This window comes from Podarcis vaucheri (genome assembly GCF_965113315.1).
Source record: "Podarcis vaucheri genome assembly, chromosome: 5".
In the NCBI taxonomy this organism is placed as follows: Eukaryota; Metazoa; Chordata; class Lepidosauria; order Squamata; family Lacertidae; genus Podarcis; species Podarcis vaucheri.
Window position 1 is genome coordinate 23,293,127 of NC_138763.1, and position 576,716 is coordinate 23,869,842.

Genomic DNA, 576,716 nt, shown 5'->3' on the forward strand with positions numbered 1-576,716 from the left:
TTTCTTGGCCTGCTCATACTGGAAGCCCATGCATTTTGCGAGCATGGCAACCAATTTACCTAACTAATTAGGAACATAGGAAGCTGCCTTATACTGAGTCAGACCATTGGTCTATCTAGCTCAGTAGTGTTCACACGGCCTGGCAGTGGCTCTCCAGGGCTTCAGACCAGAGTCTCTCTCCCAGTCCTACCTGAGATGCCAGGGATTGAATTTAGGACCTTCTGCATGCAAGACAGATGCTCTTCTGCTGAGCTATGTTCCTTTCCTATAGTTTGTGCATCTTCGGGAAGAGCAGCAGCTCTGTGATAGTACATGGATAGCTAATGCAATCATGGCCAACTTGGTACCTTCCATAAGTTTTGGACTACAACTCCCATCAGTCCCAGCCAGCATGGCCACTGGGCAGGAATGATGGGAGCTGTAGTCCATAACATCTGGAAGACACCATGTTGGCTACCTCTAGACTAATGCAATTTTAGGCTGTACTAAAAGCGCCATAGTTCCTAGGTCATGAGAAACAATCATGCCACTTTGTTCCACACTAATTAGATCGCCTCCCCGTAACCATAAAATAGCATAAAGCAGGTTGTAAATAATTTGATTTATTGGAAAATATCAGAGGCACTCTCATGCAGTTAGTTGATCCTATGCTGAGAGGGTTGGTTTTTACATGGAAAAGTCACTGATTGCATGGTTTTGAATGGCTGGCCTATTATAGGTGGAATCGTAGGGGCTGGATCCTAGGAACCATGAGTCTTCCCGTCTTCTCCTTCCTGGTGCCTCCTCCATAAACTCACACACCAGAAAGCTTCTCTGGAGAGAAGGAACCCTCCTGAACTACGTAGCTGGGGAGGCTGCAGCCGCTAGTGGTGGTGAGTACCTGTGGCCCCTTCCCTTGTGTGAGCAGAAGTTTCTTTCCGCTTGCAGAGGGTTGGATCCAAGCTATTATATGTCGTTGTGAAAATACAAAGCTCCTCCTGTTATTTTCTCAGCAAGCAATCAGCTATGCTTTATTTGTGCTATTATTCCCCAACAAGCAGAAGGGGGGGGGACTTTGGTAAGGCATCTTCTTTCTCTCAGCATAGAGATGGGAAAACGTGTGCAAATAAACTAGTGGAACTGGTGAAAGGCGAAAGCTTTAAAAGTTCTAATCTTCAAGAACCGTAGAGACAGTAGTGTTGTTAACTTCACTGGTGCACGAGGCAGAGGTTGGCGGTGCGCTCTTGTCGTTGGTGGCCGCTCTTCCGCCTACGATTTCTTCTGTGTTTCTTAAAGGTTTCAGCAAGATAATGTAACATTTCGGCACAAATATGCAGCCCAGCAAACCGAAGCTGGAAGCCAGGATGGCGAAGATCTCCACGGCCACTTTGAACTTCCCTCGTGTGCTTAAATAAGCGGGCACAAATGATATCCATACGATGAAGAAGACCAACATCCCGAAGGTGACGAACTTGGCTTCGTTAAAGTTATTGGGCAGCTTGCGAGCCACAAAGGCCGTGAGGAAGCTCAGGATAGCGAGGAAGACGTCAAAGCCAAACATGACACACAAGTACAGGATGGAGCCTTCGTTGCATTCGTAAATGATTTTTGTGATGGAGAACTGGGTGTTCTTGTACATGCGAGGAGGATTAAGTATCAGGTAGGCACAGACGATGCCCACTTGGGTAAGGACAGAGTTGAGGACAATAATCTTTTGGCAAATCGGCTTCACCAACATCCGCGCTTTCTCAGCAACCTTTGAGTTCATGGCCAGCTGTGTCAGGCAGAGCGTCACTGTCTTTCCCAGGACGCAAGACAGGCAGACGGAAAAACCCAAGGCTAAGGTCACCTGCCGGGACATGCAAGACCAGTCTTCTGGCTTGCCAATGAAGAGGATAGAAGTCATCAAGGTCCCGACGAGAGAAAACTGAATGAGGAAGCTCAGCTCCCGGTCGTTGGCTTTCACGAGAGCTGTGTTCCTAAACTTGATATATACGCCAGTCACTGACAGGACGACGAGAGCCCCAAACACAGACAGCGCAATCAGTGTCATCCCTAAAGCATCTTCGTAAGCCAAGTACTCCACCTCCTTAAGCACACATTTATTTCTCTCGTTGTTGGACCAGTAATCTTCCTCACAGCCTGTGCATTCCCTTGCATCTGGAGAAGAAAGAAACCCGAAACTAATTGTTAAAAAAAAAAGGCCATAGGGGAGCCTCAAGCCCTCTTCAGACCTCTCTCTCTATCTGGCTCTTGGAATTCTCCCAGGCCACCCCCCTCTCTGCCCCTGCTTCACACCCTAAGCCTGAGTGGAATGTGCCCTCTACTAATGCCTGGATAGCTCAGTTGGTTAGAGCGTGGTGCTGATAATGCCCAGGTTTCAGGTTTGATCCCTGTGTGGGACAACTGCATATTCAATTGCAGGGGGTTGGACCAGATGATCCCTCAGGGTCCCTTCCAACTCTATGATTCTGGTGCCTTTTTTTCTTGTCTGGATGGAGAGCACAGAAAGGTGAGTGTATGTAAAAGGTAAAATGTGCCTCAGTTTCCCTTCTGATTTTTGTCCAGAATGGTTTAAAACGTACCCATGAACGCAGGATGCATTTTTCTCACTGCTAAGCAACCCCAGAGAGTTTTTCACACGTTACAAATTGGAGGGTAGTCTTCCAGGTTAAGGGTGGGTCATAGTCAAAGACTATTAGGGTAACCAGGATCTACTGTGTGACATTCACTAGGGACCCGTGATCATGAGCAGCAAACTGAAATCCAAGAAGTGTCTGATTACACAGTTCTAATGAGCACTAGCCACTGCTGTAGGGTGGAAGATGAGGCAACCAGAAGATATGGGCAATCACAAACAAAGCCACCCCTTAACTAGTTGTAAGCAGCAAGGCAGGCAGGTGGGTACAGGCTGAGGACAGGCTGAGGTTGTGGAGGGACCCCATTCACCCTCCATTCAGCCTCCATTGACTGATGACAAGATCGCTCAGCAGCCCTAAAAACAAACTCAACAGCTATAGGACCGGAAAGATTCAAACAGGGCCCATGGGACCCAGAGTGACATAGTGGTTAGAGTGCCATCTTAGGAGAGGGGGGAGGCCCTAGTTCAAGTCCCCACTCAGCTATGGTGTATTTTAATATATGTGGTTCTAAGGTGACCTGCAGTAGTTTAATATCTAGAACTATAGCAGCCATTCTCAACCTTGGTTTCCCCACACGTTGTTGGACTACAGCTCTCATCATCCATGACCACCAGTCCTGCTGGCTAGGGAAGATGGGAGTTATAGTTCAACAACGTCTGGGGACCCAAGTTTGAGAAAGGTTGACCTATAACATTAATAGTGCGGTTCTATACATATATACTCAGAAGTCAGCCTGTATCCAAGAACTTAGAGAAACTGCCTGCGTCGAGCACTGTCTTTAAGAAAGCATTCCCTCCTGCAGCAAATGTGTGCACCATCAAAAACACCAGGGGTGTTTTAGGCACACTCAGAGTAAGCTCACTTAAATCAATGAACTTAAGACCATTTGTTTGAAGGGATCCAATCTGATTACGACAGTTGGATCTCTCCCAGGGATTTCCCCTCTTCAGAACTATTGTTTCTTCCCCCACTCCAATATACACATTCTAGCAGATGCAATTCATTCAGTCAATTGACAAAAGCACCTTTCTTTAAGCAAGCATAACTGTATTTTAAAGAAAAGCATAATGCCATCACCATCAACTTTGTGGTGCCAGCCATGGCCCTCGCCACCTTTCAAGCAAAATTTTGATATAAAGTGTCCGCTATAAAAAAAAAAAGGATAAGGGGGGAAATAATTTAAAACATTAAGTGTGTGTGTGTGTGTGTGTGTCCCCAAAAAGAAATCCAAAAGAAAGAGCTCTGTTGCCTTCTTAGAAGTCCTCCCCCCATGATTGATCCTTTCCATTTCTTCAGCTCAGAGTTTCCATGTAATTAAAGCACACAGTACTGAAAGGTGTGAATGCACACTTTGCAGCTGTTGGTGCTAGTGCCTGAATAGTGCTCATGCGGACATTCAGTACTCAAGTACAAAAAAGGCCAATGAGAATTAGACCTCAGATATTCTCTTGCCAAGTGACAAACTTCCTTTATTCACTGTCCTCTCAGTCTGTCCTATTCAATCTTCAGCTCATACTCTCTTCCTCCCTATTGCAATGAAGCCTCAGAAGAAAAAGGAAGGAAAGAGAAACTACAACTGTAGTGGAATATAGGATTCCAGTTTGAGACAATGCAAGACTTGGACTTGAGTTAATTTTCAGCTCTCTAGAGTCTACGCCAAGGATGGGGAGCCACCCCCCCAAAAAAAAGCTGTTAGACTTCAGCTTCCACCAGCCCCAGCCAGCATGGCCAATGCTGAGGGATGGTGGTGGTCCATGGACATCTAGAAGGTCTCAGGTTCCCCATCCTGGGTCTAGACAAATGTCCTCTTTTCCCCCATTGGCTAAAATGCTGATAGGCATCCATACCTGTTATATTACTGATCTGTCCTTCGGCACACCTTATACAATCATAACAGCATGAGGGCTTTCCTTGCAGGATCCCCTTCCGATAACCAGGTTGGCAGTTCAGATTGCATGTAGAGCGTGGACGCTGAAAGGCACAGAAAAGACCTGTTATTTCTCCTATGTATCTGTTTTTGCCATGCAACAAGGAGGTGACTATTGTGGCTGTTATATTTCCCCCTCCTCAGTGACTTGGAATGATGCTAGGCCTTTCGTGGAGATACAAAATGGCAGGCTGCCCACAACAGTTGCTGCTAATGCTGAAATCTTTGACGGTGGGGGGAGAGAGGAAATGAGAAGTCATGCTGGTGCCATTGCTAATGGACACCCTCAACAAACTGTTGGGGGATTTCTCCTCCCTTGGAGAATCCCTCAGGATACAAAAATGGTGGAGAACTTGGGAGGCCATTTTTACTCAGCTACAATCACATCCATGTGTCCCGAGTTCATTAGGTGCCTAGCAATGCACCTGACTGAGAGCCTTGCTAGGTAGCTCTCAAGGAGATTCTCAACCAGGAACATTGCTAGGCACCTTTTGGACCTGGGACACAGGTCCATGAGACAAAAGTGCATGCCAATTAATACATATAAGTAAAGGTAAAGGTACCCCTGACCATTGGGTCCAGTCGTCCACAACTCTGGGGTTGCGGTGCTCATCTCGCTCTATAGGCTGAGGGAGCCGGTGTTTGTCTGCAGACAGCTTCCAGATCATGTGGCCAGCATGACTAAGCCGCTTCTGGCGAACTAGAACAGTGCACAGAAACGCTGTTTACCTTCCCACCAGAGTGGTACCTATTTATCTACTTGCACTTTGATGTGCTTTTGAACTGCTAGGTGGGCAAAAGCTGGGACCAAACAATGGGAGCTCACCTCGTTGCACGGATTCGAACCTCCGACCTTCTGATCGGCAAGTCCTAGGCTCAGTGGTTTAGAACACAGCACCACCCACATCCCTAATACATATTGGTACCATTGAACAAATTTAAATGGTGGGTAGTTGTGTGGTCTCATTGGCATTGCACCTTGCAGCGAGCCCAGTTGTCTTGTGAGTAATAATAATAATAATAATAATAATAATAATAATAATAATAATAAAGGAAGGGTGCAGTAGATTCATGGCTCGGGCCCGTGGGTCACCCCTTACCACTTCCCCTACTCTCTGCAAGACTTTAGAGCAGCAGCTAAGTATGATAAGTAGTAATATATGCAATATATGTGCACAGTCAAGTTCTACAAGGCAGTTTGGATTGGGAAATATAGAAATCTGCTTTATGTTGACTAGGGTTGCCATATGTCCTCTTTTTTCAGGACATCTCCTCCTTTCCAGGATAAAAATTTCTGTCCGGGTGGATTTTTAAAATTTGGCAAAATGACAGGGGGGGTTGTTTTTTGTTTTACAGTAGCCCAAGAAAAATATTCTAGTGCATTGGTCTCAGATCTAAGGCACCCAGCTAAGCTAGTCTGCAGCAGAGAATCACGACAGAGCAGCATCTCAACTAGTTACACACTGTATAAATCCTGTCTCTTGTGGCTGAACTAAAAGGACACTGCCTCAGCTACAAGATCTTGGAGGAGGAGTCTGGGAGGGCAAGAGTTAACATCCCCCTGCCCTTAAGTAGAGTCCCATACATGTTAAACAGTTTAATAAATTGTTCTGTTCACAAAATTGTGAGCATACTTACATTCACAAAGATGTGAACATGAGCCCAAATACTTTCATGTGGCAAGTGAGGGAGCAATATGTATTATTATTATTATGTTGTTGTTGTTGAACGTTTAGAACATAGCTACTAGAATATATAACAGCTTCTATAGCCTACATATGGTAGCGGTATTTAAAATTAGAGCCGTCAAAGCGATCCATAGTTAAAAGTGGAAGTTGGCAAACGTGTTCCCGTTCTTGCTCTTCAAAATATGGCAACCCTAATACTGAGTCAAACCATTGGCCCAGCTAAACTCAGTTTTGTCCACACTGGCAAAAAGAAGAAACGTTTGTATATGCAGAACTCACAAAATTGACAGGGAGAATTCGGAACCAAACAACACACCAGTTCAGTTAAGAATGGGATAATTACAGAGCACAGTGGTACCTCGGTTTGAGAACAGTCCTGTTTATGAATGATTCGGTTTAAGAACTCTGCAAAACCGGAAGTAGTGTCCCGGTTTGAGAACTTTACCTCGGTCTAAGAATGGAATCCAAATGGTGGAAGGGCACCAGCAGCAGGAGGTCTCATTAGAGAAAGCACTCCTCGGTTTAAGAACGGTATTGGTTTAAGAATGGACTTCCTGCTTGGCAGGGGGTTGGACTCGATGGCCCTTGTGGTCTCTTCCAACTCTATGATTCTATGAATGGATTAAGTTTGTAAACTGAGGTACCACTGTAAACTTAATAGAACATTGTTCCCATATGAAACCTTTAACATGCTTTGACTCACTCTTGCAATATAATATGGTATAAAGAAAACAGACAATATATCTTAAGTTAATTGTGATAACAAATGCAGGTGTTGAGAAAATGAGGGACCCACGCTGAGAGAGACGGAAGTCTTAAAGGATGGAAGAACCTTATTTTATGTACAGTGGTACCTCGGGTTACATACGCTTCAGGTTAGATTCGCTTCAGGTTACAAACTCCGCTAACCCAGAAATAGTGCTTCACGTTAAGAACTTTGCTTCAGGTTGAGAACAGAAATCGTGCTCTGGCGGCAGCAGGAGGCCCCATTAGCTAAAGTGGTGCTTCAGGCTAAGAACAGTTTCAGGTTAAGAACAGACCTCCTGAAAGAATTAAGTACTTAACCCGAGGTACCACTGTATATGTAACATTTATTTCATAGTAACATTTTACTTTTTATATAATGTATTTTTGTTAACAGGTGGGTGGCATATTTTCTTTTTAATTTTGTGATGTAACATACAAATTCATATATATATATATATATATATATATATATATATATATATATATATATGCTTTCGTAGATTTTCACGGGTACAGGAATGCAGGTTTTGGTGTCTTCGGGTGTCTTCCCGTGTAAGAGTCGGGGTGTCTGTGCGACGTTTCGACGAGGTCTCACTCGTCATCTTCAGGCAGCCTGAAGATGACGAGTGAGACCTCGTCGAAACGTCGCACAGACACCCCGACTCTTACACGGGAAGACACCCGAAGACACCAAAACCTGCATATATATATATATATATATATATATATATATATATGGGGGGGGGAGTGTTGTTCACACTGGCAGCATTGCCAACACCAAAACCAGGGCTTGAACCTGACACCGTCATCATGCAAATCAGGTGCTCTAACACTGAGCTATGGCACGTCCAACAAAATGTGTGTGTGTGTGTTTGCTTGTGTAGACACTTGAAAAGTCTATTCAAAGGAGGTGTGGAAAGAGGGCATTATGTCTCCATCGGAAACATTATGGGACTTTTATAGCCAGAATCTTCCAGGGTGAGATAACAAGTCATTGCAGGCTCCTTGTTGCTGCAGATGCCACAAGAACAAGAACAAGCCCTAGCACGACACTTCCTCACTTGTGGTTTGAAAACAGTAGCCAAAATCTATAGCACTGTGGTGTTAATCTAGAAGGAAAGGGCGTGTGAAGAGTCCTGAGAGTAGAATGAAGCGTGTTTTATCAAGGGACACAGATAGATGTGACACTGGTGATGGAAGATCTGTCGGTGAATTTACTGCAGTTCTTTTTAATTGAAATAGCAGCAGGAGTGGGTGGGGGAGAGAGAGAATCACACAGGGACAGTGATGGCATGCTGGTCTTTGCCCTTCTTCTCCAGGCTGTTTTCCGAATGAACATCCTGGCCCCAGCTGCTATTTGCCCCCTGGAGGAGGAAGCTCAGAGGCAGCCACAGGTTTTCTGAAAATCTCACACAATCTGCTCACGGACTTCCAGCTGTCAGACCCTGTTGCACATGCAACTTTGGCTGTCATGCAAAGTGCACAGGCAGTGCTTGGCTCTGGATTTCCAGCAACAGCAGTGAAAATGAGCCCCATGGCTAGCATGGGATGTGAACCTGGATCCAAACCCAATATTGTGCATACTAGGTAGGATTGAGCCCCTTTTATTCTTGTTCCTCAAAGAGCAATTGTTAGACTTGTTTTAAAATTAGGGTTACTACAAACAGCCAGATTGATTATAACAAACAAACTTTACAAACAGACAGACAAACAAACAAAAAGAGACCGGTGGAAATCCCACCAGTTGCCACATGGACTCTCAAGGGAAATCATATAAATTCTTCTGAAATTCACTTTATGTCCATTGGGGTTGTCAATCTTAGAAGGAAATATGAGAAAACCACTGAAGATGTGAAAAGTCTATAAACTACTCTTTGGAACCATACATATAAGAATAGTATGGTCAAGGGAATAAACAACTATCTGACTTTTGGAAGACATCCAAAGGCAGCCCTGTTTAGGGAAGTTTTTAATGTTTGGTGCTTCATTGTGTTTTTACTATTCTGTTGGGAGGTGCCCAGAGTGGCTGGGTGGGGTGCCCAGATGGGTGGGGTACAAATAATAAATTATTATTATTATTCCTGTGAAATTTGTGTGAGTTGTAGTAGCATGGATGGTTAAACTAGAATAGTGGTCCACAAACCTTTATGGCCCACCACCTTCTTGGTTCCATAAGGTCATTCCCAGTGCCCCCTACTCCATAAAAAGCATTATTCAGAATAGTGATTTGTATGACCCAATAAAGAAGATAACACATTAAGATTCAAAACAGTAACAGTTAATTTCGCATTTAACATATTTGAAATCCAATTAAAACGATTTAGCTTAATTAATTCAACCAAAGTGATGAACTTCATCCACTGATACCAGCTTTCCCCCTGCCACCCACTTGCTTCTTAGCAACCCCCCTCCCAGGTAATTCCACACCCCCAGGGGGTGGCACCACCCATTTTGGAAATGACTGAACTAGAGGCATAGAAAATGCAATTCACTTACTGCTCCTGCTGGATTATTCCAAAATATTGAGTCGTTCTGGATATGAAATTCCATATCGGTTTCCGACGTCATGTTAAATGTTCCAACAGGCACAAAGGCAACTTCGCCATTCTCACCTTTTTGCCAGTTTAGAATGTCATATGAAGTATACACATCTCCCTTATCATCTATGTGTACGTCCTCTCCAAGAACCGAAAATGTCATTCTATTCTTCATGTAGTACATTAGCTACAAATCAGGAGACAAAAGTAAGGATGTGTCAAACCTACATCCAGACTGGATGACTGTAATACTCTGAGCAAGGGGCTGCCCTTTACAGGGGCTGAACACTTCAGCCTCTGTAAAATCCAGACGCCAGAATTCTTGGATATGTGTGTACCTGTGGGATGGGCAGGCGAGTAGGGTTCGAATCAGTGGCCCTGTGGTTACCAATTCATTTCCAGGCTCAGTATCAAATAATAGTACTAACTTCTACTGTTTTGAAAGGGATGCGGGTGGCGCTGTGGGTTATACCACAGAGCCTAGGACTTGCCGATCAGAAGGTCAGCGGTTCCAATCCCCCATGATGGGGTGAGCTCCCGTTGCTCGGTCCCAGCGCCTGCCAACCTAGCAGTTTGAAAGCACATCAAAGTGCAAGTAGATAAATAGGTACCGCTCCGGCGGGAAGGTAAAACAGTGTTTCCGTGCACTGCTCTGGTTCTTCAGAAGCGGCTTAGTCATGCTGGCCAATAAAGCGAGATGAGCGCCGCAACCCCAGAGTCGTCCGTGACTGGACCTAATGGTCAGGGGTCCCTTTACCTTTACCTACTGTTTTGAAAGGTTTAGGATAAAAGTGGGGAACCTGTGACCATCCCTCTCCCCACACCCACCCCCCAAAAAGAAGAAGTTTCTGGACAATAGCTCCCATCATGCCTAGCCACAACCCTGCTCGCATGAACTGCTGGGAATTTCAGTAAATAAATACAAAAATCAGGAAGGTATCTGTTTTTGTTCCCTGGCTTCGGGTCAGGTTATTGAAGTGCCCCACCCCACCCCATATGTGCACTGTGATGCCACACACTCTCAAGAGATCCTGTCTGTTCTTGGATATTTGCAGAACATTGACTAAATGTTTTCTGTCTGTATTTGAGTCAACTGTTTTTCAGGATGACCTGTCCTGCCAGAGCAGGGATGCACCAGCACATCCACCTGGTTCTGTTGCTACTGTTGAACAGAAAGCTGGCATTTCCCCCCATTGCATCAAGTTTGTTGGCTACGTCCCTCTATAAATAGCTCGTTAACTATTTGCAACCTCAAGGATTAGCTACTGTGGTGGCACTCCACGGGAGCTGCTCTTGAAAACGCATTAGGAGATTAAGCTAGGGCAGGGCGGCACATGGTCCTGTATACCTGAAGGAGTGTCTCCACACCCATTGTTCAGCCTGGACACTGAGATCCAGCACTGAGGGCCTTTTGGCGGTTTCCTCATTGCGAGAAGTGAGGTTACAGGGAACCAGACAGAGGGGTTTCTCGGTAGTGGGGCCCACCCTGTGGAACGCCCTGCAGATGTGAAGGAAATAAGCAGCTATCTTCTCTTTAAAAGACATCTGAAGGCAGGCCTGCTGGGAAGTTTTTAATATTTAATGCTGTATTGTTTTTAACACTTGATTGGAAGCCGCCCAGAGTGGCTGGGGAACCTCAGCCAGATGGGCGGGGTATAAATAATAAATTATTATTATATTATTATTGGTGGCCATTTCAGCACTGAGGTTCCTGTTTTAAACCTCCTCCATGGCCAAAGACTGACAGAGAGCACCTTTCCCCATATGGTAAGGTCATCTTTGAGAATCCTGATCCAGGTTCCTTCCCTATGGGGCTTTTTCAGCGATTGCCCCAGCTTTTGGAAATGCCAAAGATGTGCTTTTGTGTCCTTCTGATCTGATTTTTTAGGCTCTTCTGTTTATAACAGGGCCTGCAAGACATAGCTGTTTCACCAGGCCTTTGGCCAAGGCACAGTCTGACCCCCTCCTTTGGTAATCCTCACAGAACTCTAGCCCAACGGTTGCCATTAATTTGATTTTGAATTGATTTTAGAATGAATTGATTTTAGAATGCTGTGTTACTTTTATTGTTGTTAGCCGCTCTGATCCCGGCTTCGGCTGGGGAGGGCAGGATATAAATAAAATTATTATTATTATTATTATTATTATTATTATTATTATTATTATTATGGACTTTCAATACACAGGCAAACTTAGGTGTTCTATCAAAGGAAGTCGCCCCATAGAATCATAGAATCATAGAGTTGGAAGAGACCACAAGGGCCATCGAGTCCAACCCCCTGCCAAGCAGGAAACACCATCAGAGCACTCCTGACATATGGTTGTCAAGCCTCTGCTTAAAGACCTCCAAAGAAGGAGACTCCACCACACTCCTTGGCAGCAAATTCCACTGTTGAACAGCTCTTACTGTCAGGAAGTTCTTCCTAATGTTTAGGTGGAATCTTCTTTCTTGTAGTTTGGATCCATTGCTCCGTGTCTGCTTCTCTGGAACAGCAGAAAACAACCTTTCTCCTCTATATGACATCCTTTTATATATTTGAACATGGCTATCATATCAGGACTGTATTAAGGACTGTATTCAAGGAAGGTGCCCCATTTGCACAAGGAGTTTTGTTTGCAAAATGGGGTTTCCCTTCCCTCTCCTTTCTCCATGCACCCCCTCCAATCTGCTCCAGAAGGTTCAGGCAAGCCCCAGAACAGATTTGGGAGGTGGAGGGAAGTGGTAGGGGAAACTTTTTTTTTAACCAGGTGGTGGGGGCTTAGGGGTCTTCAGGGCCCCCTCCCACTTTTCAAGGAGGGAGCTAGGCTCCCCCAAAATCCTGTGGTCCCACTCCTCCACCCCACTGATATTGCATGGGGAGGAGGAGGCAGAATGTGGAGCCCAGCAGCCCTGCTCCACCTCCACCTTCCGGCTAATGTCACACAGGCAAGAGGAAGCTGAGCCCAGAGCCCAGCTCGTTGCTTTGCATTCCCCACCCAGCACACAAGCGCCAGCATCACAGTGGCAGGATGTCCCTGTGACCCAGCCCACTAGGTAGGGGCGGGACACGTCACGTGACCTGCCATGTGACATGCCCCCGCAATGGGGGGGGGGGCAAGTCTTCACCCTTGTTTGTTGCTGAGCCATTAAGTCATTGTGCAAATGGGACACCTTCCTTGAATACAGTCCTTAATCTATGAATGACGTCTTCTGTGTCCCAGGCAATATTACTCGCTTGCTTTCTGTGTTCTTATTAGGTTTGGTTTGCACAAACCTTTTAATGCCACCTCTTGTCTTTGTAGAAATGTATGAGATTTATTAGCCGACAAATGCCTGCAAAGGATTCTGAGGTCTGTTCTAAAGACCATGCTTTGTTTTCATGGGAAATGGCTTTGTGCATTTGATTGTGTTTGTGTGTTTGTACAGTGGTACCTCAGCTTACAAACACCTCGGGTTACAAACACTTCGGGTTACAGACTCCGGAAGTAGTACCTCGGGTTAAGAACTTTACCTCAGGATGAGAACAAAAATTGTGCGGCCGCAGGAGGCCCCATTAGCTAAAGTGGTACCTCAGGTTAAGAACAGTTTCAGGTTAAGAACGGACCTCCGGAATGAATTAAGTTCGTAACCAGAGGTACCACTGCATGTATGCATGTATGTATGTAGAGGTGAGGGATATATTCATTTCAGTTTACAATTAAAAGTGAACCTACCTAATTTGCCCTTTCTGAAACAGAAACACAGCCCTCTTTTGAAATTTGCATTTCTATGAATTTCACAATGTAGTTCTCCGGCCAAGTAGAGTACAGTGTGCATTAGAATGCTTCTCTTAAATTTACATTTGCAAAAATTGCTTTGCATAAAATGTGTATATTAGGGGAAAGTCACACTAAAACGCTAGTGATTTTTCACAAGGACTTTAAAAAAATATACAAACTACTATGGAAATATGGAGAATGCAACAATTCTCTTTTGTCATGCAGAACATCTTATACAGAAGGTCTTGTACAGAAGATTTTGATTCTCCTGTATCCACAACAGTTTTCTTTTGCCTGGCAGTGCACTATGGAGTGGACTGTTAAAGGTGCGTCAATTCTGTTGCCTCTCTGCTTGCTTGAAGGGGGGTCCAGATTTCAGGAAGGATGGGGCTTGCAATACCAGCTAAGAGAGTTTATTTTTGCTTGAAGAACAGCAGCCTACTATATGAGGCACATGAGAACATCTATTCCTACAATAGCATTTGAGAGAAGTCACAGCCTATGAGTTCAATGTGGATTTAAGTGGAGGGATGCAAAATTCGGGACGCGGGTGGCGCTGTGAGTTAAACCACAGAGCCTAGGACTTGCCGATCAGAAGGTCGGCGGTTCAAATCCCCATGACGGGGTGAGCTCCTGCTGCTCGGTCCCTGCTCCTGCCAACCTAGCAGTTCGAAAGCACAAAGTGCAAGTAGATAAATAGGTACCGCTCCGGCGGGAAGGTAAACGGCGTCTCCATGCGCTGCTCTGGTTCACCAGAAGCAGCTTAGCCATGCTGGCCACATGACCCGGAAGCTGTACGCCGGCTCCCTCGGCCAATAAAGCGAGATGAGCACCGCAACCCCAGAGTTGGTCACGACTGGACCTAATGGTCAGGGGTCCCTTTACCTTTATGCAAAATTCAGTGAGATTTCTCATGCGACATGTGTCCATTGGTTTCCTGGTGCTGGAATGTCTGTGTCATCAACAACTGCTTTTGATGAATGGCTACACTTAATAATGCTGCATTTTCTGCATTTATTTCCTTCTGATCTGTAACTCAGGATAATACTGACTAAGTGGACTGTAGTCTACAAAAGCTTATGCTATAATAATTTAATGTTCTACAAGAGTTTTCATTGTTTTAACTGCAGCAAGTCCAAAGGCATACATCAATTTATTCAAACAGTAGCTGTCAGCGGGTCAACTTTGGAAAACATTTTGGGGGGGGCGGTGAATTGTAAGGTTCCCCCAAAGAGAATGGGGGTCAAAAGAGGGGAGCATTATATTGGTAAGAGGACCCAAAGAATGTTATACATTTATATTATATTAGCAAAACTTACAACAGTGGTGGACATGTGAGAATGTGGCTCAGTTCTGGGAGAAAATATTTGTCCAAATAAAAGCAATTACTGGGCAAAATGTCTCTAAATGTCCAGGGCTGGGTCTCCTCAATCTTTTCAAGAGAGACAATATTAACTTACAGTCTAAACCTTTAATCAGTTATCTTCTACTAGAAGCCAGGCTCATAATAATGAGATACCAGAAGAATTTAAAGGGGTGTTTCATGGACAAATTGGTAAAACAAAGTACGGCGAATAGCACTTGTGGGAAAATTAAGCAATAAAATAAAATTTGCGCAAGGCCTGAAGCATGAATACTACAGTGGTACCTCGGGTTAAGAACTTAATTCATTCTGGAGGTCCGTTCTTAACCTGAAACTGTTCTTAACCTGAAGCACCACTTTAGCTAATGGGGCCTCCCGCTGCCGCTGCCCAATTTCTGTTCTCATCCTGAAGCAAAGTTCTTAACCCGAGGTACTATTTCTGGGTTAGTGGAGTCTGTAACCTGAAGCGTCTGTAACCTGAAGCATCTGTAACCTGAGGTACCACTGTACTTGGGGATTGAATGGCACAGCTTTATTATGTATATGGCTAAAAACATATACATAAATGCCCCTACATTATAAAAAAAATTGGTTAACTTAAACTGTTTATCGGCTTCTGTATAAATTGTAGTCTGGGAATAATAACTTATGTTATTTGATTGTTCTTTGTTATGTATTGCTTAAACACCAGCTTCTGGGTTAGGATGAATTATGTTATTATGTATATGTATGTTATTGTTATATGTCTGAAATAAATTAATAAATTGGTGCCTACCTGCCAGGGCTCAAACTCATCTATCTTGGTACAGTCAGGGCCGGATGAAAATGGTCCTTGTCCCGGTTCACAGGTGCGTAATTGCTCAAGGCCATAAGCAACAGCATATACAGCCTTGTAGACATTATAAGTTATCCTAAGTTCTGAAACATCCAGGTAGGTATTGTTAAGTTCTGCAAGATTCTCCTTTCCTGTGCACAAAACATCCGAAGCAAAATTGACTCTGTTCTCATGGCCAGTTACATTTTTTCTGTTGTCTGTATTATACGATATGTTGGCATTCGGCCAAGTGCAGTTGAATGCAGACTGCCAAAATTCAATTGCCATGTCATCCTCAGGATCTTCACCTGGACGTACGTCGAGAAGAAATTCTTTGAGCCCTGGTATGTCACCCTTTCGTACACCAAAACCAATAGCCCCACCAAGAAGGGGGAAATATTCAGGCCTAGCGATTAAGGCTGATGTGACCCATGCTTCACTTGCTATCCAGGTTTTACTACTGATGTTGCTAACCATCATCTCTTCCAGTAAGGGATGGAAGTCAATATCAGATGAGTAGACCACAATTACCGTAGCAGTGCTGTTTTTTATAGTTTCGACAACTTTTTTTAGCTTTTCCCTGGAGTAAATTTTGGGGATTGTTTCTGAGAAAGCAATACAGGTATAGGTGTTCTCCACTTTTTCTTTAAAAGCTTTGACGCCGTATTTGCCATAATCATCGTCAGCTGCTATTGTGCCTATCCATCTCCAGCCAAAATGGTGAACTAAGTCTGCCATTCCCTTAGACTGTACAGCGTCGCTTGGAATAGTGCGAAGATAGGTAGGGAACTGGTACTTATCAGTGAGAAGTAAAGAAGAGGAGGCGTAGCCAACCTAAAAGAAAAAGAGAGAAAAACAAGCAAGGTTGAGGCAAATGTTGCTGTCCCGTGCGCTACTGTTTTCTCTCAGCCGTTTGCTACTACTGGACATCTCTGTTGACTGAGAGCAATGGAGGCTAACAGGAGGGACTACAGTTCATTAGTAGAATGTGATTTGCATGCAAGACATGTCAAGTGCAGTTCATGTCATCTCCAGTTCAAAGGACATCAGATAGCAGATTATGGGAAATACCTCTGCCTTAGACCCTGGAGTATCATTGCCAGTCAGAGTAGACAACACTGATCTAAATGGACAAATAGGGTTCTCTTCCTATCACCAAGTGGCTAAGGACCAGGAACTGAAGGAGCAGCAGAAAGGTCAGTAAGAGGCGGGCAGGGGTAAGGGAAACTAACATACATGTATTATCCAAGTCTAGGAGGGCACTGGGAAGACAGACTGCTTGAGCCAAAGAAGGGCCAAAGAAACAGCAGGGTGATGGGAAATAATCCCACACTTCAAGTAGCTGGTTCTTGTTGAAACGAAGGAGTATGGACAGAAGAAGACTGATTTTGCTGGGATCTGTCAGGATGCCATCTAGCTTCCTTTAGACAGACACTTTGATTCAGATCCTTGCCTGTAATCAACGCTGCCTCCAGAATTATCTTAACCAGGTCCTACTTCCAAAAGTTGGCCTTGTCCCTCCTTATGAGATTTTTCACCAGTGCTCTAACCTGACTTTGATCCCTGAAACTAATATTTTCTAACTTTATGTTCACAATTACAGATGACAGGGGAACTCCTGGTACGGGGGGGTGGTAATAGCTTTGATGCACAGGAAACTGAGGTGGTGCTATATAAACCTTCTAAAGGGCAAGAAACTACAAGAAGGGAAGCAGCTCAAGGGAATGACTCATGGTTTCAATTGTCCCAATACTAATGCACAGAGTATGGGAAACAAGCAAGAAGAATTTTAATCTTAATACAGGATGGCAAATCTGACTTAACAGACATTACTAAAACCTGGTAGGATGAGACTCATGACTTTAATGTAGAAATTAAGGGGTATAACCTGTTCAAAAGGAATAGACAAAACAGGAAGAGAGGAGGAGTATTATATTTAAAGTATGTGTCCATTTATGAAGAGATCCATGACCTGGAGCTTGGAAAGCAGATTGAGAGTATATGGGCAAAAATTGTAGGAGAGATAAACAACAGTGAACTTACTGTGGGTGTCTGATACAGACCTCCAAGCCAGAGTGAAGACTTGGATGATGCCTTCCTAGGACAGACTACCAAATCTTCAAAAGGAGAGATATACTATTTATGGGAGACTTCAACTACTCCAATATCTATTGAAACAAACTCTGCCAAGAATGTAAGGTCCAACAAATTACTCCATTGCCTCACTGACAATTTCATTTCCCAGAAAGTGGAAGGAGCAACAAGAGGATCATCTATCTTGGGTCTAGTTCTCACCAACAGGGAGGAACTGATCGACAAAGTGAAAGTATTGGGAACCTTGGGAGGAAGTGATCATGTCCTCCTGAGTTTCATTGTACACAGGCAAGGGAAAGATGAGTGCAGTCACACATGCACTCTAGACTTTAAGAAGACTGATTTCAAAAAGCTTAAGGAAATACTGGGTGAGATTCCATGGTCAGAAATACTCAAAGAGAGGGGAGTCCAAGATGGATGGGATTTTCTTAAACTTTCTACTGAAGGCACAAATACAGATGGTTCCAACAAGAAATTGACGTGGGAGGCATCTAAAGAAACCAATGTGGCTGCAAAAAGAGCTTACAGATGAGCTGAGATTTAAGAAGGGCATGTATAAGAAATGCAAAAAAAGAGGAAAATGTGAAGGAAAATGATACAACAGTTGCAGGAAGGTCAAGTGGGCCACAGCTCAGGCCTGCAAAAGAGATTTTTCCACAAAACAGTTCATAATAGCAAAGCAAATTAGAACTCAAAAGAAGAAAGCATTACTTGTACTCTTTTGCAGAAGGATGAGACTTGCTCCTCTGTACTTGTTTGTTTAGTAGTCATGATTTTTGTAACTCAAGCTCAGAATGTACCGGCTCATATTTCATAGTATTTGTATGGACTTTGCTCAGGATGTCAAATTGCAAAAATCTGCCACCCCATTCCTTGCAGAATGCAGAATGCATCGTGGAGACTGTTGCCACATGGGTTGAGAACTGACCAACCCATTCACCCTCAAGCCAAGGCTCAGCCATGGGCAATTTAGAGAAATGGACCAATGAGCTAGAATGGAAGGCAAGGTAAAGAAGCTGGAGAGGCAGGACTCGCTGGCAGTTCTAATACATTGCTATTTTCCATATAACACCTTTCAAAACTTCCAGAGAGAGGGAATGTGGTTTGTTCTGGAGAATAAAGACTCCATTCCTGGCTCTGCTGCCCATGTTTTCTGTATATGAAGGATTGGGAGATTGTGGCCTTCCAGATGTTGTTGGACTCAAACTCCCAACATCCCTTACTATCAACCATGCTTACTGTGGCTGAAGGGCATTGCAATCCTGGAAAGCCATAATTTCCGCTTCCCTACAACATGTCCTTCTGATGTAAGAAGAGGACCTTCTGTTGGTTTTTTACAGTAAACATTATAGTGGCGGGAAAGAACAGTTTTCACCCTGAGGGCCACATTTCCTTCTGCACAACCTTCCAGGGGCCACATGTTGGGCAGGGTACAATAGGCTAGTTTGGTACAATAGGCTAGTTTCTACACACTCACACATCCCTCTCTGTCCTCCATCAGACAAGCAAGAAGCATGACCAGAGTTCAAGGACACAGTCCAGCCAGGCAGAAACGCGCAAGGAAGGTAAGAAGCAAAGCTAGTGGTGGGTGTGGCCTGGGACAGGGGGTGTGGCCTGGAGAGAGTCCCAAGTGCCAGATATAGAGGCCTAGAGGGAGGCATTCAGTCCCTGGGCCTGAGGTTCTGCACCCCTGCTTTCCAGGATTCCTGATACCTGAGGGAAATAGTAAAGCCCGAGGATTCTTGAGGATGCAATGGAAAGAGTCGATCCACCAGCTCCAACGACTGCTGCTAGAGGAGCACCGGTGCTGCATCGGAACACAGGGGTTGTTTCATTCTGCCCAGTGAGGAAAGCCAAGGAGTTCTCAACCGTCTTGGACATTGTATAGCATGTGTCGTAGATCTGGTAACCCAGCTTGATGCCTGGCAGAATATCCTCATCCTTGTTTATGACGTTTATGGCGTGTATCATGGCTTTGACCCAGCGGTAACCCCGGAAATTAAACCTGCAAAGAAGAAGAATATGAAGGCATGCAGGACTTTCTCTAAAAGAAAAGAAAATTACTATAAGGAAAGCTGCATCCTCCACATTCACCAGAGATTGTTCATACTGGTGAGTACTGCGGTAGAAGAAGCAACCTCCACAAATGGGGCCAGAATGGGGTGAGGCGGAAGAAGGCTCCCCCCAAGTAATTGCCCACTCCCATTGCTGAACCCCATGCTTACTTCAAGGATAAGCACTTTCTGCATACAAATTGTAGCAAATCACTGAATTATGTGCTCCAGGGATGCGGAACTATGGCCTTCAGGATGTTGTTGAACTACAACACCCAACATCTCAGGCCACTGACCAAGCTGGCGAGGGCTAATAGGTGTTGGAGTCCATCCCTGCTATGCTGGCACTTAAAACCAGGCTGAAATCCTAAGCATCCTTACTTTGAAGTTCCCTTCATCAAAATCAAGACGACTCATTTAAGAGAAAGTATCTTTCTAGAGGGACACGGGTGGCACTGTGGTCTAAACCACAGAGCCTAGGGCTTGCCGATCAGAAGGTTGGCAGTTTGAATCCCTGCAACTGAGTGAGCTCCTGTTGCTGTGTCCCAACTCCTGCCAACCTAGCAGTTCAAAAGCACGTCAAAGTGCAAGTAGATAAATAGGTACTACTCTGGCGGGAAGGTAAACGGCGTTTGTGTGTGCTGGTTCGCCAGAAGCAGTTTAGTCATGCTGGCCACATGACTGCTGTCTGCGGACAAACGTCGGTTCCCTCAACCAGTAAAGCGAGATGAGCACCACAACCCCAGAGTCGTCTGCGACTGGACTTAACGGTCAGGGGTCCCTTTACCTTTTATATTTATAGAATAGGAGCATTAATGTGAAATACAGTACACTGATTTCTCTACTCCATAAATCTAATCAACTAAACCCAATCAGCTAAAATTCCTTTAACCAAATGATAGTCCTATTTCTCACCATGCAGCAAAGTAAGCCAGGACTATTGCTCCATGTTGCAGAAGTGTGCTGAGGCAAGGCTTTAACCATTGAGACCTTGCTCATGCATAGTTCTAACCACTACATTACACCAGCTCTCACCTGCATCTTTAAGTTTCTTCATGCTGGTGCATAGAGTCTATGCCATAGACACACTGCATCTTTAAAGCCTATTCAAAGCCTGTTCTTTCTCTCAAAGAATTCTGGGCCCTGTAGTTTAAACCCACCCCAGTTACAATTCCCTAAACCTTAACAAACTACAGTTACGAGAATTCTTTGAGAGAAAGAATGTGCTCTGAATGTGCTTTAAAGGTATAGTGCAATTCTTCTCAAATTTGGGCGGGGGCTGCACTGTCTCCTTGGTTCCATAAATTCATCCCCAGTGCTCCCCTAGCCTATAAAAAGCATTATTCTGAATAGCACGACCCACTAAGGAAGATAATAATATAATAATATTCCAACAATAGGTAAAGGGTAAAGGGACCCCTGATCATTAGGTCCAGTCGTGACCAACTCTGGGGTTGTGGCACTCATCTCGCTTTACTGGCCGAGGGAGCCGGCGTACAGCTTCTGGGTCATGTGGCCAGTATGACTAAGCCGCTTCTGGAGAACCAGAGCAGCGCACGGAAACACCGTTTACCTTCCCGCCGGAGCGGTACCTATTTAGCTACTTGCACTTTGACGTGCTTTCAAACTGCTAGGTTGGCAGGAGCAGGGACCAAGCAACGGGAGCTCACCCTGTCACGGGGATTCGAACCGCTGACCTTCTGATCGGCAAGTCCTAGGCTCTGTGGTTTAACCCACAGTGCCACCCATGGTGCATATTTATTCTAATGAAAAGTATTGAGTTTAATTAATTCAACAACATTGATACCAGCTTTTCAAAATCTGGTAGTCAGCCCTCTTTGGGAACCGCTGATATAAGCACATACATTGCCCTAATGTAAAAGAGAAGAAACAGGCAGAGTTTTCCATCTGATTAGCTCCACCCTCAACTACATGTGCTTTTACTTCCTGTGCCTGATGGGCTTTTGCTTGAACCCTCTGCAAGCTTATAAAGGATGGTTTCTGTTTTTTGTAGGTGGGTGTATTAGTTCTAGTTTTTGAAATAGTATGACTTGTTCAGGGCCAAGAGTAAACAACAACAAAACATTTCCTTTATCACCCTCCTATTCTCTAGATTGACATCATTTGGGGAAACTCAGGGAAAATAGAACACTTCCATTATGCTCCAGGCCTTGCGTTAAGAGGCTTTCAGGTTGTAATAGAGGGAAGGGATTGTTAAAAGTTTTTGTATGAGAATGCACAACACAGTTCTCATACACCAGAGTCACATTCACACCATAAATTTGATGAGAAACAGTCAAGGCTTCCACAAAAGGATCCTGGGAGCTGAAGTTTGTTAAGGGTGCTGAGAGTTGTTATGAGATCCCCATTCACCTCAAAGAGCTGCAATTCCCAGAGCTCCCTGGGAAGAGGGATTCATTGTTACACCACTCTGGGAATGTGGCCTAAAAGGGTGAAGGAGATCATCCAGATCCATTTTACCTCCCTGTTTCATTTACAGAACCAAAGAATTTGAAGTGTAGGTGGACTCCCACAAAGCAAGACACAGTGATACAGTGGTGCCCCGCAAGACGAATGCCTTGCAAGACGAAAAACTCGCTAGACGAAAGGGTTTTGCGGTTTTTGAACTGCTTCGCAAGACGAATTTCCCTGTGGGCTTGCTTCGCAAGACGAAAACGTCTTGCGTTTTTTGCAAGTTTGTTTCCTTTTTCACCGTTAATACAGTTGTGACTTGACTTCGAGGAGCAACTCACAGAACGCGGTGTGGTAGCCTTTTTTGAGGTTTTTGGCGATTTTTGAAGCTTTTCCAAACGTTTCCGACACCGTGCTTCGCAAGACGAAAAATTCGCTAGGCGAAAAAACTCACGGAACGAATTAATTTTGTCTTGCGAGGCACCACTGTAACAGCAAGAACATTTATTGAACTAACAGAATGGGACCACAGGGCAAAGCAACTGTTGATATACGTTTCTGGAGGCCTGGGCCACTCCCACTCACAATGTGATTGGCTGTCTAAACTGCCAAGCTGTGAATCATAACTAAGAGTTTAAGGGCCAATGGGAGAGGCTCAAATCCTATAATGTTCTGTGACTGGATATCCTGTATTGAATCAGAACACAGGGGCTCAGAATCGTTAGTCCAGACTCAAGTTCAGGCAAACACAGACTACTGAGTAAATAACAGAATTGTAGAGTGGGAAGGGACCACGAGGGTCATCTAGGCCAACCCCTTGCAATGCCGGAATCTTTTGCCCTACATGGGGCTTGACCCCATGATCCTGAGATTAAGAGTCTCATGCTCTACCAACTGATCTCCATGTAATCTTGGAATACCAATACTTTGAGATGTAGAATGTCTTGCCAAGTGAGATGTGTCAGGTATAGGGATGAAGGAGAAATTCGGTTTTGTATTTTAATGTGAACCTATCTAATTTGCAATTCCCAAAATATTACGTGTACTGAAACACAGGTATCCTGTGTTTCACACCTTGCTAAATTTTGCGGTGTGATACGCCAACAAAACAGTAGGTATGAAAATGCATGTTTTAGGAGGATGCATGCATAAAAATAAGGGACACGGGTGGCGCTGTGGGTTAAACCACAGAGCCTAGGACTTCCCGATCAGAAGGTCGGTGGTTCAAATCCCCGCAACGGGGTGAGCTCCCGTTGTTCAGTCCCTGCTCCTGCCCACCTAGCAGTTTGAAAGCACGTCAAAGTGCAAGTAGATAAATAGGTACCACTCCGGCGGGAAGGTAAACGGCGTTTCCGTATGCTGCTCTGGTTCACCAGAAGTGGCTTAGTCATGTTGGCCACATGACCCGGAAGCTGTACACCGGCTCCCTCGGCCCATAAAGCAAGATGAGCGCCGCAACCCCACAGTCAGACACGACAGGACCTAATGGTCAGGGGTCCCTTTACCTTTACTGTGCATAAAAATGCGTATGTTAGTAGAAATGTATTATATTGACAGGATCTGGCAAATTATGTATAGTAGGCAGAACTGCATGCAAAATTAGGAGAAATTAGGAGAACCAGGGACTTTCTGAAAGCAAAGCAGATCCTCTGGCACTGATCTATGGCCCTTCCCCGGAGCCCCCCCAAAAATGCTTGGAAGGAAACAAGGAGTGGGTTTTTATGTGAAAGGAGTTTGTGTTTGATTCTAGGTACGACTATCACAAATTCCTGAGCTTGAGTATGAATAAGTTCACCTGACTGAAACACTGTTTCTACCTGGTTCTGGCAGGTGGACCTTAGAATTCTAGCAAAAAAAACCCCCAACATAGAGTAGTATGACCCACTGAAAGAAATGACCATGTCCAAGATAGGTCTACTCTGACGAAAACATAGCCAAATACCATCCATAGATCCCATAGGGCTGATGTCTCCCTTTCTGTCCCTGTGCTAAGACTTCCATAATACAGTGGTACCTCGAGTTACATATGCTTCAGGTTACAGACGCTTCAGGTTACAGACTCCACTAACCCAGAAATAGTACTTTGGGTTAAGAACTTTGCTTCAGGATGAGAACAGAAATCGTGCTCCGGCGGTGCAGCGGCAACAGGAGGCCCCATTAGCTAAAGTGGTGCTTCAGATTAAGAACAGTTTCAGGTTAAGAACAAACCTCCAGAACGAATTAGTAAGTACTTAACCTGAGGTACCACTGTAGTACTGTTTAAATACCTTCTACCTATTGTTTAGCAGCTAAAGAATTCCCAGAAGAGAGCAAGAAGCAAACCTACGACTCTCTTCCAGTTTACATAGCAGTTGGTAGAAAGGTCAGCTGTATCCCTGCTTTGTATTCAGAGTGCATACCCCACGATCTGGCAATGCATTCCAGTACGTGGTATTACTCCCAGTGAGATGGCTGCGATTCCTAACAATCATTGATGCCAGATACTTTATTGTTACAGAAACCACAATGAATTATTTTGTCACTTGCCAGCATTCACTCTGGACCAATAAAAGCGAGAGAGAGAGAGAGAGAGAGAGAGAGAGAAATACTTTCCCCAATTAAATCTCAAAGGATTGGTGGAAAGTGGCTTGCCAGCCTCAGAAAAGAAAAACATTTATTGGATTAATTGTATCACTTACAGTAAGTACTTATACACTCTTGTTTTGGTTATTTTCCCTCTTTCTTTTCACATTTCCTTTCTTTCACATTATTTTTTCACTGAAAACATATTATTTATGTTTTCCCTGAAAACACGTTTTTGTGTGTGTGTGTATGTTAACTATAGAGCAGGTGGGAGAATGTAGCATTGCCTGTACAACTCCCCTGCCAATATCTTCTCTCACATGCACTGCAGATATTGAGATACACACACACACCAATTCACTCCCCACAAAGGGCACGTGAAGTTTTAAAGCTTCCCTTAAGCCTTTAATATTTCTAATGTCACCGTTTTTCTTGTAACTATTTTTCAATGCCGTATCTCTACCTTCTAATCCATTCCCTCATGGAACTAATCAGTGATTGCAATTAATTAAATGAGCTTTATTTGAAACAGCTGCTCAGAAATCCATTGGCACCAGGAGGGCTGGGCTGGTGTGGAAACTCAGTTTGCAAAGCTAAGCAAATGCTGGTTACTAAAATTTTTGCAGTAACTCCTTCCTCCAGTACCAGCCATTATGGTGGTGGGGTAAAGGAGAAATTCAATGTAAACCTAACAAATTCGTACTTTCCGAAACAATATTCATACCAAAACACAGCTATTATTCAAAATTCACACTTCCCCGAATTTTACAGTGCAGTTCTCCAGTAAAGTCCTATATAGGAGTAACATTTGAGAACAGCATGCAAAAAAATACATTACAGAGGGAAAATTGTGATGCAAAAATCTGCATATGAAAAAAGAGATAGAGACAGAACCCAGGGTTGTGGATTCGAGCCCCATGTTGGGCAAAAGAGGGAGTTGGACTAGATGACCCTCATGGTTCCTTTCTAACTCTACAATTCAACGAATCTACAGTGGTACCTGGGCTTAAGAACAGTCCAGTTTAAGAATGATTTGGTTTACAAACTCCACAAAACCGGAAATAGTATCTTGGTTTGAGAACTTTACCTCAGTCTAAGAATGGAATCCAAATGGTGGAAGGGCACCAGCAGCAGGAGGCCTCATTAGGGAAACCATGCCTCACAGTTTAAGAACAGTTTCAGTTTAAGAATGGACTTCCGGAATGGATTAAGTTCGTAAACCGAAGTACCACTGTATAGTTCTATGGCACTGAGAAAGAACTGAGAAGCAAGAGCCAGAGCAAACAAAGATGCTACCCCCTGGCTGTTCTTTATAACTTCCATCACTTACCGTATTTTTTGCTCTATAAGACTCACTTTTTCCCTCCTAAAAAGGTAAGGGGAAATGTGTGTGCGTGTTATGGAGCGAATGCAGGCTGCGCAGCTATCCCAGAAGCCAGAACAGCAAGAGGGATTGCTGCTTTTGCTACGCAGTGGTCCCTCTTGCTGTTCTGGCTTCTGGGATTCAGAATATTTTTTTTTCTTGTTTTCCTCCTCCAAAAACTAGGTGTGTCTTGTAGTCTGGTGTGTCTTATAGAGCGAAAAATACGGTCATTTATTTTGTATGGCTTGCTTGGGCTGCATTTGATCCTAATGCTGGCTTAGTGCACCAGTTTTGCTGTCCACTGAAAGTTAAAGCTCTAAATAGCCTTGGACCCTAGGGCATTATGAATTGTCTTTAACACCTCTGTGATTAAGTCCCTCTTCTGACTAGAGCAGGGGTCAGCAACTTTTTTCAGCTGTGGGCCAGTCCACCATCCCTCAGACCATGTGGGGGGCCGGACTATATCGGGGGGGGGATGAACGAATTCCTATGCCCCACAAATAACCCAGAGATGCATTTTAAATAAAATAACACATTCTACTCATGTAAAAACACACTGATTCCCAGACAGTCCGCGGGCCGGATTGAGAAGGCGATTGGGCCACATCCGGCCCCCAGGCCCTGGGTGTCTGCCCCTGGATTAGAGGATAGTGGGGCAACTTTTTCCAGGTAAGTGATGCTAGCAGATTGTGCTTGTAAGAAATGAGTTAATAGCTGATTGCCCTTTTTGCCACAAGCAGAAGAAAAAAAAACACCAAACTTGGTTAAGAGACAGCATTATCCATTACGCATAATTATAGAACCTCGTGGCAATAAATAAATACAGTTCATATTCTAGATAACTGTGATGGATAGGTAAATGTGTGGGGGGGGGGTTATTGTTTTGTTTTTGTTTTAACTACAGTGGTACCTTGGTTCTTGAACGGCTTAGTTGTCAAAGAAATCGGCTCCCAAACGCTGCAAACCCAGAAGTAAGTGTTCTGGTTTGCAAATGTTTTTTGGAAGCCGAACGTCTGACACGACTTCTGCTTGAGTGCAGAAAATTCCTGCAGCCAACTGGAAGCCGTGCCTTAGTTTTCGAACTGTTTCGGAAGTGGGACGGACTCCCGGAATGGATTAGGTTTGAGAACCAAGATGTTTGTTGTTTAGTCGTTTAGTCGTGTCCGACTCTTCGTTACCACTGTATTTATTTTGTGCTTTTATTTTGTGTTTTTATCTTGTGAACCTCCCTCAGATCTTCGGGTGAAGGGTAGTATGTAAATTTAAACATCAACAGCAGCAGCAGCAGCTATAGCCCTCTGCTGTTTCGTTGCTACAGATTCAGACTGGGAGATTACACATATACAAAGTGCATATATATTACATTACATCTACTAGGTAAAGGTAAAGGTACCCCTGCCCGTACGGGCCAGTCTTGCCAGACTCTAGGGTTGTGCGCCCATCTCACTCAAGAGGCCGGGGGCCAGCGCTGTCCGAAGACACTTCCGGGTCACGTGGCCAGCGTGACATCGCTGCTCTGGCGAACCAGAGCCGCACACGGAAACACCGTTTACCTTCCCGCTTGTAAGCGGTCCCTATTTATCTACTTGCACCCGGAGGTGCTTTCGAACTGCTAGGTTGGCAGGCGCTGGAACCAAACGACGGGAGCGCACCCCGCCGCAGGGATTCGAACCGCCGACCTTTCGATCGGCAAGCCCTAGGCGCTGAGGCTTTTACCCACAGCGCCACCTGCGTCCTATTACATCTACTACATATTTTTAAAAGTTTGTTTTGTTTGCTATGCATTTGCATGCCTCTTAAGTTATCATAACCAGATTTGTTTTTCAGATCAAGGAGCTGGTTCTCATCTATGTTTGGATAAATTTGGTTGCCATTTTGAATCAAGATGGCTGACAGAACCTATCAAAACAGTACCAATTTGAACCACATTGGTGGGGGGTTGAGGCAGGCATTCCTAGAATTCCCAAGCAACGCCATGCAGAGGGCTGTTAGCATATAATAACAGACAGAATGAAATCTGAATGAGATGGGAAAACGCTGATGTGGCAGAATGGATGGTAGACTCCCTGCCAATTAGAAATCATCAGGGAGAAACTTTCCATTCCAGCTTTCCCTACACTGTCTCAGTGCTCTATTTGGCATATAGAAACCATTTTGTCATATAAGCATGACATAAATGAATGAATGAATAAATGAATGAACAATTTGCATGGAGTTCTTTAAGGTTGGGGAGGGCCATTCCAAAATGCCTATTTTTCCCCACCAGCAGTCTCAAGTGGTATAATCCTTTCTACCCACTCAGCACTGTACCTCCTTATTCCACTCCAGGGACAGACTCCAGCTAAATGAATTCATTGTCAGGGACTGGCTGGACAAGGAGGAGTGGTGGGAGGCCCCAGCCAGGGACCCCCAAGGGAAATCCCAGAGGAGGAAGGCTCAGAACCCAGGGATTGGTGGTGAGACACTGAGGAGAGGTCAGAGGGAGGGGATTGGGAGAGGGTGCTAGATACCAAAGGGCAACAGTGAGAAGAATTGCACATGACACACGGCATGTGATGCTTGTGTGACATCACACACATCCGCCACATGCCAGTCCCCCTCAATCTTGGGGGACAACACGGCGCCTCAGCCTACCATGGAGGAAGCTTCTCCTAATGTCCAGACAGAATCTGCTTTCTTGTTAGTTCTATATCCTCTGGAGAATGCTTGCTGCACCATCTGATATCCCTGCTGCTATGTGAAGACATGGTCACTCTTGCAGCAGTAATAATAATAATAATAATAATAATAATAATAATAATACCAATTTGAGGACCCTCCGGCACGTAAGAAGAAGAGATGGCTGGACCAGACTAGTGGCCCATCTAATCTAGTTTCCTGTTCCCACAGTGGCCAACCAGATGCCTGTGGGAATTCTGCAAGCAGGATCTGACCACACGAGCACAACAGCATGCTCTCCCAAATCTCCTTCAGAGGGTCAGGATGACCCCCAGAACAGTGCACAAGGGAGGAGAGGGGTGATTGCTTCATCAGGCAAGCATAAATGCTTGCGCTAATGGAGGCATATCCTTAGTGCTATGGCAAATCCAACCCAGCAATTTTTATTTAACGATAACCCTCATCCCAGGAAGCATGAGAGAAGCATTGCTGCTTATGGTGTGAACCCTCACTCCACTGTAGGCTCTGTCCTCAGCAGTGATGGCTCAATGCTTTGGCGGTCAAGATGCCCTCAATGGGCTCTGCTCCATGAGTTCAGCCCACCTCTCTCCTGCCCCCAGAGGGCAGGACTAAAAGCAAATGGGTAGAAACTGCAGGGAAGCAAGTTATGACAAAACAACATCCTAATGGAGAGAGGTGTTTGACAGCGGAACAGTCTCCCTCGGGAGGTGGTGGGCTCTATTTCGCTAGTATTTACCGAAGCAAAGGATGGGTGGCCATCCCTTTGGTATGCTGCCAACCAAGCAGGAAAACCACTTCAGATAAACTGCCTCCTGACGCTTGGCCTTTGCTCATAGTTTATAACTTCAAAATGCCTTCCGTATCTGATTAGGAGCATGGGCTGCTGTTTTGCAATGAGTCAGCTCAATGAGTCTAGCACTGGGTTTCCCAAACTTGGGTCTCCAGCTGTCTGTGGACTACCATTCCCATCATCCATGACCACTGGTCCTGCTAGCTAGGGATGATCGGAGTTGTAGTCCAAAAACACCCAAGTTTGGGAAACCCTGATCTAGAAGCAGCTCTCCAGGTTTTCAGGCAGGAAATCTCTCCTAGCCCTCCCTGGAGATGATTGAACCTGGAACCTTCTGCATGCAAAACAAGATACTCTACCTCTGAGCACTGGCCCTTTCCAACAGAGGTGACGGCAGGACAAAAGAAGCAAATGCCTACACACCTGAGCATCGATACCTATATTATATATCCCCTTTCGGCCTCTGATGCACTTATTGTCTGCCCCCAGCTTAGGATACTGAGAAAGCCTTTGCCCAGCTCTCACCATGAATAACAACACACACACCCTTGCCTTGCCACAGTTGTTTTTTCAAGCAAGGGGAATGCAGAGCATCTATTTCATGTGGTCCCAGCTTCCATCCCCAGCATCTCCCAGTTAGGGCTGGGAGAAAATCCCTTTGTGGAACCTTACAGAGTTCCTGCCAGTCAACTCTGAGCTTGATGGATCGACGCTTCTGACTCTGTATACGGCAAAAACTCTCTGGAGGACTAGAGAAGAGGAGGAAGCAGCTTACCCCTCACATTTTGGAGAATTGGGTGGTGTGCTGGTGGGATCTTCTTCCAGGATGGTCCTGAAATGCATAGGGAACATCCCTCCGATTACGTGCATGGCATCCTCCGCGTTCACGTAGCCGCGCAGATCAAACTTCCCAAGCAGCCGGCACTCTTCTTCTCCCTCCCCCCCAGCTGTGTCGCCTTCCTCGCCTCGGGTGGGCTCAAACACGTACAAGGCCTGCATCAGAAGCCCTGTGAGCAGCCAGAACTTTGCACAGGCCATTTTAACTCTGAGCCACTGGAAGGAAATAATTGCTGCTTCCAAAAAAAAGAGCAGAGGGTTTTTATGAGGCTCTCGCGTGTTGACTGTTCGCCAGCCTATGAAGGAGAACGACTGCTCCCATGAGGATCCACACAGGCGGATTCTCTTTGCTGCGACAGCTGCCAAGGCACAACCTCGTCTAGGAAGTACTGGAAGGATAGGAAAGGTTGTTGTGGTTTTTATTACTATTATTTTTCAAAGAACTGCTCCTTCCCCCACTAATAAAAATGGAGTGACCCACATCTTTTCATGCATTTCCCTTCTCTCATTCTGATGCCATTATTTCCCATCTTTTGCTTAAATCTTTAGCGCAGCTGCCTGCGTACAAGGATAAATAAGCAACGATGGTTTAAGAATCATTGCTGGATCAGACATGGAGGACACTTAGGCCACATTCACGCCACTGTTTTAAAGCACTATGGTGCCACTTTAAACAGTCATGGCTTCCCACAAACATCTGGGAACCACAACACTTGTCCATGGCAACGGATACCGTAACACATTAGGGCATAGGTAGGCAAACTGAGGTCCGCGGGCCAGATCAGGCCTAATAGCCTTCTGGATCCGGCCCACGGATGGTCCGGAATCACCGTGTGGATCGCCAGCACGCACGTTCTTTCCCTCTCCTTCACACGTCAGTGGTGGCGGTGTCTCCTCCCTCCCTCCTTCTGGCTTCTCCCCGCCCTGCCTACAGGAGGAAGGGGACTGGGCTTTGTTGGTGCCAGCAGCACTCAAGCAGCCGCCATTTTAAGCAGCCCGTCTCCGGAGCCCTTTCGCGCACCGCTCATCGTCCCACCACCAGCCCCTGCTGTTCGCAAGACACAGGCAAGCAACCACTGGGGCTTGTGGTGCTGTTGCATCATTCCCCTCCCCAAAAAAATACATAGTCCAGCCCCCAACAAGGTCTGAGGGACAGTGGACCGGCCCCCTGCTGAAAAAGTTTGCTGACCCTGCATTAGGGTATGAAGGTGCCACAAGTCACTTTGCTGCAACAGATCAACACAACTTACCCATTTTAAAATCCCCAATGGGAGGCTCTTTCCAAGCCTAAGTGCTGCATGTGTGCAGAAGCAAGGCAGGCAGATCATGGGCCAGATGTGAACACCCAGTAAGCCACATCTGGCCTCTTGATTGACATTCCCCCTCCCTCCTTTTAAAGCAGCAGCTTTCAGTCATTCGCTCCCCAGGGAGTCTTTTCCAAGTCAACACCTTTACTGAGCATGCTGGAGGTGCATTTTAGAGAAATCCAGGGGTATGCTCTTAGGCCCTGTCTCTTTGTTTATGCAGGTGACGGGCTTCAACCAAATTAAAGTGAGTTGTGATGAAGGCCCCATCTGCACTGCACATTTAAAGCAGTATTGCACTGCTTTCAACATTCTCATGGCTTCCCCCAAAGAATCCTGGGAACTGTGGTTTATTACAGGTGCAGAGAGATTCTAGGACACCCTTTTCCTTACATGGCTACAATTCCCAGAGTTCCCTGGGAAGGGGGATTGATTGTTAAATTCACTCTGGGAACTGTAGCTCTCTGTAATGCAACAACCATCTTGGCTGAATCTCTACTGTAGGCTTAAGGTAAAGGTAAAGGTACCCCTGCCCGAACGGGCCAGTCTTGACAGACTCTGGGGTTTGTGCGCCCATCTCACTCAAGAGGCCGGGGGCCAGCGCTGTCCGGAGACACTTCCGGGTCACATGGCCAGCGTGACAAAGCTGCATCTGGCGAGCCAGCGCAGCACACGGAACGCCGTTTACCTTCCCGCTGGTAAGCGGTACCTATTTATCTACTTGCACCCGGGGGTGCTTTCGAACTGCTAGGTGGGCAGGCGCTGGGACCGAGCAGCGGGAGCGCACCCCGCCGCGGCTTAGAACTGTAGGCTTAGAACACTGAAAATATGCAACCTACCAATACTTCTTGGCAAAAATATGGTGGTTATACCAGAACACAGAACAGCCACCCTGGATTTTGGTACACGTATTGCATACTTTCCAAATGCTCCGTTGAATAGTGCTGGGTCTCATGTTGTCATCAAATGATTCATCACTCAATGTGGACTTGGTTGCTCTTTGATCCTGCCGTTCACCTTTTGTTGGAACTCTGGTTTACCAATTGAATATTACAGTGTCCGCTTATGTGCTAAGTATTTTAGCAAGATTATGATATGGGTAAATAATATATCCCATGGGTAGGCAAACTAAGGCCCGGGGGCCAGATCCAGCCCAATCACCTTCTCAATCTGGTTGCAGACTGCCTGGGAATCAGCATGTTTTACATGAGTAGAATGTGCCCTTTTATTTAAAATGCATCTCTGGGTTATTTGTGGGGCATAGGAATTTGTTCACTCCCTCCCCCAAAATATAGTCCGGCCCCCCACAAGGTCTGAGGGACAGTGGACCGGCCCCCTGCTGAAAAGGTTTGCTGACCCCTGATATATCCCTATATGTCAAGGAACGCTGGGGTACATGGTGGGAGAAATGAAAGCTGTGAAGGGGAGGGGACATGATTGAGGTTTTTTTAATTACATGTGGAGAAAATGAATGGAGAGGAGGTTTTACCTCACTCTTGCGTAACCAGAGTTTTAGGGAACCAGGGTTATCTGATGAAGCTGAATAGAAGATCCAGGGCAAGCAAGATGAAAGACTTCTTTACACAGCACAGGGTGTAGTGATGGCTACCCAACTTAGTCTTTAAAGGGGGATTAGGCAAATAAATTCATGGAATATAAATCCACCAACACTGGGAGAGGGCTATTGCCCTCATCTTCTGCCTAGACGTTGGCCATGGTTAGGAACAAGATGGGCCTTTGGTCTGATTCAGCAGGACTTTTCTTATCCTCTTATGACCTTACCATACCATGACTACTGGGAGCCAGTGTGGCAAAATGGTCAGAATGTTGGACTAAGACCTGGGAGACCAGGGTTTGAATCCCCACTCAGCCATGAAGTTCCCTGGGTGCCTTTGAGGCCGTCACTATCTCCTAGCCTACCCTATCTCACAGGTTGAAATGAGAGGATGAAATGAGGAGGAGAACCAAATACACCACCTTGAGATCCTTGGAAGATGGAATATAAATGTAATAAATAAATACTGTGAGGAGTGGGATTTGGTCTCAAGAGTACTTAGGCACTGGGCTGAAAGGGTTGGATGCTGACCAGAGATATCTACATTTAAATTGCTTCTTGCTGGCAATGAATAAGTCGCTTCCTTCTTGTCTGACCTACCCAACCAGGTTGTTGTGAGGAGAACATAGTATAACACTGTGTGCTGTCCTACGATCCTCTGGGGCGATGTTTGCTAAAAGCCAATATAAACACCTCACGACTTGTCACTACTTGTCTTTACCTGGTAGCAACAGAAAACACCTGAACCCCAGAAGGTTACGAAATCCAAAATGGGCACCAGGGGAACAGATCCAGTGAAGGCAGAAGTCTTGTTTTCTTTTCTTTTTTCCCCTCTGCAGTTATGATTCTAAGGGAAAGGTTAATATTCAGGGAGATGTGAGAGTCTAGCTGTGAATTTGACAGGCCCCCATTGTATCTCCTTCCTACTCCTCTTTCCTTTTTCCTTCCTCTACCTATTTAAATCTTGTAATTATGTAATTAGGATGTTTGGAAGAAGAGAAAAGCAGAGTTGTGAAATCAAAAGGCTGGAGGCGGAAGTGGTGGTTACAATTTTTTTTATTAAACCCCCCCCCCGAAAACATCATTCTTCTGTAAAACAATTATTTTTAATATGTACCTATTTGTTCAGTTAGCAGGCTGCAAAAAAAACCCCAGAGCTGCCATAGTGTAACCAGGGAGTGGGTGGGTGGAAATTTACCTCAGAAGCAGCCTGAACAACCAAGAAATCTTTAATAAAAATACATTTTTTAAAAAACCAGGGTTGCAAAGTGGGCATTGCAGGTCAGCTATATTATACATTTTCATAATCATGTACTGTACAGCCTTTCCTTCTAGGAGCTCAAGGCAACATATTTAGTGCTTTTTCCTGTGACGTTTAATCAGCACAAACACCTTCCAAGGCAGATTAGGCCCAATGTCAACAACAATGTCAACAAGAGTACTGTATCTCACGCTGATAATATGCTGGTTATTAAAAAATTAAAGGATGCAATGTTTAAAAATACATGTTTTAAAGGCAGCAGATAAAAAGCTGGAACATCAACTTCTTCCATGTCTTACTAGAGCTATGATAGCACAGCACTGCAGAATCTCCTAAGTGCTCTGTGACCTTTTTATCTGACCTGGTTCCTGAGACAAGGTGAATTGGCTGAAGACTGAGTGCAAATGGGAGATTCAGGGGGCCACCAGGTGGCGCATTGGAAGATGGCCGACAATAACATCTCTCCGACCCATACGAGGTAATTAAGAGGCTGCTATGGGAAGTATGCAGCCTTCCCGCCCCCCTCCCAAGGAGATGGGGGGGACTGCCTTGCCAGCGGTGTCCATAACACACCCCCGGATTCGAAAGAAGGGGGTGCCGGTCACTTGGCACAAGCCCTCGATGAGGTCGGCACTTCCTGATGCTGTCTCCAATCAGCGCGTGCTGGTTCGCTTTAGCTCGAAAATATAATTGGAAACATATAATTGGAAAGAAGCTAAAGCACATACATCAAGCAAAGTTCGGGAGATAAGACTGCTGATTAATAGATCTCTGTGACCGGAGCAGCGGATGGGACAAATAAATCAAGTGATGAACCACCATTAAGAGACTGGTATGTTTGGAGTGAAACAGAAGGGGAGTGGAGGAAAAAACTTTTCTTTTCTTTGCCTTATGTGAATATTAATAACCCTCCACCCCAGAAAGAAGATCGTTGCATTTTATTAATCACAAGCAGGAATTCAAGAACCGTGTGGAGTAGATTATAGATTAAAGAGATGGCTGGTAAACAACGGAGAACGGAGGAAAAATTTATGACGCAGCTTTAAATGGCGTCTCGCTAAGACAGGCTTGTCTAAGAAAGATGGGGGGGGAGGGCCAGGATCATCGGAATGTGAATGATTGGAATGTGATCTTAACCTGACAGAGCCCTCCTGATATACTTGGCAAGCCTGAGAAAATCAAAGGACAGACCGAAGATAAAAAATTTATGGAAGTGTGGAATAGCTGTCCCTAAGTGATATGATCTTTGGAGAGTGTAAAACCCACACAGAGGATGTCTTGTTTCCAACCCGCTTGTGAAGATTATCAGAGATCGCAAAGAAAGGAATATATGATAACAACAACAAGATGAAGAAAGTAATAAAGAGACTATCTGGAAAGAACTGGATAGAACTGTTTAATTAAAGCAGCAATATAAGTGATGCTTGGACCTCCGTTCGGAGCTTGATGTATGGGTACCCCCAACAAAATTTAAAAATCTGGCTGTATAATTTGGAACTAATGTGATTTGGAAATAATGTAATTTGATTGGCCTGTTAATAAAAATTATTAAAAAAAAAAAAGCAAATGGGAGATTCAAACTTTGTTAAGTAGACCTCAACTGAACTTTGATGGATTCTCATTTTTATTTTTTTTTACATATTTTCATCTTCCATGAACCTCCAGCCTGATTTCATACAATTACATCTCCTGCAAATACTGGCAGTGAGCACCAACAGGATTGCAGCTGAGACACCACCACAGAAAGCAAAAGTGTTGTATTAATGTAGCGAGCTCAGAGGAACTCTTGACGTTTGCAAAAGTACAAAAAAGCCACTTTAAAAAATATTTAAGGGGGGGTAACCTTCCCCAAAAGCCCAATGAGGACTAAACATGTACAGTGCCAACCGAGTGTTTAAAGTCCCTGGTGGGGGCCCCTGAGAGGGCAGGGGGTGGGCAGTGAAATACCATGCCTGCAAAGAATGACATGCCTTTACTTACCGTTCACACTCTGCATTAAACATTCGCTGATGATGGTGACCTGAACCGTTATGGTTTTAAAGTTCTTCATCCACCTTTGTTTTATTTGGAGCTAACTATTGAGACTGGACATAATCTGTGTGTCTAGAAATGTTCTTTGCTGCATTTTTTTCCAGCCTTGCATTCTGAAGTTGTTTCCCACAACCAGCAGAATACCCAAATACAGTGGTACCTCGGGTTACAAACGCTTCGGGTTACAAACTCCGCTAACCCGGGAGTAGTTGTTCCGGGTTACGAACTTTGCCCCAGGATGAGAAGAGAAATCGCGCACTGGTGGTGCGGCGGCAGTGGGAGGCCCCATTAGCAAAAGTGCCTTTCAGGTTAATAACGGTTTTGGGTTAAGAATGGACCTCTGGAACGAGTTAAGTTTGTAACCTGAGGTACCACTGTACTTGAATATATCATCAGAAATGCTGCCTTCCTGCACTTACTGATCTTCTGTTGTTATAATATTAACTAACCCAAAGCTACTCAAGACAACAAGTATGCTACTCTTCCTTTAAAACACCAGGTGGCAGTAAAACACTGACAATAGAGGGAGATGTATGTTTTCTCACACACAGTTGTCTAGCTCTACAAAAGTATTCTTAATTTTGTTCGTGCCTTTGAAATTACACAAGTCACCTTTTTTGCCAGGTATTGGTATGGAAAGGGCTTTTGGTTTAATTTTTCATGAAGGGCAGGCAAAACTTAAGATTTGTGACTCTAGCGCTTTGCATTTAATCACACAACCATTCCTTCCACGACAGGCTTGTCCAGGATGAAAATAAAGCGGCCCCTATGTTAGAAAAGGGACACGGGTGGCGCTGTGGGTTAAACCAGAGCCTAGGACTTGCCGATCAGAAGGTCGGCAGTTCAAATCCCCGCGACAGGGTGAGCTCGTTGCTCGGTCCCTGCTCCTGCCAACCTAGCAGTTCGAAAGCACGTCAAAGTGCAAGTAGACAAATTCCGGTGGGAAGGTAAACGGCGTTTCTGTGCACTGCTCTGGTTCGCCAGAAGCGGCTTAGTCATGCTGGCCACATGACCTGGAAGCTGTACGCCGGCTCCCTTGGCCAATAAAGCGAGATGAGCGCCGCAACCCGAGTCGGTCACGACTGGACCCAATGGTCAGGGGTCCCTTTACCTTTATGTTACAAAAACAGCGGCCCCCATTACAGCTGACATGCAATAAAAGCTTGTCATTTCCCAATTCCCTCTCCTCTGCTTCAGGTGAAACCATTTTTCCCTCAGCACAAAGTGAAGGCGCACCAAGCACTCAGCCAACGCTCACCTGAGCCGCTTCCCCAGGCCTCTTTTGTTACCATGTTAGGCAGTGACAGTGTGTTGGGAATATATAGAAAGGTAACGGTCCACTAAGAGTGTGCAAGTTCATAGGAGTCCCAGAATGGCACTTTTTGAAGGTGCGATTCATTTTCTGAACACGTCCAAAGGCAAGAAAATGTTTACTCGAAAGAACCAAGCCACTGCAAAATATCATATGCAAATATTTATATTTAAAGCAACAATTACATTTTCTAATACTAATTGTTTTCCAGCTTACTTCCTGAGAAAATGACAAGAATCGCAAGAAACACTGAATATCTCTTGCTGTGGCTTAGAATTAATTTACTTCAAAGCTTTGTGCAAAATATAAGCCCTTATAAGGGCATGGGTATCTGTGCGACAACAGGAGCGTTTATTGGACTTTCTCCTCAATGTGATTCAAGAGGGAGCAAAGTTAAATAAGAGTTCAGCATCCTACAAGGATCCTTGAAGCAACCTTTATATAGCAGCAGACGTTTAAGTCTTGTAGCTCCCAATCATCTAGCAACACAACTATTTTAACATTCTGATCAAGCATGGCTACTTGAAAGCACGTCCCATTGATTTTAATGGTCTTTACTACTAAGTAAGTTTAGAAATGCAGCCTTGAGCCTTTAAGCCTCAAGCAGGAATTCTTTAGTCATAAATAAAAAGTGGAACCTGCGACATTCCTCTAATTTTTGGGACAGCAGCTAAAACAGCACCAAGAAGAGGAATACAGTGGTACCTCGGGTTACATACGCTTCAGGTTACATACGCTTCAGGTTACAGACTCCGCTAACCCAGAAATAGTGCTTCAGGTTAAGAACTTTGCTTCAGGATGAGAACAGAAATCATGCTCTGGTGCCGTGGTGGCAGCGGGAGGCCCCATTAGCTAAAGTGGTGCTTCAGGTTAAGAACAGTTTCAGGTTAAGTATAGACCTCCGGAACGAACTAAGTACTTAACCCGAGGTACCACTGTATAACCTTCCACTAACCTACTCCCTACTGGCGTACTCTGGTCCATGGGGTCATGAAGAGTCGGACACGACTAAACAACAACCACCTACTCCCTGGGATCCTACCTTACATCTGGAAGTGCATTGCTAACACATATAGTGATAAGAGAATAGCAAGAAGAAGAAGAAGAAGAAGAAGAGTTTGGATTTGATATCCCGCCTTTCACTCCCTTTAAGGAGTCTCAAAGCGGCTAACATTCTCCTTTCCCTTCCTCCCCCACAACAAACACTCTGTGAGGTGAGTGGGGCTGAGAGACTTCAAAGAAGTGTGACTGGCCCAGGGTCACCCAGCAGCTGCATGTGGAGGAGCGGAGAAGCAAACCCGGTTCCCCAGATTACAAGACTACCGCTTTTAACCACTACACCACACTGGCTCTATAATATTGGCTATCACTTGCTGCATGTTATTCAGTCCTATATTCCAGATAACCTCGTTTTGCACTCTGAAGTCGCTAACCGTCTTGGACTAATGGGAACATTTTGAATTTTGCGAGAGTGCTGAGGTCACCAGTCACAAAATGGCTGCCATTTTGTGAGGCGTTACACGTTAGAAAATGTGCACATCGTTGCTTCCCCTTCCCATCCCCTAGGCCTCCTAGTTACCATGGGGAGTCCGTTATGTCCTGCTGGTTCTGCTTGTGGAGATTAAAAAGGCCCAAGAACCCCATTTTCCCCCAATGGCAAGGCCTAGGTTGCCATCATTACCAACTTACCTGGGAGTAAGCCTCATTAACAACAAACCTGTTGTTGAAGTAGACATGCATACCATTGATCCGTATAGTTAACCATACAGTTAACTGAACATCAGCTCCTGCACAGCAAAAGACGCATCTAAAATATGGGTTTTGGATGGGTGGCAAACAAGGTTATGCTTACATCATTCATATGAAAAAGGGTATTTAAATCCATTCCAGGATGCACAGAATTAACACAGAAGTAGACTACAACTCCCATCATCCCTAGCAAGACCAGTGTTCAGGGATGATGGGAAATGTAGTCCGAAAACAGCTGGAGACCCAAGTTTGGGAAACACTTACTCTAAAACATTTTTTTAAAAAAAATCTATTCGCCCTTGCATTTCCAGTCTGACCTTGCCAGCAGACCAGGTCTGTATTAAGTGATATGCCTGATAGGATGGGTGCTTGAGCCTGGGATTCTGGACTAGGACGCAAAATACTCAGGTCACATTTTGAAGCTCCAGACACCAGATGGCTTCTCTCCACTGCTTGTCCTGTCATAGTTTGTTTCCGTGGTATTCCTCTGCTCACCCAGAAGAGCCAACCGTTGTCCACAGCAGGCCTTAATCATTTAGGGAACAAATTCCAAAGTGGGGAGTTAAGGATTGGAAGGAGTGTCTTTAAAATAAAATAATAATAATAATAATAATAATAATAATAACAACAACAACAATCACACAAGTATCCAAATGGGTAACTTTTATTTGTGGATAAAAATTAAGGCTCACAGTACTTATCATTTACAAGCAGAAAATGTTTTCTTTCTTTAAAAAAACGAGAATGCTAGGAATTATTTCCCTATACAAATTCCTTTGAATACGTTGACATGTCTCACTGAAGGACTAGAGAGGGGTAAACAAACTCAACAAGAGCAACCGCATTCATAAGCTACATTCCCTTCTGGACCACAAGAAGACGACAATCTGTGTTTCTCCATCCGGCTGAGATTACATGAATGAACACGATGAAATACATTCAAGGACTGGAAGGATGGCAATGAAGCTACATTCCACTTCTCTCACAAACTAACTGTGTGGTTTTTTAAAATAAAAAATAAAAATAAGAAATACCCTGCTCCATACAATACTGGAATCTGGATTCAGATTTAACAAATCATGATGCAATGCCTCTTACACATGTGTTTGCTTCTGGCTGCAATGTTAATCTTCTTAATAAAGTTTGCCAAACTCCCATTTTCTTCACAAATCTTTTTTTAAAAAAACAAAACAAGCTTATAAAGTTATAGCCCAGAGCTGACTTAAACGTATACATTTGTTAAGATGGAAATCCTATAATTTGACTATCTGTGCATCTAACATAGTGAACATGGACACAAAATACTCTTAGCTCCAGCTGCAAAGGTTACCGTCAGTAGACACACCACTCAGTTAAACCCTCTAGCTCTTACGAATGGAACCATGCATTATATATACCTCATTTCTCTAGCTTGGACCATAACTATAATAGAGTTACATATTATATGTTGAACATCAGCTTTAAAAAAAAGGACATTTAAAATGGCCAAGTAAACAATGTCAAAGCACAGCAATAGCTCAAGGAACATCCCCCTGCTATGAACCTGACTGTCTAGGAGGCATCTGAATAAGAGTTCCCACCACGCAAGAGCTTGCAAGTGATCATTACATTATACTCTCAGGTGCCATAATCTCACCAGCAGGCATAAAGAGGACTTCCTAGTAGAGTTTGCTAAGAAAACACTTGGGTCTGGATTGCTCTTCTGCTCACTTGACCACACCCATTCCCAAACACGGACTATACAGGAAAGCACTTCTGTTGCACACCCTGGGTTTGGATGACACAGGGCAAACAGATTTGCAAATCATCTGCCATGGATGCTTCACAGTTGAGATTCCTGCATTGCAAGGGGTCAGACTGGATGGCCCTCGGGGTCCCTTCCAACTGTACAATTCAATGATTCGCCTACTGCATTCCTACACACTGGACCATGCCACCTAGTTTACTCGCTCATGTACATGTTCCAAGACCTCTGCAGGAAAGGTCTTCAGGAGACAACATGTGGCATGGTGAGGCAAGTTAGCGTAGCAAGAGAACCACCAGCTCATCCCAGCTCTCCAAACGCCAGGTACACCTGCCCCATCATAATAATGGTTTTATAGCGAGTACCTTTTGCCCTTATTTCCCTTTTATTCATCCCTCTGCTTTATCCAGCCAGATGTTCTACCACACATCCGGCAAGACCATCCAGCGATCCCTGACCTCTGCATCTTAACCAGCCATGTTTTGGTTAATTCACATAAGGACAGCGAAAATCATATTGAGCAGAAGGACCCTTTTTTTGTCAACAGAAGCGACTAGTTCACTGCCCCTCCAGCAGGTTTTCACTTGTCCTGCGGTGACCTTCCGATCCATCAATGCATGGCGGAATGGTCGTCTGTATCCTGCTAATCAACGCAGTAATACTTGGGCACTTGAGAACTATCGGGTACAAATCAAAGTTTGTGCAGGGTTACAGTGATTTGTGGTGCGCTAAGGCCGTATTCAGAACGGGTGAGTGAAGTCGTTGCAGCCCTATTCTCTTTACAGTGGTGCCTCAGGTTACATACGCTTCAGATAACAGACACCACAAACCCAGAAATAGTGCTTCAGGTTAAGAACTTTGCTTCAGGATGAGAACAGAAATCGTGCTCTGGCAGCGCAGCAGCAGCAGGAGGCCCCATTAGCTAAAGTGGTGCTTCAGGTTAAGAACAGTTTCAGGTTAAGTACGGACCTCCGGAACAAATTAAGTACTTAACCTGAGGTCCCACTGTATTCTAGCATTTTAAGCCCTCTTCTACCATCTTAACAGCTATGGCCTCCTACTAAGGAACCCAGGAACTATAGTTTGTTGGGAATTGTAGCTCTGTGAGGCGTCGAACGACAATTCCCAGCACCCTAAACAAAGTAGAGTTTTCAGGATTCTTTGAGGGAAGCCATGATTGACCGTGGATTAAAGAGTGCTTTAAATATAGGGTGTGAGTGTGACCTTAAGGCTGTTCTCCTGTCCACCCTGACAAGATGCTGTAGAAGCAGCTCCATGTCAGACGAAGCTATGTGGCTCAATACCCGCACATATTGAAAACCACCCAGCTTCTGATCCTTACCCAAACCAGAGCCGAGAGGTTAACTCTATTTACCGTATTGTTTGCTCTATAAGACGCACCCGATCATAAGATGCACCTAGTTTCAGAGGAGGAGAACAAGAAAAAAATATTCTCTCCCTCTCTGCGCAGCACCTCTCTAGCAAAGCGGGAGGAGAAACAGAAGGGGCTCCTGCCGTTTCTCCTGCCGCTTCGCTGAAGGGGCACTGCATAGCTTTCCCTCTCTGCGCAGCACCTCTCCAGCGAAGCGAAGTCAGAACAGCAAGAGGGATCACTGCGCAGCGATCCCTCTTGCTCTTCTGGCTTCTGGGACAGCAGCACAGCCTGCATTCACTCCACAAGAAGCACACACATTTCCCCTTACTTTTTAGGAGGGAAAAAGTGTGTCTTATAGAGCGAAAAATACGGTAACCCTTCTGACTTATTGGTGGTTTATTTTTCAAGAAATGCACGAACTAATTTATATCTAGATTGGCCCGGCTGCCTCCAAAACCCAATCACATATGAATCAGCACATTTTAGAAGAAGAAGAGTTTGGATTTGATATCCTGCTTTATCACTACCCAAAGGAATCTCAAAGCAGCTAACACTCTCCTTTCCCTTCCTCCCCCACAACAAACACTCTGTGAGGTGAGTGGGGCTGAGAGACTTCAGAGAAGTGTGACTGGCCCAAGGTCACCCAGCAGCTGCATGTGGAGGAGCGGAGAAGCGAACCCGGCTCACCAGATTAGGAGTCTACCGCTCTTAACCACTACACCACACTGGCTTGGAAAGGAGTACACAGAGAGCAATTATTCCCTTGCTTTTCCAAAGCAGCCTCGTATAAAATATAAGCCCAACGGTATGAATGATAGTTCAGCATAAAGACAAAGACAAAAACTGAGAAAGGGCAGATAAGATTTTGATGGCTGCAAGGTGGATTGTTCCTCCCTTTGATTTTGCCTGAACCGCAAGATGCATTTCCAACTGTATACATAATTCATGTTTGGCTCCCTTGTAACTGATTTAATGTACATTAAATATAGATATCACTGCACGGTGGGGGAAATGTATGCTTTTACATTTTTAAACAAAACTTGCTTTAAAAAGCATTATGGAGGAGGGACAGGAGAGCAAGGGGGGAGACACAGTCATTATTTGAGTGCCAGGTGTTATTGTTGTCTTAAAAGTCAACACTTATTGCCATGGGCTTAATACTCCAAACGATATGGAACAGGAATTCATACAGTACGCAGCAAAACAAATTATACATTGATTCCACAACTCAACAATACCTACTACTCCATTTGGCAAAATATTTATTTATAATAAATCTGTTTCAAAAGCAGTTGTTGGTCGCTTCCCCGCCCCACCCCGCCCCCCAAACCCATTATTTTAATAGGCTCCGACATTGGTTTTGGTAAATGTAAATAAACGGTCTCTTTTTACACAGTATACAAAAGAAAATGAAAATAAAAAATAAAAAGAGACATTGAAATGACGTAACAGTAGAAACAGTCAATAAGACCCCAAAAAGGCAAAGCAATATGAATCTATCTGCACATAGGCAACACTGCCCTAATTATTTACCCGTACGTATCCTCAGCCCACTTACCTTACCCCCTGCCCCCCCCGCCCCCAACATCATTCTTAATTTGCAGATTATGCTCCAGGAAAGGGGGGGGGGAGAGAATCACATATGATGTAGCAGCAGCTCCAGCGACTCTGTTTCACAGTACTGCATGTCAACACTGGGAATGGTTTCTGATATAATTTAAAACTGCATACAGTACTTTCATACAAGGAGGGGGAGGGAACAATTATTCCCACTCAGTTGTTCCTGGTGGTTTTGAAGTCAAGTCATACATCACCCGGGAGATGCCAGGAATCTTCTTAATCTCTGCCACCATCTTCAACACAACCTGCGTTTATTTAGGAACAAAACAAAGTGAGAAGAGCAGTTAAGTGACAGGCTCCCTGGTCTGAATGAGGGATAAATCGGGGATGTAATGTAAGGCACAGGGTATTCATTAGACTACTTTACCCAACTGTCTAGAAAGGAGTAGGAATGATGCATCAAAGTTTTAGAATAGAGCCTGGTATTATTTTGTTTGCAAAAAAAAACAAAAACAAAAAATCAGGCAAACATTTTGGAAAGGAAGCTCATACACTTACTACAGTCATACCTTGGAAGTAGAACGGAATCCGTTCCGGAAGTCCGTTCGACTTCCAAAACGTTCGGAAACCAAAGCACGGCTTCTGGTTGGTTGCAGAAAGCTTCTGCAGCCAATCAGAAGCCATGGAAGCCCTGTCGGACGTTTGGGTTCCAAAGAACGTTTGCAAACCGGAACACTCACTTCCGGGTTTGCGGTACGTGGGAGCCAAAACATTAGGCTTGCAAGGCATTCGGGTTCCAAGGTACGACTGTACAGTGTAGGCCTGGGCGATGTACTGATACATCGCCCAGGAGCGGATTGAGGGCCAGAGCACACATTTATTTCTGTGCCACAAAAACGAACTTTGAAACTATTTTGAATAAGAGAACAAACACAGTTTCCATATTAGCAAAGAAAGAAAAGGCCGTTCCGAATGATTATTCTGAAAGTTTTACCTCTTCTGGTATCTCATTGCCGGGAGTCGCTGCAATACCCGTCATGAAATCACTAGTGATGAAGGTCCGAATGACCACAGATCTTTGACAGGAAGGCTGCTTCTGAAGGGGATCCCGGTCAAAATGCAACGGTGTCAAGATGACTGGCATCTGGCTGATTTTTCCGGCATAACCTTGGCATAAGAAAGCAAGAATATTGCAATTCACGAACTGTTATACGGACCGAGAGAGCCGGCGTAGCATAATGATTAGAGCAGATCGTCAGGAATGATGGAAATTGTGGTGGAACAACACCCAGAGGTTGGCAGGTCCCCCATCCCTCAATTACAGTGCTGGACTAGGACTTGGGAGACCAGAATTCCTACTCCTGATTCAGTCGTGAAGCTCACGGCTGGTCTTGGGCCAATCACTATCTTGGCCTAATCTATGTCAAATGGTTGTTCTCAGGATAAACTAGGGGGAGGGAGCTCATTTTGCCATCCTGAGCTCCTCTAAGGAAGGGCAGGATACAAACGAAAACAAAGAGCAGCATAAAGACAGACTGTACTCTATGGTACAATTCAGAAACTGCTGTTGGTTAAGAGCTGAATGCATCAAATTAGTTTCCTTTAAAACTTTCATGTGATTCACTTTTGATGTAGTTTTTCTGCTACAAAATCAAGAAATTGCAGTGTCCCAGAAGAAAATTCAACTTTCTGAAGCCAGGGTTCTACAAAATAAACATCTGTTATGCAAACTTTTACTTTATTGTCTTGCACCAAAATCTGGGTTGCTTGATGAATTCTGAACTGCTGTTAAGTGGTCTTTGCCAATGGCGACTCAAGGGCAGCAGACCTCTTAGCAATTAACTAAGCAATGACCTTCCACTGAACAAATGCACATACTAACCAGACTCCCTGAGAATATTGTGAGCCTCAAAATCAGCTTGCCGCAACGTGCTGAGGACTCCTGTTGTCAGGAAAGTGGGAGTAACGTCTGTGGGAGGTTCTTTGACAGGTGGGCCAAACACATAGACCACTCTACGGAGGGAAGAAAATGAAGCGTTGGAGTGTGTGGTATATTGCAAACTGAATAATGCAAGCACTTTGCTGGCTAGGGCTAAAAGGAGTTTCAGTCCCCAACTTCTTGCGCCAGGTTAGGGAAAGATAAGCAATACATCTATAAACTACCAGAATAGCAGACAGTATTATAAATTCTGGCTTTGTCCAACCATGTAAAACTTGGGTGCACAGTGCCTTTAATTGCCACAGGCGGTCGTTAAATCATTTCTTTAAAAAGCCAGGTATCCCGTTTGGAAAACGTTAACATTCAGAATATGTGCAGTCTTTTTATTCCAATACTAAAGCAAAAGTTTCCTTCCTTCCTTTGCTTTAAAAGCCCCCACTGTTAAGAGCACTCATGCCTGCAGCACCTGACACTTAGCTTTCCAGTATACATTGGTACCTTGGTTTTCGAATGAATTATTTTCTCTTTTTGAATCGAGTGGAATGCTTCTTTAAAAAACGAGGCTTTACTCTGAGTTTGTAGTATGAAGAGCATTTTAGCTACTGTGCCCTGTAACTGACACATACAATACTCAGATCCACATAGAAGGGTGCCTGCCATCTTTGTGAGATGATGATGATGATGATGATGATTATTATTATTATTAATTTATTTATACCCCGCCCATCTGGCTGGGTTTCCCCAGCCACTCTGGGCGGCTTCCAAAAGAATATTAAAATACTGTGATACATCAAACATTAAAAGCTTCCCTAAACAGGGCTGCCTTCAGATGTCTTCTAAAAGTCTGGTAGTTGTTGTTCTCTTTGACATCTGGTGGGAGGGCGTTCCACAGGGAGGGCGCCACTACCGAGATAAGCTTACAGAGCCTTTATTGCTTGTGAATTGCTGCTGGCCTCCCTTTGATGGTCTCTGGCCTACAAGTTTCACAATACCAAAAGCTTTTGACGTGGCTTCTCTCTCTTAAGGTCAACCTTTTCATCTCTCCCATCAATTCACTGTGACACTAACAGTGCAATCCTACGCATGTATTCAAAGGGACGCACTCAGGGTAGCAGCTGACGACATTCATACAAGCCTACGTGTGCTTACACAGAAATAAGTGCCGCTAAACAGAGTGGGGCTTACTTCTGAGTCAAGGCAATTCTGTCATAAATGTTATGACTATGCCGAAGTACAATTTTATTTGATAAATGTGTTGCAACTGGTGCATTTAATGTGGTTAAAGCGATAAAATAAGTTTAGGTTTGATAAGAAGGTACTGCATATGTACTTCGATTCCCAGCGACCCTAAAACAAGATCCCTGCCCCGCTGGCTTCAAAATTTCCAAAAGTTTTACATCTCCAATTTATAATAAGCACTCAAAAAAGGCAGTAGCATATTCTTCTATACGGTAGTTTCGTTTTTACTTCTCGTGTGTAAGTCAAAAATTTACCAAAGCAATAATGTAAGCACACAACAAAATCAGCAGCAGCTGTATTTTGTTTAAATACTGCAGATATATACCGGTTTATGTTGTGACACATGCGGGGGATGAGTCTGGATAGGAACATAAGGGACTCCCAGTGTGGCGCATCTTTGCTGGAGATCCCACATACATAGCTGTAGGAGCGGCAATCACCCTGCAAAGCAGCAAAACAAAATCGACAGCTGAAACATTTGCTGAAACCTCATCTAGTTCTTTCCTTGCAACAAGTTATATACCGTTCAACACTCCAGTTTGCACACTGCCATGTATGGTGATTAAATTAGCAAAAATTAAACCAGAAAAAGCTTACTTGAAATGCCTGTTGAAATTATGCCTTCCCAAAATGCCTTAAATTCAATGGGGCGGGGTCCTACCTGATGTCAGCCAAGGGGCAGCTTCACAGAACCAGGCACATAATGCTGAATATGCACAGATTCTGGCAGATATGAGCCTTGCATCTCGGTCATGGGGGACCACTAATCATGACTCCCCTGAAAACCTCTGAGATCAGACAGGAATATAAAGCATCAAGTGGTCTGTACCCTGGACCCAAGTTAAGGGCCTTGCAACAAGGACTGGTAAGGTAGGGCTGAGCGATATCCCATTTTAAACATTGTGATATACCTATACAGTGGTACCTCGGTTTAAGAACAGTCCTGTTTACGAACGATTCCGTTTATGAACTCCGCAAAACCGGAAGTAGTGTCCTGGTTTGCAAACTTTACCTCGGTCTAAGAACGGAATCTGAACAGTCGCACCGGCGGCAGGAGGCCTCATTAGGGAAAGTGCGCCTCGGTTTAAGAACGGTTTCGATTTAAGAACGGACTTCCAGAACGGATTAAGTTCGTAAACCGAGGTACCCCTGTATCACGATGTCTGAAAGAAGGATGCAACTATGTAGAGGCAAACGGAGTACTGGCAGCTGCTACTACTTAGGGGTCTAAAACTGATGCATTTTTACCTACCTTTAACAGCTGTTATTTTATAGTAATAAGCAACAGGAAGCAGGAGCCACGAGAGAAGTGATAGCCGGATTCGCGGTTTCCCCCATATTGGAATTTTTTACACAGTGCACATGCATGCGCGCACACACATACACTGTGATTCTCGATAAATTGCCAAGTCATACATTATGAAACGGTTATCATGATACGGACGTCAAAACAATTTTGGACAATGTATCGATATATCACCCTGCCTACTGGTAGCACATGGGTAGCCAGTAGAGTCGTACCTCAGAAGTCGAACGGAATCCGTTCCAGATGTCTGTTCAACTTCCAAAACAATTGGGAACCAAGGCGTGGCTTGCGACTGGCTGCAGAAACCTGACGGACGTTCGGGTTCCAAAGAACGTTCGCAAACCGGAACACTCACAAGGCATTTTACTTCCGAGGTACGACTGTACAAGCTTTTAAGCACCAGAGTTATGGGCTTGTGAAAGCCCATCCTCATCAACTCTAGCTTGTGGCATCTTAAGTCAGCCAGAGCATCCAGGCCAAGCCCAAGTGTTCCACACATGGTGCATTGCAATGATCAAATTGCCAACCTAGGAATCACCAGGGTGAGGCAAGACCCTTTCAAGGATGTAGCTGGCAAAAGGCACTCCTAGCCACCTGAGCTTCTAAGCAACTAAAATGAATCCAAGTGCAGCCCCGAACCGTGAGCCCCTTCTTTCAAAGGGATCGTGACTCTGTCCAGAACAGACAACTGGCCTATCTCCCAGAGCCAATAAAGCTACAATGCATGCAGTTCTGAGCCTTTAATTGGCCTTGTGCCTGACAGGTGCCTGAACTGCTCCAGGAAAGCAGAACTGGTTTGTTTGTTTGTTTGTTTGTTTACTTATTGAAAAGCATTTCTCCACCCCAATGTATTTCAAGTACAGTGGTGCCTCGCAAGACGAAATTAATCCGTTCCGCGAGTCTCTTAGTCTAGCGGTTTTTTCGTCTTGCGAAGCAACCCTATTAGCGGCTTAGCGGATTAGCGCTATTAGCGGTTTAGCGGCTATTAAAGGCTTAGCGGCTAAAAGGCTATTAGCGGCTTAGCGGCTTAGAAAAAGGGGGGGAGTGGAAAAAATCGCAAGACTTGCAAGACGTTTTCGTCTTGCGAAGCAAGTCCATAGGGAAAATCGTCTTGCGAAGCGCATCGAAAAATGGAAAACCCTTTCATCTAGCGGGTTTTTCGTCTTGCGAGGCATTCGTCGTGCGGGGCACCACTGTATCACTAAGTGGCATAGAAAAACAGCACAATAATAATAATAATAATAATAATAATAATAATAATAATAATAATAGGACAGTATAAGGAGGACAATAAAACAAGTCTTATAAAAGCAGAACAGGTAAAAGCAGAATTTTGTCTGCAGCGAGCAAATTGGTAGGAATATACGTATGAGCCTCCAGCTGCTGCTTCTCCAACGGAAGCCTGAACCTGATGGAATACAGTGTGAGTGATGCTATTTAATCTTAAGAATGCTTCAGTATTTCCAAGCCTAACCAAAGTGAGCATTCAGACATTTAGAGGCTGTAACATATATTTTTAAAAATAGCTCTTCCATGGCTTTAATCCCAATCCATTTTGGAGGTATTCTATTTTGGCTCCAAAAACGCTAAATTTGTTACCTGCAATCTAGCCACGCAAGTTTTAGGTATGATTGCCACAGCAGCAACGCACTCACCTGTACTCCTACAGTTTTGATTGGCAGCAGAAAGGCATTCAACGAATGTAGACTTGTGATTTGCATCAGTTTCTCCTGGTCTTCCTCAGTTGTACATGCTTTGACCCTCTGCAACAGAGTGTGAGGCTGGACAGCAAAGGGAAAAAGTCCAATCAAAACATCTGAGATTATTACTCGGCTACGTCTCACTGGAAGCTAGTGTTTTGCATAGAGGCAGAGGTTGGAAAATAAGGGGCTCTTCAACAAAGAGGCAAGGTGTGTGGCTAGACCAGTGCTGCCATATCATGTTAGTTTAAGGTCCAATTTGTTATTTCTAAACCACCCATCATCTACTACACACGGTACAAATATATAATCCATGGGTTGGCAGACTAAGGCCCAGGGGCCGGATCCAGCCCAATCACCTTCTAAATCTGGCCCGCGGATGGTCCTGGAATCAGCGTCTTTTTACATGAGTAAAATGTGTCCTTTTATTTAAAATACATTTCTGAGTTATTTGTGGGGCCTGCCTGGAGTTTTTACATGAGTAGAATGTGTGCTTTTATTTGAAATGCAATTTTGGGTTATTTGTGGGGCATAGGAATTCGTTCATTTTTATTTTCAAAATATATTCCGGGCCCCCACAAGTTCTGAGGGACAGAGGACCGGCCCCCTGCTTTAAAAGTTTGCTGACCACTGAATCAGAGTTATTCCCAGTTGAAAGCACTTGGCTACTCCTGTGCTAAATGCAAGATACAGTGGTGCCTCGCAAGACGAAAATAATACGTTCAGCGAGTCTCTTCGTCTAGCGGTTTTTTTGTCTTGCGAAGCAACCCTATTAGCGGATTAGCGCTATTAGCGGTTTAGCAGCTATTAAAGGCTTAGCGGCTAAAAGGCTATTAGCGGCTTAGCGGCTTAGAAAAAGGGGGGGAGCGAAAAAAATCGCAAGACGTTTTCGTCTTGCGAAGCAAGCCCATAGGGAAATTCGTCTTGCGAAGCGCATCGAAAAACGGAAAACCCTTTCGTCTAGCGGGTTTTTCGTCTCGCGAGGCATTCGTCTTGCGAGGCACCACTGTAACATGGTGCTCTTCAAATGCTGTTGGATTCGACTCCAACCAATCCAGCCACCATAGCCAATGGCAAGGAATGCTGGGAGTTGTAGTCCCAGCAACACTGGGAGGGCACCATAAGGGTAGAAACAAAGACAGAACACATAAAATGGGGAGGGGATTCATCTTGAGAACTTTATTGAAGGAAGAAAAGACACTGCAGGGCCTACTCTGCAAACAATGGCTTAAGCAGAACTGACAGGGAAAGCCAGCATAATCTGATGGGAAACACAGGAAGGGAAGTTGAGGATATGGAGCAGGAAGGATAGGAAGAAAGTGCACTAGAAAGAATAATGTCTTCAGGGTTCTTCAGCAACTGGCTTAAAGAAATTGAAATAAAGGGACAATTAAGCCAAGCTTATCTATCGCAGTGGCTTATCATAATCCACATAGGAATTTATACCCTTCAATTCTAGTCACAATAATTACCTTTTTAACACTCGCAGAAAAGTCTGCTATGATTTTCAAAATGTTGTTTGTTTCAGGGAAGTCTTTGCAAACATACGGTTCTTCGGCACATATTACCCTAATTGCAAGGCCAGGACCTGGGGAAAAAAACAGTATTGAAACAGCACCGTGGAATCAGTTACCAACATATAAGTGGCAATTCGTTTTTCAGTAATGCTACGTACATGACTGCACTTAGGAGTGTTTTGGCCATGCTGCCATTTATCTGCAACACGCTTGGCTTGCATATGCAAAAGCAGCAGTGAGGTCTGAAGCACTATTTACGCTTATTGTGAGGCTTCACTTGAAAAAAAGAAAAGGGCTGTATGCTCACTCCTGCTCCCAGCTCCATGTGCTACTTCCTTGATCTCCCTTGCCCTATATTTGGCTTCCGTTTCTCCTGCCCACCAAATAACCCAACCCCCTTCGCATGCTTCAGCTGAAAGGCAAGCTTGGAATAGTTTACTCTGCATTGTTTGGAAAGACGATCATGTAGTGAATCCTGCAAGACCTGCTCCCTGCTTGCCTGACTTATTTTCACCTGGCTTAGGAGGCCAGGGCCTTGACTGTTTCTGCAGTTCAGGATGGCTACAGATTGTGTGGGGAGGGCATTGTCTAAGGCAGGCATAGGCAAACTCGGCCCTCCAGATGTTTTGGGACTACAACTCCCATCATCCCTGACCACTGGTCCTGTTAGCTAGGGATGATGGGAGTTGTAGTCCCAAAACATCTGGAGGACAGAGTTTGCCTATGCCTGGTCTAAGGGTCAAGATTTAGCTTTGGAGGTGTATTATTTTTGCTGTTAACTAGGTTTTCTTTTTATGGTTTAATTATAAACTATCAGTGGCTTGTTAAATTTCATTGCTCATTTAATAACAGGAGGCGTTTCCATAAGCTTATTGCTCATGACCATTTAAACTTTGTGATGCCTTGCAACTGTTAGTGAGCCAGGTTAACCTTTTGATGTTGTGAGACCCGCTGAGCACCGCTGTATTATGGAAAGGCAGCATACAAATACGCCGTGTTGGAATTGCATACAAATTCAGTAAAAATTATAGTTTTAAAAAATATTCCACTTAAAACTGTGCAGGTTTTTGACTACAATAGAGTTTCTACTGCAAAGTTTTAACACTGTCTATAGTCTGTCAGTTAGGCTCCAACCACAGTCATATGTATACACACTTCCAGGAGCCGAAAATCTTTCCTTTTGCAGAAGGGCAGCGGTGGATCCACTTCTTGGTGAATTCTGCTAATGCGATGATGCCCTGGGCAGCATCAAGGATCACCATGGTTGAGCAGGGAGTCCACCATTAAGAGCCCCCTGGGAGATAAGACTCACTGAGGGAGGAGGCCCCTGTGAAGGATGTGTTGCTCAAAGTTCCCTCAAAACCTGGAACAGAAACCACCTATACAGTGGTACCTCTGGTTGCGAATGGGATACGTTCTGGAGCCCCGTTCGCAACCTGAAAGGAACGCAACCCGCATCTGCGCACGCGTGGGTCGCAATTCGCCGCTTCTGCGCATGACGTCATTTTGTGCATCTGTGCATGCAGTGAAACCCGGAAGTAACCCTTTCTGGTACTTCTGGGTCGCCGCGGGGCGCAACCTGAAAAGACGCAACCTGAACCAAACGTAACAAGAGGTATGACTGTACCTGGGAATGGGTGTCTTGAGACCAGCTCTTCCGGCAGACCCAGTTCTCTCCCAAGCACTCTCACTTCGTCCTTATGGAAATCTTTCAGTGGTTCTATTACCTTCCCCTGCAATGGAAAACAGGGCATTTCGCATTCGGGCCCTCTCTTTGGAGTAATACAGAACTAATGAGAAAACAAATCTAATACAACGATGCAGCTATACAACTGGGACTGTAATTTAAACCTCGCTTCTCCCACCCCAATGAAAATGTCACAGGAGCCAAAGCAACAGGGAAGTGATTCAAAGCACTTAGTAGGGAAGGCTTAGAAACTGCTGCCATAAGGCACAAACATATTCCATAAAATTAATGCAGTCTAGCTGTTTTTGGGGTGACTAAACCAGAACAAATTCTGATGTATATCATAGACTGGATCTGAAATGGTTGTTCTGCTTATCCAGTATAAAAATCTCTTTGTAAGTTGTCCTGTATACAAATACCCATGAGATGTTGGGTTAGTATTGGGGGTGGGAGAAGGCCTTTATACATGAAAGGACCACCACGAATTTCTAAAAGCGTTCCTTGAAAATACTGCCTAAAATGCTCAACGCTACATACAAAGCCATGAAGGAAATGCAACAAGTCTTGTGTTTCTTACCACAGTCAACCGGCCCATCTGAACAATTAGACGTAACTTTCTATTTACCTCTTCCCTCAGCTTTCTGATGAGCTCTGTGTCGTTGTGATGAGTCTTGATGACTTCTGCTTTGCCACTGGCAACCACAGAAGCACTTTCAATAAGGTCGGGCCTCAACGTTCCCTGAGCGAGGAAGACTTCTTCCGGTTTCAGGTTCATTTCTCCAATAACTTCATTAGCAATCTACGGGGTTTGGGGGTGGGAGAAGAGGAGAAGATGCTTCCCTGTAATCAAGTCCTCAAATTTTATTACAAACTGTAAGCTTCATTTTTCCTCGAGAACTGCAGCCCTCTCTGCGTGATACAGTGGTGCCCCGCAAGACGAATGCCTCACAAGACGAAAAACTCGCTAGACGAAAGGGTTTTTCGGTTTTGCGTTGCTTTGCTAGACGAATTTCCCTATGGGCTTGCTTCGCAAGACGAAAACGTCTTGCGCTTTTTTCTTAAAGCCGCTTGAAGAGGCGCAGTTGCGACGGACCGTGCTTCGCAAGATGAAAAACATCGCAAGGCGAAAAGACTTGCGGAACAAATTATTTTCGTCTTGCGAGGCACCACTGTATTCAGGCTCCGTGCCTTCCACTTAGTAGGAAGCATAAATTTAATTTACCAACGTTTATCCATCCCCTTTTATTGTTAATGTAACAACCGATTTTACCAAAGCTATGAACTCTGTAACACTGGGAAGAAACAATGAACTGTATGACAATGTAGCCTTCTTCACATTTTTTCAACTGTAGATATTGCACTATTACAACGTACTAAATGTATTGTTTCTGTTGGCACAACAATAAGCATGTGTGTGTGTTTGTGTGTGAGATTAATGTTTGGCATTTTACACACTGTGTTTCTACCACAGTTTTTTTTTTTACCATGCAAGCTGTTAGCAAAAATGCATTCGTTATTTTTTAGCCAAGCTAGCAATAAATAAACTCTTAAGAGTCTGTTCCAGCTGCTGCAGCAACCTCTTTCTAATGATGCAAGCATTTCCTTTATAGCTATTTGTGAATTAAGTGTCAGGGGCAGAGAAAAAGTGCTTTAAGGGCCTGCTCTGCCAGTGCAGAATTACAACATGGGCATTCTGAGCATGCACAAAATGCAAAGGACAGTGGGTAACCTCTACTGGACAAAAGGATGGGTTCTACTTTAAAACCTATTACATTTCATCTATATTAAAAGCTGGACTACAGTTATAGGTACTCTTGTTGAGGAGGGAGCTGCAGCCCTCGAATATTCAACTACTTCCACCATTTCAGTGATCTTCCTGGCTATTCCAGAGCTGTGGAACTTCCTTGAAAAAAAGGAAAACAACACTTCTCAAGCCAGTATGGCTCAGTCTTGTTATTCCTATTCAGATCTCCTTACAAATCTATACCACAGACCCAAACTGACTAGAAACATCTGGGTGAAACATCTGGAGCTACCACCAATTCATTTAACCAGAGGCCTCTAAGTCCAAGGAAAAAGTGAAATAAGGACGTATTAAAATAAGAACAGTATATTCTAACTAGCCATTACACTTGAAATATATCCTAAAGGAGGTAACCTAAGGTCTTCATAATGAGATGGGGGTTGACCCTTTGGGGTGTAATATCACTGTGACGATACCTCGGTCATGCTACTAGCACATCTCTGAACAAGAATGCTGTCAGGGGTTCAGAAGCAGAGACGCAGAGAAGGGTGGAAACAGAGAGCGAGGGGGAGGAAGCCGAAGGGAGAATGAGTGATGATGACGACCCGAGATCTCCAAGCCTAAGCAGTGAGTCAGAGGACTCCCAAAAGGGAGCCCCAGTGAGCAGAGCAAGGGGGGGATCCGGGGGGACACCCCAGGAGGAAGGGAACAGAGGAGATTCAGAGAGCAGCAGCTGGAAGTCGGGACCCACGCTCAAGACTGAGAGCAGCAGGGAGGAAGGCAGCCAGGCATCGGGTTCCGGAGGCCGTCAGCAGGAGGGAGGGCACGAGTCAGGGGTGGTCACGCCCTCCTCAGAGAGCGAGGCAACGGTCAAGAGGAAAGTAGAGAGTTGGGCGCGCGCGCCAAGTTCAAATGCAGCGGAAGCTGGAGCAGTAAGCAGCCCGGAGAGTGAGCCAGGTCCCAAAGCCCGCCGAAAGGAAGCGGAAGGATCAGGGGGGTCAGCGTCAGAGGAGAGTAGAAGGGAGGAGTCCCAGGGGGGCAGAAGGACCCAGAGACGTAGGGAGAGGCGAAGGAGGTGGAGCAAGGCTAGGGTATTAAGCTGGTGTGCAAGAGGCGGGGACTCAGATGGGTCTTCGCCGACCTAGGGCAGAAGGTGTAGAGCTGCACGCTGCAGTTCGGAAATGAAACCTGTAACTCAATAAAGACTCTTTTAAAGTGGACGCTGTGTGGCGTGGTCCTATGTGAGCTGGGACCTGGTAGCAGCTCTGACAGTAAGACCCATCTCATCAAAGCTTCAGAAACCTGAAACCTCGCAGCGGGAGCAGAAGCCGCTAGGGGAGGAAGAGGGGTGTCTGTAAGCAAGCTCACAAAGGTTAGCAAGATGACGGAAGAACAGAGGATCTCCGCGCTGCAAGAGGCAGTGACCCAGTTGTCCTCAGAGGTATTGGCTTCCAAGAAACGGGAGGAGGAGACTACAGCCGCCTACAGAGACCTACACGCCAGGTTTGAAATGCTTGTTAAGCAAGGGCAACCGGGACCCAGACCGGAGGGCGTGGGATTGGCACGGAGAGCAGGAGGGCTTGTGGCTCACTTCGATGGGACTTTGCAACAGTACCCTAATTTTAGAGCAGACGTAATGTGCGCACTGCAACTGCTGGCAAAAGACTTTAGAGATGAGGAAGAGAAGGTGGGGTTCATATTGTCCCATTTGCATGGGGATGCCAAAGCCTGGCTGCGCAATTTGTGGAGGGATAAAGATCCGGCGCTTCAGAATGCAGATGCCTTTATCAAAGCGATGGATGCGTGTTTTTTGTCTACTATTGATGTGGATCTTGCCAGACGGGAGATTCATGGACTAAAACAAGGGAGGGCGAGCGTCCGGCAGTATCACGCCCGATTTTTTGCGCTGGTCAGTGCTTTAGAATGGGATCGGGATTCGCCCCCTGTCAGAGACCTCTTCTGGGAGGGTCTAAGTTCTGCGGTTAAGGATGAAATTGCAAGGGGGGAGAGGCCCCGAAGCACGCAGGAGGTGGTCCAAAGGGCGCTGACTGTGGGGGTGAGGCTGGAAGAACGTCCATGGTGCAGAGATGAAGGACGTGGAGGGCGCGAAGCAGCGAGAAGTTTCTCTTTCGTTCCGAGGGAAGCAGCGCGTGCGCAATCCACACCTCCGCCAGGAGGGGGAGGGGAACCGATGGAGGTTGGAGGTGCAAGGGCTCAGTCAGCAGCCAGAGCCCTAGCACCGGCAGCAGTGAAAGCGAAGCCTCCTAGAGGGAACAGGAAGTGTTACATCTGCGAGGATCCAGGCCATTTGGCGAAGGAGTGTCCCCGGAGGCTCCACAAGCACACTGCAGCCTCAGCAATGGTGACTGCAGCAACGCAGCAAGAAGAACCACAGCAGGGAAACGACGATGTCTGGCTGGAGACGGAGGCACTGGGGCCCAGCCAGACGCATCTGTGAAGCAGCCCCCAGCGATATTACAACCCACGGATCCCCTCCCACCCAAACCAGTGGTGCAGCTCACAGCGTCTCTCCAGCTACCCAACGGCGTCACTATCGAAGTGCCGCTTTCTGTGGATTCTGGAAGCAACGCAGACTTTATAGCGCAGAGCTTTGTGGAGCAGCACGCTATACAGCTATTGCCTGCCACTCTGCCCCTGCAAGTCGTCACAGTGGATGGCAGAGAGTTGCTAGGGGGGCAGGTGGTGAAGCAGACGCCACCAATGGTGATGCGCCTTGGCAACCACAGGGAAGTCATCAGTTTTAATGTCACCCAACTGTCGGACACGCCCATTGTGTTGGGCATGAGTTGGCTGGACAGGCACAGTCCGACACTGGCTTGGTACCAGAGACAACTGATCTTCGGCTCCTCTTATTGCGCAGAACACTGCATCCTGCCCCGACGGGAGGGAGAGGAGGAGGAATCACAACTGCAGTTGGGAACGTTGCAAGCGGTCCCCCACAAATACGCGAACTTTTTGGAGGTCTTCTGCGAGAAGGAGGCGGACAAGCTACCCCCTCACCGGCCATATGACTGCAAGATTGACCTCCTACCGGGGGCGACGCTGCCGAAGGGGCGGCTATACTCCATGTCTGAAGATGAAATGCAGGAACTCAAACAGTTCATCAAGCATAACCTGGAGCGTGGCTTCATCAGAGAGTCCAAGGCAGTGGGGGGCAGTCCCGTTTTCTTCGTGAAAAAGAAAGACACGCCCCAAAAAAGACTCGTTGTGGACTACCGCCTTTTGAACCAGATGACCAAACCGTCTGATTACCCCATGCCCAGGATTGACGACCTCCTCGCGACGGTGCGCAAGGGACGCGTGTTCACCAAGTTGGACCTACGAGGGGCGTACAATCTCATCCGCATGCGGGAGGGCGATGAGTGGAAGACGGCCATGTTCACACCGCTGGGCACCTACGAGTACAGGGTTATGCCCTTTGGATTACAAAATGGCTCTCACTGTTTTCAAGCTTTTATGCATCACGTGTTGGAGGGACTCCTCTACAAGACATGCGTCTGCTTCCTGGATGACATCCTGATTTTCTCGGACTCGCAGCAAGCTCACGACCGAGACGTGAGGGAGGTGCTCAGCAGGTTGCAACAACATAGACTGTACGCCAAGCTGGAGAAGTGCCAGTTCGACACGAAGGAGGTGGATTTCCTGGGATACAAGTTGTCGGACAAGGGGATAGCCATGGACAGCACCAAGGTTCGTGCGGTATTGGATTGGAAGAGCCCGCGCAACCGGAAGGAGGTCCAGCGGTTTGTCGGCTTCGCCAACTTCTATCGCAAGTTTATCAAGGGGTTCGCGATGCAGACGGCAGCGATTACGGACACGCTCAGCTCCAAAAAAAAGAAATTCATCTGGACGGAGCAGGCGGAGCAGTCCTTTCAAGCGCTCAAGCGTCTCTTCGCATCGGAGAAGCAACTGCTGCATATCGACCCCAGTAAACCGTTGAGGGTAGAGACAGACGCGTCAGACAGAGCCGTGGGAGCTGTTCTGCTGCAGCGAGACCCGCAGGGGGTGTGGCGGCCGGGAGCGTTCTACTCCAGAAAGCTCAGCAAGTCGGAGCAGAACTACACCATCTGGGACAGGGAGTTGCTAGCCATTCATGCAGCTTTCAAGGCGTGGAGGCACTTCCTAATCGGCGCCAAGCACACGGTGCAGGTCTGCACGGACCACAAGAATCTGGAGCACTGGCGCACGGCTCAGTTCCTGAACCAGAGGCAGATACGTTGGGCGGAGTTCTTTGCTGACTTCAATTTCCGAATAGAGTACGTCCCAGGCGACACCAACATCATGGCGGATGCACTGTCCCGAAAACCGCAATACCTAGAAGAGGTGACGCCAGCGGCGGCCATGCACATCTTCGCACCGACGGCGTGGGCGTGTGCCTCAGCTACAGTAGACCTGGATGCGGTGCGACGTGCATTGCGGGACGACTCATTCGCACAAGACAAGATGGCGGAACTGCTCAGAGGCACGGCTACCACGGACGAGTTCCAGGTGCGGGACGGCTTGCTCCTACGCAAAGGGGCTGTCTATGTACCAGGAGACGACCTTCGCGCCAAGGTACTGCAACAGTTGCACGACGCACCCACGGCCGGTCACTTTGGCACAGAGAAAACGATGGAATTAGTCGCGAGAGACTTCTGGTGGCCCAGGCTGAGAGGGGAGGTCGCGGACTACGTCGCGAGGTGCGACACCTGCCAGAGGGCCAAGCCGGTACACAGACCACCGGCGGGACTGTTAGAACCGCTGCAAACGCCGTTTGAACCGTGGGAGAGGGTGGCCCTGGACTTTGTGACGGATTTACCCAGCTCGAGAGGCAAGACAGCTGTGCTAGTGGTGGTGGACTTGTTCACCAAGATGGCACATTTCATTCCGTGTGCGAAGGTGGCCACGGCGGAACAAACCGCCAAACTGTTCATAGATCACGTGTTCAAAGTGCATGGCCTGCCACGGTCTATCCTGTCCGACCGCGGACGCCAGTTCATCTCGTCTTTCTGGCAGAAGCTGATGGGTTTTCTAAATGTCAAGGTCAATCTGGCATCAGCAAGACACCCGCAGACCAACGGGCAAGCAGAGAGGGTCAATGCCATCATGCAGCAGTACCTGAGATGCTATGCCAATCAACAGCCTGCGACGTGGGTGGATTACCTGCCGCTAGCCGAGTTCGCTTACAACAACACGAAGCACGTGTCCACAGGAGTGACGCCGTTCTTTGCCAACAATGGGAGGCATCCCAGAACCTTCCCGGGACTGGAGAGAGTGGGGGAAGGAGAACCACAGACGGCGGACGCGTTCGCGTCAGAGCTGCAGGCGGTCCACGATCAACTCAGACGGCAGCTGGAGCTAGCTAAGCACGCCTACAAGGTGCAAGCTGACAAGCACAGGCGGGTTGGCGAAGTGATCCAAGTGGGAGACTGGGTCTGGTTGGCAGCCCACGCAGTGCCGACCAGGTCACTTGCCAAGAAGAAGTTGGGGCACAAGCAGATCGGTCCGTACCAAGTCGTAGCGCAGATCAACCCGGTAGCCTTCCGACTGGCGCTGCCGGAGGGTTCCAGAATGCATCCGGTGTTCCACAGGTCGGTGCTCACTCCCTACAAGGCACCTCACAGGTTCCAGGAGCCAGGGACGGCGCCAAGTCCGCTCCGGGAACGGACGGAGACGCGGGGGGTGAAGCACCAGGACCACATCAACGAGGTCACGGAGATTTTGGACTCCAGATGGGGGGAGGAGGGAGTCGAATACCTCTTAGCCAGAGAGGGCACCCGGGCCAGCGCCAATAGCTGGGTACCAGACTACGCTTTGGAGGAACCCCTGCTCAAGGACGAGTTTCATGCCCTCTTCCCACACAAACCCATGCCAGCGAGCTTCTTCGACGACTGGTTGTTCACACCCACACTTTCTTCCAGCACGTTCCATGGATTCGACTCAGAAGGGGAACCCGCACGGAGCACCCGTTCCCCAGAAGGTTCACCGGCAGGTTCGGCATCAGGCAACTCGTATTGGTGGGACGATCGACCAGAGGAGCAATGGCGCAGGAAGTGGCTGGAGATGCCAGGTCGAGCGACCGACGCAGAGACTGACATGGACGTGTTCGGGGAGGACCTAGGGTTCGAGCACGGCGGTACAGAGATGGAAGAGCAACAAGTCAACGTCGACGACCGCGAGGGGGAAGACTCGGAGGTTTTCAGTTGGCGGCCACCCACGGGGAGCGACCTGTATCCAGCATTCCCTCCCATGATGATGGAGCACCCAGCACCCACACCTGACAGCGGGGAGGGGGGAAGGGGGGGCTTCGAGGGGGGGATGGATGTCAGGGGTTCAGAAGCAGAGACGCAGAGAAGGGTGGAAACAGAGAGCGAGGGGGAGGAAGCCGAAGGGAGAATGAGTGATGATGACGACCCGAGATCTCCAAGCCTAAGCAGTGAGTCAGAGGACTCCCAAAAGGGAGCCCCAGTGAGCAGAGCAAGGGGGGGATCCGGGGGGACACCCCAGGAGGAAGGGAACAGAGGAGATTCAGAGAGCAGCAGCTGGAAGTCGGGACCCACGCTCAAGACTGAGAGCAGCAGGGAGGAAGGCAGCCAGGCATCGGGTTCCGGAGGCCGTCAGCAGGAGGGAGGGCACGAGTCAGGGGTGGTCACGCCCTCCTCAGAGAGCGAGGCAACGGTCAAGAGGAAAGTAGAGAGTTGGGCGCGCGCGCCAAGTTCAAATGCAGCGGAAGCTGGAGCAGTAAGCAGCCCGGAGAGTGAGCCAGGTCCCAAAGCCCGCCGAAAGGAAGCGGAAGGATCAGGGGGGTCAGCGTCAGAGGAGAGTAGAAGGGAGGAGTCCCAGGGGGGCAGAAGGACCCAGAGACGTAGGGAGAGGCGAAGGAGGTGGAGCAAGGCTAGGGTATTAAGCTGGTGTGCAAGAGGCGGGGACTCAGATGGGTCTTCGCCGACCTAGGGCAGAAGGTGTAGAGCTGCACGCTGCAGTTCGGAAATGAAACCTGTAACTCAATAAAGACTCTTTTAAAGTGGACGCTGTGTGGCGTGGTCCTATGTGAGCTGGGACCTGGTAGCAGCTCTGAAATATATCCTAAAGGAGGTAACCTAAGGTCTTCATAATGAGATGGGGGTTGACCCTTTGGGGTGTAATATCACTGTGACGATACCTCGGTCATGCTACTAGCACATCTCTGAACAAGAATGCGTTCCCAAAAATGTCGGGAACTGCTGAATTAACAGAAAAGAGGCTTTTTCAGCTCCATGTCTAGAGATTGTAATTTGGAAGCAAAACGCCCAAATCAGCTAATGAGCACACACACACACACACACAGCTAGCAAATGTAAAACTTTAAAACTGTGAAAATTCAACATCCTCCTCTTGAAAACCAGGGCAGGGGGGAAGGGTACATTTGAAGTTTCTCCCTAAATTCTGGAACTGATACCTTCACAAAGGTGTCACCAATAATTTTGCGTTTTTCCTCGGGACTTGTTGTCATATTCAGTGTTTTGCTAATCCTTTTTCGTGGAGTTCTGTCTTCCTCAGAGATGGGCAGAGTTGTTGTGCCGTTGTAGAACGAATGAGCTGCATTTACCACTGAAGAAACAGACAAGGTTTGCTGTTAAGAAAAACTCTGAAATTATATGAGAACTCGAATTCTCAGATATTCCCTTACCCATGTCCAACTAAAACATCTTTTTCCCCCCTAACAAAACATTTCCTTTGCTTCCTCCCCCCCCCACCAAGTTATACTATAACAGGCCTAGGAAAACTCGGCCCTCCAGATGTTTTGCGACTACAATTCTCATCATCCCTTGCCACTGGTCCTGTTAGATAGGGATGATGGTAGTTGCAGTCCCAAAACATCTGGAGGGCTGAGTTTGCCTATACCTGTACTATAGCTTTATCAATTGGTGGGGGGGGGGGTACTAAAGAAAAAAACAATTTGGCAACTAAACTGTACTAAAGAAAAAAACAATTTGGCAACTAAACTGTAGAATCTAAAAACATACTGAACGCTGGCTTTTACAGACTCTTGTTTATTGGCATAATAAAAGGCAAAATTGTAAACTGCAGCCAGTCATTACCCACAAGACAGAGAGATGAGAGTAACCTTTCTTCCATGACAGTGTGTAAGTAATCCCAAAAGATGACAACAAGAGGAGGCTTGTTATATTATCGCTACTATTGGCACGACACTTTAAAAAGCAACAGAACCAGGAGACAGATCCCTGCTCTGCAAACCTTACAATAGAGACATAGGAGAAGCGAAGATTACAGGCAAGGAATACTGACAACATCTGGTCTGGGAGCAGAGGGACTACCTCACAAAGTCTGTGTCATTCTTGCTTCCGGACTCGGCCATTAACCAAGAGGAGGCATTTTCCCAGAACAAATGACTATCCTAACTCGGAGCCACTGGAGAATGCATTAAACCAATCATTTCATGGGAAAATATGGCAAATAATAACAATAACGTATTATTTATACCCCACCTATCTGGTTGGGTTTCCCCAGCCACTCTGGGCCACTCTCAACAAAATACTAAAAACACAATAAAACATAAAACATTAAAAACTTCAGATGTCTTCTAAATGTCAGATAGTTGTTTATTTCCTTGACATCTGATGGGAGCGTGTTCCACAGGGCGGGCACCACTGCCGAGAAGGCCCTCTGCCTGGTTCCCTGCAACCTCACTTTGCACAGTGAAGGAACTGCCAGAAGGCCCTCAGAGCTGGACCTCAATGTCTGGGCAGAACAATGGGGGTGGAGACTCTCCTTCAGGTATCCTGGGCTGAGGCCATTTAGGGCCTTAAAGGTCAGCACCAACACTTTGACTTGTGCTCGGAAACGTACTGGGAGCCAATGTAGGCCTTGCAGGACTGGTGTTACATGGTCTCAGCGGCTGTGAAAAGGGGCGGGAGGGGAGTAAGGGGAGTAAGGGAAAGTTGGAGCCAGACAGGCATACTGGGGGGAGTTTATGGGGCAGAAAGGGAGCGTTGGTGAGCCTGAAAACAGATGGATATTCGACAGAGGGGGTAGCTTCTAACATTGTGCCAAGAGAACTTTTATTTCTAATCAGCAGACTGTCCTGTTTGTTTGAAGTTCCAGCAGATGTTTTCCAAGAAAAATAAAATCCTAAATTGGTGTGCACTCCCAGAGTCATTGGCCATGCAGAATGGGATGGAATCCAACAACATTGGAAGGCACCATGGTGGCTAGCTATAGCTGTAGAAGAATCTGCATTTTGTGGGCTACAGACACTGAAAAGAAGTTAATGGTCTGAAACAAATTAATGTTAAAACTAACTAACTAAGTGACAAATGCAGAAACTAGCATTATGGAAAGAAACCGAAACAAATTAATGTTAAAACTAACTAACTAACTAAGTGACAAATGCAGAAACTAGCATTATGGAAAGAAACCGGAACTTCGGGATTTTTTTCCATTTTTTGTATTTGTGAAGAAGGGAGTGCTGTTGTACCTTTGACTTGAATTCCCAACTTTTTGAGTGCTTCTTCCACAGACTGGCTTTCCCTCTTGCGCATGAATCCATTATCTATGTGCACTGCTATCACCTGGTCTTGATTTAAAGCCCGGTTCAGTAAAGCTGTACACACTGTTGAGTCCACGCCTCCACTGAGTAAAACCTGCAAGGGTTGATGGGGGCAGGGCGAGAGTCATTAAAATGAATTTCAATAAACAGAAAAATGCCTTCATCTACACAGTGAATTTCATTTGCTTTACTACCTTTCCATAGTTTACTGAAGTACCAAAGCCACAGTACACCAAACATGGTAGGATAGCATCCCACTCTTTTTGTAAAAAATGGCATAGACTAAAGCAGCCTTTGCTGACCTGATGCCCTCCTGGTGTTTTTGACTACAACTCCCATCAGCTCCAGCCAGCACAGGGGGCTGATGGGAGTTGCAGTCCAAAACATCTAAAAGGCACCAGGTTGGAGATGGCTGGGCTGAACTGTGTAAACAGGAAGCAGTAAGTTGCATCATAAGCAACTGCTATTCTTATGAAGAGGAATGAGCCTTGAAATCAAACTTTCAAAATCTTACCAAGACTTTTGACGAGCCTACTTTTTCTTTTATGTCTCGAATGCACTCCAGTTCTCTGTTTTGAACGGTGAAGGTGCCGCTGCAGCCAGCAATATCATAAAGGAAGTTTTTCAGCATTGCTTTTCCATTCACTGTTAGGCTAACTTCAGGATGGAACTGGGCTCCGTACAGTTTTTTAGATTCATTTGCTATAGCTTGGGGTGTGAAAAGAAAAATCAGAACACTTAAGAATCACATCAATATGGACAAGAGATCATTTATATTTGGGTGGTGAATTGCAAATAAACAATAAAACTAACCAGAGGGAAGTACTGTATTTTTTGCTCTATAAGACTCACTTTTTCCCTCCTAAAAAGTAAGGGGAAATGTGTGTGCGTCTTATGGAGCAAATGCAGGCTGTGCAGCTATCCCAGAAGCCAGAACAGCAAGAGGGATTGCTGCTTTCACTGCACAGCGATCCCTCTTGCTGTTCTGGCTTCTGAGATTCAGATTTTTTTTTCTTCTTGTTTTCCTTCTCTACTAGGTGCGTCTTGTGGTCTGGTGCATCTTATAGAGCGAAAAATACAGTATTTGTTAAAGTATGGTTAAATTTTGTATCTACCACCATCCTTCCTGGGGAAATCTAAGCATATACTATTGTTAATCTGTGTGTAGATGCACATTATTATTATTATTATTATTATTATTATTATTATTATTATTATTATCATCAACCTATTAGTCACTTTTTTGACAAAGTTAACACAAAGCAACTTACAACAATAAAGAACGCATACATTAAAACCAGTATAAAAACAAGAGAAAAATCTAAAACACATAGCAAAGAATTCAGCTATGCAAGGCTTAAATGTGGTTAATCTGAGGCAAGAAAACAAACAGTGTATGCTGAACAAAATACCAGAATAAGACTTTCTTTTTGTAGTAAGGATTGCTCTTGGCTTACTGATCACGATTCAAGTGAAATAAACCCTTGTCTGGACATAACACTGAACCAGGAATCGTGGCTTGCTCCCCACGCATGATAGCAGGCAGGCTCAGAACCACCCAAATTATCCTGAATGTGCCAAACCATCAACTGTGATTGCCCATGATGTGATCTGGGTCAAAGCTGTTTCCCACATGAATTCCTTTGCAAGATGATCACAACACTGTGGTATCCAAACTTCTCTAATTTAAAATACTATTAAAAAAATTAACTCCATGCAATTTATCACTGAATACTAAGATGACGGCCACACTTTTCTGTTTCAATTGGACCTTGTCAATACACATTTTTAAATTCTTAACCTTTGCTAGGAATCCAAGATGCAAAATGCTTGCCATTTAAATGTACAGATATGGGAGATTCCTACTGCAGTGGACTCACTGAACTCAGTGGACTTAAGTCTGTTGATTTCAATGGGTTCATTCTCAGTATGGCTAATGTTGGATATCGCCCATTAGCTTTGCATTGTCTTTGTTCCACATTTTGCTTGACAGGTTCTTTATGAGCCAATCAATGGTTAACAATGAGGAAAATACAAACCTGCTATAACATTTCCGGACTGTGCAACAACCTTGAATCCATCTGCTACTTTATCTACACTATCTCCATGAGTGAGGAGCACAATCTCGTCCTTCTGAAGTCCCCTAAGTAAAAACAGGAAAAAACACGATCACCAAAACAATGCTTATTACTACTACTACTATTATTATTTAAAGCCCTTAATGCAAACTTAAGTACACAATAGTTCTATTTATTTATTCCACCAATTAACATTTTTCCTTATTTCTTCAAAATGGTTCAGAAGGAACAGATTATGTCCAGAGCAGAGTACCATATTTTTCTGTGTATAAGATGCCCCCCAAGTATAAGACGCCCCCTGTTTTGGGGGTCTCAAACTGAAGAATATGGGGGAAGATGGCTCACCCACACACGGCGAAAATTCCATCCCTTGTCTGTCCCCTCGCCGGCAGAAGCTTCCAATTGCTTGCCCAATTGCCGCAGCGTCAGCCAATCAACCCCAGCCCTTGACGCAGCAACCAATAACACGCCCAACAGCCGCTGACAGCTGCAGCAGCAACCAATCAAATGTCCACCCTATGCACTATCCCTGTATAAGACGATCCCCACTTTTTAGCATATTTCTTAAAGAAAAAAACCTAGTCTTATACACAGAAAAGTACGATAATTGGGGAGGAGCACAGGGGGCCGGAGGAGGAGGAGAGGAGGGGTAAGTCTTTGTCCCGCTGGTGAAACGCTGAATTCAACCTACATGTTTCCATTAAAAACTGCCATATAAACCTCAAGGCTGTCCCACAAATTAGTTTCCCCTTCCAGTACCTGCATACCTGAACAGTGAACATGTGTTATCCAGTGTAATGCTGAAGACTCCATCTTCTCTGACATCTTTTTTGTGTACCGTGCCTCCAAACACCTTGTTCATCATCTGACAAAATCAGAAAAAGTCAATGAGCTCCCACAATCCAGTCCTACCATCAGCAACACTGAACCAGCAACAACACGGGCTCCCCTCCACCTTTGCACCAGTGCCACCACACACAAAATTAGCCAGGGATCAGGCAACTCATTCAGCATGATGGAAACCCATAGCCAGCAACAAAGCCGCAGCTAATTTGGATATTAAAATTCAACACTGCATGTAATTTCCATAGGATTCGTAATCCAGCCTCTCTTATGTTTGCCTGCGCTGCTCCCCTCTACACCACTATACAGCAATAGACTGGTTCTCATTTTGTTTTATTTTTAATTCCAAAGGATTCCTACTAGCTACTGAATGATGGGGAATGCTATGGAGGGGAAAGAGAAGGTTTATTAGCTGCTTCTGCCTTTCTTTGGGTATCTAACTTGCATGAAAAGCACAAATTTAAAGAGTTACCAACAACATATGTGCTCAATTCTGGGAGAAAAATAAGCCAGGTTTAATAAGATATTGTTGCTTTGCAGGGTTTCCCAAAATGGTCAATAGTGATCCCCTGGGGTCAATGGGCTGTGTGTAGGGGATGAATGAAGACCTAGAGGTGGAAAGGGGCCTGGGTGGAAAAGGGTTTTTTGCAAGGCATAGGGCACTAATTTTGAAACTGGAAGTAAGACGTACGAGCCGCAGAAATGAAAGGTATAGGCATGTATAGAGTGCCTCTCCCTGGCATGGTGACTGATGATTAGTAAAAGTTGCTTATACACTGATATCACTTGCCTTTATTTACATTCCAAAGACTTTGGGGTTGGGGTCAATGAAAGCTTTATAGGCTTGACAAGGAGTCAAGGAACTCAGAAGTGTGGGAAACCCTGTCTTAAAGAGCCCCGAAGAACCTCAGCCCTTCTCAAAGTGCCCTCTGTACCCTAAATACAAAGAGGCAACAAGAGAGTGTGAGAGAGACAGGGCCTTTTCAGCAGCTACCCTGCACTGCAGAATGCCCTCCCTAGAGAGGCTCACCTGGTACCCATAGTGACATATTTTCAGCACCAGGTGAAGACTTTTTTTCTCATCCATGTACTTTAACATTGTTTACCACTTTTAACATTAAATTTTATTTTAAAAAATATTCGGCTTTAGTCTGCCCTGAGAGCATTCAATCATATTATTTCCCTCTTCCATTGGGATCACCATACCCCTTTCTATATATTTGCATTTCTTCCCTGTACCATTGTTGCATTTTATCACATTTATTATTTTACTGTATTATGTTTTGTATCATGGCAAAATTGTACATTCCTAGAAGAATGGGTTACTAGGAGACCAGCAAACGCAAATAAAGTTTAGACAAATTTCCTTGACTAGGAGAGATTAGCTAATTGAACCAGTTATGTAGCCTATCATATTTCGCCTCCAACTGCAGTGACTAGAGAAGAAAATAAGAACACTTATTTGGGAGAAAACCTCACACAGCCCAGTGCAATTTTCTGTCAGGCACTCAATCAATAGGGCTGCAAAACATCCCAGAAGGCCTGTTCACAGCATCTTTATAATCTTGAGAGTATTTCCGCTAAAGGATAAGATAGAGTTATATGCCTCCTCTTTAATTAGCCTCCCAAGGCAAAGGGAGATAATTTACAATATTCTTCAGCAGGCTATGGAGCACTGTTTAGCATCATCTTTGCTCACTTGGCAATACAAATAAATGCCTGCCTAATTTTCTCCTATGCCCTATTTAGTTCTTTTGTCCTTGGCCCCACCCCTAGAGCCCACAGCAGCCAAAACACTGAGGGGGATGCATTTGAATATTGCATAACACTAATATCACGGTTGGGTCAATTCCACACAGCAATGCACATTCTGAACTGGTCTGAAGCACAAAGCTTATACGCTCCTTGAAAACACAACCCTGCTGCACAGATTCGGGTTGTTTCCTAATCTGTTCCATTCCTAATTTCAGGACAAAGGTTGAAATAAAGGTGTTCCCAGCAGAGGCCAGATTTGAACACAGGCCCTATTCTACCGCCGAAGAATGTTTCAGAGGTTTCCTAGGCATTTCCCCTCGAGGAACACCTAACAACCTCCACAAAGGAGAGGTGCATTTGCTTGTTTCTCAGCATACATTGGGGGTAGGGGGCGAAATCCAATAATACAATGTATTAACAGAGGTACTGGCTCTGAAACATTCTGAAAAGGGTTTGTGGTAATTGATTGTAAAGGTAAAGGTACCCCTGACCGCTAGGTCCAGTCGCGGGCGACTCTGGGGTTGCGGCACTCATCCCGCTTTATTGGCCGAGGGAGCCGGCGTACAGCTTCCAGGTCATGCAGCCAGCATGACTAAGCCGCTTCTGGCGAACCAGAGCAGCGCACAGAAACGCCGTTTACCTTCCCGCTGGAGCGGTACCTATTTATCTACTTGCACTTTTGGGCGTGCTTTTGAACTGCTAGGTTGGCAGGAGTGAGAACATATTCAATATTTGCTAGTTGTTTTATTGTTTGCAAAACCATTTCTAATAAAAAAATATGATTCTTCACACACCTAAAAGAATCCTCTGCAGAGTCTAATAAGCAGTTTGAAGGTTGGAGGTGTGAAAATTGCTTCACGCTACAATCACAAGAAAACATCTACTGGATAGCCTCATCTTGTGTCACTGGATAGCCACTGAACCCAGTTTCAATTGCTTGTAAATTCTTAGGACTTAATCTCACTGACAGCTGAATTGGCTCACCTGTCCTTGGATTATACTGCTCAAGGCTAAAGCTCAGAACGCATTGCTCCTCTATTCTTCCGATTCCCTATACATGGAAGAATATCTACTGTTCTGTGCTAAGGGTCTGGATCAGGCTTCCTCAGCCTCAGCCCTCCAGATGTTTTTGGCCTACAACTCCCATGATACCTAGCTAGCAGGACCAGTGGTCAGGGATGATGGGAACTGTAGTCTCAAAACTTCTGGAGGGCTGAGGTTGAGGAAGCCTGGTCTGGATGGAAAGGCAATCATGTAAGTCCCTATCTGGAGTCAGAGCGCTATAACCTTAAAACAGATTTGTCACCTAATAATAATAATAATAATATAATAATAATTTATTATTTATACCCCGCCCATCTGGTTGGGTTTCCCCAGCCACTCTGGGCAGCTTCCAACAAAACACTAAAATACAATAACCTATTAAACATTAAAAGCTTCCCTAAACAGGGCTGCCTTCAGATGTCTTCTAAAAGTTTGGTAGTTATTTTTCTCTTTGACATCTGGTGGGAGGGTGTTCCACAGGGCGGGTGCGACTACCGAGAAGGCCCTCTGCCTGGTTCCCTGTAACTTGGCTTCTCGCAGCGAGGGAACCGCCAGAAGGCCCTCGGCACTGGACCTCGGTGTCCGGGCAGAACGATGGAGGTGGGGACGCTCCTTCAGGTATATTGGACCGAGGCCGTTTAGGGCTTTAAAGGTCAGCATCAACACTTTGAATTGTGCTCGGAAACGTACTGGGAGTTATATGGCCTCGCTGGTGTTATATGGTCTCGGCGGCCGCTCCCAGTCACCAATCTAGCTGCCACATTCTGGATTAGTTGTAGTTTCTGAGTCACCTTCAAAGGTAGCCCCACATAGAGCGCATTGCAGTAGTCCAAGCGAGAGATAGGTAGGGCATGCACTACTCTAGCGAGACAGTCTGCGGGCAGGTAGGGTCTCAGCCTGTGTACCAGATGAAGCTGATAAACAGCTGCCCTGGACACAGAATTGACCTGTGCCTCCATGGACAGCTGTGAGTCCAGAATGACTCCCAGGCTGCGCACCTGGTCCTTCAGCGGCACAGTTACTCCATTCAGGACCAGGGAGTCCTCCACACCTGCCCGCCTCCTGTCCCCCAAAAGCAGTACTTCAGTCTTGTCAGGATTCAACCTCAATCTGTTAGCCGCCATCCATCCTCCAACCGCCTCCAGACACAGGACCTTCACCACCTAATCTACTGTTTGCGATAACTAGGCACCATTAAAGGGTGCGTTCAGGCAGGAGTGTGTGTCCAAACCATCATAAAAGTGATCTAGGTGCATTGCCCTTCAGGATAGCTCAGTTGGTTAGATCATGGTGCTGATGATGCCAAGCTTGCCAGTTTGATCCCCTGATGGGACAGCTGCATATTCCTGCATTGTAGGGGTTTGAACTATATGTTCCTCAGGATCACTTCCAACTCTACAATTCTATGATTCTATGTCTGCATTGGACATATGGAAACATTCAATGCACTGCTATTCCTGGTTTCCAGCTCCTTTAGTGATATGTATTAATAAAGCACTAGAGTATCTGCTTTTTTATTACAGTGTTCATACAGATGGGGGAAAGCCATTCATTATTCCTTCAGCATCGCATCATAGCAGAAGATTATCCGTTCCACTCAACCAGTGGGGCCAATGTTTCTATCTTGGATTACAGCCTTCGCCAACGACAGACTACTCCTTGTGCGTATAAGCATGACTATTGCAGCGAGCAATCTGAAAACTTGCTTTATTATTATTTCTCACTATACTATATTTGATCTCGCACAAAGCCTTGCTATTTGAGGGAGTTCTGTTTTGACACGGCATTCATCGCGCTTGACTGTTTCCACATTGTTGCAGCAAACTTTTAAGCAGCGGTATTTGATTTCACAGAGACGAGCAGACCCCCGTACACAGTCTTTTGCAAGCTCACTCAGGCTCAGTCATGGGGCTGGTGTTGTTGTTCCTGGATTTGCACACTAATGCGCTGCAGTACAACACCGAGATAGTCCCACTTCCCGGCACAACACACACTTTGGAATTTGTAGACAGAAACCAGTTTTTGCTTCCCCAAATTTAGTCAGGGCTTTCCAATGATTTCTGGGCTTTAGACTTCACCCTTAAATAGAACGCAGGACCTGCCCATCTCGTTCATACCAAAGGCTTTTCAAATCCAGCAATACTCTGTTCTCACAGTGGCAAAGCAGATGGCTATGGAGTGCAATACAGTGGTACCTCGGTTTACGAACAGTCCTGTTTGCGAACCATTCGGTTTACGAACTCCGCAAAACCGGAAGTAGTGCCTCGGTTTGCGAACTTCACCTCGGTCTATGAACGGAAGCTGAATGGTAGAAGGGAACCGGCGGCAGAAGGCCTCTTTAGGGAAAGTGCGTCTCAGTTTAAGAACGGATTTGGTTTAGGAACGGACTTCAGGAACGGATTAAGTTCGTAAACCGAGGTACCACGGTATAGCCCTAACCCAAACAGGTTCCCTATTACTTACTTCCGATGTAGAAAAATGAACTGTATAAAATACTTTCTTTTCAAAACGAGAAACACAGCCACATTGGAGCTCTCAGCCTCATTCGTGCTGCTCTCACAGAAAGCTGGACTTCCCTCGCTGACACTCTTAGGCTCAGTCCCTGCTCTCTATTTCACGATTCATTAAACTTTTCCCACTAGACCCATCCTGCAGGGCACGTGGTTGGGTAAACCACCACGGTTCTCATGGTCTTGCCAGTTCCAATTGCTCTTTCCCCTCCTCCCATTTTGTCAGGGAACTGCCATCAGCTCAGAGGCGAGAGGTGGAAGGGCAGTTGTGTTACAGGGAGCCTCTGAAGATCTTGTGAAGCAGTTCCTCCTCTGGCGAGGAGGAAAGCCCCACCTCCAGTGGAGAAGAGGTCCAAGGACCAGAGGATGCTAGGGAGAGCCTCAACACCGAGCCTGAGCAAAGCGAAGGGGAGGCAAGTCCCCCTTTGCCAGCGCCCACTCTGCGCAGGAGGTTTGAGCGCAGAGAGGGGAGGAGAAGGATGGGGGTCACATGACTTATGCTGGGAGAGGTACAAGGACCGGCCATGCCCAGATTCTGCTAGCGATTGAGCAGACATGGACTTGCGACGCTCTGCACTGTAAATAGTTTGTATTAATACAGTGGTGCCTCGCAAGACGAAAAGAATCCGTTCTGTGATTCTCTTCGTCTAGCGGTTTTTTCGTCTTGCGAAGCAAGCCCATTGATGGATTAGCGGATTAGCGCTATTAGCGGCTTATCTGCTGATCGGATCAGCTGATAAGCGGCTTAGCGGCTTAGAAAAAGGGGGGAAAGGAAAAAAAAAACAGCAGGAACTCGCAAGACATTGTCGTCTTGCGAAGCAAGCTCATAGGAAATTCGTTTTGCGGAGCGCCTCCAAAACGGAAAACTCTTTCGTCTAGCAAGTTTTCCGCCTTGCGAGGCATTCATCTTGCGGGGCACCACTGTAATAAAGCCTGGAAAAGACAGGTTGGAGTCTTGCCTGTTTGCTCTCGAGCAACCACACCATCACCTGATACATTTGCTTTAGAAGTTCATGCTCATTTTAATGTTTGCAATTCTCCTGGCTCTTGGTCATCCCTCTGGCCTTTCTAAGTTTGGATTTACCTCTTTCCTCAGCTGCTCTTCTTCTGTGCTCTTGTTCCTGGCCATTTCAGGACCTATATTCCAGAAGATCTCTCTCTCTCTCTCTCTTCTTGATTCTTGTATTCAAACCTTCTTCCTCCGTGGCAACTCATTCTGCTGGTCACAACTTAGGCCTTGTCACTCCTTCACACCACTCCAATTTTCGCTCCAGCTAAGGTATGTCAGGTCTAGCCTTTCCAAACGCCATCCTTTTCTAGCTACCGATTCTAACAAACTCCCTGTTCTATTTTACATTGATTATTGCAATCATTTGCTTACTGTTTCTTCCTACCCCTCCACTTAAACCTATTATCTCTATTCTCAACACTTCCCCAAGTGCTTCATTTTCTTCTCTTCATGCTTTAATCGCGTTGCACCTCTCTTAAGGGTTCTCTCCACTGGTTTCCTCTATTGAACCGAGACTGCTGCTGACTTCCAAGCCTCTTCACGGTCTTGGCCTGTTATCATCTTAGTTGTTTTCTCTCTATTCTCCTTCCTTGGTCTCACCATTCATCAGATACTAAGCTTCTTACTAAGCTTCCACTCTCCCTTGTGCTATTCCTTGTCTTGTGTATTCTCTCTCACGACCCCTTCGGGCACGGAAATCTCTCTTGTGAAATATTTGGCAGCCTTGCTCTTTGTTCTCATTTAATAAATTATTAAAACACACTTTTTCTCTCTCTCTTTGGCATTTCATTCTTGATAACGTCCCGCTTTGATGCATTTGTTTTCCTATCATCGGGGCTTATTTTCTGCCCTCTTAACTTTTTGCTATTGTTTTGTTTTTGCAACATTTCCCTCCAAACCACCTCTCATATTATTATCTGGATTGTGAGCCTACAGAGAAGGCTCCTAATATTCATATATCTAAAGCACTTATTTTTTACAAGTAAACGTAAGGTCTGTGCATGTACAGTTCTCACAGTGCCTTAATGAGATCCCCCCAGATTAATTTGCGTAAATGCTAAATATCAAAGCAAACTTAAATACCAATGCAAGCCCATTTAATATAACTGACAGGCCACAGCCATCCTTGTTTTTAAAATTATGCATGTTTTCCCCTCAATAGTGATGGCCTCAAAAGGCTCATGAATCACCACACAGCAGGCTTCTGTACACTTTGAACAACAGATGTGCTTGCAAAATCCTTGTATCCATGCATAGATTGCACCTGGGACTGCACTGAGCGTGATATGCAAGGAATTAATACACAACCATTTCTCAATTTCTCAACCAATTTCTCAAAAGGGTCCTTATCTGCATCTGCTTAAATCAGCTTCAAACATAATTTTCATGCATTGTGCAGCTTATACAACACACACAAAAGCCAGCAATTTGCTCTTAACGGAGCTACAAAAACATACAGCCATAAAATGATATTTGCACCTGCATGCCATAGCAGATTCCAAGAACTGGTTTGCCTATCGTAAATATTGCTGGGTCGAACCAGGGAGCATCTTCTGCATAAACTGAATTTGGTCCTCCGGATATGATAATAGCCCTGCAAAAGAAACAGGTATTTTTTTTAAAAAAAAAGTAAAGATTGATTTTTGGAACTAAACCACTTTAATAAAATTTCCATTTTAATACCTACTTTCAAAAAAACAAAAAACCTTTATAAATAAAGTTGTGGCATCCTGATCTATAAAATGAGCAAGCCATGCTTTGCTGGAACAGTGAATTCTCAAGACTGACATTAAAAAGACTTTTTTTAAAAAAAGATGTTCATTAGTGCAGCTTTTAAAAAATTAGAAGCAAATAAGAACCACCCTGTAGTTAGATGTGATTCTGCCTTTCTACATTTCAGAATCCAGCAAAAACAAAAATTATGCTATATGCCAATGACTCACATCTCCTAGTTTAAAGGTTGAGGGGTATTTTTGATCCAAGAATCTGAGGTTTCTTTGTTAATTCTTACAAAGAATAATTCTTATAGGTGTTGTGAAAACTTTTTTTTAAAAACACCCTATAGTTTATTATCATTTCCACAGTATTATACAGCAGTATAGTCCTTTATTTGTGCAGATGATTGGTCGATGTGTGTACGTTTGGCTGTTGCGGCCCTGCGGGTGAGCGATTTATGGCACCCCCCCAAAAAAAAACCCCAAGTCTTGGCAATCCCCTCCGTATAAAAGCTCAACAACTCTGGGCAATCTCCCCCCCATTTTCTCAATTTTTAGTCCCAAAAAAGAGGGGGCGTCTTATACCCAGGGTGTGTTATACATTGAAAAATACAGTATATCCCACTTAAATATATATATCTCAAAGTAATTTAAAACCAAAGTTTAAAAAATATACAATAAAAATCACAAACATAGTTAGAAACAGATTTACTGTATTTTTCCATCTATAAGACACCCCCTATTTGGGGGGACTCCAATTTAAGAAAATGGGGGGGAATCTATCCATGTAGAAGACACCCCCAAATTTTGGACATTATTTTTTAGGGGGGAAACCTAGTCTTATACCCGGAAAAATAAGGTAGCTGTACAAGAACACAGGTGTTGCCTAAAAGCCCAGGGAAACAAAAATGTATTTGCCAAACAACAAAATGGTGACAGGGTTGACCCTGGGGACAACATGCCATAAACGTGTGTGTGTGTGTGTGTGTGTGTGTGTGTGTGTGTCCCTGTGAGGTAGGTTAGGCCCAATGTCACCTAGTCAGTTACATGGCTGAGTGGGGATTCGAACTCTGGTCTCCCATGTGTAACAAAGCTCAGCATTAACTTTGGACACTGATGGCACAAAGGGGCATTCTCAGTAGCTATTTTAGAACAACAAATCGTCCTGTCTCTAGAAAATCTCCAGAACCGAATCCTAAATATTATCTAGAAATACTTAAAAGACAGGGAAGGATACTATATATCTAAAAGCTACCAAAAAGAGTTCACTAATGTAGTAAAAACTTGGAAAACAGCTCTTTGTAAAAGATTTACATATGAAGCCAATTTATGGAACGCTTTCCACTGTATTAATGATTTTTATATTTTTTTTTAGATTTCTGAAAATTACTTAACACTTTGTTAACCAGACTTTAAACATCTGGAAATAAGTGAGGAGAGGAGCTATCATTCTGATATCGAACTTCAGTGTTGCAATAGGCACTTTATTTGTAGGCGTGGGCAAACCTTTCAGCTTTTTGGCTTGAGGCTCTTTTTTAATGCTCTTTTCTTTTTCTTAGGGGTTGACAATATAAACAAGCAGCAAAGTTTTTTGTGGACAGCACCACTACAGGATGTGTGAACACAAAAGGGTGGGGGGGGGTGTTACATATTCAAATATTCTCCCCCTTGTGTTGCAGCAGAGGAAGGAAATCTCCCTCTGCTATGCAGATTTTTTATTTTAAAAAACCCTGTCAGGGGAAAGAGTTAACTTAGCATCCTCACAGGCCATCTTCAAAGCATGCAACCTGATGTACTTTAAGCCACTTGATCCTTTGATTGCACAAATTGGCCCTTAGGGCCTTAAGGAGGTGCCCTAATTACTTAAGGCACTTCCTGAAGGCACTAAGCCTATTCCTACCTCCTGAGAGTATTAAAGAAACATATAGGTTTTAAGGGGCAGGAGAATTGTGGTACATTTCCTCTGGGACAGAAGATGGGGAGAGGGGTAATTCACGTGAGACTCATCACTACGATTCCTGCTCAGCTCAAAGTTTTACACTTAAAATAGGTTTCTTGGGATACAAATAAGCTGAGCAGACAGGCAACTAATCAGTTTGTTTTTAATGTAGGAATTTGTAATAAATCTGCGAGCGCCATTTGCTGGATTTCTGAACCAAATTCCCTGTGCCGTTCATACAAACTATGAATGTTCAGACAGACCATTATTATGTCTACTGTCATCTACAAAAATAAGCAGAAGTGAAGCGGGGGGGGGGGGAGAATAATCTCCAAATTTTTTCGCTGGAATGCGGAAACGGAGTGTGTGTTTTTTACAGCTTCAGCTCAAGGAAATCACAAGCTGTTTATTTGACTTTGTAACAAAAATGGAAAAGTAATATTCCCTGAGGAGAATCGGCATACCGAGGGGGCATTTTCTTCTGTGTATTGAGCTTAAGTTGTGAATGTTTCTGTTGTCACAATCTTTCCAAAGGAAAACAGGCATGTTTTGGAGCAAGACACAGGCAATCTATGCATCAGGCAAAGAATGATCTGAACAGGAAATTTAGAGAAGACAGTGTTGTCATGGGAAGCCCGTTATCTTACGCAGGAACAGATTCCTTGCGAACCTTTACTCCTGTTGTGAAGACAAACTATCTAGAGAGGGGCTGGGTGTTTCAAACAAGCATGGAAAGGAAGTGGGAGGAAGGAGTATGTGGTTGTTATCCTGCCTCATCCCACTACCCCTGGTTTATAACATCCTAACCCACTTCATGATCACTTCAGGAACTCGTGGAACTGGCTGGATTTCCAGACCTCTCTGAGAAACATGTATGAGGATTACTTTCCTGTTGACAGCCTTGTTGAACTATGAAATGGCCGCACATCATCTACCCGTTCAACTCCTGCCACTCACTCTGTTGACAGAGGCTCCCTCCTTCCATTTAACAGAAGACAGAGCTCTGGTTTTAAACAAAAAAACAAGCAACCAGCTGCAATAATAGCATTTAAAGACTGTGCCACAAAACTGGTAGGTTTAGGAAAACAAGTGTATACCTGTTGTCTCTGCTGCTACTGCGTTTTAGACATTCTGATAAGAAAAGCTTTTTATGGGGAGGTAAATGGACTTGAAATCTAGGAGGTTTAAGCTGTTACCTTCTGCATTCAGTCCTACAAGCATGTTTGAATTCATTCTCATTGGCAAATCCTAGAGTTGGCTAAATTGCAGGCCTTTATTTGTTGTTGGACTCCCAAACCTCATCAGCTCTAGCCAGCATACTCAATAGTCAAAGATTATGGGAGTTGTAGACCAGCAATACCCAGGGGACCAAATGTTAGCCACCAATAGTTTTAACTTAGGCACTAAAATAATATTTTCCTACGGCTGCTGTACCACTCATCTGTTTTTTTACCAGTAATGCTTGCTTTGACATTGACTGGGTGCCATTTCTCCTATGAATCTTGTTAGGCCACAATTGTGGCACTGGAAGTTCTACGTCAAGGTTGCTTCCACCATCCTTGGCCACTGGCTGGGGCTGATGGGAGCGTTTGTAGGGACATAGGTGAGCTGCCCCTGGTCTAAGTGTGTGACAGTTCAAATAGCTGCTTGAAAAGCAATTACTTGCTCCTCAACTGAAAGGTCCAGAGGGTGCAATAAGGAAATCGCTTGTTGTCTTTTCCCCTCATCTCTCTATTAAGGAATCCTGATGGATTCCACCTTAATACTACTGGGGGGGAAACAGCAGAAAGGTTTCGAGTGAGCTTGTCCTCAGCACGCTGATAATACCCAACTTGATCTTTCTGTTCCATTCAGCCCTTACTTCCCACGATCACAGTGTCTCAGTAGAGGGAAAGCTCACAGGTTTTCTGATCTGAAATGGGTCAAGCCAGGAATCCCACCACTGAACTTTAATCTGACCCAGTGTTTGCCATATGTGAAGAAGAAGAAGAAGAAGAAGAAGAAGAAGAAGAAGAAGTAGTAGTGTTTGGACTTGATATCCCGCCTTTCACTCCCCTTAAGGAGTCTCAAAGCGGCTAACAATCTCCTTTCCCTTCCTGCCCCACAACACTCTGTGAGGTGAGTGAGGCTGAGAGACTTCAGAGAAGTGTGACTAGCCCAAGGTCACCCAGCAGCTACATGTGGAGGAGCGGGGAAGCGAACCTGGTTCACCAGATTATGAGTCCATCGCTCCTAACCACTACACCATGCTGGCGCTTCCAGGATGCTGACATTCCAGGATGGTCCTTGATGGGTTGGCTATCTAAATCCCCTCCCTCTCAAGTCTAGAACGCTTTCAGAAGGATTTTGCATGTGTTTAAACATCTGATATGTCGAGTGTCAGATCCAATCTGCATTTGCTTTTTAAAAATAAAAATTAAAAAAGCAGGGCAGTATGTTGTATGGTCTGTATCATCCCACAATATTCCTGGCAACTAAATGACTAAATGCCCCCTCTATGGAACACTTCCTAAACATAGGAGAAACATAGGTTATAGTGAAGGTTCTAGAGTAGACTTCTATCCTGTACTGGTCTTCTGCCTGGCAAGGGCAGCATTCAAACATTCAATCCTCCATCTCCACCCTTTAATGCAGTGATGGCCAAATTTGGCCCTTCAGCTGTTTTGGGACTACAACTCCCATCATCCCTAACAGGAACAGTGGTCAGGGATGATGGGAACTGTAGTCCCAAAACAGCTGGAGGGCCAAGTTTGGCCATCACTGCTCTAATGGTACAATAATCCCAGGAGAAGAAACCATGTACATTTTCCTCGGTACATCCCTCACTAGGTGTTCCAAAGTGATGTTCCAAAGCTGATATCAGAAAATTGATTTGACAGTCAAGTTACTCGTTTTAAATAAAAGCACCATGCAAGTCCTCCTCCTGGCTTTCCAGATGAAGTTTAGAACTTAAAAGGTAAAACACAAAACAGAACGAATCTTACCGGAATCCCTGTTCTTTGATGGCAAAGGCAGGTGTTTCCAAAGGGAATATCTCCGACTGGACAAATAGTTCTCTGACTCGGCGATCTATGACTTTCCCATACTGCGCCCCAGCATCAAGTATCACTACAGCTCCATCGTAGCGGCAGAGACCATCCTTGAGATCTTCTCCAGCATTCTCCAACTGTGAACATTATTTACATAAACACTTTTATCACTCGGATTATCAGCGCAGAGCAAGAACAGAAAATTAAACTACTTTTTAAATGAGAAGTAAGTAGCTAAGTTAATTATTTAAGATGCTTGCAAGCTCTTGCTTTGGGAAGTCTCTTGGAATAATTAAGAATGCATGGTTGTTGTTGTTGTTTTTAAAAAAGCAACAACAACCCTAGACTGTAACATTATATGAAATAAATAGAAAATTTAGGAGAAACAGGTTGCGTTAGTCAAGTTTAAAAGATACTATTTATTAATGAATATAGATGCAATGTTGGTCATTTTGCACCCCTTCCTAGGGCTCTAACCCATCCTTCCTTTTTGCCACTGCTTCTGCTAGAAGCAGCATCTAGTAATTGGCAACACTTTTATGGGAGAGGGTCAGCCAAGAGGAGGCTTGTAACAGCCACTCAGCTTGGGCAAAAACGTACTACTTTCAGGTGAACAGGATGGAAAGATTTTAGAAATGAGATGAGACTGCATCCCTAATCAGGCTAAGGATGTGTCACAATAAATTACTAGCTGCAGAGACAGATGGGCTAATAAAATGCGTATTCTAGCAAACTTTGCGGATGTATCTGGAAGCGTAGCTTAGAGATTCAGGTGGTATAGGATGTGAAATTGTTTATAATTGTATATATACCGTATTTTTCGCTCTATAAGACGCACCAGACCACAAGACACACCTATAGTTTTTGGAGGAGGAAAACCAGAAAAAAAATATTCTGAATCTCAGAAGCCAGAACAGGAAGAGGGATCGCTGCACAGTGAAAGCAGCAATCCCTCTTGCTGTTCTGGCTTCTGGGATAGCTGCGCAGCCTGCATTCTCTCCATAAGACGCACACACATTTCCCCTTACTTTTTAGGAGGGGAAAAGTGAGTCTTATAGAACAAAAAATACGGCATGTGTGTATGTGAAATTGTACGATTGTTTTTATTGTGAAACTGCTTTGAGGTATTTCAAGGGAAGCGACTGATAGATGGATATAAATAAATGAATTGCACTCACAAAGGGAATAAATGGGGCTACTTGCATACAAATAGGTCTGCCCATACCATATTACTCTCCTTCACAGTATGAACTGGAATGACCTATGCATTAGGGCTTCAAAACTGGTTTGAAGTCCATATTGTGATATCAGTTTCATCATTTCTGACCTGGCAATATATCACGAATCATGACATGTGTGTGTGCTATGCAAAAACCACAATGAGGGGGAAACCGTGAAGCCAGTCAATGCTTCTCTCAATTCCTGAAGCCCCTGTTAACTCTTCTGGCTCAGCTGTCCCCTGCTCCATGCAGTGGGCAGCAAATCGCAAAAGCAGTCACTGGCAAAAATCAGGATGCGGGGAAAACTGTGAAGCCAGCCAATGCCTCTACATAGCTCCATCCATATTTCAGACATTGTGATATATCAGTGTAACACAATATTTAGCTGGTGATATATTACAATGTTGAAAACCAGATTTCGTGCAGCCCTGACACACACTTTAGTAATTTTTTTAAGTTAAGAGTCTGACCGCAATCAGAAGAAAACTCACAGACAGAACATTTCCTTTATACTGTGCAAAATTAAGCATTTTCTCCTTGGCGCATAGGCTGCCACAATGGAATGCCTAGGCACCGTTCCCACCCCCAATGGGGGGATGATGTTGATGAAGAAGAAGATTCATTCCACTTCTATATAGCTTTAGATTTTAAAGAACAAAGCTCAAAGCATTTTACAGCACATCAAAACATCAGATAAAGCAAACCAGAATAAAACTATTTCAAGGAAAATATTGCAGATCCTTCTCTAAATGACATTTTGCTTTCCCCAGTCGCCAGCCTGTCATGCGGAAATCTCCGCATGGTCGCAACTGGACCTGCAACAGTCGCAAAACGAGTCTGGCACCTGGCTAATTTTGAACACTGTTTATGGCTCAGGTGTGCATGAACTTGGGCAAGGAAAAAAACCCCAAATTAGGAGCTGGAGCTGGAGAAGGTACTGTTCTGTTGGCCAGGCACAGACACAAGTATTTTTATACTAGGCCTCTACAACCCAGAGGTTTCATGTTACCTAAAGACCTAAACTCACCAGACTTAGGTCCCAGCCTGGTTCCAGCAACCCTGGTTCAAGTCCTAATGTCCACGGCATCAGGGAGCCTTGTATGTCATTTGTGAATAAGCAATCATTCTTGATTTAAGAAATCAAGGCTGCTATGCATCATTCCATGCATGCTCTTAAGGAAGAGGTACGGAATGGGTACCACGTTAAAATACTGCAGTCAGTCATGTGCCGCATGCATCTCACTCTAATCAATTTGATTTTATAAGAGTGCAACTGGATACAAGATTACAGATTTCGACTGGGTGTTAAGGCAATCTTGTAACATTTGTGTGTTTGTGTGACTATAACTGCCAAATGCAAAAGTAACAGAGGATTAAATATAGCAATATCCTCGGGGTTTAGAGGTTTGCAGTGTTTATGTACTACATCTGTTTTCAAAACAAAATACAAAAGCCTCTTCTGCCATACAAGCACAAATTGAACATTTCAGGGGGGTGCATTGGGCAAAGCTTGTTTTTCTACTTCCGTTTACATTCCTTTCCCCTAGTAAAGTAGCACTAGGTGGCTGACAATATTCCAGAAACTTTTATTTCCTCTCCGTTCTCCCTTCTATTTTCCTCCTTCCCCACTTGTGGTCTCTCTCTTGCACGGGACATGGGTGGCACTATGGTCTAAATCGCTTGCCGATCAGAAGGTTGGCGGTTCAAATCCACACTCTCATTGCTCTGTCCCAGCTCCTGCCCACCTAGCAGTTCAAAAACATGCCAGTGCAAGTAGATAAATAGGTACCACTGTGGCAGGAAGGTAAACGGCATTTCCGTGAGCTCTGGCTTCCATCATGATGTTCCGTTGTGCCAGAAGCAGTTTAGTCATGCTGGCCACATGACCTGGAAAGCTGTCTGTGGACAAACGCCAGCTTCCTCGGCCTGAAAGCGAGATGAGCGCCACACCCCATAGTCACCTTTGACTGCACTTAACCATCCAGGGGTCCTTTACCTTTTACCGTCCTCTTGCATGCTAACTATGGTTAACACCACAACTTAACCAAACTGAACTCTAACATAGGTAGTTCTAAACTTTGAAGTCTGAAGCCACTGAATTCAGATTCGGGATTAAGCAAACTATGGCTAGGGTTCAATTTTAGCAAGGGCTCTATTTTTATACTTTGTTGTTTCAACTTTTATTTGTTAACTGCCCAGAGAACTTTTGAATGGGTTGTACAGAAATGCTGAGACGCGGGTGGCACTGTGGGTTAAACCACAGAGCCTAGGACTTGGCAATCAGAAGGTCAGCAGTTCGAATCCCCGCGACAGGGTGAGCTCCCATTGCTCGGTCCCTGCTCCTGCCAACCTAGCACTTTGAAAGCACGTCAAGTGCAAGTAGATAAATAGGTACCACTCCGGCGGGAAGTAAACAGTGTTTCCGTGTGCTGCTGTGGTTCGCCAGAAGCGGCTTAGTCATGCTGGTCACATGACCTGGAAGCTGTACACAGGCTCCCTCGGCTAATAAAGCAAAATGATCACCGCAACCCCAGAGTCGTCCACAACTGGACCTAATGGTCAGGGGTCCCTTTACCTTTACAGAATTGCTGTAAACACACACACAAGAGGAGGAGGAGGAGAGACCAAGGAGTGTACATGATCTCTTTGCCACGATTATGAGACTGACAAAATGTAAAGTGAGCCATGACAGAACACCAGTGTTATATCAACTGGGGGCACATGACTAAATTTTAACTAGATTTTTTTGCCACTGAATTATTAGAGAAAGGAAATCCCTGCTGTCCTGCCATTAAGTGCCTATTTCACCTAGCCATTAAGGAGATGAGAATTGTGGGATTATAATTTTTTTTAAAAAATGTGGAAGCACACTTGAGTGCTCTCCCAATTCTCCACCTTCCTCTGGTTGAAGGTTAAAGTCACAGGTTGAACATTCCTGTGCTTGATGTCATATACTATATTGTATGATGTCAGGCCCAGGATGGTGGCTACAGTTTACCAAAAACTGCCTGGTGGGCCAATCTCCAAGGCCTGGCAGGCCTAATTAGCTCTGTGAGCCAGAGGTTCTCCCCTGCAATTAAGGGTTATTATTTATTTATTTATTAAATTTCATCTAAGAATCGCAAGGTGGTTTACAGTATAAAAACACAAAAATTAATAATGTAACAACAATCAAAATAATACGCACACCCCAGCCACACACAGTTGAAAAGGCCATAGAAGGTCTGGCTGAAGAGGAATGTGTTTGCCCAAGGATATGTAATGAAGGCACCAGGCGAGCTTTCCTGGGGAGAGCATTCCACAAACAAGGAGCTACCACAGAAAAGGCCCATTGTCCATGGAGGGAGAACAAAGGAACAAAACTTTTAAGTCTCATAAAGGCAAACTGCTTTCAGGATGTCAATACCATGGGTTGTATTTGCCATGCACCAGAGTAAGGAAAGTTGCCTATTGCTCAGGCTGATTGAACGACAAATGGTTAAGTCATGTCATAATACAGGGGTCAGCAAACTACGACCCCTGGGCAGGATCAGGCCCACCTGGGTCCTAAATTTGGCCCACGCCACAAAGCCGAGATTCCCAGCGATGGCAATGGGAGGAAGAGGCCAAGCAGCGGCAGCTCTTCCAATCAAACGCCGCGCCTAGTTTACCGCAGTGCAGGGACATCTCTGCCAATCAAATGCCATACCTGGTTTGATTGGCAGAGCCGCCGCCGCTCAGCCTCTTCCACCGCCACCTTGATGCTCCTGTGGGCCAGAGATCGAAGTGGACAAGCTCACTCTGCCTACCCGCTTCACGAGAAGCAGCAGCAGTGGTGGGGATGGTGGCGGCAGCCCCTGGGAAAGTAAGCACAGCGCCTTCTTTCTCTAGGCGGGGAGGATGCCCATTTCACGCCAACACCGCCAGCCCTTCGGCGAATGAGGCAGGCAGCAAACCAAGAAGGTGACTGGGGCTGGGGTGGGTGAGGAGGAGGACTACTTGTCCCCCTTGCAGTGTGCATAGGAATAGATAGGTAGGTAGATAGATAAGATAGTCCGGCCCTCCACAAGGTCTGAGGGACAGTGGACCGGCCCCCTGCGGAAAAGGTTTGCTGACCCCTGTCATAATACCATCATGTGGATTCACTCTAAGTGAATGCAGAGTACTGTGGTCAGTAGCTGCAATAGTAGGATTCTACATGGCACATAGTTTCGGATACAACTGAAATTAGATAAAAGGGAAATCATTAACAAGCTAAGAACATTTGAATTGAAAAACTTCATTCAGGAAAGAAGGCTGTGACGGGAGACAAGGGAGGTCAGAATAAAATTACAATAGGCCCTTTTCTTCCCTTTTCAAGAGATCAGATTGTGTAGATTAATTCAAATCACAAGCGTCCGCGCGGAAATAAATCATCTCATTCATGAGAAGTCTGCAGTTATCTGTGACTGTTCAACCAAACAAACCAATTACATGATGAAATGTTTTTTTTTAGTCATCTCATGATTTGCTTTACTGGCAGTTTCCTGTGCAAGTTCTAGAGATCATGAACACCCCAAATTGAAACAAAGATGAGAGCCCAATCCTATACTAGCCTAGCCTGCAAAAGGAACCCCTTCTTTGCTCTAATGTCAAAACACTCAAAACACCAGGACTGGTGTAGCAAAGGTCATTGACATTACTGGTGGGTGGGTGGAATGTGTGGCATGCGTATGCTAACTAGCTATGTAAGTAGCTGGGAAAGGAAGAAGGGAAATAAAGGCATCAAATAAATATAAATCAAATCTATACGCCTTACCTGGTGCATGCTCTAGTTATCTCCCGCTTGGACTACTGCAATGCGCTCTACGTGGGGCTACCTTTGAAGGTGACTCGGAAACTACAGCTAATCCAGAATGCGGCAGCTAGACTGGTGACTGGGGGCGGCCGCCGAGACCACATAACACCGGTCTTGAAAGACCTACATTGGCTCCCAGTACGTTTCCGAGCACAATTCAAAGTGCTGGTGTTGACCTTTAAAGCCCTAAACGGCTTCGGCCCAGTATACCTGAAGGAGCGTCTCCACCCCCATCGTTCTGCCCGGACACTGAGGTCCAGCGCCGAGGGCCTTCTGGCGGTTCCCTCATTACGAGAAGCGAAGCTACAGGGAACCAGGCAGAGGGCCTTTTCGGTGGTGGCGCCCGCCCTGTGGAATGCCCTCCCATTGGATGTCAAGGTGATGGACAACTACCTGACATTCAGAAGACATCTTAAGGCGGCCCTATTCAGGGAAGCTTTTAATGTATGATATTTTAGTGTTTTTTGGTTTCTGTGGAAGCCGCCCAGAGTGGCTGGGGAAGCCCAGCCAGATGGGCGGGGTACAAATAATAAATTATTATTATTATTATTATTACCTTGCCCCTATACTATGGAATTTCCTCTCCAGAAAGGCACATCTGGTGCCTTCATTGTACAGTTTTCATCATAGGCTTCCTTTACTCTGGCTTTTTGACACCTAAGATATATATATATATTAGGACCCAGCTTCGTCTTCTGATTCTAGATTGTTTTAACTGGTTTCAATGTTGCACTTTTTACATCTCTGTAATCCACCCTAGGTACTTACAGAGAAAGATGGATGGGAATTATCATATTCACCACCATCCAAGATTATTTTGCACTGAAAAATAAGTATCACAAGTAAATTTAAATGCCATTTGACCAGGTGATGTTAAAAAAGCTTTTGCTGTGGCAGACACGAAAGCCCAAGTAAAAAGTGCAATTTCTACATAATATCAACCACAGGGCTCTGAAGATCAGCTAAAGATTGATTTGGACTTTCCGACCACAACATTCTCAGAATCAGCATACTTAGGGATAATTAACAATTTAAAGCAAACAGATTCCCAGCATTAAATGAAGTCCATTCGGCATGCTTGACACATACGCTCACTCATCTCAATTCAGAGAGCTGTTCTGAGTTCACAGATGCCAATGTTCATACAGAATTCTCCCCCTGCCCTTTTGTTTCTAAGTTGAGAAACTTAGCGGTGGACATGGAAGGTCATCCATACAGGAGCAGTTCTCTGTATCTAATGCAGTGTTTCCCACAGCCCATCTGCCACATTCACTTTTTACAAGGCAAATCCACTGGTTACATCGTGTGGAGAATATTTCTTATACTTTCCCTAGTGACAGCTATGTGTTTAACTTATCACGATGACTGTTAGTTGTCAAACCTCGTACCTGACAAGGCTTGGTCATAACAAACGTCCCCAACGTGGAACTGGCAAGAGGAAGTAATTGGGAAATTGATTCAAAGATGAATGTGGAAAGGGGGTGGGGGCTCAGTCTGACAAAATCATAACGTTCAAGTTCCCCAAAAAGAGCAGCAGTACCCACTCACCCACCTATGAGCACAGACTCCCAGGAAACTACAGCTGATCAAGGATAATTCAGTTTCCCTAACACAAGGGAGGGGGAGAAGACAGTCTGTCTTCATCTGCACACATTATACAAGGCTTCCCCAATCTGGTACCCCCTCCAGATCTCTTGGACTGCAGCTCCTGTCAGCCTTAGGCAGCATGGTCAGTGCTCAAGGATGCTAGGGCTTGTAGCCATGTCAAACTGGCACCAGAACTGCCACTGAGTTTGTGATTTGGATGTTATGACAGGGATGAGGAACTGTGACCCTCACAGGTGCTGTTGTGATTCCAGCTCCACAGTCACAGCCAGCATCACTAATGGTCCCAGATGTTGGAAGTTGTAGTCTGACAGCATCTGTTAGGTAACAGGCTAGGGAACGGCTATATTATATACCACATGGGTACCCACTTTCCATAGCCACAAAGAAGAAACTGTGGAGGCATCATGGAGAAAGCTAAACTGCTACCCGAAACCATCTAGAAAGACATACCCCCTAGAAAAGTTTTGAAAGAAGGGGGACAGTCCCCTAGTATTCTAACTGGATAACCCTAGTCAGTGTCAGTGAACACAGCAGCCTTATAAAAGATGCCATAGAGAACACCTTGCTCATCGTTCCTCCTGCCAGAAAGCATTTAGAAAACTCCAGTATTTACCAGGCATATGCAGCTAACAGCAAACAAGCTTTCTAAAATGTTATACACATGCATGTTTTTAAAGGGGAGGGCAGGCTGCATTCCTGTACAAAGTGAGTTACACAACCCCATTGACTTCAATGGGTTCACAAAACCTTGCACAGAATCAGGCTGAAACAAAGGCAAAAATCGTCAGAAGATTTGTGCAACAAGGAGTTCAAAACTTCCTTATGAAGAGACTGGAGAGAAATCTACTAATATAACAGGTTCATAGTCTGGGAAAACTTTCTGAAAACTGAACACTTTCACAGCTCAGGCTGCAAAAGTTTTTTGTGTTGCGACCTGTATACGCTTAAGAACTGGAAGTGCAAAGAAAAAGTAACCGAATCTTCTGAAGAAATGAGAAAACAGAGCAGAATTACTAAGAACATGTCCAATAAAAATGCTACGGTTGACACAGTTGGTGTTAGCTGGTTGTGCGCTGCGTATTCTGATCACTCTCACTCTTATTCATACATGCTTATTTCACTCATTCACCCCCACCTTGCAAAATTAGGTGGGTTACATCAGCTACGCAGCCACTGTTCTCTACCATACAAAATGACCCACCAGATCAGAATACTGCAAGTCTATAAAGGCAAGCAAGGCATTTACAAGAAGGCAATGCCAGCCTCTGGAACAAATGCTCACTGGGGTAATCTATCAAGAACATGCAACACCTTTGTTAAGAGTGTGGTGAAGCTTGCTGGGACTCAGGTAAGTCCTTTAAGTTTTTGCACCAGTTCTCTGGAATTCTCTTGTCTCAAAAGTGTTCGAAATTAGCCAGGTGCATTTGGCACCTGGCTTTCGACCACTTGTGACCAAGTGAAGATGCCTGGGCACCAGGATGGTGCCTGATATCTCCACCATCTGAAGATGCATGCCTGGGGATCCTTGGATCTGGACTGTTTTCACACATTTAACACCCCATCCTGTAGAATTCTGTCTGTTATATTTTATCTGCACAGTCAGAAAATGAATTTCTGGAACCAAAATGCTTTTTCTGTGCAGCAGGAAAAGAAAGAGAGGTCGGAATAGGCCAATATTTATGTGCACTGTCCCTGGATCAAGTTGCTTTTCCTCTTTAAGTTCTCAAAGCTCTTAACCTAGCTCAAGGTTACCATCTGAACTAGCCAGATGTTTAACTGAGAATCAATCACGGTCTGTCCATCTAAGACTTTAGAACTGTCTTGCCCCAAAATAGCAACTAGACGTTTTGCCAACTGTAACCCCGGTTTAAGGAGCCATTTGGCACCTAGCTTATCTCATAGAACAGGGTATATCATAGAATCATGGAGTTGGAAGGGAACCTAAGGATCAGCTAGTCCAACCCCCTGCAATACAGGAATGTGCTGCTCTCCCTTATGGGATTAAACCGGCAACCTTGGAGGTTGTCAGCACCACGGACTAACCAACTGAGCTACGTCTTATTCATCTTGAGTTTCCAACACTGCCTCAAAAGTGAAGCAACTTCCAACACTGTGCTGGTTTTTTAATCTGTTTTCTTTTCTCCTGTGCTTTCTCAAACCAGTCTGTTTTATTTCTGTTACTTTTAATGTTTCTTGGTCTTCATAAAATCATAGGACCGTAGAGCTGGAACCAGGTCATTTAGCGATGGGTTTTATATTTCTATTTCTGCACACTGCTTGGGCATTCTCTGGGCACTTTATAAATTATGAAATAAACGATGTCTCTTCCATACCATTAATGCCTTTAATCTGAAACATTTGCTCAGTGGTAGAGCATCTGCTTTGCATGCAGAAAGTCCCAGGTAGGCCTGGGAGAGACCCATGTCTGAAATCCTGCAGACCTGGTGTGTGCAATACTGAACTAGCAGGACCAATGGTTTAATTCAGTGTAAGGAAACTTGCTACACTCCCCTTCTCCAGATTATTTGAAGAGCCAGAAAAGGGAATTCCAAGGGAAAGAGATTGTGCCCATTTGATTCAGTCTAGACAAATAGGATTTTGGCTATTTCCCCCCACCATCCAGTAGCATATTACCAATCTAGTAACGTCTCTGCTACTAAATCAAATGTATGAAGTTTTCTCTAACAGGAAAAAAGGCCACGAGGTCTGACTCAACAGACATAAGCCATTCCAATCCACTTATGTTTATAAACTACAACTCCTGCTTATTATTTATTAAATGTACACATCATTAGCATCCTCTGAAATAGCCTAATATTGCAGCGCATCATTCCTCGGTCTGCTTGGTAGAATATAAACTTTATTGCTTTTGAATCAAATCTAGCTTTGCCCATCTATACAGAGCTTCAAAGTTCTGGAAACTCTTATTTGGGAATCAGGGTTGTGTGAGAGACACAGACTTGTAACATATTTGCTGTATCAAAAAGGGGGGAAGTGTTGCTTTCAAGTTAAGTCTGGGGTGCCCTGGGGAACAACCATCAGACAACACAGAAGCAATTTGGGCATACGAGTGAAACTTTCCAAAGGTGAACCCGGAGAGTTGTCTCCACCCCACCCCTCAACAAGGAAGGAAAGAGCAATTCCTCCAAGACTTCTAACAGTACCAGAATTAAAACTTCAAAATGAGTATGCTTTCAAAACGTCCCTGTTCTCAAAGTTTCTCAGACAGGTTAGACATACTTTACAGACAAGCATGCACTCAAAAGTAAGAGTATGTGTGTGTGAGAGAGAGAGAGTGTGTTGTGCAAAGCCTTTGACCATCCCCATAAGCAGAGTTTTAAGGGTGTTACGAGAACTTACAGGCAACTGCAAAAGTACGAGGATACAATAAAAAAAAAATATTGTTATTTTACCCTGGCTGAGCCCACCACACTTCTTAAACACTGTTTCGGTCAGGTACAAATTCCCCCACACAAATCCCCATCTACTAAAAGGGGGGGTAGGGGGGGGCGGGTAACTGCCCCATAACAAACAGCTGACATTGCTTAGGCTTATGGGGGAAGAGGTCTTTCGAAAAGAATCAGACTTGGGCAAAAGTTCTTTATCTCCCCCCCCAAAAAAAATAATAATAATCGAGCCCGCTCTGCCAGTGGCATAGGAGCTGATTGCCTTCCTTTGACCAGTAATAGGGGTGTGTGGGTGGGGGGCAAGAAAAGAAAGAGAAAGTGGGGGGGGGCTCGTTCTGCCAGGCAAGGAGGCAGCAGCCGCAGCAGCAAAAACAGCCCATGTGGGGCAAGTGGCAGCGGGAACGTGCCTGGAGGGGAAGGGGAGGGACTACCGCGGACTTCGGGGGCCGGGCGCTCGGCGAGCTCCTTCCTTCCCGGGTGCCCGCGCTGGGGGAGGCGGGTGCCAGCCACCCTCCCTTCCTCTTCCTCCCCTCCCCCCCCCCGCGCCTTTTCTCCCCATGTGCCCGGCGTGAAGCAAAAGGGGGACGCCGCGCAAATGGAGAGGGAGAGGGGTGTCGTTTCCTGAAGAGGCGAAGCTCCGTGGGGGTGTTTTGCTTGGGTGGGGGGCCACCCTAGAAGGAGGTGGAAGCCGCGCGGGGAGCCGGGCTCGCCCTTCGCCCCAGATGGCTCCCGCCTCCGGCACGACGCGCCGCCGCCGCCACCACCACACACAAAGCCCCCCGGAGGAAGCTCGCCCGGCAGGGCCGGCGGAAGGCGGAGGGGCCGCGGCGGCGGCGCTCTCCCTTCCCCGCCTGCCTCGCTCGCTCTTCCCCCTTCGCCTCCCCGTCCCTCCCGCCGCCGGCGCCGCGGCACTGACCTTGGCGTCTCCATTGCACACAGCCATAGAGCCGGCCGGGGTTGGAAACGCCGGAGGCTTGGAGGGGGACGAGCTGCTGCGCGCCCGGGTCCGTGTGCGCACAGCCGCCGCCGCCCGAGGGAGAGGGCGCCGGGAAGCAGCGCGCAACGAGGCGGGCGGGCGGGAAGGAGGACGAGGCTACCGAGGGGCCGCCGCTCTGGCTGCTGCTGCTGCTGGTGCCGCCGCTGTGCTGCCTCTCCGCGGCCGAGATGAGCTAATCCTGCCCGCCCGCCCCGCCAGGACGCGCCGCCCGCGAGGAGGAGCCCGGCGCCCCGCGGACCGCCTTCTTCGGCGCCGGGCGGGAGAAGCAGGGCAGGAGCGAGAGCGGCGCGCCGAGCCCGCCCACTGGCGGACGGAGAAGGCGCGGGGAGGCCGCCGGGGGAAGGGAACGCAATGCTATCCATTTATAGAAAGAGGGAGACTCGCCCGGGGGGTGCCCGCGCGGCTCGAGGAATAAAGGCTGGCATGAAAAGAGGGAAATGCAGGTTTTGGAGATGTTTTGTTGTTGTTGTTTGCCCCGCTTAGAGGGCTGCGATCCTCGGCACGCTTTTTTTACCCGAGGGTAAATGCGGCCAGTTGCAGTTGCGCCCGGCCGGAGGAAAAACGGGAAGGGGGGGGGATTCCTACCAAAAGTCTCGAGGGAGGTAAAGGGTTAAAAAAATATGTCACGGCATTTGAGAGTCCGCGAAAGCCATGCCACCCAAAAATTCTATTGGGGGTGTCTCGATCTTTTTGTAACCCGCTTTGATGGGTTGGGTTTTGATGAGGATGATGATGACAGTATTTGTAACCCGCCCATCTGGCTGGGTTGCACCAGGCACTTTTTAGCAGTCAAGCGGTGTATAAATGTTATGCAGTAAATAAATAAGATGCTCCCTGCATAGCAGGGCTGAGGAAGCTGAGATCATCCGAGTTGTTGCTGGACTTCCACTCCCATCAGACCCAGTGGTCACAGATGGTGGGAATTGTAGTCCCAAAGCGTCTCCGGCCTTTGATGTGTTGCATAAGGCAACTAACCTCACGGTTAGATTTCCTAGCTCCTTTCCACCATCCTATCAGGGTTTTCCCAAACTTGGGTCTCCAGCTGTTTTTTTGGACTACAACTCCCATCCTCCGCAAATGGGGCAGGAGTCAGGGTATAAATATCCAAAAAAATATTTTAGATCTACTTTAGCTTAAATACCTAAAAATTTGTCCCCGTGTCTTGTGATTACCTCACTAGGAACCTGCTTATGAACTTGAATGTGCATTGGCCACAGGCTCCATCCCAGGATGTGGCTGAGGCAAGTACGTAGTCCTCAAGAAATCTGAAGCAAAAGGGAAGCAGGGTTCTTGATCACAACTTCCTAATTTAGTTATTGCATTTATATGTCACCTTTTTCTCTTTTATATATATATATTTATTTATTAAACTTACTGTTTTACAATTTAGATTATTCATTTAAACAACCTTAATGTATCAGTGACTTCCCTTCTTCTCTTTCCATGGTTCATTTTGCATAACAAATCCCTGCATATTTTACATAAATTACAAAACTATTCAGTATTCCATTATTACATCCATCAAAACTTATTTACACTGTTGAATTTATCTTAATGCTGCCAACGATTTCAAGTGCACACAATTTCCTCCCATATATTCAATAAACATTTTCCAATCTTCTTTAAACATATGTTCTTCTTGTTCTCTTATTCTATATGTTAGGTCTGTAAGCTGCACATTTTCCATCAGTTTAAGTTGCCATTCTTCTTTAGTTGGGACCTCGCTCATTTTCCATTTTTGGGCTAACAAAACACGGGCTGCAGTAGTGGCATACATAAATAACCTTTTTTGACACCTGGGAATTTCCGTCTGAATTATCCCCCCAAAAAAGACTCTGGTTGTTTTTTTTGGGAAGTGCTTTGAAACATTTTTTTCAATTCATTATGAATTATTTCCCAATACTCTTTTACCCTTTTACAGGTCCACCACATATGAAAGAATGTACCCTCAACCCCATTGCATCTCCAGCACTTACCTGATTCAGTCTTATACTGTACATCTTAGCAAGTCTACTCGGAGTTAAATACCTTCTGTAAATCATTTTCAGGTAGTTCTCCATCATATATGCCACCTTTTTCTCAAGGTGCCATACATGCTGTACCCCTGATTTAATCCCCACAACAAACCTGTGAGGTACGTTAGGCTGAGAGTCAGTGACTGGCCCAAGGTGAGCTTCACGGCCGAGTGCGGATTTGAATCCTGGTCTCCCAGCTAATAATCGGACACTCTAACCACTATGAAATGAAAACTGCCATACTATCCCCTAAATTTGGCGCTGTGGTCTAAACCACAGAGCCTAGGGCTTGCCGATTGGAAGGTCGTGGTTCGAATCCCCACAACGGGGTGAGCTCCTGTTGCTCGGTCCCTGCTCCTGCCCACCTAGCAGTTCGTCACTTGATCTTAGCCAAAAGGCCGAGAAGTGATGCCAACCTAGCAGTTCGAAAGCACAAAGTGCAAGTAGATAAATAGGTACCGCTCCGGTGGGAAGGTAAATGGTGTTTCCGTGCACTGCCAACCTAGCAGTTCGTCACTTGATCTTAGCCAAAAGGCCGAGAAGCGATGCCAACCTAGCAGTTCGAAAGCACAAAGTGCAAGTAGATAAATAGGTACCACTCCGGTGGGAAGGTAAACGGTGTTTCCATGCGCTGCTCTGGTTCGCCAGAAGCGGCTTAATAATGCTGGCCATATGACCTGGAAGCTGTATGCCGGCTCCCTCGGCCAATAAGGTGAGATGAGCGTTGCAACCCCAGAGTCGTCCGCAACTGGACCTAACAGTCAGGGGTCCCTTTACCTTTTACCATGGGGGGGGGTCTATGTGTGTTGTACCTCTGCTCTGAAACCTCTGCTCCAGGGAGTGGAATGAAATACAGTACCTTGGATGCTATCCACTTGAAAAAGAAAAAGGAAAACATTTTTGCTGGCACCAAGACAGGGGTAAACTGCCCCACTCCCACGTTGTTCCCCAAGAGCAGCAGATTAGGCTTTGGGTCTGCAGAGGCAGAAGTAACAAGAGATCTGAGGTGGCATAATGGACAGTACCACTTCAGACTGCAGGTGGTGGTGGGTGCCTTTCAGGATTGCTGCCTTGCGTCAAAGAATAATAATTCCTCCCCTTCAAGTCCCTAATGAGTACAGCTGGAAACACTCTGAGCTAGACCTCCTCTGATGTGCTAGACTTTTGCAAGTGTGCTTGGTGTTTTTTTAAGGAAACATTTTAAAGGGCCATCCCCACCTGCAAAATGAAATGGCACACTCAGCTCTGCCACCGCATCAGAATTCTTCCACCTCACAATAGCTCTGTTTTCACCTTTGTTATGTATTCTGAGAGTAGGAGCAGGACCCTGCTGGCTGGCTGGCCTGCCTCCCTGGTCTCCACATGTTCAGATGAAGGCGACAACAGGCGCTATTGTGCACAAATAGGCACTTTATGTACCTGGTGCAATAACCCTCTTCATGTGGTAAATAGGTACTTTATGTACCTGGTGCAATAACCCTCTTCATGTGTTATGAAGGGGCAGGCAGCAGCGTTGAGAGGCCTAGCTCCGCCCTTTCCTGGTCATTTGGGTTACCCTCAATTTGCAGTGATTGCCTATACATGAGGCTCCTTATGCACTTTAGAAACCTGGAAAATCAATGTTCAGGGAGCCTCCACGAGTGCTAAAGGCCCCCCCCCCATCCCTCCACTTCAGACCAGTCACCCTCCACAAGTTTAGGGCAAGGGCAGAGTTAGCGTGCTTTTCCTTGCTGCCCACCTCTTGTCTTTGGTTTACTCTGAATCATAACACCCGAGGGGGGCGTGTGTGCATTCAATCGTACACATGCAGAACCCTTTCTCATCACCATTTGAATGTTTGGAGCTTGTAGGCGAGGCCAGGGCCGACAATCCCTGTCTCCACATGCAGTGGACCTCGGGTTACATACGCTTCAGGTTACATACGCTTCAGGTTACAGACTCCGCTAACCCAGAAATAGTACCTCGGGTTAAGAACTTTGCTTCAGGATGAGAACAGAAATCGTGCTACGGTGGCAGCAGGAGGCCCCATTAGCTAAAGTGGTGCTTCAGGTTAAGAACAGTTTCAGCTTAAGAATGGACCTCTGGAACGAATCAAGTACTTAACCCGAGGTACCACTGTACTAACTGAACGGGTAGACCAAGGGTGACTATCTTTTTCATTGGCTCAGGGGCCAAAACCGTCTAGGGGCCGCATGGCAGTGGTAGGTGCGGCCAGCCACCCCACACTATCATGTCCACCACAAAAGCTCACACACCCCTTATCAGCTAAATGAGGGCGATCTCCAAACATAAAATGACCAATCTGCATCAAACTCTACTCATAAAATGATCCACCTGCAATTTGCATTCCCCACTCCCAACTTGGTGCTATGTCTGCTTTAATTCTTTGCCTTTCCAAAATTGAGGGGTGGAGGTCTTGGGGTGAGAAACATTTGCTTGGGGAGGTGGGGAGCTGGACCAGGCCATCTGAAACTGGGAGTTAGCCTTCATCTCACTTCTCACAGGGGAGCTAACACTGCATGTGAAGTCAGTGGCGTAGCGTGGGGGGGTGCAGGGGGGGCCGGCCACACCGGGCGCAACATCTGGGGGTTAGGGTTAGGGGGTGCAAATCCACGGGTTAGGGGGTGCAAATTACTTGCCTTGCCCCGGGTGCTGACAACCCACGCTACGCCACTGTGTGAAGTCTTCTTTTCTACCAGACAATGGAATTGGGTCCTCTAACGTCTATGGTAAAACTTCCTGTCTAGGTCAAGGAAAGGAAGCCGGGCTGCTCTGGAATCACCCCCAAGAAGACCTGTTTCTAACTTTTCTGTTTGTTTTCCCTATGATAGGGGTTGCACCCTGCCCATTGCAATGGTTCTCAGCATTGTCACATTATTGGAGCGGCAGCTCTGCTAGGACTGCTGCTGAGGGTGGTGAAGCAGACAGGAAGCCAGACTTTGCCATCTTCCTTTTCCAGCGGCTGCCCTTCACTAACCTGCCACCTTCTTGATATTTTGGACTACAGCCCGCATCAACCTCAGCCAGTCAGACTGTTCTGGCTGGGGCTGATGGGAGCTGTAGTCCAAGACATTTAGAAGATGCCTCATTGGTGAAGATTGCCTTAACAAGAGCCCTTCTCCCGGCCTAGGATGCCCCTCAGAACCAGCATAGGGCCTGGAAAACACCCTTGGAACACCTTTACAACTTCACTCCATACCTTCATAGATCCAACCAGTGTGGTATAGTGGTTAAGAGCAGTAGATTCGTAATCTGGTGAACCGGGTTCGCGTCTCTGCTCCTCCACATGCAGCTGCTGGGTGACCTTGGGCCAGTCACACTTCTTTGAAGTCTCTCAGCCCCAGTCACCTCACAGAGTGTTTGTTGTGGGGGAGGAAGGGAAAGGAGAATGTTAGCCGCTTTGTGACTCCTTCGGGTAGTGATAAAGCGGGATATCAAATCCAAACTCCTCCTCTTCTTCTTGTCCACACCAAAGTTTGAGCCACGGTTCAAGGGGCTTTTAGGTGATCATTTCTTTCCTTTATTTTGCAATCAGGTCTGGCACAAGGCATTTTGCTGCCTGAGGTGAAGGGCAACATACTTCTCAACAATTTCATATACAGAAAGAAGCTGGATTGACAGTTAAATCTCATTTCAACACTGGTGATGATGCAATGGCATCTTCCATGACATCTGAAGGCAGTGAGCTAGCTTAGTGGGTGGCAGGCCATGCAGAGCAAACACAACTCTGCCCTTCAACATTTTGCCCACACTCCCCATCCTCCATCATCTGCCACCTGAGGCAGCTGCCTCAGTCTGCTTAACAAAAGGGCCAACCATGTTTGTGATATTCTTAAGGGTTTTTAACTCCTCCTTGTTAAGGCTGTAATACACTGTACACTAATATTTTCAACGGATGAAAATCATTCAGATTTTGGTTTAGCTGAGTCCTCAGGTTCACTTTAAGTACACAAACGGCTTTGGCTTTGTTACGTTAGTTTGATGTTTAGCAAACTGAAAGTTCAAGCTGGATTAATTGGCAAGTCAACAGCTGAAGTTCAAGGTTGGTGGATTAGATGGTTTTGTATGCAATCAGACTGCAAAAGAGCTGGCCTTGCCAAAAGCAAATCAGACATTTTAGCGGCAGCCCTGAAAAGGCTTTCAGTCCCTTAAATCTCAAGTGGACCCACGAGGCTTCAATACCGCTGTTGTTGTGTGCTTTCAGCACTTGTGACCAAGGGTCTACCTAAATCTTCTGAATGCTTTTGGCTACTTCCATAAGAGTCCCTTATATCTCTCCCCCCCATTCAAAAAAATAAAAGTATCTGTGTGTGATTATTGTTACACCAAACCATGTTCAGATGTTACTGTTTTCATCTCTCAATCTGCAATCCTAAATATACTTTCTTAAAACTAATTTCCATAAGGAAATCAATTAGATTTATTTTCAAGCAAGACTGAAACTCTCTGAACACGTACGTAGGAATATATTGAACTCAGTATTTGAACAGAAACATAAGAATGATTGAGCTAAAACAATGTGCTCCTTTTCATATTGAAAAAGAAAACCACACTGAGTTCTCCGGGGCAGGCCCAAGACATATTGCTGCCTGAGGCAAAACAGAAAATGGCAGAGCCCGCAAGAATTGTAGTTTGCTAAAGGTGCTGCTTTAGACCAGGCTTCCTCAACCTCGGCCCTCCAGATGTTTTGGGACTACAGTTCCCATCATCCCTGACCACTGGTCCTGCTAGCTAGGGATCATGGGAGTTGTAGGCCAAAAACATCTGGAGGGCCGAGGTTGAGGAAGCCTGCTTTAGAGCATGGATAGAGAATATCAGGTTCAGAGACCAACACAGACCTCTAGGCTGCTCTGTTGGGACTCAGGCCACCCTCTCTCCAGTCCTGCTTTGCACTCTCCTTGAGTGCCTTTGACTGATGGTGAGGGGAGAGACTCCATCAGGCAAGGCCTCCTTCCACCTGCCTTGCCCACCCTCTAGTCTCTGCTTCTCAATTTGTATTGTATTATTTTATGTAGTGTGCCTTGCCGTTGTTTTATTGATTATAGTTTAGAAATTATTTATTGTAACTGTTGAGTGGATTTTGGTTTAACTTTTATATGTCATTATTATTTAATACTATTCTAATGATTGTTGAATGTTACTTTTTGATGTAGGTTGCCTGTTTTAAAGTTATGTTTTATTATCACATGTTTGTATTGCATTAGATTGTTATAAGATGTACATTTTTTGTTTCTTCAGCTTGTAAACCGCCTTGAGTATTGTATGATAGAAAGACGGTATACAGATTAAAAATAATGATGATGATGACTGAAAGCAGGAAAGCCAGGGTTGCAAAATGGGGAAGGAAAACGGGGGAGGCCAGGGGGGTGAAACGGAGAATGAAAATGCAGCGGGGAGAGGAGAGGGAAAATAGGAAAGCCACAGGGACAAGATGGGGGACGAGAGTGGCAGGGTGAGAGAAAGCCGGAAAGCCAGGGGAACAAAAAGGAGAAGGAAAAAGGAGGGTACTTTCCTGCCAAAACTGCTCCAGGGAGAGGGAGGAGGCATTGCCGCTGCAAACAAGCAAGCAGGCAGCCAGCAGGGTGGCACAGTACCCAGATGCAAATTTGCTGCCCCACCCAGAGTGTGTCAAGGCAGGAATTGGGAGTAGGTCAGCAATAACTCACAAGGAGCCAGTGAAGTTAACTCTCTGTTTAAAGAAACAAATACAGCTAAGGCCTAGTGAGCATAGCAACTCTTCCCAGTAGGTCTTGCCCCAATGAGACAGTTGCAAGGACTGAAGGTCCCAGCTTCCCGCAGCTCTCTACGTCTCCCCCCACCCTAGGTCTTTCCCAAGTAACCTGAGGCTCCTTCTTCTTGCCTGTCTTTGCTCTGCCCTCTTCATACCTCTGAAGGTTCTGGGAGACAAGTGGGGAGGGGAGCTGGTTGCAGCAGGAGGGGGAGACCCCCTGGCTTCTTCACCAGCCCGACTCACCTCTGCCCCTTGGCCCACCTCCTCTCCAGCCTCCATTTCTGCCTCTGATTCTGGGCTGCTCTCTGCCACAACCTCTTCCTGCTCACTAAAGCAAGCATAGGCAAACTCGGCCCTCCAGATGTTTGGGGACTACAACTCCCAACATCCCTAGCTAACAGGGCCAGTGGTCAGGGATGATGGGAATTGTAGTCCCAAAACATCTGGAGGGCCGAGTTTGCCTATGCCTGCACTAAAGCCTGTTGCCTCTTCAGCTAACACTACCTCTACCCAGTCTGCTCCTTCTTCTCCCTCCAAGCACACATTGCCGTCCCACCACCAATCCCCTGGCTCGGAGCCTTCTTCCCCTGGGAGCTCCCTTGGGGGATCCCCAGCTGGTGCCTCCTGCCTCCCCTCTTCAGCCAGCCAGTCCATGACAAGTGCCGCTTGAGGCAGCTGACTCAGAAAGCCTCATGGTAGCGCCGGCCCTATTGCAATGCAATGCAGTCATACCTGGGTTACAGATGCTTCAGGTTGCGTTTTTTCAGGTTGCAGACCGCCAGAACCCAGAAGTACTGGAACGGATTACTTCTGGGTTTCGGCGGTCGCGCTTTGTGCATGCACAGATGAGCCAAATCGCAACCCGCGCGTGTGCAGACACGCTGCTGCGGGTTGCGGACGCTGCGGGTTACAAACGTGCATACCGCATGGATTACGTTTGCAACACGAGAGTCCACTGTATTTAAAATGGTTTAAAATGAGTTGGCACAAAGGGATCTCTCCTGCCCATTTAAGGTGGCCCTTTATGGGTGCTTTTGCCTGAGAAGGTGAACAAGCAGAAACCTAGCTAACCAGGGCAAATTCAGTTTGAAAGTTTCCTCTCAAAATCAACTATCCCTCCTAACAGTGATACTACTGCAGCTTAGCTGGATGGGGCTGGGGTGTGGCAAGGGGATGGTGAGGTCTGGGGTACACTGGTGCACCACTGCTGCCAATCTGATGTTTCATGCAATGTGATGCTACAGCCTCAACCTTGTTGCTGATCTACTCTGCCCTGTCCAGGTAAGCTGCAGTGTCACCAGTGTTAAGAGGGGGGCTGAATGATTCTGCCCAGTCCTACTGGCCACTACTGATTTTGCCCTAAGCTCCCAGCTGTGTATCTGTTTCTAAGCCCTTGGTTTTTGAATGCAACCTAAACGAAGGATAGGTACAATTTCTCTCCCCTTTAATTCTCCCTTTCAAATTGCATTTCCCCCCATTCCCCTCCACCTCCTCTGAAGCTGAACTGCACAACCATACCACAACCCTGCTTTCTCTCTCTGTTCCTTGAAAGGCTTCAACAGTCCATCAGTTAATTGCTTCTTTTAATATATTCTTCCAATAAACCCTCATTTGTAGAAAAGCTCTGATTTCATCTCCATTGCTCTCCTGAATACATTGCACGGGCGCTCTGCTGTCTAGTCTAAACAACCCAGAGTTACTCGCACTTGACTCTTTTTGTGTTATGCCAGTGTTTTGGTTCCCGGGTCTGCTCAACCAGCCAGATAACAGCCTGTCCTCTAGCAGAACAGAGCAAGGGTCATGGTGGAAAATGGTCTCTTTAGATGTGATTCATCTTCATTCATTATTCCTTGAAGAAGAATAAACAGTCTGCAGATGTGCTTGGAGATGTGTTTTGAAGGTGGATGAGCATGCAATGCCACACCATATATCAGGGATATTGGTTCCCTCAGCCTCTCTTGGATAAACACCATTTTGCTTATCCATGCTTCATTCGTTTTCCACTGCCACCAATTCACTCTGAATGTTTTCAAAAACCTCCTAGCACCTGGTACACAAGGCTTAAGTGTGAGAGCTGGACACCAACACTAGAAACAGGATAAACCTTAAACTGAGGTTATTGATTTATTAAAGGAATACTGTGTACTATGCACTGTGAGTAAACTGCTCCTGTGCCTGAGAAAATGGTCGGGATGGGGTTGCACGCCCCTGATTTTTGCAGTCTGGGGTGCTGCTTCTGAATCCAGCTCTGTCACTGGAGACTCAGGTAGCTTCAATGGCTAGTAGTGTTGGTTTCTGCTCTCTTCACTGTGCAGCAGAGTGCTTGTCACAAGACAATGTTTACATTCCACAGTCAGAGTACTGTTGGGTTTTCCCACGGGAATGGGAAGCTGGATGTGACGTACACTGGGTTTCCTGTTTTTCACTGATCTCTCGGTGTTTCGTTATTCCGAGGAGAAGGACGGTTGCTTCTCTGCTCCAGCAGAGGCAAGATGCATGTTTGTAATTTCTCAACAATGAACTGCAAATAAAGCAACTTTAAGCATGTGGCACGTACTGTTCATCGTTCCGTTGTGCAAAGGACTCTGCAATACCAACATTTTGGTTTTGGGCCCAGAAAGACGTAAATCAAACTGAGGAATGCCGGCAGAGGTACAGAGGAACGGACGGCGTTATCTGCTCTGCGCGTCAAGTTTGATTGATGGAGGTATGTGCTCATGCTGCCCGGAGCAGCCTGGCAGCCTGCCAGTTTCTAATTTATGGTTTTATGGCTGGACTTTGTACTTTTAAAGCCGTTTTGCCGCGATATAGATAAAGGCACAAGCTCACAGGCTTGGATGACTGGGAAAGCGAAAGTACTTTTTACAAGTGCTTTTGGAAGCTGCTGTACTGTAACGCAGCTTGATTAAAGTAGCAGAGATGGCTGAAGCAAAGCTGGTTGAAGCTTTTGGGATTCCTAAGCTCAATAAGAAAAATTACACGGAGTGGGTGCAGTATGCAGAGGCAATTCTGCGGAAAGAAGGTCTGTTTAATGTTATTACAGACAACCCCCCAGCTCCAATTACAGCTGAATGGGCAGCTAAGGATTCCAAAGCAAGGGGAACACTTACGTTGATAGTATCCCCAGAAGAGCTCTGTTTGTTGCGTGGCAAGACCACAGCCAAAGAAATTTGGAACACTTTAAGAGAGGCTCACTTGAGGACAGAAGCTGGTTCCTCAATGTATTATTATGCCAAGCTGCATGGTATGGCTCTTGCTGAAGGTGGAGATGTGCGTAAACATCTGATGGAGATGCAGAATCTGAGACACGAGCTGCAACAGAGAGGACTCAACTTTCCAGAGGCTGTGTATTCCTTCATGATACTACATTCTTTGGGACCAAGTTGGGAGTCCGTTGCCACTCAGATTGCTGTTCAACCAACTGCTCAGCTCACAGTAGCCTATGTTACTGCCGTGATCCAGAATGAAGCAGATCGCCGGGGTGCTAGCTGCATGGATAAGGGGGAGTCTTCACAGACGTCATCCCAGAATGCAGTGGAACCACCAGAGGGCGCCAAAGCTTTGAAGGCAGTGAAATGCTACTCGTGTGGACGTCTAGGCCATATGGAGAGGGAATGCAAATATCCCAGGGCCAAGACAGAGCAGCGCAGCGGAAGCTCATCGCGTGGAAAAGGCCAAAGCAAAGGCAAAGGTCCAGTGTCCAGGACAACGCAGCACAAGGCAATGGTCTCACGTTTCACTCCAAAGGTCGCAAAGGTCCAGAAGACGTCTAGATCTTTCTTCGTTGTTGATTCAGCAGCTACCCACCACATGTGCAACGATAAGAGACTGTTCGTGTCTTTAACACCGCAGGAAGGTGCGATTCACCAGGCGGATGACCACACAATCCCCAGTCAAGGCTACGGAACTGTTGTTCTTCACAGTTTGGACTTAGAGATACATGATGTACTGTATGTTCCGGATGCCACACACAATCTTCTAAGTGTGATGCAGCTGAATGAACGGAACATTGACGTTTCCTTCAAGAACAAGAGATGCACCATCACAAAGAAAGACGATTATGTATTGCATGCTGAATGTGTTGATCGTTTGTTTGTTTTGTATTATGATGATGTTGTGCAGAATGATACTTGTTGCATTGCAGGTTCTAACAAAAGTTTGCATGCAGGATGTATTCATGATTTTCACAGGAAATTTGGTCATTTGCATTTTGAGGCAGTATCTAAAATGCCTGCCTTGGTTGAAGGTATGACTATTAAACCCTGCAGGTACCACATGAAGTGCAAAGCATGCGCAGCAAACAAGGTGAAAATGGCTGCGAAAGGTAAGGTGTCTAGTAGGAAAGCTACAGAACCATACCAGATTGTTCATGCTGATTTAGTTGGTCCACTATCGCCCTCTTTGGGTGAAAATAGGTTCTTCATGGTTCTCATTGATGCATTTTCCAGGTATATTTATGTGTACAATCTCAAGCAGAAATCAGAGGCTTTTCCAAGGTTCAAGGAATTCTGTGCTTGGTTGGAAAATGTGCATGGTAAGAAGATAAAAATTCTTTTCACAGATCGCGGGGGAGAATTCACTTCTCAGCAGTTTGAAGCTTTTCTGACTGAGAAAGGAATTCAACACGATTTGTCCAGTCCTCGCTCGCCATGGCAGAATGGACTTTGCGAAAGGGCAAATCAAACATTGCTTCAAGGGTTAAAAACCTTGCTGCATGATGCCAATCTTCCAGAGAGTTATTGGGCCGAAGCTCTCTCGTGTTTTATTTACAGTTACAATCGCAGGTTATCTTCAGCGATTGGTTGTACCCCGTATGAGAAGATGTTTGGCAAGAAACCATACATCAAACACATGAAAATTTTTGGTTCTGATATGTGGATTCACTCACCACAAAGCTCCAAATTAGGCAAACGTGGATTGCATGGTATATTTCTAGGTTATCAGAAAGGTTCTTACAGAATAATGATGACTGACTCTAAGACAATTAAGCTCACAAGAAGTGTAGAGTACAATGCCAAGTGGGGGGAGAACGTGGGAATTTTTCAATGTTATCCTGATGACAGTGATGAGACTGAGGATAAGCAACAACAACCCACACCCACTGATGAAGGTTCTGATTCTGAGGCTGAAACTGAATCGGATACTTCAGAAGATTTCAAGAGTGCGAAAGCCTCTATGCGACCCTCTGAAAGCTCTGATCAGGAATTGGAAGAACCATTGTTCACAATAGGTCACTTTTCTCCCAAGAAGGAAGAGGAGAGTGTTGAAGACCAAAGGCTAATTCGCAGGTCACAAAGAGCCACAAAAGGCAGACCTCCAAAGAGATTTGCTGATGAATTTGCTAAGACAGCAGTAGCAGCTGTTAAAAGCTCCAAGAAGGTATTTGAACCTTCAAGTTTCCAAGAAATCCAGGATTTGGATTCTAAGGAAGCTGAGCCATGGTTAAATGCAATGAAGGCTGAGCTTGATTCCTTAGAAAAGAACAAAACTTGGGAGCTAGTTCCAGTAGTTCCAGGAATGAAACTGCTTGGAAGCAAATGGGTCTTCAAAGCGAAGACTGATCAAAATGGCAAGATAGTCAGACACAAAGCCAGATTGGTAGCCAGAGGTTTTGCACAGGTACCAGGTGAAGACTATCACGAGACCTACTCACCCACGGTGAGATATGAGAGCATTAGGCTTATGCTCAAGCTAGCTGCAGAGGAGAATCTACACATTAGTCACCACGACGTGAATACAGCGTTTTTGTACGGATCTCTAGGTGAATCACTTTATATGCTTCCACCTGATGGCGTACGGGTAAAACAGGGATTTGTTTGTGCTCTGAAGAAGTCCCTTTATGGTCTCAAACAAAGTGCACGGTGCTGGCACACTAAACTCACTGAAGCATTGTTTTCTCTAGGTTTTCAGCAAGGGAAAGCTGATCCATGTGTATTTGTCAAAGAGGAGGGGCAAAAGAAGCTGTATTGTTTGTTTTATGTTGATGATATTTTATTCTTTTGGAAAGATGTCACAATGTACAATAACGCCCTAGCTCAACTGAAAGAGCACTTTGACATGAAAGATCTTGGTGAGGTAAACAACTACCTATCTCTGGAAATAGAAAGAGATCAAAGTGGTAACATTCTAGTACACCAGTCACGGAAAATTGCTGATGTGTTAAGCAAACTGAACCTGATGGATGCTAACCCTGTAGACACTCCGATGACAACAGGTTATCAGGTAGAAGACACTGAAGAAGCATTTTCTGACACTACACTGTACAGAAGTGTGCTAGGTAAGCTAAACTTCATTGCCAGATGTTCAAGACCTGACATTGCTGTTAGCTGTAATTTGCTAAGCAGACAAGTTAACAATCCTACTGTTAAGGATTGGAAAGCTCTGAAATGCATAGCACGCTATTTGAAAGGCACTATGCATTACAGACTGAGATTTAACAATCAGAAGTCTGGTGGTCTTGAGATTTTTGCAGATGCAAGTTTTGGAAGTGACACTGCAGACAGGAAAAGTACGTCTGGAGTTTGCTACATGTACAATCAGGGTCTATTTGATTGGTCATGCAAGAAGCAAACAACAATTAGCTTAAGTACTTGTGAAGCTGAACTGAATGCACTGTCTTATTCACTTAAGGATTGTGAATGGTTGTTACAATTGTGCAAAGACATGAAAATTCCTGTCAAATGTCCAATCCAGGTTTACCAGGACAACAAAGCATGTTTGGCTTTGCTGAATTCGGAAGGTTGTAAGCAAAGCACGAAGCACTTGCAATTGAAGGTGCAACATGCTAGGGAACATATTCAGAAGGGACTCGTAACGGTGTCCTATATGCCAGGTAATGAAATTCCTGCTGATGTATTGTCCAAGATTGTATCAAGGGATCAACACTGTACCTATGTACAGAAGTTGGGTTTGTACTGATATTGTACGAACACGCTGCCCAGTGATGTTCACGGAAAGGGGGAGGATGTTGGTTTCTGCTCTCTTCACTGTGCAGCAGAGTGCTTGTCACAAGGCAATGTTTACATTCCACAGTCAGAGTACTGTTGGGTTTTCCCACGGGAATGGGAAGCTGGATGTGACGTACACTGGGTTTCCTGTTTTTCACTGATCTCTCGGTGTTTCGTTATTCCGAGGAGAAGGACGGTTGCTTCTTTGCTCCAGCAGAGGCAAGATGCATGTTTGTAATTTCTCAACAATGAACTGCAAATAAAGCAACTTTAAGCATGTGGCACGTACTGTTCATCGTTCCGTTGTGCAAAGGACTCTGCAATACCAACAAGTAGTGCCTTTTACCTGCTGCAGCTTGTTTAACAGCTATGGCCATTCCTGGATGGGGAAAGCCTTGCCATGGTACTTTATGCATTTGTTACTTCAAGACTGGATGGCTGCCCTGTGTGGGACTTTCCTTATGCATAATCCGGAAGCTGCAGTTAATGCAGAACGCTGCAGCACGATTGCTGACAGGAGTGAGGCCTTGTCATCATAGAACGCATATGCTCAGAGATCTGTACTCGTTGCTGATTTGCTACCTGGCCAGGGTCAAAGCGTTTTTATTAGTACAGTGGATGCTCAGGTTGCGAATGTGATCCGTGCAGGATGCATGTTCGCAACCCGCAGCATTCGCAACCCGTGCCTGTGCTCTCGCGTGTTGCGATTCGGCACTTCTGCACATGCGCAAAGCGCGATTTAGTGCTTCTGTGCATGCATGACCGCCAAAACCCAGAAGTAACCCGTTCCGGTACTTCCGGGTTTCGGCAATCTGCAACCTGAAAAAACGCAGCTTGAAGCGGCTGTAACCCGAGGTATGACTGTAACAACTTGGGACCAATTATCTGAGATCGCCTTGCTCCAGGGGGGCCACCAGGTGGCGCGTTGGAAGATGGCCTACAATAACATCTCTCTGACCCATACAAGGTACTAAGGGGCTGCTATGAGAAGTATGCAGTCTTCCTAATCCCCCCCAGGATGCGGGGGGAAACTGTCCTGCCAGCGGTGTTCACAATGCACCCCCTGAAACGAGTGACGGGGTTGCCGAACACTTGGCACAGGCCCTCGGTGAAGTCAGATCTTCCTGACGCCGATTCCAATCAGCGCGTGCTGGTTGCTGCAGCTTGGAATTATAATTGGAAACATACGTTTGGAAATGAAGCTGAAAACACATACATCAAGTAAAGCTCAACTGACAAGACTGCTGATTAATGGATCTCTGCGACCAGGAGTGACGGACGGATAAGTAAATCTTCTGATGAATTACCATAAGGAGACTGTATGTTTGGAACGAAGGGGGGGTGGGTGGAGGAAAAACCTCTTTTTTTCCTTCATGATGTGACATTAATAACCCTTCACCCCAGATAGAAACAAGATTGTCGCGTTTCTATGAATCACAGGCAGGATTTTAAGAACTATGTGGGACGGAGTATAACAGGAAAGAAGACGGGAGAACGGTGAGAAAAGAGGAAAAAATTTATGACGCAGTTAAAAAATGGCGTCCCGCCATGACAGGTCTGCCGGAGGAAGAAGGACTGGGGGAGGAGAATCAGGATTGTTTGATGAGAAGGAATGCTGGAATGTAAGTTTGACCTGACAGAACCCCCAGACTCATTTGATTTATTCGGTAAGCCTGAGAAAAATAAAGGACAGATCGGAGATTAATTTTGTTTATGGAAGCGTTGTACGGAGGCTGTCCCGGATCGATATGATTTTTGGAAGAGTACAAAACCCACACAGAATGCCAGCTTTCAACCGGCTTGTGAAAATCATCAGAGATCGCAAAGAAAGGAATTTATGATAACAACAAGAAGAGAAAGGAAGTAATAAAGGACTATCCAGATCAAACTGGACAGAACTGTCTAATTAATGCAGTAAAATAAGTGATGCTGTTTTGGACTCGAGCTGAGCTTGATGTATGGGTACCCTCAACAAAATTAAAAATTTGGCTGTATAATTTGGAATCAATGTGATACAGATAATGTGATGTGATTGGCCTGTTAATAAAAATTATTTTTTTTTTAAAAAAAAAGAGAGATGGCTTTGCTCCACATGTGCCTGCTCAACCACTTCGATCAGCAGAATTGGCCCACATAACACCCATTCCGCATTTGCAAGAACTCGAACATTTAGTGTGGCAGCGCCTGCACTTTGGAACCCCCCTGCCTGTTGAGATCAAGCAGGCGCCTTCACTGTACTCTTTTCAGCACCTGCTAAAAACATCCTTGCTTAGGCAAGCCTACGCAGATGCTTAGAAAGTTGTGGTATTTTTAATCCGTTTCAACATTTTAACTTTTGAGTGCCTTAAAGTGCGGTTGTGAATTTTTTTTGCTTTGAGGGTTTTTAACGGTCAAGCCATGTACAAATTTTATGAAATGGGACAATGGCATCTGGCTGTTAACCAGAAGGTTGGTGGTTCGAGCCCAGCCAGGGACAGCTGTGAGTAGGATTCCTGCATTGCAGGGGGCTGGACTAGATGACTCCACCGCCACAATTCTATGACCCAAAACACAGTTTCTGAAGTGACTTGCCAAATTAACCCCAGCTAAATACATCCACAATCCAGCCCAGCAATTGGGGTCAATCTGTCTCTGAACCCAGAAATGTCCTCTGGTATTACAGTGGTACCTTGGGTAACATACGCTTCAGGTTACATACGCTTCAGGTTACAGACTCTGTTAACCCAGAAATATTGCTTTAGGTTAAGAACTTTGCTTCAGGATAAGAACAGAAATCGTGCTCCGGCGGCGCGGCGGCAGCAGGAGGCCCCATTAGCTAAAGTGGTGCTTCGGGTTAAGAACAGTTTCAGGTTAAGAACGGACCTCCGGAACAAATTAAGTACTTAACCCGAGGTACCACTGTACTTCTGGCTGCTTGGATAGTTTCGCTTGTGGAAACTGGCTACCTTCCCCTGATCTTCACCAGACAAGTATTAACAACATACTGGGTATTAATATTCAGGTTTCTGCCCTCCCTCCCCCCACCCACTGCACCTCCCTCGCCAATCCAAATCCCCAACTGCCTATCCTCAATTTACTCTGTTAATTCCCAACAGACTAGAACGTCCAGCCCACCAGAGCTGGCAGTCACCCAGACCAATCTCGAATGATTTTACCTGCTTAATAAATTCTCACCCTTCTCTCCTCTCAGAACTACTGCCAACCAGACTTGCGACATCGCAACCGTACAAGGCCTCGAACTTTGACCGTCACGGAATACAGCATTTCTCCACAGTATCAGCTGGTGAATCCAAAAGTGCTGAGACAAGGCCATGCGCCCATTCCATTTACGTATACCCATTCTCTCTCACGCAAACAGGCATTTCTGAAACCCTGCGTACCTACTGTCGGAGTCTTGTCCTAAATGCAGCGCCAATCTGACCCAAAACAAAGCAGCATTGTAGAATTGTACAGTTGGAAGGGACTCTGAGGGCCATCTAGTCCAACCCCCTGCATTGCAGGAATCTCGACTAAAGCATCCATGGCAGATGGCTATACAGCCATCATTCATATCATAGAATCATAGAATCATAGAGTTGGAATAGACGGTTCTGAATGTGCCAGTAGCAGAGAAAGGAGCAATCCTGCAAAGTTCTGTTCAAACCTGAGACTCATATCCAAGCCGAACGTCTGTCAAACGAGGCTGTTGCATTTCTCCCCACCCTCCAGTAAATGGTCCGAGGAAGAAAAATATTTATTCTTTTCCTTGAATAGAAATGTCTGCTAATTTTTTTCTTCATATTATGCATGCAGATATGTCTATAGTGTCTTATGGGAAGGACAGCTGTATAGCAGAATGATCTCTCATAAGTGGCATGTCTGTCCTTTCTAATGCTACAAACTAGAGAGACTAAAGACAGAGAGGTTAGCAAAAGAAAAACGAAAAGAATGAAGCTGGCAACTGCTTTATACTTGCATTAACCCACACCCACCAAAACATCCCCTCCAAAAACGCTATTATGCATATTATATGAACTGAGAGACTTAGTACCCAGTCATAACACATCTAGAAAGACAAATGTGGTGATTTTACCCCGAGAAATTTGAATAATTCCCTTCTTTTACAAAGTGCTCTGTAATTAATCCCCTGTCATCTGCAGGAGATGGGTCGTTATCCAAGTTATCCTGATTCATTGACTAAGATCCATTTCGTGTAGTTTTACAAAGGTAAATTTAATTAGAATTGTCATTTTGCAGCATTATTCCTCTTCGTCAAGCTCCAGCATGAATCCAGCCGCTTTTCTTGTACTATACTGTCAGGGCAACAATAGCTGATGAAGGTTCAGGTGAAGGGGAGATGATGTTGCCAACATTATAACATCTCCAGCTCCCAAAAGAAAACAAACCCCTAGGATCTGGGCTTAGGGAGGGGGGGAAATGAACATTAAAAAAACCCAAAACCATAAGAGGCTGTTGAATCAGTCCCATCTATGAGAAACACACAAGGAGGATATGACATGAGTGCCATGACACTTTCCCAGTTTATCCAAGTTTGAGAGCCAGTGTGGTGTAGTGGTTAAGAGCGGTAGATTCGCAATCTGGGGAACAGGGTTCGCGTCTCCGCTCCTCCACATGCAGCTGCTGGATGACCTTGGGCTAGTCACACTTCTCTGAAGTTTCTCAGCCCCACTCACCTCACAGAGTGTTTGTTGTGGGGGAGGAAGGGAAAGGAGAATGTTAGCCGCTTTGAGACTCCTTAGGGTAGTGATAAAGCGGGATATCAAATCCAAACTCTTCTTATCCTTCCCAGCCTGATGGGAAACAAAGCAATATGACTTCCCCAAAACTTACCCACTTGCAAGCAAAATTGAAAGCTGGATCCTGTATAACCACCCCATACCATGATGAGCACAAACCATCATGAATCCACAATAAAAAAAAAAGATGTCTAGAGGGCCCTTTATAGTAAATAGTAAACGTTTGGGGGATTAAAGGTTTTTCATCTTGCGCTGTGTAAACTCACCTTGTAGTTTCATGTTCTGCTCACTAGAGGTTGCTAGCGGTTGTTGTTTTTTCAAAGAGATGAAAGCACATTTATAACAAAATTGGTATACCAATTGATTTTTTTTCTAGATGTGAATCTGAATAAAAAGTCCATCAAGAAAAAGCAGCAACAGCTCTGGCATCCCATTTAAGGCTGCAATCCTGTCCTACACAGGCTTACTTGGGAGTAAGTCCCACCATACACAGTGGATCTTACTTCTGGGTAGATATGTACAGGATTACTCACCTGGGACTTAACATTTGGTCAGGGATACGACGTTTGTCACAGTAGCAGATCCCATTCCTTCACATTAATATTTTCTGCAAATAGAAGCCGTGCAAATAGTCTGGAGATATCTAGTGTACGCTGCATGATTCACTGAAAACACACAGGCACACATCCTCCATCTAACAAAATGAAATTGGGGGGGGGGGGGTGGAATACATGCAGGAGAGTTATCTCAGAACTCTCTTTACCATGACTTTGTTCCACTTCAGAAATCGCACCCTTTCTGCTCAGTTTAGATTAGAACAGCTTTCTTTGTAGAATCACATTCTTAGCTGGTTTATGCAGGGCTCAATCTAGTTTGTAACATAAACTATCTGATAAGCCTCTAGCACAATTTGATAGCAGGACTGGGCTCCACTATTGTTAAACACACAGTTTTATAGGTGTTTTCTATTCCAATCTTGAAATTTCTGCTGTGGCCAAAACAGACTTCTTTTCTGCTGGTTGCTTTAAACTTTTGCACATATTGGTTTGTGTATTGCAGGCATAGGCAAACTCGACCCTCCAGATGTTTTGGGACTACAACTCCCATCATCCCTGACCACTGGTCCTGTTAGCGAGGGATGATGGGAGTTGCAGTCCCAAAACATCTGGAGGCCCGAGTTTGCCTATGCCTGGTGTATTGGGTTGGATTCAGACTTAAGTTTCAGAGGAAGCCTAGGCACATCTACTCAGAGGTTTTACAGAATCCAATGAGGCTTACTCGCAAGCAAGTATGCATCAGATTGCATCTTAAGTTGCACTTAGGTCTCATTGCAATCCATGCAATTAAGTTAAAGGTAAAGGGACCCCTGACCGTTAGGTCCAGTCGCGGATGACTCTGGGGTTGTAGCGCTCATCTCGCTTTACTGGCTGAGGGAGCCAGCGTACAGTTTCCGGGTCATGTGGCCAGCACGACTAAGCCGTTTCTGGCAAACCAGAGCAGCGCACAGAACTGCAATTAAGTTAGTCATTGCTTAATTTAAGTTGCAGTGATAGTCCAAATCTAAACATGTCTCCTTGGAAGGTTATGTTTCCCTCACTGAGCAGCAGCTGCATGTCACAAGACAATGTTTTCATTCCACAGTTCAGTTACTGTTGGGTTCCCACGGGAAAGGGAGACTGGATGTGACGTATACTGGTTTCCTGTTTCCTTTGTTCTGTCATTTCTTTGTCGAGAGAGTTGCTCTCTGCTCCCACAGAGGCAAGATGTAAATTTGTGTGTTTCTCCGTATAGCGAAATAAAATAGCAATGTAGCCATACCTGCTTGTCCTTTCGTTGCGGACTACGAGATTACACTCTGCTGGGCTCAGGACGACATGAGCCATATCAGCTCCAGATGGGCCGGAGCTGAATAAACTAAAAATCTACTCAGAGGTTTTACAGAATCCAGTGAGGCTTACTCACAAGCAAGTATGCATCAGATTGCAGCTTAAGTTGCACTTAGGTCCCACTGCAATCCATGCAATTAAGTTAAAAGGTAAAGGTACCCCTGCCCGTACGGGCCAGTCTTGACAGACTCTGGGGTTGTGCACCCATCTCACTCAAGAGGCCGGGGGCCAGCGCTGTCCGGAGACACTTCCGGGTCACGTGGCCAGCGTGACATCGCTGCTCTGGCGAGCCAGAGCCGCACACGGAAACGCCGTTTACCTTCCCGCTAGTAAGCGGTCCCTATTTATCTACTTGCACCCGAGGGTGCTTTCGAACTGCTAGGTTGGCAGGCGCTGGGACCGAGCAGCGGGAGCGCACCCCGCCGCGGGGATTCGAACCGCCGACCTTTCGATCGGCAAGCCCTAGGCACTGAGGCTTTTACCCACAGCGCCACCCGCGTCCCTTGCAATTAAGTTAGGTAAAGGTAAAGGGACCCCTGACCTTTAGGTTCAGTCGTGGCTGACTCTGGGGTTGCGGCGCTCATCTCGCTTTATTGGCTGAGGGAGCCGGCGTACAGCGTCTGGGTCATGTGGCCAGCAGGACTAAGCCACTTCTGGCCAACCACAGCAGCACACAGAAACGCCGTTTACCTTCCTGCCGGAGCAGTACCTATTTATCTACTTGAACTTTGACGGGCTTTCAAACTGCTAGGTGGGCAGGAGCTGGGAGTTAGTCATTGCTTAATTTAAGTCCCATTGATAGTTCAAGTCTAAACATGTCTCCTTGGAAGTAAGCCCTCTTGACTTCATAGGGCTTAGGCTTAGGCAAGAGGGTTTAGGATTGCAGCCTGACAGAATTAAGTTATGTGCTGTGAACAGTCTTCCTGCTTTTAGTTTTGTTCCGATTGCATTTACTCGAACTGTATGTTACCGCACTACAGATTGCTATGCTCTATTGCTAATCTTTCTTTTCTCTTTTATTGTTTTTATTCATTTCTTACAGGGTTCCTTGTGACAGGGAAGAGTAGGGGAATAAGCTCCCTGTAGGTGCACGTTCTCTTGCCAAAGACTGGGACCAACTTTGGCCTTTCCTTTGCCACGATGTTCTTCCCAATAGGGAGAGGATGCTACTGTCTGACAGTCCCCTGGCTAGCAGCAGAGGGCAGTGTGTCCTACAGGTTCAGAGCCAATAAGAAGCTGACATACATTTGCATACAAGTTGGGTAGGGTGGCCAGGTAGAAAGGAGGGTCAGGGCTCAATGCCTTTAAGCATCACACAGGCGTTGAGGTTTGTGCTCTTACCATCAAGTGACAAGTTGCTGCTGCCCAAACCCCTTCTTTTGCACTCGTGTCAGAAGTAATAGTCAACTAAGTCATAGAATTGAAAGGGATCACAAGGGTCATCTAGTCCAACCCCCCTCCCTGCAATGCAGGAATCTTTAGCCCAACATGGGGCTCAAACCCACAACCCTAAGATTAAGGGTCTTATGCTCTAACAACAGGGCTACCTCAGCGTCAGGAGTCTTGCCCTCTTTTCCATCTGGTCCCCTGAACGGTGCACTTACACTTGACCCTACTAGGTTACAGACACAGATCACAGATAAAACATTCATTTTCCAACTTCTAAGTAGAGGCAGGGTGTTAAGATCTGCCTGGAGAGTGGACAAAGCAAAAGCAGCAGGGAGGCCAAAGGCATGCACAAAATAGCACCCACAGTGCTGAAAGGGCCTTGGGAAGACCTGTTTTTTCAGCTGTGTAGGCTGTAGTTCTAACCCAGGAGTCAGCAAACTTTTTCAGCAGGGGGCCGGTCCACTGTCCCTTGTGGGGGGGGGCAGATTCTATTTGGGGGGCACATTCTACTCATGTAAAAATATGCTGATTCCTGGACTGTCTGTGGGCCAGATTTAGAAGGCGATTGGGCCGGATCCAGCCCCTGGGCCTTAGTTTGACTACCCATGTTCTAACCAGTACAGTGGTACCTCGGGTTAAGTACTTAATTCGTTCCGGAGGTCCGTTCTTAACCTGAAACTGTTCTTAACCTGAAGCACCACTTTTGCTAATAGGGCCTCCTGCTGCTGCTGCGCCGCCGGAGCACGATTTCTGTTCTCATCCTGAAGCAAAGTTCTTAAAGGGATCCTCAGGGTTCCTTCCAACTCTATAGTTCTATGATTCTATGGTTCTATGATTCTACTATTTCTGGGTTAGCGGAGTCTGTAACCTGAAGTGTATGTAACCTGAAGCGTATGTAACCCGAGGTACTACTGTATTTAAAACACCACTGGGCACCTCTAGAACATTGGTTTTTCAACCAGGGACCCTGAGTGCTGCCCACACAGCAAGGAACTGAGTGATTCAAGAAGAGAGCAATTGCTTGGGGAATTGAGTGATGACTTTACTCGCCCTGTGCCTGACTTTGGTATTCTGCTCTGATTTTAATCCATGGACATCAAGCTTGATACACAAAGCTATGAATCACTTACTCCGGAGCAGTCTTGGAATTATCCCACTAGCATTCAAGGAAACAATTGAATATGATACTGACATGATCCAGACTATTGGTTCAGATCCACACTGTACATTTTAAGCACATTGCTTCCCACAAAGAATCACAGAGCTACTATTCCCAGCACCCTTAACCAGCTACAGTTCTTGGGATTCTTCGGAGGAAGCCAAAAACAACAGAGAATATGAAACCAATCTGCAAGTCACAGATGTTGCATAGAGAGGCAACCAAGTTCAGTCCCTGACCTGGATTTCCAGTCGAAAGGATCACAAATGTTCCTAAAACATTTTGCAAGGCTGTCACCTTTCACATTCAAACACTGCTTTCAATGTTCAGTCGTTCCTGCAGGAGCCAGCCCAAAACCTGAGATCACCTTCAGAGGCCCTTCTTTCTATACCACCACATTCAACCAAGAGACTCAAGATAGAGTCTTTTTAGTGGTGGCTCCTGCCTTTGAACATCCCTCCCCAGAGATGCTTTCCTGGTGCCAACTTTGTTATCGTTTGAGCAGGAGGCAAAAAACTTATCTGCAGTTTGTTTTATCACACACAGGGTTTTAACTGCTGCTGCTGTTCTATTGCTTAATGCAATAAACATTTTAAGTTGCTGGGTTTAATTAACAGCTGCTCTGACAGCCAGCCATTTTGGCTTCCATCTTTGTCTCAGACACTGCCATAAAATAAGAGAGGAGATACAGCACAAAATAAAATAGTGCCACAGCAATGATTGTTAGTATCAAACGCCAGCAATGAACACATTTCTAAACCAATGTTCTCAATAGGGCTCCCAACACTAGTTTGGCCGATCAATACAGAAACAAAAAATAAAATTGCAATGTTGCTTCATTGAAACAAGATAGAGCTTCTGAGACTTCCTAAGGGATATGGTTCTGTAAATTTAGCACTTTCAGCAAGGTAATTGTGTCGTCTCATATTTATCAATTGACAGAACTTATTTATTTATTTTAAAGCTTAAACATGAAGAGAAAACCCAGGAAACATTTTGGTAAAATAGAAAAATTAAACACGTTTGTTCCATTTTACAAGTCAGCTATTTTTAATCATGAAATGGTCCAGCCGTTTTGTTCTGTTCTTCATTACGACTAACAGCTGTTTCAAAAGCAAACCTATTTTGTGTGTACCAGTGCCTCAATTTACAGCACATTATAAAGGAAAAAAACGAACAGTCAAGAAATATTCCAACATATACATTATACTTCTGCTTCCACTCTCTATTACAGTCAAAGGAATTGGTTTCACAGAGTTCCTGGCCATTACTTATATGATTCACACTTAAATCAATTTGTCATCCATTTGAGCAATATTTTAGTTTTTTTCATCAACAAGTATGTACACCTTCAACAAGTATGTACATCTACAAATCCTTTGTAGATTAACTTGCTTTATATATAGTTTGTATCGAGCAAATAGTTTTAGCCTTTTTTAAAAAAGGCAATATTTTATTATTCAATACTTCTACAGTCATCTCTGATGAACCTTTGAAGATATAAAAAGAATATTCTTCAAACTATGAACTTTATAGCCAATAGAAAACCCAGAAAAAAACAGCTTAAGCTTTGTAAATCTAATCAGAACTGAAGACAGCATCACAGAGTGCAGATGAGAGCTCAAGTGGTAGTTATCAAATAATACTTTTATCACAACTCAGCATATCTCCCCCCTTGACAATTTCTCCTTTCACATGACGTGATTATTGCTATAGAAAACATTTTCTTGTGAACCTTATATACAAGTGAGAAGATGTGTTCCACTTTTTGTGAGGTAATTGTACTTGATTGCCATTGCCATGAATGATCAAAATTGCTGTCAAGGAATCACACATTATCTTGAAAATGGGAAGCAATTTTATGCCAGGAGTATCACGTTATTATTTACTCCAATTAAAGGAACACCATATAGAACTTTAATTAGACCTGTTCTCCAATTTACATCATTTGTAGCCTGCACCTGAAATTATATCAAGCAGCATAATTTACCTCTCAAATAATGCAGATAGCCTTAAATAACTACAGGTCTCATTTTGTTCTCATTTAGTACAATTCAGGTAAGTGAAAGGTGGATGCTTAACCTATAGCAACTCCACAGACTCTGCTATCTCGGGTGCAGGCACAACTCGGGATATGCTTCCAAATCTATAGGATTTCCTCTGTAAAATCACATCAGTGATGAGTGTCCAAGAATTCAACACAACAAGTTTAATACAAATGTGTTTAAGTGCAAAAAAGTAATGCTGAGCACTTCTTTCATTCTCGGAGTATGCTGAAATTTCTTTTAATGTCTCTCATTTTTTAGGAAACTTATTTCAAGCTTTGCTATTGATTCTGGGTTTTAGTTTAATTAGCCATTCACAACATTTACTCTACCGCATCAGACATTTGTTTAAATGCATAGCCTTTATTTTTCTTGGCACCCTGTATAAACCGTAATACAGAACTGGAAAACATAAAAAGCCTCACTGGCTAATTTCCTGTGCATGTTCTGCAATCCAGACACCTTTTTTCTAGAAGCATCCCCTCCCTAACATTGTCTAGAGACAGTTAATAAACGTTCTCTGTTAACAGGCTTTTCATTTATGCTGCGGCAAACCAAAAATAAATGGAAATGATAAACACAAGTTTTAGCCACTAAATATTCTCTCATTAACTATCATACACATATAGTATTAAAGTAGCATTGTTTTATTCGTCCCACCTAGCCAATAGGGATGGATCAAAATTAAGGCAAACAAAATCAGTTTATTGTAAACAATGAATGAAAACTAAAAGTACTTAGTGAGAGCGCCAAGGATTTTTCATTCAAGTAAACAGGTCTGATTATTCATATGAACTGAACTACAAGATATTAATACAACAATATCACCATGTTAGAATATGCCCAGAGCGGGGGGTGGGGACTAGAGTGTCTCAAACCCTATGAGATTTACTAACAGACCCAAAACCCAGCCAACACCATGCCTTCAACATCAGCTTGATCTACAGAAATCAACAGGTACAACTCTTTGCTGTTAGAGATCAGCATTATCACCTAACAAATGTCAGCAAATCAAGCTGCTTTTAAAGGGGCAGGAGGGACCAATAAAAATGTCATCCCTATATTCTACCAGCCAAATCTAAATGAAGTTATTGGAGCTCAACCAACAGAACACACAAACAACCTGCAATCTCAGCACATACTGCCTACCTGCAGAACATATTAAACAAGTGGCCACAGGGAAGCAATGTGTAACCCAATTTCCTGCCAAAGTCACTAGTTAAATATGTTTAAACTGGATGCTATCTAGTTTAGGTCCATGAATTCAATCAGAGTATTGCTGATTTAACTAGTTTATGAATATCATTGATAGGCTGCAATCTTAAAATCCGATTGGGAGCAGTCCAGGAGTTCCCCCTATTATTGTAAAAACAAACAGCTGGCTATAAATATAGTTTTAAGGTTGCAGAAGGATCCCTGAAATCCACAAACCACTTAAACAGCTATAAATCTGAGTACTGGGATCTTAAGGTGTTGGCAATTTCGGTTATACATTGCTCTTCAGAAGGAGGGGAATATAGATCAAGGGCAGACTAAGAATGTTTTTCTCTCTGTTGATTTTAAAATCTCTCCCAACCCTATGATCCTAACTCTGTTTCCCTGGAAGTAGGTCCCACTAATTTCAGTGGCATTTACTCCCAAGTAAGTGTGCTTAAGAGCTGTGTAAACTTCCTTCTCAAACAGGCTTAACATTTATTTACACTCAGAAAAGAGCTTTAAAAGAAAAACAGTACACCGTAAATCACAGATTCACTTGGAATCAAGAATTAATATCCATTTCAGAAAGAATTGACCTCTTGAAATAACCAGTAAAACTGAGACAGCATCAAGAGTATGACACTAGCCTGCCACACCTTTTGAAGGTATTTTAATATCATGAGAGATGTACAAAATACATCCAACAACATACTATAACAGTGCCCCTTTCTTATGTGATATACATTGTATTGTACATCCTTAAGGCACCAAAGAGAAGATTCCCTCTTAATAATGAGAATTGCAAAAATCGCGTTACCAGTTGTAGGAGATTCCAGGCAACAGCCAGGAATGATTGAATGACTTACATTAGAACGATATGAATGTCCTAAAACAATGAAAGTACAGACAATCCATCAACATTTCTTTTCAAAAGGCACCACATCTTTTGCCTAGTCCTCTTTGGGCCTCATAAAAGAAAAAACAGCAATTCTTGAGAAACAGCATATTTGCTTTTTCAAGCAAGCTGAATTCACTGGCCTTATATGTGCCCCTAATCTTTTGGAAGCCCGTTCTTCAGTACTAGTCAATATGCCTGCCTGCCTACCATCTACCAGGTGTGATCAACGTAAGCTGCTTCTCTCATACAAATGCTGTCCTGAAGAAACCACTTCTATCTGCAAATCAAGTGCCTTGAAGTCAAGTGTGCACATTAAAAGAAAAGAAAAAAGCTAAATTTTCACCATTATAAAAATATTCCTCTTATAAATCTTTAAAGCTTGTAGAAGCCAGGAAAATACATTTGAGAGAATCTTTTGATACTCATTGTTTTCTCCCATAAAGCGTAGTTATGGTCAGCAATTAAAAGGGGTTGTGGAAAATGTATCAGATTGATTGTTCTCTCTACAGCTTATTTTACCATATACATTCAACATTTACATTTAAATCAAAATGTTATGGTTTCATAAAAGTTTTGTTTAGAGATAATGTTAAAGAAATCAATCAGAAGACAAAAGGCAGACGCTGCAACTTAGCACAACAGCTCTGTAGTTTTAAAGTGCTGTTTCCGGTATGATTATTTATTCATTTTTAACTTAAGGAAATATTGTTGGTGTGTGTGCTTTTTTAACTGATCCATATACTACTTTCCTGGCTTGTTTTTTTGGAAAGTCATTTGGCATAAAACGGCCATTTCCCCCCTACATAGATGTATTTATTTTTTTTGTGTACTCATTATGGGATAAAACCATAACAACTTTTGCCAGTGTTTTCCTATGAACTGGTTCTCCTGCATTTCCATGAAGACGCCCTCTCGTTCTGCAGCTTTTTGAATTTGGGACCGAGGAACAACCACCAAACAAATCCCAAAGCCACGCATATTAGGGATTCCACGTAATAACCATCCAAGGTAATAATACATGATCCGCCTTCTTTTGTACAAAGCTGCAAGAGAGAATGGGAGAAGGGCGTCAAAAGATGTTATACGGATATATGTATTAACAGAATAAGTTAAAATGCATTGATGAAGCATTCTAGATGAACACACTGCTTTTATCCTTAAAAATATAGTATGTTGGGTGGTATCTAACTAAGTGGTACCCCCACTAAAATCAGTGGATGTTACAAAGTCCATTGATTCCAATGGGTCTGCTCAGAGTATGACTAACTTTGGTTGCCACCCATTAATAATAATTTTCTATTACAGGTAACTCGCAACTTGTGTACATTTAAATTGTGCAGATTTGGCTTTACATGCTTGGCAAAAAACAATATTTTTTTAAAAATAAGAAGGGGTGGGCATCTAGGGAAAAAAGACGTTTTTCCCAGATGCCCACCCCCTTTTAAATTAAAAGACTTTACTTCTGTAGGGAGTAATGCAGCTGCCTTAAGCTTCATAATGCCCCATCAGTGATGTCTACTGGAGCAAAACAATCAAAGCATGTGGGTTGTAGCCAAAGCTGAAGGAACAATTATTCTTTCAAGATGATCTTATACGAGCATTCTGGGAAAGTCTTACAACTTTGCTATCACACTACTATGTGGCTAAAATCACACTGTTCAAACCCCATAAGGTGAATAAAGCGAAGGTCTTGCATAGCTAACACAGGAGGTGCAAATTATCTCACTTGATAATATGCAAGAGCAAAAGCTATTCCTAAGATGCTTTTTAAATGGGGAGGAAATATCAGTGCAGAAAGTTAGTGTCAGTGCATCAAGACTAGTACTGGAATGAAAGCGTCTCTTATAAGAAACTTACTTCTGCAGCAGCTGCAGTTCCGCAGTTATGTCCTTGAGCTCCGGCACACTCCTTCACTGTAAGTGGATCCACAAGCCAAAGAGCTACTGTTGCCGGCCAGTTTCCACCCAAATTCGACACTGTGTTAAGTAGCGTCATGTACGTTCCGCCTATGAGTGGGTCACTAACTTTGGCATTGAAAGCCATTATAGCAACATACATACTGTACAGCGTAACCTGGGGGAAAGACAGATGAACACAAAGAGAATTACGCAAGAGAACAGCTTCAAGTAGCAACGGCTATTTTAGTGAAATGTCTTATGGAACACTGTGGAGCTGCCTTTTAACATGAAATGTAGTCAAAAGGGGCCAGCTGTTGAGAGCTGCTGGGGTCTTGGAAGACCAAAGATTCCCACTTTTACATATCTTGTAGGAAGAAACAAAAACAGTGGTTTTGCAACAAAATAACCCTCCAACACAAGATTTCAGTAAGGAAAACACTTACATAGTGCCGTGGAAGAGCTGGGAAAAAATTCACATCTGGCAATCTGTATACTCCTAGGCTTGGTTTGGTCAGAATACAGTTTACACTTCCAGAGTTAATGCTAAACACATTACTTCTGGTAAATGAGCCACCACAGCTGCCAGAGAGCCGTGAAAATGTCTGTCCCTGGCTTTATACACTCATCTACCCATGTAACACCTGAAACTAAAGGGGCACATTGGTTGACAGGTGTGAAATATACTGGCATTATTTTCAGCTCTCCTACCCCACTATATTTAACATGGAAAAGAAAGAAACTGGTCCATCCTTCTCTAGTACTAACAGTAACAGTAAAGACTTGTAGATAGTAGACAAATGTGTTTTAGGAAATTTAATATACCTTAAGTGGTGACAAAGCCTAAGCTCAATACATTCTTCATATATATATATATATATATATATATATATATATATATATATATATATGCCTTGTATCTACGTAGACTACTCAAATACACACACACACACAGCAACTTATTACCTGATGCAAAGCATAACTCAGAAGCAATATAATATAGTAATAGATGGGAAATCCTCCTTCGTATTTTACTTTGGGAGTCCACCAAACCAAGAAAGCAAATTCCAACCCAAACAGTAACCTGTAGGAAAAAGATATGGGGAAACACGTTGAATACCCAAAACCCCTCATCATGTCTGCATTAAACCAATACAAGCTAGGAAGGCAACCCAAAAATTTTGACAAGGGGTAGACCTGAGACACGGCAGAGTCAGATTATGACCCAGTGGTGATTCACTGGCCAGTTTCTGGTGGGCTACCTAACGGATGCAGATTTTGAAGAATGCTGATCTAGATGAACCTTGGGTTGATTCAGCAACGCACCTTAAACAAGGTCTGCTTTGCACATGACAATAAGCAACTGTGCAAATGTGCTGGCTCGCACACACTTTGCTCCTCCCTGGGCCTTTTAACATCAGCAGATGGCAGCTAAATCAAGGTTTTGCTTGCCAAATCATGGTTAAGATGTCTCCCCCTTGACCATGATCTGCAACTTAGCAAGTAGATTTCAGGAATTCTAGTTAAAAAAGAGGCAGGCCATGCAAGACTGAAATCAGCCCCTTTGATAGTAAGCTGCCTAACCTTGGGGTAGTCAACATGGTCCCCTCTAGATGGGCACTCCAAGGCCCATCAGCCTCAGCCAGCCAATGATGAGGGGCGATGGAGGGGTTCCAATCCAAAGCATATGGAGAATACTATGTTGGCTACTCCTACATAACCCGTTGTTTCCCATCCATATAAGCTGGAAGGAAATGAGTGATCCATGAGACACATTCTGTGGTCTTCATGGAAATGAAAGGCCCCCAAATGCCACAAAAGATAAAACAATAAACACATCTAAAAACAATTCCTATACAGATGCAGACTGGGAAATATCTCTACGTAAAAGACTTGTTGAAAGAGGAAGGTCTTCAGCATGTGTCAAAATGTCTACAGAGGCGGCACCTATCTAATATTTAGCAGGAGGGCATTCCAAATGGCATGTGGCACAACACTTAAGGCCCAGTTTCAGCATCACACAGAATGCGGACCTCCCTATAAGATGGTATCTGCAGGATGCCTTCTCCTGCAGAGCACAGTAACTCATTGAGTATCTAAAGACTGATTTAGGTATCCTGATGCCAAGCTGCCCAGGGTTTTATACATCAGAACCAATACCTTGAACTTAGCCTTGTCCATCTAATGAAAGCTAAGTGTGGAAAAGAAAACACTTGTTCTAACACAAGTGGAATTTTAACCAAGCACAGCTCTTGTAAAGGATAATTTAGCAAAGCTACAGCACTTCATTATAAATTGCGTAGCGAACAAGAGTAGGGGATTTTGAACCAATAACCACGGCAAAGCTTTCCAAGTAAAAGCCCAACGTGCACATCTCATTGCTTTTAATGGTTACAAAATTATAGTTTCACATTAACAGAGTTGTGTATTATCAGGTTTAACTATCAAGAGGCTTTTTACCTAAAAGGCATAGCTTTGTAAAATGTGTTCAGGGGCTGTGGACCTGCTGTGTATTTGCTGATAATCAGAGGCAATATGATCTGCAGTGGAACCATTGGAACAGCAAGAAGAGCCAAGTGTTCTTTAGGTACTCCTTCTTCTACCAGTTTGAGGCCTGTGACGGCATCCGCTGCCGAGAATCCAATCTGCAACATAAAAACCTTTTACAATCTTACGCACATACAACAAGGTTTTCCTGCTGTACTGATATGTAGTAACTTATTCATGGTCACCCATCCCTGGACTTTCTGGAACTTAAATCCAGATCCAAACTCCCAACACTGCGGTCCAGAATAGCAATCAGTATTTAAGAAGCAGACCGTGAAAGCGAACCTGTGGTCCTCCAGACAACTCAAATCATCCCTGATCATTGGTCATGTTGACTGAGGTTTATGGGAGTTGGCACCCAATGATTCCATAGGTTCGCAACCCCACCTTTGGCTTAGTCTAGTGGTTCCAAACATTTTTTCCCCATGGACCACTTGAAAACTGTTGAGTGTCTTGCAGACCACTTAATGATTTTTCTGCTCACTACAGCAATTGTAATGCACTGTACTGGATGATGTGTGATTTTAATTGAATCATAGAATCATAGAGTTGGAAGAGACCACAAGGGCCATCGAGTCCAACCCCCTGCCAAGCAGGAAACACCATCAGAGCACTCCTGACATGTGGTATTTTTATTGTTTCTTTTTCTCTTACATTGTTCAGTTATTGAATGCAGATAGTAATAAAATAGAATGAAATATAAGAAATAAAAAGAAACAATCAAAATACAGCTAAAAATCAGTATTACATGTCACATACAACCTAAATGAAGCTTGCAGACCACAGGTGGTTCATGGACCAGTTTGGGAATCACTAGCTTAGACAAATTAAATCGTGCCCCTCCGCTTATAGAACATTACGCAAAATCCATGGACATTTAGACATTATGCAAAATCTATGGTTTGCTTTTTTGCCTGAGTCTGTGTCAGTTTATAAACCATGGTTTGTGGTGGGCCATCAAAGTAGGGTATGAAACCTTGATTTGAGATTGCAGCTTCTTGAACAATCAGAATCATTCCAACATTTGACAGGAAGCAACACAGCTGATAACCATATCAGGGCAAATACGGGAGGCTATACAAAAATAATTACAGTGGTACCTCGGGTTACAAACTTAATTCATTCTGTAGGTCCGTTCTTAACCCCAACCCATTCTTAAACCTGAGGCGTGCTTTCGCTGATGGGGCCTCCTGCTGCTGCTGTGCGATTTCCATTCTCATCCTGGGGCAAATTTCGCAATCTGGAGCAAAATCTGGGTTAGCTGAGTTTGTAACCTGAAGCGTTTGTAACCTGAGGTACCACTGTATTGGATCAATAATCTTGCAGTGCTAGCATGGCTTCATAAATATACCCCAAGTAACAATCCTACTTGTTAAACAAGTAGGAACTGCAACAAAATGTTACAGTGTGGACGACTCTTGTCCAGGGTTCCAACGGTCTAGTAATACCTTCTTCCGGGTTATTTAACAGAGCTTCCCCTTGCATGCCAATACCTCCCTCTTTCAGCTATGATAGTCACTGAGAAACAATCCGGTTGGCTCTCAGGAGCTGAGTTTGTTTTTAGAACAAACTCGTTCAACAACTGTTTTTTTAATCCAGCTCCCTGGCAGAGAGGCTTCGGTTGCGTATTGTTTATGCAGTCTTGCAAATTAGAAAAAGTTTTAAAGAAAGAACCCTAGGAAAAGTTGAATGATCGTGCTGTAGTTTAATAAGCTGAGACATGCTCAAGCCTTCTGCCTGTGAGTTTTGTTGCTGTGCTACCAATTCCCTCCCTGGCATGCTGCAATATGCCACAATGCCAGCAATTAACCAGAGTTAAATCAGAACCAGAAAGGGGGGAGGGGCTATGGTGACTAGGTTCAGAACAAAGAACTTGAAACTGTAGTAATCATGTTTTTTTCTGATTCAGACGTAAGAGGAAATTATGGTTAATTGAGGACTTCTAGGATCCATTGCAGCACACTATGGGGCCATCGTCATAATCCTCTTTTATATCCCTGCTGATTAGGTTAAGATATGACTGCTCAATTGCAGCCATCAGGGAGCCAATGACAACGGCTCTCTTCCTCTCTCAACTGACTGCATTCAATGAGCTCTCAATCAAAGAAAGAGCAGCCCTCTGAAGACTGAGCATGAGGCTCCCTCTTTTCCCTCCCATGTCAGAGAATGGTGTAGAAAAATACAAAAAAGTAACAGCACAGGCAGCATTACAGAGCTAACAAGGGTCATGTTCTCTGTTAGGGACAGGAAGAAAACAAAAGTGGGAGCTTGCCATCCCCTGGAATGCCAATTCTGAAAAGTCCAATAGTTTAAACACTTCAACCACTGAGAAATGCAATCTTGTTGTCATTTCATTTGAACTCTCTGCCTATTGACATCAATGGTTTTGACACTAGATGAAAGCATTTTTGTTTAGGCAAGCTTATCCAGAGATGCAGAAGGTTGACATGTATTTTAATCTAGTTCATTCCTTCTCAATTTATTCCCACATCAACCCTGTAAAGTAGCTTAGGCTGAGAGGCAGTGACTGCCACAAGGTCACTCAGTGGGCTTCATGGCCAAGTGGGGATTTGAACTCTATTCTCCCAGATCCTAGTCCAACACCCTAAACCATTACACCACATTGGCTTCCCCCTCTGCACACAAAGTAATGTCTGTAAAGGGATTCCAATCTATTGCTCCTACAGAGGTGCATACCTGAGATGACACACATATTGCTTTGTATCAACTCAGCTACAATGCTACCGTATTTTTCGCACCATAGGACGCACCGGACAATAGGACGCACTTTGTTTTAGAGGGGGGAGAACAAGAAAAAAAAATCTCCCCCTCTCTGCCCAGCGCCCCTTCAGTGAAGCGGCAGAAGGCGCTGCACAGAGAGCGGGAGAACTTTCCCCCTCGTTTTCCCGCTCTAAAACAAGGTGCCGTTTAAGGTGCGTTCAGGCGGCTACCTTGGAAGCCTGGAGAGCGAGAGGGGTTGGTGTGTGCACTGACCCCTCTCGCTCTCCAGGCTTCAGGTTCCTTTCGACCTGCTCTTTGGGGCTGGCGGGGGGAAGCCCACCACCAGCCCCAAAGAGCAGGTCAGGGAGCAGCGGAAAGGCGCAGCGGAGAGGCTCCTGCCATAGCCGCGCGTCACCTCTCCAGCCGGGAGAGGGTCGCGGGGCTATGGCGTCTTCGCTCCATAGGACGCACACACATTTCCCCTTCATTTTTGAAGGGGGAAAAGTGCGTCCTATAGAGCGAAAAATACGGTATCTCATAACTTACATGGTTCAGGACCACAATTCCTTAAAGACCACCTCTCCCCATATAAACTGATCCAGACCTTGTGCTTGTCCTTCTCTATGTTCCCACTCCTGAGAGGTTCAGAGACTTACAACATGAGAATGGGTCTTTTCTGTGATGGTTCCCTCATCTGTGAAACACTCTCCCCATAGAGGCTCACCTGGTGCCAGCATTACATGTCTTTAGATGCCAGGTGAAAACATTCCTCTTTACCAGGGTGTTTGGCCATTAAACAATCTATGGCTTGTTAAATGTGGCAGAGGGGACTGACTATTATTATAATTATTTTATTGTTATGCTGTCTATTACTATGTTCAGTATTATGCTTTTATTATTATGCTCCATGTATTTATGTTCTTAATGTTGTACACCACTCTGGGATCTTTGGTTAAAGGGTGGCATATAAACCAACCAACCAACCAACCAACCAACCAACCAACCAACCAACCAAATAAATAAATAAATAAATAAATAGCAATAGTAGCTCTCTTCTCAATTAATATGTTTTCTGGCATAGTAGCTCCTAAGACTGGCATAAAAATGAGGCACGTTCCCAAATGATAATCACAAATCATGTACTCACTTTTGCTGTTAAAATCAGGGCACAAAATGTAAGGACTGCTGGCATTTTTACTATTGAGAAGAGCAGCTTGTACGTATCCATGATGCCTTTTGTTTCTTCTTTTGATGGGTGTCTTTCCCTATCTTCTTTCTTCAAGAGTGCGACCAAGGTGGTAGTGATTAAGAAAACAGCACCCCAGTAAAATAGGAAATCTGAAGGGGAAATGAAACCTTTTCCATTATGAAGACACTTGATGCTAATAACATACTATTTAAAACCAACACTAAGACTAGCTGCAACCTTCATAAAACATTTCACAAAACCAATTACTGGCAATTTATGCTGGATTATTAGCTCATCCAAATAAATAAGGGGCTCCACAGAAGCAAGCAGTCTACATAGTGCGGCCTTAATCTTTGCCAGAAGAAAAGATGTCAGATTAATCCCCGTAGGAATGGATTTGGAGACCACAATGTGAATAAGCAAATTAACTTAAGAATAATGAAATTTAAGAACTCATTTAAGCAAATACTCTTATCCCCAACCTCAAGAACCCTACTTAACAAACTGGAAGCATTGTGATAAATTAAAACGTGCATGCACAAAGCAAGATATAAAAGTAGCCAGTCTGAAATCACTGGGACCTCTGTTGCCTCTTTGTTGTGTCAATCTGACATAACAGTAACCCATAACTTCCATACAGACGCTCTTGTTGTCAAGATCAGTAGAGGGGGCCTCCTTGGTAGTTCCACTGCCCTCAAAAGTTCAAGCAGGGTGCTGTGGGAGAGGGAATTCTTTGTGGTAGTTCCTAGGTTGTGGAATTCCCTCCCCACAGAAGTACATCTGGCACCTTCATTATATTATATATATTGTATTAATCACATTTTTTCAGAAACATACACAATGTCCAACATATGCTAAAGACACACCTCTTTGCTCTGGTCTCTGGCAATTGAGATGTGTATTTTCAGGAACCACCCTATTCCTGTGACTACAATTGCTTCTAAACTGTTTTTAATACCATATGATTACATCTTACATTTCAATTGTGTGATTTCAACCTTATGCAGAAGCTTATGGTGGCAGGAAAGTAGATGTGTGAAAGTAATGTCTCGTTTCCCATTCTTGAAGAGAGTTCTGAAAAAACTAGATTTGACAGGTCTTTACCAATTCTGCTTCTAGTTGTAAACCTATACTATAACTCAGGCCTGTCCAACCGGTTGATCATGATCTACTGGTCAATCACGGGATGCCCATGGTCTTTCCTTGTCAATCGCAGGCTCCTGACACCCCCCTCCCAAAAACAAGCAGGAAAAAAAGCTCAACTCTGGTCAATCCAATGGGTAGATCTCTGCCTGTTTGTTATAGTGTGAGTAGATGGCAGTCTCTTGGAAGTTGGGTGTGCCTGCTATAATTGTTCATTTTGCTTTGGGTCTTTTCACCATAGCTTTCTGAAGTATGTTACCTCTCGTTATTATTAATGTTAGCAACATGGATGAGGACCACTAGCTTAGTTTAGCTTATTAATTAATTAAGATGACATGGCAGCTCCATTTTCAAGCAAAGTAATCTGGGCAAAATGTGTAAATGCAGAATTGCTATCTAGCATGAACCAGCAAATGCCAAAACTTCTGTAAGATAACACCGCATTTTCACTAAGTGTACTAATATAGCAGCATGTGTTCTTCCAGGTTTCACCCATCCACCCACCCCACCAGCTTTTTATCAAAATTGTGTATCAAGATCAGACAGTTCCTAAACAAATGTGAACCTTCAAAGTTGGGCAGCTGATATAGCAATCTGGAATAGCAAATCCACACAAGTACTGTAATTCTTTTTGCAGTTCTATAAGAGGGGCGTAAATGAAATGTTCCATGGTAGACTAATCCATCACCACTTCTTACCACACTACACATGAACAACTGTCAACCTGAAGAGGACATAGAAGCTGTGGGGGAGAGATAAAAGGGGCTCTCGGATAGATCTGCATCATTACATTCATTTCAAAAATTTATACCTGAAAGCGTTACAATTCCTCTGGGTTGAGGCTGAAACCGCAAATACTTGTTGCAGAAGGAGGCTGATTCCAGAGCCAAGAACAAGACATTTCCCAAGAAGTAGCCAGCTGTCTGTCCCACAGAGTTACAAGTGGAAGCATAGCCCACATTCTCCCGAGACAACATAGTCAATGCCCAGCCATCTACAGCTATGTCCTGAGTGGCTGCCAGAAACTCAAACAAGAAGAAGGTCACTGTAAGAGCCACCACATCTGGGCTTTTGCCATCCTCCTCCCCAAGCAAAGAGTCCACCTGCCTGGAAAGGTACATCATAAAAAGCCCCAAGGTGTACTGAGTGGGCACAAGCCACGACTTGCGCCGGCCAAAGTTCTTGAAGTACACGGCATCCACCAGGGGGGCCCACAGCAGCTTCAAGCTGAAAGGCCAGAAGACGAAGCTGAAGAAAGCCTGGTCCGTGTAGCTCACGTTCTTGCTTTGCAAGATGAGCGGGATGCTGCCGGCGAGCCCCAGCGGGATGCCCTGCAGCACGTAGAGGAAGAGCAGCAGCAAGATGCTGCCCAGCTCCGCTCGGTAGCCCCGGGGTGTCCCCAGCGGCGTGGCGCTCGGCTCTTGGAGAAGCGCCTCTCGGTCATCTCCCACTTCGGCGCGGCCATCCCCGCAGAAGTCCGGCGGCGGGAGCTCCCTCTTCAGCATATCCACCGAGTTCTGGTAGGAGCCCGGCCGGCGCTGCCGGCTGCTGTCTTTGTAGGAGATGGTGGGGGACATGTCGCACACGTAGTCCAGCGCCGTCGTCCTCGGGACCGGGGAGCCTTTCCCCCGCCGCGGCGGCGGCAGCAGGGCAGCTCAAGGGAGGCTTCCAGCTCCGCCCCGCCTGGAAGAGGGGCCCGGCCTTCCCTCCTCCGCCCCCCACCTGGGCCAAACCCGCTCCAGGTCAGAGGGGTCCCCTCACACCCGCTGGAAGGACGGAGAAGTCGAGGACGCTTCAGGCTCGTCAGCTGGAAGTCACGGGCCTCCTCGCGGAGCTTCCCCACCAAAACGAAGCAGTAGCTTCTTCCTCGTCGACAAAACACCAATTCCCCTTCTCCCGGCCCCCCAAAAGTCCGTTAGGAAACAATGGAGGGAAATAAATTCCTGCCCACCCCCCAGGCCCACCCCAACCCCACTTTCTACCCGGCACGGTCCGACGCGTCAAGTTCCCCGGCTGGAAACACAACCCGGCTCGCAAAGGTACCGCCAAGGCAGCCGAAGAGCTCTGAGCAGCCGTGGTCCTATCTGACTGGAGGAGCAGGCGAGCTACGTCACCGGGAAGCCATCCTATCAAGGGGGAGAGAAGGGATAGGGAAGAACTATAGAGCGGGCTCGAAGGAACGGCAGCTTCGCTTCCGGTTCTCAAAGGAGGTGCTTAAAGGCAGGGCAGAGAGGCGGGAAAAGATCCGAGAGGGGTAGAGCGGCTTTTTGGAGGCCGGAAGTGAAGAGCCGCGTGCTTTTTTTGAGCAGCTGCAGGGGTTGCGTTGTGTGCGCCTGCTTCAAGTTTTGCAACTGCCCGATCCTCATTGATACCTGCAAACACCTAAGCAACCCCCCCCATTAACCCTAACCCTGCCTCCCCAAGAAATAAGTCCTGTGACGTGCCATTGCCCTTCCCTCTTCTGGCAAATAGGTGTATAGGGCTGTAGCTGGCTTACCTGGGAGCAACCAGGTAAATTCAGTAGTCCTGAGAAGACGTGGTTAGCTAGGGTTGCCCGCCTCTCCTGTGTTGTCCCATATCCCAATGCAAAATGCTACGTCCTGTATTGATACAGTTTTGTATTGCAGGTTTCTGCCAAAGGATCCTCTCTTAAATGCATGTGATTGGAAGGGCGTGTGAAGCATGGGCTTAGCCAGGATTTTTGTTAGGGGGTGCAGAACCTCAGTTTAGTATTTTTATTGATATCTCTTGATTTAGGGGAGGGCAACTCCCCACGCCCATGGTTTAAGCTCTGGGTAGCCAAGCTCAGACACGTGTTACAAATCCATCCGTGTGTTGACAATAGGCTGCAACAGATTGGTAATGGGTTGCTGAAGTCACATTATTATTATTATTAATTGAATTTATAGAATTTATATGCCGCCCTATACACGGGGGTTTCAGGGCGGTTCACAGAATAAAATCAAGATATAAAACCACAAAACACGTAATAAAAACAAAAACAACAACACTTCAGCACTGGATACAAAAATAAAAATCGCCCCCCCCCCCACTATATTTGGTCCTAGTTAGGACTGCGCTGTAATCAGTTTACGGCAAACCACGAAGGGGAAGCTAGGAGAAGGAAGGAAGAACATCGGCGTCGACTGAATCTTTTTTATTGCAGCAGCAGCAGCAATGAAGGCGCGACTCCTGCAAGTGTCCGGCAAGCGGCGCTGCGCCCTGGTGCACGCGGAAGCCCGAGGAAAGGAAGGCGCAGGCAGTGGCGGCGCCTGGTCAGCCATGGCGGGGCAACGAGGCGGGGAGCCGGCGAATTACGTCTCTCGCCTCTCGGCATGGGCGGACGAGCACCTCACCCTCGTCCGGGTAGGAGCAGTGGCGAGGGAGGGAGCCGGTTGGCGCCTTGGCAGGGCGCGCTTGCTTGCCGTCGCCCTTAGGTCTTTGGGGATAGGCTGAAACGAAAAGAGGTCAGAACGGCGACGACCAAGACAATAAATGGGCATGTTGAATCTCTGCAGCCCGGGATCCCTGCTGCTTCTCCAAATATGTCGTGGCCGTGCACCATCGTTGGGGATGGGCACTAAGCATATGCTCAGAGGCGCTCTTTCCCTTCTTGATTGCGTGCCCTGGAGGCACGGGAACAGGTTCTGGTTTGTTGCTCTGCTGCGCCAGGCTATAACAGGGACCCGGGTGCGGGTGGAGGGGGGAACATGGGAGTCCCCTCTTTGGCCTATTTTGGTTCTGCCTTTGCTCACATGCACAATTTGCTTCACTGGCTGAGGGGACAAAGGGATGCATTTGGTCCTCCTTGTGAGGGAAGGGTTTGATTTCGTGGAGTCAAACGATGTTCCTCCGCAGCCCAAAGACGTTTGGAAATACTAACTTTTAAAGGTGTTCTCCTTCCTTCAAAGTATAAAGTGTGTGGGGCAAAGAGGAGTTGGGGAACGGGGGTGATGCAGACTTGGGAAATAGTTCTGGAGACAAGACTGAATGCCACAGCCACCAGGTCTGTAAAAAAAGGTAAAGGACCCCTGATAGTTAAGTCCAGTCGTGAATGCATTTACCTTCCCGCCGGAGTGGTACCTATTTATCTACTTGCACTTTGACGTGCCCGCCGACCTTCCGATCGTAAGCCCTAGACCAGGCTTCCTCAAACTCAGCCCTCCAGATGTTTTTGGCCTACAACTCCCATAATCCCTAGCTAGCAGGACCAGTGGTCAGGGATGATGGGAATTGTAGTCTCAAAACATCTGGAGGGATGAGTTTGAGGAAGCCTGGGCTCAGTGGTTTAGACCCCAGCGCCACCCGCGTCCCTACCAGGTCTGTAGCCCTGATCTAAATTGTGCTTGCATTTACGCTTTTAAAAGACCTTCCCTGTGGCTGCAATTACACTTTTAAAAGACCACAGGAGATTTAGGCTTTATTTGGTTTAATTTTAAAAAGTAAGCTGTTCAATTAATTAAGGCAACATTTTGGCTGTTCAAAATATTTTTAATTGATTAATTGTCTAAACTGGAGGTTTACACCACATCAGCTGGAATCAAGGGGTCTCAGGAGGGAAATTCTTCAGGGGTGCACCGTCTTAAATACTTGTCTTTTTTCCTCAGACAAAACACATTTTAAGGTTTATGGCAGCACATATATCACAACCTTTTTGAAAAATGTTTTCAGCTTCAAGGCTGAAGTTCTAAAAGCTATTGCAGTAAAGAGATATTTTGCTTGGTTGAAACAAAAGCAATACAGTAGTACCTCCGGTTACAGATGCTTCAGGTTACAGACTCCACTAACCCTAGAAATAGTACCTCGGATTAAGAACTTTACTTCAGGATGAGAACAGAAATCGTGTGGCGGTGCAGCAGCAGCAGGAGGTCCCATTAGCTAAAGTAGTACCTCAGGTTAAGAACAGTTTCAGGTTAAGAACGGACCTCCAGAACAAAGTAAGTTCTTAACCCGAGGTACCACTGTAGCTACTTCTGAATTCTCAGACTAATTGCACTCGTATTCACAGAAGGAAGTCGGTTTATGAGGCTTGCTCCCTAACAGGTGTGTTTAGAATGGATTAAAGTATGCAAGTATGCAAATATCAGGAGATCAAGAAACCTAGGGCAGTAGATCTAGCACTAATGATCAGGAAAAGTCCGAGCATAAAGGTGTGTTAAAAATAAAATTAAAAAGATGGAAGCTTGCTACTATCCATGCTTCCCAGAATACTCATATGAAAATTTATGCACATGCCGTAAATAAAATTTAGAGGATTAATCTATTGCAATTCATTTCACTGAGTTGCCGCTTTTCCCGCCTAGACTCACTCTCACTAGCAGAGATTTGGGCAAGGCGTGAACAGCAGCAAAGGCTTGCATAGAACCCATATGAAGCTGGCTGCATAAGGAGAGGAGGTGTGGAAGAGTATCTGTTGCTATTCACACTCTGGAGAGAGAGGAAGTTGGAAGTGAAAGTGGTTGAGGTTCAAAATGATGAGAGTGTGTTCCTTGTTACCAGAGGCCATTCTGGGAGTCAGATGGGAGACCTCTGGGTTCTGCTGCGCTACCTGCGGAACCTGGGTCAAAACCAGTAAACAAATAAAAATCGGCAAAATAGATTTTCAAGATGACATATTTTCTAAGATTTATAAATGACTGGCTCATTTGTGATGGGCAACAGTTTCAGAATGGCAACATCTCTGAGCAAATTCAGTATGTCAATCATCTGTAGTTTAGTGTGCACAATGCTATGATGGCCATGTTCAAGATACGTTCCTAAGCATATTTACTCATAACCCAAAGAGGTTTCAGTAGTGGTTCCTTGCCATCCTGGGAACAAGTGAGAAGTGGGGCCCCACAGAGTTCTGTCAGGGTTGAAACTGGGTATGCTTAGCCTGGAGAAGAGGAGACAGAGATGATATGATAGCCATCTTCAAGTATCTGAAAGGTTGTCGCATAGAAGAGGGAGCAAACGTGTTTTCTGCTGTTCCAGAGGGTAGGATATGAACCAATGGATTCAAGTTACAAGAGAAAAGATTCCAACTACTGTAAATGTTAGGAAGGAATTTCTGATGATCAGAACTGCTTTGAGAGTGGAATGGATTTCCTTGGAAGGTGGTGGACTCTCATTCATTGGAGATTTTTAAGCAGAGGTTGAGTGGCCATCTGCCAGGCATTCTTTAGCTGTGATTCCTGAATTGCTGGGATTAAACTAGATGATCTTTGGAGTCCCTTCCATCTTAGAAGTCCCAAGTATTTTAATGAGGTTTGGGGGTTGCAGTTACTTGCATTTTAGCACAATCCCATGCATATTTACTCCAAAGTAAGCTCTACTCTAAAGCCGCTTTGAGGTTTGTTTGCTTTTTACTACCAAGTAGTATATAAATTTTATGGAGAGGGGGATACAATCCCAAGAGTAAGCCATGTGGAATTAAATAAGACTTCTGAATAGGCCCAGTTAGGATTGTGCTGCTAGATAATGAATTCAGCAGATGCCCCAAAAATAATTATAAATTTTGTATCATTTACTTTCCTTTTATTTATTTAACTTTTTCTTTAAATAATGGATTGCTTAGAGAAAACTAAATCTGAGATCCCTTTGTAAACTTAGTTTTGTTGTTGTTGTCTAGATTAACTGAAACATAAGTCAGAAAACCTTTCTGACGCATAACTGTGGCTGCTCTCAGATATATATTTTTTGCTTTTCTCTTTATAACGATAGCATGCTCTGGCTTCAATTAAATGAAAGTCATGTAGTGGAGACTTAAACAATTTATGAAATAATTTATTATGCTATTTTCTGCAGAACATCAGCACTGGAATGGCGATAGCTGGAGTAATTTTACTTGCAAAGAGTGTAAAATTGGTAAGTTATGTATTGAATTTAATAATGTTTATGAGTTGCCTGAAGCGGTTAGGTGCTGCACATAGCACAAGTTCAATAATGAGCAGTAATTGCTTGCTTATCTGTAATTTTTAGCCAAAGTCTATTACTGTAATTGAGCCTTTTCAATCTGAAGTGTACTTTTAGCAGAATATTTAGATCTCTAGCCTGCTTGATCCCTAGAGTAAGCTGAAATTTGAAAACACAAGCAGATTCACTGCAGTCGGTTTTCTAACTAGAATGAATATAAAATAAATTACTGTCTGTTAAAATGGTGGTTTTATCTACTCAGGGCCAATTGAAATGAAAAGGACTTAAGAGTCCTTCCCAGAACTGTCAAGCTTTGTTGATTTTTCACTCTTAGGACTTTAAAAGGTTTAAGGAGCATCTCTCCATATATCAATCCACATAATCATTGAGATCCTTCAGGGAGTGTTGTAATTGCCAACTAGGTAAGATTGGCTGATGCATGGAACGGGCTTGTCACTCATAGCCCCTCCTCTACAAGAAGACCTGTCAAAGCCCATCATCACTTGTTCTTAGAAACAAGACTTTGGGGGTCTCGTTTAACATATTTAATTATACTTAACGGTGCACCACATTTTGGCTGTTCAGTTTGTTGTGAAAAGACGACATCCAGCTGCTCCAGTTTCTCAGTTAATCAAAATGGCCTAGAATATGGCCTAGATACAGGCATGAAATATCAGTTTGCCTTAAGCTAGGAATTATTTTTTGTTAGGGGAGGGGTCATACCTCTGGCGAGAGATACATTGTGTTCCTTCTGGGGTAGTTCGCCACCTTTGATCTCCACCCTGCTCTCACGTGTAGCTCTATAGCAGTGTTTCCCAACCGGTGTTCCGCGGCACACTAGTGTGCCGTGAGACACCGGCTGGTGTGCCGTGGGAGGGAGGCGGGCGAGTCAGGCGGCGAGAGGCGGCGGCGGCGAGGATCCGCGTCGAGCCGGGGGCGGCTCCGCGGTGGTGGTGCCGAGCGGTGGGGCAGCGTGCGCAAAAGGGAGGAGCGCGAGACAGCGGAGGAGGAGGAGGCCGGCATGTCCGGGCAGCAGCAGCAACAGCAGCAGCAGCAACTCCCGGCGACGGCTCCTCCTCCGCCCGCTATCGCCACCACCACCACAACAGCCGCCGCCGCCTCAGCTGCCGCCGTCCCTCAGTCCCTCGCTCTGCTGCCTCCTCCCACCCCGGCAAGGGGAAGGGAAAAAACGTTCACTTTTGTGCGTCCCTCCCGGCGTGACGCTGCGCGCTGACGTCACGGGGCGGGGCTTTAATGGTGGTGTGCCGCGAGATTTTTTTCCAGTAAACAGGTGTGCCGTTGCCCAAAAACGTTTGGGAAACACTGCTCTATAGAAACGCTGGCCTAAACTATTTACCCCCAACCTATTTCAAAATTTAAAAAAAGAGTACAAAGGCCTTTTGACTTAAAAAAAAGGCAGTCTGAACAAAACTCCTGGTCTCTCTTACTGAATGCCTTACTAAACAACGAAACAAAACCCTTCTGGAAACTGGTCTCCGGTTTCCTGAGCAATAGCTCCCTAGCCCCTAGCTGTGCCATTCCAACTCAGGTAAGGTAAAGGTAGAGAGACCCCTGATCATTAGGTCCAGTCGTGGCCGACTCTGGGGTTGTGGCGCTCATCTCGCTTTATTGGCCGAGGGAGCCGGCGTACAGCTTCCGGGTCATGTGGCCAGCATGACTAAGCTGCTTCTGGCAAACCAGAGCAGCACATGGAAACGCCGTTTACCTTCCCGCCGGAGCAGTACCTATTTATCTACTTGCACTTTGATGTGCTTTCGAACTGCTAGGTTGGCAGGAGCAGGGACTGAACAACAGGAGCTCACCCCGTCATGGGGATTTGAACCGCCGACCTTCTGATCGGCAAGTCCTAGGCTCTGTGGTTTAACCCACAGTGCCACCCATGTCCCCTTCCAGTTCAGGTATGGGAGAACAATTTTATAAATATATTCACGGAAAATTCAAATCTCCCCGCCAGTTTTTATGATGAAGATTCGGCAGAACTGTCACTGCTCCCACAATGGAGCCCGGTTACAGTGGAATAAATTAATTGGGAACTTGAAGAGTGGTAAGGCCCCGGGAAATGGCTTTATCTCAGTTGAATTGATCATATCAAATCAGCACTGGTGGGCTCCTCTTCTGGCGGCACTTTTTACTATAGCAAAAAACTCAGGCAAAGTACTGTCTAGCTGGCAACATGCAATAGTAGTGTCAAGGTGGTGTCCGCTCTTCACAGTTAACACCCTCTGCTCACTCAGAGAGATATTTACAGTTGTACCTTGGGTTAAGTACTTAATTCATTCCGGAGGTCTGTTCTTAACCTGAAGCACCACTTTAGCTAATAGGGCCTGCTGCCGCGCTGCCGGAGCACGATTTCTGTTCTCATCCTGAAACAAAGTTCGTAACAGTTTCTGGGTTAGCGGAGTCTGTAACCTGAAGTGTATGTAACCTGAAGCGTATGTAACCCGAAGTACCACTGTACAGTTCCTTATTTACATATGTACAAACAGCTACAGTTCCAAATCATGCGTCTGAATCCGATGAGTTACATTCGGGGAGTGGCTTCCTTCAGCTCCTTCTCCAACACAGCAGACGTGAGAATCTCACGAGATGTCTTTGATCCCTGCATTTTAACTCTGCTCGCCTGTGCTGAAGGCACCGCTTCCCATTCTGAACTCCCTGCTTGGTGGCAGGGCTCTCCAGCATCGCAGAGCCCTGACACCACTTGACTGCTCTCCGCTTTCTCCTCCCCTGCTTGTCTGTCATTTCCCTGTTTTCCCCGTCTGACTTGTCCCTGCTCTGATACTCCCGCTTCCCTTCACCCAAGGGCGTTCCCTATCTGTTCCATGACAAGTAGTCCCAGTCTTTAAGAGACGTCAGCCAAACGTGCCTTCTAATTATAGGCCAATCAGTCTGCTTTCAACTATAGGAAAGCTGTATGCCCGCTTTCTCTGTAACAAACTGACAACTTTTCTAAATGACTATAATATACTATCTGAAGCTCAGTCAGCTTTCCGCAAGAGCCACTCAACATCAGACCACTGTCTCCCTCCTAGCCGAGAAGTACACTAGACCTCTACAGGGAAAACTCTTTGTGGCCTTTATGGACCTGAAATCTGCCATTGACTCCATCACCAGATTCCAACTATGGTCCAAATTACCGGTACATCTAGTACTGAAGGATAAACGTCTCCTATAGCTTATAAAAGCCCTGTACTGTGGAAGCAATTTGCAGGTTAGGTGTGGGTTGCAGGGCCAGCTCTTGGACTGTATTGAGATGGACAGGGGAGTGAGACAGGGATGTATTTTGGCTCCCACTTTGTTCAGTTTGTTTCTGAATGACTTAGAGGCAAGCTTAATGGACCCTGATGACCATCTTCCAAAAACAGGGACGAGAAAGACCCCTTTCTTGTTGTATGCGGATGACGCAGCCATTCTCTCCCAACCCAGACCTGGCCTGAACTACCAACTAAGGAAATTCTCAGACTACTGCTCTGATAATGGGTTACCCATCAATTATGAAAAATCAAAAGTCCTGGTGTTTGAGAAGAGATTGTCCCCGAGTAAATAGGTACTGGACAGTCACAAACTAGAGCAGACCAAATTCTTCCAGTACCTAGGGCTTCTATTTCATCATTCCAAGTCCTGGAAACTTCATTGGTAAACCGCCTATCAAAAGGCAGAGGTAAGCAAACTGGCTATACTATTCTTTTATACAAGGAGAGGCCATTATGTTCCATCAGCCCTTAAGGTATTTAATGCAACATCTGTCTCTCAACTCCTCTATGCCTCAAATGTCTGGTTCAATGGCTCATTCTCCAGGTTCGATGGCTTCCATGCAAAGTTTCTCCGGTCCCTCCTACAAGTTCCAAATTGTGTTCCAAATGCAATACTATTTTCAGAAACAGGTGAATGTCCTCTATCAACTAAAGCATGGTGGGCTGTCCTGAGATAGTGGCTCAAGAACTCAGTCTTTGGCCTAGGGAAGGGGTTACTTCCATACCTAAACAATGAGTTTACCAGCTCATGGATGAAAATTATGGTTAGAAAAGCCGCTTCAATTGGTATTCCACCTTCTCTCCTGTACCATCTGGGCTTTGATACCCATCTGGGCTTTGATACCTCTGAGGCAAAGGCTCTGGGACATATCACATAGTGATCTCCGATCTCAATCTCATGTTATCTGTGGCCCATTAGCAGTAGGAATTCACTATGGGTTTGAGTTCCAGACACCTGCATATCTTAGAAATTTGTCTGTACCAACATATCAGCATCTTTTCACCAAAGCCAGATTAAATGTATTCCCATTAGAAGTGTTAAACGGCATACTGAGAGGTATCCCTTATCAAGATAGGATCTGTTGACTGCATGAGGCATATTTTATTGCATTGCGGACAATATGATCAAGCTAGGGAACTATTGATTAAACCACTATTGGCAAATCGGCAGGGTCAATCTGAAGCCTACCATATCAAATATCTTCTGGATGACAAGTCCAATAATATCACAGTGGCCGTGGCAAAGTTTCTTTCAGTAGTCATACGAATCAAAGATCAACATACCCATGACTAAACAAATAATGCTTCCGTCTCCCTTCCCTGGGGGTTTGTCTGTATGAATCTGTATTTTATTCTGAATCCATGTTATGGGTTGTTGGACCGCAATAAAGATTATTATAAAATAATCAGATTTCAACCGGAATATCTGGGAGGCATTTCTTGTTTTTTTCACATAATTTGGGACAGCTTTTTCACGTGTTACTTTCCCCTACAAACCTTTTTTGAGAGATTGGCTGGAAAACAGCCTCATGTGTTTCCTTGAAACGCAATAGACTAGTTGGGCATTAGTGTTTCAAGGCTCTGTTTGTGTCCCAGGCTAGTCACGTATTTCACAGACAAAACATATTTGGCTATTTCCCAGCCAAATCCTTATTTGTTAAGCAAGCAAATGAGGAAAACTGACATGGAAAGGCTGTATTGTAACAATTGCTTGATGGCCCAAATCAAGCTTCACTTCTTTAAGGATGTAAATCACTAGGATATTAGCTACTTTGTTCAGGACTATGTTCTGTGTAAAAACAGCTGCTTTTATATGCGTTCTATTAACCTTCCATTGCTATTTTATGTTGCGTTGTTTCTCTCTTCCCAAATCACCCAGGATGTTTCTCTTAAATTATGTTTGATTTCCTTTGTCAGTACCTGTATGGGTCTTCCGGCACATGGCAAATAAATATTGACTTTCCTGGGCAGTTTTCCACTTTGCGATCTATGTTGATCTCCTCCTATGAGTATATGAATCATTTTCTTGGCAGTGTGGAAACCTATATTGTTCAAATGGGGGTTCGTAATTTACAGATGAGATGGACAGTAGCATCACTGTGTGGTTTTTTTTAAAAAAATCTGCTTTCACATGATTTTTGTTTTATTCACAGAACTATCTGATGAGATACATTGCTTTAGAAAAGGTATCTTATACTGTTGGTACACCCTCTCCTTCCCAGATGGAGAACGGGATACCTCGTGTGTCAGGGAATTGACATAGGAGCGAGAGGCGGAGGGGAGGCTCCCAGATGATGTGGGCGAAGGACCCAGCAGCAGGGGGAGAAACAGCTCAGTAGAGGGGGAAGCCAATCAGCGCAACACCAGGGATAAAGGGAGGCAGACGGGGGAAGTGGAGAGAGGGCTCAGGGACTCTTCACTGGACATCAGTGAGGAGAGCCCAGGTCCTCCGCTACCCACGCCTTCCCTGTGCAGAAGACTCCCGCGCAGTGAGAGGAGGAGGAGACTGGGTGTCAAACAACTTTTATGTTGGAAGAGGTTCAAGAAACGCCCACTGACGGATTCTGCCAGTGACTGAGGCAGCCACGATGAGAAGGGGCTGTGCAGTCAGAAAGTTTTAACAAGGCAAATTAACCGAGAAAGGCACCAGTTTACGCACGAGTAACTCATACCCATTACATTGTGTGTGTGTGTGTGCATGTGTATGCAATTTGTTTCATGTGTTCAATTAGTGACGGGCCCATAAGCAATCAAGATTCAAATGTCACCCACTGGGATTTCTGAAGACCAAATTGACAGGCCCCTGATTTCTTCTTTTCAGGAGCTGTCATCTCAGGCTGGTGATATAGTGAGTGGCTGTGTGCAAGGGCCAGTGCAGAAAAGTGGTATGTATGAAGCAGTAGCAATATTAATAGTAGCAGCAATACCATGAGTAGTAGGTTGGCAGGGAGTAAAAGAACAGATAATGGCAATGTGAGAGACACATTACCACTTCATTGACTATCCTCCCTCTTTGCCATTGGAACGCTTTGCCTCCTGCCATCCATCTGGCTTCTGTTGTTACATTTAAACACCTCCTTCAAAACTTGGCTGCTCACCATCTTTCTCCAACTCAGTCTTCCACCTTTACCGTTCCCCTCCTCTGCCTTTGCTTTGAATTACATTTTGTATCTTGCAAGCCAGAGGGTGGGCTTTGTTTTTAAAAGGTAAAAGGTAAATGATCACTGGATGGTTAAGTCCAGTCAAAGGTGACTATGGGGTTGTGACGCTCATCTCGCTTTCAGACCGAGGGACCTGGCTTTTGTTCACAGACAGCTTTCCAGGTCATGTGGCCAGCATGACCGAACTGCTTCTGGCGCAACGGAACACTGTGACGGAAGCCAGAGTGCATAGAAATGCTGTTTACCTTCCCGCCACAGCGGTACCTATTTATTGACTTGTGCTGGTGTGCTTTCGAACTGCTAGGTTGGCAGAAGCTGGGACAGAGCAACGGGAGCAGGGATTTGAACTGCTGACCCAAGAGGCTCAGTGGTTTAGAACACCACACCACCTGCATCCCTTTGTTTTATAATCAACTTGTCTAGTTGAGATGTAGCCTAGGAGTCGGCTTCAGTGTGTGAGCAGGTCTTGCTATGTTTTAAATTTTAAATTAGTCAGCGCTGTGCAGTTTCTGTGGCCAAACATGGTTTCACTGGAGTATTTTCCATGTTAAGAATATGTCATGTCAGTTGCTTTTGGAAAGCCAGACTAAGCGCAATAAGCAGACTTGTTTCATTATGTTTATTTACAGAACCTTCGGATGTTGTTTGCAAGGTCTTCTGTTTCTGTGAAGAGACCTTGCAGGACAACAGGAGAGAAGGATTGGGTAATAAATTAATTCCTGGTGGCTTGACCTCCTCAGTAATAGAAGCCAGATGTGATATGAGCAACATAGCAAAAGACCATTCTGGTGGTAAACTCTAGTTACTCTGCTGGGCCCTGCTGCATTTACCAGCTTCTCCTACATCCGTACTGCTTTTTCAGAGGTGGGCATCCACCCTCCACACTTCTCTTCCCCTCCCCACCCCCCAAAACCTGGCTCCTTTTCCTTCTGAGATGAGTTGAGGCTGAGGACCTGATCCCATTGAGGGAAATGTGCCAAAGTTGCTAGTAGCACGTTGCTAGTAGGGTGTCTATAGGGCAACATCATATGTTAAATTTTGAAATGTCCCAGGAATATACTTTAAAATGGTAAAATGCAACAAGCATGTTTGCAAGCCCATGTCTCACACAGATAATATTCAGAAGGGAACTGTGAGGGGTTGCTCTCCCTTGTTGAATGTGCACTCATCGGCAGCCCATAATGTGTGAAACAGCTCTTAAGTAAAAAGAAGAAGAAGGGGAGAGATATACACATATATTTTCTCGTAAGGCCTGATTTTCTTCAATTGTTTCAATGTATAGCCCATTCTATGTCAGGGGCTTGAAGGTGAGTTGTGATATGTGGATCACAGAGTCTTAAACTGCTTCATAGAATAGGTTTATAGAATGACAACTTGCCACTGAGTGATACCTGTAACGGGTTATAGCTTGGAAACATTTGCTTGGAAACATCTTGTTATGTGAATTAAATGATTACAGAGATCTATCCGGACATTACAAGTTCTCCATTTTTTTATTCCCTCTCCCCTGTCTCTTTCCTTTTTTCATGAAAAGACAACCAAATTCACAACTGCTATGGAAATACCAGTGGAATTTATAGAGAAGAACGTTAAGTTGCGGGGACGGTTGCACCGAATAAGTGAACGAGGATTGGAAATTGAACATGTTCCCATTACCCTTCCAATCATTTCATCTTTGCAGAGAAGATGTAAGTAGGATGAAAGACATGCGTGAGCCCATAGTGGCCAAGTCAAACATTATTTAACTATCTGCAAACTTGATACTGTTAATAGCATGATTGTCACAGTCTGTACCTTTCCGCTCATTTTGTCCTGACCTCACCCTTCCACACAATTCCACCACCCCAATCATGTAGGTATGTATGTACAAACTCAGAATAACACTTCATGCATTTTATGAAAAGGAGTTTATTCCAGGAAAGCTTATGCCACAAGAGTCCTTTTTGGTTTTGATACTTAATAATATCCCAATCTGCCTGGTATCATTGAATGGAATCCCCAGAAAATGCATACCCAAAGCAAATACAATATGTACTTAGACATTGCAAAAGAATTTGAGTGCTTTAACTGTAATCCTAGCTACGTATTTAATTCAATGAGACTTGCTCTCAGGGAAGTGGGGTTAGGATTGCTGGCTTAATCTCTTTGAGAAGTCCATGGGAAATGAAATCCAGCAAAGTGAAAATAGAATAGCTAGTACCCAAAGTGTTGCACAACTTGTTCCACTTAACTCAGAGGCAATTCAGGGTTGCTTTTTCCCCATGCTACATGAGATACAACTGAGGAGAATTTCAAAAGCCATTTGCTTGGGGTCTACTGTTCAAGTAAAAGGTAGCAAAAATCTTACTGAGCTGAGCATAACTAAGCCCTTGGGCTAAAAGTAATTCTTAAGCGTAGTGATTCTGGAATTCTAGAACTATTGTACCTACCATGTGCTCCCTTCTTACTTCTGCAAGGCTTGATGTAGAGATAACATTGTATTTCCATAACAGTGTCGCACAGATGAAAATAACTGCATCGTTGACTGTTTTCCTACTTTAAAGACAGAGGGCCTAGTATTTTTCAAGTGTAATCCATCCTATCCTAGCTACAGAGCGAACATTTTCTAAACGAGGACTACTTCACACGTTACAGCTTGAGCAGCTTGTACTTATAGTATAAAATTTGAAGCACGTACTTCTTATTTTCTCAAGCCTTCTGCACGCCTTGGAAACACATGCTGTGGGACTAAGGTTAACTGTCACTCTTACAGGAGATTATTTACAAGGGTTGTCTATGTTATTTACGTTCCTCAAGTGTTGTTCTGTCAGGTGCACAGCGCAGGTGTATAGCCTGTACCTTTTTAAATAAGCAACGTCAAAATATGTTTTCCTTTTTCATGCCTGTATCCCGGCCACTTTTGATACAGAAAGCCGTACAGCACAGTTGGTCTCTGGTGATGGAAGGTTATTATATTCCACATCATTGGAAATATGAATGAATTGCTAAAAGCTGTAAGCCGTCACAATGCATAGAATACAAATAATTGATTTAAAACTGAACAACAACAGCAAAGCAAGCATACAAAAATGCAAAAATCACACCTGCATAAGTTAAGCACTCCACTTCTCACACTTCCCCTTATGATACTTGTCTTGGTGCCTAGCTCTCAACTTACTTGCAGCCAAGGCAAAGTTTGCAACCAGTGCAGTAATAAATACGTTATTGCCAGCCAGCAAAATAGAGATTTTCTCAAGGGGAGGTGGGTTTGAAAGAGAGCAAAGGATGTAGTCGAGGAATTTTTTTCTAGGGGATGTATATAAAGGGCACTGTAACAAATAGGGTTCAATGTCCTCCACATTTCCCGACTCACAGATGCAAAGTCTTTGTTATTAAATCTTCCCATTAGATATGCAGAGGGCATGCACTGAGAACACAAAGCTCTAAATACTTTTCTAAGTGTTCCCAGCATGAGATTAATAAAGTATTGCTCCATCCCCAAAGATGTTTTATATATTGGATATCAGGATGCGTATGCCATCTGGAAAAGGTCCCTCCGTTTAAGTCCAAATAAATTTTTTCTTTGATGAGTTGCTTGACTCTGTTAGAGGCAAAATTTGGTAGCGAGTCCACATTAATCCCATAATAATGGAGAATATTGGAAATATTACAAGGCAAATGATTTCTGAAGTAGCTTTGGCTCTTTCAGCCTATGGCAAATGTTAACTTAAAAAAAAAAAAAGCCCCCAAAACCCACAGTTCTAGCTGTAAAACCAAAAATATTCACTCAAGCTGCGAAATTTTCCATGTAAACCTAGCAGATCAGAACCCCAGCTGCTTAGATTTATTAAGCCAACAAAGTGTCTCTGATAATGTTGTAATTAAACAATGTTATTGTGCATGCATCCTTAGGGAATTCAGATGGTTTATTGCTGATCAGACTTGCTGGTGTGGAGCTAACACCAGATGGCACGGTCTGGTTGAAAGAAGAGGTAAAACCCCCACAGATGATGTGGTTCCAACTTCTGGGAAGGAAGGACTCAGCGCTTGATTGCCTTGTGGTAATAAGTAAGGTAAATAAAAATGGGGGCAGGGGGAATGGATATGCATCCATGGAACCTAATCCTAAGCATATATACTCAAGACCCTCTGTGTTCACTGGGACTTATTGCCAAGCAAAAATGCATAGAGTTGCAGCCTTAATCTCTGCATATTTAATATTTTTAAGGTGGGCGGCGCTGTGGGTTAAACCACAGAGCCTAGGATTTGCCGGTCAGAAGGTTGGTGGTTCGAATTCCCGTGACAGGGTGAGCTCCCGTTACTTGGTCCCAGCTCCTGCCAACCTAGCAGTTCGAAAGCACATCAAAGTGCAAGTAGATAAATAGGTACCACTCTGGCAGGAAGGTAAACGGCGTTTCCGTGTGCTGCTCTGGTTCGCCAGAAGCGGCTTAGTCATGCTGGCCACATGACTCGGAAGCTGTACGCCAGCTCCCTTGGCCAATAAAGCGAGATAAGCGCACAACCCCAGAGTCGGCCACGACTGGACCTAATGGTCAGGGGTCCCTTTACCTTTAATGTGGCTGTTGTTTTCTGTAATTCTTGTGTAAGACACTCAACAGCGCTATCGATGTCTATTCCGAACAGGGTAGATTTTCCAGTATCTGCCTAAATGAAGAAATCCTGAGACGAGGGCTTGGCAAGACAGTCCGTATTGACGGACTAGCTCACGAATCCCGGATATATTGGAAACTCCACAAGAGGCTCCTTCGAGCTGAATTGAAAGCCGTGAGGAAAAATAAAGGAATCTGGAAAGAAGAAACGTTAGTTGAGAAGCTGAAAGAGCGTATAAGAAACAACAGATACATGCAGAAGTTAAAACAATTTGCAACATGGCTAAGCATCCGCCTCTAAAATCGAGGGGTTTGTCGAGGAGGAAGAACACACACACACCAGATGGAGAAGGATGCAACACTGTATTTTCCTCCTGTCAGAATATCACAACTAATGCCTGGCCTTCTGTTGGTGGCTTCTGCCTTAGGGGAAGAAAACGAAAACATCACAGAACATGTTTCTGGAGGAGATAGATGCACATAGCATATTCAGATATTAGTTAAGTTAACCAAAAGTATAAAAACAGAGACCCAAATCTAGGCCACGTAACATTCCAGCAAGAGAATAAAACTGAAAGCTTGCTTTATAGACGGAAATACTTGAATTAACTGGGGTATGTCTCATCCATGCATGTGGCTGCTGTCAGTCCTTCCCTAATTGTGGAGCACCTGAATTAGGCAGCAGACAGAATGGAGAAGCCTTTTTTCTCCTGTGAGGTTGTGAGTGGTATATAGGCTCAGTTCCCAGGATTGGGAACCACCATTCTTAATCAGCTAGTGCTGATTTCTTCTGCTGCATCAGCCTGTGATGAGGTGGTAATGTACTGAACAGTAACTTGAATTCCTAAATGCTCTTTTGGGGTAAATTTAGTTCACGGCATCAGCATGAGCACAGCACCTTTCCTGTAAACTGATGCAATTTGACATTGGTGCTGCCATCAACTGAAAACGTGGGCATTTGCCACCGGTGGGTTCCGTAGTCTCTGTTCCCAGGGATATTACAAGTGTACGGTGTCATACATTGCACCGTGCACAAGCTTTAAAATTCGGAATCGCAGTTCTTGGTTTTTGGTTCTGGGAATATACCAGGACTGTTCTAGAAGAAGTTGCTTTCACTTGATTCTGGTTGTATTCTGAGATTTGGTTCTAATGCAACTGATGTGTGGGGTACTGCGCCATGTTCTGTGCTATCTATGTGAGTTGTGATTGGCTGAAATCCACTGAACCGTGTGGGGAAACAGCTTCTCATGAACAGCTTCACACCCTCCACTGAGCAGTGCCTACATGACAGCATTACAAACCACTGCACATGGTTGTGGCTTGCGTCAGTTAGGCCTTGGTTGGTTCCATAGGAGCTGAACAGATTTAAAAGGGACACTGCTTACATGGCTTTTGAAGTGCTTTCTAAGGTTGCAGTGCCAGTTGAAATGGAAATTCATTCCTGTATGACCTTCGTTATGTATTCCTGCCAAGATTAATTGACCTGATTGATGATCATAAGATCTGAGCACTTGACTCATGTTTACTTTGGTGGAACATTATGTATGCCTGTTTGTTCTAAAGCATTTAATTTATCTGCTTAGCTAGAATTTGGCGGCCCGATGATAAGGCTACTGTTTTAATAATCTTGCTAAACAATCTAGAATATGATAATATTGTACACGGAGGATTAAACATAGTATTTCTCTTGTTGTCCTGTATAATTTTTGCACATTGCTCCCTTGAAAGGAGTTTGTCATATATATAGTCATTAAAAGCTTAACATACTTAGTTACGTATTTCTATACCTTGAACAAATGAAGTGACCTTTTCCTCTCTTGGAAGTTCCCTAATATCATTTTCCTTAGCCGTATAGCTGAAAGCATCACAACTAAAAATGTGTTTTGTATGTGCACAGAGCATCTGTTACTGGCTATGACAGATGGCCCTTGGTGCACGCACGTATTTTGTGGTTGCCAACAGTGAGGGAAGCCCTTTTTGTGAGCCTGCATCTCAGGACCGTCCCTTATGTCTTGTCGAAAGGATAAATCAATAGGCAGTGCCATATTACCTGAGACTGTCATTATTGTTTATGACTCCTAATAATTAGTACTATGTGCATGGGTGTATCAACAGAAGAATGGAGAAAGAGTTGAGGAATTGAGCTGGATCCTTTCTCAGCTAAGAGGCATAAAATTGGAAAGAGGGGGTCTTGGCGAGGGGCTTGCTAACTGCACTGAACAATAATCATGTCCTTCCTGGACAGTCCTTGGCTCTGCCACAATGCCTTTTTAGTATATTTTTTTAAGGCACTACAGAGGCTGTTCCTCCACCCCTCCACGCCTCTCAGCAAATCCAAAACTAGGCTTTTCATTGCAGCAGCTGTGCCGATTGCAAAACACCCATGCAGTATGAAAGAACGAATGAAAATATGCATCCGTGCAGTATGTAATAATAATAATAATAAGAATTTATTTATACCCCGCCCATCTGACTGGGCTTCCCCAGCCACTCTGGGCGGCTTCCAACAAAATATTAAAATACTGTAATACATCAAGCATTAAAAGCTTCCCTAAACAGGGCTGCCTTCAGATGTCTTCTAAAAGTCTGGTAGCTGTTGTTCTAAAACTCTGGTAGCTGTTGTTCTCTTTGACATCTGGTGGGAGGGCGTTCCACAGGGAGGGCGCCACTACCGAGAAGGCCCTCTGTAGCTTGGCTTCTCTCAGTGAGGGAACTGCCAGAAGGCCCTCGGCGCTGGACCTCAGTGTCTGGGTAGAATGATGGGGGTGGAGACGCTCCTTCAGATATGCTGGACTGAGGCTGTTTACGGCTTTAAAGGTCAGCACCAACACTCTGTAAGGCTCTGCAGTTCTGTTGTGTCACCTCAGCTCCTGATGTAGACCTGAGCTGTCTTTCAACAGAAGCTGGGCTTTCCCAATAAGGAAGGGGTAGGAGTGCAGCTGGGGGCAGGGTATTCAAAGCCGGGAGTTTCCTTTCCCCTCTTCTCCCCCCCCCCCCGCAACTCTGCTCCCAAAATTCAATCAGAACTGATAACACCGAGTAGTTCTGTTGTGTAGCATTTCTGGATCAGAGCCAAGGCTCACTGTTTTTTGCTACTTATGTCAGAAATAATGCCATATTCTGTTCTGTGTTTCCCCTCCCCAGCCCCATTTTGTCTTTTCTTTTTTTTGCATTGAATAAATTTGTGCTTCTATATTACAGTAATGGAATTTCGGGCAGATGTGGATAAACTTTAAGTATTTGTGTTGTTGTTGTCATTTTTGCAAGCATTTCACCTGTAGGGTAAAGGGACCCCTGACCATTAGGTCCAGTCGTGGCCGACTCTGGAGTTGCGGCGCTCATCTCGCTTTATTGGCCGAGGGAGCCGGCGTACAGCTTCTGGGTCATGTGGCCCGCATGACTAAGCTGCTTCTGGCGAACCAGAGCAGCGCACAGAAATGCCGTTTACCTTCCCACCGGAGCGGTATCTATTTATCTACTTGCACTTTGACGTTAGGTTGGCAGGAGCAGGGACCGAGCAACGGGAGCTCACCCCGTCGCAGGGATTCGAACTGACGATCTTCTGATCAGCAAGCCCTAGGCTCTGTGGTTTAACCTACAACGCCACCCGCGTCCCTGCGCCACCCGTTTCCCTGTAGGAGTTTCACCTGTAGGTTTTCACCTACAGGTTTCACCTACAGGTTTTCACCTGTAGGAGTTATTTAAAGAAGAAGAAAATAAATGTCATGTGCATTTCTTTCATTACCTACCAGCAATATTAGAGAACAACCTAAATATATACGTCATTTGAATGTTTCAAGATGTAACATTTGAAAATGAATTTTAAATGGCTTGGCTGCTTTTGGCACCAAACATCTTGTCTCTACGTAAGACTAACATCCACTTCTGTTATATTTGCTAGTAACACTTCAGTCAATTTCTACTAATAGCTCAAGGATCACTCCTCATGCTACAAGGCAATTTTGACTGATGAGCAGTGACTGCGGAGAGGGAAGGAAGGTTCAAGCCTTGCTTCTGGTAGTCTTGTGTTGGCCAACAATGCTATCAGTTTCCATCTCTGTAGGCTACTTCCAGCATCTGTTCCCACACTCAGTAGACCATCCTTGCTTAACCTGGCATCTTTTAGATGTTCCGGACTACAAATCCCATCATCCCTATTGGCCATGCTGGCTGGGTCTGATGAGAGCTGGGAGTCCAAAACCATATTGAGAGCAGAAATCTGGGGAAGGTTGGGCTGTTGCTGGCCGTCAGGTTTTGCTCCTTTCTGAAAACGACACCACTGTTTAAACACACTGTATGTACGTGTGTATTTTTTTGTCAAGCAAACTTTAGAATTAATAGCTTGACATTGAAAGAGATGCTGAACTCAATCTATCACTAATGTCTCTCAGAGTGCAGTTGTGTTCTAAAATTAATTTGGGGAAGCACACATATCACCCCCACCCCCACGCTCTCCCACCAGCTGAAAGAGAGCAGAGAAGTAGGTTTGCTGGCTAGTACTGTAAAGGTTTGCTGGCTAGTAGTGTGAAGGGACGCGGGTGGCACTGTGGGTTAAACCACAGAGCCTAGGACATCAGCATCCTTCTTAAATTGTGGTGTCCAGAACTGGACATGGTATTCCAGGTGTGGTCTGACCAATTCGGTTTAGAGGACTTGAGGAAGAGCACAAATGAAACTACCCTAAACTTTAGAAATAATGTATTTTACAATTGCTGCCCTCTTTTAGTCAAGCTTTTATTAAATATCAGTTCGGGGAAGAGTTTCTTTGTGCTGTGCTTGGAAACCTGCACAGCCTTTCCCTGTACATTTTGGATATAACAAGGGTAGAAACAAGTAACTTTGTGGCAACCAGGTGGGGAAACTGAATTGGGGAACTCTGGAGAGTTCATCAACATCTATTTTTATTGTGCAGCAGCACCTTCAGTGATTTAGTGAAGATTCATTGCTGGGGGGAAGATAGTAAAGAGTCCTGGAAAAACAGCATGACTGCAGAAACCCTGCTGTTAAAAGTCTGGGAATGCGATAAATTCCTTCATGGTGGCCTCAGTGGCTGGTGGACGTAATACTTCCAAGCTTCTAGCTAGAAACATGCTTGCCTCTTCTGCTATTCCATTGCAAGAATTGGTCGACATTTTACTTTCGTGGTAAGTGGAATATTGAATGAAACCATTGTCGAGATTCGAGTCGTTTTGAAAAACCCAAGTTTCTAGTCCTACTGATTAGGGAGTAATGCTTGGAAACTTGTCAGCTGATGATTCCGAAATCCATGTAAGGGGTCATAGTGGTGAACTTCAGTCGGAGTAGAGGGGGGAAAGGACAGCTGTGAAAGGAAACATAGCTAATTAATAAAAGGAAGGGGGAGGTAGTGCTTCAGAATGCTTGCAGCGTTCTGTTTTGCGATGTAGCATGCCTGATAGATTTCCTTTAGGCGGGGAAAGAGGCTCTTACTTTGCTTATTATATGTACCAATTTGCTTAGAGCACATAGTTGAAAATAAATCCACTTTACACCTGTGATAGGCAGTGATCTGAATGGTGTGGGCAAAGGGAACTTCATGCAGAAATAGTCCTTGTCTCTAGATGGGGATTGGGACATTGCTGAAGGGAACATGACTGAGGAAGTGCCATCAACTTTGGTGTCTGGCCATAAAAGCAAGCCTAGAGGGGACGAATGTCAGCAGATTTCAGGCACCCTCTTTGCTGTGAGATTTGGGGAGCTGACTTGTAGGGTTGGGCAGTTAGTGAGAGCCAGGAGACAAAGGTTCTGAGTGGGGTGGAATGTCAGGAGGAGAAGAAATTGATAACCGTATATATTTATTAGTACGAATGGTTTTCTTGTGTATTTTTGTAACATTTGTTGCCTCAGTTTGCTATATTGTGGTACAGAAATGATTTAAAGGATGATTATACAGTGGTACCGCTGGTTACATACTTAATTCGTTCTGGAGGTCCATTCTTAACCTGAAACTGTTCTTAACTTGAGGTACCACTTTAGCTAATGGGGCCTCCCGTTGCCGCCACGCTGCCGCTGCGCAATTTCTGTTCTCATCCTGAGGCAAAGTTCTTAACCCGAGGTACTATTTCTTGGTTAGCGGAGTCTGTAACCTGAAGCATCTGTAAACTGAAGCGTATGTAACCCGAGGTACCACTGTATAAAGTGCAGGGCCATGTCCTACCCTCCTCCCAAATTCTTTGAACTAAAGTTGCCTACACCATTAACCTATTATGAATTAATCATTATTACCATTATTTATAGTTTATTAATTATTATTATTATTAATCATTATTCTGCACAATTATTTTAAATTGTTCAAATGTTTAAAGCATGGCTTTAGAGCAGGATTCACAAGCTAAAAGTGGAATGAAATCCTGATCTGCGGGCATTCCATTGTTGATTTGAATAACTTCAGGATTTTATCGTATCTTTTAAGAAAAGGTAGCTTTGCCCTCTTTTGCTTCCCAAAAGGAACGCTCCTATTCCGTTCGGATAGGCCACTAAGCTAGTGTTTGCCAAGGACCAGAAATATCTGGTCAAATTACTTCGGCGTGAGATAGGAAATCCTTGCGGGCAGGTAGACTATTTCTCTGGCAAGTCTCTTGCTATTTTAGCAGGGGTGATAAAAGGTACCCAAATCCAGCGGGGACTTGCTTTGTTGGCATTGTAGAGACGCACAACTTCCCAACCATGACACATCCAATTACCTTTGGATAAAGTTTCTTCACTGGGGGTGGGGGTCCTGAGATGCTTTTGCTATGAAACTGCAGTCACTTGAGTTGAATGGAGTGACATCAATGGGCTGTTTCTATGGTTTCAGCCAGTCCCTCGCTGGACAGGGATGAAAAGGTGAAACTTAAGCTAGCTGCTCCTAGAGGTCACAGTTCTCCCCCTCCACCCTCCCCTCCTCAAAGCTGTCTCCTAAGCTGGCAAATCAGACTGACAATAATTCTCTTTTGCAGCCAGTGTTAAGTACAAGTCTCCTTCCCCCCCCAAAAAAAACTTGCCCAGTTTCTCAGATTCTCCCTCATATTAAACACAAGTTGATGCAGCAAACTGGCTAGAGAATGCTTTGCTTAGACCTCCTCACAGCTGTGAACTGGCTACAGCTGCAGTCCTTGTACATACATTAAGGATGGAGACTTAATTCTGCGCAAGCATGTTTAGGTTTACTCTGCGCATGGCTTTAGGAACTACATGTGCCTTTGGGATTCCCAAGTCCCATCCGTCCCAGCCGGTGGTCAGGGATGGTGAGTTCTGGTCCATCGACATCTGGAGGGCCACGGCTTTGCAACCCCTCAAGCAAACCACCACTCTCTTGGAACCACCTTCCCGTACCATGCCCACCTGCACGTGGTTTTTAAAATCCATCGCACAGGGTTGTTGCAAGGATTACTGAGCCAGAATACAGAGAGGCGGCTCGAATGCTTAAAATGCCCTATTTAAGAATGCATGGTAATAGGCATCACTATTATTTGTTCATTAACCTGTCCTAAAACGTGATGGAAATCAATATTGTGGTGCTCTGCACTAGAAGGAAGGGGGGGGGGGACCTGGGTGTTTGGTTGGGGCAGTTTTCCATATAAGCTTTCATTTTCCAGTATTGAGATTTCATTGTGATTTATCTGGCAGTTGCTTAAACAATGTGCCCCAAACTTCCTTGGCTTTCTCACTGGAGGAGAATTTGAAATAGGTGAATGAAAAGCTGCTCAGTTCCTCCAAGCAGACTTTGAACCAGCAAACAATAGAGGCAGGTTGAATTGGGTAAGGAGGCGAGGATACGCCGGAATTCCTGGCACTGGATTTCTCCAGGCAGCACTGGAGTGTCCTCAAAATGAAAAGCAGCATGTGCAAAGCTGGAACTCCGCTGCGTTGTTTTTGTTGTTTTATTAAAAAAAACAACAACCATGCATTTTTGTAGTAGGAATGTGATATTGCCATGTCAAGTTGTTGACTTTTTTATTTGACTTGTCTGCTATCGAGCACTGACATTTCTAGAGGTGGCTGGAGATACTTACCGGTAATGGCTTTGGAGAATTTTGTAGTGAGCAGTGAGTGTTTTCTAGGACACATTTCCCCTTATCTGGTGGGGCAAATGTAAAGGGACCCCTGACCATTAGGTCCAGTCGTGACCAACTCTGGGGTTGCGGTGCAAATCTCGCTTTATTGGCTGAGGGAGCCGGCGTACAGCTTCTGGGTCATGTGGCCAGCATGACTAAGCCGCTTCTGGCGAACCAGAGCAGTGCACGGAAACGCCGTTTACCTTCCCGCTGGAGCGGTACTTATTTATCTACTTGCACTTTGACGTGCTTTCGAACTGCTAGGTTGGCAGGAGCAGGGACCGAGCAATGGGAGCTCAACCCGTCGTGGGGATTCGAACCGCCGACCTTCTGATTGGCAAGTCCTAGGCTCTGTGGTTTAACCCACAGCGCCACCCGCGTCAGGGCAGTATATAATGTGGCACAAAAAGGAGACTGAGGCCTGGTTGAAGAAGGGCCTTGCAGCAACACCAAGCAGATGGTGTTTCCTGCTATGGCCTCTCTTATTTTTCTTGTACATTTATTCTCTGGCTTTCCTCCAAAGGGCTCAAGGCAAGGCCCACAGTTTCCCCTGATTCTATCCTCCCATGAAAAACCACCTTGTAAAGGTAAGTTAGGATTACAGTATGTGTGTTACTAGCCTAAGGTCACCCAATGAACTAAACTACTGAGTGGAGATTTGAATCTGGATTTCCTGAGTACTAACCTGGCACTGACCACTACACCACATTGGTCCTGCTTTGCAGAAAAGCGGTGCCTGCCTTGATGCTCACCTCACCCAACATACTCAACTCTCTCTTTTTTAAAGTATTCATTTTGTATTGATTGATCTTTGCTCTTTCTCCCTTGCAACCAGGGCCGGATTTAGGTTTGATGAGGCCCTAAGCTCCTGAAGGTAATGGGGCCCTTTATACGTCCAGCTGTCCTTTGTCAACAACAAATTGTCACTGTTTTTGTGTTAAATATATGCTATATGGTAATTTATGGACCTAATAGGTATCTGAAGCCATTTGCACATGTTACCATGCAACCAGTTCATGCAGAATGTAGGCACCCTATATATAGAAAGGAGCAAACCAGTGATATTTAGGGAGCAGGCTAGCAGGCGGGGCCCATGACTTACATCATAGGAGCCTACACAACACAAAACACTGTTGCTGTATGTAGGTTTTATTTTATTTGTTTTTTTATCTTATATTTTGGAAATGTACATCCAGGTTTTTCTTCTTTAATTTTTTGGGGGCTCCCCCAAGAGAGTGGGCCCTAAGCTATAGCTTGTTTAGCTTATACGTAAATCTGGCACTGCTTGCAACCCCTTTTCCTTGGAACTGTCTGTGGGGGGGGGGGGCTGCTGGTGATTCCTCCCTTTATTTCCTTCCAATCCACAGCAGCTCCGAAGCAGAGCTTTCAGTGTGGTTGCCCCTCTTCTTCAGAAGCAGCATCCCTGCTGAGAAAACTGGCAGGCTCCAACTAGCTGTACTTTCAAGAAGCAATGGGGAACATTTTCATTTCAGCAAGCTTTCCCAGCTGGATGAAAAGGTGCTCATAGAATTGTAGAGTTGGAAGGGGTCCAGAGGGTCATCTCATCCAACCCCCTGCAATGCAATGCAATGCAATGCAGGAATAGGCAGCTGCCCTATGCAGTGGTACCTCCGGTTACATACGCTTCAGGTTACAGACGCTTCAGGTTACAGACTCCGCTAACCCAGAAATATTACCTCGGGTTAAGAACTTTGCTTCAGGATGAGAACAGAAATCGTTCAGCGGCAGTGCATCGGCAGCAGGAGACCCCATTAGCTAAAGTGGTGCTTCAGGTTAAGAACAGTTTCAGGTTAAGAACAGACCTCCAGAACGAATTAAGTACGTAACCAGAGGTACCACTGTACAGGGATTGAACCCGCACCATGCTCTAACTAACTGAGCTATCTGGGTTCATTTTGTGCTCTTTCGAAACTTACTTTAGGCTGGGGTTTTTTTTTGGTACTGTTTTAAAATTTATTATAGCTTCTTTAAAGATGTGTTTACAGTTTGTCTCGAGACATACATGTACAATGTGATTAGTAGCAACAACAATAAATAATGATGTCCTTTCAAAGCTTACTTTTCCCATGAAAGCTTTGGCGCAACCTCCTCCTACATCTAAACCTGTAACTCAGCATCACAGCCACATCATAGGATTAAAGCAGAAGGCCCCCCCACAACAAAGCATAATGGGAACTGTAGTTTCTTAAAGGTGCTGGGATTGTAGATCTGGGACAAAGTAAACAAAAGTTTCACATTGTTCTTTGGTGTAAACCATAACCATTTAAAGTGCTATACAATGGTACCTTGGGTTAAGTACTTAATTCATTCCGGAGGTCCGTTCTTAACCTGAAACTGTTCTTAACCTGAAGCACCACTTTAGCTAATGGGGCCTCCTGCTGCTGCCACGCCGCCAGAGCCCAATTTCTGTTCTTATCCTGAAGCAAAGTTCTTAACCTGAAGCACTATTTCTGGGTTAGCGGAGTGTGTAACCTGAAGTGTCTGTAACCCGAGGTACCACTGTAAATGCTGTTGATGTGACTGTGCAACTGCAACAACCTCGTAACCCCTCTGCCCAGGCGTGTTCTCGCTTTCCTTTGTTGTTTCTCCCCAAGTCGGATTTGATTTGCAAGCTCCTCAGGGCAGAGCCCCTTCCTTTTTTCTTGTAGCCTGCAAAGCTCAGTGCATGGATATTGTAATAGAGAATCTTGTTTATATTCTTCTGATAAACAACAATTTGAACAAAACCTTAAAAGATGAACCATGTGCGTCATATGTTTATTTAACAAATTTTATAGGCTGCTTCATCAAAAAGCTGAGGTGGGGGAACCCAGATGTTTTACCTGCAGTCTACAACAATTGCACGGAGTAATGACACCGTGTAAGATAAGGGACTGTAGCAGTCAATCCGATTTTAGCTCCGGCATCTGCTAAGGGAAATGTAAGAGAAGTTAATTAACTTCTGGCAAGTGTCCCTGCACGCTGAGCTGGGAATCCCCATCCGGCAGAATCCAGGCCGGGTTTCTCAGCCCTCCGCCGCGCCGTCGGGGGTGGCTTGTTGTATGTTTGAATGAGAAAAGCAGGTTGTGGCGGCAGGCGAAGCGAGCTGGTGCCGGCGCGGATCTCCGGAAAGTGCTGCAGAAAGCCTACAAAGCCAAGCCTGATTCTGGGCGGCGGAGTAATAAGAAGAAGCAGCAGCCAAAGTCCCGAAGCTGGGAACCGAGAGGTGAGTGCGAATCCTGAAGAAGACTGAAGGGCTTCGCAAGGGAGCGACCTCCTGGAGCTATAAGCCGTTGGAAGGGGGCTTTGGGGAGGCTAGCCTCGCAGCCACTTTGTCTATTAGGAAGGTGCAACCACATGGGCGTAGCCAGGATTTTTGTTTTGGGGGGGCAGAACCTCAGTTAAATATGCTTTTTATTGATTGGGGGACGCAGCTGCTCCCCTTGGCTACGCCCATGGGTGGGGGGCTAAACCTGCAATGTGAACCCCCCCCCCACCGGATCCTAGTGGGGTGATCTACGACGAATCCCTCTTTGCATTGCTGATATTGTAAGGTGGGTTTTTTTGTTTTGTCCCCCCCCCTCAAACTGGTTGCGACCCACCGGCCAATTCACCTGCGCCCCATCGGGGCGAAAAGAGAAGCTCCCCTGAATTCCTGGGAAATACCCCGGCGGATCGTGTCTCCGATCCTGCAACAAGAACCCCGGCCGAAGCGCGTTAATTTAAGCTGGAACGTAAATTTGCAACTGCCTTTGGCAAGCTGCAACGGCACCTTCAAATAAGCAAGGGCACCGCAATCTTAATCCTCCGCTCCTGTGCATGTTTGCTGGAAAGTAAAGTCCCACCGGGACTGCTGGGCCGCTTGCGCCACTGCAAGAAAGCGTGCAGAGGATTAACCGGCTATGGTTGGAACCAGTAGAAGCTGATGGATGGAAAGGGGAAGGTGGGGATAGGAGAGTTTTGCCGTCCCATCTTCCCGGGTTGCAGTTTACCTCTTGTAAAAAGTCGTTTGGGAGCCAAATGGGAAGAGCGTGTCTTTATTGTCTCCCATCTGGTTTTCCAGATCGTCCCTGGTTCCTGCCAGGAAAAAAGGTCATTGCTTGGAGCTTCTCTCACCCAAGGGTTCTCCCCACCAGAAAACCATCACCCTCCTTGGCAGCTCCTTTCCCCTCTCCCTCTCTCTGCGGTTGGGGGTTGGAGAGCTCCCTTTGTTGCATGTTTTGGAGGGGGAGAGAGAGGGAGAGAGATAACAAGTCAAGGAGAAGCTGGTGGCCAGGATCAGCTTCCAGGCAGCGTGTATTCTCACAAACGCTCGTTGATCTCTGTGATAAATTGTCCTGCATTGACTGTGGTTGATCAGCCTGGTCCAGGATTCCAAGGTTAAAATATGGACCAGAAGCCTTTCAGCTGAATTTGGTGTTTGGAGTGAGTGAGAGAGAAAGCAGTCTTGGATTTTGTGCCACTCGCACAGCATCATCCTAAGTGACTGGCAAAGTCAACAGCTCTCTGCTTCAGTTTGCAATCTGTAAAATGGGGAGAAAAGCGGCCTGAGATGATGATGATTATTGTATTTCATCCAGTTTATATACCACTTGATTGTAAACAACAACAACCCAACAACAGCCACCCACCCTCAAAGCATTTTGCAATTGTTGTGGGCAAGCAGAATCAATATTGTAAAGCACTTTGTAAATTAAAAGAAGTGCTGTGTAAGTGAGAAGTTATGTCATTCTAGGCTTGGAAGTGAATCCCAGTTTATTTCAGTTGGGGATTACTCTGAAGGAAATGAACACTTGAAAGCGCTTTATAAATGTGGGGCTATTGTTGTTGTTGATAGTAAAGCTGTTAGCTACTATTTATTTAAGGCAAATGCGATTTAGAAGGAAAGCCAAAATGTTCACTTTGCACATGTGTAAGTTCCATTAACTTCCATAGAACTTTGGGGGTGTGTAGGGAAACTTTGCACTGCTCTAATTCCCTACAACTGATATTGCTTCCATGAAGGTGAAAATAAAGATACATATGTATTCATAACTTGTGCTGTGTTTTTCCAACTGTATGTATACCAAAATGGGTAAGTGTACATTTATCCCATGTGGTGTGTATTCACTTTTTCTGTGTTGGAAACTATTTATCAGCAAAGTAACCCTTTCAGAATGGATTTGGTTCCTTACGCATCCCCCTTTAAAGCCCTCAGTTGCATACTGTATTTCAATATATATATTTTTTTAAAAAAAATTCAGTGATGCTTTTTGCATGGCAGTTTTACATCCCAATTCTGTTATGTGCTTGCTTTGGAAGTAACAATGTGGTTTAATACTTGTCCACTCAGAAGTAAGTTCCATGCATTTCAGTGGGTCTTAGTTTCCTGTAAGTGAGTGAATTAATTTATGAGTAAATGTTCAGAGTGGGCTGCAGGACCAATAGGCTATTGATTTATTATTATTATTTAGAAGGAATGTCCTAGAATTATTTTCTTTTTGAAAGTCTCTATCTTATCACTGACAGCACTTTAAAGAAGTGGCTGCCTAAATGAGGCCAAACACTTTGGGCGTTTCTGTTTTGATATTGGATGAAGTTATATGTAAACAAAGCCAGCAGTGACCGGTTTGATGATTGATCTCCAAATGAAGTGGGGAATGTACTCTTCCTATAGACAGTGGAGAGGTTTTTGAGAAATACGGATGCCCAGTTTCCAAATCTCCCTCTCTTGCAGTATATGCTCTATGTATTAAACAGATGAGTTGATTTACAGGAAAGTCGGAGCAAAAGGTGAACGCTTTGATGAGTGGTTGATTGTTTTTCCCCGTTGGCTTCCTTCGGCACTGTTCTGCCCCTTTAAGGCCCTAGTGAGCTGTCACTGCTGACCCAAGAGAGCCATTAAAGGCTCAGGGAACCAGTTGAAAAGCACCATTTCCTTGCCTTTCAAAACAAGAGTCTTGGTCTCTGTGCCTGTTTACCAACAGGATTACATCTGCTGCATGTCAATATGCTTAGGTCTCTTGTGTCAACAGTCTTTGCAATTCTTTGGACTTAGACCAGCTTTTGTCTTTGTTCCTCCATCTTCTTTCAAGCTGCCAACCACTGCAGGTTGTTGTGTGTTTTTTTTAAAGTGCTATAATGTTCATCCAGCAATATAACTTTTGTTGGTGACCTCCCCACTTCCCCCTTTTTTCTTGCGCCCGTTTCCAAATAAATGTCATTGTTTCCTCCAATACAGTTGGTGTGCATTTTGGAGAGTCTGCTGGTTGGTAGCTGATATCCTGGCTCCGTTAAAAGGGGCAGGACCAACATCTTTGGGTTGTATGATAATAAAGGGATGCATGTCTCTTCATGCGATTGATGTGTCCATTATTGCAGTATAAAACAGTTCAGGCTTCTTTTCTTCCTGAGCTGGTTCAAACTTAGAATATCTCAGTTGAGACTCCCATTTCTCCTCCTGTTGGTTTTTCATAGGCAGGAGTTTACTTAGTCATGCGAGCAAGGAATATGTGAGAACCGTGGAACTATGCTTGGGATCTTGTTAGTTTCTATCCCAGCAACAGATTCAGAGTCTGAAATTCGAGGTGGGGGACGATGTCCCCTCTGATTTCAAAGCTGCAATAATCGCCCAGAATTTTCCAGGTTCGAATTCCCATGCTTCTGTTGCAGCAAAACTCTTGCTGGCTTTGCATAGGATATATTGCAGAAGAACATGGAGGTTATTCAGCTGGATATAAGTGATGCGTTACAAAAGCATCTCCCTATCTTTCTTCCACCTATTTTTGTAGACTGCGGTCATCAACTGGTGGCTCTGTGTCTAGCTGTGCAAGATTTAACAATGCCAACTCAACTTGTGAGGTTGCCTAGGAAATGGAGTAAATGCCTCAGTCCTTTCACCCTGTGAGGCCTATTTTCCAGGATGACTGAAAGCATCAGCGCTGGGAGTGTGTGTGGAGGGGGGCATATTGTCTCCTTGGGATAGTGGTCTGTTTAACCGTGGCTACTTCAATGGCAGAAAGTCTTTCAAGCATGTAATGATGGAACGGTGCATTTCGCATGAATGGGTTTCTACGAAAAAGCTATAGGATCCAAACAGTTTGAGCAGTATCTAGGGAAGGAGACTCACCCTAGCTACATTTATACAGTCATTAGCTTTGGAGAGTCCTAAATAGTAGGTTCTAGCACACACCTGCACCCCAAAAATCTGGTACACTCTTCCTCTCCAACATATGGAGAATGGCAGGGTCACATGATGGAGATATAACTGTGTGTGTGGCCAGCAAATACAGCCCTCTTCATGCAATGGTAATCATGCATGGGCATATACCTGAAGGAGCATCTCCACCCCCATCATTCAGTCCGGACACTGAAGTCCAGCTCCGAGGGCCTTCTGGCAGTTCCTTCACTGCGAGAAGTGAGGATATAGGGAACCAGGCAGAGGGCCTCCTTGGTAGTGGCGCCTGCCCTGTGGAACACCCTCCCACCAGATGTCAAGGAAATAAACAACTACAGGGGTACCTCAGGTTACAGATGCTTCAGGTCACAGACTCTTCAGGTTACAGACTCTGCTAATCCAGAAATAGTACCTCAGGTTAAGAACTTTGCTTCAGGATGAGAACAGAAATTGCGCAGCGGCGGCAGCGGGAGGCCCCATTAGCTAAAGTGGTACCTCAGGTTAAGAACAGTTTCAGGTTAAGAATGGACCTCCAGAACGAATTAAGTTCTTAACCAGAGGTACCACTGTATCTGACTTTTAGAAGACATCTGAAGGCAGCCCTGTTTAGGGAAGTTTTTAATGTTTGATGTTTTATTGTGTTTATAATATTCTGTTGCGAACTGTCCAGGGTGGCTGGGGAAACCCAGCCAGATGGGTGGTGTTTATATAACAACAACAACAACAACAACAACAACAATTTTATTATAACATGGATAGGGTTCCTGTCTGAAAGAGGTTTAGGCTTGTTTGACTATTCCAGGAGTCGCCAACTTGGTACCCAGGGGCTCCATGGCTGTTGTTGTTAATTAATTTTATATACCGCCCTTCATCAGGGTGGTTCACAGAATAAAACACAAGTAAATAATTGTGTTCATGGCTCTTCTCTACCCCACCCCTATTTAATCCATAACAGTCCTGTGAAATAGATGGAGGGTTAGCAGCTGACCCAAAGTGAGAATTGCATGGCTGAGCAGAGATTTGAAATTTGGTCTCTCCAGTCTTAGTCCAACATACTAGATGCTTTACCACCCTGGGTCTTACGAAATGAAGAGTTGGAGAAGATATTTTGCTAGTATATGGCAAACTGACTTGAGATCAGCTTACGCCATACATGTGAAATGGGTACATTTAATTGTTAACATTTTAAAGGACAAGAAAGAAAAGACTAGCATGCTTTCACAAGTGAGAACTGCTGTCAACCTCGTTCACGTGTAACACTGAACCAAATCGTGGCTTAGTGTGAAAGAGCCTTGACTACAACTCATGGTTTGTTTCAAGAACATGCAAAGCCAAACTATAGCTTAGCTCAGCGCAGCGGTGGAATGACTGCTGGTGGCCATAGTCTCCTTTCTGAGATTGTGCTTGTTCATACTAAACTCTAGTTTGGCTTTGCATTATATGTGAACCGTTGTCTGGCTGATGCCACTTTTTAAATATGGTTGATATGGAATAAAAAAGGAGCGTGAATGACTGTACGCTTCAGTAGGTCGTTTCATTCAATTTACAAGATGTGGAAAGTGCAAAAACCGATCCTGTGGAAACAAACCTTTTAGGTGAATTGACACACCTTGTGGCAAAACACACACACACACACACACACTGGGGGGAGGAGGTTGAGTAGGAGATAATTCTGTATAGGTTGAAATGTAAATTGATGCTGCTCTGAGTGTCAATGAAGATTAATGACCTCTTCACATGTCAGTGAGCAATGGCTAGTCCTGCAGAGCACCATCTGTACAGCAAGGACAGAAGCGCATGAAAGCGCCACTGATTAGTTTGTGGATTTTGGCTTAAGCCCTGGGTCACATATTGAATGCATAGCTTGGCCGCATGACCTTCCTATGGAAATATGTTAACCCTTCATGGGCAGACGGTTATAGAAAAAAACCCATGAGTGCTGTTTTAGTGGTCCACTCAATTCCCTGCTCTAGATCTCCTTCTTGATGTCCTTTAACCAGAGATTATGGTGGGACTTTCTGCATGTGAAGTTTGTGCTCAGTAAATGAGTTTTATTTATTTATTTTGGACAGGCTTATGCCTCTCTTTAGTGTAAAAAAAGGGGATGGGGAGGAATTGAACATAGGGTGAGTGGGCTTGCAACTAAATAGCCAATAATTCTAATGACTAATCATAAAACTCAGCAGGATCGATAGTTTGCCCTCTGCTCACACCAGATGACTACAAAGTCAGGGCAAGTGAAACAGTACTTGCCATCCTTTGAAATGAAAGAGAAGCTGGCAACAGCAAGAATCGATGGGAGGCATGCCACAAATAAGGCCATAAGAGGAACCTTGTTGGATCAGGCCAAAACCCTATGTCTAGTCCATCTCTAGCATATAGCATATCCCCTTCCAAGGCCTAATAGTCCCCTACTTAGGAGTATATTGCCTGGGATCTAGTTTTGCAGAGTGACCCCAACCATGTCTACTCAGCCCTATTGCACTTTTAAAGATAAAGACAAAGGGACCCCTGACCGTTAGGTCCAGTCGCGGATGACTCTGGGGTTGCGGCGCTCATCTCGCTTTATTGGCCGAGGGAGCCGGCGCACAGCTTCTGGGTCATGTGGCCAGCATGACTAAGCCGCTTCTGGCAAACCAGAGCAGCACACGGAAACGCCATTTACCATCCCGCCAGAGCGGTACCTATTTATCTACTTGCACTTTGACGTGCTTTTGAACTGCTAGGTTGGCAGGGACCAAGCAACGGGAGCTCACCCCATTGTGGGGATTCGAACCGCCGACCTTCTGATCAGCAAGCCCTAGGCTCTGTGGGGTTAGCTTCGTAGACTTGGCCTCCAGAGGCAGCAGGAGGCAAGGCACCTCTTCCCTCCATGTCCCTGTTGCCCACCCACCTTACACCTGTATGAGCCAGACTCCAGGTATGGCACCCAACAGATCAGAAGGCAGAGAGGCAGCAATGCCTGCAAGGACACAGCTCTGCTTACATCTCCTGCTGAATCAGGGAGGTGCCTTTGTTGTCAGGTGGCAGGTCCAGATCTCTAGAGACTTGGTGGAAAAACACACATTAAAGACCCCTTATAAGAAAAGACAACAGCTAAGCACCTGGAGCCTACATGGTTTAAAAAAAAAAAAAATCCCTAAACTGCTTGGGTCTAAGATATCCAAAGAACTGTTTTTCCTCAACCAGCCTCCCCACTCCTCATTCCTCTAACATGGTTGGACAAGACTAGAGACAGGGCCCTTTCAGTAGTGGCACCAAAATTATGGAACTCTATTCCATGAAACTTGGAGGGCCCCTCTCTGCTTGTGTTCCGCCAGCTTTAAAGACACAGTACCAAAAGAAGGTTCTGCTAGATCAGGCAAATGGCCTATCTAGTCCAGGATCCTGTTCTCACAGTGGCCAACCGGCAAGCAGGAGACCACATAACACTGGTCTTGAAAGACCTACATTGGCTCCCGGTACATTTCTGGGCACAATTCAAAGTGTTGGTGCTCACCTTTAAAGCCCTAAGCGGCCTCGGCCCAGTATACCTGAAGGAGCGTCTCCACCCCCATCGTTCTGCCCGGACGCTGAGGTCCAGCGCCGAGGGCCTTCTGTCGGTTCCCTCACTGTGAGAAGCAAAGCTACAGGGAACCAGGCAGAGGGCCTTCTCGGTAGTGGCACCCGCCCTGTGGAACGCCCTCCCATCAGATGTCAAAGAGATAAACAACTACCTGACATTTAGAAGACATCTGAAGGCAGCCCTGTTCAGGGAAGTTTTTAATGTGTGACATTTTAATGTATTTTTAATCTTTATTGGAAGCTGCCCAGAGTGGCTGGGGTACAAATAAGAATTTATTTATTTATTTATTTATTTATTTATTTATTTATTTATTTATGCATTCATTCATTCATTCCAGCTGTGGAGGCCAAGCATAGCCATCATTTTAAAAATAAAATAAAATCAGGAGGGCTTTTAGCCTCACAGGAAAGCAAGGTTTTCTCTGAAGACTGCAATTTATCTGCTGGGCTTACCTTTGTTGCATCGTGTTTGATCACGGTGCTGTGCTGGGAACTGCTGCTCACCTTGAACAATACGTATGGTTTAGAGCAGGCGGGAAAGTGTAACAGAGTTCCACAAAAGAAAAGATAAGAAAATATATATCGCTAGCAGCTGATATGAGTTGTGGTTCACAGCATCTGGAAGGCACCCGGTTGGGGGTGGCTAGTCTATACTGGCTGGCAGCAGCTGTCCAGGGTTTCGGGCAAAAGGGTTTCCCAGCCCTACCTAGAGATGCCCAGGATTGAACCTGAGAACTTTATGTGCGAAAACAGATGCTCTACTGCTGAGCTACAGCCCTCCCCACCAAAGGGGGAACCAGAGAGCACTACACTTAACAAAACTGTGATAGTCTGTTATTGCGCGCTATGCATGATTTGAAAATATCAGAGTGATTTGTCTGAAATCACTCATGTCGACTGAAAGTGAGGTCCAGTGCTGAGGGCCTTCTGGCGGTTTCCTCACTGTGAGAAGTGAGGTTACAGGGAACCAGGCGAAGGACCTTCTTGGTAGTGGCGCCCTCCCTGTGGAACGCCCTCCCTTCAGATGTCAAGGAAGCAAACAACTACCTGACTTTTAGAAAACATCTGAAGGCAGCCCTGTTTAGGGAAGTTTTTAATGTTTAATGTTATATCGTGCTTTTGTTGGGAGCCACCCAGAGTGGCTGGGGAAACCCAGCCAGATAGGTGGGTATAAGTAAAAATAATTATTATCATTATCATTATTATTTCCACCATGCAGGGCACCTGATAAGAGAGTATTTGCTAAATCATTGCAGAAGACAACCCTTCGTCTGTACTCTGCAGATTAGCAGAAAATTTAAAGGAATATCTAATCATTCTGTGTTATCTGCCACTTGCCTCTGGGGACGTATTCTGATGGCTGGTGATTAGTTTGTGACATAATGACTATTATTTAGCGGGTTTTCTGACACTGCCTTCCTTACAGGGGGGCCCAGTCAGTTACTGGGGAGATGCAAGCTTCTTCTGGCACATCCTGGCAGAGCCAGGTGGTATGTCCTCCCTGCTGGCACAATAGAGTCAGTTGCATGTTCTTCCCTTTCAGCTGATAATCAGAGGATGTCCTTGCCTCCCTGGGGTCCACGTCCCTCCTTTGGGGGGCCTTCAAGTGCAGCTTCCCTTTTCCTTTGTATTGCTTGCCCCTGGGGCAAAGACACCAGTCAACGCTGCCAGGCAGGCCATCTGTCTTTGTTTTCTCCTCGTTACATTAGGAGAGGGTTTTAAGTAACCTTAATAGGGGAAGGAAAGAGAAGCGGACTGCTTGACAACCCCAACTCTAGAGGGACGCAGGTGGCGCTGTGGGTTAAACCACAGAGCCTAGGACTTGCCGATTGGTGGTTTGAATCCCCACAATGGGGTGAGCTCCTGTTGCTCAGTCCCAGCTCCTGCCAACCTAACAGTTCGAAAGCACATCAAAGTGCAAGTAGATAAATAGGTACTGCTCTGGCGGGAAGGGAAACAGCGTTTCCATGCGCTGCTCTGGTTCGCCAGAAGTGGCTTAGAATCATAGAGTTGGAAGAGACCACAAGGGCCATCGAGTCCAACCCCCTGCCAAGCAGGAAACACCATCAGAGCACTCCTGACATATGGTTGTCAAGCCTCTGCTTAAAGACCTCCAAAGTAGGAGACTCCACCACACTCCTTGGCAGCAAATTCCACTGTCAAACAGCTCTTACTGTCAGGAAGTTCTTCCTAATGTTTAGGTGGAATCTTCTTTCTTGTAGTTTGGATCCATTGCTCCGTGTCCGCTTCTCTGGAGCAGCAGAAAACAACCTTTCTCCCTCCTCTATGTGACATCCTTTTATATATTTGAACATTGCTATCATATCACCCCTTAACCTCCTCTTCTCCAGGCTAAACATGCCCAGCTCCTTTAGCTGTTCCTCATAAGGCATCGTTTCCAGGCCTTTGACCATTTTGGTTGCCCTCCTCTGGACACGTTCCAGTTTGTCAGTGTCCTTCTTGAACTGTGGTGCCCAGAACTGGACACAGTACTCCAGGTGAGGTCTGACCAGAGCAGAATACAGTGGCACTATTCTATACTACCCTTGATGTATTCATGCTGGCCACATGACCTGGAAGCTGTCTGTGGACAAATGCCAGCTCCCTCGGCCAATAAAGCGAGATGAGTGCTGCAACCCCAGAGTCAGTCACGACTAGACCTAATGGTCAAGGGTCCCTTTACACTTTATCTTTAATGGGGGAAGGAAAGAAAAGCAGACTGCTTGACAACCCCAACTCTAGAGAGGACCTATCAAGATCAAGACCACGTGGTGACTTGGCCTGCATGCACACCATACTTTTAAAGCACATGGCTTTGCCCAAAGAACCATGGGAACTGTAGCTTACTCTTTACAGAACTATAATTCCCGACACCTTTGAGAACCCTGGGAGCTGTCGTTTGTTAATGGTGTTGAGGACTGTAGCTCTGCGAGGGGTAAGCTATAGTTCTCAGGATTCTTTGGCAGCCATGTTCTTCAAATGTTTGGTATGTCCGGTACAAGTGCGCACACAGCAGAATGACCTGGTAAAACCCTAAGGTGCTAGAATGGACTGTGGGAGAATGCCATGTTTGAAATCTCGTTATTTGAAAAAGCTCCACACCCCCCCCCCCAGCCCTATTGCATGGTGGCGCTGTGTGTTAAACCACAGAGCCTAGGACTTGCTGATCAGAAGGTCGTGGTTCGAATCCCCGCAATGGGGTGAGCTCCCGTTGCTCGGTCCCTGCTCCTGCCAACCTAGCAGTTCGAAAGCACGTCAAAGTGCAAGTAGATAAATAGGTACCGCTCTGGTGGGAAGGTAAACGGCGTTTCTGTGCGCTGCTCCGGTTCGCCAGAAGCGGCTTAGTCATGCTGGCCACACGACCCGGAAGCTGTACGCCAGCTCCCTCGGCCAGTAAAGCGAGATGAGCGCCGCAACCCCAGAGTCGGCCACGACTGGACCTAATGGTCAGGGGTCCCTTTACCTTTACCGTTAGGCAGAGTGAGGCACCTGCCTTAGGTGGCAGATTCTTGCTAGCAAGGAATGGTGGCAGGTAAGTGTGGGAGCACAGAACTTTATAGGGCATGCAGCTTGCCCTGTGGTCCCTCATCAAGTCTGTGGTGTTCAGGTGCTGAGGAAGATGCTGTCCCATCATTCTGGTTGTAGCTCAGCCGGTTTCGGTATGGGGGATGGGGAGGCTGGCCCTGGTCAGTGGCAAAGGTCTTCACTGCTTTCCGTTGTGCATGCTTTCTGCTTGTATTTCTCCTGCACACATGGAGCACATCTATGCGGCCTTAACCAGTTCACTCTTAATGTATATGAGGAGCCGTAAGTCAATCCTTTGTCTCTGTGTGTCTCTCCCCCATGATACATTCACTCATGATACATGCCCTCCTTTGTACTAACTCACTTCATGAAGCTGGAACATATAGCTTTGTCCAAGATGCAGCAGTGACCTGGAAGTAATAGAGTAACCTCCTTGTTGATATCTCTTTCTCTGCTCTACTCTTCAAAAGGGTTTTTAAAACCTTGTTTTGCTCTGTGAATTTTCTTTCTATAGTTGTGGCTATATTGTTGTGTGATTGTTTTTTAGCAAGATTTAGACTACCTAAAAAAAAATACTTTATACTTTTATGGTAACTTTGAGGAAACTTATAGTTCTCCAGATATTATTAGACTATAGCTTTCATCGTCCCCAAATGTTGGCCTTGCTGGCTGGGGCTTGCAGCATAGCTCTGTGGTTCATTTGCGGCTATTTCTGGGACACTTTGCAAAATACCGGCCAAGAAAAGGAGCTACTCTAATTGGAACGTGTTCCGTGTCTTTGTGTGCCTGCTGTTTCAGTTGGGTTGTACAGACTTGGGCTCTGGCAGCGGGAAAAGAGAGCGTTAAATAGCCATCTGTGCCGATCAATAGGATTCCCTGCTGATCAGGCAATATATTTGACTGATAGAATTGAAACAAAAGATGGGGGGTGGGGTGGGAGGCATTGAAGGAAGAGGAGATTAGTTATCTCCTCACCCAGTGAGCCTCTCATTTTAATACATTTAAGCTCTTTGAACCTTAGCAAAAAGATGAGAGGAGGATTATGACTCCGTTTTCAACCTTGTTGATAATTCCTCTACCTGGTCTGAGCTACAGTACAGTGGTACCTCAGGTTACAGACTCTTCAGGTTACAGACTCCACTAACCCAGAAATAGTACCTCAGGTTAAGAACTTTGCTTCAGGATGAGAACAGAAATCGCACGGCGGCGGCAGTGCGGTGGCAGCAGGAGGCCCCATTAGCTAAAGTGGTACTTCAGGTTAAGAACATTTTCAGGTTAAGAACGGACCTCCAAAACGAATTAAGTTCTTAACCCGAGGTACCACTGTATCTTTCAGGTTGCATATGGCAGCCAAGGAAGCATTCGTAGGACTGTTTCTTCCTTGAAACAGTTCAGCAGGCTAATGAGCCAATTTCCCCTCAGCTGGTCCACCATGTACCTTCTACATAAAACATAAGGGACGCGGGTGACGCTGTGGTCTAAACCAGTGCTTCCCAATATTTTTCCGACCATGGCCCCCTTCTGACCTTGTTTCCTTCCTGTTTCCCCCCGGAAATAGCCCGGGGGAGCCGGGCAAGTAAAAATCAATACAATTTGTTAGGTTCTGCCCCCTAACAAAAGCCTGCCCTCCCCAACAAAAATCCTGGCTACACCCATGCCCCCCCCCGGCCTACCGGTAGAAAAGTAGCTATTTAAATGTTTTGTTTGTAAATGGAACATGGTTTATTTGTATTTTTTAATAATTTCTACAAAATACAATGACATAAAATGATAGGAACATAATGAAAGATGGTTGAAGCAGAAAAACATACAATACAATCTTTCTAGTGCAGGGGTCAGCAAACCTTTTCAGCAGGGGGCTGGTCCACTGTCCCTCAGACCTTGTGGGGGGCCGGACTATATATTTTTTTAAAAAAGAAAAAAGAATGAATTCCTACGGCCCACAAATAACCCTGGGATGCATTTTAAATAAAAGCACACATTCTACTCATGTAAAAACACACTGATTCCCAGACCATCTGCGGGTTGGATTGAGAAGGCGATTGGGCCGGATCCGGCCCCCAGGCCTTAGTTTGCCTATCCATGTTCTAGTGCAGGGGTCGGCAAGGCTTACCAGGCATGGGCTGGATCAATCCCACTGCATGGGCTGGACCAGCGCAGCGCGACATTGGAAATCGCGTCTGCGCATGTCCGTGGCGCCAGAAATCGCTTCTGCACATGCCTAGATGCCAAAAATCGTGCCTGCACAGAAGCGATTTTCGGCGTCTGGGCATGCACAGAAGCAATTTCTGGAGCTGATGGGCCATAGGTTGGGGACCCCTGTTGTGGTGCAACCCCCTGCAATATAGGAAATTCAACTAAAGCATCTATGACAGATGACCATCCAGCCTCTGCTTCGAAACCTGCAAGGAAGGAGAGTCTAGAACCATCCAAGGGAGATCCATGTTCTATGTATTATAAAAAGTAAACAACACTTATTTGATACAGAGGGGGAAACCTACAGATACAGTCCAAAAGGTGCACAGGGAATTCTGTAAATACGGGAGAATTTTAAAAAGCAAGTGGTCCTCACTGACCTGGCGCAAAAAGATATTGTCATCCGGAGGAGCCCTGGCTGCCTAGATATCCCCCTTCTCCTTCCCCATGTGCTGTTCTGGGGGTTCTCCCAGCTCCTAACGAACCACTATTGGGGGTGTTGAAGGATGCAGGGGGAGGAAAGGAGGGAAAAGCCCCACTGCACAGGCAGAAACCCTCATGTAGGGCTTGCTCTGATGGAGGTTGTCGGGCAGATCTTTCCCAGTAGTTTCTTAGCGTAGTTTTCTTTTTGTCAGATGGGCCTCAGAAAGATTATAGAAAAAAGAAGGTATTTATTTAAAAGAACCTGAGACCTAGGTTTTGAGGTCTGGAGTCTGTGCCCAACATGATTTCAGATCCTTATTAGTAAACAGGATCTCAGGCACGGACACTTCATCAAGCCTTGGGTCTGAAGTCCAGTGGTTGTTTCTGGGGGATGCAGGGAGCTTGCTCAGGGTGACAGCATAGAGACATAGGGTCCACAGAGATGACATATACACAGCAAGGTTAAAAACCTGGTCTTAAATCAGTTTCTTGGGAATCCAAAAGTGTGTCTAGGTGACTTGGCAAGATGACCTGTGAGATGGGGTCAAAATGAGGGAATGAATGGAGCAGATGGGTTAAAATCCAGGTATGTGTGTGTGCTTGGCCGTTGGGGAGAAGCTTTAGGCATAGTGTATTGGTACAGGTTCTGGTTAGAGGTAGATTGAGGCACTTCAAGTAACAAGAATGACTCATCTGTGGATGGTCCTCCTGAATGGACCTATGAAGAACAATGACTGTTGCTGGTGGCTTCTTGGTGAGTCCGGCTGTCTTGTCCGCAGACTCTATTGTTCTGTGGGGTTTGCATCTTCATTTCTATGGAATTCCAGGTTTGTTGAGGATGCTCGTCTCCAGATGCAAGGGCTTTTCGATACAAAACCTGTATCTGGTGAGCTTTTGCTTACAAATCATTTTGCCTTATTGCCAATGGCTTTCTGGTGAATCAAATGAAGTGTCTGGATCCTTACTGGCAAGAAGGTCAATGAGGTCAAGACAAAAGGATCTTTTCCCAGGGTCTTTTGGCTTAGGTAAATCCATCTTTGGTTCACTCTTGAACACAAGATGGAGACTAGCAGCTAAAGCCTCCTAACTGGCCACAGGTTTCCCACCCCTTTGCCTAAGTGGTCTTCTTAAATATTTCTCAGAAAACAATCCCTCTCTCTTCCTATACTGTGATTCTTTGTGTGTTTCCCCCAACGGCAGGGTCACTGGCATTCTGTTACAGACATCTTATCCCATCTATTGGATGGCAAAAACTAATTAGACTAGTTCAGATTCTTTCAGCATTTAATCACAGGGTTCTATGGAGACACTGAGTTATTATAGTTGGCGTAAATCTGGTTGATTTCATCTTGATTCTTTGACCAGAAGGCTCTTGTTTTTGCTGTTGTGGATGTTTTGTTGTTGTAATTTGATGACAACAAATTGCACATTCCCTCTCTTGCTGTTTTCAGGCTTGTCTAGGAGGTTCTTTTGATGTCTGCATCCCCTGGAAGGCTGCAAGAAGCGTCCCTTAATCCTCTAGCCCAGCTTAACATGCACACGTTACTTAAATTGTTCCTAGATAACTTCCTTTTGCTTTGGAACAGGACAAGGCTTCCAGGGAGAGCGCTATGTGATTGGCAGTAATATTGTCTAAATTAAATGTGCCTCCTGCCTCTTTGATTTCTGGGAAGTAAGAACAGAATGAGAGTTGGTTCGTAGCATCTTGCAGCCTCTCTAGCCATCTTGGCAGTAGATTCAGCAAGCCAAGCTAGATGGAACTGGTCAGGCTGAAATGTGAATTGTTCTTAAGTACCACTCTGCCAACCTAGCAGTTCGAAAGCACATCAAAGTGCAAGTAGATGAATAGGTACCGCTTCAGCGGGAAGGTAAATGGCATTTTTGTGCGCTTCTCTGGTTCACCAGAAGCGGCTTAGCCATGCCAGTAAAGTGAGATGAGCGCCACAACCCCAGAGTCGTCCGTGACTGGACCTAACGGTCAGGGGTCCCTTTACTTTTACCTTTACCACACTAAAAGATTCTTCCAAACTGGAAGAAGCCCAGCGATTTTCATAGGTTTGCTCTTAAATTATTTTATTACTTTTACCTTTACCACACTAAAAGATTCTTCCAAACTGGAAGAAGCCCAGCGATTTTCATAGGTTTGCTCTTAAATTATTTTATTATTATCATTGATAAAACTTACATACTGCCCTTCCTCTGATGATCTCAGGGTGCTTTGCAAGGTAAAATGCATTAAAGGTTAAACTGAGAATAGAAACAGAGGGTATTTGACTAATATTTGGTGTACTCATAGAGTCCATCTTATAATGGGTCTTGAGGGCATCTGCAGGGTTTTTTGTTTGTTCATATGTTTAAGTGGAGGCAAAGTATGTATGGTTACCAACAAACAAATAAACAGACAAACAAAAAAATAACTAGCATCAGAGAACAGGTTTCCATTTCTGGCAGAATTGGTGGGTGAGTAATGGCGAGCTGTTTTACTAGACCCGTCTTGAGAAGCTGGGTCTATCTCTCTGTTTTTTCTCAGTGGGCTGCTGGCTGTAGGTAGACCTGGAATCCAAGCAACAACTTTCCACTCCCTGCTAAAACACCCAGTTCTTTCCCTGATTCCCTTCATCCTTTGAACTAAAAAAAGGAGAGTCTGTATCTGTTTCCTTCCGTTCAGTGTGACCATACTTGTTACAATTTATCAGTGAAACCTAGGGTTTTTAGTTACCGTATTTTTCGCTCTATAAGACACACCAGACCACAAGGCGCACCTAGTTTTTGGAGGAGGAAAACAAGAAAAAAATATTCTGAATCTCAGAAGCCAGAACAGCAAGAGGGATCGCTGCGCAGTGAAAGCAGCAATCCCTCTTGCTGTTCTGGCTTCTGGGATAGCTGCGCAGCCTGCATTCGCTCCATAAGACCCACACACATTCCCCCTTACTTTTTAGGAGGGAAAAAGTCAGTCTTATAGAGCAAAAAATACGGTACTTATGCAAGAGGCTCATCAAGTTGATGTTGATGATGACTTGTTTCCCCCAAATGGCTTTGGATGCTTTTAGTCTGCAACTCCTGTCCTAGGGAAGAGCTGCAGGATGGCATGGTTTGCATGCAAAGAAGTCCCGGGTTCAAGCCAGATCAGGCTGAGAAAGACCTTAAACCCCAGAGGGCTGCTGCCAATCATAGCTGGAGTAGATAGCATTCAGCTAGACGGACCAACGGTTTGTCTATTATGAAGTGATGTGGCAGTTACTTCAATTTCCCCTCTATTCACATATTTGAAAGCTTGGCCTTAAAAATACCTCCCTGCATTGAGCAAACTGCATTTTGCAAGGCATCATTTGTAGGATTAAAGAAAAGAGTTCTCAAAAATGAATTGAATGAGATTATGGGAACAAAGGAAGGCTTTGTGGAGAGAAATCCAATGGTCAACTTCTTAATGAGTTATATGTTAGTCCCTGAAAATAATAGTGGCAATTGTTTGCATTGTTTGGGGTCCTGGCTCCAAACAATGGACAAAACCATAGAAGCTGATGGAGGGTAATTGTTTTTGTTTTTTTAATGGAGGTGGTTTCCTCCCCTTTTGGTACCAGTATCTTCAGCTTCACATAGATATTTCACTGCATTGGCCTTGTTTATGAGTTTGCTCATTATGTGTTTTCCTTGGAACTCTCACGAGTAGCTAGCAAAACACCTGCCCCTATGGTATGTCTGGAGGGAGGGCTTGTATATTGTATATGCTGGTACGGGGGGGGGGGGAATGGATGCATTGCATTTCCTTGTGGAATATGGCTTTACACCATCAGGGACAGAGCAGCCATAAGAGCATCTCCATGTGCAGTTATTCTTTCCATAGTTCATGCAAAGAGGAGAAACTGCAGAGGGATGCATTTGGGAACACCATTGGATAAGGGGCTAAATCTACCCCTTGTATCTCTGGAGCTTTGGTTCTCCAAAGCTGAAGTTCTTAACAGAACCACTGTGGCTTTTGCTTGCATAGCTCCATCCTGGATTCAGTTCTGTGGTCACACTAGAATATAAAGCAGGCAAGTTGTTAAATCCAAGGCCGGAACAGAACCTTCTTGCACACTGAAAAGATAGGTCAGTCGGTAGAGTGTGAAACTCTTAATCTTAGGGTTGTCGGTTCAAGCCCCACATTGAACACAAAAGATTCCTGCATTTCAGGGGGTTGGACTAGATGTCCCTTGTGGTCCCTCCCAACGGTACGATTCTATGATGTACCCATTATTTTAAGGGTGGAGAATCTGTGACCCCTGACATACCCTCCAACATTTCTCTGATGAAAATAGGGACGTTCCATTCCATAATAATAATTTTACTACAGTGGACGCTCGGGTTGCAAACGTGATCTGTACGGGAAGCACGTTTGCAACCCGCAGACCACGTCTGCACACACACAGGTTGTGATTTGGTCTTCTGCGCATGCGCAAGTGCCAAAACCCAGAAGTAACCCTTTCTGGTACTTCTGGGTTTGGCGCGGAGCGCAACCTGAAATCGCACAACCCAAAGCGTCTGTAACCTGAGGTATGACTGTATTTATACCCCATCCATCTGACTGGGCTTCCAACATTTATAAAAAGATAGGAAAACATTAAACTTTTTTTAAAAAACAAATCCCTATACAGGGCTGCCTTCAGACAACTCAGGGGTCGGATAACTCCATACCCTCCAACATTTCTCTAGTGAAAATAGGGATGTCCTAAGGAAAAGTGGGGCATTCTGGGATCAGATCAGAAGCCGGGGTGGCTTCTCTAAATCAGGAACTGTCCCTGGAACATAGGGACACTTGGAGGGACTACCCTGATTTGCTGTTGGGCTCCAACTTTCTTCAGCCCCACTCAGCAAGGCCCAGGGATGACAGGAGCTGCTATCTGAAAACATTTAGAGGGCTATGGGTTCCCCAGCCCTGCTGTAACACAATACAGTGGTGCCTCGCAAGACGAAATTAATTCGTTCCGCAAGTTTTTTCTTCTTGCGAGTTTTTCGTCTTGCGATGCACGGTTTCCCATAGGAATGCATTGAAAATCAATTAATGCGTTCCTATGGAAACCGCCTTCAGACCAGGTCCGGGGACAGTCTGTCCCCTGACCTCTTCTGAAGGCTGGGGGGGGGGACAAGGGCTTTTCTTCCCACCCCCAGCATTTTAAAAAACCCCGGGACAGCGGAGGACTTCTCCGCTGTCCGGGGCAATCTTAAAATGCTGGCGGGCGGCATTTTAAAATCTCCAGGGACAGCGGAGGACTTCTCCGCTGTCCGGGGCGATGTAAAAGCCCCTGGGAAGGCAGGCAGGGGGGACAAAGACTTTTGCCCCCCGCCCGCCTTCAGAAGAGGTCCTGGACAGCTTCTCTCCGCCGCCCCTTGCTTCAAAAGAGGTCCGGGGACAGCGGGAAGTGCTTCCCGCTGTCCCCAGACCTGGGGCTGCGGGGAGACGATCGCTTCTTCCCCGCTGTCCCCGGACCTCTTTTGAAGCAAGGGGCTGCGGGGAGATCGCTTCTCCCCGCTGCCCCTTGCTTCAAAAGAGGTCCGGGGACAGCGGGAAGCGCTTCCCGCTGTCCCCGGACCTGGGGCTTGCTTCAAAAGAGGTCCGGGGACAGCAGGGAAGACCCGCTGTCCCCGGAGCTTGCGGGGCAAGCTTCGTTTTGCGAATCAAGCCCATAGGGAAATTCGTCTAGCGAGGCAACTCGAAAACGAAAAAACCTTTCGTTTTGCGAGTTTTTCGTCTCGCGAGGCGTTCGTCTTGCGGGGTACCACTGTAGCTCAGTCTAGGTGGAGACTGTTGCAACTTTGCATTTTACAGCTCACCTGGCAGCCATAGACAACAGGGGATTTAAAGCAGAGAAATAAGCAGGCTTGCAGAAGAAGAAGGGCGGATCTCTGCAAGAAAGGTCCTCTTTGTTTCTTTGCTTGCTGTGGAGGAAAGGAACCCATCCTTTGGCCTCCATCTCTCCTTGGGCTGCCCACTTGGTGGAAAGCAGGCTAATAAATTGTCAATACTGCATTTTCCTGCTGGCAAAGAAGGGGGCTTGGAGATGCCACATTATACTCGTTTGGCTGCCTAGTAGAAATAAAGAAAGGGCAGGCTAGTAACTTTAACGTGTGCTTACTTACGAAGCTGCTTTATTCATCCTGCAAATAGTGCATGAAAGCTACCAGAGCATAAAAGTACCTTTTGCTTTGATCTATAGGAAAAGATTATGGGACGCGGGTGGCGCTGTGGGTTAAACCACAGAGCCTAGGGCTTGCCGATCAGAAGGTTGGTGGTTCGAATCCCCGCGACGGGGTGAGCTCCCGTTGCTCGGTCCCTGCTCCTGCCAACCTAGCAGTTTGAAAGCACGTCAAGTGCAAGTAGATAAATAGGCACCACTCCAGCGGGAATGTAAACGGCATTTCCATGCACTGCTCTGGTTCGCCAGAAGCGGCTTAGTCATGCTGGCCACATGACCCAGAAGCTGTACGCCGGCTCCCTCGGCCAATAAAGCAAGATGAGCGCCGCAACCCCAGAGTTGGCCATGACTGGACCTAATGGTCAGGGGTCCCTTTACCTTATAGGGAAAGATTGGAGAGCATCCATCACCACACCTAAAGGGCAGCAGGCTAGCTTAGGAGGTGCAGGTGGCATAATGCACACAGTTCTGTACTCAAAACACCTTGCCTCCTAGTCTGCCAACAGAGACTGGCTACCACCCTCCTCCCTCCCTCCCTTTGTCCCTCCCTCCCTCCGCTGAGATGGGGTGAGAAAGCAATGAATACTTGAATACCTGCATTGTCAAACCCATATCCCTTGCCATGCAAACTGTTTCTCTTCCTGCTTTCTATGAGTGGGCGGTAATTGTGTGAAAGTGACCCCTAAGCACCTTGATGATGGGCTAATTGCAGATAACTAGAAGTTGTCCAGCCCCAGCCAATAATTGCTGAAGCATTTTGAGTAAAGCAGGAGTTATTGTTATTTTTTAATATATGAGAAATAATCCCCAAAGAATTCTTTTATTAGGACTAATATCACTGAATTGTTCTTCCTTTCAACTTAATAATTACCTTCGCATTACCGGCACTTACCCCTGCTTAATTTTGCAGCAGAATTGTCTTTGATGCTGAGAAGAAACCCTCCTAAGGATGAGTTACTGGAACCTGGATAAGAGAACTTGTCTGCAGTACTGCCGGCATTTTTTGGTGGACAATGGAGTTTTTCATGGTAAGTGGCACCTTACCCCTCTAGCTTCTGCCGTCTCTTGTTTCTTACCTCCCTTTAAGTGTGGCTGAAATTACACAGTGGGGCCTACATAACAGATGTCCTTATCTACCTGCAGAGATGCCGTCTAAAGGCTGAATTTTATTCTTAGAAGTGGGGCTTTCTCACTTGCTGGTTTGTTAACACTTTCGTATGCTTTTAGCGGAAGGGGAACAAACCTTTGGGAGCAAAGCAAAATTGGCTCTGTAAGTGTCAGGTGCCTTGTTGACATCATCACACTGTCATTCCGATAGTTGCACTTTGAAGTCGGAATCTGATATTTTGTGGATTCTGGTTTGTACTGACCTATCCTGCACTTCCCAGACTAATGTGTGGATCAGAACATACTGTCGTTATTCTTTTGGATTTGGACTTTTCTGAATTTAGCAATGCAGTTCTAAGCTTAAAAAAACACCCCTGTCAAAAACTGTTTAGAAATGTGGCTTTTGTGAGCAGATGCATTACAAAAATGTATTGAAATACAAATTTTAGTCCTGATTTTTTTAAAAATGCAGATTAACACAGAAGCAGGAAGGAATGGCTTTGGTTGCTGTTGTTATTATTATTAACTTGTTAATCACCTTCTAACCAATTACCCCAAGGGGATGTGAGGGAGAGGAAAGCCAAGGCTTATATTATCCCCTTCCACACACCCCACATAAAGTGTGATTTGCAACCATTTGCTTGAGCTTTAACCACCGAAATCCTACACTGGGTGGCAGTATTGGACTTAAAATGAAAGAATTCCATTCCTTCACGTATTCTCAAACCACCTTGTAAAAACATAAGAAATTATATATAATTAGATTTCTCTTGTCTGGAGACATTATTAATCACAGTGACTTGCAATATTGCAGCAGTTTTTCAATAAAAGAGGTATAAAATGGCATTTCAGTGTCTAATATTAAAATGAGAATCGCTTTTTATGACTGCTTTTTCAATGGGTGGCGAGTTTTGGGCTCCCTCTTCCAGTAGAAGCTGCCTAAGCCCCTTGCAACATATAGGGGTGTCTCTGAATGCAAATTCAGTGCTGCTGATGCAGTTTTATTTGTCTGCTCCTGCACTTTCTTGCCTGCTCTGAGCCAGAAGAAATGGTGGTGGGTCCTTGACTTAACTCTATACACCTTCTCAGGCTCCGCGGCCATGATCTTCATCAGCCAAGGGCCCATCAACCTTTGGCCAGAAATGTTGAAGTATCCAGTTTTATTGGCAGAACCCAAAAGACCACCAGAGAACTGGGCTTTGCTCCTCTTGCTATGACCAGGTCTCTTTCCAGTAGGAAATGTGGAAACTCCAAAGGGTGGAATTCCTTGATATTAGCATTTTATTTCGTTTCAAGATTCAAAATTACATTTTAAGACTTGATAAGTAGAATCCTATTCTGCAGTGCTAATGACTTTCCGCTCACCGACCCTCGATGTTTATAATTGTAATTACATATAATTGCATTTTAAAGTACCCTCATACTGAGTTTCATCCTCTTAATCAGGTTTCTTAATATAATCTACTATTTCCACCCCCTGCTTAAACTTCAAACCCCGCTGTGGACTCCATATATAAAGAGTTGCTTTTAAAATAAATTGGAATTAACAACACCTGAAGGACGCCACATAGATACCCCTGGTTTAGTGTGATATGTGAATATGGCCTGTATCTCTTTAGTTCAGCTGAAGCATTCCTGAGGAGAGGAGAGGTTATTTGTATTAATTTTCACTTCTGCCTGCCTGACTCTGTGTGTGTTCTACAGAAGTTACCTGCTTCGATGCTAATTTTGATGCAAATGTGAAAAGGACTGAAAAGCCAATATTCGTGTTTTTTGTTGTTTTTCTAAGGCTAGAATTACAATTAGCATGAATTAATTTGAATTCTTATCATACTGGAAACACAATATTCACCAGGTTGGTGTTGTGAAGTTGAGAATCCTGGAGATAATATTGATTAGCATCTCTCATATATTTATTTTTGTGAACAAAATTTGAAATGTATCACTAGGCAATGATTTTATCCTGCCTCTTCATTATGCTTTGTGTTTGCTTCAAAAATTAATCTATGTTTCAGGAGCTGAGGTCCTCCCCCCACCCCCCCACCCCAGGAATAATCTGATTAAAGATAGCAACATTTGTGTGTGTTTGCCCTGTCTTCTTGCCTGTAGGAGCTGCTACTAGGTGTGACTGCAAGTAAGAACTTGGAAACTTAGGAACCAAGTCAGTCCTCCTGGTCTAGACTGCTACTAATCTCTGGATTATTATTTTTATTATTTCATTTTTTTATTTATGACATTTCTATACTGCCTTTCATATATAAAAACACAAAGAAACATAACATAATAACAAACAAAAAACAATACCCCTTCATGGTTTAAAAGGCCATAGATTGTTTAATTAGTCAAACACCTGGGAGAAAATGAATGTTTCTGCCTGGCGCCTAAAGGTGTATAATGATGGCTCCAGGTGAGCTTTCCTGGGGAGAGCATTTCACAAAAGGGGAGCCACAGCAGAAAAGGCCCTTTCTTGTGTTGCCACGCTCTGGACCAGGCATAGGCAAACTCCAGATGTTTTGGGACTACAACTCCCATCATCTCTGACCACTGGTCCTGTTAGCTAGGGATGATGGGAGTTGTAGTCCCAAAACATCTGGAGGGCCGAGTTTGCCTATGCCTGAGTCTGGACCTCTTGTGGAGGCGGCTGGTTTCTGCCCCTTCCACTGCTGGCATGTGGCCCCCTCCACCTTAACTTGGAGAAAATGTGGCCCTTGAATGAAAACATCTTGCCGATCTCTGATTCATTTAGGACTTATAATTTGTCAATTATAGCATTTTCCTGTTTTTAGATTAGCCTTATAATATTTGCTTGATTCGCTTATTTCTACAGTCTTAGGAATGTTAGGGTCATTCAACTGCCTAAGCGGAAAGCAGGCCCGACATGTTTAATGAACAGCTCGTTTTCTTTGATCAGTTCCAAGAAGAGCTGCCTCCCCTTTTTAGTGTTATTATTCCTGGTTTGGAGGGAATTATTCTTCCCCCTCTCTTCTGATGCCTGTCTGAAGCATACAACTCCTTGTTTAAAACTGCATTTAATAGCAGTAGATCCACTTTGCCGTATGAAATTTGTTCGTTTCCTCTCTGCCTTGGAGACCTTGGTCTTAAGAATGAATTGAGTGGTGTTAGAATCCTGACATGTTAGATGAGTCTTGCTCACAGAGAAATCTATCCCTTGCTTTCTTGCTTAGTGCGGTTAATTTTGTTATGTTAAGAGTATCTGATCGTAATTTTCCCACTGTGCTTACTGTGATAAAGTCATAATTGGACATGTAGCATAGGGAACCTCCTTGCAGTCTCTGCAGGAAATGAAACATGTGAGGACTGATTCATTTTAAATCCCAGCAAAGGAATAACAGAGCAATGCCCAATGACTAATGATGGTTCTTAGGCCCGGAGTGGTGGTCGTAAAAATAACACCTACGTGCCAATTTCACACAGTAACTAGCAGCTGAATGTACAAATCATGCAAAACAGCATGATATTTCTGTCTCTGAACATAAAAAGATCTCTACAGGATCACACCAAAAGCCTATCTATGCCATGGTCACACATTACATTTAAAACACAATGATACCTCTTTAAACAGCCATGACTTCTCCCAAAGGATTCGGGAGGGTGCTGAGGGTTGTTAGGAGGTACCTGGTCCTCTTACAAAGCTACAATTCCCAGAGTTCCCTGGGAAGAGGGATTGGTTGTTAAAGCTTGTAGCTCTTGGCCATATGGTTTTTGAAGTTCAGTGTGTAAGATTGGAAAGTCTGGATATGATTATATAGGATTTTCAGGCACATAGTTCCGTGTATGAGATTACTTTTGGGAATCCTTTCTGCCATGACTTCTCTGCAGCGGATCTCTTGCGCATTGCAGAGGATTTTGGGGGAAGGGGGTGTTCTTGGGAACAGCATGAGCATGGATAATGCTATAGAAATAATAATCGGGAGACTCCTATTGTTGGACCTCTCCTCTTGATGTGCCCCATATCCTTGTAGAAATATGGAAGGTTGCATTTTGATCTTCAGGGCAGGGAGGTAAAAGGTGTTCATCAGTGAGTGATGAGCCACCTGGCAGAAAGTCACCCCCAGGAAATCAGAAGACCCTGAGTGGAGATCAAGAATAGTGAGGATTCCAGTGGGAGAGATTTGGGAGGTGAGAACTGGGGTGGGTTGTCTGCAGGACAGACAGGTGTCTGCAGAAGAGACTCTTGCCTAGTGTGGTCTGCAGAAGGGAGTTGAGTGGGAAGATGCTTTGCAATAACTACTGCTAAGTGGAATGCCGGCACCAGACTGAGACTGGAGATGAGGAATGGATGGATTTCTCTGCTATGTTCTCCTTTCCTCAAAGGGGAGTTGCTCCATCCCTTTGACCAGCTCAGTTGCCTTCTTCTGAACCTTCCCCAACTCCACGATGTCCTTTTTTGAGGTGAGGTGGCCAGAACGGCACGTAGTCCTCCCAGTGCAGTCGCACCATAGATTTGTATAAAGGCATTATGAGATGACCAGCTTTATTTTCAATTCAAAGCCATCCTCCCACTGGGAGACACTAACCACCCCTTGGACCGACTCTCCAGGGTCTCAAGCAGCAATTTCCCCCTTTCTCCTGTCACTTTATTCCATTTCACTGGAAATGCCCAGAATTGAACTTAGGAGGTTTTTCTTTCTTCTTTTTGCATGCAAAGCTTGTGCAAGGCTTACTCTCTTTTCCTGCGTCTGTGAATTGCAGCGGGATAATTGGTAGTGTTGGACAAGGTGTCATTCAAAGAGGCAGCAATCTTCTCACTGAGGATATCCTCCCAAATTCCAAGAAATGAACACTTCTGAGTGCAGCCAGTAGAGGCCAGCAGGCATCTCTCTAAGCGTTTGGGAAGCTCATTTCGGCTACATGGAAAAACTGCCTGAGCAGCGAATAAACATTCTGTGCATGTTAAACCCTACCACTTTCATGACTCAAAACTTGCCTGAGGGTTCCTTGTCCTTTTCTAATGTTATTAGGAAAAACTGTTAATAGCTCTATTTGCATGATATTAATATTCTGATCTGCTTATGTCAGAAATTCCTTGTCACAAACATTCAGGCTGCTGCTGCTGATGTCTGGTACTCCAGGGAGACTCTTGAGTGCCCCAAAGCTAAAAATGTCATACATATATAACCAGAGAGAAGGGGAGGGAGAGATCAGAGCTCAGATTAGATCAAGTATTATTTTTTGCTGGTACTTTTCTAGTGGGAATCTTTAATTTGTAGTGTGGAGGAAGGAAGAAAGAAAATAGCCATTTGGATTCGATGTGCCAGAGGAATGACAAATTTATAGGCTACTCCAGGATTGAGTCTGTGGACATGCACAAAATATTCTAGGGGAGTATTTAAAAGGGGAGTTAAAATGCATTCATGTACCCCAAAAACAAGCATGGAAATGCTAAACTTAAAGCTCCTATTTTAGTACTGGCATAATGCAAGGGATATATATTTGATTTGATCCAACCCTAGTGGGCTTTTAGGTGCATTTCAGAGACACATCTGTACACTCAGGTAGATACCCCACACTTCTGAAGGCGTTTTCTGAGTGTGTTCTGCTGATTAGGAATGTCAGTGTACCCCCTTCCTTGTTTGCATCTCATGTGTCCTTTTTGAACATCTGAAGTGGGCTTTAGAGTGCCTGCATGTTGCCTGTGCAATTCTGTTTGGTGGTGGGGAGATGACCCTTCACCTTGGACTGTAGTGACTTGAGGTCCCTGTGTTCACAGGTGTCTTCTGAACCATAGCATTGACACATTTAGGGCTCACCCACATTTCCCTTTGCCAGGCTGCTTTCCTCCAGGGAAACCTGCAGTTTAGTGCTGAATCGGAACAAATGGCAATTGGGGTTTCTGTAGTGGCTAATCTCCACTCTTGTGCCATATGCAGAAGTCAGCTTTACCCTTGCTTGGTTCCACCTTCACTGAGCTGACTTGCGTGACACAGAAAGCCAAACGATGGCTTGCCTTCCAGTCCAGTCTAGAAGAGCGAAACTATGGCATACGGAGGCAGCGTGAATGTGCGGGCTCCCAGAGAGGAACTAACGGCTGCCTTTTTCCTCCACATTTTACAGTCATAGCTCATGTTGCGTCCACTTCAGGTTACGTCTTTTCAAGTTGCGTCCTGCGGCAACCCGGAAGTACCAGAACGGGTTACTTCTGGGTTCGCCGCTCGCGTATGTGCAGAAGGACTAAATTGCACTGTGCATGTGTGCAGACAGACATGGCACTTCTGGATGCGAATGCTTTGAGAGTTGCGGACGTGCCTCCAGGATGGATTATGTCCACAACTCGAGGTTCCACTGTATTGCCATGCTGCTCTAAGCCAGCATTGGGCTTAGCGTGTTCCCTGAACTGGGGCTGGTGGCTAAACTCTGTCCCTGCTAACCGTGAGCTGTAGCCAAGGGCTGTTCTTTTATACATATATAGTCCTTCTTTGCAGTCAGCTATCTGCATTCCGTTGTAAACGTGCTTCTGCCTGCTCTACGTTCTTGGGCTTATTCTTGTTTGTGGAGTTGGGGAACACCATGCAGACAGGTGCACGTTCAAAAGGATACATCAAGCTTATTTTTAGCAGTAGATCTCTGGATACATGTCAGTGAAAAGCCACCCTGCGGCTGTATATTCCACATAACTATTGATCTCTGAACTGCTAATCCTACATCTCTTCATTTCTTAGAACTCTGTGCACGCTATGCTTTGGTCGGGGGGTGGGGGTGGGAATGGCAAGCTAACATCCTGTCTTAGTTTATCCCAGTATGTTTCCGAGCACAATTCAAAGTATTGGTGCTGACCTTTAAAGCCCTAAATGGCCTCGGTCCTGTATACCTGAAGGAGCGTCTCCACCCCCATCGTTCTACCTGGACACTGAGGTCCACCTCTGAGGGTCTTCTGGTGGTTCCCTCACTGCAAGAAGCGAAGTTACAGGGAACCAGGCAGAGGGCCTTGTTGGCAGTGGCGCCTACCCTGTGGAATGCCTTCCCTTCAGGTGTCAAGGAGAAAAAGAACTGCACAACTTTTAGAAAGCATCTGAAGGCAGCCCAGTATAGGGAAGTTTTTAATGTTTGATGTTTTATTATTTTGCTGGAAGCTGCCCAGAGTGGCTGGGGAAACCCGGACAGGTAGTTGAGGTATAAATAAAATGATAAGAATGACCCTGTTCATGTCCAACACAAAGCAGAAACATGCTTTAGCGTAAAATGGTGAGTTGGTTCCAGGTGAGGAGATTGCGGAAGCTTTGTTTCTCCTTGCTTCTTCTTCTGCTGTGCTGCTGTCAATCAAACCATGGTTTGCCTTAGCATATCATCCAGTGTTTCACTTGTCTAGATGTGCTGTAAGCAAGGTTTGTTCTTGTTGTATAGGGCACGACTTGTCACAAGCCCAGTTTCAGATGATATGCTAAGCAGGATTAGAGTAGGAGCCAAACGTTCATGATCTTCTCTCTTGGAACCTGGAGATAACCCATCTGGGACGCTCATGATTTCAGTGTGCTGACTTCTGCCTATATTATTCCATTTTGGGAAAAGCTTCTGGGGCTGTGTTTAGTGTTCCGTGGCCTTTCATGGGCTCATTTTATAATAGCTGAATTGGGTAATTTGGGTTGCAACACAATTCTTATATAATATTGTTTTCCCCCTCCATATTTATTGTAGGAAAGCAAAGTTCTGCCCTCCACTAATCGCTCTCTTTGGCAAAAAGTAGCATTTTTTCTAGGACTTTGGATAGTGAAAGAGAAAGGTTGGTGAAGCAGAAAATTAAAATTATTGTGAGGCTGCAATTCTTAGCTTTAACAAGCCATGTTGTCAGTGGTTTTTGTGTGTGTGTGTGTGTAAGGAACATTCTGTAAGGGGAGAGGGTTTTGTGACTGTTTTGCTTAGGCCACTTGACTACCTCACTGTCCCCTTCTTGCATTGCAGGGGCTGGACTAGGTGACTTTGGAGGTCTCTTCCAACTTTGGTGACAGTTTCTGCATCTGTGTTATCAAGATTAGGCTTGGCATTTTATTTGCTGTTGGATCTTACTGATTTACTCATGACTGATTGAAGGATTTTAGTGCTGTCTATAGAGCTAGCATTCCAAGATCTTTTAGCCACATCTTTTTCTCATCAAATTGGGCCACTCTCCATCTGCTGTCGGCCTGCAGTCAATTGATACTTAAGCCTTTAATGAATTTCTTACCTGCACCACACCATAAAGTCCCAGCAGATTACCACCATAGGAACACATGAAGCTGCCTTATAGCAACTCGGACCATTCATCTACCTAGCTAAGTATTTACACGGATGAGTAGCGGCTTTCCAGGATTTCAGACAGGGGTCTCTCCCGGCTGTACCTGGGAGACTGATATTCTGCATGCAAAACAAATGCTTTGCCACTCGGCTACATTCCTTTCCCCTATAAGGCAAGGGATGGTTTGTGCTCCCCAAATATAAAGCAATAATCCATGAAGCAATTTATAAACAATATAAAAATACCGTTTTAGAATTGGTTAAAAAGTGCACGGTTGTGGGGCCCACCAGGGGGCGCATTGAAAGATGGCCGGCAGTAACATCTCTCCGACCCACACGAGGTAATTAAGAGGCTGATATGGGGAGTATGCAGCCTCCCTTACCCCCCCCAAGGAGATGGGGGGACTGCCTTGCCAGCTGTGTCCATAATTCACCCCCGAACTCGAAAGAAGGGGGTGTGGGCACTTGGCACGAAGCCCTCGAGTGAGGCCTGTCTCCTCTGATGCTGTCTCTAATCGCGCAATGGTTCACATTAGCTCGAAAGATATAATTGGAAATATATAATTGGAAAGAAGCTAATGGACATACATCAAGTGAAGATCGGGAGTAAAGACTGCTGATTAATGGATCTCTATGAGCGGAGCGACGGGCTGGACAAATAAATCAAGTGATGAATCATCATTAAAAGACTGGTATGTTGGAGTGAAACGGAAAGGGGGGGAGGAAAAAACTTTTCTTTTTTTTTGCCTTATTTGAGTATTAATAACCCTCCCCTCCAGAGAGAAGAATTGTTGCATTTTATTAATCACAAGCAGGATTTTAAGAACTGTGTGGAATTAATTATTGATCAAAGAGAGGATTGGTAGAAACATTGAGGAATGGAGGAAAGTTTTATGATGCAGTTTAAAATGGCGTCTCGCTAAGACAGACTTGCCTAAGAACGATGAGGGGGAGGAGGACCAGGGTCATCGGAATGTGAATGTATGGTTATCGGAATGTGATCTTGACCTGCCAGAGCCCTCTGAGATACAGTGGTGCCTCGCAAGATGGAAAACTCGCTAGACGAAAGAGTTTTCCGTTTTGGAGGTGCTTCGCAAAATGAATTTCCTATGGGCTTGCTTCGCAAGACGACAATGTCTTGCGAGAGCCTGCTGGTTTTTTTTCCTTTCCCCCCTTTTTCTAAGCCGCTAAGCCGCTTATCAGCTGATCCGATCAGCAGATAAGCCGCTAAAAGCCGCTAATAGCGCTAATCCGCTAATCCTTCAATGGGCTTGCTTCGCAAGACGAAAAAACCGCTAGACGAAGAGAATCACAGAATGGATTCCTTTCATCTTGCGAGGCATCACTGTATGTTTGGCAAGCCTGGGGAAATCAACGGACAGACTGAGGGAAAGTTCTTTACGGAGGTGTGGAAATGGCGTCTGTCCTTTATGTGATATGATTTTTGGAGAGTGTAAAACCCACACAGAGGATGTTTGTTTTCAACCCACTTGTGAAGATTATCAGAGATCGCAAAGAAAGGAATATATGATAACAACAAGAAGATGAGGAAAGTAACAAAGAGACTATCTGGACAGAACTGGATAGAACTGTTTAATTAAAGCAGCAACATGAGTGATGTTTGGACCCCTTTTGGAGCTTGAAGTATGGGTGCCCCCAACAAAAATTTAAAAATCTGGCTGTATAATTTGGAACTAATGTGATTTGGAAATAATGTGATTTGATTGGCCTGTTAATAAAAATTATTAAAAAAAAAGTGCACAGTTGTCCTTTGGATATCAAAGGACAGAGCCAACAGGTGCGCCTTCAGTGGGGGATGAAAGCTGTGCAATGAATATGCCAATTCTTCTCTGTGGGGAGCCAGTGCCACAGTTTATGGGATGCCACAGAGAATGCCCTCCTTTGGACTGCCAGTCCTGAACTTCTGGGGGTGGTGGAAATACCAAGAGGGCCCCCTCTGCCAATCTTATCACACAAGATTTGTAGGCAAGGAGGCAGTCACCTTAACCATATTAATGGTCACACTCACTCATTTTGGTTTCCCAAACTACAGCTTGGGTGGGTGGTATTTTATTCTTCCTAATTTTCCCTCCCCCCTCCCTAAAAGAACCCCCTCTGGACTTCCCATAGCTCCTCTCTCTGGTTTCTAAGCACATATTATTTTCTAAGTATTATCAAATTGTAATGACCCTCAATTTATCTATCTTTATGTTACCAATAGTAAATTTGTGTTTGTTTATTCAAAACCTGCCAAGGAGATCAGTTCGTTTTGTTGTTTCTTTAAATACTTTGTAAAAGGTTCCCATTCTTCTTTAAAGTTACAGTTGTCCTTTTCACGTAACTTATGCGTCAGTTTCGCCAGTTCAACATACAGTGGTGCCCCGCAAGACGAATGCCTCGCTAGACGGAAAACTCGCTGGACGAAAGAGTTTTCCGTTTTGGAGGTGCTTCTCAAAACGAATTTCCTATGGGCTTGCTTCGCAAGACGACAATGTCTTGCGAGTTCCTGCTGGGTTTTTTTCCTCCCCCCCTTTTTCTAAGCTGCTAAGCCGCTTATCAGCTGATCCGATCAGCAGATAAGCCGCTAATAGCGCTAATAGCGCTAATCTGCTAATTCTTCAATGGGCTTGCTTCGCAAGACGAAAAAACCGCTAGACGAAGAGAAGCACAGAACGGATTCTTTTCGTCTTGCGAGGCACCACTGTATTCCATTAGTTTCCCTTGCCACAGTTCTTTTGTCAGGATTTCTTCGTTCTTCCATCTTTGTGCTATTAAGACTCTTGCCGCCATGGGATTTTATTCTTGACGAAAACGCTAATCTTGCCAGTGTTGACACAGCACCTTAAGAAAGTGTGGTCCAAAGGAACCATTTCATTTAGCATTTGATTTCTCCTAATGATCACGGCCGAGAGAGAGCCAATTACGATTATCTCATGCAGACCGATGTCTCTTTGTCCCCGGAGCATCTTGCCTTAATTTATGATTGATTGACCCAACAGAATTGTCAAGAAAGGCTTTCAAATGTATCTGCTTAAAAGATGCTCTAGGATGCTTTGCAGAGTTTCCCATTGAATAGATTGGCTCTCTGCGCTGATGTTGGCAACAATTTGAGTGGGAAGCAGGCAATCCTGGAAGGACAGAGATGGCTCGGATTCAAGGTACGTCTAAGCCAAACCTGCCTGTTTGGACAGGTGTTGCAAAAAAAGAAAAAAGAGGATTGTCATTTTAGTTTCCCCTTTTCCTTTCTAGACAAACTAATTATAATCTCAGCGGCTTTCTTCATGGGTGCAGCTGCTTCATATTGACTGTGATTGACAGTCCTAGGGATCTGACATAAATCTTACATTTCAGCTCTAGGCTACTGTCCCCGTCCCCCGTCTGTTCAGTATGAATAAGTGCTGCTACCCTTTCTCCTTTTGTGTGGCAGTGTATGTAGCTTTTAATTTTTTCAATCCCTAAGCTTGGCTTTCTGTGACTTTCCTGCTAATTAATTCACTTTCTGTATCTGAAAGTGAAAACCATAGATTTGTAGCTCTGTCGCCAGCATGACTTGGCATGACACAGCCATTTATGTGATAAGCAAAGTAGCATCTTTGGGGTGGTCAAATCAGTCTTATTTCTGATCTACACCTCTTTCCCCCAGAAGTCCATTCCCTCCTGTTTCTGTATTATTTTGGACTAGTCATGATGGAGCATGCTAGCCAATTCCATAAGAGGCTCCATCACCATTGTCTAACAAGGTCAACAGAGAGGTAGAGTAATTCATGGACAGAGCCAGTGAGGTGGACCAGGACCTGGGAGACCAGATAAGTCCCCATTTAGCCTTGAAGCTCATTGGTTGACCTCATTGACTTTGAGCCTAACCTCCCTCACAGTGTTGTTTTGAGGATAAAATGGAGAGGAAGGGAGAACCATTTACACCACCATGAGCTCCTTGGTGGAAAAGTTGTATGTAGAGAAGAACGTGAGAGTCCGCTGGATCAGGCCAGTGGCCCTTCTAGTCCAACACCCTGTTCTTACAGTGGGCAACCAGATGTCTGTTGGAAACCAGGGAGCAGAACATGAGCACAAGAGCATGCCATCCTCCCGTGGGCCAGATCACGGGGGCGCATGAGTCTCTGTCATCTGTGTCTGTGCAGACACAATTTCCAGCGCTGCGGAAGCAAGTTGCCATGCTGCACCAGTTTAGCGCAGTGGGCGGTGACTCGCTGAGCGGGCGGCTCGGTTTTTTGGGGGGGCTTGTGGGCCGGTAGAACGACCCCTGTGGGTTGCTTGTGGCCCATGGGCCTTAGGTTGCTGACCCCTGTTTTGCAACAACCACTGCTTGGAAGCTGCCTCTGTGGTGTAGTCATAATCCATGAGCCAAGGTTCAAACTTGAAGGGCTGTGTGAAGGATGGTGGAACAGAGGAGGAGCAAGTGAATCTGAAATTGAGTGCTCTAAATAGTTACAAGATCTGGAAGCTGGTGCATAGGCAGACTAAGAGTGAGATGCAGAGTTACTAGAGGAATAAGGAAACCACACATTGGTCTTTTTCAGGCCAGCTTCTCTAAGCCTGATACTGGCTTGCATGGAGCCACCCAATGGTTTCAGGACTGAGTTGGAATTTAAACTGGAAGCTCCGTGCAACATCATTGTCTTTTCCAGAATCATGGCATCACCTGATGACATAGAACAGAAGTGAAGGACCTGCAGCCTTCTGGGTGTTGCTGGACTCTAATCCCTAGCTAGCATGATGTGGTCCATGAACACCTGTGAGGTCACAGGAAAATCCCTCAAACATATGGCAGAAAACTCAAATGACACACAACGAAGGCTTTGGAACAAAAGTCTGTCATAAGTATATCCAAGTCTGTACTCTATTCGCCAACAGTTGATTATTCCAAAACTGTTCCTGGAAGCTTGTTTTACAATTTCATTAGGTCTGGTCTCCAAATTCTCCTTTTAAGTGAATTAGATGCAATGAATAGACAAAAGGGGGGGGGGGAGCTCTAGTAATAAACCTCAGAACACAGCCGCTCTCTCAATAATGCCAGTTTAATAACATAAAAGGTCCTGCTGGATCAGACCAAAGGTCTACCTAGTCCAACATCCTGCTCTCACAGTGGCCAATCAGATGCCTGTAGGAAATTCACAAGTAGGACTTGAGGGCAACAGCATCTCTCCCTACTTTTGAGTCTCAGCAGCTAATATTCAGAGGTAAAGGACCCCAGGATGGTAAAGTCCACTCAAATTTGACTAATGGGGTATGGCGCTAATCTCGCTTCAAGCCCAAGGGAGCCGTCCTTTGTCCACAGATAGCTTTCTGGCTGGCATAACTAAACCACTTCTGGCACAACAAAACACTGTGACGGAAACCAGAATGCGCAGAAATGCCGTTTACCTTCCTGCCACAGTGGTACCTATTTATCTGCTTACACTGGTGTGCTTTCAAACTTCTAGGTTGGTAGAAGCTGGGAGAGAGCAACGGGAGCTCACCCCGTCACACGGATTTGAACCGCCGACCTTCCAATCGGCAAACCCCAAAGAGGCTCATTGGTTTAGACCACAGTGCCACGTGTCCCCTGCAGTGCGGGCAGAACATAGCCGCCATGTCTAGTAGCCACTGGTAGCATTGCCCTCCATGAATTAGTCCAATTCTCCTTTAAAGCCATGCAAGTTGATGGCCATCGCTACATCTTGTGGGAAAGCACAACAATTTATTATGGCATTGGGCTGCGGAAGAGAGCTGTGTCTGTGCTACAAGTAACAGGGCAGCTTTGCATGTTAGCACAGCCAAGTCAATGTATGAATAATGGGTACTTCCTCTAACAGCAAGACAAATGCAGATGTGGAAGATGCACAGGTCTCAGGTGCGCATCTCTCCAAAGTGTGCTTTGCTTGTTAGTGCTGCTCATAGTATCAAGAGGCAACCTGAGGACTACTTGTAAACTTAGCAAGCAACCAAATGGGGAATTGGTTGTCTGTAGTATCCAGACTCCTTTCTCTGGGCAATCTTTGCCTGTTTCATTTGATTGGTTGTGGAGACATGGTAAAATTCTCTTCGTTGCATCACTTGAGACCAAAGTTTTGCAATGTGGTTTAGACTGCTGATGGGAGTGGACAGGATGTGATAGTTCTGCTAAAGCATTTGCTGTGGTTGCTCATAAGCTACTGGGTCAAGTTCAAGCATATTGCATTGATATACAGTGGTACCTCGGGTTAAGTACTTAATTCGTTCCGGAGGTCCGTTCTTAACCTGAAACTGTTCTTAACCTGAAACACAACTTTAGCTAATGGGGCCTCCTGCTGCTGCTGTGCCGCCGGAGCACAATTTCTATTCTCATCCTGAAGCAAAGTTCTTAACCTGAAGCACTATTTCTGGGTTAGCGAAGTCTGTAACCTGAAGCCTATGTAACCTGAAGCGTATGTAACCCGAGGTACCACTGTATGTAGCTTTGAACAACCTAGGTCCTGCCCGGGGTACCTTAAGGACTGATTGAGAACCTCATCTGGAGGAGCAGGTTGTAGTTCCCCATGTTACAGAAGCCTGAATGGCCTCACCTAAAAGTTGGCTGTTTTGTGTTACCATGCTGTGCAATACTCTTTCAGCGGAGAGGTTCTCTTGACGAAGGAAGAAAAAACATTATCATAAGCAGGTGCTAACTTCACGAGTATTGCAATTATTTTTCTGGAAACTTCAGTTGATCTGTTTAATCTGCTGGATATATTTACAAATTCAAGCGAGTTCTTGGCTCAGGAGAAGATTGTGATGTTCTGTGCTCAGGAAAATTATGGCTGTAAAAGTAACAGGGAAGGACTCTTTACGCCAGCATTTCTTCTTTGTAAGCAATTTCAGTTAAAAACAAGAACTGCACAGGAGCCCATTATATCATAAAGTAGCAAAATGAAAAATAAGTTCACTGAGATTTGCTTAGGGATGCTAAATGTTAAAAGGCTGTGACATAATTGGTGTCTAATGCTGTGTAATTGAGAGGAATCTGATTATCTCAGGAGTAAAGGAGAGAGTGAGTTCAGCGCAGTGATTTGCATTATTAATATTATTGTTTCCAGCCCTTCGACAGCAGGCTGTAGGGTTGGTTACAACAATTTAAAATTCAGACATAAAAACCCCCCAGCTAAAATGAATTATCATCACAGAAATAGGGTGGAGTCCTGAAAAACACACCTCGTGTTTCAAAGGTCAGGATAAAGAGGAGGGTCTTCAGTATTAGCTGAAAGTGAAGGTGCTGGACACATCTCTCTGGGGAGGGAATTCCACCACTTAGGGGCTGCCACAGTGAATGCTGCTTTTGTACACCAACCCCAACTTCTGTACCAAATTTAGCCTAACCATGTGAGATCTGGCTGAGCCTCTATGGAAGGTCGATGGTGAGTTACCCAACCCAACCCAACCTCTTCCAGTTGTCTTAAACTACTCTTTTAGGACCTTAGGAAGCTGCCTTATACTGAACCAGGCCAGTGGTCCACCCAGTAAATGTACTGTCTACTTTTACCGGCTGTGGTACCCCAGGATTTCAGATGGGGCTCTCTACCAACCCTACCTGGAGATCCTGGGGCTTGAACCTGGGACCGCTTGCATGCAAAGCAGATGCTCTGCCACTGAGCCATGGCTCTTCCCAGTGGGACCTCAGTCCAAAGGCAATGTTACTAGCTCTTGTGAAACAGCAACAGGTGAGTGCATTGCTTGTGGGCTTCCTGAAGGCATTTGGCACAGGAAGAAGAAGAACACTAGACTAGGTGGAGCTTTGATTTGGTTCAGCAGGGCTTTCTGAGGGTCTCATTGGAAGCCACTAGGGCTGGATTGATTCAGAGTCACTAGGCTTTAGATGCTGAGCTTGTGCAGCTTGACTTGAGCTGCATCAGCTGTGACACATTGGCCAGGTCAGTATTTATCAGACTTAGTCCTCCTTCACCTAAGAAGAATGCAGTGGGGAGATTAATTCTGGGCTAGAGGTGAGGCCAAAGCAAATACCATGCACATTCAGAGTGCTGTTTAATAATATAAAGGACATAGAATCCTCTCTGGAGCTCTTCTGATAAGAATCATTCAAGGCAAGTGGTGGTACTGGCAGGTAAGTCTTGTTTTTTCAGCCACCTTCCTTCCTCAAGCCCATTCATAGAATCATAGAATCACAGAGTTGGAAGAGACCACAAGGGCCATCGAGTCCAACCCCCTGCCAAGCAGGAAACACCATCAGAGCACTCCTGACATATGGTTGTCAAGCCTCTGCTTAAAGACCTCCAAAATAGGAGACTCCACCACACTCCTTGGCAGCAAATTCCACTGTCGAACAGCTCTTACTGTCAGGAAGTTCTTCCTAATGTTTAGGTGGAATCTTCTTTCTTGTAGTTTGGATCCATTGCTCCGTGTCCGCTTCTCTGGAGCAGCAGAAAACAACCTTTCTCCCTCCTCTATGTGACATCCTTTTATATATTTGAACATGGCTATCATATCACCCCTTAACCTCCTCTTCTCCAGGCTAAACATGCCCAGCTCCCTTAGCCATTCCTCATAAGGCATCGTTTCCAGGCATTGTTCTGCATCAGACCAAAAACACCACAGGGACAGCAAGGATTTTTTCCTGCTGGCAACTCACTTAGGTGCCAGGTGTCTCTAGTGAGGGTAGGCTGTAGATGGCCTTGTTGACAACCAACTGCTGACAGGCAGCTGGAGAAGAGTGTGTTTGCAGTATACCCCCCAGGCTTTTCTCCTCAGGTTTGCTGGCGCTCGATTGAAAGACAGAGGGATGTTGGATTCTAGCTGGCTTTGCTGAAGAAGAGTCAGAATCTGCCGCTGTACTTGGTATAAATGCTGTGTAATATTGTTGGAAGAAGTTGATTCTCTCGAGCAGTTTTACACTGAGGCAAACAGTGGGCTGCAGCCTCTTCTGGCAATGACTCCTAGCATCAGAGATATATTTAACTGAAGATGCCAGAGGCTAAGCCTTGGCCCCTTAGCAGGGAGACCAGTGTGTTTTGGAAGTCATAAGCACTCAAACAATGCACAAGACACTAAGGAACTCTCCACCAGGAACTGCTGGTGGTTCTATGCCTTTATCAACTGCATGGCTGATGAAGAGCCAGGACGGCACAGTTGTTAAGAGTGTTTGCCTAAGACCTGGGAGACCAGGGGTCTAGCCCCCACTCAGCCATGAAGGGTGACCTTGGGCCATGCACTGCCTCTCAGCCTAACCTACGCAGGTTGTTGTCAGGATAAAATGGGGAGAGGGAGATTCATGTATGCCACCTTGAGCTCATTGGGAGAAAGGTGGGGTATAAAAATAATAAAATAATAAAATAAATGGCAGGCAGAAATTCAACAGGTGCACACCTCCCCATTGCCCACACAGAAAGGGATATCTGTAGAATTTCAGTCTGCTGTGTTCAGGGTTCATAGACTCATTTAGGCAAAAAAAGGATGCTGAACCTAATTATATGCTTGCAGTTTTGATTTATTTAAGTTCAAAGCAAAGTGGGAGTACCGTCCAATTAACAATAATTTACAAGCCCTTTCTTTGTTAAAGAAAGTCTTGGAAAAGCTCACTGTGCTGTCTCTTGTCTGCTTTTTTCCACTTCACAAATTCTCTCAGCTAGAGATTTTTTTTTTTAGTGGTATTCTGCTTTCTTTTCTTCAGCTTTCAGCTTGCGTCACTCCTCTGATTTTAAAACCCAAAAGTGGGGATGGGTTTTCTTTTCCGAGGTGCAAAGGATTTCCTCCGTGACGTTTGAGAGACCTGCTTCTCACAGTGCTTTGTGCACATTTTGTGCCTTGAGGATTTGAATCATTTCACTGTGCATGCATGTCTCATACCCAAAGTGGTCCTGCATTTCCACAACAGCAGCTGCACAGAGCAGAGCTTTCCAGTCTTCCTCTCTGCCGGGGGATTTTTCTTCTTCTTTTCCTCCCTACCTTCCAGTTTGGAGCAAAGTTATCCAGGATCACCTTTTGGATTTTTAAAAAATGATTCCAACTCTACGGTCCTCTGATTCTATGATTGCTAATCTTCCCAAATCCATGTTGCGGATCACATAGACTTCAACTTGTTTCGTAACGGACAGGATTGACAAAGTTCATGGATACTTCTAAGAATTGCGTTGCAAATATTCTATCCCTGGACAGGTGAATGAATTTGGGCTTCTGCTTCAAGGAGACTTTCTGCTCTGCCTGCCAATAATGTATAACAATAACAGATTTAATGGCAGACCTCGAAGTATATAAAAATTTAAGCCCAGAGAAAGGTAAGGATACCATTCACATTCCTATAAGTCTTCGGCAGAAAGGCATGATGTACAATCTCTTTCGGATTTTAAGGTGCATTGCATCTCAGTAACTGTTAAATTACCATTTCTATGTGCTTGGGCATGGGCAGCTGGTTGTTGCGAGATGACTGTCAGTATGATGGAATATTTTAAGCTTGTTTTTCCCCACCTCATTTTATTTGATGTAGGATTGATTCAGAACATCTTCCTGTGCAGGTAAAAGTCACTTCTGTTCATGCATGGAGGAGTCACCAATTTTCTTTCTCTGAAAAGCCTCTCCAGAGAATCAAAGGACCAGTGTACCAGGCAAAGTGTCACTGTGTTTGGTAACGAGTAGGGGCTGCAACCCAAGGGAGGGAGAACGTGTCTCTTCCAGCTGAGGTGTTGTTTTTTAAATTACAGAGTATCTTTGGACTCAGCCCATTTGTAAACCTTTAAAAAATGATAGTTCTCTCTCTCCCCCCTCCAAACCTATGCTTTCTTATTGGCACTTTAAAATTATATCATCTGTTGTGCATCATCTTTGAATGAAGGTTGATTTCTTGTTGCCCAAATGTATTCTGAATGAATTGTTCAACCGAACATTTTTAATGGGGTGGCATTGTTTATGGTGAAAAGTGGGTTAATTTAGCTTTAAAAGTTGAAACAAGCTGCTTTCATATTTATAGCCATCAGGTCAATCTGTCAAACACAAGGCATCGTACATAAATATAATCTGCTGTACATGACAACATGCATCGATCTTCCTTAGCGGTGGGAGAAGGTATTGAGTCTCGACCTATAAAAACCACAGTTTTTCTTTAGTGCGACAAGAGACAACATTTCTCCATTAAATTTAGTAGATTGTAACGGGAACCGAATTATACTCTGGGTCCCACAGGAAGCCTGGCTTCTCTTGATGCAAAGAGGGATTGTTGATGTCTCTTGAAAACAGAACTTTCCTGCTGCTCTGACCTTCCCCTGCACTTCCACCTGCCCAATTTTTACCAAGTGCTCCTCCAGATATACAGGATGGGTTGAAGGGTTTGAAGAAGCAGCTTGCTGCTGGGGTGGGGGTGCGCCGCAGCTTGTGGGGAGATAAGTGGCTCGGATTCCTTGCGGTACTAGAGTGTCGTTCGTGGTTGTTGACTGACCGTTAGAGGAAATTCTGCAGCTTTTACGCAACATGTGACCGATGGATGTCGGTGGGTGCAACACAGGTATTTCATCCCAGGTCCAATCTCAAGCACATCCAGTTGGCTACCAGGTCTGCAGAAGACTGCTTCAGAAGTCCTGCCAATTGGATTAGGGAGCCCTAGGCTAAATAATCTGACTCTGTTTAATAATAATAATACATTTTTATTTATACCCCGTCCTTCCTGATTTAAAAAACCGGGCTCAGGGCAGCTAACAGCAAATAATAAAACAGCAACTTAAAAACAGCATAAAATACAACACAAAATGCAGCATCAATATCAATAAAATTCAAAAATTCAGGGGTTATTTTGGGAAAGAAAAGAAAAGAAAACTCAGTCAGTAGACATCAAATGATCACCAGGGCTAACTGGCCAAGTTGATCCTACTAGGGCCAGCAAGGAGACCAGGGGAGAATTTAAATGTGGGGTCCCAGAAAGGCTTTCTTCATAGAAGAGGAAAGGGGAAAGGGGAAAAGAGGATCAGGCTAATTCAAATTGAAGGCCAGGCGGAATAGCTCTGTCTTACAGGCCCTGCGGAAGGAGATTAAGTCCTGCAGGTCCCTAGTCTCGTGGGACAGAGCATTCCACCAGGTCGGGGGCCATCACCAAAAAAGCCCTGGCCCTGATGGAGGATAGTCTGGCTTCCTTAGGGCCCGGGACCTCCAAACTATGGTTATTCATGGACCTTAGGGTCCTCTGCGGGACATACCAGGAGAGGCAGTCCCGTAAGTACGAGGGTCCTAGGCTGCATAGGGCTTTAAAGGTCAAAACCAGCACTCTCTCTTTCCCCAGCCATATCCCGGCTTCCTTGTTGAACCTCCTGTTTTCCTTTCCTTTGCACCCTGATGTACCTTGTCTTGATCTTACAGGCTACAAGGCTGAAGGCAGGGCTTGTGCATTTTAATTTTTGTGCAGAGCCTATCATATTTAGGGGCCTTGAAACGTAATGTCACCTCTTATTTAAATACGTGTACATATAGATTCAAAGAATCATAGAATTATAGAGTTGGAAGGGATCCCAAGGGTCATCTAGTCCAACCCCCTGCAATGCAGGAATAATTATGCAAAATCTTCTTTTAAACTAGCCTGCTAAGAGTCTTAAGTTACCTGTGTTTCTGTGCTAGCTGCAGAGAAGGGGTTTTACCTTCTATGTAGCCGGAAAGGAAATGCCGGCTCGTTTTTCTTTTTCTTTTTGCAGGTTGTAACAGCCCTGGTGTTATGTTATTATAAGATGATCACATGGAGGAGAAAAGTGGCTGGTCAAGTTCTCCCCTAGGACAGTGTGGTGTAGTGGTTGGAGTGCTGAACTAGGATCTGGAGACCAGGGTTCAAATCCCTGCTCAGCTGTGAAGCTTGCTGGATGACCTTGATCCAGTCGCAATCTCTTAGCATAGCCAGCCTCATAGGACTGTTGTGAAGATAAGAATGGGGAGGAAGAAAGCTTCAGGGTGCGATATAAATGCAGTGAAATAAAAAAGCATTAAAATAAGAAGTAGGATGTGGTTCTCAAACTGTGGCCCATAGCATGTCAGTGAAGAGCACTGGGAATTCCTGGAGAATTTGAATTGCAATGCAATAATAATAATAATAATAATTAATAATAATAATAATAATTTATTATTTATACTCCGCCCATCTGGCTGAGTTTCCCCAACCACTCTGGGCGGCTTCCAATCGAGTGTTAAAAACAATACAGCATTAAATATTAAAAACTTCCCTAAACAGGGCTGCCTTCAGATGTCTTTTAAAGATAAAATAGCTGCTTATTTCCTTGACATCTGATGGGAGGGCATTCCACAGGGTGGGCGCCACTACCGAGAAGGCCCTCTGCCTGGTTCCCTGTAACCTCACTTCTTGCAATGCGGGAAGTGCCAGAAGGCCTTCGGCACTGGATCTCAGTGTCCGGGCTGAACGATGGGGGTGGAGACACTCCTTCGGGTCTCCACATAAAATGCAATGTAAGAAATAAAAGGAGCAATAAAAGTACAAGTAAAAATTGCACAGCTCCTGGCACAGCACGTTACAATTGCTGCAACAGGCAGAAGAATCCTTAAGTGGCATAGCTGTCAACTTTCCCCTTTTCTTGCGAGGAATCCTATTCGGAATAAGGGCAAAGGAATAAGGGAAAAGTTGACAGCTATGTTAAGTGGTCCGCCAAAACCTTCAGCAATTTTCAGTGCGTCCCTTGGGGGAAATCAAGTTTGGAATTCAGCTGTCCTAGGAAATACCTTTTGATTTTGGAAAGTAATTTGAGGTAGCCCTTCCTGGCGGGTCACACTTCTGGCATGCTGTTTAGAGCAGAGGCCAAATACACAGAGGGTTTAGTTTATCTAGAGTTCCAGGAACTGTGTTTATATTTTTGGAGATCTCCTGTGTTTTGTATACAGAGCTTAGAGATTAATTTCATGCATATGCTGGAGCAGAAACGGGCAGTGCGCCAGTCCATCTGCCGTATGCGCAGTGTTTTATAAGGTAATGGATATGTGAATAAGAGTTTAATAATTGACAAGGATTAGCTCTGTAAAGGGCAGCTTTGCTAAAGTCCTTAAAGTAGCAGAGGGAGGGAGAGAGACCTAATTGGTTCGGCCTCAGCAGTTACTTTTTTACACGTATGAGACTCTGGCGGCTTAAAAAAAATGCCTGCCTCCTGATAAAAATGCTTCAGACAAACATTTTATGTCGCAGTTGATTTACAGGTAACCTTTTAGCCACTTTTTTCTTGGCGAACTGTGAACTAAGGGCCTACCCACATACCTTCAATATAATTTATGTGTCTCTGATTAACATAGCCTGTCTTCTCGCTACTGGAAGGCGTTTGCCTGTCAAAGACTAGGGCATGTTCCCTCAATCCCTCGTGATTTGCCCAACCACAGACCTGCCCCTTGTGCTTTTCACTGATGCCACTCGCATAACTTACGTTATACTTTTAATGCAGTGAGATGAACAAGCGATGTTCCCTCCTTGGCGATGCCTGTTTAGCTGCATATATATAGAACCTAGAAATCTGCACGAGTCTTGAATGCATCATAAATCATAGGGCTGGAGCGCTTGCCAGGGCTGTGTGAAAAGGAGGCTAATGGGAACTGTAGTCAAAAACATCTGAATGCTGCTGTAGATGGTTTTGGATGGAACCCAAGTAATGGGGCACTTTGGACCAGTTTAAAACATCCTTCCCTATGGAAATCCCTTTAAGGGAGAGCCTGCTGGGTCAGCCCAATGGCTCATCTAATTCAGCATCTGGTTCTCACAGTGGTCCTCTCAGTGCCTGTGGGGACCCACAAGAAGGACCTGAAATAGCACGCAGGCTCTCAAAAACCCATGCCTGAGCATTGCTCAGACTTGCCTACTTAGGAGTGGCCTCTAATTAAAGTTTGGGTGCGGGTGGCGCTGTGGTCTAAACCACTGAGTCTCTTGGGCTTGCTGATCAGAAGGTCGGCAGCTCGAATCCCCGTGACGGGGTGAGCTCCCGTTGCTCTGTCCCAGTTCCTGCCAACCTAGCAGTTCGAAAGCATGCCAGTGCAAGTAGATAAATAGGTACCACTGCGGCGGGAAGGTAAATGGTGTTTCCGTGCGCTCTGGTTTCTGTCACGGTGTGCTGTTGCACTAGAAGTGATTTAGTCATGCTGGCCACATGACCCCTATGACTCAAGCTGTCTGTGGTCAAATACCGGCTCCCTTGGCCTGAAAGCGAGATGAGCGTCACAGCCCCATAGTTGCCTTTGACTAAGAGCAGACTTAGCTGTCCAGGGGTCCTTTACTTTTTAAAGGAGGGGAAGAAATTGCAGATTGTCTTCTGTTTTGATTTTGTACTGTGGCTGCCATCTGCGTTGGGCAGAGGGTGTTTTTATACCTTGAGAGCGAACAACACAGCAGTATTTCTGTATTCCAAGTAGTACAGTCTAATGTGCCATTCCAATGGGGCCAATAGAAAGCTTGTTAATGAAGCTGTTTCTGTTGATCTTGTCACTTTCGTTCTATGTGCTTATTGCTAGCTCCCCCACAACTTACTGTGATTTCCTCCCCTAGGAGTGTATATTGCTTATTTAAAGCATCCCTATGTGTGGTTTTTTGTGGGACTTGGGTGAGGGAAGATTGCGACTGCAAGCGACAGGCCTTGCTTTCTGCTTTGGCCTGATGTCCAGAGGTTTTGCTGAATGTGTGCATAGAGGACCGGGCACATAGATGAGCAATGCATGAATAGGGCACCAGAAAAATGCATGTGCCAGTTATACAATTCCTGTTTATGTGGCAAGGTCACTGTAGAAGCAGAAATCAGGTGTGTAGACAGTAGAAATGTCAGCAGAATGGTTGCACACAAACAGAGAGAGCGGGGGGAGAGATGTTGGGAAGAACATCTGCACATGGCTCATGAAGCAAGGATTCACTAAAATAACTTATTGCTTTGTCAATGCAACAAACTTTCCCCCTCCCAGGCTGTCATAACATAGTTGGTTTTCAATGTCAGGATATAAACAAAGGAAAGGTCAGTGTTTAAAAGGGGATGATAATTGCCTGATGGAGCAGTCAGCTGCACCAAATGTGATCCAAAGTGCCCAATAAGCCATAAGGTCGTTTTTCAGCACAGTTATTGTCATTTAGGATAACAAGGGAGTGCTCACAGGTCTCTCCCTCATCAGAGACATACATGAACTCAGCTTGTGCCAGGAAAGCTGCCCCTGATCACTGCAAAATGCTTGTGTCTCTCTCATGCTATTTTGGCAACGAATGAAGGCTTTGGCATGCTTGACCTGCAAATTCTATGACTTTACTGATGGGGACCATGCAGACACGACACTGCTGTCTCTTAACTGCATGTGTAGCAGTGCAAACATTGCAAATGCTAGCATAAAGAGGCCCTTTAAGTATCGACTGCTCACGGGACCCGAAGAATGTGCATTTGACACTGACCAGAAAAAAAGTATACTGTAAGGTTCTTTTAAACCGCAGTAAGGCATCTATGTTGGAAGCAGTATCACCTACAATTTAAAGCTGCAAGGCTTAATTTCTGCCAGGATTCAGCATGGATTCACGCATATATGTCAGGGCGAGGGAGCTGGTCCCACCTGATCTGTATCTCCCCCATGAACCATGGGGCTGCCAACCTGTCAATCACCCCTGATGTCACAACGATGCCAGACAGCTTGTTCTTGCTTACACAAATGATCAGCAGATTAACAGTGTTTGCAATGCATCACATATGAGCTATGCAAACTTCAACAATCAATTTTGGTTTGTATCCAGTGTGGCGATAAGTTAAAGCCACTTAGTGGCATACTAGTTGGCTGGGAAATGTTTTTCACCAGTGAAAGGTCGTTGTACAAAATAAATGTGCAAGCAGGCTGCTGGTAATGTTGTTTCACAATAGGTTGCGCAATCTGTTGAACAAGTTTCCGCTAGCACAGTTGGATTCCTCTGTTGTGCAGCATTGAAACCCAGCCATCCCCTAGTGCAAGAGCCCTTGTGCAAGCAGGCAGAGGATGCACCCCTATGGGTTATATTGCGCTGGTTACTTTTCTAAAGCATGGGTAGGCAAACTAAGGCCCGGGGACTGGATCTGGCCCAATCACCTTCTAAATCTGGCCCGTGGATGGTCCAGGAATCAGCGTGTTTTTACATGAGTAGAATGTGTCCTTTTATTTAAAATGCATCTTTGGGTTATTTGGGGGCATAGGAATTCGTTCATTCCCTCCCCCCCAATATAGTCTGGCCCCCCCACAAGGTCTGAGGGACAGTGGACTGGCCCCCTGCTGAAAAAGTTTGCTGACCCCTGTTCTAAAGCAACATACAGTGAAACAAAATTAAAACAAACATCTGTTGAGGACAAATAAGTTACCATGTCAATGCCTGAGAAAGTAACAAATGCCTCAGAGTGTGTGCAAAGTGCCCTCACTCTTGTTCCCGAGAAGCCAAAACAGGTTAAATGCATGTCTACAATGAAGGGACAGGGCTTCAAGGTCAGAAGCTGTAATTTCCATGTAGTTATGTGCATTGAAAAACAAGTTATTGAAGTCTTACCACTTTTACACCAAAACACCACTGGAGGGTAGTGGTTGGCCATTCAGTGACAGAAGTGGTAAAGAGGTCATGGCGGGGGGGGGGGGAGGAGGGGAAGTCCAGTTCACCCATGGTCTGCATTTTGCCTCTGGTTTGGCAGAACTCCTGAGTTTAAAAACCTATTGATGTAATAATCTCCTCCTGTTCCTTTCCTTCTGACTGGCGATAAATCTAGGCTGGTGTCTTGGAGGCTGTTATTAATGCTGCTTAATGAATCTGCAACTTTGAGCACCTCTGTGCCTTTAAGGTCGGACTTTAAAAAGCAGACCTGTAATTCAGCAATCCCCTTTAATAGTACTTAATTTTCTATGAGCCTTTTGGTACTCGGGGAAGGACCATAACTCAGTACTAGAGCATCTGCTTTGCACACAGAAAATCCCAAATCCAATTCCTGGCGTATCCAGGAAGAGCTGGGATAGATCCCCATCTAAAAGCCAAAAGAGCCGCTGCCAATCAGTGTTGACATTGCTGAGCTCAATGGACCAGTGGTCTGACTCAGAATAACACAACTTCCTATGCTCTACACCCTCTTGTGCTCATGTTGTTGTTGTTTAGTCGTTTAGACTCTTTGTGACCCCATGGACCAGAGCACGCCAGGCACTCCTGTCTTCCACTGCCTCCCACAGTTTGGTCAAACTCATGTTGGTAGCTTCGAGAACACTGTCCAAATATCTTATCCTCTGTCGTCCCCTTCTCCTTGTGCCCTCCATCTTTCCCAACATCAGGGTCTTTTCCAGGGAGCCTTCTCTTCTCATGAGGTGGCCAAAGTATTGGAGTCTCAGCTTCAGGATCTGTCCTTCCAGTGAGCACTTAGGGCTGGTTTCCTTAAGAATGGATAGGTTTGATCTTCTTGCAGTCCATGGGACTCTCAAGAGTCTCCTCCAGCACCATAATACTTCGGCGATAGCCTTCTTTATGGTCCAGCTCTCACTTCCATACATCACTACTGGGAAAACCATAGCTTTAACTATACGGGCCTTTGTTGGCAAGGTGATGTTGTGCTCATATCCTTCTACTAAAGGCTTATCAACACTTGCCTTTCCTCTGCTCTTTCCAGAGTCCGCGATTTATTGCCTTGTGTCCAAGCACCACATCCCCCCCCCATTCCGGAGCATTCCCAGCAAAAAGCTGTTCTTTAAAGCTCAATCAGAGCAAACATCAAACCATTTAAAACCCAAATTGACGTTTGCTGCCATTGAGCTTTAAAGAGCGGGTTTTCGTGGGGAAAGCTCAGGGCAAAAACAAAACTAAATTCTCAGACAAGGAGCGTTAAACCGCAAACCTGTGCCTGGAAAGTGTGGGCCAAAAGTTAAGTGTGGATTAGTCCTAAATTAGTCCCCATTCACTCCCCCCCCCCAATGCTCTAGCCCCTCTCACTTCCCCTGTTGTCTCCCTTGTAACAATCTCTAGTATTGTAAACTCCTTGGGGCAGAGACGTGCCTTCTCTTTCTTTGCTCAAGTCCACGTTCATGGATGGAGGTACATAAAGAACAACAACTTTGGCTTTGCTAACATAATAGGGAGCTTCCTGTTGGATTTCTCTCTATCTCATGGTCATTTCTTCCTTTACTGCTTTGGCCGTCTTGGGGATTCTGGAAAAATGACTGTGGAAAAGAGCTGAGAGGCAAATTTCCAGAGTCCTGGAAGTGAGGGAGAAAAGCAAGCTCCAGGACATTAAGGAGATACAGTAGTACCTCAGGTTACAGACGCTTCAGGTTACAGACTCCGCTAATCCAGAAATAGTGCTTCAGGTTAAGAACTTTGCTTCAGGATGAGAACAGAAATCGTGCTCCGGTGGCGCAGCAGCAACAGGAGTCCCCATTAGCTAAAGTGGTGCTTCAGGTTAAGAACAGTTTCAGGTTAAGAACGGACCTCCGGAACGAATTAAGTACTTAACCCGAGGTATTGAAATCTGCCTAACACATACTTCCAGGGAACAACCGTTAATTCACTCTTTATTTCATTGACAATATGAAATATTTTTAAAACCCTACAGGTACGCATAAGAAATATTTTTGTATGAAAATGAGATTAAATGCAAGTGATGCATTAATACAGTGGTACCCCGCAAGACGAATGCCTCGCAAGACGGAAAACCCGCAAGACGAAAGGGTTTTCTGTTTTGGAGGCTCTTCGCAAGACGAATTTCCCTATGGGCTTGCTTCGCAAGACGAAAGCCCATAGGGAAATCTCCGGGGACCAGTTTTAAATTGCTGGCGGTCGGGAGCAAAGACTTTCGCCCACAGCCGGCCTTCAGAAGACTTCTCTGCTGTCCCGGGGAGATTTTAAAATGCTGGGGGTCGGCAGCGAACGCTTCGCTCCCGCCCGCCAGCATTTTAAGATCGCCCGGGGCAGCGGAGACTTCTCTGCTGTCCCGGGTGATCTTAAAATGCTGGCGGGCGGGAGCGAAGCGTTCGCTGCCGACCCCCAGCATTTTAAAATCTCCCCGGGACAGCGGAGGCTTCGCTCCCGCCCGCCAGCATTTTAAAATCGCCCCGGGACAGCTTTTAAAATGCTGGCGGTTGGCAGCAAAGCCCTCCTGTCCCCGGAGCTTGTGGGGCGGGAGGTGGGAAGAAGGGCTTTTCTTCCCACCGCCAGCCTTCAGAACAGCCTTCTGAAGGCTGGCAGTGGGAAGAAAAGCCCTTGTCCCCCCCCCAGCCTTCAGAAGAGGTCGGGGGACAGACTGTCCCCGGACCTGGTCTGAAGGCGGTTTCCCTAGGAACGCATTAATTGATTTTCAATGCATTCCTATGGGAAACCGTGCTTCGCAAGACGAAAAACTCGCAAGAAGAAAAAACTTGCGGAACGAATTAATTTCGTCTTGCGAGGCACCACTGTACCAGCCTTCCCCAATGCGATGCCTTCCAGATGTTGTCAGACTCTAGCTCCCATGATCCCTGACTGCTGGACATTTTGGTGGGCCTGATGAGATTTGAAATTGGCAGACTAGATTAGGGCATTTTTGGGAATTGCCTCTCCAGTGACAGTGAGCTTGGTGAATTCATATACCACCATAATCCACATTGTTTTTGTTAAGAGTTGCTTTCTGCGCTTGTCACAGGCTAATTGACCGCTTGAGGACATGCTCTTGCCTTTATACGTTCTCCTCTTGAATGTGCTTAATTGAAAGGCTGCTGTGTCTTCTCTCATCGGAGCAAGAGGATTTTTCCGTAGGCCCCCCCCCCGGTATCTGTTGGAGGAGGGAGAGGCTGCCTCAGCAACACCCACTCAAAAGGAGCTGAATGATGGAGAGCACTTAACACACTGCTCTGTCTTTTCTCATGATTCACGCAAACTTTTCAGGTATAGTTGCCTTCCATTTCAGGCACTGAGCGAATCTGCAGGGAGAGATGGAGACTGTGGGCTGAATCCAACCAAGGCAGGTTTCACATTACCACCTTTGAGCATAGCAAAAAGTTTTTGTGTGTGTGGTGAACAGTGTTAGAAACTCAGATACATAAACTAGACGCCAAATGGCTCTTAAATCAAGGTTGCAGTTCCCAAAACTGAACGTCTAGTTGCCATTGGGGGGGGGGCAAGACAGCTCTAAACTCTTATTTTTCAAATGATGGGACTGGTTGATTCTCAGTTAAACATCTGGCTAGTTCAGATGACAACCTTGAGATAGATCATGGGTAGGCAAACTAATTGTGTTTTTACATGAGTGGAATGTGTCCTTTATTTAAAACGCATCTCTGGGTTATTTGTGGGGCATAGGAATTCATTCTTTTTTCTTCTTCAAAATATAGTCTGGCCCCTGACAAAGTCTGAGGGACAGTGGACCGGCCCCCTGCTGAAAAAGTTTGCTGACCCCTGAGCTAGATTAAGAGCTCTGAGAACTTAAAGAAGAAAATCCACTTGATCCAGGGACAGTCCACACATATATTGCCCTGTTCTGACCTCTTTTTCTTAATGGCGACTGCTCCTGCTCAGGCTGCACAGAAAAAGCACTTTGGTTCCAGAAATTTATTTTCCGATTGTGCAGCTAAGATGTAACTGATAGAATTCTACAGGATGGAGTATTAGTGTGTGAAAACAGTTCAGATCCAAGGATCTCCATTCTGGTGCCACTTCTGTAAATCGTTCCATGCAATTCCACCCTTCATATATCGATTATCCAGTCTCTCTTTTTTAATATATATAAATTATTATTAGTTTTTTAACATATCATTTTCAACAGTAATTAAACATACTTTTACATCTTATACAATTTTTTTTTACTTCCATCAATCACATCTGAAAATTATCCAATCTAATCACTTAGTACAGTGGTGCCTCGCAAGACGAAAATAATCCGTTCCGCGAGTCTCTTCGTCTAGCGGCTTTTTCATCTTGCGAAGCAACCCTATTAGCGGATTAGCGGATTAGCGCTATTAGCGGTTTAGCGGCTATTAAAGGCTTAGCGGCTTAGCGGCTAAAAGGCTATTAGCGGCTTAGCGGCTTAGAAAAAGGGGGGGAAGCGGAAAAAACCGCAAGACTCGCAAGACATTTTCGTCTTGCGAAGCAAGCCCATAGGGAAATTCGTCTTGCGAAGCGCATCGAAAAACGGAAAACCCTTTCGTCTAGCGGGTTTTTCGTCTTGCGAGGCATTTGTCGTGCAGGGCACCACTGTATACATTTCTTACTTTCCCTATTACATTTAAATCTCATAACTAATATCTCTCTTCTTTTTCTACTTTCATCTATTTCTCCTTACAAAACTTCTTGTAGTCCTACTAACGTAATTTGTTGATTACAGTTGCTCTTCAAATAATTTGTATACGTCTCCCAATCTTCTGTGAATCTCTGGTCCCGCTGGTTTCGAATCCTTCCTGTCATTTTATCCAATTCTGCGTAGTCCATTAATTTTATCTGCCATTCTTCTTTCGTCAGAATTTCTTCTTGCTTCCATTTCTGGGCTAACAATACTCTTGCTGCTGTTGTTGATGAATCTCCATTCTCATGGTACAGAAACAGCATGAGAAGGAGAATTCACTACTGTGTCACTACTGGGAAATGCAGCTTGATTCACAGTGTACTTTGGGGTAACTTTATTGGGACAGGGTGGGCTATAGATGTATAATTAAAGCATGTACTTGCTGAAGACAGGGGCTTCACATCTTCCATAAAAGTGAACTTGAATCTAAATAATAATAATAATAATAATAATAATAATAATAATAATAATAAAAACCTTTATTGTCACTACACCACCTGTGTGCAGTGAAATTAAATGAGCCCCCCCATACACTCAGTCTTGTACACACTCTGTGTGCTTGTCAGAATTCAATTGCACCACTATTCCCCCCCCCAAATTCAGCAGCCCTACAGCCCATGGATAAAAACTGTTCTTTAACCTGTTGGTGCGGCTGACTATACTTCTGTATCTCCTGCCTGAAGGTAGGAGATTAAGGAGGTGCTGGCTGGGGTGTGAGTCATCCCTAAGAATTTTCCTCACTCTCCGGAGGCAATGGTCTCCCGCAATGTCATCTAGCGTACTCAGGGGACAGCCCATGATATCATGTGCTGTATTCACCACCCTCTGTAGGGACTCCCTGTCTGTGGCTGTCAAACCAGCGTACCACACTATAATACAGTATGAAAGGACACTTTCTGTTGTGGACTGGTAGAAGGAGATACAGTGGTACCTTGCAAGACGAATGCTTCGCAAGACGAAAAACGCGCAAGACGAAAGAGTTTTCCGTTTTTTGAGTCGTTCCGCAAGACGAATTTCCCTATAGGCTTGCTTCGCAAGACGAAACGTCTTGCGAGTTCTTGCGAGTTCGTTTCCTTTTTCTTAAAGCCGCTAAGCCGTTAATAGCCACTAATAGCCGATAAGCCGCTAATAGCCGTGCTTCGCAAGACGAAAAAACCGCAAGACGAAGAGACTCGCGGAACGGATTAATTTCGTCTTGCGAGGCACCACTGTAATCAATTTTTGTCTGACGTTGTTCTTTCGCAAGACTATGAGGAAATGGAGCATCTGTTGGGCCTTCCTAACTGCCTGGGTTGTATTGATTTTCCAAGTGAGGTCTTCACTAAGGTAGACTCCCAGGAATTTAAAGGAAGATACTCTCTCCACACAGCACCCCCTGATATACAACGGGGCTAGTTCCCCTCTCTTCCTCCGAAACTCCAACACCATCTCCTTTTTCTTACTGATATTTAGGTGAAAGTTGTTCTCTAGGCACCATGTCGAGACTTTTTGAACCTCCTCCCTATACGCTGATTCATCTTCACATGCAAGTGAATGGATGGGATCGCAAGACATTTGTGCCTTTCCTTCTTACTAGACTGTGAAAGGGTTCGTCATAATATATGCAAAAATCTGCAGCTTTTCCTAGTAACTTGCATCACTCTGGCTGGCTTTCCTGCTTACACAGTGGCTCTCTCAGACCCTGCATGAGCTGGAAGTGGAACAGATCCCGTGTGCTCTGAGAGAGACCTAGAGAGACTTTTAGTACCTGAGCCAGTATCCAGTGCCGAACCTATTAGGCAAGTAGATATATCTCCTCTTTTATATTTTGCCCTTCAGAGTTCCTGCATGGGGAATCTGTGCCTGACAAATCAAGAGCTACCTTTATAGTTCAAAATCCTGTGTGCTCTTGAGTTAGCCTGGAGGGAACAACAGAGGTTGGTGCAGGAAAATCCAGCGCCTTTTGCTGCTATCGTTAGATCTAAATCATTTTGGGAGGGAGGCAGAGCAGAAGAGAATGTATTCAAGATGTAAAATAAAAATAAAAATGATTTTATGCTATGGATCTGGGTGTTTTCATAGTCTACCCCTGGGCATAATCAGACATGAAATCAGAAGGTGCTTTTTATCTGCTCCGGTGGCTGAGATAGTTATCTCACAAATTAACCCTTCTTGGAGGTCGACAGCCCCTTGCTGCTATGTAGGAGGAGCATTTGCTCTGAAGAGGTAGAGAGTGATTAATGTACATTTTTTTATTAGCAAGGCTCAGCAGGAGGATCTTTTGATGTCTAACACTGATTGCTTAATAACAAATTACTCTCCTTTTCTTGACCTCTGGAGAAGGTTTCACACTGGGGTTGAAGATGATTGTTTTACCACACGTTCTTCCAAAATTGCAGGATGATACCCTGACTTGTTTGCATGCATCTGGAGAAGGACTCTGAGAGTATTTCCTGTGGTGTGATCCTGTAGGTGCATCACTTCTGGAGCCACATGAGCAGAGTCTGTTGTGTGTTCCATTCCTATTCATTCATCACTATGAGAGAGGACAGTGACTAGGTTTGGAGCACTCATGCAATTTGCCCTGTACTCATTTTTTGCTTCATTCTTGCAGGCTCCCCTGCAACACAGGCTCTCACATCAGGAAAGCTGCTCTACGGCTCTTTATTCTGCTTTCCTGACATTTCCTCACTTGTTAATTTCTGCTTTTTCGTGTGATCTTTCACACAACATAAAAAAAACACTTCTGGAAATCCAGTGGAACCTGGCAGAAGTTTAGCGTTGATTTCCAGGAAAGATTTGTTTGCAACCCTGTTAACTCAGAAAACCACAGGAGCACTACGTTGCAGTTTCATGTGTTTACATTTTGGGGCAATATCACAGCATACAGCTTTTTCCCGCTGTTTAAATTTGAGTGCAACGTGGCGCTGTTATTGATCAGAAAACCACAACGCAATAGGCACTGCGGCGTAAAAGGAACGTTAGGAATCTGGACAGATGTGTTGGCATTAGAACCACTAAAACTAACGCAACAAGCCCCACGTCTGAATTCAGCTTGTGAAGACAGTCAGAGCCTCTTGGGCTTGCCGATTGGAAGGTTGGTGGTTCGAATCCCCGCAATGGAGTGAGCTTCTGTTGCTCTGTCCCATCTTCTGCCAACCTAGCAGTTCGAAAGCACACCAGTGCAAGTAGATGAATAGGTACCGCTGTGGTGGGAAGGTAAATGGCATTTCCGTGCGCTTTGGCTTCTGTCATGGTGTTCCATTGCACCAGTAGCAGTTTAGTCATGCTGGCCACATGACCCGGAAAGCTGTCTGTGGACAAATACTGGCTCCCTCGTCCTGAAAGCGAGATGAGCGCTGCAACCCCCTACTTGCCTTTGACTGGACTTAACTGTCCTTTACCTTTTACCTTACCCCCCTCCTGAATCAGATTCCAGGCCCCCTTCCCCTGGTGCACACTTGTTTGCGTCCTTCCCACCCCCGACATCTGTCTTGATAAGAGGCAGTTCTTCCCATTTAAAGTTACCATTTGGAAAATGGCCCTCTGTATTTGGCCTTGGATTTGAGACGAGGCTGCCTTGTCCCCATGAATATGGAGTTTCCAGTCCTGCTCTAGGGCTTCTCTTAGGTATCTAGTTAGTAATAGGGAGAACAGGATGATGGGCCAGATGGAACTTCTGGTGTGATTCAGAGGAGATGCTCTTATGTCCTTCTTATTAGAAGCACATTTCCTCTGTGTTTATTTCACATCATTTTTCATTCTTTCAAATCGAGTGAAAACCAAATGATTGTGAATTTTTTGTAGATGGAATTCTTAGGTGTATCTCAGCATTAAATTTGAGTCTTTGTTGTTCTGGAGATATTAAGGAGAATGTGTGGCTCTGTTCTGCCCAATGGTTCGGTAAGCAAGTCTGCTCCTGCCTTCCAGCATTCTAGTCTAGCTGCTCTGAAGTGTAATTGAAGAAGGAGAGCGACTGCTTGTTCCTAATTGAGAAGAACCGTAGCAGGAAGCTATGTGGTGTTCGATAGCAGTCCTCTAGACTAACAATATCTGCACATGATTAAAGGTAAGACCCTTTTCGACGTACTGATTTCTGGATTCATCTGAATTTAATTGCAAGCCTCTTTCACAGGTGCATGTCATATCTGTTACAATAGCACCATTGTGGTCTGGATTCTGTGAATTAATCTGCACCATAGACTGTTTTTGCTTTGTAAAAGAGGCTTTTGTTCTTTGCAGTTTTAAAGATTTTCTGACCAGAATATATTATCAGAAATAGCAAATGCTCATAGCAGCCTTCCCTAACTTGTCACACCTCCAGATGTTTCGGACTACAATTCCCATCATCCACAGACAGCACAGCCGCCTGGAAGTTGCTGAATCAACTCTAGTCCGTATTAGATTGTATTAGAATGACAGACACAAGAGACAGGGCCTATTTTGTGGTGATCCTATGGAAAGACCCCCTTAGGTCAATACATAAGGCTGCGTAATGACTTTTAAACTTAAAGACTTAAAAAGAAATCCAAAATGCTTTTGTGTCAATATTTGTGTTGGTACTTTTCTCCTGGTGGTTTTTAAATGTGCTCTTTATGCTCTCTGTTTTCGCACTTGTATTATTTTAGTCAGCTTGTTACTGGTTCTTCCTGCTGCTGTGATGATTTTTATATGAGTTATGTAGTATCTCAGACTTTTATTTTTTTGTGATTTGTAATGTTATCAGTTGTTAACTATTTTTAATGTGGCCATCTGTCATGGATGCTTTAGCTGAGATTGCCACATTGCAGAGGGTTGGACTAGATGACTCTTGGGGTCTTTTCCAATTCCACAATTCTACGATTCCGTGATTGAGATCTGCCTTGGAAGGACAATCCTGAAAGGCAGCCTATAAATATGGAAAATTAAAAAAATCATAACTGAATTAGCTCCAGCCAGCAAGGTCACTGTGGATGGGTCAGGGATGGTGGAATCTGTAGCTGAAGGACATCTGCAGAACTGCCATCTTGCTTGCCCTTGGCTTAGGCTTTTAGAATCCTGGACCAGATTGAAACGTTAACTCTTCACACTTTTCTTTCAGTGGTACAATGGCTTTCTATCGAAAAGCTGTTCCCCCTTGTAGTGGTGATGATTAAGTTGTGTAAACTCATTAGGCATGTTTGATTAATAAAACTTATGTTCTGCGTGGTATAATGAAGTGGCTGAATATTTGCAACAGTTTTTGGCAATTAGCCTAATTTAGAGTTAAGTGGTTACTTCTTTTTCTTCCGTGCTTGATTTTAAAAAAAAGAAAAAAAGGCTTACTACCAATGTGGCTTTGAATAAAAAAATTCCCTCGCTTTCACGGTCTCATCACAACTGTCATGGTTGCAATGTCTAGTTGTTCACAAAAATGGCACTGCAAAAGGAGCAAAAGTGTGTGGGGGTGTGGTTTAAAATTTTAGCTATTGGATGAGGCCAGCTAGTCTATTATCCTGTTGTCATAGTGGCCAATCAGATGCTTACCTTGATCCTCAAACTTAATCCGTTCCGGAAATCCATTCCAAAACCAAGGTGCGCTTTCCCATAGAAAGTAATGCAAAATGGATTAATCCATTCCAGACTTTTAAAAACAACCCTTAAAACAGCAATTTAACATGAATTTTACTATCTAATGAGACCATTGATCCATAAAATGAAAGCAATAAACAATGTACTACAGTCACACAATCAGTCAATCAATCAATCAGTCAATCAATCAGTAGCTGAACTGGGTTCCACACAGTCACAAAAACAAAAATGCAAAATAAATAGCAAAAAACAGACAGACCTCAGCGTAATACTCAAAACGAAAGTGTGGCACTCAAATCGGAAGCGTAACACTCAAAACGGAGCATGTTTGGCTTCCGAAAAAAGTTTGCAAATCGGAACACTTACTTCCGGGTTTGCAGTGTTTGGGTTCCAAGTTGTTTGAGTACCAAGGTGTTTGAGAAGCAAGGTACCACTGTATAGGGAACCTGCAAGCAGGAACTGGGTGCAACAGCACTTTGCACTCCTGCAGTTTCTAAACTGAGTTAGTGGGCTCATGCAACTCCCATTCCTTCAGCTCCAGCCCCTAAACTTACAGTGATGCTGACCTACCTTACAGGATGGCTGTTGGAAGGCATCTTGACATAGGACAGGCAAACTGCTTTGGACCATTTGAAATGTGCTACATTGACACCCGGCGTTAGGATAAGGAGATCATAGTCAGGCAGTGTCCTTACACAAGAGACAAGTTGTTCAGTGTCCTCAGACTGGGGATGGAGGAATCTGTCTATTTCTGGTCTGTGACCCTTTTCTATGGGTTCACGCATAAGTCTCCTGCCCCCTTTCTCTGCATTAATGTGTTCATTTTAAATCTACACTAAGACTTGAATTTAAATACATATTTTAAAATGCATTGTTCCACCTGGCCTTTGGTTTGGACTCGGTCCGACCCTTATGTTTCCCTCCCCTTATGCTCTTGATTTATCAGCTACTTTAAAATGAGGCTGCATTTTAAATTGCATTTTAACCTGTATTTTAAATTGGTTTTTCTTTTTCTTCTCTGCACCCCTCTTTCCCCCCTATTTTGTTTTTACTGTGATTTTATTGGTATTAGCTGCCCTGAGCCTGGCTCTGGCCAGCTATAAATATTCAGGGTATAAATATTATTATTATTATTATTATTATTATTATTATTATTATTATTATTATTATCATCATCATCATCATCATCATCATTATCAATTGTATTTTGACATTATTGTTTTTTTGAAGGCAAAATCTTCACCGGAGCATTTAGGGAGTGCAAAAGCCGACGGATGACTTACGTTCTGATCTGCACATTTGTCTAGGAGGTGTGGATCCAGTCAGTTCATATCAGCGTTCAGAAAGCATACATTTCCTCAAGCATCCCAAACTCAGTCTGAGCATGCTCTGAGGCTGTTTTGGACCTAATGGACAGGGTTTGGCTCTTGGCTGTCAGCTGACTTCAGTGCCCATGCAGGCTGGCGCTGCCACCTAGAGAACGCCCTTGAACCACAGAGCTCTGTCTGTCAGGCTTACAGTGCAAACAGGGAACTCTGTGGCATAGGAAGTGAGGAACTGGATTTTGACCAAGGCAGACCTTGGCTCAAGACACATGCGGAACACTCTGGAGAACCATTATAACCCCCATACAGGCACACCTATCACCAATGCCCTGTGTCTTACAATAAAGGTAAAGGTACCCCTTCCTGTACGGGCCAGTCGTGACCGACTCTGGGGTTGTGCGCCCATCTCGCTTAAGAGGCCGGGGGCCAGCACTGTCCGGAGACACTTCCGGGCCATGTGGCCAGCGTGACGAAGCTGCTCTGGCGAACCTGCACCAGCGCAGCACACGGAAACGCCATTTACCTTCCCGCTATAAAGCGGTACCTATTTATCTACTTGCACTTAAGAGTGCTTTCGAACTGCTAGGTGGGCAGGAGCTGGGACTGAATGACGGGAGCTCACCCTGCCACGGGGATTCGAACCGCTGACCATACGATTGGCAAGTCCTAGGCTCTGAGGTTTTACCCACAGCGCCACCCGCGTCCCCAGTGTCTTATGATACTGCTATTTAAAAAGGTATTCTGATATTAACTGTAAGCTCCCTTGGAAGACTTTGTATTCTGAAAGGTAGGATATTAACAATCAATGGCTACCAGCTACAATGGTTATGCCATACTGCCACTCTCAGACACAATACGCCTCTTGCTGGAAATCACAGGAGGGGAGAGGGCTCTTGTGTTTGGGTCTTGCTTGCAGGTTTCCCACAAGCATCTGGTTGGCCACTGTGAGAACAGGATGCTGGACTACATGGGCCTTTGGTCTGATCCGACTGTTGGGATGCATCCAAGGAAATGGGGGCAATTGGCAGGCCCCCAGCTGGCTCCGGCCGGCAGCGAGCTTCAGAAACCTTTAGAAGCTGAGCACACAAGCCAGCAGAGAAAAAGACTCTTCGCAACAGAAGGGCAGATAGAGGTTGCGTAAAGCGTATTTACAGGCATTTTATTCAGCATCAGGACAACGGGAAAAACATGTCTTCTCCCCTTCGTGTCCAAGCAAACAGCTTAAGCAAAAGCTATACACACAACGGAAGTTCATAGCAAGCTGTGCTGGAATGTAAACAGACATGTGACATACAACAACTCCACACATCTGTTAAGGTGGAACAGAATATTGTAACACCCACAAGGCTCTTTATTGGTAGATTTCACAATTGTATTCAGGGAAGCCATGAACTTTAGAAACAAAAGTTCACGTTGCTTTCAGAGATTTCAAAGCAGGGTTGGTTAAAGCTGCAATAAGAAGCATACAGATTTCCTGCATTGTAGGCAGTGTTAGAAACTAAAGCTACATAAACTCTGCATTAAATGGCACCTTAAACCTAGGTTACAGTTGCCACAATGGAATGTCTAGGCACCATTTTTTATTATTTACAAGATTACGAAGCTGAAAATGAATATATCACCAGCACTATGGAGATTATAGTCATCATTCTGGCATCCAGAGATCTCCACCTTGTCACAATTGGCCCGGGGAATTTCTAACACTGAGTAGGGGGTTGGACTAGATGACCATCAGGGACCCTTCCAACTCTATGATTCTATGAAAAATGTTCTGTCTCAAGACTGGGGAAAGTGTAACAGGATAAATGGAAATGATGGCAGGGAGAAAAGAAGCTCAGGTATACCCTTGACATAGGCACAAATAATTCCATGGATAGACAGTCACAAGCGTATGTCTTGCTATGTTTTGTTATATAACAGGCCCCCAAAGTAGAATAACAACCGACGGCTTCGTGATGCTAGGGGTAAGCTGAATTATAGTCTAGATATTAGCACTGCACTTTGGGATTTAGCTAAAGTGCACTCTCAGAAGGAAAAAAGGAAAAGAATAAATAGCATTAGCTGTGGATGCTCGGAGTGCAAGTTACAGTTCGCTAGCAGAGACTGATCAGGGGCTGATGGACTTGAGGCTCCTCATCACTACCGCAAAGAATTCAGTGTAATACGTCTTTCATCTGCACAACAACCCAGTGACCAAGGGTTAGGCTGACGATGACTGGCTTCAAAGGTGGGTAGGGATTTGAACCTGAGTCTTTCAAGGTGAAATCCAGTACTCATAACTAATCGACCTCACTAGCATATGCTAACCAGTATGTCACCCACTTTCCTGTGGCTGGATCCCACAATGCGCTGCTTAATGTTTGGATTAAGGTGTGGGCAACTTCAGACCTGGGGGCCAAATATGGCCCTTCAAGCCCCTCTCTCTGGCCCCCTGGCCCCTCAATAGGCAGGTCCGTTCCCCTTCCACACCCCCACTTGCCCTGCTTGGCATCCTCCTTGAGTGCTTTTACCTGGCCTTTGAACTCTGATAATGCTTCCTGCTTGCCTAAAGGGATAATAGAACCACGTGTGTATGTAGGAATTTAGACTATTGTACAAAGTTGGAAGCTACTTTAATTACTTCATCCACCTTCGCATCTGGCCCTGCCTACCGCTAGCACATGGCCCCCAGAAGATCTCTCAGAAGGGAATTGGTGTTTGAAACTCAGATGTATAAACTAGGCGCCAAATAGCTCCTTAAACCATGGTTGCAGTTGCCAAAATGGAATGTCTAGTTGCCGTTTTGGGGCAAGACGGCTCTAAAGCTTTATTTTTCAAATGATGGACTGATTGATTCTTGGTTAAACATCTGTCTAGTTCAGTGACAACCATAAGCTAAGTTAAGGATGTTGAGAACTGAAAGGAAGAATAGTCACTTGATCCAGGGACAGTCCACATATCTATTGTTATATGTGGATTGGCTGCATTGGCTCCCAGTATGTTTCTGAGCACAATTCAAAGTGTTGGTGCTGACCTTTAAAGCCCTAAACGGCCTCCGTCCAGTATACCTGAAGGAGCGTCTCCACCCCCATCGTTCAGCCCGGACACTGAGGTCCAGCGCTGAGGGCCTTCTGGCAGCTCCCTCATTGCGAGAAGTGAGGTTACAGGGAACCAGACAGAGGGCCTTCTCGGTAGTGGCGCCAACCTGTGGAACGCCCTCCCTTCAGATGTGAAGGAAATAAGCAGCTATCTTCTCTTTAAAAGACATCTGAAGGCAGCCCTGTTTAGGGAAGTTTTAAATATTTAATGCTGTATTGTTTTTAACACTTGATTGGAAGCTGCCCAAAGTAGCTGGGGAAACTCAGCCAGATGAGCGGGGTATAAATAATAAATTATTATTATTATTATGATTATTATTGGCCTGTTCCAACCTCTTTTTCTTAATGGCGACTGCTCCTGCTCAGGCTGCACAGAAAAAGCACTTTGGTTCCAGAAATTCATTTTCTGACTGTGCAGATAAAATATAACTGATAGAATTCTACAAGGTGGGGGTATTAGTGTGTGAAAACAGTTCGAATCCAAGGGTCTCTAAATGGTGGAGGTGTCAGGCTCCATCCTGGTACCCAGGCATCTTCACCTGGTCACAAGTGGTTGAAAGCCACCTGCAAAATGCACCTGGCTAATTTCGAACGCCAAAGGGAATGTGAAAAAAGTTTCCCACCTCTGGTCTGGGTAAAATATGACATGGGGGTTATTTGGGAAAGAGCCATGTCATAGCTAGTATCCAAAGTTATGGGGCATCATTTATTCAGGAAGCCAGCTGCTTCCCCACTCTCAGTAAAATATGCCTTGTTTAGGCATCCTTTCCAATGCTGTGCTTTTTTTGTTGTTATTATGGCTGCTTTGTAACTTTGCTGTTGATGCTGCATAGTGCTTTTATTTCTGTCGTTCTCCAGATCCGGTCTACAGGTCTGCTGTGGGCCTGAAAGGAAGAAAATATATAATATTTCAGTAAATACCCACCTGGGATTTGTGGTGCTGCTTGCTAGTGAATTAAAATTTCTGATTGTTTGGACATTTCATTGTTACTGAATTTTGTTGGATTTGTGCCTCTGGCCTTCATGTTGTTTATACCACTTTAGGTATTTAATTTAGAAGTACAGTTTAGCTTCCTTTTTTAATAATTACACTTCCATTGTTGGGCAGTGCTCTTTATGACTGATCTAATCTTCCCTTCATTTGAATGATGGTAACATTAATAATTCTATAAAAGCCAGTCACTGTAAACCTGCTTTTCCCTCTGGGATTGTAATTTTTAAGGGTTGCATTTTAAAAAGGAAAAAATAACAATGCATTAGGCCTCTAATGGAAGAGCATTTTCCTCAGCTTGTAAAATCAAAGTTTATTTCCATTTGTAATTCTGCAGCAAATAATTGTAGTTTGTTATACTGTTTTTCTCTCTGGTTATGTAAGTGTGATTACGTGCTTATCCACCATAACTCCAAGGTGTTTTCCCTGGTCAAACGTTAACAGCTCAGTATGTGCAAAATTAGAGGTGTGTGTCGCCCACTTTAACTTGCTCTATATTGAACCACATTTGCCATTTTTGTTGTCTATCCACCCAACTTGGAGAGGCTCTTTTTGAGATTCTCAAGAAATCTTTCGGCAAGAAGGATTGTGGGATAAGAGAAGTCTTGGGAGATCTCATATATCTTCTTAAGGTGACAGCAAGTGTTTATTTGTGCCAATTATTTATTTCAACCACACTCAGAGTATGACTTAGCTGGATCTTGCCCTTATGAGCAGCAGCACACAGTGGCTGCATCTGGGTGATCAAATCTTGGCTAAATTAACTAGGAAGTGCATGAGGTTCATTCACTTGCACACAACCCCGTTGGTCCTTCCTTCATCAAGCAGTAAAACAAACCATGAAGTTTTAGCAAACCATAGTTTCCCATTATCTGTGAACAGGGAATCATGGTGAAGCAGGAACTGAATACAATCTCTTTCAAAGAGAAGCTGATGTATGCTGCCTACTCTAATAAAATGTTCTTGTTCTCTAGAGTTGTTTCTTTTTAACACAAGGTTGTGGCTGCCACTCGGCTCATGTCAGTGGCTTTCCACTATCCTTGTGGATGGGCATTTATTTTGGAACCTTTTGTAAGTGAGAATGAAATGCATCATGAACTGCAATTTCTCAACTTTGCTGTTGAAAATGAAGTTTTTATAAGTTAACTTGGAGGCAATAGTCTCCTCTTGTAGTTACTCCCCAGCACTAATATTCCATGGCAATTCCACCATTACAAACACAGGTTCCATGTTGCCAGTGGTAGACCTGTTCTCCATAGCCATTGATGGACAAACCTATGGACACATGCACCATAGGTTGTGTACCACTATGGTTTGGGGAAATGAATCTATTTTATTGTGATGCCTGACAAAGTCTACTGCATGGGTAAGGAAACTAAGGTCCGGGGGCCGGATCCAGCCCAATTGCCTTCTAAATCTGGCCCGCGGACAGTCCAGGAATTTGCGTGTTTTTACATGAGTAAAATGTGTCCTTTTATTTAAAATGCATCTCTGGGTTATTTGTGGGGCCTGCCTGGTGTTTTTACATGAGTAGAATGTGTGCTTTTATTTAAAATGCATCTCTGGGTTATTTGTGGGGCATAGGAATTCGTTCATTTATTTTTTCCCCTTCAGAATATAGTCTAGCCCCCCACAAGGTCTGAGAGACAGTGGACCGGCCCCCTGATGAAAATGTTTGCTGATCCCTGGTCTACTGATCCTTCTGTTTCTTTTATTTCCTCTGCGATAATGCGCTCCATGCACTCAATGCTCTTTGTTTCTTTATTGTTTGAACGCTGATTGTTTTAAAAAACATTTTTTTTTAAAAAAAAAAGAGCAGTGCTCTTTCCCAATTCCTCTTTCAGCTGCGTTTTCTTGGGTCAGATTAATTCTACTGGATTTGACTTCTACCCAGATCCCTTGGAAAAGCTCAGCTTTTCTGCATTTTCTCTCTTTGTGTGTCTCGGTGGTTTGGGTGGTGGTGGTGGTGGGCATGACCAGAATGGGTGGTGTCCACAGCAATTGCTTAAAAAAAATCCCAAATCTACTCACAGGCCTAAAAAGGCACGTGACTGCTGGTCTGAGTCACTACTATGGGGGAATGAATTCATGGTACCCAGAGCACTTGCAGGACCTTGGAGAGTTCCCGTGTTTCGTTTTGCATTCTTGGGTCTTGCGGGATCGGGGAGATGGGAGTAATGTGAGAGGGCAATTTATTTATTAAGTGTATTATATTTGTATATCACCCTTTATCCAAAGATCCCAGGGTGGTTTGAGCATCAAAATACAAACTGAACACACAATGCATAATAAAAACAAGAAGAAAAACAAAGCAAAGCAACGATCCCTCATCCCAATCTTCCCCTTTGTCTCCCTCCCGCTGCCCCCTGCTGCTCAAGGATGGAGCCAGAGCCTCCTCATCCTGTGAACCATTCATCTCACAGCATAAAAGCCCGGGTTCGTGGGTCAAAACCCCCATTGGGTGGGGGAAACAAAGGGTTCCACCATTTAGTTAAATATGCATGTTGAATGCTTGGCATATAGCCTCCTTTCAGTATGTCTTGAAAAATAACACCTCATTTTATTTATTTTCCACACCCAATTCTAGAACTTGCTCAGTCAGACAGGCCTCCTTTGCACCTGCTCGTCTTGGGAATTAGATCTAGAAACTCCTATAATTTATATAGATATAGATATAGATATAGATATAGATATAGATATAGATATAGATACATTTTTAAAAATCATTTATCATTTGGGGAGTGTTCTGTGGTACAGTGGTACCTCGGGTTACATACGCTTCAGGTTACAGATGCTTCAGGTTACAGACTCCACTAACCCAGAAATATTACCTCGGGTTAAGAACTTTGTTTCAGGATGAGAACAGAAATCGTGCAATGGTGGCGCAGCGGCGGCGGGAGGCCCCATTAGCTAAAGTGGTGCTTCAGGCTAAGAACAGTTTCAGGTTAAGAACGGACCTCCGGAACGAATTAAGTTCTTAACCTGAGGTATCACTGTATAGCAGTTCACACACACACACACACACACACACACACACACACACTTTTTGATGTGCAAATGTGTTTTCAAGGTTGCAGAGAATATGTGTGTTTTGAAGCTACCACCAAAGTCCAAGGAATTCCTCTTTTTGGATTGTTTGCTGCCGTCCTCTGATGCTCTCTTTGCACGCTGTAAACCAGGCCCACTTGAATTTTATTACAGTTGCAGGCTTTGCATCATTCAAAGAGAGGCATAAACTGCTTAGAAACGGGCCTTTGGCTTGGAAACAGGCTGCAGAGGGGTCAGTGTCACACAGCTGTGTTGCCCTGTACCAAGGCAATCTCAGGATGTTAAAAGACCTCATTTTACACAGGGATAAATGACAAGCAGAAGGTGGTACTGGCTGCCGCCGCTGCCGCGCAGATTAGAGGGCTCTTTGGACATAAGGCCGTGTGTGGGCTACTGCTCAGACTCGCAGCTTAGCGGTCCCAGCCCGGCAGCTTGTGATTTGCTCAGTGCCGCAAAGCGTCGCTTTGGGCTGCGGAATAAATATCACCGGCCTGTTTTGAGAAGCTTCGGAGCAACATCTGGACTCCTCACTCTCCAATGGCGTCTTCTCTGGCTTCCGAGGTTTACCATGTGGTGGGAAGCGTGGGAACTCCACAAGTTTGCCGCTTGGCCCAAATGGGTTGGTACCTCTTTCAGAGTTTCAGATTCAGCGTGCTCCCCTTTGCAACTGGGAACCAGAAGACAGGCAGGGCGGGTGGCGGGAGCAGGATGTCACTGTCAGGTGTGATTCCCACGCTATTTATTTCGACAGATGCTGCTGGCGCTCCGATCTGTTTTTGTTTTCAAAAGATTATTTGAAATGCTTGCGTGATTAGTTTGGGCGTGCTGCTGGGCTGATTCCATTTAAATAGCAAATACTAATTGTTTGGTGTCCCATGCTTTTGCGCGATTCGTTCCTAAATAGCAAGATGCGTCTTTTGTTTTTAGTTTGACTGTCGTTCAAAAACAGCTGTTTTGATTTGCTAAATAAAACGGCTGGCAGCTGCACCTTAATTTACGCTTGCTTGGAAGTATGCCACACTGAGTTCAAGGGAATGGACTATAGGTAAGAATATAAAGGATTGTCGCTATGTGGTCCGCTTTTATGTAGTGTTTGTTAGCAACAACGGTAACAAGAATCACAGAATCACTACTTTCTTGCTTAAAAGGGAGAATTGCTGATCTTTGATTTTAGGGTTCACACAGTTACGGAGTAGTTCAAAGGCGTTTGTTCTCCATTGTTTAAGAGGGCAGGGCTAGAGTCAAAGGGTGGAAACTGTAGGGACGCAGATTTTGTCTAAACAACCAGCTGAATTTCCTAAATTGCCTTGGGAAGCGGTGGGCTATCCTTCCCTGGAAGGGTTGTTGCTCACTGTTAGAGCATCTGTTTTCCATGCAGGATGTTCATGACAGCTCCAGGTAGGACTGGAAGAGGAGTTTGGATTTGATATCCCGCTTTATCACTACCCGAAGGAGTCTCAAAGCAGCTCACATTCTCCTTTCCCTTCCTCCCCCACAACAAACACTCTGTGAGGTGAGTGGGGCTGAGAGACTTCAAAGAAGTGTGACTAGCCTAAGGTCACCCAGCAGCTGCATGTGGAGGAGTGGGGAATCGAACCTGGTTCACCAGATTACGAGTCTACCACTCTTAACCACTACACCACACTGGAAGAGACCCCTGGCGGAAACCTTGGAGAGCTGCTGCCAGCCAGTGTATACAGTACTCAGCTAGATGTACCACTGGTCTGACTCAGGATAAGTTAGCTTCCTCTGACCCACAAACTGCCGGGATAGGTCAGTTGGTTTGGGCATGGTGCTGATCATGCCAAGGTTGCAGGTTCGATCCCCGTATGGGACAACTGCATATCCCTGCCTTGCAGGCAGTTGGACCAGATGATCCTCAGGATTCCTTCCAACTCGACGATTCTGTGATTCTTCCATGACCCTAAGCAGAGACTGAGTGGTCATCTGTTGGGGTGCTGTAGTTCAATCTTGTATTGTGGATTTTGCTTTGAGTAGGGAGTTGGACTACAGTAGAATCAGTTTGATTCCCTCCCCTCTTTCTTTTTCCTTTCTCCTCCTGTGAAGAGGCTGCATCCTAATGTTTTAATGTTGCATTTTAATCTTGTTTTTTAAGTTGTATTTTAGTCAACTTGTTTTTATTATTGGTTGTTAGCCGCCCTGAGCCCGGTCTTGGCTGGGGAGGGCGGGGTATAAATAAAATAATAATAATAATGATAATAATAATAATAATAATAATGATAATAATAATAATAATAATTTTATTATTGTATTATTATTATTGTATTATTATATATTATTATTATTATTATTATTATTATTATTATTATTATTATACCTCTGGTTACGTACCGTCTTCCTTGTGAATGCTTTGGGTAATGAGCTCCGCTAGCCCAGAAGCAAACTTTGCCCTGGGATGTGAATGGAAGTCACACGCCGGAGGCACACACACAGTGGGAGGCCCCATTAGGGAATGCGCGCCTCAGGTTAAGAACGGTTTCATGTTAAGAATGGACCTCCAGAACAAATTAAGTTCGTAACCGGAGGTACCACTGTCCGTGCTCTCCAGAATCCCTTCTGACTAACTCTAATGCTAAGGTAATTCTGCAGGCCCAAAGGATGGGACCAGATTTCTATGGCCATGGTTTTGTTTGCAACAGGATGTTCCATTGTCAGGCAATTTTTGATAATGCACTCCCAGAATAGAAGTGCAGACTAAAATAGGCTTTTGTTAGGCTTTCAAAAGTTCGAAGATTTGCTTACCTCTAACATCCATATATATCTGCAGGCACAGCCAGATTATAGATTAAAGCCCTGTGTTACTTAGTTGAATCCTTGTTGAAAATATAATTTTTGAGTCACCAGTCGTTTCCTGTCATCTGCAGAACAGAAAAGCAACAACTACATTTCTGTATGTACTCACGATTTTTGCCCCCCCTGAAAATCTAACAAAATAACAAGCTCCACACATGTGGATTTCATTCACACACATATATGAAAGATATCACAATATGGTTTTTGTATAAGTGAATATCATTTTCAGATGCACATACATGTGTATTATATACCAAATGTTCTGAATTGCTTAAATATGAAACGACAGAGACTGCCTGTTCATGGGTAGCATGTTAATTGCATCTAAGGCTAAATAATTGTACAAGCCGGTATATCCAAAATTATGTGTTCTTTTCAGTTCCCCTCCCCCTGAGATAAGTGCTGCAGCAAGTTGTCTTCATAATACAGATTTTCAAACTTCTTGTTCCTAAATAGGGATGCATTATCGAAACAAACATCAAGACAAAACCTGCCCTGCCCTAATGGGTTTGTTATTTGGTAATACAGTTTAGCACCAAAGAATTTTATATTTTTCTTTTTCTGTGACGAATTCCCATTTGTGATCCCTCCTTCCCCTCCTAAAGCGACTTTATTCTTGGACAGACTTTTTCTTCATGTACCATTATTCTCTTTTGATAACATAACTCATATATTAGGGCAGTCTTTCCCAGCTTGGTGCCTTTCAGACGTTTTGAACTATAATTCCTTTTCAGTCCCAGCCAGTAGTTCAGAAAAGATGGCTGTTGTGATTCATTCTTATGCATTAATGGTTAGGAGAAAATTAATTTTATTGAGCAAATTCGTGTCGGAATGTTACCGGTCAGGCTTGTCTACAAGTAGGCTTTCTGCTATGGCATGACACAAGTACAATTGTTTGACGAATAAGTGTAACCAGGTCATCTCTGGAAGTTATTATAATGTTTTTGAAGGTTCTGAGTCAAATTCTATGAAATATAATAATCCCACCCTCCCCAGCTGAAGCTGGGCTCAGAGCAGCTAACAACAGTAAAATACCATATTTTTTGCTCTATAAGACTCACTTTTTCCCTCCTAAAAAGTAAGGGGAAATGTGTGTGCGTCTTATGGAGCGATTGCAGGCTGCGCAGCTATCCCAGAAGCCAGAACAGCAAGAGGGATTGCTGCTTTCACTGCGCAGCGATCCCTGTTGGTGTTCTGGCTTCTGAGATTCAGAATATTTTTTTTCTTGTTTTCCTCCTCCAAAAACTATGTGTGTCTTGTGGTCTGGTGTGTCTTACAGAGCGAAAAATATGGTAATACAACATGATATAGAACAATGCTGTAAAATAAGGGCCAGACTTCATGTAATGCAGGGAATCCGTGAGTCTGCTCTCTTAATACCCCTTTCTTCAAAACCACCATGAATGGGAAACAGTGGTGTTGAGGGAAGTTTGGATTAATCCCTTTCCTTTCCTGGTTTCCCCAACTGACACCATCTTTCCCTTTATAAAAGCTGCTTGTAGCCCTAGTGGCTAATGACTCATCAGTTACATTGTCAAACAGCTCTCACAGTTGTGAGATTTCAGCTACTGTTCAACAGGTATCTATCTACCTTCCTGTAAGTTCAGCCTGTTAGATGGAGTCCTGTCTTTGCGGACAACAGGGAACAAGTCTTTTGCCCTTTTCTATGTGACAGTTCTTCAGATATTTGAAGAATCTTAACATGTCCCCCTGAGTCTTCTCTTCTTCAGGTTGAGCGTACCCACTCCCAGTCTTTTCTCACTGGACTTGTTTTCCATGTCACTGACCATCTTAATTGCCCTCCTCTGAATCTGTTCTGATTTATAGAAAGCTCTTTCACGTAGCGGATTCTGCACTTAGCTTGTGTAAGAGTCACTCTCTGCTCTTGGAGTTTGAATTGCATGAACAGGGTCACATAAGCAGAGAGAAATGGGAGAGAGTTTATGTACTTATGTTTAAACTTGAACCAATAACATATATTGTTAGGGAGAAATGAGTATGTTAAAAGTTTGGCATTTGCGTGTGTATGGGGTAGAGGAAGAAGCACCCTAAAATATTTTCTTGACTTGCCATATCACGGGTGCTGTTTTTATAAATTGGAATTTAAGTTGCCGAAACTGTATAGAGATTAAAACAGGACATTTAAAAAGATTTGTATCAGCAGAAGTACCAGAAACCCTTGTATTTACAGTTATGAGATGGGTCATCTGCAGACTGTCAGTATTTTGTGGGAAGATTTCAAAAGCATACTGGAAATTTAGGTTTGGAGTACATCTAGGTCCGCTATACGTCTGGATTTTCCCAGACTTTACTGGGATTTCAAAGGCAGAAATGACGTTGGGGGGAATTTCTGAAATGTGGCGCTTTGTATTGGATTTTAGGCAAGTCAATCGAATTTTTTGGTGTTTTTGTAAAAATTTGGGTTTGTAAAACTCTTGGGTTACTTTTTGAAATATGGCAACCCTAAGTACATTACTCTAGTACAAGTCTGTTTTAAAACACAAACTTTTTGTGATTAGACAAGTGAAGACTAAATGCCCTGAAACGTGTGGAATGAACAGATGATTACAGGAAGATGTGTGTTTTTGTTTGTGTGTGTGTGTGTGTGTGTGTGTGTGTGTGAGAGAGAGAGAGAGAGAGAGAGAGAGACAGACCCTGTAAGCAAATCAGGATGAATGCAGGACAAAGGCTCAATGCTAGTTACAATTTCTTAAATGGGCTTCATTCTAATGTTACAAATGTTTTCAGAGGCTGATTAATCCCCAGCTTTCTTTCATATCAGATGAAAAATAAAAGGATTATGCAGTATTTATTCTGTTGATAAGCGCTGCAGTAATTACTTAGGCATCAAATCACTCTTTCAGCTATATTTGTTGTCTTCTCGTCCCCCGCCCCCCCTCAGTTGAAAGATGCATGAGTGTAATGCAGTCTGGGACTCAGATGGTTAAACTGAAGAGTGGAGCCAAAGGACTTGTGCGCCTTTTTTACCTCGATGAACACAGGACTTGCATCCGATGGAGGCCATCCAGGAAAAGCGAAAAAGCGAAAAGTAAGTTCTTTCTAAGATACGTTTTTGTGTGTGCATCTTTTAGATCTATCCTTTTTTGAATTTGGAAAGGGCAGGTGCATATCCATCACTCCTAGCCCCTTTCATGTGGCCCAAATCCCCTGTCCACTTGCTTCTCACATTCAAACCCTGTCCCCATGGTTAAATTTAAGGTAAAGGGTAAAGGGACCCCTGACCATTAGGTCCAGTCATGACCGACTCTGGGGTTGCAGTGCTCATCTCACTTTATTGGCCGAGGGAGCCGGCGTACAGCTTCCGGGTCATGTAACCAGCATGACTAAGCCGCTTCTGGCGAACCAGAGCAGTGCATGGAAACGCCGTTTACCTTCCCGCTGGAGTGGTACCTATTTATCTACTTGCACTTTGAGGTGCTTTCGAACTGCTAGGTTGGCAGGAGCATTGAGCTCACACCGTCGCGGGGATTCGAACCACCGACCTTCTGATCGGCAAGTCCTAGGCTCTGTGGTTTAACCCACAGCGCCACCCGCGTCCCTAGCACCATATAAAACTTAACTATGCTTAAGACTGGCAGGGGGACGGATGTGGGCAGGGAAGTGGGGATCCCAAAAGCTCTCTCCTAGTAGTTTGAGAGAGCTTTGATCCCAAAGCTCTCTCCTAGTAGTTCAAATACTGGGTACAGTTCTGGGTGCCTCACCTTAAAAAGGATAAGGTACTGACAGCATACGAATCAGCATGGCTAACTTGACCCAACAACACCGCCCAACCAGAAACAAACCTCACTGCAGCCAACCTAAGACAACCAGCCAAGCCCTAGGCTGCCCCCACAATCTCTCTCACTACCAAGGAAATATAACAAGCGAATAGAAGGAGAACCTACCCAGGTGACGCTGCCACAAAACCCCAAACATACCCTAAGTAGAAGAATATAAGCTTTACTACCCCACCCCCTCTCTGCCCCCTCTTCCTCCCCACCTTATACTGCATACAACACTAATGTCTCACAACAAATGGAACTGATCTGTAGAAAACACAACCTGAAAAAGAGAAACAGTGCACATACTTTTGTAAATAATAATAATAATAGGTGTAGAGTTGGGAAATGTTCAAAAAAGGGCAACCAAAATTAACAAGGTGTGACTGCCCTGTGAGGATAGATTGCCGTGTTTGGATCTTTTTAGTTTAGAAAAATGGCAAGGATTAGAGAGATAAAATTGGATATGGAAATATCGTGAGAGGCAGGACTGAGACCTGGAGTTGCTTTGACGTTCAGGCTGTGGGAAGTCGCAAAAATTAGAATTAAATTCGGAAGACAATTGGATTTTTAAAATTTTATTTTTTATTTATTTATTGGATTATGATTTGATATGCTAATTGGATGTTTTTATTGGAAAATTAATAAACGCTCTAACAACAACAACAACAAAACTGCAAGGATGAGGTCCCAACGAAAGATGAATGGCAACTTAAGTTGACAGAATATGCACAACTCGCAGACTTAACATATAGAGTAAGAGAACAATAAGAACATATCTTTAAAGAAGATTGGAAAATGTTTACTGAATATATGGGAAACAATTGTATACAGCTGAAAACGCTGGCAGCATTAAGATAAATTCAACAGCGTAAACATGTTTTGATGGATGCAATAATGGAATACTGAATGGTAAAGTTTTTGTAAAATATGCAGGGATTTATGATATGTAAAGTGAACCATGGAAAGAAAAGGATGGAAGTCATTGATATCTTAAGGGTGTAAAGTGAGTATTTTAAATTGTAAAACAGAAAACTTAATAAAACTATATACAAAAGAAAAGGAAAAATCGAAAGAGGTGACATGATAGAACCTTATAAAATTATGAATGGCATGGAGAAAGTCTGCAGAGAATCTCCCCCCCCCCACCTCTCTTATAATGCTAGAAATGGTGGACATCCAATGAAGTGGAAGATTAGAAGATTTAGGGCAGATGAAAGAAAGTACTTCATGCAGAACATCGTTCAAACATGCAGCTCATTCCAACAGGGAGCAGTGATGGCCACCAACTGAGATGGCTTTAAAAGAGGACCGGACACATTTATGGAGGATAAGGCCAACAGGGGTTGGTAGCCACAATGGCTGTGCTCCACCAGAGTTGGAAGGAGTATGCTTTTGAATCCCAGTTGCTGGAAACCACAGAAGGGGACAGTGCTCTTGTGCTCAGGTCCTCTAATTGCTGGTTCCCTACAGGCATCTGGTTGGCAATGGGGAGAAAAGGACCCTGAACTAGATGGGCCATGATTTAGCCTGATTCAGCAGGCTTTTCTTAGGTTCTTATGGTTAAGGAATTGGGAGCATGGTATGTACACTGGTTTGGGACGCGGGTGGCGCTGTGGGTTAAACCACAGAGCCTAGGACTTGCCGATCAGAAGATCGGTGGTTCAAATCCCCACAACGGAGTGAGCTCCCGTTGCTCGGTCCCTGCTCCTGCCAACCTAGCAGTTCGAAAGCACATCAAAGTGCAAGTATATAAATAGGTACCACTCTGGCGGGAAGGTAAACGGCGTTTCCGTGTGCTGCTCTGGTTCGCCAGAAGCAGCTTATTCATGCTGGCCACATGACCTGGAAGCTGTACACCGGCTCCCTCGGCCAGTAAAGCGAGATGAGCGCCACAACCCCAGAGTCAGTCACGACTGGACCTAATGGTCAGGGGTCCCTTTACCTTTACCTTATGTACACTGGTTTGCAGTGTAAAATGTATCCAGTATCTTCACCTGTAGTAACTAAAGCAATACACAGTCCCTTCCCTTCCCTCCTTCCCCTTCCCTCCTTCCCCTTCCCTCCTTCCCTCCTTCCCCTTCCCTCCTTCCCCTTCCTTCCTTCCTTCCTTCCTTCCTTCCTTCCTTCCTTCCTTCCTTCCTTCCTTGAGTTCCTGTTTTGTGCCCCCCCTCACTTAACAAGAGTACCCCCCCTGATACTCCCCCCAGACATTTTGGACTCCAACTCCCATCACCCTCAGCTGACATGACCAATAGTGAGGGTTCTGGAGGGCACCAGCTTGGGGAAGAGTGACTTACATCTTCAGAGGGATGCAACTTTGCACAATATCTATCAAGGAGCTTTCTATAAAGCCACCCAAAGACTTTCTCTTTAATCATTTTCGGCCTAGCTCATTAAGGTAGAAGGCTAAATTGCAAGGAACAATATGGAAACCTGAGGAATCTGAGTCCTTTCACTTTTCGGGTTCCCCCCTGTTTTGTCTTGCTTTTACAGTCATAATTGATTCCATCTACAAAGTGACTGAAGGACGGCAGTCAGAAATATTCCATCGCCATGCTGAAGGCAACTTTGACCCGAGCTGCTGCTTCACCATTTACCACGGCAACCATATGGAGTCGCTGGATCTGATCACCTCCAACCCAGAGGAAGCTCGCACCTGGATCACTGGTCTGAAGTACCTGATGGCTGGGATCAGCGACGAGGACTCTCTAGCCAAGCGACAGAGAACACACGATCAATATCCTTTCACAGGAAGCTAGATTCTGGCTCCGTGTCTGGGGATTCTGGTTGGTGGAGAACCTGTGGGCCTCCAAACATTATTGGATGGCAGCTTCCATTGGCCCCAACCAGTTTGGATGATGGGAGTTGTCATCCAGAAACACTTGGAGAGCCACAGCCTCTTGCATCATGACATGCTTTGAGGTACAAGGTGTCCCCCTAGATTCACCTCTGGTCATATTTTTAAAAAGGCCTTTGTTTTTTGATTGCCAAGATTTGCTTTTTTGCTTGCTATTTTTGATTTGATTAATATCTTAGATACCACCCTGTGGGGTGATATTCCTTCTGTTCCCTTTTTCTGAAAGTTAATCAGGATTAACAGATGTAGAGTTGTACAACCACTGTGGTTGTACAACTTTATCTTTGTTAATTCTGATTAAATAATAATTATAAAAAACCTGGTGAGCTACTGAGTCCTTCTCAAGATCCTCTTTGGCAGCAGTGCCCTGGAATTTTAGTTGCACCATCTATAGGTAGTCTGCATTTGGTGGCAGAATTAAATAACCATTTCAGGTAGGCAAAATTTGTTACTATACTAGTACAGTATTGCATTTTCCTGCATGCAAGCATCCCTGGACTGTGACCACATTTAGAAAGAAAGAAATGTTAAAGTTCAAGCCAGGACTGTGTTAGCTGGATTGCAGATGGTCCAGTTTTGCTCAGAGACAAAGCAGAGAGGGAAAATGGAAGGTGAAAAATAAAATAACTAGGTGGGAGGCATTTCCCGATAATCAATCAATCAATCAGTCTTCCATGTCACTATATGCTAAAGACAAAACAAGGACTGAAGACATTGCAAAGCAGGAGTAAGTTCAGGGAGGGGTGGTTGGTGGTGGGAAACTCACTTGAAGATTCACTTTTCCCAGAGTATTAAACTAGTTGGAAATGAAATAAATTATTCTCCAGCAAAGATATGGGATCATGACTCCCATTTCGTTGGACCCAGGTTGCCCGAGTAAACTGCGAAAGCAGGGGACGCTTTCTCAGACCTGATAATCCCCACCTCCAAATTTCAGCTCCGACTGTCGGAAGACAGAAGCGCTTGCCAGCCTTTTGTGGCAAATTACAAGCTCCATAAACTCCTTCCGTACTTTCTATATTTATCCCTGACTTTTGGAGGCCTGCATGTTGCTGCCGTGTGTTTGGTTGTGCTGAAATGCGACTTCAAGCCTTGTTTGCATTATCGGTCTTGGCAGCTGGGGAGGCGGCAGGGAGAAATAACCCCTGTAACAGCTCCAGCTGGAGTGGGAAGAGAACAGAAGCCACTAGGGGATGTGGATTTGAAAGGGGGGGTGCATCAGTTGGGGGGGGGAGAAGGGCAGAGGGAGAAAGCAACCAATAGGAGAAAGGTTCCATGAAGTTGGATGGTTGTCCAAGAGGCTATTGCAGAGCTGGAGAATGTAGACAAAACAACAACTGAAACTGCAATCCTCCATATACTTGCGAAGGAGGAAGCTCCATTGAAGATAGCGGGGCAAACTGCCAAGTAGACATGCAGCGATCAAGGGAAGTATCTGGAAACAGGGAAGGGCTGCAACTTGGTGGTAGAGCCTCTGTTTTTCATGCAGAAGGTCTCAGGTTCAATTCTCAGCATCTGCAGGTAGAGCAGGAAGAGATCTCCATCTGAGACCCCAGAGAGAAGATGCCCATTAGTGGAGACAACACTGAACTAGATAGATGCTAGATAGACTGAACTAGATAGGGATTCGGGTGGTGCTGTGGTCAAAACCGCTGAGGCTCTTGGGCTTGCCGATCAGAAGGTTGGCGGTTCAAATCCCTGTGACGGAGTGAGCTCTCATTGCTCTGTCCCAGCTCCTGCCAACCTAGCCGTCCGAAAGCACGCCAGTGCAAGTAGATAAATAGGTACTGCTGTGGCAGGAAGGTAAATGGCATTTCCGTGTCCTCTAGCTTCTGTCACGGTGTTCCGTTGCACCAGAAGCGGTTTAGTCATGCTGGCCACATGACCTGGAAAGCTGTTAAAGAAAACAAAGAACTGTGGTTAGTGGGAAAATGCTTATAAGTGCTGGGCAGGGGGGCGTACAAGCCAGAGGCTCATGTATGAAATGCTAAACTCTAGGGCCTTTTCAGTCATAGCCCCACATCTATGGGATGTCTGCCCTCAGGAAGAAGGTGTGGCCTAGTTGCAGGTGAATTGAAAATGAAGTCAGCATTATTATTTCAATCCATATTTTTCATTGTTGCATCTTGGTGACATTTTAATTGTTTGTTTTAAGGAGTGTAATGTGGATTTATATTGCCATGGACACAACCTTGTGAGAGCAACTGCCCTGAAAGTTGAATATGTGTGTGTGTGTGTGTGTGTGTGTGTGTATACAGTGGTACCTCGGGTTACATATGCTTCAGGTTACATACGCTTCAGGTTGCAGACTCCGCTAACCCAGAAATAGTACCTCGGTTAAGAACTTTGCTTCAGGATGAGAACAGAAATCGTGCAGTGCCGGCGCAGCAGCAGTGGGAGGCCCCATTAGCTAAAGTGGTGCTTCAGGTTAAGAACAGTTTCAGGTTAAGAACGGACCTCTGGAACGAATTAAGTTCGTAATTAGTGGTACCACTGTATATGTATATGCATGGAGAGGTGGAAACATTTGCAGTGTGTGTGCTGTCCCTTTTGGGGAAAATATCGTGTGTGAACTGTTTCTCGTTGCCACACCCCAAATAGTGTGTTTGTCAGCCTGTGCCTGATTTATATAACTCACCTCTTTCCTTTTGCATTCTTCAATAATTCAAAAGCAAAGCTAGGAACATTGTGGTACAAGCCTTTTACCCTTTCCTTAATTCATCTGCACTTGGGTGAAGCAGACCTTTCAGGAAGCAGACAAGAATGGCGATGGTTTGCTGAATATTGAAGAGATTCACCAGTTGATGCATAAACTGAACGTCAGCCTGCCCCGAAGGAAAGTAAGACAAATGTTTCAGGTGAGCATCTTTCCTTGCCCTCCCGGGAGCTTAAGTGTTAGTCTTGTGAAAGGTGAGAATCCCGAGGGTATTGACGAAGATTAATGGGCAGGCTGTGGGATGCCATTAATTGAAGAGACGATGGGGACAAGCTAATCATTGTGGCCATGTCAGCATCTGGCTCTTGCTGGACTGTTGACATCTGGCATCAGGCCTCTCTCAAGGAATTATAGCATTTAATTAATTGCAGGCTGCATGCTGAAATCTGCTTTGTGTTGAGGCCAGTGATTGATCTCTTTTAGACCCAGTTGCTTTTAGTGTCCTCTGTATTTCGCTGCACTGTTGTGCTGTGAGTTTCCTTGAACACAGCAGCGCTATTTCCCTTCTCATTCTGCACCCATAACTTAGCAGCTCCCTAGCGTTAGAGCCATTGCGGTGTAGCAGTTAGTGTTGGACTTTGGGAAGTCTGGATTCTAATCCCCCCTTAACTAAGAATCTCACCTTGGCCCAGTTACTCTTTATCTCTCAGTCTAAGTTACCTCCCAGGGTTGCTTTGAGGATACAACTGCATGGGACGCGGGTGGCGCTGTGGTCTAAACAACTGAGCCTCTTTGGCTTGCCAATCAGAAGGCCAGTGGTTCAAATCCCCATGACAGGGTGAGCGCCCGTTGCTCTGTCCCAGCTCCTGCCAACCTAGCAGTTCAAAAGCACACCAGTGCAAGTAGATAAATAGGCACCACTGTGGTGGGAAGGTAAACAGCGTTTCTGTGTGCTCTAGCACTCATCACAGTCCTTCATGCGCCAGTAGTGGTTTAGTTATGCTGGCCACATGGAAAGCTGTCTGTGGACAAATGCCGGCTCCTTGGGCTGAAGCAAGATGAGTGCTGCACTCCCTAGTCGCCTTTGACTGGACTTAACCGTCCGGGGTCCTTTACCTTTTATCTTTTCACAACAAGGAGGAGAAGAACCATGTATCTCCTTAAGTGGGGCACAAATGTAAGGATGTGCAAACAAACAAATAATAACTTTAATGGGATGCAACAGCATTTATTACATATGTTTTGAAACTCCCACTGTGTGTTGAGATGGCTGCTCTTTCTCAGGAGCAGGGGAGATAGGCAAGGGAAGTGTGTTTTGAAAGTTTTGCAGGCAGATTGACCAAAGGTACCGTGATTGTGAATCACATTCCCTTTATCCCTTTGTGTGGCTGTGGCGGGGCAACTTTCAGCCCTCCAGCAGTTATGGAAGGCCATGCTGCCTTTATAGCATCCACTCATGAGGTTTTTTTAAACAGTCTTGGAGTCTTGCAAGGGGGTTGGCTCCTCCAGAGAGCTTGGTCATGGCTGGGCCTTTGTCCCAAGACTGACAGGGGTATAGCTGTCCTGGAGGCAGCTGCACCATCCTCCTTTTACTCTGAGGAGGTTCAAAGAACGTGTGAACAAATTCTTTGTTTGCATGCCCTGTATCTTTCCGAGGTAAAGGAGCTCAACAGCCCACACCCAAATGCATCCCACTCTTTAATTTGATGTGTAGGGGAAATCAGTAATGATGGTGGATTTGGACTGAGCTTTTTGACACTGCTCTTGGGTCTTTATTTCCTGCAAGAAATGTGTGCTGATCATCTTCAAATAAACTCAAATGCGCAAGCACCAGTTCATGCCTAGGGGCTTCGACTGTTTGGGACAAGTGCTCCATTGCATGGAACCCGTACATGTGATCAGATGCTTGCATGTTTGAACTCCTACGCAGAAAGCTGTGCCCTTCTCAGGGTTGTTACACCTGGAAGGTGGGAGCAGCAGTAAAAGTGTGCCTACCCTGCCCCCACTCCATCAACATTACATATATGCCTTACACATGAGTTTCATTTGAACAGGCCTAATAATGAGGAAACCCTTTTTCCACTCTCCCTTCTGGAATGGCTTTCAGCCAGCTGCCTGAAACTTAGCAAGCCAAACTTCCTTCATTGAAAGCTTGTTACTCCGGGGACTTAACTACACAAAAGAAGAGTGTACTTTGGAAGAACTACTGTGAAATGTTTTGTAAATCCCAAGCAAATCCTCTTAAGCAGATGCTGAAAGTTGTTGGTTTTTTTGAAAAATAAAAAATCCATAATAGCATGTAGTAGGTTATGCACCTTTCTTCCCTCAGGACAGACTCAAAAACAGCAATCAAAAGTAGAGTTAGTGTTTTGATATTTCTCCCCCTGAGTCCTCTGTTGTTGTAGGCTTTTAATGTTCTTGAATAGTATTTTGGCAGCAGAAATGAAACAATTTGTGGCCATGGAATTCCGCTCAACCCCCCCCCCCCCAGCCTCCCGGAGCTAGGTTTAAAATTCAGAGGCAGCACTGTGCTGATTTTCATTCAAAGCCTCACATTTAAGCCTCATATTTAAGGCTGCTATACATTTTCTTGGGTATGAGTCCCATTCAACTCAGTGGAGCTGGAGATCAATGTATTTGAAGACATCACCTTTGTTAAATTATTTTATTTTGTTACGTTTCTGTCCTACATTTCCTTTCAAGAAGCTCAAGGTCGTGTCAGCGATTTCCCCCTTTTCTCTGCACAGCAGCTCTGTGAGGGCGGCTAGGCTTGAGAGATAGTGACTGGCCCAAGATCACCCGGTGAGCTTTGTGGCTAATTTGGAGTTTGAACCTGGGTCTCCCTCCAAATAGTCCAACGCTCTAACCACTGTACCATGCTGAATCTTTTGTGTGGGATTTAGCAGTGGACATTTTGAATGCTGATCAGTATCGCTTTCGTAGTTATCTCTCGCTTGGACTACTGCAATGTGGTCTACATGGCGCTACCTTTGAAGGTGACCCGGAAACTACAACTAATCCAGAATGCGGCAGCTAGACTGGTGACTGGGAGTGGCCGCTGAGACCACATAACACCGGTCTTGAAAGACCTACATTGGCTCCCAAGTACGTTTCCGAGCACAATTCAAAGTGTTGGTGCTGACCTTCAAAGCCCTAAATGGTCTCGGCCCAGTATACCTGAAGGAGCGTCTCCACCCCCATCATCCAGCCCAGACACTGAGGTCCAGCGCCAAGGGCCTTCTGGCGGTTCCCTCACTGTGAGAAGTGAGGTTACAGGGAATCAGGCAGAGGGCCTTCTCAGTAGTGGCGCCCACCCTGTGGAACTCCCTCCCACCAGATATCAAGGAAATAAACAACTATCTGACTTTTAGAAGACATCTGAAGGCAGCTTTGTTTAGGGAAGGTTTTAATGTTTAATCTACTATTTATTTACACACTATGTACAGACAAAGCATAATGGTGTCCATTCTCTCCAGCTCTGAGAGAACAACAGGCACAAGTAAAAGTGAAAGTACATTACAAAGTACATACAGTGGAAGAGATAAGACTGTCTTCCGTTTCCCACACTCTTCTCAGGCAGGCATGTGATTTACACCAATCACAAATGCAGCATCGGAGGAGCGAAATTGCTAACATTATCATGTTTTTAATATTCTGTTGGGAGCCACCCAGAGTGGCTGGGGAAACCCAGCCAGATGGGCGGGGTATAAATAATAAATTACTACTACTACTACTATACTATTATTATATTTGAATGCAGTCAACTCTATCCCGTTTTCCGGGAGATCGGGATTCCTTCCAGTTCAGCTTTTAATCCTTTTTCTTATCTCCTTCACTTGTCTGTCACTGTGTCTGTCACAGCCCATTTTCTGCTACCTTGGCCTTCCTTCTGGCTCTGGCTCTGGACCCCACTTCTGGCATCTCTCCCAGCTTGTGACTCACGTATTTGTCCTCCACTGCTGCCTAGGTCTGGTGACTCAGGCTGCTGCTATGTAAACACTGCATGCATTTAGGTTAACACATGCAGCAGAGGCATTTGAATGTCCCTCCTGGCTTGGTGTGCTGTTGGCATATGGAACAGCTGCTGAATGACAATCACAGGAATGGCTGGGATTTGGGATTGGTTGATGTCTTGGGCTGGTTTGCTCATCACACCAAACCATAGCTGGTTCCAAACCATGGTTTAACCATGAATGGCTTCCTTCTCCTCTTCTGTGCATGACACAACCAAGCCTTAGTACAGTGTTTCGCTTGAAACAAGTCACAAACTGTAAGTCAGGAGGTTATTTCTGGATTACTGCTCGTAGTTTATTCGGAAAAGAAGAAGAAGCAAACCATGACTGAGGTTTTGCAACATAACAAACATGCCATGGCTTGTTTGTGCCACAGTGTGGGAAGGTGTGTTCATGATTAAACCATTGTTTAAAAAGAAGCTATGGTTTGGCATGGCATGGGAAGTGATTCATTGGCTCAAGGTGGATCTACACACAGGGGAAAAAATGATACCAATAAGTCAGAATTTAAATCGTTATTGCAAAAGAAAAAAACGCTTTGGGAAAACGCTTAGAAATTTCTTTTGCTCTCCAGCACCATCTGGTGTTGCATGTTTATAACACATTCAAAATGCTGTTTCTTGACTAATGTAGCTGAGTCCTCAGATAAGATCCCTAGGTTTGTTATAGTTTTGTCTGATGTGTGAATTTCAAGCCACGCTTATGGTCATCGTTCTGCATTCAGAGGCTGCTGTAGCACAAAGAAAGGTATGAAATGGAGTGCCAGGAGGGTGGAAAACAAAAGCAAATAAGCAGCTCTAAGTATGGCTTGCCTGTGGTGTGTTTGGAAGCTCAAATTGTGGTTTGGAATTCTAAAAATGATGGTTATACAATGGATGGAGAACCTTTTCCCCTCCAGATTTTGTCAGACTCCAGGTTGCATCTCCAACCAGTGTGGCCAATGGTCAGGCTTGATGGGAGTTGTATAGCAACATCTGGAGGGTCTAAATTAAGTCTGAATTGAGTCACATGGGAATTCACAATTATCTTTTCCTACTGTGAACAGCCTGCCATGCTACCCAGCATAACATAATTGGTTATGCTTGTTCCTCAGGAGGCCGACACCGATGAGAACCAGGGGACCTTGACCTTTGAAGAGTTTTCTGTGTTTTACAAGATGATGTCATTAAGGCGCGACCTCTACTTACTGCTTTTGAGCTACAGCGACAAGAAAGACCACCTCACTGTCGAGGAATTTGCTCAGTTTCTGAAAGTGGAACAAAAGGTAGGAAAACCAAGAAATAAATGTCTTTCCATTCACGCGCGTCAAAATGTCTTTTGCTTCTGTCTCAATGTCCAGCCTTGAAGGCTTTTGAGATGGAGGAAATGAAGTCAGCCGTATAAGGAAAAATAATTTTGCATTCATTTGTCTTGAAAATATTTACCAATTATTCTCGCTTGTGTTTGGATCCCTTAACAAATATTTATATTGACAGTCTATAAATTGTTTATTGATTCTATATGGTCTTTTTTATTTGATGCCTTGGGAATCTTGTGCCCTACACATTTGTTAAATAAATGGGCATAAGTTCCCTTTTCTGGACCTTGAGCATTTAAATGTCATCTAGCAGGCAAAAACATGAGCTGCCAGGTAAGGATTTGCAATTCCTACCTGTCAGCAAATTTAGTTTATGTATGGCAGAGTGAAGTAGTCCCCTGTGATGGAAAAATAACTTTTACACCAGACATATTTCTATATAGCACGGAAGGAGGTATACTGTATTTTCCCGTGTATAACATGACCCCGTGTATAAGACGACCCCTATTTTTGGGAGCCCTCAACAGTTGCTGAGCTTCTTTTGTAAGTTCGCTGAGCTGCTGAGCAGCTTTTCCACGATCCCCCGCTCTGGCTGACGGAACTGGTGCCGTAATACACCGCATACTGGCACTCACCAAATACTCTTCCTCAGCCAGGAAGAGCGGGTAAGCAGCCCCTTCTCTGACATTTCCCTGCTACCTCCATGGCACCAGCCCTCGCTTACATAGCATATTAACCTGTGTATAAGACGACCCTCAATTTATCACACACACAAATAATCAGAATAAAAAAATTCCTTTGTAGGAAGATCTCAAAGTAGCTGTTTTACTACAAAGGAATTTTAGAAATAGACTGGAAAGCGAAGCTGCTGAATTGCAACTCATTACCAAACTTAAAACCATGGAGAGACCTGGTCTGAACAAAGACATTGGATTCTTATCTCATTATACATGACTAAGCCATTTTTCACCTTCTCACCCCTTGCCTTTTCCTGTAAGACCTATTGCAGTCGTTAAGAGTCGTCAACAGGCTCATCTCAGCTATCTGCCAATCTCCCATTCCCACCACCCTTCTGAGTAATATCCCTCCCCACCTTCTCACTATATAGAAGGATCTGGCAACTTCTGTTTCAGTGTATCTGAAGAAGTGTGCATGCACACGAAAGCTCATACCAAGAACTAACTTAGTTGGTCTTTAAGGTGCTACTGGAAGGAATTTTTTTATTTTGACTATGGCAGACCAACACGGCTACCTATCTGTAACAAATAATCAGAAAAAGGTCGTCTTATACATGGAAAAATACAGTACTTTTAAAAGGCTGGGACTTTTGAGGGATCCAGTAAGGCAGATTGTGGACTTCATCAATATGTGTGTGGGCCATGGGCAGTAGACACTGCCCACACCTGTTGTAAATAATTGGTCTTTTGTTTCACTGCTGCTCCCGGCTTCTGCTTGTCATCTGTTGTTCATTACCAATACATTTGTCAGCTGTCAGGCGCCCAGCCTCTCTGCCCACTCCCCATCGCAATTCCGTAGGTGCTTTTGGAGTGAACTCATGCAAGGCAGTCGTATTGTTTCCATTACTACACCTTGGATCAGTGGCTTTGAGAAACACCTGCCATCCATTCAAAGGACCGCGTGCATTGTCAGCATTATGACCTCCCTTCTGGAGACAAGGAGGGGTTCCAGTGGGATGGGCAGCTCACTGAGCCTTGACCTGCTGCCAATGAGTAACAGAAGATGTGTGAGAAACACGGAGGCGAGGGTAATGAGAAGGCTGCTGCTCACTGACCAGTCGAAGTTAGTCCAGTACAGAGCTATGCAGCCAGGGTGCACAGACTCCATTTTATGCCCTTATTTTTTGCCCAAGCCCTGGAGCCAACCATGCAGAGCCACCACAGCCTTTTGGCTTGAGGGCAGGGAAAACATGCCGCACCATCTCCGGAAGAGGAAAGAAATTAAAACACGTTGCAGAGTTTCCAAAAAATAGACCAGAGGAAATTAATACAGTGGTACCTCGGGTTACAGGCACTTTAGGTTACGCGTTTTGGGTTGCGCACTGCGCCGAACCCAGAAGTACCGGAAGGGTTACTTCCGGATTTCGGCGCATGTGCAGATGCGCCGCTGCAGGTTGCGAACGTTGCGTGTTGCGAATGTGCCTTCTGCACGGATCACGTTCGCAACCCGAGGTTCCTCTGTATTTCATCCAGCAGAGCTTTACTGCTACTGAAGGCAAATGAGCATAACGGTCACAAATCCAATACGTTCAGGATTGGCACAGTCCATAAAAATCCAGTTGCAGCACTTACAATAGAACTCACAATGCTTATAATAAGTCTAAACCTTAAGACTACCTCGGGTTAAGTACTTAATTCGTTCCCAAGATCCGTTCTTAACCTGAAACTGTTCTTAACCTGAAGCACCACTTTAGCTAATGGGGCCTCCTGCTGCTGCGGCGCCACCGTTGAACAATTTCTGTTCTCATTCTGAAGCAAAGTTCTTAACCTGAGGTACTATTTCTGGGTTAGCGGAGTCTTTAACCTGAAGCGTATGTAACCCGAGGCACCACTGTATAGCATACAGAACAGAATACTGAACAAAAAGACAGAAGGAGAAAGTGAGTGAAACCCAGTCTCCTTCTGGCCCTACTATTATAGTCGTCATGACCTTGACAAAAAGATAACATAACCAGTTTAAACCAGCTTCCCAGAAGGAATAATCCAAACAAGAACTCTCTGCCTGTTTCCTTCACATAGAAAGAAAACTTTCCAGAACACTCTTGAATTAATCAGAATGGGAACAATCTCTACACATCAGATCAATACTTTTTTGTACTAAGAAATGCAAACTGACAAAACAGTCTATTTTGCAGTATATAGTTGTTGCATATTTCATAGGATCATAGTTGGAAGGGACCTTGAGGATCATCTAGTCCAACCCCCTGCAATTCAGGAATATGTAGCTGTCCCATACGGGGAGTGAACCTGCAACCTTCGCATTATCAGCATCATGCTTTAACTAGCTGAGTTATCCAGGTTTGCTGCCATGAAGCAGCATTAATTAGTAAGGGAGAACCCTGCTGGGTTGGGTCCAAGGCCCGTCTAGTCCAACATCCTTCCCTGATTCCCTCTCTGATTAAAAACAAGTAATATGTATATTTATTTTGTTTGCAAGTATCCCGTGGAACTTTCACCACCCTAGGAGTTGGGTTGGTTCATGATAAAATCATTATCACACTTTTCCTTCAAGGAGTTTAAGGTGGTGTAGATGACTCCTCTTTTTTGCCCTTTTCTCCTCATAAAACCCCTGTGAGTTAGGTTAACTGAGTTAGTGACTGCCCCAAGGTCACCCAGTGAGTTTAATGGCTGAGTGGGGATTTGAACCCCTGGTCTCTAAGGTCTCCGTCCAACACTAAGCATTACTACAGAATACGGACGGACTCTCTTATCACCCATACTTATCACAGTATAATATTTCTAGAACATTTTATTTGATGATCACAGCACCGTATAAAAGAATACATAAATTACTTCCTAAAGAGGAAACAATCTTAAGCCAGCCTCCCCCAACCTGGTGCCTTCTTGATGTTTTGGCCTAGAAAACTCATCAGCTTCAACCAGCAAAGCCAAGGACTGTGATACTGGCAGGAAAAGCTGGAACAACAACAACAACAACAACGTACCCCACCCATGTGACTGGGTTTCCCCAGTCACTTTGGGCATATATAAAAACATAATAAAACATTAAAGCTTAAAAAGCTTCCCTTCCTAAATGTTATATGATGGAAAGCTTTCCTTTCCATTTTTGTTTAATTTTTGTTTAACCACAGTTTGTCCTTTTGTCTAAACTAACAAACAAGCAAACAAATTGTGGTTAAAGTTAACTCTGGTTTGTTTGAAACAAGCTAACTTTAAATCGCCACATCTTGAATCCTGTGATGAATGCAGAAATGCCCAGGGTACTGTCTGGTCCTATTTTTGTTGGATGACGGTCAGTTTTTAGGACCCAAGGATGTTTACATGGTACTTGGTCAAATCTAACTAGGTCTTGGTCCAGTATACCTGAAGGAGCATCTCCACCCCCATCATTCTACCCGGATACTGAGGTCCAGCGCCAAGGGCCTTTTGGCAGTTCCCTCGCTGCAAGAAGCCAAGTTACAGGGAACCAGGCAGAGGGCCTTCTTGGTAGTGGCACCTGCCCTGTGGAACGTCCTCCCACCAGATGTCAAAGAGAAAAATAACTACCAAACTTTCAGAAGGCATCTGAAGGCAGCCCTGTTTAGGGAAGCTTTTAATGTTTGATGCATTACTGTATTTTAATATTTTGTTGGAAGACGCCCAGAGTGGCTGGGGAAGCCCAGCCAGATGGGGTGGGGTATAAATAACAACAACAACAACAACAACAACAACAATAATAATAATAATAATAATAATAATAATAATAATAATAATTATTATTATTATTATTATTATTTTTACTAGTGGGTAACTACAAGAGAGAAATTCTCCATGATTGTGGATTCCCCTCCCAGCACCAAATTTGATGTCTCTCCAGCACTAGACAAAAACCACTCGTTGCTACAAAACTCCCCATCCCTTTTCATTATACTTTGCATTGCTTTAACTGAGAATTTCTTTTTGCTACTTTGTCTTCTGCCTTACTTTTTGTGTCTGTGCAGTGTTTTGTTTTTCCACTCTTTGCTTTAAAGTGATTTGCTTTGGTTTTATAGTTGTGTTTTTGCTGCATCCTAATTGCATTTCATTATAACTCTGATGGATTTGTTCTGTCTTGTATGCTGCCTAGCTACTGTTAAAAGGCAGTTTACACACTGAATGAATGAATGTGGCGGCTGGTTGGATTCCCAGATTTAGATTATATTCCTTCTAGTCTTCCCTGTTTAACCTTGCTGTACTTCATACCTATTCCCTCTGCACAGACTAAGAAACTCTAGTTTCATAGCCCCTAGTTCCTGACATCATGGACCAAATATCGTTTTTTCTGGGGGATAATTTTACTCCTGCAGGTCTCACATTCTGATCACCATGTGGATTAAACCAAGATAATTCTGATTAGCTTCAGCACCTGTGAAATGCTGAGCTTATTATTTAACTATGTCTGTAGTGTATATATGTAATGCTCTGGAAACCAATAGGCTTTGACATCAATACTAATCTCATGAGCTGAGCTGGAAGTGATAAGTACAGCTTGACTATGCTGGGACAATTGAATCTGTAGAAATGACTAGATATCAAAAACGTTGGGTTCTGATCCAGCTACACTGCAGTGCTGTTGAGCCCCATTGATTTCCATGGGAAGTGTTATACTCCTCTTTCCACAGAAATCAGTAGAATTTAAACATGCTTCATTTTGACTAAATTTTGCTGAGTCCTTGTAAGATTTTCGATTTATTAAATTAGCACCCTCTTAATTGCAGTAATTGGAATGTGGGTGGTGCTGTGGGGTGATCTCCCATTGCTTGGTCCCTGCTCCTGCCCACCTAGAAGTTCGAAAGCATGTCAAAGTGCAAGTAGATAAATAGGAACCGCTCTGGCGGGAAGGTAAACGGCGTTTCCGTGCGCTGCTCTGGTTCGCCAGAAGCGGCTTCGTCATGCTGGCCACATGACCCGGAAGCTGTACGCCGGCTCCCTCGGCCAGTAAAGCGAGATGAGCGCCGAAACCCCACCGTCGGTCACGACTGGACCTAATGGTCAGGGGTCCCTTTACCTTTACCTTTAATTGCAGTATGCATATATATTAAAAATATAGTCCACCCCCCCCCACAAGGTCTGAAGAACAGACCTGAAAAAGTTTGCTGACCCCTGTATTAAATGAACCATTTTATTATTTTATATTATGAACCTGAACCATGTCTCAGTGTTGCTAGGTACTTGAAGTTAGAACCACTGTGCCCAATTAAAGTAAATTATGCAGTCCTGATCCATTACTTCACCGTTGACCTCAGGACACTGCTGTTGCATACCAAATGGCAGAAAGCATATTCCCCACTACTGAAAAACTGCAGCTGTTCCCCACTCATCAAGGATTACAAGGCAGGACATTAAGGGTGCAGATCTAAAGATTAGCAGCTCTTATCATAGATCACGGGTGTCAAACACAAGGCCCGCGGGCCAAATCCGGCCCGCCAGACCTCGTCATGTGGCCCGTGTAGCTGCCGCCGGCGGCCAGGCTTCATCTTTTATTCTCGGTTTTGTTTGTTTTTTTGACACAAGGAAGTTTACATGGTGCGGCTCCCTACTCGCCTCCCCCGTCGCTCTTAAGGACGTGGCTGCTGCTTCAAATGTCCCCGCGTCTCTCAACTTGCGCCTTCATCGTCGGGGGCCGAAGCGAGGCGGGCAGCTGGCTTCTCTCTCCTGCTCACTGCTCAAAAAGAGCAAGCGGAAGGTCAGGTCTCTCCGTGCCGCGGAGGGGGAGTCTTTCTCCTCGGAGAAACTTTTTTATTCCAGCCTTGGATCTTCTCCGGGGTGCAAACTTGCCCTGCAGGAGGCGTCCTCTTCTCCTCCGCGCTGGATTTCACCAGCCCGGGGCTTCCCTTCCTCTTCATTTTGCCTCCCTCTCCATCTTTGCACAGCCAGCCTTTCCAGGACTGACGATGCCCGTGATCAAGTTGTTCTTTGGGAATATGGGGTGGCTGGTGGGGGGGTGAGTGGGAGAGAGAGAGGGGCGCGCGCACACACACTCCAAACACCCTTAAAATAAATGTAAAGTGGGGGCAGCGATGATGATGGCCGTGATGGGAGGGGGCTGTGTTCCCTGGCACCCCCTCCACTCCCCGCCCCCCACCGCCGCCTTCCTCCTCCTCCTCCTCTTGCAATTTCACGGCAAGCCAAGCGAGGAAGCGGCAAGCGATCTGGCGCCCGGCTCTCTATCTCAGCTCCACAAGTTGGACTCCGCGCCCGCGCAGCGGCGCTGGGCGGTTCTCCCTGCCTTCTGGCACATGTCAGTCCCGCTGGCACATTCCTGGGAGGAGATCGGACGCGGCTCCTTGCAGCCCTTCCATCACTCAGTCACACAATTGGGTGGCTCGCTCTCCGCCCTGCCAGCAGCTCCACCTTGATCTCTCCCTCCCGCCTCGGGGAAGGACAGGAAGAAGCTGGAGATCCAGTTGCAGGCAGCGCGCTCGCACTCTTTCGCCTTTTGCGCTATGCAATGGCACCCCGATATGGGGGGGGGCAGGGGAATTAGCCAAGGAAAATGAGAGTGCACAAGGCATGTTGATGCTTTCCTGTCAGAGCTCTCTCTCTCCCCCCCCCCCACATTTTATTTACAGCCCCATGCCGTGTATGTTTACTCAGAAGCCAGCCTCACTTTCTTCGACAGGAGTTTCAAGTAAATGCACATAGGATTGCAGCAATTGTCTCATTAGGGCTCATTCTTTGTAACAACTTTGTTTCCTAGTTCTGCTGGATCTCTCAGCGGCCTTTGATACAATCGACCATAACATCCTTCTGGACTGTCTACATTATTACAAAAAACAGTAATAATTGAATGCAGTGACAATAATTTATGATAATAAAGAGTGGACACATACTCCTACAGATACAACCAACCCTTTGAGGGTGACCAAACTGCAGATGCGGCCCCCGATGAATTTGAGTTTGACACCCCTGTCATAGATCAAGCTGATCTTGAATTCTGACAAGACAGGAACTGTGTGTTGTGTGGTTCCTGTGTCTGATAAGTTGGTCAGTTGCCTGCCCTGGATAGGGATTGCACTTTCCCGAGTTGATCACATACTGCTTGATCACAGTAGTTTAGACCAGGGGTCAGCAACCTTTTTCAGCAGGGGGCCGGTCCACTGTTCCTCAGACCATGTGGGGGGGCGGACTATATTTTGGAGGGGGGGGAATGAATTCCTATGCCCCACAAATAACCAGAGATGCATTTTACATAAAAGCACACTTTCTACTCATGTAAAAAAACCAGGCAGGCCCCACAAATAACCCAGAGATGCATTTTAAATAAAAGGACACATTCTACTCATGTAAAAACACACTGATTCCCAGACCGTCCACGGGCCGGATTTAGAAGGCGATTGGGCTGCATCCAGCCCCCGGGCCTTAGGTTTCCTACCCCTGGTTTAGACACTGTTGACTTGAAGATTGGATTCCTTCCCTTGTAGTTACTGCAGAATGCTGAAGCACATTTATTGACGAGTGAAAAGGCTTATTCATATCTCAGTTGATTAAGCCAGAATATTGCTGTCCAAGTTGTTCCATAAACACACACCTTAAAGAGTCATTTGTACCCCACACCCTTTATTGTTTTTGCTGAGAAACAGGATGCAAATTTGACAAACAAATACCTAAAACACAAAGATAAAACAGTGCATCAAAGTTTGGGCACAGAATTGGAGAAGATCATGTCTTTGAGAAACTATTGCTAAAAACCCCACTAATCTTAGAGTCTTAAAAAACCTCTATCCTTTAATGGTGGATATTTTTACTACATATCTCCCGGGCAATCTGATTTTGAAATGTTAATTATCTTTTTCATTGATATGCTATGTGTACAAATATGCTAATACAAGTATGAATAGTAACCATTCTAGAGGGTATTTCTAGGGAATCTGTTTTAAGTAATTCAAATGTGGATGAGAACATGAAATTTCTTTTCCAGCAGGAAACAAATGAAATCAAAGCACAAAGAAAAAGATAATGAATATTATAAATGAGGTCAATTTTGGATTGCCAAGGTTTAGTGAGACAAAATTTGAATGAAAAGAATCTGCAGAAGCATTGACAACTCCCCCTCCCCTTCGTCATGGTTATGTGACGAATATTATACACTGCATTAAAATGCCATTGAAATCCAGCTGGGATAATAGGTCCCTCTAGAATGTGTATTATGCTGTAAAATCACACATGTTCTTAATGGTTCTCACTGTTGCTCCTGTCTTGTCTATGACACCTTAACTGTGTAGTGCTTGGAAGAATCAAGGCTTCAGCGAATGTCCTGAAATCTGCCCCTGGTTCAGTGTTTCGTGTATCCTCCACTGCAAACACAGACCTCCTTTACAATGAGATTTCCCCATTCACTTGAGTTCTGTAGAGTTTCCTTCACCGTTGAATGGAATGAGGGAGTCCTCTGTGGAGGTGCTCCATGCAAACACACTGGAGCTCTCACACCCTTCAGGAAAAGTTTGGCCAAGTCAACCAACCCTATAGACTCGCTGGGTTCCATATAGCCCCTGTTTTAAAGCCGTTGCATTGACTGCCAGTTTGTTTCCAGGCTGGGTTCAAGGTGCTAGTGTTGCAAAGCCTTAAATGACTTAGGCCCTAACTATCTGAAAGAATAATTCCTTCTGGGAGTCTAGAGGGCAGCCTGGGAGTCATTTTGGACTCACAACTGTCCATGGAGGCGCAGGTTAAATCCGTGTCCAGGGCAGCTGTTTATCAGCACCATCTGGTATGCAGGCTGAGACCCTACCTGCCCGCAGACTGTCTTGCCAGAGTGGTGCATGCTCTAGTTATCTCTCGCTTGGACTACTGCAACACACTCTACGTGGGGCTACCTTTGAAGGTGACCTGGAAACTACAACTAATCCAGAACGCGGCAGCTAGACGGGTGACTGGGAGCGGCCGCTGAGACCACATAACACCCGTCTTGAAAGACCTGCATTGGCTCCCAGTACGTTTCCGAGCACAATTCAAAGTGTTGGTGCTGACCTTTAAAGCCCTAAACGGCCTCGGTCCTGTATATCTGAAGGAGCATCTCCACCCCCATTGTTTTGCCTGGACACTGAGGTCCAGCTCCGAGGGCCTTCTGGCGGTTCCCTCAGTGCGAGAAGCCAAGTTACAGGTAACCAGGCAGAAAGCCTTCTCGGTAGTGTTGCCCTCCCTGTGGAACGTCCTCCCACCAGAGGTCAAAGAGAAAAACAACTACCAGACTTTTAGAAGACATCTGAAGGCAGCCCTGTTTAGGGAAGCTTTTAATGTTTGACGGACTATTGTATTTTAATATTTTGTTGGAAGCCGCCCAATGTGGCTTGGGAAACCCAGCCAGATGGGTGGGGTATAAATAATAAATAATATTATTATTATTATTATTATTATTATTATTATTATTATTATTATTATTATTCTCATTCTCCACGGACCCTCTTGGGTGTTTAAGATCAACAGAGGGGGCCTCTTGGTAGCTCCACTGCCCTCAGAAGCTTGAAGGTGGTGGCCCAAAATCAGGCACTCTCTGTGGCAGAGCCTATGTTATAAAATACCCTCTGCACCTTCCTCATACGGTTCCCACTGCACACAGCAGATGCACCTCTTTGACACCCGAGATATGTGTTTTCATGAAGCTTGCTTATTCCTGCAACTGTAATTTGGTCTAATTGCTTTTAATACTGAATTTTATATTGCTGTAACCCTCCCTAGGGCCAGGTGATAGAGGCTGGGCAAGAAATAATGCTAATATAGGGAAATTAAGTTGATCATATGTGGTAGCCAGAAGGCCTTATTTCTCAAGAGAGAATCCATGTTTTTAGATTGCTGAGGATGAAATTGAGGAGGGAGGATTAAATGGTAAAGCCTGGAGGTGAGGGTATGTGAGTTTAGCTGCTGAAGAATGCTCTGTCAGAGCAGGACAGTGTGCAATCTCTACTTTGCGGTGGTCATGTTTGGTACATGCTTGGCTGTCCTGCTATATTTCTAATAAAGACAGAACAGCCAATGGTGGTTTGTGTGTTCACATGCACATCACATATGGCCATTGTGTAGTCCTAGCCTTCCAGTCATCGCTGACTACAGTCCCCCTGTAATTTCAGATCTGCCTGTGGGTTCTTTTTGGCTGGAAATTCTTAGAACTGCTGCTTTAAAAGGACTACCCGCCACAGTCTTGGTTGGCTGGTATAGCAAGGCCCCATATACAGACAGACATCGTATTTGTTGTCAGCCTCAGGTGGTAGACATTACTCATTATCTGTTGGCATGCCCCTTATATAGAAACCCAAGAGATCACTTTTTGAAACCCCCATTTACACAAGCTAGAAGGTACACTCCAGCAGAAATGGCTCCGTTTCTTTTGAGTGACAACAGTAGCTTCGTAGTACACAGAGTGGCTGGGGGGGGGGACAGGAAGTTAGATAAAATCTCTACAAATTGTTTTGAGGATTTGGAAGCTTAATCTGAAATCAAGCTGGACTTAAGCTTGTTGGCGTCTCTGGTAATTTCTCTCTTACATCATGGATGTTTGGTTATATTATGGATGCATGTTCCGTGTTATTTTATTAATACTATTGCTACAAGTTTGTCATGGCCTTTGGCTGGAACAATAAACTTATCAACTAAAGAACTAAAAGGACTGGTGGGGGGGGGGTAAGGGACATTTCAAGATGCTTTGATTTCCAGAAATTGGCACAAGACAGTCTCTCTCTCTCTCTCTCTCCAACCCCCCACATTATGGTAGAACAGGGCAGGGGAGGGATAACTGTTCAAACTGTTAAAATGGTTGTCCTTGTGAATCAGCAGCCCAGACTTTCCCCACCACCGCAAGTGCATCTGGAAGCATGCATTTTATTGCCTTGCAGTGATTTGAAGCTCCCCACTTTGCGAGTGTGAATTTTGTTGATATACCACCAGAAAGCAACATGTAGCCACTTCTTCAGCAGTGGAAAGAAGAGTGATTTGGCCCCTAAGATATAATATTGAACCAAGACTGAAAGCTTGGCCCAGACAGCTCTTCTGCTCTGACAGATACAGCTCTAGTTGTGATCACCAATTCTCCACAGTGTTCATCTTTAGAAAGATAGCCAGGATGCTTATGGGGAAAAGGGCTAATGTACCCACAATAATCCCCAGCTCTCTAAAAGGTCGTTGAAGAATATTTTTACTGACAGTTGCATTCATGGTTGGCTGCGTGCTGAGTATGACCAAGGGATTTCCAACGAGATTCTGAGTCTGGCAGTCAGTTTTGGCATGTTGGTCACATACTCCGCAGGATCAGAAATGTATCATTCCTGTCTTTGGTGCAGATGAGCAATGTGACGACCGAATATTGTCTGGACATCATAAGGAAATTTGAGGTTTCGGAAGAAAACAAGACCAAAAATGTTCTGGGGATAGAAGGTAACATCTTTCAGATTTTCCCTGTTTACTTAAATGGCATCTTAAATTGCTTTCACGCAGCAGTGTTTTTTCTGTGGCAAAGGTTTGGTATGAGATTTATGTGTGAGAGCAACCAACTATTATAAGGATTGCTAACATGGCCTTCCCTCGGACACTCAGGGTCTTCTCCCCCTTTTTAAAGTAGACTTGAGAGGAGCATTCAGTTTTTGCCAATAAAAATGATTGTGGTGTATGCTTTGCACCCACAAGAGTTTCTCTAGCTTGACATAGGAAAAGAACAATAAAAGATAAAAGTGTGCACATTGCCCCCCAAAGGTTGCTGACCCCAAAACTGTTCTATAATTAAATCCCAATGATACTTCCAATGGCTCTTCTAATTCTCCATTCCCACCACCTATCCCAAATACTATTAGGTCTACACTCTTAGGCAGAAGTAGGGTTTGTTGAGTGCACCACTCATCTGGATGGGAAATTGCTCACATAGACAGTGGCTGCACACGCAGTTTGCCTTTCCAGTCCCAGCGTGGTGTAGTGGTTAAGAGCGGTAGACTCGTAATCTGGGGAACCGGGTTCGCGTCTCCGCTCCTCCACATGCAGCTGCTGGGTGACCTTGGGCCAGTCATACTTCTCTGAAGCCACTCAGCCCCACTCACCTCACAGAGTGTTTGTTGTGGGGGAGGAAGGGAAAGGAGATTGTTCGCTGCTTTGAGACTCCCTAGGGTAGTGATAAAGCGGGATATCAAATTCAAACTCTTCTTCTTCAAAACCTTGTGCTAGAAAGTGGAAATTCTGCCCATGAGTTGTTTGGTTTCAGCTCTCCCTTTTCTTCTCCCTCAACAGCTGATAAACAGGGCTCCCTCAACCTTAAAAGGCCTCTATAGATGCATGCCATTTTAGCTTGTATGCAGAATTCCAAATTGTTCATAGTGGAAGAGAAATAATTCTCATACCCACAAAAAACTAAATATGACCCACCCGGGACGGTTGTTGAGTAAATTCCGATAGCAAGGACAATGACTTGCTTGCTAGCGGAATGATTTTGTTGACGGAACAGCAGCAGTCAATGTGAGCAATCTTGCCTGAATCTGTACATTGAAATTGGCACAGTGGAGTTCTCTAGGGTCTGAGAGAATTTTTCCTCCTTTTCCTCCCCTGAAAGCCTGAAGAAATCAGACAGTCTGAAAACAAGCTTAATAAACAGGGTTGGGTGTTTGGGGACCTTCATAGCCTTCTGTTGCTGCTTATTTATTATTGAAGCTCTCTTATATAGCTCTACTTGAATCTCTTTTTCTCTCTCATTGTTACTTTTTGTTTTTTTTAAAAAAAAGGTCTGAAGACTCTATTTGTCTGGTGTTACTTCTTTCTACTCCTTGGTTTCAACTGGGAAAGTAGCTATTTTTCATTACATTACTGATGAGAGAGGTTGGACCAGGCATAGGCAAACTCTGGCCCTTTAGATGTTTGGGACTATAATTCCCATCATCCCTGACCACCGGTCCTGTTAACTAGGGATGATGGGAATTGTAGTCCCAAACATCAGGAGGGCCGGAGTTTGCCTATGCCTGGGTTAGACTTTGGCTTTAATTGGTGGAGGAACCCATGGGAGGGTTTGGTGTTGCTGTTTTTTGAAATTGTGTCCCCCCCACCCTTTGTTTCCTGACCCTTTCTTTTTTTAATTCCCTATCCCCTTCACCTCCTCATTTATTTCCTCCAAACACAAAGCCCAAGCATGGTTCATCGGACACTTGGGCAAGTTTATTATCTCTCTGTCTGTTGTTCCTTCGAAGGCTTCACAAACTTCATGCGCAGTCCCGCCTGTGACGTGTTCAACCCGCTTCACAGTGAGGTGAATCAGGATATGGATCAACCCCTTTGCAATTACTACATTGCTTCTTCTCACAACACATACCTAACTGGTGACCAGCTTCTGTCTCAGTCTAAAGTTGAGATGTACGCCCGGGTTCTTCAAGATGGCTGCCGATGTCTTGAAGGTGTCCTCTTTTCCTTTATTTTATATTAGGTTGGAATATGTTGGGTTTTGGTAAACTGCTTGCTTACATCTGAGTGGTATGTAATTTTTTTTTTTAAATCAAGTCAATAAATATTTCTGTAGGGTTTGCTCTAAGTCTAAAGGTTAATTCCTCAGACGAGGTGTGTGTGGAGAGACAGACAGACAGAGAAACTATGCTGCTCACGGATCAACATTCGATCTGGCATATCACTATATTTGTAGCAAAACTAGGTGATTTACTGTTGAAAAGCAACTGGAACGAAAAGCCCCCTGGCCACATACAATCTGAAACGCTGCTTCTTTCATTAGAATGTAATGTGATGCTGCAGTAGACTTGTTCCAACACTCCTGCTTCTCCTTTTTTCTTTTTTCCAAAAATGAAATCTATATTGAATCTGCTGAAATGATTCTTTGCAGTTGTTTGTAAGCAGCATGGTGCCATTCATAAAGTTAGATTTCTGAAAATTGAGTTTGCAAAGCACAGTGTAAGTGGTTCACTTATATGCAAAGGTAAGAGACGGTTTGAAAACATCGCTGCTAAAACTGAGTTTGGTGTTCATTCATATGCGTATGAGAAACTCCGTTAGCCCTTTGGCAAGTTTAAAGTAATAATACTAACCCTTTTAAATCAAAATCCAATTAAAAAGTCATAGGAGCATTCTGTTTAGCGTTACTATCTCCGTTAGCAATTGAACAAGATTACTTAAAAAAAGAATTCCCCAGGCAGAGGTGATGCTAAATATGTCAGGAGCAACCGCTTAAATAAATATAAGTAACCACATTATTACATTAATAGCCACATCATTTTTTAGTCACTTTGGGGTGGGGTGGGGGTGGAATAATAGCAGGTGTGGTGGTGATTTTCACTGGGGCTGCAACAAACAGTGAGGTTTTTTTTTTACCCTTTCACTCCCACTGTTATGCTGATAAAAAGTGCCCCGTGCCCATAGCTGTCAACTTTTCCCTTTTCTTGCGAGGAATCCTATTCGGAATAAGGGAATTTCCCTTTAAAAAAAAGGGAAACGTTGACAGCTATGCCCATGTCTGCTATGAGCTCCTAGGAGGGAAGTTCCCGCTGATTTAATTTGGCACATAAATATTGATTTCTATCAGTGTAGAAAATTCTGCAGTTGTCTCAGACAAGTGCACCAACTCTCATTTATTGGACTGATCATGGCATATGCCAGTAATTCTGCCCAGAATGTGTTTGTTGTCAAAACACAAACATTTGAAGTGACATGTAATTGTAAGCTTAATAAGATATTATTCCAGCCTGATCCAGAGTCTCTTGTTGAATTCAGTATCCATGAATGGACCTCTCTGGGTGCATTTCCCCCCTGCACCTTCCATGAAAGTAAAGTTGGCACGGGAGCTCTGCGTGCATAATGCATTCTTTAAGATGTGATTGCTTAATTAGGGAGCATATGTTGAATTCTTTGGAACATTGCTTGGAGCACTGAGCAGAATGGAAGCAAATGGGGCTGGGACTAAGTACCTATGGGTATAGATTCAGGTAGGTAGCCGTGGGGATACCTATGGGAATGTTAAGGGTAGTAGAGGAGGAGATATATTGATTAAATATTATCCTTCCTTCACTCACGCTAGATTCCCTCAATACAGCAGGAAGCTAGTTTGCAGATTCATTTGAATCTCTTTAGTTAAGAAATCCAGTCTGGCTTGATCAGACTGGATTATTCCTGATGTCCCCTTTGATCCCTCTTAAAAGAATAAAGACACAAGAGTCTTTCCTTAAAAGTAACAAGAAGTTTCCTTCACACTCAGTTCACCGTATGATCCCTGAAGGCAGACTTTAGCCTGTAGTTACAGAACATCGTGTGAGTCCATGAGAGCCGGCAGATAGCGAAATACATTAAGAGAACAGCATCAAGAGAAGAAAATGGCAGCATGGTATTGAGAGAGAGAGAGAGAGATGGCTGTGTGACTCAGCTCTTTTATAAAGTCAGCCAGGGTCACGCCCATCTCCCTGGCCACACGCAGGGGGAGGACGCTCCAGACCAGTGGAACAGGAAGTTATACTGGCTGGAGTAACATCCCCCTGCCTGTGTCCACTCTAGGAGAACGAGGAATGTTGTATTTCACTGCTCCAGTGGTTTACATCTCACAGTACCAACAGCCAATTTGGACTCGAGAGGCATGCTAGGAATGGTTGACTGCATGGTAAGATAGTCTTAAGTGTACATGTATCAAGGTGAGGAAGATATGGTTAAGGAGGTGTAGTGGTTAAGAGCGGTAGTCACGTAATCTGGGAAACCGGGTTCGTGTCTCCGCTCCTCCACATGCAGCTGCTGGGTGACCTTGGGCCAGTCACACTTCTGTGAAGTCTCTCAGCCCCACTCACCTCACAGAGTGTTTGTTGTGGGGGAGGAAGGGAAAGGAGAATGTTAGCCGCTTTGAGACTCCTGAAGGGGAGTGAAAGGCGGGATATCAAATCCAAACTCTTCTTCTTCTTCTTTTGTGTTAGAGTATTTTTATATAATTCAGATCTCCTTCGACTGTCCCAACATATGACTGTTCCAGAGAACCAGTTTTGTGCCATACATGTTCATCAAACACAGGACCAAATTAATTACCAGATGGTGGGCAAATGATCAAACTTCCATTACAAAGATATGAATTTTTTGCGCATACCCCTCCCCCCAGTTCAACTCTAGCCAAGTAAAAGGCTATAGTCAGAGCTCTTACTCGGACTTCTGCCGTAGTTTTCTTGGCAGGTATCCTTGCTAATTACGCTTGATGATAATGACAGCAGAACAGTCAGCTTTAATCATTTTGCCAGCATGAGATTGTAGAAAAGATGAGACTTGATGCATGTAATAAGAGAATGCTCATTTGTTGAGCAGGATTTCCACATGCCAGATCTTTGTGTGCGTGCTTGGAATGCCTCTTCCTCTCCCATTATCGCGAAAGAAAAAGGGGGAAAGTTTATGCTTTGGAAGAATATTTATTTAATGTGCAACTTTCTTGTCTCAACAGTTGACTGCTGGGATGGTCCTGATGGGGAGCCAGTTGTGCATCACGGTTATACCCTGACTTCCAAAATACTTTTTAAAGATGTAGTGGAAGCAATCAACAAAAATGCCTTTGTTAAGAATGAGTAAGTATAGCAGGGACTTTGAACAATTCATAGTAGTACAATCATACCTTGGAAGCCAAATGGAATCCGTTCTGGAATTCCATTCTTTTTCTAAAACGTTTGACTTCCAAGGTGTGCCTTCCAATTGGCTGCAGGAGCTTCCTGCGGCCAATCGGAAGCCACAGAAGCCTTGCTAGATGTTTGGCTTCCAAAAGAAGGTTCGCAAACTGGAACACTCACTTCTGGGTTTGTGGTGTTCAGGAACCAAAACGTTTGACTGCTAAGTCATTCATCAACCAAGGTATGACTGTACATGCATTCAATGTACTATAATGCCATAATCTCCTGTTACTAAAGTCACACAGTGATTAATATGAATATTTCCCTGTTGCTGTGTTGGGCAATAGATATAGAACTCAATTTAGATTTTAACCTCTGGTAAAAACTCTGGAAAAGTGTCTTGAAATTTACAGCATGTTATTCTTTCAAGGAGAACTATTTGAAAATGATTCACGGGTGGTATTTAACTCAGAGTAGGCTTGCTAAGATTTACAAGACAGAATCAGATAAGTGCTGGAAGTGTAAAAAGGTGGAGGGAACATTCTTTCATATGTGGTGGACATGTAAAAAGATAAGAGTATTTGGAAATGATCTATAATGAATTGGGGAAAAAAATGTTTAAAAGTACTTTCCCAAAAAACCCGAAGTACTTTCTGTTGGGGATAATTCAGATTGAAATTCCTAGGTGTCAGAAAAGGTTACTTATGTATGCAACAATTGCGGCCCGTGTTTTGTTAGCCCCCAAAATGGAAAATGAGCAAGGTCCCAGCCAAAGAAGAATGACAACTTAAGTTGACAGAATATGCACAACTTGCAGACTTAACATATAGAATAAGAGAACAAAAAGAACATATGTTTAAAGAAGATTGGAAAACGTTTATTGAATATATGGGAAATATTTGTGTACAGCTGAAAACACTGGCAGCATTAAGATAAATTCAACAGTGTAAATAAGTTTTGATGGATGCAATAATGGAATAGTGAATAGTATAGTTTTTGTAAAATATGCAGGGATTTGAGATATGTAAAATGAACCATGGAAAGAGATAAAGGGAAGTCATTGATATCTTAAGGATGTAAAATGTGTATTTGAAATTGTAAAACAGAAAAAAGTGCACAGTGTAATGTTACTTTCTCCCTGTTGCTGTGTTTGTGTCAACACACAACTTTTTAAACTCCAGAATTCTAGAGTTGGAAGGGTCATCTGGTCCAACGCCCTGCAATGCAGGGATCTTTTGCCCAACGTGGGACTCGAACCCACAATTCTGAGATTACGAGTCTCTGTGCTCTACTGACTGAGCTACGGGAGTCACAAGCTCTCCAACAGCCAACTACTTACTATTTTTATTAATATTATTTATTAAATTTATATACTGCCCTGCATTGCAACATCTCTGGGTGATTCAGAGAATAAATTGCAATAATTCAAGTTTTGCCTCCGTCCTCTTCCTTACAAGAGGCAGTGCTGAGACTAAGGGTTGCGGGTGGGGGGGGAGAGGAAACTGATACGCAGCGTCGCTCCCTGGATCGGATGCAAGTCAGAAGACAGGCGGGTGAAGGCAGACTGAGGTTGGTGGAGACATGATGTAGGTTTCTCAAATTAGGTATAGAGTGGAGAAAGTGGATAGAGATAAGTTTTTCTCCCACTCTTCATAATACGAGAGCCTGGAGTCCTCCAACGAAGCTGAAGTTATGAAAACCAACACACCGCAATCATTCTGCGTTGTGCTGTGATGGGCTAGATGTTTGCCGAGATAAATTTTTGAGACCTTGGGGGTCCCTTCCCCTCTTCTCCCCTCTTCCTTTCAGATTTCCAATTATATTGTCTATTGAAAACCACTGCAGTATTCAACAGCAAAAGAAAATTGCCCAATACCTCAAGGAGATTTTCAGTGACAAGCTGGACTTGACTTCGGTGAGCGCGGGGGATTCCAAGCAGCTTCCAAGTCCTCAGAGTTTGAAAGGCAAAATCCTAGTCAAGGTAAAATGATGTTTTGTTAGTTGCTGAAATGTTGCCCCTCTCCTCTTTCTGTGTTCCTTCTGAAAGGTGATATTTCACCCTCCGTGGCTGTGCTGAGGCTTAGCATGCATTGCCAGAACGAAGAAGTATATGTTTGTTCCAGAGACTAAGGTGGGATTGCCAGGGAAGCGAATTCCTCTCCCAACTTGCCCTGCACTTTTCCTGTAATGCAAAAAAGCTGTCAATTTATTTGTATTTACCTCTGCCTGGAAATGAAGGCACTTGTAGGAATGTAGCAGGGCGGGGCAGAGACTTTCTATTACAAAGATAAGTTTATTTTCTGTATATTTTTCATTGTGAGAGTTTTACGCTCACGGAGGAATCAAAGGCGTCAAGCATAAAAATGTAGTACATCAATGCAGCAAATGAGAGGCACAACTATTGTTGCCATCCGTCTGTCTTGAGAGACAATGGAGTGTGCCTCTGTGGGTTAAGTCAAGCCACTGTGTTAGCAGCACCCAAGTGGCCTCCCTTGGGCACAAGCCTGGACAGGGTGTGTGGAGGTCCTGGGCTGCTCACACGACAAGACCCCCCTCTCGGCCTCACTGATCCATCCTAAAGAAAAGCAGAACAATATGTTTGGCACCAGCATGGCTGCAGGTGTTGCCAGAAGGAAGCCACCAAGCTGCCATCCAACCATCTTAGGGCCTCCACTCCAGGTTTTTGTAGGGTTTTGTCAGAGAACTGCCATTGGCTCAGAGGCGAGAAATAGAAGGGCAGTTGTGTTACAGGGAGCCTCCGAAAATCTTGCGAAGCAGTTCCTCTTCCAGGGAGGAGGAAAGCCCCACCTCCAGTGGAGAAGAGGTGCAAGGACCAGAGGATGCTGGTGAGAGCCTTAACACCGCTTCTGGGCAAGCCGGACAGGAGGGAAACACGCCCTTGCCATCGCCCATCCTGCGCAGTAGTTTGAGGCGCAGAGAGGGGAGGAGACATTTGGGGGTAGCGAAACTTTTATGTTCGGGGAGGTCCAGAAAAAGACCACTCCCGGATTCTGCTAACGATTGAGCCAGACATGAGCTTTGGGGCTCTTCACTGTAAATAGTTTGCACCAAAATAAAGCCTGTAAAACACAGGTCAGAATCCTGCCTGGTTACTCTCGAGCGTCCGCAACAGCCACCTGACAGGTTTGTTCCTTAACCTTTTCTTCTCCCAAAGATGTCCCACAAGGCAGCAGAGGAGAGGCCCATCTAACAGTCAAATTAAAATAAAGATAAGTAAAAGAAAATTGGCTTCTAGGTGGAAAAGTCAAAATTAGAAACAGAACTGTTAGAACCCAAAACTAAGAATTTGTCAAGAATGTATAACTTGCTGTTGAAATGGAACTGGATTTGCTGAACTAACAAACTGAAGTGGAATACAAAAAAGGGAGGTATGAGGAGGTCCGGGGAAATAAGTGTAAGAAAAATATGCAACGGAAAATTAAGGTGTTTTTAACTGTTTTTATTTTGTATTTTTTTTCTTGTATTTTTTCATTTTTACTGTAATATCTTAAAAATTTTAATAAATATCTTATATATAAAAAAATAAAGATAAGTAAAATGCAAGCAAGCAACACCCCCATCCCACAACCATAATGTTTCATTTTTTTAAGTACCTGGTTTGATCGAAAACAAAATAAAATCCACCCACCCCATTTGGACCACAACAGGAGCTACACCTTCATGGGAGATGAACTGGAAATTGTGTGAATCCTCTACGTAGTTTGTCCCTGAGTACCCTTGTATCTCATTTGCTTTGCGTATGTATGGTATGAAACCAAGAGCAGCAGTGATTTCCCTTATTGACTGTTCCATGTCCGTAAAGGGCTATAGAGCTTGAGACCAGGATACCTGAAAGTTCATCTAACCCTTTATATACCTAGCCAATCACTGCAACCTGCAAGTTAGGGCATCTTGCATATACCATCTTGTCAGGATATCAATTCTGAGCAATGTAGAAGCAGGCCTTTAGTGTTGGGGAATCCTTTGGAATCCCCTCCCCTTGAATATAAGAAAGACACCATCTTTGTTGTCCTTTTGGTGCCTACTGGAGACCTTCCTCTTTGAGATTTCCCCCAGTCTGCTTTGGCACTAGAGTTGTTTTAGAGATGTTTCTATTGCTTTATCACTTGTTTTTTTTTCCACCCTGGGTTTCTTTGGGAGAAAGGGTGACATAATAAATTTTTGTTAAAATTCTACTTAGGCATGTATGTGGGGTTCTGTGCAGGAGCCCCATTCAGCTGGCCGGCAGCAAAGGGTTAATACCATCTGACAGAAAGCCAGAGCCAGAAAACTTGATGGCTTTTCTGAGTAGGAAAACCGTTCCAGTTTCTGACTCTGCCTTTCATGGAGCAGAGTTGCAGCTGGAGAGCTCCGCCTTGGGAATACAGCCTAGTTCACTTTTGTTGTTGTTGCATATTTTCATTGGGGAAACAGCAACTTGACATCTGAGTTCTTTAAGATCTCTAGGGTGGGCACCACTGAGATCTGGTGCCTTTTTAGCCCTAGAGCGTCGTCTTTTGTTGTATTTGTTTGACTAGTTTTGTCAAGACACTCCCCCCTCCAAAAAAGAAGAGAGAGGGGAAAAAAAAAAAAGATGTGCAGGCATAGATTTCTGTCCAGACATGTTCTGTATGAACATTAATGCAAAGAAGTAGTTTAGTTTCTCTGCAGACTCTCTGGCCCTCTTTCCCTAACCCTTTCATTCCTTTATCGTCTGGTAGTCCAGTTGCTTTTCTTGTGTGTTTCCAGCTTTGGATCATTTGTCTCCATGTTCTTAGCAACAATATTCCTCCGATTGTCTTGGTTGCCAGCTTACAAATCTTTTGCTGGAGTTTTATGCCTGATTTGGGCAAGTCTTTGACTTCTTGAAAGAAAGTAGTTGTGCCTCCCCCCCCCAATAGCTTCCTAATGGTTTCTGAATGGTTTTTGAAGGCAGCCCCAGAAAGAGCACAATTGCAGTGTAACTAGTTGTGGCATTTGCCTCCTAGGTGGGTCATAAGGAAAGGGTTAAATGTGTGTGAAGTGATTGGCCAGTGGGAACCCAAGGGGAGGAGTTAGAGTTAGAGTTGGTGTTGTGTGGAAGTCAGTTGAGAGTTGGGAGTTGGAGAAGGAAGAGGGAAGATATAAGTCTGTGGATTGGCCGAGTTGTGTTGTAAGAGAGTGAGAGGAACTGTTAGGTGGAGTCAGATAGATAGTTGGGATAATCAGTTTGAAGTTGTTAGGAACATATAGGTCAGTGAAGAAACTAAGATTAAGAAACTGCCAAGAAAAATTAACTGAAACCATAAACTTGTTCATTCATGCCTACAAAATAAACTTGATTATTTTTTAATGTTAACAACTGTTTGGACTCTGTGTGTACCCGGGAGAAACGGGTTGGTGGCAGCGGGGAAGCAATCACAGTGGTGGCACAGGGATCAATAGACCGTCAAACATCCGGGGACCCTGTGTGATCGCCACACTAGTGGATATGCAACCATGGACAGGTTTGATTGTACCAAGGATGGCTCAACTGTCTAAGCTGGGGAGAAGCACTCCTGGAATGTTGCCACCACTTCTTTCTAGCCAGTCTCAAGGCAACTTTCTACTTACCGAGTGTGACATTAGCTTGATCTGGTGGGTTTTTATTTCCTCTTGGATAAATAACATTGCAGTGGTGATCAAGTGATTTCAATTGATGTGAGGAGAGCATCCTCTCATCACTTTTTTCCCTTTAATCAAAATCAGAGGCAGGTAAGCACATATTGCAAAATGTGCATTTAATTTCCTGATCATCAGTCTCAGTCAGACCTTTCATTTTAATAGCATTCTCTCAAATACCACAGTTGATCTGCTCCTACAAGGGAGATTTTGTCTCTTCGAATAATATTATTGATCCTGTAAGTCACTCTTGTACACCACTGATCAGTGGCCATTAACTGTTGTGCCAAGCAAGTAAAAAGATAACAGGTATATAAAGTTATAAAGTGGTAGGTGCTCTGTGTCTTGCAGTTAGCTACTTAATCTGACCAAGTAACAATTCCTTCCAGATGTGTATTGCACTTGGAGAGATTGATAAAAAACACATTGGGTTATATTCCAACTAAAGTATATTCTATTAAGAGTAGATCCATTGAAATTAATGGACCTATGTTAGCCATGCTTGTTAATTTCAGTGGATCTGCTTTGAAGAGCATTCACATTGGATACAACCACTTGGATGCAAATTATTCATCGGTATGGGTGAGTATGTGGGCTGGTAATTTGATGGCCTTTCGCTTGCTACCTTCCTTTAATCCTTTACTTGGGACGAGTCGTTCAGCCCTGTGTCTATATTGTATGTCACTGGACATTCAGAAACACTCATGCAGAGATAGAATCTTAGAAACATGGAGCTGGAAAAGACCTTTCAGGTCATCTAGTTAAGCACCCTACCCAATGATGGCAGGAAATCCAGAGCTAGATTTTGCCTCTGCTTGAGGACTTGCAGTGCGGGAAATCCCAGGCCCCCACTACCAAATTGATTCCATCATCTAACTCAGAGTTTCCATCTAACTGGGGTCTCCAGCTGTTTTTGGACTACAATACCCATTACCCCTGACAACTGGTCCTGCTAGCTAGGGATGATGGGAGTTGTAGTCCAACAACAGCTGGAGATCCAAGTTAGGGCAACTCTGATCTAGCTGCTCTTACCATCAGAAACTTTCTCTTTCTTTCTGCTCAACTGAAGTCTACTGTAAGCCCATCAAATGTAGCCATAACTTCCGGGGCAATGGAGAACAAGTCACCTTCTAGGTCAGTGGTGCTTTTAAAAGAGGATTAGAGAAATCCATGAAGGATAAAGCTATCAATGGCTACCAGCCCTGATGGTTATGTTCTGCCTTTGCCATTTGCTGGAAGCCACAGGAGGAGAGAGACCTGCTGCCGCTGCTGCTCTCAGGTCCTCCTGCTTGCAGACTTCCCACAGGCACCCCTGGTTTAGTCTGACCTACCTCTGGCGCTGTGGGCTAAAGCCTCAACGCCTAGGGCTTGCCGATCGAAAGGTCGGCGGTTCGAATCCCCGCGGCGGGGTGCGCTCCCGCTGTTCGGTCCCAGCGCCTGCCCACCTAGCAGTTCGAAAGCACCCCCGGGTGCAAGTAGATAAATAGGTACCGCTTACCAGCGGGAAGGTAAACGGCGTTCCGTGTGCGGCTCTGGCTCGCCAGAGCAGCGATGTCACGCTGGCCACGTGACCCGGAAGTGTCCCCGGACAGCGCTGGCCCCCGGCCAATAAATGTGAGATGGGCGCACAAACCCCACAGTCTGTCAAGACTGGCCCGTTCGGGCAGGGGTACCTTTACCTTTACCTTACCTCTTTTTTATAATATATAAAAAATTATTTATTTGGATTTTCAGATTAAAGCTTTACTATCACATACCCCAGGCATGTCCAACAGGTAGATCGTGATCTACTGATAGATTGTGGGGTGTTCCTGGTAGATCTCTGGTCCCCCAGTGATCTCCCCCCAAAAAAAGGGGAAAAAACAACTGTGGCTTCCTAAAGAAAGCTCAACAACTTTGGTCCATCTAATGACAATGGGTAGATCACTGCCATTTTTTTTAATACTGTGAGTAGATTGCAGTCTATTGGGAGTTGGACGTCCCTGACATACCCAATATACATCATAAAAACAAGATTCCAAAGAATCTCCTGAACTTCCCTCCTCCCCTTTGTAGGTCCTATTGTTAATAATTTCCTTCTGCATCTCTTATGATAATCCAAACCTTTTACATCTCCATTATGTCCAAAATTCACCATTAAACTACAAGTGTTACTCCGATCGTACTAACGATTTTAGCTGTTTACAATGGTTTTTAAGATAAATTATAAATTTCCCTCATTCCTTATTAAAATTTTGGTCTTCCTGATTTCTGATTCTTCTGGCCATTTTAGCCATTTTGGCATAAATGACCTACCTCAAAGGCTTGCCATGTGGCTAAGAAGTCACCTAGGGCTCCTTGGAAGAATGTAGGATAGAAATGTAATTTTTTAAAAAAGAAAAGGAATGTAAGAAATCGTTTTTACAATAGCAACGGCTCCCTTGTAAAATATGTGCTGATCAGTGATGAATTGCATACAGACCCAAGCTTGGTGCAACTTTTGCATTCAGTACTGGATAAATGTGCATCAGCTTGCAGTGCAATCCTAACCTTGCATACTAGGAAGTAAGTCCTGCTGAATTCAAAGAGGCTTACTCACAGGTAAGTGGGATTAGGATCGTAGCCTTTGCCTGTACTGAGCAACCCATGATTTAGCACAAGCCGCTTCATTTGTTTTACATCCTTATTTGCAGCCAGTCTTAACGATGCTGAAGATATTCTGATGTAATGCTTAATGAAAATGAATGGTTTAATGAAAATGAACAGTGCAGCGTTTTGTCTTCATTAGTGCCAGAGATAGCAGAGCTGAGTGTTTTTCCAGCTTGGCCAGTGGAACTGAAAGAATTTAGACCAAGGGTAGCCAACGTGGTGCTCTCAGTATGCTATCAGACTCCATCTTCCATCGCTGCTGCTCATTGGCTATCCTGGCTGGGGCTGATGGCAGCTGGGATGCATCAGCAACGGGGGGGGGGGGCGGCACCCCATTGGCTATTTCAGATATGGACAGCAAAGTAATGCGAAACATGTAGCGGGGAGAGCATCTTCCTTGTCATTGTTCTGTAATAATGACAAGCTTGTACCAAAACACTGACACTTGCGTACTGTATTATATAAAGTGATATCGCAGTACGCTAAGCGGAACAAGCATGATTCTCCACATCTGGAGCTTGCAGGCCTGTTCTGACCCATTAGTGTCTGAAAGGCTCAAGATACTCATTTACAAGTATGTCAGCAATCCTTAGTGCACATCTGTCAGAAGCCAAGCTGAGCTTCTAATTTAGGACTGCCCAGTAAACTTCGAAATAAATCCTCATAGTTCGGTTCTCTGTGGGCGACACAGTGCGTAGCTCAGAATTAAAATTGAAATAGTGGCTAGGATTTTTTTAAAAAAAAGAAAAGGAGGAAGGGAGAGAGCGCGCTTCATGTTGAAAACATAGTAATTTCCTGAATGCACACCAAATTAGAAAGATATATCAGCTGTATTCTGCAGGGATCACTGCAGGATCCAGCAGTGTGTCCAAATATTTCAGAAATTCATTGAATGAAAGAGCAGAGTGTATGCGTAATAACTGTGCAGGCCATTTGAAACTTGGAGGGACCACAAACAATTTGGAAGATTTTAAAGAATATTTTGCAACCTTTGTTTAATAGAAATGGATGGGCTCCCTGCCATTTTGACTACGTAAGCGAGGGCATTCACAATCTGAACATCAGAAGCAGACAGAATTATGTGATGCCTGCATATTTTATAGAATCACCACGGAGGTCTTTAGATGACTTCAATATATTTTGTCGTAAGGAAATATTTCTGCTGTGTAATAAAGATGTACTCGATTTGGATTTCAAATGACCATGGCAATTTTGTGCTGTAATGCTCATATTTTCAGGGTAAAAAGCTCCCCTATAGTCTTGGAGCAGATGCTGAAGAAGGAGAGGTTTCTGATGAAGACAGCGCTGATGAAATTGAAGATGATTGCAAGTTGAAGGTTTCTTACGTAAGTGTGCTTAGCAACTTCCCTATAACTAATTTCCCAGCAGTTGCGTAGAGCTGCATTTCACACACAGCTTAAGTTGAAATGTGAATTGCATGTGACGTTTTTGCGTTCAAGGACCTGAACCATGTTTTAATCGCCCTATTCTCACTTGCCTGTGGTGAGGCTCCTTGCTGCTGAGGTGTGCTTCTGGGTACAAGAACTTCTTAGCCGTACGTTGATATTCCCACTAACATAGATTTTAAGGTCCTTAAGGCAAGAGGCCTATCTTTTATGAAACTCTGTAAAGTTTGATGTGTGTTGATGCTGCTGGGATAACGAGGATGATTAATCATGGCTTGGATACAAATTGCCCTCTGGTGAAGAGAAAAGACTCCTTCTGTCGGTGGAAGGGACTTTGATCCAGCAGAGACTCCTTCTGGGGAAAGGGGAATAAAACCCTCTTCCCACTGCAATCTATCATATACCACCATCTGCACTGTTATGTAGGTTCCCTCCATTCTCTAGACTTTTTAGAGACATAGGGAATTGGGAATAAATGAAAATTGCATTCCCCTTTTCTCCAGCACTGGTGTTCCATATGTGGAACTCTTCTCATGGGAACTGTGGATCCAACCCAGTTATACTGTGTGTGTGTTATTTATATAGTTTTTTATATAAAACTCTTCTCATGAGAACAGTGGGTATGTGTGTGTGTTCTCTGTTCTCATGAGAAGAGTTCCACATATGAGACACCACACACACACACACACACACACACACACAGTAAAGGACCCCTGGATGGTTAAGTCCAGTCAAAGGCAACTATGGGATGCGGCACTCATCTCGCTTCAGGCCAAGGGACAGCTTTCCAGGTCATGACTAAACTGCTTCTGGCACACGGAGGAAACGCTGTTTACCTTCCACAGTGGTACCTATTTATCTACTTGCACTGGCATGCTTTTGAACTGCTAGTTTGGCAGAAGCTGGGACAGAGCAACGGAGGCTCACCCTGTCTTACAGATTTGAACTGCCAACCTTGTGATCAGCAAGCCCAAGAGGCTCAGTGGTTTAGACCACAGCGCCACCTGTGTCCGTGTGTGTGTGTGTGTGTGTGTGTATCTTCCTTGTTTCTCCACCATGTTGTACATTGACTGTTTGTTTCTTCTGTCTGCACTTGCTCTTCTTTCCTCTTGCTGTTTTCCATTTGTGTCTTGTCTGGAAGTGGATTTTTGAAAAAATGAAATCTTTTGCTCGGTGGCAATGCAGCAAGGCTGCTCAGTCATGAACAGATGGTTTGTTCCAGCTCAGAGGAGTTCATACTTGACTGGCTCAAAATATTTCACATGTATTTATAATCTTTTACCGGTCTGGTAGAGAGTTGGTCCGTCTAGGCAACTGGCAAGGTGACTCCAGTGATTTGCAGGTCAGCATGTGACGGTGTGGATTTTGGTTTCTCATTCTCCACCTTGCCCACAGTGGAGCTCTTATGTTTACCAAGATGCCCGCAAAACGAGCTCTTTCCTGCCTCTTTCCTAATTTGCATCAGCTAGTGGGACATAAACATTTTGCAAGCAGGCTGGGAATTGTTTTGCTGCTTTAGATATTACAGGGCCCCATCAGATTTGGTTCAGAGAGAGAGCGGCAGATGCTCATAATACTGTTCCTCTCTTAAGCACTTTTACCACAGGGTACTTCAAGATTATCCAACACTGCAGCATTGTCTTACATTTATGCATAAAAAGGACCAAATTGAAATCAGATGAACACATTAATACTTAACAGACATGAGGGAACCTTGAGAGCATTCCCATTTTGAAAAACCGTTTCCTAAACGGTTGTTTCAAATGGTGAAGCTCAGAACGCTGTACAACACTGAATCACCCCTTTTGTGCCCACTGTGAGATTGTCTTCCGCAGAGAGATGATTTGTCTTTGGGTGCTCAAAGCACAAGGCAGAGAAACTGCACGCAGTGACCCAAGAAGTTATATCCCCTCAGTGCCACCTCTGCATGAACACATTGTATTTTCCTGTAGCAACAGCTCCAAAGCCACAGTGGAGACCAGGAAATGCTACTTAGGGAACAAGATCGATGACTCAGAGCAGGGCTTTTAGTGTGGCTGTTCTATGGAAGAGCATTCCTGTCAAAATACGACAGGTGCCCACTGCCCGCACTTTCTGGAAGCAGTTGAAGGCATTTTAGACTTTCCTAGCTAGATGAATAGGTCTTTACCATGAGCATCTATTATGTATGGTTTTCATTTTGTTTTAAATGTATCTGCTGCCTTTGGTTTTCTCCTTGAGATGGTTGTTTAGAAGACAATTAATAAATCAATAGTGATGATAATAAAAATAATAATACCCAGCCAGAAGCATGGGTGCGTTTGCCGCATCCCACTTGCTATAAAGCTACTGAATATTTCAGGCTAACATTGTGGATAGCATCACATTTCCATTTCTTCACTCTTGCACTCTCAGAATCTGCTGTAGAGGCTCCCGTAAGCCTCTGGAGCTGACTGTGAGTTGCAAACAGGGAAGTTCCTTGCATCTCCTGTAGCATCAGATACAGCACTCTGTTAATTTCATTCGTCTACTCAAACACCTGCATATTCCTTGTAATGGTTTAGTTGAGTCCTTCCCTTCCCAGTGGGAAATGGTGCTGTGTGTCATTGGCAACTAAGGAGAGGCCTTGCAGATCACCTCTTGTGCTTTCCTGCTCTACACATATGTCCATGAAGCCATCACATGACCACTTCCCCATAAGAAGCCCTCTAAGCCACACTGGCTCTAGGTATATCTTAAGTATTTCTGAGGGATCCTCATGTTCATCAGTTTATTTCCAGGTAGTTTCGGTTGTGTTGTTCTAAAAAAAAAGTGCTCATCTGTTTTGTCTCTGTGGTTGGTTTTCCCCACCCCACTCCCAATTTATGCATCTCATTAAAAAATGTTATCTAGGTGACACAGTAAAATAGATAGAATTAAAAGCAACAATGCAAACCCTTGCTGAAGCTAAGCCAGCAATAGATAAAATCCATCCACAAAATCCTATATAGACAGACACGAATTCACACTCCAGCAACCAGTCCTACAGAAATGACAGATCTTACTGCCAAGATAACGTACCCCAACTGTCGGAAACCTGGTGGCCCAAAGATCTATTGGACAACAACTCTCAGCCTCGGCCAGTAACTGGGTCTGTAGTCTAAAATTTATGGAGAGGCCTAGGTTAGTGATGGAACGTGGGTGGCGCTGTGGTCTAAACCATGGAGCCTAGGGCTTGCTTATCAGAAGGTCAGTGGTTCAGATCTCCACGACAGAGTGAGCTCCCATTGTTCGGTCCCAGCTCCTGCCAAACTAGCAGTTCGAAAGCACGTCAAAGTGCAAGTAGATAAATAGGTACCGCTCCAGCGGGAAGGTAAACGGCGTTTCCATGTGCTGCTCTAGTTTGCCAGAGCAGTCATGCTGGCCGCATGACCCAGAAGCTGTCTGTGGACAAACGCCGGCTCCCTCGGCCTATAGAGCGAGATGAGCGCCGCAACCCCAGAGTCATCCACGACTGGATGTAATGGTTAGGGGTACCTTTACCTTTAGGTTAGTGAAGGCTGACAGCCTATTGAGTAAGGCAGTCCCCAAATTTGTAAGGCAAATGCTGAGGGAGGATTGACTCTTTAGGGAAAGTGACACTGGTTTTTATTGCCGCCCCAGGAGTTCTAACAGGCAGAATATTAGAATGAAAACCCACCTTGAAGAGATTTTAGTTTCCTTTTTTACCCAAATTCACTACTACTGCAAAGAACCTGTAGGGAGAATCAGTTTACTTGGGAGTGGAAACAACTACCATGCTCTGTTTACTTAAGAAAAGAAAAAAAAATCCATTGAGCATTTTGCATTGGCCTGACTGATCTATTTCAGAGTAATGGCACCACCGAGCACCAGATGGAATCTTTTATAAGGAAGAAACTTGAATCTTTGCTAAAAGAGTCTCAGATCAGGGACAAAGAAGACCCCGACAGCTTCACGGTGAGAGCACTCTTAAAAGCAACACACGAAGGTTTAAACGTAAACTTCAAACAGGTAAGATTTCTCTTTCTTCCCCTCCCCCTTTCTACTGAGTTCTTCTAGCATTGTTGAGATGAGGTTAGCATTCATTGCAGGTTTGCTGTGAGAAAGATATAGTCATGCTTCATTTTATATAAGAAATGCCTCTTAGTGAAATTTGCTTTTAAAAAGAAGTTACTTTCCCACCTCCAAAAAACAAATAAAATAAGGAAGCAGCATACCTTTGTATTTATGTATGTATTTGCAAATAAAGATTTGCAGTGGATGTTCTGGGTGAGAATGATAGTTCCACATTTGGATCTTTTCTGGAAAATATGAGCTGCAGAAAATGCATCCGAATCACCTTCATTGTGACCTACCAGGATGTTTAGGAAAAACAGAAGAAGTGTTTTCCTTTAGGAAGGTATACAATGTGACTCATGGCTAATGGCATTGTGTGGAGGGACTTGCAGTTGTGCCAAACCATGATTGGTTTGAAGCAGATTTGCAAACCATTGTCTACACTAACTATGATTTGGCATATCTGAATTAGGAAACCATAGTTAATGGCTATTGATTTGCCTCAGAAATCTGCCTTGCCATAGAATCCAGCCAGATGGGTGGGGTATAAATAATAAATTGTTGTTATTATTGTTATAGTGCTGACAGGACTTTAAGTGTCTCTCAACACTGGTTCACTAAGCCTGCTTGAAAACATCCACAGCTTTACTTTCCAGGCTGCACACAATCTACCATACAGTGGTTTATATCCTCCACAATAGAATAACATTAAATTATACTGACAAAGGTCCGTATAGTTAAAGCCATGGTTTTCCCAGTAGTGATGTATGGAAGTGAGAGCTGGACCATAAAGAAGGCTGATTGCTGAAGAATTGATGCTTTTGAATTATGGTGCTGGAGAAGACTCTTGAGAGTCCCATGGACTGCAAGAAGATCAAACGCATCCATTCTTAAGGAAATCAGCCCTGAGTGCTCACTGGAAGGACAGATCGTGAAGCTGAGGCTCCAGTACTTTGGCCACCTCATGAGAAGAGAAGACTCCCTGGAGAAGACACTGATGCTGGGAAAGATGGAGGGCACAAGAAGAATGGGGCGACAGAGGACGAGATGGTTGGATAGTGTTTTCGAGGTTACCAGCATGAGTTTGACCAAACTGCGGGAGGTAGTGGAGGACAGAGGTGCCTGGCGTGCTCTGGTCCATGGGGTCACGAAGAGTCGGACACGACTAAACGACTAAACAACAACATACTGACAAAAAACATAATAATGGCAAGATTGTATGTGGCAGCTTAAAACCAAATTTGAATCTTATCTGCCCCACAGCGCCACTCTCCCTGCCCTATCATACAGCTTGGGACTAAGTTATTGAGAGACTGCCTGATCTCTTGTATCCCCAGTTGGTTCCAAAAGATCAGAAACTTGATCTGTCTTGGAGCAGAGATTTCAGTGTGGCTGCCCCTGTTCTGTGGAAGACCCCTGTCAGAATATGACAGGTGCCCACAATCTACACTTTTTAGAAACATCTGAAGAAATCTTTTGTTCTGACAAGCTTGACCTAGCTGGATGAATAGGTCTCTGCCATTAGTGTTTCCTCTTACCATTTTTAAATTAATTTGCTGTTATTTTCTGTGATGTTTTAACTGTTTTTAGCTGTTTCTATTGTATTGTGTAGATCGCCTTGAGACATGTATGTGGAAGATGATTAATTAATTAAAAGTATCACCACCTTAGACTGTATAATCATCCGCCATGGGAATGGTACTGTGCGACACCCCCCCCCATAAAATTGTCTCAAGAAGTAGGTCAAGAAACATTTTATCATGAACCTAAATAAATATAGCATTTTAAAAAAAAGCAATGAATGGCAGAAGTACTAAAAGTGATTGGGAGACCATTTGGGAAATCATTCGCAACCTATAGTTAGTCTTTTCGAAGCAACTTTGAAAATGTGTGCTAAATATTTGATTCTTATCCCTTTAAAAGTTCTAAAAAGTGTCTTGCAGAGCCAGTGTGGTGTAGTGGTTAAGAGCGGTAGTCACGTAATCTGGGTAACCGGGTTCGCGTCTCCGCTCCTCCACATGCAGCTGCTGGGTGACCTTGGGCCAGTCACACTTCTGTGAAGTCTCTCAGCCCCACTCACCTCACAGAGTGTTTGTTGTGGGGGAGGAAGGGAAAGGAGAATGTTAGCCGCTTTGAGACTCCTGAAGGGGAGTGAAAGGCGGGATATCAAATCCAAACTCTTCTTCTTCTTCTTCTTCATGTTAAAAATATTTTTTTCTGTTGGAGGCACAGACCTTTAAGGGACATACAAGGGGGAATATTTCCTTTGACTGTCAAAAAGTCCATATGTCTTCTCTTTTCTGTTGCCAGCAGCTAGCATTCCATTCTTAGCCCTAAGAGTTCGGCTCAAAGACTCTCGTCAGCGACTTTTAAATAAAGAAATATATAGTTGGACACCAAGTGCCAGCTTTTCCCTCTGTTCCTTCCATGCCCGCTCACATGGAGAGGTTTAAACCTTTTGAGCAACTGAGGCCCTATTTGCACTTTACATTTAAAGTAGTATCAAGCCACTTTAATGGTCATGGCTTCCTGGGAACTGTTGTTTGTTAAGGACGCTGAGAGTTCTTGGGAGATCCCTAGTCTCCTCACAATTCCCAGTGATTTAGCAATCCTTCCCTCTTCACAGGGAACTCTTTATTGCCACAAGATCCCTGTGAGGTTGGATTAGTCTGAGAGGCTGTGGGTGACCCAAGGTCAGTGTGGTGTAGTGGTTAAGAGCCAGTATGGTGTAGTGGTTAAGAGTGGTAGACTCGTAATCTGGTGAACCGGGTTCGCGTCGCCGCTCCTCCACATGCAGCTACTGGGTGACCTTGGGCTAGTCACACTTCTCTGAAGTCTCTCAGCCCCACTCACCTCACAGAGTGTTTATTGTGGGGGAGGAAGGGAAAGGAGAATGTTAGCCACTTTGAGACTCCTTAGGGTAGTGATAAAGTGGGATATCAAATCCAAACTCCTCCTCCTCCACTCAGCTCCATGGCTGAATGGGAATTTGTAATTTGTACCATTCTCTACCCTTTTCTGTCACGTGAATTGCTATACCACACTGGGTTTTCTTGTTTCTTTTTATTACTGCAGCAGTAACATAAAGGTCAAAACCAATCACAGAGCAAAACAATCCAATAAAACCGGTTAGTGAAAACAAGCAAATCAATGGGCAAAGACCTTTGCCATTTGGCGGAAGACCACTACATGGAGCCCAGCAAGCCTAGGTCAAACTAAGGATTCTGGGAATGTTGTGGATAGTAGGAGAGGATATATTGATTAAATACTATCCTTCCTCACTCACACTAGTGAGCTAGTAGCAGAGCACATTCCCTTGTACATTGCAGGAAGCTAGTTGATGGATTCGTGAGAATCATTTGAGTTAAGCAATCCAGTCTGGCTTGTCCAGATTGGATTGTTCCTGGTAAATCCCCTTTAGTTCTCTCTTAAAAACAATCATAACGCAACAGTCTTCTTTTAAAAGTAACAATAAGGTTTACTTACATTCAGTTCACAGTATGATCCTGAAGGCGGCTTTATCTTGTAGTTAAGGTAAAGGGACCCCTGACCATTAGGTCCAGTCATGGCCGACTCTGGGGTTGCGGCGCTCATCTCACTTTATTGGCCAAGAGAGTCGGCGTACAGCTTCCAGGTCATGTGGCCAGCATGACTAAGCCGTTTCTGGTGAACCAAAGCAGCGCACGGAAACGCCGTTTACCTTCCTGCCAGAGCGGTACCTATTTATCTACTTGCACTTTGACGTGCTTTCGAACTGCTAGGTTGGCAGGAGCAGGGACCGAGAAATGGGAGCTCACCCCATCACGGGGATTTGAACCACCGACCTTCTGATCGGCAAGTCCTAGGCTCTGTGGTTTAACCCACAGCACCACCCGCGTCCCTGTCTTGTAGTTACAGTTACACAAAAAAGTGTGGGTTCATCCTCTGTGAGGGATGAGCCCATGTGCTGTTGGCTGAGAGCCAGCAGACAGCAAAAGGCATAATGGAGAGAAGGGATCAAGAGAGTCAAGAGGAAGATGGCTACGTGACTAGCCCCTTTATATGGTCTGCCAGGGCCACGGCCATCTACCTGGTCACACCCAGGGGGAGGATGCTCCAGACCAGGTGTGACAGGAAGTCTTCCTGGCTGGAGCAACATTCCCCTGTGTGTCCACTCTGGGCAAACAGGAAATGTATTTGAGTGCTTCAGTGATGTTACATCCCATAGGGATGAATAATGTCCCTGAAAGAGGAAACTGAAAGTGATGCTTAATGTTAAATAGGCATCATTTGCTAGTGGATATGAAGAGGAAGGGGTGGAAGAGCTGTGAGTGAACTATGCTCTCCTCCCTGCATGTGCTGAAGAAATACCCCGGGGTGTATCCTGCATCCTGAACTGGAAATAAATATTTGGAAAAGTAGGTTTGAGTTTGTCGAGCTTGACTAGCCAAAAAAAGAAAAGAAAGGAGAAGCCATTACTTGTTCTCCGCGAAAAAAAAGCTAATGGAAAATACATTTCTGCCACAGGCCGCGCATTTATGTAACTGGAAGGATTTGTGCTGTGAATAGTTGAGGCGATGTATTTCAGTGCCTCTTTTCAGCTCTTCAAAGAGATAAAGGGATGTGATGTTCTGACAGCAACACTGGGTCCTGCCACAGATCATCAAACTGATGACCCAGGGGAACTCTCTTACAGCAAACCTCAGGTGGCCTAGCAAACATCACTTCTGTCTCTGTGTCTTTGGGTTGTGTGCATTTTTTATTTATTTATTCCCTGTTTATCTGCAGGTTTCGGAAGTGTGAGGTTTGATATGTTTGTTCACTTGGATCACACTTTTCATTTTTTATTCCTCTTAAGTCGATTCTTCTTTTTCCTCTCTTTATCTGGGCACCAGATATCCGCTTCATTTGCATTCCTGCGACCCCTTCAAAGAACTTAATTATTGGGAGTACAGACACAAGCTAAATATTACAGTCTGTGCTGATATATATAATATTTAGCTTATACTCTGTGATGAGAGTTCTGGTCCGAAACATGAGGGGAGACTCAGTTTGGGGAAGGCTGATTTTCACATATAGTCTCGTTCTTCTGGGAGCAAATACAATAGATGTGTTTACTATATAAAAAACCCCCATTTCCTTGGTTATTGGGTTATTTGCTTATTTTGCTTCCATAGAACTCGGATGTAAAAGATACTGGCAAGAAATCCCACAGTAGACTAATGAGCAATTTTGGTAAACATAAGGTAAGCAGAGCTAAAACTTCCACCTATGTTTTGCATGGTTATAATAATAATTATTATTTTATTTCTAGAGCAGCTTCTGTGTACGTGTTGCTTTACATAGAACAGGTATGACAAGTCCCAACCTCCAAGGGGCTTGCAATCTGAAACAGTCGTAGGGAAACAGCAGGAGAAGCTGGGGGAAATGGAGGCACTGGTCGGCAAGAATAGGCAGTTTTTATTTTTATATTTATGTCCTGCGTATCCTCCGAGGAGCTCTTCCCCTTTTGACCTCACAACAACCCTGTGAGGTATGTTAAGCTGAGAGAATGTGAGTGGTCCAAGGTCAGCCATGATATAACTGGAGCCTTTGCATGGCACATGTAAGGATACCAGGGGGTTACTCGAGAGCAATCAGGCAAATGCCTCCCTGGTCGGCTGCAAAGCCTCGTTACTGGTGCCAAAAGCCCTTCACCATGCAGAGTGCCACTATGCTGTGGCTCGCACATTCACTGGCAGAATCTGTGAGTGGGCGGTCCTTAAACCTTCCCCAGCAGTGTAGTTTCTTGACGCTCAATCTGCGCTTCCCCTCTCGGCGCGGAAGCCTACTGCACAGGGAGGGCGTGGGTAACGGAGGACCTCTCTCCTCCCCGCTTTGCCCAGGCAAGATGTCCTGGCACTGCCTCGCCTCCTCCGAGCCCTGAAGCTCCTCTCCACTGGAGGTGTTGTTACTCTCCTCTGCTGAGGAGGTACTGCTTCCCACGATCTTTGGGGGCTCTCTGTAATCCATCCGGCTTTCCCCCTCTCACTCCTGAGTCGATGGCAGTTCCCTGACAGCACAGAATCAAGAAAAGAGCCCTGATGGATCAACTCAAACATCTAGTCCAGTATTCTGCTTCCACAGTAGCCAACCAGGCAGCTTATACAAAGCCTGTAAGCAAGACATAAGTGCAGGATCCCTTTCCCACTCATGACTCCCAGCTTTGTTTCACCAGTTCTTTCTGCAGATGGTAAGGCCAGTGTAAAACATAATTTATTTCTTTAAACTTTAGCTGGCAGCACATACTTTTACACACACACACACACTCTCTCTCTCGCTCTCCTATATGTAACGTTCTTTGGCTTTCAAGAAACTGAAAATGGACAATTAATGAGCTGTTATTCATTCAATTCGCAGGCTTCCAGCTCATATTTGCTAATGGGGACTATTGGCAATTGACATTCCCAGCACACTGATAAGAGAACAAATGTTGTACAGTAGAATGCTTGTGAGAGAAACCAGCCTCTGGAGAACTTACAATTACTACTTTGAAGACTGCAAAATATTTCAATAATGCAACGATTTCAGCTAATTAGCCTAATTAGGCTTGCCCTGATTTTTTTTTTTCATGTCTGCATGAAAAAAAATATGAATATTCTCCTTAATGACCATTGCGGAAATTGATTGACTTTGTGCACTTCTGGCAATAAGAGATATTTAGTGATGCTGTACTGGAAGCGTTTTCCCTTTGAATTTAAAAATGTAAAGTTCTGCAGATGTGAATGAATTTCACAAAAAATCATTTAGCTCATAAGTAGTTCTTTAAAAGAATTGTACCCCTATATGTGGGAGGGTTTTGATATATTCCCTTTTAGATGTTGGCATTGCATTTTGCTGGACATCCCCACCATTGTCCTTCACCAGAGTCCCATACTTTTTCTTTGACCTTCCCAAGCCATTCATTCAATAAATCCTTGAAATACTGACATTTCAGGGTCGACAGAGAAATAGACGCATGGGGAGAAAAATGCCTGGGTTGTTTTCTTCTTTCTTTCTTTCCTTCCTTCAAAATACATTGTTGTCTGGGAAAGTAGGTATAAAATGATTGTGACAATGGGTTTCAGCACTCTGCATAACTCCCCCACCCCTCCCCCATAAAAAACTTAAATTATGCAAGTTTGAGGACTTTATAGAAACCTAGTTCTCTGTAAACTGGCTGCTCTTTTGCAAGCAGTTTACGATCGCTGTTACAACTGAAATTTTGTTCAGTTCTCTCACCTTTTGGTATGTGCCTAGCAGGTAGTAAGATGGTTTGCCATCAAATTCAGTGGGAGAGCTCATTCTTTCTCAATTAAATTAATTATTTCCCAGTCAAATCAACAGGACTTACTGTGGTGTTCGTATGGAGCCCCCGGTCGTCTCACGGACTATTGACCCGTACACCACTAATCCGCTGCCACCAACTAGGTCCTCCCTGGTAAAATCACTTCAGTCTCAGTCAGCTTCTCAATTAATAAAGAAGAGTGTATTTTATTTCAGACACAAACAAAGCTTTTACAGCATTCCAAACGTTGTTGCTTTTCACTTTCTTCGTCTTATTTTCCTCTCTCTATCTCTTCTACCTCCCCACACTCAAGAACCCACTGCCTTAACTGTCTCTCTATTACCAACTGCCTTTCCCAACCAGCCAACCCACTAAATCCAACCAACTACCCATCAACAACTCCCAACAACCTCCTCCCAGAACTGGTTTTATAGTCCCACTGACTCCACCCCCCTGGGTCCTGTCTGTGCAACCTATTTAACTATTTCCCCTCCAGCACTCTCTCATATATGTTAATGTCACTCTTACCAGCTATTAATCTTGGCTGGAGCAAAACCATTGTAAATCGAACATAACTCTTGGCAATAGTGCTTAGGGCAGTAGCTCAGTGACAAGTGCACGAATTTGTTGGCAGAAATGACTGGCAGAATCCGAGACCAGGAAGAAGAGTTGGTGAAAGAAGACTGGAAGAAATTTAAAGACTATTTACAGAAATATTGTAAAATGAATGAATGTTAGAAGGATGTTGGATAGAAACTAAGGGGTTTCCAGCTGTAATGCTTTAGGAGATACGAAAAAAAAAGGTTTATAAATGGGTAAAAGTTTAATGGTAAGGATTTGCTGAACTAACAAATTGAAGTGGAATACAAAGAAGGGAGGTATGAGGAGGTCTGGGGAAATAAGCGTAAGGAAGATATGTTAGGGAAAATTATTTGTTTTTTAACTGTTTTTATGTTGTATTTTGTTTCTTTTTATTATTTTTTTCATTGTTATATTTTAAAAAAACTTTAATAAATATCTTTTGGGGAAAAAAGACAAGTGCACGAATTTGCATGCCAAATGTTCCAGGTTCAGTCCCTGATCCTTCCATTTAAAATGCTCAAGGGAGGAAAGAGTGAGGGAAATCTCCTTTTGGGACCCTGGGAAGCTCCTGTTAGCCTGAGGCTGCATTCACATGGTAGCTTATTCTATTTCCAAGGCATTTCCCCAACTCTTCATTTCTGCATTCTGTTTGAGCTTTCACACAACATAAAAGCCACACCCAGAAATACAGTGGAATTTAGCAAAAACTGAGTACAGTGGTACCTCGGGTTAGGAACTTAATTCGTTCCGGAGGTCTGTTCTTATCCTGAAACTGTTCTTAACTTGAAGCACCACTTTAGCTAATGGGGCCTCCTGCTGCCGCCGGAGCACGATTTCTGTTCTCATCCTGAAGCAAAGTTCATAACCCGAGGTAATATTTCTGGGTTAGCGGAGTCTGTAAACTGAAGTGTATGTAACCTGAGGTACCACTGTACTTGTTTCTGGGTGGGGGGGGGAGGGGAGACACAAACTTGTTTTCAAATAACACAGAAAAATGAGCACTAAACTTGTTCTGTATTCCACTATATTTCTGTAAGTGGCTTTTACGCCATGTGAAATCTCAATCAGAACGCAGAAATGAACAGTGAGGGAAACATTGTGAAAATGGGGAGGTAAAAATGGGAGGTGGAGTGGGGGACTTCAGTGTGAATGCAGCCTGAGCAGACCACACTGGAAATGAACGGTAACTTTTTATAGTTCACCACACAGTTAAATCAGATATTGTTTTGTCAATCAGAAGGCAGCAAAACCAAGGCCCAAATCTCATAGCGCATCTGATGATGAGGATTCTCAACAAAATTGTTCTGGGAAGGAACCTGGACAGCTATACAGGTTAGTAATTGTCACTTTCCCCCAACTGTTTTACTTCCAAATCAGGCAGTCTGCAAATGTACATTTCCCCCGGAATGTAACTGGCACTAGCTTTTTAGAATGAATAAAGCAATACTGGGTGTTTGTGTGTGAGGACATATTCAATTTTTAGATGAAAACAGGCAGAACCAAAAATACTGCCTGTCTAAACTCATTATGCTACTGAATGTAATAAACAAAGCATATATTTGCTGCAGAGCCAAAACTCCCTCTCCCTATTGTCCTGCGCATCTTGCCTTCATTTAATAAGAGAACTTATTTCTATCCAGAACCTGTTGCTTCTGTTGGAGAGATGTATCTGGAAGGCATATCTGTATGAAGGATGGGTTGTGGGGCGGAGAGGCAGAGGCAGGGTTAAAAAAATGAATTAGAGTTTTGGAAAAGGCTTCACCTCTTGGCCAGCCTATTTCTTTCCTCTGTTTGGTTGTCTTTTATTTTGTAGCATGCCTTCTAGTCAAGTAATAACTGTTGTTGTTTGAGAAAAGGCATTGGATTTGTCTGGGCTTAGTAGTAGGATAGAGAGAGAGAAGCTGACAAATCTAGCCATTTAGGGAAAAAAAATCCCCCTCTTTTACCATTATTCAGCAGGTTGGGTCGGCGGAGAAAAACGATGAAGCTGTGTCGCGATCTTTCTGATTTAGTGGTGTACACCAATTCGGTAGCAGCTCAAGACATAGTTGATGATGGTAAGGCTGTCACATCCTTTTCCTGCTGTCAAATATATTGTTTGCTCCTGTATAAGGAAGTAGCAGGGGGTGCCGGGCACTGCCTAGTAATTCAAAGAAACAAGCAAAGATTTTTAAATGGATAGAGTAATTTGTGAGTTTGGGGGTGTGCGGACACGGCGTTTGCAAAAAATTGGCGAAAACTACCTCCTCCCCCTAGCGAAACTTCGTTCCTAACTGCCACGCCAAATTAGGCAGAACTACACCCAAGTCACATTTGGGCCTGCCATCTTGATTCAAAATGGTGCCTGGTGTTCAAAGGTAGATGAAGACCACTGCCCCCCACTTCAGGAACCCTTGTGCTGAGTATGGCAGCAATATCTCAATACGTCTGAACCCATAAAGGACAGGCAGACAGGCAGACAAGCAGGCAAACTGCTTTCCCAAATATATAGTAGATGAGCTTGTGGGAATTTCTCCTGTGCAAGGTGAGGTGAATATGAGTCACTTGATATTGCCGCTATTCTGTTGCACAAGTCTTGTTGATTTGTGATCCTTCTGTAGAGTTTGAGGTTATAACAATGGGATCTTAGTGGGGGAGTGGTGTGTGGGTTTAGCTGCTTTGTGCACTGCGATCGCACACTTCTTATTTTTGAGCTTAAAAGTGGTGCTCAAGTGACATCCCAAATTGTCAGGTGCTGGTGGCGGTTGCTCGTGAGTAACCAGGCAGGACTCTGCCCTGTCTTTTACAGGTTTTATTGGTGCAAACTATTTACAGTGCCGAACCACAAAGTTCATGTCCGTCTTAGTCACTTGCAGATTCCGGGAGTGGCCCCTTCCGCCCCCCCCCAACATAAGAACTTAGACACCCCGAATCTTCACCTCCCTTCTTTACGTTTCACCCCTCTGCGTAAGCTTGGCGACGGAAGCGGCATGTGTGCCTCCTGGCCAGCCGGCCTAGGTGAGGCCCTTGGGCTTTCCGCAGCATCTTCGAGCCCTCCCTTTGCTTGGCTCCCCCTTTCCCTCACTTCTCCACTGGAGGCGTGGCTTTCCCCACTGCTGGAGGAGGAGCTGCTCTTCAGAAGCGTTGAGGCTCTCCCGCCCCTGTTCCTGACACAAACATACACCTGGTTCATGCAAAAACCCAGCCCACTTTGGTAGTATGAGTTTCTCAGTCCCATCCTTCCTTTGCAGCTTGGCTCCTGCCTCTTCTGCCCCTTCCTGTTTTATGGGCTTATCCCACCCGCTTGCAATGGCTTCCCTCTTCCTCCACTGGAAGGTGGCACAGCTGCATTACAAAACAGGATTGCTTTTCTCACCTTCCTCAGAATCAAAAGCTGTGACAAGTGGTGTCACCTTCAACATGTAAACGTGACATGTTCTTTCCACCGAAAGCAGCCTTCAACGTGTGACAAGTGACAAGTTTCTGCTTGGGGATAGACTTTAATTAAGAGGGCCTGTCTCTTTATAAGCATTATTTGTTGGGGGAAGAAGAGGTTTTAAGCTCCAGGGGTAGTTTTTGTGCTCAGTGTGCTTTTTGTTACTCAGAGAGACACCTTTCTTGATTCAAGCACATTTCAGCCAAGGTTGGCATGTCAAATGCAGATTGGGGTGAAATCATTGCATATTCCTGACGAGCCTCTTCAGAGAAGTAGTCAAAATCCAGCTGGAAACATGCTGACAGCTCTTTCATGGAACAATCCCATCTAGTGAAAATAGTTGGAGTTTTCTGAATTACACAGCGGGAATTTCTCGATTCTCTAATCAGGGCTTTTTTAAAAAAACACAAAAAGTTTGGCACAAGCAAAACAGAAACATCAAACCTGAGAGTGGATAAATAATTTGGTATCCTTTCCCTCCCCAACAAAAAAAAGGGGGGGCATGAGCCAATCCTAGAAAAACATGATTGCAGTGAGAGAGTTAAACCCATGCTTAGTTCTTTTTCAGCTGAAATTATAGCCCATATTTCTAGTCCTTATGACTGCAAAATTAGGCTTCAAGTTGAGTCACCTGCATCACCTGGTAAGCCTTAGAAGTGTGAGGAGGGAACAAGGTCTGAGACTCAGTATCCTGGCCCCTTCCCTGCCACTTCAGCAAATATTACAAATGTGTTTAATTTTATAATGATTTCAACAGTCCATGAAATTGACTGGTGTTTTTTTCTGTTGCAGAACTTATCTTGATTCAAAATTATGAACATATCTGTTTTGTTAGAAGTGCAGGCTTCATGCAGCTTTGATACTGAGACCGATTTCTTCCAGAAATGCCTTGAGAAATTTGGCCCTGTCCTCTTTTGAGTTCTCCACGCGTGCTTAATATATATTCGACTCAGGAAAGCCTGTTTGAATGCAGTGCTTTGCAAAGAATAGCACTCGTGGTCCTCCCCCCCCAACTCAAAACGCGCATCATCTGAATATTAGACATTCTCCATTTAGATAAATAGTTTTGTATTTGAACATCTTGGAGGAACTAGTCATGACACTAAACATGTGTTCTGTTTGATAATGCAGTTGTAGATATGGTTCGAAAATGCCAACTTGAATGGTTATGTATATGAAACTAAACTTATTTCAATGCCCATTATTTTTGGTGAGTGAGGCTATAGCAAACAGCCACCTTGTAACAAAAGGGGGAGTATTTGATCATGTTGCCTTGGTAAATGGCGGCTGTGTTCGCTTCCCATACCCATAGACTTCATTTGCCCACACTGAAAGCATAACATAGCATAGCACCATTACATTTGCAGCATGACCCTGACTGTCTGAGATGACTTCTTTCCCACCCCCTTTGTAATTAGTTATTCATTACAAAAAAATAAATCTATTTGTTACAAATGAATGCTTTCCACTTGCAGAGCTTTAAATAGTCAAGTCAAACATGCTGCCATTTGCCAAGTGAAGGAAGTATGTTTTGGGCTGGTCTCTCACTCAGAATTTAAAGTCGTCAAGAAAGGTGAAGGTGTCGGTCCTTCTCCTGTTTCTGAAATTGAGTTTTCACCTTCGTTGTCAGGAAAATATTTCTCATTGAGGCCCAGGGCAGCTCGGTAGACAGAGGTGTTCTCGTGAGTCTGGAGGGCTTCCTCCAGGCCCCTGAGCTGTTTCACCAAAAGAAAGTGTTTCAAGTAAAAAGTGGCCCTGAAGCAACAGATCAGAGGAAATAACAGCTGTTTAAAAATGCACATTTAGAGGGGAGGGGAGGCTTTGAGCATAACTCCTCAAAAGCTCATTTATTTCCAAATTGTGCTCAGGCAAACGTGGGGCGCAATACGCGTGTGTGTGTACATTTGTGTGTACACAACACATGTCGTGTCATACTTGACCATATCTTCTTTTCCTTGGTTATTTTCCTTTTCAACATGCAGGATCTGTGGGGAATGTGTTATCCTTCAGCGAGTCGAGAGCACACCAGGTGGTGCAACAGAAGGCAGAGCAGTTTATGCTTTATAACCAGAAGCAGCTCACCAGAATCTACCCATCTGCATATCGGATTGACTCCAGCAACTTCAACCCTTTGGCGTATTGGAATGTGGGCTGCCAGCTAGGTGAGTGCTGCAGTGTACATGTGCGAGGTATATGCACACAATATCCAGGTCCCGCTGATCTACTTTCACCCCATTTTTTCAGATGTCCCTATCCCAGCTGCCTGCTAGATGGGGAGGAAGATAAGGGAGAAGAGTGTCAGAAAGTTATGAAATGATATTTGCTGTTGCTTGAAACCCTATTGTTAGGAAATTACACCATACTGATGTTTTACCAGACTGCAGTAAAGCATTTTTTAAAACTGACAAGAGAGAAGGAAGGGGGGGGGGTGCCAGAAAAAAATAGGGATGTCAGAAGGAAGAGGAGAGCTGTTGGAAAGAGAGAAAAGAGGTGTTGCATAGAAATAAGGGGGGGGGAGGTATGTCCACTTTTGGTTCAGATCTCACCAACTTTTGACTTTGGCACTACATGCTACCAGCATGTAGCTCCTAACAGATTGCCCAAGAGGGAATGCAGCCTTCAAGAGAAATATAAACTTTGTTCATTAAATCCCATTTATCTGCTTAAAATCAAAGGCAATTGCATTATGGGGAGGGGGAAAGCGTACAAAACTATTTTATGGGCAGGATCCAGGCTAACTTAGGCTGCAGTCTTAACCCCACTTGCCCGAGAGTAAGCCCCGTTGAATTCAATAGGACTTAACCTCTGAGAAGACATGGTTAAAATTGTAAGTTGAATCTCGTTTCCATTGAAATTAACGAGCCAAGTTAGTCCTTAGGTCCCTTTGATTTCAGTAGGGATTAAGCACCACTAACTTAACTCTGGGTTTATCTTTATGAGCAGAAACCACACAAGGTTTTGTTAGATGCATGTGAAGTTTATGAGTAACACAAGCTATTGCTAATTTCACAGTGGCATTAAACTATCAGTCTGATGGGCGCGTGATGCAGTTGAACCAAGCCAAGTTCAGGATGAATGGCAATTGTGGATACGTCCTGAAACCCCAGCAGATGTGCAAAGGTAGTACCATTCAATGCATTTTAATCCTGTAATCCTATTATACATGCATTATAAGGATGGGAGGCCTGTGGCCTACCAGATATATATTTTTATATCTATATCTATATCTATATCTATATCTATATCTATATCTATATATCTACTGTTTTTATTTATTTCATGGTACAGAAGATAAGTTTTGAGAAAACAATTGTTACAACAGTAAACAACAAGTAACTTGTCATGTGTTAAAGTTTTGTTTGATTGCTCTAAGAGATCACACCACATTTCCCCATGAGTGCTGGGTGGATTCCTGCCATGGTCTGATCTGTTTATGTATTCAATAAACATTTGACACAGGTTATAAAAGGAATATGGATTGTGTTTGCCCTTTGCCGCTCTCACCTGGCGTGTTAGTTTCTCAGCCAATGCTATTGACCATACTCTGTTGCACCAAGAATCAATGTTCATTCAGCCCATCACCGGTTTTCCAACATCTGGCTATCTCCAAACGAGCAGGAGTTGATAGAAAGGCTAAGAGGTCATATTTAGGATAATCATGAGCAGACGGGATCCTAAGCCCAAGTAGTGCTAGTGCAGGGGACATTTCTAATCAAGCTTATTTATTTGAAGACAGCATTCCAGAAGCATTTGATGATGTCACAACACCACCACATATGGAAATATGTACCTTTTGACTGTGCATCCCCTGCAACAATTGGGATTGACTTCCGTAGATATTCAAGATAACCTCACCGGTGTATAATGCCGCCTACGCAGACGTTTTAATGAGGCTTCCCTTATTTTTGCAGAAGCAGATTTCTCTCTCAGACCACAAAGCCATCCCGTTTTCATTTGGTATTTCTAGGTCCACTTCCCATGGCGTTCTGTGTACAATAGATTGCCATATTCTAGTGTTATTAGAGCTTTATAAATTGAGGAAGCTATGCCTATCAGACATTGTTGAACTACAACTCCCTTTATACTTGATCATTGAACATACTGGCTGGGAAATGTAGTCCAACAACATCTTGAGAGCCACAGGCTCACTATCTTTATTGTCAACAATCAGGCTGCAATATGTTCATTAATGGTAATAACGACAGTCCTTTGACAGTGATAAATTTCCAGGCAAAGCTGATAGAGATAAAAAACATGACTTGTTGAAGGGTGGGGTAGAAGTGCCTAAAATAAGCATAAAACTTATGGCGGAACCATTGCATTAACTGATTAACACAGATCTGATCTTTTATCGCACGGCCAGTGCCGGATTTATGTATAAGCTAAACAAGCTATTGCTTAGGGCCCCAGTCTCTTGGGGGCCCCAAAAAAAATTAAAGGAAAGAAACAACTAGATGTACATTTCCAAAATATAAGATAAAAAACAAATAAAATAAAACCTACATACAGCAAGAGTGTTTTGTGTTGTGTAGGCTCCTATTTGTTATGTGCAAATGGCTTTAGATACCTATTAGGTCCATAAATTACCATATACAGTGGTACCTCGGGATAAGAACTTAATTCGTTCTGGAGGTCTGTTCTTAACCTGAAACTGTTCTTAACCCGAAGCACCACTTTAGCTAATGGGGCCTCCTGCTGCTGCTGCACGATTTCTGTTCTCATCCTGAAGCAAAGTTCTTAACCCGAGGTAATATTTCTGGGTTAGCAGCATCTGTAACCTGAAGCGTATGTAACCTGAAGCATATGTAACCTGAGGTACCACTGTAGCTTATATTCAACACAAAAAACAGCTACCATTTGTTGTTGACCGAGGACAGATGGACATATAAAGGGTCCCATTACCTTCAGTAGCTTAGGGTCTCATCAGACCTAAATCCAGCCCTGGCCACAGCCAATGAATTATGTATGTGAAGTACCTGCAGTCATCCAGATTGGCAGGCAAACACATGCCCAGAATAAAAGAAGAAGAAAATTTTGGGAGTGGGGATCATTGCATAGTTGAATTTGTATGTTACTTGTTGACTGCCTGCTTTTATTTAGAAGTGCATAAGACACGCATAACTCCGTATCTGAAGGACTGTACCCTTATGTACTCTTTGCACCCTCTAGGGACGTTCAATCCCTATTCTACAGATCCACTGCCTGCTTTCCCTAAGAAGCAACTTCTCCTCAAAATCATCAGTGGGCAGCAGCTACCGAAACCTCCGGACTCAGTGTTAGGAGACAGAGGAGAGGTAAACAATGTTGATGATAGCTTTTGTGGTTTTCCAGTCTCTGAGTATGGATGTTCACATTGCCTACAGCACTTCTTAAGGATATGTGTGGCGCACACCTGAATTTTATTCACCCACAGCTGCTATCTTAGTGTGGGATAAACATCTTATTAATTTATCATTGTGCTGAAGGCTAAATTGTGAAATTCGCCATGCATTTCTGTTTAATGATTTAGGGATATATTCCCTGAAAGTTTCTGGCTTGGGAGTTTGCAATAATTTGTATCTTTACGGTTTCATAATGTTCAAAATACAAAAGTGGGGGCTTATGAGCACAGGCATATCTCTTCTCTATAGAGTTAATGCAGCTAGAGAAGGCACCCTGCTCACAGTCACCTTTTCTGTTTACTCAACACTTGGCCTCATTACTGCATTTTCTGTTCACCTTTCATGACACATTGGATTGCACCCTGGAGGGACGGAAAGGTTCGTTAATAAAATTTGTCCTCTTGACAGCGTGGTGCAATGAAGCAGCTACTTAACTCTTTAATGTGAAGTACATGTTAGAAAATTGGTGGACTGCCCTCCCTGTTGGGGGGCATCTGTCTCCCTCATTAACATTCAGGAGGAGTTTAAAAACATTTCCGCTCACCCAGGCATTTGGTGGCTGAGAGAAACTGTTCCTGCAAACCTTGTTCAGCTGTGAGCCTATGTCTTCAGAGATGTGTTCAGGTGTTTTCAATGTTTTTAGATGTTCCAAACATGTTTTTATTTTAGGTTTAATTGCACTGCTTTCTTGCTTGCTCTCCTGGACTCCTGTGGGAGGAAGGGCAAGATAGAAATAAATTTGAAAAACAAACAAACATAAAGAAACATTTTAAGCAACATGCTGATATTTAGAACAGACAAGTGAAACAAATTTCAATTAGTAAAAATAAGAGCTTGGATTATGGCTCTGCAAGATCTCAGGAAGGGAAGTCTGTCTTAGGATTCTTTAACAGGTTATTTAAGGAACCTGTGACCCTTCAGATGCTATCTGGATCCAACTCCCATCTATCTCAGCCAGTCAAGGATGGTGTGAGTTGTAGTTCCAGCAACATCAGGAGGACCCCAAACCCAAATGCTAGTGATGTTAAGAATGTTATCAAGCACAGAGCTGTGGGCCACAATATTCTCATTGTGAGGGAGTGTTAGACTTGAGCCCCAAATTGCCTGAAAACAGCCTATGCTTGTCTCCAGAATCCTAATGATCTGTCTCAGCCCCTTGCTATAAAAGAATTATCAAGACCGCAACAGATGAATCCACATTTTGGCTTCTGAACAAATTCAAACCTCAACTTTTGCTTTTAATTACTTGGTTGTGATCTAATATAATGGAAAAATTGTAACCTAATATATTATGCTGGTAGGTCTATAAAATTGCTGTCTTGTGGGCACGCTTTGGAAAGATGAAATAATTATTTGAGATGTGTATTTTCTGTTTCCAAAAATGTCTCAAGCAGATAATCGACCCATTTGTTGAGGTGGAAATTATTGGGTTACCGGTCGACTGCTGCAAAGACCAGACCAGGGTGGTGGATGACAATGGTAAGAGGCTGCAAGCTGTATGTATGTTTGTTATATGCAAGCTGTAAGTGTTGTCAGGAGGGATTGATTGTAAAACTGCTCTGGAAAATGTAGCTTTGTGAGGAGAATGGGGGTCTCCTAAGAAGTCTCAAAAACCTTAACAAACCACAGCTCCCAGAATTATTTGGGTAAAGCTATGACTGTTTAAGGTGATATCATATTGTTTTAAATGCATGTTATGAGTGTGGCCTTAATAATGTTCCTTCAGGTATTCAATTTCTCATCTCCTGCCAATTTCAGTTCCCCATTTCTACTGGGCATATGTGATTAGCATTATTTTTATATCATCTCAGTACTTTTCCATTATTCAAGACACTTGTCATTTTGCCTATATTCTTCTGCCCCTGGTATCAGTTCTTCTTTGCCTCCTATTTTGGCTAAGCCTCCATCTGCGAATCTATGGTTTGCACTTCTTTATTGTGAAATTTGGCTTGTTCTTTCTGCCAGCGACAATGAGTGCTTTTGAAATCAGAATATCAAGCACAGTTTTCCAGTATGAGTTGGAGTCTTTTATATATACCATGCTACCACTAATTAATATTAAACAATTGAATGTGTTGCTTCGTGAAGATTCACCAGAGCCCTCCAAAAGGGACTGCCCAAAGGTTAAGTTATCGCTAAGCACAAGTTATTTGGACAGAATCTGATGTTCGTTTTAGCAGATACGATCACAGTATGAATGACAAGCCACAGTTGTTATAAAGAGTAGGCTCAAATTCTGTAGATAATGAGAAGGTTAGAGAATGGGTAAAAAAAAAATCCCCCTTATCGAGAGTTATGGAAGAGGGCAGGGCCAAGCAATTACTGAATTTCTGTCACAATGGACAAGAAGCGACAGCACTGAAAATTTGTGTTAGGTAACACAATACTCAGAAACAGCCATTCAGAAGAGCTAACAAAAATGTCATGTTATTCGTTGAATGGCTATTGATTTCCTCATCACTGCCAGTGTCAGGGTAAGAAATAATTGCTTGTCCTCCTGCTCTATCAAGCTTTGGAGCTACCTTTTGGTAGATGGCCTTATTTTTACCCCTGAACTTTCAACTTTCTCTTTTCTGTTGGAGTAGCAACTTAAAGAGGTCCCTTCTCCTTTTCTTGGTCATTGCATTTCATTCATTTTATCAGGGAACATTTAAAACAAGGTGAGAAAGAAGCATGTCAGTGGATTTCTTGTTTGTTTGAGTTGAAGTCATCTATAGCATCAATACTGGGCACCCCCTCCAATTTTTTTTTCTTTTCATTTTATAACACAACTAAACAACACAAACAGAAAAACAAAACAAACAAATTATTGTCCTATCCTTATTTTTTCTAAACATTGTTAGGTGAGCTTCCCCAAGTCCCCCCTATCTGATTTTCATTTTACCTCATCTTTAGCAGTTTACATATATCATAATTTCTAACCATTTTTTTTATCACGCTTACTTTTACCATAAAAATCTTCACATTTTATCACTTACAAATACTATATTAAAATACACTATATTCTACTTCTAATGCTACAGCCTATATCCACTTCCAAAGCCATTCTAAGATTTAAATATTAACATATTTTTTCAAATATTCTTTAAACTTCTTCCAATCATCTTCCACCGTCTTTTCTCTCTGATCTCGGAGTCTCCCAGTCAGGTCGGCTAGTTCCATATAGTCAATACTGGGCATCCTGTGGCTGGGCCAGCCTTGGGCATTATTTGGCCCCAATATTTGGTCCGCTCCCTGTCCCACTGTGGTTCCAATCATGTCCCCTTTGTATTTGTGGGGGAAAGGGGATGCAACTTCTCATTCCATGCAGACTGACACTGTGCACTTAACCTCTTTATGTTAGTTGGGTACTTACTGGAGTGTTTTTGAGCATTGTGGGAATGGACTAGTTGAAATTTCATCTTGGCTCCTATTGCTAGAATTGACCTGAGAGCAGAGGATTTTGCCCGAGCTCAGAAATGCTCCAAAATGTCCATGGGTTGTGCACACAAGCACCACTCCTAATGTATGAGTGCGCATTGTCAAACCCACTCATATCAACAACCTTCTCATGTTGAGTGGGAAATGTCTGACATGTGACGAGGTCTCCTGTTCAGGCACAGCACCAGGGCATTGTGTGATGCTTCATGATAATACTTGGTAGGTACTGACAGCAATTATGGGGTAACAGCATATTTCAAAAAATTGCATAGTGTAAAAGAGAATGCAATTCGCAAGTAGTGTAATTTATGAATTGACCTCACGTTGCACTGTTTTTCTTGCCTCAATTTGGCCAGGCACCAGTGTCAAGGAACATGCTTATAAACTTAAAAAAAGATGATGATAAATATACTGTAATGCACAAACTTTATTACAGTGTTCATGAGGCTTTAAGCCGGTAGGTGAAATTACCTCTATTTTTGAATGGAAGGCAGGATAACAGGAATTGCCAATTTCTGTATTCTTTGGGGATGCTGTAATTTTCAGGTACTAGACTCAGAGCTGGAATAACCCAACACAAAGTAAGTTACTGCTTGGGCTTTCAGCGTAGACTCATTCAGTGGTTTGTTAACAGGGCGAGTACCGTATTTTTCGCCCTATAGGACGCACCTTTCCCCCTCCAAAAATGAAGGGGAAATGTGTGTGCGTCCTATGGGGCGAATACAGGCTTTCGCTGAAGCCTGGAGAGCGAGAGCGGTCGGTGTGCACCGACCCCTCTTGCTCTCCAGGCTTCAGGAAGCTCTGCGCAACCCTCGGGAGCCCGGTGCGAAGCTGCGCCGGGCTCCCGAAGGTCACGCAGAGCTGCCTGCACTCCCGGGCTCGGCGCAGCTTCGCGCAACCCTCCGGAGCCCAGCGCGAAGCCGCACCGGGCTGCCGAGGGTCGCGCTGAGCTGCCTGCGCTCCGGGTCTCGGCGCAGCTCCGCACAACCCTCTGGAGCCCAGCACGAAGCCACACCGGGCTCCCGAGGGTTGCGCAGAGCTGCCTGCGCTCCCAGCCCCGCGCCTGTGGGGGGGGGAATAAAAAATATTTCCTTTATTCCCCCCCCCCCAAATCTAGGTGCGTCCTATGGGCCGGAGCGTCCAATAGGGTGAAAAATACAGTACTTAAATGACTTGTTTCTCTTCCCGCACTTGACTTTTTGTATTCTCTGCTCCTTACAGGGTTTAATCCTGTGTGGGAAGAAACACTCACTTTCAACATCCACATGCCTGAGATAGCATTGGTTCGGTTTCTTGTCTGGGATCATGATCCAATCGGCCGAGACTTTGTTGGACAAAGGACTGTCGCCTTCAGCAGCCTTATGCCTGGTTAGTGCCTCGGCTTACTTATCTTTGATAGGCTGGCACTATGGGTGAAATTACAACATGTCTCAGCCTGTGCTGGTGCTGTAAGTTTGTGGGATTGGAGGGGGGGCTCTAACTAGGTTTCTTTTCTGCTCATGAAGCTTGAGATGTGGGGTTTTGTTGGAAAGAAGGATATGCATTTGCAAACAAGGAAAAACAGCAGTCTACATCAGAGTAGGAAGCCGAGTCAAGTCATTATGCGTGGCAGACTTTGTGACCAGGACTGAGTGGGGACTGAGTGCAACTGATACCTTTGACGGCCATTTTCTTAGTGCTTCTGTCCCTGGACATTCAGGCTATGCTGCAGACATTTGCGCCTAGACTAGTTGGGCCTAGACGGAAGTGCAAGCTTTTTCTCTGGGATGTGGACATAGCCATTATTGCTTGTGCCTTTACAACCTTGAAAAGCACAGACTTCACATTTTCTGCCTAATGTCTCATGTACAAAGGGGAAGGTAGAATAAGCCCAAGCCTCATCATTGTCTTGTCTTATCCTTGGACACCTAAAGCAGGCCTGTATGCCATATATTAACATGCATAGCTTGGTGTGGTAGCATTTGACATACCAAATACTAATTGCTGGTTTCCACTTCCACCAGGCTACCGTCATGTTTATTTGGAGGGACTGACTGAAGCGTCTATATTTGTTCATGTAACAATCAATGAAATTTATGGAAAGGTAAGGGGGAGTTGTTGCCGTTTGCAGCCTACAGTGTTTCTTACAGATTTGTTGGTTTTATTCTCAGGACCCCAAGGGCCACCTTTCTCCATATGAACCAACCCAGACCCTGCAATCACCATCTGAGGCCCTTCTTCATGTGTCTCCTCCACGAGAGGTCCAGAGGGTGGCAACATGAGAATGGGCTCCCTATTTGTGGAATGCTCTCCTCAGGGAAGTTGACCTGGCACATTCATTACATATGTTTAGGCACCAGGTGAAAATGGTTCTCTATAACCAGGCCTTTGTCTGATTAGCATTCTATAACCCTTTAAATATGCTTATGGGAGCAGTAGTTATTGGTTTGTTTTTGTTTCATTATGTATTTTGCATTCCCGTTTCGTATTTTTATGTCGTGAACCACCCTGTGATCTTCAGATGAAGGGCTGTATACTAATTTAATAAATACTAATTTAAATAATTTAAAAAATCTTGTGTTGAGAAACATAACATATAATGAACGGTGATGAATCTGGGAAATAAAATATACCAGGCATGTCCAACTTTCAAGACATTGCGATCTACTCCCACTATAAAAAAAACTGGCAGTGATCTACCCATTGGATTGAGTGATCAACTGTGATCAACTACAGACCCCCCGATCAACCAGTAGATCGCGATGGACCTCCCTGAAATATACCATGCCTCTTCTCTAATGGAGCCCTCAGGTCAACTTCCAACATTATTCCACGCAGGTGGCAGAAGAAAAGTAGCATATTAAAAGAATATGGCGTAAAATTACAAAAGAAGCAGTAAATGGAACGTCAGGTTTTTTATTATTATTAGAAAACAAGTTACCCATTTTTAATGTATGCGAACCTGTCTCTAATGTTTGCCATATCTTCCCACCCCCACCCCAAACATAAAAGCATAAGAACAGTATTTCTGGATCAAGCTCAAAGTCCATCTGGTCCAATATCCTGTTTTGACCGTCCATGAATGAGTTGCTTAGTTCACTACCATGCTTCCAAAGTATACATTATTATTTAAAAGTCAGTGTCTGTAGCCCCTCTTCAGCTGTGGGGATCCATGGGCTTTAATATATTAAAGGGGCTTACCTAAAAATTGCTAGTTAGTCCTATCCCCTAGATACTGCTGTGTGTCATCGATCTGAAGACGGCCCGTGCCTTGCCCCAACTGTAATGTTCCAGCTTCTCTAATAAATTAATTAATTCTCCTTCTCTCTGTTTGCGATCACTGGGGGAGCCAGTTCAATGGTTTGCAAGACTGGGAAGCGACCCTCAGCGGGAATTCACTTTTTTTCTGAGAGAAGAGGGTTCTATGGCATTTGCTTCTCATCTAAGCACTAAATATAGTTATATATTGCAGCAGTCTTAATTGGGGTTTTGGTTTAGTTTTTAAAGGTAATTGATTTTCTTTTGAGGTTGAGTTTGGATGCATCTTAATTAAAAGCTGCCGCTATTCTGTTTTGTTTCAGAAGATGGGAGATTTACAAACTTGCTCCAAGTTTTAAAATGGCAAAAAGTCATCTTCACGAATCAAGCTTTTTCATAATTTCTGCCTTGGGTGGTTTTTTCTTTTTTTTTCATGTGGATGAATATTTTTTATAGCTGAGGGGTTGTAGCTCAGCTGGAGAATCAACGCTTTTCATGCAGAAAGTCCCAGATTCAACCCCTGCCATCTCTAGATTAGGCTGGCAAAGCCTGCAGAGTTGCTGCCAGTCCGTGCATGTAATACTGAGCTAGGTGAACCCGTGGCATGACTGAATATAAGGCAGCTTGCTACTAGCAGTTCAAGAATCCTTATAAGATCGTGACACAATCAGAGAAATGCAATGTGGTGAATTAACAGAAAGGATTTTTCAAATGAGAAAAGGCAGTTTTTCTATCAATATTTTTCATACCAATTACTATATCAGTGAGTTGGGATTTGGGGACTTGATTTTTTTCCCTCCCAGTACTAGGCACCAGTCTGGTAAAACCCACCAGTGTCTATTATCTTCTTGCTTAAATGTTCCAGTGTTTCTTTTGACAGAAGGCTGAATGTATATTTTATGCTCCGCTCATATATTTTAATGAAGGCCACCCCATTAATAACTGGATGCAATTTAGTGAGCACTGATAGCTCAAACTGGTTAAGAGTCTTAGTCTGCCTTACAGGAGGGGGCACGCCTGTAACAGAAGCCTGGAAACCATGTCATCTAGCTACAACATTAGAGGACAAAATCCTCTTTTTCCAATAGCTCCAGACAAGTATATTTGCTCAATCACCTATATAGATTTTCTTCCAATAGCTGCATTTAGATGTGACAATAAACAACCTCCACCTTCTCGAGTGGAACCACAAAGAGGAGACTGGAAGCTTTTGCTTCTGTTTTCCCACAGTTCGCCCCCCCCATTTTATCAAAACCTTCACAAATTGTGGTTAATCTTAATTATGTTTTACTGAAACAAGTCCCCTTTGAACCTTGGTTTTATGGTTCTGGCTTATTGCAGTGAATCCTAGATTAAGCAGAGTTTAGGGTTTGAATGTAATTCTAAACTGTGGTTAAATCATAGGAAGAGGTGGGCAAACGAGTTAACCCAAGGCTCACCTAGGCTCATTCCTCTACCAATAACCATGGTTTATTGTTACAACTGAACGCCTGCTATGAGTCAGGCGCAAGTGATCTCTGACCTTCACAGCTTCATAATCTGAAATCATCAATTTGTCTTTCACTCTCAGTGGGTAAGGAGAGCTAGAGCTTACTTGATTTACTGTGGCATGCAGTTCCTGCAGACTTCCCTCCAGATGTAGATGATTATAGATGCCTACAACTCCCACAACCTCTGATTGTTGCCCAACTGGCTTGGGTGGATGGAAGCTGGTGTCAAGCAACATCTGGAGGGCCTGGCCTACTGTACCTGTTATAGGTTTACTATTGGAACCATAAAAATTGCCAGCTATTACTTGATGCCCTTCAGGACTGCAAGATAGTTCCGCTCTATTCTCATTAAACCAGATTTTAGACAATGGAATTTTGAGGTTAGCCCCCTTTATCCACCTTGCTTGGTAGACGTGGTTTATTGTCAAATAAAACAGTGTTTGTTTGGTACAGTGAATTTATGGCTGCTGTTGATTTATGGCACACCCTTCCTTCCCTTTTATGTTTCTCCCCTGTCTACCTAGAGCTTCAGGCTGCTGCTTTTTGTTCCTTGTTACTCAAGTCACAAGACTTGAGTAACTCTCTTTCCCCTGGCTCATCCTTGCTTGGTGGAGATTCCTTTATTGTTGCTGCATGGACTTTGGCACATTGTCCAAGGGCTTATTTTAAATAGGTGATGTATAAATGGGTGTTTAGAAGCCAAAGATCTTTACCAGTCTCTAGTTCCGAGGAGAGTGCAGAGTTAAAATGTGTAGATAGCCAGATGTCCAGGTCTGATGGAATCCAACAGCATCCGAGAGAGCCATGTTGGCCACCCATAATTCTGTGACAAACACGATGTATCCTGTTGTTTTCAATGTGACCAAATTAATGGAAATTTAGCCCATCATTCTGTGCCTTTCTTTGCCTTTCAGTGGAGTCCCTTAATCCTCAACCCCAGTTATACAATAATGCACTTTCTAGGAGCCACAAAGGTAGCTTTTATTTAGCATGCCACTTCTGCACTTGCTGGGCGCTGATCGTCCTTTTTTTAAAGGAGACACCCCTAACCGCATGATCCGTTAACTGCTGTGTCACTTCATTTCCCATCAAGCGTTTGAAACCTTGGCCTGCTGCTGCTGCTTCGAAGTAGCCCATGTCATAAAATGCTCCTGGGCCCAGGGCAGCTTCTCACCCCAGGACATTTCTCGCAAGCTTGTCATGTGTGATTAGGAGGCCTCTCATAAAACTCCTCTGCTATCATGGCTGGCTGCCTTCCTGACAGAGAGAAATCCCCTCATACATGCATGAACTCATGGCAAGCAGTGCTTACTTTCTCCTCAGTTGACCAGGTGTGGACTTGCTTGGCTTGATCACTTTGTTTGCTTGCTTGCTTGGGATTCTTCTCCATTCATCGCCCAGATAATGTACACAAGCAGCTGTTTAGAAATGTGTTTTTGTGTGGAATAGGCCACATTTTCAAAAACCGGTAGTATTTCCCTCCTTTCCGTTCTCTATTCTCCTTTTTTAGAACAAGCAACTGATAGGGCTCCGAGGGCTCTTTCACAAGAACCCCAAGCATAATTCTGTGGAAAACAGCGCTAATTACATTCGGAAAAGGTCGATTGGGGAACGTATTCTCCGACGCACTGCCAGCGCGCCAGCAAAGGGCAGGAAGAAGAGCAAAATGGGGTTTCAGGAAGTGACGGAGCTTAAGGAGAGTGTGTCTGAGGCAACCAATTTGAAAGAGAAGGAAGAGATCCTGAGGCGTACGAGTAGAAGCTTGCAGGCACGTCCCATCTCCATGCCGGTTGACAAATACCATCTGGTGGGCTTGCCATCACCAGATCAGGAGGCACCTCCTGTTGCTGACACCACCAAAACTGAAAATACTTCTGGTAAGTTCCTTCTATAGAGGCCTCATAAATGCTTCTTAAAAACATATACATGTATTCAAGCTTTCATGGATTCTGACTCTTGATTATTATTTTTTTGGACTTAACTGTCAGGGGTCCTTTACATTTACATTTAGTGGGTATGCCACTGCGATGACTATTCCTGGAGCAAGATAGCTTGACCACAATAGTCAAAAGTATTCATACCTTCAAGACGAGATGGTAAAAATGCACTCTCTGTGAGGCTTTGTTTGCCGTTGGCCTGGAAGCTGCCACATAATTGTTGACAGGAGTGAGATACCTCCAGCATATTATACCGCTGTTCAAAGGTGTGCACAGGCTGCCCATTGGTTAATGGAACAGGCTCAAGATTTTGCTATTAGTACATAAAGTCCTTAATAGCTTGAGACCAGTTTACTCGACAAATTGCCTTGCCCCAGCCACTTTCATCTGTGGAGTTTGCACTTCCTTGGAGGTTTTTGAGCATAGGTTGGACAGCCATCTGTCAAGGATGCTTTAGCTGAGATTCCTGCATTGCAGGGGGTTAGACTGGATGACCCATGGGTCCCTTCCAGCCCTAAGATTCTATGTTTCTAAGTGCCACATGATGTCCATTCTGCATCTGCTAGGTGTTGAAATTTCAGTGTGGCAGCATCAGTGACTTCTCTATATTGTTTTAGACACCTGCTGAAACCTTTTATTTTATTTAAACAAGCCTATATAATTTATTATTTGTTTTACATTTTGCTGATTTTATCCATTTACTGTTGATAATTACTTTATATTAATGTTTATTGCTTGCAGATTTTTATTATTATTAAGCAGCTAAAGTTTTTCTAAATATAAATAAATAAAGGGAGGCCTTGACCCTTGTAAACCTTGGCATGGTCAAACTTGTGTTCAAACCCTCTTCTTTTTGCTTATCCAACAGTCAGGTGCTTTTAAAAAATAAAAATAAAAATCCATGGACAGGAAATTGGAAAAGGTCCCTATATATCCTTACTAACTCTAGAGGTAATAGGTCTGCATATGAATAGATTCCAATATCTGTGATCCTACTGTGTCATCGAGACGTTATGCAACAGTGATGAAGATTAGCCTGTTTCATGGCAGTCTTGAAAGCGTTTTAATCTGACATCACTCTTCAGTTCCTAGAATTATAGATATGCAGAAATAGCGAGAAACAAAACGTACCAGTGAAACTGATAAGGAAAAGTCACTTTCTTTTCATGAAAGCCAGATGCTTGTCTGAGGCCACTATGCATGGGAGTCCAGGATTTGGACGTGTAATTCAAGAATTTTGATAAGCATGCCTCTTGTTTGCAGATGGTGTTTTAACAGAGCTGTTTTGTTCTGTCTTTGTTTGCCATGCTTCTGTATAGTACAAATCTGAATAGGAACCCAGCTGAAGGTAATGGTTATGGTACCTCATTGACATTCTTTGCAACAAATATTACATCATGCCCGCAGTGATGTAATGAAACATTAAAGAAAAGCTTCAATGAAGTGCTATATATTTTCTCATTTCCTCATATCACATGAATAATTTGTACTAAACTTGCACAATCCCATAATTAAGTCCTTTCACAATTGTGATCGATTTTTACATTCTCCATTTACCTATTCCAAGACAAAATGTAGCCATAAACAGGTGGGTGAGCATCTTCCTAACCACTGTTTTTGTGTTTTGTTTTTAAATTGATATAGCAAAAAGTAAAAAAGCTACCAAAGAGGACCAACCACACCTGAAAGAAGCGGTCACCTCTTCTCCTGAGAAAGATTTCTCTTTTGCAAAGTTTGCGTCTCCGTTTAAAAGAGAGGCCATAGAAGCTGACATTTATGTGAGCTCACCTGTGTATGAAAAGCCGGAAAGCCTAGACTTTGCCATTGGGATAGCTGAAACCTATTTTTCCACGGAGTATTGGAAAAGTAATCTTTCCAGTGAGTCTGTTCACCCAAAGGAGGAACCTGAAAGGGACAAGAATGAAGGTATATGTTGCAGGGGTCAAAAGATGTTGAATGATGCTCTGTTTTGCAAAGAGAGAGAACCAGTAGCTGGGAATTCTCTTTCTCCAAGACATCAAGAAGTAATTAGCGTTAGATCTCCTGCAGTAGTAAATAGTACTATAACCAATTCCCTACTACCTGATGTATCTTCACCTACCTGTAGTGATGTCCGTGACTTTCATTCTATACCAGCCATACAAGATAGTGACATTTCTCATCTGATCAGTGAGGTCTCTTTAGCAGATGAGAGTGATGTGGGCAGTTCTGTCTCAGCACTGATAGGACAGTTTGAGGTCACAAATGACCAAACTAATTTGACCGTTGTTCCGAGTCCTCCTGGAATTAGCAAAAAGATTGACAATAGGAAGCCTGCACATGTTCCACATATGTCTCCAAGTGATCAGAATACATCTTTTGACCACAAGTCTCCGAGTGTAACGCCAGTCGGATCAACACAAAAAATTACTATGATATCAACCCCTCAGACAACAGAGTGTTCGCTGTACACAATTATCCATGAGGCCTCTCTTTCTCCAGCCTCTCACCAAGCATCAATTGGCAAACCTCCTTGCAAGGACGCAAAATATGTTGCAGAAGATACCTGTCCAGTGTTTTCTTGCATTTCACCTGGGCTAAGTGCAAACGCTAAAAGGAAGTGTGGAGCCAACTGGAACTCTCTTAGCAATAGCAACTCTTGCATCTCTGACAACTCAGATTTAGAACATACAATAGTTGTCCCTTTCACTTGTGTAAATTCTACAGGCAGCAGCCTAATGGAAGTGGATGGAGAGCTGCAGGACCTCTTGATAACTGCCTATGAATATAAGAGAGAAGATATGAGCCAAGTTGCTTCTCCTCTGAAACTTAAACATAATCAGGACACTCTGTGCAATGACAGTTCAGTCTGCAGAAACCTAACCAGCGAGCATCTCTCCAACACTAACCTACTAGAAGACTTCAAGTTCAGGAGCAAGAAGAACCAATATCTTCCTTACCCTGAACATCAGTGTGTTGATCTTTTGTACAATAATTATTTGCACATTTCAGACACCCAAAATGAATTGTTGAACATCTCTCCAACAGGTAACATGGAGAACTCTCCTGCTCTTAAGAATTCTCTGCCTTCTCCCTCGGCTCAAAAACAACCAAGTCCTTGTAAATCCAAGAGCCTTGGAGACTTAACATCAGAAGACATCTCGTGCAATTTTGAAAGCAAGTACAAGTATATCAGCAGAGGTTTCATTACATCTGGCATGAGAGACAAGATGGTGACTGCTCTGAAGGCTAAGAAACCACAGGCTACAGATTCCCTGACGGAACAGTTACGAAAGCTAGTGTCCTTTGATCAGGAGGACAGCTGCCAGTCATTTTGTAACAAGCAGGATGACGATTGCCCTAAAATGTTGGTGAGAAAACTGTCATCCAGGAGTCAGAGCAGAGTGAGAAACATTGCTAGTCGTGCCAGGGAGCGACAGGAAGCCAATAAGCAGAAACTTTCTAACGCTAGCAGTAATGTAGCAGAGGTAGTCCTTAGAAATAAGCCTCTTGTACCTCCTCACATTATCAACAGACATTCCACTGGCTCTTATATAGCAAGCTATCTGGATAACTTCAATACGGACAATCTGGTGGACCGAGGGGTTCCGGAGGGTGCATGCACATCATTGCGCTATGGGTACCATGACCGGTTTTATACAGATGATTCTCTTTTAGAGACCAAGCCAAGCGAAGACGATAAACCAGAAATCTATTTTCTCCTGAGACTGTAAATTGTATAAATGTACATCTCCATTGTTTACAAGCTTTCTCACAGAATGAAGGATGATCCGTAAGCAACATAGCCATTAGCATTTAAATGACTCAGAAATGTATTCTTTTCACTACTGTTTGAGCCTTGACATGAATTAATGTGTCCATTGCCATCACAGTTGATGTAAATAGATGTTGTAAAACTTTATGTACTTGGTCTTTTCCCTCATTTTTTTAAAAAAGAAATTATACACAAAAAAATGTTGTTTGCATGACATAAAATGCAAGAGGTCCTGATGTCCTGTATTTGAAATGCTTGTACAATAGAATTTGGTATGGCTATTGATTACCACAAAATGCTGCACTCAATACATTTCTTCCCTCTTTTGTCTCTATCATTTGGCTGCTTCTAAGGAATTTTAGAGTGGTTTATTATCTCCACGATGTTCCCTCCTTTCAACCTAATCACACAGCTTTTTAATTGATACCATTCTCGTCAAAGAAATTAAATACACCTGTATTTATTAGAGAGTGATCATGCTAATAGTAAGCACACCGAGGCAGTGCTGTTTCACACTAGTGAAAAGGATGATAGGGACACACATTTTGAATTCCAAATGTTGAAACAAAGGTTTTGAATTTTCAAGTACAAATTTCAGATTTTTTTTGGGGGGGGGGAGTAAAGGTAGCAAACTTGAAAGCCTTGCTTCATTGGCAGAAGGGAAAGAAAGCTGACATGCCAGTGGCATGTCTTAAAATATGCATTAGGATGTGAAGTTTGGGTTTCAGGATTCGATTTGGTTTTTGGGGGTGTGTGTGTGTGTGTGAAAAATGACCTCAGTCATACTATTTGTGCTTCCAAAGCACTGGCCTGCTTCTCTTGTGCTGAGACTCTACTGAGGATGCACATGAGGAATAATACCCCCCCCGACTCTGAAGAGAATGGAGCAAGCATTGTCCCCAGGAAGTTCTGCAATGTTTATAGACTCCCACTTGTCTTTTGAATCATGTGTTCTATTTGCTATCTTTGTTTCAATCTACACTTCAGATCTGTCTGCCATTGCTGAGTTGTAGCTCTAAAGAGTGACTTTTTACATTAGGGTGGCTAACTTTGTTGTTGCTGAACTACAACTCCCATCACCCCTGAAAATTGACCATACTGGCTGAGACTCATGGGAGTGGTATTTCAGCAACATCTGGAAGGCTGCTGGTTGTCCATCTTTGTTTTACGTGAACTGAGAATCATGTTGATTTGCTTCACGTGTCTATATCTCAGTATTGGATATCTGCCTGTTTTGAAACCAACAGTTGATAAAACATCTTCCTTACCCTTTGAGTGCATATCCTCTTAAGTATTATATAGGTTCAGTCTTCCCACATTGGTTGCCTGACTGTGGAATCTGATCTCATTGAACTAGAGAGTTTGGATTTGATATCCCCCTTTATCACTACCCGAAGGAGTCTCAAAGCAGCTAACATTCTCCTTTCCCTTCCTCCCCCACAACAAACACTCTGTGAGGTGAGTGGGGCTGAGAGACTTCAGAGAAGTGTGACTAGCCCAAGGTCACCCAGCAGCTGCATGTGGAGGAGCGAGGAAGCGAACCCAGTTCCCCAGATTATGAGTCTACCGCTCTTAACCACTACACCACACTGGTGTAGTGTTTTAATCCTGCCCAGTCATACATAGTTAATTGAATACTAGGGTATTTCTAAGGGTAACACCAAGTTCCAAAATATTGTGCTTGTATTTGTGACTGGATAAACAGTACTGCAGCAGCATCTAGTGACAGAAACCAAACACTGGATGATCAGGAAAAGGGGGAGTGGCTGCATCCCATTCAAACATTCCTTGAAACTCGGGTGATCCAAGCACAGAGGCCCAGTGCAGATGTGACATTCCTGATCCTCTGATCATGGTGTGTCACAGACTTTCTTCCTTTCTGTCTGATTTCCCACCTTCTCTTCTGTGTTTTCCTTTGACCATGGCATGATATTACAATTGCATCACAGGTAGCCATGGTTAACATCAAGATTACCCATGTCACCAGTGTTTGGAATCAGGGTTGGTGGGTAGCAATTATGGTTTGCTAGGGTGAAACAAACCATGCTTCTGGGTTCAGATATCGCACTAAGCTTGCCGCTTTGTGGTTTAGTTACCCACTCATGAAAAAAGAACACAGCAGGAGGGCTCAACTCCTGCACAACAAGCTCAGTATTTTGTGCAAACATGGCCAATTATGCCACACTCATTCCACACTTATAATAGGAAAAACTAGGCTGTTCATCATGTGCTTTTGAGACAAGGGCTTTTTCAGGAAGAGTGATTGTAAAAGAAAAAGAAAAAAAACTTGTCCAAGCTCTTTCCTGTAGACTAGAAGAATGCAACGTTATCCTAGAGGGTTTGTTCTCATTGTAAGCTGAATTTCTGGTTCAGTGTAAAAGTAATACCTCTTTTTCTTTTGTAATACAAGATATTATTTGTATTCATGGAAGAGAAACATTAAAAGAAATCCTTAAGCACCGAAATGCATGTTTTTGAAAAAAGAAACCAAGTTGAAAGACGCTGTCAAGTGAGTGGCAGTTTGTAACAGCAGTTGTTCTGTCTTGTCATTCAACATTCACTCTTTTCAAGGGGAAAACCACTTCTCAATTCACAAGATGGACAGTCATTCTGTCTAACTCAATGTAGCCTGAAGGACTGCGCTTTTTCACAGTGGAGGCTGCGGAAGTATCCGGCTTTGAAATAAAACTTGCATAGGCTGTATCTTTCTTGACCTGGCACACACTTCTAACAACAGAATTAGATTAGCTTTAAACACACCTGTAGAGAAAGCTTTGATTCCTAACAATAACCAGGGCACTCTTTATCCTGTGCACACACATACACATTTATTCTTTACTTCGAATAAATGGTTTTAAAGGTGGAAAGTAAATGCACTTGTTCCGTATGTACCTATGACATTAAGATCTCTCATTCCCCCATAGGTTAAAAAAAAGGTAAAGGACCCCTGATGGTTAAGTCCAGTCAAAGGCGACTATGGGGTTGCAGTGCTCATTTCACTTTCAGGCCGAGGGAGCCAGCGTTTGTCCACAGACAGCTTTCTGGGTCATGTGGCCAGCAGGACTAAACCGCTTCTGGCACAACGGAACACCATGACGGAAGCCAGAGTGCATGGAAACACTGTTTACCTTCATGCCACAGCGGTACCTATTTATCTACTTGCACTGGTGTGCTTTCGAACTACAGTGGTACCTCAGGTTAAGTACCATATTTTTCGCTCTATAACACGCACCCGACCATAACACGCACGTAGCTTTTAGAGGAGGAAAATCCGTAGGCATGCCACCCGTAGGCATTTCCTCCATAACACGCACAAACATTTCCTCTTACTTTCTAGGAGGAAAAAAGTGAGTGTTATGGTGCAAAAAATACGGTACTTAATTCGTTCCGGAAGTCCATTCTTAACCTGAAACTGTTCTTAACCTGAAGCACCACTTTCGCTAATGGGGCCTCCTGCCACCGCACCGCCGGAGCACGATTTCTGTTCTCATCCTGAAGCAAAGTTCTTAACCTGAAGCACTATTTCTGGGTTAGCAGAGTCTGTAACCTGAAGCATATGTAACCTGAGGTAGCACTGTACTAGGTTGGCAGGAGCCATTGTTTGTACAAGTTCGGCTCCATGGCAACACATTATATTTAAGTCTGGCCTGTAGTATGGATAATGACCAAATGGGCATGGTTTTCTCATTTTACACACTTCATTCTGCTGCTTCTGCTGTTTATAGGGAGGGCAAAGAACTCAAGAGGGATACAGTTTCTCACTTCTCCCATCCATTTCCTGGCAGTCAAACACTGAGTACTGGAAAACATATTCCGTCTCAACCCAAACTTTCAGCCATAACTTCAGACTTAAGAACTGGAAACATGGTGTTTCTTTAAACACACACCCAGAGCATTCTTAATTTTTCTGTAAAGCAAATTACATACTATTTTAAATATGTAGTGACGCTGATCCACCCCTCCTTCTAGCACCTATTGATGGTAGCAAATACTGTTTACTAATAGAGACCCAGACTGTAGGAAGGGTACCTAATATTCAAGCCATTGCACATTCTTTTAAAATGTTGCAGTTAATAAAGTTATCCCTGTTTAAAAACCCAAATGAGTGCATTCCCTCTTTATTGTGGGGGTCAGGGAGAAGGGGCCTTTCTTCCCTCTGCTGATTTTTATAAAATCTGGCTGTCATACAATATGACAAAAATGAGAAAATCTCCATCTAAATCTAATTTGAAAGTAATACATTTTGCAATAATGACATTGGGATGTGAAACTGAAAACCAGTTTTAAGAACAAAATGATTTCAAAACTGATGCAGAAAGCATTTATATTATTTGGTCTGACCGATGGAAACCAAGAAGTAGTGCGACTGCTGAGAAGCAGGAGTTTATATTGAAGGGGATGTGAGTATTAAGTATTCAGTCTAATTTTCACCAATCCTTTGATATGAGAAAAAAGAAAGGAAGGAGTGCTTCATTGGAAATCGAATGAAAACTTCATAATGTATCAGTGGAGGCTAGTTCATTAGCAAATGGGGCACTAACCCACCAACATCAGTCTGCCCTTAACTAGTCCCTGTTGATGTTTTGCAACTATAATCTGTTGCAGGATCTTAGCCAGAACCAGTTGAATATAGCAGAGCATACGCAGACTTCCAGCAGCAATTAGTTGCAGGCAGGTAGGATGAAGCAGGAACAAGACGCTGCTACCAGTAACTTGATTACTTATAGGTGTTTATTATTTACAGCAGACTCACAAGTTAGTATATACAGGATGCAGACACGGTTCTTAACTCTATCTTGAACAAACTCCAAACGACTCTCAGAACACACACTGACCAACCAACTAACCAGCAAGGAAGGCCATGAGTCATCATGCCTATGTGGAGACCTTGACCAATAGCAGAGTTGTATACAAGGCTCCATATCTCTAGGCAGAATAACTCCCTCTGCTCAGTCTTCTTGGCCTTCAGCCAACTCCTAAATTGCTTCTATGGGAAGCTGCATCAAATAGCACATAGTCAAAAATCCCAACAGTCCCTCCCTCCTTAAACCAGCCCAATATATAGCCCTGCCTGTCAGCTTCCTTCCCCCAAGTCTCAATGTTGCCCAAGAGGAAGGAGAATTAGTCATCTCTGCCTCTTGTTGGATGTGGCTCCACCTACTGTCGGCCTCCTTGGCTTCCGCCCAATGGGCACCAACCACAGTGGTGAACTCTGGGCTTTCAAATTTCAGTGGCGCCCTGTGCTGGACAAAAATTTGGTGCCACCCACCTCCTGCCTTCTGTTCCAAGGTGTTGTGGTGCCCCTTGTAGAGCCCTCTCAGCTCGGTGCAGGTGAACCGGCCGCGCTCCCCTAAATCTGCCTCTGCCAGCCACCACTGCAACACTCAGCTGGTTTTCTTAAAAATGAGTGCAGTTGTCCCTGACTCTTCTATACGTGAAAAGGGACCAATGTGTTCATTTGTGCCAGTGCTGCAAATGGAGCCTCCCATCTTATTTGACACACTCCATGGAAATTGTAGCAGCGGCAGCAGCAGCAAAAGCAAACACTTATAAGATGTGGGCGACTTCTAGGGTGGGCATGTATCCTACATTACAAATGACAGTCCTCCATTTGAAGGAGTCCACTGATTGAGGGGCCCTCCAGTTCATTTCCAGTTTCTAAAGATAAAGAACCCTCAGAAGGAAGACCAGAGGCCTTCAAGTTGCCCATCAACACTTAGTTGGACAAATGCAGCAGGCATTTGGTCACTTGGTCACAGTCTTCCCCATTGCGGTGATATTTAAATCATGGTCACTGGATTGTATCTAAGGTAGTAGTGAGGAACATGAAAATAATAATAAATTTTTTTTTAAAGTATTGTCTCTCCACACAAGAACCCTCTTTCATAGCCCTGGAACTTATTTTAAAAAGTGGTGATATTTACCCATCACTGTAGAAGAATGGGTGACCTTTGCGAGAATGAGAAGCCAGAAAGAAGAGGGAAGGTGATAAAGCAGATCCTATGCCTGTTGCACAGTTTTTGCTGTCTGTAGCTTTCAGCATCTGAGGCATCCCCCGCTGAAGTAAACCAAGCCGGACAAAGATGTGATTTCCTAAAGGTCTTTCTGTCCTGAAAGAAAATCAGTGTGTTGCCAGTGCTTCCCATAGATCATATTATGGCCTGAATGTACCACTAACAGCAACTGAAAAGAAATATATCTCCCCACTACTGCCCCCTTCTCTGTCCTTTTCCTTCCTGTATGTAAGTTGACATAGATTAGGCTGCCTTCCTGGAAGACCTCTGACTTTCTAGGGTACCCTGCAAAAGATATTTGCAAGAGGTGTGTGCAAAGAATGCCAAGTGATGTATTGGTCCAGTTTCTCGTTTAATGGAGAGGTTTGCTGTCTGCTGGCTAAAAAACACACATACACCAAGTGTGGAATAGGCAATTATTCCAATTTGATGGGAAATAGTGGTCTGCACCCCATGTGATGCAATCTAAATTAATTTGTTTGCGCTCTCCGAAAGAGCGCATTTATTCAACACAGTATTATCCATCTACTTAACAAATCGGTAGAGTATGCCAGCAGCACGAGAGTGTACCAGCATTGTTAACAAATTCTAGAATGCCCTATTTTTTTTAAAAAAACCAATATTATTAAAATTAATATACCACTTTCCATTTAGTAGAAAATGCAAGGGGCGTCCAGCATAATAAATACAAAATCTATTAAAATTGATGAGTGAAGTAACAACAGCAATAACAACAATATAGTAATCAGGATGTCAGCCACTGGTACTTACTGTCAGGAAATATCTGGGTGAACAGATAGGTTTTCACTTCCTGGTGTAAGCACTCCAAGAATGGAGCCTTCCTAATCTTATCTGGGAGTGCATCCCACCTAGTGTGTGCAACAATGGGTGGAAGTAGGGTGCTCCACCTCCCACCAGATGCGTTTCTGAAGGGGTACAGTTGGGGTGTTGGGGAGATAGTGTTTCTGGGGTGGTTTGTTCACTTTTGGTTGTCCCCACCCTGCACTCAGCCCTCACCTGTGGCTCCTAGAAGTTGTCAGCATGAGACAGCAGCCAGAACCCAGGAATGGCCAGCTAAACCAGGTGAGGGTAGCTGATGGGTCCTAAACCCTTGGCAAGTTAGTGACCTCCCCTGCATGCAAAGACAGGCTACTGCAGATTGAGCGGACGAGGCCAACAGTGGGTCCAGCTGTCAAGAAGGCTGTTTCTGAACGTGTGTTACAGGGGAAAAAGAGGCAGATGGGGCTCATCAACCTGAGAATGTAGCCTGTCTAGGAGAAGGAAAACTCTGATCCCAAACCTCCGCTGCCTTGCAGGTTATCTTCAGAAGAAGAAAAGGCCAAGGAGTAAATCCTACACAAATCTGGAGTGAAGTCCCAAAGATGGTTGGATGGCACCTTGTACGCCTACTGCTGGCAACTCCTGCAGCCAAGTTGGTGCCAAATGTATTGCTCTGCTTTCCTTTGGACCACATCAGTGAGGCCGAGAGGGGGATCTTGTGTGGACAGCCCAGGCTTGTGCCCTGGATAAATCACTTTGGTGTTGCTAAACTGGTCCTGGAACTATTTAGAGCTTTGTAAAGCAAACCAAACTTGGCCCGGTAACTAATCAGCAGCCAAAGCAGCTCCTTCTACAAAGGTGTTATGTGGACATGGAAGGGAGCTTTGTTGAGCTACGTAGCTCCTGCATTCTGGTCCTGCTAGCAAGGAGTGATGGGAGTTGTAGTCCAATGATGTTTGCGGACCCAAGGTTGCGAAAGACTGCTCTAGTTTTTGCAGCACTGTCTGATTTCATATCATTTACGAATAAGGAGGCATGTGGATGGATGGTTCTTCCAACCTATCCTAAAGCATGGGTTGCTTGAAAATACAAACAAGTCATCCATGCATTTTATTTTGTCTTATTTTACTCTTACTCTATTTCTATTCATATGGCACACAATTTATAAAAAAGCAAGGGAATTAAGATTAATATTTTTGTTTGAATTCAACATATTGGCAATTACTGTGCTATTTACCTTTTCCAGTACATAGAGGTATTTGTTAAATCTCAACAATATTCTGCTGTACTCATGTGGTATGTCTGCATTAATGCTGCACCATGCTTCATTTTTTTGTTTTTGTTTTCTGGCAGCTTCTCTCCCTTTTCTTATTTTTCCTTCTGTCATTTTTTCTTATAATTTTAAAACATAAATAAAAATTATATGGAACCCCCCCCCCAAGTACCCTTGATATCACGAGCAAATTGTGCACAAAGCATTGCATGTGCTTATAGCAGATGTGGTAGGAAAAACTCCCTGGCCTTCATTATAAGACAATAGAGTGACTGATTTTACTGATTACTATTCTGCTTCAATGTGCAAAACCTGGAAGCAACAATAAATTGAATTTCTTTGGCAGATTATCTTTAATGTCCTTTTGCTGATGGAGAGACAAATTAGAAATCAGAAAAGTCTGTGACTCAGTAACTTATTGGACAAGAAGGCTTCCTCCCCCTCAGTGTTTCAGAATAACTCTAATCTAATCTTTGCTCTTCATTTCCTCTGAGCAGAGTACCTGGGTTAAGATCAAAAAGTATTGAAAAATAGTGGCATGATGACTCTTCTTGACACACATAATAATGTGTGTCACACACATTATACTGAACAGAATTAAAAGATTACGATCTGCCGGATGTTTGGAGATGCAAGAAATCCCTCTGGACTACATCATTTTGTAATATTTTTGCAACTCCTATATTGAAGAGGCTTTGCTTCTTTAGCCTTAGCTCAGCCAAAGGACAAAGACTTAACAGCCAGCAACACAACTTCCTGTAGTCTTTTCTGTTCCTTGTTTGCTGAAAATGTCTCGGCTGAATTGACTTCAGTCTTGACAACAGTTCTAGTAGGAATGGTTTGGTTCCTACCAGCAAATCCTTCATATTCTCTGATGTTATAATAAAATACATTGGAAAACAAAACAAAAACCACAAATGTAAACACAGAAGAAATGAAATGGTGTTCTTAAATTAGATCTGTGTCCCGTTGTCAAGATTGTGCATGGATTTTCCAGGAAGTCGCTTCCTTTTCGCAAGGGGTAGTAGTGAAACCCTCAACATGTTGCTGCACTACAACTCCCCAAATCCCTGAAGCTTGGCCTTGCCAGAGGCATCTGAGACTCAGAGGCGGAACTAGCTGCTCTGGCACCCAGAGTGGCACACATAATGTGAACCTGGGGGTGGGGCACCCACTGCACCCCCCTTCCTCCACAAGTGCTGAGACTAGCAAGAGTTGTAGTCCCAACAATATATTGGGAAGAAGGGAGGAACTACATTGAACAGCCCTACTTGCACATTCTATCTTGCTACTCTAACCTTAGACTTAAGCTTTACAATACCACACAAAGGACTTTTGTATTATCTTCTGGTTCATGCCGTTGTACCTTTTACACAATACAAGAGACTGCAAAAAGCCATGTCTTTGGAGATACTGTGCTACTGTGTAACATACACTTCAGGTTACATATGCTTCAGGTTACAGACTCTGCTAACCCAGAAATATTACCTTGGGTTAAGAACTTTGCTTCAGGATGAGAACAGAAATCGTGCTCCAGCAGCGTGGCGGCAGCAGGAGGTCCCATTAGCTAAAGTGGTGCTTCAGGTTAAGAACAGTTTCAGGTTAAGAACGGACCTCTGGAACGAATTAAGTACTTAACCCGAGGTACCACTGTAATTGCCTTCAGAGTAAGTAGCCTTTAGGCTTAAGAATTGTCAGTCCTGTACTAGGAAACAAGTTTTAATTTAGCACAGAAAGGCTGTACACAGTGTATTGATTTGCATTTCTGTTCAACGATCTTGCATTGCTGCCATCATAATCTTGCTTTTCTTTTCTTCAACAATATCCCCAACTCAATAAACCCACCTTTTCCTCCAGAGATCTCTGCCATTGTAGAAAATGTCCTGAACCCTTGTCCTACCTGGTGGCAAGTCAGTATGTCAAGTCCCCAGTCAATCCACGTGTCCAAAGTCCTGCAGGAGTCCTGGAGTATCCAAGCTGAGGTTCATCAACATGAGCAGTTGAGCAGAGACAGCACCTCAGCATCTGGGCTTGATGAGGCAGGTGACCCTCACCTGTCCCAAGCCTACTCCAGGTGATGAAGTGGACCCTTCCTCTTAAAGCTAGTGAGCGCCACCTGTCTGGCTAGTGAGCTGGACTGTGAGCCCTTGCCTGCCACAGCCTTCTAGAGCCCACTGCTGCCTACGCCTCAGAGCCTGCCGTGTTTGGGGGAGACAGGGGCCCCTCTGGCTCTGGTGATGGTCCTGCTTTTCTGATTGCTGTGACTGTCAGGTGTGTGTGCAGGAGCCAGGCCCTGTGTCCAATAGGACTTTGCAGGACTGGGGCCTTCCTAAGTTTGTTCTGAAGAGGCAAGGTGCTGCCTCACAGGTGAGGCCAATTGGTAACTCACAGCACCTGGTGGCAAGAGCTGGGAAGGGATATAAGGTCAGTATTACCCTTCGGCTCTCTGCCACAGCAACATGTTTCCTGCCTTGTTTGGCTTCTTGCTTCCTGAACCTTGAACCTTGCCTTCTTGATTTTTGCTTCTTGATCCTTGAACCCCTGATTTCGTGACTCCTTGCTTCTTGATCCTCAGACCCTTGCTTTCTGACCCTCAGACTCCTGACTTCTGGACCCCCGCTCCTGCTCCCACCCCGCCATCTTGCCCCCGGTCCTGACATCCCCTGCCGGGACTTTGATCGCCCGTGAGCCGGACCGTGACACTGTCCTCCATCCCCCTGTCATCCTCTCTCACTCTGTGAGTACTTCCTACACCGACCTCTCTCTCCTCATCTTCAGCTTGCCCTGGTGTGTCCCAGCCCTGGTTACACCCCTTGCCATGATGCTCCTCCTCCTCCTTGTAATCCTGCCAGTTCAGTTCATGGCAGAAAATAGTAAACATGGCAATTATGACAGAGGTGGGTAAAATAGGAATCACCGAACTTCTCACCTGCTGTTTTAGAATTCACATACACACTATCTACAACATATTTCATTGCCCCTGAAACCCTTCTTGAGAAACTGTTTTAATTCCAAAGATAGGAGTTTGTTGCAGATTGATTCTGCCTTTGCCCTGCAGTATGTCCATTTGAAAACAGATGGAAACCTAAATAGGCGAGGTCCTGGCAATGGGGTGTGGGCTGACCTGCCCAATAGCATTGTGGGTGGGCATATGCCAATATTGCCACCACCACTTTTTCCTTTGGGGGAAGGCTTTCAAATCAAAGAGAAGGCTTTCAAGTGTGGATCAAGCAATCGCGCCCATCCTGATGGCAGGATCTAGGGTAAATCATGATCAAAAGCAGCATGTTGAGGATGAGCTCGAAAGATTCCAGATGGAGAAAAGCTACATTTTCTGTGCTACAAATAGATATGAGTGTACATAGTACTAGTGCTTTATGAGCAATTGTTCTGAAAATTGAGAGAACTGTCCCTGGGAAAGAAGCTGGATAAATTGCAGGCAAATAGCCCCATCCATAGGTTTTTGTGCTGGAGTATTGAGATTTGATTTGTGGAGGAGGGAAGAATATAATATAATATCAGGAAAGCATTCTAATTTCATCCATAAAGCAAAAGCAAGGTCAGCAACAGTTTTCAGGCCACGTAATAGCCATGGCCAGAATAACAACAGACGCAGGCCAACATTGTAGCGCAGCGCAAACAATTGATTAGCTATTCAGGATAATCCGGTTCGCAGGCTTGGTTGACTTCAAAGGTTGAAAGCAGAGGCATGAACGGGGCGAATTTCTAGACTGATTGTACAGTTATGGTTTTTTAAAATCATACTTCCACAGTAGTGCTACCCTGATTGCAGGAAGGAAGATGCTGGAGGGATGAATATCCTGTAGAGCTATTCCATGTCTATCAGTAGATTGCAGAAAATTCTTCTCAATGAGAAGGATCTTGGGGGCTTGAGAGCACTTGCCTTAATTTTCCAACACTCAAGATTTGCTCTGGGGGCATCGCTGTTTATGAAGCACATCAGTTTATTGCAGAAAGTAAAAGGTTACGACAGCTGTAAAAATGCTAGGCAAAGCAGAATCCAATAGTTCAATATTACGTGCAACTAAGATGGTTTGTGTGTTGTGTAAATCCACTAAAGGCTTTGTAAATGGCAAGCTGGGGTGCTGTTTCGTTTTCAGCCAGTCGAGCTGTGCTATTCCCAAGAGGAGCTGAAATCTAAGATTCATAGCCTTGGATTATTTGTCAGTGGAAATCCAGGCGCCACTGCTCAGTTGCTTTGCAGGCATGGTCCATCATTGCCAGTGATTTCAATTGAAATGTGTGATACTGCTGAAGGTAGATAGTAACTTGTTCTTAGTTAGGGATGGGGGGGGGATTGATTCTATTTACATTTAAAGGTGAACCTACCTGATTCAATGTTTAAAAAAATGCATGTACTGGAGTGAAGTGTACATATTAGTGAAAATAACCTACATAAATGTATTACTTTAGGAGAAATTGGTTTGTAAAAATGTGTACATTAAGTCAAATTGTATGCAAAGATCTGTATATTAGGAGAATTAGCACTGAAATGCTGCTGAATTTTCATGAGGACTTTTTTTATATATAAAACAACAACAACAACTCACAAACTGATGTGGAAATGTTGAAAACTGGAGTGGAAAAAAATGAGGAACTGAAACGGACAAATTCACCCACCCCTCACTTATGTGTAATGAACCAATCAGAGCTAGGAATGTTATTATTATTATTTATTAAATTTATATACCGCCCTTCAACTGAAGATGGCAGAGTGGTAACGTAAAGGAGTTCACTTTCCAGTTACTGATTCCCATGTGATTTAGCATCCGTCTCTTACCCATTCTATTTTCACTAGCAATGCAAGTGTCAAGTACGGAATATCCAATCCCATCTTGCGGATTGGCCTTAGAAATTTATCTGTGACCGAAACATTTGGAGGGCAACCCTTGTTTGGGTTCCTTGTTTCCTGCCTACAAAACGCAGGAAAGATACTGATTTTCCCCAGAATGCTGATATCCTGGATATAAACCCTGCTTCGTAACAAATAAAGGTGCTGTTTCAACACTTCTGTCTCCAGACACTCCTGTCTCCCTCGCAAAGCTAATCTTGCGTGTGCGTAATGAGGCTTGGACAAGCTGCCAATATTACTAAACAAGGGGCTAAGATAACAGTAGTCAGGTTTACAAGATTTCCACTTAACAATGCTGCCATTGGGTGTGAAATAATATGCTCTAGCTGTCAAATCCATCTGTTCAGCTATACAGCCTATGCATGCAAATCAGTCAGTCTTGCACATATACAAAGGTGGCTTTGAGACAAAGATTTGACAGTTTAAATTGAATTGGGGTCGTGCGATAGGAATGTCTAAATATGTTTTTATAAAGAGGGGTTCTTAAGTTTTTCATTGCCAAGTTTGGAGAACGGCATAGAGTGGTATTGCGGTTGTAATTTTTGGAGGTTTTGACCATATTTGGAGGTTTTGACCATTTTTTACTCCTTCTCAGTAAGGCAAGGTGGCCTTCCAGACGTTGTTGGACTACAACTCCCATCACCTCTGACCATTGGCTATGTTATCTCACGCTGTTGGGAGTTGTATTCCAAAAACTACCAGAGGGCAACAAGTTCTCTACCCCAGAGATATGGATTGAAAAGTCAAGCCAGCCTCAGGTCAGTAGCCTTGTTAGGAACACAAAGGACCTTCTCATCGGGCCTGGTATCAGAATGGTTGGATAAGAGCCAGGGCCTGGGGCCACTGCGGATGACACTGGTGCTACTTCATTTTCAACTGGAAATGGAGAGGCCTGGTGCCAAATAAAGAAACTCAGGGCTGGGAGGCTGCAACACCTCTCCTTCCCCTCAAGAACCTGTGGTATTTGGCATTGCATTGCATAGGGATGTTACGTTGGGGTTGGAGGCAGTTGGCCCTTGGAGGAAAGGAGAGAGTGGAAGTCACTCCTGACTCAGGGCTAGGCCCAACTGGGTTTTGTTGTTGTTGTTTTAAAAGCACAGCCAGGCACATCAGCACCTACCGTATTTTTCGCCCCATAGGACACACTGCCCCATAGGACGCACCTAATTTCTTGGGGGGGGGAATAAAGATTTTTTTCCCCCTCCCCAGGCACGAGCTTCCCCCGACCCCAGCCCCCAGAACAGCCTGCTATCTGCAAGCCTAGGGAGCCGCGCTGGTCTCCCCAGGCTTGCGGAGAGGTGCGCGAAGCCCGGGGGCGTTCTTCAGCGTGCACCAGGCTTCGGAATGCAGGCAGCTCCACGCCACCCTCCGGAGCCCCGCGCGGCTTCGCGCCGGGATCCGGAGGGTGGCGCAGAGCTGCAGGAAGCCCGGGAAAGCCTGCATTCGCCCCATAGGACGCACACACATTTCCCCTTCATTTTTGGAGGGGGAAAAGTGCCTCCTATAGGGTGAAAAATACGGTATCTACCATCTAGTAAGCTCAAGGAGGCAGCGGCAGCAGAGAGCACTTGGATTTCCTCCAAACAGGTACCAGAGCTGAATGGCTTATGGCAAGTCAGACCATTTTTCTGGAGTACAGTATTGCATACACTGGGTCAGGGGTAGGCAAACTAAGGCCCGGGGGCCAGATCCGGCCCAATCGCCTTCTCAATCTGGCCCACGGATGGTCCGGGAATCAGTGTGTTTTTACATGTGTAGAATGTGTACTTTTATTTAAAATGCATCTCTGGGTTATTTGTGGGGCATAGGAATTCGTTCATTCCCCCCCCCAAAATATAGTCTGCCCCCCGCCCCAGCTCTGAGGGACAGTGGACCGGCCCCCTGCTGAAAAACTTTGCTGACCCTTGCACTGGATGGGCAGCTGTTCTCCAGGTTTTCAGACATGGAGAATTGACTGGCCCAACCTGGAGATGTTGAAGATTGGAACTGGGACCTACTACGGCCTGGGAAGCCCATGCTCCACCACTGTGGCACTCGAAAGAGCAAAGCTATGGAAAAGCAGTTGTCCACACAGAGATAGAAGGGAGCAAGCTAGGCGGATTTGGGGACTTCTGTTGGGTTGGCAGAGGAAGCAGGTGCAGTACAGTGGTACCTCGGCTTAAGTACTTAATTCATTCTGGAGGTCTGTTCTTAACCTGAAACTGTTCTTAACCTGAAGCACCTAATGGGGCCTCCTGCTGCCACTGCACTGCCGAAGCACGATTTCTGTTCTCATCCGGAAGCAAAGTTCTTAACCTGAAGCACTATTTCTGGGTTAGCGGAGTCTGTAACCTGAAGCATATGCAACCTGAAGCGTATGTAACCTGAGGTACCACTGTATTGGTTTAATTCTACCTTACATTCATTATGTTTGATTGCCAAACAAACCGTTGACTTCTTCATTCCTACAGAATCTTTACAGGAATCCTAAATAAGATGAATGGAGATGTGAAGGCCCATAAAAAATTCGACAAATTGGGCAGGTTGATTTCCCACTTGGTTTTTCCGAATTGTTTCCAATATATTATAGAATCATAGAATCATAGAATCATAGAATCATAGAATCATAGAATCATAGAATCATAGAATCATAGAGTTGGAAGAGACCACAAGGGCCATCGAGTCCAACCCCCTGCCAAGCAGGAAACACCATCAGAGCACTCCTGACATATGGTTGTCAAGCCTCTGCTTAAAGACCTCCAAAGTAGGATACTCCACCACACTCCTTGGCAGCAAATTCCACTGTCGAACAGCTCTTACTGTCAGGAAGTTCTTCCTAATGTTTAGGTGGAATCTTCTTTCTTGTAGTTTGGATCCATTGCTCCGTGTCCACTTCTCTGGAGCAGCAGAAAACAACCTTTCTCCCTCCTCTATGTGACATCCTTTTATATATTTGAAATGGAGGGAAATGTTTCTCCCCAGTGCTGTCCTCCTGCTGTGCCTTCACACCTCTAGATGTGAAATGAATAAGTTGCTGGAAGAACAGTCCAGGAAAAATGTAACCCCTCCCCCATCAAAAATCAAAAGTGCGGACAAATTTTTGCAAGGAGAACAGGTGACCTTGTGAGCAAGAAAGGGGTGTGTGTGTGATTCTCTAAAATGCTTGCTTTCAGTGGGTATGGGTAGCTTCCGAAAGAGCTGTAGAAAATGTTCATTGAGAGGTTAAGAACAAAAACAAAATGGAAACAAAATGGTGAAATAAATTGACGGATGTTGCCCTGGGTAAAACTGCAGGGGAAAAAGATGATTGTAGAAATGCAGAGAAAGGAAGAGAAAAGCAAGATGACTTTGACTTTATGTGTTATATCTATTCAGTTTTGATATATGGTGATGTGCTGAATAGTCCCTGGGACTTAAGTATCCAGTGCAAGGCAATTTATGTTGATTAAATGGCCCGCTAGCTACGAAATGGCGTAGTGCCGAGTCTCCTGGAATGCATAGAGCTATCTTGGATGTCATCCACACTTCCATTAGAAGGAGAGCTAAAGGAAATATAGATTGTTGCATGCCACCCCAATCTCTGAGTGGCACAAGATTCCAGGGTTTCCAGGGGTTTGTGTTTTCTTTGGAATGAGAGACAGTCGAGACTGTGATGTCTTTATGAAATATGGTATATAGTTTATTGACACACATATGCAACCTAAGCCTACGATGGAGCATTAAGATCCCAAGAGGGTCTTGCTTCTTCCATAGCCACAGTTGTGGATTCCATCAGCAATCAGGCATGGCTCTGTCTCTCGGCTACCCAGTTTGAGGCCTGCCAGCTTCTAGCTTGCTCATACAACTCCCAACTCTAGCCTTTGTGAGTTGTGTTACTGTGTTCCGTGGGGCTATTGTCCTTTGTTCTTTTTCTCTTTGCTGTCTGATGCTAGAGAGAGAGGGAGCCATGTTGCAGTGCTCCGTGTGTGTTTATATGTAAATAAAGTAGATTAGCCAAAATGCTGAGTTGCTGAGGTCTGTTATGCAACTGCACAAACTCTGCAGATCCCTAAGTGTGCCAGTGTCTGTTGGCATCGGTCGCTGTGATGTTCGGGCTGAAGAAAGCTTTTGAAGCTCCCGAATGATCGACCAGGAGGGAGGGAACATGCCAGTCGGGCATGTGTCTCTGCCAGGGTCCTACTCGAGTATAGGCTGAACTCCTGACAGAGGGGACCCACCCATTTGCTATCTGGCACAGAGCCATTTCCTTTGTTATCTTAAGGCCCCATACTTTGTCATGCAGCGAAGTCAAAATGCAGAGTCTTCACAGTAAATGAATAAAACTTTACTGAGACACACAGGCTTCTTTACACAATCTATACAAACAAAAATAAATAAGGAGCACATTGAGCCCCCATATTTATCCTTCCTGGCTCCGTGTGACTTCCTGCAGTTGAAACAATATTTGTATAAGGAATGAGTCAGAGTGAATCAGCTAGAAGAATGAATCTGCACTTTTCAGCATTTTCCAACACTTTACTGCTTCTGCTTTTAAAAGACCTTTGTCACATGACATACTTATAGGGCCATTACCTCACCAGGAAGCTAGCCTGGCTATTCCAGCAATTGAATCTGTGCTGGATCCAAGAATTAGAAGGGGGCTCAGGCATATAGCCTACCTCCACACAAACTTATAACACTATATTACCTGACTCTGTACATGTTGGATTCCGGAAAGGAGACTTGTATAGAACAAGTATAATAAAGAAATAGTCTCCTACTTTTATTGATGTGTATTCATTGCCTATCACGTATCTAAGCTTTTACGAGGAAAAGGCTAATCACAGGAAAGTCGGCTCTCCCTTTAAGAGCTGTCCTGGAGTTGTTTTCTGCATGCTTTTCACTTACAAGGTTCTGGATAATTCAAACCAAAATAAAATCCTGACCTCCTTTCTGCCCAATTGCAATTGTATAGCTTTGGCTTAATACCCTATTACCATCTGGAATCCAGTTGTAAGTGAATCTATGTACATTATATAACTCGAATTGGTTTATACAACGAGAAAGGAGGGGAATATAATATATCCTTAAGCCTTTTTAAATTGGGATAAGTCCAGTGCGAGAAATTTGTTCCTATTATCTAGTCTTGCTAAATTTGGATAAGTGCATGAGCACGATTTAAAACAACAACAACTGTGTCTTTGCAGATGTCTTATACGTGCATTCTCTATACTTTGCTGCTTGTTAATGGGCAGAATGATTTTCTTGTTATCAGCGGCTTGTTTAATAATAGTGCTTATTAAACCAAGTGCTTCATTTTTCAAATGGAGATCTGCTAGGACTCGAGCCTGCCTGGTCAAATTGTCACAGCTGAACTTGGAAGCCCTACCTTCCAATCATGTATATACCAGAACTCTGCACATGCTCAGAACCCATTTTATAACATTCCATTGTTGGCTGCAGGCACTGAAAGCAGGTTGTGGGAGACTAAGCTTTGGTGGGTCCAAGTTAGGGATGGGTGTATCTCTTAATTGTGGCTTCTCTTAGTTTCTCATTTTTCCAATCTTATATTTGGGTCTCCACATTTCCACATCAGCATTTGACTATAGTAAGTTTGCAACTTATGCAGGGTTATGTTCTGATGACTGCTCCTAGAGCAAAAATTGCATAAAGTCAAAATCCATTAGGTAGGGTTGCCATATTTCAAAAAGTAAAAACCAGGACACCCTGAGCTTTTTGTAGGAAGAACCCAAAATCATTCACCTTTTTTATTTTTATTTTTAGGAAACCACTGAAATTGTTGAGCTTCTTTTAGGATAAAAGCTGAAAGTTGTTGGACAAACTGCAATGCACTCTATGTGGGGCTACCTTTGAAGGTGACCCAGAAACTACAACTAATCCAGAATGCGGCAGCTAGACTGGTGACTGGGAGCGGCTGCTGAGACCACATAACACCGGTCCTGAAAGACCTACATTGGCTCCCAGTACGTTTCCGAGCACAATTCAAAGTGTTGGTGCTGACCTTTGCAGCCCTAAACGGTGTACCTGAAGGAGCGTTTCCACCCCCATCGTTCAGCACGGACACCGAGGTCCAGCGCCGAGGGCGTTCTGTCAGTTCCCTCACTGTGCAAAGTAAGATTACAGGGAATCAGGCAGAGGGCCTTCTTGGTAGTGGCAGCCGCCCTGTGGAACGCCCTCCCACCAGATGTCAAGGAAATAAACAACTATCTGAACTTTAGAAGACATCTGAAAGCAGCCCTGTTTAGGGAAGTTTTTAACATCTGATGTTTTAATGTATTTTTAATTTTTTGTTGGAAGCCACCCAGAGTGGCTGGGGAAACCCAGCCAAATTGGCAGGGTAGAAATAAACAACAACAACAATTATTATTATTATAAAAATGCCCTTTTCGGAAATTCCCCCTGGATGTCAGTTCTGCTTTTGAAATCCTAGTACAGTGGTACCTCGCAAGACGAACGCCTCGCAAGACGGAAAACCCGCTAGACGAAAGGGTTTTCCATTTTGAAGGCTCTTCGCAAGACGAATTTCCCTATGGGCTTGCTTCGCAAGACGACAGCCCATAGGGAAATATCCGGGACAGCGGGGAAGCGCAGTGCATCTTCCCCACTGTCCTCGGACCTCCTCCGAAGCCGGGCGGTGGGGCGGGAACGCCTGCCCCCGCCGCCGGGCTTCCGAGCGCTGCTCCAAAGCCGGGCGGGGGGGCGGGAACACCTTCTGAAGGCGGGCGGGGGGCGAAAGTCTTTGTCCCCCCTGCCTGCCTTCCCAGGGGCTTTTAAATCGCAAATCGCCCCGGACAGCGGAGAAGTCCTCTGCTGTCCCGGGGCGATTTTAAAATGCCGCCCGCCAGCATTTTAAGATCGCCCGGACAGCGGAGAAGTCCTCCGCTGTCCCGGGGTTTTTTAAAATGCTGGGGGTGGGAAGAAAAGCCCTTGCCCCCCCCAGCCTTCAGAAGAGGTCCGGGGACAGACTGTCCCCGGACCTGGTCTGAAGGCGGTTTCCCTAGGAACGCATTAATTGATTTTCAATGCATTCCTATGGGAAACCGTGCATCGCAAGATGAAAAACTCGCAAGACGAAGAGACTTGTGGAACGAATTAATTTCGTCTTGCGAGGCACCACTGTAATGTCTAGGGGAAATCCGGACATATGGCAGCCCTACATTAGGTTCAATGGTGGATGGGAGTGTCAAAGTCATTTTCCCCAGAACCTCACCTGCTTTCCACCCCTTCTTAATTTTCTTTTCTTTTCTTTTTGCCAGCCACATAAAGCTGAATGAACAAAAGTTAAATGCAAGTAAGTTGTGGGCTTACTGAATTATTATTTTAAAAAATCCTGAAAATTCATCTATACTTCAGTGCAGATTTCTCTTAATATACACATTTCTGCAGAGCAATTTTGCCTAGCATAACAGATTCTTGTATGTTATTTCCACTAATATATGTCTTTTTATGCACATTTTACCCTAGTATGTGCAATATTTTTGCTCATATTGCTTGGCTGGGGGATCTGTATTGCAAAACTCACGAGAAGTGCAAATTTCAAAGGGTTCCACCTGCCCTGTGGAACTCCCTGCTAGCAGAGCTTTGGCAGCAATCACCCCTGCTTACTTTCAGCCATCTGTTGAAAACTGTACTATTCAGACATTTCTTGGAAATCTATATTTCTCTTTCTTCCTAGCCAGCTTTCATGGGTGCTTTTCTAATGTTTTCCCTATGGTTTTGATGTCTTTATAGTTGTTGTTTTTAATCAAAGTTACTGTAATTTTCTATGTTGTGTACTGCCTTGCTGCATTTCTATGAAACTGTGATATATACATATTGAAATAAGATAAATAAAAATAAAATCCCAAAGTTGACCCAAGCAGATGAACATTCTATGCATCCCCTTACCCTGAATCCTGATGGGGACCAAAATCAGACCCCCTCCTCCCCTGCAGAACTTAAGGATAGAGTTGCCAGGTATCAGAGGAGCTGTTCCTACAGATATATGTGGGTCAAGCCCTCTATACAGCTTAGTAACCCAACACCTTGAATCAAGTCCAGTGCAGGCCTTTCAGGATAGGTGTTACATGATCCCATCTTGCTGCCCTAGTTAGCAATCTGGCAGCCAGAGTCTTCACTAGGGGTGGCTTTCAGATTGTTTTCAAGTGCAGCCCCATGTAAAAGCACATTGCAACAATCCAAACATGGGATCCCGAAGGCCTGGGTAACTGATAGCAGGCTATTCTGATCCAGGAATGGCCACAACTTGCAAACCACCTGGCGCTGTAAATAGACACCCTTTGCCACTGATGTCACACACAATATCTCCAATAACAGCTGTGGCTCAAGGAGTACACCAGCTGAGACCCTGCCTGCCTGTGCACTGTCTCGCCAGAGTGGTGCCTGCTCTGGTTATCTCCCTCTTGGACTACTGCAATGTGCTCTACGTGGGACTACGTGGAAACTACAACTAATCCAGAATGCGGCAGCTAGACTGGTGACTGGGAGTGGCTGCTGAGACCATATAACACCAGTCCTGAAAGATCTGCATTGGCTCCCAGTACATTTCGGAGCACAATTTCTATATGAAAATCCTTTCATTAGCTTGGGTGTGGGGACAAATAATAAAAGATTCTAGTCCTAAAACCATGTCTTTGATTGGTAATATGTATTTTTAAGTCCATTTGAGTCCTATAGGATAGGATCTTTCTTGTTCTCCTCCTGAGTATTTATTGTGATGGCAGACGACCCAATACAATACTGACCACACTTACCTGGGAGTAAAGGTAAAGGTAAAGGACCTCTGGGAGTAAGCCCCATTGAACTCAACAAGACCTACTTATGAGTAGGCATGGTTAGGGTTGTGTTGTTAGGCCAAGACTTGAAAAGATACAAACCTCTAAGCATGAAATTTCAAAGCAGATGTGTTAAGTGCTATAGAAAATGTCAACAATGGTCGGGTTTATAAATCATTAAATAATGAAATGCATTAATACTTCAGAGCAATTATATATATATATGTAAAAGTTGCATCTGACATCACATGCACATTACCTCTCAGTTGTATTTTACATTCTGTATTCAGTATTAATCCCTCTGCCAGCTTTATCACATGCATCACTAATTCAATTAGTATTCATCTGGAAGGAAACATCCTTTGGCATTTGTAGCATTTGAACTTCGAGGGCTACGGGTTTAAAAATAGCTAAGAAGGGGAAAAGCCATTCTGAACAACCTGGGGAATGCCTAATAATATTGCTAATTGAATTATTATTATTTATTGAGTTTATATATCACCCTATACCTGGAGGTCGCAGGGCGGTTCACAGAAATGACCACAACGTACATAATCAGAATAAAAACCACAAACGAATACCCCCCCCTGAAAAAGCCGCATTTTAAAAGGGTATAGGATGTCAATAAAATCAACCAAAGGCCTGGTTAAAAAGGAACATTTTTGCCTGGCGCCTAAAGGTGTATAATGAAGGTGCCAGGCGAACTTCCCTGGGGAGAGCATTCCACAGACGGGGAGCCACTGCAGAGAAGGCCTGTTCTCATGTTGCCGCCTTCTGCACCTCTTGAGGAGGAGGCACACGAAGGAGGACCTCAGAAGATGATCTCAAGGTCTGGGTAGGTTCATATGGAAAGAGGTGGTCCTTGAGGTATTGAGGTCCTGAGCTGTTTAAGGCTTTATAAGTAAAATTCACTCTAGCACTGATCCAGAGATGGTTACAGTTGTTACGGCTAAAATCTGGGTGCGGGGTTACTCTGCCACCCAGCTCATCGGACTAAGTCCGTGGGTCCCTGCGGAAGAAAATGAGCTCAGCCGGACACAGGAGCAAACTGCAGAAGATCCAAGTTTATTGCGCAACAGGTTCAAGGCGAGATTGAACAGCGAGAAAGGGGTGACATGAACTTTTGAAACTCCCTCCATGTCCCAGAACACAGTGCAAAATACATCCCAGTTACATCATGAATACATTAAGGAGAGGTTGGGTTACACAGATTAACATATGGAGGAGGGAGGGGGGAATATGCAGAGGGCTGGAGATATGGAGGAGGGAGGGGGGAATATGCAGAGCTGGAGATATGCGCAGATAAGCACATCCTGAGAAGACAATGGTCCATGTACACGTAGTCTGTCACCTGGCATTGCCCGGAGGAAAGGTTTGGCAGAGTGATTTTGACTGGATTACTTGAGAGATTATGGAGGACAGGGGAGGGGTGATGGAGTCCTAGAGAAATTGAGCAAATATATTGTAGTGAAGAAGACATGCCCCCCCCCTTCCGTAACACAGTGGTACCTCAGTTTTTGAACACAATCTGATCCAGAAGACTGCTTGAGTTCTAAAACGTTCGAAAACCGAGGTGCAAAGGGCGGTCTGCAAATTCAATAGAGAAAATTGGGGAAAAAAACTCGACAGAAGCTGTTCAACTTCTGAGGCACGTTCAAAAATGGAAGCGTTTGAAAACCAAGGTACCACTGCATCACATATACAAATTTGTTCTGCATGTGTGGTTGAGAGATCAGAGGTGGGTAGCCCTACACCTCTTGCTGCCAAAGTGAATAGCCATACACTGCCAAGATCATTCACTGACAACCCACCTGAATTGCTCCAACATCTACATGAGAACAAGGCAGAAGGGATTGGCTGCTGTCCTGTAAACTGTGGAATACTCAGTGGAATACAGCATCTTGCGCAAAAGAAACGAAAGACAGTGCCAGCCTCTCTATCAGTCATGGCGGCCATATGCCTTCCTGTATAGTGCAAACCCTCTTTTCGAAGGGCTTCTTTATCAGAAGGGCTGTCCAGTTCAAATTTGGTTTAAAGATAAGGAAACCCAAGAAGGGAGAGCCGCAGGGACCTTGAAGTTGCCTGCTCAGTCCTTCCCACCATGCTCAGATGTATTGCATTACTATTTATATCATAGCCATTGTTTCTAAATGTGCATCAACACCTTTTTGCTGACACATTCTCCTCCTCTTCTCTATGGTCTTAGCTCCTGTGTTTCACGGGCTCCAGGCTAGGAGAGAACCTTGCCTGAAACCATGGAGAGCAGCTGCCGGTCCATGTAGATAATATGGATCTAAATGGACCAATGGAATGATTCAGTATAAAATCAGCTTCCTGTAATGTGCCTTTTTTTTAATGCCCAGTCCCCATCATTTCAGCTGTCTAGTTCAACATACTGATTGAAAAAGAAAAATCTAAGCAGCAAAGCACTGACATTTTCCCCAACTTACCATTTGCGGTGAATATGAGGTCCTTGATTGCCATCTGCTGGTAGCAATTTCAAAATTATATTTCAATCTGAATATACTGTAAAGGCGTGGGTGGAGAAATAAGTCACACTTTGCAGTCTTTTTTCTCCGATACACTTTCCCCCGGAAGTTGCAAGTCTTGTTTACTGCAGCCACTTCGCCCAATAAGTCATGTGTTTCATTTCTTATTAAGTACTACCAGCCTTGATGCTTTTAGTAAAACTCCTGTCTCAGCTAATAGTGATAGCTAACCTTCCTTTGAAAGAATGATACTTGGTTCCTGTGATCAGAAGGATCCACCCAGGATAGGTGACATGCAATAGCAGTTTAAAAATACAGCACCAATCATTTCTGTGTTTACAGACGGCATTACTAAAACCTAATGAACAATTCAAATGCAGATGCTATATAGATATGTATCACTATTCATATAAATGTCTGGCAAGCCCTGATGCCCTGAGGGGCTTACACTCTAAAACAGGGGTGAGCAACTGAATCAGGTCAGTAGACTGGATCCTTAATTCCCACCCTGTGTCAACTTTGACAGTTGAAAAATAAGTCATGTCAGACTAACCTGATCTCGTTTTTTGACAGAATTACAAGCCTGGTAGATGAAGGGAACGCAGTGGATGTAGCCTACCTTGATTTCAGCAAGGCATTTGACAAGGTGCCCCATGATATTCTTGTAAAGAAGCTGGTAAAATGCGGTCTTGACTATGCTACCACTCAGATGATACCAAACTGGGAGGGGTGGCTAACACCCCAGAGGACAGGGTCACACTTCAAAACGACCTTGACAGATTAGAGAACTGGGCAAAAATAAACAAGATGAATTTTAACAGGGAGAAATGTAAAGTATTGCACTTGGGCAAAAAAAATGAGAGGCACAAATACAAGATGGGTGACACCTGGCTTGAGAGCAGTACATGTGAAAAGGATCTAGGAGTCTTGGTTGACCACAAACTTGACATGAGCCAACAGTGTGACGCGGCAGCTAAAAAAGCCAATGCAATTCTGGGCTGCATCAATAGGAGTATAGCATCTAGATCAAGGGAAGTAATAGTGCCACTGTATTCTGCTCTGGTCAGACCACACCTGGAGTACTGTGTCCAGTTCTGGGCACCACAATTCAAGAAGGACACTGACAAACTGGAACGTGTCCAGAGGAGGGCAACCAAAATGGTCAAAGGCCTGGAAACGATGCCTTATGAGGAACGGCTAAGGGAGCTGGGCATGTTTAGCCTGGAGAAGAGGAGGTTAAGGGGTGATATGATAGCCATGTTCAAATATATAAAAGGATGTCACATAGAGGAGGGAGAAAGGTTGTTTTCTGCTGCTCCGGAGAAGCGGACACGGAGCAATGGATCCAAACTACAAGAAAGAAGATTCCACCTAAACATTAGGAAGAACTTCCTGACAGTAAGAGCTGTTCGACAGTGGAATTTGCTGCCAAGGAGTGTGGTGGAGTCTCCTACTTTGGAGGTCTTTAAGCAGAGGCTTGACAACCATATGTCAGGAGTGCTCTGATGGTGTTTCCTGCTTGGCAGGGGGTTGGACTCGATGGCCCTTGTGGTCTCTTCCAACTCTATGATTCTATGATTCTATGATTCTAGGTGGGGAGGGCTGATAGGCAGTTACAACCAGTGGCGTAGCGTGGGTTGTCAGCACTCGGGGCAAGGCAAGTAATTTGCACCCCCTAACCCGTGGATTTGCGCCCCCAAACCCTAACCCCCAGATGTTGCGCCCGGTGCGGCCGGCCCCCCCTGCCCCCCATGCTACGCCACTGGTTACAACAGGCCCCTTTGAAGTCTGTTTGCAGGTGGTTTGGGTTCACATCACACTTGCAGTTCAACATTTTCTCTCTGCAGACAGAGATAAGGTAAAGGTAGGGTAAAGGATCCCTGGACGGTTAAGTCCAGTCAAAGACAACTATGGGGTTGCGGCGCTCATCTCGCTTTCAGGCCGAGGGAGCCAGCGTTTGTCCACAGACATTTTTCCAGGTCATGTGGCCAGCATGGTTAAACCACTACTGGTGCACAGAGGACCATGACGAGTGCCAGAGTGCACGGAAACACCATTTACTTTCCCGCCACAGTGGTACCTATTTATCTACTTGTACTGGCGTGCTTTCAAACTGCTAGGTTTGCAGAATCTGGGACAGAGCAATGGGAGCTCACCTCGTTGCGGGAATTCGAACTGCTGACCTTCCAATCAGCAAGCCCAAGAAGCTCAGTGGTTTAGACCACAGCACTACCCACGTCCCTATAGACAGAGATAAAAAGATGTACCTTTAACCCTAATGGATTGCTGCTGTGGGTCGCTCTGCTAAGAAGGAATCACTCAAAATATGGCACAATGTCATGACAATGGATCTTGTGGCTGCCTCATAAATTGCTCCAGGATTTCAAAATGGCTCCACTGGGTGGGATGATGGTACTGTGAAAAGAAAATGCAATGGATAAAGGAGGAATAAATGAAAACTTTTCTGAGAGTGCAATTCTAAGAGGGTGAAGGGCTGTGTACTAGATTTATCTACCAAGTCCTTCAGGCTTGCAACAACTAAGGTAGGATGTATGGGGGTCGTATCCTCACCATATTTAAAGCACTCTTATACTACTCTGGCAGCCATGGAGAATCCTGGGAACTGGACTGTATTGAGGATGCTGACCTCACAAAGCTACAATTCCCAGAACCCTTAACAAACTAATCTTCCCAGGATTACCCACGACAGTTAAAGTGGTTTATAATAGTGGTTTAAATGTATGGTGTGGATGCCACCTCTCTCTCTTTCTCACTTTGTGGACTTTTTTTTATTTTTCAGCTCCTCCTGAATAGTCGCATAATCTCAACAACCAAAATTTTTTTTGAGTTACTTTTAAGGAAAATCGCCAAAAAATCAATATGTCTGGATTTTTTTGACATTGGGAATTCTGCCTGGACGTAGTTTCCGATGGACAAATCCAAGATATATCTGGGAAGACCTGGACATATGGCAGCCCTAGAGAATGCCCAGTTGTGGGATATTGAACCCAGTAGCTCCAAGGCCATACCTTCTTGCCCCACTACTCACACCCACAGAATTTCTAGTTTTCAACCCTAGCACTGGCTATCACTGGTGGTAGTTTTACACCCATAGAACTATTCAAGAACCTAGCAGAGGTGTCTGTGGTAGATGTCCTCCTTCACTGGCAAAGCTCTTTATCTGTGGAGAGCCATCTTCACTCCTCCTTAATGACTTACAGTCACTGTCACCGGTTCTGGGATTTTGGATTGCAGTGTTTATTTACTTGCAGGTTTTACTGGGTCTTCCACTACATGCTATTTTCAAAGAGGTTTCCCACATCTTCCTCTGTGAAACTTTTTTTTCCTGCCTCTGCAGGGAGATGATTGGGTAAGAGCGGCTTATGTTTTAACTCTTTCTGCTGTGACTAATTAAATCAGGAGAAAAGTGTTCAGACTTGATGAATACGATTATTAAGGTATTAAGGTCTTGCTTTCTACTACACAAGACCTTTGAGATCCATGGTATGGGTGGTGCTTGCTTAGAGAAAGAGCAGTATTCAGTTCTGAAACTCCCTTACATAACAAGTTCCTTCCCTGAGTTCCTTTAAACTTTGGTTTTGCCCTCATGCGGAATTCTGCTATTTCAGTTTGCTGTCTCAATCTACATTCTACAGTCTGCTTTGTGAAATCCCAGGAACCTGTTTACAGCGTTGCTGAACATGAACATGAAATTGGCTTATCTTCTCCTAGCTCTGTGCACAGCCATCATATTCATCTTGGTCTGGGCTTTCCAAAACAGAGGAGGGAAGCCCATGCTTTGTGACAGCCATCTTCAGGAGATGCGAAGGGAGGAAAGAAGCCATGGAATCTACAGCCAGGTATTTGCTGATTTGACTCCGGAAGAGATCATGGAAGTGAAGATCTACCTGCAGTACAACCTGGGGGTGCCATTGGTAGAACCTCCTCAAGCCAAGCCATCGGACAACTGCATTTTTTCCATCACCCTTCAGCTTCCTCCCAAAGCCGAAGTGCTGCAATTCTTGGACCACCAAGGGAGCAGACCTGCACGGCAAGCTCTGGCTGTACTCCATTTTGGAAACCAGCAGGACCCAAATGTCACAGAGTTTGTGGTTGGTCCTCTTCCAAATCCAATGTACCACCAAGATGTCACAGTGCAGAAGTATGGAGGGAAGTTGCCTTACTCCAGAAGGTTTTTTTTGGAGAATGAACTGAGAGAGATCCATACTTTCTTGAAGAATAGGGAATATCCCAAGGCTCCAAACTTTATGCAGAAAGTGCTTTATTACAATGGAAGCAATTTCGGATACTCCTATGGAATACCACCTGGACTAAAATCAGGAGATCGGAAAATCTGGGTTGCTCATTTCCAGAATGTACCTGGTAGTTATCTGCATCCAGTAGGATTTGAAGTCCATGTGGATATTCGCAGCCTAGATGTTTCTCACTGGAAGGTGCTAAAAGTCTTCTATAATGGACAGTACTTTGAGGACATGGAAGATATTGAGAGACAGTTCATTACGGGACATGTTAAAGTAGCCAAGGTCAAAAAGGCTCCTTCTGATGGAGGATATTCCTCATTGAAGCAGAGGGTTCCACACCAGAGACTAGGCCCCTTGCACTATGAACCTCGTGGCCCCCGCTACCGCATCTGGAATAACCAAGTTTTCTTCATGTCCTGGAGTTTTGCCTTTGGCATAGATGCTAACAGGGGGCCACAGCTCTTTGACGTAAGGTTTAAGGGTGAGAGGATAGTCTATGAGTTAAGCTTGCAAGATGCATCTGCCATCTATGGCTCCAACAATCCAGCACCCATGCAAACCAGATACATGGATGTTAGCTTTGGCATTGGTGCACGTGTCTCTACACTCACCCAAGGTGTGGATTGTCCTTACCTGGCTACCTATTTGGACAGGAACTTTTTTCTTGATTCCTCATTGCCTGTCACTCGCAAAGGCTCTATCTGCATCTTTGAGCAGAATGCTGAGGTCCCTGTGCGACGCCATTATGACAACTCAGAAGGTGTATTTTATGGAGGGTTGGTTGATTCCGTTCTGGTCTTTAGGTCCGTAACTGCAGTAAATAATTATGATTACATTTGGGATTTTATTTTTCACCAAAATGGAGCTATCGGTGTCAGGGTCCATGCAAGTGGGTACATTCAATCTGCTTTTTACTTCGGCGATGCCTTGGAATTTGGTAACAGGGTACAAGAGTGGACCCAGGGAGCGATTCACGCTCATAACATTAATTTCAAGGTGGACATGGACATTGGTGGTAAGTGGATGTCTCGTCTGTGAATTTTCTGTGCTCGCTTGCTAAGAGCTTATCGCTGCTTTTTACACAGGTTCTGGTGTTATTTTGCACCCCTGTTTCTGCCCAGGGACCCCTGTTTCTGTGATCATTTCATTAGATTTCATGGAGCCTTTTGTTAACTTCACCTTTAAGTATTTGACAAAAGGCTGCCTTTTATTTTAGCTTTATGAGAGCTAGAAGTGGCATGATTCTGTATCTGTAGCTCTTACATGTTCTCCTTGTTACAGTTTTCATGAATGGTTTCTTCATTTCCATGCCTCTCTGTCTATGAAAAGCACCAGAAAACACACATAAACAATCACTCAAGGCTCAGTGATGGACAGTTTGTAAAAAATGTGAGATGTTCCTCCTCTCCAACACCTGAAAGTCACTACCACAGACATAGAGTTTGGGCTGTCCTGTGGCTAAGACCAGCTTGCACCCTAATGTTGCAGAAACCTGCCAGCTTTCGCTGTGCAACCCCACATCCCACAAATGTTCCTGACGTTTCTCTTGGCATCCATACTGGAACTCATCATTAATATTTTTCCAGGTAACCAAGTAGCATAAGGGAGCTGAACGTATAGATTATGTATGTATACTAGGGACAATATAGCTGATTGTCTTTTGTGCATGTAAACTCATTGGGCTCCTCTTTGGGCTGCTCCAGATGACCTGTTTATTGAACACTCATCCTAATTTACCTGCATAAAGCTTAGCTGGAGGTTAGATTATAGCTGGTCTTCATTGAGCATTATTTTCATTTGTTTGCTGGGCAGATATACAGCAACAAAAGTCCATCCTGACTTAACAACAACAACAACAATTTATTATTTACATCCCACCCATCTGGCTGGGTTTCCCCACCCACTCTGGGCGGCTTCCAACAGGATATTAAAAACACAGTAAAAGATAAAACATTAAAAACTTCCCTAAACAGGGCTGCCTTCAGATGTCTTCTAAAAGTCAAATAGTTGTTTATTTCTTTGACGTCTGGTGGGAGGGCATTCCACAGGTGGGCACTACTACCGAGAAGGCCCTCTGCCTGGTTCCTTGTAACTTCACTTCTCGCAGCGAGGGAAGCGCCAGAAGAGAAGCACTGGTCCTCAGTGTCCCGGCTGAATGATGGGGGTGGAGACGCTCCTTCAGGTATACTGGGCCGAGGCCATTTAGGGCTTCCAAGTTCAGCACCAACACTTCGAATTGTGCCCGGAAACATACTGGGAGCCAATGTAGGTCTTTCAGGACCTGTGTTATGTGGTCTCAGTGGCCACTCCCAGTCACCAGTCTTAGCTGCAGCATTTTGGATTAATTGCAGTTTCCGGGTCACCTTCAAAGGTAGCCCCATGTAGAGCACATTGCAGCAGTGGCGAAGCTGCATGCTCCACTACTGGGGGTGGAGAGCAGGCAGGGGCATTGCTGGCACCCCCAGGGGGGCGTGACACACATACCAGGGTGTGGTATGCCGCTGGCAGGTGCGTGGTGTGCTGCTCGCAGGGGCATGGTGCATGTTCTGGGGGGGTGTGACGGCCTGCCTGTGGGGGCGGGGCACCCGGTGTGCATGGGGGGCCCACGGAGCATGTCTGGGGGGCGCTGCAATGGCTCCCTACCGGAATAGTGGTGCTGGGGTGGTCTGCTCCCTCCACACTCCCATTCCTCTACTGGTGCATTGCAGCAGTCTAAGTGGGAGATAACCAGAGCATGCACCACTCTGGCAAGACAGTCTGCGGGCAGGTAGGGTCTCAGCCTGCGTACCAGATGGAGCTGATAAACAGCTGCCCTGGACACAGAATTGACCTGCACCTCCATGGACATCTGTGAGTACAAAATGACTCCCAGGCTACGCACCTGGTCCTTCAGGGGCACAGTTACCCTATTCAGGATCAGGGAGTCCTCCGCACCAGCCCGCCCCCTGTTCCCCAAGAACAGTACTTCTGTCTTGTCAGGATTCAACCCTACCTGTGGGTTCCTTGTGCAACTTCCCATTACCCATTCATTCATCCCACACAATCCAATGCATTTCCTAACCACAAAATCTCATCTAAAAAAAATTAAAAATCGAGTGGGTTTGTTGCACCAGCTACCTTTGATACACTTTAATTGCACAAACCTGAAGTTCCAGTATGTGCTTGAATCTTTCATACTGGCAGTCTGGAGGCACCCTTTGAGGAACACTGAATCAAGGCATCATACGTTAAAATTAAATCCATGTTTGTTGCATCTTTAGCAGGTTTCAGGGGCAAGCAAACCTGATTTTTAGGCGGTACTGCAGCACTCCCAATGCTGTTTTGTTCCCATGAAAATCACCCCTGCTCAGAAATTCACTGGGGGGTGGGGTGGGGAAGATCCTATTGGTGCCAAGGATTTCCATCCCACATGGGTAATTTCATGCAGGATAGGATGTCAGCTTAGCAGAATTAAACTTACTGGTAGCTTACCTGTGGGCTGCAGTCCTAATACTAACTGGGCCCTCCCACTTGGTATTAGTTCATTTTTTTTTAAAAAAAAACCCACAAACCTGTACATAATGCTGTGTATTATGAATTTTGTGCCATGTGTAGTTAGGCTGTAAGTGGCAATGGCTAAGAAAGAGAAAAATCCACCTTTGCAGTTCTCCTTGGTTGTCAGGTCAGCGTGGTGTAGTGGTTAAGAGCGGTGGACTCGTAATCTGGTGAACCAGGTTTGCTTCCCCACTCCTCCACATGCAGCCGCTGGGCTAGTCACACTTCTCTGAAGTCTCTCAGCCTCACTCACCTCAAAGAGTGTTTGTTGTGGGGGAGGAAGGGAAAGGAGAGTGTTAGCTGCTTTGAGACTCCTTTGGGTAGTGATAAAGCGGGATATCAAATCCAAACTCCTCCTCCTCTTCTCCTCCTTCTCCTTTAGCACCCTTTCTCTAGCATCCAAAGTTTCCCATCTCACCCTCTCTGCTGCAGTGCCAGACACCCCCTCCAAAAAGCTTCTGCTGGAGGAGTGGGAACCCACAATTCCTTTTACTTGTGTAGCGAACAGTTACCTTTGCATTAGTTAATCAATTTATTAAGTGATTCAGTCAAGGCCAGTGTTGTGCAGGTTTACTCACAAATGCAGATTTCTTGCTGACTTGCATTATGGGTCACCTGATGCATGCCTGCCATCTCCTGCCACACGCTTTACGATCTCCCAATCTTATGTTCCCCGTCATGCAAAGCTGTTTTTACATGACTTTCCAGAGGCTGTGAATGTACCAAGGGCACAGTTCAAAGATAGCTATCGAATACAATGAAATGTGAGCATGAAAGCGCTGTCTCCATTGAAACGAGAACTAAGGATGATCTGATCGCCATAGGAATAACTGAATGTAAGCAGCTTTTCTGTGAATTGCCCTCTAAGCTGTGCTATAGTGCTTGTCACTTAAAGCATCTGCAAATTCTCTCATGTACTGAAAAGCATGGGAATTGTAATGTTGCATATGCACCATACATTTAAAGCATACCGGTGCTGGGAATTGAAGTAGTGGTGGGTAAACTACAGTTCCCAGGATTCTTTGGGAGATACGTGCTTTAAATGTACAGTGTGTATGCAGCCTAAGTTAAGCCAACTTATACTTAGCTCTTTTTGTCTCAGTCTTCCTCTGCCCCCTGGAGGTAATGCTACACTAAGAGTCAGAAGGAGGAAGTCAGTGTCATGCTATTTTGAATATTCAGTCAGTGCAAGCTTTTCAGGTTGCCAGACAGAACAACCCCTCTTCTCCTTCCCCATTGTGCTGCTCTGGGGGGTCCCCCGTTGTCACTTTTGCAGGATGGTGGTAGGAGATGGGAGAGGAAAGCTCTATTGTGCAAATGCAAGTCCTTACATATGGCTTCCACTGACCAAGGCTGGCCCTATGATGTGACAGAGTGAGACAGCTGCTTCAGGCAATAGATGCTGAGAGGCAGGGAAAGAGTTGTGAGTGACATTTGGTCTGCCCTATACCCTCTATAAGGGATGCGGGTGGCTCTGTGGGTTAAACCAAATAGCCTAGGACTTGCCGATCAGAAGGTCGGTGGTTTGAATCACCGCAACGGGGTGAGCTCCCGTTGCTCAGTCCCTGCTCCTGCCAACCTAGCAGTTCAAAAGCATGTCAAGTGTAAGTAAATAAATAGGTACCACTCCGGCGGGAAAGTAAACGGTGTTTCCGTGCGCTGCTCTGGTTCACCAGAAGTGGCTTAGTCATGCCGGTCACATGACCCGGAAGCTGTACGTCGGCTCCCTCGGCCAATAAAGCGAGATGAGCGCCACAGCCCCAGAGTCAATCACGACTGTACCTAATGGCCAGGGGTCCCTTTACCTATACCCCCTATCCATTCTTAAGGAAATCAGCCCTGAGTGCTCACTGGAAGGACAGATCCTGAAGCTGAGGCTCCAATACTTTGGCCACCTCATGAGAAGGGAAGACTCCCTGGAAAAGACCCTGATGCTGGAAAAGATGGAGGGCACAAGGAGAAGGGGACGACAGAGGACGAGATGGTTGGACAGTGTTCTCGAAGCTGCAAACATGAGTCTGTCCAAACTGCGGGAGGCAGTGGAAGACAGGAGTGCCTGGCGTGCTCTGGTCCATGGAGTCACGAAGAGTCGGACATGACTAAACGACTAAACAACAACATACCCCCTATGCCCTTGAGTGGAGTGGAAGATACATTCCTTTCCCCTATATTGGAGTAAAATTCAACTGCCAATCAAACTTGGGGGAAGCTGCCATCTTGCCCTTCACCTCAGGCAGCAAAATGTCTTGAGCTGGCCATAACTGCGATGGGGCTTGTTAAGTGAATCTCACTCTGTAATATGTCAGGATTAAGTAAGCTGGATACTTTTCAATTCTCAGCTCTGAATTCTGGCAACCTGCAAAGCTTGTTTTAAGCTGCAGGGCACAAGCAAAACCAGCCAGGTAACTATTCAAGAATTACCAAAACATCAAACTTGCTTTGCCTTTCTCAGAAATTATGCTGATAAATTCAGTCGCTGATTAATTTAAGGCCAGTGCTATGCAGGATTACTCACAAGTGAGGGACTCTTGCTGACTATTGTTTTGTGTCACCTGATGCTTGCAGTCTCCTTCCACTCTCTCTATGATCTATCAATCTTCTATTCCCCAGTAGGCATAGCCTTTTTCTCCCAACATATGACATTCTCTCTGATCCAAATAGTCAGCATATAAGGAAATCAGAGAGTCAGCTTTAGTGTTTTTGCCAGTCTACAGAAGAATGGGACTGGGGATGAAAAACCAAGTGCAATGGAAATTAATTTGTAAGCTGGCATAACAATGTGAAATGCCATTTGCATGCTATGGAGGTTGAGGCAGGTGCTATAACCACTTCCCATGCTCTTTAGTGGTTGAGTGAATATATAAGCAGTATAACTCTTCTATTGAATCAATGGTGGTTTTGATCCTATGAAATAGTACCGAGACGTAGAATACCAGTCATAGAGAATCATAGGAACTGTAGCTTGTTAAGGCTGCTGACCTCACAGAGCTACAATTCCCAGCATATTTACAGGATTCTCCATGACTGTTAAAGTGGTGTAATAGTGCTTTGAGAGTGCACAAGGCGGGTGTAGAGAGCACGCACAATTGTGGGCATCTCTGGTGAATGGAGAGGGCTTGAATCCAGTAGATCCAAGGCCATCGTCATCTTGCCTTGCTCTCACAATGTCAACTTTCAGCCCTAACACTGGATACTGGAGCTCTATGCTGATGGATCATTCATGAGCATCTTCCATTGGCAAAGCTCTTCATTATCGGAGAGGCAGCTCCACTCCCTCCTAACGTAAGGTTACCAGTTTCCCCCCCCAATGAATCCAGGGGCACTTTTCAACTTCAGTTGGAATGATAGGATTTTGTTATGGGACTGATTTGTAAATCCAGGGTCTGTCCCCGGGAAATGGGGATATCTGGTAACCTTATCCTAACCACCTCCAGTCTCTGCCAGCAGTCCTGAAGATTTCGACTTCAGTATTACCCTTCTGTAGAAAATTCAGTAGAATTCAGTGATGCGTCAACTTCAAGAATCAGGCACATGCGGATCAGTTGGCTCTCACATTTGATCCTGTTTTCAAATATATTCCCCACATCTTCCTCCTCTAAACATTTTTTTTTTTGGCTGCTTCTGCACAAAGACAATTGCTTAATGGCAGTTTATGTTTCAACAGCTTGTGTAGGCTGTGTCTAATCCAATTACGAGAAAGGTGTTCAGACTTGACAGATCAGCTAATTACGGTGTGAATGTGTACATCATTCCTTTGCTCTGTGAAAGACCTTGGAGATGCATCACATTAGGTGGTGTTTGCATAGATGAAGAAAACCACACAGTTTTGAAACTCACTTGCAGAGCTGGTCTTTCCCCCGACTTTCTTCGAAATTCAGGTTTTTTTTACTTATTTATATATATAAAAAAACAACTCCAGGAACCTGCTTACAGTGTTGCTGAATATGAACTTGAAATTGGCTTATCTTCTCCTATCTCTGTGCACAGCCATCATATTCATCTTGGTCTGGGCTTTCCAAAGCAGAGGAGGGAAGCCCATGCTTTGTGACAGCCATCTTCAGGAGATGGGACAGGAGGAACAAGGCCATGGAATCTACAGTCAGGTATTTGCTGATTTAACTCCGGAAGAGATCATGGAAGTGAAGATCTACCTGCAGTACAACCTGGGGGTGCCATTGGTAGAACCTCCTCAAGCCAAGCCATCAGACAACTGCATTTTTTCCATCACCCTTCAGCTTCCTCCCAAAGCTGAAGTGCTGCAATTCTTGGACCACCAAGGGAGCAGGCCTGCACGGCAAGCTCTGGCTGTACTCCATTTTGGAAACCAGCAGGACCCAAATGTCACAGAGTTTGTGGTAGGTCCTCTTCCAAAACCAATGTACCACCAAGATGTCACAGTGCAGAAGTATGGAGGGAAGTTGCCTTACTACAGAAGGTTTCTCCTAAATAATGAATTCAAGGAAATCCATATTTTCCTGAAGAACAAGGAATACCCCAAGGCTCCAAACTTTATGCAGGAAGTACTTTATTACAATGGAAGCAATTTCGCATACTACCATGGATTGCCACCCGGATTAAAATCAGGAGACCGGAGAATCTGGGTTGCTCATTTCCAGAATGTGCCTGGTAGTTATCTGCATCCATTTGGATTTGACATCCAGGTTGATCTTAGCAGCCTCAACATTTCTCACTGGAAGGTGTTAAAAGTCTTCTATAATGGACAGTACTTTGAGGACATGGAAGATATTGAGAGGCAGTTCATTACGGGACATGTTAAAGTAGCCAAGGTCAAAAAGGCTCCTTCTGATGGAGGATATTCCTCATTGAAGCAGAGGGTTCCACACCAGAGACTAGGCCCCTTGCACTATGAACCTCGTGGTCCCCGCTACCGCATCTGGAATAACCAGGTTTTCTTCATGTCCTGGAGTTTTGCCTTTGGCATAGATGCTAATAGGGGGCCACGGATCTTTGATGTTAGGTTTAAGGGTGAGAGGATAGTTTATGAGTTAAGCTTGCAAGAGGGAGGTTCCATCTATGGCTCCAACAATCCAGCGTCTATGCTGACCAGATACATGGACTTAAGCTTTGGCATTGGTTCAAGTGGCTCCACTCTCACCCAAGGCGTGGATTGTCCTTACCTGGCTACCTATTTGGACAGGCACTATTTTCTTGATTCCTCCTTGCCTGTCACTCGCAAAAACTCTATCTGCATCTTTGAGCAGAATGCTGAGGTCCCTGTGAGACGCCATTATGACCGCTCAGAGCCTCCGTTTTACGGAGGGTTGGTCGATTCCATTCTGGTCTTTAGGTCCATATCTTCAGTTGCTAATTATGATTATGTTTGGGATTTTAAATTTCATCAAAATGGAGCTGTCGGAGTTAGTATCCATGCAAGTGGATACATTCAATCTGCTTTTTACTTTGGCGATGCCTTGGAATTTGGAAACAGAGTTGAAGAGTGGGCACTGGGAGACATTCACACTCACAACATTAATTTCAAGGTGGACATGGACATTGGTGGTAAGTGTACACCTCTTTTGTAACTTTTATGAATTGCCGTAATTTCTATTGCTGGTAGCGGCTTACTTGCTGCCAGCTAATAGCTGCTTTTTAAGTGGTTCTGATGTTATTTTGTTTCCCAATTCTGCAGATGTTTCATGGAGTATTCATGAGTGGGTGTTTTCCCCCCTCACCTGGCAGGATGCTGCATCATCCTAGGATGTAGATTATTGTTGAAGTGTGTGGTGTGTGTGTAGGAGGGAATTGTTGTGTGTGAAAGTTTGGGCTGATTCTGGAACCTGGAGACAGAGACATGTGCTGAAACCAAGTTGTGTCAGGGGCGTTTCCCTGGATGCCTGATGGAGAAGCACAATCTGTTAATGCTGTGCTCCCAGCTATCCTATGCTCAGGCTCCATATATGTGTAAATAAAACCAAACATTCTATAGGCATCACCGTCTCCACTGACCTCCATTCCATGGAAACAGAACCCTGGGAAAAGCGCTTGGCATTCCTGAAGTCTCTCCTCAAAACATGTCTTGAGGGAGGCAAATCCATGTCTGCTTCTTATTTCAATGAATTATGAATGCACATCGTTGTCAAAGTATTATATGGGCCCTTTGGGGCCACCAGTTGAGCCCAGTATATTTCTATTTAACCTATTTTAAGACCAAGGTCCATCTCCTGGCAGGCAGGTGGCGGGGTCCGGTCACTTCACTTTTGGTAGTGAAACAGAGCAATATCCACAGCAGGGTTGAAAGGCTTCCTATTGAATAGATTCGGGAGTGAATTTAAAACACAATAGTACATTCCGAGAACATTTTGTTATGATTACTTTATATTAATCAGAGAAGTACATGCTCCTCAGAAATAGATCCACATGAGCTAAAACATAATTGATGGAGATTGCTTCCATGTCAGTGCCTAGGACTTGCCGATCGCATGGTCAGCGGTTTGAATCCCCGCGGCGGGGTGAGCTCCCGTCTTTCGGTCCCAGCTCCTGCCCACCTAGCAGTTCGAAAGCACCCTTAAGTGCAAGTAGATAAATAGGTACCGCTTTATAGCGGGAAGGTAAACGGCGTTTCTGTGTGCTGCGCTGGTGCCGACTCGCCAGAGCAGCTTCGTCATGCTGGCCACGTGACCCGGAAGTGTCTTCGGACAGCGCTGGCCCCCGGCCTCTTAAGCGAGATGGGCGCGCAACCCCAGAGTCGGTCACGACTGGCCCGTACGGGAAGGGGTACCTTTACCTTTAAGTTAGGTTCATTCATTTCAAGGGGTCTTCTCTGAGGAAAACTTAGTTGAACGCCAGCGGTTGAAGGCTACCTTGCTCTTTTTTTTTACATGAACTACTTTTTCTCACCCATAGGCAATTTGTAGACATGATTTACCTATTTAATTTGTTACGTTAAGGTCCCACCTTTCCTCCAAGATTAGGGGGTTGCACTAGATGACCCTCGAGGTCCCTTCCAGTTCTATGATTCTATGAAACTCAATCTAAATGGTGTACTTGGCATTCTGCAAAAATCTTCCGTCTGGCCACCTGACCAAGATCTCCCTCATTTTCCAGTAAGGGCTGCTTTGTTGCCATGGGCAGCCGTCCAGGGAGGCCCGGGAGCCATGGGACCAGCCAGTAGCCAGGGCTGAAGCCTAAGGGTTATATTCAGTGTAGAGCTACAGACATGCTAGACATCCGGGGCAAAGACCAAGACAACAACAAAGGACTAAACAAAAGAAGGGACTAAGGTGTAAACCAGTAATACTGGAGCACACCAGAAGATCTTGTTATCTGAGTAAAGCTTAGCAAGAAAAAGTCTTTCCTGTCCAGGATAATCCAATGGCTAGTTTGGAGTCAGCCCATGGTCTGAAGAACTTCACTGAGAAACTCAGACTTGCCATCCAATGGTTCACCACATGGGGGTATTGCACCGAGACTGAGCAGTTCCTGACAATTATGTGTCTTCAGGTCATGTCTTGAGGAATCCACCCACCCACTCTGCTCCCCACTAGGCTTTCTCATTCAATTTTAGAGTAGCTGCTGTTTTAAAAAGAATTCAAATACTACTGCTTCTTTGGCTATGCCCCCCTGAAATCCTGCTGATCCAGGACAACAGAGAAGGATAAATCTCTTCTCCACATAAAATAGTTTCCTTTTATGAAGACGATTATTTCCCACTAGAGGGTGGTAAAACCACTTGAGATCCAAACTGTCATTGAATTACATAAAGGCCTACTATGCAGATTTCTTCATGACCTTTCAGAAGCTGCAAACTTGCTAAGGGCACAATCCAAAGAAAGCTCTTGACTTTAATGAAATCTAAGCATGAGAGTAGGGACGCGGGTGGTGCTGTGGGTTAAACCACAGAGCCTAGGACTTGCCGATCAGAAGGTCGGCAGTTCAAATCCCCACGATGGGGTGAGCTCCCGTTGCTTGGTCCCTGCTCCTGCCAACCTAGTAGTTTGAAAGCATGTCAAAGTGCAAGTAGATAAATAGGTACCACTCCTGCGGAAAGGTAAACAGCGTTTCCATGTGCTGCTCTGGTTCGCCAGAAGCGGCTTAGTCATGCTGGCCACATGACCCGGAAGCTGTACGCCAGCTCCCTCGGCCAAGAAAGCGAGATGAGCGCCGCAACATCAGAGTCAGTCACGACTGGACCTAATGATCAGGGGTCCCTTTACCTTTAAGCATGACAGTGCTGTCTCCACTGAAATCATCCAGGGATAGAGACCTTTTACCTTTACCATTACCTATATGCAGTGTACATTTAAAGCACATTTAAAGTATTTCCTTCCACCCAAGGAATTCGGAGAGCTGTAATTTGTTGTGGGTGCTGGGAAATGGTAGCTGTGATGGATAAACTACAGTTCTCAGGATTCTTTGGGAGATATGTGCTTTAAATGCACCGTGTGTATGCAGCCTAAGTTAAGGCAGTGCCAGGCTGCTTTCACTTTGCTCTTCTCATCTCAATCTTCCTCTGCCCCCTGAGGGATCTACATGACAAGATACTTTCATTTCCCCTGTATTGGAGTAAGATTCAACTGCCAATCAAGCTGGCTTCTGTATGTGCCTTGGGGGTGGGTACCATCTTGTCCTTCACCTCAGGCAGCAAAATGCCTTGCGCTGACCCTGCCACTGACGGGGCTTGTTAGGCAAATCTCACCCAGTGATATGCCAGGATTAAATAAGTCAGCTACTTTTAAATTCTCAGCTCTGAATTCTGGCAACCGGTCCCTTGCAAAGCTTGTTTTAAGCTGCAGGGCACAAGCAAAACCAGCCAGGTAACAATTCAAGAATTACCAGAACATCAAACTTGCAGTGCCTTTCTCAGAAATTGTGTGGATAATGGAGTGGTTAATTAATTTAAGGCCACTGCTATGCAGGCTTACTGACAAACACAGGACTATTGCTGACTAGTGTTTGGTGTCACCTGACGCTTCCTTGCTTGCAGTCTCCTGCCTCTCTCTCTGTGATCTTCGATGAACAGCCTTTCCCTCCCAACACATGACATTCTCTCTGACCCAGATATTTAGCATATATGGAAAGCAGAAGATCAGTGCACAGCTCGGCTTCAGTGTTTTCTCCAGTCTACAGAAGAATAGGACTGGAAATGAAAATCAAGTGTAAATGCATGGAAGCCGATTCGTAAGTCAAAACAACAATGAGAGATCCACACCAGACATTTTAAGCACAGTGATACCACTTGGACGGTTATAGAGAACCCTTGGAACTGGTTTAGGATGGATCATAGCTCAATGGTAGAGCATCCCCACATAGGGCAAATCTCCACCTGTGATTACTTAGGTCAGCTCCAAGCTATTATATAGAGAAAGCCCCATTGTGGGCCTCTCTGGTGAATGAATGGGTCTTGACTCCAGTGGTTCCAAGGCTATCTCCATTCTTCCCAGCCTCCAGAATGTCTAATTTGGAACTCTAACAGTGCGTGGTGGTGGTGAAAGAACCACTCTACATCCATGGAACAATTCACGGGCATAGCTGAGGTGTATGTGGCAGACGTGCTCTTTCATTGGCAAAGCTCCATCAATAGACAGGTGCTTCCATTCCCTCCTGGCCACCTCCAGTCACTGCCAGTAGTTCTGAGGGTGTGGCCTCAGTGGAGTTAAGTGTTGCATCAGTTGGAAGACTCAGCCACTAGGAAGTTCTGCTAGCGCTTTCTTTCTGCAAAGCTTCCTCTTCCAAACATTTTTTTTCACCCACTGCATAAAGAAGATTACTTAAGAGTGGTTTGTTGTAGCTCTGTAGCCTGCGTCTAACTCATTTAGGAACAAAGGTGTTCAGACTTGACAAATCAGGTTATCAAGGTGTGAAGGAATACATCATTGCTTTCCTCTTTACAGGAAAATTGAGCTGCATCATATGGTCAGTGGTTGCCTACATAAAAAGATTATTGAGGTTTCGAAGCTCATTTTTACAGCAGGACTCTCACCAAAACTTTCATTTGCCCTCACCTGGGATTCTAGATACTCTGTTTGCTGATTCAATCTGCATTCTACAGTCTGCTTTGTGAAATCCCTGGAACCTGCTTACAGTGTTGCTGAACATGAACATGAAATTGGCTTATCTTCTTTTAGCTTTGTGCACAGCAATCATATTCATCTTGGTCTGGGCTTTCCAAAACAGAGGAGGGAAGCCCATGCTTTGTGACAGCCATCTTCAAGAGATGGGAAGGAAGGAAAGAAGCCAAGGAATCTACAGTCAGGTATTTGCTGATTTAACTCCAGAAGAGATCATGGAAGTGAAGATCTACCTGCAGTACAACCTGGGGGTGCCATTAGTAGAAACTCCTCAAGCCAAGCCATCAGACAACTGCATTTTTTCCATCACCCTTCAGCTTCCTCCCAAAGCCGAAGTGCTGCAATTCCTGGACCACCAAGGAAGCAGACCTGCACGGCAAGCTCTGGCTGTACTCCATTTTGGAAACCAGCAGGACCCAAATGTCACAGAGTTTGTGGTAGGTCCTCTTCCAAATCCAATGTACCACCAAGATGTCACAGTGCAGAAGTATGGAGGGAAGTTGCCTTACTACAGAAGGTTTTTTTTGCAGAATGAGCGGAGACAGATCCATACTTTCTTGAAGAATAGGGAATACCCCAAGGCTCCAAACTTTATGCAGAAAGTGCTTTATTACAATGGAAGCAATTTTGGATACTCCTACGGAATGCCACCTGGACTAAAATCAGGAGACCGGAAAATCTGGGTTGCTCATTTCCAGAATGTCCCTGGTAGATATCTGCATCCAGTAGGATTTGAAGTCCATGTGGATATTTGCAGCCTAGATGTTTCTCATTGGAAGGTGCTAAAAGTCTTCTATAATGGACAGTACTTTGAGGACATGGAAGATATTGAGAGGCAGTTCATTGCGGGACATGTTAAAGTAGCCAAGGTCAAAAAGGCTACTTCTGATGGAGGATATTCCTCATTGAAGCAGAGGGTTCCACACCAGAGACTAGGCCCCTTGCAGTATGAACCTCGTGGCCCCCGCTACCGCATCTGGAATAACCAAGTTTTCTTTATGTCCTGGAGTTTTGCCTTTGGCATAGATGCTAACAGGGGGCCACAGATCTTTGATGTTAGGTTTAAGGGTGAGAGGATAGTCTATGAGTTAAGCTTGCAAGATGCATCTGCCATCTATGGCTCCAACACTCCAGGGGCAATGCTGACCAGATACATGGACCTAAGCTTTGGCCTTGGTTTAACTGGCTCCACTCTCACCCAAGGCGTGGATTGTCCTTACCTGGCTACCTATTTGGACAGGCACTATTTTCTTGATTCCTCCTTGCCTATCACTCGCAAAGGCTCTATCTGCATCTTTGAGCAGAATGCTGAGGTCCCTGTGAGACGCCATTATGACCGATCAGAGCCTCCGTTTTACGGAGGGTTGGTGGATTCTGCTCTTGTCTTCAGGTCCATATCTACAGTTGGTAATTATGATTATATTTGGGATTTTATATTTCATCAAAATGGAGCTATCGGGATCAGGATCCATGCAAGTGGATACATTCAATCTGCTTTTTACTTTGGCGATGCCTTGGAATTTGGAAACAGAGTTGAAGAGTGGACATTGGGAACAATTCACACTCACAACATTAATTTCAAGGTGGATATGGACATTGGTGGTAAGTGTACACCTCTTTTGTAACTTCTGGATTGAAGTAATTTCTACTGCTGGTAAGGGGATGTCTCTTTTGTGGCTTTTCTGTGCCTGTTTGTGGCTTGCTTGCTGACTACTTGTAGCCCATACAGAAAGAATCACAGAATGGTAGACTTGGAAGTGACTCCAAGGGTCCTCTAGTCCAATCCCCTGGACTTCAGGAGTCATAGCTATTTAATCCCTGACAGGTGGCCCTCCAACTTCTGTTTAAAACCTTCAAGGAAGGAGAGCTCACCAGCTTTCAAGGTAGTGCATTGAACTGTTGAACATCTACAGTACTCTCAAAACATTCTTCCCAATGTTTAGTCAGAATCTATTTTCCTGAAATTTGAATCCATTGGTTCGTGTCCTATCTTCTGGAGCACCAGAAAACAGGCTTTCTGCACTATCCATGTGACAGCCCTTCAGAAACTTTTAAGAAGGCTATCATCTCTATATCTTCTTTCTTCCAGGGTAAACATATCCAACTCCCTCAACCATTCCTCATAAACCTTGGTTTCCAGACCCTTGATCATCTTCATTGCTCTGCTCTGCACCCATTCCCGTTGTCAATATCCTCCTTAAACTGTTGTTCCTTCTTAAAATATGTTTTCCTTGTTACGGTTTGCATGAACAGCTTACCAGAGGTTACTTCCTTTTCATGCCACTCTCTCTGCCAAGAGTAATAGAAAAACAGGCATTCAAGGCTCAGAGAAATGTTGGAAGATGCCCTGGGGTATTGGAAGCCCCCCATTTCTCCAGGCATCCTTCGGTGAGCGTGGTTCTGGAAATGCTACTCCCTTCTTTTCCAGACACCCCAGCGACACAAATCATAATGATTTATGCACACTAATATCCTGGCATCGTACAGCAATAAGCAGGAAACTCTGTAGTTCTATTCTACGTTTTATTTACAGATTATATACAGAGAAAGCATAATGGCTAGCATTCTCTTCAGCTTCGAGGACAGGCACTGTAAAAGCGAAGGTACAGTTACAAAGGACATATGCAGCAGGAAAAGATAAGACTGTTTCTTCTTGTTCTCACACTCTCTCAGTCAGTCATGTGAATTATACCAATCACAAAATGCAGCCTCGGTGGACTGATTTACTAACAGGAACAACAGTTTGCGGGAAACCTGAGCTGCTGCTCATCTCCAACACTTGGAGTTTGCTGCCACAGACATAGATTTTGGGCTGTCCTGAAGCCAAGTCCAGCTTTTGGCCTGTAGGTATTCTTGTGACTTGTATGTTTATAGAATCTGCAATCTCTCTTGAGATTTCAGCAACAGGCTCACTCATTCCGTGTAAGGCCAGGTGGGAGACGCTGAAGCTGATGGATGACGTATGATGACAGCGCAAACATGAATATGTGTTTGAACAGTGTGCCACGACAACATTGTCTTAATGGCATGGAAAATGGGGCAGGGATATACCGTATTTTTTGCTCGATAACACGCACCTGACCATAACATGCACATAGTTTTTAGAGGAGGAAAACAAGAAAAAAAATTCTGAATGAAACAGTGGATGTATCTGGGAGATGATCTATAACGAAATGAAAAGGGTATTTAAATATACCTTTCTGAAGAAACCAGAGGCCTTTCTCCTGGGCATTGTCGGCCAATTGGTGCCAAAGAAGGACAGAACTTTTTTTATGCATGCCACAACAGCAGCAAGAATACTCATTGCAAAGTATTGGAAGACACAAGATCTACCCACTCTGGAAGAATGGCAGATGAAGGTGATGGACTATGTGGAACTGGCAGAAATGACTGGCAGAATCCGAGACCAGGGAGAAGAGTCGGTGGAAGAAGATTGGAAGAAATTTAAAGCCTATTTACAGAAATATTGTAAAATTAATGAATGTTAGAATGATGTTGGATAGAAAGTGGTTTCTAGCTGTAATACTATAAGGGAATATGAAAAATGGATTACTAACAGGTAAAAATTTAATGTTACAATATTTTAAGATTTAAGATTTGGATAAACAAAGAGGGGAAGGATTTGCTGAACCAACAAGCCAAACTGGAATACAAAAAAGGGAGGCGTGAGGAGGTCCGGGAAATAAGCTAATGAAAAATAAGTAATGGAAAGATTGAGATATTTTTAACTATTTTTATGTTATATTTTTCTTTTTTCTTTCTTTTTATTTTGTAATATTTTGAAAATTTCAATAAATATCTTATTAAAAAAAAAGAAACAGTGGATGTATCATTATTGTGCTTCATGCTGTGGCCACAGACATGGGATTTAACGGTGAGTTTGGGGTAGCCCAATGCAAAAATCCTGAGAATCCATGTGGATCTGTGCTTTGTAACCATGTTTTTGCACCATTGCAGCCCAAGGCAACAGTGGGTGCGTGATTTTTTTGGTGCAGGCTGTAGCCATGTACATGCTATATGATCTGATGGTGAATTTGGGGTGACCCAATGCAAAGATGCAAAGATCCTGAGGATCCATGTGGATCCGTGCTTTGTAACCACGTTTTAAGTGGGGAGGGAAGGAAAAACACAGAAGGGAGAAGGAGCACGAGAGGGGTGTGCGGAGAAGCAGCTGGCTAACAATGCAGGAGAGGGGTTTAACGGGAGGGAGGAAAGGAAGGCAAAAGTTTTCCCCCACCCACCCAAGCCAGAGCGCTCTCTCTCTCTCTCTCTCTCTCTCTCTCTCTCTCCTACCTGCATTTTCCGGCTGCCTGCGATGCTGGACGCAGCAGCGGCGGAGCACGGAGAGGAGGAGGTGGTGGCTGTCGGCTGCGCTCCTAGTGAAAACAGTGGGCAGTAAGACCCTGAGGCAGAATGCAGGAAAGCAGCAACCTCCTCTTTTTAGCCTTCCCTCCTCCGTGATCTGATTTTTGCCTGATTTCTGCCCCTGTACTCGGGCCAGTCGGCTCCAGGGACCACACATTCGCTCAATAACACGCACAGACATTTCCCCTTACTTTTTAGGAGAAAAAAATGTGAGTGTCATATATATAGAGAAAAATATGGTATTTATTAAGCATGTACCATAAATATAAATTATGGATTGGAGTAATCTGGGAAGAAATATTCCTGTAAGTACAATTTCTTCTCTTATTGGATTACCTTAAAATGAACAGGGCTCATTCTCTTTGTGTCCTTTAGGAAACCAAGTAATCGCCTTCAGACTGTGGTTTAGAAGGCTGCATCTTGCTATGCAATCCTCTTCACTTGTCGGGTCTCCTCTAACACTCTTTAACTTGCATCCAAAACAAGAACGTTCCCTATCCCACCTTCTTCCCTGCAGGGCCTGATACCCCTTCACTGAAGGGTTGAAAAATGTGGAATGGGGCACAGTGGTCTACTGAGGGATCAAGAATCCCAAATCTGAAAACTGGCTCTAGCTTAACCTAATGTGACATTCCTTTTAATTGTGCAGCAAGCTGCTGTCTGTGTGGATTTTCTTTATTCAATTACGGATTACCCTCCTTCCCCAGATTTTCATTGAGACTGTTGTGCTTAGTGAGGGAAAGATTAAGCCTTCCTGCTTTAGCCATGATCCTGATAAAACCTGGCTCCTCACATGGTTATGAGGCTTGGGGACGGCAAGCTACCATTTGGCATGAATGAATGCTTGCTTGCTTCCTTCCTTTCTTAAGTCTCATAGCTGTGCAAAGAACTAACTTGCGTTCAAATCAAATCTGTAGAGGGAAAGGTTTAACCTCACCTCTGCATGTGCTATGGCCGCAATGGACTTAATATCTCTAATTTAAATAAGGGGGGGGGACCAGTGTGTACACTATGCATTTAGAGTAATGTGTAGTTTGACCTTCTGGCAGTCTCCCTCTCTTCCCTCCCAGCCTACCAGAAATTATTCAGGAGGGTCCCAACCCTCCCACGAGGCTCTTTTGGGGCACCACAGTTATGTGTAGGTGGAGGAAGGGATGGGAAGCCTTTCTTTGGTGAACTTCCTGAGGTTATTTTATCTTAGGATCTAAGCTTTGATTTGTTTCTATTAAAATATTTAGAGCTTGCCGCAAGGCAGCTAAGAAAACTCAAGCCAAATAAAGTACAGTAGACATTATAAAATAGCAAGATAAAAATGAGTTAAAGCTCAGCGGAACATAATGCCACCAAATTTAATCATCTCTTCACATCTGTCTGGAGCCTGACAAATGCAGTCTAGATCTGGAATCAGCACTTTACATGTCTCCGCAGGTGTCAAGGAACCTGATTTGCAGCCATGCTGAAGGTGATTCTGCAAGTTATTTGCATTTGTTTATTTTGCTGAGACCATTGAAGACTCATTCTTCTACAGGGAAGAGCGAGCTCAGCAGCCTGTGAGATCTACTCCCACTTCTAGATGTGTAAAAATAGATGAGATTATGACCATAGCATGGTCTTTGTTGACCTCGGTCCAGCAGATAGGATCTAAGTGTAAGGTATTTGGCATGAAACTTGGGTGGCTTCTTGCCAGAACGACCACCCAGGTATCTGCATTTATAATTGGCCAGCAGATATTTCTGGACCACAGTTGACCTGGCTGTGATTTGTTTCATAAACCAAGCAGTTCCAAATGCCACAGAGTGTATGACCTCTCCCATAACTATGATACCACCATGATGCCACAATGTAAGGGAAGGGCTGTAGCTCAGTGGTAGAAAATCTGCTTTGCATGCAGAAGGTCTCAGGTTCAAGCCCAGGCATCTCCAGGTAGGGTTGGCAATGAAGAAGAAGAAGAAGAAGAAGAAGAAGAAGAAGAAGAAGAAGAAGAGGAGGAAGAGGAGGAGGAGTTTGGAGTTGATATCCCGCTTTATCACTACCCGAAGGAGTCTCAAAGCGGCTAACATTCTCCTTTCCCTTCCTCCCCCACAACAAACACTCTGTGAGGTGAGTGGGGCTGAGAGACTTCAGAGAAGTGTGACTAGCCCAAGGTCACCCAGCAGCTGCATGTGGAGGAGCGGGGACGCGAACCCGGTTCACCAGATTACGAGTCCACCGCTCTTAACCGCTACACCACACTGGCTCTCAGGAGCAATGGAGAGTCCAGTCAGTAGGTACAATACTGAGCACAGCCCCAGAGGCCAGCAGCCCCTGTCCTCTCCCTTCCATGGCCAGGAAAGATGGTGGAAGCTACCCCAGTGGTGGCAGCAGCAGGAGCCACCAACCACTGAGCCACACCCTGCCATACTCGGCTCCAGTATCAGCCTCCTCTTCCTTGTCTTGCTGTGCCACCAGCTACTTCCCCCACCCCACCCCATGCGGTGGGAGGAGAAGGAGCCACCAGCCACTAAAGCTGCACCAGTTCTGCATTTGCCCTCTTCTGCCACCTGAACATTGGGGATCATTAAAAATATTTGGGGGACACAAAGTGCCTTGGACCCTAGGAGCTGGCACTTGTGGCTGCTTTTCTATGTTAACAAAAGCTGCGCTTGTGTGGACATGACCACGCAGCTGAAAAATATGACGCCTCAACAGTTGTCTTCATTTGTTTTCTGTGCTAGGTGTGAAAAATTCCCTGGTAGCCAATGACATGGCTTTTGAGACAGTCAAGGCCCCTTGGAGTCCAGAGAATAAGATCCACCGGATGAAGATAGTAAGGAAAGTCTTGGGCACTGAGAACAAGGCCGCCTTCCGCCTTCACGACAACATGCCAAGGCACATATATTTTGCTGCCAACAGCACAAACAAGTGGGGCCATAAGCAAGGCTATCGGATCCAGATGGTCAGCTTTTCTGGAGACCACCTGCCAGAAACAGATCCAATGGAGCGAGCCATTAGTTGGGGAAGGTAAGTGACTAATTTTTAGATGCTGAAACCCAAATGGGAAACCCAGATCAGAGACACGGGGACATAGGTAGCTGCCTTATACTGACCTTGGTTCACCTATCTCAGTATTGTCTACTGACTGGCACGTCTTCTGGGTGTCAGACCATGTACTCTCCCAACCCTACCTGGAGATGCTTAGGACTGAAACCGGGGCTTTATACATACCATGGCCCTTCCCCATGAAATTGGGGCTCCTTAACTCTAAGGGTGTTGAGATTTTGAGTGCTTTGGTTTGTGTCCATCACTCTGTCTCTCTCCTGGCTCCATCTGAGTCCCTGCAGCTACAAGCTTTGATGATGTCTGAAACTTTGCCGGGGGGGGGGGAATGTCCAATGCCAAGGCTCAGCAGAATATGTAGTCATGTGGTCCTGGAAACAAAATTTAGGCCACTACATAAGAAGTTGAAAACCAGGACATTCAAGGTAGCTTTCTCGGAAATGCTACCTGTCCCATGTAGACAGGGCAAGCTAGACAGGCACAGCTCAGATGTCTCAATATGTGGTGTCAGGAGGAAGGTAAGGGATTTGATATGCTCTGGGGAATGTACAAAGGAGAGGAACCAGACTGCTGGTGCGTGATTGATACTGAGAGAGAGAGGATAGATAGATAGATAGATAGATAGATAGATAGATAGATAGATGATATATAGATATAAAGTAGCAGAACCACTTTCATTCTGATCATGGGCCGAAAGCCAACAGACGTTGAGGAGGGTCCAGTTTGGCACAAATCATTCCCTAGGGATGAGGGTGAAAATGTTAATGATTGTCCAAAATTTACAGGGGAGAACTAGACATTGAAGGCACAGGAGCACATGATAGAAATTCAAAGCACTGCAGGGCAAAACACACGTGCCAAAGATATGTGGAGAGACACACAGTGTATATGTTTTGATACAGTTATGCTAGAAGCCTCACAGTCAAACTGGGATGCTTGATCTTAGAGTAGCTGGGGAAACCCAGCCAGATGGGTGGGGTACAAATAATACATTATAATTATAATTATTAGATAAAGTGGGTATAATGGGAATCTGGCAGCTTGGAGAAAGCTGGTGGGACACAGTTATTATCTCTGGATACAACTCAATAGGAAGGACAGGGAAGAGCATACTGGAGGTGGTGTTTCTGTTTGTCAAAGAGGATATGGATTCTAACAAGCTAGAAACCCCCAAAGTGGCAAGCAGCTCTAGAGAAGCTAAATTTGGGAGTCTACCCACCATCTTGAGAAAATGACCAAAGTCAAGCACTACAGCAACTGTGGGGAACCCGTGGGCTTCTAGATGTTTTTGGACTACAACTCCCAGCCGGCCATTGACCATGTTGGTTGGGGTTGATGGGAGTCGGAGCAGAACACCTGGAGGGCAGCATACTAACCACCCATCTTCTGTAGCTTACTGCTGGATCTCCTTCCTAGGGTAGTTGGGATTCCACACACTAGTCTCAGCAGTGCTCTGCTTTTCAGGTACAAGCTGGCTGTCACCAAACGGAAAGAGAAGGAACCATTTAGCACCAGTATCTATAACCAGATGGACCCATGGACACCTTCAGTGGCCTTTGCTGACTTCCTAAACAATGAGAGCATTATCAATGAGGTGAGTTGTGATCCCTATGGGCACTGACAGATCTACGCTATCACCCTGAAGCCACACAGGGACTGGAGACTTTGGATATATTTTAAAATATACAGGCTGAGCAGATTTCATGGGACTGCATCAACAGTGGCTCATTATATCTGAAGCTTCTCCTGCACCATCCTTTTCTCTCACCAGGCCTTTCCCTTAGATAGCCATTTAACATGATCCGTTGTGTCTCCCTTTGGCAGGACCTGGTTGCCTGGATCACCGCTGGCTTCCTGCATATTCCACATGCTGAGGACATTCCCAACACTCCAACGCTTGGGAACGTGATTGGCTTCTTTTTGAGGCCTTACAACTATTTTGACTATGATCCTTCCATGGATTCTCCAGACAGCGTTTTCTTCAGCAGCCAGCAGGACTCCACTTCCTGCAACGTCAACTACCTCGCCTGCGTGCCAAAAACAGCTGCGTGCTTGCCCAGCTTCCCGCCTTTCACTTATGAGGGCTTCCAAAACATGACGACACTCTGATGCCTTCTAATTTTGGGATGGGTGGGGTTGTTTTGAGTTAGGGAGAGGGTGGGTGGGTGCTGAACAGGGCAGCATGAAATCTGTGTATACCAAGAACAGCGAATCCCAGCTCCGTCCAGTGTCTTTGAAACCCAAATCTTAAGCCTTGCTTCCACACAATGCACATGTTCGCTAGTTGTATTTGCAAGAATCTTTTGCCGGGACTCTGTACTGGGCAGACAACTAGATCACAACACACTTTACATCGCTTGCTGTTTGCCACACAAAGCTGCTGTGTGCTAGCCTGTGGCTGTGATAGCACAAGTGACCATATTTGCCTAGCATACTATCAATTTACGATGCCATTTGCCTTCCAGTAAACTCAAGCCTATTACCAAGAAATTTAGTATGTGGCTGCTCACAAATGGCCTGTCAGGATGATTTATGCACATCAGTTCTGCCAGTGTCAATCCAAAACCAGATCTGTTTAGCAAAAAGCAGGGACAGGGTAGGAGGAAATTGAAGTCAAAAGCTAAGCAGTCCATTGGGTTTCTCTTTTTAATACACCTGGATTATTTGTAAATTTTTAATTTGATATTTCTGCAAGTAGCAGTGCTGATTATTGTTTTAATGGAAGCACACTTCCAAAACTCAATTAATTTGGTGTCTTTGGCACCGGTTTGCTGAATTGCTTTTCAATTTAGCAAAGGGCAGACTAGATTGCTATGCTTAAGTGAATGGGGTTTTGTAGTGTCTCATTCCACAGACGTCAGGAAAAGTCAAGCATCACTCCACCTGTCAGGCTCAAAATTTAATCCCTGTCATTTTTTAAAAAACATACCGGGGCACCTTTATTATGGGCACTGTCAAGCTGCCACATTAAAAGACTCAATCCAGGTTTCATCAATAATTGTGTATCTGTTTCTTAGATATATGTCCACATCTCCTGAACATTGAAAATTGCAAATGTTATTAAAAAGGTATCTCAATCATTCTTGGTGGCAAAGAGAATAATCTTTCAGCAGTGGAAATGCAGGTCTACTCCCTCTGACCACCACTGGGAACCTGAAGACATTTTCTATTTCTGAGTTTGCAGCTTATCCAAGACAAATATGGTACCTTTCTGGACATCTGGGCAGTCTACATCAAGCTTTGCCATCCTGGTACAGATATCTATTAGACACATCTGGGTTGACAGCAGCATCCTGCAGTCAGGATAGAACATGAGACTTTTATTCTCAGGGTTGTGAGTTTGAGCCTCACGTTGGGTGAAATATTCCTACATTGCAGGGGGGTTGGGTGGCATGACCCCTGTGGTCCCTTCCAACCTGTGGTCCCTTCCAATTCTATGATCCATTGAGCTATGATCCTTTTAACCCACTAAAACCCAGTGCTATAAAGAGAAGGTCTGACCTCTTCCTGTGCTGCTCAGCATTACATCTGAATCAGGAATTATGCTTTGTTTCACTCAAACAAACCATGATAAGTCAAGGTATGTGATTGGCTTAGAATTATGCTTTAGAGTAAACAAACCATGATCCCTGGTTGGGAAGTAAAGTGGGAAATAATAGTTTCTTTCTCCCCCACATGACTTGGGAGCAGCAAAGTGGCTGCAATAGGCTAGGAATGGGAGGCTCTACCAATTTCAGTTTATCATTTTTTCCAAACTTAAATTCAGCTCTCTACATTTCTGCATCAGTTTCTTTTTAAAGTGCTCATAAAAAAAATTGTTTGCATTTTAGTGCTTATTTCTCATAAATAATCCTATGGGAGGAAGGGTGAGATACAAATTTTATAAATAATAATCTTTGGGTTTTTTAATGTTTAATTTTTTTATTTTTTACCAACAACCAAAACACAAACAGTGAACCCCCCGGGCGACTGATACATTGGGTATACATAATCAATAATATCATAACCTAAATAATAATCGTTGTATGCATTTTTGCCTAATGCATACACTTTTTAACAAGCCTTTCCCCCAAATCTATGCATTTAGCACACATTTTAGCACACATTATTTGCCTGGGAAACAGCATCACAAATGTCAAAGAAGTGTGAATTTTGAAGGATGGCTGTGATTTGGTTCACACATGGTTTCAGGAAGCACAAATTGGGTAGATCAGCCTTTAAATGCAAACTGGAACAAATTCATCCCCCGTTCTTCTAATCAGCACATGCGCAGTAAACAACGGTTCACCCTGATGTCCAAACCTGGCCAGTGTATTTTATTATTACATCTCAATTGTATCTAATAAGATATGATTCATGGCACATGAAATATACTCTGAGTCAAGAGTGGATTTCATGCTCTTTATTCAGCTCATAGTGGTGAGGAGGAATGGAAGTTCCCCCAAAGTATCTGCTTTATATACATTATTTACACAATGGGCTGCACGTAATTGGCTAATTCCAGGATTTTCCTGTAAGCCAATCAGGTTGTGGATTCACTTCCATCTGGAGCTGGATTGGGTGGCTGCTGCGGACCAATCATACTGCTGCGTTGTTCTTGGACCAATCAGACTGCTGCATTCTGAATCCTATTGTTCTAGGACCAATCAGACTGCTGCATTTTGGATCCTATTCAACTCAGTACATAACAGCACAATACATCTATGCTTTAAGTTTAGGACTGCACTGTTTTTCTTGTCTAGAAATTGCATGCTCACATACAGCAGGCATTTACTTCTTTACTTATGTGGATGTCAGAACAAGTGTTTACTGTCAGGCATGCCAACTCCTAGGGGACAAGGCAGCTTTGGCCACCCCATGGTATTTTTTTGTGGGGGCCGAGCCCCCTCAATATTCTGGGGGTGTTTGGCTCCACCCCCTGGCTCCTTGCAGCATTGCACATGTGGCATCAGGGCATTGCATGGTGTTGTACACGGCCCCCCTCAATCATCCTAAAAAGATGGCACCTTCATTTAGTCCAGACCATCCCATATTTACAGAAGCCGTCCCAGCTTCTGATTTGATCCCAAAATGTCCCATTTTTCCTTAGGACATCCCTATTTTTATCAAAGAAGGTTGGAGGGTATGGAATTATCAGATCCTGAGCCATCTGAAGGCAGCCCTGTATAGGGAAGGTTTTTTAATATATATATATATATAAGTTTAATGTTTAATTATATTTTTATGTATGTTGGAAGCTCCCCAGAGTGGCAACCCAATCAGATGGGTGGGGTATAAATAGTATAATTCTTTTTCTTATTATTATGGAATAGGACGTCCCTATTTTCGTCAGATAAATATTGGAGGCTATGCAAGTTGTTTCTGCTTGACTTTCATAACTTTTCTAAAATGGCTTGCATTATGTCCTTAAACTTTGCACGTTCCAGGTCTGGTTTTGCTGATCTGCATCCCCCCCCCCCTGAGCTTTTAACTAAATGAACATACTTAAATAAACTGCTAGTGGGAATGTTGACTCCATGTCCTTGCTCAGAACAACGAGGACTGGAAAGGAACCAATCTGCAAAGGTCAACACGTCTTGTTGGGAATACATTGTTCGCGGTAGAAATTATTTCCACTAGATCAGGTGTGTGTGGTATATAATTAGCCGAAGCACAACAGATAGGGTTGGCACGGCACAAGCACCCTGGTCAAAGAGGTTCCTTTGACCCGTGAATTTTGAAATAAATATTTCTGTGTTATAAAGGGAACAGAACTATATATCTTTCTACAAGGCCCAGGATCCTGTTCTCTAAAGGTCTGTTATCTCCAGTGTTAAATTTAACCTGCTTATCTTTGTCTCCTGGCATGTCACAATACACCAGGCAGCACTCGGTATATGTTTAGCGTGAGAACACAGAACAACAGCCAGTGATATGTTTTACAGATTGCCTGAATTAATTCAGATTTGACCATCATTTAATTTGCTCCACAACTTCTTTGGCTGCTTTTTCCTGACTGAAATGTGCCCTTGACTTGTAGTAGTGCTTCTTGCCTGCCTGGGTGAAGAAGAAGAAGAAGAAGAAGAAGAAGAAGAAGAAGAAGAAGAAGAGTAGTAGTAGTAGTAGTAGTTTGGATTTGATATCCTGCTTTATCACTACTCGAAGGAGTCTCAAAGGAGCTAACATTCTCCTTTCCCTTCCTCCCCCACAACAAACTGTGAGGTGAGTGGGGCTGAGAGACTTCACAGAAGTGTGACTAGCCCAAGGTCACCCAGCAGCTGCATGTGGAGGAGCGGACACATGAACGCAGTTCACCAGATTATGAGTCTACTGCTCTTAACCACTACACCACACTGGCTCTGTCTGTGAAAGCGTCTGTCTGTGTATATATATCTATATTTATATATTTTTGGGTCCCCCCAAGCGTGTCTCTGGCCCCACAAACTAGGGGAAGTCCAGCCAGATGGCTGGAGTATAAAATAATAATAATAATAATAATAATAATAATAATAATTATTATTATTATTATTATTATTATTATTATTATTATTATTATTATTTCCCAGAAAACTATCCACAAGGCAATGTGGCCCCTGGGTTTAAAGTGGATTGTCATCATAAGGAAGTTGATTCAGGCATCAGATGCTTTGGGATGGTGGTGATAACAAGAATCAGCAAGGTTTTGAAGGGCACAACTATGTGTGCTATCTGGGCCGGTCTGTTCCGCATATTTTCCAATGCTACCTATGGATGTGCTAAAGGATATTGTCCTATCACCCATGTTGAAATACAATTCAACCAGGCCTCCTCCAACCCGGGTTTGGAATGCTCTACTCACCATTACCAGGTCTAGAGCTTTTTCAGTTTTGCTCCTCTGGGCTTGTGAACTTCCTTATTGCACTGACTTCCAATTCTTAAAAAGAATTTAAGAGACTAGTAATCACCTATACTCTATACTTCTATACTCTATTCTTCTCTGCCTTGTCAGGCATAGAATTTGTATTTCCTTGTACTTAATGCTGAATATCAACATTCCTTGCTTGCCAAGGCGATGGACATTTTATAATATGTCTGCTTACTACTTGGAAAAAAACATGGAACTTTTTTAGCTCAAGGCATACTATCTAGTTAAAAACTGAGGGAACCAGTCAAACAGAAGTTAATGCCATTAACAGCATGAAAGTGTTGGGCAAAAGAGGATTTTGACTATTAAGGTCATAAGTTGTAACAGAATTAAAATTTTCTTGCAGGAAAAAACAAAACAAAACAACAACAACAACAACAACAAGGGGCAGACCTTGGTATTTCAAATTTCAGTGGTGCCCTGTGTGGGGCAAAAATTTGGCTCCCCAAGCCTCGCACCTCAATTTAATATGTCATAGTTATGACACCTTGTGGCAACCCCAAGGCTGGGTGCCCTGGGCGGTAGAACCAGTCGTACTGCCCTAAATCCAGCTCTGTTGAGGAAGGATACAATTTGTGCATCTCCCCACTGGGATAGATGTGTATAAATGATTTTGATTGAGACTGAAAGTCTTAATCAGCTGTGATTCCTGTTCCTGCTTCTATCTGATTGTCACATCTGAAACAACCAAAATATTACTTATTTACTCGTTTACTTATTTACTACTCCTACTCCTAAATTAATAAAATTATTACCCATTGCTCACCAGCAGGTCCTAGGGAGAGTGACAACAATTCAGAATTAAAACAGATTTACAGCCACAAGAATTCTCATTTGTTGCTAGAAATGGATCGTTTCACTGATGTCTTTATCAGGACAGCTTTTGAATTATTTGCAGTATAAACTTTGATATCAAAAATATCCCAAGCAGTCATCAGACGAGTCTTTTATAGAGATGTATGTACAGCTCTTTCCCCCCATTTCCCCCAAGTGTTTCAGTCCTCGTGCAAGTCTCCTTTTGCACATTGTGCCCAAAAGCTATAAAATAGGATTGCGTATCAGATCCATTTTTTCCAGATACCACACAATGTCTTGTCCAAGCTTAAGTGCTGTCAAAATACATGTATATATATGAGAAATAGTATTTCATCTAACAAAATGTGCCAGCCCCTCTCACTAATCTTCATTTATATACAGGATCCTGCTTAGCTCTTCTAAGGAAGTCAAATCATGGATTAGATTGCTCATTAGGGCTTAAGTGTGAGAGGGAGTGGATTTTGTCTAGCATAATGAAGGTAAAGCTGGGAAGCCTGAGAGACAGGAAATAAAATGCAATGAATGCAGTGAATTTTAAACTGAGACCAGGCAGAACTCTACATGCATATTTATTCATTTGCTGCTTTATTCGTTTTTTGTCTGAAGTGCCCGCCTCCCCAAACCTAGGTACATAGGCAGTGGCATAGCGTGGGTTGTCAGCACCCGGGGCAAGGCAAGTAATTTGCGCCCCCTCTGCCTTAGGGGCAGAGAGCTGCGAGTGCGAGCGCCCCCCCAATGTTGCGCCCGGTGCGGCCGGCCCCCCTGCACCCTCCACGCTACGCCACTGTACATAGGAACCAAGGCTAGTCAAGTTATTTTTGCATCTGAGGTGGAAAATCCCGTAAGCACTTCATGTGCAAGGAAAACATAAGAAGTGCCTTGCTGGGTCAGCTGGTGGTCCATCTATTCCATCATCCTCTTCTCACAGTGGCTAACCAAGATGACCATGGGAAGCATGCAAAGCAGGACCTCAATACAGCAGCATTCTCCCCATTTATGATCCCCAGCAATTGGTATTCAGAGCTATACTGCCTCGGAAAGTGGAGGTGGTAGAACATACGATACAGTAACAATAAACTATATGACTAACAATCTGCTTGCTTTTCATGGTACCCAAACTCAACTGCCTGAAATGGCCACCATACTTTGCCTAAGGGTAGGGCTGGCCCACATAAGTGCTCAAGCTGAAACTACAACTAATCCAGAATGTGGCAGCTAGACTGGTGACTGGGAGCAGCCACCGAGACCATATAACACTGGTCTTGAAAGACCTACACTGGCTCCCAGTACGTTTCTGAGCACAATTCAAAGTGTTGGTGCTGACCTTTAAAGGCCTAAACGGCCTCGGTCCAGTATACCTGAAGGAGTGTCTCCACCTCCATCGTTCTGCCAGGACACTGAGGTCCAGTGCCGAGGGCCTTCTGGCGGTTCCCTCGCTGCGAGAAGCCAAGCTACAGGGAACCAGACAGAGGGCCTTCTCGGTAGTGGCACCCATCCTGTGGAACGCCCTCCCACCAGATGTCAAAGAGAAAAACAACTACTAGACTTTTATTTTTTTTTAATATAATATTTTTTATTGCTTCTTTCCAGGTACAAATACCAATCAAATATACAACAAAAGCAACGATACAGAAGAAGAAAAGAAAGAATTAGAAAAAAGATTCATCTTTCCAAAACAATTTTTCATGGTCAACCGAACAACTACTAGACTTTTAGAAGACATCTGAAGGCAGCCCTGTTTAGGGAAGCTTTTAATTTTTAATAGGTTATTGTATTTTAATATTCTGTTGGAAACCTCCCAGAGTGGCTGGGGAAACCCAGCTAGATGGGTGGGGTATAAATAATAAATTATTATATTATTATATAATGTTGAATTCTGCACCATAATCTAAATCCTATGCAATTTAACGTGTGGAAAATACATTCATATCAGACTTGGTTATATCTTATAAATTCAAGTCAGCCTTTCCCAACCTGATACCCTCTAGGTATTTTGGATTACAACTCCCATCATCCCTGACCATTGCCATGCTGGCTGGGGCATGATGGGAGTTGAAGTCCAAAATATCTCAAGGGAACCTGGTGCAGTCATTAGCATTGCACCAGAACAGAGAATACCTCCTAAAATAGGAACAGAAGCTTATGGCATCCAGAGTTTTGTGATTCCTTGTTTCCATAATCCCCATTCTACTTTTGGTCCAGCTAAAGTTTATTCTGTTTTGGCCTGGTGATAAAAGTGAAATGACACTCAAGATGAAAGAGTTAAATATAAGTCCTCCATTTTGGAGCAAAGTTTTAAGCAAAGCTTCATTTAATGCCTAATCCCAGTGAGAAAAAGCATCAAGTTTGTGGTTATATCCGTGCAGGGATAATTTGCATGATGACATATACCGTAGCTCAGGGATAGTCAATGCTGTGTCTTCTAGAGGTCATTGAACTACAACTCCCATGCAATGGGATAAAAGACATTGCGAAAAATTTGGAAGTGACAAAAAGAAATTAGAAGAGGGAAGGAGGGAAGTCAGCTCATAGGAGCAAATTACAAATGTAAAATGTAATATAATATGTATTTAAAGTGTGAAATTTGGAAAACTAATAAAGATTATATTGGAAAAAACCAAACAAATCACAACTCCCATCATGCTTGACCATGCTGGCTGGGACTGAGTTGTCATCCAAGAACATCTGAAAGGCACCGTTTTGACTACCTCTGCCTTAGCTGTATTAGAGTCATTATAAAAAAGGTATCAGAATTTGCTTGACTGACCAGCAAAAACACCACATGAGAATTCTCAAAGCTCTGCTCTACGCTCATAATGGACAGAATGACCTGTAAAGTGTAAGGGCCCAAATTCCTGTCTTTTCCAACCATTGAATGCAGATAACTTACCCTAGTGAAAGAAGCAGGTGCAGTGCATTCCAGATTTTGCTCTATTTAAAGCTCCAGAAGCCTCAGAGATGTAACAGCAGAGTCGAACGTTAGTTCTGCTTAGACACACAAGAGAGGAATGGAAAAATCAGGTATGGTGAAAAGCCAAAATGTTTTAGAATTGTTGATCACCTGTGTGCAAGCCATGGATAAGAGCTTAGTCCTTCCTCTTTAAGTTTGTAGTTGGGCTCTTTTATTTTTAGGGTACTGCAATCTCATTTATTAGCAACCTAGTCTTGTTTTCCATTGGATTATTTAAAAAGTGCTTTTTCTTTCTTCTGCATTACTTTGATTGTTTGGTAATTCTACAAGCATCCTTTAGTAGGAGTGAGTAGCTGAATGCTTTTCCTTTCTCAGCAGAAAGCTAAAGTTGCTAGCTCTACGGATGAACCCAATGCATATCATCTTAAATGGTACTGTGATTTAAATGTAGCTACCATGCTGTAAAAATTAAGTTTGAAAATGTAGCCAATGTAAGCATAGTATAGTATGTACCTTTAAGGAGAATTGAGCATCAAAATTCTGTTTTACATTGCTTCTGATTATCGATTAATAATAGAACTTGAAACTGTGAACAGATTTCTCTTTTAGTTTCAATAGCAAGTAAGACAGAAATTTGGCATTTAATATTTACTGACACTTTCTGTACTGTTTTTTTGTACTCCTCCCCGAGTGGAGATAAACTTAGATGAAAGTTGCAGACTAAAACATGATGCTCTGTTGTATCTTTGTCTTTATAGCATTCACTTGAGCCCCTTGCCCAGCAGCAGATGACATGCTGGGGCTCTTCTGTTCCCCTGGCCAGCTGTGTATAATAATAATAATAATAATAATAATAATAATAATAATAATAATAATAATAATTTATTATTTATACCCCGCCCATCTGCCTGAGTTTCCCCAGCCACTCTGGGCGGCTCCCAATCGAGTGTTAAAAACAATACAGCATTAAACTTCCCTAAACAGGGCTGCCTTCAGATGTCTTTTAAAGATAGGATAGCTGCTTATTTCCTTCATATCTGAAGGGAGGGTGTTCCACAAGGCTGGCACCACTACCGAGAAGGCCCTCTGCCTGGTTCTCTGTAAGATGCCTCAAGAACATCTTATAGGACGCTTATGAAAGCCTATGAGATGGCTATGAAAGCTGCTAAGAAATCTTACTTTGCAGCTTCCATTGCATCCGCTAGCTCTCGCCCGGCACAACTTTTTAGAATAATTAGGTCAATAACGTCCTTAGGAGGACAACCAAATTTAAGCACAAATTCGACCCACAGCTGTGAGGCATTCACGAGCTTTTTTGCGGAGAAAGTCCTGTTGCTCCGCCGTGACCTCCCTGCCAATTTAGATACAGTAACTGAACTGGAGGCCCCTCGACTGACTTCAGGTTCAGTGTTGGACCATTTCGATCGGATACTCCCTACTGATGTGGATAGATTCCTCCAAGTTGGTAGGCCCACCACCTGCCTCCTTGATCCGTGCCCGTCTTGGCTGATTAGGGAGTGTCCAGATGTTGTGCGGACCCCCCTGGTTGAAATTATCAATTTGTCCCTTGACACGGGGACATTCCCAGGGGAACTGAAGGAAGCAGTGGTGCGTCCACTCTTAAAGAAAACTTCATTAGATCCCTTAGACCTATCCAATTACCGCCCAGTTTCAAATCTTCCATACCTGGGTAAGGTAATTGAGAGAGCGGTTGCAGAACAGCTTGGTAGGTTTCTGGAGGAAACATCGGCATTAGATCCATTTCAGTCCGGTTTCCGTCCTGGTTTTGGGACGGAGACGGCTCTGGTTGCCCTAACAGATGATATCCGTAGACAACTGGATCGAGGCGGGTCAGGGCTGCTGATCCTTTTAGATTTGTCAGCAGCCTTTGACATGGTCAATCATGATCTTCTGGACCATCGCCTCGCAGACGTGGGGATACAGGGCATAGCCCGTAACTGGTTGTGCTCTTTTATCTCTGGTCGGGGACAGAGGGTGGCACTAGGGAGGGAAATGTCATCACGCCACTCCTTGGTGTGTGGAGTGCCGCAGGGCGCAATTCTCTCCCCGATGCTTTTTAACATCTTTATGCGCCCCCTTGCCCAGATTATCCGGAGCTTTGGGCTGGGCTGTCACCAATATGCTGATGACACTCAGCTCTATCTGCTGATGGATGGCCACACTGACTCGGCCCCGGACACACTGACCAGATGCTTGGAAGCTGTGGCTGGATGGTTTCGTGGGAGCCGATTGAAACTAAATCCTTCGAAGACAGAGGTCCTATGGCTGGGTCGGGATGGTATGGGGATGAGGGACCAACTCCCTTCTCTTGAGGGGGCCCAGTTAGTGCCATTGCCTTCCGTTAAGAGTTTGGGTGTAATCCTTGACGCCTCCCTTTCCATGGAGGCGCAAGTTACAGCAACAGCCAAGGCGACATTTTTCCACCTTCGCCGCATCAAGCAGTTGGTCCCTTACCTTTCCCGCCCCGACCTGGCCACAGTGATCCATGCGACAGTCATCTCCAGGCTTGACTACTGTAATTCGCTCTATGCGGGGCTGCCCTTGAAGCTGTCCCAGAAACTCCAGCGGGTACAGAATGCTGCAGCAAGGCTCCTCACGGGGTCTCTGCCATGGGAGCATATTCATCCAGTGCTTTACAAGCTGCACTGGCTCCCGGTGGAGTACAGGGTCAGATTTAAGGTGCTGCTTTTGACCTTTAAAGCCCTTCACGGCCTAGGACCCTCGTACCTACGGGACCGCCTCGCCTGGTATGCCCGACGGAGAGCCTCAAGGTCCATAAATAACAACACCCTAGTGGTCCCAGGCCCTAAGGAAGTTAGATTGGCTTCAACCAGAGCCAGGGCCTTTTCAGCACTGGCCCCAACTTGGTGGAACGCTCTGTCTCATGAGACCAGGGCCCTGCAGGATCTGATTTCTTTCCGCAGGGCCTGTAAGACAGAGTTGTTCCGCCTGGCCTTTGGCTTGGAGCCAATTTGATTCCCTCCCCCCCATTTTCTTTTTTCTTTTCCTTCTCCTGCAATGAGGCTACATTTTAATATTTTAATGTTCCATTATTTTAATGTTGTATTTTATTTTTGTTTTTAAGTTGTAATCATTCATCTTGTTTTTATTATTGCTTGTAAGCCGCTCTGAGCCCGGCCTTGGCTGGGGAGGGCGGGGTATAAATAAAAAAATATTATTATTATTATTATTATTATTATTAATCTCACTTCTTGCAATGAGGGAACTGCCAGAAGGCCCCCGGCGCTGGATCTCAGTATCCGGGCTGAAATATGGGGGTGGAGACGCTCCTTCAGGTATACAGGATAGAGAGGGGTGTGGCGGTGGTGAGGTTGATGCAGTGCAAACACAGCAATGGAGCCAGTAAAGTGCTCCTGTTGCCTCATTTGCAATGTGCCAACCTTGCCACCACTAACCCTCCCCCTCTGCATCCTGGTACGCTGCAGCAACTGCGTTGGAGGGAAGTGAGCGATGCAGCCTCCCCACGCCATCCGATACTGTCCTTGCTGCTACTAAACGTTCATCAGGAAGACAGGATCATTTTTGTTGCAACAAGCATCCCCTCCCCACCTAGGCTTATTTTTGTGGTTGGCATCCATTTGTCTTGGGAGACAATGGAGGAGTGTGCCTTTGGGGGTGAAGTCAAACCATTGGAGAGCCACAGCGCTTGCTGTGGCTCTAGAGCAGGGGTCTGCAACCCGCGGCTCCGGAGCCGCATGTGGCTCTTTTACACCTTTGCCGCGGCTCCGGGGCGGATACTAGCAAGGGGAGGAGGCGCATTGTGCGCCCCGACACTCCCCACTGTGGCGGGCGCTGTACTGGCTGTGACGTCGCATGGGGCGGTGCGTGCGTTAGTCACGCACCATCCCGACATCACCTTCCCGCCCGCCCGCCCACTACATTGTAAGGGGCATGTATGCTGGTCACTGCATTGAAAGGGGAGTGAAGAACACACACAAAAAAGGTAACTTGTTAATTTAACGTTTATTTCTATGAGGAGGAGTAATTCTGAGGGGTCAAACAAAGAAATAATAAAAAAGTGACAAAAAAGTTATTTTTATAATGACGAGTTTTGCGGCTCCCAGTTTTTTTTTCTTTGGAAATGGGTCCAAGTGGCTCTTTTTGTCTTAAAGGTTGCAGACCCCTGCTCTAGAGACTATTGCGGGAGAGACATGTTTCGTTGCAGCTGGGGCAAATGAAGGCGTCCGGTTGTGCTGCTGCAGACGCACCATGGAATTTCTTCTCTGCGCTCCTCCCAGTGGTCATTCCTGCTCTGGTCACTGCTGTGGATACGTGGCCTACTTGTTGCAATCATACCTCCTTAAAAAAAATAAAAATCATTTATTTGGTTTTTCAGATTAACATTTTACATTCACATCTCCATCATACAACAGAAAAACAAGATTCCAAAGAATCTCTTGGACTTCCCTCTTCCCCTTTGTGGGTCCTATTGTAAATCATTTCCTCCTGCATCTTTTATAATAATCCAAATCTTTTATCTCTACATTGTTTCCAAAATTCACCATTAAACTACAAGTGATATTCCAATCGTACTAGCAATTAGCTTACAATGGTCTTTAAGATAAGTTATAAATTCCCCCCTTAACTTACTAAAATTTTGGTTTTCCTAATTTCTGACTCTTCCGGTCATTTTAGCCCTTTTGGCACAGTCCATTAAATTTATCTGCCATTCTTCTTTGATAGGAACTTTATCTTCTTTCCATCTCTGGGCCAATAATATCCACGCAGCCGTGGTCACATACATAAATACTATTTTCTGCTCCCTTGGGATTTCGGCACCTAGGATTCCTAAAAGGAAAGCTTCAGGTTTTGTTGCAATCATACCTCCTGTTACCTAGGAGTAAGCGCCACCAGTTTCAATGGGCTTACTTCCAAATGGGCATGTATAGGCGTGCACTGTAACTTGGTAGTTTTTATGACCGTTTTAATTATTATGTTTTTGTACTGAAGTTTTGTTAACTGAGAGAGAGAATGCACAAATGTCATCGCTGGAATGAAGAAACCAATGAACTCATTTTATGTATTACCCCAGAGGGAGTGGCTCCTGGGGATATTTATTCTGGCAACCTGCACTGATGTCTGCCCCATTTATTTGTGTGCCATTGGCAGGCCTTCATGCCTTTAACGATTCCCCTGAAACAGTATCTCTCCCAGCCAGCTGCTCATTGCCTCATGACATATGGTGGGTGTTTCAATGTCTCTGACTCTTCTCCTTTCATTGTCTTCTTTCAGCTAAATTGGATCTCGGTTAAAGAGCATGTTTTACGGCTTTGCTCTCTTAGAACTCTTCTGAAGGCAGCCCTGTTTAGGGAAGCTTTTAATGTCTGATGCATTACTGTATTTTAATATTTTGTTGGAAGCCGCCCAGAGTGGCTGGGGATGCCCGGCCAGATGGGTGGGGTATAAATAATAAATTATTTTAATTGTTATTTTTATTATCATTATTCTGCAGTTTTCCACCACCCTGTTAAGGAATATTAAGTTAATAACTCTTTTTATTATTTAGATAGGTAGATAGATATAGATATAGATATAGATATAGATATAGATATAGATATAGATATAGATATAGATATAGATATAGATATAGATATAGATATATAGATATAGATATAGATATAGATATAGATATAGATATAGATATAGATATATAGTTATATAGTGCTTTCGTAGATTTTCACGGGTACAGGAATGCAGGTTTTGGTGTCTTCGGGTGTCTTCCCGTGTAAGAGTCGGGGTGTCTGGGCGACGTTTCGACGAGGTCTCACTCGTCATCTTCAGGCTGGTGCTTTCGGCTTCTTGTTACTGGAACAGAGCAGAATCTGGTGTTTGAGTTCCTATAAATACTGTTGAGGGGTGTGGTGTATAGCCTCCAACGTTCTGGGCAGAGAGGAAGTTCCTAGATTAGTGTGCCTTTTCTTCTTTTGTTCCTTAATTACTTGAGGGATATCTTGAGTGAAGCCATCGAGATAGAGAAACACCCTCACAACATGAACAAGCGTGACGACACGTCCCGCCTGCCAGACATCTGGAAATTAGCCCTCCCCACAAAAACCGACACCAGAACCAGAGGCACACAGAACGCCGTCACCAATCAACCACACCAGACCCAAACCCAGACCCTCTCCACAGACATATTACAGACTCCATCCAGTAGCCAAACTATAGTGGCACCTCCGGATGCTGCACCCCCCTGCAATCCCTACACAGATATGGCTGGCACAAGGCACAAAATCACAGCTCGCCCCTATACACGAAGCCAAGCCAGAGCACAACTAAATGCAGCACAGCCATCTTCTCAGAAAAACTCTTCACAAGCTCAAGAGGTCAAGACACGAAAGCTTTAGCAACTAATCTACACTTAATGACCCACCCAGTGGTATTCAGAATATCACTCATGAAATCACTCAAGATATCCCTCAAGTAATTAAGGAACAAAAGAAGAAAAGGCACACTAATCTAGGAACTTCCTCTCTGCCCAGAACGTTGGAGGCTATACACCACACCCCTCAACAGTATTTATAGGAACTCAAACACCAGATTCTGCTCTGTTCCAGTAACAAGAAGCCGAAAGCACCAGCCTGAAAATGACGAGTGAGACCTCATCGAAACGTCGCCCAGACACCCCGACTCTTACACGGGAAGACACCCGAAGACACCAAAACCTGCATAGTTATATAGATATATAGATATATAGCAGCCTGCTTCCCGGAGCGTCGGGCGCCCTGAAAGCAGAGCGCCCGGCGCTTCGGGAACACATCCGCAGCGTGGGGAGCCTTGCAGGAGTTCCCCGCAGGGCTCCCCACGCTGCAGATAGCAGCCTGCCGCCCGGCCGGCGAGGCACCCTGGAGCAGAGCGCCCCTCGCGCTGGGCAGACATCGGCCAGCCCCACAAGCTCGGGGGACAGCAGGGAGGCGCAGCGCCGCCACCCCGCTGTTCCTCGACCTGGTTCGGTTTCCCCGACCTGCTTTTGGGGGGGAAATAAAGGAAATTTTCCCCCCTTTATTTCCCCCCAAAAAACTAGGTGCGTCCTATGGGACGGAGTGTCCTATGGGACGAAAAATACGGTATATATATGCGAGCACAAATTAATGCCATGGTGATGAGCCGTGTATGTAAGGTTTGCATATTGCAAAAATGTCTGCAAAGTGCATTGCATTTCTGGGTGCTCTGTGCACCCTCAAGCAGTAGGATCCTTCCCAATGATGCACAGGTAACTCAAGTTTAGCCTGTGTTGCAACAGTGTCCAAAATAGTACCATTACACTGTGTCATGCATTCTTGTGATGAAATTGTTTGCTTAATGAATAACACAAGACTGCCAAGAGGGAGTACTGCTGTACCAGTCCCAGAGCTTCCTTCCTTCCTTCCTTCCTTCCTTCCTTCCTTCCTTCCTTCCTTCCTTCCTTTTTAAAATAAATATCAAGCCCTCGTAGAATGAAAGTTATGAAACAACATGTTCAGGCAACATTCAGAGCAATTGCTTTCTGCAATATTAGGTTGTTCCCTTCTTTCGTTGTATTTAACCAGAGTTGTGATTGCTTCTGGAATTCCCTTCTCCAAATAACAGAGAAGGGATTTCCCGGTTCATTTTGGGGCTTTCCTTGCTACGTGTGGCTCTAATTTTTCTCTGGATTCAAGCCACGTGGTACTGCCAGATGAAGCTTAGTCTGAGGCAAGACCTGATAACATTAACCTTGAGTTCTTTGCATGGTTTAGGGTTGACGGGACCCTTGTACCTTTAACAGCTTTGTGGCACACAGACATTCAACTGTGTAAGTTTGATTAAAAAATAATAATCAGAGATGGAGGATTTCTAAAGGAGCTGGGCAGCCACCTGAGACACCTGACAGGGCAGCCATGTGAAAATTCCAGGCAAATAACACAGTACCAATAAGTCTGCAGTGACCTCATGGCAGAGGAAATCAATTTCAGCTGCAGTCTCTCAGCCTAACCTACAGGGTTATCGCAAGGATAAAGCAGAAAGGAAAAAAAGTACATCACCTTGAACTCACGGGGGTGGATGGGATAGATGTGTAATACACTAATAAATACACAAGGAGACCTGTGGAGTGAGACTTTTTAAATCGGCAGCGACTGAATTGATGTTTTATTTTATTATTGCTTATACAGCTAGACGTAGTTGGGGCTGTTATGGGCAGGGAACAGGGGAGAACTATAATTATTGGGTATTTGTTCCTACATTCAAAACAAATAAAATAAAAGATAAATAAATTGGCAGTCCTTTCAGTGGGCAAAAAGTGAAATCTCTTCACTGTACATAGTAATGACTATGGCTTATATCACCCTCCTCTTTTAGCAACCAAACTAAGCTTCTGTTTTGCCCACTATTAGCAAGCAACATGTCCGGTACAAAAATGGCGTCAAAAGGTGATTATATAGTCCCCAAGCTCATTGTTTTTAATTGTTAGTTGTGAGGTGGTTTTAAAAGTGTGGCTTTAATCAAGGTTCATATATTTACTTTGTAAAATTTATACACTGCTTGGTTGTAAAAAAACAAAAACCCATCAAAGCGGTTTACAGAAGTAAAATTATAGGTGAAAACGGTTAAAAACAACCATTTAGAAGATTAAGATGAGCAGCAAACCAAAAACAACATTCATCACCATTCCACATATCTATATATGCTGTTTATATGCTGTTTTGATTTGTTATACTGGTATGTGTGTCCCACCCTGGGGCGATACAGCGAAGGAGAGGTTATAAGTATTTGTAACAATAAGTAAGTAGATCCTTTTGGTTTCAGTAGGAGAAATGTTCCAGTTACAGATAGGTAGCCGTGTTGGTCTGCCATAGTCAAAATAAAAAAATTCCTTCCAGTAGCACCTTAAAGACCAACTAAGTTAGTTCTTGGTATGAGCTTTCGTGTGCATGCACAATCAGACATCAAGAATCACAAAACAGAGAAACACTTCAATCTCCCAGGACATTCTATACAAGATCTCAAAGTAGCTGTTTTACTACAAAGGAATTTCAGAAATAGACTGGAAAGAGAAGCTGCAGAATTGCAACTCATTACCAAACTTAAAACCATGGAGAGACCTGGTCTCAACAGAGACATTGGATTCTTATCTCATTATACATGACTAGCCATTTTTCACCTTCTCACCCCTTGCCTTTTCCTGTAAGACCTATTGCAGTCGTTAAGAGTCGTCAACAGGCTCATCTCAGCTATCTGCCAATCACCCATTCCCACCACCCTTCTGAGTAATACCCCTCCCCACCTTCTCACTATATAGAAGGATCTGGCAACTTCTGTTTCAGTGTATCTGAAGAAGTGTGCATGCACATGAAAGCTCATACCAAGAACTAACTTAGTTGGTTTTTAAGGTGCTACTGGAAGGAATTTTTTTAGTAAGAGAAATGTAAGCAAGTGCTTCCTCCGTGTTAGGAAACTGAGTGGATCATAAAGAGTTTGGGTTTGTGGGGACTTGGATCAGAGCCAGCGCCAGACTACTGATACTCGCCCAATGAAGCTGTGTCGCATTCTCCCCCTGCCCCTCCTGCTCTTGCTATGGTTTCCTTGAAAAACTCCTCCCTGCCAGGCCCCAAAGTAGTCATTTTAGCAATGGGCAGGTGGAGACGCCACCTCTGAATGTGAGCCAAAGTTAGCTCTCTTTTGCAATGGCAGCATCTTAACTTACCCCCAATGAAAGTCTATGGACTAAGGGTCAATGGAATCAACAGCTTTCATGGATCTACCGTATTTTTCGCTACATAAGACGACCTGGCCATAAGACGCACCTAGTTTATAGAGGAGGAAAACAAGAAAAAAATATATTCTGAATGAAACAGTGGGTGTATGATTTTTGTGGTTCATGCTGTGGCCAAAGATATGTGATCTGATTGTGAATTTGGGGTGACCCAATGTAAAAATCCTGAGGATCCATGGGCTTTTACCTCCCCCCTCCTAGGCAGCCTCCGCTAGCGTCCCTTATCTCTCTTCCGATCCCACCGATCAGATGTTTTCTTTCAATACTCCCTTCCTTCTTGTTTGCCTTAGTGTAGTGACTTTTCCTTAGCTGGAGCAGTTTTTTGCTCCTCCTTTTCTTCTAATTTCTCTCCTTATTGCTTTAGTCTTCCTGTTTTCCCCTTTTGCAAGTTTGCTGTCCTTACCTCCCCCCTCCCTGGCAGCCTCCTTTATCTCTAGCATCCTTTATCTCTCTCCTGGATCGGCAAATGATCAGCGGCTTTGTTTCAACACCCACTTCCCTCTTTCAAAAAAAAAAAAAAAAAGAAGGAAAAAAGAGAGAGAGAGCCTGATCTGCTTTTTGCCCCTGGGCAATTCGGCTCCAGGGACCACGCATTTGCTCCATAAGAGGAACAGACATTTCCACTTACTTTTTAGGAAAGAAAAAATTGTGTCTTTTGGAGCGAAAAATACGGTATATGGCAGGGCATTGCAGTTCGGATGCCTTAACCATCATGGTGGATGGCATGAATGCTTGGCTCCCAATGTGGTACTTCCGTCTGCTAAGGCAGAGAGCAGTGATTGGTGGCACAGCAGAGCTGAGCCACAGTGAAACTCTAATTCCCTGGGACCTTTGGACAGTTCCTGAACTGACTGACTGCTGGTGGCAGGCCTGACTGGGCTGGCTGGCTGGCTGGGAGAGGTATCCTTTTCTAAACCTTTGATGGGTTCCCAGTCTCTGGAATCAAAATATTCCTCTTAAAGACCTTCATACGTTATGTCTCCAGCCACAATGTGAATAAAACCTTTATTTTCTTTCTTCAGAGACAATCCCGTATTCCACTTATGTTGTACCAGCCCTCCTCTTGCTTGGGTGGCTTGCAGGGTGTGTATTAATGGTTTGGTTTGTCTTCTCTTAAAAGAGGGTAAGTATGTCCTCCCCCACGTGTAGCAGAGAAGTGTTTTCATGTCATCACAATAATTTATTAACTTGTGTTTCTGTTCTGCAGGAAAGAAGCCTTTGCAAAAGAACTTCGGGAATTGGAGGAAGAAATGCCTATTTCTTGTTTAAATATACTGTGCAATCTACTGTATGTTACAATGATGACATGACATATACTCTTTGTCTGCAAAGTGCTTAATGCAGAACTAATAACCAAAGCAATTTTGTAGCCTTTAAGAAACTTTTGTATTAAAACTGAATTGGATGTTTAGGGTTAGAATGCTGTTTGTTCATCTCTTGCTACCAACTTCATTTTTCAATGTGCGTATTTTAATGTGTGTATTCAAAGGCAATATAAAAATTCTTCCTTTGCCCTGGTTATGGTTGCAAAAGTGGGGTTAAGTGTTGGCGCTCTATACCTCTGAACAACTCGTCACCCTATCATTATAATTTTTTTCCAGTTATTCTACACAACTGAGGTATAACTCTACCCAGTCAGTAGAGCATGGGGCTCTTAATCTCAGGATCGGAAGTTGAGCCCCACATGGAGTGAAAGATTCCTGAATTGCACGGGGCTGGACTAGTTGACCCTTGTGGTCCCTTCCAGCTGTTTTATGATTCTGATTCCGTATCCTAAGATTTGCTTCTGGTGCACGTGGGGAACCTGTGGTCCTCCGGATGCTTCTCAGCTACAATGCCCTTGCCGTTGTGGTGTAGTGGTTAAGAGTGGTAGACTCATAATCTGGGGAACCGGGTTCGCATCTCTGCTCCTCCATGTGCAGCTGCTGGGTGACCTTGGGCCAGTCACACTTCTCTGAAGTCTCTCAGCCCCACTCACCTCAGAGTGTTTGTTGTGGGGGAGGAAGGGAAAGGAGAATGTTAGCCGCTTTGAGACTCCTTCGAGTAGTGATAAAGCGGGATATCAAATCCAAACTGCTCCTCCTCCTCCTCCTCTTCTTCTTCTTTCCTGGCTGAGGTTGATGGAACTGGAGTCGAACAATATCTGGAAGGCCACATGTTTCTGGACACTTTCGCGGTGTTCAAACATAGTTCTAGGAAACAGAGCTATTTAAAGTGCGGAAGCCTGATCTTTAAAATAGGACAGAGGATTCTGGGGGCACAGGTGTGCATGACTAGGTGGGAAGGGTAATATAATTTGGAATACATTTAACTAGATTTGGTTTTTGTGAATTAAAGGCTAACCAGAAGAATGAATTTTAGGCAGATTGGTAAGAGAGCTAATTCCCAGTGCCCTTTGTTTCAATTGAACTTCTACCATACAGTGGTACCTCAGGTTACATACGCTTCAGGTTACAGACTCTGCTAACCCAGAAATAGTGTTTCAGGTTAAGAACTTTGCTTCAGGATAAGAACAGAAATCGGGCTCTGGCGGAGTGGCAGCAGCAGGAGGCCCCATTTGCTAAAGTGGTGCTTCAGGTTAAGAACAGTTTCAGGTTAAGTACAGACCTCCGGAACGAATTAAGTACTTAACCTGAGGTACCACTGTATTCCTATGGTGTAGACTGGGAAATCCTTAAACACACCCACACTAATGCCATGGACAGGACAAGACTTCCAATCAATAGTCATGACTCCACCCCACAGAAACCCCTTGCTCTTAAACTTTAGGCTCATTGCCCAGGAAGACTATTTTTCTCCCAACAGGACTCCCACTATCTGGTGTTTTTGAGGAGTGCTGCCCACCTGCTGTGTTGCAGTGCATGGAGTGGAATAATCATGGAGAGAGGCTTTTCATGCCAGCCTAATCACTTGTTCCATCTCATTGTTTTTCTTTCCTTTTGTTTCAATAGCCCTCTGTGTAAAATACAGTCTGAAGTCAGAGTCCTGTAGTGATTTCATGCTCCTTATTGCAGCTTGTAAAACAGTGATTGAATTGCCCCCCCCAAACTTCAGGCTTTTATATACATTATTTACACAATGCGTCTGATTGGCTGATTCTTCTTCCCTCCTATAGCCTGATTGGTCTTTTCCTGCAGGCCAATCAGTTGTTTCATTCTACGCTCCTACCACCCTAATAGCCCGATAAACTTCTTCCTGGAGCCTGATTGGTCTTCTCCTGCAAGCCAATCACTTCTTGCATTCTAGGATCCTACTTGCCTATTGTTCTAGGATCCAAGGTTAGTACATAACATGCACCTAGCACAGCCTAGCCTAATTAACAGTAGTAAGTTCCAATGTACTTTCTCTGGGCACAGGACTGAATTGCAGTTTAAGACTCCAAAACACGTCCTGCACTCTTTCTTGAGACTGTTGAAAATTGCAGACTTGCTGAGATTCTTCCATTGTGACTATTTCACTTAACAGCCAGCCTGAAGAAGAGTGCTGGAGGACTCAAACGTTTGCTCGGTGTTCCAAGACATTCTAGTTGGCTCCAATAAAGATATGACACTAGCATGGCTATTTCACACCTGCCAACATTCTTCAGATGAAAATCAGGATGCACATCTCTTGGTGCTGCACTGCTGCATGAGCCAGTGCCTGATGGGAGCCATGACATTCCTTCCCTGGAAGCTGAAGGCAGAGGAGGAGAAGTGAAGGAAATGCCGCCTAGGACTCTGGTTCCTGGAAGCCACTGCACATCAAGGTGCTGGTGGGTTGGCGGCTACTTCCGCTGTGGCTGCTTCTGGAAATCATAGTTTCTTCCTCTCCACTCTTTTGCTGAGGGAGAAGGAAGGTGAAAGGGCTTCTGTAATTCTGGGACCATGCCAGGAAAATCAGGACACTGGAAGGGTATGATATATTAACTAGAGACAGCAGGAATTCAGTCTGGGACTTTCTGCAGGCCAGTAATGTGTTTTACCACTGAATTATGGCCCCCCTTTTTAACAAGCTTTCTTAAATTAAGACAATTGGACCTTCTGATCCAGTACTGTGGCAAGGATAATGAGTGGGGTGCCCTCCAGATGCTGTTAGACTACAACTCCCATCATCCATGACCATAGCCCAGGGTGGCTGAGGCGAATGGGCATTGAAGTCCAACAACATTTGGAGGGCACCTAAAGGACATAAGACAGGCATGCCAAAAGTCAGTTTTGGGAGCCTAATCTGGGCCATCCATTGGTTTAATCCAGCCCCTGTGGGTAAAATTGTAAAAAAAAAGCTCAATTTGGATGCCCTCACACATGTTCACTTCATCAAATTTGGCCCGCTTTGAAAAAAGTTTGGACACGCCTGGCATAAGAGGAGCCCGTTGGATCAGACAGTCCAATCTAGTCCAATATCTTATACTGGTCAACCAGATGAATGCGGGAGACCCTCAAGCAAAAAGCACGTACAAGAAATTCTCTCCTCCTGCAGTTTCCATCACTGCCTCCATGGTATCTACCATTAATCTATGGTGACCACCATCTGATTTTTTCTATTGATTTATAGCCCATCCCTACACATTCTAGGGACGCGGGTGGCGCTGTGGTCTAAACCTAGGGCTTGCAGATCAGAAGGTTGGCGGTTCAAATCCCCATGACGGGGTGAGCTCCTTTTTGCTCGGTCCCTGCTCCTGCCAACTTAGCAGTTTGAAAGCACGTCAAGTGCAAGTAGGTAAACAGGTACTGCTTTGGCGGGAAGGTAAAGAGTGTTTCTGTGCGCTGCTCTGGTTTGCCAGAAGCGGCTTAGTCATGCTGGCCACATGACCCGGAAGCTGTCTGTGGACAAACATTGACTCCCTCGGCCTATAGAGCGAGATGAGCGTACAACCCCAGAGTCATCTGTGACTGGACCTAATGGTCAGGGGTACCTTTACCTTTACCTTTATTACCTACACATTCTATGATATCAGTTTGAACAGTATGATTTCTGACTCATGGAACTTATAAGGCATTTATAGAAGAAATTGTACACCTCAAACCATTTTGCATGGTGTTTCATGAAAAACAAGATCAGCACGACACTACATTGCAGCCTTTCCCCCATTTGAATGACTGGTATAGTAATCGTATTGGCCACTGTCTGCCACATGGTGGGGCTGCGTGTTTCTAACATCACTTTTTGGAGCAATGCATCTGGTGCAGATCAACCAGTAGATGGCGCTGCCTTTGCACTCAACGGCTGCTGTGCAACAATTAGCAAAACGCAAGGAGGTGTTTCATTTCCCTCTGTTTTATTTATGGACTCTGGAGGCTATAATTAAAACCCCATAAACTGAAACTGAAGTGTGAGGAAAAGAGAGAAAATAGTTTGTTGATGTGAAAATGTTTTGCTTTTCACTTATGCCCTGCTAAACGCAGGAGGGGAAACACAGATAAATTTTGAAAACACACACACACCCCCCCACACACTAATAAAACCACAACAAGGAAGTGTTCAAAAGGCAACTCCACACTCTTAAACATATGTTAATCCTTACCATGTATTTATATCTCTCTCCACACACACCTGGAACTTCCATAATGTATATCACCAAAACCACCTTGTTAATGGTCACAATGTCAATATTTTGTTTTATATCATTGCAACTGCTCATTATACATTTTATATCCCTTGGACCACTTTTTCCTCTTTCTCCTCCCACCCCAAGCTGTATATTCCTGACAATTTAGGATTACACTTCATGGGTACGATAGAGAGGTCCCTAATCGAGGAGTGAGCAGATACCAAATTTGCAGGATCTTGTCTTTATACTGCAATCTCGTGGATGCTGGTCCATTTGGGTAAATGGGGAACTTCCCTACCAACTTCACTCTGCCTCAGCCAGCACCTACTTTCCTGTCATCTCCCCCCTCCTTAATCTCAGTGTTACCTGAGTGAAGAATTCAGCAGGGAGGTAAAGGTAAAGGGACCCCTGACCATTAGGTCCACTCGTGGCCGACTTTGGGGTTGTGGCGCTCATCTCGCTTTATTGGCTGAGGGAGCCGGCGTACAGCTTGCAGGTCATGTGGCCAGCATGACTAAGCCGCTTCTGGCGAACCAGAGCAGCACACGGAAACACCGTTTACCTTCCCGCCAGAGCGGTACCTATTTATCTACTTGCACTTTGATGTGCTTTCGAACTGCTAGGTGGGCAGGAGCAGGGACTGAGCAACGGGAGCTCACCCCGCCGCGGGGATTTGAACCGCCAACCTTCTGATCAGCAAGTCCTAGGCTCTGTGGTTTAACCCACAGCGCCACCCGTGTCCCTCAGCAGGGAGGTAGATGAGGACAAACTAGGATGAGTTGGCTCTGCCTGTCATTGGTTCTAGCCTCACCTACTGTGGTCCTCCTGTTTTCTGCCCTACCAGTAAATGGCATGGAAGACTGGTGGCTTTTCTTTTCTTTTTAAGTCATTTCAATTTTCTTTGCATCAGGTGGGGGCCATAGCTATTTCTACAACACACGCCCTTCCTATTCTGCTGCCCACTAACCTGCCTGCTGAGCGACTTTTTCACAGTCAGTCCTTGTTGCGCCGGCTCCATTCTCAGAAAAGCCCACACAAGATTCCTTATTCATAGCAAAACAAAAGTGTTATGTCTCTGAATACCAGTTGTTGAGAATCACTGGCAGTGGGCAGAATGCTGCTGTGCTCATGGCCAGATTGCAGGCTTCCCACAAGTGTCAGGCTGGTGAGAACAGAATGCTGGACTAATAATAATAATAATAAATTTTATTTATACCCTGGCCTCTCCGGCCAGAGCCGGGCTCAGGGCACCTAACACCAATAAAATCACAGTAAAAACATAATACGGGAAAAAGAGAAGGGTGGAAAAAACACCAATTTAAAATACAGGTTAAAATGCAGCCTCATTTTAAAGTAGCCAATAAATCAAGACCATAAGGGAAGGGAAACATAAGGGTCAGACCGAGTCCAAACCAAAGGCCAGGCAGAACAGCTCTGTCTTGCAGGCCCTGCAGAAAATGTCAAGTCCCGCAGGGCCCTAGTCTCTTGTGACAGAGTGTTCCACCACGTTGGGGCCAGTGCTGAAAAGGCCCTGGCCCTAGTTGAAACCAATCTAACCACCTTGAGACCTCCAAAGTGTTGTTATCTGTGGATCTTAAGGTCCTCCGCGGGGCATACCAGGATCCAGCAGGCTCCTCTTGTGTTCTTTATGGTGCTTCCACTTCTGAGATCTGTAGAAGCCTGGCCTTGCTTTAACAGGCCTTTATTCTGCCCCCCCCTTCTCTGTCTGCATTGGCACTGGCTTCCAAGCCTCCATCTGTGTATGAATCCTGCTGCTACCCGCCTCCCCCAAGGCCATGTCGACAGCCTAATGCCCATAACCAAAGACATGGCTATGTTGCAATTCTCATTCAGCATCCTGATTCTTCACCACCAAATCCCAAAAGGAACTTGGCTGGCAATTTTCACAAAAGCAGAGCCTAGCCTGCTTTCGTCCTGAAAAGTGACGAAAAGTGATTCATGATGTTGAGCACCTCAACTGTAAACAAAACTTCTTCTTTTTTAATGTTCAAGATTTGACCTCTCTAAGCAGGAAAAACAACAACCCTGCAAGCATCTTCCTGACATCTTGAGGCCAGTTTGCACAGGTGAGCAGCCCATCTTTCCCTCCTTCAATGCTGTTTTGTCCCCTCACAGATCTGTGTGAAGAAATGGCACGGGAACTGACAAAAATTGCCCTCTTCCAAGGAGTTTATGGCTATTCCTGCTTTGCCTCATCACAATAGGATGGGCTAGGATGGTAGTGGGGAAAACAACTGGGCCTGATTGGGCCTGATCCTTTTCTGTGACGATATGAGAACAGCTTGGGATCCAGCAGATCCCTGGCTATCTCATCCTTGGCCTCAGAACATTCCACTTGGGGGCCTTCCACTGATTAGCATCTGTAGACAGATCACCGAGAACATTCCTGTTCACCTGCATGTTCAGCCACTGATGGAATCCACACACACCCCTCAGCCTGGGATAAGCGGGGTTGGGTTGATCTGTTCATCAAAGCATTTAAGGTAGTTTACAATGTATTTTTTTTTAAAAATCCATCTAGAATTATAACAATGCACTCATTGTTCACCATACTAAATAGTCAGCTTGTGTATCCTTATGCAGCCCAAATGGCAGACCTCTGGGGACCACAATCAGGGCTGGCCCTAACATTAGGAAGAATGAGGTGGCCATTTTGAGTGGTGGATGCTGGAAGGATGAGGGGTGGCAATGAGGTGTTGGAGGACAGAGCTCCCTAGCTTGCTGCTTGCTCCTTAAGCTAGACTGCTGGGGTGATATCACCCCTTTAAGACTGGTTTATGGGAATGGGCTAGAACCTCAGAAATAATGAGCTTACATACAGCTGTCTCCCTTTAAGGCTTCAAGGCCGGTGTCACAAGGTAATTGGGTGGAAGAGGTGAATGCCCATGGTCTTAGTTCCCATAAAACCTGGATTGGTGGGAGCTCTTGTCAGCCAGCCAGTCAAGTGTCTATTTGGGCTTTTGACAGCATCTTGTCCCGTTCCTCAGCCTACTGAGGTTTAAGTGTAGGTGTTTATGTTAATTAACTGGATAAGTCCGTGTTTGTTGTTTTCTTACCTCCTATTTTAATCTGTGTAATCATTTGGAGTTTTTCCTTTCGTAGAGTGATGTTTTAGTAAAGTCTATATATGGTTTTATGAAACTTGGTCTGGTCTGAGTTCCTGAACTCTTCAGTTTTGACCATGCTTTTTGGAGCAAGGGTCAGCCACCACAACTGCTGCCCTCAGATAGGATGGGGGACAATTCCCTGCCACCAAGATGCATTCAGCTGTCATCCCAGTCAGCTTCTGCATTTGTAAAGGTGACATCTACTTGACCATGGTCTCAGGCAGCAAAAAGTCTCGGGCCAGGCCTGCACATTATATATTCATTTATAGTCTGTCTTTCCTCTTAGAAAATCCCAAATTGGGCCACCTCTACGATTAGGCAGAGTGAGGCCTGTTCTGGATAATTCAACCAATGTTGGACTTCATGAAAGGGCAGCAAATTTTTAGTTATTTAATTTGTCACTGGTGTGCTTTTATTGCTGGGGAGGATGAGAAGTGGTGCCAAAATAAGATAACATGAACACAAGGATGGCCCGTAATATGCATTAAATGGTGCTATGCTGCGCTCATGAGCATGTTAGTCCAGTACGGTACTCAGGGCATGTCCTGAGGGCATGGATGACTCATTGTAAGGCTTCTCTGTGGTTCCTTTCCAGACTTTCTAACAAAAGGCAAATGTTAAATAACTTGCTCTTAATGTTGAAAAATGATCTGCTATCAGAATTGTTTTGTTGCTCTGTGTTTTCCCAGGCAATTTGTCATTGTCGCAAAGAAATTGCAAGGTGAATGAAATAGAGGGAGGGGGACTCACCTTGAACAAGTCTCCTCAAGGCACATTGAAGGGAGATCTGGGGAGCAGGACAACGGAATAAGAGTGACCACCCCACAGAATGGATTTCAGTACTAAGCCAGAGTGATCTATAGACTATGCTAAAGAGGCTCATTTGAATGTTTGGAACTGATGATGGGCTGTTGTTGGCCTCTATTTATAGATTCTGTTGAAGAGCCAGGCTCCTTCCCAAAGAGCATTTCAAGCGTTGATGCTTCCCTTGTTTATCCTTTTAGATCTCCTGTCTCTCGTGCTTTGGGCTAGGCGTAAATTTATATGCCCGGACATCACATACAGGCTGTTTAAATAGTTCCATGCAATAAGGGCTACCAGCAGTTGTGGACTTTTCTTTTTTGCATGTTACTAGTGGTTGTAGCTCACCATGGGATAATAGCTATTGTACCGAACGATCTGAAAGCAGTTTTCGCTTGGGAGTTGTAACATGAAAGACTACATCCACACCATAAATTTAAAGCACAGGGATTCCCCCAAGAATCATGGGAGCTGTAGCTTTCTGGGAATTGTATCTCTCTGAGTACAGTTCCCAGGATTCTTTGGGAGGGGGGGAAGCCATTTGCTTTCGACACTTCAGATGTATATTTTTAGAACCCATGTTCCTTCTGTGATTGTAAGTTCTTCCAAATTGTTGTGACCTGCCTTGGACCTTGGGATAAAGGGCAGGTCAATAATAATAATAATAATAATAATAATAATAATAATAATAATAATAATAATATCATCTAGATTATTATCTAGAATAATAAAACGAGTCACCTGCATCTGGGAGTGTGACCACAGGCTTAATATTCCTTAGCTGTAACCCTAGGGTCCTCTTTGACCATCTTTTGCACCTACCCAGCCCACTTTTTCTTCTATTATAGGATTTTTGGGGACGTGGGTGGCGCTGTGGGTTAAACCACAGAGCCTAGGACTTGCCAATCAGAAGGTCAGCTGCTCGAATCCCCGCGACAGGGTGAGCTCCCGTTGCTTGGCTCCTGCCAACCTAGCAGGTCAAAGTGCAAGTAGATAAATAGGCACCGCTCTGGCGGGAAAGTAAACGGTGTTTCTGTGCGCTGCTCTGGTTCGCCAGAAGCGGCTTAGTCATGCTGGCCACATGACCTGGAAGCTGTACGCCGGCTCCCTCAGCCAATAAAGCGAGATGAGCGCCACAACCCCAGAGTCGGCCACGACTGGACCTCATGGTCAGGGGTCCCATTACCTTTACCTAGGAATTTTTTGCCTGCCTTCAAAATGGCTGAGGTGGGCAGCTTTCTTTGCCTTCTCTGTATTTGATTCTGGGAACGTAGAGGTTTAGGGGTGGAAGCAGTTAAATAGGTTAATTTGGTTGCAAGGTTTATTTGCCACGTTGTTGGCAGAAAGGTGTGGGAAAGGTTAATGAAGGGAAATGTATGCACCCCTAGGCACCTTTGAAGCCAGCTGCTCTGGGGTGTGGGGCCTTTAACCTGAATATAGGACATGAGGCTCTCATGTTGTGGGACTCCAGGAATGTATGGGGCAAGAAGGCATCCCTACTCATCATAAAGTGGGTCCCAGGCTTTGAGGCTATACTTTGTCATGCCCCTTGGAATGGGCAGGGTTTGGCTCATTCAAGGTTGAGTTTTAAATTAGCTTCCTGCACTTCTCATTTCCCTTATTATTAATAAAATGTGTCCCTTGTTCAGCCTATTGTTTGTGTTTCCCCTGTGTTTATTACCGGGTCCTGTCATGGGAAAAGTATTAGGCCTTCTCTGTCTCATAGACCTGAATGGGACGCAGAGTAAATATATTTGGTCTGTGACTTTTGGCTGCTTGTTTGGGCAGCTCTGGTGGCATGAATCAAATGTCAAAACTGAGAATTGAGTGTGTAGCCTGATACAGTAACTGATCAGCCGAAGCAGCTGCGATTTCCTGGAAGTGTTTGCAAATGTGTGTGCAGAACACTGAAGATCTGGGGGTCATCCCACGCTGTAGCGTGCCTCTCTATTGGGGCACAAAACTGCATTCCCCGCTTCCTGTTGTTATAAGAGATGCTTCTAGCAATTAGCCTGCCATGCATTGGCCTACAAAATACATTAATTAGCAGTGACCTTGCTTGCTCCAAAGGGTGTGAGCCAAATACCAATTACAAATGTTGAATTGCAAACTAAATTGCAAATTAGGGGAATAAATCAAAGGCAGTCCAAGTTCAGTAACAACTGTGTTTGCGATTGACATATTTGCTACATGCAGACCATTATGAGAAATAGCCTGTACCAATTGTGGCAACATACTAATGCTCATCTCCTCCCACCCCAGTCATGGGTACATTATTTGGGCACCAAAGCTACCCATCCCTTTAAATGTGTTGTTGATCATGAGACAAGGAAGCTGTAGTATCTCCTGACAGACCATTAGTCCACACCACACCTTCCCACTATGGTGAGGACGACACTGGTCCTGAGAGATCTGCATTGGCTCCCAGTATGTTTCCAAGCACAATTCAAAGTGTTGGTGTGACCTTTTAAGCCCTAAACGGCCTCGGTCCAGTATGCCTGAAGGAGCATCTCTACCCCCATCTTTCAGCCCGGACACTTAGGTCCAGCTCCGAGGGCCTTCTGGCGGTTCCCTCATTGCGAGAAGTGAGGTTACAGGGAACCAGGCAGAGGGCCTTCTCAGTAATGGCACCCGCCCTGTGGAACACTCTCCCTTCAGATGTGAAGGAAATAAGCAGCTATCCTATCTCTAAAAGACATCTGAAGGCAGCCCTGTTTAGGGAAGTTTTTAGTATTCTATGCTGTGTTGTTTTTAACACTCGATTGGGAGCCGCCCAGAGTGGCTGGGGAAACTCAGCCAGATGGGCGGGGTATAAATAATAAATTATTATTATTATTAAAGTGTAGTCCAGAACAGCAAGCAGGGGGCGAGCTTAAAAGGAGAAGGTGAGTGGGAATTGGTTGGAGAGGCAATGATTGCCTTGTCTCAGGATTCAGTCACTTGTCTCCCATGTTTGTACTAACCAGGTGTGCCAACTTTAGGAAGCGGAGGTGTCGTCAGTCCCCTCAGTATTTATTTGAAGGGGGCCCAGACATCCCGGCCCCTGTGTTGAGGGGCCCATTGCAGAAGGCGGCACCATGGGAGACACCATGGGGACTGGCAAGGCCTGGTGCGAGGTCGCACCGACCTGAACAGCGTCTCTCGATGCTGCTGGGACCGGTGTAACTTAGCGGAAGGCTGCGCCAGCCTGCGCACTGTCAGGAGATGTGTGCGATGTTGCGTGTTGTGCATATACTCTCACCAGCACGCAACATGCGCTGGCCCCGCCAATTTTGGGGGCAACCTGGCTCCTCTGGGACCTACTGCCCTGTTACAAACTCTGGATTTGACTACAACTGCTGTTCTTGGTAGGCTTATTTGCTGAACTGAAATTAACATTGCAGCTGTAGCCATTCCTTCAGCTAATTCTAAACATGGCACGGACTGTTAAGTAATTCAATGTACAGTGGTAGCTTGGCTTACGAACTTAATCTGTTCTTAAACCAAAGCGTTCTTAAACCAAGGTACGCTTTCCCATAGAAAGCAATGAAAAATGGATTAATCCGTTCCAGACTTTTAAAAACAACCCCTAAATCAGCAATTTAACATGAATTTTACTATCTAACAAGACCATTGATTCGTAAAATGAAAGCAATAATCAATGTACTGTACTATAAAATAAATAAAACAGTATTGTAGGTATTAAAAATTAAAATTAAAAAAAATTCTTACCTGCACTGATGATAGTCATTGTTTGGATGGGGGGCTTTTATCCTTTTCCGCAGTCACACAATCAATCAATCAATCAATCAATCAATCAATCAGTAGCTGAACTGTGATCCACATAGATTCCCCCCCCCCCGCGGCTGTGGGAAATACTCCCTAGAGCGCACGCCTCACGCTACTGTGAGAACAGAGTGCTTGGCCTGATGCTACAAGCGCATTTTACATCCTTAGGTTTGGTCTGAGGTCTGAGTTCCTCAGTCCCAAGGTTGATTTCTCAGCTTTTCCTGCTGTCTTGATGCATCACTGTTTTCATCTGCACAGAAGTTCACCAAATCATGAAAACCCAATAAACCTGGCATCTGCACTTCAGAGCAGAATGGTTCTTTAGTTTCCATATGTTGGTGGCATTTATATCTAGGGACTCAGCTACATTAGTAAAGAAAAAGCGTTTTAAATGCGTTATAACATTGTGACACCAGATAGTGGTGTGGAGTTTCATTTTTTTGGCAACGTCATTTCCCTTTATGAGGTTTACAATGCGTTTTCCTGAAACTTTTTTTATGTGTCTAGATCCAGTCTAGTTCATATATACATACATATTTTTCCCCCGTGCTGTTTTGCACGCAGATAACCAACAATGTGGAGAAAAGTGTTGATGTCACTAAGTGGATTTAATTGCACAGCCAATTCTGTCTTTATGGCTTGGGGAAAATATAGTGGCAATTTCAGAAGCAGCTGCTGGCTGAGTATTTGTGTTTGGTGGTCCACCTGCTTCACACCAGTGTTGCTGCAAATGGCTTCTGTGATTCTGTGTATGAGATCATGTGGAGAAAATAAGCATGCTGAAGTCTATGAACTGGCTCTTCATTCAAGTCCTCAACCTTGGGCTTTGAGGGTCAGTTGAAACAGAGCAGCTGAAAGGCCCAGGCCATGAAGCAAAGCTCATGTGCTCCTTCCATGTTTTCCCTCAGCAGGTTGCTTGTCCTGATAGGAACCTTTTGGATCTCTATTTTAGAAAGTGTGAACAAAGTACTCAAAGGCACTCTGAACAACATTCCCTCTGAGGTCCATCATGTCTAGGGAGAGAGGAGAAATATAGAATTGTAGAGATGGAAGGGACCTTACTGCCAGAAAGCTATTCCTGGAGTTTGGTTGGAACCTCTTGTAACTTGAAGCCATTGGAGCAGGAGAAAACAAGCTTGCTTCATCTTGCGTGTGACAGTCCTTTAGATATTTGAAGATAGCTAGAATGTCTCATCTCTGTCTCCTCTTTTCCAGGCTAAACGTACTCAACCCTCTCAACCGTTCCTCATAAGCCTTGGCTTCTAGACCCTGGATCATCTTGGTTGTCCTCCTCTGCACACGTTCCAGCCTGTCATTTTGAAATCTGAATGTGTCTTCCGTGGCATTAGCTACCCCTCCCAGTTTGGTGTCATCTGCAAATTTCATGAGCACACCCCCAATTCCTTCATCCAAGTCATTTATACTGTAAAGATGTTGGAACAACAATGGGCTCAGGTCAGAATCCTAAAGCACCCCACCTGTTACTTTTTCTGCAGAATGAATGAGCACCCTGTGGAATTTAGTTCAGTTCTCATTTAAATGTGAACCTATGTCATTTGCGCTTCCTGATACAGGGTGCAAACCACAACAGAGCCATCCTTCAAAATTCACACTTCTCTGAATTTTGCAGTGCAGGTCTCCAGGCAAGCAGTGCGTACAACAGTGCATATACTAGGATAAAGTGTGCATAGAAACACATATATTCATGTAAACAACATACAAAAATGCAATATATATGGGGAAATGGCTTGAATAATTGTGCCTACTGGGCAGAATTGCATACAAAAATGTGTATGTGATGGAGAAATTCACCCTAAAACGTTGCTGAGTTTTCATAAGAACTGGCTTTTTTTTAATGATGTGGAAATGTGAAGAACTGAATTTAAGATGGGAAAAATGAGAAACTGAGGGAAACCTAATTTGATTGATTAATTTATCTTCGAGCCAATCATTCTGCCCAGACTAGTGATCAAGGAATATATATATGATTTCTCATTAATCATTTGTTCCTTCCATACTTTTTAGTGTATTTCGCTATTACTTTCCTAACCACAAAAGTTCTGGGTTTTTGTTGTTGTTGTTTTTTAAAAGAAAGTGGATTTTCTGTGCCAAGGTGACACAAATAATGCACTTTAATTGTGCATTAATTTTTAGGTCTTATTAGGTTGAATTGGAACAATACAGTGAGTTTCAAGGACATGTTTTACCTGATGGTTACTATAGCAATGTAATCATCAGACATTCAGCCACAAGTGTGTTAAAATAGAGTTGGTTTGAAATATAATTACTCATGAGGAGTTGGTCTGAAACTTGGAGGGAGGTGGGCATTCTTAAGATATGCACCTGGTTCCCTGTGTCAACTCAATAAACTGAAGGTCATTGCATGCCAGACAGAGGTGCTGTTAGTGGGAAGTTCCTCTGCCCATTTATAAATGCTATTTAACTTGTTTTGGATGTGACTGAACTTATGCTAAAGCAGATTACTGAAACACATTAACCCCAGTGACTATTCTGGTCTGCAAGGTGGATCCTTTGCTTTTGATCTCAGAAGGTTTCTGTCCACAGGCATGAGGATCAAACAAAACAATACTAAGGTGACACAGGTACTCCTTGGAGATTAGAAAAGTTCAGACCTAAGGATGCACCCCACACTAAGTATTGCTGGAGAGGTGTAACATTCCAATTTGACAAAATGAGATGACACTGGAGCCTGAAAAAGAAAATGAAAGAAAAGGGCAGCCATAGAAGCAGGTCACCAGACAAGCGTACACGGAGCAATGGATCCAAACTACAAGAAAGAAGATTCCACCTAAACATTAGGAAGAACTTCCTGACAGTAAGAGCTGTTCGACAGTGGAATTTGCTGCCAAGGAGTGTGGTGGAGTCTCCTCCTTTGGAGGTCTTTAAGCAGAGGCTTGACAACCATATGTCAGGAGTGCTCTGATGGTGTTTCCTGCTTGGCAGGGGGTTGGACTCGATGGCCCTTGTGGTCTCTTCCAACTCTATGATTCTATGATTCTATGATTCTACCTTCACTGCAAGCAGAAGTTGAAATTTTTCAAATCATCACTCAATGCGCATTGAAGAGATTTATGATGGCATGTGGAATTTCAGCTTCTAAATCTCAGAAATCATTGTTCTTCCACCAAAGAAAACTGTAATCCCATGTACAGGGCACGCTCCAAGAGCCACTTTCCTCCAATTTAGTAGTGTCAAATGAATGTGTGTGCGTGTGTGACATCCTTCCATGCCAAGCAAAGATGTACTGCAACTGTACAAGGAATAAGAGACACCTGGCTTAAATTTAATTATCACAATGCTTTATCAGATGACAAACTTGAAAAGAAAGAATTTGCACAGGCAGTCCTCAAATGCTCAGAAATGGACCCATTCGAGTCATCTGAGGTATCAAGTAGTAATTTATTTGGAAAGATCTGTGTGTTTCAGTGCCAGAAGCAGTAGGTTCCTTGGCCACCTGCAGGAGGGCATTTGAAAACTATTGTAGCAGATTTAAAAGACTTATCACTAGTAAGGGTCCACATAATGTAAATGCCTACATATGCACCATTATTACTGAAGCAAAATGTCCTGTTGGTTCAAAGGAATCACAAGCAAATTTGTGCTACATTTGAAAGTCCTAACATTTGTAGATCTGGCTTCTAGAAGTTCTTCTCAAAACCAGTCAGTCAGTCTGTATATCTTATTAGTAGAGATCTCTGTGTTGAGACTTAATCATGTTGAATGGTTTGTACCTTGACACTCTAACAAAATGCACCCATTGTAATAATATATAACAATTCATGTCCGGTATAATTCAGAATTAAATATAAAAAGTATGGTTATATATATTATTACAAATACTTTTTCATCCTCTTCTTTGGAAAAAAAAAGACAAAAGTTTTGAGAAAAAGCAGGAAAATCTTAGAAAAAACATGAAGGAATTTTTGATTACAACTGCAGTGATTACAACATACGCTAAAAAATTTTCATAAATTATCTACAGTATAGGTTTTGGCTGGAAAGCAGCAAACAATAAATTTGGTCAACAGTTAATCCCTTAAGTAGATTACACTTTCATCTTTGGGTTGTTCTCATGAAGATGGCTTCACACAAAAAGAAAAAGGAAAAGGAAAAGGAACAGAAGAAAGCTTGGAGACGAGTCCACGGGGGTGAAGATGTCTTGTATGGGCAAGGGTGCCATATGTAATATGTAAGTCAGAAGCACTTTGCACCACTACCTGCCTCCCGTGAGGATGAAAACAGTAGTGAGGAAGGAGAAGATCTACTTGGTGGCTTTGCCTTCATCCAGTGATTGTGGATGTCAAAAGAGAGCACAGGACAGTGCCAACCACAACCTCTCAAGAAACAGCACCCATAAGCAGATGTTTGCAGGCAGGCACTGCCATCTCACATATGGTTCCACATCTTACCTGTATTGGAACGCTCACCTGTTCCCTGCTGATCGTGCACGTCTTTTGTTGTAAATACAGAAATTCCTTACATGTGACAAGCTTTCTGCCACTATGGCTGGGGCCATTGGTGTTGTCTAGATGCAAATCACTTTTTTTTTTTAAGGGTGCACTGAGTTTTGAGCATTTACAAATGGCAAATTGCTAGGGTCCCTTATAGGGTTCTTTTTTCCTCCAGGCCCTGCAGTTCCCAAGGCCACATTGGGAGACACAAGCATTTGCTGAAGCACGCCAGCCGTAATAGGAGATGTGTGAGAAACCACACCGTAGGCTTTTGACTCACTTGACACATGTCCAAGCTAATGTCTGACTTGGTGCTTCCTTCTTTCATCTGATTTATAAATATCGGAACACCTTCACGGGACGGCAGGTCATTAAGGCTGAAGGAACTTTCCTGGAAACAAGTTTCACTGGAATCGGTGGGACTCACTTTCACAGAAAAACGTGGCGACGGAAAGGGTAAAACATGAAATAGAATCTGAAGGCTAAATGGAAAGCAGGATTAAAATGGTAAGATCATTGTGGGGAAAAGAAATGAAGAACCCTTAAGTATGCAGTGATTTATCATTTCCCGAGTTTCGCCAGAGTAACTGTTGGCAGTCGCTGCCTTAGCGAGGTTTTCTCCTCCTCCTCCTCCCTTTCTAGAAAATGCATCGCTTGGTATGTCTCTGTTATCGTTCCTTTTTTTGTGACAAATCCACTCCGGCCATCCTCAAAACAGTCTCGATTTCTGGAAAGCTTCTCCTCCTTCGAGTCCACTCTATGTAGCTTCATCACCAAACGCGGCACTTTTTCACGGGGTCCATGTATTCCGCATTGGTACACTTAAAGGCTTCAGAAAACTCTGCTGTGTTCTGTAGTGTTCCTAGGACCCTTTAAAACAAGATGAGAATATGTTAGTTCTGCTTCATAAATAACTACACCCAGGACAGCAACTTCTGCTGCTTGCTCAGGAAACATACAGTTTATAGGGAGATGATTATGGCATCTTAGCACTGCGTGAAGAAGATTCTAGTTTCAGTCCTCAGCACCCTCAGGTAACAATAACAATAACAATAACAATAATAATTTTTTATTTATACCCCACCCTTCCCGGCCAGAGCCGGGCTAAGGGCGGCTAACACCAATAAAATCACAGTAAAAACATAATAGGGGAAAAAGAGAGGGGGGGAAACCCCCAATTTAAAATACAGCTTAAAATGCAATTTCAAATGCAGCCTCATTTTAAAATAGCTGATAAATCAAGACCATAAGGGGAGGGCAACATAAGGGTCAGACTGAGTCCAAACCAAAGGCCAGGTGGAACAGCTCCATCTTGCAGGCCCTGCGGAAAGATGTCAAGTCCCTCAGGGCCCTAGTTTCTTGTGACAGAGCGTTCTACCATGTTGGGGCCAGTGCTGAAAAGGCCCTGGCCCTAGTTGAAAGCAATCTAACCGCCTTGAGGCTCGGGACCTCCAAAGTGTTGTTATTTGTGGACCTTAAGGTCCTCCACGGGGCATACCAGGAGAGGCGGTCCCGTAGGTACGTGGGTCCTAGGCTGGGAGAGTGGAATCTGAAAAACTGGAGAGCTATTGTCAGTCACTATTGAGCTAGATGGACCTGTTGGTATGCAGCAGTTCCATGAAATATACATTTTTTAAAAGCAACCATCTTCTTTGCAATGTGGCTGTCATTGCAAAACCACTCCCCCCAGAGCTGGTTCTCACTGTGCACGGGGCATTGCCTTTGCAGAAAGGCAACTAGGAACTGGGAGCTGGAACACATAGCATAAAGGCAGGCCAGGAGACTTGGGCATTCTTTCCCTCTCATAGATTACCAAGGAAGAAGGAAATGAACGCTGCTATCCCACAATGCTTAAGTGATGATGCCCTCCCACTCACCACTAGGAATTACTACCCAGTGGTTGCAACAGTTACTGTTGGCTGAATGAGCTGTCCAAAGTGGAGTGTATATCTTTACAGCTGTCTCGTCAGTAATGAAATGCAGTGCTTGTTAGGGAACGCTAAACCGTGTCCAAACAAAAGATATACAATGATCTCAAAGAATGAATCAGCAATGCAAGTGGATAAAAGGCACACCAGGCAAATGTCCTGGGAACTGCCCCATCCAAAGCAAACACTGTAGCTGAGAAATTCAGCTGAGTGTAGGATTTTGGAATATAATTGCATCAGGGAGAAAGTCGCAGATTTCCTGGAAAAACAACAACAAAGCCTTGAGAGCACACCCACATGAAAATACCATTCTGAGGCCAGCTTCAGGAACAGTTGATGCATTCAATAAATGTTTGGTTATGCAGGGTATACTGATAAAGTGAGCATTTGCAAAAACGAAAAGAAAGAGGAATACTGACGAGAAGTATACCAGGTAGATAAAAACACAGGCTCAGAATTGTATAATAGCAGCACAAAGGCATTCACTCATCTATCACAATATCTTTATATTTTCCATTATTAATCCACTTTGATTTAATAGAACATTGCATTTCTCAAATGATATTATCTGGACCATCCTGTGAACTCAGAACAGGATGGAGAAACCGATGCCTTATGATGGGTAATCAATGTGTACTTTGCAAACTGGTTTTTTTTAAACCCGTTCAGGTACGATGAACACACTTCTAAGGCTGAATTTTTGTGTGGCTCTCCAAACAGTACTACTGCTACCCAAAGAGACATTTGCTGTTTGGGTTTTAGTAGTACTGTTGTGTACCATTGAAAGTTGCTGCTCTCCCACACTATGATGAAACACAAATTGTTCCAGGAAGCAGACATTAAAAAACATGTGGTGGAAGCCATTTGAACCCACGTCTTCTGCCCTAGAAACAAGCATCTTAGAATGCAGGGAATGTGTCAGTGGTGGACCTGGGTAATATGGTGCCATGTGCGAGGCCAAAATCCACCACCCCCGCCCTTGTGCTGCCTTCCCAAAGGTGGGTCAGAAGGTGACTGGCTTTGGAAAGGAGGCACAGGGTTCTGGCAGGGTCCTAGAGCCTTCGCACCTCCTTCCCAAAGGTGGGAAAGTGCTAACTAGGCTTTGGGAAGGAGGGGAGAGGTTTCTGTGACCCCGCCAGAGCCCTCGCATCTCCTTCCCAAAGCCCTCTTGTGGGCAGTTAACAATTACTGTATTTTTCCGTCTATAAGACACCCCCATGTATAAGATGCCCCCTATTTTGGGGGACTCAGATTTAAGAAAATGGGGGGAGATGGCCCAGAGTATAAGACGCTCCCTAATTTTTGACATTGTTTTTTTAGGGGGGAAACCTACACGGAAAAATACGACACTGCACGACAAAGAGTCTTAAAGATTAACATGTTTAACTATGCTGTTGACTTTTGTGAGAAAGGTGTGCATTTTGTGTGTGTATGTGTATGTGCATGTGCATGTGTGTTTTTTAAAAAAGCCACTGTTTAAGAAAATGGATGATTTAAAATACTAACCTGAATTGGCCTGGGCTGTGGACGTCTGTTTTAATAGAGTTGACAGCATATTCCGGCCTGTATGTCCCACACCATATCTTTAAAAGAACACACACACACACACACACACAATATTGCAGAAATGATTATTTAAAAAAGCAGTGGCACCTTAGTTTTGATTTCCAGAACATTGGTCATGTTGCACTTGTAGCACATTACCTGCCACACGGTTTAAAGACTAACAAAACGTATTGTGGCATAAGCTTCAGCAGTATTTTCCTGTAGTGGGGATGTGGGAAGGCTGTGTCCCATGCAGTTTTTATTCTTCTTCTAATTGCTTTTTAAAGTGAAGTCATATATATATCTGCACTGAAATTATATATATATTTCAGTACAGATTTTTTAAAAAATTAAAAGGAATTATTTAGCTTAGAGAAACAAAACCAGCAAGTGCATCAGCTTCAGGAGTTCAGTAGGCAGCCTCTGTTATCTAGCAATGGGTAGCTCAGTTGGTTAGAGCACGGTGCTGATAACACCAAGGTTGCAAGTTCGATTCCCGTACGGGGCAGCTGCATATTCCTACATTGTAGGGGATTAGACTAGATGGTCCTCAGGATTCCTTCCAACTCTACAATTCTATGATTCTGTGTAGATTCCTGCACTTCAATTAAAGCCCAGAGGAATATGTCATGAGGTAACGCAGTTCAAGCAGGGACGCTGCAAGGCACTGGGATAAACGTTTAATGGAAAGAAAAACACCCACCCACCACCCTCAGCCACCTCACAGTGGAAAGGGAAGCTCAGCACCTATGGAAATCATAAAGACATTCTACAGAGCCCCCAGAATGAGGAAGAGAAACAGAACCATTTTGCTCCGGGGAAGGAGCCTTTCAGGAAATCAGAGAGCAGGTTCCACCTCGGCACTAGTACATGACCACACGTTAACTGTGCTTTACAGACTCACCTCCTGGATGCCTCCGTGCACTTAGCTGCGATTAACTTAATCTGACAGGCCACTCTCCTCTCGGCCCTGCTGCCATGAAGGCTGCTCGATTTAGCAATTCTGCCAGTTCACATTAAAAGGAGAAAAGCCAGCCCTGCTGTTTCCAACTTAACTGTGAAATTGCAACTCAAAATAATTTCCAAAGCTTTCAATCAAGCAGAGTATAATACCTGTGCAAAGTTCAAAAAGAACAGCTGCTTATGGTTGAAGTCGAGTCCGGGGAGCAGCTTCTCCTCTCCATTCTTCTCTACAAACTTTTCATAGGCCTGCCAAAGGAAGAGGAAGGGAAGAGAGATGATGGCCACCGTGAAATCTAACCAGCTCGAACTGCAATGAGAATCAAGCGCAAAACTAGGGAAGGAGAAATCATAAGATTTCTGGTTGTTGCCACTTCATGTCCTTGTCTTTGGGCACCTCCAGGAACATTATGCCAACGTGCTCTTGATCCAATAATAGTGAATTAGTGGTTATTATTATTATTATTATTTGAGGGACACAGGTGGTGCTGTGGGTTAAACCACAGAGCCTAGGACTTGCCAATCAGAAGGTTGGCGGTTCGAATCCCCGCGACGGGGTGAGCTCCCGTTGCTCAGTCCCTGCTCCTGTCAACCTAGCAGTTCGAAAGCATGTCAAGTGCAAGTAGATAAATAGGTACCGCTCTGGCGGGAAGGTAAACAGCGTTTCCGTGCGCTGTTCTGGTTCACCAGAAGCGGCTTAGTCATGCTGGCCACATGACCCAGAAGCTGTACGCCGGCTCCCTCAGTCAGTAAAGTGAGATGAGCACCGCAAGCCCAGAGTTGGTCACGACTGGACCTAATGGTCAGGGATCCCTTTACCATTATTATTATTATTATTATTATTATTATTATTATTATTATTATGCGTTATTAGTTGCCCTACAATTCTTCTCCAAAGCTGCCACATTTTTGTCAGCCAGTGGGGGGTGGGCTATAGCACAAAGAAAGCAGGACAAAGACAGAGACAACATGGTATGAAAAGGTTATGGGATTTCAGCAGGAAGTTACAGAACATACAGAAAGAAAGCAATATGACCATTCCAAAACAGCTGTGTTCATCAGCTGATGAGCAGATACTTCATCCCTGCTGGGTGCTTCTTCAGAGTGCAGGGATCACAACGTGAGCATAAAGATGGCACAGTGCCACCTTCAGAATATATGTGGATGCCACACAACTCCTCCAGCACAGTATAAAGAGAAATTTAAAAGCAAGTCAGTTTCCCCTTGCGGAAGATATCGCATGACTCACAACGCACTGGGACCCATTAGTAAAAATGGTTTCCTGTATGCTGTGGAATCACATTATACTAGTATAAAAACCACATGGAAGGAAGATGGCTTTTATGTCTCTTATGTTGGGATAGTTCATCTTGCTTTACTGTGACTACGCACTTGGGAAAACTTCTGAAAAATGTAAATGAAAGATAAAAGAGCCATAATCTCAGTACAAGCAAAGAATGACAGTGTGGTTCTTACTAGAATGCACTTTGTCCTGGACATTGGGCTAATAATTACTGTGTGTTCTGTACTCTTAATTAAGATAACAAGAATAGAAGGGAGGAACTGTTTTTTCCATGGCTGCCCTTGAGAAAGATTCACATCAGAACTGTATTTCACAGACAGAATTTGCTTCCCTTATTTTTTAGCACTATTTATTCACCTACCACAACATTTGCCCAATTCTTGCTTAATGCCACAGTGAAAGTCCAGGCTTCCCAGCTCATTAAGAAACATTCTTCCCAAGACACACAACTAAGTTAGGTCCATTCATGCTAAGGGGGTCTACTCTAAATAAAACTTAGCTGAATACTACCCTGTTTCTTGTTCATGTCAAATCTGTGTTGTGTGCATGTAGTTTAGTTTATGGAAATGTCATAACTCATTTCTTCCTGAGAAACCCACACAATTTTGCTTTTTAGATTTAGATACTCTGGATCAGGCTTCCTCAACCTCGACCCTCCAGATATTTTTGGCCTACAACTCCCATGATCCCTAGCTAGCAGGACCAGTGGTCAGGGATGATGGGAATTATAGTCTCAAAACATCTGGAGAGCCGAGGTTGAGGAAGTCTGCTCTGAAGGGTCTCAGCAAGTCTGCATGGAATTGGAATTGAAGTAGCAAAGCCTAAAAGCAACTTCCACAAGCATAGTGATAATGATGATGATGATAAAGAGGAGAAGGAGGAGGAGGAAGAAGAAGAAGAAGAAGAGGAAGGAGAAGAAGTTGGCTCTTATAGTCCTCATTTTTGGACAACTGTGGAAAGTTGGAAAGTTCTTAGTATAGAGCTTTGGTGGGGACCCTATTGATTTGACTCATCAAAATTACGTTTGGTGATTTTGTTTTATGGCGTTCCAAATCCCACAAAAGAAGCATAATTGTAGCTTAGAAGGACAGAAAGTGTGAGGCATGGTATGAATGAGTTGCCAATAAATGGATGTGGAAATTCTGAGGCAATGGGGAAAGAGGAGCATAACTCATTTGGCTTCTGCCCCCCTTTCTCCCTTCATGATTTATGTTGCATTTGCAAATTTTAAAATGCAACCAACTATACATTTTTTTAAAAACATCTAGGATTTTCAGTATTGTAACAAGCCACCTCGGCACTGTGCTGCTCATCCTTGCTTTGAATCAGGGCTAGGCAGACTGAAGGCTTGCAGGAGCTACTTCCTTTCTCCAGGAACCTTGAACCAGAGCTTGATGCAAAAGCACAAACCTACACACTTAGAATTAAAGAACTGTGAGGCCAGGAACCTGGTGGCATCTTTTGTTTTAGTACCAGAACTCAACAGAACTCACTGTTCCTCAACACAAAACTCTACTGTGGGTCATCACCTCAAGTTTTCTTGTGTTCAACAGTGGGGTTTTTTAGGGCAAAGGAGGAGTCATTTTGTTGTTGCTATTGTTAATCAACTGGTGGTCAAAAACACTTGTTGATCTACTGCAGATCACCCAGAGGTCCACCTGTAGATCCAAATCTACCTTTTCCTCACCCCAGCTGCTGGAACATCTATATCAGGGATGGAGAATCTGGTTCAGATATTGTTGGACTCACAAGTGCTATCAGCACCACCCAGCATGGCCAATGGCTAGGAATTATGGGAGTTTTAGTCCAGCAATGTCTGGTGGGTCACGGGTTCCCATTCCCTGCCTTCCTTTCCTGTCCAGCCACTGGACCTTCCTCCCATGAAAAGAGGTAAATTGTGGTACATGCAATAAATGAATAGATATTTATTAAACTTGGATACTACCTTTGATTTGAGGATCACAGAGTGCTTTACAATTCCCTAACTCTCTTTCCCTAACTTTCTTTCTAAAGTATTCCTATTGAAGAGGGAGAATGAAGGACAGGGAGAGGAGAGGGAGACTGGAGATGAAGTGGGAAATGAGGGTTGTAGTCTTGAAGGGAAGAAACATACATAAGAAGGGAGACTTCAGTTGTACTGAAGTGCTGCTTGAGGGTTTCCCATAGGCATCTGGTTGGCCACTGTGAAAACAAGGTGCTGGACAAGATGGTCCAATCCTTATGTTCTTATGAGTACAGATTAGGCCCTGAAGACCAGGTAACTAAATTTCAGGGGTTTAACAAAGCAGCTTGTGCGGCACATAAATATTATTTTTTTTTAAAAAAAAATTTAAAACCCCAAACAACCCAACATTTTAATGAATCTGCACCAACTAACAATCATATGAAGTAAGAGAAAATGGGCATTTCTTACCCTGTATGCTTGTCTGATGCCACCATTATCGGCAATGTTTTCACCAAGGGTATTGATTCCGCTGAGCTGCAGAGAAAAAGGAAGAAATGAAAATGCTACTTACTTTTCCCCCTTTTTTCTTTTTGCCTGAGTGCGGAATGAAATTATTGGAAGAACAATGAGTCATGGCTTGAAGGTCAGAAAATGGATTATTCCCAACCATCTAGATGTGAAATGTAGAATATGAAGTCTACAAGGCAACATCCAGAGGGCTATGACTGTCAACAGGGGGAGAGCTACAATCAGCAGAGCTCAGTGGGAGCTCTCCATGGTGCTGTTAAGGCCTGACTGTATCTGGTCTCATCTTGCCAAGTCCAGCTACTTTATCCTGAACCCGTCTTTTACCTTGATGTGACCCTCCTCACTGAGACTTTACATGACATGACCTTTATGGAAGAGTCTTGGTTTCATGGGAGATCTGCTACCACTTCCTCCAATCACCCCCAGCCTCAGCAAAACAGGATTTTCTGAATTACTGATTGTCGTTGTCGTTTTCTATTTTGAGTCGTCTTCTTCTTTGGCGATCACTTGGAGCTGAATAAGATTCTCTTCCATGAACACAGTCTTAACAGTGAGTCTGTAAGTGACTGTGAAGGCCAATTCTGGATCCACACGTCCCATTAGCCACAAATTGGCTTTCTTTGAATGCAACACTGAACCATTGTTTAGTGCTACGTGCCCAAGCAGCAGTTAGCCTGAGCTTTATCAGTGAGCCTTTGACTAGTGCACATTCCCCTCTCCTCCCTCCCTTCAGAGAGGCCATGAGGAGGAGATTGAAAGCTTTTGCTTCCTGTTCTAAATTAACTCGCTTTGGCTGATACACCAGGAACCACCATAACTGGATAGAAATGAGCAGGCCACACTTTCTGGAAACCTACTGTTCAGACTATTGCTGTGTGTGTTGGCCTTAAAATAGTCTAGGAACTGAAATTGGTCCAGAATAGGGCCAGGAATATATTGACTGGGACTGGGTGTTTCAACTATATCACACCTGATGCTCCCCAGTTCATTTCTGGGTACAATTTAAACTGCTGGCTTTAACTTTTAAAAGGCTTAATTGCTTGAGATTAGGTTACTTGTCCCAGTAGTGATGTATGGAAGTGAGAGCTGGACCATAAAGAAGGCTGATCACCGAAGAATTGATGCTTTTGAATTATGGTGCTGGAGGAGACTCTTGAGAGTCCCATGGACTGCAAGAAGATCAAACCTATCCATTCTGAAGGAAATCAGCCCTGAGTGCTCACTGGAAGGACAGATCCTGAAGCTGAGGCTCCAATACTTTGGCCACGTCATGAGAAGAGAAGACTCCCTGGAAAAGACCCTGATGTTGGGACAGATGGAGGACACGAGAAGGGGACAACAGAGGATGAGATGGTTGGATAGTTCTCGAAACTACCAACAAGAGTTTGACCAAACTGCGGGAGACAGTGGAAGACAGAAGTGCCTGGCGTGCTCTGGTCCATGGGGTCACGAGGAATCTGACACGACTAAATGACTAAACAACAACAGGTTACTTGTGAGATTGCCTTCTCCTGCATATACCTACTTGAAACCTATCCTCTAGAGAGATCCTGCTCCAAGTGCCTTGATCTCCTCTCTGGGTTATTCCATCACTGAGAAGATCGTCTTCCTAGTGGTCACCCTATACTTCTATACTTCTCAGTGATGGAATAACCTAGAGAGGTTTGCCCAGTGGATCCTGCCAATCTCTTTATCCTGGCTTTACAGGAAGATGAGATGGGAGGGCTTAATGTGCAACCAAAAGCTCACAGACATAACACTAGACCATGATTTAATGATATATCTGAACCACAGCATTTTTTCTTCAGCTTTATCTGTGAACCTTGGCAAAGGCACCTCTAGAAATACAAATCATCTAAATGTAAAGGGTTATTTGCACCTATGCACATGTCTTTCTTCTATGGAAGTGCAAAGTGTGGTGGCTCAACTACTGTCACAACATGCCACTACTGAATGAATTGCACCGGCTGCCAATTAGCTGCTGGGCTAGGTTCAAGGTACTGGCACTGGTTTGCAAACCCCTACAGAGCTTGGGACCAGGATACCTAAAAAAATTGTTTCACCCCAACCAAGCAATGCTTTTTGCAGGAAAGGGTTAGGGTTAGGGTACCATCCTATGCAGGTACCATCCTATCAGGATGTCCAATCAGCAGGATGTTGGAATTGGACATTGAGTGTGCTGGTACCTGCCACTTGGAATTTCCATTGCATAACAGACAGCTGCCTTCTCTATTGGCTTTTGGCACCTGCTAAAGATGTTCCTCTTTCAACAAGTCTTCAAAAATGTTTATCTCAATTGGGACCTGTCCTGGACCTGACCTGACCTGTATTAGACTTATAATTGCTAATTGTTTTTATACGCAATTGCCTTTACATAACTGTTTTATATATGCCATTATATTGTAAATTGCTTTGAGATGCCTCATTGGGAGGAATTCATAAATGAAATAAATATACAAATAGTAATAGAAACTAAATTTGGCCTCCAGCAGGTTTGTTCACATGGTTAAGTTTCCTTTTGAAGCTATTCAGTCTCTCAACATCTCCCTCCATTACCATGTGGGATATGTTTCATCTAATAAAATAAAAGAATGTTCATTCAAATGCAAGCATTTCAATAAGAAAGAAGGGGCATACATTTTGTCCACCAGCCAGATCCCATTTGAAGTTTCCATACTGGTTTACCATGCACTCAGACTGCTTCTTAAAATTTGTTGCAGATGTTTGACTCCACCAGTCTACAAGGTCCCCATTCTCATTAAAATTTCTACCTGAAATAACATATACACATAAGAAATTTGCAATGATAGTCTTGAAGACACTGAAAATATGAAATTGCCTTGTGCAGTAGCAGACTATTGGTCCATGGAACAATATTGCCTACTCAGAAAGGCTCTCCATGACCTCAAGCTAAAGTCCCAAGGACTGAATTTAGGATCGTACACACCAGGTTGAGGAACCTTTTGCCCTCCAGATGTTTTGGAACTCCAATACCAACAGCCCCAGCATGCATGGCCATTGTCAGATATGGGGATCTGCTACTGAGTGATAGTCTTCTGCCTAGCAACAAGAGTTTGCACCATGAGCACACACTTCCAAGCCAACATCAGTAGAATGTGCAGTGCTTGACTCAAGCACCACTTACTTTCAGCACCATCGCCAATCCTTTTTGTATAATGTTATATCATAATGTGAGGGATGCGGGTAGCGCTGTGGGTTAAACCACAGAGGCTAGGACTTGCCGATCAGAAGGTCGGCGGTTTGAATCCCTGCGATGGGGTGAGCTCCCGTTGCTCAGTCCCTGCTCCTGCCAACCTAGCAGTTCGAAAGCACATCAAAGTGCAAGTAGATAAATGGCGGGAAGGTAAACAGTGTTTCCGTGTGCTGCTCTGGTTCAGCAGAAGCGGCTTAGTCATGCTGGCCACATGACCTGGAAGCTGTATGCCGGCTCCCTCGGCCAATAAAATGAAATGAACGCCACAACCCCAGAGTTGGTCATGACTGGACCTAATGGTCAGGGGTCCCTTTACCTTTATATCATAATGTATGGTGACATCAGACAAAATATGAAGGTCTTTGACTTTTCTGATGGATTAATCTGATTCCAGCCAGGTGCTCTGCTTGATTCAGGAACCTTAACATTCATCAAGCATGTTTCCCAATGCAGGCAATGATGTGCTCATCCAGCGGTTGGCAGGAAGCTGCCATTTGCACATTCACCGTTCCTTTGGAATCGGTTCAGTGGCTGGCCAGGACTACAAGATCATCCCTCTTAGAAAGGTGCAGGGGTGGGGGTGGGGAAAGAGGAATATTTGGCATCATGGCGTGACTGATGTTTCATTCAACTGCTTTGTTAATAAGGTGCTGGTTGTGAATGAGGAAATGTTAGGTTGCTGGCATAAATCTTTGGTTCTTGCTTTATGGTAAGGGTGGGGAAGCTGTGGCCCTCTAGAGGTTGCTAGATCACAACTTCCCTCATCCCTGGTCATTGGCCATGCTGTCTGCGGCTGATGGGAATTGGAGTTCAACAACATATAGGGACCACTGGTTCCCATCCCTGTTTTATGGGTAGTATCATGTAATGCAAGAAATGCCAAGAAGCACAGGAGAGAGGGCCTTGCTGTTTACGAGATAATAATAATTGGTGCTTCTGGTAATATGTAAAGCCACCCTTAGCCCCTGGGAAACGAATAATAGAGATATTTTTTTCTGGTGCAAAGCACACTGCCACACACAAGAAACAGGGCTTGATTAAATTAAATCAGGATTGTCTCTCTCCATGCACCATACAGATCGGGTAAAGTAATACCAATGGTGAAACATGAGTTCTCTTTCTTACCATTATCGTCAAAGCCATGAGTGATTTCATGCCCAATGACCATGCCAATGCCACCATAATTCAAGGATTTAGGCTGAGCTGCACTGAAGAAAGGTGGTTGCAAAATGCCAGCAGGAAAGACTGCAGAAAGAGATATGACGCCATAGATGACAAGTTAATCTTTTGTACCAGCTCAAACTATTTGCAAAAACACAAGCTCAATTAAATAAACACCCTGGAAATTTTAGCCAACGGTGTGGCTGATTAATTCAAACTACCTCTCCTTCCCCTTCCACCCGATTTGTCTTGCTCTTTGATCACCAGGTGACCTTCAAATGCATGCTCAACTGTACAGGATCCAACAGCATGATGCCATCCAAGGCTGGAGGGGGACAGCTGTGAATTATGTAACCCCTGCAGGTAGGGCCAATGGTGCAAGGATGTAATTGAATGTCACAATTAGTGCAAGGATTTTTCTGTCCCTCTCCTCTCTTCACCTGCCTCTTAAACCTGCTCTAGGAGTTCCCCAACTCAACTCTCTGGACCTCTGGAGTACATTTGGGAAGCACGTGGGACACATGCGTGGAGAAGAGAGTGGGAACACCCCACTGCACCATAGGAAATCCTTGCTCTGATGGGACATGGTAGCTGCATACCTCCCTAAGTCTTTCCTATGAAAATGAGAGAGACATACCAGGGCAGGGCTGGGGAATTTGTGCCCCCCCCCGATGTTACTGGACTACAGTTCCCATTATCCCTGTCTTTGGCCATGCTAGTTCATGAAGTCCAATACTATCCTTTACCTGCATGATCTGCACTGACCACATGGTCATATTATTTATGGATGTGCCCTTCTACCCTAAGTCAGCATGATGCTGAAACAGTTGCTATTTTCTGGGTCTGCGGGTTCAGGGCACATGAGTTTCTAAAGCCCACCGACTCCTTTCTTGCCTAGAGCACAATGGCTCTCCTGTCCATAAGCCATGGGTGGGGTTTCCCCTCTGTTTCCCCTCAACAACATGAGTTTTCCATCCCTCCCCTTCCTTTCAGTTTCCTCCGCTTCCCAGATTCCAACCCCACTTCTCAGCCTATTGCCTACTCTTTTGTTTTGTATTTTGTTTCCAACTATCCTGCTTTCCAAAATTGCAGTTCTCCTGTCCCATAGCTCGCATAAGTTTTCCTCCGATGCTTCAAGCTGAAATTCCAGGATCTGATTAACAGGACCTATTATGTTTCTTCCGTAATCACCCAACTCTCAGAGGAACTGGTCCAGATATTGCAGCCAGCAACTGTTGGCTTGTCCAACCCTTTGCTAAGGTCACGCTAACCATCTGTTGTCTTGTGGCCCTCCAAAAATTAGGGTATTGCCATCGTTGGTTGTTTAGATAGGAAAGGGAGCTGATTCCAATTTGTGACAATACACCATGGAGGCATTCCATTTCCCACGGTCTTTACAAATTGTAGACTGTGATTGGCAAGCGCAACCCAGCTTACCAAGGAAAAACAGAAGGTGACCATTGCCTCAGGGAATAAAATTACGGTATATTGACTTGAGGTTAAATCCCATACTACCTCCACCACACATTGGTTTAGGGTAAAAGTACACACAAAAATAAACAAACCATTCCCTACACATAGGCTTATTGTGTTTCCTCTGCAATTTTATAAACTGCTTCACTTTGCATTGCAGCCCTTGAAAGTGTCAAAACGTTCTGCTATTAACTCTGTTAGAGAAATGCAACTCTAATGGATGAGATGTTTATTCTAAGCTACTTCATAGCAAACCAATGCTTGCTTATAACATTTGCAAAACTTGAGCAATCTCAAGCAATGCCAGAGAGATGAGAATTATTCCTACGAGGCTCCCCCTTCCTAACTAGTAAAACATTTGCCCATATCCACGAGCCATATAGCTGTGAAGAGGGAATTGCAATTCTTTTCCCGGCTGCCCATTTAAAGACTGCCAGGAATAGAATCCAAATTTCCTAAATTCTTGTAACTTGAGTATGTCCACAGAGACTGTTGCCATAATATGTTTATGCACTGAATGTGGGCACGGTGGAACTAACTCTTTTTGTTAATGGATGAGTAAGCATTCCATTGCTGCTTCGTTCTGTCTTGCTTCTGCATAGCACGGCATTTTGCTGTGCTGCACTAGAACCCTTCATGGCTGCCTAAAGTTTTGCAGCTTCATTTTGACCTAAAGTATATTCCAACCTATTTCAGTTTATTCCAACAGGGCCAAGCTCTCTTCCTCAATGTCCATCAGATTTCACACCAACTGTGACTAGGATGAATTTCCCACAGCTGTGTCAAAGTTGTCCTCACTTAGCCATGATTTCAAGCAAGATATTCTGCTTGTTCTTCTTCAGAAAGAAAACAGCTCTAGGCCTATGACACCAGAGGCCTAAAACTGGTGTGTGAAGAAGCGTCAGGAGCTGTTGGGATCTGTGGTCAGCTCCTTCATATGGTCAGCCCCGGAATTGCAGCTGGCAGCTTCCGAGGAGAAGTACCTTCAGGTCCGACCTAGACAGAGTCTGTCCACCCATAATGTCCATTGAGTCCTTCAGGACAGGAAGGAGTATAAGAGGACTTCCTGTCCCAGTTAATCCTGCAGAACTGTATTGCAAAATTCTGAGAACTGTGAATTTTAAAGGATGGCTTCATTTTGGTTTGCTTGTTTCAGGAAGTGCAAATTAGGTAGATTCACCTTTCAGTGGGAACTGAACTGAATTTCTGCCCCATCCCTAGTCTAGACTCTTTTACTTTCTTGATTCTGTCTCCATTCATAGGTATTTTCACTGACTCCAATGCAGCTAGATTTGGTGCATGGAAGAATCAGTGTAGGATTTTGTTGGAGATGTTGTTCGGATGCCTTCCAAAGCAACTACTCTATTCTGAACTTAAAAATGGAAAGTGTAATGCTGATGGTCAACAAAAGGTTTAAAGACTCTCTCAAGGCAAGTCTACAAAAATTGGGAATCACTGGCCTGCAAGCATTCCAGCTGGAGAACAGTCTTTACCAAACGTATCATAGACTTGAAGACACTCAACTCAGGACGAAAGGGAGAAAGAGAGAAATGTACTAAGATGAAGGTGTGTTTGGCAAACTCTCACCATAATCAACTCCCACCCGGAAACCTATATCCCCACTGTGGAAGGACGTGTGGATCCAGAATTGGCCTCCACAGTCACTTACAGACTTACTGTTAAAACTTTTTTCATGGAAGACAAACTTACTCGGCTACGAGTAATTGCCAAAGAAAAAGAAGAAGTCCATCACAGTGAACTCAGATGTCCTTGTTCAGGGTAAATTCCACTTTCTGTCGTGTTAATAAAGTGTGAAAATATGGTCCCAGAATAGTTGCAAACCATCACTTTCATTTCAGCATTATTGCTGGCAAGGTCATCTTGCACAAAAACTGACATCATTCTTTTTACACCCCTGCTATGAAAGTTCAACATGCAAGACTTGCAATCTGGTTTGAACCTGGCTGAATGCTTAGCTTAAAACCAGAAAAATTCATTAAAGAATTTCGCTTTTACTGGGCAAGGACTGCAGGGTCACAACTCATGCTTTTCTTCTATGTCTGTCTGTCTGTCTGCCCGTCTGTCCGACTGTCTATCCTAATTTTATACTGTTTAATATAATAATAAAATCTAAATGTTTTAGATAAAAATCAATAAAAATGCAACAATGACATTCAATAAAATTCCCTCAAAACTAGATAAAAACTAAATGCAATACTATAACACAATAAAGCTATATCTCACAAATAAAACTGAGCAGTAAATAATAAATACATGGCTGACTTCTGGGTTCACAGGCACTTCAGGTATAGAGGGCTATGCTAAAATATTACTTTTAATACTAGTGGTCTGTGGAGAAAACATATTGCAGAGGGACAGAGAACTTTGATGCTTTCTTTCCAAGCATCGGGGAGGGGGAACCCCATCCCTGCCATCTTGTTTGTAAGTAAGTAAGCCAGCCTCCCACACTTGGAATTTTCCCTTATCCAGAGAAATGAACAGAAATCCCCCCCTTTTTTTTCAATGGAAGAATGAGGCAAATAAAACGGAAAGGCAAGTTTAGTCCAGCACTGAATTAGGCTGCAGGCTTCCCCCATTCTTCCAGAGAGTTGGCGGTAGTGACTGCATCAGTATAATGAATACAAAATAAATAAGCAGTAGATTAATTCAGCAAAAGCACACGCTCCAGTAAAATGCTTTGAAATTATCCCCCTCCAACTTGATTTGTGCTTTGTTGAGTGTGTCAAGTCGATACTCTCATATTTTCCAAAGGAAGCAAGAATGAAAAAGATGCTTCCTTTGCTAAAGCAGCTCATCTTTAAAGCATCTGGCCAATGTCAATAGGACCAGAAACCAAGGAAATTACGAACCAGAACATGTTTTTGAACGTCTATAGTAGGACAGCATTTTGGATAACAAGACTGCCTGCTGCAGGTCAAGGACACACAACACCAAAATTATAGTATGGCATGGTGTAGCAACGTCCTCTAGATGTGGTTGGACTACAGTTTCCATCATCCCAGACCACTGGACTTGCCGGCTGGAGCTGATGGGAGCTGGAGTCCCTGATGTTATTGTACACTACAATACAACATAAATCTGTATGTTCCTACAGCAATTTATTGCATTTCCCTGGTCGTTCCCTAACTGTTAATTTCTGTATTATATTTGAGCTTTCACATATTGTAAAGCCCGCTTCTGTAAACATAGCAGATTATAGCATGAGTTTAGAGCTCATTTACATGTTATTTGGGGGGCGGCGAAGATATTTTCCCCCAGAAGCATATAACACAGAAATGGATACTAAATTTGTGCTATACTCTGCTATATTTCTGGAAGCGGCTTTTACATTGTGTGAGAGCTCAAACAGAGTGCAGAAATCGAAAGTTAGGGAAACATTGGGAAAGCAGAATAAACTACCATGTTGAAACAACCAGAGAGATGAACAAGTGAAAAAGTCCACTTTCTGACCTGATCTGAGCTGAGACAGGGGACAAGAAATAACCCGTTTCTCACCACATGGCCAGAAAGTGTTTCTAAGAGAGACTCAGCTTACCAATTTGATTCCTGCTTGCTGAATAAAAGGCATTGACGACAGCTGCGCCACTTATCCACCTATGAAAAATTGAAGAGACATGGAAATGTTGATGATGGATGGCATCAGGGCCGCATTTAGGTTTGATGAGGCCCTAAGCTCCTGAAGGTAATGGGGCCCTTTATATGTCCAGCTGTCCTTTGTCAACAACAAATTGTCACCGTTTTTTTGTGTTGAATATATGCTATATGGTAATTTATGAACCTCATAGGTATCTAAAGCCATTTGCACATAACAAATAGGAGCCTACGCAACACAAAACACTGTTGCTGTATGTAGGTTTTATTTTATTTGTTTTTTATCTTATATTTTGGAAATGTACATTCAGGTTTGTTTTTTTAAATTTTTTGAGAGGCCCCAAGAGAGTGGGGCCCTAAGCTATAGCTTGTTTAGCTTATATGTAAATCCGGCACTGGATGGCATCAGCAAGAGGAGAAAACTGAGTTGGAAGGGATCTTGAGGGTCATCTAGTCCAACCTCCTACAATGCAGGTGTCCTGGGTGGACTCGAACCACCAACCTTCTGGTTAACAGCTGGATGCACTGATGCAATGTGTCACAGGAGGCAAAATCCCACTGGCATGTTCTCATGAATTTCAAGTCTCGTTGAAATAATAATAATAATAATAATAATAATAATAATAATAATAATAATAATAATAATAATAATTTATTATTTGTACCCCGCCCATCTGGCTGGGTTTCCCCAGCCACTCTGGGCGGCTTCCATAGAAACAAAAAAATACAGTAAAATATCACAGATTAAAAGCTTCCCTGAACAGGGCTGCCTTAAGATGTCTTCTAAATGTCAGGTAGTTATTCATCGCTTTGACATCTGATGGGAGGGCGTTCCACAGGGCGGGCGCCACTACCGAGAAGGCCCTCTGCCTGGTTCCCTGTAGCTTTGCTTCTCGCAATGAGGGAACCGCCAGAAGGCCCTCGGCGCTGGACCTCAGCGTCCGGGCAGAACGATGGGGGTGGAGACGCTCCTTCAGGTATACTGGGCCGAGAAATGAATGGGTGCCATGGAGGAATACACTACACCATACTGATAGAAGACTGAAAGCCTGATTCAGCATTCAGTTCCCTGGTAAGCTTGTTTGCCTGTCAGCTCAGCTGGGCAAATGGGTGGGCAGCATGACTGAAGGCACTGCACCCATGGAGGCTCCCTACCGACATGCTAATGAATGCCCATAGATCATGACAGGGGCTGCTCCCTAGCACATGGATTCAGTTTTACTCCTACTGGACCTTTGCAAGGAGCTCTGGTTTAGTGGGAACCTGAGTTAGCATTAATCACAGGTCACATTGGCTCTGTCATACCACTGAATTGTAGTTAAGGTCAATGGGGGACAGTTTAGGGGAATTGATCCTGAGAATATGTGTGCATTGCCCTCCCTGCAAGAGTTTTCCATTCCAGTCTTTTAATAAGAACAGTGCACACAAAGAAATTACGAGGTATAGTATTTCAATTCCTGATTGCTGTCACACTAGGAATAGAATTCAAGATTCCCCAACTTTGTTTTAAAATCATGAGACCTGGTGCAAAGGCAAGGATCCCTCCTTTAACATGAAGTTAAAATGAACCCTTCTGGCTATCAGCAGGGGCCACTTTTGCAAATAGCCAGAACTAGATTATTATTATTATTATTTAAGCACTGCATTCACAGTATAAACCATTTAAATACGTACTCTTCCTTGTCCACTTTTTCTCTAAGCTTCTTCAGCCTTTCCTTCTGGCTAAAGTTTAAGTTCTGAATAATGTTCTCAAAATATTCTTCTTCTTTGTAGTGCAGCTTACAAGAAAGAGAGAGAAATGCTCGTGTTATTTGCTGGAGGGTAGGGAAAAACTAGAGGAGCATTGTTGCTCAAGTAGTATTCTTCCCCAACTTTGCACCCCCCATATATTTTGGACTATGGCTCCCATCAGCTGGAAAAGAGGAACTGCTGTGTGGACTGTGTAGTAATAATAATAATAATAATAATAATAATAATAATAATAATAATAATAGTTTGGATTTGATATCCCGCTTTATCACTACCCAAAGGAGTCTCAAAGTGGCTAACATTCTCCTTTCCCTTCCTCCCCCACAACAAACACTCTGTGAGGTGAGTGGGGTTGAGAGACTTCAAAGAAGTGTGACTAGCCCAAGGTCACCCAGCAGCTGCATGTGGAGGAGCGGAGACGCGAACCCGGTTCACCAGATTACGAGTCTACCACTCTTAACCACTACACCACACTGACATAAGGCTTTTCGCTTATACCTCCAATGTAGACACTTGGTACCTGCTACCATTAAATCTTAAACACTCTCTGCTGTCCAAAATAGTTTTTCATATGTACTTACATCTTTGTATTCCGCATTCAGCTTATTAGTATCCATCAGAATCTCATCAGGGTAGCCAATCCTTTCTTTGATTGCTATGGCCTAAAAAATAAACCATGGTGTCAGGGGTTCAGGAGCAGAGGCGAGGGCAAGGGAGGAAACAGAGAGCGAGGGGGAGGAGGCAGAAGAAAAGATGAGTGATGACGACGACCCGAGATCTCCGAGTCTCTCCAGTGAATCAGAAGATTCACAGAAAGGAGCGCCAGTGGCCAGAGCAAGGGGGGAGCCTAGGGGGACATCCCAGGAAGAAGGGTCCAGAGGGGGCTCAGAGGGCAGCAGTGGGAAATCGGGACCAGCGTCACCAACAGAGCGCAGGGGAGAGGAAGGGCGCCAGGTACCGAGTTCTGGCAGCTCGCAGCAGGAGGGAGGGCATGAGTCAGGAGTGGCCACACCTCCATCGGGGAGCGAAGAAACGGTTAGGCGGAAAGTGGAAGGTTGGGCGCGCGCGCCAAGTTCAAATGCACAGGAAGGTGGTGCAGTAAGCAGCCCGGAAAGGGAGCCAGGTCCTAAAGCCCGACGCAGGGAGACAGAAGGGTCCGGGGGGTCAGCGTCAGAAGAGTCCCGGAAGGAAGAGACCACGGGGGGCAGAGGGACCCAGAGAAGAACGGTCAGGCGGAAAAGGTGGAGTAAGGCTAGGGTATTAAGCTGGTGTACAAGGGGCGGAGACTCAGACGGAGCTTCGCCGGTCTAACCCATAAGACGTAGAGCTGCACGCAGCAGCTTGAGAATGGAAACTGTAACTCAACAAAGTGACCGCTGGCTAGCGTGATCCTCTGTGAGCTAGGATCTGGGAGCAGCTCTGACACATGGTCACTGGTGAACTGGAATCAAGTTGTACATTCAGACATCATAGGGATGGCGAGAAGTCATCTACAGGCTTTTCAATTTGCTCTTCTAGATTTTGCAAACCAGACCCAGTCAATGAGTGGTGGTCTGGGGAACTGCTACTTTCTTTATGATACCAGTTCCCAAAGTGGTTTTAGAAGCAATGGGAAACTCAAGTCTTCCTTGTCCTTGTTGTATGTTGAAGATGCTTTTCTTTGCCATGGCCTCAGACACGTGAGATATGTATTTTTATGGCTCTCTTCTTGGGACTGTGATATATTTTAACTGTTTTTCATGTTGAAATTTAGATGGCTGTAACCTGCCCTGGGACCTGCTAGTGAAGAGCAGGTAATAATGATAATAATATCACCCAAGAAGGGCTGGGAGAGCAATTTGCCTGAAACCCAAGGAAGTCACTGGCAGTCAACACAGACAATACTGATTTAGTTGCACCAGCATGAAGAAGCTTCCTATGTTGCTATGACCATGAAATAACCCCATATGTCACATCAGGGCTTCCACAACTTGGGTCTCCAGCTGTTTTTGGACTACAATTCCCATAAGCTCTGACCACTGTCAGCTAGGGATGATGGGAGTTGGTCCAACAACAGCTAGAGACCCAACTTTGGGAAACCCTGTGTTACATGAAGAATGTTCTACCTGTTCCACTCTTTGCAATGAATTATTTCTGATCTTCTCTTTTGGATAAAGAAAGTAACAGGCTTTCGTTGGCCTCCAAGTTTCAAATTCATACACACACACACACACACACACACACACACACACACACACACACACATATATTATAAACTTGCCTTTTCTTCGGCTTTCTTTTTGGTTTCTGCATCCATCCAATTGAGCTCATCAAGTGTTTGTATAAAAACCTCACGAATCTGAGTGATCATCTCTTCCACCTGAGGATGTACAGCACAACAAGATTAAATCATTCAGTTTTTATCATACATGGGTGACATTCTGGTATGTTGCATCCCAGTTGCCACTGATGGAAGCATTGGCTTTTGTTTTTCAAAATAGACTGACAACGACTATTTTTATTTTTCAAGGTCAAATCATGGCAAAGCCAAAGTTACCAAGGAGTGGAGTTACTGCAAAAGAAAAAAAAAACCACCTTTGTTACTTAAAACATTTCTATGCCTTCAGATGAAAATATAGTGGGATGTTGCAGACTTATATTGTTTTAAATACTAGTTTAGCTGCCATGGCTTCCACTAAAGATTCCTGGAAAGGGGAGATTGGTGAGGTTGCTGAGAATTTGTGGTCCTAGCCTCCTCCTAACAGAACCATAGATGCTAGTAACAAAAAAAAGGTAAAGGACTTTTTACGGTTAAGTCCAGGCAAAGACGACTATGGGGTGCGGCACTTATCTTGCTTTCCAGGCCAAGGGAGCTGGTATTTGTCCACGGACAGCTTTACAGGTCATGTGGCCAGCAGGACTAAACCACTACTGGCTCATGGAGGACTGTAACAAGTGCCAGCGTGCACAGAAATGCTGTTTACCTTTCCGCTGCAGCGGTACCTATTTATCTACTTACCCTGGTATGCTTTCGAAATGCTAGGTTGGCAGGATCTGGGACAGGATCTGGGACAGAGCTCACCCCACTGTGTGGATTCGAACTGCCAACCTTCCGATCGGCAAGCCCAAGAGGCTCAGTGGTTTAGACCATGGCGCTACCTGTGTCCCATAGATGCTAGTATCCCTTAGTGAGAAGTGAATACTATTAAACCAGTAGCAGCTTGTAGTTTAGAGCCAAACTAGATATGACTCGCATGAAAGCCCATAATGTGCACATTTTGGTTATGTAAACAGGAGCCAAGCTGGGAAGCTTGAGGAGCCTCATAACTGTGAGGGCAGGAGGGCTGAGGATGCTTAATTCTTTCTCTTCCTGCTGCGGTCCTGACTAGAATCACCATTCCGATGCTACAATTTGTATTTAGGAAGGGCAGTAACTCAATGGTAGAGCATTTGTTTTGCATGCAGAAGGTCCCAGGTTCACTTCCTGGTGCCTTCAGGTAGGACTGGGAATGTCCCCTAGTTAGTGCAAAGCAGTGCACATCTATGGTTCCACCTCCTATTAACCTGATCCAGCATGGCCAAAGGTCAGGGATGATGGGAGTCTGCAGGACACCACACAGACAACTACTGGGCAACATTGAGCTGGATGGATCAATGATCTTTCTTGGTATAAGTCATCTTCCTGTGTTCTCATCTCCATGTAAAGAGAAATTCCCCATTGGCACCATTTGCAAAGCTGCTTAGGCTTCCCCGCAGCTGCTATTAGTGCAACAATATATGCATTCTCAGGATTGGAGTCACATCTAGTTTGGTCCTAAGTAACCCTCCAAGGCTCCTTTATGAAAATATAATCACCAGTCCTTCTTGAGCTGCTTCCGTCTTATTCGTATGGTAGACCCAGGGAAACCTCACTCTGCAGCAGACTAATAATGAGACATGTACACTGGGGTAAGTCCTCCTGCTGCTTTGGCGCACACATGCATGCAGTGCCAGATTTATGTATAAGCTAAACAAACTACAGCTTAGGGCCCTACTCTCTTGGGCCCCAAAAAAATTAAAGAAAAAACAAAACACTGGATGTACATTTCCAAAACATAAGATAAAAAACAAATAAAATAAAACCTACATACAGCAACAGTGTTTTGTGTTGTTTGTGTTGTGTAGGCTCCTATGATGTAAGTAATGGGCCCCGCCTCCTAGCCTGTTCCGTAAAATATCGCTATCACTCTTAATATACTTCTTCTTAGTTGTATTTCACTATTAATATACTTCTTAATTGTAGTTCAGTTCAACCATTACTTTGATAAAATACTTATTTTGTTATGTACAAATGGCTTTAGATACCTATGAGGTCCACAAATTACCATATAGCATATATTCAACCCAAAAAAGCAACGACAATTTGTTGTTGACAAAAGGACAGCTGGACATATAAAGGGCCCCATTACCTTCGGTAGCTTAGGGCCTCATCAAACCCAAATCCGGTCCTGCATGCATGTATACAAAGGTGTTTTTTTTAATCACCTTTGTGGCTTGTCTTTCTCTAGGGGTATGTATGCCCGTTGTATAGATTCCAGTATTTGGCAAGTCATTTAACTGGTTGCTGAAATTTGTGAAGATGGAACACATTCACCAAACTCCCAGTCCAGCAAGGAATACTCTGAATGCAGGTGATTCACCCACCATAAGATGGGTGGAGGGGTAACTGCCTGCATCAGGAAGCCCATATAATCAATATAATCCTTCCAGCCACAAACTCATAGGTACAGGGCCAGATGGCAATACCTGCTGCTCTGCTTATGGAGACACCCCCACCCCAAGTTGTGGGAGTAAACTTCCCATCTTCCAGTGACCATCTGTTCAGCAGGAAGAAGACAGAGCTCTGTAGATCACCATTTCTTTAGTGGATACACAGATCCAGGGCAATTGTGATTATATGAGGACTCATGATTAGCTGGGGATACATTATTCTTATTGACATGTTTTGGCCACTGCTCCTGTGGAGAAGGCTGCAAGCCCCAATGGTTTCTTTTGAAGCATTAGACAAAATAAAAAAATAAAATGGTATTTGGAAATCTATTCTAAGATGAGGGGGGGGGAGAGAATCAATTAACACACCCCTCCCCAATTTCAGCAAAGTGCATTAAACTGAATTTCCTTTCCTGTAATCTACTGTTCTTTAGCACCTTCACTCTACAACATGCAAGGACTTCTAATCTGCATCATTAGCTAATAACTTGGCTTACAGTCCAGGAAGAGACACATAATCCCATCATCAGCCTGTCTGCCAAAAGATGTCTCTTCCAGCTTCTTAAGCCTACTTTTCAAAAAAAAAAAACCTCAGTGTGCGAGATGTAAAATTTCATCTCTGCTTTTGGCACCAGAATTCTGTCCTACTGAGTGCCAAACAGAGAGAGTGATCTCTTACGACTTCATCCTCATTCTCCACTGCACTAGGGGGAAAAAGTGGCTTGAAGTATTTTGTGCTGCAACAACATCACTGCTTTTGCCATTCCCACCAATAATCCAAAGCTAACGTCTGTTTAAATACCCAGTAAATAAATAATCAGTTAATGATCTAAGAGTGTTACCACGTGTTTACTGTCTCCAGCAAATGCTTCTTGTACATACAGCCTTCCCACAGCATTCTCCATGTTGCCATTGACATAGTTTGCACAACGGCGCCAGACAGCAGGATCCGAGGTTGTGCCGTAAAGCACCTGTTAAGTGTAAGCATTTGAGAAATTAGTGACAAGCAAGAGGAGAGACTTTGTAGCATCACTAGGTGCTTTCAATTAATCTCGAGGGCTTGATGTTAATAGACATTAAGTGATATTTAAACAGGAACACAGGTTAAGTGAGCCCATGCAACTCTCTCTGCATCTTCCTGTTTGCAGCTCTGAAATGTTCTCCCACCCATCTGCTGCTCCTACCATTGCATTAGCACTGCACCTTCCACTTGGCCACCACCTCCTCCTCCTCTTCTCCTCAGTAAATGACAGTGACCCACCCGCGGGAAAACAACCAGTGAGCCTCTTCTGGATATAAACCCACTTTCTGGGTAATATGGAGAGCCCAGTGTGGAGACACCATTCATCCAAGGCTGCATCCTACAGGGAATGAGCCCCATGAAAATCAAAGTGACCTAGACTGCTGCAGAACAGCTGGCTTTGCCTGTGTTCGTTGCGTACTACTTTTTGATACAACAGGAGTTCCTTCCTTTCCCTTTGGTGACCTTTAAGGATGTTGGGGGCAGGTAGTTCAGTGGAAGAGCAGTGGTTTTGCATGCAGAAGGCCCAAGGTTCAATCCCCAACATCTCCAGGTAGGGCTGGAGAGGTCCTCTGTCTGAAACCCTAGAGAGCCACTACCAGTCATTGTAGACCAGGAGTATTCAATGTGGTGCCCTCCAAACATGGCCGGATTCCAACTCTACTGTAGCCAGCATGGCAAATGGTTGGAGATGATGGGAGTCATAGTCATGGAGAGTGTGCCATGACAACAGCTAGATGACCCAATGACCTGTCTCGTTATAAGGCAGCTTCATCTGTTTTTATTTCCTGTGAGAAAGCTGGCAGGGCAGAACTCAGTCTCAAATTCAAAACTCCAGCAACAGGTGGGCTGAGGAATTTCCTGAAGAACCGGTTTGCAAGTGCCATACGGATTACTGTCATATCTCTCCCCTGCAGAAAGAGCTCCCAGTCAATTTCACAGCTCTGCATGCAAACCATTAGAGCTAGATGAAACTTTGCAGCTTCAGTGAAACTTACTACTGTTTCATGTGCCTTCTATTGCCTACAAAGAAAGCAGTATCCTTGGGCTGTGCAGATTCTACCTTCAGTGACCTTGCTGCACTAGGTGAGAAGAAGCCGAGGCTTAAGAACTACGCTATGGTAGAGAAATCTGATACAGTCGTGTTAGTAAGCATCAAAGCAATCTTCTGGCAAGCTGAGTTCTTCGTTCCACGGCCCACCACAGTGGCTTTCTTGCTTTATATTTTGAAAAGAAGTGTATTATTACGGAAGGGTCATTTCAAAGTTATTCTGACTTCAGAAAGACGCTGGCTTTGGGGTGATAGCAGTGTAGAAGATTTCATGGTTACGTTCTGGAATGCAGTTCTTATTCACCAGTTTTTAATTTTAAGACAAACGTGAATCCATTCATTGCTTTGTTTTCAACTGTAGCCCACAATAACTCTTAAGGTCCCATTATCTCCTACCACATCAGTGTGTTGTCAAAAGAAAAAACATTCTTTGGGGTCCGGTTTCGCCACAAGACCTTGAAACAGTGTATGAGGGATCTCTTGAAATTCTATTGCTTATTTCTGCTTGGATACAGAGTGATTCTGAAGCCTGCTCATTTGCGGTCCACTCGGCTGGCCCCGCCTTCACCAAAGCCACTGATTGGATTATTTGAACCGAGGTTTGGTGGTAACCCCCAATTACTGCGACGTAAAGAAGGTGGGCCAGCACAACCAGCTGATAAGTCTCATGTGGCTCAGGGGTGCTGTGCGCGGTCCCGCAAAGGGCGCCCACAATCGGAGTCGTTAGCGTTCATTCTGCTGCCACTACCGTCTCTGGCACAGCACCAAAAGTGTGTCTGTGTGGAGCCCACTTTATCAGCCACACATGTTGCCAACAACCTGTGCATTTCAAAAAACCTCCATTGATCACGGTAGAATCTTTCCATATGAATATATCCAGTGCTACATGGGGGTAACATGGTCTATGCTGAGAAAACTGTTCACCCCATCTGGCGTGGCCAGTGGTCTGCGATGATGGGAGCTGCAGTCTAGCAGCAATTGGCCATTGCCCATGCCTGGTTTACAGCTTAGCGTGTGGACAGTGAATTAAGCTAGCAAGGTTGCAAAAATGATGTCGTTTTCCCTCACTACTGAAATAGTTATTTCTGTATCTTTCTCCACAGTTGCCAGTTCACTTGACCTTGTGTCTGAAGTTCTAAGTAATCATTTATGAATTCCACCCTTTGGACGAAATTAAAGGCGCTGGGGAAAAATAGGTTGTTTTCGGTCCTAATAAGTGCATAAAGAACGAGGCAGAGAGGAGGCGTTATCAGTAAAACTGGAAGAAAAGAACAGCCTGCCTCTAGTCTAACTCCCTTGCAGACTGCATTGTTTCAGAATCCCCCCCCTTTTTCTTTTCAACGGGCCTGTGATTTAGCACTGCAAAGGAATATCTGAACAGAGCGGGGCCATCTTCCGACTTCTAATTTGTTTCACCCCTACAAACACTCATATAGACATCTCAGATCCTGAAATAAAGACAACATGGGCTGCAATCCAGTCAAAGTTAAGCTCCTTTTGGCCTACTTATTTCAAGAGGACAACTCAGCTCATGTATGCTTCCCCACTGAAATCAATGGGACTTAACTTTGGTTGGATTGTGCCCTTTGTTTGTAACACAATGCAGCATATAGTGATGATGGATTTGGTATTTCTATGTTTCATTAACTGCCTTGGGCACTTTTTCTTAAAGATGGAGTAGCAAGCTAGAAATCTAATACATAATATAAGCAGAACCCATCTGCTATGGTCAATTCACTAGTGGCCATGGAAAACACAGACTACAGCAGACACACACACACCACGCACAATTCTCCTATGGGTGCAATCTCCTGTTTAAAGAAGAACAAAATAAACTCCAGTTTGCTGGACAGAGAACTAGTGGAGCAACTTTCTTCAACCTGGGGCAATAAGTTGGGGGAGGCTGTATTAGAGGTAACGTTTACCGTTCTGTATACACTGTCTGAAAACATGCATGGTCCCAATCCAATGACAGTGCATTTTTCAGAAGAGAAATTGCACATGAGTTTCCTGGCTCTGCCTTTGTTTATCCAGCTATACTGACCTTTCTTTCCTTCTAGAGATGTGCTGGCCCAACTCCATGGCTCCTAATCACAATGACATTTCCACAAACCAGCTTTTGCCTGTCCCCATCTAGCCAATGTCTGGGCACCCCCAACAATCACCATGTACTTTCACCTCTATAGATTCTGAAACCTGTTTATCCAGTTCAAGAAGAGGACAAGTTGGACTTATATAAACCTCATGGCCCTTGAGCTTCTTGGAGAAAAGGCAAGGTAAACAAACAATTGTCTGCTTTTTCCCTTGAGTGATTTGCAAGAGCTGTGATCAGGAGGACACCTGTGTAGGTCTCAAAACTGTATGGTACGTGTGTGCCTTGGGATTTCAGAGACCATTTTAAAATCTGTTTTCTAAATATTGGCTCACCCGTATCAATTCTACATGCCTGTCCCAATGCAGTTTTTGTTGTGCTCAGATTTATATGTGCCAGAGCATAGATAGGGATGTGATGTTTTGTTTTGTTTTTTTTTTCCAAAAACATGCATTTACATGAGGACAGGTGCGGACAGGTGCTCCCTTCAGGTATTTGGGACCCAAGCCATTTAGGCTTTAAAGACAAATAGCTGCAGTGTACATTGGGCCCAAAAGGAAACAAGACAGCCAATGGTGTCATTTTATATTAGGTTTGATGTGCATAGACCTGGTTGCATTACCAGCAAGTGGTATGAATGCCAGCAATACACTTTATGAACACCTACAGCACCCTCATACTGAATCATCTAGCTTGGCATTGTCTACACTGACATTGGCTCTTCAGGGTCTTGAGCAGAGGCATTTCTGATATCCTTAAGTGAAGACCGCTTCTTAAAAAACCATCTTTAGATGCGGCCAATCTGGCCAACTATCGCCCAGTCTCAAATCTTCCATTCTTGGGCAAGGTGATTGAGCGAGCGGTTGCTGAACAACTCCAGGCACACCTGGAAGAAGTGGACCATTTGGATCCTTTCCAGTCAGGATTCAGGCCTTGTCATGGGACTGAAACTGCCTTGGTTGCACAGGTCGATGATCTCCTGTGAGCTAGGGACAAAGGTGAGAGCTGTTTCCTAGTTCTGCTGGATCTCTCAGTGGCTTTTGACACCATCGACCATAACATCCTTCTGGACTGTCTAGAGGGGCTGGGAGCTGGGGGCACTGTTATACAGTGGCTCCACTCCTTTTTCCTGGGCCATGTTCAGAAAGTGGTGGTGGAGGATAAGTATTCAGACCCCTGGGCTCTCACTTGTGGGGTGCCTCAAGGGTTCTGTCCTCTTCCCCATGTTTTTCAACATCTACCTTCAGTCACTGGGAGAGATCATCAGGGGGTTTGGGTTGGGTGTTCATCAGTATGTGAATGATACCCAGCTCTACCTCTCTTTCAAATCAGAACCAGTGAAGGCAGTGAAGGTCCTGTGTGAGTGTCTGGAGGCAGCTGGAGGATGCATGGCAGCTAACAGATTGAGGCTGAATCCTGACAAGACAGAAGTACTGTTTGTCTACCCATGGTTTAGACACTGCAAATCTTAAATGTTAAATATAAAACAAAATATGAATTTCTGCACCTTACGGAAATTATTCCTTGTGTCCCTGTAGTTACGACTTAGAGTGTTTACCATATCCATTATGTATCTCCAGCTCATGTAGTTCTGAATTTCTCTAAATGATAAAACAAGAAGTAGAATCTGGTGACTTTTCTTTTTAAACAGTGGAACGTATTAGCAATGTAAAAAGCAAAACTTTAAAATGTATCTTGCATACATACCTGGGAGAGTATTTATTAAGGATAGCTTTTAGCTTGTTGAGATAGTCTGGAGCATAAACAACCACATCTTCAGTTTCGCCAATATTAATTTGCACAGTTGACATGATATGGTTTATGAATGTTAACCAGTTGAATTGCTGGAAGAAAAATGAATGCACTTTAAGTAGGTTCAACTTATGACATGTGAATAAAAGCGTAAGAAAAACGCATTGGTGATCATTAACTCTTTTATGGTTTCTTGTGCTGAGTGACTTGTGTGCCTTGGGAAGATTTCAGGCTGCAATCCTCTACACTCATTTGGAAGTAAGTATCATTGAACACACTGAGACTTTTTTTCTAAGTAGACATGCATATGTCTGTTGTGTTCTGTATTCCTTAATGATATATTGGATTTACATCTTGCCAACCTCACCTAGGATGGCTCACAAGCAAAAATAACTTGCCACAACTATAATAGCAAGCTAATATTATATATTGGGGTGGGGTGGGGAATCTAGTGAAAATCAGAAGTATATTATATAAAAATTGAAATTTTGAAAAAGCAACCATTTTTTAAAAGGAAACAGTGCTGGCCAATTAAAACTGTCCTCATCATTTATGAAAAGTGCCATTTGCTTTTGCCTGTTGCCTTTTGGCTCTCCACAGCCAGACTGCTGCTGTAAACAAATTCCTCATACATAACAAGGGGGGGGGGAGCCCATTTGGTAGATAACAACAAACCTCTGTCGAGTAATGTGTCTTGGAAGCTCTTGACCAATAGGCAATAAACTAAGCTGAATTCATTTCAATTAAGGTTAATGAGCTGTAAAACAATCCTAAGTGCCCTTATGTTGTGATTACAATCTTGATAATCAAAGGGACTTGTTGGACATGATCCAACCATAGTTGATTTTCGCACCCTGATTCAAACCAATGATTTTTTTTAATCAACATTGGATGCAATTTTATATTTCTTTTTTTCTTTTAGGATTTGATATTTGAATTTGAGAACTGGAATTTGGCACAAAAAAATCATATTTGACTGTTAACATGTTTACAATTTCCCTGCCAAATGGTAAAAGAATGGATGAAATTTACTGAACGTTATTGAAAATATCATGTCCAATATTGACTACTACATGATAGCTGTGTATACTGCCAAATACAGACTGCTATTTAGCTATTAGATGCTAACTGTTGCTGATGTGGAATATTGATGTTTTTGAGGGATAGGAATTCATTTTAGTTCCAAACCTGATCTGATGAATCTGCTTAGCTTGCCACCCTCCCTCCCCCAAAGTCACTGTTGGTTTCCTGAATGGGGCCAGAATGGGATGGCAGCAAAGTTGGGGCCACACACTTGTATTGTAATATGTCCAAGACCCATGAAATATTAGTTTTGTTTTATATTTTCTCTATTTTTGATTAAATGTCCCCCACCCCTTGCATATAAACACATAACAAACCAAATGATTAATAGGTTGAAAGGCAAGTTCACCGACACAAAAGTCCCTTAATCAACTGACAGGCTTATAAATAGATCACAAAGGCCAAGGACCTCAGCCTTTGGACTTACAGATACTGCCACATTAATCATCTTTCCTTAATGCGTATTAGATAAACGGTAAAAGGTAAAGGTAAAGGGACCCCTGACCATTAGGTCCAGTCGTGGATGACTCTGGGGTTGTGGCGCTTGAGGGAGCCAGCGTACAGCTTCTGGGTCTTGTGGCCAGCATGACTAAGCTGCTTCTGGTGAACCAGAGCAGCGCACGGAAATGCTGTTTACCTTCCCGCCAGAGCGGTACTTATTTACCTACTTGCACTTTGACGTGATTTCGAACTGCTAGGTTGGCAGGAGCAGGGACCGAGCAATGGAAGCTCACCCCATCGCGGGTATTCAAACTGCTGACCTACAACCACAAGCCCTAGGCTCTGTGGTTTAAAAATATAAATATATGCTAGACTTCAACCATTTTTGATACCTACCAGTAAACTTTGTCTAGCTGTCAACTACATGAAACACTTGATATATTTTCTGTGGATCCTGATCTACCCAGCAAAATATACATGGCGAAAGAGCCTCATTAATTAGCATAGTTCCAAGGCTTCAGCCATTCTTAATCTGGCTTGATGCTTGTATGTTTTAGATCCCATAAGTTCCAGTAAAAACAAAAAACCTGCTCCCACTTTCCAGAGATATGATGCTGTGGCAAGGTAGGGGCTGCATGAGTGCGCCATTGAAATCACTGGACTGGCTCTGCTCAGGCTTAACCTCAGCGCCACTTCATTTCTAGTAAGCAGCAGCCATGTTGCAGCTGGGAAACCAGCAATGAAGCCCTGCCTTGCTGGACAAACCACTTTTGACTATTTAGCGTGATCATCAATTGTTTCAAAGGGCACCACATGCACACCACTGGATCAGGACCTTTGTTGTCTTTTTTCTTGCTTTCACGGCAGAATACAACAGGCTGACAAATTTAGGTCATCATTTTCAGTTCAAAAGATGAGTTCATGTCACACCACTGTATTGATTATAGCCAGTCACTGAAGGTGAAAAAACCTGTTATTGATCTTTTACCTGGTTATTAACTTCAAAAGTGAAGTTCTTCTGGACATTGGCGAGTGTCATTTTATTGTACAGCAGGAGAGGGTCGTTTCTGTCATCAGCTTTGGTTGTAGCCTAGAAAAACAAATTAGCAGGAGACAGAGGAGATTCTTTGAGGATGCAGCAGCAAAAACAGAGACACAGAGAAGCATCAAACAAATAGGCACCAAGATCTCTAAAGTCATATAACTGAAGGTGCTTAAGCTGTCTTGTTAAAATATGGCAGAAATCAGAAATCACATAGCTAGCTAGTTCTATCAGTCAAATGATGTTGTTGAAAAATCCTGAAAAGTTATCTGCCTCTTTGCCCCTTGATCTGTTTAACTAGGCTCTCAGTTGTAAGCTACATCCCTGAGAACATAGGAGGATGCTGTCTCCAGGAGCCCAGAGAGACAATCGCAGCAAGGAAATTATCTTCTCCCCCACTTAGCCACCTGTTCTGCCCTCCCATCCCATGTGGTAGCTGTGAGCATCTTCAGTCTACTAAAGCAAATATACAATTCTCCTCCTCCTCCTCCTTCTTCTTATCATAGAGTTGGAAGAGACCACAAGGGCCATCGAGTCCAACCCCCTGCCAAGCAGGAAACACCATCAGAGCACTCCTGACATATGGTTGTCAAGCCTCTGCTTAAAGACCTCCAAAGTAGGAGACTCCACCACACTCCTTGGCAGCAAATTCCACTGTCGAACAGCTCTTACTGCCAGGAAGTTCTTCCTAATGCTTAGGTGGAATCTTCTTTCTTGTAGTTTGGATCCATTGCTCCATGTCCGCTTCTCTGGAGCAGCAGAAAACAACCTTTCTCCCTCCTAGGGATACTAGTTAACTTGTAGTATGTGTGATCTAGGTCACTCTCTTTCTGCTTACTAGACAGCAATGCAATTCCCACTTCTTCTGAGTGGGAATGTTCAGGGAGGCAGGGGAGGATATATTGTTTAATTATATCCTTCCCAACTTGTGTTAACAAGTTCTACAATTTAGCAGAGTAACACCCTCCTTTTTTAAAACTTGCACAGCAGATAATGTTTTGCCAGGCTTGCTTAAGTTTCCTGGTAATTCCACTTTATTCCCTCCTAAAAGGAATAGACACAACACAGTCTTATATAAAAGTATAAAAGAGTTTACTCACACGTTCTGTACTCAGATGGATCCCAGAAGTCAGACTTAAGTTACAAAATATATACACCTGGAATCTATCCCATAGGGAGATAGTTCCTTTGTCCTCTCTTGGCCGGAAGCATCTCAGGCTGATGCTTCTTTGATTAAAGTAAAATGGAGAAGAGAGAGATGTGGTGGCCAGTCCTGTGCTTTTGTTACCTGCACAGGTGAGGTCACGCCCATCTCTGGTCACATGTCGAGGAAGTTTGTCCCAGCACAGGAGGAAACAGGAAGTTTATCTACTGGCTGGACAAACATCCCTCTTCATGTCTAAACATGTCCACTCTAGGAATGTTGTATTTGACTATTCTGTGTTTCACACCCCACACAGAGGTGTCATCAAGGCATGACTTTGGGACAGAAGTCAAAATGCCCGTGCAACAGGATCATCAGGGTTGGGTTTTCAGTATGAAATGAGTGAACCAATACATGTTATCATCTAAAGAAGGAGCCACCCCACCCCACATAAGACCATTAGATCCATAATGTGCACCACTGATTGTATCAGTTTGTAGAAGGAGAAGGAAAAGGGCTGAATCTAATTGTGTCCTTCCATTAAAGAAGGGCTTTTCATCAGCTCCACTAGCAAAAAAGGTGGGGAGGGTATTTTGACCAATCTCACCTTCTTGAAAATCAGTTCCAGTGGGTTGGGTGACCCTCCAAGAACAGCTTAAGATCCCCACACTAAACATTTTGTGTGCGTGAAAACAGTTAATTGTGCATGAAAACAGTTAATTGTGTGTATGAAAACAGTTAATTGTGTGCATGAAAACAGAAGAGCTTATTTACATTTGCAATCTCCTTCTCCAGATCCATAACTTTGTTCATTTCTGTGGAAATTTGGTTCTCGTCGATCGCAAGACCTCTTTCCTGGCGGATCAGCTTTGCTACGGAAATCATGAACTCAACATAGGCTGAACATGCCTGTGAAGGGGAAGAGGAGGTTGGGAGGAAGGGAGAAAGAAAAAGAAAAACACTTTTGCAAATGCATGTTGGATGTTATGCAGAACAGGCAAGTTGATACTTGTGGAATGTAGGCACTGTCTTTTTCTTGCAGCTTAGGGCAGAAATAAACTTGGCATCAGGCTGCCCCCCAAACCAGCATGCCTGTATTGGATTCTCCACATTTCCCATGAATTGTGTTGAATTCCATGATATGGTTTCCCCTCCCTTTGTCTGCAATAGTGGCAGCTGTTGTGCAAAAAACAAAACAAAACACCCCACCACATTTTTTTCTCTCCAGTCCCAATACTCTCCAACTTTTTAAAAAGTGCTCTGCAAAATACGAAAAACAAGCATAAAAAATAACAATCTATCCAACCTAGCTCAGTGCAGATCAAGTTACAAGAAAGGAGATTCCGACTAAACATTTGGAAAAAGCTTTCCGATAGTAAGAGCTGTTCAGCAGTGGAACAGACTCCCACAAGAGGTGGTGGACTCTCCTTCCTTGGAGGTTTTTAAGCAGCAGTTGGGTGGCCAACTCTCATGGATGCTTTAGCTGAGATTTCCGCATTGCATGGTGTTGGACTAGATGACTCTTGCGGTTCATTCCAACTCTAAGGTTCTGCAATTCTATCATTAAAAGACAAGTACGAGACTAAAGGCGCAAGAACACAACGTGCCCAAATTAACCACCAGGAGTTTACATTCATTTAATTAAATAGGATAGGGAAAGGCACAATCTGGTGATGTCCCTTTTGTGGGTAAGTGAACTTACATACGATGGGGAGGAGAGAATGTGCGCTAGGGATGCTGCTGTCTGCACAAGTCCTGCATTGAGGACTGAACTAGATGTGATGCTAATCATGACATTTGTTCTTAAGTGCAGGATTTTTCTTGCAAAAATAGTCAATGAAAGGGGGCTCAATATGGATCAGGATCCTGGCCTAAGGGACTTTAGCCATTTGTCCCCTACTGTGATCCTGAGCTGAATCAGGCCTCTTGTGTATTCAATTTTCAGGAGAGAAAAAACTCCCATCTGAGTGAATGGGAAGTCCAACTTCCCATGGCAGGATTAACATGACATCTGGTTTGACTCTCAGTGTGCTGTGCCATTCTACTTTATTTTACTCTTTCCCTGAACAATAATTTCTTTTACATGCACCCTTTTTTCTTTGCCCTTGTGCATTATCTTTTTAAACAGTCACAGCTTTGTTAAATTACTATTATTGAAAAGGAAAATGAATAGTTAGCTCAGGGTGTGGGTGGGAGGGCCTCACAACAATCCATGTCAAAATAATGTTAACAATAATAACAAACCCAACTGGCAAATGGTTATATGTCTCTAATTAAGACCAATCACAATGCTGTACCAGTCCTTCCTTATGAGCATAATTACATATTTCCTAATGTGTACTTAAAACCTACTGCATAAATTGCAGATTTCCTAAGCACCTTACTTAATTAGAGTTTCTGAAACTGTGGTTTCTAGACTGCGGCATCAAGCGGATGAGCTGATACCATATACTCATTACAGGAACAATGATTCCTGTGTAGTCAAATAACCAGTGTATCTTCTTCAGGTATCTGTAGGAAGTTCTGTGATCGGAGCCGGCCCTACCATGAGGCAGAATGATGGGATGGGAGGTGCTGTCCCATCACCAGTGCTGAAGTACAACTGAACTGTGGGTCCAGTTGGATTCCACGTGTGAAATTAAAGGGTGCTATCTTGCCCTTGGACTCAAGCAGCAGAATGACTTGGGCTAGCAGTGCCTGTGATGGATGTTCTGCTTCTTATCAAAGATTCTACTCCCAAAGTGAGCATAGGAAGCTGCCTTCTGTTGAGTCAGACCAATGGCCAATCTAGCTCAGCATTATCTACACTGACTAGCAGAACAGAGGCAGATTTAGGTCAACACAACCAATTCCACCACACTTGGTGCTGGCTCATATGCAGGCTCATTTCTCATCTATATGCAGGGCAGGTTCCTGTACAATGGGGCCCATGTGAATGAGGCCAGCAGTGTTGCCTTGAATTTCCTGTGCCAGGCATCAAAAGGGCATAACTTGATGTGACAATATGAACGTAAAGAATTTCAAGATGTGATGGGACAATTTCATTTTAAATACAGAAGGAATTAAGATATAAAGAAACTAGGACATCAGAAAGGTGGTGAAGACCGCCTTTCTGATATCCACTACAGGCATATTAGCCTCAGTGAGGCTTCGGAATTAGTTAGGAAGCGAGCAGTTTTTGGAGCCTCTCTTTTCAAGAGAGAGCTGTAGGAGATCCTTGTCCCAGCGTACCTCTTTGTATACTCCAGCGCATTCATAGTAATCGCGGGAAGGGAGTCCAAGTCCAGGCTGATCGATCTATAAAACCAATTGTAAAATATGTTCACAGGCTTCAGAAAGAATGGCAATCCACGGGCAGATAAATGTTTGGGGACCACGGCACTACCTCTCCCACAGAGATGGCTTCTGGGAAGGACTGGTGTCACAAACCTATCGTCCCCTCAACTATATTGCTGTGCTTACTGGGAGGGGTAGGGATGAGCTGTTGGGGAGGTGCATGTGCAAGGGCAGAGTCAATCTGGTGCAAGCATAGCACCAGCCCTGCGCTGACCTCCTTGCGCCTTGACTGTCTCCTGCCAAGTAAGCAATGTGATGCAGCTGATGGGAGGCCGGATGTGAGGTGATGCCCTTCCTCTCGGGACCACCTTGGGCTATGTTTTGAGACATCATCAATGATAGGAGACAGCATCATGTAGGGTCCCAAGACATGGATCCCAAGTCTTCACAGAGCTGCGATTGTCAGCCCCAAGCTGTGTGCTTCCATGGCACACTCTTTTGTGGACTACCTCTGGGAGTGGGGAAGAAGGCAATATAGAACCTAAGTCTGAGATGGGGAGCCTGTGGCACTCCAGATGTTGTTGAACTACAGACACCATCTCTAACCATTGGCCATGCTGGCTGGGGTTGGGTTGATGGAGTCCAGCCGCACATGGTGGACCACACGTTCCATATCCCTGTCCTAAGACATGGGGAAAAGGAAATGCAGAGGAGGTGACATTGACCCACACACCTTTCTAGTATTTATATGCCCCCCACAACAAAAACATTGAAGGCAACACACATTCTGTTCACCTAAAAGTCAACTCTCACAGGGTAAGAATATTGGTGTTGCTGTTAAAGAATTTGAACAGCATTCTCAGAGAAGATCATGTCATCTTGACTTAGCCTGACTAAGTTTATTCCGTACATTGCAGGGAAAATGGGAGTCTGACATTACGTGAAACCTGAAATGAAATGATTGATTGTAACAGGTTTCCCTTAATAATAAAATATGGCTAAACAAGAAAAATGAACAAAAATACTAAGGGTAGCTAACACAGTGCACTCCACAGTGGACTACAACTTCCGTCATATCTGATCACAGGCCACACTGGCTGGGGCTGATGGGAGCTGGAGTCAACATCTAGAGAGCAAGATGTTGGCTATGCCTATGTGCTCACAGAGCATGAGCTAGTTGTATATATGCATGGCACTCCTTCAGTGACTGCCACACAACTGTCTGTAGGAGAAAGATAAATGGCCACTGCTGAACTCACACCTCCTTGTGGTTGTGTGAAGCTGCAAGGCCTTTCGAAGTGTGATCAACTCACATGGATTACATGTTGCGTGGAGTTTTTATCATCTGTACCAACAAACAGGCTAATGATGACCTTCTTTCCATACTTAGAGTTTAATTCTGCAATAGACTTCTCTGCGTTCCATGAGGCACCTAAAACAGCAAAAACATGCTCACACTCAGCATTTTGACACATGCAACCCTACCCCTCATGAATATACAGTATTTGAAAATGGAGCTGGAGAAGAACAGTCCTACCGTAATCAGCGTCCCAGGAGTCTGATGCCACAGGCCAATCAGAAAAAGTTGGCAAGATGTCAATGAGTGGTTTGCCTCCTCTGCTATCAATAGCGGCTTGTGGGTGGAGGGAAAAACTTCCATGAGTTACTTGTCTCAAAAGCACATGACACTGACATATGGAAATAAGCCTAAATACACACACACACACACACACACACACACGTTTCTTCTGCAGAGGCCTTCTATCCCCTAGCAAAATTTATTTGAGACCAAAGTTCTTGGGGCTGGGGTGAGGAAATTGGTAAGCAAAAAGGGAAATGATATCTAGCAGATAAAATATGACAGAATATATGGCGTTTTTTAGCCCTTCCTTTCAATTGTATCCATTCTAAACCCATTTAAGACTTAAGTCTTACGTTAATTTCCATATGAATTTATCCCCTACTGTTTCCTCTCCTCTCATCCTGGATGGATATATCTGCTAAGTTGTTGCGGTTCCTTCTTTTCTATTGTGGCTTGTTTCCGTGTGTTTTGAGTGGATTTCTACAATAATGCATTTTCAGGTGTTGGCAGGACCCTCCTAAAAGATCCTGCTAGCTACTTGCATGGGAAATCCACCAACTAAGGCTGTGTACACACTATACCTTTAAAGCATAGTGAAAGCACACACTTTCCTGCATAGAATTATGGGTACTGTAGTTTACCCATCTCAGAGTTACAATTCCCAGCATTCCTTAACAAACTACAGTGCCCAGAGTTCTTTGAGGGGGAAAATATTTGCAGGGAAATTAGACAAAGTTGGCTATTTAGTGAGCATTCATCCTGGTTTGTTTGCATGGAGGTTAGATGGCATTGCATCAAAGCAAGCTGTATTCCACACTTTCCTATCAGTTTCCTTTATCTCAGTAAGTTTCACCTGTGGGGAAAGTGGGTTTGCTGTGCAAGAGCTTCAAATGTGCAACCAGAATTTGCTGGTATGTGATTGAAAGCCACCACAAAACGGGTGAGATGCCAGAATCTGAAAGAGCTATTTTAAAATTTTCTATTGGCCTTTACAAATACCCCCTAAATATTGCTAGGATATATTGAAATTTGTAATCAGAATATTTACATATCATAATATTCTATAGGAATAGTTTTTAAAAGGTTTTTTTTTTTGCTTTTTTGAATAATAAAATATGTTGAAATTAAAGTATATAAATAAATATGTTGAAATTAAAGTATATAAATAAATAAAATAAAGAAGCATGGAGAGAATAAGATAAACCAATCCCTTTGTTAATATTAGTTTAAAACAGATTCTACTGTACTGCACTGATCATATTGTACGGCAAAACCCAGGGACCATCAACAGCCATAGGACTGCTGGGACACCTCTACTTTCATCAGCTCCTGAAGCCAGTCTGATCATACTTTGCACCACTTGTTCCTGTTAATATTTTAAATTCTAGAGTGCCTTAGGTGCCTTGGCAGAAAGGCGGTGTATAAATGCAACTAATAATAATAGTAGTAGTAGTAATAATAATAATAATAATAATATTGGCTGGGTTGCCCAAGCCATTCTGGGTGGCTTCCAAGACATAAAAACATAATAAAACATCAAGCATTAATAGTAACAATCTGATCCAATATAAAAGTTGCAATAACTTTAAAATAAACAGCTTATATCAAACAAAGCAACATTCAACAATTTATCAGAATCCAATAGTAAGCAGTAAAATTAAACACCAGCGAATAATAATTAATCAGTTCAACCACAATAAAGAACTACCAATCTATAATCATTAAAAGTGACAGCAAGTCACAATGCATAAAATACCGCAAAGCATACAAAACCATGTAAAAGGATCAAACTGAGAAACAAAGAAGCACAACTTATAAAACTTTTTTAAAAATATCCCAGAACTCCTCTCTTCACAGCAGCAGCTGTTGTTCTCAAAGTCATAGTCTGGGGCAAGGCAGGTGAAGAAGCTGTTGCCTCATGTGGAACAGAAAGTCTGTCTCCCCTCACAGTTCATACATGTCTTTATATTAACCCTACCAGGGTGCCACAGAGCCAAATGGAATATTTTTTGCTTCAGAGTGGTGTTATCTGGGAGCTGCAAGAACACAGAACAGAGCTCCATACTCTCCAACATTTCTTCGATGGAAAGAGGGATGTCCTATTCCATCATAATAATTTTATTATTTACACCCCAGCCACTCTGAGCGGCTTCCAACATATATAAAAACATAACAAAACACTATCTAAAAACTTTGCTTTGCAGGACTGCCTTCAGACATCTTCTAAAGGTTGTATATTTACTTATCTCCTTGGCTCGGGGGTCGGATAACTCCATACCCTCCAACATTTCTCTGATGAAAACAGGGACATCCTACCATACCCTCCAACACTTCTCCGGTGAAAATAGGGGGCACCCTAAGGAAAAGCGGGACATTCTGGGATCAAATCAGAAACTGTAAATCTGGGACCGTCCCTGGGAAACAGGGACACTTGAACGGCCTGTGTCTCTCCCATGCGGCAATTTGCAAAGGAACTTACTTTCGTTTACACAAGACCTGTAGAGTGTTTTTGCTTTCTTGACAGCTTCTATATCATCATCACTCTTTGCCTTGTCGAGGACGTCTGAAAAGAAGGGGGAATCAAATGTCGTAAATTAGAATTGGAGAACACTCAGGACCAGAGGCCAAATGAAGCCTCCCCAGGTGTCTCCATGTGTCCTCATGACTGCCCTCCCTCCTCTGCCACACCTCTCCCAAGCTATACTCCTCAACTGCCTTGCTCTGCACCCTCCTAGGGTGTCTTTGCCTGGTTGAAATGTATCTTGGAATCTGGACCATGCATCATGTTTTGCTGGGGCAGAGGATAAAGTGGGGTGTGCACAGAAACTATCCTACGGCCCAAGGCCAAATTCCCATGTGTTGTTCTGATCACTTTTGTCTCTAGCTCTGCTCACTGCTAGCATGTCGCCCCTGGGAGGCTGCCGAGAAGACAATGTGGCCCTTGGGCTTCAAAAGGTTCCCTGCTCCTGATATACAGTGGTGCCTCGCAAGACGAAATTAATTCGTTCCGCAAGTCTCTTCGTCTTGTGGTTTTTTCGTCTTGCGATGCACGGTTTCCCATAGGAATGCATTGAAAATCAATTAATGCGTTCCTAGGGAAACTGCCTTCAGACCAGGTCCGGGGACAGTCTGTCCCCGGACCTCTTCTGAAGGCTGGGGGGGGGGGACAAGGGCTTTTCTTCCCACCCCCAGCATTTTAAAAAACCCCGGGACAGCGGAGGACTTCTCCGCTGTCCGGGCGATCTTAAAATGCTGGCGGGCGGCATTTTAAAATCGCCCCGGGACAGCGGAGGACTTCTCCGCTGTCCGGGGCAATTTAAAAGCCCCTGGGAAGGCAGGCAGGGAGGACAAAGACTTTCGCCCCACGCCCGCCTTCAGAGGGTGTTCCCTCCCCCCCCCCCGCCCGGCTTCGGAGCACCGGGAGAAACGATCTCCCCGCAGCCCCTTGCTTCAAAAGAGGTCCGGGGGCAGCGGGAAGCTCTTCCCGCTGTCCCGGGACCTCTTTTGAAGCAAGGGGCAGTGGGGAGAAGCGATCTCCCCACAGCCCCTTGCTTCAAAAGAGAAGACCCGCTGTCCCTGGGGCAAGCTTCGTTTTGCGAAGCAAGCCCATAGGGAAATTTGTCTTGCGAGGCAACTCGAAAACGAAAAAACCTTTCGTTTTGCGAGTTTTTCGTCTCGCGAGGCGTTCGTCTTGCGGGGTACCACTGTAATGTAATTTAAATTGTTCCTGTTATGTACTGAGTTGAATAGGATCCAAAATGCAGCAGTCTGATTGGTCCTAGAACAATAGGATCCAGAATGCAGCAGTCTGATTGGTCCGCAGGAGCCACCCAATCCAGCTCCAGGTGGAAATGAATCTGCAACCTGATTGGCCTACAAGAGAATCCCGGAATTAGCCAATCACGTGGCCCATTGTGTAAATAATGTATATAAAGCAGACGTTTTGGGGAAACTTCCATTCCTTGCTACTATGAGCTGAATAAAGAGCATGAAATCCACACTTGACTCCGATTATATTTCATTTCCGTTCTGCAGGCATCGGTTCACACTGCACCTTCAGTAACAATAACAGACAACTTCGACCAAAGAGCGCAATTTGAAGCCTCTTAAGTTTGCAAATGTTCTAAGGTCCACTTCGCATTCTTATCTAGCCTCTCTTCTCAGCCTCACTGGATGTCACAGCTATAAGTAACACGGACAGTGTTCCTAGAACTATTTTATCTAATTTGGAATGCAGGCTGCTCTTCCTTTTTTTAAAAAAAAATTATGCATGAAACCAGATGCGCCTATAAAACATTTACAAACACCGCCAGTGCGCTACAAGGTCAAATTACACTACGTAACATACAAAGTAACTTGCTAGAGTCTCCTTCTTGTGCTCTCTTCTTCTCTGCAACAGTCGTTTTGGTCTTTAGCGGCTTCTTTCAACATATGCAACTAACTAGGAACGTGCTGCCAGTTTCAGAAACTGTATATAATGGAAGCTTCCTTCCTACAAATCCTAGAGATTTTTCCCTTTATTGATTACATTGCATGCATGTTCAGTATTATGAACAAGACTTTTAATAGGAGGTACTGGAGGTGAGTTTATGGAACTAGGCAGGTGGTGGCCTGGAAAAAAATGGGAAAGCACTGTTCAAAGAGATGTTTGAGACGCAAACCAATACAGTGTTTGCTTCCAAGCCAGAATTTACTTTCCTCCTTTTTTATGTTTTGAAAAGATACATATCTTGATAGAGTTGTCATATGCTTATGTTTAGAAAATGCCTAAATGGAGGATATAAGGTGGGCCAACATTTGCTGCCAGTAAATTTAGCATCGTTCCCGGCTGAGTTGGCCTGAAAAAAACCCACCTACTTCTCACACCTAGGACAGCTGCCCACTCTTTCAGGGTCACAAGGACAGTGGATTCAGCTGTTCAAAGAGTCAGAATGCAATGCTGTGCTCTTCCTTCAGACTAGGGCCGAAATTCACCCAAGTCTGAAACGGTCTCTGTTTGCTTTTGCCAGACACAAGAGAACAATTCCTAAGCTTGTGTCCACACAACAGGAAAACAGAGTAGGGTGATTTTAGGCAGCCTGGAGTATGGAAGAACTTCTATAAAGCGCATGACCTCCTGACACAAAGTTGGAGGAGTGGAAAAGAAGAGAAGACCGAATGGTTCCAAATGTTTCGTTCACAAATTTATATCCCACTGACCTTTCAAAACAACTTCGAGTTCATCTCTCAAAATGTCAAAATTACTATAACGGGAACTCGTCTCTGGAATGATGTTCTTCTTTAACCATCCTCCACAGGCATACTGGTAAAAGTCTTTGCAAGGCTCAGAAGTAGCATCCATGTTGTTGATGATTCGGGCAGCTGACACAAGAAACAGACACCAAGGAAAAATTAAAATGAGGGGTTTTATGGAAGAAAAACAAGACAACGTTTGAATTACTAATACAAAAGGGATGAAATGTAGTTGCATTTTTGTAAAATTTTCTATAGATTTTGGTAGCCTTGCAACTACACGCTTTGTTGAGAATTAGTGGAGCATACTTCCAAGCAGAGATTGATTCATTGGTTTGTACCTACACTGGGGAATAGCTTTCATGATGAACACAATGAACCTACTCAGTTACAGAGTTACAAAATTTCTTCCATTCTACCCTGAGAAAAAGATTGTGAACAGAGAGGGGAACTTTACAGTTGAATGATGTGATTCAGAACTTGGGTCACTTTAAAAGATGACAAGTAGTGGAACCAGATTTGGCTAATGCCCACATCACAAACCAAACCAGGTCAATTCAGATGGATCTGGCTGAATCAGGTTGAGACAGCCCCTGGTTGCCCCTGGTTGGGTCAGCTCACTCAGAGCAATTTGGAAGTGTCAAGAGATTGGGGTGGGGGTGGGAGAGAAAGAGAGGCAGGTGGCAGGCTTTGCAAAAAGCTGAATGGGGCTGTTTGCAATAAAGCTTTCAATAGCCCTGCCCTGCCGCTGTGGGTTAAACCATAGAGCCGAGGACTTGCCAATCAGAAGGTTGATGGTTTGAATCCCCGCGACGGGGTGACCTCCCGTTGTTCAGTCCCTGCTCCTGCCAACCTAGCAGTTCGAAAGCATGTCAATGTGCAAGTAGAGAAATAGGTACCGCTCCAGCGGGAAGGTAAACGGCGTTTCCATGCGCTGCTCTGGTTCACCAGAAGAGGCTTAATTATGCTAGCCACATGACCAGGAAGCTGTACGCCGGCTCCCTCGGCCAATAAAGCGAGATGAGCGCCTCAACCCCAGAGTCAGTCACAACTGGACCTAATGGTCAGGGGTCCCTTTACTTTAGCCCTGCCCTGCACTTTGCCTCTATGTGCCTGTTTCCAGAGGGGAACACACACACAAACAGCCAAACTGCCCTGGATAACTCCAACCTGATCGGCAGTGATCTGGGACTGCGTCAATGCAATCCAGCTAGAACTGAAATTTGCTTAAATCATCCCAGTTCTGTTTGGGATCAGGAATTTGACTGGCTCCTACCTTTCAGGTGTATAACACATGAAGTGGGTTTGTAAGACAGGATTTTGGTGAGCCAAGTACTTCAAAGTTACTTTGAAGCAGCAGGCAGAACACTCCGCACACTGCATGGTTAAAGTTCAGAGCAGGGAATACGGTCTTTCAAATGAAGCTATGATGATAGTATATCTTCAAACGAAAGATGGAGAACCTGCAGCCCTCCAAATGCTGCTGCACCACAGTTCCCATCATCCATGACTATTGACCATGCTGGCTGCAGCTGATGGGAGTTGTAGTCCAACAACATCTGGATGGCAGCAAGTTCCCCATCCCTGTTTTAAATTTTTGGAGTTCACTGAGAGCTCTAAATAAGAATAGGTTAGTCATCTGGCAGTTGAGGAGAGATTGCCAAAGTGAGGGCTCTTCCAGACAATCTGCTCATTCATTCCTTCATTCATCCTGATTTGATTGCACAAAGCTTAGAGTTTGATCTATAGCAGACAAACATTCTGATTTGCTTATATTACAATGATGGTTCATCCTTCATTGTTTGCAGGACACTTACATGTCTTTCTGTTAATCATTCCTTCACCCCACACTTTTCAGTCTATTGCTTTGTCACTCTCCAAACTGGGAAACAATGTTTCCTTCATTGAAATAAGTGGATTTGCTGTTTTGGGGCAACAGAATGCTTTAATCCACTTTACTTGTGCAAAACTAATGTTTCAGTACAGTGGTACCTCGTGTTACGGACGTGATCTGTTCCGGAAGCCCACCCGTAACGTGAAATGCCCACAACCCGAAGAGCTGCGTCTGCGCAGGCGCGCAGTGTGATTTGTCACTTCTGTGCACGCGCAAAGCATGATTTAGCACTCATTCTGGTACTTCCAGGTTGTCGCGGGATGTAACGCGGAAAGACGCAACACGAGGTATGACTGTATATGATTGAATTTGTTCTACAAACAGTCTGGAGCAGGCTTCCTCAACCTCGGCCCTCCAGATGTTTTGAGACTACAATTCCCAGCATCCCTGGCAACTGGTACTGCTAGCTGGGGATCATGGGAGTTGTAGGCCCAAAACATCTGGAAGGCTGAGGTTGAGGAAGCCTGGTCTGGAGGATTCCAGCTGGGGATGCAGGTAATGAGTAACCTGCATATACTTGTAATTATAAAGAAAACCTTTGTTAATGAAGTGCCCATCTTCACAAAAGCAGTGCTTGAGTACCAAGATAACAGGAGTGAACATTGCGAGTTTGTAGAGGTGCTCAAAAGACAAAGCAATTGGAAGCTCCAGGAAATGTATGCTTGACTCTGAATTCTGCCAGTGGCTTGAATCGTTTCATACAGAAGTTAAATTCCCCACATAAACTTGCCCATAGACCAAGATTATATTCAGAATCAGTCTCCAGAGGTTAAGTAATGGTTGTAGAACAGTGTGCCAACCATACCATTAGGCAAAGTGAGGCGGCTGATTTTTGAGTGTTGTGAAAGGGCAGCATATTGTTACTTGCTTAATTTATTACTGTTGTATTTTTACTACAAGGAAGATATTATCGGAGGAATTTCTGCCAAAAAACAAACAAACCTTAGCTGGCCTTCAGTAGTGTGCACCTGAAGGAGAAACCATTTATATAGTAAAGCGCCTTGTCATCTTTGGGTGAAGGGTGGTATAGAAATTAAGCAAGCAAGCAAGCAAGCAAACAAACAAACAAACAAACTGCTCACTCCAGCCATGGAAACAAAGTCTCCTGGTTTATCTTGTACATTGGGTGCATACACACCATACTTTAAAGCACATCTCCCCCCACCCACCCAAAAAGAACCATGGGAACTGAAGTTTTTAAGGGATGCTGCAAATTGCAGTCCTGTGGGGGTGAACTACAGTTCCCAGGATATATATTTTTTTGGGGGGGAATGTGCTTTAAATGTATGGTGTATACACAACCCTCCTCTTGCATCTCTTCTGGTACCAGGCAAATATTCTTTCTTTCTCTCAGTTCATTTAAACTGTAGGAAATCTTACAGGTTTTATTCCGCTCCTTGGTTTTGCATTTTTTTTCCTTTCTTGATTGCCTTACTGTTTTACACATGAACCCATTTGAAATTATACACTGAACAATTTTTATGGTTTCCTAGTTTACCCATTTATTAATGCTTGGGAAATCCTAGAAACATACTAGGCAAGGGGTCTGTCACTCTCGCACCTCTGGGTTGCTGCACAGCATTGCCTGTAGAAAACTAATTTATTTTATACTATTCTCTACAGTCAAATTGTCAAGATGAGGTTCTTCCTTTTAAATTATAGTTAAGGACTCTCTTCTTTCATGGAGTGCAATGTGACTTGAATTATTTTTTGATTTTCTCTCGGGAGATGGAAAGGTATTTCAGAATGCATCTGAAGAGAGAGTAATGAGCCTTACTACCCATGGATGTCTATTTGAAGAGCTGGAATACTAGGGATTTGCTTTAAAGTAGCAAATTAAAAAGTTTGCATGGCTGGCCCTCTCTCTCTGCAAAGGATCTTTGCCTTGGTTCAGGTGTTCACCACTGTGCATTCTCAGAATGAATGGAAGGAGGAGAGTAGAGCTGAAGGAACTTCATCCATCTCCAAAATCCCCATCCTTGATGGCTCCAGCTCTGACCTTCATGCATTGAATTGGTTTGAAAGGGAGACTCTCTGAGCATTTCACAGAAAGTGTTTAGAATTTTCTGTAGGTTTGGGAACTCTGATCATGCAGGGTTTCCAGTCATGTGCAACATTCTATACATGTCCTGATGAACCCTTCACGCCCAACACAGGAAAGCTACAGTCGGTGAGGAAGGAGGCATCATGGGTAATGCTAGCATGTGAAGTCCCATTAGTACCACCATGTATTCTCAGACCAGTGCACTCCCAATTCATGTTGGAAGGAGGACAATAACTATGAAAGGGAGCCTTTTTCCAGTGGCTAACCCACTGAATTAAAAACTGCAGCAGATGGGTTCACATCTCAACTCTGAATATATAAAAAAGGTAAAGGTAAAGGGACCCCTGACAGTTAAGTCCAGTCGCGAATGACTCTGGGGTTGCAGCGCTCATCTCGCTTTACTGGCCGAGGGAGCTTGCGTTTGTCTGCAGACAGTTTTTCCAGGTCATGTGGCCGGAATGACTAAGCTGCTTCTGGCGAAACCAGAGCAGTGCACGGAAATGCCGTTTACCTTCCTGCCGGAGTGGTACCTCTTTATCTACTTGCACTTTGATGTGCTTTCGAACTGCTGGGTTGGCAGGAGCTGGGACCGAACAATGGGAGCTCACCCCGTCACGGGGATTTGAACCACCAACCTTCCGATCGGCAAGCCCATGGCTCAGTGGTTTACCCCACAGTGCCACCCGTGTCCCAACTTTGAATATAGTGGGCCACTAAAATACTTCTCGGCTCCTACCTAGGTAGGTAAAGGTAAAGGACCTCTGGATGGTTAAGTACAGTCAAAGGCAACTATGGGGTTGCGGCGCTCATCTTACTTCAGGATGAGGGAGCCAGCGTTTGTCCACAGACAGCTTTCTGGGTCATGTGGCCAGCAGGACTAAACCACTTGCAATGGAACACTGTGATGGAAACCAGAGTGCACAGAAACGCCATTTACCTTCCTGCTGCAGCAGTAACTTTTTATCTACTTGCACTGTTCTGCTTTCAAACTGCTGGGTTGGCAGGAGCTGGGGCAGAGCAACAGGAGCTCACCCCGTCGCGGGGATTTGAACTGCCAACCTTCTGATCGGCAAGCCCAAGAGGCTCAGTGGCTTAGACCACAGCACCACCTGCACCCCCTACCTACCTATCTACGCCATCACAGGTGTAGTGCACGGAACAGATAAGGTATTAGAAATACCTGCTAGAATAGTGGCTAGCCTGTTAGGACCATCAAACAAATGGAGACATTCCTACTCTCTCTCCTTTTCCTATCTAAATGCACATATAAGGTGAGGTCTGGTCCTGGCAATGAAGGTGGCTGTGCATCCACACCTGCCCAGTGATGCCGTGGGTAGGCATGTACCAATATTGTAGTGACCACTTCCTTTTTCATTCAGCTGGAGCATGTGCAGAGAGGAAAAGACATGGATAACCTAATCAAGGGGAGCAAACCCAGGCTTGTGGATGGCAGAATCTAGGATCAATCTAAATCGAAAGCAGCATGTTGGATTCTGCATTGAGAAAACACTACTTCTTAGTGCTACAAAGGAGTAAGTGCGTACACAGGCTATATCTAGGCAAATCTCTCTCATAATGATGGAGCCTACAAAGAAAATGTCCCAACAAAGAAAATGTCACTGCTGGGTAGACTTTGCAGACCACCTATTAGGCAATTTAAGTAGAGGATCAAGCACCTTCAGTCTAGCATCCACATTTGGTTAGCTAATAGCTATGCCTTCTATTTCATCCAAGTTACAAAGACTTCTATCTTAAGTACAACAACAGAAAAACCTGTGGTGGAGGGTTCTGCGGATGAGACAGCTGCAGACAGATGGCTTATGAGCTTTATGGTTGACGTTGCCAAGATGTTAATTCTGTGAGACCACAACAAATAACACTGAGGGAGGTATTTTAAGGCAGGCATGGTTTTTTGGGTGGTCCCCCCCCCCACTTCTTCTTCCATGACGAACATGGATTCCTCCCAAATAAGATATAAGGGTGGGAGTCAAAGGAAGATATGCTTGGCAATGTCAAAGGTGAGAAGAAAGATGTCTGTGAAAAGACGTTCAGATCTGAGGAGTAGGAAGTGGGCGGGCACAGTTTCAATCACAGAAAATCCAATCAGAAATGGTCAAGGCAACAGCTGGAGGTCAAAACGTAAATCTGCAGATATGCCTGCATGAACGCCATACATTTAAAGCACATTATTTCTCCCAGCTGGTTAAGGGTGCTGGGAATTGTAGCTCAATGAGGTGGACACTCTCCAGCAGTTAGCAGCTGGACAGGAGACTGAGCAGGCAAACAGGTTATCCTTTGCACTCAAGGGTGGCTTTCCCTCTGAAATTTTGCCTGCATTTGCATCTATACGTATAAATCATCATATGAAAAATCTATGCAAATTTGTGCCATAGGCTTAAGCCCTGAGTTCTTTAAGCAGGATCCCAGCAGCCTCGCGGAGGTGCAGAGAAGGCAAGCTGCCTATGTCAGAGGTGTAGAACCTCTCGATTTCATCCCTCCGCCCCCCCAAAAAATTGACATCAGGACAAAACAAAAAACAGGAGGATGTGGGGTGTGGGTGTGTAAGAGAGAGAGAAGCATGCCTCTTCAATAACTTTCTAATTTATCTCTACTAACTGTCATACTTCTCGATAAACTACCCAAGAGCTTCAAATATCTCTTTCTCAGTTTTCAATTACTCAGCACAGAACAACATTGTCCAATCCCTCTACGGCATATGGCTTGGGGTTATTTTAAAATAGTAAACAGAAAGGGGGGGGAACACACAATTCCTGTGTTATAGAGCTTCCTTCCAGGAGAATTGGTTCCAAGAATGACAGCCACAAATAGAGTGATCCTGAGACACTCCCAAAGTCCAGCTGAGGCACATGGCAATAAGTGTGGGATGATGGGAGAAGGAAAATTGAGGACAGAAAGGAAATCAGCCCCTAACAGCTTAAGCAACACATTTAATCAATCCGTTCTCACTGTTTGCCTTCTCATTATTTTTGTGCCACCCCCTCCTTTTTCTCCCAGGAAGGAAAGAAAAACAGCCCATGGTGGGAACGAATAAGTCTCATGAATTTAGCTTGGCTGTGATTAGTAGCATCCCAGAAGGCTGCACAGACACCATGCATCACTGGCAGAGGAAGAGGAGTGTGGGAGGGAGCGCACCACCCCCGGCAGCGCGATCCAAGCAGGGTGCCACTGCGGCTGTTTCCCCGCCCACGCTGGGCGCCCCGCCCCCGCAGGCAGCACGCCACACGCCAGGATGTGCTCCGCGCCCCCAGGACAAGCACCAGCCCTGCACCCGCCTGCTCTCCGCCCCCCAGTGCTGAAGTATGAAGCTCCGCCACTGCCATGCATTGCAGCCAATTGCCAATGGGCACTTGGCATAGTGCGGCACAGTAGTGCAGGCAACCTGCTGCACCTAGTGCTGTTCCCGCATGCTGCTGAGCTCCTAATGTATGTATTTCTGCATCCCTGGGAACCCCCTAAGTACCACTCCTGTATTTTTGAGTTGCCTAGCTTCACTTCCAGACTGAAAAGCACTTGAGTTTGCTCTTGAAACAAAATACATGAATCTTAACCAGTGGAACAGTCACTCCCATCTGCAGCCCAATAGTATTCAAAGAGGCTATTAGAAATGTAAGCTGATTTTTTTTATATAAAAAAAAATCCAATTTAAACCCCCATAATTGCAGAAGGAGAAGAACATGGATCACAATCTGAAATCCTGGTATTATTCGCCATTGTCGGGTTTTTCATATATTACTTAGCAAATGCTGTGGTTCTTCACAACATTGAATTTATCCAATTCTTTGTAGATTGCTTCACTTTGCACTGGTTCCAGGAAAATGGAATCTGTGATATGAGCTTGCTGAATGCCTCTAGATTATCACTGCAAGCTGTAACCAGTTTAATGGAGTACTGTGCTGGAAATGTCTTTTAAAACAAAAAACCAAACAAAAAACCCCATCAATTAACGAGAGAGGAAATTGCATTCAAAAATTATTGTTATGAATTTGGGAGAGGGTGGTGGTGGAAGAAGGCTGTATGTGAGCTCCTTCTAACCCGGGGGTCGGCAACCTGCGGCTCCAGAGCCGCATGCGGCTCTTTAAAGCCTTTGCTGCGGCTCCGGGGCGGTGGCGAGGGGAGGAGGCGAGGGGCGGAGGTGACCAGCCTGCCGCCCGGCGGGCGGGGCGCCGTAAAGAAGAGCGCCCCCCTCGCCAGGCAGACATCCGCAGCGTGGGGAGCCTTGCCGGACTTCCCGGCAAGGCTCCCCACGCTGCGGATAGCAGCCTGCCGCCCCACAGGCATCGGCCAGCCCCACAAGCTTGGGGGACAGCAGGGAGGCGAAGCGCCGCCATCCCGCTGTTCCTCGACCTGGTTCGGTTTCCCCGACCTGCTTTTGGGGGGGAAATAAAGGGAAATTTTTCCCCCTTTATTTCCCCCCCCAAAAACTAGGTGCGTCCTATGGGACGGAGCGTCCTATGGGGCGAAAAATACGGTATTTTTATAATGACGAATGCCTCATTATTAATTATTATTTACATCAGGCACTGATTATGATTTATGGTACACTGGGGCCCTGATTAATTTTCTATGGCATTTTGGGGCATTGATTATTGGGCATAGCAAGTCGCGGTCGCGTGGAATTTGTGCTTTGTGACCGTTTGAAGTGGGGTTTTTTTCTTGGGAGGCTGGGCGGCACGAAGAGAGGGATTATTTTTATAATGATGAGGATGACATTGGGCCCTCATTATTAATTATTATTTACATCAGGCACTGATTATGATTTATGGTTCACTGGGGCCCTGGTTAATTTTCTTTGGCATTTTGTGGCATTGATTATGCAGTCGCGGTCGCGTGGAATTCCGCGTGGAGTTAGTTGCCTGAAGCCCCTTTTTAGTTGCTTGAAGCCCCTTTTTAAACTTAAGCAGGTGAAAGTTTGGTGAATTGCTGCCAAGGAGTGTGGTGGAGTCTCCTTCTTTGGAGGTCTTTAAGCAGAGGCTTGACAACCATATGTCAGGAGTGCTTTGATGGTGTTTCCTGCTTGGCAGGGGGTTGGACTCGATGGCCCTTGTGGTCTCTTCCACATATGTATGTGAGCAGGTCTTCTCCAACATGAACTATATTAAAAACAAGCACCGATCACGCCTCACAGATGACAGCTTGCAAGCCTGTGTGAAAATGAAGGTGACGTCTTACAGCCCTGATGTGCAGACACTGAGCACTGAGGTTCAGGAGCAAAAGTCCCATTAACCTGGTTACCTGGTTGTAAATTAAATATTTTAATTAGCTATTAATTTGTCCTTTTTTCTTGAGATTGACAGCTGACTGCACGATCCTGTATATATAGCATTAAGGCCAGAAACAATATATGTAGTGTTATATTTGTTTTAAATGTTGCAATGTTTTTGCGGCTCCCAGTTGTTGTTGTTTTTTCGGAAACGGGTCCAAGTGGCTCTTTTTGTCTTAAAGGTTGCAGACCCCTGTTCTAACCCCTGGATTCAGCAAGTATAAGCCAGGCTAGCTTCCTGTATTGAGGAGATAGCCTGGGTGATGGGCCATTAAGGGAAACAAAGAAAAGGAACAAGGCAGAGGGATGAGGCAGAATTTAGAGCCGAGATTCAGTGACAGTGACCCTAGAAGTAAAGAAGCAAGCTGTAGAGTGAGTCAGAGAAACTTTTGAGAGCAATGTCTGATTTCTGTTGGAATCCAGTGCTCTGCTTATGGAGGAGGCAAGACCGTCTTGGGGTATAATGCTGGGAACCGCTCCATTGTAGGCTTGGGTTGCATATACAGTGGTACCTCGGGTTACATACGCTTCAGGTTACAGACTCCGCTAACCCAGAAATATTACCTCGGGTTAAGAACTTTGCTTCAGGATGAGAACAGAAATTGTGCTCAGGTGGCACGGCGGCAGTGGGAGGCCCCATTAGCTAAAGTGGTGCTTCAGGTTAAGAACAGTTTCAGGTTAAGAATGGGTCTCTGGAATGAATTAAGTACTTAACCCGAGGTACCACTGTATGTGTAAACAAACCATATATCATAAAGACACCACAGTTTACATGGTGTCCCTTTTCCATGAACCCTGGGTGAATGCCTTGAACCCCTGGAATCTTGGACAGACTGGGGTTGCAGTGGTGTGCAACATTATTAAAGGGGAGAAAAAATGTTGGCAAAGTTCTCGTGACTGGGGTTCAGGCTATTTGTTTCTCTTTCCTTGATTTTTTAGGCAGCTGAAGGGAGTTTGTGATGAGTTTCCTTTATTTCACCCTACAAAGTATCTTGGCAGTGGTCTGCACTCGGCAGCCTTCCTTGGTGCCACAGTTTAATTGAAAACCCTGAGCAAGACACATCAGGAGAGACATCTCTTCCCATGAGGAATTTTCAGATCAGGAAGCACAGAGTGGCTGTGAAGTCCTAAAGCGTGGGTAGGCAAACTAAGGCCCAGGGGCCGAATCCGGCCCAATCGCCTTCTAAATCCGGCCCGCAGATGGTCCGGGAATCAGCGTGTTTTTACATGAGTAGAATGTGTCCTTTTATTTAAAATGCATCTCTGGGTTATTTGTGGGGCATAGGAATCCATTCATTTCCCCCCAAAAAATATAGCCCTCCCCCACAAGCTCTGAGAGACAGTGGACCGGCCCCCTTCTGAAAAAGTTTGCTGACCCCTGTCCTAAAGAAACTTTCGCAATCATTTACCTATTGATCAGTTGTTTACACAGCTGAAAAGGTTCAAATAGTTTGTATCCCTGATAGAGATTAATTTAGGTTAAACAGTAGCCTAGTTTATCAGATAGATTAGCTCCCCTAATAAGCAAAATAATCATAATACCTACATCAACTATGTCCCATTGACTCATGGAAACCTGATAGTGTGACCTTGTATAGTCAAGATCCAGCTTTGCTGTCGCAGTTCAGATTAAAATGTATTAATCATCAGTGGTTCTTTTGACCCCATGCAGACCCATCTGACTACTGTAATTTGCTCTACGCGGGGCTGCCTGTGAAACTGTCCCAGAATCTCCAGCGAGTGCAGAATGCTGCAGCAAGGCTCCTCAAGGGGTCCCTGCCATGGGAGCATATTCACCCAGTGCTTTACCAGTTGCACTGGATCCCGGTGGAGTATCGGGTCAGGTTTAAGGTTCTGGTTTTGACCTTTAAAGCCTCTGTGGCCTAGGGCCCTCGTATTTACAGGACTGCCTCTCCTGGTATGTCCCGCAGAGGACCTTAAGATCCATGAATAATCATAGTTTAGAGGTCCGGGCCCTAAGGAAGTTAGATTATCCTCCACCAGGGCCAGGGCCTTCTCAGTGATGGCTCCAACCTGGTGGAATGCTCTGTCCCATGAGACCAGGGCCCTGCAGGATTTAACTTCCTTCCGCAGGGCCTGTAAGACAGAACTATTCCACCTGGCTTTCAATTTGAACTTAGTCTGATCTTTTATTTCCCTTCCTTCCCCCCCTCCCCTTTTTATGAAGGCAACCCGCTCTGGGATCCCACAGCTAATTCTCCCCTGGTCTCCTCACTGGCCCAAAGAGGACTAATTTAGCAAGCTAGCCCTGGTGATCATCTAATGTTTATTGGATAGATTTTCCCCCTAAACTGTTTTTTTATTTTATTGTTATTCACGTTTTATACTGTATTTTATGCTGTTTTTTTGTAGCATCAATTAAGTGTTTTAAATTTGTTGTTAGCTGCCCTGAGCCCAGTTTTCTGAACCGGGAAGGGCGGGGTATAAATAAAAAAATATTATTTATTATCATGGATATAAAACTATGTGGTATAAAAATGGACATCAGCCACATTTGGCAACATTATCAGCTCTGCTTGGAGTTGCATGTTTCTAGTAACATCTCATCACAAGGTTCTGTATTTGCTGAAGTCTGCTCAGAGTATGTGCCATCCCCATCCATATTATGCAAAATGTGTAGTGTTTTGAATTTTCTTTAATAAATTACAGGTGCAAAGAGTGACAGAATGGGCTCCAGGTTCTTCAAGTGACCACAGCAAGCAAGGAGGAGAGTTTTATCTCTTCCTTCCCAGACAAATTCCACACACAAAAACTTCCCAAACCCACAGCTTTAGAGACAATTCTCATTGGTACCAATTAATAAAATGAACAAATGATCTGGAGACATAGCTGTATGTATGGTACTCAATTTGTGACCCTGTACCCTGTGCTAACCTGATGTTTCTCAAGCCACACCAAATTAATCCATCAATGTTTTGTGTGTGAAGAAAGCACCAATGCCTGATTTAGAAAAATCTCCACCCTGTTAGCTCCTAGCAATCCATTATCTCCAGTATGACCACCTCTCCCCATATAAACCAACCCAGACCCTCAGATCATCCTCTGAGGCCCTTCTTAGTGTGTCTCCTCAACTAAATAAGATCTTATAGATGTATTGTGCTGCTCTCTACTGTACGGCAGCTTGAGAGGGTTTTCACAGCCTAGAAACATTCTAAATAAATAAACCGTATCTCAGTTTTAAAAGCAGTTTGCTATATTGAATGGAAGTGGAAGGTGGGGAAGGCAGTAATTCAAGAAATGCAAACCCAGAGCCCGTTTTATTCATATCCCCAAGATACATTACTTTCAGGAAAACAAGTTGAAATGTTACAGTAAAAAGAAAAAAAAGCTTTGTAAATCTTACCTGATTTTATACAATCTGAAGTTTTGCAAACACCATCTGCGGGGGGGGGGAATAAACACATTTATATTGTTATTAAAACCCTTAATAAACTTAAAAAAACCTCTTAACAACTTGGGACCAGTTTACCTAACAGATCACCTTACCCCATACTTGGCCATTCGACCGCTTCAGTTGGCGGAGTTGGCACTATTGCCAATTCAATTGGCACTTGGATTGGCAGAATTGGTGCCACATAATACCTGTTCCGCATTTGTAAGAACCTGATTGTTTAGTGTAGCAGCACCTGCACTTTGGCAACTCCCAGCCTATCGATAGCAACCAGACTGTATTATTTTCGGTGCCTGCTAGAGACATTCTAGATTAGACAAGCCTACTCAGATGCTTAGAAATGCTGGTATGAATTTTAATCTGTTTTAGTGTTTTAACTTCTTGTATGTTTAAAAATACTGTTGCATCCCCCTCCCCAATTTTATGGTTTTCTCTTCTGGGGGTGCCATGGAGTGCCCGGGACAGGCAGTCAGGTTGTGTATCCACAGCAGAGGAGAAATGACCACTGGGAGGAGCACAGAGAGAAGAAACGCCCTGGTGCTTCTGCATCAGCACAACCAGACGCCTTCATCTGCCCCAGCTGCAACAAAACATGTCTCTCTTGCATCGGTTTCTACAGCCACAGCAAGCACTGCAACCTTCCAACAGTTTGACCTCACCCCCAAAGGCACACTCCTCCACTGTCTTGGAGACAGACGGACACCAGCTCTACCTTGGGAGGGCAACTGCCTTCATAGATGGTGATTTAGAAGGCAGTTAATAAACCAATGTCAATAATAATAATAATAATAATTTAATTAACTAACCCCCCTTCACCATAAGGTCCCAGGGCAGGTCACACCAATTTTAAAATAACAATATTTTAACAGTTTATCCATTTGGGACAAGCAACTTACAAGGAACGGGAACGGAAAACATCTTAGGAAAATTTGGCTCGGCTGTCCCAAAGTCTTGAGCTTCATTTTGCTTGGCGTAACCTTGAACATTTCCCAAGTTATGGTAAATTGTTGATTTATTTTTTATTTTTATTTTTGTATGAGAAAAGGAGAGATGGAAACCTGAATGAATTCTGCTGCTGATTCCATCTGGTCTTGTGGATTATAAATTGAGATTTGAATAGAAACTGCAAAAAGGGAATCACTTTGACATATGCAGTAGTAAAAGCAGAAATGATAATGTAAGACTGAGCTTTGGTTTTACTAATTGTGTACATTTTTCTCTTGTACATTTTTGATGATCGTTTATGGCTTTCACGGGAAGAGCTGCTGTTCTTTTTTTTTAACAGCTGTGTGCAGGATGGAGAGTTTGGAGTGTTTGGGGTGGACAGGAAAGGTCCATTGGGGTGAGAATGTCCCTGGACATGTTCCTTAGTAGCCAGTGACAAAGTGACATGCCTTCTGTTAGGGAAATTACAGCTAAATGGCCATGGGAGGCTAGGAGGTGATTGGAGAAGATGAGTCATCCTTATTCCACTCTCCCTCTATCTATGAGGAAGTGGCAATCGAGGTGTGAGTGGAAAGCAACAGAGACCAGGCAGAGCTTCAAAGAATCATATAATGTAAGAGTTGGACGGGACCCTGAGGGCTCTGCAATCTTGCTCACAGTAGGTGGGCTCGAACCACCAACCTTCTAGTTAACTGCATCACTGGGGAATGCTTTTGAGTGAGTAACAGAGAAAAAGAGAGAGAGGCAAGGACATCCCATGCTCTGGGACATACTGTTTGTGTGTATTGTCTCTCTATGATGATCTGATATTGGGCAATGAGTTTTCCTGATGGAATGCATAAAGAGAGGGCCACCATCTATGATCAACTCGTATATTTGCAAATATACAAATACAACATGAATACTCGTTACAATCTGGCATAAGCCTCCAGTGACTCCTTCCGAAGGAAGCTTATCAGTGCTTGGAAAAATAGGACAAGCATGTAAGTCAGCAAATTCGTTTTCTACAATGCTGTCCAGGGTTGTAAAGACTGCAGAGAGAATAATTGGGTGCACTCTTCCCACCTTAGATTAAATCTATGCTGTCAGGTGCCATAAGAAAACGGCAGAGATAGCGCGGGCTAGTACGCACCCCGGAAATTATCTCTTTCAGCCTCTGCCTTCTGGAAGAAGGTATAGGGTTATAAAGGCCAGGACTAGCTGCCTGAGAAACAGTTTCTACGCAAATGCAATTTTGGTTCTAAACGCAGCATAAGGGGTCTCTATAGTATAGTGTATTTTAAAATGGGGTTTCAGAGTTGTTAGGGGGTTTTGAATATTTTATGTAGTTTTTCAATTTCATTGTTCTGCATGACAATAAAAATATCGTATATATATATATACCTTTTAGGCTGATCACGGGCTCCTGAAACGATCTCGGAGAAGCCAGTCCCAAACAAAGGTCTGTCGAACCGTTTTAGGCATATAGTTATTACACTAAAAGCACAACACAGCTTTTTAAAGTCAACTTGCTTCCCCCAAAAAGGGCATTGGCTCCTTATCATAGAATCATAGAGTTGGAAGAGACCACAAGGGCCATCGAGTCCAACCCCCTGCCAAGCAGGAAACACCATCAGAGCACTCCTGACATATGGTTGTCAAGTCTCTGCTTAAAGACCTCCAAAGTAGGAGACTCCACCACACTCCTTGGCAGCAAATTCCACTGTCAAACAGCTCTTACTGTCAGGAGACACTGTTTAGGTAGAATCTTTTTTCTTGTAGTTTGGATCCATTGCTCCGTGTCCGCTTCTCTGGAGCAGCAGAAAACAACCTTTCTCCCTCCTCTATGTGACATCCTTTTATATATTTGAACATGGTTATCATATCACCCCTTAACCTCCTCTTCTCCAGGCTAAACATGCCCAGCTCCTTTAGCCGTTCCTCATAAGGCATCGTTTCCAGGCCTTTGACCATTTTGGTTGCCCTCCTCTGGACACGTTCCAGTTTGTCAGTGTCCTTCTTGAACTGTGGAGCCCAGAACTGGACACAGTACTCCAGGTGAGGTCTGACCAGAGCAGAATACAGTGGCACTATTACTTCCCTTGATCTAGATGCTATACTCCTATTGATGCAGCCCAGAATTGCATTCGCTTTTTTAGCTGCCGCGTCACACTGTTGGCTCATGTCAAGTTTGTGGTCAACTAAGACTCCTAGATCCTTTTCACATGTACTGCTCTCAATCCTTCTAAATACAAAAGCTAAAACATCCAGCAACATCCCAGCTAACAAGTTCAGATGTGCTTAAAAGCATCTTACCAGGGTATTTTAATCAACCCCTTTTCAAGGTGATGAAATTTTGTGTTTTTTCCTCCCCCCCCCCTTGAACTTCAGGTTCTTAAAAGAAATTTTGCCACAAAAGTAGTAGCTTGATTCACTTCTACTCACCATCATGGGTTGCATACAGAATGATCATGGTGATAGCTATGATAGCAAGGAGAGCAACGACAACAGCAAGCCCAATTTCCAGTGGACTCCATCGCAGTTTTTTCTTTTCTTTTGCAAGGTTCATTTCAGTTATATCCATCTGACTTTCTGACTTGCCCATAACCTAGAGTCTGGGACGAAGAAAGAGAACAAAGAGCAGTGACTGAAATGCTTAAAGCATGGAAACTTCCAAGTTCCTTTTACCTAAGACCCCTTTTTTGTTCCAGTAGGGAAGAGGAAGTATTGGTGTTTTTTTAAAGAAGAAAAGTTAAAATACATCTGTTAGTCATGACGGCAAAAAAAAAAAATGACAGTCCAATTGACATTTTGCCACTTACAATCTACAGAACAATGTCGTCCTTACACACACGAAGAACAGCTAAAAAATGGAATGGAAACAAAGGAACACTTGGTTTTATTGCTAACATATCTACTTTAATTGCACTCCTCTGCCACAAGAGTTCACAGGCAAGCGAAATGCAGCCCGTACTCATTGAATAAAAATTAACCTAACCTTTCAATCTTTGATCCTTTGCCAATGATCCAAAGTGTTCCATTTTGCCTCTCTGGCATTTTTCAAGTCATTTCAACAATTAATGACTGAAGAATTTATGACTCCTAAAGTAGCTGAGGGAGGGAACATCTTCTTCCCTCTGAACTCAAGTCTGGCAAATGGCATTGTATGGGTGGGTGCGTGGGAGCGAACGTCCAACACTGCAGCATGCCCTCCCAGTGTCCTGATTTTCCAGGGACAGTCCTGGAATTATGAAACCATGCCCGGCTTCTGATTTAATCCTAGAATGTTCCCATTTCCCCTGCCGGTGTTGCTGGGAGGAGGCCGAACTAGCGCTTGCCCTGAGTGGCAGTTGTCTCTCCATGGTTGTTGCTGCTGGCCTCCTCCCTTTGGGCAGCTCACAGCGGCTGCTGGAGAGTGGACAAGGAGGAGGACAGGCTGCAGCCACTGCGACCCAGCTCCGTGTGACGCACTGGCTCTGAGGGGCAAGGAAAGTGCAGAGCCACCCTGGCCAGGGAAGAAAACGGGAGCAGAGCAGAGCAGGGCACAAGGAGACTTGATTTTTTGTATTTAAAATTGCTTTGTGCGTCCGCATCTAATCTTGCCCATTTCCAACGTTTTGTGATGGCCTGGGATTTGGGCTCGGACTTGGAACCAGAGGAGTCTCAGTCTGCACCAGATCCTTTGCCTCAGGCATCATCTGAACCAAGTCTGGCTCCAGATGCGGGGATTACCTCGTTTCCTTCAGCTGGGCCATCACTTACAGCTGCTCCACTACCGGTTTGGTCAGGGGAGGCTGAGGCGGCCCCTGGGTCTAGTAACCCATTGACATCTCCCAAACTGCAGAGACTAAGGTCTGAGAGAAGGAGAGACCTGAGTACTCGCAGGAGGAGTGCTCACCTTTGGGTGAAACAGGGAGGTGAGTCACCGGGGATCAGGACTGGCTGTTACCCCGACAAAGATAAAAGGCTGTCGGGCCCTGCCCCAAGTTGTGGGAGCAACATTGCTGTATGCTAGATCCTGCCTGAGATCCTGTACCTGTCCTTGCCTGGTGTCCTGCCTTGTATCCTGCCTTGGCCCTGTCAGACTGACTCCCCGCAGAACCTTCGGATTCTGGACCGGTCCTGGACCACATTTCACAGGTTGCCCCTGGGCCCAGAACACATTTATTTATTGGTGTGTGTTTTACTTTTTGTAACTCTACCAAAGAATTATAAGATAAAATTGGGACTGAGGGGTTTTCTCAGGACGGTGGAAGGTGTGTGTGCTGTGTCCCAGTGGTGAAGTGGAAATGGTGGAGACCACCTCCCCCTCCTGAACCTTCCAGAGAAGAGGAAAACAGTATAGATTTACAGGAGTGGTTTGAGGAAGGTCATGGCTCAGAGGCAGACAAAGAGCAGAGTTGGGAAATAATTGGAAAGGAAGTGAGGGAAGCAGAGCCTGAGCAGTTGTCTGACACGTTATCACTAGAAAGCATTCCAGTCCTCTCTTCTCACAGAATCTGGCAGGCATTGAAAGTAGGAGAGCAAAGGGCTTGTAGGCAAATGGCCCTGAGCGGCCACTGTAAGGTGGATGGTGTTGGTGATTTACTCAGAGCAACACCATTACTCCAAGAGGCAGCATTTCTCAGCCTCTCTCCGTGAATATTGAATAAAACACATTGGTCACAGCTTCATTGTCTGTCTGTTCCTGGCCACCTGCCCTGGGGGGATCAGATTTCCTGACGCCTGACAGTGTGCAAAAATGGGGGGGGGGGGTCAAGGAGGGTCAGTTGATGAGTGAATTCATTTCAGGAATGTTGGAGGGTATGCAGCAGAGAACCCCCATATCTGCTGTCATATGCCCTTCATTCTACACGTTGTTAAAGCAATGCCTCCACTGATGCCATCACAAAAAGACAGGCTTCACTGGGGTGATGTGCACTCATGAGGAAGAATGACTAGTCAGGCTTCCTACGATGCAATGGCCTCACAGCAGATCCATCTGAATATGTAGAACAGACAACACTCCAGTGCTGCTTGTTATTGTTGAGGTCAGTTGCATTGTAAACTTTTGAATGGACAAAGCAATAAATGCATCTATATTATATATGAGTTTAGGGTGGGGGGAAATAGGCTGTACGCAGAGAACCTCCTAAACCCCCGGATCTAGCAAGTGTTACAATATAAGCTTCCTGTTGCTACTAACATGAGTTTGACCAAGCAGCAGGAGGCAGTGGAAGACAGGAGTGCCTGGCGTACTCTGGTCCTTGGGGCCACGAAGGGTCGGATACGACTAAACGACTAAACAACAACAAAGCTTCCTGTTGAGGTGATCGCCTGGGTGATGAGCCATTAAGGGAACAAAGGAAGTGGATCTGTGGGAAATGGCAAATGGGAGGGTTGCCTGATACAGTGGTACCTCGGGTTAAAAATGCTTCAGGTTACAGACTCCGCTAACTCGGAAGTAGTACCTCAGGTTAAGAACTTTACTTCAGGATGAGAACAGAAATCGCACGGTGGCAGCATGGCGGCAGGAGGCCCCATTGGCTAAAGGGGTACTTCAGGTTAAGAACAGTTTCAGGTTAAGAACACACCTCCAGAACAAATTAAGTTCTTAACCAGAGGTACCACTGTAGTTAGAAAAAGGCAAAGGCAAAAATTGAGAGTTGTAGTGAGGTGCGCCAGAAGATATGCAGCAAATTGGAGAGAGAACATTGTTTGATTTCTGTTTGACTCCAAAGCTGTGGCTATGGGTGAAATAAGCCCCTCTTGGGGTGATAATGCTGTGAACCCCTCCATGCTCAGGTTGTCTATATGTGTAAATAAAAAATATATCATAAAGACACCACAGTCTTCACTGTGCCCTCATTCCCAAAAGAAACATAAACTTGCGGTAACCGCCTAGAACCCCTGAAATCTCGTAGCACTTGGAGATTGGGGTGGTGTGCAACACTACACACACACACACACACACACACACACACACACACACAAGCTCACTGAAAATGATGAATGTGCGAAAAATAAGGGAGAATAAAATTAAAAGCAATAAAACCGGTATCAAAAACATCACTTCAAAATCAGCAACAGCTGAATACAGCAAAAACTGCACCGTCCAGCACTACCCCAAGGTAAATCCTGTTGAATTCAGTGGGGTAAGTGGGACTATGATTGCTTGGAAGAAACAGAAAAGATCTCTGAACTTCTCATGATGCTCAGCTGGGTATGCTTCCCCCCTTTGGATTTTGTATTTATCCAAAATAAGCTGCAGAGGCTGCAGTCTTGAGTGAAGGGCCCACTGATAACTGAGGAGAGCGGGGAGAGAAGAGGGAGATTAATGTCGGGCAAGTTTTTGTTGGTTGGTTTGTTGCCAGAGGCATTCAAAATCACTCCTCCTCCACTCCCAAACTGCTTTTTTTTTTCCATGTGAAGGAAAACATAAGGACTCTCATATCATTTTCTGCTCATCTCATTGCTGCCCCTGCCATTATCCTAACGTACCTAACGTTTCTGAAAAAACATCATTTCATGCACCGGTTCAGCCCACCCAATAGCCCCTCCAGCTTTTCCTCTCTTCACAACTTGTCCATGCCCTGACTGCTGCTTTAATGTTGCATGGCAGCATTTAAAAGCTGGCATTCCTTTTTAACCGTACGGTGATTTTTATGAGCCTTTTTATTGTGTGTGAAATATTCCAGCCACATGAATGGCTCACGAAAGCTCACATGTTGAAAATATACTAATTGCCGGCACTCTGAGGGGTCCCGATGAGCGACAGTGACTTTTGGAGGTCTATGTGCATTGGTTCCCATTCTGTGAAAGCAGGAGGGGGGAGTGCAGTTGAGCAGCGATACATCACTGGCCTCCCAAAAACAGCATCTCTGCTGCTCACTGAGATGGTGTGGGGATGGGATAGGGCAGGGGTGAGGGTGAGTGGAGGCTGCCCTGGCAGAGCCAATCAGATTCTCCCTCCACTGTGCCTGCACAGACCCAGTCTCACCACTCCCATGCCCTGCCCCATCCTAGTAAATGATAATTCTGCCACTGTGTCAGAGTCCTGCCTGTCACCACCCCTGCCAGACTGTCTTCTACTGGGCATGAGGAATTTTTTATCTTCGGTCCGATTTTGTCCAGTGTGATCTAGTCACATGAATTCAGCCTCAATTATTCCAGGACCAAAATGACCTCGTTACACATGGTAAATGTATCTTTATGCACATGAGCAGTGAGGACCATTCTTCTAAAATTTCGCAGTCTGAAGTAAAGTACTGTCTTGTGACCCCTTCAGGGAAGTGTATAACTTAGTTAAGTCTACAGAATTCTCATAAACAGCATTCATTTAGTGCAGCCGCTGTTTAGCTAAGGAACTTGGATGAATCAGAAGAGGTGAATCCAATGAAGTCATCCCATCAGCACAATGCAACTCCTTCTCCTCTTTGCATGCATCCCCTGCACCCCCTCAAATCTGCTCCAGAGAGTTGGACAGGGGAGAGGGCACTAGAGGCATGTGGGGAGAAGAAGAGAAGTCCCATTACACAGGTAGAAATCCATGAGCTTACAGGATGACTTTATTAGACACCCCCCCCCCCATTAATTGGTGACAGAAAGCAGGAATGTGATGGGATTCTAAATGCCCAGATTCTAGTGACCACATAATATCTAAGAAGGTGAATTGGAACATGCAGTATCTGAGTCAAAGTTGGGTCACCCTAATTTGCAATGTATGGATAATCATAGCAACCTGCTTTACAGCAGTTGCTGTCAAGGATTACTGAATGTATGTGAAGCACTTTGCACACCCCAAACAACTGCCTAAATCAGCTTTCTCTATGCTGGTGCCCTCTTAGTTTTGGGCTGCAGATCCAATCATTGCTGACCGCTGGCTGGAGTTGATTGTGATTGTGGTCCAATATGTCTGGAAGGCACCAGTTGGAGGAAGCTGACATAAATTCAAAGTGTGGTGGGTAAATTATTTAATCCCATAACCTCAGATAAGTTTGCCATCAAGGCATATGTGGGGATCATTTACAAGACTAGTGACAATTCAGTTTTTAAAAGGTAGCCCATGTGGTTAGAAGGAAGAAACACCTTTTACATTTTCTTATTTCTCGATTATGATAAGCCATAACAATAGAATTGCTTCAAAAGGTAATCAAGTGTGCCCTTGAATCTCAACCTAACAGATCAGATGTTCACTTTTAAAATCTCTTCACTGACAAAGTAGCTGAAACTTTAGGCAACTGATCTCCCAGTTAAAGCATGAAGATTTAAGGCTTAAAATGGTTCTTGTGTATGCATACTCACCCGGGAGTAAGCCCCACTGAACTCAAGAACTCGTAAATCTGAGCACACATGTATAGGATTGCGTTGCAAGACGGCCAAACCCGTCCTTATCATACGCCAGTCAAGCAGAAAGTTCAATCTTAAACTTTGTAGTCCTTAAACTTTGTAGGTTCATGAAGTCAAAATTAGAAAATGCCTCAGCTTCTTAGTTTGGTGAGTGCTTTAATGTTCCTAAATTGCAATTTATTAGCACACCAAGAATCACCTGCTTTGACATGCAAATGTGCTTTGTGAAGACAGCGTAACTTCCCCAAGGGAGATAGTCTTTATTATACTGCTGCTGGAGTGTTTCCATTATTTAAAGGCATCCCACTGATTTGTTCTTACCTGCAGCTTTTTAAGAAAACAAGCGAACACTATAGGCCACCTAGCAAAGGTCTATTTATGTGATCATTCATTTATACCACCAAGACCTGGGCATAATTAAAGCAGACAGGAGCTTAGGTATTAGAGTTCTGTTCTATTTCTCCTAGGGCTTCAATGATCCTCCCCGAGTTGCCCTCGAAAGTGTAGACAAAACAGGCAGCTGCAATTATTATGTTTGGCAGCAATGGAAATTAACAATCTGAGCTTCAGTTTTCATTTTCAGTCCACCTGCTTCAATCTGACTTCTTGGAGCGGCCTACATGTTCTTCTTTGAAATATGCCAGACCAGGTGATATGGACTTGCGAGGCGGTGGGGGACAACACTATTCCTTTTGGTTAATTGGTTTAGAAATGCATTTCCTTAGCAATGGATGATTCCAAACACTGCATTGGCAGTTGAGGCTGAAGTTGGCTCCTGCTTCCTAGTTCCTTACTCAGTCCAGGTGCCTTGTGGGATCTTTTTTTTTGGGGGGGGAGGCTAAGGAGTTAACCCTATACAAATCTGGGATGGGGTCCTTAAGATGGTTGGATGGCACCTTGTACGCCTCCTTCTGGCAACTCCTGCAGCTAAGATGGTACCAAACGTATTGCTCTACTTTCCTTTGGAACACATCAGTGGAACCTTGTTGTCTGGGCAGCCCAGGACCTCCATATATGTTAGCTTGCTCCCTTAGAAGGTCACTTGGGTGCTGCTAACACAGCAATTTGATTTCACTCACGGAGGTGTACTCCATTGTCTCTTGAGGCAGATAGATGCCAACAAACTCAATCAAGGCATGTGGAACCAGCCAGAAGAAAGCACAGTGGTCCCTTGGTTTTCAAACGCCTTGATACGCAAACAACCTGGAACCCAAACACTGCAAACCTGGAAGTGTTCTGGTTTGTGAATTTTTTTTTGGAAGCTGAATGGGCTACATTTTTAGTGTTATGCTTCCGATTTGAGTGCTACACTTCTGTTTTGAGTGTTATGCTGAGGTCTGTCTGTTTTTGCTATTTATTTTGTGTTTTTGTTTTTGCGGCTCTTTTTGTTTTGTTTTTCTGACTATGTGGAACCCAGTTCAGCTACTGATTGATTGATTGTGTGACTGCAGTGCATTGTTTATTGCTTTCATTTTATGGCTCAGTGGCCTCATTAGATAGTAAAATTCATGTTAAATGGCTGTTTTAGGGGTTGTTTTTAAAAGTCTGGAATGGATGAATCCATTTCGCATTACTGTCTAAGGGAAAGAGTGCCTTGGTTTTGGAACGCTTTGGTTTTGGAACAGACTTCCGAAACGGATTAAGTTTGAGAACCAAGGTACCACTGTATGTGCTTCTCTGCTCCCTGTTGTTGTTTAGTCATCCCTGCCAGCAGGACACTCTCCATTATAAGATGCCAAGAATCATGTCTGGCTGCAAGTGGGAAGCAATTGCAGCCTCGTGTTTATTACCCAAATAAGACATTTACAATGTTTCTGCATACATAAAACTTATTTCAAGTTTCAAGCTGAGGTCAAACATTTAAAGGTAGCATAAACTGTGTAATATGCTTCTGGGAAAATCCCATTTGTTTGAATAGCTTGTGTATACAAAAATGTACCTGGGGTGTGCATTCATACATTTCAGAGTTTATGAAAATGCATTTATTCTGGCCACATATTGACATGTATTGAAGACATATATAGCAGATAGGTGTGTGGGTTTCATTTCAGAGAAAACGTTTTTGCAGGAAAGTGGTGTCTCAATGTGAAATTGACATGAAATTGGCATACAATGGTATCTAACCAAAACGGAAACTTTCTAAGACAATTAAGGTCATGGCATGAATTGTTACAAAAAAGTTGAAAAAAAACTCCTTCCATTGAGAAAGGGTATGGCTACTGGGAGAGTTGAAATGGTGACAGATTCAGATTGCAGTCCTTGGTCATCAATTGACTTGTCAAACAGGAATCTAAGGTGGTTCTCACCTTTCAATTTAAATGCATGGAAGCAAGTCTTCCTGCATCTAAGGTGCAAACATTGACTGAATGTAACAACTTCTGAGAGAAGACCTGTGAACTGTGACACCTTAGGAGACACAATTAGTTTGGAGTGTTCTCATTCAGCAAATACATTGGTATCTGAAAATAAGAGGCATTTCTGGTTTGGTGTCCTGGTGTTATTCATAAATGGGGGGGGGGGAGATGATGATTTAGTAAAACAGGCCAGCGACTTTCTGAAATAAAACACCATCCCTTGATAGAAAGTTATGTGGCAACTTTTCAAAGAAGCAAAGATAATTGCATACACCTACAGTTCCCATAGAGTTTGCTAGAGGACATATTTGAATTTGTTACTGATAAAAACAGATAATGCATTCACAGCAACACTTCCCTGTTCCTGGATTTCAGATTTTATTCATTTCAGCGTTCTCCTGAAAGCTTATCTGCAGAGTGAACCACTAACAAGACTGGGTAAAAAGATGTCAAGACTTCTGGGGGCCAATTACTACTGTTTCAGTAACATCTTCCATGCATTCAAATATGATACCCAACAAGAACAATATAAATGGCAAGGCAATAAATTGCAAAAATGAGAAAGAGAACGAGAGGTTTCTTGGTGGGGAAATTAAAACATCGGCTTGTGGGGTTCTGCCAGGGCAAATCTAAACATCAAGGGTAAGGGAGATGGATAAAGTATTCTAAACACACACTAGTAAACTCTGGTGATTAGATATTTCAGGAACCACAACAATCTATTGTTCTCTTTGTAAATAGCTGTGTGACTGAGCACGTTTCATATTTCCTTAAAAGCCACAATAAAGGTTGCAATTGTAATTCTATAAAATGCTTCAAAGAATAGGATTCAAGTGATGCAACAAGCAGTGAAATGTTTGTGGGTGGGGGGAGATTTGAAAAAGTTATGTTAAACAGCCCATATGTTGTTGCTGTTATAAAAAGATTTAGTACTGAGTTAATGAAGCAATTTTTAAAAAATTAGTAATGCTTATTTTCTAAGTAGTACATGGTTGCTTTTAAAAATTGGCAACAGTTAAACATTTATAATAAAAGTATGAAAAACAAAGTTTCATTATTGATGAAGAGTAACTTCATGATTATAAATAATTCCAGGATCTGCTGCTGGTTCAGATTCTTATGTCACACTTACAGGACAGTGCCTGTTGATTCTAGGTTAACCAAGAATCTATCAGCTTGGCGTTCTGCACTAGATATCAGCACGACATATGAGAAGTTCCACTTTGCACATAAAATAGCCACTGGAATTGTATGTGTAAATCTAACCCTTTGCTGCATTTTAACCAAACTTGAGTTTAACCGAACCCACACAAGCCTGCTTCGGAAGAGAAGTGAATATGTAATTTTACTCCTATGAGCAACTGCACAGCAAGGTGAGAGAGCTCATCCTGCTCTCTGGGACAAACAGAGCAATCACACTCTTCCAAAACTCTCCCAACAACTTGGAGCCAATAGGACAATAGAGGCTGGACAGCCAAAGTTTCATGCTTACAGAAATATAACAATGTACAAAGCAAACAGTGCTGTTCTCTCCCCGCATAGAGCGTTTTAGAGCTTATTTTAACTGGCTCTGAAACAATGAAGTTTAAAACGTGTACACTGCAGTTAATTTACTGATGCTGTTGGAAAAATGTAAAAAAGAAGGAGGTATCAATGAAATGAAAGCCTTGAATTTAGTTCTCTGCTTGCTCTTAAGGCTCGGGATGAAACGCACGCTATTAAAAATACACGGAAACCAAGTTTGGAAGGTAAGCTAGATGCTATGAGTCTACCTCTGAGGCAACATGCATGCTGAAGTTAATCAGAATCAGGTCGCTACTAAACAGCCGAAGGAAAACATGGGGTGCTTTGAGAAGCTACCTAAGTTGGTGGAAACAATGCCTTTTATCTGCACCCTCCCAAAAGAGAGAAACGCCTAGAGGCTCCAGTGTGCTAAGAAGAGACCCCTTTTCTGCTCTCAAATCCCAGAGGGCGTGGGGGGGCTGATTGTGACTGCAAAGATGCAGCCCACGGAGAAAGGGGGGATATATGGGGCACTCAACACATGCTCAGAGGTACCCTTCTCCATTCTTGGCACTGCACAGTGATGAAAGGGCTGAGATTGGCTCGAATGAAGCCCAATACCTGCCCGGCTCCTCTCCTGCTTTCCCTCCTCTGCAGAGAAGCTGCGCTCAGATTTACTGGACAAGTGATGCCCCGCTCTTCATGCTGGGACTGCCCTCTTTCCCATCCCTCTCTACCCCCTCGTCTTTCTCTAGTCAGGATCCCGCTTCTGGGTTTCACCATCTGTACCCAGCCACTCCCCTGTTTCACGGCTCGCCAACTCTACCTCTCCGGTCTCTCTAGACTTACCGAGCTGTTCCTGGGAGAAGTTCGGGGCTGATGTAAATAGACACATCACCGACCGATGGAGAGAAGAAAGCGCAAGCGGAGGGGGAAGAGAGAGAGAGGCGCCGCCGTGGGAAGACCCAGGAAGGAGGAGGAGGAGGAAGAGAAGAAGTCAGCCGGCAGGAGCCTCCAGGGAAGCGGCGGCGCTCAGGTCCGCGAGACGGGATGGAGGGGCGGAGAGGGGGCGGCGGCAGGCGCTGCGCTCCCGGCGCTCCCCCTGGACTCAGGCGGCGGGTCGTGCGAAGAGCCACCCAGGCATTGCCAAGGCAGCCGAGGATCAGAGAGAGAGAGATTGGAGAGAGTGGGTTTTACTCTTCCCTTGCAGGAGAGAGAGGGGGGGGCAGGCAGGGGCGAGCTGCGCTGGCTGGTTGCGATCCAGCCTCTCCGCTGTTCCTGGGGACTTTCAAAAGGTCTTGCCTCTTATCCCGATTTCTAAGCAGAGACTGGGCTGGGGGCAGGAAAAACGCACAACTCCTCCTCCTCTCTCTCCCTCTCCCTCTCCCTCTGTCTTTGGGGAAACCCAGATGAGGCCGGGAGGGAAGCTTTGGTTCCTATCCCCACAAGATTAGTCAGGCCCTCCAAGAAAAAGAGGGACCCAACGGGTCATAGAAACCAACTCCTAGGAGCCAAGAGGTCTTCACCCCACTCCCATAAAATATATGAGCGGGTTGCACCCCGCCCCCGCCCAGTTGATAGGCATTGCCATGCACCACATCATGTGATCGATTATGTAGGGTGGAGCATACCTGTAACCCCCCCCACCAAAAATATTTTATTTAAGTTGGCACCCCTGCCACAGGTAGTCTGAACTCCAGTTTGGCTTTGCTCCTATGGCCTGTGAAGAATGGGAGATGCCCTCACCTTAACAGGCAGGCAAGACTTTGTCCATACATATGGGGTGAAGGACAATAGCTCAGTGGTATAGCGCACCTGGTTCAAGGACTAATCCTCAGCATCTCCAGGTAGGGCTGGGAGAGGACCACATTTGAAGTGGACACGGAGCAATGGATCCAAACTACAAGAAAGAAGATTCCACCTAAACATTAGGAAGAACTTCCTGACAGTAAGAGCTGTTCGACAGTGGAATTTGCTGCCAAGGAGTGTGGTGGAGTCTCCTACTTTGGAGGTCTTTAAGCAGAGGCTTGACAACCATATGTCAGGAGTGCTCTGATGGTGTTTCCTGCTTGGCAGGGGGTTGGACTCGATGGCCCTTGTGGTCTCTTCCAACTCTATGATTCTATGATTCTATGATTCTATGAAGTCCTGGAGAGGTTCCATCAGTGAATGTAGACAGTACACTTACTAGGTGGACCAATGGTATGAGGCCTCTTCCCCTTGCTTCTGATGCAAATGGGGAGAGCTCTGCTGGGAGCCTGCTTGAAGTCCACTTTTTGGGAAAGCATAGTTTACAAACAACTGTCCTATTTTATTTTTTAAAGAATTGGGTTGGTTGTGCTGAGTTGGCTAACTCACAAAGGATCTTCCTCAAAGGCTCCACCAGATCTATCATGGGTAGGTGAAATATGGTGTGGCCAAATGTTAGCCCACCAAACCACTATGGAGGACTACAGTGAACCCAAGGTGAAGTGATGGTGATCTTTCACTTGGTTATAACTGGATTTTGGGTGGTTTTTCTTCCTCTTATGGGCACACACTAATTTTTCTTTCTTATTGTGGTATAAGTTTCCATGCATTTTGTGCACATCTGTGAAATTTATTTGCCACAGATTGAATTTATTGCGTTTCATGGTATTTCTGCCCCACTGTTAACATTTTCTCCCTACATCTCTCTGTTGATCTCTCTCTGTAACTAGAAGGCCTTGCTGGTCATTCCACAGCTGGCAGATTGCCATCGAGTGTCGATGGATAAGTGCCACTTTTGCAGTGCCACTGACCCTCTGAAACACCCTCCAATAGGTTCATCTGAGGATAATGGGGCTTCCTTCCACATAAATCCTACAGTGTCAACTCCCATTGAGCACACAAAGAGCCCTGCTTTGATCAGGCCAATGGTCCATTTAAGACCAGCATCCTGTACTCACAGTGGCCAACATGTGGGAAACCTGCAAGCTGAACATGAAGGCAATAGCACTCTGCCTGCCTGCGATTCACAGCAACTGATATTCTGAGACACAATGCCTCTGACAGTGGAGGTAGAACAAAGCTGTTGAGGCTGGGTAAACACTAATTGTTAACTCATTTGCATGTAGTTTCCCCCAGTTTTAACCTATAAAGCCCTAAACGGCCTAGGACCCTCATACCTATGGGACCGCCTCTCCTGGTATGCCCCACAGAAGACCTTATGGTCTGCAAATTACAACATCCTAAAGATTCTGGGCCCCAGACTGGCCTCGACCAGAGCCAGGGCCTTTTTGGTCATGGCCCCGGCCTGGTGGAACGCTCTCTCACAAGAGTCTAGGGCCCTGCGGGATTTGACATCTTTCCGCAGGGTCTGCAAGACGGAGCTGTTCCGCCAGGCCTTTGGTCAGGGTTCAGTCTGACTCATTTTCTCCTTGTATAAGAACAAGCACGAAGGAGGTTCCCAGCCTGCTCTCAGGTGCTTATAATATCAGTGGAAACAGTTGGTAACACCAGCCAGTATGGTGTAGTGGTTAAGAGCGGTAGTCTCGTTATCTGGGGAACCGGGTTTGCGTCTCCGCTCCTCCACATGCAGCTGCTGGGTGACCTTGGGCCAGTCGCATTTCTTTGAAGTCTCTCAGCCCCACTCACCTCACAGAGTGTTTGTTGTGGGGGAGGAAGGGAAAGGAGAATGTTAGCCGCTTTGAGACTCCTTAAAGGGAGTGAAAGGCGGGATATCAAATCCAAACTCCTCCTCCTCTTCTTCTTCTTCTTCTTCTTCTTCTTCTTCTTCAATTTTAACCTGAAGATTGCCACTTGTCCAGTTTTAATTTTAATTTGTTTGAATTAATTGTGGGATGTATCTTAATTTATTGATCGCTTGTTTTCCTACAGCGCCACCGCCCGGTTTCGAATCTTCCGTTCCTGGGTAAGGTGATTGAGAGAGCGGTTGCTGAACAGCTTGGTGGGTTTCTGGATGAAACATCGGCTCTGGATCCATTCCAGTCCGGCTTCCGCGCTGGCCATGGGACCGAGACGGCTCTGGTCGCCCTAACAGATGACCTTCGTAGACAGCTGGATCGAGGCGGGTCGGGGCTGCTGATTCTTCTAGATCTATCAGCAGCTTTCGACATGGTCGATCACGAACTTCTGGACCACCGCCTTGCCGATGTGGGGATCCAGGGCACAGTCCTTCAATGGCTGCACTCGTTTCTCTCTGGTCGGGGACAGAGGGTGGCGCTTGGGGGGGAATTGTCATCGCGCCACTCCTTGGTGTGTGGAGTACCTCAGGGTGCGATACTCTCCCCGATGCTTTTCAACATCTTTATGCGCCCCCTCGCCCAGCTTGTTCGGAGTTTTGGGCTGGGTTGTCATCAGTATGCCGATGACACCCAACTCTATCTGTTGATGGATGGCCATCCTGACTCGGCCCCAGACACACTGACCAGATGTTTGGAAGCTGTGGCTGGATGGTTACGTGGGAGCCGGTTGAAGCTAAATCCTTCGAAGACAGAGGTCCTGTGGCTGGGACGGGGTGATATGGGATTGGGGGGGCAACTCCCATCTCTTGCGGGGGCGCAATTAGTGCCAGCACCGTCCGTTAAGAGTTTGGGTGTAATCTTCGACACCTCCCTTTCCATGGAGGCGCAGATTGCAGCTATAACAAAGGCGGCATTTTTCCATCTCCGCCAAGCTAAGCAGTTGGCTCCTTACCTCTCTCACCCTGACCTAGCCACTGTGATCCACGCGACGGTCACCTCCAGACTGGATTATTGTAACTCGCTCTACGTGGGGCTGCCCTTGAGACTGACCCAGAAACTCAAGGGGGTGCAGAATGCTGCAGTGAGACTCCTTACGAGGTCTTCGCTGCGAGATCACATTCACCCGGTGCTATACCAGCTGCACTGGCTCCCGGTGGAGTACAGGATCAGGTTTAAGGTGCTGGTTTTAACCTTTAAAGCCCTATATGGCCTAGGACCCTCGTACCTACGGGACCGCCTCTCCTGGTATGCCCCACAGAGAAACCTACAGTCTTCAAATAAAAACCTCTTGAAGGTCCCAGGCCACAGAGAAGTTAGGCTGGCCTCAACTAGAGCCAGGGCTTTTTCGGCTGTGGCTCCGATCTGGTGGAACACTCTGTCACAAGAGACCAGGGCCCTGCGGGACTTGACATCCTTCCGCAGGGCCTGCAAGACAGAGCTGTTCCACCAGGCCTTTGGCCAGGGCACAGCCTGACTCCCTCCCTTGGCAATCTTCGCAGAGCTCTGGCCCAATGGTTGCTAGTGGCTTGAATTAATTAATTTTTACAATGAATGATTTTAGAATGTTGTTTATGTTGTACTTTTGTACTGTTTTATTGTTGTTAGCCGCCCTGAGCCCGGCTTCGGCTGGGGAGGGCGGGATATAAATAAAATTTATTATTTATTATTATTTATTATTTTATGCACTGTCTTACTTGTATGATGTTAGCCGCTCTGAGCCTGGCTTTGGCCAGGGAGGGCGGGATATAAATAAATTATTATTATTATTATTATTATTATTATTATTATTATTATTATTAATGCTTTCCCTCAACATGCTGCTTTCAATTGATATTTATTCTAGAACTGGCCATCCACAAGACTGGGCTTGGTTACTTGATATGCATTTGAAATCCCTTTCCTTGCTTAGGTTATTCATGCCTTTCCCTCTTTGTACATGGCCCAGGTGAATGATGGAGCAAGTGGTGATGGCAGTGATGTTATGTACCCACTCGCAACATTAATTACTGAGAGCCAGTGTGGTGTAGTGGTTAAGAGCGATAGATTCATAATCTGGTGAACCAGGTTCATTTCCCCGCTCTTCCACATGCAGCTGCTGTGTGACCTTGGGCTAGTCACACGTCTCTTAAGTCTCTCAGCCCCACTCACCTCACAGAGTGTTTGTTGTGGGGGAGGAAGGGGAAGGAGAATGCTAGCTGCTTTGAGACTCCTTTGGGTATTGATAAAGCGGGATATCAAATCCAAACTCTTTTTCTTCTTATCAGGCAGGTGTAGATACTCACCCAGACCTCACACCAGATCCATGGAATGGAAGAAATGGACAGGGAGACATTTTTCTCCCTCTTTCAGTCTACTAGAACCCAGGGCCATCCAACGAAGCTGAACACTGGAATATTCAGGACAGGCAAAAGAAATTCCTTCTTCATGCAGTGGGTGGTTACAGGATTCATTTCCTCAAGATGTAGTTATTGATGGCTTTAAAAGAGAATTAGGAAATTCCATGGACTGTAAACCTATCAAAGACTACTAGGCATGATGGATGTGTTCTGTTTTTACTCTTGGAGGCAGCATGCCTCTGAACACCACTTGCTGGGAATTACAAAAGGGGGAAAGCATTGCTGCACCCATGTCCTGCTTGCATGGACATCTGGCCGACCACAGTGAGAACAGGATTCTGGATTAGATGGGATGTTGGTGCTGACCTTTAAAGCCCTAAACGGCCTAGGTCCAGTATACCTGAAGGAACATATTCACCCCCATCATTCTGCCTGGACACTGAGGTCCAGCTCCGAGGGCCTTCTGGCAGTTCCCTCGCTGTGAGAAGCCAAGTTACAGGGAACTAGGCAGAGGGCCTTCTCGGTAGTGGCACCCGCCCTGTGGAACGCCCTCCCACCAGATGTCAAAGAGAAAAACACACTACCAGACTTTTAGAAGACATCTGAAGGCAGCCCTGTTTAGGGAAGCTTTTAATGTTTAATAGGTTATTGTATTTCAATATTCTGTTGGAAGCCGCCCAGTGTGGCTGGGGAAACCCAGCCAGATGGGCGGGGCATAAATAATAAATTATTATTATTATTGTTGTTGTTGTTGTTATTATCCAGGTGGACTTTTCTCAGGTCCTTCCAAGATGCTGAAGGGTGATGGGTGTGGCAAGGACAATCAGGGTGACATCTAGCGGGGGCCAAGAAACCTCCCCCCAAATTGTCAAGGAGGGGACCAGGCCCCCTTCATTATCCCCCTCAATGTGCGTGCATGCCACACAATGTGCTCATGCCACTTGTGCACACGTGTGATACATCAGCACGTTGCGTAGTGCCGACTCCCTCAATCATGGGGGCAATCATCATTTTATCCACAGTGACACAATCAAGGAGGCTCAGGGCCAGAGTCAGAGGTCAGCATTGCCACACAAGCCATGGTAGTGTCCCTTACCCCACTGAAAAAGACAAAGGAACCACACGAGTCCATCACCAGTGCAAGTATATAGTGTAGCAAATGCCATTATTTGCTTTTTCAGAAATGCAAATCGGGTGACGGTGCTCTGGATTCATTCCTGGTATGATGAGCAAATGACCCAGAATGGACATCAGTGAAATTAAGATGGATAGACAGCAATTAAGTCAAGAAGCCTGATATGGCGCTTCCTGAAAAAGGATGGTGCGAAAAGTGACAAAACGTTTTCATATACCGAACAGCAAGGAATAAAAATATCCCACAGTGTGTCGAAATGTCTCCATTAAGAAGATGAGCGCTGATATCTCATTCTCTGCTAATAAAGCTATAAATGCCGACAACAATCATGATACTCTGCCTTCAAAAAGGAGAGGGAGAAATGGCCCCCAAATTAATCAAGACATCTCAATTTCAACATATATATATATATATAAAACCTACCATGGTTCTTTCAAGCACTGCCACTTCACTTATTACACCAACCCATCTACTTAAAAGGCCCATCTTAATGTCCTTTTTAATGCAGCTTCAAAAACCAACCCCAAGCCCTACCCCCATTATCACTCTCAGCTTTCTAATTTATACGCAGTGAGGGGGAAAAGTTTGATAGCCAGAAAACCACTTTGGTCTGTACAAAGGCCAAAAAGTTTTCCATTTATAAAAACTTAGTTTTGAAATCCAGCATAGATTTAAGAGGGAAATGGAAAAGTATCTGAGAATATGACTAGAAAAGCGAGAGAGAGAGAGAGAGAGAGAGAGAGAGAGAAGCAGTGAACTCTTCTTTTATTTTTATTTTTCATTTAATGGCTAATGTAATAAAGATCTCTAAACAGTTTACATTAAAATAATAAAAAATATTATTTAACAGAGGCCTCATATGTAGAATATCAACAGGGGCTACCTATTCTTCTTTCCTATGCCAAGGAAGGCTTTATATTGTAAACTGCCCTCTGATCCTCAGATGAAGGGCAATAAAGAAATTTATAAATAATAATAAAGTCTTCACCAAGACCAACTTTAAAACAGGCACCCTGCCGGGAAATTATTTTTACTCTCACTTCCTCCTGTCCTGAGGTGCCTACATATGTATCACGAAAATAGAGGAATTATCTGTAACAGCAACACAGGAGGCAATTTTTCTAAGGATCACAGCTTGGAATAAAGAGTTACGCTTCCCCTCCCCACATATTGCAGCCTCAATTAAAATTGTCCTTCCTGCCACCTATTATTAAACAAAAAATCCTAGACACCATTGCTAACAAAGTACTTAGCAGCATATCTAATTTGTCCCTAATACTATTGATTTTCTTGGGGGGAGGGAGGGTCCCGAATCATTATCAATCCAATAACTTTAAAGGAATGCCCTTTATAGTTCTTGATTTGTAAAAAGTCACATTGAAAATCCGTTGCAGAGTAAGGAATGGGCTTTAAGGATGGAATTGTGGCTGTAAACCCCTTGGAACATAGATGGAGTCCATTTTGAGTTGACATGCAAAAGAGGGTGCTGGATGAGTTTGATTCAGAAATGTGACATGCCCAGCAGTGCAATTGCAAGCATGTTTACCTGGAAGTAAGACAAATAAAGGTCCGTATAGTAAAAGCTATGGTTTTCCCAGTAGTGATGTATGGAAGTGAGAGCTGGACCATAAAGAAGGCTGATCGCTGAAGAATTGATGCTTTTGAATTATGGTGCTGGAGGAGACTCTTGAGAGTCCCATGGACTGCAAGAAGATCAAACCTCTCCATTCTTAAGGAAATCAGCCCTGAGTGCTCACTGGAAGGACAGATCCTGAAGCTGAGGCTCCAGTACTTTGGCCACCTCATGAGAAGAGAAGACTCCCTGGAAAAGACCCTGATGTTGGGAAAGATGGAGGGCACAAGGAGAAGGGGATGACAGAGGACGAGATGGTTGGACAGTGTTCTCGAAGCTACCAGCATGAGTTTGACCAAACTGTGGGAGGCAGGAGTGCCTGGCATGCTCTGGTCCATGGGGTCACGAAGAGTTGGACATGACTAAACGACTAAACAACAACAACAACAAGAAGAAGACCAATAATAATAATAAATACATTTTTATTTATATCCCGCCCTTCCCAGCCAAAGCTGGGCTCAGGGCGGCTAACAACAGACTAAGTGAGGTTGATGGAGCTTACTCCCAAGTCAATGTATGAAAGATTGCCTAAGACATATTGAAATAATTGGACCTGAATTCCACTGCTCAGTACTTTTATCCATGGATTTCAGTCCCTGGGTTGTGCTTTAAATGCTAGGTTCCTGTAGTTCACTTATTTAGGCACATCGCTTCTCCGTTATATACCCAAGGCAACCGTTCTCAACTGCTAGAGTGCCATGAGAAATTGAGTAATAAAAGAACAAAGGTTTCCTTAAAAGCCAAAGCACCTATGAGCAGATGAATTTGTCCTCTTCATCTCTGCCATAATTGCTGCTCTGTATATGACTGTTTCCAACCAGTGGCTATGTGGCTTTTGTTTCTGTTAGGGTGATTCTGAAGCAAGGTCCTTGGGAAGGATTCAGGACTTGTTTAAAGTGAACTGGGAATCTGTCACTCACAATTGAAACAGGTTTCCTGAAGCACTTCATGGTGCCTTGGCAACCTGAACATCCGTAACAAACACTGCAGACAACTCTGCTAAAAGCAAAACTAACATCCCTAAGACAGCAAGAGGGGTTGTGGGGGTGAGGTAGAGCAAAACCCAGGTGGAGAGAGGGAGGAGGAGAGCTGATTAGTCAAACTTGTAATCAGAAGGAATGATTTACTCAGACTCTCCAATCCCAGTGTTTTTGGGAATGGACAGTGAATCTTCTTCTGGTTCTCTCCCCAACCACATCTACTTTAAAGTTGCCTAGCAGGAAAACAACCAGACTGATTTGTCTGGTAAGTTTCTTACCTAGGAGCATATCCTTGATGTCAGCTATTTCCAGGCTAATTGACTGGGGGAAAACAAGGGGAGATTAAGTGAAACCTTTTTACCCACTCCGAAATTGTAGAAGCAGCATTTGTGATATTTCAAAAATTAAAAACATGACACCCCAAACGTTGTTTTTTTAAAAAAACAAACAAACAAAGCTCAAAGTTGTTTTCAATTGACTTGCCTAAGATCCAGCACAAAGCACCACTTTCGAAAATTCCACCGGAAGTCAATTCCCCCTTTGAAATCCCAATAATGTCTGGAAAAATCCGGACACATGGCTACCCTAGTTTGTGGGGAAATCACTGCAGCCTTACTTCTGAAATTTGGCAGGATGAATCCCTTCAGGAGAGGTTCCCAGGCATGAAAATGCCATCCAATTCTTCCCCAAAGTAAAGAAGTTACATATATTCTGTTTTTCTTTAAAAACACACACACAAAAGCTTTCAAGGCACCCAGCACTGTTTCCTGATTCTTGGTTTACAGAAGTAGATGACTGATTTTGTCCCCACAGTGTTACAAATTAACTCATTCGGATAATTGTGTTGTTTGCACTGATTTTCAAATTTATGTATATTGGTTAAAATTTATGTACCTTATATTGGTTCTGTGTGTGTGTGTGTGTGTGTGTGTGAGAGAGAGAGAGAGAGAGAGAGAGAGAGAGAGAGAGAGAGAGAGAGACTTTTGAAATTAGTAGAGATTTTTTTTTTTGGGGGGGGTGATTTAGAAACTCCACACCTGTCATATAATAAATAGTACTGCCTGTACACAAGAATGTAGTGGGGGAAAGAAGGTCATTGAAAATCTGTGTAGTGTATAATTGGAATTATCCATGCATGGAGTAAGGGGAGGGTAGGAATTGATTCTGCCTTCAGATTTTTTTCCTTTTTCTTTTTTAAAAAAACGTTCATGGTAGGCATGTGTGCACAAATGCTTTTAAATTATTGTAACTAAATGCTTTTAAAATACGGTAGGTTGTTAATACATATGTGCAGTTTAACCCTGTGATGTGAAGAAAGAAGTATGAACCATCCACCAAGTATTAACAATATCCATTGATAAGCAGAAGAATGGTATATTTCAACCTCACCCCCTTTCACTCAACAATAACAAATAACCACACACACAATTGTGGCAATATTAGAGACTGCAGTTTCTTGGGTAAAAGGGAAAAGCAGGCCATTTTTTCTTCTTTAAAAAAGGGGAAATAAAACACTTACGAAAGAAGTAATTTAATATTTACATGCTGACTGATTACACTTAACACCCCCACCCCACCCCAAAAAGGTATGATTTATTGTGGATGCTTGGAGACATATATTGCAGGATTTTTCAGTTTGTCATATTCCATCCAGGTTCCAGGTACTTCCTGCAGAGGGAATGGGTAGAAAGAACAGTAGATATTCCCAAGGGACTGATGATAAAGATACCAACTCAGAGAAGTAGTCATTCCATCAGGGGTAGGTTCATGTGAAAGCAGTACATAAAGAACACTTAGAATTATGAAATCTGAAAACCATAGAGAAAAGCAGGGGAGACAAGCAAGTCTAAGAAGAAACTATGTTATGTATAAAACTATTGCTCAGCAAACTTTTTCAGCAGGGGGTCAGTCCACTGTCCCTTAGACCTTGTGGGTGGCCAGACTATATTTTTTTTGGGGGGGGGGGAAATGAATGAATTCCTATGCCCCACAAATACCCAGAGATGCATTTTAAATAAAAGCACACATTCTACTCATGTAAAAACATGCTGATTCCTGGACCATCCGCGGGCCGGATTTAGAAGGCAACTGGGCAGGATCTGGCCCCCGGGCCTTAGTTTGCCTACCCATGCTTCAGGGGATACCTCACCATCACCACCCAGGGTTTAAAGTGGCCCTGGGGAAAATGATCTCAGGTGGTTTCTTTCTTCTGTAGGTGAGCCCCTTTGGGTTTTTCCTGCCCATGGGGAGAGTCTGTAGGCAGATTTTATTTGCATTCACTTGAATGCAAGAAGGTCTTTCCATGCAACCAAGGACACTTTTCTGCTCAACACAGGAAGGTTGGGACCTATGCATAGAGTAGTGGACACAGGTGGTGCTGTGGTATAAACCACCGAGCCTCTTGGGCTTGCCATTCAGAAGGTCAGTGGCTCGAGTCCATGCAACAGGGTGTGCTCTCGTTGCTCTGTCCCAGCTCCTGCCAACCTACCAGTTCAAAAGCATACCAGTGCAAGTAGATAAATAGGTCCCACTGTGGCAGGAAGGTAAAGGGTGTTTCCATGCACTCTGTTTTCTGTCATGGTGTTCTGTTGCGCCAGAAGCGGTCTAGTCATGTTGGCCACATAACCCAGAAAGCTGTCTATGGACAAATGCCAGCTCCCTTGGCCTGAAAGTGAAATGAGCGCCGCAATCTCCTAGTCGCCTTTGACTAGACTTAACCATCCAGGGTTCCTTTACCCTTTTTTTACCTTTACACTAGGGATGCTTGGAGCAGGACTTCTGTGCATACTCCTGTCCCCACTTTTGTTTTTTTAAAAACCTTACACACACACACACACACACACACACACACACACTGCAATATTACAGCAGAGCAAAGGCATTATATGGTTGAATATTTCCCTTTATATGTCATTCCAGAACGTAATGAAGACCAGAGTTCTAAAAAACCTTTCTGGTTGCTCTTGCTTGCTCTTATTTTAAACATTATGTGTTCATACATGAACATAGCTCTGGCACAGCATCCTCTGTTTTGGAGCTGCAAGTTTGCTTTTTATGACATCATTTTCCATCACTGAATGCTTGTGAACTTAAGATGAACTTAAGAACAGCAATGCACATAGTGTCTGAGGGTTGCTTTGGTGTGCTGTTTTGTTTTTTTTAACAGTTATCATCCACTTTAAATAATGGCAAATTATGAATACTCTTGCTCTTCATTACATCAGAGGGGCAAAATGAGAATGACATCAAGAGCCTTATTCCAACCACAGTGTATAATCATGGGTAACATAATCGCAGTAAAAACAACTGAGAGCCCTTGTGGCACCTTAGAGCCTCACAAACGCACCATGGGCGAAATGAGTTTCTGTTGACAATAGCCCACTTTGACAAAGCCGTAAAGGGATGACTTCGATTAGCAGGTCATGTCATGCAAAGGACAGCTGCAATTTGGTCACATTTATTTGCAGAGCCCAATTGTAAGCAAAAATAAGAATAGAGGTAATGTACAGAGATAATGAATATAGCAGTATTTTGTTTTAATTGTGGAAATATGACGGGGTGGGGGGGAGCAGTTCCATAATTCCTAATAGTCCTGAGCCAGTGTGGTGTAGTGGTTAAGAGTGGTAGATTCGTAATCTGGTGAACCAGGTTTGCATCCCCGCTCCTCCACATGCAGCTGCTGGGTGACCTTGGGCTAGTCACACTTCTTTGAAGCCTCTCAGCCCCACTCACCTCACAGAGTGTTTGTTGTGGGGGAGGAAGGGAAAGGAGAATGTTAGCCGCTTTGAGACTCCCTAGGGTAGTGATAAAGCGGGATATCAAATCCAAAGTCGTCTTCTTCTTCTTCTTAGGGTAGGGTTTCTCAAACTGTGAGCCAGGATCCCCACTCACACCTAGTAGGCCTTGGGCCACTTTCAGGTGGGCTTCAGTGGCATGGCTTGCCCAGGGCCTCCCCACTTGCCTGCCCAGCCCCCTAAACCATGCTGTCGCCATTTGATTAGACTGATGCCAGCGCCAACAACTCATCGCATGCTGAATAAAGGTATGTGTGAGCTAGACAAACCCAGAGGATTGAGGGGTGGAAAGGAGCTCTCCTTCATGTGAGGGGGAAGGGCCAGAGGAGGTGCTGAAGGAAATTTGAAAGATAAAACATTCATTTACATTATTATCATGAAAAGTCAACTGGGAACAAAGATGAGGAAGAAGTGAATGTAAAAGAACCAGGCCGGAGGGGTGAAAGAAACTGGATTTATTCATTTTCTTGTGGGGAGGGCGAGGAAGGTACAAATTAAGTGTGAAAGGAGAATAGTTACCTGGCTGGCTAGTTCCTAAGCGACCAAGTCGTGGAAATCTCATTTTTATGGATATCTGAAATAAGTAAAAGCTGGCATTTTGTATGGTTTGTCCAGCAGGTGAGATATGCTCCACTTTTGAAATCAGTGGTGCGGTGAATCAGAATTTTGCTCAGAGGCCACATCCATACCCACGATTCTGCACTTTTAAAAAGAGTTGGCCAGTTCTTATATTCTATTCTGCTGTCATAAAGGAAGTGGAAGGAAGAAACAGGTCAAGTCAAGTCTGGGCAAAAGCTGAAGGCAGTTATGTCAAAGGCAGGTCAGCACCCTGGGCAGCTCCCAGTGAGTCCATTTGCTTAGATTATGTTGTCTCAGCAGAGCATTCAGGCCATCTCAGGTCTTACAGAGGTCTGGCAAGGCATATACTGCTGTTGGACCCACCTTCTTGAGAAGCTATCTGTGTTGACCTTTTTGCAGGTGTTTTCTTTCACAATTTGAAAGGGATTTGTCCTCCAAGTCTGAGGAAGGCAGGACAGCTGCATTCTCAGTTTGGGAGAGCTTGTGGGCAGGGGTACTAAATGTTTCCTCTTGAGTGAGGCAACATAATTCCACCTCACTTGTATCTCCCTCAGGGTAGTTTATGGGACTGGGTTCAGGGACCAAGACATCTGACTAGTTCAGGTATTACAGTGGTACCTTGGTTCCCAAACTTAATCCGTTCCGGAAGTCTGTTCCAAAACCAAAGCGTTCTAAAACCAAGGCCTGCTTTCCCATAGAAAGTAATGCAAAATGAATTAATCTGTTCCAGACTTTTAAAAACAACCCCTAAAACAGAAATTTAACATGAATTTTACTATCAAACATGACCACTGATCCATAAAATGAAAGCAATAATCAATGTACTGTACTATAAAATAAATAAGACAGTATTGTAGATGATAATTTTTTTAAAAATAATAATTCTTACGTGCACCGAGGATAGTCATTATTTAGATGGGGAGGGGGGCTTTTATCTATTTCTACAGTCACACAGTCAACCAATCAGTAGCTGAACTGGGTTCCACACAGTCACAAGCCACAGTCACAAAAATGAAGTCACAAGTCACAGTCACAAAAACGAAGTCACAAGCCACAATCACAAGTCAGTCCCATAAAACAAAGAACAAGTCACAGTCAAAAAAACGAAAAAGCCACACAAACAAAAATGCAAATAAATAAATAAATAGCAAAAACAAAAGCTCCAAATATCACCTCTGTGTTGCGTGGGTGCTCAGGACTCAACAGCTGACAGACTCAACAGGAAGCCTCTGATTAGCAGCTGGGGACTCAATTTACAAAGGGAACACACTCAACAGGAAGAGGAACATGTTCAGCTTCCGAGGCAAAGTTCACATACCGGAACATCTACTTCCGGGTTTGCAGTATTCTATTTCCAAGTTGTTCATAAACCAAGCTGTTCTAAAACCAAGGTGCCACTGTACCTTAGCCTCAGAATGTTTATTGGAGAAGAAACGCAAGTTGTCTAACTGTTGAGAGCTCCCCAAAGAGTTCCCAGATTGCCGGCACTCTAAAAGGAGCTGTTGAGTTATATCAGAATACAGTGGTGCCCCGCAAGACGAATGCCTCGCAAGACAGAAAACCCGCTAGACGAAAGGGTTTTCCGTTTTTGAGCTGCTTCGCAAGACAAATTTCCCTATGGGCTTGCTTCGCAAGACGAAAACGTCTTGCGAGTGTTCCGATTTTCCCCCGCTTCCCCCCCTTTTTCTAAGCCGCTAAGCCGCTAATAGCCTTTTAGCCGCTAAACCGCTAAGCCTTTAATAGCCGCTAATCCGCTAAACCGCTAATAGCGCTAATCCGCTAAGCCGCTAATAGGGTTGCTTTGCAAGATGAAAAAACCGCTAGACGAAGAAACTCGCGGAACGGATTATTTTCGTCTTGCGAGGCACCACTGTACAGTTTGTCACATCAGAGAATATGGGCAACTTAAATTCTAGAGCACATTACATATTGTTTTCTCCCATATGAACTTACTGATGCATTTGAATGATTCTCGGAGGGATTCCTTTATGTGCCCCCCTTTGTCTGAGGAACATGGGGTGGCTGTGCAGTACCATACTTTCTCAACACAGTGCCACCAGTGCCGTGCCACTCTGTTCCAAAGCAGTCCTCCACCTTTGCATGCTTTTAGTTACTAGGTAAATGGGTTTCTTTCTTTAGAATGGCTTTTGAAGTTCATTGATGATTTTTGTTACTCAGCAATAATTGCTGCTGTCATGTTAATTCTGCTGCTTACTATGCTCCTAAAAAGAGGATGCTTTCATAACAAAGTTTATGTAGATGCCATCCCCCAAAGTAGATTGCTATGGTGAAAAACAGAACTTCTTTCCTGTCTGCTGTCACATTTATAATTCTGGTTGTGCAGGCAGTATTGTGGAAGGTACTAATGCAGGGGGAGGCAATGTAGTGCCTTCCAGCTGTTGATGGATTCCATATCCCATCAGCCCCAGAAAGCATGGCTAGTTGCTAAGGATGATGGGAACTGTAGTCCTGTAACATCAGGGTGGCACCATGTTGGCTACCCCTGTGCTAATAAATGACTTGTGACATTCATATGTCAGAGAAGCAGGGCTGATTCCTGACAATTTCCATCAAGGTTATTAGAATTGTCAAGAATTGTCAATTTGCTACCTGTTGGGTAAGGAGAACTTTAAGCACCACCTGTTATTTTTACATTGCGATTATAAAATGCGGTTTTAAAACATCTCTGAATTGCATGCATGAGAGATGTTTTGTGATTTTTTTAAAAAACAAACGTGCTTCTGTGCTCAGTGCAGCTGCACAGATCCAGGGAGAAAAATACATCAACTTTGTTCTACACAACATTTTTGATGTCATTTTTGGCCACCATGACAGCACCAGTTTGTTCTGTAGTTTCTGAGTCTCAGGAAAAGCTGCTCATGACCCTTGGGGCATAACTGAGAGAAACATACTCAAACCCTGTGACCACCTAGCTTGAGATCATAACAATCCCCATTGTTTGGGAGTCTATTTAGCCATTGTGAAATGTGTAAAATAATAATAATGGAACAGTCCTGAAACAACACTTAATCCAAGCGTACAATATGTGTATTATAAACTTAGGGTGGTATCCAAGTAACTTTTTCAGTACAAGGATTTCTGTTTGTGCAATGGTACTCCCCCCCATCTCCTTGCACACATCCTTTAACCTTTCCTACCCTGTTCTGGAGGATTGGTGGAACCTCCAGAACAGTTTTTGGAGGGCCATGGATGGAGGAGGTGGAAAAGTTCCATTGTGCAAATGGAAATCCTTGCACTGATGGAATGAGAAAGCTGGATACAGCTCATATTGGTTACATCCACATCCTACATTTTTAGCTTTAAACTGAAATAAGCTGAGATATATACCTAACGAATGTCACAGCTGAAGAGCTTCTTTTCTGTCTGTGAACTTCTGCTGTTGACCAACTGTAACAAACAAGCACCACCCAGTCCCCCTAAAGGAAGAGATTTTCACCCAAATACCCTCAGTGAAAGACATGGGGCCCATTCACTTACCTGCTTCTCATTAGGGTCTTGTTACAGCTGGGCTCGCTTTGGGCTAGAAGTGAAGTCCTAGGATGTGGACAGATGTACACCCTGCGTCTTCAGGACCAGCACCCCGGAGAACAGCTTGAATGAAAGCAGTAAGCTGATCCCAGCTTATGCCTTGAAAGTGTGTTCTGCAGATCCTTATCCAGGAGGTGGGGTTGCCTAGAACCTCCTTTCTTTCAGTGGATCATTTGACACTCAGGTCCAACCAGTTCTTCAGCAGGGTTGCTGCTGACTCTTCTTAGATGCTTCTCATCAGGGCATGTTCTCTAGGGGTAAAATCAGCAGCCCTTTGTCAGTGTGGACTGATAGTTCTCTGGCTCTCACTGCAATCTCTACTCATGTCCCTATCAGTTTTCCAAGCCTGTGGTTGGGGGTGTGAGTCAGCGAGTGGCAGTTGGAGGTTGTGGTTCGGGTGAACTTGCAGGACCTGGCTCAAGCTTTCTCAGCTAGCTCTGAAGGGTTGCAAACAGTGAACCAGCACTTTACAAAGAATTGTTATTTCTCTCTCTCTCTCTGCTGCTGCTTCAAGAAGATAGGTTAGGAAATGTTTGCTTGGCCTGGCTGCCGAGCGAGTCTATCACTTGCATAATATGTGGTTTACATTTGGCAGAGATTTCCAGCATCTTTTTTTTCTTTCTGTTTTGTTAGGTGGGATTTTTTTGGTGTCTTCTGTACTTCAGCACTAGCCTGGGGCTACCACAACATTATTTATACTCGCAGCATCACACTGTAATATGCAGAATCCACACTAAAAATAGCTGGAGTCGGCTCTTCCATTTAGTTACCATTTGAATTCTCCTCATGTATTTTACTGGGGCGCCATCTTAATCACAATTTGTTTGCTTACATTAAAGAGCATCTTTTAATTTATTTATTCTCATGATGCTATCTTTTATAGTCCTATTACAGGACTGTCTGTCTCCCCAAATCTCTCTGGTTGCCAGCGCTTACGTGCTTTGTGACAATGTCGAGTTACAGATGGTCCCGATACTGTTATTTTATTACGTTTGGCATGGTAAGAACGCATTTGTTCCCTTGTTATTGTGCTGTGGCTGACTTGGCTTCTATATTACCACCTTATTTCCTGCTCCACAACCAGAGATTGTGCTTAGTATTGTGCCTGATTGCTCCGCTGTGACATATTAAAATTACGTAATTAACGCGAGGTGCTGGAATCTGCCTGCTGAAATGCTGAGCGCCTGCCATTTTAAAAAGGAACATTGGAACACCATGCCCCAGATTCGAAGCACCATACTTGCTTTGCTAATAATGACGTGTGCACAGCCTTGTCAGTGTTAGGAGGTCTCCATGCCGAAAATGCAGGTGTGGAGCTTCCTCCACCATCATGGAAGGAAATTCCACACAAGCACTGGTGCACTTCTTATGCCAATGAAGGTCAACAACAATAACAATAACTGGTGCACCTGTACATGCAAGGAATATCAGGATTTCATTACAACTCACGTAATGCTTAAGTCTTGTCTTTCTTTGTAATTAGCAATTGCTGGTTGATGTCCTTCCATGTAATAAATCATACTTCAGATACTGTTTTTTGGGGGGTGAGGGGTGCATATTAGCTGAGACAAAACAGCATTTCTATAGCCTGTTCTCCTTAAAACAACAGGCAACAAAAAGGGCATGTTTTCCATTAAAGGCTTAACTATTCTTTTCCGTTAAATAGCTAAAGCTTATACATTGCACTTAAGTGAGGTGTGTCTCTCGCTGACCTCATATCCTCCATAAGCACAGCTCACACTGATTATTAGCTGAACGGAGAAGAAACAAACCTTTCGACAAAAGAATAGCCAGGATAAAAGAGGAAGGAACTGAAGCTGAGCCAGAACCCAGTCGCATCTAGAAGGCATGCAGTATTCATACAGAGGATGCCTGGGAATTCATGCAAAGTGCCAATGCAGTGAATAAGCGTAGTTCGCATCTAAGGAGCTCAAATCAACATTCAAGGGGACTTTGTTGCAATAGGAGGTTTGGGCAAGAAAGCCTGGGCATTTGGAGTTTTTAATTTTAACAATTGATTTCTAGGAGGGGATGCAGCAACACAGAAAACAACAACCAATGTTTTATTCAAGTTGGCCCCCCTGCTGACAGCCAACTCTCAACTGACTAGAACTGCCAGCTAGAATCAGTCTGGTATCTGCTGGACCAATAACAGAATTAACTCTTAGTGATCCCTGTTGTACTTCCAACAACAGATGCCTTTGGGAAACCCCTCTTGTGGTTTCCAGAGACTGGCATTCAGCAGCCTTGCTTTCTCCTTTGTACAGTGGCACCTCAGGTTAAGTACTTAATTCATTCCAGAGGTCCGTACTTAACCTGAAACTGTTCTTAACCTGAAGCACCACTTTGGCTAATGGGGCCTCCTGCTGCTGCTGCACCGCCGGAGCAGTGGCACCCACACTGTGGAATGCCCTCCCATCAGATGTCAAAGAAATAAACAACAATCTGACATTTAGAAGACATCTGAAGGCAGCCCTGTTTAGGGAAGCTTTTAATGTTTAATAGACTATTGTATTTTAATATTTTGCTGGAAGCCACCCAGAGTGGCTGGGGAAACCCAGCCAGATGGGCGGGGTGGGAATAAATAAATAAATAAATAAATAAATAAATAAATATTAATAATTAAACATCTACAAAGGCCAGGGTCTTCTAGAGATGCCTGTAAGTAAGAAGAAAGGGTGCCTGCTGAATCTCTGCTACCTTACACAAAAATACGTAGAGGCGCACAATAGTGGCACATGAGAGAGGCATGGGGCAATGGTTCACTCACAATGTTGATCACACTGTACTTGCCAGAATGCGGATAGGGCAAGGGCAGGGGTAGTGGTGAGGTCCAGGGAACTTTAGCTTGCTGGCAGCAGTCCTGAAGGTGCCACACACACCTGTAGGGTCACCGCCGCAGACCTAGAGCCTGCCCCCCACAACCTCACCACCACCTTGCCCCCAACATCCATTTCTTTGTATAATTTTTAATTAAATTTCTGTTTTGCATTTTAGAACATTCATTTAAACAACCTTAAGGTATCAATGACTTCCCTTCTTCTCTTTCCATGGTTAATTTTGCATACCATAAATCCCTTACATGAACTAAACCATTCAGTCTTCCATTATTACATCCGTCAAAACTTATTTACACCGTTGAATTTATCTTAATGCTGCCAACATTTTCAAGCGTACACAATTCCCCCCATATATTCAATAAACATTTTGCAAACTTCTTCAAATGTATGTTGCTCTTGTTCTCTTATTCTATATGTTAAGTCTGTAAACTAAGCATATTCCATCAGTTTAAGTTGCCATTCTTCTTCAGTTGGGACCTCACTCGTTTTCCATTTTTTGGTTGCTGCCCCCCCCCCATAACACTGCTGTACATGCAGACACATTCTTTTCCTGTCACCTTTCAAGTACTTGCGTGGAAGCAAACAAATCAAGACTTAAAAGCAAAGCTGAAGCAAAATATACAAATGCCACCCTAGGTTTATTTGGCAGCTTGCAAATTTCATAATAAATGTCAGAAAGAGTTCAAGGAGATCAATACCTGTCTGGTTAGATTTGTGGGTAGGGTGATGAAGCAGTTTGACTGGAACAGTGACCAGACCTGTAACATGTTCCCCACTGTCTTTCTGCTAACAGACTGTTGATTTCCATGATATGCAGTTTCTTTCCCATCTAGTATTGTTTGAAATGATTGGGGGCAAGGTGCTATTTAAAGCAGAGCCAGTGCATTTCTTGTGGGTTTTTTTAAAAAAATAAAAAACAATATTGCAAATTGCTGTGGAAATATGGAGAACTCATTTTAAAGTTTGGAAGAATGAGAAACTGAGAGCAATCCCAATGGTCAGGTTGAGTAGGTTTGAACAATTTGGGGCAATTAAAATGTTAAAAGTTAAATAAACCTTGTGGAAGGAGGAGTGTTAAGGTATACAGTGGTACCTCAGGTTACATATGCTTCAGGTTACATTCGCGTCAGGTTACAGACTCCGTTAACCCAGAAATAGTGCTTCAGGTTAAGAACTTTGCTTCAGGATGAGAACAGAAATCATGTTTCGACGGCGTGGCGGCAGCAGGAGGCCCCATTAGCTAAAGTGGTGCTTCAGGTTAAGAACAGTTTCAGGTTAAGAACGGACCTCCAGAACGAATTAAGTACTTAATCCAAGGTATCACTGTATAGAAGTGTACATATGGTTAATTTGAATATGTTATCATTGAATATTATTGAATATGTATATTATTGAATATCGTATACTCAATGTATCAGCTGCCTGGGGGGTTTCACTGTTTGTGTTTTGGTGGTTGGTAAAAAATAATATATATATATATATATATAATAAAAAAGAGAGAAACTGAGAGCAACCCAAATGGTCAGGTGGAGCCATCCCTACATAGGAGTGACCATGTTGCACCCCTGCTCTCGTGCTTCACACAGAGAGACGTGCCTTTTAGAACAAACACAATATTGAATGGAATGCAGAAGGGATGAGTTTCCCAACGACAAGACAACAAACAAGGAGTGACATAATGAAATGTGCAGGCTAAGAAGTAAGACAAGGCGAAGAATGAAAGACTGAATGGGTGACCTAAGATGAGATAAGGGCAAGTTGACTAAGGATTTATAATAATCCAACTGAGATAAAATCAAAGAATGCAGTCAATAATGGGGACTGTCAATCAGAAAGTCAAAATCAGAAAGATTAAGAAGCTGTATGCGATGGATGGACCTTAGCTGTGTAGAAAACATGAAATGATTTTTTTATTATTATTACTTAGAAAGTATCTTGAAAACAAGAGAAGAGTGCAGAAAGTATCCTAAATGCAGAATTCATAACAGAAGGAGAGGAATAGACCAATGTGATTTAATTTACCAGTACAGTATTTGGTCTAAATAAAGTCAGGTCACTTTTCTGGGCAAACACTCATCCAAAGTGACTTATAATAATAAAAAAAGAAAAATTAGGGGAGGCTTGCAAAACCCTCTGTTCTGAAAGTGGGGGAGATTCGAAAAGGCTTTTGCAAGCCTCCTCCTATTTTCCTTTTAAGCAAAAATTATTTTGAAAAATGGGCACCTAGCCCACCTGTCAATCATGTGATGCCATAATGTTGCAAAATGATTGACTGGTGAGCAGCCTCACCCGTCGGTCAAATTTGGCCTGAGAGGCGGATTCTAAGAAGTATCTGGCCTGAGAAACCAGGAAGGCTTCATAGGCTCGATGTCAGGTGTGGAGCAGCTAAAGATGCATCTTCCTTCCAAAAGTGCTCTAAAACTTCTAAGCATGTTCTCCTGAACTGGGAGTCCTGTGTTATCAGGACTGCTGAGCAGAGCTTCCAATCAGGTTCAGCCACACCCTATTAGATGCCTCCTTCAGACCTTCCCTCTCAACATGGGAAGTTCAAGGGTGGAATAAGTAAACTTAGCACCCATGGATGTATTTAGGGTGGGGCAGATGTGCACGCCATGCCCCCTCACACATTTTTGCCCTTGCATGTTCAGGCTGAGAGTATTAATTGGGCTCCGGCAGACCGAAAAACAGGATCAACATTAAATGAATAAGCAAAATGCTTTCTGTTGAAAATATATAAAGATCTTAATGGGAGCAGTTTACTTATGGCAGAGGTTTTCAGCCTTTCTGAGTCCATAGCTCCCATGACCAACTACATTCTTTCTGCAGAACCTCTGTGGGACTCAGGAGCCAGGTTATGTCACCACTTGCCTGCAGAGCTGTCAGCTTCTCCCCCTTTTTACGAACACCCTCCCTTATGAAGTGTTCCCTCAGTCTCCTCTCTTCTCCTCTCTCCTTGAGAGTCCTCTGGGCAGCCACTGCTGCCAACCCTGGTCTCTTTGTTTCTTCATATTTTGTACACTTGTTGAATGATCAAAACAACCCTGGTCTCCGAACTGCCCCCACCCCATCCCAAAGAGAGGTGCCTGCTCACACTGTCCCACAGGGGCCTGGGACTTGTCTGTCCATTCCCAACAGCAAGAGCTGGTGGACTGGTTGGCTGGGCTCCCTCGCCTCCTTGCCATAGGCGCCGACTCCATGGGGCTTGAGGGGGCCCGAGCCCCCTCAAAAATTCGTTTGGGGGGGCTCTGCCCCCCCAATAATCTCCGGCGCCCCTCCAGCAGAGCGCCATCGCCGCTCCTCCCCCAGCCCAAAATGCACGGGGTCGGGCTGCATGCCTCCTGCCCTCCCTCCTGAGCAAAAGCTCCACCCAATTTCCTTCGGAGCTGATTAATAGGCGCAGCACGCTCTCCCCTATTCGCTCACGAGGAGGCGGCACCACTTTATTTGCATATTCATGAGCTTATTTATTATTCATGAGCTTTCCCGGGCCCCCCAAATATTTTTTATAAGTCCACATCCCTGCTCCTTGCTTGCTTGCTTGCTTACTCTGAAGTCACCTCGGCTCCTGGCAACCAGCAGCCCCTGGCCAGCCCCAGAGGCACTATTCGCCTGCAGAGCTTGTAGGCAGGGCTGCTGCAACATACAGCTGTGCAAGCTTTTGGGAGGCAGAGACTTGAGAGGGCATCAGAGGAGTGAGGGAAGGAAAGAGGGACAGAGACCAGTGTTGTCCGCACCACTGCTGACCATCATTCAAGGCACCCCAGGGTGCCAGGGCACACTGTCTGAAGACCACTGACTTAAGGCAACTTATTGCCCAAGACATGCCTATTTGATCGCTTTGATCTGCGGAACTCACATTTTTACAAGTGCCACATAATGCCCGGTTTATCTTTTACTGCACCAGCACCTTTAAAACTCCCTGTTTATTGACATTCAGCGGGCTATCTTCCTTTAGAAACCACCTGAAAACTTCTTTTGTTTCTCAGGCCTGCCCAGACATACAATTTAGTTACCTAGATTTGTTTTCTTTTTAATTTTTTTATTTCATCTTTTTAAACTAATAATAGTTTAAAAAGCAGATCCACAAGGAATATTACTTAAACCAAAGTTAAAATTATATATATATATATATATATATATATGCAGGTTTTGGTGTCTTCGGGTGTCTTCCCGTGTAAGAGTCGGGGTGTCTGGGCGACGTTTCGACGAGGTCTCACTCGTCATCTTCAGGCTGGTGCTTTCGGCTTCTTGTTACTGGAACAGAGCAGAATCTGGTGTTTGAGTTCCTATAAATACTGTTGAGGGGTGTGGTGTATAGCCTCCAACGTTCTGGGCAGGGAGGAAGTTCCTAGATTAGTGTGCCTTTTCTTCTTTTGTTCCTTAATTACTTGAGGGATATCTTGGGTGATTTCATGAGTGATATTCTGAATACCACTGGGTGGGTCATTAAGTGTAGATTAGTTGCTAAAGCTTTCGTGTCTTGACCTCTTGAGCTTGTGAAGAGTTTTTCTGAGAAGATGGCTGTGCTGCATTTAGTTGTGCTCTGGCTTGGCTTCGTGTATAGGGGCGAGCTGTGGTTTTGTGCCTTGTGCCAGCCAGATCTGTGTAGGGAATCTACGAAAGCATATATATATATATATATATATATATATATATATATATATAATCTCACTTCTTTAATTTATATAAGTTACAGAACTCACATAGTTTCTACTTATTTTCAAATTCTCCCACCCTCTGTGAGTGTTGACAGTTTCCCCCATACTTAGAGATTTCCAACATTTTCATTATAACACAGACTTGGCTAATCCAAGGAGGCTGTCCGTCCCCCCCCCCCGCCCGCCTGCCGAATTTCATTATTGTAATCTTAGCCATAACAGAAAGCAAAATTGGACCGATATTATATTTCTAACACCAGTAGCAAATGATTGCATCTCGCTGAGAAATCTCCTACGTAGTTTCCAACTATGAATCGGAAGAGTTTCTAAATTCCGTTTGAACATCAAGTGCACACTCCCCCTTCCATCTTTCCTCAGTGAATTGGCTTTTGAAAGGCCAAGGGCTGCTGGCTGCTGCTGAGATAACAGGGACCAAAGAATCTGCAACAGGTGGTACCAACTGTTCAACTTCAACTCCCAGCCAAAACAATCTGACATCCCATTGTGGAGAAAGGGGAGGAATAAGAGCAGCAGGCAAGTCTGGAGGAAGTGAAGGAAGGAAAGCCTGGCTTTCTTAAAACATCCTATTTCATTTTGTCCCCAAATCAGTGCGGCATGCCATGTTGAAATTTCACAACCCTCTCAACTCTTGCAGGGAGAGAAAACATAACACACACATGCTGCATTTGCAACTTTGGGGCAATGGGAAAAGAACCACACAATCCTATGCAGACTAAGCAGGTAGAAAGTTGCAATCCCGTGCCCCTATATGTTAGTCCAGTTAATGCAGCTGAACTTACATTAGGGATGGACAAATCTCTCAATTTTAGTTTCTCCCAGTATCTCGGTTTTATAATCTGAAGCTCCGTTTTCCACACTGGTTTGCATTTTTTTTTTAAAAAAAAACCATCAAGAAAAGTCACCAGCATTTTAGCATTCCTTTCTTTTAATATGAATTTTTGCTCAACACGGAACTTTTTTCAAGTATTTTTTCCTTTAAAAATGCATTTTTGTATGTTATTGCCATTGATATTTGTACTTTTATGCACACTTTCCCCTGGCATAAATGCATTTTGCCCACATTCTTTGACTAGAGAACTCTGATGAAAATTTTGAAGGAAACCTGTGATTTGGTTTGCATATAACCTAGGGAAGTGTGAATTGGATAGGGTTGCATTAAAATGTGGAGCAAACTGAATTTCTCCTCCACCCCTACATCTGTAGACACACACAGGATTTTTTTATTCTTAGCCCACTGAAATTGGGTTCTCTCTCATTGAAATAGATGGGACTTACATACTTGAACTGTAATCTAAAATGTTGGATCCCTCTGCCTTGTGTCTTGTTATATGGTGAATAGCATAAGAAACAGGCACCTTACATTGGGTCGGTCACTATCTCAAAGCCAACACCTTGCAGGAGGGTCATTCCATATCAAGTGATCCAACTTTTTTACCTCGTGGCATCCAAATTTCTTCATATTTTGTACACTTGTTGAATGATCAAAACTACGTTTAAATCTAAAAATTTATTTTTTCATCTCATCCCATTTTTGAGTTACGAGAGCTCAGGTTAAAGTTATGCATTTGAGTTATGAGGTAAAAAAAAGTTGGATCACTTGATGTGGAATGACCCAGGAATGTTGCTGGGAACAAGGGGAGGTAGGGGAGACGGCAGGTATTCTATCCTGACTTTTTAGGTGCCAACTCCCTGGGTCCCTGGGCACCTGAGAACCTACAGAATTCTCCATGAAGGTGCCAGGCACCCACAAATTTCAGTTCCAGGGCCATGTATGTTGCATGGCGGCCATGACACCAAGCAATCACTGTAACTGGGTCAAGCTGACACTCCTGCCTGACTTTGCTGAAGGAAAAATGGACTGAAAACATATTAATTAAATGATAAAATGAAGTGGGATTTCCCCTACCAAATGTTTAAATTTCCATAGAAAGGATGACAATTTTGTAAGGCGTGTTTACAATATACAGAACTTCAGAGAGAAAGTAAAAGAAATATTTAAAAAGGTTCTCAGCTATCCAAATACACCTTAGGCAGCCTTCCAACTGCTTCTCCCCTTCTCTGGCATTAAGAATCACAACATCAATGAATCAAATGGCTAATAATTTAAGGTCATTTCCTGACACCCCAAAACAGCTGTCTGAAGTGGCCATGCCAGTCTACCTAATGACAGGGCTGGCCTTGAAAATGAAAGCTGCTCAGATGAATTTGTTCCAACTGCATTCAGAGATATTCTATTTATCAGGGGGTATTTCTTCCAATGCCCCTTTAAAAGCTGAAAAGAAAGAAAGCTGCTCTTCCGGGGAGTGACTTTCATTGACGCTCAACATCTTTTCAAAGATATGATCAATGACTCTAGCATTGCCTCACATGAGAAAGGCTTCTAATTCCTCCAGATTGCAGCCCTACACTGCACAAGGCATCACCCATATATTGTCATCTGCAACAATGGCCTTTAAAAAATGGATTTGCTGAAGTGCAAATAAATTCATTCTCAGAGGCTGCTATAAATAAAACATCAGAATATACCACTTTGGGTTATGAATGAATGGCTTTCTTTGTAGATTTTTGAAATATTATTCTTGCTTTTGTGAATCACAGAGCTGGCAAGTGAAATCTGTAATACAGTTCTAATGCAATTCTGCAAATTTGTTTTTTAGAGTAAGAACTCTCTCTAAATGTAGAGAAATGATTACACAGAATATATGGGGTGGTCCAGTCAAGGGAAGAAATATGTCTATGGTCCCAAACAGACATTGTTGGAAACTTGTAAGTTACAGGTGCTTCTGGAAGAGAAGAATTTTGCTATGGGGGCCTTAGCAATCTGCTTTTCCAGATGCTTTTCCAGGTAGTGCTTCTTTGGTTGAAAAAAAGAGGGACAGTACTCATATCTTGATAAAAGAGATTGATAAAATGACTGCCATAGGCAGCAAAAGCAGAGGTGGTGGTACTTGCAAGTACCATCATAGAAAAGCATTGACAGTAGGCATAACTGCCAAGTTAAATTAATGTTAGAATTTGAAGTTACCCTCCTCATATTTAACTACAAAGGTGCATGTCATTTTCTTTACTTAAAACTAGGCATACTTTGATAAGGGATACTGCACTAGGGGAGTTTTTAACTACTTTCCCTGTGTCTTTCTCCATATCAGAATATTCCTCTCTCCAAAGTTGCAATTAGGGGGGAAGTCAGTTTTTGGATTGGAGGGATAATTTACTGTGAGAAAACCATGTGAAACTGCTCCTTTCCCCAGGGCTGCTTCCACAATCATATTAACTCCACTGCCACCGCTCTGGCTGCTTTGAAGCAATGGAAAAAGTGTCAGAGTTGGTCTTGAGAAATCGGCTGTATTTCTCTGTTTTCAGCAAACTGGAGCCACAAACCAAAATCTCACTTTACTAATATTTTCTCATGGCACTGAGATGTATTCTCTTTTCAGTCTGCCAATTTCGCACTTTAAGGGTATCTTGATGAGCATACGAAGGCTTTAGATAACATATATCACTTCATTAGGCTGAATGAGAATTGGGCATTGGTTTTTAAGGAAGAAATAATGTGAACTGTGGAGCTGAATCTCAGAGAAACTGCACAGGCAAAAAACACAAGAGCCTGACTGGATCAGGCCAAAAGCTCATCTAGTCCAGCATCCTGTTCTTACAGTGGCCAGCCAGATTCTCATGAGTAGCTCACAAGCAGAACCTGAGGCCAACAGCATTCTCCCCACTTGTGATTTGCAGAGAGTATAATTCATAGTCGTATTGCCTATGATAATAGAGGTAGAACAAACTATGCTGTTGATAGACTTATCCTCCATGAATTTGTCTCGCAGTGTTTAGTGTTATGTGCAGGCAGGCTGGCATTCTACACCGGGCTTCCCAATGCCAAGTGCCACTGCTGCTTATTGACAGGGGATGGGGCATGGGGCAGGGAGTTCAGTATAGTGCTGGTATGGCAACAGGAATGTCAGAATTGGAAGGGACTCTGGGGGTCAACTTGTCCAAACCGGGAATCTCAACTAAAGCTTCCATGACAAATGGCCGTCCAACTTCTGCTTAAAAACCTCCAGTGAAGGAAAGTCCACAGCCTCCTGAGAGAGTCTGTTTCACTGCTGAATATCACTTACCATCACTGCTGAATACCATCACTGCTGAATATCTCTTACCATCAGAAAGTTCTTCCTGATGTTTAGTCAGAATCTCCTTTCTTGTAACTTGCAGCCATTAATTCAGGTCCTACCTTCCGGAGCAGGAAAAAAACAAGCTTGCTCCATCCTCCATGTGACAGCCCTTGAGATGTGTGAAGATGCCTAACATCTCTCTTCTCAGTGTCCTCTTTACCAGGCTAAACATACCCAACTCCCTCAATTGTTCCTCATAAGGCATGGTTTCTAGACCCTTGATCATCCTGGTTGCCCTCTTCTGTACACCTTTCAGCTTATTAGTTGGTCCAGGATGGGTGCAATATGCTCAAACCATCTTGCCCCAGTGAGAAAACAATTTTTGAACCAAACTTGCAAACCTTCACCCATTCCGAGCTTTGGCCTGTCTGGCCTTCTTTCTGCAACTGTTTGCTATGCATGTATGTTCTTACATTGCTCCTAGGAGAAAGGGCTGTAATGCATAATGGTACTTAATAACAGCTGACCCAAGTTATCTGAGCCAGAGGCAAAGGAAAACAGGACAAACGCACCCTTATTCCATATAGAGAAGCAAACTGGGCTGGCAGTTGAATCTTGCATCAACGCTGCTGAAGAGTGTTCTTCACTTCACCTGAGGACAGCAGAAAATTAATGTTTTATTGTGTTTTTATATATGTTGAAAGGTGCCCAGAGTGAGATGGGTGAGTGGGGTATAAATAATAAAATAACTGTTGTTGCTGTTGGTCCCTATTTTCATTGGAGAAATGTTGGAGGGTATGTTGTTGTCCAATGGTATGCATCATAGGGATGTTTGAAGCCTGCTCACAGCACCAGTGTTATAGAGCTCTGATCCTATACTCTTGTATATCAGCATCTTGGCTCAGAGGATGTAAAGCCAGCAAGCTCAGTCTCTGCATTCCACACCAAATGCAGAACACCAGCCAGGGGCTGTGCTCTTCCAGGTGCTTGGCCATTTATCTGTCATTGAAGTTCCTGGGCACAGTTCTCAAGCCCAGTGGCAAATGGCCGGCCTGCCCCCGTTTCCGGAAAACGTGGAAAGAACAATTGTCGTTAATTTTGCATTATGCCGTCACTTTTTGCTAAATTTAGCAAGAAGCATTTTGTTCTAACAACAGCAAAAAAAAAAAAGGACCCTTCGTTTGTGGGGTTACGTAAGACACACAAAGACCAGCTTTTCATGAAAAATGATTCTTAAGATTTACAAGGATATTTCTCTGAGGAACGTTCTGTAGATGACGCAGGAATTTAAAGGAAGAAGAACATGTCAAAATAAGCCATTGAAAAGCAAACAACTGAAACATGTCCAGGCAATAAATTGAAAGCCTGGAGCTAGTCTTAATAATAATTTGTTCTTTAAAAGTTGCTGACGATTCTGATGCTCTCTGACCTTGAAACCATGCCTAGTTTTATTGAGTAGACGTAAGTCAAATTCAGCACACTTCACCTGAGGACAGCAGGAGAGGCCACCCAAAACATACAGTTCTGTTGTCCACTGCATCATCCCAACTTTCTACCTGCCCACCATCATTGCCACCTTATTCTGTCTATTGGTAGAGCTGACTCTGGCCTTATAACTCTCAGTTGCCATTAGTACCCGTGCCTTTCATGGACAAGCTTGTAGACCAGTGGTAGAGAGCATGTTTTGTATGCAAAAAGTCCTAGTTGAGAATCCTTGATATCTCCAGTTGCGGCTGGGGAAGATCCTTTGTTTTCAGTGCAGACGAAAGGCCCTGGCATCGTCTAGATGTTATTTTTAACTACAACTCCTATCCCAGTTCTGGCTGGGGCTGATGGGAGTGGTAATCTGAAACATCTGGAGCATACCAGGTTAGCAAAGGTTGGCGTAGCAATTCTAAGCTTGACTCAGCATAAGGCAGCTTATCATGTGCCATTTAGCAAATCCAAATTGTACAACGCAACCAACCATCCATTTTGGAAATAGACTCCAATAAATGTGCTATAAAGAGGGCAAGTAAAGATTTGGTATTTACTTATTTTTTTTAAAAAAAACACCCTGTAGACAAATAAGACATTCTGTAAGAAGCAAAGTCTATCAAACCCAGAGAATCTGCTCTAACATGACCTTTCGCCTCATGTGGTCTGAATTAGTCATTTCTGCTTCACCCACAAAGCCTTGGTTTATGTCAGTAAGAGATCATTGTTTTCCCCCCACTCCCACCATGAATTTAACATCTGCATCAGCCAAGGTAAACAAGTAATTAACTTAAAAGGCATAGGCTGAGTACTAAACTATTATCACTTGCATTCAGCCTCCCCCAAAGACTGTCATTATGCTAAGCCAAAAGGATGATTAAGCCACAGGAGGCTCAGCAAAAGAGTTCGGGAGACTCATGAATCTTAAAGATAAGGCCAAGATTATTGTGATCCTGTGCCTTTCATTTCAACTGGGCCCTGCTGAAATCTGCAGAGTTAAGTTTTTAATCAGTGCCAATGAAGTGCGGCAAATGATATTATTACGAAACCTGTTATTCAGAATAAGGTTTTGCTTTGTAGCCGAGAGCATCCAAGTGAAGATCAGACCACATGAATTGGTTATCTACCCGTAGCATGAGGTAACACACACACACACATTGGCTGAAAATGTTTTCAAAAAGCTGTTGTATGAATATACCTCAAAAGCAGAACATGTGCCTTTTATCATTATTATTTTTAGTCTTGGAAACTGCATGGTTCTCTGACTGTAATGGGTGATCCTTGAGAGTTTCCTCTTGTGAATGGCTTATCAGCTTGCCCATGTTTTCCTGGTGTGAAGCAGCCCACCTGCCAGGAGTTACCAAAACCTGACAGAAAACCTTTCTCATCTACTTTTACATTATCTTTTAAATAAAAGAAAAAAAATTATAATTTTCATTTATATACATTGCAACAATTATTTTACCAAGTTTTAATATTTTCAATTTCAACTCCCTTCCCCCTCTTTCTGTGGTTCCTTATATTTCTTTTCATCCTTTCTTGCATACCCCAAATTGCTTTAACTTATTCTTTTAATCATCTATTCTCATATATATCTCATATATATATTTAAAACTGCAGGTTTTTACAATAATCCTGCCAATGTCTTGATCTGTTTGCAGTTTGTTTGTAAATACTCAGTAAACCACTCCCATTCCTTTCTAAAAAGTTTGTTCTCTTGATTTCTTATTCTTCCGGTAAGTTTCGCCATTTCTGCATACTCCATTAGTTTCTGTATCCAATCTTCTTTCATCGGGACCTCTTCATCCTTCTACTTTTGGGCAAATAACATTCTTGCAGCTGTAGTTGCATACATACATAAATTTCTATACTGTTTGGGTAGTTCTAATCCTATAATTCTCAAGAGAAAAGGTTCTGGATTGATTTTTTTTAATGAATGTTGTCTTAAACATCTTTTTCAATTCATTATATATCATTTCCCAGCAAGCTTTAACCTTATTACAAGGCCACCACATGTGAAAAAGGTGCCTTCCATCCGCTTTTACATTATCATGCATGCTATACTTTTGTGATGGACAGAAACAATGTACATTCCAAGCCACCCTTTCTCTTCCTGCAGTCTCCCATTCTTCTCATTTCTGCTAACTTGATTACAGAGTTGAGTTTGTGTGAGTTTCGATTATGCACAAACTTGCATTCTAAAAAAACTGGAAGCTGACACATGCGCATATCAGGGTAGGCCCACTCATGAGATAAGGTGAGGTGATCGCCTCAGGCACTTTAAAAAGAACAGCCTGCTAAGAATCTAAATAAGGGGAGACTGGAAATGCCAGAAACTTTGTCATGCAATATCTTTATTGAAGATTAAGATAAGAATAAAAGCTGTCATGCACATTCAATACACTATTTTATGTATCAAGTTCCAGTTACAGGTCAGTCCTGAACTTATTTGTCTGAGGGGTCAAGGAAGGAAGATATACAGAGTATTGTATTGCAAAACCTCCTTGGGTATGTGTGTTTTTGACATAACTCTCCATTTGACAAAAAGAATTCCATCAAGAGTTCCACCTTCATGTTTGTTTTTACTTTTGGGGGGGCGGCAGCAAAAGATGTGAAACATGGTGTTTTAACTAGATATTTCCATTGAACATAGCGAAACGCGGCTTGTAAAGTTTGTAAACAGAATCTTAAGTCTCACATCCATTTTCAGTGCAATATTCATCCCCTCTATGTCTGATGCTCAGGAAGGAGAGCAAGTCAAGATGACGCCATCCACAAACATATTGGAGGTATCTGTAGACTTAGGGGAACCCCAAGGCTGGCAGAAGTCTAAGAAAACAAAACCCTAAGCAGGTATGTCCATAGTCCATTTCGCAGCCTAATCTGGCCCACCGGTCGGTTTAATCCAGCCTCTGTGGCAGTTTATTTCCTGGGGTAAAATCCTTAAAAAAGCTCAACAACTTCAAGCCAAAAAATGTCAACAACATTGGTCAGTCCCTTGGTTGGCCCTCATGGCCCTCCACTTCATCAAATCTGGCACTCTTTGGAAAAAGTTTGGACACCCCTGAGCCTAATGGGATACCACAAAATCAGCTCAGTGAGGGTCCTGAGTGGCCGTGGAATGTTGAGGGACTCTTGGGAGAAGAAAATAGAAAAAGTGATGGAAGAGAGGATACAATGGAGTCCTGTGGATGAAGGCATGGCTGGCTGGATCAGTGAACAGGAACATTCCACACTGCAACACTGTGTTGCGAGTCCATCATCTTTATTATGAAGTGAGAGCTCTTCAATATGGGTGTTTTAATTGTATAGAGTTGTTTTGGAATGACCACTGGTCCATGGTTCTGAGGCTCAGTCAATTTGGCACACCCCAAGTCTGACACATTGTTTTCAAACCTGCTGTTGCATTTCTCTCTCTCTCTCTCTCTCTCTCTCTCTCTTTATGTACAGATGCTTCTCCTTTCAGTAAGAAACATAATGCAGAAAAATGCTCCCTTGAGCATTTGGTTTCACTTCAACACTGTTCCATTGTGCTTTTCAGAAGATTTTTGTAATGGCTCCGTGACTGTTTAAGCGTAGATGTCTGAAAGTTGGAGCAGAAGTACAATAAAGCCCCTTTCTTTCTTTCTTTCTTTCTTTCTTTCTTTCTTTCTTTCTTTCTTTCTTTTGCAAAACACCAAACCACAGAAACTGATAACACAGATGTAGAAAAAGGATTGGCCATCAGATTTAAAGTGTACTTAAGAAAACAGACGACTATTGAAATGGGCTAAATTTTAAATTCAGATAGGGTATCTTTGTTCTTAATATTGCACTTGAATATTTAACGTTTGAAACTGATATGAAAAAGCATTTTCTGTGAAAGTTGAAATGATGAGACTTCTAGGGTTGGCATAGCCTGTCAGTTTGGGTTCCTCATTTTTCCAGTGTTAAATTCACTTATCCATGTTTAAAATGCAATTTTCTTTGCTTTTTCAAAAAAAGTCTTCATGAAAATTCATCAGTGTGAATTTCTCCTAATGTACACACTTTTATATGCAGTTTTGAATAACGGACACATTTCTGGAAGCACTTTCCACTAATATAATATATATTATTCTCAATAATGCATGTTTTTTAATGCACAGTTTGCTCCAATATATCCATTTTTGTATGCATTTTTCTGGCTAGATAACTTCACAACATTTAGAGAAGTGAGGATTTCAAAGAATAGTTGTGTTTCATTTTACACTTTGAAAGAAAAGAAAAGAACATGCAAAATAGGTAGTTTCTCATTAAAATGCAAACAACACACTACACAATTACTTCTGAGTCGTTCCTTTCCCAAATGAGAATCTGGAGTGTGATGTTTTTGTTAGCCAGAGACATACAGATAAAAACATATGTGCTCCTAGATTGTGCCATCTTCCTGAGGACAACTGATTGAGGTAGAAAAATCTCTTCAATGCTCATCCTTTTCCCATTAAGTTTAATGGAGATGGAAAACTGAACAAACATGAAAACCACACCACAGCAGCAGCAACTTACTGATAGTGTGGGAAGTTCTCAAGAGGCTGTTTGATAAGGAGATGTGCCTTGTTGATTAAACTTCTATGATATGTTATGGTGACTGGAGGAATATGCCTGGTATTGTGACTCAGGTTATATACTATGGGAAGAGGTAGGAATGTTCCTGAGCTATCTATGTTTTCACTTCACTAGCTGCTGCAAATTGAGGAAAGGGAAATGTGAATGCTGTATCGCTGCCAGTAGTAGTAGTAGTAGTAGTAACATATGAACTTATTAGTCCCTTGTTACACGCACAAAAAGGTCTTCAAGGAACTAATTACTCAGCATCTAGGAGCCCTGCCCAGATATTCCTTGGTGTGAGATTCACCATCATACCTTGCTTGCTGCAGACCCTCCAAGTGTCCCTATTTTCCTGGGACAGTTCCAGATTTGCAGGAGCCGTACCAGTTTCTGATTTGATCCCAGAATGTCCAGCTTTTGCTTAGGACATTCCTATTTTCATTGGAGAAATGTTGGAGGGTGTGGAGTTTAGCAACCCCCGAGGCAAGAAGATAAGAAACTATACAACCTTTAGAAGACATCTGAAGGTAGCCCTGTGTAGAGAAGTTTTTAAAAAAATGATTAATGTTTTATTATGTTTCTATATATGTTGAAAGGGGCGACCCAGTCAGATGGGTGGGTGTGATATAAATAATAAAGTTGTTGTTGTTGTGTACTGAGTTGAATAGGATTCAGAATGCAGCAGTCTGATTGGTCTTAGAACAATAGGATTCAGAATGCAGCGGTATGATGGGTCCTAGAACAATAGGATCCAGAATGCAGCAGTCTGATTGGTCCACAGGAACCACCCAATCCAGCTCCAGGTGGAAGTGAACCCGCAACCTGATTGGCCTACAGGAGAATCCCGGAATTAGCCAATCACGTGGGGCCCATTGTGTAAATAATGTATATAAAGCAGACATTCTGAAGGAACTTCCATTCCTCCTCACCACTATGAGCTGAATAAAGAGCATGAAATCCACTCTCGACTCTGAGTATATTTCATTGTATGTCCCTATTTTCATTGGAGAAATGTTGGAGGGTATGTTGCTGTCCAATGGCATGCACCATAGGGCTGTTTGGAGCCTGCTCACAGCACCAGCACAGCACCAGTAATGCAAAATGCAAGAAGCATTTTGTTCTAACAACAGCAAAAAAGGACCCTTCAATCAATCAATAGACTTTATTTGCATAGCCAACAGGCCATAGCATCAAAGGACAAACACATATAAATATAACCTGGGAGGGATGGTCAGGACAGGGAGAAATCGGGTTCTCCTTAACAGAGAGCACGTGTTGCGGTTGGGGAAAACAAGCCACCTTGCCATGACTAGGCAGTTTGGCAAACCCAAGCCTCCTAAGGGGTTAAGATTGGGTTGCTGGGGTAATTTGTTTGTAGCAAGTTTGGAGGTGGGGTTAGAGGTTATAAATACAGGGGGCCAGAAGTTGGACTTCCTCTTGGCCGTTTTTGCATCGGATCAGGAGTTGCTGGAGACGGTTGTATTCACCTTTTGCTTTCGCTTTCATTGGGCCTACCTAAATTTCCTATTTTCCTCGTCACTCCCTGGCCTCGTTTGATTTTGTCCTCCCTCTCCCTTACCTTCTTCTAGCGTTTTTTCCTCTCATCCCATTCTTCCTGATCCTCTCCTTCTTTAATTTCCTTTCCTTTTCCTTTTCTTTAGCTTAAATTGATTGGCGCACAGGCCTGAGGGTGGGTTCCCCCCCCCGGCCTCCCGGGTGCCTGCCTTCGGGCTGGGCACCTGGTTTTTGATTAATTTTGGGGTCGCTCGCTGCCGGTTGCCGCCGCGGTCTCTGCTTAGGTCCCCCCCCTCGGACGGCGGTCGTCCCCGGTGCCGCGGCTGGAAGCTCGGGACCGGCGGCTGGGACATGCGGTGGGCCTGCGTAGGCCTCCGAAGTCCCGCAGCCTTAAGGCCTCCCCCCCCCACTTTTAATCTCTCCTTGGGGGAATTGGCCCTGTTTCGTTAAAAAACTAGTCTCGCCCCTCACCTTTTCGCGGCTGCCGGGGATTGAGAAGGGACGGTGCGGTTCCTTGGCCTCTCCCCGGCCTGCGGCGGCGCCCGCTGTGGGGGGGGGACTGTTCCCCGGTAAATCGCCCCCGGGGGTCTGACGGAGGTCTTTCCGCCGCTTGTCGTTGGCGCCGGCGGTGAGGTGCGCGAGCGACCGCATTTTCGGTGGGGGAATCGGGCCAGGCGGCGGCAGTATCTGTGAGCCGCCGCAGCGGCATCGGGTGGGCCTACGGGTCGCCCGGCTTTCCCCCCCCCTTCAATTCCAGCAATAGGCGGCGGGGCCGCTCCCTGGGGTTCGGGAGCAACGGCCCGCGCTTCCACCCGACATTTTGCTTAGGGGGCCCATTAGCGCTCTTCTGCGAAGTGAATTATTTTGCGGCTGCAGCCAGTTCGCCTGACGGCTCCACCTTGTGGCTGAGCAGCGTCACTGCAGCCGGGTGATCGGCTTGGAGCTCCCCCTGGTGGCTCAGTGCAGGGTTGCGCCTGACCTGACTGAGCTAAGGGGTTAGCGGGTGCCCCCTGCTGGTTGAGGGGAGCAAGTGCATTACCTTTTTATTTCAGACCCAGTCACTGGAAGGCAAATAAATAATAAAATAAATAATTTAAATCTTCAATTTTAAAAATAAATAAATAAACAAACAAATAAATATTAAATAGAGACAGATAGATAGATAGATTGATAGGTTGTTTTTTATTTGATTTTAATTTGCATTTTCTTCAGCAGTTGGATTAATAGTATTGCTTACATACACCATCTGTGGTTGGCGGTGACGCCAGATTATAGCAATCGTTAATTCTCTATTTGATTTTAATAGCAGGTATGGCTCCTAAGAAAGTCGCTGCCCGTCCCGGCTCAGCCTCTGGTGCAAAGCGGCCTATTAGAGGTCCATCGCAGGCGCTTCGCTCTCCCACCCCGAGTCAACCGGTGGGAAGGGTGCAATCTCTGGTTGAAAGTATGGCTGGCAATCCAGCAGCCTTATCTCGCTTCGCTGCTCAAATGGACGGCCTCCTTCAACACTGCTCTGCCCAGCCGCACACGTCTGGAAGGCGTCCTCGTCCAGTAGCAGCGTTGTCTCCTGTGTCTCCGTCATCTAGTGAAGAAGGGAGAGATGGCTCAGCATCTGGGGGCTTGATGATTGATTCCCAGCCAGCCCAGCCCCGCGACTTACCTGCTGCTCGGGGCCGGTCGCGACGGCCACGTCGCTCCTCTGGGAGGCCCCTGGGAAGGCGGGATCAGTCGGCAGTTTCCACCCGCCGAGGTGGGCTTACCCAACCTTCGGACGAGGTGGCGTCAGGTTCGGGCCTCTCACGCGTTGTGTCTCCTCAATCAGCCCCAGGTACTCCGCAGCTGAGCCCTGCTTCGGAGTCTTCCATGGAAGACAGTTTGCCGGTTCCTGCCAGGAAGTCTTCGGGTGGAAAACGTCGCCGCAAGAGGTCTTCCCGGAAGCATGCCAAGCGAAGGAGGGGCGAATCATCTTCTTCTTCCTCTGGTATGTCATCTTCCAGCTCTGATGATGAGACTGGCGCTGCTAGGGAACTCTACTGGGGCTTTGGCGAGTCAGCTTCGGGGCTGCCTCGGTGGGCTTGGGATCGGAGGGCCAATACGCACCGGGCCAGGTACGGGGCCGTTCAAGAATGCAGGGATGGCGTGTTGGTACCTGACGTTAAAGTCTCTACCAATTCCGCTAGGGACATCATCCCAGGTGCGCATTTGTCCACAAAATTGCGGTCTAGGATCCTGAACGGCCGCTATGTGGACATTTTCAAATTGGCTCCTCCTTCGGAGGACCAGGAGAAGGGTAATTCGTCAAAGAAACGCCTGGGCGCCCCCGTCATGGACAGGACTTTCGAGCAATGGCTCGATTGTTTCCAGGTCTTTGCCGGCGTGGTGGTGGCGGCCTACCCTCGGAGGTCTCTCCATTTGATAGTTTACTTATCTATTGTTCGCTCTGCTTTCACAAAAGCTGGTGAAAAAGCAGCAATAAAATATGATGAGCAATTCAGGCGCCGTGCTGCCAGGATCCCATCAGCTCGATGGGATCGCAAGGATCTCGATGTGTGGACCACCTACGTTGCTCCACTCATCGATAAAAAGGGGCCAGAGCAGCAGAAGCCGAAGAACCCTGCATTTCGGTCTAGCCGGCGCCTACCTTGCTGGGAGTATAATAAGGGTTCATGTCAACGCCCGGGGTGCAGATACGCACACATATGCGAAAAATGCAATGGTTCGCATCCCGCCTCCTCTTGTTTTGGGTATCGGCGGCCCTTTTGTGGGGGAAAGGGGGGTTCTCAACAACCCCCCAAGCAAAACACCTCTCTCCCTTCTACATCAGGCGCAGGGAAATGAGGTCTTGACCTCCTTAGCTCATACCCCTATTCGTCTGCCGGCCCTTCAACATTGGTTGCGGTCCTACCCTAATAGGGACGCTGCAGGTTATTTGAATGATGGTTTCTCTATCGGTTTTCGGATTCCAGTAGCCATGCCACCCGTGGCACGGAATCCTTCTAATCAAAAATCAGTTCGCGAGCTACCTGAGGTCGCTCGCAAGAAAATTGCAAAGGAGCTCGCCATGCATCGGATGGCTGGTCCTTTTGGTACCCCTCCATTTCATAATTTGCATGTATCCCCACTGGGTATCGTGCCAAAGAAAGCGCCAGGCGAATTTCGTTTGATCCATAATTTGTCACATCCCAGGGGCACCTCAGTCAATGACGTTATACCTCCGGAGCTTTGCTCCGTGAAGTATGCATCACTCGATCAGGCTATCAAGATGATTCGGAAGTTTGGCCGTGCCGCCTTGTTGGCAAAATGCGATATCGAGTCAGCATTTCGCCTTCTCCCGATCCATCCGGATGATTTTTGGCTGCTGGGTTTCCAGTTCGAGGGCAAATTTTATTTTGACAAGGCCATGCCTATGGGCTGTTCCATAGCATGCGCTGCTTTTGAATCCTTTAGTACCTTTTTGGAGTGGGCCCTCAAATTCAAAACTGGACTGGGCGGGGTCACTCATTATTTGGATGATTTTTTGGTGGCCTCGGCTCACGACACTGGCGATTGCTCGGTGTTGCTGCAAGCCTTTGCAGACCTTACACAGGAGCTGGGGGTTCCGCTGGCAGCGGAAAAAACGGAAGGCCCGTCAACCCAGCTTACTTATTTGGGTATCCTATTGGATACGGTTTCCCAGACTTCTAGCTTACCACGTGACAAGCTAGTAGCCTTGAAGACTGTCATTGAGGAACTGCTTCCTTTGAAGAAGGTGTCCTTGAGACAAATCCAGTCCTTGTTAGGGCATCTGAACTTCGCGTGTAGGGTGGTGGCGCCAGGGCGCCCCTTCTGTTCACGCCTGGCCCGTCTCACCGTGGGATTGAGGGCCCCTCATCATCGTGTGCGCCTTTCTAGTGATGTAAGGGCTGATCTTTCCATGTGGTTGGAATTCCTGGAGGAATTCAATGGGGTCTCTTTATGGCAAGATACGTTGAATTTGCACAATGATTTTCAGGTTCAATCGGATGCTGCGGGTTCCCTGGGTTTTGGTCTTTTTTGGAAAGGGCGATGGTGTGCAGAGCGTTGGCCGCCCGCTTGGCAGGGAGGAGAGATTACGCGTGACCTAACGTTTCTCGAGTTTTTTCCCATTGCAGTGGCTGTGCATTTGTGGGTCGAGGAATTCAGGAACCGTCGTGTCTGCTTCTGGACCGATAATCAGGCGGTGGTGTCTGTCCTGGCTAAGTTGTCATCACGCTCACCCAGGGTGTCGGCATTATTGCGGGCCTTTGTGTTGCACTGTTTGCGTTATAATATAGTGTTTTCTGCACGTTTCATCCCTGGGGTGTCTAACGAAATTGCTGATGCTCTGTCCCGTTTTCAGATGGAGCGGTTCAGACTTCTAGTTCCAGAGGCACGGATACGTCCGGAATATTTCCCGGATCATCTCTGGAACCTTGGCAGCAATTAGTTTTGCAGGGAGTAGCGGCATCTGTTTCCCCTTCTACCCTTAAATCCTACACAAAAGCTTGGACCGATTTTTTGGCATTCCTGCGTCTGGCTGCCAGTGATTTTAGGAGTGTCCCACCCACCTCTTCACAGGTGTTAAGTTATTTGGCGCATTTATTTCAGCTGGGGCGTGCAGCTAAGACTATTAGGATACAGGCAGCTGCTATAGCGTTTTTCTGTAAGATATTTTTTAATAAAGACCCTTGTGCAAAGTTTCTAGTACGCAAGGCCTTGGAAGGCTGGTCTAGACTTCGTCCCCCTCAGCCAGCCTCCCGGCATCCAATTTCTTTTGACTTGTTGGGCAGGATGCGTAAGAAGCTGCGGGTGGTGTGCTGGTCAAGGTATGAGGCCCGCCTTTTTTCGGCTGCCTTTTCTATTGCTTTCTTCGGAGCATTGAGAGTGGGTGAGCTTGTGTTGGAAGATCACAGAGATGGTCGTTCCCGGGGCCTTTTGCTCAGGGACCTGCAGTTATTCCCGGCTGAGCTAAGGCTTACAGTAAGGAATTCAAAGATGGATCAGAAGGGCAAGGGTGTGGTAGTTCGTCTCCCTGCTACAGGGGAGGCTGGCCCTTGCCCTGTTAAGGATGTCAGTAAGTACTTAGCTGTGCGCCCCTCAGGCGATGGGCCTCTGCTTAAACATGAGAATGGGTTGCCCTTAACTAGGCGCCAGTTCGCGCAGGTGATGCGTAAGGCGATTCTGGCCTGTGACGGCTCGGCCGGTGGTTTTGCCCCTCATTCCTTTCGGATTGGGGCGGCAACGACAGCGGCTCATTGGGGATTGTCGGATGATAGAATAAAGGATATGGGCCGTTGGAAGTCGAATGCGTTTCGAAGTTATGTCCGCTAATAATTCCGGACTCTCACATTGTTTTGCTTTGTTACCCAGGTCTAGCGGCTGTCCGCATCTGGCTGGTGGGGCACCTCATCGTCCATTGGGCGGGCGTCGCAGCACGGCAGTCCGGATTGGGTCCAGGCCTCGGCTTCCCTCCACATGTACAGCTGTCGTGGCTGGCCAGGCGCGGGATGCGCTGGTCAGAATTCCTGCCGCGAATCCGGAGGCAGTTGCTCTTGGAAGAGCCGCCCACGGCTATAGTGGTGCAGCTGGGAGAGAACGATTTGGACTGTCTTTCACTTCGGGCTGCAATTTTGAATGACTTGGAGGTACTGCAGGCTTGGGTGCCAACAGCAAAAATTATTTGGTCTAAGCTGCTGCGACGCCGCATTTGGAGAGGCAGTCGTTGCCCGGCAGCCACAGAAAGGGCCAGGAAACGCATCAATGCTGCGGTGGCAAAAAAGATGGCCGAGATGGGTGGAGATGTGATTTCTCACCCAATGATTCAATTTCAGGCTGCATCCCTTTTTAGAGCCGATGGTGTGCATCTTTCAGCCTCGGGAAATGAGGTTTGGCTGGGTGCAGTGATAGCCAAGCTTAAGGCTTGGCTGGGGTTGTGAGTGGTTTGGCGGTGAGCTGAGGGCTCCTTGGCGGTTAGGCACTGGTTAAAGTGGTGCTTGGAGGGGTAAGTGCCTACCCCTCCAAATGATGCGATGGGAATTCCGTTAAAGGAATCCGGGGGGCTTGCCATTCTTTTCGTCTTTGTCCCTGGCATCGGACTTAGGCCGTGCAAGCCCCAAAGGGACAAGAGGGTGAGAAGTGCGGGACTGATGCCCAGCTTCACGTTCTCACCCAATTCTTGTTTCCCACACTGGATTCCGCTGGTGTCCGGAATGCCAGCTCTGTCCCTGAGGGCATGGACAGATAGTCCTAACCAGTGCCTAAGCAACCACTCACATTTTTGTATTGAATAAAGTTGTGGCCAAAAATTATGCCAAAAACCTAAACAAAAATTGATGTGTGAAGTGTGAATTTTTTGGGGTGGTAATTGTGGGACTCAACACGCAAAATAATAATCATATGCAGATAAATTAATAATCTCAGTACTTAAAACTTGGCAGAGGTAATAAAATAATAATAATAAAACATAATGATAATAATAATTTGTGGGGTTACGTAAGACACACAAAGACCAACTTTTCATGAAAAATGCTTCTTAAGATTTACAAGGATGTTTCTCTGAAGAAAGTTCCGTAGGTGACGCAGGAATTTAAAGGAAGAAGAACACATCAAAATAAGCCATTGAAAAGCAAACAACTGAAACATGTACAGGCAATAAATTTAAGGCCCGAGGCTAGTCTTAATTATAATAGTTCTTTAAAAGTTGCTGACGATTCTGATGCCCTCTGACCTTAAAACCATGCCTAGTTTTATTGAGTAGACGTAAGTCAAACTCAGCTGGCAAAATCTCTCACTGGGCCGAGTTAGAAAATGCTTTGAGACACACATTGCATCTCCTCCTTTCTTCAAAGGTTAAACAAGCACAATATGAGGACTGGATGGAGTTTATTCTTTTGAAGAGTTTTGCTCTTGCCAAATTTTGGTCATTTATATGATTTCTGAGTGGTTTTGCACAACACCGGGGGCAAAGCTTTCTAACGATTTGCCCAACAACTTTTTATTTAAAACAAATCTTACAGGAGTATGAATCCAGACTGACTCAAAGAAGGAATCACTTTATTTCAAAAGCATTTTTATCTTTTGGGAATGCCTTAGTATCATTGCACTTGGGGAAGTTGCTGGAGGTTGATGTCCTTCAGGAAAAGAACTGGCCTTCTGGGAACAGAGACAGCTTCCATTCAGAAAGCAAAAATGCACAGCACAATCCTGTGCATGTCTACTCAGAAGCAAGCTAGACTGGTAAGTGATTATAGGATTGCAGCCTTAGGATCTAAGTCATTGTTTCCCCATTACAACCCTCTTCCTTTCCCTTTGTTCCCATTGCCATTTTAAATTCCCACACCCAGTGATACCAGCAAATAACTCAGCAAGGATTTTAGTATGCTGGAATAGAAAGTGTATATGTGTGTATCTGTGCTATTGAGGTTGTGGACGAACGCCGGCTCCCTTCGGCTTGAAAAGCGAGATGAGTGCCACACCCTATAGATGCCTTTGACTGGACTTAACTGTCCAGGGCTCCTTTACCTGTTGAGGTTGCAGAATGAGGGTGACAACAAAATCTATACTGCTTTGTGAAAGAAATGCAAAGGGAGAATAGAAAGCCTTAAGGGAAGGGGAAGAGGCAATAGGATTTAAAAATAAACGAAAAAATAAAAAAATTAAATGTTTCTGGGAAGCAAATATTGCTTTGATCTCCATTACATACACAAGTCTGTTTTGAATCGGCTTGGTTGTATGGCAATCAGCGTGCCTGCAGCCTTTTCCAAAAAGTCTCTCAAAATTGTGTGGTTTGGTACAGACTGTGAAGCTTGTATTTGGCTGACAAAGTATTTGGCCATAATGTGGACGTTTTCACTGAGGACTATATCTTACTTTGACTTATAAGGTAACCAGCTTTCTCCTTCCAGGCCAAGCTGTCTTCACACTTTATCTATCAACATAAAAAAGAACATGTACCTGGCAAGAACACATGATAAGTGTTTGGCTCGCGTTCTGAGCATTTTTGTAAATACCTCTCTTTTATTCTGTTGCCGCTGCTGGTCCAGCGCTTGTGGACCAAGACTTTGATGGATGAAAAACTGGAAATTAATTCTGTTGAACTGCACCAGGAAACTAATGCCTACACAGCTGAAATATTAACCTGCAAAGGGATGATGAGGAACGATCTTGGTTTCTTCAAACCATTGTCACCATTACAACACTAGCAGTGCTCAGGTGGTACTTTTCCATACCATATTTGCATCCTGCCTTAAACTGACAGGGTCTGCAGAGCATGGTGAAAACATAAGTCATTTCTGCTGCATGATTTATAATAATAATCTGATAATTATTCAATGAAGAGTCTTATGCAAGGACGGATACTGAGATCCAGCCCTGAGGGCCTTCTGGCGGTTCCCTCATTGCGAGAAGTGAGGTTACAGGGAACCAGGCAGAGGGCCTTCTCGGTGGTGGCGCCAGGCCTGTGGAATGCCCTCCCCTCAGATGTGAAGGAAATAAGCAGCTATCCTATCTTTAAAAGACATCTGAAGGCAGCCCTGTTTAGGGAAGTTTTTAATATTTAATGCTGTATTGTTTTTTACACTTGATTGGAAGCCGCCCAGAGTGGCTGGGGAAATTCAGCCCGATATAAATAAATAAATAAATAAAAAATAAATAAATAAATAAATAATAATAAATAAATAATATAAATATAAATAATAAATAAATATAAATAAATAAATAAATAATATAAATATATTATAAATAAATAATAATAATATAAATAAATAATAATAATATAAATAAATAAATATAAATTATTATTATTATTATTATTATTATTATTATTATTATTATTATTAGCTGTCTAAGCCTTGCCAAAAATGAAGAAATGCTTCTCCCAATAAGAACATAGTGATTTCCATAAGCTATTTTATATGTATTGATGCAAATGTAGAAATACAAATACAGTGGTGCCCCGCAAGACGAATGCCTCGCAAGACAGAAAACTCGCTAGACGAAAGAGTTTTCCGTTTTAGAGGTGCTTCGCAAAACGAATCTCCTATGGGCTTGCTTCGCAAAACGAAAATGTCTTGCGAGTTCCTGCGGTTTTTTCCCCCTCCCCCCTTTTTCTAAGCCACTAAGCCGCTTATCAGCTGATCCGATAAACTGCTAAAAGCCGCTAATAGCGCTAATAGCGCTAATCCTCTATTCCGTCAATGGGCTTGCTTCGCAAGACGAAAAAACCGCTAGACGAAGAGAATCACGGAACGGATTCTTTTCGTCTTGCGAGGCACCACTGTACAAAACATCTTATCATAGTAGAGAAGACTCTGATCAGCTGAAGTGTGTTCCTGTTCAGTCTGCTGTTGAGCAACTAGTTGTTGATGGGCAATTTCAAGGCCCCTGCTTTGCCTTCTTCTTTTTGAGATAGCTCCTCATGTTCTGAAGGTATGAGTTTGCCCCCTGCAACCATCACTCTGAACAGGTGGGCAGCTGTATATATCATTCACTTAAGTTCCAGTTCACACACATGGCTCCACACAAACCCATTTGGGTATAACAGTTGGGTCTGATGTTATGTTTGATGTATGAGCTTGACTGGAGTCAGCAACAGAAAGGTGTTTCTACCTAAGCAAAAACATAAACACGAATGTTCACTGCTGAAGGAAAAAACAGTCATATTACCCCCTGGTCTAGATCCCATGCTGCACAAAATTTTCCAAATTATAGATCATTGTTATATATATCATAATTGTACTTGAGATGGACTTTCAAATGTGGAAATAATAAACATTTGTGCCAGAAAAATGGTTTGCATCTTTATTGGAATGAGCTAACTGGTAGCAAATTCTATGACTTTCTCCTTTCACAGTCTTGTCCAGGAATTCTACTGCCTTATCATTTTACATCGCAGCTTATCCCATGAACATTGCAGCTGGATTCCTCATCCGAGTATTTTTCTGTATTGCTGTTGTAAATGTCTTTTTCTGGCCTTTGCTCCAAAGTGCAATAAGCACTTAAAATTCCTTTTCAGTTTGTGAGAGCGACACCCCACTCCCCTTTGCTGCTTCAGTAACAGCTTTTCTCCTCAAGTCACATTTCAGTTATTTCGTTAACCTTGGATCAAATGAATGAATGAATCCATGCCCTACCAGGGGGTTTCCTAGAGATAACTACTTGCCCATTCAGGAACTCTTGTAGGAACTACATACTGCGTACCTGATAGACAAAAGATTTGGGTTTTTTATATATATACATGTGACACATACTGTATTTCTAACTTTATTAGAGGCTGACATCTGTGTTTTTTTTAATGTGCTCTAACCAACAGCAATTCCAAAGCCAACTTTTCCCTTCTGTTCTTCCTATAGCTCAATGGTGGAACAACTGCTTTGCATGTAGAAGGTTTCAGATTTTATCCCCACCATCCACTGGTAGGGCTGGGAAAGATACCTCTCGAGATCTGCACTGGTCACTGTATACAGTACTGAGCTAGAGGGATCAGTGGTGTGACTCGGTATAATTCTAGGGTTGTCTGTTGATATTCTATTTGGAGCTAGACTCATCAGTATGGAAAATTCCAGCTGCATAATTAAGTGGTTTAAGGAGGAAGGCAATTGTATTTTCCCCTTATTTTCTTCTTTCTGATTATGTTGTGGTTTGCATTGGTGCATGACGTGCTGCACACACAAGATTTAATGAGCAGCAGTGTAACTACTCTCCTCCGAAAGGTGTAATTATCGTAGGATTCTAATCTGAAGACCTGAGGACAATACCACAGTATGGTGACTTACTAACAATCTTTCCTTTCATTTGAAATATGACCATTTCCCCCCCTTTACGGAAACCAAGTCATATTCCACACAAGAAATTAACACAAGATTTTTGTTTATTTATCCCCTTTCCCTGTTTTATAACCCTCCGTTGCTCATGTTTAGGGTGGGTCTCATGGACTCACTACACAGGCCACAGAATTCCAAAACAGAAAGAAAGAAAGAAAGAAAGAAAGAAAGAAAGAAAGAAAGAAAGAAAGAAAGAAAGAAAGAAAGAAAGAAAAGCTTTGGGGAGGACAACTCAGAAAAGCATCAGAGAACAGGATCTTTAACCTGTTCTCTAACTGCTGCTTCTTTTCTCCATGACCCTCCACAAAGATGCCCACCTTGGGATGGAGAAGCGCCATATTTTTTGCTCTATAAGACACACCTAGTTTTAGAGGAGAACAAGGAAAAAAAAATTTCTCCCCCTCTGCACAGCGCCTCTTCAGCAAAGGGGGAGGAGAAATGGAAGGGGCTCTGTTTCTCCTGCGGCTTCGCTGAAGGGGCGCTGCGCAGAGAGGGAAAGCTGCTCAGCGCCTCTCCAGCTAAGCAAAGTCAGAACAGCAAGAGGGATCGCTGCGCAGCGAAAGCAGTGATCCCTCTTGCTGTTCTGGGTTCTGGGATAGCCGTGCCAAGCCTCTTCAGGGCAGGGGGAGCATTCCTCCTGTTGCCCTGAAGAGGCTTCGCGCGGCTATCGCTGAAGCCAGGAGAGCGCACCGATCCCTCTTGCTCTCCTGGCTTCAGTGATAGCTGCGCAGCCTGCATTCACTCCATAAGACGCACACACATTTCCCCTTACTTTTTAGGAGGGGAAAAGTGTGTCTTATAGAGCGAAAAATACGGTACCTGTGAGTGGATGGAGTGAGCATGATTTGAAACATATTTAGTGGGCAGAAGAAAGGTTTGCAGGTCTGCTCTTCGGCCAACCCCATGTCTTAATACTGTGCATGATCTCAAATTTCGCAATAGCCCTGTAATGACAGCCAACATGCCTTCAACATAGAACATCATACCTAAGGCTGCCTGGTGAGTGCATGGCTTCTAGCTCATTGCTTGTGCCATAACCTCCCGAGAAAGGTTTAGAATCCTAACATCAATCAATATCTGGGGAGAAAAGAGGGGGAAACATAACAAAACAAAACAGATGATGATGGAATCACATCAGTTTGGCTCGTTTGTTCAGGCACTTTTATGGGCTCCCCCTTCTGGGCAGCCAGAAGGTGAATTACACATTTTTGTTCTATGGACCTCATATCATGCACACACCCACCCACCCACCCACACACTTCTATTTCCTATGATTCCTATTTATTGAATTCACTGGGAGAAAGCAGCACATCTCAGGGCTTCCTGTAATATTTATGAGCTGACCACACATTCAGAGCAAGGCTTGGCATATACTAATATTAATGATCTGGTTGGAAAAAGCTGGCTCCTTGTGGTGCTGTGTCTGTTTCTTTCTTTCAGAAGCACGCATTTGGAACCGAAATAAAAAGCAGTAACACACACTAGACTGCACTAAACATGGATGTTCAGAAACAACACATTGTTATGAGTTTGGGAGGGGGGAGGCTGTGTGTGAGACCCTGGATCCAGCAGGTGCTAAAATATAAGGCAGACTATCTTCCTGGGTTGAGGTGATAGCCTGGGTGATGGGCCATTAAGGGGAAACAAAGGAAAGGGACTCTGTGTGAGACGGCTGAGATGGCAAATGGGTGGGGCCAGATTCATGCATAAGCTAAACAAGCTATAGTTTAGAGCTCCACTCTTTTGGGGGCCCCCAAAAAATTTTTAAGGGGGAAAAAACCTGGATGTACATTTCCAGAATATAAAATTAAAAACAAATAAAATAAAACCTACATACTGCAACAGTGTTTTGTGTTGTGTATGGGCAGGTGGAGCTGTGGTCTAAACCACAGAGCCTAGGGCTTGCTGATCAGAAGGTTGGCGGTTTGAATCCCCGCGACAGGGTGAGCTCCCGTTGCTTGGTCCCTGCTCCTGTCAAAAAGTGCAAGTAGATAAATAGGTACTGCTCTGGCGGGAAGGTAAATGGCATTTCCATGTGCTGCTCTGGTTCGCCAGAAGCAGCTTAGTCATGCTGGCCACATGATCCGGAAGCTGTATGCCAGAGCCCTTGACCTATAGAGTGAGATGAGCGCACAACCGCAGAGCCCTTACGTGACTGGACGTAATGGTCAGGGTTACCTTTACCTTTATGGGCCTATTAGGTCCATAAATTATCATATAGCATATATTCAACACAAAAACAGCAACACTTTGTTGCTGACAAGGACAGCTGGACATATAAAGGGCCCCATCACCTTCAGTAGCTTAGGGCCTCATCAAACCTAAATCCAGCCCTGGGTGGGACCCTTCTAACAGTTAGTTAGAAGGACGAGTCCAGAGTTTAGAGTTTTCCATGATTTGGGTCAGATGTAAAGCAGCAAGCTGGGAGAAAACACAAAGGGAGGGAGCAGTGTTTGATATCTGTTTGAATCCAAGGCTGTGGTGAGGGGAGAAGCAAGACCCTTTTGGGGTGCTGATGCTGTGGACCCCTCAATCACAGACTCAGTTTGTGTATATGCATAAATAAACCAAATATCCTAAAGACACCACAGTCTCTGCCATGCCTTATTTCTGAAAGCAAACACGAACCCTGAATAAGCACCTAGAACCCCTGGAATCTCACAGCAATTGGAGTTTGGGGTGGAATGCAACAATATGTATGGTCGTTCCAATATGTATGGTGTGTGTTTTGTGGGGAAGTTGTGCATATTCTGTCTCTGCTTGAAGAAGATTTTGGTTTTGATATCCCGCTTTATCACTACCCTACGGAGTCTCAAAGTGGCTAACATTCTCCTTTCCCTTCCTCCCCCACAACAAACACTCTGTGAGGTGAGTGAGGCTGAGAGGGAAGTTGCTTCCGCTTGCTAATACCCTTGGGCTAATATCCTCTTGACCTCAGAGGAGGAAAACAAGGGTTAGGCTAGTCTATCTAGTCAAGCAATTTGTTCTCACGGTCAGTGCTGGATTTACGTATAAGCTAAACAAGCTATAGCTTAGGGCCCCAGTCTCTTGGGCCCCCAAAAAAAATTTAAAGGAAAAAACCACATGGATGTACATTTCCAAAATATAAAATAAAATAAAAGTATGTTGTTTATTAGGTATATTAAGTTAGAGCCTAATAATTATTTCACTATTAATATACTTCTTCTTAATTGTATTTCACTATTAATATACTTCTTCTTAATTGTATTTCAGTTCAACAATTCCTTTGATAAAATTTTGTTATGTGCAAATGGCTTTAGATACCTATTAGGTCCATAAATTACCATTTAGCATATATTCAACACAAAAAACAGCGACAACTTGTTGTTGACAAAGGTCAGCTGGACATATAAAGGGCCCCATTACTGTCAGTAGTGTAAGGCCTCAACAAACCTAAATTGAGCCCTGCTCATGGTGGCCATGCCTGCAGCAAGGAGTGTTTTGAAATGTACTCCTCTGGTGTCATTCTCCATATTCTCCATATAAAATAAAAACAGCAGTGTGTGGTGTGGTTTTGTGCAATATCAGGCAGAACACTTGAGGGGGGGGGGTTGTAACATATGATGCTGCAGTAGTAGCATATGATGCCACAGATAGAGAGTACCTGTTTGGTTTGTAAAATGTAAGGCTTATCAGCAGTAGGGGCAGGTGCTCATTGGCACTGGTGGGGCAGAAGGTAACGAGGCCCACAGTAAATGGAGCCAGAGCCAATGATTGGCAGGGCCATATAATTATTGTTTTATCCCCATCATCCTCTCTGCCGAGATCTACAAGGGGGAGAAAGCTGACAGCTAGTTCCACCCCCTGGGTTGGTTTTAAGTAAGGAAGAGGTTTGGTGAATGACAGGTTGGAGGGGCAGTGCCCCATAGCCCTAATAAATAGGCCTTCACTGGATTTCAGGTGCTCCTTTTGATGAGGTGAAATCAATGGCCCACCCAGTCCAATGCTCTCTACTTTTAAGAGGTGCAAGCTACCAATGAAACTAAACTTAATTGCCTTGCTTTCAAATATATGGATTGTGGTCAGTCCCAGTAGGAAATGCTTCTGAAATAGTCATATCCAGAAAGTGAAAGGCTTCTGGGATATGATATATAATGAGATTAAGAAAATGTTGAAATATACATATGTTAAAAAACCAGAAGCGTTTCTACTGGGAATTGTAGGTACAGAAATTAACAGACAAGATATTAAGCTTTTCTTATACACAACAACAGCAGCAAGAATGTTATTAGCACAGAAGAGGCATTACCGACAAAAGAAGAATGGCAATTGAAGCTAATGGAGTATGCAGAACTGGCCAAAATGATGGGAAGAATCCGAGAACAGCGGGACCAAAAGTTCAAGGACTGGACCAAATTTGTAAAGACAATTGTATTCAATCAAATACGTTGCTAGGATTGCAAGAAGCTTTGTAAGGAAAGGTACAAAAACCACTACAGATAAGAATAAGAATGTATGATGTTTTAATGCTTTTGATTTTAAAGCAGTGGTTAAATAGTGAAAATGCAGAAATTTGCAATGAAAGATAGAAAATCATAAGGAAGGTTTGAAGGAAGTCAGGGCCCTAAAAAGCCAAAATGTATAATATAAGAGGAGCTATTGCAATGCAAAGTATTATTGTAAAACTAATAAAAATGATATGGAAAAAGAAAGAAATAGTCATATCCAGAAATCATCAGGAGAACATGTCAGCCTCCTTGGACATCATGTAACTGTCATGAAGGTGGTCATTCTTGGACATAGGAAGTTCACAGGAAAACTCCAGTGGGAAGTCACTAAATTATAAGAATCTGGCAATTCTTTCTTCTATGGCTGTATCTCTGTACACAGTGGTTTTTTGTTTGTTTGTTTGTTTGTTTGTTTGTTTTTTGAAACCACACTGCTTTTGACCAATATCAGTATGCTTGAGCCAGTGTGGTGTAGTGGTTAATGAGCCAGTGTGGTGTAGTGGTTAAGAGTGGTGGACTCGTAATCTGATGAACCGGGTTCGATTCCCCACTCCTCTACATGCAGCTGCTGGGTGACCTTGGGCCAGTCACACTTCTCTGAAGTCTCTCAGCCTCACTCACCTCACAGAGTGTTTGTTGTGGGGGAGGAAGGGAAAGGAGAATGTTAGCCGCTTTTAGACTCCTTCGGGTAGTGATAAAGCGGGATATCAAATCCAAACTCTCTCGCTTGCTTGCTTGTATTACCACCAATGTTGCCTTGTTAACTGATCATTTTCCTGCCTTGTCAATTGGTCACCATAGCTATGTTGTTTTCTGGTAATTGCCACTGTCTGCTTTTTTTTTTTGCATTTAATTTCCCTCTGACCTCATCCTTTTACACATACCCAAATTAGAATTACACTTTATGCACCTGAAAGCTCAGAAGAGCTCATGACATAATAACTTTGTTAATCTTTAAAGTGCTATGAGACTCTTGATTGCTTTGCTGCAACAGACTGATTTTGCTACCCTTTTGGAAACTGTTGTAGCCATAATCCCCTTTCTTTTTAAAAATTCAAGTGATTTATGCAAAACTCTTTCAAAGCCTAGTCACAGAAACTGCATAAAGCAGTGTAGCATTGGCTGCAGTCCAGCTCCCAGTTACATAATTTTGTGCTAGATTGCAATCATAAAGAACGATCCTGTAGGTCTACTTTTTCAGTCGTGGTTATAGAACGGAGTGCTTTGAAAGCCACAAAATGAGGGTGAGAAAAGAATTTCGGGTCTGATGGTGCCCACTGAGTATTGTGTAAAGTTGTTAGATAATCACCCCTGGAGGTGAGTGTCAGAGATGCAAACATTGGTCAAACCCAAAATACTCATCATATGTAGGGGGGCTTCACCAAAAGGATTTGCATCACCAAAAAGGGGAACAAAAGAGAGTGCCAATTGGCTTTATGTTTCCATGTGTACTCTGCCTCGCCAGAGTGGTGCATGCTCTGGTTATCTCCCGCTTGGATTACTGCAATGCTCTCTACGTGGGGCTACCTTTGAAGGTGATCCGGAAACTACAACTAATCCAGAACGCGGCAGCTAGACGGGTGACTGGGAGCGGCCGCAGAGACCACATAACACCGGTCTTGAAAGACCTACATTGGCTCCCAGTACATTTCCGAGCACAATTCAAAGTGTTGGTGCTGACCTTTAAAGCCCTAAACGGCCTTGGTCCAGTATATCTGAAGGAGCGTCTCCACCCCCATCGTTCTACCCGGACGCTGAGGTCCAGCGCCGAGGGCCTTCTGGCAGTTCCCTCACTGCGAGAAGCCAAGTTACAGGGAACCAGGCAGAGGGCCTTCTCGGTGGCGCCTTCCCTGTGGAACACCCTCCCACCAGATGTCAAAGAGAACAACAATTACCAGGCTTTTAGAAGACATCTGAAGGCAGCCCTGTTTCGGGAAGCTTTTAATGTTTGATGCATTATAGTATTTTAATATTCTTTTGGAAGCCGCCCAGAGTGGCTGGGGAAGCCCAGCCAGATGGGCAGGGTATAAATAATAAATTATTATTATTATTATTATTATTATTATTATTATTATTATTATTATGTGTATAGGGATGCAGGTGGCGCTGTAGGTTAAACCACAGAGCCTAGGGCTTGCTGATCAGAAGGTCAGTGGTTCGAATCCCCATGACGGGGTGAGATCCTGTTGCTCGGTCCCAGCTCCTGCCAACGTAGCAGTTCGAAAGCACGTTAAAGTGCAAGTAGATAAATAGGTACCACTCCGGTGGGAAGGTAAACGGTGTTTCCGTGCGCTGCTCTGGTTCACAAGAAGCGGCTTAGTCATGCTGGACACATGACCCGGAAGCTGTCTGCGGACAAACGCCGGCTCCCTTGGCCAATAAAGCGAGATGAGCGCCGCAACCCCAGAGTAGGTCACGACTGGACCTAATGGTCAGGGGTCCCTTTATCTTTACCTTTACCTTCCATGTGTATAGACACAAATGTTGAAAAAAGTATAACTTAAACAGAAATATAACAACAACAACAAGGCTCTTTTTCCAGAAAGGTGAACTCAAAGCAACTTACAAAAAGAAACATAAAAACAAGAGTAAAAACAACGTAAGATGTTCAGCAGTAATATGTACAGAAGAGCAAATCAACCCCACTAAAAGATAAGTAGAAAATACATCTCATTGTAATGGGGAAGATACCAAGTGATTTGTGAGTCTCCTCAATCTGTTAACTAGGTGCTGCTGATTGTTGATGGGTGAGTTCAAGGCTCCTGATCTCCCTGTTTATGGCTTCTTATCTTTTAACCAGAATTGGACTAGGCAGCCCTCAAAAAGGGGGCACTTTCAAACAGAGCGCTATCCTCTGCCAGCCCTTCAAAATAGAGGACCGCCCTTTGTGAAGTAGGACACATGGCCAAGCTATTTGTATGTTGCCGTTTAGGCATATGGGGCCAGCTAGCCTTATTTATGGGACAGAATGAGACTACCCAACATATGACTAACCAACACAGATAAAAAGCATGGCCTTCCAGGGGCTTCATAAGCCTGTTGTTTGCTCATGAGTGGGAAAAGTGTGTGTGTGTGTGTGTGTGTGTGTGTGTGTGCATGCACACACACGCATGCTGGGTGAGAAAAGTCCTCAGACACCTGGAAAGGGTAAGCATTTTAAACCTAAGGGCCAGGGCTCAGGCTCCAAGCCCAGAAAGTCAATTGGACATTTTCAAGTAAAGTTATAAAACAAAATGTGAAGACAACTCTTAAGACTTTGGTGCTCAGCAGGCAGCACTATTGTTAAGGATATTTAATCACTGTTGCTAAGCAATCAGAAGAATGTATTCTGATCACATAAACCTGGGATTCAGAAGGGGGGAGTCCTGGATTGTTGAATGTGTGTGCAGGGGACCCAATTCACATACAATGTACCAGCCCCTGGAAGTGGTGTTTGGCATTTCTGCTGAGCACCACATTCTTTCTTGGCCAACGTTCTGGAAGTTACATATCAGTTGTGGTGGGGCATAGACACAAAGTCTGGCAAAGAAACTAAGGTGAATTTTACTTTTGTACAGTAGGAGAATTTTCACACACACTCTCACATGCCTCTCTTTCTTCAGTACAGGCAAGTAAGAAGCATTTGTGTAAGTTCTCGTTCCAGCTGAACAAAAACAGCAGGGCTAGTGGGGGTGAGTCTCAGCGGAATGTACGGCTGGGGGAGAGGCCTGAGATCCACCATCTCTGCTATACTGCATGGCTGTCAGGCTGCAGTTCAAACTGCTTATTTTATCAATATTTTGATAACTGTATTGCATACAGCTTCCAGGTCATGTGGCCAGCATGACTAAGCCGCTTCTGGCGAACCAGAGCAGTGCACGGAAATGCCGTTTACCTTCCCGCCGAAGCAGTACCTATTTATCTACTTGCACTTTGATCTGCCTTCAAACTGCTAGGTTGGCAGGAGCAGGGACCGAGCAACGGGATCTCACCCCATTGCGGGGATTCGAACCGCCGACCTTCTGATCGGTAAGTCCGAGGCTCTGTGGTTTAACCCACCGGCCATGACTGGACCTATTGGTCAGGGGTCCCTTTACCTTTACTACTTACTTTTAAAGTCTGATATTATCTGTATTTTTTGGAATATTTTATATTTTGTGTACCAAGTTAAGATGTTTTATTTTCTTTTATTAAGCAGTACATCAATCAGATTAATTTTTTTGAAAAAAATCAAATTCTCAAATAACTTGGGAAGCCCAGGAATAATGAACTAAGGCTGCTATCCTACCCATGTACCTGGAAGTAGAGATGAGTGAACCTGTCAATTTAGATTCCTCTCCATTTCTCTCTCTCTCTCTTTTAAAAAAAGTTCTGTTCTCTACATTTTCACACCAGTTTGTGATTTAAGCAAAACAAAACAAAACTGCTCTGTCCCTAGCTGGGAATATGCCCCACCAAATCCAGTGAGGCTTGCTTCTGTCTAGACATGTTTAGGATTGTCCTGTAAAAGTGCTTGCTCCAGTGTTGCATGCTTGACGGCCCTGCTCATAGCTCCGACTGTGGCATTGACAGGATTTGTGCTGTTGGAGATAAAGTCACAGGAGGACAAGAGGAAACCAAGAAGGCCTCCCTGGGATTTCTGATTTACAGTTTATGTTCCGCCAGTGGGAGAGAGATACACAAGGCCTCTGGCTGCATTCCTTTCTCATAAATGCAAGCTGGGGGGGGGGGCATAAAAATGGACAAACTAGAGTATTTTGATGTCCTTCAGAGTTCTAACTTGTGGTTTGTAAACTCTGCTAGTAAATATAAAATGGCCTTTCTGTGTATGTGCAAGTAGACCACAATTGCTCCAATTAAATAGTCTGATCTGCAGCAGGAGAAGTCTCCATTCAGCTATAACCTGGGACTATAACACAGGGCTGGGTTTAGGTTTGATGAGGCCAGCTGTACTTTGTCAACAACAAATTGTCCCTGTTTTTTATGATGAGTATATGCTATATTGTAATTTATGGACCTAATAGGTATCTAAAGCCATTTGCACATAACAAAATATGTGTTTTATCAAAGTAATTGTTGAACTGAAATACAATTAAGAAGAAGTATATAATGAAATATCATTAAGAAGAAGTATATTTTGGGGGGGCGGGGCAAGAGAGTGGGGCCCTAAGCTATAGCTTGTTTAGCTTTATACGTGAATCCGGCACTGCTGTAACATGACTAGTAAGAATATAAATCAGTATTCTAATCTTTGTTGGGGTGGGGGTGGGTGAAGAACAAAGATGCACATTTGTGATTGAGTGGGCCAGGTCAAGGTGAAAAGACAGAGGGCTGGAGCTGTCTTAGGGTGGAACAAGTTCATTAGAACAGCCAAGATATCTAGTTAAGCATGGAACTAGATATTGTTACCTGCCACCCCAATCTCTGAGCAGTGCAGTGTCCCAGGGGTACCAGGTGCTCTTACCAGGGTCTGTGTTTCTTTCAGGATAGTGAGGCACAGCAGAGACTATGGTGTCTTTATGATATATGGTTTATTTACACATATATACAACCTGAATGGTTTTGACTTCTCCCACAGCCACAGCATTGGATTCAAAACAGACATCCACATCCTGCTTTTTGACTCTCTCGCCAGCCTCCTGCTTAGTAACTCTGCTTCATAACTCAAACCCTCTGTCTTTATCTAAACTCTGGTCTCTCCTAAGAATCCCCACTTGTCGATGTGCTAAATGACTCATTACCCCCAGGCTATAACCTCAAAGGAAATTTCACATTTGTTGATTGCCTAGGATTAAAGGGGGTGGCTGATACACAATTTAGGAAGCTTGCCTAGGTTAATTAATGCTTCACATATGCTAATAGCAGAGGATTAACAGCATCTAACACACACCTTAGATACACATGGGTCTTGCTATTTCCTGGTTCCAACACCCCAGCCTCAAATAAATCCTAGCACTTATAAACCTGTAACAATATCATTGTGAGAGGAACATGAAGTTTCCAACCTGCTTCTTCCCCACTAAGGCAGGGGGAAATCTTGGTCAATTCATATTCCTAGATATCAGTTAGAGAGCAAGGGATGGTTAGAAACAGCATGGAAATCGTGGATCATCTCTGAAAACTAGAACCTGGAGTCATCTGATGAAGATGAATAGTGGAATATTGATCAGATGGCCTCTGTACTAGCTCATCCTGCTGTTCAGGTTCTAGCTGTTGATGGACAGCTCCAAAGCATTCCCTTCATATTGTTTCTTTTGGACTAGACAGCCCTTCAAACCGAGGAGTCCTTTAAAGAGAGGGTGGTCCTCTGTCAAGTAGTACACATAGCTATCCTAGTTCTCAATGAGGTAGTACTAGTTTACATTCTAAACTCCCCCATTCAAAGTCTCGTATCAAATGAGAAGCAAATACCTGTGTCAAAGTTTGTGTTTGTACAATTCTGCTTCTTCTCGGCTCTAATTGAATCAAAATAGTGTTACTCTTTCGGCTGCATACCAACATTTTAACAACCTGTTCCCTGTCATTAGTATAACACACAGCCTCCATTTAGAAGCAAATCCCAGGTTTTCCCCAAGTACAGATAATATTGAAACAGATGTGGCCTTTCCACCAGGAACGATATGGACTGATTTATTGATTTCATTGATTTCATTCTTTTTCTTCCCTGTCCATTCATCTTCAGGCTGCAGCCTTGCTATTATTGTCATAAAAATAAAATATATACAACTGGAATATTTCTGAGCTGATTCCCAGTCACTTGAAATCTGGTTTACATTAGAGAAATGACATCTTATGTGCAAGGATTTCCCATTGACCAGACCAGACCACCCGGTGAGCAAGCTGCCTGGCTGTTTTGGTTTCATTCCACCAGAGAGTGAAAGAATCCTATGACTAGCAAGGACACAAAGCAGGATTATAATATACTTGCTGACAGAATTATGCTATAGCATGAGTTATAGCAGAGTTTCTTGTGGCTGTGGGGTGGGGGAGGGAATGCATTGTGACTTGAGTGAGCCAGATGAAGCTTGAACAGAAAGGTTGGTATTTCCTTAGAGTAGAACTACTAGATGTTGTATCAGCAACTGTGCATTCCAAAGCCTGCATTTGCCACAACAGGTTTTGGCTTAATAGCAGGTTAGCATTTGGCCTTCCACCAGTTGTCTTATGCAAATGCTCCACAATGATAGTATTTCCTTCAGGTAGGCTTACTTGCAGTTTGCGACCCAGCTAAAATAAATAAATAAACCAATGAAAATGGTCCATTAAGGATTTGCAGGGAAGAACTGGTGGGTGGGAGTAAGAGTTCAGCACTGCTTGCCTAAGAAGAATATAACATGAATTTTAGAAGGAATTTTCTGTATCAGACCAAAGACCTGTCTGGTGGTCTAGCATTCTTTCCCACAACAGCAATTGAGTTGCCTGTGGGAAACCCACAAAGAGGGCATGGATGCAATAGTCCTATCAGCTGTTGTTCCCCAGAAGACTACCTATGATACTGGAGGTAGTACAGTCCATCATGAGCAATAGCTAGAGTTGGACGGAGCTGTCAATTTTGGTTCTCACCTTCTCCATTTCCAGTCCTATATATTCAGTTACCCACCTTTCTGCAGCAATCTCCAAAAATATCTCCATGGATTTGTGTGTGTGTGTGTGTTTCAGTGCAAATTTCTCCTAATAAACATATTTACATACTAGTGTACACATTTTTCCCAAGCTATTTATCCTAATAGAATGGTGAAGATCTGTGGGGAGAGAATCCCACAATTTAGGGAAGGCTACTGAGAAAGTCCCCTCCCAGACTGCCATTCCTTGCACTTCTGAAGGTGGTAGAACTACCAAGATATCTATTCTGAGCAGAACTTAGTTGAATACAACCTAAGTGAATATCAGATAAGCCCCCATATTGCCAAAATATTTGTTGGATTTTGGCGGAGACCCGTAAAAATCACAGGCGGGAGAAGCCTGTGAGCGTGGGATTCGGCGGGCACCTTTTGCGCCTCCCCTACTCGTGGGGAAACCCGGTTTCGGGGATCCGGAGCGACGTGGGGTGAGCGGCGCAGTGCTTCGAATCGTCTGCTTCTTCCACGGAGCGATGCCGCATAGCTGTTGCCAGAGAGCACTGACTTTTTCCTGTGGACAATTTGACTCCAAAGTAATTACCCGTGAGTAGAGTTGAAGTGGGAGAATTGGATTTTTAAACATCTAATTTGGTATCGAAACGGGGAGGTTCAATACAGGAAGTCCACCTCCCCCTTTTGTAAATAAACTGAAGCAATGAGACTGCAAGCTGAAGTCTTGGAAAGCCTTTTGTAAAAGACTAAATTTCCATCGGCAAAGAACATTATACCCCCCCTTGGAGACAGGAGAAGAGGGGGGGAAGTGGTGGACTGAATATGCCTGTAGGAGAGAGTGAAGAGAGTTAAAATTCTGCCGCTCTGACCCTGGAAACGGGCTGCTAGCAGGATTGATGTCTTTTGGAATGTTCATTGACAGCGTTTAGAACGTTCATTGACAGGTAGCTAAACAAGAGAATACATTGTTTCTACTGTCTCCGGCTGTTTAAAAAAAAAGGAGTAAAAGTAACTGGAAATTGAAACTAACTTTGGATTATTGGAACTGTGCTTAAAAGAGGACATTACTGACTAATACAAATAGAAACTGTTTTCCCCTAGTGGAAGCTTTTGAAATTGGTTGCTTTACAGGAGCTGGGCTAGGGGAATTTCCAGCTGCAAGATAAAAAATTGTGAGACTCTGGGATTGACCTTGAATCTCTTAAGTGTTATGGCAAATGGAAAGGAAAAAAACAGATGGAATGTTGACAGAAGAGGCCTTAGCGGTCGCATTAGTGAAAGTAAACGATTCGCTGGAACAGCTTCACAAGAAAACAGACGTGATAAATGCGAAAGTGGATGCTGCAAATATTAAAATCGACTTAATTGCAGAAAGTATAAATAATCTGGGACAAAAGGTGAATACCAATACAGAAACCATCCAGAAATTGATACAGGAATCTACTCTGATACGGCAAACTGCGGATGAAGCCAGGGAGAAAGCCCTTGCTGCTGAATGCAAAGCAATACAACTGGAGAGAGAGAGAGTCCCATCCATACAAAGGCAACTTGATGAACATAAGCTGACATTTGTTATGATTGAACTTAAAGAAAAACAGGCGAATTTGAGGACCAGAGCCCTACCTGAATTGGAAAAGGAAAGTTTGACAGAGTTTCAGGAGGAGACAGGACTAACATCGATTGAGAAAGAGAGGTATTTGGGGGTTAGTATGACCGCCAAAAATGTGAATCTATTTAAGGATAACTGTGAAGGACGTTGGATTGAAGAGAAGGGGGATTTGGAAATATGGACAAATCTGAAGTTGTTATTGTTGGGCCGAGTTGCTGTGGTGGGGATGAGGGTTACTGTGTTGCTGGGGATGTTGCTTTTGTTTCAAACATTGCAAGCTTTGGATGGGATGGATTGTTTCAGGAGGTGGCAGAGGGATGTTTCCAGATTTGTTTGGCAGGGCAGAAAGCCTTGAGTAAAATTTAAGATATTGACGGATGCCAAAGAAGGAGGTGGACTTGCCCTGCCAGACCCCTAAACTTTGTTGTGAACCATCTGCTTTTTGCTGGCTGAGAGAATGGCTACTTTTTGAAAACATTGAAGTGTTGGATAATGGCAGATGAAGTTGATGGACTATATGGAATTGGCGGAAATGACTGGCAAGATCCGAGACCAGGGAGAAGAGTCGGTGGAAGAAGACTGGAAAAAGTTTAAAGACTATGTATAGAAATATTGTAAAATTAATGAATGTTAGAAGAATGTTGGAATGAAGTTATATGGCTTTAGTAGAAATGTTATAAGGAATTAAGTATAAATAGATTAATAGAATATTAAAGGAAAAAATAAGGCTAGAATGTGTTAAGATAATTATAGGATAGAAAACAGAGGAAGATGGAAAGGAATTGCTGAAACAATTAATAGAAGTGGAATACAAAAAGGGAGGTGTGAGGAGGTCGTTGGAAATAAGCGAATGAAAGATAAGATATTGAAAATGTTTGAGGTGTTATTAAACTGTTTTTGTTTGTTTTTGCTTTGTTTTGTTAGTTTAATGTGTTATGTAGTGTTCTTGTATTGTATTTGTATTGTTCTTTTTTTTCTTTCTTTTGTTTGTAGTGTTGTGTTGAAATTGTTGGAAAAGTAATAAATATCATTAAAAAAAGATTTGTTGGATTTTGGGTTTTGCATCTATTATCTCATGCAGAAAAAGACTTTTGTTCACCCAGACTTTCCTTGAGAAGTGATGCAGCTTAGTTGAGTACAAATGTTGATACAAATGTTTTTGTTTGTTTTTCTAATGTAATATTTTATTGATTTTAGGTCATTCATCATCTTGATATACATATACATATATATATATATATATATATATATATATATATATATATATATCAAGTGCTTCGATAGTAGATAATTATTTAGAAATAAAAAAAATCATAAAATTAAAAAAATGACCATTAAGAGATGATCACAAGTGGAAAGTTGTTTTTTTTTTTTTTAAAAAAGGACCTGGAACAGGATGAATGAAGAAATTTGGGTTTAGGAAGGAATTGTCCAAAAGGTCAGATTGGATGAAGAGACTGTTTTCATTTCTGAATCCTCTGCAGCGTAGGCTTGGCTGTTTTGCTCGAATCATCACTTTTGTAATTATTTTGATTTCCGTATAAACCACTTTGAGAACCAGGTGGTAAAGTGGCCTAGAAATTGAATAAATAATGTATCAAAATAATGTAGAGCCATTTGCTCTGTGGGCATCTTCAGCTCTTTGTTTGTGTCCTGCTGTTTTTGAATTGTTTTTAATAAGTCACTGGAGGGGTGGTGGTGATGGGAAGATCACGTGTATGATGAACCTGGACTAAAAAAATGTGGAATGACTTGTTGGCTTAGGCAGGGAGATTTGTTCAGCTTCACCATGGAATCCACCCACAGCTTTACCACTGAGGGCCAAACTAAACATAATGCTAAATGCATTTTTGGGTGGTACGGGCAGCTGTTCCATAATGAAGAGAGTATCAGCTGGGGATGGTGTCGTCTTGATGTACGTAGCAGCTACAAATAGGGTATTTTCCTCATTAGGGAAGGAAAGGGTTATGTCCTCCTTCATTCCATTCATTCAGAATTCAGGGAAGAGGGAAAAGAAAATGGTGTTCAGTTTGCCAAGAGACCCGGGCCTCTCTCAACCTACATTTAGGTCTGCTCCTAGAGTGTTTGCTCTTCTCAGGCAGAATAAGGTCCAAGGACTTCTTCAGAACTCTCTTCTGCTTCACATTTTTTTCCTGCAGTTGTTCCAGGGACGTTTTATTGTTTGTGTGTGCGGGGGGTGATTCCAAGAAAACAAATATCCTATGAAATGTTTATTGCCCCCAAAGCAATATTTTTTGAAATACGTGTGAGACCGATGGAATAAAACATGGAAGTTTCCAATTCCCAGTCCTCAAAGAAGTGCTAATGGGTTAGCATCCTGGACCCTCCATTCCCTCCTTCCCACTTCACAGATTTGTAGAGATTTTAACTGTTCAGTGTAATAGCAAGGTAATTATTTGTGACAATGGAATCCTTTGATGTACTCATTAAAAATGAAACATGTGGAAGTCATTTATTATACACATGGAACCAAAGAACGGGGATGGCATTAATGTCAGGAATGATGCAATGCAATTTCTCTCTCTCTTTAAGCGCCAACTGAGTCTGATTAAGGCACAGGCTAGTTTGGAAACAGTAAAGGATGCAAACATGTTCCTCTCTGGGTTGTAATCCCTGGGCTGACCTGCATTTCCCTCAGTTTCAGGTGGAGCACATTTAAGTCTCCTAATGGATTCAGTCTACCAAGAATTGCATTGCCAGGACAAGTTGCATTCTAGCGATTCTGATGGAAAGGGAACTACATTCACATTGTACATGATTCATAGCTATTTCTCTTAAAGGGGCCCATGTACCAGATAGCTCTTTGATAAAGCATACATTACAGTTGCTAGGTTTCTCCAATTTTTAATTTTTTTTTGCTGCAAAAACCCGCAAGGAGATTTTGTTAATCTAATTGCATAGTGGTTTGCTCCAGTGCCATATATTTTAACTGGGTGTATGTTAAAATTTGTATGGATTTTATTCCTTTTACTGAGTCTGTGATTTGTATAATGAAAATTGTATTGCTAAAAGCAGTATCAATAGTCTCCACAACAATATTTTCATCTCTGACAAACAGTATAATTAGCATCTGCTGCTACTGATCAAAGACCCAGCAACATAAAAATGTATTTAGCTGTCGCTGGAACAAGAATCCTAATATGAATGATTTTAATCACCATTTTATTGATCACATTTGGGTCATCTGGCACTATCTTTATAGCCCTCTATCTCCTCTGCTGGCAGCTGAGTACCAGGCTGCAGATGATCCAGCAGTTGGATGGACTTATTACCCTTCTGGTTCTTTGGCTCCCCGCCATTTTATGTATAGATAGCCTCCATCTGTGTTCTCTTAGCCAGATCTTGTGGCCAATTTTCTATTTATATGCTTTACATAAGGCATAACAGAATAGCACTCATCATTTTATACAGCAGCATCTCGCTACCTTGGGATTTATTTCCATCAACCCTTCTGCCCCTTTTGACCCCATCTGTAGCGTGATGGAAGCAAAGGAGGCTATTTTCGGTTCACATTTAGTGCATACACATACAACCCATCTGGAATCCATGGAGTTGACATAATGCTTTCAGGATTCTTGAGGGTCAGACTCTGTTAGGAATTTCTCTTTCACCACCACTTTGTCCCAGAGAGATAATAAAACCGAGGCTGCGGCATGGACATGATTGAGATTGCAGGCATTGATAAGAAGGAAGGCAATCTCCCCTTCCCTATCTTCCAGAAGCTGCTGATTTTGCAATTCTTCCAATGCGCAATACTTCAGGACTCATGCTAGATAGATAGAGGAAAGATGTGGGAAAGGAGAGATGATGGAAGCTTGTAGCATCCTTGCTAACATGAGCACAAGCCTTGTTACTTCCATACCACAGCAACTTGCCAAAGTTACTCCCCACTTCAAGGTACACGTGCACATGTGCTTACAGATACCTTCCTTGGCACCTACAGTACCCACCCACCCAACAGAACTTAGTCTTGAAAGAATCATGAAATCATAGAATTGTAGAGTTTGAAGGGACCCCAAGGGAATCTCAGACTAAAGCATTCCACAACAGATGGCCATCCAACCTCTGCTGATAAACCTCCAAGGAAGGAGAGTCCACAACCACCCAAGGGAGTCTGATCCACTGTCGAACTGCTACACCAGTGTGGTGTAGTGGTAAGGAGCATAGACCGTAATCTGGTGAACCAGGTTCGCTTCCCCGCTCCTCCACATGCAGCTGCTGCGTGACCTTGGGCTAGTCACACTTCTCTGAAGTCTCTCAGCCCCACTCACCTCACAGAGTGTTTGTTGTGGGGGAGGAAGGGAAAGGAGATTGTTAGCTGCTTTGAGACTCCTTCGGGTAGTGATAAAGCGGGATATCAAATCCAAACTCCTCCTCCTCCTCTTCTTCTCTTCTCTTCTCTTCTCTTCTCTTCTCTTCTCTTCTCTTCTTCTTACCATCAGAAAGTCCTTCCTGATGTTTAGTTGGAATCTCCTTTCTTGTAACTTGAAGGCATTGGCTCACATCCTGCCCTCCTCCAGACCAGGAGAAAACAAGCATGCTCCATCTTCCATGTGAGAATAGGATTGGTTGTGGTATGAGCTTCATTGCAGGGGTGTGTGGTGTCCCCAACCGTTCCCCCTGTATGCAGATGTGCCCACAAAGGATGGCAAAACTTGTCCTGCATTGTCTCAGATAATCTGTGGTGTGATGCTTAACCCCTGGAGGCAACAGTTGGCACAATTGCAGTGCCGCTGAAGGGGCTGTTGATTTTCTCAAGGGGAGGGACCTCCAAAGCAGCTGAGCATGTAAATGGGGGCCTATGTAGATAAAGCATACATGGGTCATAGCCCAGTGGTAGAGTATCCCAGGTTCAACCTCTGGCATCTGCAGGAAGGGCTGCGAGTGATTTCTTGTCTGCAAACCTATTGTCAGTGCAGACAATACTGAGCTAGGTGGCTTAATGACCTGACTTCCTATGAGGCAGCTTCCTATATCCCCTGTCTCCCAAAAAGTAGTCCAGTTAAGGTAATTTTAGACTCTGAAAGAATTATGCCCCCTTCCATTCTTAGTACAATAGGGCTATATTTTTCCACTTCTAAATCCAATGATGAGCATAAAATAGATCACTTGTTATGGTTCCGCCCCCTGTAATCATCTTTATTCAATTATTGACATCTTCATTGCTCCTGGTTTATCATTTGTACATCAGGAGAAAACTGGAATGACCTATGAACTATCTGTGCTCAGAAGTATATTTAGTATCGTCCATTAAAGTTCCAAAGTTGTGCAAGCTTCAGAATGGTAAGATGTTGCAAGGCTGCTTCCTTAACACTGAAGGAAATCATAATTCTTTCTTTTGTGTGGTTTCCATTAATGCAGCTTGATCCAAAACAGATTTCTTAATGAGACAAGGCTATTGGGCTGGTTTCCCTAAAATCAGATGCCTAGAGGCTGTATAACAATGCCCAATTTTCACATGTAACCATAAGTCTATGAATGTATTAAACTGTGTGCATTTTGCAGCTCAGTTTCCTAAGAATTTACAGCATTTAAACAGGCAACTATAAGCTCACACACTGAAAATTATTTATATGTTTGTTAAATCTGTCACCTGCCTTTTCTTTCTGGGGCACTCAAGGGAAAAAATAAGAATTGAAATAAAACAATAAAATACAACAGAGCAGCAATATGATACCAAAGAAAAAACTATGAAAACAACACATGAATAAAACTGATACAAACAAGTTAAACCAGTTGCATCAAATTTACAACGGCCAGAATGCCAAAATCTTTTCCCGGGATCAGTGCACCCCAGTGATGTCAATTTCTGGAAGGATCTTGGAGATGTGTTCAGAAGAGGAAACATGGTAAGTTTGAGATTCATACATGAGACTAACTCAGTTCTCCTCCTGAGCAGTGCTCATTTCTCTAGTCCCATCTTTGAATTATTAATATTCTATTTTACTTATTTTATATCCAGACCTTTCTTTAAATGTCTAAGAGAAGTCAAACAATTGACTTGCTATCAAGGCAGGGACGTATTGACTAGTAACCTGGGCTATTGCAATTTGCATTAATAACAGGAGATAAAATATTTTGAAATGTACAACATGCACACAATTTACATTAATTGAATTTGCTGTATTACACTTTGTTTTTGATTTTTTTAAAAAGTCCTGTTTGTAACCATGGTGGCCTTTCTATGGCTACCTCATGCAGACCACACATGAGAAACATAGTGTGTGTAACTAGTTGGCCATAGATATAACAAGGCCACAATTTCTGCAGCACTTTTCCAAGCAATAAAAATTGCTGTTGGTTGTGTTTATAATCTGCTGATTCACTTATCATGTTTCCTCCGCATGACTGTGAGCCAACGAACTGTCAGAACTGTTCATATGCAGGGGGCGGGGGGCAGGGCAGGATTACAGCCTGATAATCCCTTTGTGATCCCTTTGTGTAAACAAAGTGTCTTCCTTGTGCACCTCTGCAAAACTCTTATACAAACTCTTATGCAAAAATCATGATATAAGAAAGAAAAGGTAAGTCAATGAGAAATATATTTCTCAAGTATATTCTCTGGAAAATGCTTCTATAGCCATTCAGGGCAGATTCTTCTGCAACTGCCATTGAGGGTGTCACCTCCCCTGGGATAAAGACTGATTGGTAGAAAGAGTTTTTGTTGTGTTCTTGCAAAAGAAGTTCCATTGATTTGGAAACCCCCCTTATTTCCATCTTGCTACAAGAGATAGTAACAGCTCCCCCAACTCTGCTCCCCCTGATCTCGTTTTTTGACAGAATTACAAGCCTGGTAGATGAAGGGAACGCAGTGGATGTAGCCTACCTTGATTTCAGCAAAGCATTTGACAAGGTGCCCCATGATATTCTTGTAAAGAAGCTGGTAAAATGCGGTCTTGACTATGCTACCACTCAGTGGATTTGTAACTGGCTGACTGACCGAACCCAAAGGGTGCTCATCAATGGTTCCTCTTCATCCTGGAGAAGAGTGACTAGTGGGGTGCCACAGGGTTCTGTCTTGGGCCCGGTCTTATTCAACATCTTTATCAACGACTTGGATGATGGACTCAAGGGCATCCTGATCAAATTTGCAGATGACACCAAACTGGGAGGGGTGGCTAACACCCCAGAGGACAGGATCACACTTCAAAACGACCTTGACAGATTAGAGAACTGGGCAAAAACAAACAAGATGAATTTTAACAGGGAGAAATGTAAAGTATTGCACTTGGGCAAAAAAAATGAGAGGCACAAATACAAGATGGGTGACACCTGGCTTGAGAGCAGTACATGTGAAAAGGATCTAGGAGTCTTGGTTGACCACAAACTTGACATGAGCCAACAGTGTGACGCGGCAGCTAAAAAAGCCAATGCAATTCTGGGCTGCATCAATAGGAGTATAGCATCTAGATCAAGGGAAGTAATAGTGCCACTGTATTCTGCTCTGGTCAGACCACACCTGGAGTACTGTGTCCAGTTCTGGGCACCACAATTCAAGAAGGACACTGACAAACTGGAACGTGTCCAGAAGAGGGCAACCAAAATGGTCAAAGGCCTGGAAACGATGCCTTATGAGGAACGGCTAAGGGAGCTGGGCATGTTTAGCCTGGAGAAGAGGAGGTTAAGGGGTGATATGATAGCCATGTTCAAATATATAAAAGGATGTCACATAGAGGAGGGAGAAAGGTTGTTTTCTACTGCTCCAGAGAAGCGGACACGGAGCAATGGATCCAAACTACAAGAAAGAAGATTCCACCTAAACATTAGGAAGAACTTCCTGACAGTAAGAGCTGTTCGACAGTGGAATTTGCTGCCAAGGAGTGTGGTGGAGTCTCCTACTTTGGAGGTCTGTAAGCAGAGGCTTGACAACCATATGTCAGGAGTGCTCTGATGGTGTTTCCTGCTTGGCAGGGGGTTGGACTCGATGGCCCTTGTGGTCTCTTCCAACTCTATGATTCTATGATTCTATGATTCTATGAGCTGTAGGAGAAAGAACATCTTTTCTTGAGGATTCATGAATAAAATATTCAAAGCACTGTACTGAGAGGTAGAATTCCAACACCACAAATGTGATTTGGGCATTGGCTTCTTAGCACAATGCTGTTAAAAATACATGCATAAATTGGTCGACTGCTTCAACTCCCCGTGTTTTACAGAAGATCCAACAACTGTTCCATCTATTTTATAATTGTATTGTTTTGGGGTGGGATTCACCTAACCAGCCCTGTCAGTGGAAGTCTAGGACTTCGACTTTTGGAAAAAGGTTTTCCCCTTTTCCTCCTCCATGTGCCCCCCCCCACACATTGGCTCAGGGGGCTCAAGAGAATCAATGGTGTGCAGCAAGCTGAAACGCCACATTTATCATAGTGTGACACTGAATTCCACCCTTTATCTGTTTTTATAATTGTTTTTCTATTGATGCAACCTGAGATGTTATGATGGATAAGAATATTTATAAACAAATGGTTGTTAAAAATAGGGAATCAGCCAAACTGAGCAAAAAAGAAAAAGAAAAAAAGGGGGAGTCTATGAGTCTTCAGTCTCCACCATAAGAACATAAGAATAGCCTGATGGATTAGGCCAATGAGCCATGTAGTCTAGCATCCTGTTCTCACAGTAGCCAACCAGAAGCCTATGGGAAACTAGTAAGTAGACAATGAGCACAAGTGCTCTCTCTCCTCTCCCCCTTTTTCCAAGGATCCAACTTAAAAAGTCATTGGTTAATTAAAAAGCCAAGTGTTGTAAACTGCCCTGTTGTCTTTAGGCAAAGGTGGACATTGAAATAACATAGATGATCGCTAGATGATAGATGATAGATAGATAGATGATAGATAGATGATAGATAGATAGATAGATAGATAGATAGATAGATAGATAGATGATAGATAGATACAGATAGATGATAGCTAGCTAGATATAGCTAGATAGATGATAGCTAGAAAGATAATAGATAGGTAGATAGGTAGATGATGATAGATAGATAGATAGATAGATGATAGATGATAGATGATAGATGATAGATGATAGATGATAGATGATAGATGATAGATGATAGATGATAGATGATAGATGATAGATGATAGATAGATAGATGATAGATGATAGATATAGATATAGATATAGATATAGATATAGATATAGATATAGATATAGATATAGATATAGATATAGATGATATAGATATAGATAGAGAGGGGGAACACAAATATGAGACCAGACTTCTGACTTTCTGAATAATTTGCTACCATGTTGCACTAAATTTTAAATGACTGGAAAGAACAGTCTGCCCGAATGCCTACCAGATTTCATCACATGAAATTACAGTGCAGAACTGCCATGATTTAGCAGGGTTAACAGGGTTGCCAACATATTTCTTTTCCTGGAAGCAAATAACATGGAAATGAGTGCTAATCTTCCACTAGATTCTGCTAGTTTTTCAAAAGTGTCTTTTGTGTTGGAAACTGCCATTTTTTAAAAAAAAAAAATGGCACCACCCACCACTAAAACACTGGGACCTTGGAATGGATTTACTAGATCTGAAATGGATTTACTAGATTTACTACCCAATGCACAAGGCCGAAGCCCATGGATCTAAAGTCAAAGGGCTCGACACCTTGAGGCTTACACACCCCAAATGATGAAGCCCACTTCTGTGGAGGCAGCAGAGGGGGAGACTATTGGAGGTGGGGGTGCTTGTTGGTTTGTAGTGGGTAGGACCCATTGGAGATTGAAGCTCTGCTGAAGCCCACTGCCAGGCCTGGGGTGACCTTTGTTGGGCATGGGAAGAAAAAGGGAAGCCCTTCCCCATGTGCTGTGCTGATAGGAGCATAAGAAGAGCCTGCTGTATCAGGCCAATGACCCATCTAGTCCAGGATCCTGTTCTCACTGTAGCCACCTAAATGCCTATGGGAAACCCACATTCTGGTTGTGGTGGCTGTATGCTACTTCCTCGATCGGAAGCAGAATGCCTCTAATTACCATTTGCTGGAGACCAACAGCATGAGAAGGATTGTTGTTGTTGTTGTTATTTCCTGCCCATTTCCCCAGCCACTCTGGGTGACTTACAGCATATTTAAAACCACAACTCCCACGAACTGGCCCCTTAAAATGCTAAGCAGGCAGAGTAGGGTCCTGCCATGTCCTAAGCTGGCCTTCCACAATGAAACCTCTTAAGTGCAATAATTTGGCAGCCTGCTTTTGCCACCTAAATTCCAAAATCATTTTCCGTTTGCGATCTGGCAGCCTTCCATAATCTTTCTGCTTCCTCCTTTCTTCTTGTCTTCCCCATCTGACACATTCTTCTTCTCTTTCCTCTCCCACGATTCTAATCTTTCCATTTCTAGGTTCAACCTGTATATTTGTAAATAAAAGCAAAGATTACAAAACCATTCCCTCCAACTCTCCCGATGTTAGCGGGACATTCCAGATTTACACAAGCCATCCTGGCTTCTGATTGGATCTGAAAATGTCCTGTCTTCACCCTCCAGAACTGACACCAGTGTCCTCAGGAAGGAGAATTAGCCAGCACTTGTCCCAAGCCTCTCCACGGCTGCTGCCACCCTCTGTTGGGCAGCCTGTAGCGGCTGCTGGAAAGCAGGCTGAAGTGAGGAGGAGGAAGAAGAGAGGCCACCACTGCCAGAGCCATCTTTCCCATAGGGCTTAGTGGTGTGTTGCGCCAGGGCGCCGGCCTCTCAGGGACACCCCAGCAAGTGGGCGAGCTGCGTTGCTTTGCTGGCGGCCTCCCCTTTCCCTGCACTCCTGCCAGCTGAGCCCCACCAACCATAAGGCTGGCGGGTGTGTAGCTTCCCTCCCAGGCCTCCTCGGGAGGAGATTGATCCCCGCAGAGGCTTAGGATGGAAGCTGCACCCCGCCAACCATATGGCTGGCAGGCACACAGCTTCCCTCCCAAACCTCTGCAGGGATTGCTCTCCTCCCAGGGAGGCTTGGGAGGGAAGCTGTGCTCTCCTCCTGAGGAGGCTTGGGAGGGGCACAACTTAACTCCCAAGCCTCCGTGAGGATCGCTTTCCTGCAGTGGCACGGGGGAGAGTTGCCTTCCCCCCGGATGGCTGGCAGTGTGCAGCTACGGCCACCCCAACACTATCTGTGGTAATTTGGGGGCGCTGGGTGGATATTTGCACCCCAGCGCCATATCTGCTAAAGACAGCCCTGACCATCGCCAATGCTCAGCCCCACGTAACGTGCAGCCAGCAGCTGTTGTGGGTTGTGGGTGATTGGGGAGTGGACCTAGAGGATCTGTGAGGGGTTTGAGGGGCTTCTTCAGTTTGGAGAGGGGTCACGGCATGGCAGGTGGGGAGTCATACAGCGACACAATGTTCTATGATTCACGGCAGATGCACATACTGAACCACCACCACGAAGAAACCATGCACAGTTGTACAATATGTAATTTTTGATCAAGCTGCCCCTTAACCCAGATTCATAACTAGGTTGAATGAAGCAAAAAGAAAATAAGAAAATCTTGCCTTGGATCCAAGCCCCGGGATTCAGTAATTGTTGGACACCAATGCTCTACTTGCCTTTATTTTCTCCTCCAGTCCCAGAAAAAGGAATGCTAAGCCAAAAGAAATGGTTTAAAAAAATGAACAGAAGTTTGTTTCCCCTCATTTAATTTTTGGTCATGTGCCGCCAAAGCAATTGAAGCTTGGGCAGCCTACATTTAATTGGGGTTTAATTCAAATTTTCCCCTGAATTGTAAAATATTAAAGGAACGGAACCCAGACTATAAATAAGAGCTCTTCCTGCTAACGATGTTCTTAACAGCATTTTCATTGCAGATATTTGTCAACATCTATGAAAAATGCTTCATCAGTTTAGCCCATTTAGTATTCTAAAGGCAGGATAGTGAGGAAGGAGTGGGGGAGATTTGCTACTAAATGAATTAACTGAACCAGCTGCACTGGAAAGCAAACCGTTCTGAATTTTTTATTCCTCACTTGCAAAAATGCACTGCCTGGTGTACATGGTGCCTTCAAATCTTATTAAGTTGCCGTGAATATACAGATAAATGAGTAAGAGTTGGGGTGGAGTGGTGTAGTGGAGTGGCTAAAAGCATTAGCTGTGAACCAGAAAGTTCCTGTTTCAAATCTTATTGTGAATATATTTGGTGGCTTTGGGTATTTATTGTGCTCCTAACACATGCAAGCTTTTTATAGCATCTACATGATGTTGCTGGCATCAAAATGTCAGCCTCTATTTTCCCCCATTTAATCTGGATTTTTCATTTCTGGAGAAAATCCAAGAAGAAAACAACAATCTGTTATTAATGTCCCTGCCTGCCCGGAAGCATCCTTCAAATATTCTCATAGAATTGTACAGTTGGAAGGGACTCCAAGGGTCATCTAGTCCAACTCCCTGCAATGCAAGAATCACAGCTAAAGAATCCCCAACAGATGGCCACCCACCCTCTGCTTATAAACTTCCAGGGAACTACCTTCTGAGGTAGTTTGTTCCACTGTTAAACAGCTCTTGCTGTCAGAAAGTCCTTCCTAACGTTTAGTCAGAATCTATTTGAATCCATTGGTTCAGGTCCAAACCCCTGGAGTAGCAGACTACAACCTTGCTCCACCTTCTATGTTACAGTCCTTCAGATATTTACTGTAAAGGTGGCTATCATATCGCCTTCTTCAGGCTAAACATACCCAACACCCTTGACTGTTCCTCATAAGGTTTGTTTCCAGACCCTTTATCATCTTGGTCACCTTCCTCTGCACATGTTCCATTTTGCCAATCTCCAGTTTCCAGTATTTATTTACCCCTTCCCAAATTGATTACTTTTTTCTTCGCTCAGAAACACGCAAACCTACAGACACTCATAGTAAGGTAAAGGACCCTTGGATGGTTACGTCCAGTCAAAGGCGACTATGGGGTTGCATGGCTCATCTTGCTTTCAGGCCGAGGGAGCCAGTGTTTGTCCACAGACAGCTTTCCGGGTCATGTGGCCAGCAGGACTAAACCACTTCTGGTGCAATGGAATACCGTGACGGAAACCAGATCGCACGGAAACACCGTTTACCTTCCCACCACAGCAGTACCTATTTATCTACTTGCGCTGGCATGCTTTTGAACTGCTAGTTTGGCAGAAGCTGGGACAGAGCAATGGGAGCTCACCCCATCTTGGGGATTTGAACCACCAACCTTCTGATCAGCAAGCCCAAGAGGCTCAGTGGTTTAGACCACAGCACCGCTCGCGTATATTACTCAAAGTAACATACACAGAAAGAGTCAACACCACCCCTTCACATCAGGTCATCTCTTGAAAGCTGGGGAAAAGAGAAGCTCTGAACAAGCCCTGGTAGTCTCTTCCACTCAAAACATTAAAGAGAGATGTCATAATACATATTTGTGGTACAGCCACACTTTGAGTACAGTAAACAGTTCTTTTTGTTGTGCCTCGAAAGAATATTGTAAAGCTGGGAGAAGGGGGAAGGTGATCAAGGGGCTGGAGTAGCTTCCCAACAAATGCTGTTGTGCTCTAATCTTGCTTGTGGGCTTCCCACAGGCAACTGGTGAAAATAGTGTGGTGAGCTAGATGTGGCAGGTGTCAAGGACTGGCTGGACGAAGAGAAGGGGTGGGAGGCTCCAGTCGAAGAACCCCCAGAGGGAACTCCAGAGGAGGAAGCCAGGGGACTGGTGGTGGGACACAGAAGAGTGGTCAGAGGGAGAAGATTGGTGGTAGGAGCTGTCAGAAGCTGAAGGGGAAACAGGGTTTTGCACCAAGACACAAATAAACCCACATAACCAATTTCAAAACAATACGTATGGTAATTGAGGAAGTTGCTTAAATCAGAGTCATGCCGTTATTCCAAACTCTGGTGAAATAATGATTCCCACCCCCGTAATTTCAAAAGACTTTGGTTTCAACATTCAATCAACTCAAACTCCACATCACAAGAAGATTTGTGTGCCCTGATGAGTACATATTTCTCCAGTAAAATGTGGTTGAAAAAATGTCCATGAAATAGCGTTTCCTAAAGAAAATGTCCATTAGATTAGTATTTCCCTGTCCCTCAACCACACTTTACTGGAGAAATATGGTGTGTTAGGGAGACCATATCAAAAGTGACATCACAAGACGTGAGTTAGTGGCATCAAGATGTTTGCTATGCTGTATAGTTTCCGCAACTCAACGCTGAGTCGAAATGTCAATGCCATTTTTTAAATGACTACAAACAGTGGAATCTCATGCATGCCTAATGAGAAGCAAGCCTCATTGTTCAGCAGGGCTTACTTTCAAGTAAAAAGATATTGGCTTGCAGCTGAAGTAGATTCACATATGCATAACAGAATGCAAAACTCTTAAAAGAATGCAAAATCATTTCTATTATTTGCCGGGAGGGAAGTCTTATTGTAAAATATAAACCAGGGGCTTAAACTAACAATTTGTTCTCTGTTTGTTCCTTTCTTCTCTGTCTTTCCTCTTGCCATCTTTTATCCCTTTTTTTTGATAAAAAAATATTAGCTGTTGCATAGAACACCGGCTGATACTTAGAAATTAAAAGACGACAGGGGTTCATTGGGAGATTTCTAGCAACACTAAAAAACGCATGTTGTTCATTGGAGAGCAAGGAGATAACAAAATAGGTCAGCCAGCAGGACAATTGTTAAGAGTAAAATGATTAGTTATGACATTTCAAAAATACACAAAACATCTGTCACACTGTCTTTGGTTTTCTTTGTTCCAATGTGTTTTCCTGGGTGGAGCTGCAGCTACCATGAGGCCCAAAGAATACAGCAACAGCATAAGAAAGGATCATAAAGTAGGATGGGTAAGCTGTATTATTCCTAAATAATAACCAGCAGTGATGCTGTCAGGGCCAGACTTTGGAGCAAAAGTCCAGGGTTCCACTCAGCAGAATGAGCAGGTCGCGCCCCCCATCACAGCAGCTGCTTTACCATAATTTGAAGCAAGTGAAGAAATACCCATTACCTTCTAAAGTGGGGGCTTCATGCAAGCAGAGATAGAGTAATCTTTTGGTTCCAGTCCTCTCAGTTCCCCATTTTTCCAGTTTTAAATTCATCACATTTCTGCAGCAATTTGCCATTTTTCATGAAAATTCACCAGCATTCTGATGCAAATTTCTTCTAATAAACAAATATAATATAATGCACTTTTGTATGTTAGGTTGTTTTTTTTGTTTGTTTGTTTTTTGCTAATATGTGCATTTTTATGTACGCTTTATTTTAGTATATGCATTTTTGTATGCGCTACTTGGCTGGAGAATGCCATTGCAAAATTCAGAATTGTGTGCATTTTGAAGGGTGAGCATTGCTTTGCTTTGCATGTTGTTTCAGAAAGTGTGAATGTGGTAGGTTTACCTTTAAACATGAAATGAATCAAATCATCCACCATCCCTAGCTGTGAGGTCATTAATTCTAGAGTCTGAAATTCCCTCCCTGCACTACTAGTAACAAAGCCCTGATCCCAAATCAGCTTATGTTTCCTTCCTCTATACTATATCTTCTTTATTGGGCTGAGTTGATGTCACTGGATCTGAAATTACTGGTCCCTTGCCTTGATAAAACAAGCAGCAAGAGTTGTAGCTCAGTGGTAGAGCATCTGCTTTGCAGCAGAAGGTCTCTGGTTCAATCCCTGGCATCTCCAGGCAGGGCTAGAAGAGACCATTCCTGAAATACTGACAAGCCACTGCTAGTTAGTGTAGACAATAATGAGTTAGATGGACCAGGAAAAGGCAATTTCCTATGTTCCTGAGCAACACTGTAACCCTGGGAAAGGGTTAATATTGTGAATTTGTATATACCTTTTCACTAGTATCAGGCATAGGCAAACTTGGCCCTCCAGATGTTTTGGGACTACAACTCCCATCATCCCTAGCTAACAGGATCAGTAGTCAGGGATGATGGGAATTGTAGTCTCCAAACATCTGGAGGGCCGAGTTTGCCTATGCCTGACTAATATGTTTATTTTTAATGCACTTAATATTTGCATTTTTATATATAAAAAATAATTGGCTGGAGAAACTACACTGCAAAATTCAGATAAGAGTGAATTCTGAAAAATGTTTCAGTGTTGGTCTTCATATTGCTTTGGAACTGTGAATTTGATTGATTCGCCTTGAAATGTAGATTGAATCAAGTTTCTCCCCCATCCCTAGGCGCCATGAATACAAAACCCACAGGTATCTGCATGTTAGATGCTAATCCAGACCTAATCTGAGTGAAGCATTTAGGGATCTATCTGCTACACAGAGAGAAAACATTTCCTGCTAAGATACAAGGAAATCCACTTGAAAGCATAACTGGTATTACAACAATATGGATAGCATTGTTAGGGCATGTTTAGTCCCAGGAACAAAGCCTAAAACAAATGAACATTAACTTGAGTTTCTTTATCCAAAGTAGCGCTGAGTTAAAATTATTAGCAGTAGAATTGTTCGACTGGTGAAGATTTTGCACCAGTGAAAACTTTTTGCACAAGAGAATTCAGAAGCAGATGTTGATAACTTTGTTGAACAATAGATTGCGCAACATTAAAACTCAGTCACCCGCTTGCACAAGACCCCTTGCACTAGTGCAGAATGTTGGATACATCTCAATAGTATTAGACTTGAGGCTTGAGCCTGACAAGAGGTTGCCTTCAGATTGCTGGAGGGACTCAAACATATACCAGAAATTTAGGTTTGTGCAATTAAAGCAGATCAAAGGGCTCTATCCCCCTAGCTAAGGGCAACAAATCCCCCCCCAAAAGAATGTTAAACAAACCTGTCATCTGAAGGAGCCCAGATATTTACATGAGCCCTACCTGGTTATTCCCTTGCAATAAACAGGCCACGGGGGGTGCTGAACTTCTGAATGTTAAGGATGAAATTCTTTGCTGAGAAATTTGAGGTTCCTAAATTAAGTAGCGATCTTGCTCAAGATACAAAAGCTTCCCTGCTGCAGATATTCAGTCCCTGACATGTGGGGGCTTCAGGAATGGAAACGGGATGTAATGGAGTCAAAGGATTCATCCCTACTCATCTCCTCCCATGATGGTAACTGAGGAGGCAGATAACTGAATGGCGTTATTGATAAATGACTTTCTGTACAGCGCACCATCAACATGGGGTAATGGGGACCAGCGCCGTTGCCGCTGGCACCATTGACTGGGCAACCATCGCATTCTATTTCCACCTACTTTCATTTGCAATATAAATAGAGGATGCGAGTTATTTATGCTCCTTGACCAATAACCCGCTTTCACAATACATTGCCCAGCTTTCACAAAAGCTCCATTCCTTTGGCTCTCACCTGTTGTTGTATCTGTCATGCTAACCGTTGCGGCTGTCAGGAAAGATTTATATCTTTGAATGTGATGTGATGGGTAGAGTCGCCAGTTATTCATTAATATTACTTACACTCAGTGAAGATATTCTAATTGTCCTGGTAACCTGTAACCTCCATTAAATGCTTTAATTGTTAATTTGTACATGATCCATGCCAGTGTGGGTCACTGGGGTGCCTACCTGATGTCTACATACATATGTCAGGACAAAAGTATGAGGAATAAAGACCTGGAAAATCCATTGGGGAATATAGGAAGCCCTGAACACATATTTTTTATATGTCCCTTTTACGATGAGGCACGTAGAGAAACCATTGACCCCCTGCTGGTGAGGCTTGCTGACCTCCTGGTAAAGCAAAAATTCGATCTTTTCCTGTTAAGCAAAGACCACAAAATGACCCGGATTGTCACCAGATTCTGCGCACAGATCTGTAGGCGCAGACCATCCCCTAAACGGCCTTGGTCCTGTATACCTGAAGGAGCGTCTCCACCCCCATCATTCAGCCCGGACACTGAGATCCAGCACCGAGGGCCTTCTGGCGGTTCCCTCATTGCAAGAAGTGAGGCTACAGGGAACCAGACAGAGGGCCTTCTCGGTAGTGGCGCCCGCCCTGTGGAACGGCCTCCCATCAGATGTCAAAGAGATAAATAATTACCTGACATTCAGAAGACATCTTAAGGCAGCCCTGTTCAGGGAGGTTTTTAATATGTAACGCTGTACTGTTTTTAACACTGATTGGGAGCCGCCCAGAGTGGCTGGGGAAACTCAGCCAGATGGGCGGGGTATAAATAATAAATTATTATTATTATTAATTCAATCTAGTTTGTTAAGAAAATTCCCAAACTCGGATCCATGCGTGACTCTGGGTCATTTCCCTAAGGTTTTAAAGTTTTTATGTGTTTATATCTCGTTTTTAAACTTAAAATCCATTGTTGTATATTGTTTTAAATGTTTGTTTTGCTATTGGGATTGTAGTTCCATTTGTGTTTCTCAAGCTGGTCTCTGACTGTAATAAATTTCATGTCATGTCATGACCCGGAAAATCCTGTACCAGGACAGCCTGATTCCTTATGCTCCCCATTGATCCTGAACTCCCCTCCTCTCCCTCTGCTGAGGTTCAGTTGGCCTTCGCCAAGTATTGCTATAAAATAAAAACATGGCTGAGAAGCAAGGAAACAAGAAAAGGCAGCAAGGATTAAGCTGAAGAACTATTGCTCCCGCAAACATCCATGACGTTGTAACAGGTTTGGAGAGGGAAGTATGAAGTGGTCTGGCAAGCGTGGAACCCACAAGACTGAAACCTTGGGAATCTACAAGATTCCTAGTTATAGGAAAGAAGCTTCCTGGCAGATGTTAGTTCCAACACAAAAGGTGACCCACACTTAGCTTTTGCCCTATGCTTTCCAGGCACAAGTCCACACTGCAAAGCTCTTTCTTTTCTTTTCTTTTCTTTTCTTTTCTTTTCTTTTCTTTTCTTTTCTTTTCTTTTCTTTTCTTTTCTTTTCTTTTCCCTGAAACATTTCCTGCAAAAACCTGCTCTTTAAAGCTGAAGCACAACAAACAGCAACACAGGTTTTCCCTGTTTGCTCTGATTCAGTGGCAAAAGTGTGTTTTAGTGGGGAAAGCTCTGGAGCAAATAAAAATAAAAATTGCTCTGACACAGAACTTTAATGCATGGACTCTGCTTGGAAAGCATGGAGGAAAGGGAGATAAGCCCTAAATAACAGTGTTAAGCCAGAAAGGGACACTAAACGCTAACTAATTCAAGTACTGAATTATGTTGTTGTTGTTGTTTAGTCATTTAGTTGTGTCAGACTCTTCGTGACCCCATGGACCACAGCACGACAGGCACTCCTGTCCTCCACCGCCTCCCGCAGCTTGGTCAAACTCATGCTGGTAGCTTCGAGAACACCGTCCAACCATCTCGTCCTCTGTCGTCCCCTTCTCCTTGTGCCCTCCATCTTTCCCAACATCAGGGTCTTTTCCAGGGAGTCTTCTCTTCTCATGAGGTGGCCAAAGTATTGGGGCCTCAGCTTCACGATGTGTCCTTCCAGTGAGCACTCAGGGCTGATTTTCTTAAGAATGGATAGGTTTGACCTTCTTGCAGTCCATGGGACTCTCAAGCACCATAATTCAAAAGCATCAAAGTTTCCTGTTGTAGTGTGACAGTGAGATGATGAGGGGTCTTTGGTCAATGAACACTCACAGCCTAGTGTCCCTCATAGTGAAATCCAAATAAATAAATAAATCTAGAATTTATCCAATTACTGATGGAAGATGTTTGCTGGAGGAAGCCTTCAGTACCAGAGAAGAACATAAGCTTACATTAGATGTGGCAAAAATTCTCAGTATTCATCAGAACTTGCAATTATGTTGTTAGCCATGTCCGTGCTCGGTCCCATACATGGTTGCTGCTATGGGAGAGTATCCTACTTAAGCCAATGTTGCTTTCTCTGTTCCTTTGCTGTGGCATTACATACCCTTCTCAGAGCGTAAGAAGGAACAGTTCTGGGACACGTGTGAACTGAGCTTCTCTGTTACAAACAGTGTGTTCACTTGTGAAAAGGAAGCAAAAATTACTCTATTACTCTCTGAGACCATAATTGTATGTCCCTGGGAGAGCGCCTCAGTAGCTATCTTCCCAACATGTCCCATGAACAGGGAGTTCCCACAGTGATGAAACAGATGCCTCTGGAATCCCAGAAGCTGGACATGAGTGCAACAGCACTCTAAATTAAAAAAGGAACCCACTGTTCCTCTCTTATCTTCTGTAGGGTGCAGGATCCTACTCAGATAAAAGAGGCATCTAGATTTCATCTAGATTTCTCCCTCTCATCCACCTTTTGGGGTGTTCTGTGAGTTGAGTAGTGCTCTCCCTCCCTAAAGTGTCAACAACTTACCTTTGGCCCCAATAGACACTCAATAATTTTGCTGTACACCATTCATTCACAAAACTTTCATTCCTTTTACAGCAGCTCCGTCGGATTTCCATTCCGAGCTCCACTCACAGACTGATTTCAAAAATGTTTCAGCTGGCTGTTTGGCGAAGGGCTGCTGGACAATGAACAGTGGCTTTGCTTAGCATGGGAAATGTTATGTCTGCAACTGAAGTAGCAGAACAAAGAGGGTGGCAGGTCTAGAAAAATATTCAGATGCTCACAGGGAGGAAGTGAGAATTCTTCATCCACCAGGCTGAAAACATTCCCCCCCCCCGAGTTAAGGATGGTACTGTTATACTAAGGTTCATTACTTCAGATGGTGAGAAGTTCCATGGGTGAAGTATTTCCCCAGGTTAAAAGGAGATTTATTGGCAATTTGTAATATTTGCATTTTACTTTATTTGCAGATTAACCATACCATAGGTGGAGGCAAAGCTTAAACTCTCCATATGACAGCCATTGCTTCCATATCAGGTCTCCAAGGGAAACCACTCCTACCTCCGCAACCTCCCCCAATTAAATTCTCTGTTTCCAGAGGGGTAATCATATTTCCGTCTTGGAAATAAAGCAACAAAGAACCTTGTAGCATCTCAAAGAGTAATATAAGCCTCCATGGACTCTGAGGCATGAAATGATCTCTTGAGTTTCAGGTGTATCTAATGTGTACCTAGATGATTTGAGTGCAGGGTTGTACACAGTGAGGTCATAGCGAAAAGAGGGGGGATAATTATTATTGTGTAATTAGCAGTGGTAATTGACAAAAGAGTTGTTGATAACACAGATATCCTGATATTGGAAAGCCAACTGTAATGCAATAAACTTCTTTTGTCTTGGTTCAGTCCACAAGTAATAGCAGTGAACCTCTTGATGCATTGTAAATGAGTCTCTATGAAAAAACACACGTGAATGGACACAAATCTGAGGTCAGAACTGCAATATTCAAAATACAGTGGGCGGCCATTTCATCCTTCCAGAACATTATTAGAATGACCATTTTGGAGCAAAGGAACTTCAGAGGGAATCATAGAATTGGAAGAGACCCTGATTTACATTGCAATACATTCATTTCAATACATCAAGAGTTGTATTCTGAACTGTTTTTTTTTTTAAATTATTATTTCACCCCATCAGTTTCAATTGGACAGGGGTGATTTATGCCAGCCCTGGGCTGGCATTGATGGAGGGAGGGGTGTCCAATCCCGGGGGCTTTTCCGTGAATGAAGGTGCTAAGGCATGTTCATTCTGAAGCCTAACACCAGCTATGACCAATTGGGACAGATGTGGAGTTTGCTGTGGGCATACAGGGAACACTAACATGGTAGAGGTGCAGCAAGTGAGGTATCTGAACAGATTTGAGGGTTAGGATTGCTCTCCTTAGAAAGGAGGCATTTGGAAAATCAACTAGTTTCTTGAGTCAAGTGGCCACTCAGATACTCCACAACAATGCTATAAGCAGCAAGTGTTTTTCTCCTACTTACTCAGATTATACTCTTAAATGCATATCTATGTATTTTTAAAAATTGTGATATAACAAATATACAAATCAACTTCTTAAAATAAGGCCTTTTGGCTCAGTTTTCTTCTTTTTAAAAACAAAAACCCAAGGTCTACTAGCTCGGGTTTTTGGTTTGGTTTTTAAAAATAAGCTCTATTACCTGTTGTATAGCTAGTAGAAACATCAATACTCCATCCACTCACACCCAGCATTTAGCTGGGCTGTGCCTATAGTGATACAGTATCTTTCCAAAGATATGTAATATTTATTTCCATCTACCCAACCGAAAACATACAGGACAATAAGCTCGAAAACTAGACAGCTTGTGTGTGAGGCACAGAACAAGGTGACTCAGAAAATGTCGCCCTCCTCATCATGGGATACAAGCATCTCATATTTAATGGATCACTGAAACGGAATCAGATGTGGGTGACTGTCTTCTGAACTTCCCAGTCATGGGATGTCTTAGAGCAGTCAGAGGGTGCTTTTGTTCCACACCGGACTGATTGTGTTCTTTTGTATGATTTTGTAAGCGTATAAAATAGTATCACCAGAGGACCAATGGGAATCACACAGGAAAACCACACTTGAGTCTCCGGTTGCAGCAGGCAGTGTTACAACACACAAAAGAACATCTTTCTCATTTTTGAGGCTATTGTGCAGAGATCCATTACCAATAATGCCTGTGACTCCTTGTGAATACTGAGCCCTCTTTATTTCAACCAGGAGAGCAGCAATGCCTTTCGGAGTAAAACCTCACTGTGCTGAACAAAACACTGCTGTGCCGCCTAATAAATGGCAAAACCAAACAGAAGCAGTTAAATCTGCACTTAAGGTTGCATGGTATATTTGCAGCTGTGAAAAGACGATAGATGTTAAAGGGCTGAAGCAGGAGGAGCCAATGTGGTAGCCAATTGGGTTACAACATCCATGAACCCTGGCTTTTGGCATGAGAACTTAAGAAGAGTCGGCTGGTCAAGCCAATGGCAACTAGCCCAGCATACTGTTCCCACAGTGGCTAACCAGAAGCCTATGGGGAATTAGAAAGCAGGACCCAAGCACAAGAGTAATCTGCTCTCCTGTGGTTTCCAGAAACTGCTCTCCAGATGCATTAGTGACCCCCATGGAGCTGATTGGAGTCCAATAATATCTGGTGGTACCACATTGGCTACTGCTGGGCTTATAGTAGAATAGCTCCCACATTGGAAGATATCACTTTATCCCTTGATATAGGTTGTAAAACAATGGTGGTCAAGGGGTGTGGAGTGGATGCATAACCAGTTCCACTGATTCTATGCTCCTGTAAGCCTATCACAATACACAAAGCGTAACAGGCTGAATAATAATAACTGTAAACATTTTATTGGTTATTTCCTAGCGTAAAGGTCTAGCCCAGTATGTGCAACATATACAGTTCATATGTACGGTTTATAACCTATGAGACTAATTCCAACGTTAATACATTTTTTCTTAATGTTTCTTCTTGTAAGTTCCTGTGTAACACAATCCTTAGGTAAAAATAGAAAAGTCCTCAAGGTAACGAGGGCAACACCACTGATGTAGACTACTGGCACAAGCTGGCTGGTGCAAGTGCAAACTGCTAACTTGGGCAGAACTGTATTTGTCTGTAAGCCTATCAGCAGGATGGGGGACCAGCAGCTCTCCAGATGTTGGGCTCCAACTCTCATCAGCCCCAGCCAGCAAGGACAAGGTCACGTGTGATGGAATTTGTAGCCCTACAACATCTGGAAGACCACACCTTCTCCATCCCAAGCCTTCCAGAATTAATAACAAAACATAATTTCAGCAACAAGGAGTTTCAAATAAGCTAATTCAAGTATTCAACAGCCAATGACATATTGGCTAAAGGAGCTGCAAAGTGGTGCTTCCAAGCTTGACTGGATGAAAGAAAAATACAACTGGGCCTCTTTAAGTGGCAGGATGCTGATCAGTAGTATCAACACAACCATGCTCCTCTCGTTTGTTATAAATTAGTTAATAAGCGGAGGATTGGTTCCGACATTTATTCATATTAATTGGGTTTGCACATGGAGTAACCAAAATGATGCCCACTCTAAATTGATATTTTGTTCCCCCTGAGTACAGCATGCTACGGTGTGTGTGGGGGGGAACCATTTAAAGATTATGAAGACATTTCGATTCGGTTATCCATCTGGGTTCAGGAAAGAAATCAGGATTGGATTCTGGAAGGGCAGCTTGAGAAAAGATTGCCATGTTCCAACGAAGGCAGCAGGTGCTGGAAATTAGGCACATGGACACAAAGACATTTTATTTTTTTAACCCAGTAACTGGAAATAGTGGGAAAGCAGCAAAAGTAGTATCAACTCATAGGCCTGGCCAGCAGAATGAGTTGCTGAGAGTCCTGGAGAGAGAATGGACTATACCTTTTTGGACTGTGGGTGTAGGAAACCTTTTTGAATGCCCCCAAAAAACCTCCTTGAAAGAAAACAAGTTCAGCATGAAGAGAGATGCCATTCTAGTTTTCTTGTTTCTCAAGGTTTTTTGTTTAACTTGCAGGTACTCCAGAGTAGGGACGTGGGTGGCGCTGTAGGTTAAACCACAGAGCCTAGGGCTTGCCGATCAGAAGGTCGGCGGTTCGAATCCCCATGACGGGGTGAGCTCCCATTGCTCGGTCCCTGCTCCTGCCAACCTAGCAGTTCAAAAGCACCTCAAAGTGCAAGTAGATAAATAGGTAAATGGGAAGGTAAACAGTGTTTCCGTGCACTGCTCTGGTTCACCAGAAGCGGCTTAGTCATGCTGGCCACATGACCGGGAAGCTGTACGCCAGCTTCCTCGGCCAATAAAGCGAGATGAGCGCCGCAACCCCAGAGTCGGCCACGACTGGACCTAATGGTCAGGGGTCCCTTTACCTTTACTCCAAAGTAGGAACGTTACCTTATTATTAGCAGTAGTGGCGAGAAGTGGCTCTCTGGGTGGGGCGAAGCTCCTACACTAGCTTCCCTGAAGGTGGGTTGCTGTTGCTTACCAGGAAGGAGACAGGGTAGGATAGGGAATCTGTGAGGTCAGATTTCAGGATTCGATTCCTGAAGTTTACACTGCACCTCATTTGGCTGTGCATGCAGACCCAGTCACAAACATCCCTAAACACACTTACCTTGGGAGTAAGTTGCACTGAGTTCAGCGAGGCTTACTTCTGAGTAGTCACACATAGGCTTGCACAGCCCATCTTGTTAGTTTCATTTTGCACTCAGTGTGATAACTTTGTATAGATTTTCCACCTTTTAAATTAAAGGAAATGAATTATACTCAGCTCTGGGAGGGTGAATATGTTCCTGCCAACTAGTCAAAACTAGTCAAAACCTTCTGGAAATTAGCTCAGAACAGTTGGCTTTCCACTTGAGCCAGAGTTAGCAAATAGCAAAATGCTATTGTTAATTATCATCATCAGCACAACAAAGAGACGAGAGATATATAACACTGCTTGATAATTCTAATCTGTTGGAAATTGTGGTGCAATAGTTGATATAGGGACTATTTTAATTTGTTTATATGCTTATAGGCTGCCATCTCTTCAGAGAATTTCAAGGCACTTTACAGAAAACAAAAATAATGGCAATAAACCGATGTTAAAATAACAGTATTAAAATATGAGTATAGCAATATCTATATCAGCCAGTGGCAGGAATCACCACGGCATTGATGTCCAGAAAATGATTGGGGAAACAAGTGTGCTTTTGGTAAATACTGGAAGCCCACTAGAATTTGTGCTAAACTTATCTTACTGGAGAGACTGTTCCACAAGACAGGGATCACCTCAAAAAAAGGCTTTCCTTCTGGCTGCCGCGAGATGGGCTATCACATGGGCCAGGACACAACCAGGAAATCTCTACCCAAATAGCTTATTTAATGGGAAGGTCTATAAAAAAAGAAGGCGTTCTCTTAGGTAATCTGGTCCCAAGAGGTTTAGGGCTTTATAAATTAGTAATAAATCTCCAAGTTGGCTTGGTAGCTAACTGGCAACAAGTGCAGTTCTTTTAACAGGTGTGTCACATGGTCTCGGGGAGTTTCCTTCATAGTAGTAGGAACCTGGCCTGTCAAACTGCTCTCTCCAGCCAATAAGTGCCCTGGATGAAAAGAGAGATGGAATCTGGTTCAGCAAAAATGCCAAAGGTGAATGAAAGCTGTAATTAGCCCGGAACAAAAGCCCTCCAGAGAGCACTAAGAAAATTGTTTCTTCTTAGGCAATAGGCCACAACATATCTCCTTACTTCAGGGTGAACTAAGGCAGCATTGTGCATTACTGGGAAGCACTAGAAAGGCAAAGCGAATTGTGCCTCCATTTTCTTGGTTTTTCTAAGGCATGTGCAATAGGTTGTCTTGCAGGGACACTTGAAGAGGGGGGCAGAAGGGGCTAGATTGGCTGGTGAGACCGATCCCTCCCGCCTGTGCAAATGGGGACAATCCTGATGTGAATAAAAGATTTGGGGTAAGAAGCAACCTTTCCTATAACTATTTGGTTATCCGCTTAGGTCTTACCAGTCAGGACCTTATGTTGGGTCCCCCTGTGGCTGCTGTGGGCAAATGAGTAAAAACAAAACAAAACCACTTGCACACTTGGTATGTATGCACGTACATATATAGATCCACCCGACTTATGTTATGGGTGCCACAAGTAACAAAGGCAGGCAAGGTTTTCAGACAGGAGCGGAAAGGGTAGTGATCCTATCTTTTTTCCACACATGGAGTCACTGCCTTTGCCTTGGCACACATTCCCAAAAGTTTGGTCCTTGCTGGTCAAACAGGCCTCTTTTCTTAGAAATAGATTACAGGCACTTCAGGAAAACTCAAACATAAACAGCTTTATAGTAGACAGGGAGTCCTGCTTATTCATCAAGGCCCACATTAGCTTCCTTCTTCAAATACTTCCCCTTGACTCAGAAACCAACCATATACACACTCACAGCCACCGGACTGTATTGTACTAGAAATAACTGACACGCATGCAGGCCCTCAGAATCAACTGTCATCTCCCTGGTTGACCTTTCTCAATGAGACCTCTCAAGGGCAATGATTCAGCAGGCAGCTTTTGCCGTCTGAATTCTGGAATTTATTCACTGCTTGCTCTCTGGCAGCTTTCCGCAGTCTTTCTTCTTCCATTCTTATCTTTCCATCTTTGCATTCTGACACGTTCTTGTTCTCTTTCTTCTCTCACAGTTCTAAACTTTCCTTCCTTACCCAGCACTGCCGCTCTAAACTCCACTTCCCTCATTTCTTCAAAACTGTGCCGCTCGCTACATTGTTTATGCTTAGATATTGGCCAAAACTGCTAAAATTGAATGCATCTTCTGCTCAGTTTTACTCTCATCATTTATTTGAACTTTTCTATCATAACTTTGCTTTAATTTTATTTATTTATTTGTTTGTTTGTTTGTTATTATACCTGATAAGGGACGTGGGTGGCACTGTGGTCTATTGGGTTTCCTGTACGCCACTTTGAGATATCTTTAATTAAACGGTATACAAATGGTCACCCTGCCAACCTAGCAGTTTGAAAGCATGTCAAGTGCAAGTAGCGCTCCGGTGGGAAGGTAAACAGCATTTCCATGTGCTGCTCTGGTTCGCCAGAAGTGGCTTAGTCATGCTGATCACATGACCCGGAAGCTGTATGCTGGCTCCCTCGGCCTATGGAGTGGGATGAGCACGCAACCCCAGAGTCATCCATGACTGGACTTAACAGCCAGGGGTGCCTTTACCTTTACGGGCCTATTAGGTCCACAAATCGTCATATAGCATATATTCAACACAAAAACAGCAACACTTTGTTGCTGACAAGGACAGCTGGACATATAAAGGGCCCCATTACCTTCAGTAGCTGGCCAGCTCCCTTGGCCAGTAAAGCAAGATGAGCGCCACAACCCCAGAGTCGTCCGCGACTGGCCCTAACAGTCAGGGGTCCCTTTACCTTTTTATTATACCTGATGTGAACATGTGTTGTTTGACTGGCTAAGTGGAACGTTTAAAATATGACTGAGCAATTAAAATATTTGCCCTTGATACCAAAAAGGTCAAATGGGACCTACAACAAAATAATACTGTGTGGTCTGGTGCTGTTGAGTTCTCCAGCCAGTCAGCCATGCTCTCTTCAAGATACTCCATTTGATTTCTCCTCCCACCCATCTTTCTGCCTCCACTGATAGTGGAGAAGTGGTGGCGGCAGCAGTGGATTCCGGTGAGATCTCACAAGAGCTCAGCAAGATGGTGAGAACTTGCTGGAACCCACTGTCATTAGTGCCACTTCAAAGGCACCACCACACAACCCAAATCAGGAATGCTTTGGTGGGGAAAGACTGGGGCAGCAGCTCCCCATTGGTCCTCAGGTGGCAAAATGGGACACACCATCCCTGGGTCAAAGGGTGACATTGAATCACTTTGCATACTCCTTATTATTTTAATATATTATTTTATATGATTTGGTTTGTTGTTTAATGTTTTGGTTCAAATGCATAAAAATTAAAGGGGAGAACCAATTTGAAAAGGTGGGACCACTAATGACATTGGGATTGAAGGACTGAAGATAATGTTTGTTTATGGAAAATGGCTCTATTGGGTGTTATATCGGAGTGGGTGAAGCAAGTATTGATTATATACAGTGGACAAATGAAGAATCAGAAGTCCCTTACTTTCTGAATTTTTTCTCTCTCTCCCTCTCCCTCTCTCTCTCTTAACCTCTTTTCTGTTTCTATTTCTCTATTTCTTTTTCTTTATTCCTTTCCTTCCCCACTTCTCTTTATGTTTTTATTGTATTATGATCAAAGTCTTGATTTGGATGACAACAAAAAGAGGAAAAGGTACCTGATGTTAAGTTTTGAATTCCCCCCCCCCAATAAAGTTTATTTTTAAAAAATGAAACGGTGGGACCAATAAAGTTTCTCTTCTTTCTTATTAAAAATCCTTCCACACATCCCCTCGCATTACTCTTCCCTTTCTGACAGCACCTATGTTCGTTGGTCACACCCTCCGTGGCAGATGCTCGTAATGGGATATGGGATTAAAATAATAATGTCAATCAATCACTGTTTCCCCCACAAGCTCATAATTAAGTAACTTTACCCTGGATTTGTCCACTTGAAATGGCACCAAATCTCCCACGGCTTACGTAAAGAGGCGGAAAAAGAAACCCATTGGTGTTGACAGCAGCTCCAAAAGGCCATTGAAGTGCAAATCAGCAAAAACCCAGAAAAGGTAAATAAGATGCAAGCCACTAATTGCAGCTTGTTTGCACTAATGAAATCAAAGTGGTTCTGTTGGATTAGGAATAATTATCCAGGTAAGCACAGGAGAGGCAGAAACACAACTTTGAAAAGAGGTCATCAAAGAAATTTGATCTATCTGCAATCAAAGGAGCTTGGAGGCATTGTTGTTGTCTTGATCTGAGAGAAGGGGGGAGGCAAGGCAGGGAAGGTGATATACTTGTCTAACCTTTATTGATAAGAGCTAACAAACTTTAGCTTGAAGCAGGTCTCCCTTTGATTAAAACGATTGTTTATTTTCACATCAAAGTGTCCAGTCCTCAAGAATGATGACAGAGCAGACATTTGTGGGTCTTGAGGACCTTTTGAGACTGACTAATTTATTGTGGCATAAACCTTCGTGGGCTAGAGTCCATTTCGTCGAATGAACAATGTTCTGACTTGCTGGTACAATATATTTACACATTAGGTGGGGAGATTATAAACACTGCAGTGAAGTTGAAGGGAAACAAAATGCAGAAGGTGACACATATGTTATTAACAAGGCAGGTATTTGCTGTTGAGCTCCGTAAAATGTGGGTTTGATCAATTTACAGTGAAATTCCACGCATATCTACTCAGAAGAGCTATAGCGCAGTGGTAGAGCATCTGCTAAGGGTTTTTTTTGTGGGGTGGGGGTAGGAAGTGCAAGTTGTGGTTGTTGGCAGCCTGAGCACCATTTTGCACCTCACAGGAATTCCTGGGCTGAGTGTCATTCCAGGGCATGGTGTGTGGAAAGTGGTAGGTGAATTCTGCAAAGTAGCCTTCTTTTTCGGGGGGGGGGGGATAAAAAGAAAAATCTCAGAAATTTCCTCAGAAAAACATCTTCTGAGACATTTTAATTCAGCTCTATTTGATACATCTTAACTTCTCTTCACCTCTGTGGTTTCCACTAGGCCCCACCGCTAATTACTTCAAGCTGGTTTCCTCGTCACAACCTCCAATTTCAGACAATAGCAAAATATGTGACCTTCCATGCATCTCAAGGAAATATCTGAACGTGAATGTCCCTGAGGTACAATAAAGGGCCTTGGGCCATCTCTCAGGAATATGCATCACAGCAAATAGCGAGATGATGTGTGAACATTGGCTCCAGCAATTGCCAAGCTGTCAATGAATATTTCTGGTCAGGTTGCTAAAACCACAGAGAGGGTGACGTCTTTGCGGGGAAGATGCCTGGCATATTCTCTCTCTATTTGTTTTGTTATGCACAGGTCAGATGAGCAGGTCTGAAACCATAGAAGAGAGTTATTCAATCAACATTTCCCCTCAGTTTCTTCTGTGAAAACAGTTGGTTTAACTGAGGGGAGCTGACCTTTTCTGTTTACATTCCACAGATTGTTGTAACACTTGCTCAAATCTATTCTCTATGGTGGGGAGGCAAGCATTTTGAGACAATCAACTAATGTGAATCCAAAAAGGGCTGGAGCTGAAACAATGGGACTGCTAGGATAGCGGTTCAACAGACAGAGAAAAATGTTTCACCTTCTCTAATAACACCAGAACTTGAAATTGTAAACTAAAACCCATAGACAGTAGGTTAGGACCAGACAAAAAAACCTGCTACTTTACAGAACTCCTAATTAACTTTAATGATTTGTTTCCAGAACAAGTGGTGATGGATATCGATTTAGGCAGCTTTCAAAGGGGATTCAACCAATTCTTCGACTATGTAAACCTGGCAATATTAGCCAGAGATCTAACAGGAAGTACTAAAGGTAAAGGGTAAAGGGACCCCTGACAGTTAAGTCCAGTCATGAACGACTTTGGGGTTTGCAGTGCTGTGAAAAACCCAAGGGCTGTATCTAGACTGGGTTGTATCCTGAAATATTTGGATGGCAAATCATCAGATGAAGATGGCCACAGTTGGCTGGCTTTCTCCAGAGAGTGGATTCCTCATTCAGGCCAGGATGAATCCATCAAGGTTGGGGCAACTGAAATATCGGGACAAGGTATTGAAAACAATGAAAAAGGAATAGACAGAATTACTGAGAAATGGAATCCCATCTCAGAACAGAGAACAAAAAAGAACACCGATTGGCATAAAATGTGTGTGCACATGCGCACACACACACACAAAAATAAATTTAGACATTTATTAATATACATGTGGTGGCCATTTTGTGTGTGTTTGATTGGTGTGCAACTGCCATTACGTGTGCTATTTTTGGCCCCGGAAGGGGGCAGGGTGGGCTTATGTGCCCTCCACCAACACGTGCAATGACCAAGAAGAAAAAGAGAAGGAGAAGAAGAAGAGTTTGGATTTGATATCCTACTTTATCACTACCCTAAGGAGTCTCAAAGCAGCTAACAATCTCCTTTCCCTTCCTCCCTCACAACAAACACTCTGTGAGGTGAGTGGGGCTGAGAGACTTCAGAGAAGCAGCTGCATGTGGAGGAGCAGGTAATCGAACCCGGTTCACCAGATTACGAGTCCACTGCTCTTAACCACTACACCACACTGGCTCCCAAGAACACAACCCCCATGCAAACATGGAGTTGCCTGTAATTTACATAGAAATACAATACAGTGGAGAAGGCTGATGAGGTGAGCTGTGTGCCAAATCGGTCTGCTGTCTAGGTGCCAACTGCTGATAGGCAGCTTCAAGGCACCTGTTGTTCTCCCTTCTGATGGTTCTGTATTTTTAAACTGCAATTGGACTGGACAGCTTTTTACAAAGAGGACTCCTTCACATAGAATGATGTGCTCTGACAGCCCCACAAATACAGTGGTGCCTCGCAAGACGAAAAGAATCCGTTCTGTGATTCTCTTCGTCTAGCGGTTTTTTCGTCTTGCGAAGCAAGTCCATTGACGGATTAGAGGATTAGCGCTATTAGCGGCTTTTAGCAGCTTTTAGCGGCTTATCTGCTGATCAGATCAGCTGATAAGCGGCTTAGCAGCTTAGAAAAAGGGGGGAAACCAGCAGGAACTCGCAAGACATTGTCGTCTTGTGAAGCAAGCCCATAGGAGATTCGTTTTGCGAAGCACCTCCAAAACGGAAAACTCTTTCGTCTAGCGAGTTTTCCGTCTTGCGAGGCATTCGTCTTGCGGGGCACCACTGTAGAAAGCTTTGGGAAGATAAGACATGTGGCTATTATTTAGGTACCTTTCCAAAGCAAAGGACCTTCACTGCCTTCACTGGTTCTGATTTGAAGGAGAGGTAGAGCTCTCAGTAGCATCAAACACTGCATCTCAACAAGAGAGAGAGAAGAAAATCATGCTAGATGTAGCCCTACATTCCCCAACTACCCTTAAAACAACCTGGGAGGCAGATATTGGTATAGAGGTGTCAGTTAAGAGCTGGAATAATATTTGGAAGCCAAGGTTGTTTTGCTCCAGATCAAGAGAAGTAATAGTACTGCTCTGTTCTGCCTTGGCCAGGCCACACCTATTTCGCCATCAGCGGGATCACAATCTAAACATTGCTCTGTGGTCCTAGAATTTATGTAGTTTCACTTGATTGAGATCAAGCCAACCTAGGACTGCCCTAGAGCCCATTTAATGATGCTTGTAGCTATTAAAAACACAGGAAAATAGTAGCTAATTGGAAAAATTCATACCAGGTGTGGGCAGGGCAGGGGGGTTAATTCTTGACCACTCACTGTTCAATCTTTGTGTTGCTGCTTGTTTCCCTGAAACTGTCAGAATGCTGGACAAACTCTGGAAGGAAGAAAATATAGTTACGGTCAGATACAGTACCAGTTTCAAATTTTGGAGGACCCTCCTATTTACCATTCAGTGGGGACCCTCCTATCTACCATAGTTGCTACTCCCCATTCATGCTCTTCAACTTTTTCAACCCCCAAACTGGGACGTGCAGATTCCGGGACGCACTCCTAGCTAAGTCACATGACCTGAGCCTCGCTCTCACCCCGAAAAAAATTGCAGCACCCAAAATGGCTGCCAAGATCTTGCAAAAGAAAAACAGGAGGGCCTATTTTCTTTCAGGGCACATGGGAAGTATGCCCATTCATCACTCCCCTCCCCATCTCTGGGCCAAATTGTTGCCATCTGCCAGAAAGAGGGACAACAAGGGGTTCAGAGTCTACGCAAGCATCTCAAGCATGGGGCCAGTGGGTAACCGGGCGCCCTATTTTATGATGTGTTTTATTGTGCATTGTTTATTTCGGGTGGCTTTAAAGGAGGACTAGAAAAGTTAATTGACGCTGCTAGCCATAATGGCTACGTGCCATCCCCACTGTCGGAGACAGTATGGCTGTGAATCCCAGTTCCTGGGAACATGTGGGGAGAGCTCTGTTGTGCTCAGATCCTGCTTACAAACTTCCCACAGTCATATGGGTGGCCACTGTGAGAACAGGACTTTGGAGCACATGGCCCGATTCAGCAGGTCTCTTCTTGCATTCTTATTTTATGATTTGGTTTTGCTGTTTTACGTTCTCTGCCCCACCCCCCTGGTATCTGTCTAGATCAGCCTGTATTTTCTCCCCACCCTCAAGCAATTTATTGTGGCTCCCAAGCCATTTGATTTAAATAGTAATCGTTTAAAGGTGGCCTAGGGAGTGGTGCTGTTGAGCCCCACAATTGCACCGCTGAGAGTAGTGAGGTCTCAGCCTTTCTACTGTTTGGAGGTGGGGTACGGGAACTGCCACCTCTTTTTTTAAAGGGCCCTTTCTCTCACCACCATTCTTAGAAAGATGACTCCATTCTTAGAATGTTGCAGAGAAGCTTAGGAAACAAGAAGAAGTGTTTCTTTCTGTTTCCTCTCCTTGACCTTCTAAGAATGGCGTGACATCAGAAGGAGAAGGGGTCCCTCTTAAAGTGAAAAGCGCCTTTGTTTTGTCTCCCCGGGGGAGCTGCCCTCCTAGGGCAAGAGGGGACCTTCTGACATCAGTCCTAAAAAGCATAAACACTGTTCTCTCTCTCTCTCTCTCTCTCTCTCTCTCTCTCTCTCTCTCTCTCTCTCCCTTCCTCTGTGTGTTTGTGTGTACACACTGCTGAGGCTATAGCTCCCTCTGCTGTGTATGTGTGTGTACATGCAGATGTGTTCATGATTGTGTGTGCTGGCTTGCAGCCCTAGGGCAAGTGGCAAACCCTCAATGTGGCCCTCAGCCAAAAAAAGTTAAGGACCCATGGCATAGATGAATGTTGGGTGATAAATATCATTAATACATGCATCTAACAACAACATTTGTTTTGGCTCTGAAATCTGAATGTTGCCATGTTCAGTTTAATGTAGAACTCCGTGCAAAAAGTTCAAATTATGACATGAAAGCATGATTCCAAAATTTAGAGTTGCATTCATAGCTTCAGATACAGATGTATGTAGAGTTTTGCTTCATAATTCATTCATATTCTCAGGATAAATAATCCATGTGACTTTTACACCAGGATAAATAATCCTGCACTTTTACACCAATAGATTTCTACTAGGAAATCACCACTTTTAAATCTATCTCCCCCCCCCCTCTCTCTCTCTCCTGCTTAGCGTTCTTGTAGAAAGGCTGACATTCCTTGCCAGTTACTTTCTTGGCTTCAGAGACAATATAATGAGTAAATGGCTCCCTCTGGTGGCAGGAAGCAACCTGCTTTCCGTTGTAGATAGAACATAATTTCCTGGGCTAGTAAGATGTTTTATTAAAATACAGCCTAATTCTGCAGCGATGGAGATGAGGATAATTTCAGTTTACATTTAAAGCCAAACTTACCCAAACTGTACCTTCCGAAACAATACGTGAACCAAAGCACAGCCATCCTTCGAAATTCAGACATATCTGAATTTTGCAGTTTGGTTCTTCCTGCCAAGTAATGTGTCCACAAATGCATATACTGGGGTAAAGTATGCACAAAATGCAGGTATTGGTGGACATCACATTCAGAAATGCATTATATCAGACAAAACTGCATACAAAATGTGAGCCAATGGTAGTGCAGTGGTTAGAGTGTCGGACTAGGACCTTGAGAGGCCAGGGTTCAAATTGTCGCTTGGCCATGCAGTTGGGTGACCCTGGACCAGTTACTCATTCTCAGCCTGACCTACCACACAGGGCTGTTGTGAGTATAGAATGGAGAGAAGAGAACCATGTATGCCACCTTGAGCTTGTTGTTGTTGTTTAGTCGTTTAGTCATGTCCGACTCTTCGTGACCCCATGGACCAGAGCACGCCAGGCACTCCTGTCTTCCACTGCCTCCCGCAGTTTGGTCAAACTCATGTTACAGCTTCGAGAACACTATCTAACCATCTCGTCCTCTGTTGTCCCCTTCTCCTTGTGCCCTCCATCTTTCCCAACATCAGGGTCTTCGGCAATCAGCCTTCTTTATGGTCCAGCTCTCACTTCCATACATCACTACTTGGAAAACCTTGTTTTTTACTATACGGACCTTGAGCTACTTGGAGGTAAAGAGGGATATAAATGCAAGAAAATAACAAACAAACAAACAAATAATAGCGGGACTTTAAGAAATCCCTCATGAACTGATGTGGAAAAATTGGAGAACCAAAACTTAAGAAAGGGAAAATAGAAAAAAAAACAATACGTGAACCAAAACCAGCCATCCTTTGAAATTTGCACTTATCTGAAATTTACCATGCAGTTCTCCAGCCAAGCAATATACATATAGTGCACAAAAACACGAATAAAATGCATACATTAATTAAAAGAGCAAACAAATATTCATTAAATTTGAGGAAATGGTGTTGTTTATGCTAGGCAAAATTACATTAAAAATGTGTATATTAGAAAAAATTCACCCTAAAATGCTGCTGAATGACTGGTTGTTGTTTTTTAAATTTTACATGCAGGAGAACTGCAGTGGCCTTAATCTAAAAAGACAAAATGTGCTTAGCAGAGTATAACTGTTCAACAAAGCTAACTGCATCATGATGGATTCAAGTTTAAATTCGGAAGAATTCGGAAGAAATATGTACTGCTTTCTTTCATTGGAAACTCTCTTCAGAGCCCCACAGAACTTTAATTACTTGAGCACAGATGTAAACTGAGAATTGCCCCAAAGGGTTAGCAGCCTGCAAATTAAATAGGTCAATGCACAGAAAAAGATTGTCCACCTGGATTACCAACAAAACGCTTAATATTTAGGACTAACATAATATATTATATTATTCTATATTGTTGTGGTGGTGGTGTTGTTCTTTGTTTAAATGCAATGTAAACAAGCTTGAGATAGATATCATAAGAGATAGTATAAAATTGCCTTCAACAAATAAAGCTAACCCATTAGCTGCTGTTTGCAGTCTGAAATCTGCACTCTGCTACCGGCTCTGCACTTTGCCACGATGTCCCGGAGAGAGTGATATTTCTCTTCTCTGCTAATGCTGCAGATGACAACCTGAGAATGGTGGCACCTAGCTGCCCACTTGGCAAATACAAATTGCTAGAAGCCCAATCTATCTCTGGAGTAGAGCTTGGGACCAATATGTACGCCTCCTTGAGGACCTTGGAGGAAAGGTCAGCTACAATCGCAGTGACTGAATATGGTTCGCAGCCCATCCCTGTCATTTTGAGCATGAAAAAACCAGGTCTGTGTGCTCCACACTAAAGTATATCAACTGCGCTGAATATTCGACTCTGTTCAATTTAATACACCAAGCACCACTTGATTCAAGGAAATGAAAGCCTTGTCTTGCTTAGCAACAAACAAAACCATCCAGGTTGGGGTTTATTTAAAATCACACTGTTACATAGTTGTCTCTTGTAACAAGTGCATTGATTTTTTTAGCAACAGAGCAGCAAAAAAACAAGCCTGGTGTGTTATGAAAATCGGCTGCATCCTCAAAAGAACCTCATTGAACACCTTCCATAGCAAATGTCCTTGATAAACCTGGGTTTGGAAGGAGAATCAATAGAGGGAAGGCAAAGAAAATAAGGTGCTCGACTTCACAGTGTAAGAGAACCTATCCCCCCCCCCCACATTTCAGTCAAAGGCGGTGTTCAGGGCACAGCAGACTAAGCAGGAACAGAAGAGAACAGTGTTTGCCGGTAAAAATGTCATCCTATCCCTGGAGTGCAGAGCAGCCATCATGACAAACAACATATCTGATGCTCTTGTACCGCCTTTCTGCATTTTCCACCTATTGTGCAAGATCAGGCGTTGCCTCCATAACATGGCAGGGGGTGGAAGAGGAGAGAGACTGAGCACACTAATTGTGCCATTGCAGGAGATAGATTCAGCTGACCTGAAGGTCAGCTGGAAGGTGGGCACTCGGGTCTTAGCCTGCTGCAATTTCTTCTGCTGGTTTTCTGCACTATGGATAGGAGAAACTGTCCATTTTGGTTCTCTCCATTTCTTATTTTTGGAATCTTAAATTCCTCATTTTAGTGTGAATTTCTCCCAATAAACACATTTTTTGTATGCGGTTTTGACTAATATACACATTTTTGCAACGCCATTTCCTCTAACGTAATGAATTTTTGCATGGTTATTTTCACTAATCTAGGCATTTCTATACACACTTTCCCCTGATATATGATTTTTTCCGTAAACATTGTTTCATTGGACAACAGCTTGCAAAGTTTGCATAAGTGTAAATTTTAAAGGTTGGCTGTGTTCTCACATTGTTGGGGAAAGGGTGAATTTGATGGATTTGGCTTTAAATGCGAATGGAATCAAATTTCTTCCCCATCCCTAGTGGCCACTTAGAGGTTTCGGAGGGTGGGGAGAGGGCTCTTGCATCATTAACAAGAGAAACTTTCCCCATCGCTGTACCTCCAAATTTGTTGCATGGAAGAAGATGAAGTTTGTATCTTTTACTTCCCCTAATTCAGATTCCTTGCCACAAGGTCAGGTCAGGGTTCAATGTGAACTCACCTGCTTCAACACCTTGATGGCACAGAAGACACATTAGCTAGTACTTTGGTCTGATTGTACCACATTTTATCTGACATCTTAATTATCATATTATAGGCTCACTCGCTCTCCCTGTCACTCGCAGAGCAAGTAATATAGATGCACAAGGAAAGTCATTGACAAGGGTAATTTTATTATCATGTGTCATTATGAAACCTAATTTAAAGCATCTTTATCCACTGAAAGCCTTTCCCCCCCAGCAGATGCTCTGCAAGGCAAATTACACACCAAAAAACAAAAAAAAAAAAAACCTCACCCCAACCCCAGTTATAATAATAACCAGTTCTAAGTATTTAAAGGATCTCTGTCTCTTTTCTCCACAGGTTAAAGAATTGTCCCTGCGTTCTGTCCAGAGAAAATATATCCAGAGTAAAGCAGGTTGTGTGCAGTTTTGCACCTTTTGAGAAAGCAGGGCAGGAATTTAAGAAAGTAAACTTATGGTGATGACAGTTCCAGTGGTGAAGCTAAGGGGGCAGAGGGGGCAGATCAACCCAGGTGGCTCTTACCTTTGGGGGGTGGCATGCTGGGCACAAAGCCCAAGGTGGTGTGCAAGCCCAGGCGCCTGAGAGCGCAGCGCAGCACTCACAAAAGCTGTACGGGGCTGGGCTCACAGTGCACCTGAGCTCACAGCTGCCCTCTGGCGGCCAAGATGGATGTAACAGGCACGTGCCAGGGGCTCACAGCGTACCCAAGCCACCGTGTCTTTCCCAGCCTTCCTCCAGCTGGAGGGTGCCTGGGAGGGACATGGCGGCTCTGCAGGTCCAGAGCCACACACAAAAGTCATGCAGGGCTGGCACCTGCCTGCTGCATCCCCCTCAGCCGCCCTCCAGCTGGAGGGTGCCCGAGAAGGACAGTTCTGCTCCAGCAGCGCGGCTTGCTCCCACGGCACATCACGCCCCCATGAGCACCCACACTACATCGCTGGGTAGTTCTTTATTTGAAGGAGTCCTCTGCTCTAGTCCAGGCCTGGTTTAAAGATGAAGACTCATTCGGGCAAACAGTATTTATTATTAGCATTGAGGGTTATTTTTAATTCACATCCCACCCTTCCTCCAGAAGAACAAAAAGCAGGGTAGCAAACACACAAAGCAGTAAAACAATGGAAACCAAGGCAATTCCTTTTCAGATATAAACTGGGGAAGATCTCTCCGTAAAAGGCTTACTGGAAGAAGAAGGTAGGCATTTCTCAGTAGGCACTGAGAAGACAGCAGAGAAGGCATCTGTTTAACATTTAACAAAAGGGAAGTGAGGATACAGGGAAGAAGGTAGAGGGCCTTCTTGGTAGTGGTGTCTGCCCTGTGGAATGCTCTCCCATCAGAAGTCAAACAGATAAGCAAGGGTATGACTTTTAGAAGGCATCTGAAGGCAGCTATGAATCATTATCATTATTATCATCATCATCATCATCATCATCATTCCAAAGAGTGTCACAACACTAAAGGCCCAATTCCAATATTATGTGATAGGGACCTTGTGATAAGACAGTGTTTGCAGGAGGCCTTTGCCTGCAGAGCACAGTGTTCAACTGAGTATTTAAAGAGTGAGACGATCTTTCAGGAACATGGAGCAGGTCACCTGGTCACAGTCTCCCCCATAGCAATGGTAACTGCCATTACTGTAGAATGCTGCTGCCTGATGGCTGACAAGAGTGAGCCCCTGTCAGCAAATTATATCCTTACTCAAAGATCTACACTGGATGCCAAGTTGGTGATGGGTCAAATTCAAGGTGTTACTATTAGATATATATATTTCCTTTACTTGAAAGATCACCTTACCTGATGTGTTCCACTTTGATTTGTGGTACTGGCACTTTTTGCACGTACCACGTGGTGTTCATTCCACACTTGCAAGGATTCATTCCTGTAGTGTGGCATCACCCAGCCTCTAGGACTCCATGCCTATTGATATTAGGTAGGTGCCTTCACTGTACCCCAGTGATCATTACAGTGATCAGGAATGGGGAGCTTGTGGCCCTCTAGATGTCATAGATTGGATTGCAAATAAGGAGTTGTTGAAATCAAACCTTTATTAGGCATTGTACAAATAAAACCATAAAAGAGAAAATAACATGTAAGTGACTTGAAATATATAAAAAAAGGCAGCGGTAGCCTACATACATATATATATATATACATATAGAGTCAGTGGTTTTCCTTGTTAACCTGCTCCTTGAAGGGCTGCTGCCAAAAACTCAGCTACCCCCGCCGTTACCCTTTGGTCGACGTCGGATAGGCAGAATCCCATACATTCACCTTGCTGGGGTTCCAGGCCACCCAAAAGAGGGGACAGCACGCGTTGACGGAGCGTACTGTACAATGGGCAATGAAAGAGAATATGCTCTACAGTGTCCGGGACATTCATAGAACATCTGTAGAGTCTCTTGTTTCTAGGGATGTTTTGATATCTTCCCCAGACAAATGCTGAGGGAAAAACATTCAACCGGGCCAGCATAAAAGCCCTACGTTGGGCTGGGATTATTAATTTAGTGACATAATTGGCTCTGCTATCTAAGATATTTAAATCATAGAATATGGGGGAGCAAATTTTGTTTACAGCTGCCATAATATTTTGTCTCTCGACATCCTTTAGTTTAGTTAGGATATTATGGAAAATGTATTGCTCATTAGAATTGTACAGGGGCTCCAGCTCGATGCCTAAAGATTCAATCTTTTTTTCAAGGTACTGGTACCATCTTGATTTATAAGAGTCTTCGAGTAAATCAGCGAGCAGGCTTGATGGAGAGCAGCGAAAATGGCAGCGTAACCAGTACTTTATTGAGGTGGACCAGGCCCAGTATTCCATTGTGTGTATGCCTATTTCTGCACACATTGTTTCATATTTGATCACAGCTGGGAGTCCAAGAATACGTCTCAGAAAGCTGGAGTGAATCTTTTTTAAATCATTGTTATATGCTTGGACCCATAGTGGGATTCCATAGAGTGTCTGGGCTTGCACTTTTGTTTGAAATATCTGATTGGCCGCAGGAATAAATTGATTACCTTTCTGATAATAAAAACGGGCAACTGCTGATGAGGTGCACTTTGCCTGTTTTATGGCATTTTATGGATGACCACAGGTTTCTAATTCCTTGAATATATAGACTCATGGGTTGACTCAGTATAAGGCAGCTTCTAATTTTATTTTGACCATTTGTGTACCGCTTAATTAGAGATATCGCAAAGTGGCGTACAGGACACCCAATACAGTTAAACTAAAAAAATGAGTTAACTCAATAACATCAGAATTCAATTAAAAAGCTTGCTGGAATATACTGTATAAATAAAAATTTATTTAGAAGGTGCCAAGGCTGATAGCCAAAGAATTGATGCTTTTGAATTATGGTGCTGGAGGAGACTCTTGAGAGTCCCATGGACTGCAAGAAGATCAAACCTATCCATTCTGAAGGAAATCAGCCCTGAGTGCTCGCTGGAAGAGCAGATCCTGAAGCTGAGGCTCCAATACTTTGGCCACATCATGAGAAGAGAAGACTCCCTGGAAAAGACCCTGATGTTGGGAAAGATGGAGGGCACAAGGAGAAGGGGACAACAGAGAACGAGATGGATGGATGCTATTTTCGAAGCCACCAGCATGAGTTTGACCAAACTGCAGGAGGCAGTGGAGGACAGAAGTGCCTGGCGTGCTGTAGTCCATGGGGTCACGAAGAGTCGGACACGACTAAACCACCACAACAAAAAATTGTTCAGCAGAGATATGTCAACTGGGTGTACCATAAAATTGGACCCACAATACTGAACACATGGCTCTTTGTAGATATAGCTAAATGCCATGCATTTGAGCCATGGAAGAGCACTAGCAGCAATTCCCCTGAAAACCTCAGGGACTGAGTAAGGATATAAAGCATTCCCAGATATATCCTGGGCCCAAGTTGTTAAGAGCCTTGTAAATTAATACAAGGACCTTGAACCTAGGCTAGTAGTGTGTGGGCAGCAAGCATGTGTTCATATATAATATGTATCTTCCTGGTTTTGAAAGAATAACAACAACAAATGCAATCTATCAAAAATCAATACATGGGGACATCAGATAATTCTTCTCTTGTCCCACTCTCCTGTCACATAATGAGGTCATTCTGCTCTCTGGAGCATCCCATTTCTCATCGCCTACATGATAATGACCTTGTTCTTCTTTCATTTAGATTTCTAGATGCTGCTGAAAAACAGCGATGGCAAGACCTTTGTTTTAGTCACTGGGTTTGCCATTAAATTCATACTGTCCATGAGAGCGACTGGATTTATGTTTCATGGAACCGCACAGCCAGAGACAAACAATCTACTGCCATTATTAAAATGTAGAAAGCGGACACAGTATTTATGATATCAGTCATGCCCCAAGTTGCATTGTGTTGATTGTTTATGCCTCTCTTCTCTTGTTGTCCCACTTGCTTTTGATGACCTTCAATCATGGTGTCCATGGCAACCCAGAGAATGGGATGCTGTGCAAGCGAGAAGATGTTGCAGTGTGTAAGAGGAGCTTGACTTCCTTAGGTTGGATAGGTAGGAAAATACATGTTCTCTGTTCCAGAATGTATAATTCTTTGTAAACATTAAACCTCTATGGTGGAACATTAAGAGAATGAAGAATATGACTGTAGACAAAACCTCCTGTACTGTTGGTATGCTGTCGACTGAAGACATTCATTTGTGCTTCCAGTTCATAAATTACTGATGGTGTGGAGGTCCTGTTTGGTGGAGAAGCAGGCACACAACTATCCCCTCTGCCTCTCAGACGACCTCAGAATTTAAATGCATGTTCCATACCACTGTGTCAGAGACATGGCTGGCAGAGAGGACTCTGCAGAGGGGGAAGAAGAAGCAGAGGAAAACAGGGATTTGATTCATTCACACAACGAAAGCGAGATAAGCCTGCCTCGCTCTGGATTTTTGCAGCAGCACAGAGATGAAGAAGCAGGATGCAGGTGTTAGTAGGGGGTTGGATTCAACTCCAGAGGAGGAAGAATTGGCAGCACCTGAGTCTCCAAGAAGTAGGAGGTGGAGCAAGCGAATAGAACAAAGGAAGACCAGCAGGAAGCAGGGGCGGGCTTGGCGTATATCTGGCCTGGGAAGGGGCCAGAAGTCAGTCGAGTCAACTGACTCCGACAGAGAGTTATGGGAAGCTCAGATTGCTGGAAGCTTGTTGTTGATAAATAAACCTCAACTAGTCGAACTGCCAGTGTACTGTTTCTTGTGTGGGAGAAGTGCTAAACCTGACACACTCCCCCATTATATGAGAGACAATTCACATGAACATATTCTTAATTTATTATTACATTTATAGCCCACCTTTTATCCAAGAAGCTCAAGGTGGTGTACATGATCCCCCCTCCCCATTTTATCCCTGTGAGGTAGGTTATGTTTTGAGCTCCACCCAATGAATGGGGATTTGAACTCCAGTCTCCCAGGTCCCAGTCCAGCATTCTAACCATTACACCATACTGGGTCTCATAGTCATGTGCCTTATGCTGAGAACATTGTTCCATCAGCCCAGTATTGTGTATACCAAGGGTAGCCCATGTGATGCTATCCAGATGTTAGGGTTATCAAGCTCCAACTCCTACCAGCACCAGCCAGCTTGGCCAATGGTCAAAGACATTGGGAGTTGTGGCCTGTCCAAAGAGTACAAAATGCTATATTAGGGATGACATTTTTTTCTTTTGATAAAAATGGGAAGAATGTGCATGAACCAGGCACAATTGATTGTAGGTTTGAAGTGCCTGTTTAACATATGAAGCTCATCTATATAGTGGATAGTACTATTTTTGTAGAAAAAGAGATGCCAGAACTCACCATGTACACCTCCTTTGTTCTCTTATAATGGCAAAGGTGCCCACTTGAGAGGTGCTAGTGAGTTCTGGCTGAAGAAGAATGCCACATCCAATAATGTTAAGAACTGTGGCAGATATCCTGTGTCCGAGGTACTTTTCCACCCAATTTTGTCATGCCAAGTTCATTGTTCTGGATCTATCCTAAAAGACATTTGTCCAAAGAAATCAAACAAATTATTTATGCCTGAAGCACTCCTATAGAATTTTCCATAGCTACCCTGGAAAACATCTATGAATGAGCATTTGAATATAACAACAACAATTTACAATTATACACATAAGTGCATTCAGTGAACTGTATCTACAGTGTAACAGTTCTTCTCTAGTGGAATATACCTTCCCAGGTGCCCAGCACAGCCACAGTATCATGGCTTAGCTTCCTTGGGCACCTGCTAAAGCCCTCACTCCAGCAAAGGTTCCAAAGGCAACAACATTGTCCCTGCACCTCACACTTGTTGTCTCTGTCTGATCATCTCTCCCTTCTAAGAAAGTAAGAAGTGACAGGAAACAGCCACTACTGCTTGCATTCATCTTGTCTTCTCCACCTGGGCATAAAGCAGGGCTGGGAACCCTTAGATGCGGCCCTCCAAAATTCTCTACCTGGCCCTCAGAACTGGGCCACACCTACTCACTATCCCTGCTTGTCTTTGCCTGGCTGGGATGGGCCCTTGAACACTGAGGATGCCTTTGGATGGAGAAGAGAGATGGGTGCCCATGATGTGTGTGCAGAAACTAACCTACTGTACAAAGTTTCTTTTTAAAAAATGAATTGGTCCATCCACTTTGGTCTCTTTCCCCACCCAGCACTGCCATGTGTCCTGTGGAAGGTTGCGCAGAAGGGAACACAGGCCATAGCCTGGAAAAGATTCCCCAAACCTAAAGAGGGTGATCAAATGGGTGGTAGCAGTGAGGGGACCCTCTAGGAGGCCAAGCTCTATATCCAAACCTGGTGCCGGCACTGATAATTGCCACCAAGCCAAGCTAGCAAAGGGAAAACAGCATCTGAACTTAAAACAAGACTCACAACCTGACAAATATCTTGGAACATTTCATCCTTTTCATCTCTCTCTCTCTCAATACTCTTTCCATCACAATGCTAAAAATAGGTTTGTAAGTTATCCCCCTCCTCACCCCACTATGACAACAGCCAACACAAAAATAAGTCTCTGATAACTTAAGGCCCTATCATGAAAGAGGTGAAAAAGAATCACAATGTACAATACCCAGTGAGAGGGGGATTTTCAAAATCAGAAGCCATTACAGATGTCTATGTAGTGCTAATGAGAGTTAGCTGACAAAGCTACCTTTCTCTGCCATTACTCTAATTGCACTTCCATTTTAGCAACGAGCTTCAATCTAGCCTTAAAAAAAGGCTTTCTCAAAGGAACTTACAGGATCCTTTCAAGTCTATGAATTATAATAGGAGCTGGAGGGAACTTAGCCTCTTTTCTGAAGGAACTCGCTGCTTCTGCAACAGCGAAGTCCGAGAAAGCAGGGGTAGCAAATGTGTCGCCCTGCAGATATTGTTGGGATTCCAGCTCCCAACGCAACCAGCTAGCATTGCCAGTGCTTAGGGATGGTGGGAGTTATCATCCATGGCATCCTCACACCATCTTGTTAGGGTACCACCTTGGCTACCCATGCAACAAAGCATATAAATAACAAGAATGGACATGGCCTATTTATTTAATCCTTTAAATATACTGGAGTGAAATTTCAAAACACAGAATAGCCGCCTGCCATCCGCCACATGAACTTTGACCCCTCTGGATAGCCTTCTTCTTTGCCGTCCTACAAATTTCAGGAAGCCACAACCAATTCTCCCTCAAGTGCCATAAGAAATTCCTAGCAAAACTTTGACACTGCCCTTCCTTTTTATTCTTCTGAGCTGCAGCAATGCCTTCTTCAATTGACCCAGCTGTTTCATGCTCCTCTCTTGCAGAGGTTGCCGATGAAATGTCCTCCAGATGTTTTGAACTACAACTCCCATCAGCCCCAGCCAATGCGGGCTGTGCTTAGGGATTATGGGAGTTGTGGTCCACCATCTCTGGAGGACACAATGGTGCTCGGTTTCTGATTTAATTGAGGTATTCTGTTGGTTTACATTTGTGCTTAATTTTTGCTTGTTTTCAACCTGCAAGTTTCCTTCTATTTTTATTATTATTTAAAAATGAATAAAATAATGAGCCTGTGCTTTTTTGAGTCTTTGCTAGCACCCTTCTAGCTTCTGTCCTTGTGAATATCACTGTACAACCCAGCAGTCTCTCTTTCTAAAGAAGAGGCCAGTGCTTTAGGAACATAGGGAGCTGCCTTATACTGAACCTCACCCTTAGTCTAGCTAGCTCAGTATTGTTTGCAATGACTGACAGCGGTCCTCCAGGGTTTCAGTCTGGGAGTCTCTCCCAGCCTTACCTGGAGATGCTAGGGATTGGATTTGGGACCTTCTTCATACAAAGCAGATGCTCTACCACTGAGCAGTGGCCATACCTCTTCCTCCTTTGCTTTGGCAGTGGCTGTTTGCACAGCATTGTATGCAAAGAGAAAGGAAGTTCTGTGTAAACAGTTGCTTTGCATGCACGTCCACACGTAGGCTTGAAGCCAGAGATAATAGCACGACTGTGATCTAGCAAGCATCTGTGCCCCAAAGATGATGTTGTCCCAGTTCTTCTGGTGAGCCATCTGTCTGTGCTTGTTATCTTTGGGGCCATGTGCTGCACTTTACATGCACTCAATATGTGCAGAATAACTGATGGGATTTCAGTACCTTTGCTTGTCGGTGCATCTCTTTGGGGACATCGGGCGGAAGCCTTCAGATGTGCTGAATTTGAATGAACCTTGGGATAGCCCCACAGTCCTCGTTAAGCAATATTTTCTGCAAAACAAGAGATAGGCTTTAATTGGACCTCAGCCATGCTTCCAATCTAATGACTCGGCACTAGGAAATGAGGAGTAATAATCAGGTTATTTGGGAAGTGTGGAACATGCTTCCTCCCTAACATCAGTCTGATCGATATATTTAGTAGAATGAGGTGGGAGGACATGGAAGAGTCCTGTGATGGCCCAACAGGCTGTACCACTAGCTACAGATTTATAGGGGAGGGGATACCATCTCTGAATGCTCTGCTATGTAACTATTTGATAGCTGTGCTGGTTTTCAGGGAGTTTCCTCCGCAACAACCATTTCCATGGAGTAATGAACCACGTATACATGTAATTTGAAGTGGTGGGTCCATTCTACTACCCGGTCTATAACTTCATTCTCTTCCCTAGGTCTCTCAACAGATCTAGAATTAGTAAGGGAGGTCTGTGAAGGTGTCTGGATTCAGTACAGTTTGAAGTTACTTTTTATATTTTAAAAATTGTAATTGTTTTGGTTCAGACTATGGAACACACATACTTCTCTTGGTATGTTTTATTGACAGTAAATCACATGGCTGCAACCAATGGTTCTTTATTGACAATTACAACTAATCTGTGTGTGTTTGTGTGTGTGTACACAAATACACGTACACACACACCTAACTTTCCTTCCATTTTCCTTCCATTTCATTGAAAAGCAAAGTGTCAAGACGATTAACAGGAGTAGTCATATTATCTGGAGTTGTGGCCAATTGGGGCATGCCAGGATGTGTTTTCAAACATGCACCTCCCCTCCATACTTTTCATGTTCTGTCAGTGCAAACACCATTGCAAAGTGCGAATTGATCTTGAAGGTCAAGCTAGATGGGACAGCAGGGGACGCATGATTGGATTTTTCACATTAAATAAAAAATAAAAAATTGAACGGCAGCTATGGCGGATAGAAGAAGTTAATAATAAGTCTACCTAAAAGTTTTACCTTCTTTGAGCATCTTCCTGCCTGATGTCAATCTTCCTGGATCGCCCCCTCCACCCAGCAGAAGAGGGGAGTGAAGCACCTTCAGTCTTGGGGAGGAGAGAAGGGAAGGGACGCTTGGTTTCCTTCTCCCACTGTGTTTGATTAGGGTTTTAAAAACTTAACTAAACATTAGCCCCACTTCCAGGCTTATTTGGGACCAGATCCCAGGCAGGTGGGAGTGGTCTCCATGTTGAGCCCTTCATAGTAGATGCTTCTGCACATGATAAAGAGGAAGAAAGCCAGATGAAAGAGTTTTTAATTGCCTCTCTTTTGCTATTGATATTGCCTTTCCTTGATTGATTATACTTTTTAAAATTTGCCAGCAGGAAGCCAACAGCTTTGGATAAAGTATGAAATGGAAAGATACATAAACTGGGCATTGCTTATTTTCAGATGATGAATGTAGAGCTAAGTGCTATGTCATTTTGTAGGCCATTGTTCCAAGCAGCATGAGCAGAACAATATTCAATATTTCCTGTACCCAGAAGTTTCCACTTTTACTACAAGAAAGATGGGCTTGATTAAACAATCTGCCCAATGAGGAGAGAATTCTTCCCTTGCTCTAATGATTAATCATGACATCACTTCTGAAGATAAATGTCTTGCAGGTGTTACATGAATACACACTGTCATTAATTATAGTACTCCAAACATATATAACTGTTCCAAGAATCATTATCATCAAACACCTGAAAGTGGGCTAAAACTCTGTTGTGATGATCCACAGGTGAGACAAACATCTAGGACTGGATTTGCAAACTTTTACATAGCGAGCCCCTTTAGGAAAAGACTTGGACTTTCCTAAGTGAAACAGTGGTTCTTCAATCATATATGGGGATCTATGATTGGGCTTGGATTGGCACAATGGCTGTGATACCAACTCAGGGTCGAGTGGATCCTGGGGAAGCTCAGTTTCACCCATGCCACACTGACAGAGCATCCCATTTCAGGGCTTTCCAATGGCTCCCACCAGCAGGGATGCTAGTGGACCTGTCAATCACCTGCAGATCTGGTGGCCAGCAGGAGGCTGGTTGAGCCAGAATAGCTAGGCAAAGGAATGTCACCACCTAATCCAACTCAACTACCCAGCTTGCTATAAAGGATGGGGGCTTAGATTGTTCTGTTATTCTATTTGGACTAAGATGCGACTTTTAAAACAATAACAACAACATCTTTTACACTGAAACTAATTAATCTAACTGGCACATTAGCCCATTTCAGGTGTTCTGCCTACCAACCAACCAACCAACCAACCAGTGTTTACAAAAATGCATATATCGGGGGAAAGTGTGCATAACAACGAAGTTATTAGTGAAAATAGCATACAAAAATGCATTGTATTAAGGAAAATTACTTACAGAAATGTGTACATTAGTCAAAACTGCATATAAAAATATGTTTATTTGTAGAAATTGGCACTAAAATTTTCAGTTTGCAAATTACAGAGAACTGAATTTAAGATTGGAAAGCTGAGAAATTGACAGAACTGAAACTGAGAGATCCACCCAACCCTACTTCCATAACAGGAAAAAATATAGGATTTTAAGGTTCTGAAAACAATCTATACCTCTACAAGCAACTAGGTTCCAGCTCAATCAACTGTACATTTCTGCTAAGGCAGAGAGTCAGCATTCTTGTCCAACAGTGTTGCCAAATTGGAAAGCTTTCTTAGATGGTAGACCAGGAGGCCTGAACCCAGAGTCTTTTGTGGCAAGCCCCAGATTGACCCTTTTCCACTTTTTATTTTATTTTTTAAATTTTGTTTACAGGGTGGCTGGGCAGATTGCAAAGTACATTGCTTTTTTAAAATATAATTTTTATTAATTTTATTTTTATCATAACAAATATCCAGTATCGATAACATTCATTTTCCAGCCCCCCCCCCCTGTTGACTTCCTTCAGCTTCCGTTTCTGGTTTGTTACATAAAATGTTACATTCTGCTGTTTATATATAATAATATTTTGTCAACTTGTTAAGTCTTCTTGTTCTTTGTAATTAAGGTTGTAAATGTTTATTTAAATCCTGCCACTGAGTCCATTTTTTTTTTTAAAAAAAAATTTATTAACCGACCAATCAAATCAAATCAAATCAAATCAAATCAAATCACATAAATTCCAAATTACAAAGCCGAATTTTAAATTTTTGTTGAGGGGACCCATATTTCAAGTTCTGAAGGGGGATTCTGATCATCTTCTTGCTACTGTGTTAATATCCAAATCAGTCCAAATAAAGTTCATAATTCTATCCAGTCTTATCTTGCTTTTTCGCATCTCATCTTGTTCGTATATATATATATATTTTCTTTTTTTCTTTATGATCTCTTCTGATAATCTCCTTAAGCAGATAAACACCAATTAAAATCCTGTGTGAATTTTCCATTCGTCCAATCCTCATATCGAGATGGTTTCCATATATCATCGCTTCATAAATAACATCACTCTTTCCATCATTTATCTCGCAATCTGTCATTCTTAAGTCCCTCTGAGGAGTCTCCCACACAATATAAAAGCAGCTCTATTCCTCCTCCCAGACTCAAGTCCTCCGACAGAGCTTGCCAACATGGTGACGGTATTTCTAACTGCGTCATTCCAAAGCTCTTATATTTTTCACGATCTTCTTAAAACATGGTTTGGTTAGAAAATTTATCTCCACACAGTCATAAATCCACAGCTTAAGTCATTAAAACAACATTTCTGACTTGTGAGGGGGGGGGGATTCTTGTTTAATCACATAAAGGAAAGAAAGGGAAGTTTTTTCCCCCTCCCCCATCCAGTCCCTTTGCCATACCGAGTCTTGGTGTATCTTCTCATGATTTATTCTTGTTCCTCCGACTCGTCTTGCTTATCAGAGATCTCTTCAATTAGCAGTCTTTACTCCCCCTCCTTCCTTGAAATATGTGCATTCGCTTCCTCCTAATTGTTTCTTTTGAAGTTCTTGCAGCTAGGGGCGCGGATCAGAGACAGCGTCCAGGAGCGCCGAAATCCACAGGAGGGCATTCTGCCTAGTGCCCCCATCCCCACAAATTCGGGGGTGGTATAGGGCACAGCAGGCAAGGGCAGCCCCCCCCACAACCTTGGGGGGGGGGTAGGGAGGCTATTTACTCCCATCACAGCCTCCTAATTACCTCGTGTGGGTTGGAGAGATGCTATTGTCAGCCATCTTCCGATGCGCCTCTAGTGGCCCCTCCTGAGTCCATTTTTTAAAATTTTGTTTCTGTAAGTATGTTATAAAAGGTTCCCATTCTTTCCCAAAGTCGCCATTGTCCTTTTCTCGCAATTTGTCCGTTAACTTTAAATTGCAAAGTACATTGCTGATGAAATCTCAGCCACTCACTATCTTAATCTCCGAGAAATGTCTACACAGATAAACTAGCATATACAAACTGTTTCTGCATTGTTGGCTTGTTCCCTAAGCCCTTTGAGTAACAAGCAATGCTCCTGGTAAGACTGCTTATGGCATCAAATCGACCATGTCAACTTATTCTTTAAATTAAAGGTCCTACAGAGTGTTCTCTCCCTGTGGCCTTTCTATCCTTAGGCCAGTGGATGTGGGTGTGGTGATCACACAGAGTCCCTGGACGTTTCACCATCTATTGATCCCTGCTCCATCACTTTATTTCTCACTTCCACCACCCAGGCCCTACCTGGTAAAATACTGAGTCCAGTCAGGGTTAAATTGGAACATAACTTCTGTTTATTTATTGCATTTAACAAGCGCGTGGTTTCATAAACGGTATCAGTCAAATACAATCATGGGGTGCCTATCCAGACCTATAACTTCCGCGACCTGCTCTCACTAAACCACCTCTCAGATATTTACTTGTCTTCCTAGCTCCTAACTGTTCCTGACTCAGATTATTTCGCTACACTAACTCAAACTGCCCACAGACTCTATCCCAATTCACTCCCACTCCAACCAACCACCCATCTCCCAACGAACTCCTCTCTTCACCCCTCCCAGAGCTGGTTTTATAGTCCCTCTGACTCCACTCCCTTGGGTTCTCATTGGGTAACCTGTTTAACTATTTCACCTCCAGGACTCTCATATGTTAACGTCACAGTGGGTTCTACTCTTAACTAGTTCCTGGCTCCTCCCAGGAACAAATAGCTCTGATTATTTGGTCTACTGCGGCAACACTGCAAGCCCAATGGATTTTTGTCAACCAAACTATTAGTCATCCATATCATAGCTACAGTTTCGGGCTTGACTTCAATCATGTATTTGGTTTTGTCTCTCCAACACCTCCTGGCATCTTTACCTTCATATATATCATGCATCTTTGGCCAGACCTCTGTTCATAACACACATGCCAGTTGGGCTGTTTTCCTCCCACAGCTGTGGACATAGTAACAAGAAATACTGGCTTCCTGAAGAACAAACATGCATATGTGTTTTTCATCCAGAGGAAATTTAATTGTCTTGCTCACAGGTTGTTGTGAAAGATCAGTTAATGTTTGTTTAGCTCCCGGAAGACAGTGCTATGAAAATGATATATGGAGTTGCACAGAGGAAGAAGCAATTTCAGATTGCCTTTGTCAAATGCCAAGACAGCAAAGGAAAGCTACAGGTTTAACCATTTTTGGGAAACCGCAGAGTTGATTACTTTTAGCACTTGCTGTGAAATACGGCTCTTGCACCTGCTTTCCTTTATGGCGCAATGAAATAATAACCTACAGCAGGTAGTAGCTGGCAGCCCTTTGTTCCGGATCTTTGTTCAATAACAAGCATGAATTATGTCTGCCAGCAAAACTGGAGGCCACAGAAAGGAAGGCGAGGAGCAAACTTGAGGAACAAATACACACTGGAGAAGAAATAAAATTAACTGAAGAAGACCCGAAGAGAAGAAAAGGGGTCCACCATTTAAACTTAAGACCAAGCTAGATATGGCATAGGAAGGGGTGTGTGTCCCGTTTTAAATGGCAAAGTCCTCTGTTAGAAAGCACCTTCTCCTTGAAGCACTAGTCAGTTTGAAGATAAAGACACCTAAGAAGGGAGCGCAGGGGGCTAGAAGTTGCTCATCAACAACTGGTAGGGCTATGCATCAGATTCCATCAAGGTCCAAAACAAAGTGGGCCAATTTGGGAGGATCTGGGCAGGGACAGACTTTGGTCTTTCAAATTTCAGTAGCACCCTGTGTGAGGCCAGAATTTGGTGTCCCCTGCCTCTTGCCTTCTGTTCTGCTCAATTCACAACATCATAGTTGTTGTGCTGGGCCCGGGGGTTATCCCGAGCAACGTGGTCCAGGTCCAGTCCCGAATCCAAGTGTTCCATGAGGAGTCAGTCTGACAGGGCCAAGGCAGGAAACCAGGCAAGGTCAGGCACAGGGAGCAAACAGCAATGTTGCTCCCGCAACCTGGGACGGGGTCTGACAGCCTTTTATCTTTGTTGGGGTAACGGCCAGTCCTGATCCCCCGGTGACTCACCTCCCTGTTCTGCTCAAAGGCGAGCACTCCTCCTGCGAGTACTCAGGTCTCTTCTTCTCTCAGACCATAGTCTCTGCAGCTTGGGAGATGTCGGTGGGTTATTAGACCCAGAGGCTGCCTCAGCCTCTCCTGACCCAACTGGTAGTGGAGCAGCTGTAAGTGATTGCCCAGCTGAAGGCAATGAGGTAATCCCCGCATCTTGAGCCAGGGCAGGCTCAGGCCCCTGACTAGGCCCAGCTGGTGCTTGTTGCAGGGGAACCTGTGCAGACTGGGGTTCTTCAGAATCAGGCCCCAGACTAGGTTCAGATGCCGCCTGAGGCAAAGGATCTGGTGTGGACTGAGACTTCTCTGGTTCCGAGTCCGAGCCCAAGTCCCAGGCCATCACAGTTGTGACATCCTGCATCGCCCCCTAGGCTCTAGGCCTAGTGCTGAAGAACCAGTTGCACCACCCTAAATCTGCCTTTGAATTGGGCTTCAGCTAACTTGGGTGGAGACAGCCCTGGAGGGCCCTAGTTCAGATCAGGTCATGGGGTATGATCCAGGGCAATCAGGTACCTGTCATAAGGCAGGGTGTGGGACAAGCAGGCAGACCCAGTGTCCCCCTCCCCCCGACATGAAATACACTGGAAAAGCAGACCCCAGCAGGATGGAATCCTTCACTCAGCACCTGGTGAGTGGAGGATTCTATCCTGCAGTCTGCAAGGCAGTACCCCGCAGGATTGAACCCTCCTGTTCACAGTACAGAATTGTTGGTTATCTGGTGATATTTTATATTATTTATTATGGTTGTTGTACGATTGTATGTAGACTGTTTATTTTCTGTTAACTGGTCAGAGCACGAAATGTTTTTTGTGGAATATGGTGAATATAAATAAACTGACCATGAGTTACAGCTGCTTCTGGATTGGATCGCTTTAGGCTATGCTCCCTCAATGAAAAAACTGTGCATATTTTCTATATGCAGGGAAGGGGTTTCCTCAGTCTCCGTTCCTCAGCCATTTGAAGCCTGAAGTAGTGCAGTAACCTCTGAGTTTTTCTAATTCTATAATCTGCCTGTCCCTGTGAGATGGACTGCAGCCAAAGTTCAGTTAGTTACTTTAAAAGCCATTGATTTAAATGAGACAGTTAAGTGCCTTCTTTGTATTGAAATCAATACCGTATTTTTCGCCCTATAGAACGCACTTTTCCCCCTCCAAAAATGAAGGGGAAATCTGGGTGCGAATGCAGGCTTTCACTGAAGCTTGGAGAGCGAGAGGAGTCAGTGCACACCGACCCCTCTCGCTCTCCAGGCTTCGGGAAGACATCCACAGTCCAGGCTGCGGATAGCAGCCTGCTTAACGGAGCGCCGGGCGCGCTGAAAGCAGAGCGCCCGGCGCTTCGGGAACACATCCGCAGCCTAGGCAGCCCTGCGGGAGTTCCTGTAGGGCTGTCTAGGCTGCGAATAGCAGCCTGCTTCCCGGAGCGCCGGGCGCGCTGAAAGCAGAGCGCCCGGCGCTTCGGGAACACATCCGCAGCGTGGGGAGCCGTGCAGGAGTTCCCCGCAGGGCTCCCTACGCTGCGGATAGCAGCCTGCCGCCCGGCGCACAGGGCACCCTGAAGCAGAGCGCCCC

The 576,716-nt window shown here is 44.2% G+C and overlaps 7 protein-coding genes, 2 long non-coding RNA genes and 1 pseudogene across 23 annotated transcripts; 6 read left to right on the top strand and 4 right to left on the bottom strand.

The window, feature by feature from the left end:
- Positions 1-613: 613 nt before the first annotated feature.
- Positions 614-33,973, bottom strand: LOC309533054 (vomeronasal type-2 receptor 1-like). 2 transcript variants are annotated; one of them, XM_082224043.1, is made up of 7 exons: positions 33,807-33,973; positions 30,165-30,459; positions 19,243-19,534; positions 15,397-16,269; positions 9,480-9,707; positions 4,469-4,592; positions 614-2,139 (listed from the first exon to the last, which is right to left on the bottom strand). In XM_082224043.1, exons 2-7 carry the CDS (start codon positions 30,425-30,427, stop codon positions 1,148-1,150), a joined length of 2,772 nt encoding a protein of 923 aa, XP_082080169.1. In that variant the 5' UTR covers positions 30,428-30,459; positions 33,807-33,973; the 3' UTR covers positions 614-1,147. The 2 variants fall into 2 exon arrangements, with proteins under 2 accessions (XP_082080169.1, XP_082080170.1); XM_082224044.1 differs by lacking the exons at positions 30,165-30,459; positions 33,807-33,973 and adding an exon at positions 20,619-20,758.
- Positions 33,974-40,086: 6,113 nt separating this feature from the next.
- On the bottom strand, positions 40,087-95,788 carry GMPS (guanine monophosphate synthase). Of its 2 annotated transcripts, none has more exons than XM_082224164.1 (16): positions 95,644-95,788; positions 80,677-80,858; positions 75,518-75,632; positions 67,645-67,742; positions 66,839-66,942; positions 65,314-65,507; positions 64,728-64,893; positions 62,688-62,839; positions 54,131-54,304; positions 53,446-53,551; positions 51,774-51,889; positions 50,257-50,382; positions 47,621-47,736; positions 46,000-46,130; positions 45,112-45,284; positions 40,087-44,422 (listed from the first exon to the last, which is right to left on the bottom strand). In XM_082224164.1, the coding sequence occupies exons 1-16, from the start codon at positions 95,680-95,682 to the stop codon at positions 44,321-44,323; spliced, it is 2,094 nt and encodes a 697-aa protein (XP_082080290.1). In that variant the 5' UTR covers positions 95,683-95,788; the 3' UTR covers positions 40,087-44,320. The 2 variants fall into 2 exon arrangements, with proteins under 2 accessions (XP_082080290.1, XP_082080291.1); XM_082224165.1 differs by lacking the exon at positions 95,644-95,788 and adding an exon at positions 92,689-92,860.
- Positions 92,990-94,396, top strand: LOC309533427. The gene is made up of 2 exons (XR_014220240.1): positions 92,990-93,212; positions 93,950-94,396. It is a non-coding gene; the product is annotated as an uncharacterized lncRNA (long non-coding RNA).
- Positions 95,789-117,654: 21,866 nt separating the features above from the next.
- Positions 117,655-132,366, bottom strand: SLC33A1 (solute carrier family 33 member 1). The gene is made up of 6 exons (XM_082224301.1): positions 131,079-132,366; positions 129,083-129,273; positions 125,128-125,312; positions 123,634-123,751; positions 122,630-122,845; positions 117,655-121,815 (listed from the first exon to the last, which is right to left on the bottom strand). The coding sequence occupies exons 1-6, from the start codon at positions 131,842-131,844 to the stop codon at positions 121,645-121,647; spliced, it is 1,647 nt and encodes a 548-aa protein (XP_082080427.1). The 5' UTR covers positions 131,845-132,366; the 3' UTR covers positions 117,655-121,644.
- Positions 132,367-133,426: 1,060 nt separating this feature from the next.
- LOC309533266 (protein C3orf33) lies at positions 133,427-149,956 on the top strand. Of its 2 annotated transcripts, XM_082224629.1 has the most exons (6): positions 133,427-133,633; positions 137,054-137,113; positions 142,590-142,622; positions 145,132-145,285; positions 147,489-147,649; positions 148,221-149,956. In XM_082224629.1, the coding sequence occupies exons 1-6, from the start codon at positions 133,445-133,447 to the stop codon at positions 148,485-148,487; spliced, it is 864 nt and encodes a 287-aa protein (XP_082080755.1). In that variant the 5' UTR covers positions 133,427-133,444; the 3' UTR covers positions 148,488-149,956. The 2 variants fall into 2 exon arrangements, with proteins under 2 accessions (XP_082080755.1, XP_082080756.1); XM_082224630.1 differs by lacking the exon at positions 142,590-142,622.
- A 9,127-nt stretch (positions 149,957-159,083) lies between these two features.
- Positions 159,084-303,820, top strand: PLCH1 (phospholipase C eta 1). 10 transcript variants are annotated; one of them, XM_082223826.1, is made up of 25 exons: positions 159,084-159,466; positions 180,188-180,305; positions 230,487-230,633; positions 233,860-234,103; positions 236,952-237,081; positions 241,986-242,156; positions 254,179-254,272; positions 256,060-256,263; positions 259,278-259,398; positions 261,247-261,418; positions 268,944-269,051; positions 272,940-273,101; positions 278,303-278,371; positions 282,251-282,345; positions 282,970-283,070; positions 286,411-286,590; positions 287,441-287,548; positions 289,598-289,722; positions 291,204-291,288; positions 294,451-294,597; positions 295,233-295,312; positions 298,871-298,930; positions 299,467-299,833; positions 301,213-301,241; positions 301,538-301,625. In XM_082223826.1, the coding sequence occupies exons 2-24, from the start codon at positions 180,227-180,229 to the stop codon at positions 301,221-301,223; spliced, it is 3,060 nt and encodes a 1,019-aa protein (XP_082079952.1). In that variant the 5' UTR covers positions 159,084-159,466; positions 180,188-180,226; the 3' UTR covers positions 301,224-301,241; positions 301,538-301,625. The 10 variants fall into 10 exon arrangements, with proteins under 10 accessions (XP_082079952.1, XP_082079960.1, XP_082079953.1 ...); XM_082223834.1 differs by lacking the exon at positions 301,213-301,241 and adding an exon at positions 302,921-303,820 and having other exon boundaries at positions 159,086-159,466; positions 301,538-301,819; XM_082223827.1 differs by lacking the exon at positions 301,213-301,241 and having other exon boundaries at positions 159,086-159,466; positions 282,973-283,070; positions 301,538-303,820.
- Positions 303,821-331,460: 27,640 nt separating this feature from the next.
- On the top strand, positions 331,461-333,129 carry LOC309532962 (amine oxidase [copper-containing] 3 pseudogene; annotated as a pseudogene). Its single transcript has one exon. The product of its transcript is annotated as an amine oxidase [copper-containing] 3 pseudogene (transcript).
- Positions 333,130-339,404: 6,275 nt separating this feature from the next.
- Positions 339,405-356,135, top strand: LOC309533082 (amine oxidase [copper-containing] 3-like). 2 transcript variants are annotated; one of them, XM_082224136.1, is made up of 5 exons: positions 339,405-341,126; positions 347,237-347,255; positions 352,733-353,018; positions 354,519-354,648; positions 354,879-356,135. In XM_082224136.1, exons 1-5 carry the CDS (start codon positions 339,570-339,572, stop codon positions 355,161-355,163), a joined length of 2,277 nt encoding a protein of 758 aa, XP_082080262.1. In that variant the 5' UTR covers positions 339,405-339,569; the 3' UTR covers positions 355,164-356,135. The 2 variants fall into 2 exon arrangements, with proteins under 2 accessions (XP_082080262.1, XP_082080261.1); XM_082224135.1 differs by lacking the exon at positions 347,237-347,255 and having other exon boundaries at positions 339,406-341,145.
- A 7,387-nt stretch (positions 356,136-363,522) lies between these two features.
- On the top strand, positions 363,523-376,421 carry LOC309533319. Its single transcript, XR_014220112.1, has 3 exons — positions 363,523-363,774; positions 374,462-374,562; positions 374,647-376,421. It is a non-coding gene; the product is annotated as an uncharacterized lncRNA (long non-coding RNA).
- Positions 376,422-389,949: 13,528 nt separating this feature from the next.
- Positions 389,950-461,839, bottom strand: MME (membrane metalloendopeptidase). Its single transcript, XM_082224707.1, has 23 exons — positions 461,590-461,839; positions 451,001-451,170; positions 447,584-447,619; positions 434,968-435,129; positions 432,248-432,331; positions 429,724-429,819; positions 429,500-429,618; positions 428,142-428,207; positions 425,685-425,819; positions 423,713-423,814; positions 421,156-421,292; positions 420,956-421,049; positions 416,127-416,255; positions 412,817-412,915; positions 411,138-411,218; positions 410,482-410,585; positions 408,752-408,810; positions 403,687-403,806; positions 401,985-402,118; positions 399,288-399,353; positions 395,725-395,820; positions 394,573-394,649; positions 389,950-392,008 (listed from the first exon to the last, which is right to left on the bottom strand). The coding sequence occupies exons 2-23, from the start codon at positions 451,158-451,160 to the stop codon at positions 391,909-391,911; spliced, it is 2,256 nt and encodes a 751-aa protein (XP_082080833.1). The 5' UTR covers positions 451,161-451,170; positions 461,590-461,839; the 3' UTR covers positions 389,950-391,908.
- Between the last annotated feature and the right edge of the window lie 114,877 nt (positions 461,840-576,716).

Excerpts from the sequence above, each read along its gene's own strand:
- MME (XM_082224707.1), bottom strand. The coding sequence starts at position 451,160 with ATGGGCAAGTCAGAAAGTCAGATGGATATAACTGAAATGAACCTTGCA. Across the intron at positions 447,620-451,000 it reads TCTGTATGCAACCCATGATG|ATGGTGTTTGCAAAACTTCA; the intron begins GTGAGTAGAAGT and ends CCCCCCCCGCAG. Across the intron at positions 421,293-423,712 it reads CTTTTGAAGTTAATAACCAG|CAATTCAACTGGTTAACATT; the intron begins GTAAAAGATCAA and ends TTTTTCTTCCAG.
- SLC33A1 (XM_082224301.1), bottom strand. The coding sequence starts at position 131,844 with ATGTCCCCCACCATCTCCTACAAAGACAGCAGCCGGCAGCGCCGGCCG. Across the intron at positions 129,274-131,078 it reads AGGAATTGTAACGCTTTCAG|ATTTCCTATTTTACTGGGGT; the intron begins GTATAAATTTTT and ends TTTCCCCTTCAG. Across the intron at positions 121,816-122,629 it reads GAACTGCAGCTGCTGCAGAA|CTTTGTACAAAAGAAGGCGG; the intron begins GTAAGTTTCTTA and ends TCTCTCTTGCAG.
- LOC309533266 (XM_082224629.1), top strand. The coding sequence starts at position 133,445 with ATGAAGGCGCGACTCCTGCAAGTGTCCGGCAAGCGGCGCTGCGCCCTG. Across the intron at positions 133,634-137,053 it reads AGCACCTCACCCTCGTCCGG|AACATCAGCACTGGAATGGC; the intron begins GTAGGAGCAGTG and ends TATTTTCTGCAG. Across the intron at positions 147,650-148,220 it reads GCCTTGTGGTAATAAGTAAG|GGTAGATTTTCCAGTATCTG; the intron begins GTAAATAAAAAT and ends TATTCCGAACAG.
- LOC309533082 (XM_082224136.1), top strand. The coding sequence starts at position 339,570 with ATGAACTTGAAATTGGCTTATCTTCTCCTATCTCTGTGCACAGCCATC. Across the intron at positions 353,019-354,518 it reads CGAGCCATTAGTTGGGGAAG|GTACAAGCTGGCTGTCACCA; the intron begins GTAAGTGACTAA and ends TCTGCTTTTCAG. Across the intron at positions 354,649-354,878 it reads ATGAGAGCATTATCAATGAG|GACCTGGTTGCCTGGATCAC; the intron begins GTGAGTTGTGAT and ends TCCCTTTGGCAG.
- PLCH1 (XM_082223825.1), top strand. The coding sequence starts at position 180,227 with ATGAGTTACTGGAACCTGGATAAGAGAACTTGTCTGCAGTACTGCCGG. Across the intron at positions 282,346-282,969 it reads GAACCTGGACAGCTATACAG|CAGGTTGGGTCGGCGGAGAA; the intron begins GTTAGTAATTGT and ends ACCATTATTCAG. Across the intron at positions 283,071-286,410 it reads TCAAGACATAGTTGATGATG|GATCTGTGGGGAATGTGTTA; the intron begins GTAAGGCTGTCA and ends TTCAACATGCAG.
- LOC309533054 (XM_082224043.1), bottom strand. The coding sequence starts at position 30,427 with ATGGCCTGTGCAAAGTTCTGGCTGCTCACAGGGCTTCTGATGCAGGCC. Across the intron at positions 16,270-19,242 it reads GGCTTTACTATTTCCCTCAG|GTTGGCTACGCCTCCTCTTC; the intron begins GTATCAGGAATC and ends TTTTTCTTTTAG. Across the intron at positions 4,593-9,479 it reads GGAATAATCCAGCAGGAGCA|CGTCCACGCTCTACATGCAA; the intron begins GTAAGTGAATTG and ends TGTGCCTTTCAG.
- GMPS (XM_082224164.1), bottom strand. The coding sequence starts at position 95,682 with ATGTTTTCCTTTTTCTTTTTCAAGTGGATAGCATCCAAG. Across the intron at positions 80,859-95,643 it reads TCAAGTGGATAGCATCCAAG|TTGGAGAATGCTGGAGAAGA; the intron begins GTACTGTATTTC and ends TAATGTTCACAG. Across the intron at positions 53,552-54,130 it reads TCAGAAAGCTGAGGGAAGAG|GGGAAGGTAATAGAACCACT; the intron begins GTAAATAGAAAG and ends TTTCCATTGCAG.